Source organism: Ambystoma mexicanum, chromosome 4q (assembly GCF_040938575.1).
Source record: "Ambystoma mexicanum isolate Mex_15411 chromosome 4q, UKY_AmexF1_1, whole genome shotgun sequence".
NCBI lineage: Eukaryota > Metazoa > Chordata > Amphibia > Caudata > Ambystomatidae > Ambystoma > Ambystoma mexicanum.
This window is the reverse complement of record NC_090928.1, coordinates 295,836,625-296,413,340: the sequence shown is the minus strand read 5'-3', so window position 1 is coordinate 296,413,340 and position 576,716 is coordinate 295,836,625. Positions and strand designations below refer to the sequence as shown.

The 576,716-nt window shown below is 45.4% G+C and overlaps 1 protein-coding gene across 1 annotated transcript; it reads left to right on the top strand.

Annotated features, from left to right (window-relative positions):
• Positions 1-231,583: 231,583 nt before the first annotated feature.
• On the top strand, positions 231,584-523,612 carry FRK (fyn related Src family tyrosine kinase). Its single transcript, XM_069607862.1, has 8 exons — positions 231,584-232,640; positions 424,698-424,819; positions 495,062-495,225; positions 504,796-504,964; positions 506,781-506,939; positions 517,016-517,197; positions 519,275-519,440; positions 522,478-523,612. Exons 1-8 carry the CDS (start codon positions 232,204-232,206, stop codon positions 522,690-522,692), a joined length of 1,614 nt encoding a protein of 537 aa, XP_069463963.1. The 5' UTR covers positions 231,584-232,203; the 3' UTR covers positions 522,693-523,612.
• Positions 523,613-576,716: the final 53,104 nt, after the last annotated feature.

Sequence of the window (576,716 nt, the reverse complement as noted above, 5' to 3'; positions counted from 1 at the left end):
TTCTAAATTCAACTTTCACAGTGAGGCTATTGGGCACACTTCTAAATTCAACTTTCACAGCGAAGCTATTGGGCACACTTCTAAATTCAACTTCTAAATTCACTTCTAAATTCAACTTTCACAGCGAGGCTATTGGGCACACTTCTAAATTCAACTTTCACAGCAAGGCTATTGGGTACATTTTCTGACTACAACTTTCACAGAGAGGTTATTGGGCACACTTCTAAATTCAACTTTCACAGTGAGGCTATTGGGGACATTTCTAAATCCAACTTCTAAATGCACTTCTAAATTCAACTTCTGAATGCACTTCTAAATTCAACTTCTAACTTCAGCTTCTAAATGCACTTCTAAATTCAACTTTCACAGAGGGGCTATTGGGGACACTTCTAAATTCAACTTCTAAATGCACTTCTAAATTCAGCAATCACAGCGAGGCTATTGGGTACATTTCTAAATTCAACTTTCACAGAGAGGTTATTGGGCACACTTCTAAATTCAACTTTCACAGTGAGGCTATTGGGCACACTTCTAAATTCAACTTTCACAGCGAAGCTATTGGGCACACTTCTAAATTCAACTTCTAAATGCACTTCTAAATTCAACTTTCACAGCGAGGCTATTGGGCACACTTCTAAATTCAACTTTCCCAGAGGGGCTATTGGGTACATTTTCTGAATACAACTTTCACAGAGAGGTTATTGGGCACACTTCTAAATTCAACTTTCACAGTGAGGCTATTGGGCACACTTCTAAATTCAACTTCTAAATGCACTTCTAAATTCAACTTTCACAGCGAAGCTATTGGGCACACTTCTAAATTCAACTTCTAAATGCACTTCTAAATTCAACTTTCACAGCGAGGCTATTGGGCACACTTCTAAATTCAACTTTCACAGCAAGGCTATTGGGTACATTTTCTGACTACAACTTTCACAGAGAGGTTATTGGGCACACTTCTAAATTCAACTTTCACAGTGAGGCTATTGGGGACATTTCTAAATCCAACTTCTAAATGCACTTCTAAATTCAACTTCTGAATGCACTTCTAAATTCAACTTCTAACTTCAGCTTCTAAATGCACTTCTAAATTCAACTTTCACAGCGGGGCTATTGGGGGCACTTCTAAATTCAACTTCTAAATGCACTTCTAAATTCAGCAATCACAGCGAGGCTATTGGGTACATTTCTAAATTCAACTTTCACAGAGAGGTTATTGGGCACACTTCTAAATTCAACTTTCACAGTGAGGCTATTGGGCACACTTCTAAATTCAACTTCTAAATGCACTTCTAAATTCAACTTTCACAGCGAAGCTATTGGGCACACTTCTAAATTCAACTTCTAAATGCACTTCTAAATTCAACTTTCACAGCGAGGCTATTGGGCACACTTCTAAATTCAACTTCTAAATGCACTTCTAAATTCAGCTTTCCCAGAGGGGCTCTTGGGTACATTTTCTGAATACGACTTTCACAGAGAGGTTATTGGGCACACTTCTAAATTCAACTTTCACAGCGAAGCTATTGGGCACAATTCTAAGTTCAACTTCTAAATGCACTTCTAAATTCAACTTTCACAGCGAGGCTATTGGGCGCACTTCTAAATTCAACTTTCCCAGAGGGGCTATTGGGTACATTTTCTGAATACAACTTTCACAGAGAGGTTATTGGGCACACTTCTAAATTCAACTTTCACAGTGAGGCTATTGGGCACACTTCTAAATTCAACTTCTAAATGCACTTCTAAATTCAACTTTCACAGCAAAGCTATTGGGCACACTTCTAAATTCAACTTCTAAATGCACTTCTAAATTCAACTTTCACAGCGAGGCTATTGGGCACGCTTCTAAATTCAACTTTCACAGCAAGGCTATTGGGTACATTTTCTGAATACAACTTTCACAGAGAGGTTATTGGGCACACTTCTAAATTCAACTTTCACAGTGAGGCTATTGGGGACATTTCTAAATTCAACTTCTAAATGCACTTCTAAATTCAACTTCTGAATGCACTTCTAAATTCAACTTCTGAAAGCACTTCTAAATTCAACTTCTAACTTCAGCTTCTAAATGCACTTCTAAATTCAACCTTCACAGCAGGGCTTTTGGGGGCACTTCTAAATTCAACTTCTGAATGCACTTCTAAATTCAACTTCTAAATTCAGCTTCTAAATGCACTTCTAAATTCAACTTTCACAGAGGGGCTATTGGGGACACTTCTAAATTCAACTTCTAAATGCACTTCTAAATTCAACAATCACAGCAAGGCTATTGGGTACATTTCTGAATACAACTTTCACAGAGAGGCTATTGGGCACACTTCTAAATTCACAAATAGGTTTTTGGGCACACTTCTAAATTGAACTTTCACAGCGAGGCTATTGGGTACATTTTCTGAATACAACTTTCACAGAGAGGTTATTGAGCACACTTCTAAATTCAACTTTCACAGCGAGGCTATTGAGCACATTTTCTGAATACAACTTTCACAGAGAGGTTATTGGGCACACTTCTAAATTCAACTTTCACAGTGAGGCTATTGGGGACATTTCTAAATTCAACTTCTAACTGCACTTCTAAATTCAACTTCTGAATGCACTTCTAAATTCAACTTCTGAATGCACTTCTAAATTCAACTTCTAACTTCAGCTTCTAAATGCACTTCTAAATTCAACTTTCACAGAGGGGCTATTGGGGACACTTCTAAATTCAACTTCTAAATGCACTTCTAAATTCAGCAATCACAGCGAGGCTATTGGGTACATTTCTAAATTCAACTTTCACAGAGAGGTTATTGGGCACACTTCTAAATTCAACTTTCACAGTGAGGCTATTGGGCACACTTCTAAATTCAACTTTCACAGCGAAGCTATTGGGCACACTTCTAAATTCAACTTCTAAATGCACTTCTAAATTCAACTTTCACAGCGAGGCTATTGGGCACACTTCTAAATTCAACTTTCCCAGAGGGGCTATTGGGTACATTTTCTGAATACAACTTTCACAGAGAGGTTATTGGGCACACTTCTAAATTCAACTTTCACAGTGAGACTATTGGGCACACTTCTAAATTCAACTTCTAAATGCACTTCTAAATTCAACTTTCACAGCGAAGCTATTGGGCACACTTCTAAATTCAACTTCTAAATGCACTTCTAAATTCAACTTTCACAGCGAGGCTATTGGGCACACTTCTAAATTCAACTTTCACAGCAAGGCTATTGGGTACATTTTCTGACTCCAACTTTCACAGAGAGGTTATTGGGCACACTTCTAAATTCAACTTTCACAGTGAGGCTATTGGGCACACTTCTAAATTCAACTTCTAAATGCACTTCTAAATTCAACTTTCACAGCGAAGCTATTGGGCACACTTCTAAATTCAACTTCTAAATGCACTTCTAAATTCAACTTTCACAGCGAGGCTATTGGGCACACTTCTAAATTCAACTTTCACAGCAAGGCTATTGGGTAAATTTTCTGACTACAACTTTCACAGAGAGGTTATTGGGCACACTTCTAAATTCAACTTTCACAGTGAGGCTATTGGGGACATTTCTAAATCCAACTTCTAAATGCACTTCTAAATTCAACTTCTGAATGCACTTCTAAATTCAACTTCTAACTTCAGCTTCTAAATGCACTTCTAAATTCAACTTTCACAGCGGGGCTATTGGGGGCACTTCTAAATTCAACTTCTAAATGCACTTCTAAATTCAGCAATCACAGCGAGGCTATTGGGTACATTTCTAAATTCAACTTTCACAGAGAGGTTATTGGGCACACTTCTAAATTCAACTTTCACAGTGAGGCTATTGGGCACACTTCTAAATTCAACTTCTAAATGCACTTCTAAATTCAACTTTCACAGCGAAGCTATTGGGCACACTTCTAAATTCAACTTCTAAATGCACTTCTAAATTCAACTTTCACAGCGAGGCTATTGGGCACACTTCTAAATTCAACTTCTAAATGCACTTCTAAATTCAGCTTTCCCAGAGGGGCTCTTGGGTACATTTTCTGAATACGACTTTCACAGAGAGGTTATTGGGCACACTTCTAAATTCAACTTTCACAGCGAAGCTATTGGGCACAATTCTAAGTTCAACTTCTAAATGCACTTCTAAATTCAACTTTCACAGCGAGGCTATTGGGCGCACTTCTAAATTCAACTTTCCCAGAGGGGCTATTGGGTACATTTTCTGAATACAACTTTCACAGAGAGGTTATTGGGCACACTTCTAAATTCAACTTTCACAGTGAGGCTATTGGGCACACTTCTAAATTCAACTTCTAAATGCACTTCTAAATTCAACTTTCACAGCAAAGCTATTGGGCACACTTCTAAATTCAACTTCTAAATGCACTTCTAAATTCAACTTTCACAGCGAGGCTATTGGGCACGCTTCTAAATTCAACTTTCACAGCAAGGCTATTGGGTACATTTTCTGAATACAACTTTCACAGAGAGGTTATTGGGCACACTTCTAAATTCAACTTTCACAGTGAGGCTATTGGGGACATTTCTAAATTCAACTTCTAAATGCACTTCTAAATTCAACTTCTGAATGCACTTCTAAATTCAACTTCTGAAAGCACTTCTAAATTCAACTTCTAACTTCAGCTTCTAAATGCACTTCTAAATTCAACCTTCACAGCAGGGCTTTTGGGGGCACTTCTAAATTCAACTTCTGAATGCACTTCTAAATTCAACTTCTAAATTCAGCTTCTAAATGCACTTCTAAATTCAACTTTCACAGAGGGGCTATTGGGGACACTTCTAAATTCAACTTCTAAATGCACTTCTAAATTCAACAATCACAGCAAGGCTATTGGGTACATTTCTGAATACAACTTTCACAGAGAGGCTATTGGGCACACTTCTAAATTCACAAATAGGTTTTTGGGCACACTTCTAAATTGAACTTTCACAGCGAGGCTATTGGGTACATTTTCTGAATACAACTTTCACAGAGAGGTTATTGAGCACACTTCTAAATTCAACTTTCACAGCGAGGCTATTGAGCACATTTTCTGAATACAACTTTCACAGAGAGGTTATTGGGCACACTTCTAAATTCAACTTTCACAGTGAGGCTATTGGGGACATTTCTAAATTCAACTTCTAACTGCACTTCTAAATTCAACTTCTGAATGCACTTCTAAATTCAACTTCTGAATGCACTTCTAAATTCAACTTCTAACTTCAGCTTCTAAATGCACTTCTAAATTCAACTTTCACAGAGGGGCTATTGGGGACACTTCTAAATTCAACTTCTAAATGCACTTCTAAATTCAGCAATCACAGCGAGGCTATTGGGTACATTTCTAAATTCAACTTTCACAGAGAGGTTATTGGGCACACTTCTAAATTCAACTTTCACAGTGAGGCTATTGGGCACACTTCTAAATTCAACTTTCACAGCGAAGCTATTGGGCACACTTCTAAATTCAACTTCTAAATGCACTTCTAAATTCAACTTTCACAGCGAGGCTATTGGGCACACTTCTAAATTCAACTTTCCCAGAGGGGCTATTGGGTACATTTTCTGAATACAACTTTCACAGAGAGGTTATTGGGCACACTTCTAAATTCAACTTTCACAGTGAGACTATTGGGCACACTTCTAAATTCAACTTCTAAATGCACTTCTAAATTCAACTTTCACAGCGAAGCTATTGGGCACACTTCTAAATTCAACTTCTAAATGCACTTCTAAATTCAACTTTCACAGCGAGGCTATTGGGCACACTTCTAAATTCAACTTTCACAGCAAGGCTATTGGGTACATTTTCTGACTCCAACTTTCACAGAGAGGTTATTGGGCACACTTCTAAATTCAACTTTCACAGTGAGGCTATTGGGGACATTTCTAAATCCAACTTCTAAATGCACTTCTAAATTCAACTTCTGAATGCACTTCTAAATTCAACTTCTAACTTCAGCTTCTAAATGCACTTCTAAATTCAACTTTCACAGCGGGGCTATTGGGGGCACTTCTAAATTCAACTTCTAAATGCACTTCTAAATTCAGCAATCACAGCGAGGCTATTGGGTACATTTCTAAATTCAACTTTCACAGAGAGGTTATTGGGCACACTTCTAAATTCAACTTTCACAGTGAGGCTATTGGGCACACTTCTAAATTCAACTTCTAAATGCACTTCTAAATTCAACTTTCACAGCGAAGCTATTGGGCACACTTCTAAATTCAACTTCTAAATGCACTTCTAAATTCAACTTTCACAGCGAGGCTATTGGGCACACTTCTAAATTCAACTTCTAAATGCACTTCTAAATTCAGCTTTCCCAGAGGGGCTCTTGGATACATTTTCTGAATACGACTTTCACAGAGAGGTTATTGGGCACACTTCTAAATTCAACTTTCACAGTGAGGCTATTGGGCACACTTCTAAATTCAACTTCTAAATGCACTTCTAAATTCAACTTTCACAGCAAAGCTATTGGGCACACTTCTAAATTCAACTTCTAAATGCACTTCTAAATTCAACTTTCACAACGAGGCTATTGGGCACACTTCTAAATTCAACTTTCACAGCAAGGCTATTGGGTACATTTTCTGAATACAACTTTCACAGAGAGGTTATTGGGCACACTTCTAAATTCAACTTTCACAGAGGGGCTATTGGGGACACTTCTAAATTCAACTTCTAAATGCACTTCTAAATTCAGCAATCACAGCGGGGCTATTGGGTACATTTCTAAATTCAACTTTCCCAGAGAGGTTATTGGGCACACTTCTAAATTCAACTTTCACAGTGAGGCTATTGGGCACACTTCTAAATTCAACTTTCACAGTGAGGCTATTGGGCACACTTCTAAATTCAACTTCTAAATGCACTTCTAAATTCAACTTTCACAGCAAAGCTATTGGGCACACTTCTAAATTCAACTTCTAAATGCACTTCTAAATTCAACTTTCACAGCGAGGCTATTGGGCACACTTCTAAATTCAACTTTCCCAAAGGGGCTAATGGGTACATTTTCTGAATACAACTTTCACAGAGAGGTTATTGGGCACACTTCTAAATTCAACTTTCACAGTGAGGCTATTGGGCACACTTCTAAATTCAACTTCTAAATGCACTTCTAAATTCAACTTTCACAGCGAAGCTATTGGGCACACTTCTAAATTCAACTTCTAAATGCACTTCTAAATTCAACTTTCACAGTGAGGCTATTGGGCACACTTCTAAATTCAACTTTCACAGCAAGGCTATTGGGTACATTTTCTGAATACAACTTTCACAGAGAGGTTATTGGGCACACTGCTAAATTCAACTTTCACAGTGAGGCTATTGGGGACATTTCTAAATTCAACTTCTAAATGCACTTCTAAATTCAACTTCTGAATGCACTTCTAAATTCAACTTCTAACTTCAGCTTCTAAATGCACTTCTAAATTCAACTTTCACAGCGGGGCTATTTGGGGCACTTCTAAATTCAACTTCTAAATGCAGTTCTACATTCAGCAATCACAGCGAGGCTATTGGGTACATTTCTACATTCAACTTTCACAGAGAGGTTATTGGGCACACTTCTAAATTCAACTTTCACAGTGAGGCTATTGGGCACACTTCTAAATTCATCTTTCACAGTGAGGCTATTGGGCACACCTCTAAATTCAACTTCTAAATGCAACTTTCACAGTGAAGCTATTGGGCACACTTCTAAATTCAACTTCTAAATGCACTTCTAAATTCAACTTTCACAGCGAGGCTATTGGGCACACTTCTAAATTCAACTTTCCGAGAGGGGCTATTGGGTACATTTTCTGAATACGACTTTCACAGAGAGGTTATTGGGCACACTTCTAAATTCAACTTTCACAGTGAGGCTATTGGGCACACTTCTAAATTCAACTTCTAAATGCACTTCTACATTCAACTTTCACAGCGAAGCTATTGGGCACACTTCTAAATTCAACTTTCACAGCAAGGGTATTGGGTACATTTTCTGAATACAACTTTCACAGAGAGGTTATTGGGCACACTTCTAAATTCAACTTTCACAGTGAGGCTATTGGGGACATTTCTAAATTCAACTTCTAAATGTACTTCTAAATTCAACTTCTGAATGCACTTCTAAATTCAACTTCTGAATGCACTTCTAAATTCAACTTCTAACTTCAGCTTCTAAATGCACTTCTAAATTCAACTTTCACAGCGGGGCTATTTGGGGCACTTCTAAATTCAACTTCTAAATGCACTTCTAAATTCAGCAATCACAGCGAGGCTATTGGGTACATTTCTACATTCAACTTTCACAGAGAGGTTATTGGGCACACTTCTAAATTCAACTTTCACAGTGAGGCTATTGGGCACACTTCTAAATTCAACTTTCACAGTGAGGCTATTGGGCACTCTTCTAAATTCAACTTCTAAATGCACTTCTAAATTCAACTTTCACAGCGAAGCTATTGGGCACACTTCTAAATTCAACTTCTAAATGCACTTCTAAATTCAACTTTCACGGCGAGGCTATTGGGCACCCTTCTAAATTCAACTTTCCCAGAGAGGCTATTGGGTACATTTTCTGAATACGACTTTCACAGAGAGATTATTGGGCACACTTCTAAATTCAACTTTCACAGTGACGCTATTGGGCACACTTCTAAATTTAACTTCTAAATGCACTTCTAAATTCAACTTTCACAGCGAAGCTATTGGGCACACTTCTAAATTCAACTTCTAAATGCACTTCTAAATTCAACTTTCACAGCGAGGCTATTGGGCACACTTCTAAATTCAACTTTCACAGCAAGGCTATTGGGTACATTTTCTGAATACAACTTTCACAGAGAGGTTATTGGGCACACTTCTAAATTCAACTTTCACAGTGAGGCTATTGGGCACACTTCTAAATTCAACTTCTAAATGCACTTCTAAATTCAACTTTCACAGCGAAGCTATTGGGCACACTTCTAAATTCAACTTCTAAATGCACTTCTAAATTCAACTTTCACAACGAGGCTATTGGGCACACTTCTAAATTCAACTTCTAAATGCACTTCTAAATTCAGCTTTCCCAGAGGGGCTCTTGGGTACATTTTCTGAATACGACTTTCACAGAGAGGTTATTGGGCACACTTCTAAATTCAACTTTCACAGTGAGGCTATTGGGCACACTTCTAAATTCAACTTCTAAATGCACTTCTAAATTCAACTTCTAACTTCAGCTTCTAAATGCACTTCTAAATTCAACTTTCACAGCGGGGCTATTGGGGGCACTTCTAAATTCAACTTCTAAATGCACTTCTAAATTCAGCAATCACAGCGAGGCTATTGGGTACATTTCTAAATTCAACTTTCACAGAGAGGTTATTGGGCACACTTCTAAATTCAACTTTCACAGTGAGGCTATTGGGCACACTTCTAAATTCAACTTCTAAATGCACTTCTAAATTCAACTTTCACAGCGAAGCTATTGGGCACACTTCTAAATTCAACTTCTAAATGCACTTCTAAATTCAACTTTCACAGCAAGGCTATTGGGCACACTTCTAAATTCAACTTCTAAATGCACTTCTAAATTCAGCTTTCCCAGAGGGGCTCTTGGGTACATTTTCTGAATACGACTTTCACAGAGAGGTTATTGGGCACACTTCTAAATTCAACTTTCACAGTGAGGCTATTGGGCACACTTCTAAATTCAACTTCTAAATGCACTTCTAAATTCAACTTTCACAGCGAAGCTATTGGGCACACTTCTAAATTCAACTTCTAAATGCACTTCTAAATTCAACTTTCACAACGAGGCTATTGGGCACACTTCTAAATTCAACTTTCACAGCAAGGCTATTGGGTACATTTTCTGAATACAACTTTCACAGAGAGGTTATTGGGCACACTTCTAAATTCAACTTTCACAGAGGGGCTATTGGGGACACTTCTAAATTCAACTTCTAAATGCACTTCTAAATTCAGCAATCACAGCGGGGCTATTGGGTACATTTCTAAATTCAACTTTCCCAGAGAGGTTATTGGGCACACTTCTAAATTCAACTTTCACAGTGAGGCTATTGGGCACACTTCTAAATTCAACTTTCACAGTGAGGCTATTGGGCACACTTCTAAATTCAACTTCTAAATGCACTTCTAAATTTAACTTTCACAGCGAAGCTATTGGGCACACTTCTAAATTCAACTTCTAAATGCACTTCTAAATTCAACTTTCACAGCGAGGCTATTGGGCACACTTCTAAATTCAACTTTCCCAAAGGGGCTAATGGGTACATTTTCTGAATACAACTTTCACAGAGAGGTTATTGGGCACACTTCTAAATTCAACTTTCACATTGAGGCTATTGGGCACACTTCTAAATTCAACTTCTAAATGCACTTCTAAATTCAACTTTCACAGCGAAGCTATTGGGCACACTTCTAAATTCAACTTCTAAATGCACTTCTAAATTCAACTTTCACAGCGAGGCTATTGGGCACACTTCTAAATTCAACTTTCACAGCAAGGCTATTGGGTACATTTTCTGAATACAACTTTCACAGAGAGGTTATTGGGCACACTTCTAAATTCAACTTTCACAGTGAGGCTATTGGGGACATTTCTAAATTCAACTTCTAAATGCACTTCTAAATTCAACTTCTGAATGCACTTCTAAATTCAACTTCTAACTTCAGCTTCTAAATGCACTTCTAAATTCAACTTTCACAGCGGGGCTATTTGGGGCACTTCTAAATTCAACTTCTAAATGCAGTTCTACATTCAGCAATCACAGCGAGGCTATTGGGTACATTTCTACATTCAACTTTCACAGAGAGGTTATTGGGCACACTTCTAAATTCAACTTTCACAGTGAGGCTATTGGGCACACTTCTAAATTCAACTTTCACAGTGAGGCTATTGGGCACACTTCTAAATTCAACTTCTAAATGCAACTTTCACAGCGAAGCTATTGGGCACACTTCTAAATTCAACTTCTAAATGCACTTCTAAATTCAACTTTCACAGCGAGGCTATTGGGCACACTTCTAAATTCAACTTTCCCAGAGGGGCTATTGGGAACATTTTCTGAATACGACTTTCACAGAGAGGTTATTGGGCACACTTCTAAATTCAACTTTCACAGTGAGGCTATTGGGCACACTTCTAAATTCAACTTCTAAATGCACTTCTAAATTCAACTTTCACAGCGAAGCTATTGGGCACACTTCTAAATTCAACTTTCACAGCAAGGGTATTGGGTACATTTTCTGAATACAACTTTCACAGAGAGGTTATTGGGCACACTTCTAAATTCAACTTTCACAGTGAGGCTATTGGGGACATTTCTAAATTCAACTTCTAAATGTACTTCTAAATTCAACTTCTGAATGCACTTCTAAATTCAACTTCTGAATGCACTTCTAAATTCAACTTCTAACTTCAGCTTCTAAATGCACTTCTAAATTCAACTTTCACAGCGGGGCTATTTGGGGCACTTCTAAATTCAACTTCTAAATGCACTTCTAAATTCAGCAATCACAGCGAGGCTATTGGGTACATTTCTACATTCAACTTTCACAGAGAGGTTATTGGGCACACTTCTAAATTCAACTTTCACAGTGAGGCTATTGGGCACACTTCTAAATTCAACTTTCACAGTGAGGCTATTGGGCACACTTCTAAATTCAACTTCTAAATGCACTTCTAAATTCAACTTTCACAGCGAAGCTATTGGGCACACTTCTAAATTCAACTTCTAAATGCACTTCTAAATTCAACTTTCACGGCGAGGCTATTGGGCACCCTTCTAAATTCAACTTTCCCAGAGAGGCTATTGGGTACATTTTCTGAATACGACTTTCACAGAGAGATTATTGGGCACACTTCTAAATTCAACTTTCACAGTGACGCTATTGGGCACACTTCTAAATTTAACTTCTAAATGCACTTCTAAATTCAACTTTCACAGCGAAGCTATTGGGCACACTTCTAAATTCAACTTCTAAATGCACTTCTAAATTCAACTTTCACAGCGAGGCTATTGGGCACACTTCTAAATTCAACTTTCACAGCAAGGCTATTGGGTACATTTTCTGAATACAACTTTCACAGAGAGGTTATTGGGCACACTTCTAAATTCACTTTTCACAGTGAGGCTATTGGGGACATTTCTAAATTCAACTTCTAAATGCACTTCTAAATTCAACTTCTGAATGCACTTCTAAATTCAACTTCTAACTTCAGCTTCTAAATGCACTTCTAAATTCAACTTTCACAGAGGGGCTATTGGGGGCACTTCTAAATTCAACTTCTAAATGCACTTCTAAATTCAGCAATCACAGCGAGGCTATTGGGTACACTTCTAAATTCAACTTTCACAGTGAGGCTATTGAGCACACTTCTAAATTCAACTTTCACAATGAGGCTATTGGGCACACTTCTAAATTCAACTTCTAAATGCACTTCTAATTTCAACTTTCCCAGCGAAGCTATTGGGCACACTTCTAAATTCAACTTCTAAATGCACTTCTAAATTCAACTTTCACAGCGAGGCTATTGGACACCTTCTAAATTCAACTTTCCCAGAAGGGCTATTGGGGACATTTCTAAATTCAACTTCTAAATGCACTTCTAAATTCAACTTCTGAATGCACTTCTAAATTCAACTTCTGAATGCACTTCTAAATTCAACTTCTAACTTCAGCTTCTAAATGCACTTCTAAATTCAACTTTCACAGTGAGGCTATTGGGCACACTTCTAAATTCAACTTTCACAGTGAGGCTATTGGGCACACTTCTAAATTCAACTTTCACAGCGAAGCTATTGGGCACACTTCTAAATTCAACTTCTAAATGCACTTCTAAATTCAACTTTCACAGCGAGGCTATTGGGCACACTTCTAAATTCAACTTTCCCAGAGGGGCTATTGGGTACATTTTCTGAATACAACTTTCACAGAGATGTTATTGGGCACACTTCTAAATTCAACTTTCACAGTGAGGCTATTGGGCACACTTCTAAATTCAACTTCTAAATGCACTTCTAAATTCAACTTTCACAGCGAAGCTATTGGGCACACTTCTAAATTCAACTTCTAAATGCACTTCTAAATTCAACTTTCACAGCGAGGCTATTGGGCACACTTCTAAATTCAACTTTCACTGCAAGGCTATTGGGTACATTTTCTGAATACAACTTTCACAGAGAGGTTATTGGGCACACTTCTAAATTCAACTTTCACAGTGAGGCTATTGGGGACATTTCTAAATTCAACTTCTAAATGCACTTCTAAATTCAACTTTCACAGCGAGGCTATTGGGCACACTTCTAAATTCAACTTTCCCATAGGGGCTATTGGGTAAATATTCTGAATACAACTTTCACAGAGAGGTTATTGGGCACACTTTTAAATTCAACTTTCACAGTGAGGCTATTGGGCACACTTCTAAATTCAACTTCTAAATGCACTTCTAAATTCAGCTTTCACAGCGAAGCTATTGGGCACACTTCTAAATTCAACTTCTAAATGCACTTCTAAATTCAACTTTCACAGCGAGGCTATTGGGCACACTTCTAAATTCAACTTTCACAGCAAGGCTATTGGGTACATTTTCTGAATACAACTTTCACAGAGAGGTTATTGGGCACACTTCTAAATTCAACTTTCACAGTGAGGCTATTGGGGATATTTCTAAATTCAACTTCTAAATGCACTTCTAAATTCAACTTCTGAATGCACTTCTAAATTCAACTTCTGAATGCACTTCTAAATTCAACTTTCACAGAGGGGCTATTGGGGGCACTTCTAAATTCAACTTCTAAATGCACTTCTAAATTCAGCAATCACAGTGAGGCTATTGGGTACATTTCTAAATTCAGCTTTCACAGAGAGGTTATTGGGCACACTTCTAAATTCAACTTTCACAGTGAGGCTATTGGGGACATTTCTAAATTCAACTTCTAAATGCACTTCTAAATTCAACTTCTGAATGCACTTCTAAATTCAACTTCTAAATGCACTTCTAAATTCAACTTCTAACTTCAGCTTCTAAATGCACTTCTAAATTCAACTTTCACAGAGGGGCTATTGGGGGCACGTCTGAATTCAACTTCTAAATGCACTTCTAAATTCAGCAATCACAGCGAGGCTATTGGGTACATTTCTAAATTCAACTTTCACAGAGAGGTTATTGGGCACACTTCTATATTCAACTTTCACAGTGAGGCTATTGGGCACACTTCTAAATTCAACTTTCACAATGAGGCTGTTGGGCACACTTCTAAATTCAACTTCTAAATGCACTTCTAAATTCAACTTTCCCAGCGGAGCTATTGGGCACACTTCTAAATGCACTTCTAAATTCAACTTTCACAGCGAGGCTAATGGACACACGTCTAAATTCAACTTTCCCAGAGGGGCTATTGGGCGCACTTCTAAATTCAACTTTCACAGTGAGGCTATTGGACACACTTCTAAATTCAATTTTCACAGTGAGGCTATTGGGGTGCACTTCTAAATACAACTTCTAAATGCACTTCTAAATTCAACTTTCACAGTGAGGCTATTCGGCACACTTCTAAATTCAACTTTCCCAGAGGGCTATTGGGCGCACCTCTAGATTCAACTTCTAAATGCACTTCCTAATCCAACTTCTGAATGCACTTCTAAATTCAACTTCTAACTTCAGCTTCTAAATGCACTTTTAAATTCAACTTTCAAAGACGGGCTATTGGGGACACTTCTAAACTCAACTTTCCCATAGGGGCTATAGGGCACACTTCTAAATTCAACTTCTGAATGCACTTCTAAATTCAACTTCTAACTTCAGCTTCTAAATGCACTTCTAAATTCAACTTTCACAGCGAGGCTATTGGACACACTTCTAAATTCAACTTTCCCAGAGGGGCTATTGGGCGCACTTCTAAATTCAACTTCCACAGTGAGGCTATTGGACACACTTCTAAATTCAATTTTCACAGTGAGGCTATTGGGGCGCACTTCTAAATACAACTTCGAAATGCACTTCTAAATTCACCTTTCACAGTGAGGCTATTCGGCACACTTCTAAATTCAACTTTCCCAGAGGGCTATTGGGCGCACTTCTAGATTCAACTTCTAAATGCACTTCTAAATCCAACTTCTGAATGCACTTCTAAATTCAACTTCTAACTTCAGCTTCTAAATGCACTTTTAAATTCAACTTTCAAAGAGGGGCTATTGGGGACACTTCTAAACTCAACTTTCCCAGAGGGGCTATTGGGGACACTTCTAAAATCAACTTCTAAATGCACTTCTAAATTCAACAATCACAGCAAGGCTATTGGGTACCTTTCTAAATTCAACTTTCACAATGAGGCTATTGGGCACACTTCTAAATTCAACTTCTAAATGCGCTTCTAAATTCAACTTTCCCAGCGAAGCTATTGGGCACACTTCTAAATTCAACTTCTAAATGCACTTCTAAATTCAACTTTCACAGCGAGGCTATTGGACACACTTCTAAATTCAACTTTCCCAGAGGGGCTATTGGGCGCACTTCTAAATTCAACTTTCACAGTGAGGCTATTGGACACACTTCTAAATTGAATTTTCACAGTGAGGCTATTGGGGTGCACTTCTAAATTCAACTTCTAAATGCACTTCTAAATTCAACTTTCACAGCGAGGCTATTGGACACACTTCTAAATTCAACTTTCCCCGAGGGGCTTTTGGGCGCACTTCTAGATTCAACTTCTAAATACACTTCTAAATCCAACTTCTGAATGCACTTCTAAATTCAACTTCTAAATGCACTTCTAAATTCAACTTTCACAGCGAGGCTATTGGGTACATTTCTAAACTCAACTTTCCCAGAGGGGCTATTGGGCACACTTCTAAATTCAACTTCTGAATGCACTTCTAAATTCAACTTCTAACTTCAGCTTCTAAATGCACTTCTAAATTAAACTTTCACAGAGGGGCTATTGGGGACACTTCTAAAATCAACTTCTAAATGCACTTCTAAATTCAACTTCTAACTTCAGCTTCTAAATGCACTTCTAAATTCAACTTTCCCAGAGGGGCTATTGGGTACATTTCTAAATTCAACTTCTGAATGCACTTCTAAATTCAACTTCTAACTTCAGCTTCTAAATGCACTTCTAAATTCAACTTTCACAGAGGGGCGATTGGGGAAACTTCTAAATTCAACTTCTAAATGCACTTCTAAATTCAACAATCACAGCGAGGCTATTGGGCACATTTCTAAATTCAACTTTCGCAGAGGGGCTATTAGGCATACTTCTAAATTCAACTTCTGAATGCACTTCTAATTCAACTTCTAAATGCACTTCTAAATTCAACTTCTAAATTCAACATTCACAGCGAGGCTATTGGGCAAACTTCTAAATTCAACTTTCCCAGAGGGGCTATTGGGCGCACTTCTAAATTCAACTTCTAAATGCACTTCTAGATTCAACTTCTAAATGCACTTCAAAAATCAACTTTCACATGTATAGGACAGAGTTTCCAAATGGAAATATACTACAGATATAACAGTTTTACAGTGGTGATGCTTCGTTAGATGAGTAGTAGGAAAGTAAGGCGTGAAGTAATTGCTTCTGGCCCCACCCTTTCCACACTTACTTATTGCTGTCTTCTTTCTTCTCCTGCGGATACCTGCTAATACAACCTGGAGCCGACACTGTCAGAGCTGTCCTTTGCCTTAGGCCCTTAGCCGATGGGCTGCCGGGCAGAGGGCTGCCCTGGGAGTGCTGGTAATGGAGGGGAGTCTTTCGTCTCAGCCAATCAGGTCGTGGGGCGGGCTCAAGGAGGCGGGATTAGTTCGCACCAGGAAGTGGGGAGCGAGAGGGTGCGGGCGGAACAAGGGCTACGGCTAAGGTTGATTTAACTACAATTGCCACGAAATGCAGAAAATAGGGTCGCTGAGCTGGGCACAATTTACCAGGCACGCTGGACACAAAGACGGCTTGGAAAGGGGAAAACGCTGCACTATATTAGAACACAAGGGACAGGGGGCCAATCGGGTCATGGGGCAGGCTCAGGGAGACGGGATTAGTTTGCACCAGGACACGGGGAGCGAGTGGGTACGGGCGGAACAAGGGCTACGGCTAAGGCTGATTTCACTACAATTGCCACGAAATGCAGGAAATAGGGTCGCTGAGCTGGGCACAACTTACCAGGCACGCTGGACACAAAGACTTGTAAAAAAAGTAATGTGTTATTTCAAATCTCCAACGCAAGGGCATAGGGTACGGTAGTAAAGTACAGAGTAGGCTACATTCCTATTTGACATCAAATCATAAATTAATCAAAACTTCAATTAGCAATAGACAAGTACACATTTAAGCTCCTACGGGATTACAATGTACTGTGGGAGCTCACTTTATCGTGTTCAGTCATGCAGAGGATTTCTGGGGATGTGTCCCTGTAGAAATGCAATGTGGGAGTCTAGTAGCATATCAGAAGATCTTTAGTATTCCTAAATTGCTCTAGTGAATTGAGAATTCTGACTTGAACTTGGCAGATATTAATGTTTCTTTAAACAGCTTGTAAATGGATTCAGTATTCAGGACTGTGGGAAGGTTGCTACACATTCTTGGCATCTCTTCCCACATTATTCTGGAAAAGTGTGGAAGGGAAATTAGTGATGTTACCAGATCTCTCCTCAATTCACTTTTAATGGCATGCATCTTCACCATTTCATCATTGGAAGGCAAAATGTATACTCTTGAGAGCAACACTGGAACTCCAGAAGTTCCATTGTCTGGGAGGGAGTGCCATTGGATTTGTTGTGCTAAAGCCCACAGGGCCAAGCAGTGGCAATGGTAAAAGATGTTGGTGGTACTTCAGCTGAATTACCACTGAATTACCACCACATTTGTAATAATGACCTATGTCTTTTTTTTTTTTGCCAAAAGAGGTTGCTCCAATAACTAAAGAAATCAGTAGAAATCTTTGCAACTGCACTTTTTTTCCAATAGTTTTGGACCACCTTAGATAAGGGAGAAATACCCTGCTTGGAGAAATGATATTGTTTCAGGCAAAGCCCCAATTTAGTACAAACTCCAGATGAAAAACCTGCACCATTGGTTGTGTGGGATGAATTCTTAGTTTTTCTGAGAAATACCTTTATTGCCCACCCTAAGTTTTAACTTGGATGATGGTTTTGCACTTATTGTTGAAGCATCCTCCTCTTCTATAACGTACTAATTATTTTCTAAAGAATTGTCCTTTTTGAGTAAAACGTGTAGATTGGGAGTTCTGGATTGCTGGTCCAGCACACCTGGCACCACTGGTTGAAGCACCAGATTGTGTTTGAAGTTGGTCGGTTGAACAGTGCCCCTGATTCGACAACTATATAATAAAAATGCATCTGATTATTCTCGGACTCTGTCCGGTGATAAAAGGTTGACACATAATGACTGAGATCTCTGATACAGATGTTCCCAAAGAGTAACTTCTCTCTTCGATTCCCTGATTTGGGGGTTATTTTGTGGAGGCTCTCTTTTCCCTTTTTCCTGTTTTGTGAAGCACTGACTTTCCCCCAACAATCGCATGGATCTCTGTGCCCAACCACTCAATACTTGAGGGTCAATTGCTATACCTTTCAGTCTTGCAGTTTCTGCCAATTCTGGAATTCTTACTAGGGAACCCTCTATAGGTATCCAAGAGTCTATCTTGACATGCATTCCAAGCGTTATCCAAAAACATCCCAATCTTGGGGTTTACTGTTGAGGTTGCAGTGCAGTCATCAGGGAGACAAGACTGTGTGCATTGTGATCTCATGCAACTTGTTGGATATACTTTCTGGAGGAGTTACACCTAATTCTGTGGTATTTTATTATGGTGGTAAATAGTGGTATTTTACTGTGGTATAGTATCTCTTGGGATAATTTGTTGGTATATTCCCTTTTACAGTGATAAGACTCTCCTCAGAATATAGCCTAACAACAGTTTTTACTACCTGGGTCACTCTCTGCTCATGGTACTGGACTTGGTACACTCAGTAGGTAACAGTATTTCCACCTGCCAGTATTTTATGTACAATGCTTCTGTATGCTCTAATAGCCAAAATGCAATATATATATATATATATATATATATCACATCATAAGCAAATACTTGTACAAAAACAAGTCAGCACTCCTAAGACTCAGTCATTAGAAATTAATCTACTTCAGATTTGACCACATGTGGTAAAATGAATTAGCACCTATTGTAAAATACGCCTATCCCCTGTTGAACCTCAGTCTATGTGCTAATAAAATTGCTGTCACATAAAAAATACACAGCCAGTTTGTTTTCAAACCTCTAGGTTTTTATATAATGTTAAATTTCAAAGCTGTTCAGATAAATATATTATTCAATATAAATCACTTGTACATGAGAATGCAAAATGCTTTTCATTAGAGTGTTCACACACACATTAACAGAACCAGCTGTGCACAATCTTACCATCCGACCTTAGACATGAGGAAATTGTCAAGAAATGCAATTTGAGAGAGAAAAAAGAACAACATTGTGAATAACTTCATGAATATTTGAAAACGCATACGCTTGAAATATTAATAAACATTGCACATGAAACGATCTGCTTCCCTATCTGATTGCTTGCCAGGCACACCACAACCCCATCACTTTTGACCTATATAACATAGAGGCTGCGATTTTCTTTGCTTGACTGGAACTGGAAAAATCCTCTTCAGTCTATCCGCACAAAGATAAGGACTGTCACGACCCCAGGAAGCCTGCCAGCACTGAACTCTGCCTGCCCGTCTCAGCTTAGCATTCAGAAAGATCTCAGAATGTCTCTTCCCGGAGGTTCCTGACTGTCTGCACAGTAACACCCCCTCCAATTCTTTTTATGACCTCTTGCTGCCACTCAAAAAGAGAATACCTCCCATCTAGATCCTACCCACATCACTTGACCTGCTCAGAGTTTTTTCCCATTGAAAATAACTATCCTATTGTACAACAAATGTTACATCTCTTCCTTTCACCTCCACAATGGCCTTTTTGAGCAGAGCGGAATTTCATGTTTTCACCACTCTTTATGAATCTGGCTTGCACATTTATTTTCTATTGAAACAGAGCCTCGTGCATTTTAATTCTGGATTCATGTTATTTGCATACAGACCAATTTGCACTCAATGTTAATGGACATGTGATTCAGTTTGTTTAATTGGGATTGTATTAAGTTAGTATGTCAATATATGTTAGTTATTAAGTTTGGTGCAAATTCAGTCAAATGAAATACCATTCTGAAGTGAAACAATGTTTAAAGCATGCTCTGCCTTTCTGTAAAGAGTGGTATTTCCATTATGTGCGCCAGCTGCATTTGCCACCTATGCCTTGCATATGTTTGTATTTCTGTGTTTCTATATAAAGCCCACACTAACACTACATGTGCATACTAAGCTAATAAACCCCTATAATTCATCCAACGCCCCCTGCTATTCAGAGCCCCCCAGCGACTCCTACAGACTTCTCGCAGTGGAATCCATTTGCATACTGATATTAGACTATAAAATGTGAGCGATATGCAAAAAAGAAAGCAATGGGGAGGAAGGATAGCTCAGGGGTAATGTGTTTGTCTTGGAAGCAAGACAATGGAGATCAACACAGGATTGAATGCTGATCCAGTGCTTGGAAACAACTCATTGGTATTAAAAGAACAATTATAATAACTCTGTAGAGCTATGAATAATGGATTAAGGCTCAAACATGAGAGCTCCCTGGGTGTCTGTAATGCAACTAGCGCCTTGTATTTCAGTACTAAAATGTACCTGGAAACATGGAATCAGGAACACGTATAGTGTCCAATATGTTGTACTATTTAGAAGAACCATCTGCAGGTGGTGTAAACACAACTGGATCAACCCTTGTTCTATTAGCCAACATAGGCCCTTTGCAGTCAGTGGACACAGGAAACTGTCCCCTTTCGATTGAACAACCACTGTCATCCGGATAAGTGGACTTGGAGATAAAGCAGCACACTCAACATCAGTATGAAGGTGTTTTCTCTTTTCCATGTTAGAGGTGGACAAGGAAGAGAATCCCTCATCACCTGCATGTAATGAGAGGCCCAGAGGAGCTTGACTCTGGGAAATAAAGGCTGCTAAGGGTAGCGGATACGGATCATCTGATCTCCTCTGAGAATCCTGGAAGGGATCTATTAAGTGATTGACATAATAGCAAATGTGCTAGAACCTTCCAGGAACGATAATATAACCCCTGTCTACGGAGATTGTGGTATCAGCTCCTCCACCTCTTCATCATATCCATCATGGGCATAACCATGGTCTTCCTCCATTATGAGAGTCTTGATCTGCAGCTAGAAAGTGTTGCGGCTGAAATTTGCTGCTGCCTCTTAGAATGGGAACTACTGATTTCACTTAATTTTGCCATGTTTCCTGGAATGACTTGCTCTGTTGCTTGTACTGAATTGTGGGCCAAGGGGAATCATGGGGACAAGGGTAATCAGCACGTGCAAGAGAAAGGGAAGGTAAACAGGAACCCCAATCCTACCTGATCAGTGTGCTATGGTGAGAATATCCCCTTGGCACAATGCATCAGTGCTCTTCAGCATTGGGGATGTGTGGCCTGGCAGGAAAGAGCGTTTGACAAAGTCACATGAGGCCATGTTCCCTATACATCTATTCTCCTGGTTGACCTGGTGTATTTCCTTTTAGGAGGGAGCCCCGGGATCACTGACAGCATGGCACTGTGGCATATTGGGAGCATGGGTCGGGTCCTCACCCTGCATGTTTACTTTCATAAGCAGTCTCAACCAAAGACCCGGAATTCAGCCAAAGTCTTGAATAGAGCTGTCTGACATCAAAATGGCTGACCCGTGACCTCCTCAACCCAGCGGCCATAACGTTATTTTAAAAAGAAATGCAGTATCAGGGGCTGCCGGTGAAAAGGCCCCACATTATTGAAAATAAATGAAGCATCAGGGGCCACTGGGGGAAAGCCTGACGAACCCTGTTTCACACAGACTATCAATCGGCTCACTTTTCGCAGTGGAATCCATTTGCATACTGATATTAGACTATAAAATGTGAGCGATATGCAAAAAAGAAAGCAATGGGGAGGAAGGATAGCTCAGGGGTAATGTGTTTGTCTTGGAAGGAAGACAATGGAGATCAACACAGGATTGAATGCTGATCCAGTGCTTGGAAACAACTCATTGGTATTAAAAGAACAATTATAATAACTCTGTAGAGCTATGAATAATGGATTAAGGCTCAAACATGAGAGCTCCCTGGGTGTCTGTAATGCAACTAGCGCCTTGTATTTCAGTACTAAAAGGTACCTGGAAACATGGAATCAGGAACACGTATAGTGTCCAATATGTTGTACTATTTAGAAAAACCATCTGCAGGTGGTGTAAACACAACTGGATCAACCCTTGTTCTATTAGCCAACATAGGCCCTTTGCAGTCAGTGGACACAGGAAACTGTCTCCTTTCGATTGAACAACCACTGTCATCCGGATAAGTGGACTTGGAGATAAAGCAGCACACTCAACATCAGTATGAAGGTGTTTTCTCTTTTCCATGTTAGAGGTGGACAAGGAAGAGAATCCCTCATCACCTGCATGTAATGAGAGGCCCAGAGGAGCTTGACTCTGGGAAATAAAGGCTGCTAAGGGTAGCGGATACGGATCATCTGATCTCCTCTGTTTCACACAGACTATCAATCGGCTCACTTTTCAGCTCTGGCCGAATACTTGGACCAAGTATTCGGTATGAGGATGAAAAGTAAATTCCCTATTTCATACACCCCAAGTTGAAGTAGAATAGCAAGGGAGAGAGGCCATTTCAGAGTAGGATGTGACAAGACCAGGAACCTTGTAGAAAATGTAAGAGGCGCCCTTGACAGTGAGAAGCACGGACAAGCAGAGGAATGCGCTAGAAGCGATAAAAGAAAACAAAATTGATAGGTTGGGTTGGAAAGAAAAGGCAGGTGAGACAGTTATAAAGATAAAGAAAAAATGAATGATTGAATACCTACATCATTAAAATAAAAAAACTGCGTTTCTGAGAGACTCATTTTTACAGTCATTGAAATGCTCCAGCAGCCGCGTTACCAGAACATTCCTCCCGCTTTGCACGTAAAGAGCCGTCCTCTGGGCTATGTACCTATTAATATCCACAGCAGCACTCGCGGCCCTTCACAACCTTTAAAACATGACAGGGGTTTCAAAGGCCTCTTTCAAAATGCAGCAATTCAACATTCTGTGAAAGCAACCCAGGCGCCCACACTAAGGACAGGTACAGATGAACGTAACCACTTGTCTGCTCGACAGATTGCTTTATTTTTTACTTCAGTCGTTCATTTTATTTGTAATGCATTTATGTCTTCAATATTTTATTTTATATGTATTCCTTTTAATTCATACTTTTCTTTATGGGCTTTAAGACGTGACTCTGGAACAAGGGTTAAAATGGGGACTTCCCTATTAGGCAATCATTAGAGGCATGTGTAACCACTCTTCCAGTTTAATTTCTTTACAAATTGCAATTCTACATTTTAATGCACCGATTGCATTTAATATGTAAAACCAAGGGCACATTACACGTTCATCACAGAAGTACAAATAATAAAAACAAATTCATATTTGTAAAGCATTATATAGCGCTACGAACCCTCAGGTATCTGAGCGAAAGCATTATATAGCGCTACGAACCCTCAGGTATCTGAGCGCTGCTTATTATTACCCAGGGTGGGTGGTGCTCCGAGCTCGGAAAGATGAAACGCTGAGGCTCTGCACTGGTGTCAAAGCGAGCGCTCTACTCGCTGTGCCACTTGACTTGTCATGTATTGGGAAGGCGTCTCTTGCAAAAATGAGACGGTAACTGCTAGAAGAGGTTCTGGTCATTTGTTTTGGTCAATAATGCTACATCTTCTAGGTGCTAAGGACGAGTATGCTTCCCCCTATTTGCATAGATCTTAGCATTTAAGGGGTTAAGGCTTCCTCTGATCACATGTTTCATAACATTAAAAGGTTGCAAAGGGGAGGGAGGGCTATAAACCATAAAGCAGGATGTAACAACTATTTAAAAACATTGAACAGTCAATTGCTAACGGGAGCAAAGCGAAAACAATAGGAACATTAAAAACGGTAGGGCTCAAAATCCAAATGGTCGCGCCATAAGACTCTGACTTGTAAATGAGCTTCCCATCTTACTCACAGCTACCATCTAATGCCTAGTTTGGTCAGGACAGCGCATGCTGCCATGGTTGGAATAATTAAATAAAGAAATAATGCTGCATTTGGCCAGAGTGCTACATTTTCTTTGGTGTCTCATACTGTGAAGCCATTATGCCCACCTAGCCACCACGTTCAACTGCCCCGGGTGGCCCTCCAGCTCTGGGTTTGCTTGGCAATTCTGGGAGGACCTTTTCCAACTCCGATACCCTAAACAGGGGTGGACTGGGAACTAAAAGAGGCCCTGGAAATAATATTCAAAGTGGCCCCATATGACACATTTTCAGCAAGCCCAATGATTTTCCTATGAGAACATTTGGAAATACCACACAAAAGAGGCCCAGGGTGCAGAGGCCCACCGGGAAATCTCCAGAATTCCCTATGGGCCAGTCCACCCCTGACCCTAAATATAATTCTTGTGCATAAATGAACATCTGCAATTCTTCAGCCGGCGGGGGCCACATGAACTCAGCTCTGCACATGAGTGAACCAATTCACCAAAAGCACTTTGCCCCAGTTTTGCTGCTTGTATAATAGAGGATGGGCAAACAGGTTTAACGCAATCTGTATTACCTAAAAAAGAAATCATAGGGCAAGTGCGAAGGAGACTTGAAGGAGACTGTTTGACATGAAAAGAAATATAACAAACACATTTCTTTTTATATAGCATTGCAAATATAATACAAAACAGTAGGATGCATTTTTGCCCTAGTGATTTTCTTTTGAGATAGTATGGATTATGACAAAATCTGTTTTCCACATTCTGTATTACCCAGCAGCAAAACTGGTTCTAAATGCATTTGCTCAGTTGTAATCAATAGTGAAAACGCTAGATAATCTGTCAATCTTGCTCTTTGGCAAAAAGTGAAGAAATGTCTTACTACTTTACTGAGAAAATGCACCGATCTACCAAGAGCAAACAATCACACAAACCCCTGTTGTAAAGAAGGAAGTAACGCATTTGTGCCCTTTTCTCCCCTCAACAACTTCTGCAGTGCCTTATTTTCAAAGAATGTGCTTCTCAGTGAAATGACACATTCAATTAAATTCTTTCAAATCCACTGGATCACCTATGATCTTCCTTACAGATTTGGATCCTTGATGTATCTACGATGGAATGTGGAAGAAGCCTCTATGAGTGAAGAACTTCCTCAGTGTAGGTGAAGTACCACCAGACTTCATGCCAATGTCTCATCTAGCATACGAGCATTACCGGTCAAGACCAGCCTTTCATGGAATAACATGTGCTAGGACAGTTCTTCTGAAGTCCAACTAAGGGCTTAGTAAAACCATACAACCGCGACAGTACAAAACTCTATCCTTAGTGTCAGGCAGTACCAACTGAGCATTTGGTAGTGTAGTCAGAGCAGCCAGGCTTATCTTAGGAGGGAGAGAGGGCTGTGGCTTGGGACAAAGACATTGTAGCACACATGTGGTCCAAAGAAACACTGAAACACTATGGTGGTCATTACGAGTTAGGAGGAGCCATGCCGCTATTAGCGGTATCGCTATGCCCTTACCGGGTACTGGGTCCGGGTTCCTTAAATGAGGAATTACCGGGCCATTCCAACCTTGGAGGGCCCGGTAATCCCTCATTGAAGGAACCCGGACCCCGTACATCCCCATTCGAGCCCCCATAGGGCTCAATGGGAATGGGGAGCATGCTAACAACGGGCCCGTTAACAACGAGCCCGTTGTTAGCATGCTGGGCTACTTGCGGGACCCGCTAAGGCCGCCTGGTCAAACCAGGCGGCCTTAGCGGGTCCCGCGAGCAGACCTCGCAATAGGGCGGTAAGGGGTTAACGGCTCCAGCACCTTTACCGGTGCCATTAACCCTTTACCGCCCTCCTCGTAATGAGGCCCAATGTATTGTAAAAGTAAATGGTTTATTTACATACAAGTAGGCCAAGACGAATCTTGGGTAAATAAGTACTATCACATTATATATAAACACAATTATCAAAACCAACTCAATACTTAAGGGATACAACCCAAAGTATTACCTTTTTAAGAATAGCAGTCAGCAGTACAAGGTTAGGTTAACCTATAATAATAATAATAATAATAATAATAATAATAATACTAATATTAATAATAATAATAATAACACATTCAGAATGCAATCAGCTATTCTTGGGGATTCAAACCAGGTTACATATATGTTTTGAATACAGTCAGTAATTCAAGGATAGTAGAGCCTATCAGTTATTGTCATGCCTGCGCCATGGGCGCATACATTGGCGATCAATATGGACAAATTGTTATTCATTTATCTACAGAAAACTCTTGGATCAACCGCTATTCACTATTTGGACTTTATTTCCCATTTGCAAGACTTTGGTGCTTTTTTATTTTTCCCAGAAAACTACACTTACCATAATGCACTTGGCTATAACCATCTATTCCTGGCTATTCCTATTTTTCTTCATCAGAACTACAATCCCCAGAAGCCCTAGGGATTTGCTCTGCTTCCACCAGCTCAGGAACAGAGAGGGAGGTGGCCGATTGTCTGCAGGTGTGCTGAGCCAGGTGCAAGCAATTAGCCTGCCTCTGTGCTGGGCTGGGCAGTATAAAGGCTGCTGCCTGCGAGAGCTCACTCTCTTGCATTGAGAGTCCTTCCGGCACCTTTTTGCTACAAACTTTGTATGCGGTTTCCTGCTTTCACCTGCTTTTTGTTCCAGTGCCCTGGCGGTCTCCAGCCTTGCAGCTGATCACGCTCTGCTGCCTTCTACCTTCCGCCCTGGGCCTTTTGGGCTCCCCGCCTCAGCCCTGCTCCTCTGGGCGTCCTGCCTTGCAGCCTGCTACACCCTGCTGCCTACAGCCCTAGCCTTTTGGGCTCCCCGCCTCAGCCCTGCTCCTCTGGGCGTCCTGCCTTGCAGCCTGCTACACCCTGCTGCCTACAGCCCTAGCCTTTTGGGCTCCCCGCCTCAGCCCTGCTCCTCTGGGCGTCCTGCCTTGCAGCCTGCTACACCCTGCTGCCTACAGCCCTAGCCTTTTGGGCTCCCTGCCTCAGCCCTGCTCTTCCAGGCTCCTGCCTTGCAGCTGATCACGCTCTGCTGTCTTCCAGCCTCTGCCCTTGCCCTGCTGGGCTCTTCACATTGCAGCCTTTCACGCTCTGCTGCCTTCCAGCCTCTGCCCTTGCCCTGCCGGGCTCTCTACATTGCACCCGATCACGCTCTGCTGCCTTCCAGCCTCCGCCCTTGCCTTGCCGGGTTCTCTACATTGCAGCTGATCACGCTCTGCTGCTTTCCAGCCTACAGCCCTTGTCCTCTGGGCTCCCTGCTCTGCAGCCTGCCTCACTCCGGCTGCCTACAGCCCTTGTCCTCTAGGCTTCCTACTTTGCAGCTTATCACGCTCCACTGCCTACTACCTACCTTTTTCCGCTGGGTTCTCGGCCTAGCAGCCCTCTACCGTCCTCTGCAACCTTCTACGGTCAGCTGCCCTGCCCCTCAGGGCTCACTCCTTGCTGCCCGGCCCTTCTGGGTTCCTTGCCGTGCAGCTTGCTTTACTCTGCTGCCCTAAGCCCTTTCCCTCTGGGCTCTCTACCTTACAGCCCTGCTCCTGTGGGCTTGCTCATTGCTTTCCTGCTCCTCTGAACTCTCAACCTTGTTCCTTACTGTCCTCTGCTATCCAATCCTGTTACACGACTTTCCCTTCATTTCCTTCTGCTAGTTTGCTATCAACCTCCTTTTCCTGGATTTGTCTGTAAGTATCTTCTCTTGTACTGTGTGTAGACCCTTTTGTACAGAGCTTGTCTGTTGGTTCCCATCAGTCAACCTCTGCCCCTTCCCTTGTCTCGTTTCTACATTACAGACACCCATAGCTGCTGTTCCAAGCCATGAGCAAACAGCGTGGGCCTCTGTTATAGCAAACTGTGCAGAAGGCCAGAGTATTTCCTAAGGTTCGTGGAATACTCTTTTCCTATATCTGCATACACCCCAAGAGGGAATTCATTCTGTACCTTTTTCCTTGCTACTCTTGCCTACTCTTCGTTCTCTTTCCTTTCTGCTGTGTGTGTACTTATCTGTCCACTTTATTTTGGCACAACCACCCAAACCCTTTCTGGGTGTCCTGTGCCACTCTTAATAGAGTGTCATCCCTGACAGAATGCAAGAGCAAAAAATGTCTTGTTCCATAGGCAGGAAAGGCACACACAGACCAAGGATGCTTTCCTTTCGGGTTAAGAAACCTTTGCAAAAATCTATACTTTCCCTAAAGACAGCAAACAAGAACCTTAGTCTAAAGAACAGTCTCGCCTTAGTAAACAAAGATTTACAAGCATGGTACTACACTCACTGGCTTGCAGACCCTTCTTCCATGTATAACTATTATGACATTTGCGACTATGATCCGCAGTCCTTATCGGTTGAAGAGCTACAGCAAGATAATGAATTCTTACAGATCTTGTTAGCCCAAACAGTGAAAGACACTCCTGCGTCTGATAATTTTTCTAACACTGTTACAGCCAAGGATATTGCACTCATTGTGGGGGTCTCTAAACCAGAGTACGCTGTTGCTAGAGTGATATGTTCAAGATCTGCTTGGCAAGCTCCCCAGTCTACTGGAAACCCTCATTTGACAGGACACGGCATTATGTATCCTGAGGTTAGTTCACCTAGTCCTGGGTACAAAAGACCAATACTGACCATCGGTGGTCTTAATACTTCCCCAGTATCTACCACCACAATAACCTTAAGGTCTGTCTTCCCATTGCTACAACCGAATTTTCTGCCACACCAGATTCTGAAGCTTTAGATCAGGCTAATGATACATACCTGCTACAAGAAAAACTCCTACGCCTTAAAAGAAAGACCGAAGATCTCTATGATGACTTTGTTTATTTACATAGTAAAAATTCTATGAAGGGACACAATATTCCAGACCTTTTGACACAATGTCCTACACCTGAAATACTGTCTTTAGAGATCGACATGGTGAGGCCTGGAATTGCCACGCAGAAAAGGACACAGATTTATACCAAGCAGATGGAAGACCTAAATTTAGCATATACATCCCTTCTAAAGTCTGACACAGCTCTTTCACTTTCCAAACACAGTAACTCAGGTTCTGGTACTCTAGACCATGATTCCAATCCAACAATACCCGATACCTGCCTGGAATCCAGCCTTTCCATCAGTCTATACCCCAGACCCACCAAGAAATTTGAGCACACCAGACTTTGAAGATCAGCCTTCAGAACGCCTAACCAATCATGACCCCACATCTGTCTTATTACCTGTTACTGCATCTGCTAGCCCAATCTCTGCTGCTCCTCCTGCTAATACTTCTACATCTGCTACTGTTGCAGCATCTCACATCACTCTTTTCGCAGCAGAAGCACCCCCTTCCTCTCTGCCTGCAAGGACAGAACCTGTTGCTAAGTCAGATAACAACTTTTCTTTTGGGACTACAGCTCCGGTTGTTCTTGCTGGCGCCTCTGCAGCACTAAGACTACCAGACTCTACTGTATCAGTCTCAGGTGCGTCACTGTCCGCTGGTTCTTCTATGGCACCCACTCTCCCAGTTGTTACAGCATCGGAACTATCCACAGCCATTCATGATCTCTCTGCTGCAGTGGCTTCTGAAACTCCTACATATCATGGAGAACCCGCCACTGTGACTCCTGACATTGCTGCGGCTAATCTTGACTCTGCCATTGCTGTGTCTGATGCCTTGGAAAACCTTCCTAAAGCAACCAACTCTGCCGTGCCCCTGGCTCCACCTTTCACCACCTTATTGTCGCCTTTCAAAGCAAGCTTTGCCATGGAACCTGCAACAGACAATCACAGTTCCTCTATTCATGAACACTCTGTTGGGTTTTGTGCTCCAAAGACTTTGTCTTTTCTGATTTCTACCGCAAAGGTTCAGCACATTGATACCGTCTCCACCTTTCAAGACTCCCACCTTACAACCTTAAACAGTTTTTGGTGCTTCATGATGTGCCTTTTCGGAATAAGACTCTTTCACGGTGTGACAGACCTTCTTCCTGTTGGTCCGTCTTCAGGGAGCCTGGAGAGGGGCATACTGTCATGCCTGCGCCATGGGCGCATACATTGGCGATCATATGGACAAATAGTTATTCATTTATCTACAGAAAACTCTTGGATCAACCGCTATTCACTATTTGGACTTTATTTCCCATTTGCAAGACTTTGGTGCTTTTTTATTTTTCCCAGAAAACTACACTTACCATAATGCACTTGGCTATAACCATCTATTCCTGGCTATTCCTATTTTTCTTCATCAGAACTACAATCCCCAGAAGCCCTAGGGATTTGCTCTGCTTCCACCAGCTCAGGAACAGAGAGGGAGGTGGCCGATTGTCTGCAGGTGTGCTGAGCCAGGTGCAAGCAATTAGCCTGCCTCTGTGCTGGGCTGGGCAGTATAAAGGCTGCTGCCTGCGAGAGCTCACTCTCTTGCATTGAGAGTCCTTCCGGCACCTTTTTGTTTTGAGCTACAAACTTTGTATGCGGTTTCCTGCTTTCACCTGCTTTTTGTTCCAGTGCCCTGGCGGTCTCCAGCCTTGCAGCTGATCACGCTCTGCTGCCTTCTACCTTCCGCCCTGGGCCTTTTGGGCTCCCCGCCTCAGCCCTGCTCCTCTGGGCGTCCTGCCTTGCAGCCTGCTACACCCTGCTGCCTACAGCCCTAGCCTTTTGGGCACCCCGCCTCAGCCCTCCTCCTCTGGGCGTCCTGCCTTGCAGCCTGCTACACCCTGCTGCCTACAGCCCTAGCCTTTTGGGCTCCCTGCCTCAGCCCTGCTCTTCCAGGCTCCTGCCTTGCAGCTGATCACGCTCTGCTGTCTTCCAGCCTCCGCCCTTGCCCTGCCGGGCTCTTCACATTGCAGCCTTTCACGCTCTGCTGCCTTCCAGCCTCTGCCCTTGCCCTGCCGGGCTCTCTACATTGCACCCGATCACGCTCTGCTGCCTTCCAGCCTCCGCCCTTGCCTTGCCGGGCTCTCTACATTGCAGCTGATCACGCTCTGCTGCTTTCCAGCCTACAGCCCTTGTCCTCTAGGCTTCCTACTTTGCAGCTTATCACGCTCCGCTGCCTACTACCTACCTTTTTCCGCTGGGTTCTCGGCCTAGCAGCCCTCTAGCGTCTTCTGCAACCTTCTATGGTCAGCTGCCCTGCCCCTCAGGGCTCACTCCTTGCTGCCCGGCCCTTCTGGGTTCCTTGCCGTGCAGCTTGCTTTACTGTGCTGCCCTAAGCCCTTTCCCTCTGGGCTCTCTACCTTACAGCCCTGCTCCTGTGGGCTTGCTCATTGCTTTCCTGCTCCTCTGAGCTCTCAACCTTGTTCCTTACTGTCCTCTGCTATCCAATCCTGTTACACGACTTTCCCTTCATTTCCTTCTGCTAGTTTGCTATCAACCTCCTTTTCCTGGATTTGTCTGTAAGTATCTTCTCTTGTACTGTGTGTAGACCCTTTTGTACAGAGCTTGTCTGTTGGTTCCCATCAGTCAACCTCTGCCCCTTCCCTTGTCTCGTTTCTACATTACAGACACCCATAGCTGCTGTTCCAAGCCATGAGCAAACAGCGTGGGCCTCTGTTATAGCAAACTGTGCAGAAGGCTAGAGTATTTCCTAAGGTTCGTGGAATACTCTTTTCCTATATCTGCATACACCCCAAGAGGGAATTCATTCTGTACCTTTTTCCTTGCTACTCTTGCCTACTCTTCGTTCTCTTTCCTTTCTGCTGTGTGTGTACTTATCTGTCCACTTTATTTTGGCACAACCACCCAAACCCTTTCTGGGTGTCCTGTGCCACTCTTAATAGAGTGTCATCCCTGACAGTTATTCAGTGACACTCAGTTAAGGAATCACTTAGTAAACCAACCCTGTTACCAGGATACTTTTCTGAATAGTTCAACACAAATTCATGGAACAGTATGAACCTATAACCACATTCAGGATAACCCTCAGTTATACTAGGTGTGTAAGACCTAACATAATAAACTATCACAGTTGCTTACAGATTGAGGTAAGAAATGACTCTTTAATTTATTTTAGGATGGAACAAGGCAGACCAAGGTTAGTAAAACCTAAACTACATTCTGATATACCAGGTGAGTAAGACCTAATGGTATAATAAACTATAACTGTTGCTTTTCAGATCAGTGGAACAAAGATAGAGGTAAGCAATAACGCTCTAATTTACTTTAGGATGGCACAAGGCAGGCCAAGGTTAGTAAAACCCTCACTCCATTCAGGATAACATTCAGTTATTCTAGGTGAGCAAAACCTATATACCTTTTAAAGGAGCTACCAGCAACTTAAAGGTATGTATACACCTAAAACTGTTCTAGAATCTGTTTAAGGCAGACCAGGGAAAACACAACTCAATGTTACCCTTTGAGAATTACCCAATGTTATTCAAGGTAGGTAAAACCCAATGCAGACCTATTCTAGACAGACTATACAGCAGGTCTGGGGAAGCATTCCCAGTTGGTAAACGTATACACTTATATTCTGAACTAAATTGGTGAAGCCAACAGCATTACTTTTGGGAAGTGGGGGAACCAATTCACAGGTGAGTAAAATAACCTTATCTATAATTTTAAGAAGGACAAAACACATTCAAAGTGTGTAAGAACGTTTGTAACTGCTCATATGTCAGAGGGGCAGTTACCATACCAACTCTATTGCAAGTAACTTTTAAACACTTGTTATACTTTTCAAGGCAGAATCATTTTCTTATCTAGTCCTTCCCTAGTCTATTGCATGAGTTCTCTCAGAGGAAGTGGAACCCAAGTGGTCTAGGTGCCAGCTGTAGGAAGGGTGAGATAGGTTTCAGTTGCAGAAAAAGTCAGAGTTCCTGTGGAAGTCTCTTCAAAACAAGTAAGTAGTTCACTTTAGAGTTATGGTCCAGGGCCTTCAGGGAAGACACCCTAGAGGGATTCCAGCATTGGGCCTGGGTGCACTGGATGAGAGGACTCCAAGTCCCATGAATCCCCCCAAAGCTACACAGGGATCACAAACGGCTTAAAGTGAGTGATACCTCAGCCAACACAGTACCTCAACATGGAAGAAGAGTTTGCAGCAGGTCGTCTTCAAGATCTGCAGCCAAAAAAACGTTGATGCCTTCCTTGTTGTGAAGACTGAAGACAGGACACTGGAAGAGAATTTGCAGCAGGGATTAATGGGGAAGCCTGCAGGCAAGGGTTTCTTTGTGGCTGAATGCGACCCTGTGGTTTTGGGTGCCCTGTTTAACAGCAAGATGAAAAACAGATTTCGCTGGTCGGACTCTCATCACTTTCTCGGTCCTGCACTCTGGTGAGGGAAATTCAGGGATTCAAATCATGTATTTGGAGAGCCAGGAGTAGGCCACCACAGTTTTGGATGGATTCAGACTTCGGAAGATCATGCACCAAACAATGCCTTGAGTTCCTGGGATATTGCAGGCCTGAAAGATTGCAGCACAACGTGGGATGGCTCCAAATGCAGGGTTTCATGCGTCTCGTGGGTCTCACCAGGCTGTGGATCGGGGTCATCATTTTCGGGACCCACAAGTCAATTGGAAGGAAGGGTTACAGCAGGCTCTGGTTACACAGCAGGCTCTCTGTTTGCCGCAAATAGCTACAGTCATCTTTTCTTTTCATCTCCCTCTTCAGTTTTAGCTCTAGTGGTTGACTTGTCAGCAGCTTCCAGGTTCAGAGTATTTAACAGGAACTACAGGCCGACCTCTGCATTCTGTGCCTGCATTTTACAGCAAGGGGTTGTCTGGCTGTCCAATCAGGACAGCCAGACCCCCACTGGGAGTTGGTTCCTTTGAGGCAAGGTGAAAGACACAGGGCTGCAGAGTTTTGGACTCCCCCTCTCTTCCTGCCTTTCCAGAAACTCTGGAGTCTGGCCAGGAATGCCGAAGACACAACTTCCACTGAGTTTGTTGCCACCTAGAATGGCAGGGGAAGACCTGAGAAACAGCAAGCACATACAAAATGGTGAGAACAGAAGGAGCCTACCATTTTAGAAAAATGGTGGCCCTTCTGTGCATTACCAAGACTGAATTAACAGCCTGCGAGTAATGAAGACTAAAAAGTCATAAAAGTAGTTACACTGCCACTAGCCATTCAAGGAAGGAAACTTACAATTGTAACAACAAGTAAGAAAGGGGGATTCTTTCCACTCCCACAGCACTCCCCATAAGGTGGGGTGTGCTGGTTCACTTATAAAAAATGTATAGGGGATAGAATCCCTCTTTACTACTTGGGAACAGTAGTTCACCAAAGTAAATGAAAGAGAAATTAACAGGGGATCCCAAAGGTGCAACCCAGCCTAAGCCCAAAAGTTAAAGGAAACTATAACTTCAACCATACACAATGGAGAGACATATAAAGGTTCCCCATAAAAAGAGTAAAAGACTAGGTGAGAGGGGAAAATGATTCCCCTTCACCTAGGGACAAGGTGAAATAATTACCAAGTCCAAGCAATCAGTTCTGGGGTTGACACAGGTCAGGAAGATTTATCATGAATATCAAAATCTTACCTAACAACATGACACCCTCGACATAGCATGTGCAGATTCCCGTCCCTGTTTAGATGGAATCAATGGCTGTGTCAAGTCTAGGGAACCTTAGTACTAGGGTGGATGGCAGTAGCATTGGGACAATGGTATTCCTAGATCTAACAGTTGTCACTCCAAACTAAAAAGAAAGTAACTGGTTGCACCGCCTTTTCTGTTCTTGCTGCAATGATCCCAAACTCACTTCCTGTTTGCAGTTAGAGCCACCAATCATCAGTTTCAATTTAAAAACAGATCAAAGCAAGGCCATTGCCCAAAATAGTTTGACCATGTGCTGTAGTGCACAGGGGTGCAACCAGACTAAAATGTAGGGGGAGGCTATCACTTCAAATGTTGGGTGAGGGGGTAACATCAGAGACTCTGGGTGGAGGGGCAAACTTACTTGTGTGGGGGCATCTAACTTTTTTACACATTCTACGCACTCTTCTGGTGAAGCTTCAATGTTACAAGCAGTTAACACTCCATGTCTGAAACAAGACACATTAGGACTGCTGTGAGAATAATGTGTCTTCCGCCCCCCCTAGCCTTTCAATCCCTTCCCTCAAATGCAAGTGCTAACATTCCATCACCATTTAATTGCCTAAAAATGTATGCATACGAAGGCAGTTGCTAACAATGAAATGCTTTACATTAGTAATTGCCAGGTTTTTGTTAACAGTGCAGCCCCAACATCGCTTATCATGTGTGTCCTGTCCTGCCTGCCGACTGCCCTGTTGGTGATCCAGGTCAAGTCAACATAACCCACAATTTTATGGGGGCTGAAGCTCCATTTGTCCAGTGGTCAATTCACAACTGGTTGTGCATGTGTTCTCTAAGATAAAGCGCCAGAGATATTCACATTGGGGATCATTTTCAATGGGGCGTAATGTTAATGGAATGTGTACAAGTCTTGCTTAAGGCTTTTACGCCTTCCATTAACACCACTCACCGTTTCCGCTGCATGGCAAGCAGCGTTTAATTGTAATTGTAAATGCTGCATACCATTTGAGCATGGTAGGCAGCGTTTACTCATTTGCACGGTGGAGTGCAAATGTGCAAGACAAAAATCCCCATACATGCTTGTATGGCTCCTTTTGCTCTGCACCTTCGCATTGTGCTGTGCAAATGAGGAACAATTGGCGGTGGGGACCTGCGCAAGCCAAAGTGCATGCGTACAGGTACCCGCTGTCAAATTACGCGAAGACTCTAAAATGTGCTCCATTGTGCTAATGGGCTATAAAGACAGCAGATGGCATATAGAAAAGAGCATCTGTCTCTCGCATGCCTTTGTGCATTCTGCCGATGCCAGGAGGCATTTATTGGAATACAGAAAGCAGGATAGCCAATTGGGATGCTCGGTTTCCATTCTGGTGCATCCCTGAAGTGGAAGTTCTCTTAAAACAGACACCGGAACAGGAGAGAATGGAACAATATTTCGCTTGTATTATTGTTTTGCAGAACCGGATTTTGTATCTTTCCCCCTTCTTTTGTTTCCTTGCATGACCCTTGGGTTCATCAGTCAGATGATGAACAATAACTAGTGTCATGGACTTGCACCACAGTCCACAATGCCACAGTAAATAATCATTTTTTCGATGAAGAATTTTTTCATGTGTTACCATTATATAACTGCTCTAAAAGCTAATTTCTACTGGAAGAAGGTCACCTTCTCTGTTTTATTATTTTTCAAATATTTAAATTTTATGACCACTCTCCGTTCTCTTTTTCAGTCTATATACATTCAAGTGCTTGAGTTTTTAGCTCAGACAGGATTTCAGACTCATTGGGCCTCATCGGTGAGGTGTCGCTTCGCCATCTAATTACTAATGCAACACGGAGGAGTGACCGCTGGAAGGTAAGTTCAGTTCAGTGTTACTTTAACCCCACGGTTGATGGGTATGCCGAGATGTGAGTCCTGAAGCTGTCGTGCTGAGAGGCCCAAATTCCAACTCACTGGGAACACAGAGTGAGGTCAAAACATGTGTGAGGTTGCTTGTGATCACCTGAAGAAGGGTTGCCAGTTCTGGCTAGGCTGCCAATGTTGGGTTGGAACTAAGCCTGATTTGCATATGGACTTTCCACTTCATATTACTCTCAACTTAAAAAACTAGAGAGTAAAATACTCCCACTTCCAAATCTTATCTGGAGCACCAGTTCTAGTGCTGAAGCCTGACACAGCTGGACACACACATCTCAATTTGGACATTGTGAGTTCTTTGTTGGAGAGGAAGTGGGCGTGGGTAAGGACATCAGGAATTTAGCCTCTTAGCCTGAAAGAATTTGGATAACACACTATGACTTCGAAGCACCACGCAGAATCCTTCCCTAGGATTTCAGTGCCCCTCTGATCCTGATACTGTCGAATCAGGATCTATTTTCCCCATCTTCCAATTTCTTTAGCTGGGGTTCAGACAGTCTCTTGAAGCCAGGGTCGGACTGGGACAAGAACCTCGCCTCAAAAAAGTGGGCCACCCCTCGCCTCATGACCCTTGACCTCTGATGACATCACTGTAAGTGATGTCATTTGACCCCACCCCAAAGTGACATCCCGGGAAGCGATGAAACACAACCTTTCACCCCTTGACAAAACAGGAAGTGGCATCAAATAGCATTGGTCCTAAGTACACTACGAAAAATATGGTTATGATTTCACTAATGTGATATACATTTCATACAAGAATGGTTCACCATATGTATCATTAATATCAGTGTGTATCGATCCATATTGTCAAATTACTGTGAATGCAAGCAGACGTCCAAGGCCAAATGATAATATGTTATTGTATAGCACTTACACTTAAGCTTTTTTTTATAGAACAAATATGCATGCAATATCACCCAACCTGTGTTGGTACTCATTTATCGACCTAAGAAGGATGAAAGGCTGAGATGGCCTTGCTGGGATTTGAACCTGCAGATCACACACACATCGCAGCAGCAAGCGCTTAACCCACTGAGCTATCATATCAGCTATAGTAAAATGAGAAATTATTCTGTAGTCAATAGCATTAAACTGGTAACTGAGATTTAACAGCAGACGAGTTAAGTTAATCTGCAGGGCTGGTGCAAAGTTGGCTGCATGTCAAGCCTGCATGCATCTACTTTCAGGCTTCAGAGGTTGGCAAAATAGGAAAAGCAGCGCACTCACAAGACATCCCATACTCTGAGCACTTGTTACCTCATACATGCAAACAAACATCCTGAACAGCATGCCAGGTAGATGGGAAAGATAGACACATTACAATAGGCACAATGAAGTCAACTGCCACTTGATGTGCTATGGTCAAATCTTTCTATACTGTACAGAAGCTTTTAGGCACAAGGATTATGTCAAGTGACCGAGGACACTGAGATGGAATGTCTTGTGATGATGGTGACAGAGACAACGGCAGAAGAAAAAACATGCTATTACTGCAATTTGCAAAAGGCAAAATACATAGTCCGAAATGGATGCTTATTCTACTCTAAAATTGGTCATCACGGTGACAGCCGCCGGCCCGGCGGCTGCCACGGCCCATCAACTTTGCATGTTGCATCAGCATGTGAATGATGCATGCATCATAATTTTATGATGCACACATCATGCATGCAAATCAATCATCAAAGCAAGGTAACATGTGTTACCTTGCTTTGATGAATTATGCCATTGCAGGAGTTTTTTTGTTTCCCCCCCCAAAAAATGTTCCCCAAACCGGCCCAGGCATGGGCAGAAACCGGTCCCCACTCCCCAGGGACGATTTCGGCCTGGCCACGGGGCCAATCTGACGCTGCTTGAAGCTGCAAAAATCTGTTGGATTGAATCTCTTTTGATGGTGTGAATGAGCAGATGAGGTATTTTCCAACTCTCTGCACGGTGCCCAATTGTTGAAACCCACTTCCCCTGATCATTGATGGCTTTAGAGTGGTTGCCTGGGCTGATTGCAATAAGTTGCTTTATTTCTTTACTTGTAAGGGTTGTGTCACCCTTGGTAGCTGGCGCGGCATACCTCTTATGGGTTCGGGCGCGGCATCCTCTTATGGGTTCGGTGTACTGTGAATTTCTGGTGTCGCTGTAAATTTGGAATGGTTGTGTGTGCGTTCTGCGTGGTGGCGCTCAGGAGCACCAGCATTTCCTTGACAGTATTCGGTTTATGCTGTTAAGACGTATCAACTGGCTGGTCTTTTCGAGGTCAGGCATCCGCAACCTTTGGCTCTCCTGATGTTTTGAATTGCAACTCCCATCATACCTTACCAACATAGTCAATAGCTAGATATCATGGAAATAGTAGTCCGAAACATCTGGAGAGGCAAAAGTTGCATTCCCCTGTTCTAGCTTTTCTGATGTTTTTTTTTTGTGGGGGACTTACAATTGGTCAACGTAGGGTGCATGGAACAACCGTTCTAATGTTGCAAGCCATATCAAACCAGGCTAAGTAAAGAATTGGATCACACCCCCAAGAAAGTGGTGAGGGCAGATGAAAGTTCCAGCTGACAGCATCTGGGCCTTTACATCCAAAACAAATTTCCAAATTTTCAAGATGCTGTCAGCTGGAACTTCAATCTGCTCAAAAGACAAAAAGTAAAATGCATTCTGCAGTAAGGTTACTGCCTACAGTAATTGTTTGGTGCAAACTCACAGCTTGCTATTATGCATAGTTTTAAGAAAATGTGAATATTCACAAAAACAGCTTGTCCTTCATTTTATGTGTCCAAATAACACACATCTTGGGCCCGATTAATGGAATTATTTGCACGGGAAATAGGGAAGTTGTGTGCCAAACTGCATGCAAAATCCTGTTCGTTGATTCATGGAATCGAATGCATGCAACTTTTCCAGGACTTGTGTAGAGTTCATGCAGGCTTGTCACGTCTCTGCGATCCATCGAGCACCTTGTGCGAGACACCATGCAGAGTGTGGGCATAGCTTGCGCAGGGGTTTGGGAGGGGAGCGGAACACAGAAAATGGGGAAGAACATGTGAAAAAAAGTGGGCGTTACGAGGGATGGCCCGCAGGCAGTCGATGGCACTCCCACAATTGCACCAAACGACACGTATTCATGGAACCACCCACGTAACCTCTCGGCATAGAAATGCCAACGCAAACCCCTCAATCTCTACGGGCGTAAAGATACTTGCGCATAGGAATTGCAGTGCAGAGTTGGGTTTGCATGTCGAATTTAGGGGTGCATGTACGCAAACGGGGTTCCGAACTAACTTAGGGGTGTGTGTACACAGTGTAGCGGGGTGCAGGAACGGTTAACAGGGATCCGCATGCAGATTTTCTGAGTTTAATCCGCGTTACGAGGTATCATACGTATGTTGTCGGTGTGCCGGCAACATCTACGAGGGACCCTGCGCAGGGTCCCAAAGATACAGGCCTGCTTGCGGGGTACCCCACGCACTGTTTGAAGTGTGCATGTATTCGCGCCTGAGGTAGTAAGAGTTTTGTTCAGAAGTAAATAGTATCCTGGACACTGGTTAACTTCATTATCCTTTCCACCTGAAAGCTCCACCAAATTGAAATGAACGACTCCTTGTTGCCTCCCCACAATCAAGATGGCACCACCAGGGGGAAGGGCCTCAGATGGCTGGAAAGATCAGGCAGTATACAGTGGGCCTCATTACAAGTTAGGTGGAAATTCTGAGGTAAATCCTTCTAAAATTAGCCCTGATGAATTACCATTACCACCAGTTGGTCAGGTGGAATTTCCGCCTGATTATATGTGGTGGTCGCAGTGTAATTCCCCATTTATTTTGCGTCCATTGGACCCAATGGGACTTTTTTTATGGAATTACTGCTGCAGAATTCCAGCTGCGGGAATTCTGCAAATTCTGATGATTTTCTGGCGTTGAGTGGGAAGATTCACCTCCAGGGTTTTGCTGGAGGTAAATCCTCCACTCAACACCAAAAACTCATAATTTGGCATAGTGGTAAAATTGGCGGTAATTCAGTTACCACCAATTTTACCACTTACCGCCTAACTCGTAATGAGGCCCAGTGTATTCTCGCCTGCTCTTCCAGCCACCTGATTCTCTGAGCGCCCTTCCCCGGGTGCAAATTATAAATACACAGGAAAACATGTTATATATAGCAAGTTAAATGATTGCTTGCTGTCTAATTGTGTTCACTGAAGCCCTCCATGATCATATTTTGTGTCTGTGTCCTGTGCCATGGCACTCTCTTTCCCTCCCTTTGCAATCCCACCCTTGAAAGAACTTGTCTATCTCCTAGTTTCCAACCCAACATGAGGCCCCAAGATAATGTCTGGACCGTATCTCCCCCACATCTTCGCTACCCTTGCATCCCTCATATTAACACACCACCCCACCCCGCCCCCCGAAATGCGTAAATACTGCTAAAAGGATGCTCCATCTTCGGAGGCATGGCATAATAATGATTTTGACCATGAGAGCTGCAGAAAGGCTTTAAAGACGGATGAGAAAATGTAGGCGTTTTTTGCGCTAGCAACGCCCTTTATTTTCTTTCTTTGTTGCATTTCTGTTATACTTCAGTAAGCACACAGTGCACTAAGTACTGTCACGGTGGTGACAGGGATCACAAACCGGACCAACACTTTATGCTGCAGCGTTAAACCTTTATTAAGGGAATCAATTCAGGATGGGCCAAAATAACAAAATGAGGAAGGGGCATAAATTGGCAACTTAAAAACTCCATCTCTTTATCTTTCTATGTATTTATCTATACAGCCGGTCCGATAGCACAGCGAGTAGAGCGCTTGCTTTGACATCTGTGCAGAGCCTACTGACGCAGGTTCGGCAGGGCCAAACTCAGCCTTTCATCCTTCCAAGGTTGATAAATGAGCACCACACACCATGGGTAATAATAAGCAGCACTCAGATACCTGAGGGTTTGTAACCCTATATAAATGCTAAATTATTATTATTATTATTTCTCTCTCCCGGTCTTGCTCTCTCTCTCTCTCGTCTCTTAATCTCGCTGTTCTGGCTTAAGGCTTTCCTGCACCATCCTTCTTTCTTTTATATTAACCTAACGGTTCAAGGTCTCTTGGTCTATCTCGCTCCTTCTCGGTTTAAGGGTTGTCTGCACCCCTTGTCTAACTCTAATCACTCTCCATGTTGGGCTTAAGGTTTTCCTACATCGTTCTTCTCTCTCTCAGCCTCGTGGTTCCACTTCGTGGTTCCACCTTTGCTCTTCAAGTATTCTTGCAGGTGAGTGCCTTGAGGCTCTGTCGCAACTGGAGGAGTTTCCCAAGAAGCGACATGTAGACCGAGGTGCCTGGAAGAGCCCCACATTTCCTCATGATGGATGCATGACTTTTGGATTTTCAAGTGGCTCAATTTCTAGTTGTCTTTCTATCCTAGTGCTGACCCTCCACAGTGCTACATCCTTCTCTCATTCCCCCTCCCTTCATGGCTTACTGCCTCCTTGAACCCACATGTGTTATTTGTCCACCTCTCAAGAGTACTAAAGTGTTTCTTATTTATTTTCACCAGCTCCACCTGCTGTCTACCAACCTCCTTCTTATTTTCCTCTGCCACCTCCTCCTGATGTTCCCCAGCTTCCTCCTTATATTTTTCGGACACTTCCTTTCAATGTTTACCAACCTCCTCCTCATTTCCTTCTTCCACCTCCACCTGATGTATACCAACCACCCCCTTTTTTCCTTTTACGCCCTCCTCCTGATATTCTCCAACCTCCTCCTTATTTCCTTCTTCCACCTCCACCTGATGCATACCAACCACCTCCTTTTTTCCTTTTACGCCCTCCTCCTGATATTTTCCAATCTCCTCCTTATTTCCTTCTACCATCATTGCTTGATCTTTACCAACCTCTGTACCTCCTTCTGCCTTGCGCAGCCCCTTCATACTCCTCCTCAGGCTCCTCATTTATCCATGCTCCTTCCCATTTCCAACCATCTCCAATCTCTCACTGACACCTCCTTCCTCAAGGATCCACAATGCCTGACGGCGAGCCTGAGTTTACGCAGTCCTGTAACACCTCTCCCTTGGGGTCGGTCTCCCTGTGAGGGTCTATGCCTGTGCTGGCAAATTGGTTATGGACTGGAATTGGCTGTGGTCAGTAGGTTCACCTGTACTAGCTAATTGACTAGGAGGGTGGACCAAATCTTTAACTTGCTGGTCCACCATCTTGGATTTCACATATGTCTTTTATGTGGTTTAGAGAGAGAGGGCAGGAACCGTCATGTAATATTTTCCGCAGGCCAGCATAAGTACAGGGTAAATTGTTTAACATCTCCCTCTTCACCTGTGTTCATTCCTCTCACGAAACGAGTGCCAGCATCACTGTCAGAGTGGGTCGCGGTGTTAAGCAAACTCGTTCTGCAAGCTGCAGGGGACATTTCTAAGCACTCCTAATGTTCATGCTGGCCTCCGATCTAGGTCACACAAGAATTCTTAAAGCCCCCCTCCCCCCTGATGTCTGAGCAGGCTCTGATGCAAGACAGTAATGTGTGCTTTGTTTCTGTGACCGCTCTGATCTCTCAAAGAGACAATGTGGCTTGCTTGGTGATTCCTGAAAATAAGGAATTGCTTGGCACTAGGGTCTCGTGGCTGTTGGAAATGGGTTGGTGGCAGACATCTCCTGACCCAGGGTGTCTCTCCAAAGTTTCTTAAAGGGCAAGGGTTCTTGTTCCAGTACCTGTGATAGTCTCTGCCATATGGAGGGGACTAAGTGGGAGGGGCCAAGGAATCTTTACCATGTTAGTCCAGCAACCATCTTCTGCTATCTTGAGGAGGTACCCGCCCCCCTTGGTCAATCTACTAGATGTCCCCATAAACAGGCAGGGGACTTTGTTATAGCATATACGTCTGTTTAAGCAAACCCTTTGTTAAAGGAATGGTTCAGTCAAAACATTGTATTGTCCCTACGGGTCGGCCATGTGTTGTAAGCCTAAATCGCTCAATTTTAGAAAGATTTCCTATGGACCTTACATGGGTTTTCGTCCATTAAACGCACGCAAAAACAGGCACCAGGGCGCTGCCATTTTGTGATAATCCTATCACTTTCCCCATAGCCCTGGCTGACCTGCCTTTGCGGCACTAAATCATATCCCCCGCCCCTGAGCCTGACATTATCAAAACATTCATATTCCCCGCCTCTCTCCGTGACGTTACTGTGCTGCGTAGGCAAACGCGCCCAGTCGTCTTCTACCCGACTTCACACAGAACCCAGAAACCAACACAGATCAACTCACAACACAGCGCGCCACAATTCGGAATATGAAACTGTACTTTAAAATCAAACAGCAATACGGTACATTTGGTAAAGTACATTTATTTGACATTAAATGTTTAGAGAATATTCAGCAATTGGCATATTAAATCGGAATGGAATTTATTTTATTTTCTCTCGATCCGCAAATACGGAAAATTTTATCGTGAGTCACGCACTGTTCCTTTATGGTACACAGGGTGTTGGTTTTCGTTAAAAGAAGCACTTTGGACGCACTGTGAACCACAAGGCTGTTCCATCAACTAGGCACTAGGCCACCGTAAAGGTCGATATGTTGCTTCTAGCCGCAAGTACCGCGTAAGGGCATATGGCTCCTTGGCGATCGTCCCATAAAATGGTCAATGTAGTGCAGTTGTTTACAAGAAGCTGCAGCTGGCGGTTGAAAAATCCGTCTGCCGGGGTCTGGAATAGGAGGCAGTGGCAATACGGTAGGATGTACCTGTTTAGAAAACATAAAAATTGAAATTAGTCTCACCAGCCGATCTTTATTACTCTTATTCATTTTATTTATTACGGGCGAGCTGAAACTATTTGCTTGCGAGGATAGTGCAATGGAGTATGTTCGGCTCTAAAAGCAATGCGAAAACTAACAAAATAAATCGAGGGAAACACACAAACTAATGATTTTTTTTACCGTTGAACCACTGAGAAACGACTGTTTGTCTACATGCGTGTCGAATGGGCACATGCATGCCCATGTGCCCGGTAGAAAGACGACCCCACGAATGTTGTACTTGCTCTTCATTCATTCATTCATTCATTCATTCATTCATTCATTCATTCATTCATTCATTCATTCAATCATTCATTCCGGTATAAAAGCATCTAAAGAGTTACTTACATTATATTTGCCATTTCCATTGTATCTCTGCGTAATGCAGTCCATAAATCCCACTGTGTTCGTGCCAACGATTTTTCATATACTGAACTAACATGAGACTCGGTCTAGTTTCAGAATTTTCAGCCTTATCGTCTCTAACGTTATTGCCCCCCTCCTTCAAATGAAGTCCTTTCGGCATGGTCCCTGTCTCTCAAGGTAAAAAAACAATAGAACCTTATACTGCCAGTGCGATTCGCGGGACTCTTCAGCCCGCGAGCAAAAAATCAAAGCCGCTGACCTTCACTCTACATGAGCGTACATTCTTACTTTGCAACATCCCGTCTAAAGCCATCTGTGAGAACTTGAATTTTCAACTACATGTTTGTACTAGGCCTCAATGTGCAAATGCGAACTGGCTTCTCTCCCATCTGCAATGCCTCGCTTGGTGCGTTCTAAGGCCCCCAATTTTGTCCTCGTTGTCCGCGAGCTTTGCAGCCCTAGAGAACCATAACTATGGAGACATTGACTTTTTGGGGGAAGGTCAGGGAAAGTATAAAGTACCCGAGGAGTCGAGTTGAAAGTGAGATTTATTGTTTATTTGTTTTATTATTTGCAATACGCAAGCCTCCCCTCGGTTAACAGTGCGCAGCATTTACATGAGATTGCGAAACTTAGTTACAGCAACAAAAATATATACATACACATATTCACAAGGTCAGCGATATGAGGTGAATAGAGAGAGAAGTCAAAGATGACACCCATGTTGTTCGCCACCAAGGATGGTGAATGGAGGGTTTAGGGTTAGCATACTTTGTATGCACACTGTACAATAACATTATTTTCAAAAAGACAATCAGATTACAATGATTTATTTAAACCGAGATTTGAACTTCTCAACGAGCTCTGCTTTGGGTGGACATGGCACAGTGGCAATGTTTGGTGGTAATGCATCAGTGCTCTGCACAGAAACGCTCAAATTTCCGTATCTGTGCTTCTCTAGTACACTAACAATAAGGCCTTTAACAAAGTCGAACTCCATTTCCTCATATACTGGTTTTACCCCCCATTTCTTAGTTCTTTTTCCAAAGGTCGTAGTGTAGCGAGGCATCCCTACATTTCCCGTAGTCCTAGACTGTTCACGGCCCACATTCTCGTTATGGGCCAAGACCGCTAGTAGAGTCCTATGTTTCATGCCCTGTAAGCTGAAATGCAATCGCTTTGGCCTGTACTTTAGGCACATATTGTGGAACACCTCCAATTCTCCTGTGTGACAGAATTCTGTCAGTCCCCTCAAATCTCTTGATAGAGTTTTATCGAAAACAATCTTCTCAATGGCTTTGTGTGTCGGTGAAGATGCAATCAACCACTTCTTCTTCCATGCCTCCTCTGTGGACAAAGGGCCATGTTCACATTGGTGGAAACGTTGGTTTTCTGTCCAGCGGTGAACGTTGGTACAGTGGTGCATCAGTGACCGCCATTTTTCAAGTAGGATTTCCACTGACCCTTCACAAGTTTTGGAGCTCCACCAAAGATGGTTGCTGATAGACTGGGACCACTGTGAAATACTTTCAAAACCTTTTTTTTTCCCTGCAGCCGAGATTTTCTTATTGATTGATTTAGCAAGATGCCATACGTCAAATTGATGTTTAATATGTGTGAACTGCTCTCTCATTGTCTTGGCAATTGAAACGTGTTTGTCCGTGGCTATGAGGTCGATGTGCATTCCCCTTGATTGTAGATATTGCAATGATTTTATAAATCCTAGTTTCTCCATGGCCACTGAGGATTTACATTGGGACACCTGCACGACCACCAAACTCACAATGTTCTTACTATCCATGTCCTGAAAGTGGTAGGTGCAGTACTTGGCAGAAAATCCAGGGCTGTCGCACTGTCCATCGCCGGCTAGCCTGAATCGTTTCCCTTCGAATGTACTTGCTAGAGACAATTGTTCAATTTTCCAAGCATCACTAATGGCCGGAAACAGATAATCATGTTGGTATTTGTAGTACTGCATTTTAGAAATGAAATGGAGTCCCACAAACTGAAAGAAAGACTCTAACTTTCTAAAACTAGACCCACTAAAAAGTGAGGCAGCTGCACACAGTAGATTGCCTGCTGGCAGCTTCCCCAGCATCGGTTGTGCAGACCATAAAAATGCATGATTTAATCTACAGGCGCCATGTATTTTGACGTTACTGCCTTGTTTTTGACGAGTCACATGAATCAATGGCTCCCCACATACTTCCCCTCCAACTGAATGCCCACATTTCAGCATACTTATAATATCCATCAAACAACTGTCGAATACTATGTATTTGCCCTTTTTCATTAGACTGTCATCCGGCGTGAAAGTTGTTTCGGACTGTGCCTTTGAGGACATATCAACAAATTCGAAAGAAATATCACTGATATCAAGTTCTGATGCGTCGTTGGGTGCTGCTGCTGGTTCATTCTCTGTCATTTCAACATCTGTTACTTCAGCATTGATGGGAGAACACAACATTGTCGACAGCTTTTTGGGTGGCATTTTTTTGGCGGGTGTAGATTGTGTGAATTGATCTGCGACTACTTCAGCGCTATCTTCAATACATTCAGTATCATCTTCTTTTGGTGGTGCAGTCGAACTGTAGCAATGGTCCAATACAACTTTACTGGATTCTCCGGACACATTCAATTCATGTTCTGGCCATTGGACATGAGCATCCCGAGTCTCAACACGCCGTGTCTGAATTAATAGTTCCTCCATAGTGTAAATGGTCTGGCAAGCAACATCTCTCATTTGCTTCACTGTCTGTGTATGTATAGTTCGTACACCCACGGGTAACTAGAGGACAGATTGGAAAAGGGATGTTTATTTTAAACACAATATAAAGTATAGTACAATTGACAGGAAAAAAACATAATATAGTCCCCAACACAAAACAATTCCTAAAATTATGAACTGATTGTAACTAACCTTATTTTTGTTTATTTTCTTTGCAACTTTCTTGACTCGAACTTCAACATCTGCACGCTGTTGCTCCGATTCGTTTCTGCATGTCTTCCCTTCCTCTTGCACTGCAACGACTCTATTTTCTGGATCTGCATAGACAGTACGGAATGACGCTCCATCGACTCCCTGAAACATAGTACTTTCATTACTATGTATCACAATATTGAAAACATAAAACACACGTGAGGACGAACACACAGGTACATCTCAATAGCTAAACACAAATTAAACATTCTGTAGAACAATCAAACGACAAGTATTCGAGCTCTGATGATCTAGTTCGATGGAACTGTCAGTATCCAAACCTCTGGCTCCGCATGGACTGCCATGAATGGTTGTATTGGAGAGCAGGCATCAGCAACTCCCTGAAACACAGTACTTGCATTAGTATGGTTTTCAATATTGTAAACATAACACCCACTTGGGGTCGACGACACAGGTACATATAAAGAGATAACCACAAATGATGCATTGTCTAAAAGAATCAAGGAATATATAAATATGATGAGATTTCATCGACTTATTTCTCCGATTTCTTTACATCTGCATCACCTACAAGGGATGTTGTAATTGTAGAGGAAGCTCTGTCGTCTCCCTGAAACACAGTACTTGCGTTAATAGTGAATAAAGTATAGCAAATGGAATCACGTTATATGATGACGCTCGATGGAGCTGTCAGTATCCATACCTCGTGCTGCCGAAGAATATGTAGGGATGTTGTAAATGTATTGCGCACTTCCGAAAGCTGTTGCGCCGATTTGTATTCGCAGGGACCCGCTTCCACTTCCCCTGGAATTACTTGAATGTCAGGCTCTGCATCAAGTGCAGGGGTTGACGCTCCATCAACTGCCTGAAAGATAGTACTTGCATTAGTAAGGATTACAATACTGAAAACATAACACACACTTGGGGTCGACCGCACAGGTACATATCAATGGCTAACCACGAATGAAACATTGTGTAGAACAATCAAACGACAAGTATTCCAGCTCTGATGATCTAGTTCGATGGAGCTGTTAGTATCCATACCTCGTGCTGCGGAAGAACATCTAGGGATGTTGTCAATGTTGTGGACGCTTCAGCATCTCCCTGAAAGACAGTACTTGCATTACTATGGATAACACTAATCATAACTGAAAACAAACACCAGTGGACGATAACTAAGGTGTATATCAATTGGAAAGCACTAACCAAACATTCGGTAAAATAATTACACGATACAATAAAAATATTACTTGACATGCATAAAACAAGTCTGTACTGGAATAGCCAAGTAAGATTACCTGATAACTGAAGTGGTTGATAACTGCGAGCACGTCACGGATGTTGAATGTTCTTGCTTCAGATTCAAGGGATAGTCAAGCAGTTGTAAAGGTAAATTATTGATTGATAATGAAATGCCAATATTAAAAATTGCCATGTAAGGAGGCAGAATACTTGAGAGTAATGCTATTGAAAATGCACAATATAACACAGTTCCCTGTGCCCATATATAGATTTCGTTGGTGGGTTATGAAATCGAAAAAGAATATATTGATAAATGTCATTATTCAAAAAGCTATACACTCATTTCAATGTCGAAAGTATTACAAGGGACACAACACCTAAAATATCAATGAATCCATTCGGCTACCTACACACTACCGCAAGGTCTAAAGCTAAATCAGGACACTTGACTCACCAGTGGCGGAATGTGGACGAATAGAGTGGGAATAGCGTTCGCGAGCAATTTTCGTGTCGTTCACCGTTTATTCTTCTTTGTTTCCCAAAATGTTGTGTACATGTTTGAGGAAAAGTGCCGGCTGCAGATGCGGTATCGATCACCCCTCTTGTCCTCTAAGACTTGTTGGACTCTACTTTCCAGCTGATCCAGTGGATATCCGCAATCCTGACCCATTCTCTTATTCGATCAACAGTTTTCGGGAATACATGCATTGTAGTGCCTTCAGATTTAGCATGGGTCTTCGAAGGGCAACCGCTAATCGAACAGGCAGGCATTGTTGAAAATTCTGAAAAGTAAATATCGACATTATTATACAATCTTGATGAATACAAATGTGATACAAAAGTAAATGAACCATACAATGTTCAATGCAAGGTTTGTTTTGGTCGCAGGAACTATACCAGTTCATCATGTGCGGCTTAGTATTTGCATAAATTGCAGAAATTTATAAATGATGTGACTAAACTATGAACATGTGACTCGTCCCTTGGATGTTCTGTCTTGCACGAGAAGGAAACATGCTTACATTATAGACTGGACCCCCGAAGGATGCAATTCGATGACAATCGACACAGATGAAAAAAAATAGATCTATTGATAGCATAACAATGGAAACTCAAGTCAATATCAATGAGACCAATTAACATAGCACTATTGAGTACTCTACTCGCAAATAGATAGAAATTTAAAAATCAGCAAAATATGACAAGGATACATGGCCTTACCTTGACCAACAAACAGTTGGATTCAGCAAGCAGAGCAGTATGTTGCAGGAGAACAGGTAGATGGCCACAGGTAGCACACTGACGAGTTTGCTCTTAGCGGTCACAGAAGTTCACGGATAGCACGATGACGAGCAGATTAGCATAGATCTCAGTGGTTCTCAGGTAGCACGTTAAGGAGTTGACTTGCAAAGCACAAAGATTTTCTCATGAGACATATCAAGTGGTTTATAAAGTATTACAAACAGGGGTTTGTTTGTGAATGAATGATGTGTGTATGTCGTGGTATTATGTGGTTTGCCGGGGGCCGGCCAGCATGAGGGGGGGCCCTGGCCAGACACACTGGGTATGAGGAGGCCATGTGAGTGATGGGCCCTTGGCGTGGGATACCTTTTGAAGTGTACATGCTGTTTGGCACCTTGGCCGTTCTCTCCCCTGACAGCCCCCCATGGCAGCGCGCATCCACTGGCGCGAACCGCCTTTGATAGAGGGGGGTGGGATGGATGGGCCTGGGGCGTGCAGATAAGGCACAGGAAGACTGCTGAATGGAGACACACTTATTTGGATTGCAGGGGGGCGGCCTGCTTCAAGGGGAGCCCTGCCTGGAGACATGGAGTCTGAGGAGGCCATGTGAGTGATGGGCCCTTGGCGTGGCATACCTTTTGAAGTGTAGATGCTGTTTGGCACCTTGGCCATTTGCGCCCCTGACAGCCCCCCATGGCAGCACGCATTCACTGGCGCGAACCGCCTTTGATAGAGGGGGGTGGGATGGATGGGCCTGGGGCGTGCAGATAAGGCACAGGAAGACTGCTGAATGGAGACACACTTATGTGGATTGCAGGGGGGCGGCCTGCTTCAAGGGGGAGCCCTGCCTGGAGACACAGAGTCTGAGAATGCCATGTGAGCGATGGGCCCTTGGCGTGGGATACCTTTTGAAGTGTACATGCTGTTTGGCACCTTGGCCGTTCGCGCCCCTGACAGCCCCCCATGGCAGCACGCATTCACTGGCGCGAACCGCCTTTGATAGAGGGGGGTGGGATGGATGGGCCTGGGGCGTGCAGATAAGGCACAGGAAGACTGCTGAATGGAGACACACTTATTTGGATTGCAGGGGGGCGGCCTGCTTCAAGGGGAGCCCTGCCTGGAGACATGGAGTCTGAGGAGGCCATGTGAGTGATGGGCCCTTGGCGTGGGATACCTTTTGAAGTGTACATGCTGTTTGGCACCTTGGCCGTTCGCTCCCCTGACAGCCCCCCATGGCAGCGTGCATCCACTGGCGCGAACCGCCTTTGATAGAGGGGGGTGGGATGGATGGGCCTGGGGCGTGCAGATAAGGCACAGGAAGACTGCTGAATGGAGACACACTTATTTGGTTTGCAGGGGGGCGGCCTGCTTCAAGGGGAGCCCTGCCTGGAGACATGGAGTCTGAGGAGGCCATGTGAGTGATGGGCCCTTGGCGTGGCATACCTTTTGAAGTGTACATGCTGTTTGGCACCTTGGCCGTTTGTGCCCCTGACAGCCCCCCATGGCAGCACGCATTCACTGGCGCGAACCGCCTTTGATAGAGGGGGGTGGGTTGGATGGGCATGGGGCGTGCAGATAAGGCACAGGAAGACTGCTGAATGGAGACACACTTATGTGGATTGCAGGGGGGTGGCCTGCTTCAAGGGGGAGCCCTGCCTGGAGACACAGAGTCTGAGGATGCCATGTGAGCGATGGGCCCTTGGCGTGGGATACCTTTTGAAGTGTACATGCTGTTTGGCACCTTGGCCGTTCGCGCCTCTGACAGCCCCACATGGCAGCACGCATTCACTGGCGCGAACCGCCTTTGATAGAGGGGGGTGGGATGGATGGGCCTGGGGCGTGCAGATAAGGCACAGGAAGACTGCTGAATGGAGCCACACTTATTTGGATTGCAGGGGGGCGGCCTGCTTCAAGCGGAGCCCTGCCTGGAGACATGGAGTCTGAGGAGGCCATGTGAGTGATGGGCCCTTGGCGTGGGATACCTTTTGAAGTGTACATGCTGTTTGGCACCTTGGCCGTTTGCGCCCCTGACAGCCCCCCATGGCAGCACGCATTCACTGGTGCGAACCGCCTTTGATAGAGGGGGGTGGGATGGATGGGCCTCGGGCGTGCAGATAAGGCACAGGAAGACTGCTGAATGGAGCCACACTTATTTGGATTGCAGGGGGGTGGCCTGCTTCAAGGGGAGCCCTGCCTGGAGACACAGAGTCTGAGGAGGACATGTGAGCGATGGGCCCTTGCCGTTGGATACCTTTTGAAGTGTACATGCTCTTTGGCATCTTGGTCATTCGCGCCCCTGACGGCCCCCCATGGCAGCGCGCATCCACTGGACTTGTTGTTATGGACTTTTGTTTTTGTTAAACTAACCACTTTTTTATACTTTATATAGTTATACTTCGCCTTTGATAGGGGAGGGGGGTCGATGGATGGATGGGCCGGTTGGCGTGCAGACAAGGCACAGGAAGACTGCTGAATGGAGACACACTTGATTCATTAAAAAAATCGAAACAACCGTTGTTAAAATATATGTGGTGTTTTATTTTGTTTCTTTTTTTGATGGCACAAAAATACAAAACTTTACACATTGTACAGGTCAGGTTGCAGCACAGCGAGGGAAAATCCCCTGTACTGACCGCTGTCACTCAGGAAAGTTTCTCTCATGGCACGAACAGCACAGGCGGGTATTACACTTCGAACGCGGTGTCCAAGCCTCCCGTGAAGCCACAATGTAAAAATAATGATACAAACTGTTTTTAAATGACCAAGATAAGTTGATTAAACATTTGTTGTCAATGACAATTCTTGTAACTAATGGCATTCTGCTCGGACAAATGCCATCTAGACACTGCACACTATTGAACGACTTTCATGCGTTACAATGATATGTAGATGTAATTTTGGATATAGGAGACGACCATGAAATAGTAGTGGCATCTCAAGCAGATTATACTTACTCGTTACTCGGATTACGAGGACGAACAGTTGCGCGAAGTTCGTGCATAAGCACCATCATTATCCTCAACACGGACCATGTGAGGCAGGCTGAACTGAAGTCTGGCAGCTCGGTGATGCATTGCGGTCATGGCTCGCCTTCCGAAATGTAGGCCACGCATCCTGAGTTTTCACAGCAGCAGCAGTTCTCCTCCTCGGTTGGCATTATCTCGCACCGATTGCATGTGCACCAGGTGGAAACACCATCCATGCGACTAGGTCCAGTGTCTTCATCCGTTGATTCTTCCTGCCAACTGCCGTCCGAAGCCCCATCGTTTTCGCGTTTTTTCCTTTCCAGTAGTTCCTCCTCGGTATACTTGGGCTCGTACATGTAGGGCATTATTGTAGCCATTGTGTGGTAAACAAACTAAAATAATTTATAGCTATGGTACAGGTGTTCCCACGGGCTACAAGCGGCATAGTTAGCTGACCAAAGCACAGAAACAAGTCACAGAATACTCAAAGTAACACAGAGAGAGGAATGGAATCGAAAATCTGCTCCTGTGTGTTGTGAAACGGTCTGTTTATACTTATTGAGGAAAGAGGCGTCTTGCCATTTCCATGGCGACACGTCATTAGCTGAAGCGCAGCGATTGTTGACACGAGACGTGCTTTGGCGTTGTGAAATGGGCAGTACGCGTCTGCTGATGACAGCCTCAGAGGCAGGGGATCTGATTTAGTGCTGCAAAAGCAGGTCAGCCAGGGCGATGGGGCAAGTGATAGGAGTATCACAAAATGGCAGCGCCCTGGTGCCTGTTTTCGCGTGCGTTTAATGGATGAAAACTCGGGTAAGGTCCATAGGAAATTTTTGGAAAATCGAGCGACTTAGGCTTAAAAACACATGGCCGACCCGTAGGGACAATAACATTTTTTGACCGAACCATTCCTTTAAGTATTGCAAAGTGTTAGGGCAACAGGTACAGTTATTTAGCAACTTCATAATTAATATGTTAGTCATTCATCCAAATAATGGTACCTTGTTAGAGGGAACAAAGTCAATAAAGGAGATGGTTTCTGTGAGTTTCATGAGGAAAATTATCATTAACTGGTGAGAAAGGAGAACATATGTTTTTGATATTCACCTCTTTAGAGATTGTGGAAAATATCCTCACATTAGTGACATATCTTTAATGTCCAATATTTATGTAAATATATATATATATATATATATATATATATATATATATATATATGTGCGAAAGGAACCCCCATGATTGCCAACATTAAAGGGAAAATGTGTACTGGTGGCAAACATATTTAAGTACTAAAATGAAAGAAATTTCCAATCAAGGCTCCATACAAAATAAGACTTTAATGACACTTAAGTACAAGCAAATTGTTAAATAGCCTAACAGCCCACCCCTGTAAGACCCTGCAGCAATTTGAAGTCAAATGCACTCTGGGCAGTGAAGAACAGGGCTCTGAGGATATTATGATTTGTAGCAAGTTCAAGAATATGTCCTTAAGGTACAGAATGGGGTCTTAAAATGTCACGAGGGGGGTTAGAACATGTCATTAGGGCCAGGAGGACAGAAGCACTGTTTTATATTTGTTAATTTGTTATCTTCTTCTGTAGGCTTGACACCATCGGACTGGGAATCTAGGCACTTTCTGATGCATTCAGTCAGTGAGCTAGGTCGACTATGTCCAACAATACGCTGCAGTTCAGGAGCGCCGACGGCTGGAGTTTCAAAAAACCTGGGAAACAGGCAGGCGAAGAAAGCTGAGCTTCCACTCAGGCATCAAACAGGTTTGATTGGATTCAGCACTGTATCATAGGCTAGCAGTGGCAAGGTCTTCAGTCTCAAAAGCTGATGGACAGGTAGGTGATGTTGAATCAGTGGGCTCAAATATGCTACAAGTGGCTCAAAGCATGGAGTGTCAAAAGCAGCTCAGCCAGATCCTTGCAATGGCTCGAATGGATAATAAAACACGTGGACTAGCTCAAAGCAGTTTGAAAGTGCAGGTAGAACCAGAGGCAGCTTATTCTGGTCCTTGGATGCACTGAGAAGCAGAGGCGTATGCAGGGTGGCTGTGTGGGCATTTACAGATGTTAATGTCACTGCATAGGGCCAAACTACATTAGCTTCAGGTCCCAATTGTTAAACAATCGTGGCTTCACCTCTGCTGAGAAGTGTCTGTCTCAGGACAGGGCCTGGGTAGCTGAGGAAATGAAAGTCAACGTTCAGCCCATCCCAGCCAGCAAAGTTGCCTGTTTGCTACCTCAGCAGGCAGTATACTGGGTGCCAGTGTCCAAGGAGCAGACAGGCTTTCCAGCAACATGCGAGTTCAAACCTTCCCTTGAAGTGGGTAGGGAAATGGTCTGCACCCCCCTTGTAAATCCTTACCTTCACCCCAATAGCTGGGAGCAGACTTAACAACAAGATTCCAGCAAAATCCTCTTAAAGATGGTAGATGATTCAATGATGATTCAATTAAGGTTGGGTCCCTGTACATAGTCATTTTGCAACAACAGATTTAAGGGGCCCTTACTTCTGTAAGAAGGGTATTGCCATCTGATGGAAGCTCCCAGAGTGGCATGTATGCAGACAGGGAGGTGTGGCTTAGGCATTTTCCAGGTGGAGGACCCTTCTTTCAGGGTACAGATTACTTCCTCTGCTACCCTATACGTCTCCCTCTCTTGTTTGCCTGTGATCAAAATGACTCCATTAATTATCGCGACAGTGTGATTTTCCCATTGTGGTGCAGAGATCCCTTTGAAGACCCCAGTTCCCACTTTACACCCAGGTAAGTACTTTCCTGGTAAGTCCTGTCCTCCCAGCAGAGAACAAAAGAGCGGGTATAACTCCCAGCCCCAGACCGCAATACACAAAGGGCTCCGACAGATGCCAGAGTCACAGGAAATCAGTTGATTATATAACGTCATCAGATGGACGTTGGCAGTTAAAATTCTATTTCCCCATAGGCCATTATAACAAACTAGAAACAGGTGAGAAGCAATCAAACGCATCAAGCACAGCCCTGAGTGTGATTTATCATTGTAATGTTTGTTTCAAAACAATGAGATGTAATGCGACGCATCGAGCACACCTATGAAATGTGTTTATCATCACAACGTGTGTTCTATAACTGAGAGATATAATGAGGCACATTGAGTACTACCCAGTCGCACCGGGGGCTACACGTGCAGCAGGTTCGTTTTTCTGTGTTTGAGAGGTGTTTGATGTGAAGTTAAAACTTGTAGGGTAAATATAGCATTACCCATGATATTCTGTATATATTAATATTTGAGAGTTTTCATCTCAATACTATTCGAAGATGAATTACAATCAATGCAAGCTCCTGCTCATGTAATTACATGTGTAGCCTACATCACATTACATTGTGCAGGTGTGCAGGGTCGGGCTGGGACAGTATATGAGGCCAGGCAGCAAAAAAGAAAAGTGGCCCACTACCAAAAATAAATGGCCCACTTTTGTAAACTGCACAACTTTTTCACTAGCATACCCTCTAAATGAAATCATCTCTAGGGACTATCAGTTTTGGATTTATTTATTTATTGTTCGCTTGTTATACAGCAATTACGTTCTGTTTCAAAGCGCCCACAGGGCAACAGGGATGGGACATGGGAATGAGACACATTAAAATACATAACATATAAAATACAGTGGAGGGGAAATAAGGACAAACCTACAATGCCTTGTGAGTATTCAGAACGTGCAAGTCCAGAAGGGAGGGGGCAGTGGGGATAGGTGCTGGGGTGCCTGTGCTCGTGGGTAAGCAACAGATGAAGTGCAAGGAAAGGTAAGTGCAGGCATTCAGAGAGGAGGGTGTGCTGAGGCAAGTGCTGAGGATAGACAGAAGCTGGGGGTGATTCATTGTGGGAGGTCAGGGCCCGGAGGATGCATAAGGCACCTGGACACCAATCAAAGCAACTGTGAGATTTGCAGAGGAGAGAAGGGAGGCAGTAGTAGGTAAAGGGGAAAGTCTTGAGGAGCTTCCAGAATTTAAGAAAATGCTGCTGAAGACACAGAGGGAGTGGGAGACTGTTCAATAGAAGGGATCCAGCAGAGGAAAGCGATCAACCTCCTGCCCTCTGTTTAGCTGAACGCTTTACACACAAAGAGTTGGTGCCAGAGGAACACAGAGGTCTAGTGGGAGAATATTTAGTAAGAGAGAGTTGCAAATAGTGTAGCTCCCGGCCCCAGACAGCCTTGCGAATGATACAGAGCGATTTTAATTTATTCAGTGAAGCAACCAAGAGCCAGGGAAGACTTTTTTGGTCAGGAGAGATGCGTTCCCTGGACTTGAGGCCAAGGGTAAGTCTCGCTGCTCTATTCAAGATTAGCTAGAGGGGTTGCAGAGTGAACGAAAGTAGATTCAGGAGGAGGCTATTGCAATAGTCAAGCTGAGAGAGAACCAGGGCTTGGTTAACATTGAGCTTCTGGGGGAAGGCGAGAAAAGTTTGAATTCCTTTGAGAAGGAAGAGCTGAAAGTGGGACATCTTGGCAATGTCCTGAGTATGAGGGAGGAAGGAGATATATGAGTCGAAGATGACTCCAAGGGTTCTGGCTTCAGAAGAAGGAGCAGGGGTAGAACCCATGGAGAAAGGCCAGAGTGAAGGGAAGAAGGCAGGAGCTGGGGTCCCAATGGGAAGGATCTCAGCTTTGCTGGTAAGGCAGACATCATTGGAAGTGCACCAGGCTTGGATGGCAGATACACTGTCAGGGATGTTGGAAGGTACAACAGGGTCGGCAAAATGTTTGAAAAAGTGTTGTGTGTTGCCTGCATAAAACTGGACATTGGGGGAGAAGAAGGAGATGAGGAGTGCCAACTGAATAAGGTAGATGTTAAAGAGCCAGGGGAAGAGGATAGAGCCCTGGGGACACCACAGGTGGAGAAGGAAGTAAGAGAGGAGACGGTGCCCAGGATGACTTGGGAAGAGCGGTCAGTTAGGAAGGAGGTCAGCCAGTCATGTGCCCGTTACGAGATACTAAAGGTGTCTTGGAGCCTTTGTATGAGGATGGAGTGGTTGACTGTGTTGAAGGCAGAGGAGAGATGAAGTAGGATTCGGACAGCTGGGGAGTTGTAATCAAGGGATGCAAGCAGTTCTTCACGGGTGTTCAGAAGACCAGTTTCCGTGCCTCTGGATGCTCAGAATCCAGATTGATGGTCGTGGAGACCACCAACAAGTTCAGTGTGAGAGTTGAGTTGGGGCAAGGCCAACTTCTCCAGCAGTTTCCCCAGGAAGGGGGAGATGGAAATAGGGCGGTAGTTGACTGGACAGGTAGGGTCTGATGATGGTTCTTTAAGGAGGGGGCGCACAAGGGAGTGCTTGAGGGAGGATGGGAATGAACCAGTGGCAAAAGAGTGGTTGCAGATGTCACAAAGTAAAGGGGCAAGGGAGTCAATGTTGTCCTTAATGGTTCTGGATGAGCAAAGGGAGACCTGTTTGGAAGAAACCTTCTTGGAACGGTCAACTCTGGAGACTTCATCAGCTGTGACGGGAGAAGGAGGAAGGAGGATGGTGAGGAGCCAACGGAGGCAAGGGGGTGAGGGATGGGTTGGGGGGGGTGAGTAACAAGGACGTTTAGGATGTGCTGGGTTTTGGTGGCATAGTGAATGGCCAGTGCATTGCAGAGGGCCTGGGAAGGCAGAAGGGAGGAGGAGACTGCGAAGGGTTGGCTAGATCCCTGCAGATTTTTAAAAGTTAATCCGTGTTGTTACATGCCCCAGATACCGGTGCCTGAATGTGGGCCCTTTTCTTGGTGCGGATTGAGTGTCTGTATTTCCTTTGGAGCAGGCGGCAGGCCATTTTGTCAGAGGGCAAGCCTGAAGTTTGCCACTTTTGTTCCACCGCTCTGCACTTTCATTACAGGGCTGCCAGATCGGAGTCGTACCAGGTGTTACGCTTAGAGGCGGGTTCCAGGCGGATCCTCATGACTGGGGCAAGAATGTCAAGAGTGTTAGTGATGGACAGGTGGAAGCTGCAGAGAACAGTGTTAGTGGTAGAGCCTGAGATAGGTGGGCAAAGGGGGATAAAGGTGGAATTGAAGGCAGCTGCTAACACTCTTTTCATCAGGTGGATGTTCGTGAACAAGGTTGGCAGGGCTTTAGAGGGTGAGGTCAGTGGGCCAAAGGGACCCATGTGGGAGGAGAGGAGAAGTAGTCTGACCAATAGAGAGGGGTGACTGGTGGGGATGAGAGAGGGAGGTCAGAGTGGATGAGGGCATCCTGAGTGTGCCCAGCAGAGTGGGTTGGACCACAAGGGAGAATGGAGGGGGATAGAGAGGTGCAGAGGTCAATGAAGGGAGTGAAAGCTTTGCCAGGCAAGTCCAATTGGATGTTGTAGTCACCAAAGAGAAGCAGATTGGAGGAGTTAGAGAGTAAGGAGCAACAGAAATCAGCCCATTCAGAGAGGAACAGGAGGTAGCGATTGGAGGCCGGTAAATCGTAACAATGGTCCGGATGGAGGAAGGAAAGATGACCAACTTTCATACCAGGCTCTCAAAGGTAGAGTAGAGTGGAGTGGGCAAGATGGAAGAAGGAACCCACTCTGAGAAGATGAAGGCAATGCCACCGCCAACACTGTGAGGTAGCGGTATGGAAATGATCTTGAAGTCGTCAAATAGCAGGGAGTCAAAGGCAGTAACTGAGCTGGCACTGAACCATGTCTCTGTGAGAGCCAGAATGTTGAAGACAGAGTGTTTGTTGGCTGAGTTGGCATTAAGAGTCGCCAGGTGGAGACAGTCTCTGCCTTTGAAGGTTTTCTGAGGTGGAATACAGGGGCGCAGGGGCGTGGTACTCCAGTCAGAGTAGGGGACCGATAGAGTGGTAGGGGGAGAGGCAGAAGTTAGAAGAAAGTTAATGAGGGACTGCAATATTGTAATTGGTTATTTATAACGCTCTTAATACTGAGGCTTTTAAGCACGGACCAGGTGATCGAACCTGTGCTTCTCCGTGTCGTTTTGCTTCCAAGGCGAACATGTTGCCCCTGAGCTATCCTCCCGCGTATCTGGTCAAGAGAAGGAGGTTGGCTTGAGGACCCTGAACCAGGATAGTGCCAGTGTGGTAGACATTAAAGATGCAGCGTGATGAGACGAATCCCAACAAGAGGACTTCCCGCTTGGTGCCACCATTAATTGGAGAGGATCTGAAAGGGGAGAGTGTAGAGATGAGATGTGAAGTCCATAGGTCTGGAGAGGGTACAGAGAAAAGGATATCGGTAAAGATCTCTCTGGAAGATGCGCTGATGTAAGTGTCTGCAATGGGAAGCCAGGATTTGCACCCAGAATGTATATTTTGTGCTTTTTTAGACCAGACATCATAAGCGAGGGACATAGGCGTAATGATAGATTTTGGCAGGAGTGCTGGGGGGCTGTATTGTGACCGCCGTGTTTCCCCACTGGTTACGTACCTTCCGCCTTGCCTAAGTTGCAGTGCAGTAGCCCGAAGGAACGAAGATTTGAATTACACAGTCAGCCGCCTGGATTCACTCACACAGCAGGTAAGAGTAATTGTGATGCACCTACGGCTGCGGCCTTCACCAACTAAATTCCTTATACGACCATGGCAGCGAGCAATAATGACACTCCCCTCAGCTCTGAAAGGCAAGCTTACTTTACATCTCAATGAGATGTCTGTTATACGGATATTCCCATTTTCTTGGCCCAGTGCATGTGATGTTAATAAAAAACATCCCAGATAACGAGATGAGTGAAGCGTGTTAACATTAGTGCATCTTTTTACAATGTGACTTGCATTTGAGTTGCTCATAAATCAAGGATTTCTGTCTTTATGATGCTTAGTGCTTTAAGAGTGTTTTTTATGATGGATAAAGCACATTTCACACTTCTGGAAGCCAACAGCACCAGAGAGAGCAATGCATCCTTGCATTCCGGGTCAATTACTTTTACTGTTTCTGACCCTATTTTATTGCAGCCTGTTTTCGACAACTTTGAAACAACATTGTGGCATGGATGGCCTTACATGTTTTTATATTACCATGTTCTCTACTGCCCTTTTCGGTACTCACACACACACGTGCCCGCACTGAGCGCCGCAAGATGTGTGCACACACCACCTTTTCAATCCACAATGTCTTGCTGCAATTCTTTGTCTTGTGGCCCCCGCTGCTGCCCCGGACCTCTCCCCACATGCATCCTGCCTCGCTGCCCTCCCTTGCTGCATTCCCTACAGCCAGCCTTGTTGCCCCCACTACGTCCTCCGCCTTGTTGTCCGCCTCAATGCCCCCCTCCTTGTTGCCCTAGGAGGGGCTGCTCCTTGGGCGGTTTCTGCTAAATTAATATCCTGAACGCTTACACCCTTTTACTGTACTCTACACAAGCCGTTCAGTGCCTCATACTCTCACGGCCACCTGTCCCATGTTTCTTGAGGTTAACTACCCCCAACCCATCAACCCTATAAGACTAGCGTTGTCTTCCTCCTGTAGTTCGCCTGCTGGTGAATCATTGTGCTGCAGAATCTGCATGCCCCAGGTACTTATTGTGTGTCAACTCGACCCAAACACTGAAAGGTGTGATGTACAACTGTAGTTTTACCACATAATAAACCAGGTCTGCCTTCAGCCACTCGATTTATAAGCACTATACATCACCTTCATTGAAGTTAAAGTCTTGTAAAAACATGCATTGGCAAAGCCAACAGATTCAGCTTGTAAATAATCACTATCCATTTGCCAGGGACTGCTATTATATGCCCAGGTGCTCCCACGATTTTGCAGCGGCTACCATTGATGGCCTGTTATTACAATTATGGCAGTGACTGGCAAATGTCTGCCCTTTTCCCATGCCTACAAAAAAGCAAAAACTGTTGCAATTGCCAATGCTTGTTTTTATTTGGGGGTTGTACTTTTGTGTGAGATACAGTACAGCACCGGTGAGATTTGTTTGGCTAAACAGGTGGGATTTCACACTTTCATTAAAAAGTGTCAATTCCATACGTGCAAACTGCTTTTTTTAACGAAATGCTTTACTTACTGCAAACACGCAGTAAAGTGCACAGCTCCAGTCCAAACGAGCATTGCTGCACACGTTATTTAAATTCTTTTCATCCTTCTCTGCATAGAAGAGGTAGCTTGTTCTACTAACTTGGATGGGCACACTTCCCAGGGATCTACTGGATAGGCTTCTTGCAGATGTCTAGGTGTAGGACCATATTGCAGCATACGGACCGGTTGTGTGGCTTATTGATTTGACAAACCTTCTGAGAGGTAGGCATAGGGGACCATCAGCCCTCTGTAGGCATTGGATCCAGGCTTTCAACAAGCCGGAATGGCTTTCTCAGGGATGGCTCTTGTGTGTATCTGTGCAGCATTGTTTCTCCTATCTTCATTGGGTTAGGGAATGGAGCAGTCAGCGGGGGCAGGAGTGGGTAGCCTGCTTCCTCTGTATCCATCCAGTGACCCAAAGGTAGACATTTCAAGTTAGTAGCACACCATTTCTTACTTGCCATTACTCCGATTTCACTTGCCAATAACAACTGGTGAGCCACATTTTGAGGCCAGGGGTGACCTGTCACTTTTAGCATGCTGATAGTTCATGCCATGTTACAATGTACAGTTTGTAATATTTTGATTTGCACCTCTTGTTATTGCAGGGTGCATGATGTAGCAGAGCATTTCCCCATCACCTATAGAACTGCTGGCAATCCCTGTGCTTAATACTACCCAGTGGATCACCACTTTTGTCCCACTAACTACTCCCTGTTTGCTTACTTAGGAGCCAGATCATTTGTCCCCTGTGCGTGGCAATGTAACCTGGTAGGGCACTGTTGCACTGGACTGTAGTCGTGTGTCAATCTTTCGCATTGTGCACAATCATGTGTCATGGTCTTGCTTACCTTGCTGGCTGTTTGCACATTCAGCATGTTCAGCTGTTTCCTTTCATGGTGCAACTGTAATGGGTGGCACCAAAGGCACATGGCTGCTGTTTAATTCCCTTTTAGTTTTCAAAACGAGTTTCTCTATAAATATAGGATTTCAAAAAGACTCCCCTTTTATTTATAAACTTTCCTTTTGCATGAACATGCTGTGGGGGAACTCAAACTCCAAGAGGGCACTGCCGCGATGCTGAGCCCTTGTGAGATGAAGGACTTCCAGAATACTCTGCATCATAACAGCAATTTAATTCAATGTTTGGGCATATGACTTCTCAATGTGAAAATGCTTCTTATTAATGGTGGCAGCCAAAATACGAGCTGCAGGATTCCAATTTTTATTTTTGTGGGGGGGGGTTGTTAAAATAGGATGCAAATTGTGCATTTTAAAGAATATTTATTCAGCAACACTGATCAAAACTATTAAACGCACAGTGAGGTAGCTCATCAAACTGGCCCACTTTGACCAAAGAAACTGGGCCACACCAGCCTTTTGCTTTTATGTTTCAGCCATAGGCCTATTGTCCTATAGGTCAGCCCGAGCCCACTTGATCGCACACAGCCCAGGCCCCTGCAGCATAGTGAGATCAGGGGAGCAACCCCTGGGATCAGCCATCACAGGTAAAACAGTGAATTTAGACGTGTCCTCCTTGCTGCTGGCATGCAAGGCGGTAAAGTTTGTAAATAGCCTGCTGCATCCCATAAAGGCTGTATCAATTGCACTAGGACTGCCTAGAGAAAGGACGTTGGTGCTTAAAGCCAGTAAATTGACTTAGCATATAATAAGGGTATACTCTCCAAGATTGCATGTTGCCTTTCTTTTGCTTTTTTGAACACAAAATGTAACAAAAACAAGGGTGGTGTGAGCTATTAAAGCCTGACACTGACCCCTTTCTTTCACAAAGTACCCCTTTACTCAATTCTCGCCCTACCACTTTCACAGTGTCTACTTTACTCACACAGTACTCCATTCTCTCACAATACTCTCCACCCTGTTGCAGGCCCTCTTTAGGTAGAGGGGGCTCAGGCTTTTTTACTGTTGTCAATGCACCGAACTCTAAAGACCAACTGTTGTTATACGTTTCAGAAGACTGCCTTGTCTTTAGAATTGAATTTTAAAGATACCCACCAGAATTATGAAAGTTATAACAGAGCACGTTGGCAATGGACTCTTGTCGTGTAATAGTTTAGTATTATTCCTCAATGCCAACGTCCGCCCTCTCTACCCTGCCCCTTTCTTTCAGTTATCATGATGTACCCCCCAAAATTTTCAGCAAAGTTACTCCACTGGCGAGGGAGGATAGGTGATAGTGTGGCAGTTAGAGAAGATAGGAGAGATGATGAGTGCCATCTCAGTGGGAGAGAATAGATGAGAGATGGATAGAAGTGGGGGGGGGCTGCACTGCACGGTCCTGACACTTACTCCACGGCAGCCTACTAGTTAGAGAGGGCACAAATACAAATGTCAAGCAATAGATGGGTTCAAGGATTCAGTTTTTTAAGGATCGCAATGCTGCATAGAATGGATGCAGGATGAAAAGCACACCCACATAGACAACATTTTAAAAAAGATCACAATTCAGTGCCCAAAATGGATGCATGCAGGATGAAAAGCACACCCACATAGATATGATTTTAAAAAGGATCATAATGCAGAGCACAAATGGATGCAGGACAAAATATACACCCACCCAGATACGTTTTTAAAAAGGATCACAATGCAGGGCACAAAATGGATGCAGGATGAGAAAGGAAGAAGCACAATTTTAAATAAATGTGCCTTTGAAGTACACAAAGTGAAGTGAAGGAAAAAAGGTGGTCGAGGGTGAATGCAGAATAATATTGGAACAGTTATGGTTCAAGGTCATAGGTGGAGGAGGCAATAGGACAGTTCAGCCATCACTTGTTTGAGCAGAAGAGAGCCTGGAGGTGTTGGGGACCAGGTTCATGCAGAAGCAGGATGTGAACAGGTGGATGCAGCATTGTCTGTAGAGGGGAAAGGAGGTGGGGGCTCTCACAAGTCCTTTCAGGCCCAGACAGGCTCAGACAGGAGCCTAGGGGTGGGGTCTTGGTGAGGAGGGCCGGTCGTTCACCTTCCGGCTTCAAGATTGGCCAATTAGATGGGGTACAAGCCAATCACACAGCAGCATCAGGCTGCTTCAGATAGGGCAGAGGTGCTCAGTCTGATGTGGTCAGTCTTTGGGTGGCCATTTTGGAAAGATGATTTAAACAATGAAAGTATGGCCAATCATGGAAAAAAGAATGCCCCAGAAGCGCATTCACACTGATCACACATTGGGACTAGATCAGTAGAAAATATAACAATGAGCGCTGTTATTTAGTAGTCAAAGCACCCAGCGAACATCGAAGCTCCAGCGAGGCCTACCTGAAGAGATTTCTGCAGTCCCCAATGGTCACCAGAGCCTCATGGTGTTGGGTGAGACTCTGTGAAACCCACAAATTTCCTTCGCCGGGCTACAGTGGAGCGTTGAGAAGGATGCAACTTACAGTGTGGTTAAAGGAGTCACCCACAATCACACACTCTAGTTAAGTATTGAAACCTAAATATGAGCCCAGTCTCCAATTTACACACTTGACCACATTGTTTGCAGCTATATTTGTACAGCAAGATATCATTACTTGTGAATATATGGGTTTCAAGATATTGAATTTACACCACACTTTACGATAAACCATTCTGACAAATATATATTTCTTAAATACTTGTTGAAAAAAGTTACAAAAAATGTGTATGATTTAGCTGAAGATCACTAGTACCGTAATGCTTAGTGATATGAGACTGTGGTCCTCATTACGCCTTTAAAGGTAACTAAAAAGGGGACATTAATATTACCTCCTTTTTTCAGCACACTTCATAACAAGTTTCAAAACCATAAGAAGATAACACCTCTAGCATATGTATAGAGGTATTACCTCCAAATAAATGGTGGAATTACCTCTCATGGTATTCCTTCTGGAGGTAATTCCTCCTTTCTTGGAGAGTGGGGAATAACCAAAACTCGTACTCAGGTGATTCACCAATTGCCACCAGTGGCAACCGTAATTCCAGTTTGGGGGAATTAACACTGCTAACACCTTGACACTCGTAACGAGGTTCTAAATCGGCTCTTATTTTTTATATTGTACATTCAAGAGTTAAAAGACAAAAGAAATTGCAATGTAGTCACTTGCTTATCATCATCATTTGACACAGCAATGTAGCTGTATAAAACGTCAAAAGAGCAGAGGTCACAGGCTGCATATAGGGAGCAATTGGGATTTGTCAATCATACCACAAAATCCTGTGTTCAGCTTTGCGCAAATGATCAATGTTACCCCCTTCATTGGTAACTCAGGTGAGTGAGTCCTCAGAAACAGTGACACAAGCTTCAGGAAAATCTGCCCCTCCAGACCAACATTCACCTTGGCACCTCCGTTAAGCATCCAACCGACAAACAAGATGCCATAAATACCTTGTTAATATTGTGTTGACTGTGCGCTGTAGTAGAAACTTCACTCAAGCTCCGAGAGAGAATTCACTGTAGAGTATTGCTTGTACATAACATCATCTCAAGCATCCAGGAGTGACTCGGTGGGCACTCTACAAGACAACGAATGCACAAGAAGAAAAAGTACTACGCACGGTACGCATGGTACCAGACAAATCAATCAACCTCCTAGAGAGCCCAGTGTGCAACAAGAAAACCCACACCTAGAGACGATTTGTGGGCACTGTAAAAGAAAATATCATCTCGTTAACATGATTTGGTGTGTTTATCATGCAGAAACAATATCTCAACCTCTTACAGGCGATTCGATGTATAGTGCACTGTGCAAGGAAATCCAAACTCACACCTGGAGATGATTCAATGTGTTTACACTAGAAATCTCACAAGATCCCTGAGGAGATCAGTGTGCAGTACCAAGGAAAACATACTAAAACACCTGGATTTAGTGCACACCGGTCATGCTACAAAAGAAACCTCACTTATCCTCCTCAACGTGAGTTGGGGTGGTGCGCAAAACCTCACTCAAGCACCCATAGATTATTGCTGTTCATATACAAGAAGCCTCATCCACGCCTTTGTGATTTGGTGTGGTGCAGAGAAGATGGTTGCAGAGAAAATGTTCCATATAGGACAGTGAGCTTGAGGGCACCTTTGAGACTGTGTACTCTCTTTGTGCAGGTGAGGTCCTCTGAGCGTGCTTAAAGCTATTGTACTGCTTTCACCCAAGTATGCCCTTGAATGTTTACTCTGAGCGCTTCATGAAGGTGCATAGAAGCTAGCATGAGTGCACTATAAAAAAAACAAGAAACTTAAATAAAAAGGACACTTTCCGGAACTAGACCACCAGTCACAGATTAAAAGGTCAGTTTTGAAACCCTAGAACTTTAGCTCCAGGTGGTGCCCTTCTGAAGTGGAAGGCACTATGAACACTTTCCATGCACAATGCAGTGTTACTATTGGGGGGTCCGTTGAACAGAGCTCTGCGTTTGTCTGATCAACTCTTATCCAGCAGTTCTAGCCATGTAATAATTCATATCACAAACCCAGTAAGGCATTTCACGGATGAAGACAATAGGACTCTTGCGCTCTTGGTGCCTGTTTTCAATGTCGCGTACTTTTCTTTTTGAGCAATCATACTTCTTAACACCGGATGAACACGCTGCAAATGCCTTCACAGGCACATGAATAAGCTGAAGGTAGAGGTCCGCTTTCCCCTCCCACACCTGCAAGTGATTTACGGAGGACTGGGACGGACAATCTCCGATAGTAAATGGAATCGCAAAGCTAACTTGGGCTTTGATTTCGGGCCCAGGTCCCAGGGGCGTACGAGACACATAAAATCTGGGGGGGACAGGGGACATCTTGGGGACTTTGCTTTATTTATTTATTTATTTATTCATTTATTTATTGTGTTTTAGTCAAAGAACTCGACTTTTCACAAAATTAGAATTAAAATAGCAGTACGTATTAAATTACAAATATCACTGTTTAAAACAAGAGAAAAGAAGAAAAGAAAACAGAAGAACATTAAAGGATGCAGCAGCAAAGAACATGTCTTTGTATGTTGCATTTCTGGATTTTTCATCTGACTATGAGCTCATGGAAAGAGAGAGGAAATAACAATTACTTCCAGTGGGCCACAGCTAGGACGCGAGCTCGTTAAGAGACCGATCACCTGTAAGTGGATTCCTGCCAAATAAAGGAGTTGAAGCCTTTTCTACCAACTGCAAGTTGCTACTTTTTTGTGTGGGGCAAGGAGACGTGTGTGTCTCTTGGAATGGAAAGATGGGGGTTTCAAAGAAAGAGGAAATCTTGTTTGTACCTCTAAGTAAGCCCTGTTATGGGAGTAGAGGGACCAGGTGTGTGATGTTGCTGCTTTGACTGCCCTCGGGGTGGGGGGGTACAGCAAACAAGGAGGATGAGTGATCGCAAGCCCACCCCCTTATAAGCACTCCCCAGGTCCCCGGCTGGATGTTTCAGACCCGGGGGATGCATAGTAGGTGGGGTGTATGTGGACCCAGGGGGTTGGCCAGAGGGGCAGACAGGTATGTGGGCTGCCCATCTAGCGCCCCTGCAAGGGCCGGGCCAGCCTCTCACGATGAGTCTGGTCCCTCTTATTCCATCTCATGCTGGACTCTGTTCTTTTCTCGTTTAACATTTGCTGCAAAGCCTGATCTATTTGATTCTCTCATACATTGGTCCTCTGCCCTGTTAAATTATTCAAAGAGCCCCTCTGGCCTTTCTTTGCCTCTCCCTTGACTCGCTGCTTGCTTGCTTAATACATACTTCCTTGCTTGAACACTCAACATATTCTCCCTAACACAGCAATGGCAGCTGCTGTCTGTCTTAACTTCTATTTGTTCCGTGTCTTGAATTGGCCTCTTATTTCCTCTTTTCTGTCTGCAGGGGAAAGGCATTTGCCAGTCACTGCCATGATGTTTCTACCTGGCCATAAGAGGGCAACAGCTAGCCAATATTGGAAGAACATGCAATATTATGCCAGAGGCTGGCAACTGCCTTCCTAATGCCTACACAAGAGACACAACTCTTGCCTTTGTTTATAAATGAAGGGGGTGATGTCACACTTGGTTAAGACATTTTGATCACGCAAGGAGCTAATTTCCAGCTGCAATTAAGTGATTACCTTTTAGCAGTGCTTAAAGTGGGCCGGGGCCTGCCGGGGCCGGGCCCCGGCAGTCTCCAAAAAGTGGGGCTGAGCCGGGGCCCTGCCGGGGCCCCGTCCCACCGGCCGCAGCCGCGACGGGAGAGGCGCCTGCCATGAAGTCAGGCGATCTGACAGAAGTGGCAGCCAGCCACAGCGACGCTGTGCCTGGCTGCCACTTCCGTCAGTCATAGTAACTGCATCTGGTGACCCCTCGCGCGAGAGGTCAGCAGAGGCAGTTACTGTCCCTCTGTTTCCCCAGGTCGCCAAGGCGTCTTTAACCCTCGGCGAACCTGGGGATTCCTCGACATATTTCGAGGTTTATAAAAGATGGCTTTGAAAGTACACATTTCAAGTCATCTTTTATAAAGCTTTGCCGACGGACAATTTTGTCCGTAGTCAAAGCTTTAAAAAAGACGGCTTGAATTGTGTACTTTCAAAGCCATCTTTTATAAACCCGAAATGTTTAAAAAAGATGGCCTGAAAACTAGGCAAACCGTAGGGTATGCACATAAATATATATAAATGTTATATATTTGTGTGCGTACCTTACTATGGTGTGTGTACTATGCAAGCCATCTTTTCTAAACGTAGAAATATTTCTATGTTTAGAAAAGATGGCTTGCATAGTACACACACCATAGTAAGGTACGCACACAAATATATAACTTTTATATATATTTGTGTGCATACCCTACGGTTTGCCTAGTTTTCAGGCCACGCCCCTCCCACAAGCCACGCCCCCAAATGAGGGCCCTCCCTCGATTTCTTACCCCACTTAAAGCCCTGCCTTTTAGACTTCTGGCTTTAAATAACGTTAGTATCACCTGGAAAGCACAGAGGTTGCTCAACAGGGTTCCTGGAGCACGAGGGGTACCCTACTCGTGGGCATGGATGATTGGAGGGCATTCTTGCCCTGGTTTGGAGCCTGGCCCCTACAGCCATGATGGGGGGAGGCGCCTATTACTTTTGTTGTACATACCCTTTGAGGGTGGGCAGACATTGGCTCCTGCTTTAGCCCACTAACAGCTCTGATTTGCAACTTTATCACACATACTTGTCAGGTGGCATGTAACTCAATGCTGCTAATGTTATCAGCCTCAGAAGACTGGAATCCTTTGCCACATCAACTAGGGTACAGGCTTGCTACCTGAGACTAACCCATGTCTGAGTCGACATCTGTCGTCCTGTGGGGAAGACACACACAGAAAGAGCAGGGCACAGTGCCCTTGTGGGTTTTTCACACTTCTTCATCAGGGTGGGCCCAATTCACTCCGCAGAGAAAGTGGCACATGCTGGGCAAAATTCTCCCACTTTGACAATGTCACCCAAAGAGCGAAATTGGCCATTTGAAATATCTCTGTCAACTTATTATTGCGCAATCCACACTGATGGGTTTAAGCACCTTCTTAACGCGAGATGGCAATTAAGGGAATTTGCCTACGCACTCAAGAAGCACAGGACACCCTCTTCATGCCATGCTCACTCATTCTGATCACGAATTGGCATTCATCTGGGGTCATGTTAAATGTATTTATTTATTTATTGCATGTGTAGCATCACAGAAAACCCCCAAGCATCAAGGCGCAAAGTAAACTGCATGGAGAGGACCACTTCCATTGGCGCACATTTTTACTTTTCTGCCACAAAATGGAAGATTTTAGCGTAAAAGGCAGGTGAAATCACATTGCTTTTCCACTATGGAAGAGTGTAAATACCTTGCGCAATTAGTAATTGCTGGCAGAATTGACAATGGCTTCCTCTGGACTCCGCCCGCTTTTACCAGGTTTCATTTCCAAGCAGATCCCAGGGGAATCCCTTTCCTTATTTCCAGCGCGAGAATCCATGCTGGCATTAAGGCCGCATTTGTCTGTTGGAGCGGGAAATACAGGGGGTCCTGGTGTGTCCACTCGGCTCCCGAACTCCACCCAGAAAATCTGGCCAGTTAGAAAAAGCGACAGTAATAGTGTTTTCCACCACTTTTTCTGAACCAATTGACCTGGAAAATGCTGTGTTGCATCGGAGGCTGAATGCATTCACTCTGCCTATTATCCCACCGGAAGATTAAGCCAGGTGCTGAACACAGGTGTTATATATTCCTGTGCACAATCTGCATTTGGAGAATTAACTAACTGAGCTACCTTACAAATGATATCTCCTCTGGGGCTTTACCGGCTTAACCCCTTAACTGCCATGGGTATTTCCCCCCCGTGCCAAGGCCTTTTTTGGTGATTTCGGTATGTCGCCATTCAATCCCTTGCAACTTCTTTGTTACATGAGATATCTCGGCCAAAGTTGGCCCCTTTTTCCCCCCATGTAGGCGGTCGTAACGCAACCCAGGAATCCTAGTTTGCTGTAGGTGGGTGAGAGAAAATAATCAAAAAGGAGAACATTTGGGGTTTTGTCAGAAAATGCCAATAAAATGTTGTACAAAGAAGCCTGTGGTGTTTTCCTTGTAAGAGCTAGTAACAAATGCTGTGCTGGATTCGCCATTTTCCAGGCTTTCATGAACAGATTGAGCGGAAACCAAAATAACATATTTTGATATGTTAATCAGCCGTTTTGTGAGAGGTAGGCGATTTTGGCATTTTTTGTCCAATAGGACAAGCGTGGACGGAATGGAAGAAAAGGGTAGGAAAGCTGAATGGGAAGCCAGAAAGGCATACATTTCTGAAAAGTAGACAATATTCCAGGTTTAGGAAGGGGTGATTTATGCAGGTCAGGCAACAACTATGTAGGGAAAGATTCCATAGTTTGGGGGGAAATCAGGAAAATGACAGAAAAAACCCCACAATTTCCGCACACTTGACTCTGTTCACCCACCGAAACATGCAACCAACAACACATGGCCTACCTTCCAGCGTTCCCACAGGTTTCCCGACGGAAACGGTAGCTCACATGTGTGGGTGCACCTACCTGGGTGCAAAGGGAAAAGCCTAGAACACTGATAACCCCAAGTCTTTACGCAAAGCAGATTTTCAGGAATTTTGCTCATGTGAACAACCTACAGATTTGGGCCTAGGGTGTCGAAACCACAAAGGAAAACAGGGAACCCCATGCATTTCCGAAAAGAAGACACCCGTGGGAATCCACAGAGGTCGGACTTGCGCAAATCGGCCCATAATTTATGACCCACAATGCCTGACAAAGTGTGGAATTTAGTGGAAAAAACAGAATTTTCACTTTGTCTGGGATTGTGGGTAATACATTGTGGGGCGATTCGTGCAAGTCAGAACTCTGTGGATTCCCACGGGTGTCTTCTTTTCGGAAATGCATGTGGTACCCTGTTTTCCTTCGTGGCTTCGACACCCTAGGCTCAAAGCTGTAGGTTGTCTCCCAAATGCCCTTTGGGGGTTACCAGTGATTTAGACTTTTCCCTTTGCGCCCGGGTAGGTGCATCCACACATGTGAGGTACCGTTTATGTCGGGACACCTGTGGGAAATATTTGCAGTGGCCTCTCCCCTCACCCCAAATGGATGGGGGCATCTCATGTACCCCTTCCTAGGTCCAGAAATCTGCCGCCAGGGAGGGCTACATAAGGTGCCCCCTCATCCACTTAGGGTGGGGGGAGGGCCAACCCCCTTTCAAACACAAAAAATCCTGGTGGTCTAGTGGGTCAAAAAACAAGTTATAATATATATCTTTTTGTTTTGCCCTTCCCTAGGGGCAGATGGGCACATGTGTGTGGTCATCTGCCCACAGGTGGGGAGGGGGTCAAAATGTACTGCACCAGGCTTGGGAGGGGTGGCTTTGCCAATATTTGCAGTGGCCTCTCCTCCTCACCCCAAATGGATGGAGGGCATCTCATGTACCCCTTCCTAGGGGCAGAAATCTGCCCCAGGGAGAGCTACATAAGGTTCCCCCCATCCAGTTAGGGTGGGGGGGGAGAGGGCCACCCCCTTGAAAAAATCCCTGGTGGCTAGTGGTCCCACCCACACCCACCCCACCCAAAACTATGTTTTAAAATATATATATATATTTTTTGTTTGCCCCCCCCTTCCCTGGGGGCAGATGATCACTCATCTGCCCCCCAGGGTATTGCCCCCATGCTTTGGGGGCCAGGAGGGAGAGGGCAGCTTACACAGTAAGTAGCCCCTCCCCCACTTCAAAAACAGATCCCTGCACAACACACCAAACACATATTCTGGGGGGGATAAATGACATTACATCCCCCCACTTAAAATTGTGGGGGGGATATGTCCTCCCTGTCCACCCCATGTCCTACGCCCATGCCAGGTCCCTAACTGCCCGTTTCACTCCCGCACTGCCTCCTGGCAACCCTTGCACTTGCGTCTGTATCTGTAGCTACAGTCCCCTACCTGCACTTTTGGACACCTGCTGTCTGCACTTTGCCCTTGCATCTGCCACCTGCTGGTCACACTTCTCGTTATTATTTTGATCCCATGCACAGCACTGCCCCTCCCCCCGTTCCCCAGGCATTTTGCCTCTTCCCCCTCCCCTGCACTTGCGCGATCTCAATGTCACTTGGCCTAGTAAGGTCGTTGTCTCTGTCATACCTCTGTTTCCCTCTTCCTTGCCTCGTTGCGCCTTGGAACACTTATATATAGGCGCGTTACAAATGCTGCTCTTCGACAAGTGTTTCCAGGTATGTTAGAAATCTGTAGAATTCCGGGTTTCTACAGATAAGATGCAATGATAAGAACTCACTCTCACCCACCTTCTAGTGCGGGGAAAACCATTGGTACATCAGTGAAGTCATAGGTGAATTCCTTCCACTGTTTGCCGATCGAATTCATCCAAAAGGCATGCTCTCCATAAAGGTTTTCATAGCAGACAACAGCCCAGGGCCGTCAAAGCTAAAGGCACCTCGGTCAGTGCGGGGTGAACAGCGCTTCCAAATGTACATTTTCAGTCAGAAAAGCGACACATTCCCATGTCCCAGCAACGCGCAGCACATCTCTGCAATACGTCCTTTGCTCCATTGACACCAGTCCACCCAAGCGCCTAAAGAAAATATAAGAATGACATCAAAGCATCCTCATGTTGTGTATAACAAGGAGTCGGATACACTTTGATAAAGTGCTTATATGATGTTATATGTGCCCCGGGGCCCCACACACGCAGGCATTCATGCAGGCACACAAGGAGTACGCGGGACGCGATGTTGGTTCGTCCGCGTCCCGGCGGGAACTGCCGCACGGGCGCACTTTATTGCCGCCGCGCATGCGCGGGCCACAACGAGGCTCGCGCATGCGCGCTATCCATAACTCGGGACGTCACATCCCTTTTCAACTTTAACAAAAATAGAACATAAACTTGCGGGGTGCCTGGTCCCCAATGCAATTGGTGGCCTTGAACACAGCCTTTAGCAATTACACTTACGTCCCATCAGGTCTCTTCGGCTTAGTCCCCCGAGTCCAGGACATAGTCCTTGAGATAGCCTGGCAGCCTCCGCTCTCGGCGGACTGGATATCGCGGTGGGGTCTCAGGCCGCGTGAGACAGCCGGGTCCGGCTCCAGCTGGGGCTTGGTGTCCGCTCTCGCCTTGATCGGCGTGTGGTTCCTCCGTGCTTGTGGCTTCCTCCGGTGCTTCATTCTCGACTGGATTTTCAATTCTCTTGAAGAACGACCGGTTGCGTGTAACAGTCCCCCGATCACAGGCCGCCGTTACCATCGTGCCCTTCACGTGTGTTACCTTCCACGGGCGTGGCTCAAATGGGAGGGACAGTTTGCCTTCCGGGTGTCGATTCCTGACCAACACCGTGTCCCCTACCCGCATTTCCTTTTCCTGTAGCCCTCGTCGTTCACTTTCCTTTTCGTTGCGCCTGCAGCCCTGGATAACCTGGTGTCGTATCATCGACTCTTCGTTGTCCCAGCGACATGTGCTAGCCATTAGTGTCAGCCTTGCACAGAATTGGTCAAGGGATTCCTCCTCCCGCTGTTTCTCCTTGGAAAACAGGAATCTTTCATAGTCTACATTTGACTGGGGGATAAAGTGGTTCTCCAATGCAGTCTTTACCGTTGCATATGTGACTATTCGCAGGTTGAGTGATTCATATATGCGCATCACCTCTAGCCCCGCCGAATATAGGGGCGTCGCTCTTTTTGAGTCATCATCGGTGGTCCCTGTGGCTGTAAAATACATTTCTAGTTTCTTCACCCATAGTAGCCACCGGGGGCCTAGCTTGGACGGGGGGCCGGAAGTATCAAATTCCTGCATGGGCAGTAGCGACCCCTGTTGAGTCCTTATCACTCTTGTCACAGTTTCTGTTTCCCCATCACTTTCCGCCATCCTCACAGGTCGCACAGGCACCTCTCAGTAATTTGGAGGCCGCAAACCTGACTGGGGTGGGGTTCCACGTACCTCAGACTGCTGTTTTCCAGGTCCTTGGTCTCTGCCCAACTGTGTTGTGCTGTCTGCGTCGTTGTGATCGTCCCCAGATTGTTGGGGGCGGTCGGGGTTCCAAAAATTTGTCGTGTTTTCTTGAAGTGGCAGCGCACGAGCACCTTCTCAGGCCGCTACTGCCACTCCACGTGGAGTTTTGCCGCTGGGTCCGCTCCGTGTCACTGCGTAGCAACGCGGATTTGTTGTTCCTCTGCACCCACGTGTTGGGCACACGTTGCGGCAGTGATCCCGCCTCGTCGCCAGTTGTTATATGTGCCCCGGGGCCCCACACACGCAGGCATTCATGCAGGCACACAAGGAGTACGCGGGACACGATGTTGGTTCGTCTGCGTCCCGGCGGGAACTGCCGCACGGGCGCACTTTATTGCCGCCGCGCATGCGCGGGCCACAACGAGGCTCGCGCATGCGCGCTATCCATAACTCGGGACGTCACATATGATTCCTTTTTATTCATGAACAGGAGCCGCTCAATGCAAGGTAGCCACATTGCACTTACATTGTTTTAGTGCAATATGGGGCATGCATTCAGCATTACAAAAAACAGCCCACACATTGGACAAGAAACCCGGCCCATAATTTTGCCAACTTTTACCAGGCATTGCCCTATCCCCCGATGGGCCAATCCAAGCGTGCAGGTGTGTTAGCATAGCAACAGGAACCCATCATGTGATACACAAGCGAGCCATGGCCTTAACAGCAGGCACGTGCAACTACACAGCTTACAGACCCTGCGCTCTACCACAAATAAGCAGGATTTCCAACATGGAGGAAATGATTGTCTGCTGCATTCCACTGCAATACTCTATGTCAATTTTTTCACATCACCCATCACAGAGGATAAAAGCAACCACTTCCGGGTTGCTTTCAATGACAGTGGCCCTCATTACGACCCTGGCGGAAATCAACCGACCGGACCGCCATAGCGTAAATAGCGTTTCCGCCATTGCACGACGGAGCAAAGTGCGGCTCATTCCGACCCATCGGGCACGAGCACCACGCCATGGCGGAAGTGCAAAGTCCGCGATGGCGGAAATGACCCCAAAACGGCCCACACCGCCGCCGTACGGCACCCTAGGTGCAATTCCGCCACCCCTCTTTGCGGTCACCGCAATGAGCGGCAATCGCAAAGTACGGTGACCGTAAATATACGGAAACGGAAGTAAAAACATGGTCCCGGAACGGGAAACATCACGCCGTACACCTATAAAAACACTATTTCCACACAACCATTAAAAATACTACCCTGAGACACATCCCAACCCGAAATCCACCCTAGTGAAACCAAGAAAAATGGGGAAAGTAGCGAAGAAAGCGTGCGACCGCAAGCGGCAGGTCCACTTCTCCCGTGAGGAACTCACCGTGCTCACAGAGACCCTCCAGGAGAATGCCGCCGTCGTCTTCTCCACGCAAATGACCAGGACGGCACTTGCGAACAAGAAGGCCATATGGGCCCTGGTGGCACAGCGGGTAAGTGCGGTGGGGACCGCACCCCGCAACCCACAGCAATGCAGAAAGCGATGGGACGACCTGCGGATCCGCGTCCGTAGCATACTTTCTGCCAACCGCAACATTGCCACAGCTACCGGGGGAGGATCGGAATCACCCATCAAGCTGACCCCCTGGGAAGAAATCTGTGCCTCCACCATTGGAATGGAGAGTATCGAGGGAGTCGGAGGGATGGAGAAAGGAGTGCAGACATCCGAAGAATCAGGTAGGTGTCCCAAATAAAACAATGCTAAAACCACAATGTCCAATCATGTGAAGTACCACGTGTCCACATAGTGCAACAGTAACACATGTCCAGGAGAACGTCCACATACATAGGCCTGATAGCACACTTTAAAACTCACATTAAATACATAAATAATTAAAAATCCTAAAAACACCCTCTACACGTGCAGCAGGCACACCCTAACTGCAGGCTGCAAAACAACTGCACCCTCACTCCACACAAAAAAGAAACCACCTCCAAGGCCCCAACCCAAATCACCCTCAGGTACCACCCCAATGCATGTGATACATTGCCATTCCAATTCCCACAGACCCATCAATAACGCTCGCCCTCTTCTACTCCACCACAGGGTCCGATTCAAACGACGAGCTCCAGGACACCCCTACCAGCACACCTGCAAAGAGGGCCAAGACCAACGGCCAAAGACCCTCCACCTCAGCTGCACGCATCAAGACACGGCAGCAGGACAAATCAAGTGGCAGCACACAGGAGGGAACTCCAACAGGCACCCCAGCACCCAGCATGCCCACAACAGCACCACCACAGGTCCCCCCAATGGATGCCACAGAAGGCACTGCTCCTGGTGGCAGCAGCACCATAGGTGACACTGCATTAATGGCAGCATGCTCCGACACAGAAAACGGGGATGTCGAAGTCAGATCCATCCATGACCTGTCTCAATCCCCCTGTCTGTTCCATCCCGTACACCATGAGGATACCACGCAGGGGCACCCACAAGACGACGACTGGCCATCCCCCACAAGCCCTGTGGCAAGCCAACATGAGGTGACCAGCCCCTCTGTGACACCACCGCAAATGGCCATGGCCCAGCAGAGGCAACAGTCCTTCGACCAGGTAATCGTGCAACAGCAGCAACTGGCCACGCTCCTCAAGGACCATGCCGATGAATGTGGGGGCACTAAGGCAGACATAGAAACATCAACTGAGACACTAAGGGCAGAAATGGAGAGAAGTACAGAGACACTAAGGGCACAAATGGAGAGTAGCACCGAGAGCCTGAGAGTAGAAATGGAGAGAAGCACCGAGAACCTGAGGGGGGAACTGCATGCGACGTCCAAAGACGTATGTGCCGAACTTGCCGCTGTGCGCCGTGTGCTCACTGAGCTCTCACAAACCCTTAGGGACATGCATGGACGTGAGCAGGCAGAGACATCATCCGTTGCAAGTTCCGTCCAGGGCAGCCCCCAACGTAGATCAGGGAGGAACCTGCGCTCCACAGCCAGGGGTGCCCCTGATACCCGGAGAGGGGGCTTGCAATAGCGACTGCCCACTGACAATGAGCATCTATGGACACTGGTGTTCGGGGGGGAGGTAGGAGGGTGGAGGGGGTGTGTTGGGCTCACTTGGGTGGCGGGTCGATGGGGTGTGTAACATGATTTCACATATGCCATAAACAATGCACGATTATCCAATGAGATGTGTGGACATTGATCTTTGTGTACGAGGCCATTATAGGCGTACAGTCCCTATTGTGCATGTTCCGGACACACACAGTGCCACAAGTTCCATGTCCATGTATCAGCCACCAGGCGTGAGTGCTAGAAGCATGCATCTATGATATGCTGACGAATGTCACGGCCCTCCTGTGCCTCGGGGACTCCTTGAGGTGCTGCCACATCCCCACCCTCATCATGACCATCTTCAGGTGCTTGCAGTTCTGCGTCAGGGGGCATGGGCACATTTCTACGGACGCACATGTTGTGTAGCATGACACATGCCATGACCATCTTTGCAACCTTCTCATGGCGGTACAGGAGTGCCCCGCCAGACCTGCTGAGGCAGCGGAAACGACCCTTCAGTAGGCCGAATGCCTGTTCTATGACTACACGGGTACGTGAGTGGGCATGGTTGTAGTCCTCCTCATGCTGGTCCCGTGGGTTCCGGAGTGGTGTAAGGAGCCATCTCTTCAGTGGATACCCGGCATCACCTGTATGTGGACAATAAAGGATGTTTGAGGAATGCCATTGCTACGTACGCACCCCCCCTTCCTGCTAGGTCATTGCCGCATCACATACCCCACATTATCATGCTTGAAATGAGACTCACCGAGTAGCCAGGATCTGTTCCCTGCGTGTCGCTCCATGTAGCGTGGTATTGTAGAGTTCCTCAAGACCATAGAATCATGGGTTGATCCTGGGAATCGGGCACAACAATGTGTAATGATCCTGTTGGAGTCACACACCATTTGTACATTCAGAGAATGAAATTGTTTTCGGTTGCGGTACTGGGCCTCCATGGCATGTGGGACGACCAATTCCACATGGGTGCAGTCGATGGCACCAATGCAACCCGGTATGCCGCCAAGTGCATGGAATCCCACTTTTGTGTTGGTAATTTCCTGCTCCGAGCGTGGTAGAGAGATGTAGTCGTCTGCGTGCTGCAGGAGGGCATCGAGCACTTGCAATAGTGTCGGTGAGAACAGTGGCTGTGAAATGCCATGCAACTGTCCGACTGTGTGCTGGTAGGTGCCTGTGGCCAGGAAGTGGAGTACAGACACCACCTTCAGTAGGGGTGGGATGGCGGTTGGGCTGTCTATCATGCTGGCAAGGTCAGCCTGTGTCATGTCCACAATGGCGGTTATGGTGTCCCGGTCCAAACGGTAGAGGGTGTGGATCTGCTCATCAGTGAGGTCGAACGGATGTGCTCGGAGGCGTGGGATTGCGGGCTGCCTGCGTGGTGGTAGTGGCTGTGCTGGCGGCCCTTGCTGGCCCTGCCTTGCCCTCCTCCTCCTCCTCCTCCTGCGTCTCCTCCGTGCGGCCGGTTGTAGTCGGTATTCGTCTTCTTCTTGAAGTTGGAGTACTTGCAGTGCTATCAGGTCCCCCAGGGCCAACATGGCTAGTCCTGCCGGTAGCATTTCGGTGTGGGTGTGGTTGTGGAAGGGGGTTGGGTGGGCAATTTATGTGTTTCCAGGCTGTATAGCCTCCACCTGTGGTGATTCATTCCACCTGTGCAAGCTGCTCTCCCCTTTGGGCGAGCACGTCCCGCACACAACGCTGCAATTCGACGAATGGCATCTTGCCATTGCAATCATGTATTTGTACCCGATGGCAGTGTAACATTGGTTGATATGTTCATTCTGCTTAGGTCCCATTGTTTCACATACTATCTTTGCAGTCGCAAACAGACTTGTGAAGGGTCAGTGGAACGTAGTACTCGAGTAACGGTGGACCCTCATGCAACACTGCACCGAGGTTCACCGACGGGCGGGGCGTCCCATTTGTGAGTGAAGGCAGTTGCCATTTTCACACACAGCCGCACTAGATGGATGAATTTGTGATTTCAAGCGGCCACAGATGCCTTTTTCGACGTGATGTTGCAAATGAGGAATTCGAAGGACGGCGCTTTCGGTTTTCAGCTAGCGGCAAGGAGATGCCCACAGGTCTGACTGCAAATATAACGTTCTATTGTTCAATGTCCTTGGGACAGGGGCCATGGCGAGGATGCAATGATTGATATGAATAGTATGGGATGCGCAATAGCGAAGTGGGCCATAAGGCCGGACGTTCCCAATTACATGTTGCTTCACAACACTGGAATTACGGGCTGGGGCACAGTGGATTTTGCAGGCTGCATTACGCACAGACTCAATGGAAGTTTCACATGTCATGTGAGTATGGAAGCAGGCGTTTGTGATGGTGTTTTCACCTCGATATAGATAGTTATGATTCGCTAGTGGTTTTTGGTTGGTGATGATCCTTTGGAGTGGGCTAGCATGCATATGGCTGTGGATTTGGTGTGATCAGTGAAGTGAGTAATTCAAATGTAGTTCTGATGGCCATACTATTCTTTTTCATTTCGTTTGGGTGACAGGTATCTCCTCCCCTTTTGCCACTGCCATCTGTATGCCACTCCTGCAGATGGATTTTACTCCCGACACCTGCTGCTTCGTGTTAATCAGTGGAGCAGCATTACGATCTTATGGGACGATCGCCAATGGGCCACATGCCCTTACGCAGTACTGGTGGCTAGGAGCAACATTTCGGCCTTTCAGCTGGACTAGTGCCTCCCTATTGGGACGGCCCTGCGGGTCGAGGCGCTTCCATGTTGCCTTTTCGTACGAGAATGTAGCCCCTGTGTGCCATGAGGGTACAGGGCGTCACACGAGAAGTAGCTGGTCATTTCTTGCGGATGCAGCCCACAATGGTGAAATGTATTTTGGAGTTCATGGCCTGATGGCTGTATGGGCTTGGTGAATTTGTTGTGCATTAAATTCCTATTCTGATATGAACCGTGTAGCGTTCTTCTTTGCAGGTGATGTGTCATATTCCTATTTGGGGAGCGATGTATTGTGAGAAGATCTGCATTGGGTTCCAGCTTCGGAGTATAGTTGCGTGGTACTGTGCTGGGCGCGTTTGCCTACGGAGCCCAGTGAGGTCAGGGATGAGGCCTGCCAATGTGACTGTTTTGATGATGTGATGCTCAGGGGCGGGGGAATGGCTTTTGTGTAACAGATGCCGGTCAGCCAGTTGGATTGGTGGAATGATGTGATTATCAGAATATGGCTGGTCACAGGTGCCTGTGTTTGCGTGCGTTTCTTGGAGGGAGACTGAGGTCATGTCCATTTGTGTGGCTTCTGTATTCGTGCCATCTGTGCCCTGCAGCTCCCATTGGCCCCTCTTGAGATTCATTTGTTCGTTGGCAGGCATGGATGACTTGTACATTTCACTGGTTGCATTGTGTGGCTTCATTGCACCTACGGGGAGTTGTGCAATGTGGCCAGGGAGCGGTGTACAGGCACTCAGTAGGGCCGTTTACGGTTGGTTCGCGATGCCGTACTTCTCGCCATGGCGGAATGGTACTTTCCGCCGTGCTTGATGGCGTTAGGTGCATGTCCGCTGGGGTCAGAATCCGCGTACCGTTGCGCCATGGTGGTAATTGCGGTTTGGCATGGCGCGCGTGCGCGTACTTGGTGCAGTTAGCGTTGGCGTTCACTGCGGTGTCGCTAATGGCATCGTACTTTGCGGTGACGGGTCATAGTCGCACCGAGCGCTATTCGATGGCGGTGTTGCATTTCCGCCATCGTTTTTCGATTTCCGCCAGGGTCGTAATGAGGGCCAGTGTATTTGCAGCACGCCGGTAGCTATCGAAAAAAGGCACAAGCCTGATATGGTGATCAGCAATTACCGTTTTTGCAGTTGTGTGCGTATATATCCAGATATAGTTATCCTATGCACATTTAAGATATTGGAGTTTATCCAACAAAGTTTTGCCACAGTCATAGCTCTCAACCATTTCTGTTGCAAAGGCGGGTGAAATCACCCGATTTTGTTTTTGGCGGGTGAGACGCCCATTGAAATGAATGGGCGTGCAGGAGGCTTGGCGGGTGAGTCAGCCCTTTACAAGGCGGGTGACACCCGCCAAAAGCGTGTGAGTTGAGAGCTATGCACAGTTATATCTCTTTGAGCACTGAGCTCTTCCATGGAGGCAGCCATCTTGGATGACTGTCTCTAAGGAAGCTCTCTGGAAACAAGCCAAAACCAGCGGCCATCTTTGAATGGCAAAGATACCATGCGAGTATAATCTTTTTTTTAAATAGCTAAAGTATTTGCATTTTGGGAGTTTGTCATGAAATGAGGGCTACTTATGGTAAACTGTCACAATGATGACTTGACATTTGGGATTTTTCTAATCCTGAAAGGTTTTTCAATGATGTTGATCAATAATTGTGCTTTAGTGGAAAGGTAGCACTGCGCACATTTTACAGGCCGCCTTGAAGGTGCCATTACATCAACTCTAAAATAGCATGAAGGAGACAGGCTGAGTTTGCCTGAGCAGGAATGACAGAGACCCTGTCACAAATACAGGCAGAGCGTGGAAAATTCCAAACTCTCAGGCAGCCCGTCACTAAAATCTAATAGTGCTTTTCCTTGCTTGCCCATTAAACATTAAAGGCAGATCTCCTGTCCAGAGTTGATTTGCGCTCGCTTTCCTTTCACGCTTCCTACTGGCGAAACGCTGTGTCTCTCACAAACAACTTGTAATATCCAGGGACCTGGGACAGCAAGGTGCCCGGTAACAGGTGCGGAAAAGCGTGTCTTTAAATGCCATGTGTCTCACTCACGGGATAACACCCCGGGTTCACATTTCTGGTGAAACAGGGTTAATGGTTCATGTAAACAACACGTTGCACAGCCCAGGAATACCCTGTTGGAATAAACCTGTAACTGTGAAGGCGGCAAGGGCGTTTATATCACCTGTGGGCAGACAGAATCACTTTGCTCAAGTGCACACCTGCATTACATTTATCAAACGGTTGTGGCCGTGAAGATCCCCGCCCTGCCCCGCCCCCTGATGCTGGCAGCTGCACTGGAAGAGCACGGCTCGAGTCACCTGTTCTTTTCACGTGCAGCACAAGGCACTCCTTGCCTTTTCCGTCTCTGAAAGTTTCCACTTACAATACGCAGGCTAATGAAGGACAGCTCTAATTTCTTAGGAACAAGCAGGGAGGTAAAACATGTGCACGCCATCCTTGCCACTAAGAAATGCCCTTCTGCATCCTAGAAATCGCTCTAAGGTGGGACACACTTTTCTCAAAAGTCAAATAAAAAAAATAAAAAAATTCTGTTTTTCAGGGCAAAACCCCTTGGTTGTTTCCGCAATCATCTTTCCTCTCCCATCCACAATTCACAAAGACAAACCTGCGTGTACTCTTTATAAAGCCCCGCTTGTAATTCTATGGAATGACAAGGAGGCGAGTATTATGCCAACAATCTTTACTACTGACATAAAATAGCAGCAAGAAATTTTTTTTTGTTAACATTCACTTTTTTCATTATAACAGTAAAACACAAAGTTCAAAGAACACATTTGAAACTCCCAACCCAAGATGGGGCTAGCCCATAGTCCAACATCCAATCAGGATGAATCCACACCCATAAATGTTCTTTCCTCTAACGGCAACTCCACTTTCTTTGCTGCTGACGCAACAAGATAAGTCCTCGTAACGCTCTCGTCCTTTCTTTAATGAGAGTTTGTGTTAATATGTTACATTGTTATTTGTTCCTAGTGTGCAGTGCTTTGTACTTTTCCCGCTCACTCGTTCGAGCGTTCTTTGTGTTCGGGAGCCGCTCGGCGGGAGGCTTTAGTCCGCCTCTGTCACGCCTTGAGCCGGTCCCTTCGTTCAGCCCGCCCGCCTCCCGCCCCTCCTTCCCCGACATTCCTCTCCGCCTTGCCTGCTCGGCGAGGGGTGTGCCTCCAAGAGTGCTCGCGCCTCCTTTAAGCAGGGCATTGTTCGCGCCTGCTCGGCGCGTGTGCAATTATTTAATCCCGTGCTTCCTCCCCGCTCATTTCCGAGCGTTCTACAACAAGTGGCGTAGTCCTGCTTCTGGTCTCAGAAGCTCTGCTGGAAGCGTTGGTCTGCTCGGCGTTGCTTAGCTTTATTATTGACATTTTGTACTGCGTTGCACACGCGTGTTTGTGTGACTTTGACTCCAGTTTGGAATTGTGCCTGTTTACAAAGGGTTCTCCAGCACCAGTTGGTAGTTGGTATATGTGTGTACACATTACAGAGTTCCACGTTAATTAAGTGGAAGTTTTCTGTCAGACCTGCTAGGTCCTTCTTTTTGTCACAGTGCACTGGGGGTGTGATTGAGTTGGCTTTTTCATATATATATTTTCTTTCATTTTCCCTTTTCAATAATGCAGTCTACAAAGGGATCTGAAGGGATGCCTTATGGGGATGCATGTGCCCAGGTCAGGGTTGCTTCGAAGAAAACAGACAAGCCCAGTGAAGAAGGGGTTATGAGGGGGTTCGGGGACCCTTCAGTAGCTCCTCCTCCTTCGGTCTCTAGAGCAATAAAGGATTCTATGGATTTGGCTCTGGGGAATTTAAATTCTACCCTTGCCTCAGCCTTTGACAGGCTAATAAATAAGATTTCGGATTTCCATCCGGGCCCTGTGCAGGGACCCTCTATAGCCCCCAGGAAGTGCACTTCAAAAACAAAGCATTTGCAAGGGCAATCCAGCCCGGTTTTAAGTTCCTCTTCCCCGGGTTCTCCGGTTAGGACCCTCAAACGTAAGTTTGGTGAGGGGGTGTCCCAGGCGTCTGCCCCTATTAGAGTGGTTTCTTCCCCGTTGTCATCTCCTGAGTCCTCGGAGGATTCTGATTCCCCTCCTAAGAGGAGAAAAAGAAAGGCAGCCGCTCCAGATGTGTCACAAGCTGTTAGGGAACAGTTGTTAGATGGCAGTGGTGTGCTGTTCTTTGACCCCTCTCTAATACAACATCCACGCTCGGCGGAGTGGCATTTGTCAGAGGCTGTATCCTCTTTCCTTCATCATTGGGTTAGGAGGGCTCTCCCCAATGAGGATAGGAGTAAGCTGCGCTCAGAATGTCCCCGTCCCGTCATCCCGGATAAGGTGGCGATAACCCCCAGTATTGATCAGTCCATGTTGGCCTTTCTTTCCCAAAGGGGTAAGGATCCTAAAAAGGGGGTGGATCGGGCTCTTAAGACCTGTCAGGATAAACTTCTGGATGTATTGGGGCCCTTGACCCAAATTTTCAAACTGGCAGAGGAAGCGGCTGTTCATGAGTCACAAATTGACATTGAAGCACTCAGAGGCTGGGTTCAGCGTTCAATTTGCCTGCTCGGCAATGCTAACTCATGTATTTCTAAGGAGAGGCGCAAGGCACTACTAAGGCGCATTGATCCCAAACTTCAGGATATGGCAGAGGGGGAGGCTGGTCCCAAGGCCCAAGGGAACCTCTTTGGAGACAAGTTTATAAAGGACTTGTCAGCTTACGTCCATACTTTTACAGCCTTGGACAAGGCCCAGACGAATATTAGAAAGGTTGTTGCACCTCGAATTTTTGACAGGGCCGGAAGAGGAAGAGCCCGCTCTTCTGGCCATTCCTCCTTCTGGGGCTCTGCCAGACCTCAGCAATACGCCTCCAGAGGGGCCCATCATTCCTCCTCTGCTAGAGGTGCGCAGACCTTCTACCCCCAAAGAGGAAATCAATGGAGAAGTCGGAATGGCAGAGGTTCCGGTAGAGCGAGATCCGCTCCAGGTATGGCATCGTCTCGTAAGAGTTTCTTCCCACAGAGGTTTGGGGGGCAGGTTGGGGCATTTTTTTCAACATTGGAAAAACCTTACAGCAGATCCTTGGGTCTTACAGACAGTGCGGGGGTTTAAGATAGAGTTCTACTCCCCTCCGTGTCAGCTCTTTCCCCCTCCACCTCTCGTGTTCAATCAGGAAAAGCAGAAACTGGTCGATGCAGAGATTCAGGATCTGATTTTCAAGGGTGCGGTGGTCCCGGCCACATTCAGAGCTTCCCAGTTCATCAGTACGATTTTTCTGGTCCCAAAGCCCGACGAGGGTTTTTCGTCCGGTGATAAACCTCAAGGCTCTCAATGCCTTTGTGGTTTACCATCATTTCAAAATGGAGGGTATTCATCTTCTGAGAGATACTCTGCTTCCTGGAGATTGGATGGTAAAACTGGATCTCAAGGACGCATATCTGGTAGTCCCTGTGTTTCCCCCTCATCGGGAGTTCCTTCAGTTTCACTGGGGGGGTCGCCTCTGGCAATTCGCCTCTCTCCTGTTCGGCCTGTCATCAGCCCCGTGGGGTTTCACCAAACTAATGAAGCCGGTGATGGCTTTTCTCAGGTCGAAAGGGGTCAGGAGCATCATTTATCTGGACAATATTCTCCTCTTAGCTCAGGATCTCCAAGCCCTTCAGGACCAGTTAGATCTCACAATTTCCCTGTTGCAAGATCTAGGGTTTGTTCTAAATCCAAAGAAGTCCATTGTTTCTCCTACTCAATGCATCCAATTTCTGGGCTTCGATATCGAATCCAAAGAGTGCATCCTTCTTCTCCCGGACTCCAGTCTTTTGAAGATTCGGAAAGAAATCCACCTCATTCTCAGGCTGGGGGTGGTTTCCCTTCGTCAGTTAGCAAGGGTGGTAGGGATGTTATCAGCATCCATTCAGGTGATTTTCCCAGCCCCTCTGCATTACAGGGCACTTCAGCGCCTCAAGGGAAGACACTTGCGCAAAAGCCTGTCTTATGCTCAGAGGGTAAAACTGGATCCGGAAGCCAGATTGGAACTAATGTGGTGGCTCAATCATATGAACGGCTGGAATGGCAGGGCGATTTTTGGGCCTTCTCCAGATGTGGTTCTTGAGTCAGACGCCAGCAGATCCGGCTGGGGGGCCAGATTAGGTCGTATTTCCACGGGGGGGAAATGGTCCAATCAGGAATATCTACTTCATATAAATTGCCTGGAATTACTGGTGGGTTCCTTTGCAGTCAAGAGCCTTCTAAAGGAACAGGGGAATTGCTGTGTCCTCCTTCGGATGGACAATGTGTCAGCGGTTCGATATATCAACCATCTGGGGGGGACCCGCTCGAAGGCTCTAGCGGATCTTGCAAGGGAGTTCTGGCACTATTGGCTAGACAGAAACATTCTAGTCCAGGCAGAGTACCTTCCGGGGTCGAGCAATGCTGTAGCGGATTGGAATTCCCGTTACCTCCAAGACAGCAGCGACTGGATGCTGGACAGACAGGTGTTTGCATTTATTCAATCTCTTTGGGGCCCCATTCACATGGACCTCTTTGCATCCCGTCTCAACTGTCAGGTTCCTAGTTTTTACAGTTGGAGACCAGACCCTCGGGCCCTGGCCACCGATGCATTTCTTCAAGACTGGTCGGTTCATCTTTCCTATGCCTTCCCTCCTTTCGCCATGATAGCCAGGGCTCTGGTGCAAATACGCAGACAGCGAGCTTCCTTGGTAATGGTGACCCTGTTCTGGCCTTCTCAGGTTTGGTTTCCCACTCTCCTAGAGCTGGCAGTGGACTTCCTTCGCCTCTTGACATCTCATCCCCTCCTCCTGACGGACCCGGTGGGTCTCCCTCACAACCTGGTCCTGCAGGGACATCTTTCCTTTATGGTTTGGAAGATTTCAGCACGTCCTGGTGCTTCAGAGGTCTTTCGCAGGACTCTATTGGGGTCATCAGGGATTCCTGGGCAGCATCCACCAAGGCAGGTTATTCATCAGCATGGGGTCGCTGGGTTAGCTGGTGTTTGGTTAGGCACCTCAATCCCGTTTTTGCTCCTCCAGTAGAAGTAGTAAACTTTCTGGTAGAATTGTTTAAGGAAGGTAAGGCCTATCGGATTATTAATGGGTTTAGGTCTGCGATTTCCGCTGGGCATGTTTTGGTTAAGGGAGAACCAGTGGGTAAACATTTCCTGGTCAAGAAGGCTCTTAAGTCCATTAGGGTTAAGGTTCCCCCTAAACCTAGGTATTCAGTTTTGTGGGATGTTAGTAAGGTCCTGGATTTGTTTATATCATGGCCTCATAATCAAGATTTATCCCTACAACAGCTTTTTTCAAAGTTAACAATGCTCTTATGCCTGGTCTCCATTAAGAGAGTGTCGGATATTAGAGCACTGGATGTGGACAATAAGATTTTCTCGCCACAGGGAGTAACCTTTTTTATTACTAGGAGAACAAAAAATATGATTTCTTCTGTTTCATATCCAGCATTTCCGGAAAATGTTAAATTATGTGTAGTTCATTGTTTAAAATGTTTTGAAGATAAAACTGTGGATTTGCGTTTGCCCTGGTACCTCTCAGCTGCTCATTTCATATCGTAAGCCTTACAAGGCAGTTTCCTCTGCTTCCCTAGCTAGATGGGTTAGGTGGATAATGCAGGAATCTGGTATTGACATTTCCTGTTTTGGGGCTCATTCAGTTAGAGGCGCCATGGCCTCTAAGGCCGCTCTCCTTGGGGGAGGGTTGGAGCAAATTCTCAAAGCGGCTGACTGGTCCAGGGAATCTACTTTTAAAACTTTTTATCATAAACGGATTGATCATGTAGTTTTTAATGTGATGCAAGGGCTTTAAACTTGCATAATATGAGCCTCCTTGTCATGCCATAGAATACCGAATCCCCCGCACTAGCGTGAGTGGGGGTTTAGATTCTATTAAAGACAAGGAGGCGAGTATTATCCCGCCCTCCCACCCAGGTTTTTAACATCTATCTCCTTTTTTCAGCTTCGGGTTGATTACCTTCGGTGCCTTCTTCGGCTACGGTTCTTTGGAGACCACGCCTGGATGTTTACTGGACTGTTTCTTTGGTTCCTGGTGGTGTTATGTTTTGCTGTTCAAGCGTCATTGCAGCTTCAGAAGAGGAGTTGCCGTTAGAGGAAAGGACATTTATGGGTGTGGGTTCATCCTGATTGGATGTTGGACTATGGGCTAGCCCCATCTTGGGTTGGGAGTTTAAAATGTGTTCTTTGAACTTTGTGTTTTATTGTTATAATGAAAAAGGTTAATGTTAACAAAAAAACATTTCTTGCTGCTATTTTATGTCAGTAGTAAAGATTGTTGGCATAATACTCGCCTCCTTGTCTTTAATAGAATCTAAACCCCCACTCACGCTAGTGCGCGGGATTAGGTATTGTTTTTGTTTTTTTAACTACATAGGTAGCACATTGAAAAACAACACGGTTAAGCACATGTATGAATTAAGCACCCATAAGAGGCAATCTGTTCAGTTAAGACCGACCAACGCACCTACCACAGACTACAGCTGGTTGGCTCTTCTAATTCCAGATGCTGTGCTGTGCACCAGCTGGCAAACGAGGGACACACACATGAAAATGAGAAGTGTACCTGCAATGAAACAAACACAAACGCACTGTAGCGTTACATGCTCTTGCTGGTGGACCTATTTTGCATGACGGTTTGGTTCTTTAGAAGTGGTCATGATCAAACACCCTTGTCCACTGTCACCGAGATAATCAGTAGAGTGTATGCCCAAATAAAGAAACAACTACACACAACACCCCCCTCACGTGCAACAAAACAAATAACTACTTCAGAGAACCTTCCTACATTGCACACAACACCTATGGAAACTTGCTAAATGATGTTACATTCCCCAGAACCATGTCCAGCCTCCCCCAAATGCTTGTGTGCCAAATACCATTAATGTCTGTTCTCCCAATGCTAGTGCCAATGTGCCCATGATCTTTCAAGCCTGTGTTCCCAATACTATTGATTCCTGTGCTCCCAATACATGTGCCTGTGCACCCAATACCAGTGATGCCTGTGCTCCTGATGCTAGTGCCTGTGTGCCCAATACCATTGATGCCTGTGCTCCCAATATTAGTGCATGTGTGCCCATTACTGGTGCCTGTGCGCCCGTTATATTTAATGCCCTTGTCCCTAATACTATTGCCTGTGCGCCCAATACCATTGATGCCTGTGCTCCCAATGCCAGTGTCTCTGTGCCGACTACCATTGATGCCTGTGCTCCCAATACTAGGGCCTCTGTGCCCAATACCATTGATGCCTGTGCTCCCAATGCGAGTGCCTGTATGCCCAATACTAGTGACTGTGTGCCCAATACTATTCCCTGTGTGCCCAATACCATTGATGCCTGTGCTTCCAATACTAGGGCCTGTGTGCCCAATACTAGTGCCGGTGTGCCCATGATCATTGATGCTTGGGTGCCCAATTTAAGTGCATGCTCGCCCAACATCGATGTCGCTGATACTCGTGCCTCCAACTCCCATGCCTTATTAACCTCTTTTAGTGAAGAACCAGCTACTCCCTGAAAACCCCCTTGCCCATCCCTCAACCTAGCCTTAATCAATGCTCGATCTCTGCCAGCTCATGCTTTAGACATCCACAACCTCCTAACAACCAACAACCTTGTTGGCATTGCGATCACGGAAACCGGGCTGCATGCTGTCGCAGGGCCAGCTCTCTCCCTTGCCACCCCGCCAGGATACAATATCTTCAGGAATTACACACTGAATACCAGAGGAGGCAGAGTCGCCCTCCTCAGCAAAGATCACCTAAGTATTAGACACCTCAACACCTCACTGAACGATGAATGTGACATCCTGTCACTAAAACTGTCCACATCTCCCACCAAAACGATCACTGCCCACCTGGTTTACCATCCACCCGGACCTATCCTCACATTTGATGAGGACCTTCTTCAGACCTTAGAAGAGAACACTAAACCCTCCTTCCAAGCGCTCCTCATGGTGGATCTGAACTTAGGCCTCAAAGACCATAACAACCTACCCATCCATCTCACTTGCCAACTCTTTGTCCGCCATTGGATTTATTCATCATATCCACAACCTCACGAACGATAAAGGGCGTTCCTTAGATTGGGTAGCCGATTTCAACTGCCACATTTCTATCACATCCAATATGTCTTGCCCGTGGTCAGTCCGCCATGCCCCTCGTCCTACAAGCTAAACCACCCATCAACCTGCTGCCACCTTCCCTAGCCCACAGCTCCCTCAAGCTAACAAAAGAAAATCTCTTGCCGTACCTTGATGCCCTCAATCCAGAGTCCCTGGAGACCTCTGACACAAATATTCTTGTGGATTTCCACACCAAAACCTTGGCCGGTGCAATCTACTCTATTGCCCCGCTAGCACCAAACAAAACAACCCATTAGCTCACATCAACTCCTCATCCTAGGACCTTATAGCAGTCAGAGCTAAAAAAATATAGACTGAAAACTCTTGGAGAAATCATCCGTCCGCCACACTTGAATAAGAGTTTTTAAAGCTCTCTATGCAATATAAAAACGCAATCCTCCAAGCCAAAGCTAACACATTAAATTCCAGAATTGCCAACGCCACCTTTAACATTAGAGAATTATTCTCCATCCTTAGGGAATTGGAAGCCCCAATCTCCCCACCCTCTGCCCTGACCAAAGACTGTGCTTGGCATGACAGCATTCAGAATGCCATATTGCAAAAAATTGGCATGCTCCAAAACAACATTCTCTTCAAACAAGCCACCTTCAATCACACCCATATTGACTCTAAGGCCACCCCCACTCCCACTTTGAACACCCCAATGGCCCCCCTTTTCAGCTTCAATAAAATCTCCACCCAAGAAGCCCCACATATCCCGAAAAGCTTAAAGCCTTCAAAATGCAAAGGAGATGTATGCCCAGAACCCTTGAACAAAGACTGCGGCCTCCAGCCAAAGAAGCTTGGGTCTTACCACTTCTATAAAAGCCTACCCTTGACCCGGCCTCTCCAAACAACTACTGCCCCATTACGACAGTTAGTAAACTGTTTCAACACCACACTGCGCATATGCAGAGTACAATCTCAATTTGTGTATTCCAAATTTTTATGTAAGAGTAGCTGATAGTAGCCAACACGTGTTTCGACCAGACAGTGTTCCTCTGGGCTGGGATGACTTTAATGCGTACCCTGACTCCAAAGGGATTCTTCAAGCCTGGCTGCGCGTAGCTTTGCTACAGGTGCGCAGCTCATGAATAACAAGCATGAGTGAATCTCTCGTTACTAGCTGCATGCCATGTAAACATCATGTGACAGTTCCCTTTCTGTTAAAAATACTCGACAGAGCAGCTTATGTCCAAATTCAGAGTCATCTAGAAGCAAACCATATCCTAGAAGTTCACCAATCTGGCTTCCGCCCAGGGCACAGCACTGAGTCAGCTCTCCTTGACTTAAAAAATCAGATGGATGACATCAGGGATGAAGGTAAACGTGCCCTATTGTTACTATTAGATCTGTCTGCGGCATTCGACTTGGTTGACCATGACATACTTTGCCGTCACCTCACCCACTCAGCCTCCTCCTCACCAGAAGCAGTTCTATGGATTGCCTCCTTCCTATAAGGCAGAATAATGAAAGTTCTTTCAGAGAATGTCAGTGCGCCTCCTTCTCCATGGCAACGGGGCTGCCCCCGAAAGCAAAAATGGTGCCCGGGCCGCAGCAGTGACATTGGGTTAGCTACCCATCCAACGGGGCCCACACATTGAATGAAAACATGCCTGTGCCACAGCTGTGACATTGGGTGGGCCTCCAAGCCGACAGGGCCCACCCATGGAATTGAAACACCACAGGTGTGCAGCAGTGGGTATTGGCGGTCCCCCATGTGCACAGGGGGCCACCCAGAACAGTTTAAAGAGCACAGGCTGCACAGGGTGTGTTTCCCTTTTGTGGTGGCCCCACATGGTGGATGGGACCACCTTGACAGAAGAGAAGGGGACAGGCCCCAGGCATCATCTGTGGGGCCAAGCCCAGTCTACATCATATCTGCAGCACTACCACTCAGGAGCAGCCCTGCATCCACACACTCAGAGCCAGCGCCCCAGGCCATAGCTCAAGGTACTGTGTAAGGGTGACTGGCTGCAGGAGTCACCCCATTGTGACATCGTGTTCTGTGTTGTTACATGTTGTGAGTCTATTTATATTTGTAAGTGCTGTGTATACCTAATGTTATGTAGGTTAAATGTTAAGTATTGGGAGTTAGCAGGTTGGGGAATTAGGGGGTATGTTAAGTAAGGTAATAGTATGTAGGGTAGAATGTTTATATGGTCATTATTCTAAATAGGGGGTAGAGGGGAGGTACCCTGGTGTGAGGTAGTGGGATAGGGTAGCGGCCTGCCTGAGGCCGCCTAGTAATACGGAACCACCCACAGAGGCCATCCTCTGGCATTACTCTCCATGTGGGTGGTACCTGAGTTTAGGAAGGGGATTGGTTGTGGCAAGCTCATCCTTAGGGTCCCTGAGACCCCTCCAAGGAAGGCGAGCTGACATAGCTTCCCCCCCCACTTAGATGGATCTCATGCCAGGGGAATCCTAGAGCCTATGATTTTAAGAATGGGTATGTTTAATAAAAAGGGGTCCTCATTGGGATCCCTATAAATGTTCACTCTGGTGTTTGTATTTGTTAATCACCAAAGAACTAGTGGTGTAGCCCTTTTCCTGTTTACAGCAATTGTATTTGGCAGATGCAGTGCCCCTCCCGACTCAGTGGGCTGGGGGGTGGGATGGTATTCATGGGAACGGTCTCTGCTGCTCCAGGGAAGGGGAGAGCAAACCCTTGCACGGACCAGGGCCGGAAAACCAGAGGCGATATAGTCATATTCAACCCCTCAAAAATATAAAGGCACAGGTGATTATTGAGTTCCTCATGTTACCAAGATGACCACTGGGCAATCTTTTATTTGGGGTGCTCTTACTGTTTGTGTGGGGCCCTTCCTCTCCTGATTTTTTTCAGCTCAGCCAAAGGGTTAATGGTTATTTACCTGACTATTTTCTGTGCTGGTGTTTTGACCTTGCACACGCTTTGCAGGTGGGGGAGGTCTACTCTCAAATCCCTCCTTGGAAGGTTTGCTTCTTGAGTGCATGGAGGTATAAATGACAGGAAGGGACAATACTCAATGGCTTCAAAATGCCTGGAATTACACAGACGGCTATTGGCTCCTCCCTCCAGAGGGTCACATGGTAAACCTGGGCCACGCTTTCAGAAGTAAATCAATAATTACAATCATCCCCACTTATATTAATCCTGTAATTTTCATTGTATTCATTCAGCAAACACCCTCTGCTTCCTAGGAATCCAAATTCACAATTTACGCCAGCGGAAACATTGTGGCTGGGTTTGTGAAATAAAGGACATACCCAGAGTTAGTTACCCCAACCTCTCCAATATCAAGATTATAAAATAATACTGTCACGGTCAGTTTGTAGCATCACTCAATGGGGTTTTGCCCTACGGGGAAGCTATAGCTAGAAATAGCAACACAATAATGTAGGACTGACCTCACCCTTTGTGAATGCATCAGCCAATCAGGTAGCTCTGATAGCTGGGCTGAATCTAATGATGCACCCCTCTCACCCCACGATGCTCTGCTCACCCACACTCCACCTGCCGTTGCCTGTTCCTCCTTCTCCCCTGCCACCCGCCCATACCTCCAGCCCCTCAACACCCACCACCCCTCTACTTACTCTAACATGGCTCTGCCTCCAGGGCCGCACCACGTGGCTTCCTGTATATCCAATGGAAATGAAAGAGGGGCTCCAAGACATTCATTCATCCAAGGTCGATAAATGAGTACCAACTTCGGTTGAGTGATACCTGTATGTAAATAAGTTCTATGTATAGTGCTCTGGCGAAAGGGCTTTATAAATGACAAATCATTACTATTATTCCAACCCCCCACTCTCCCACCACCCAAAATCAGCACAACAGGCACAAACTCAATCACACACACAACCCATTGCTGATTCACGCACACATTCACACAGCAATCACTCGCTCATTCATATGCACACACAGCCATGCATCATACCGTTGCTCATTCACAAATACATACATTACAATATACATTTATACATACAACGTTCTGCTCTTACCTTCAACTCCAGTCTGGATTATGCTCCTTGCTGCCTTCCATGACGAAGGCCCCCTGGCTCCTGCATTCAAAAACAGGAACCAGGAAGCACACAGCACTTCCTGTTTCCATCACATAGGCAGAGGAGCTTGAGCACTCAGCGTGAAATGCCCAGAGCCGTCTGAATATGTGCACAGGGGAGCCCCCTAAATTCATTCAAACATGCAGTTTCCTGGCCTTCATCCCCAATTGGCTATGCAAGGCTGGGGAAGCAAAGCGCTCCCGCTATTGCATGGTCCATTGGACATGTGTGCTGGGGAATAGAAATTGTCAAAGGGAAATTATGTTTCCCTTTGACAGTTGAAGCCAGCCCAGAAGCGCTCCCTCAGAACCACCAAGCGGCTGAGGCAGCACTCAGTGTTTCAATGGGCTGGCTTGGGATGGCTGATCCAGAATGGAGGCCAGCACTGATGGTTTGGGGCCCTGTCACTGATTCTGGATGAGGGGTCCCTGGGTGTTTTGGAGTATGACTCCTATGATCCCTCAACATTGTCTTTTCCTAGCTAAAACAGATGGAAATTCTATGACAAGACAGGAGGCTCATATTATGCATTACAATCTTTACTCTGAGACCACAGCAGCAAAGAAAAAAAAACTTTTACAAACAAAAAAGTTGTAAAGAACAGAACTAAATAGAGTTCAATGTCAATGTAAGGGAACTCCCTAATCCATCATGGAGGACAGGTCATGCCCTGCAGGAGACCAATGAGCAGGGATCCTTCCTTATATAAGTCCATTACTCTAATCCCAATTCCTCTTTCTTTGCTGCTGACACCACAACTAAATTCACGCCTTTCAGTTTGTGTCTTGCATGTTGTCAGTAGAAATAAACCTTAATTGGTTACATTATGGAAGGATAATTGTGTACTTGTAGCATTTCTTGGTGTACATTTAATATATATTGGTCCTTTAGATTATAAAGTACTGTTTATTTGACTTTCCAATGCTCGCGCTGGTTTGCCTCTGGGCGTTTGCTTAAGCGTGTATTGTTTTCTCTTTATATAAAGATTTATGGGCTGTCAGGAGTTGCTAATGCTTCGTGCCAGCGAGCGCAAGCATTCTTCTTTTAATTTCTTCTGTTTATTTTAGCTTTACGGCCGTTGCGCATGTGTGACTGAAGCTGATAAGCTTCAAGGCCAGCGCACGCGAGCCTCTCTTTTCTTTGGTTTAGCCCTCCGTGTGTGTCAAATTAGCTTATTCGGGGCCGGCACTGCTGGCGACCCGAGTACAAAGCCTTGTTGTGGGTTGCAGTGTTCTTTGAGTAGCACGCCCTCCAGTGGTTAAACGGCTAAGTGCTTGGTGTTGGGAGGCTGGGTACCGGAGTTCTAATACAATGTCCAGAACATCATGGATATTTGAAAATGTATATTGGTTAAATTTACGTCTCTTTTTTCCTTTAAATTACACCTGGGACTGCCAGGTGCTGCGGGCGAGCTCGGTCCTCTTTATTTCCTATGTTTCCTTCTTTTCTATGATTTTGAAGCCCGTCTCTGTAACACAGTCAGTAGGGGTTGTCACTGGTACCTGGAAGGTTCGAGGTTCGAACCAATCCTCCAACTTAAAAATTCTGAACGTGTTGGGGAAAATAATTACAATTTTATTTACCATACCGCCCAACCATGCAAATCCCGGAGGGGGTTTCTAAAATGAAATCCGGGTTGCCTGGTCACCCTAGTTGTGCGAGACGATTGCCTGGTCACCCTAGTTGTGCGAGACAACTTGAGACAGCCCAGTCCGCATTTTTTCACTTTAACAAGATTATATATAATTTTAATTACTTTTGAATATGAATGTTTTGTATTTTATATTTTTGAAACCCTCCCTCTCCAGTGCCTATGCGCTACTAGTCTGCATTTTTGTTTAAGCGTTGCATATTGCATAAAGAATTTCCTTCACTGAAGGTGCCATAAACCAGCTCGGTGCAGGCTTTGCCTGTGTTGTTCGGCGAGGTAAACCCCTCGTGTACTGCTGGTTCCACACCCTGCTCGGGCGAGCAGTTTGAGGTGCACTTGCTCAGTGTATTCCTCCCTTAAGGTCGGCAGCTTTGTTTAGGTGCTGCATATGGCATTGGTGATTTCTTTCACTGTATGGGAGCCATAAACCTTCTTGTTGGGAGGCTTGCCTGTGTTCTTCTGTGAGGTAAACCCCTCGTGTACTGCTGGTTCCACACCCTGCTCGGGTGAGTAGTTTGAGGTACACTTGCTCAGTGTATTCCTCGCTTAAGGTCGGCAGCTTTGTTTAGGTGCTGCCTATGGCAGATGTCATTATTATTTTTTTTCTGTAAGCATGCCATAACCTGCTCGGTTTCAGGCTTTGCCTGGATTCTACTGCGAGGTGCTCCCTCGGGTACTGCTGGTTGCCACACCCTGCTAGGGTGAGCAGTTGAGTGTGCACTTGCTCAGTGTACTCTTTTGCTAAACAATATGTTTAAGTGTTGACTGGAACACATTTTGCATTTCTCAGAATTGTCAGTAGCCCGGATAGCTCAGTAGGTATCCGCTTCTATAATATCCACTTCTATAAGACCCCTCTTCCTTGGATATTTTATATACTTTATATATTTCATATCATTTATTTATTAAGTACTTTAAAGAAAAGAGTGTGAGGAGGTAGTTATAAACAGACTCATGTGGGGGTTGTACCTCCCCTCTAGCCATCTCACTGGTGTTAACCTTTGTCTTTTAGTTAAAATTCTAGGCGCCCTTTACCTTAGTTAGTTTTAGGACAACTCAGTCCTTTCCTTAGGTTTTTGCTTTTCCCCAATAACAACTGCTCCACCCAATACCCATGCTGATTAGGCTGCAGAAATGTTCTCTCGTCATGAGGAAGAAAAAATTATACTTTATGCCCCTATTGAGGTCTGCAGGGCTTGAGGCTCTCTTTAGTGGGGAGGTGTTTCCCTTTCTATTTGTTCCATTTTGACATTCGTTTTACTATTGAACTATTGGTGGAGACAAGGTCAGCTCGAGGGTAACTGTTCAGTTTTGTTGCAAGCCAGGTTGGGCATCCATGTTCCGCTTGCATGGAGTGTTTGGAAACACTTGCTGGTATCAGATGGACGAGTTGCCAAATAATAACTTTCTGGCGCCTGCCCCATGGGTTTCCTCCCAAAGCTTTGCCTATTGTTCAGCTAACCGTCTAGCAGCGTGTTACAATTTCTCCTCTGCTCGAGGAGTACAAGCAGGTTTCTGTACCCTCAAGAGAGTTGTTTAGCCTCTTCCGTTATATATGTATATAATTTTTTGTGCAGCGAATAGAGTGCTGGCTTTCACAGCCGTGCTGAGCCTACTGATTTGGAAAGGTTTAAATCAGTCTTTCATCCTGCTGCAATCGATAAGTAAGCACCTCACACCACACACTGTTGGTAGTAGTGATGAGCAACACTAGTATACCTGAGGGTTTGTAGCACTATATAAGTGCTATTTTTGCTATGGGCAATGTGCTTTATATTTTTCTTCCCCTGATTCCCTTAGTGGCCAGTTCAGCCTCACACACATACAGAGACTCAGACCTCAGGGTTTGAGGGGACAGTGGTCCCAGTATTCTTTCACAACCTTTCATTTACGGGACATGATAATTCCCCAGAGTCCTTTCCCCCCTCATTCCCCTTCCCGCCATCCTTGGGGGAGGTTACATCATGATATTACTCCTCTTCGAGTAACACCCGATGGTTTTTGTTTTTCTTTTTACAGGAGTTCTGACTCGTGACCAGTGCAGACTCGCAGTGAGCATTTCCCTCCCGTCAGTTTACTTTCCTTTGTGCTAATTCCTGGTATTTCAATAAGTTAATCGGAGCCCCTTCCACGGTCAAGGGGTTGGTTAGAAGTGCAAGAATGTATTTATTTATTTTAAAGGAGTAAAGCAGGGCTTTAGCGTGGTCCTCAGGGTAGCCTTATTCTGGGTTGCAAGGTTTTCCTTAGATAAGTGGGGGAGGGTTCTCCTCCTCTGGGAAGGCTCAATATCCCTTGGTGGGATGGAGGGGTCTGGGAGCACTACTAATCTCCCATCCAAGTTATAACGACCCTCTTCTCACAATGCGTTCCAGCGTCTCTACATTAACTATCAAAAGGTGTCTGTCAGTGCGTTTCCCAGAGGGCTGGGATATATATATATATTTAGTTAATGACTTGATTCTCCTAGTCACCTGCATGGCAGGTAGACCTTTTGGGTTTTCACAGGAGATTGTTTTTTTTTGCAATAAAGTGCCAGCTCAGGGTGCTGGGAGCTTCAAGGTTCTTCAAATTGCCTAAGATAGAGGCGGGTCCTCTTCTCGTGAGCAACTTCAGTTTAACTGTTTAGTGATCAGTTCTTTGCAGTTTAGCGTTTTTGCTAAGACTTTGGAATTTAAGGGTCCTCCTTTGGTTCGTTTATGATCCTCTAGGGGATTTTTCAACCATGGAGGAGGGAACAAGGTTCAAGCACCAGGCACATCTACAAGAGGGTTCAGATATCACTATAATGGTAGCGATTGGATGTAAGATACATTTTTTCTCCTTGCCAGGTTTGGTCTCTTAAGGGTCAGGTTTTTGTAAATATCTGCCTTTGTCATGGTCGCAGAGTCCTTCTTCAAGAGCTCGGGAGGTCTGAAGGTCTCTGTTTTGGCGGCTTTGGCATGTTTAGCTTTTCAGGCAGGGCCCCTCTCTTCCATTCTGCTTCTGCCTCCAGAAGACATACCTTCTTTAGTATACCCATATGTCTGAAGACAATTGTGTGTTAAGTCTATTGCTTTTCAGCTCCGCTCAGGATAGGTCGTCCTATTACAGATTAATAAAACAACCTTTTTACTCCCGTTTTACCTTTTATGAAGATTTGTCTTTCCCACTTGTTCTCCAGTGTAGTTATGTGACATGCCCTGTTTCTAATGCGATATCTTCCTTTAACACATGGGATGGAACCTAAAATGCTTTCACCCCTTAGGGGTATTTTTCTTTATCCCTAGGAGAGCTAAGTGCTTCTCTTTTTTGGTTTGTTATCTAGGTTCCCAAAGATGGTATGAATTTAAGTGTTTAAATGTTTGATTGGACAACAGAGGAGTTTATTATTCGGTTGGGTTTTTTCATAACCTATTAGTATAGGAAAACTTTGTTCAGTGTTTTCCCCCCTCTTTTTTTAACCAGTTGGTTTTGGTGGCCTGTAAGGAATGCTGGAATTGGCACATCTTCCAGTTGTTTTTTTTTCTTGCAGTGGATTTGGCTATGCCTTATAAGACAGTTATTCGGGCAGCCTAGTCTTGGGCAATTCTCTTGTGGTCAGTTGATTGATTTAATGAAAGCATTTAAAACATTTTCTTTTCCTATTATTTTATTATATTATTTTATTATTGTCTCTATTGTATTGATCATGTTGTACTAATGCGATGCAAGGGCTTCGAACTTGCATAATATGAGCCTCCTGTCTTGTCATAGAATGGCTAATCTGCCACACTAACGTGAGATGGGGGTTTAGATTCTATTAAAGACAAGGAGGCGATTATTATCCCACCCACCCACCCTTGATATGATATGATATCACAGTTATGACACGCATGTACCCAGGTGTTTCAAGAGAATACATTCTTTGGTTTGTTCTTCCCATCCACCACCCTTCTTGCTTGTTGTTCTTACAGCTACAAGTTGAGGTTCTGATCAGGAGTGTGGCTCGCAGTTACATGTTATGGAGTGCGTGGTACGAGAGCTTCGCTGGATTTGCCTTAATCGTTTATCATCTGATCTGTGCAGTGGACGTCTGGTTCAAGACAGCTGCAGAAAGGGGAATTGGGATTAGAGTAATGGATTTATATAAGGAAGGGTCCCTGCTCATTGGTCTCCTGCAGGGCATGACCTGTCCTCCATGATGGATTGGGGAGCTCCCTTACATTGACATTCAACTCTATTTAGTTCTGTTCTTTACAACTTTTTTGTTTGTAAAAGTTTTTTTTTTCTTTGCTGCTGTGGTTTCAGAGTAAAGATTCTAATGCATAATAATCGCCTCCTTGTCTTTAATAGAATCTAAACCCCAATCTCACGTTAGTGTGGGGGATTAGCCATTGCATTTCAAAACATCTTCAGGGCTAACGATTGCAGTCCCTGCCCTAATGTAATGCATTCTGGGATTGTAGTCTTGGTTCACTTCATTCAGGAAATTGGATCGATGCGCCCGATACCAATGTTCGTAAAGGGAAGGACAGGACTTGAAACTAATTGTCCTGTTGACATTTTGTCATTTGGTCACCATATTCTCGCTACTTAATTAAAGTATGAAGTTTGCTTGCACCTTAGAGATAGTAAGCAGGCTATGAAAGGTTATGGCGTGACACATGTTTTGCCATGTTTGATGCATTCCTTTTTGTAGATGCAACTAGAGAGAAGCAACACACGTGAGACTGCAATTACAGATAGGTGTGTGCTCTTTTCATTTTTTTACGCAGGGCAGGCGGGAATTAGTTTCTGTTTACAGCCCTGGAGACAGCATCACTACACTTTCCAGATGTCTTCGGATGGGGGTGAAAGAAAGCAGGAGTGGAGATAAAAGGACGCAAGACATCACTGATTGAGGCAACTCTGTCTTTTCTGATAAGAAACGCACACATCCCGCACGTCGTATATAGGAATATAAACCAGGCATATTAAACCCACTGTATAGAAAGACATTACATGAGTCAAACAGAAGCAACCAAGTTAAACACCCTTTAATAATAACTGATGTAGTAATTAGTTGTGTTTCTATTTTAGTGAGGGAGGGAGGCGGTGTATTTGCTCACACGCCCTAGTTAGCTCAAGCTTTGCAATATGTAGCACAGAGCCGGTGCTCTCTACACCTGATCCCAGGCTCCATCTGTGGATGCTGACAGCCTATAGGTTTCCCGCGTCTCTTTTTAACACATGCACCTGCGTCGGAATGGCATGTACATCAAATAGACCACACTGCATCTGTTCCTATTGTATGTCACGAGCTATGTATTCGTATTTCTCATTAAGACATTAGAAGGCGCAGCCATGGCCCTACAAGAGCGGTGCCCTTAGGGGCTGCCTCGAGTCGCGGGCCATGGCAGGGGCCTTAGTTTCACTGGGGACTTTCAGAGGGGTAAAAGGGAAGGGGCTCAGCGCCGGAACTGCAGGTGAGGGGCTGCCTTACCTGCATCCGGTGGGGTCAGGCTACTTAAGGCAGGGGACCCCAGGCATCTTCCTCTTTCCCATCGCCGTCACGTGCATTCAGGACAAAGTTAGCTTTGAAGAAGATTCCATTCCTCTCAATCCCACATTGTCAGTTTTTGCGTTGTGTCCTCTGTGTCTCGTAGGGTGGCCAACTTTACAGAATGGTTTCGCAGGACACTTTAGGAGTGGTCGCGCATTAGAAGCGGCCTGCAGTGCGCGCGGTTCCATATTGCGTAATTTGTGCCCCCTGCTCCCCATCCACTTTTTTTGGTAACATTAGTGGTAGATGACATTTAAACACACACACAGCACACACAAAAAAAGTAGGACCATTGTACATGCAGGACACTCATCTTTTAGAGCTCTGTCCAGGCCCTGTGGGACAAAATATATGCAAACATCCCCATTTGAATATGCGTTGACAACATACGTGACTTCACAGAAAGACCACTGCAAAAAGCATCACCAGTCTTTGCTACTTTGAGACACCAAGGGAAGTCACAGTACAATCATTTGCCATGAGTTGAGTGTCAAATAACTTTGTGGTGTGAAATGCACGAATGGCACTATTATTATAATATGTGTAGCAGCTCCATAGCTATCAAAACCATGAGTGAGGATTTATTTTTTTATAACAGCTTATAACATAATGGTATAATAACAGAAGCTATGAACTGATCACTTACAGGGACTCCAGATAAGACACTTAAGCAATATGACCCGAGCGACGGGGGCATTACCGACTCAGGTAATGCCCCGGGGCCCATAGTTAATATTTGCGTGACCGGGGTACTAAAAGCAATTTTTTTTCTGTCCCGAAACGCTGTGGCGTTTCGGGACAGAAAAAAAAGAAACGGCCAAGAAAATGGCCGCCGCCATGGAAAGGGAAAACGGAGTCCGTTTTCCTTTTCCATGGCGGTCATCGGGAGCGTTTCCGCTCCCAAAAAAGGATCAAGAAAAAGGTAAGTGGGGTTGGGAGGGGAAAAAAAAAAAAACAAAAAAAAAACGTACCTGCGTCCCCGGCGGGAGACGAGGAAAACCCAAGCCGTGTGGAGGCGCGGAGCGGGGATGGCCCCGCTCCGAGTCTCCACACGGCTGGAGACTTCCCTCGTCCCCCGCCGGGGACACAGAAGCAAGAGGGTAAGTTGGGGGGGGGGTGGTTGGGAGGGAGGAGAGGGAAGGGAGAAAAAAAAATACTTACCCGAGTCCCTGGTGGGGGGCAAAGGCAGCCTCTCAGCCGCGGGGAGGCCCTGCTTCGAGCCTCCCCATAGGCTGAGGGGTTGCCATACCCCTCGCCGGGGAAAAAGGCAGTGGAATCCCGACGGAGGGATTCCCGGCTGGGTATGGAACTGGCGAGAGCCAATCAGAATGCTTGTTTCATTCTGATTGTCTCTCGCCGGGGTACTAATGTGAGATTAATGATTTGCACCAGATCACTCACTTTGGTTAGCGAGTGAAATAAAACGCTGAGATTAAATGATCACACACTTTGGTCAGGGAATGAAATAAAATACTATGAGATTAAATGATTTGCCCAGGAGCACACACTTTGGTTAGGGAGTGAAAATTGGATGTGGCAATTTAAGCAGTTTACCACATATCTTTCAAGGTTTACTTGATACACATATTTATTAAGGCATTGTTTTTAGAAATGCCTTGCAAAAAACACATACAACATAAAAAACGAGTATCTCACAATGAACAAACCTTGCACTATATAACTTGTCATAGAAATATATTGAGTAAAATAAGTATGATGCTAGCTTTATTTCCTCCATCCTGCATGAAAGGTCACAGCCGAACCAGGCAAACTAATGTTAGACAAAACATTCTCACTTGTCTTTCAAAATCATAGTCTTATTTCAAACATAGCATGCTGCATTATGCACGCCCCCCCCCCCACTTCTAATCACTCCCAATTCACATTTCTTAAGGGACAGAAGTCTGTGCTAATAGTCCCCCTGTGTTGTGTGTTGGCAGGGACGTTCCACAAAGCTGATTCGAAGTAAGCAGCCATCACAGTGTGTTTTGTTTAGGGAATTGCGCTTGCTGGGTTTGGTTAATTGTTAGGGGCCATCAATATTTTATTTTATTGCCACAGCTTAGATCCTTGAGTGCAATACGTCCCTGTGGGTGGTGCATGCTAGGAAGAACTTCTATGATGGTCCACGGGTTTGGGACCGTCTGTATGTTTTGAGTTTTTGGGATCATGTTGCATACTGCGGGCGGGGCGCGCTGGGAAAAATTTCTGTGATGGGCTCTGGGTTTGGGACCATCTGTATGTTTTGAATTTGTCAGAGTTTTCATACTTTGGACGTGATGCGTCCGTGCGGGTGGCACTCGCTGGGAAGAAGTGTGAGATGGTCCCCGGGTTTGGGGACTGTCTGTATGTTTGATTTTCTGCGCTGGCACCTACATCAGTATGTTTGACAGCGCCTAAGCAGTGGCCACCGTCAACAGCGCTAGGTGCTAGAATGAGAAAGTGTAGGGTGCCCCAGGAAGTGCCAGGCACAAGTTGGGCCACCAGCAAAGAAAGTGAGAAAGTCTGGGGAAGCAGGGGCCACCCCGAAAGCACAGTTGGCTGGCAAACCTGCCAGTGGAGTGGCGTCTTTGGCAGCTGTCCTAGCACTGATGGCAGTACATCCGGTCGTGTCGCCACTTAATGGGACGGCGCAACCGCTGACTGCACCAGTCGGGGATACGCTAGTCCGTGAGTTGCCTTTGCCCGATGTTGTAAAAAATATGACTCCCAGTTTGCAAAATGAGACCCTTGCCTCAGGGGACGCCATTGTTTCCACTAGGGCCTTTTTGGCCAGGAGTACAATTTCCTCGTGCAATGTTTGGTTGGAATGGTGCAAATTCTTTCACTCCCTGGGCCAAAGTTCAATGTTTTTGCCTACTTTCAATTGGGGCAGTTTGTCTATGTGATTACGGAGGTCCCTGAGCCAGTCACCAGGACAGGCGATGGGAATGGGGGGTGTGCAGCCTGTATCCAGGTCTACTGTTCCTCCGCTAGTGAGGTGTCAGAGGGTAGGGCATCTACAATGGGGGGACTATGTCCCTTCCCCTCTCGCTGCCCCACGGTCACTTCATCGCCGGCAGCGCCTACAGTGAGCGCTGCGGCCTACCCCGTGCAGGTATGGTCTAGGGAAACTGGGGAGAGAGTGGCAACAACGCTGCCCGGAGTTCAGGGGGTTGCATTTTTAACAGCAAGGGCATCTGGTAGTGTTGCCCCCCTGCTATCCCGGTGCATAGCTTATATTGGCATCTGACCAGCGATGTTAAAGAAAACACTTGGAAAGTAGAATTATGAATTTGCTACCCGGGTTGTGGGTTGATGGGTAGTGGTACACTCGCGTCCTGGGCCGAGCAGGCGTGAACGGCAGGGGTGGTCCCTCGGTTTACCCAGTGGGTGCATATTTAGCCCAGGCATGGGCGTTGGACTGTCCTGCTGGACATTGGATTATGCAATTGATCCTACGTCAACATCTTTGTGGATTTTTCTGTAATAAAATGTGGCCTGTTTACCTCCAACATCCATGTAATATCAATGTGTATAATCTTTGTCTCAGCCACTTTGGCCAAGAGAGGGGGGGGATTTGCAATACAGCCCAGTCGTTTGACTGTGTGCAAACATAATTCAGTCAGCGGCAGAAGGCAATGCCTTGGCTGTCTCTGTGCTTTGAAAGAAAGAACACACGTTGAAGTAAATGATCTCCCTGACATGGTAAAGCATCTGAAACAATCCCCTCCCGCTCGCAGATACCGTGACAGCTATCTTGTGAGCACGGCTGTTTACTGTGCACTTACACAGTGCGTGTGTTTGACTGCGTGGTCACCACTGGTTAATGAGCTGCACTCTACAAAGAGCTCCTTTTCATTCTCAGCTTTCCAGACACCCAAAGCAACGCCCCGTGCGTGCGCATGTTAATTCTCAGGGTTTGGACGTGAGTCTATTGGAATCTCAAGGTATCATATACATGCGGGCGATTTACAATAAAAACATATGGCTTCAAATGCCTTGTGCCTCCCAGAAAATCTACAATCAAATTACACAAGAGTATAATGTAAGCGATTCACAGTTACTAAGAAAGTGCAAGGTATACATGCAGCTTGGTCTGTGTGTGCAATCTGGTTATGCATAAATGTGTAAGTGGTTGTAAGCAAGTGGGCTTCGACCAATGAAGAAACCCATAATGTTCATGGACATCCTTCGACCAATGAAGGAACCCATTATGTTCATGGACATCCTTCGACCAATAAAGGAATGCATAATGTTCATGGACAGCGGAGAAAAGAGTTGATTGGTCAGTTGAGAAATATGAAGAATGGTGGCCATTTTTAAATCAGAACCACGTTTGATTGGCAGACAGTGCATGTAGCTCATGGTCAGGGCAGTGAAAATAAATTGCATAAATGTTACCTTCTAGTACTATTTTGCATGTGACAACCTCAAGGAGTGTGAGAGGTGGTCATTATTGAGTGAACTATGTCTGCAAACAAAGCCCAATTAAGACGCATTTTTGTGCGATGTTCACTGACATACCATTAGCTTGCAGACATCACGCTGGTTTTATTAGGGCAAAACGAGCACTATAATAGTTTTACACTTAAAACATTGTGAGGGAGTGTGAGGGGTGGGCATGATGGGTTGGTACATGTGGTCAAAATTGTTTGAAGCAAGAAGACTTTTTGTCTCGCAAATCCACAAACAATATTTCTTCCCTCAAAAATTTTGGGATAAAAAAAGATATTTTTGCCACTTCTACTTCCTCCTCTTGATCTCTACAGCTGGTTGCGGTATCATTTAAGGGCAGTTCCATTGCTGACATGTTGGCAAAATGGTTGGCAAGATTCGTGATTTCAGTTTCAGTGAAAATATGGAAGTCGATCTATCATCGTTATTGCGAAATTTGACCAATGTATTGTAGCTCTATTTGTTTCTTGCATGTACAAGTTGGACAGGTAGCAATGACCTATTACAGATGGTGCAATTTAAGTATATGAGAGGGGTATGTATTGCCTTGTTATCTATTGTGTGTAACTGTTTGCTAGTTCTGAAGAATTTTGTGAACTTCTACCTACTTGTCCATTCCTCACAAACACTCAATGATCCAGCCACTTCTTCACCTCCTGGTCTTCCTCCTCCTGCACATATATACCACTATGAATCGAGAACAGTGGGCCCAAATGGCCTGACTTATCAAGTTTTGAAGAATAATCCAGTTCTTTGGGAAAAAATATTATTCTGGCTTTTTAGGAAGATCCTCGTGAGTCAATGATGTCCACCTATGTGGAGAACTGCGATAATTATCCCACTCTTCAAGGGGGGAGACCGGATGTTACCAGCTAAGTAACATCCGATCGCCCTCCTTGACATCCAAAGTAAGTTGTTCATGAGGATCCTGTTGGGGGAATTGGAGAGGTGGGTGAAGGCTGAGACTATCCTTTCTAAATACCAGACACAGTTTAGAAGAGGTTTATCCAATGGCCTGAATGGACTAGCCCTGAATATCATGAGCGAAAAAACTAGGGGCAAGGGAGGACAACAACTTTATGGGGCTTGGGTGAACTTCTCAAAGGCATTCGATCAGGATCAGGTCAACAGAGACCGGCTTTGGACGAAGTTTACCGGTTGGGGCATCCCTGAAGGCATCTTGTCAATTTTAATTGAGCTCCACAAGGACACTAATATAAGAGTGCGATTGGATGAAGAAGGTCATCTCTCTGAGTCCATTAAGGTAGAAAGGGGAGTTCGCCAGGGTTGTCTGGCTGCCCCGCTCTTTTTCAATCTTTATTTGGCAGACATGGATGCCTTCCTGGGATCATCGGCATTGGCCAGTCAATACTGAGAGAATTACATCATAACAATTCTATGCAGGTGAGGCTTGGTAGATCAGGCCTTTTGACAAATCCGATTGGTGTAAAGAGAGGGATCCGTCAAGGCTGTCTGCTAGCTCCCCTTTTGTTTATCTTGTTTATGGCAGATCTGGCTGAGGCAATGAATGGAATAGGTTTAATATCTCCGCTACTAGGAAAAACAAAAATTAATTGGTTGGCATACGCGGATGATGTCGTAGTTCTTGATCACTCCCAAGTAGGACTCCAGCGTCTCTTGTTTGCTCTAGAAAACTATGCCCGAAATAATAACCTCATTATTAATCCACTTAAATCCAAGATAATTAGATTGTGTTCAATCCGAATGTGTTCTCATGAAAGTGTGCACAATGAATTTCATTGTATGGAAATGCTCAACACAGTGCTGTTGGTATGCGTGGTAGCACATTTCAAACATTCCCCCCTCAATTATATTCGTTTTCACATTTGAAAATCATGTACATTTGTGCATACTTCAAAATACAGCATGCATTCTGAAACACAACACATTTTAGTATTCATGAAAATAACCTGTCATTGTGTTGCACATGCTTGGAAGGGATAAACTGCTGTACCCCAGATATATGATGGTAATTGCTAACACTGTGATTTATTTAAAGTGGGAACTACTAACCTGAATATATGGAAACAATCACAGCACCATAGCTTTTTTGATGGCTTAGCACCTATCACTTGTTTGCAAGTGATTACCAATTTAATTATAAAGTGTCTTGCAAGAAAAATAGTTTGTGTTTTTTATGGGATTTAAGCTGGTTTAAGTAAATATGTACACTGATATTCTAATGGATAATTGTGAATATTAACTGCTGTATTGTGTTAAAAAGTTGAATGACATTTTTAAAATTGATCATAGTTACAAATATCTTGTTGCTGTTGGGACAGTAAAGTTGTAAACATTTTGAGCGATAATGTGTTACAGAGCAGGCTCTGATTCACAACCTAGATGTTCTTCCAGAGGTGAAATATGCACGTGGTGAGGCGGGGGTAACTCAGGGGCAACGCGTTTGTCTTCGAAGCAAGACAACAGAGTGCAACACAGGCTCGAGACCAGATTCTGCGCTTAGAAACCAATCTCTGGTTTTAAGCGCATTATAAAAGGACAATTGTAATTATAATCTGAAGTGTTGAGCTGAGAAGAGGTTCGATCAAGTATTTGTTCTTTTGATTGGTGGATTCTCATGTGTCTGCTGAATTCAGTTAATCGAAGTGATTTGGATATATCTGAATTGGACGAGAAGGCAGAAATCTGTTCTGTCCTTCGTGGGATGTCTGAAAATAACTTTGTATGTGCACGGCCATCTCACCTGCCATCCAGGAATTATGACATGCCCTTTGGACACCCTGCAACGTGAGAGGTCCATTGCAATGTTCCTCAGACATAGTCAACAGATCACAGACAGCTGATGTTTATACAGGGGGAAGAGAGCATTGTTCTTACTCTTAAAATGCTGACAGGGAATGTTATAGGTGGTCATGAGGGGTATGTAGAGGAGGGCAAAACGGTAAAAAGCAATTCTCATTTTTTTTTCCATGTCCTTGAACAATATTGCTCTCTGCAGACATTTTGGTGGGGGAAAATACATTTTTGTACAGTAACCCAGGTTTGTGCCCTCTTTTACCTGTTATTGTTGGGCACTGGTTGCAGTGTTTAAGAATTTTTGTTAACTGTTTGTGGTTGTTGTTGTGGTAAGTTCCATTTTAAAGTGGGGCTATGACTTGCTCGCACAACAAGCCCCATGGCTACTTTTTCCTAGCCATGTTCATATATTGCTTGTGGTGTTCTAAAGAGGTAGTGTTAGGCGAGTATTGAGTCCCATTGTAAAGTTCGTAACGGTCTTCATTGCTGCACATGCCCTCTTGCCACAATTTCCTGGTATTGATGATTTACTGTTTGTATTGTTGTACAAGTGTCATGGGACTGTAGGGTGCCTATTAGGTTGGTTAGTAATTTATTTCAAAAGTTTGCGGGTCTTGTCATCATTAGTGCCAGCTGGCACTGATGATGCACTTATTGTAGTGTTATAAAGAGGTAGTGTTTGCTGAGTTGTCAGTCTCATTGTAAAGTGGTTGATTAAAGGGTACAGGACTAGGATGATATTGGTTGCGCTTAATGCGCTACTTTATAAAAGTGTGCCTTGTTAATTATAATTTCAGATTCTGACACTATCTACTGCATGGGGCAAACATTGGCCCCAAACCTGTATGCAATTTAAATATTATTTCTATAGAATCAATGTACCCCTGTATGCGCTGATATAGTATTTATCTAACTCCATTCATATCACACCATTGCTTCTCTTGTGCTTACTAGTATATAGCTCAGTATATTCCTTGCATTTCTTTGGATTTAATGTAAATTTAAACTACTATGTCTTGTTTGGTAATCTGGAATATATTTTACTACTAAAGAGTTTTCTTAACACAGTACATTTAGTATATCATGTATTGCAATGATTCAACACATTTTCTGTTACTTGTTCTTTATCAACATGTATTCTTTTAATGAACTCTTAGCATCAACGTATCATATCAGGCAACCATTCTTATTCCTTTAATGTGCCTTGAATAAGCTAATTCTGTATCAAACAACATCACATTCAATGTACATAAATGAAACATTTGCTGTGTCATGCATATTAGCCTACAAGTGTTTCATTCCTTAATGACAAATTGCGTGGTTTTATAAGTGAGCTTCTAGAGGGCTTTCAAATTTAAATGACAACCAATCATACACAAAAAATAAAGTCAACACAAGCGAAAGAGAAATAGCAATTAATCTTAGCTGTGTAGCTTATTCAATATTTTCAAATTGAGTGTTGTTTTACAATTGATTGATCAAAGTTAAGAAAACATAAACTTGGAAAGAATGTATCATTGGAAAACATGCACCATTGTGAGGTGATCAATCAGTCTGGTTTATATAAAACCCAGCATTCCCAGGTATATTATACCAAAGTACTGCCATTTTCCTGTTATCCCATTGTGATAGCCCAAAGTGATCTTTTGTGATGTGCCAAATCCATATTCAATGATATGATATATCATATACCAGAGGTTTCTAAGCACGGACCCAGGGATCGAACCAGTGTTTCTCCGTGTCATCTTGCTTCCAAGGCGAGCACGTTGCCGCTAGGCTATCCTCCCGAGACCATAGAAAACCTTGTCTAACAACATACCTTTACAATACAAGCTTCTATACAATTTACTATCAAATAAACTCCAATATAAAGATGCTTGTTTCAATGTGTATTGATAGGTATAGTCATATTCTCTTCATGAACTCATCTGTTAAATATGCACAAGGCAGAAAAACTCAAACTTAAATATGTCATACGATGACATTGCCAGCTTGACAGACAGAAAAGCTGAAACCTTGGGCTCCACAAAGAAGAAGCAGAAGCAATTTTAAACCTGATCAGACACACAGGTTTAACAAACACCACCACAGCTCCTAACACTAAAATTAAGAACTTAGAACGTTTGATACGCAAAGAGATTAATTGAAAACTCCTAGTGATAACCCTTACCAAGTTCTATCGCGCACAATGCATACCGAGAGGACTACGCATCCCTTTATGTCTCACACTCTGTAAAGAAAGTAGGGAATGTGTTCTTAAATTGGAACTAATAGTCAATAAATGTTCCATAGACTTAATATGGTTAACAGTCCAAGAACTGTCAAAAGAGCTACAGTGTCTAACTAAAGAAATCTCTGAAATAATATTAGAATTAACCATCTCCCTATCAGCTAGTGAACTAGAGACCATCCTAGACAACATCAACAAAAACTTGTTAGAGTATCGTACTGAATTAGAGGAGAAAAAATTATGCAAATTCAAAAGAGTTACATATGATTACTTGAACGATGTAGTATACACTTGCATGGAAAGATACAAGCATATTCCACCTAATCGGAATAAGGCAAACACAAACTCCTCTGACCCATGCAGCACAGACTCAGAGTCAACCAGCAACTAACAGAATAGAGCAGGTATAGCTGTAACGAGTAGGGAACATACCAACATGCAGCGAACAAGGAATACTGCAACACTTTTTTCAGGAAGAGCAGGAAGAGGCAAAGTTTCCGGAGGGGACACAGAAATAAACCAATCCCGACCAACAACACGACAATACCTCAAAAAAACCTAGTCATCAACGTATCCAATAGAATGTTAACAGAGATAGAGCTCAATTTATTACAGAAAAGTCTCAATGTTGTACCCACCTATAGCTCCAACCGTTTTGACAGCAAGGTCGATTTATTCAAGGTTACTTGAAAATTAATTTTTAAAGCATTCTTTGCACAAACAAATATGGAAGATTCAAATGAGCTACCAGATGAGGTAGAGTACACAGAGCTCAGACCTCGAAGCACGTTCATACCACTGACACCCTATCCCATTATAGACTTGTTCTACAGAATGCTCAATGAAGATCAAAAGAAACTACCTTATAATTACCCTAAATGCAGAAACTTTAGCTGAAAGGAATCTGAGATTGTTAAATCGCTATTTAGCGATACACCCCTCACTTTCAAACCCGCCAATGAAGGCGGAGAACTAGTAATAATGAACACTGAAGATTATGAAAAAGAATGTATGAACCAACTACAGGACAGAAACATCTATTTTCTGATAGACATGGACTCCACGAATCAGATAAGAGAGAGTCTAGAAAATATACTGAGGCTGGAATCTCTGAAAAAACTAGAAACTACCTCTCATCACCACATCCCAGGACACCAATCTTTTACACAATTCCTAAAATTCACAAAAATAGCACAGAATCACCAGGACTCCCAGTAGTGTCTGCGACCAACAGTATTCTACAACCATTGGGGACATATTTAGACTAATTCTTGCAACCACTAATTAAACAAACATAAATCTATATAAAAGACACAACACATTTCCGCAACATTGTAGGAGCCCTAGACATACAAACCACTGACATACTATTTACAGCTGATGTACGCAGTTTCTATACTTCCATTCTGCATAACCTTGGCCAAGAAGCAGTTGAATGGCTTCTATTGAAAAACGACAATGTGAGTGCCTCCAAAGAATTCCTAATAACATTGTTAGAAGTTATAGCGTAGAATTCATACTTTTGTTTTAAAAAACAACTGTAGTTATAAGTTTCAGGCACATCTGTGCCCCAAGTTACGCAAATTGTTTTGTGTATACATTTGAAATTGATCACATCTTACACCACTAAGTTTGGTATAACTATGTAAAATATTGGGGGTGGTACATAGACAACCTTTTTGGAATTTGGACTGGTACACTAGAAGAGTTCAATCAATGTTTTATCTACATGAACAATGTCGACAACCGCATACACCTTACTAACACTCACAACAACACAAGTGTCAACTTCTTACATGTAACAGTAATGCATAGCGACAACACACTACAAACCACTTTCTATCGCAAACCAACCGATAGAAACAACCTCTTACACAGACTGAGTTTCCACCCTCCCAATGCTATAAGGAACCTACCATATGGCCAATTGTTGAGAATAAAGAAAATTGTCCAAGACGAAACCGACTGTACCACTCTACTAAAACAAATGGCAGATAGGTTCAGAGAAAGAGGGTATCAAAAAACAGAAATCACGTTTTCATTAGATAAAGTAGAGCAGATTCTGAGAGCGACCATCATCAACAAAATATCAAACAAGAAACAACCTCTGCTGATTTATGTATCGAAATACTCAATACAAAGTACCAACATCAAGAAAATAATCCAAAAGGATTGGCACTACCTTGCACGAGACAGGACATTAGCAGAACTATATAAAGACCCTCCTGTATTCACCTACAGCAGAAGCAGAAACCTTAAAGATATGATAGTGAGAAGTGACACCATTAGGCCACCAGAGAAAACAAAATGATGTGGAACCTTCTCATGCTTACAATGCTCTAGCTGCAGCCTTGTACTTAAAGGTAACGTAGTAATTCACCCCAACTCAGGCAGACAAATATACTTGAAATCTTTTGGAACACGCAACAGTAAAAATAGTGTCTACAGTATCAAATGCCCCTGTGGCAAGTACTATGTAGGACAAGCGATACGAAAAGCAAAAATACGTTAGAATGAACATTGCTCCAACATTCGCACAGGCAATATCAAATCACAGGTGACACGCCACTTCCAGGAAGACAAACACCAGATGTCACAGATGAGATTTCAAATCTTCAAAGTAATTGATAGAAAACCTGCAGAATGTAATCTTTTGAAATTGTTATATTAACGGGGTATATACTGGATAGACACATTGAACTCATTAAATCCGAAAGGCATGAACAAGGAATTTCATTTTGCATGCTTTATTTAAACAAGAAATACTCAGTGAAATATGTCATATTATCACCGGGAACACAGTGACCACTGTGATCAAGAAATATCCCACACAAGATTACCAACCCTGAATCTTATTGTGAAAAAGACATAACACTCAATGAACATGAAACTTTGAATCTCACAATACCATGTGTAATTAATGGCTGGATGTAAATAGAACATTGAACTGATTGTAACTTAAAGGTCATGTCCTGCCATACTATTGAAGTAGTAACGTTGCATGTAAATCAATCATGTAGTGTCAGTATTCTGGTCATAAATTAAATACTAGACAAATTACAACATAAAATATATCTTCTCTCACATGATAAGGGAAAAATGTTATGTGCGGATTGTAACTATGACATTAAGAAATATGTTTTAAAATAACAATTGATGAATTTTTACACAGACAATTGCATAGACACTTGCATAGGGATATATGTACACATACCGGTGCAAAGCACTGAGATTCAAATGGATACACAATTTGTGTGAACTGTTCAAACTGTTTGAAGTTTTCAGTCTTTACAACAATCTAAAATGGCAGCCGGCACGCGATGATGGCATCACGCCGATGACGTCATCCCGTTGCCTTAGCGGGTGCCATTTTCAAAAATATAAAGCCATACTGACACAGAGGATCAGCTTGCCCGAGCGATCTCTCCAATGTCAGATGGCTGCACAAAAGAATTATGGTAAGTGAGGAGGAAGCAAATTGCAGGAAATAGTCCATGAGACTTACCAAATGAGCCCTTTTCTTTTATTAACAAAACAACCTTATTACAGGCCAGAACCGCCATATATAGGAGAGAACACTCCATAGATCAAGAAAAGGTAGGGAACGTTCGACAATGATTTTTCTATGTTTTTCTTTGTATAACCACGTTTAGAGAAGGAAAAGTATACTTAGAAAAATACCTTTTCACTATCATTCTAGGATCAAAATGAAGGATCCTCAGAACTGTATGCTTACCAGAACTCCATTTTTACCATGAACAGTTGTCAGGTAAAAAACTTAGAAATTTCAAATAATACAGAAATTAAACTGCAATCTAGATATGATATTATTTTTACATCACAGATGATGGAATGCTTGTATTGTAAAAGTGTCTGCAAAATGTTGAGTGTGTAGTAGGTTGATCAGTAGATTTGAGCCCAGGCGTTGGATTCCTTCTCCTTAGCACTTTTGAGGCACTGGTTGTGTTGCTGTAAAATGTCCGTGGAGCATGGCGGGTGTTATCTCCAGTTCCTTTGTAAAGTAGGCCTGAGGTTTGGTTGCAGGATAGTTCCTGTGCAAACCTTTTCCTGGTACTGGTGAGGACTACTGCGTGTAGTGCTGTAACAATGTCTGTAGAATGTTGCGTATGTGATGGGTTGGTTGAAAGTTTAGTTTTGTAAAGAGGTTGTGGTTCCTGTTATCATCAGTGTTAGGTAAAGGTGGGCATGTGGCCTACTACCACAGGCCCCATGCCCACTTTTTCCCGCCATTGATGAGATAGTGCCTGTGCAATGTTGGGTGCCCAGTAGTTTGGTTGATAGTTTTGCAACAAGATTTTCAGGTCTTATCATTATTAGTGCCAGCTGGCACTGGTGATTTACTTATTGTAGTATTGTAAAGTGGTAAGGTTTGCCAGGTGTTCAGTCTCATTGTAAAGTGGGCCTGGGTATTGTTTGGAGCACAGGCCTCATGCCAGCCTTTTCCTGTCACTGACAATGTACTACTTGTATTGTTTTAAAAGTGTCTGGTGAATGTTGGATTCATAGTAGCTTGGTTGGCAGTTTTATAAAGAGGCTTGTAGGTATTGCCATCATTAGTGCCCACGTTTCCTTGGCATTGATTATGCACTGTTTGTAGTGTTGCAAAAAGGTAGTATTTGCAGAATGTTGGTTGTTTTGTAGGTTGGATGCTAATTTGTGGAATGTTTGGAGTGTTGTGTCTTAGGTGATATAAAAGGAACTATTTTGTAAAGGAACTCAACTTTTATGTCCTCTTTTCATTGGCACTGTTGAGGCACTGGATGTAGTGTGCTAGATATTTGTGGAGTGCGTGGTGGGTTGTTATTTTCATCCCAATTGTAAAGTGGGCACGGGCCTGGTTGCAGGATAAGCACCATGCATAGTTCTTCCTGGCACTGGTGATATACTGCATGTATTGTTATAAAAGTGTTTGTGAAATCGCAGGAGGCAGATGGTAGTTCTGTGAAATGTTAGTGCCACTTTAGGTGTATAGTATGTTTGAAAGTACACCATGGTTAGTTGTAGTCTGGGTTTGAAGCTGTTCCACTGGATTTTGAGTGTTGTGGTACTGTAGCCATTGGTCGTGGGTGTGGTGGTAGTTTTGAGGTTTTGGTTGTGTTTAGAGTGCGACTGGAATGTCTGGAAAGAAAACCCAAATAAAGAAAATCGATTTTGTAGAACATTAGAAAACTTAAATTGTACCTTTATATATTGTAGTGCGTTATATGGATTATGCTTTATACAACAGTTTATGTGTAGAACATTGGTGTTGTCTTCACATATATCTAATAATTTGGTCAAAAACACATTTGTAGCTAATCAGGGAATAGTTACATTTGACGATATATGCAAATTGGTGCATGTTTACAATATTGTTAGATATTAATGTTGTAATGCAGTTAACATTTTAAAGTAGGCACCCAATGGTGTATTCTAACTGCAATGTTAAAAGCAGCCAAGACTGCACATACAAGTTGATTTTGTTAGGTTTAAAGTGAACAATGCATGTAGTCTATTCAATTTAAAGGTTAATTATCACTGCTGTTTTTTTAAGTTAGTTAAAAATATAGCTTATTTCTATTATACTTTTAAGGGCAAAGTATGGAGAGCATTGTGTATCAAAAAAGCTTTCAGTGTTGCTAACATTATAAGATGATAGACACTAGTTGGCTTATTTTAACTGTAAATTAAACACATTGTACAATGCAGGGATAAGTATAGTATGTTCAGTTTAAGTTATCAACAGTGCAGGTACTTTTTTAATAAAATGTAGGCTACGTGAAGTAACGAAGGATCCACAGCGGTCCAGGTAAGTTTGAAGAAGTATTCATTAGTATAAGGAGGCCCTCCTGTTCAGACTGCAACTGCTGGCCTGAACAATCACCAAGCTTTATATACACATTTCCTTGGAATACATGTTTCCCAGGTAACCTCGTGACATGTTTATTCTGTTACTGGTCAAATGTACAGTAACAAGGTAAACAATTACATACTTGAATAGCTTCACCTGCAAAACATGTTTATCCTAACAGTTAACTGCAACTTATTTATAAGAGTACCGGATCACCAATTACATGTATACTGTATTTGATATACTAGTACTTTTAAATTAATATTAACATACATAATACATCTCCATTAATATTTGCACATATGACACTACTGAAAACACAATCCCTTATATGTAATTTCATAGCTTTAAAGATGAAACCATGGGAAGTAATGCCTGTAATACGCGTGTAATGTTGTTAACATAGTAAAGTAGTTAGATACCCACTGGCATATTCTGTTACATAAAAATAATGGACACTGCCAGTATAGATTTAATTGATGAGTTTTGGTTTAAGCGATATTAATCAGGCATTTTTAAAGTTTGCAGGTAATCAATATTTATGAGTAATGTGAGTAATATTACACTCTGACCAACCTCCGGTATGTATTATGTAGTACTAAAACTTGTATTGTATATTATGCTAACTCTGGTGAATGATTTTCCACCAAGAGACACATGTCCATATGTGAAGTTGGTCAGTTTACAGTTCATTTTTATTCCATTTGTTATGTATCATAGAAGATTTAGCATACCAAATTAGCCATTTCGGTCTACTTTCATATTCATAGTGGACAGAATGTCTGACTTGCAAGAAGAGCACAACATCATGCTATGATTTTCTTAATTCAAAAGTTGCTGAAATGGATCAAAATCACCATTTGGTATAGCTATATGCAGACACAAATTGCTTGTCTGGAACATTGCCATGTTATATATGATTGTGCATGCATATTTTCAAGTTTATGCAATATCCAGAATTTCCTTTCCAGGAATGCTTTCTCTCTCCAGAACATCAAGTTATTCGACAATGAATTCTTAGGGATCCTCTTGTGTATTTAGTATGAATTTAAGAATCCCTGCATAGGTTTCCACTAAGTTTCCTGTCCCAGATTTATGGCAGGATTCTTTGTTACACATCTGTGCACTGCAGTTTAGCGATTGCACACATGAGCTGTTATGAGTCCAGAAAGGAAATATTATATACAAGCAGTGACAATTGAAACAGCAGTTTGGTGGCAATATTTGCATACTGTTATGATGTTGATGGTCGTGTAGATGAAGATACCTCCGTCCCCAAGTACCACACTGGTAAGAATAATATCACTACCAATGCAATCCTTGAGGCCACAGGTATGGAGTGCCGTCAAGCTGGAACCAGGGACACCGGAAGGACCCCCTGACCACTGTAAGGCAATGAATGATTAGGGCAGACAGTCACAATGATCGCAATGCAATATGGTGGAAGAAGGTAAAGGGTTTACCCAAATGTGCTGGTCAGGATGCCTCAAAGGGTTAGGGGGAACAGAAGGGTCCTTGGGGGCACTCTTGATGGAGTACACCTGTAGGTCAGGTAGCCAGTGGATGATCCGTAAACAATCCGTTAACCGTCTGGGGTCGAAAGCCAAGAAAACAATAGCCAAGGTCCAATATCCAAAGTTCAAAAGTTTTTGCAGAGCCAAAGGTCGTGAAGCCTGAAGATTAAAGTTCGCCTGAGCCTGGGGAAGAGACCAAAAGCAATCCGTGAAACGTTCCGTGGTCAAAGAAATCCGAATTCAAAGCGAGATCCAAAAAACGCCGTGCAGCACTCCGAAAAGCAGCTGTGAAGCGTTTGTTCCGCGTTTCCCCTGTCCTTTTGACTGTGTTGAATTAATCACGTGATACAGTCACGAGGGAAACGCGGATCCACGTCACGTGACCCTCGACGCTGCACGGGGAGTCTGCCGGCGATTGGCCGCCTGTTGCCGGCGTTTGGTCACCTGATCAGAAGCACTTTGTGCTCTGGATCGTAGTCTCCGGGCGCCCGTGGACGGGTGCCGTCCTGGAGAGAAGCGCCATGGCAGATTCCAATGTAGGAAAGGTCGTAGCCGTCCTTGGTAATTCAGTTGCTGAGTGCGATGAATGTTATGGGGAACACGCCGGATGAAGCGTGCATGGTTAGGGGTGGTGGATGTGAATCTGGAAGGTTGTCTGGCAATGGTGTGGCAGGGAGGAGGCGTGACAGAGTCCCCCCCAACGGCCCACGACCCCGTGGGCTGGAAGGATGGTCCCGATGAAAACAGCAACCAAAAGCGGGGCCTGTACATCCCGAGAGGAAACCCAAGAGCGATCCTCAGGACCATACCCCAGCCAGTCCACCAGGTACTGCAACTGACCCCTACAGAGACGGGAACCCAAGATGTCACTGACCTCAAACACGTCAGGTGATGACACTGAAACAGGAGCAGGCGGTGTAATGATACGGGTAGGAGCAGGGCAGGGCTTGAGCAGGGAAGAGTGAAACACTGGGTGGATCCGCCATGAGGCGGGAACGGAGAGGCGAAAAGCCACTGAGTTAATGACTTTGGAGATCCGGTAAGGACCGACAAAGCGAGGGAGCAGCTTACGGGAACCAGGAATGTGTAAATGCCGGGAAGATAACCACACCCGATCCCCCACCTGATACTCCGGAGCAACCAACCGTTTCTTGTCGGCCGCTATCTTCATGGAGACTTGAGATTCCCGCAAATGGACAAGGGTTTGGGCGCGAACAGTGACTAGATCGCAAGCACAGGCATTGGCAGCAGGGGTGGCCGTAGGCGTGAAATCTGGGAAAGGAAGGGTACGAGGATGTGGCCACAAAGGGAATAAAAAGGGGAGAAGCCTGTTGAAGAGTGCAGAGCATTGTTATAGGCGAATTCTGCCAGGTGCAAGAGATTCAGCCACGTGTCCTGATATTGGAGGGTAAGGCATCGCAAGTACTGTTCTAGGGATTGGTTCACCCTTTCTGTCTGACCATCACTCTCAGGGTGGTAAGCGGAAGAGAAATGTACATCAATGCCCAGTAACTTGGTCAAAGCCCGCCAAAAACGAGAAGTGAACTGGGTACCCCGGTCAGAAACTATAACCTGTGGCAGGCCAAAGAAACAGAAGATGGATTTGAAAAACAATCGGGCCAGTGCTGGTGCCGTGGGAATCCCTGTGCAAGGCAGGAAACGGGTCATCTTGGTATAAGAGTCCACCACCACCCAAATGGTGTCATACACCTGTACGCGGGGTAAGTCCGTAATCAGGTCCATCGAAACCGTGTGCCATGGTTTCGGGGGTATGGGTAGTGGTTGAAGTAGACCTAGAGGGCGACCCCTTCGGGATTTACATTGGGCACATACTGAGCAGGTATTCACGTAACTCTCTAAATCCCGTCTCATCGATGGCCACCAACACCAGCGTTTCAATAAATCCAGAGTACGGCGTTGTCCCGGATGGCCATTGATCGCAGCGTCATGCGACCAGTTCAGAGCCTGGGTTTGCGTGTCACTTGTGGGCAAGAATAGTTTCCCATGTATAAACGGCAAGCCGTCCTGAACTATAAGATCCCATTCACTGACTGCATGACTTTTGTGAACAACCCAGTGGCGTATGGTGGTTAACATGGACGGTGAGGGTGTGCAGGCACAGATAACATGGCCTTCTCCTAGCAAGGTATCTGGGAACAAAGGAAGGGATTCCCCCCTGGGGAGCGGGACAGAGCATCTGCTTTACCATGAACCACCCCGGGTCGGTGCTTTATTACAAAATCGTATGCAGCAAAAAACAGATGCCAGCGTACTTGACGGCTATTCATGCATTTCAGGGAAGCCAGATCCTGTAGATGCTTGTGGTCAGAATAAATGGTGGTTTGGTGCTTAGCCCCTAGAAGATGATGCCGCCATGTCTGCATAGCGTCTTTAATAGCCAATAGTTCCTTCTCCGTCACGGTATAGTGCACTTCGGATGAAGTGAACTTCCGTGAATGGAAAGCCACCGGGTGCAGTCGACCCGTGGTAGGGCAGGTTTGAGAAAGAACTGCACCTAATGCAAACGATGAAGCGTCTGCTTCCAAAACAAAAGGGCATTCAGGATAGGGGTGCTGAAGAACAGGGGCAGTGGTGAACCTCTCCTTCAAGGTATCAAATGCCGTTTGATATTCCGGTGTCCAGTGATAGTGGACCAGAGGGCTGGTCAAAGGCGCAACAATGGAGGAGAAACCAGCGATAAAACGCCGGTAGAAGTTCACGAAACCAAGAAAAGACTGCAGCTGTTTGAGTGTAAGAGGGACGGGCCAGTCCGTGATAGCGCGGACCTTAGATTGGTTCATGGAGAGACCGCCGGGTGTTATATGGAATCCTAAGAACTCAACTTCGGTGGCGTGAAACAGACATTTTTCAGGTTTAGCAAAGAGTGCGTTCTTTTTGAGGCGGGACAGGACTTCTCTGACGTGAATAATATGCTCTTCCAGAGTGGGGGAGAAGATCAGGATATCGTCTAGATAGACCACTACATATACATCTAGAATATCACTGAACAAATCGTTTATGAAATGTTGGAAGGTGGCTGGGGCTTTGCAAAGCCCAAATGGCATCGCCGTATATTCATACAGTCCTTGTCGGGAACAGAACGCCGTCTTCCACTCGTCCCCTTCTTGCATACGGATCAGATTGTAAGCCCCACGTAAGTCTAGTTTTGTGTAGATAGATGTGTGAGACAGTCTGTCCAACAACATGGAAATGAGCGGGATGGGGTATCTGTTCTTAATGGTGATGGAATTTAGCTGTTGATAATCGACGCAAGGGCACAGGTCACCTTCTTTCTTCGGAACGAAGAAAATGGGGCTTGCTGCTGGGGAAGAAGAGGGGCGGATGTGACCTAACCGTAAGGCCTGCTGGATGTAATCCTTCAGGGCCTGTTCTTCTGATTGGGACAGTGAGTATATGCGGCCCCTCGGTACCGGAGCTCCCAGTATTAAGTCGATGCGGCAGTCATATGGCCTGTGAGGCGGTAGGCCCTCTGATGAGGCTTTATCAAACACCATGTGGAAGTCCTGGTATACTGAGGGTATCCCGGCTGTGACAGCCCCAACAGTATGAGATAACGTGGCAGTGGCTGTGGGGGTACCGTCTTCCAAGGTTAGGGAAGCCAAGGCTCCCAGTACTCTTGCGGGGCTGGACAAAGATTCCGACTCTACCAGGCAAAAATGCTGACAAACCTCGGATTGGAAAAACACTTGTCCGGGACTCCAGTTGATCAGAGGGTTGTGTTGTTTCAGCTACGGTATCCCGAGGATAATCCCGAACTGAGGGGTAGTGATCAGATCAAAGGTTAATGTTTCTCTGTGGGTACCTTGGATTACGACTTCCAAAGGAGCAGTCTGTTGCTTGATGGGGCCGGAAGCGAGAGAAGTACCGTCTACGGCCTGTACTGGTTCAGGACGTTCTTTGGTGATCAATGGTAGGTTGAGTTGTTGAGCCAATGTGATGTCAATAAAACAGCCGGTGGCACCTGAATCGATAACAATGTGAACCGAATGCATGCGTTCCCGGGCTGGGATCAGCATAGCCTGGACCACCACTGGTTTAATGGGACCAAAAGCGATATCAGAGGGGGTTAGTGGAATGCTCGCCCGTACCCCCGATCTCAGGGGCGAGCCTTCTGAAAACCCGGATTTTTGTTTTTGGGTCGGCGAGGACATTCTTTTACGTAGTGGCCGCTGATGCCGTAGTAGAAACAAGCATTGTCAGTATGTCTACGTTCCCGTTCAGTATGGGTAATGGGGCTACGGATCCCGCCTACTTGCATGGGTTCTGGGGTTTGATCAGTTGAGGGGGAAGTGTGATGACCGGAAAAACCTGCTTCTGCCCTTCGCTCATTCCTTCGGGCATCCACCTGTAAAGCCAGAGCAACCAGGTCTGAATAGATAGCCGGAAGGGATGGGACAACTGAGAGGGCATCCTTCAAGCCGCTACTCAGACCCCTATAGAATACAACCGCCTTTTTGTTTTCAGGCCAAGACGTCTCCGCAGACAGCTTGTTAAAGCGGGTTATGTACTCTATAAGCGTCTGTCTGCCCTGAGTGAGGTCCAAAAGCTCCAGGTCCTGGGATTGTGCCCTATATCTGGTGTCGAAGACTTTTGCCATTTCATTAACCAAGAGGTCGAAGTTGTATAGGGCAGGATGGTCACTTTCTAAAAAAGGGTTCGCCCAAGTGGCTGCCACTCCTGACAAATGCGAGAGTAGAAAAGCTGCCTTAGTGACGGAATCAGGAAATGCCAAGGGCCGGCACAAGAAATGGAGCTTGCACTGATTTAAGAAAGTGTAATATTTCCTAGGGTCTCCATGAAACCTTTCGGGGGCTGCCAGGGGAATGGGGCTAGGGAGTACTACAGGAGGGGGCAGAGAGGGAGCCGGAGGAGCTGTGGGAGGAACAGGGTTCTGGGGGGCAGCATCCCCAAATTCGGCATCAACGGGCAAAGGATGTTGGACGCTGTTTAAGGCGTCCAATATATGGTGAATAGCAGTGGTAGCTGTGGCCATATCAGTCCTAAAGGCTGTGACTGCTTGCATTAAAGCGGCCACTGGGTCCCCGACGGAAGTATCCATCTGGACGACCAAAAGGCTTCACAGTCTGTTATGATCTTGATGGTCGTGTAGATGAAGATACCTCCGTCCCCAAGTACCACACTGGTAAGAATAATATCACTACCAATGCAATTCTTGAGGCCACAGGTGTGGAGTGCCGTCAAGCTGGAACCAGGAACACCGGAAGGACCCCCTGACCATTGTAAGGCAATGAATGATTAGGGCAGACAGTCACAATGATCGCAATGCAGTATGGTGGAAGAAGGTAAAGGGCTTACCCAAATGTGCTGGTCAGGATTCCTCAAAGGGTTAGGGGGAACAGAAGGGTCCTTGGGGGCACTCTTGATGGAGTACACCTGTAGGTCAGGTAGCCAGTGGATGATCCGTACACAATCCGTTAACAGTCCGGGGTCGAAAGCCAAGAAAACAATAGCCAAGATCCAATATCCAAAGTTCAAAAGTTTGTGCAGAGCCAAAGGTCGTGAAGCCTGAAGATTAAAGTTTGCCTGAGCCTGGGGAAGAGACCAAAAGCAATCCGTGAAACGTTCTGTGGTCAAAGAAATACGATTTCAAAGCGAGATCCATAAAACGCTGTGCAGCACTCCGAAAAGCAGCTGTGAAGCGTTTGTTCCGCGTTTCCCCTGTCCTTTTGACTGTGTTGAATTAATCACGTGATACAGTCACGAGGGAAATGCGGATCCACGTCACGTGACCCTCGACGCTGCACGGGGAGGCTGCCGGCGATTGGCTGCCTATTTCCGGCGTTTGGTCACCTGATCGGAAGCACTTTGTGCGCTGGATCGTAGTCTCCGGGCGCCCGTGGACGGGTGCCATCCCGGAGAGAAGCGCCATGGCAGATTCCAATGTAGGAAAGGTCGTAGCCGTCCTTGGTAATTCAGTTGCTGAGTGCGATGAATGTTATGGGGAACGCCGGATAAAGCGTGCATGGTTAGGGGTGGTGGATGTAAATCTGGAAGTTTGTCTGGCAATGGTGTGGCAGGGAGGAGGCGTGACACATACAAATTGACTCCACTGCTGTTCTCAAATGTAAAGGGACCAGCAAATGTGAGTGGATTAAGGTATGTGCAGTTTTCCTTTTCTAATGGGTACTACAGGTAGTTCTGGTGTAGTTTCATTCACTGCATGTAGTGTTTTGGAAGATTGGGACTTTTCTGGTACTCAGTATATCTCCAAACATGGAGGGTACTAAATACAAAGCCCATTATACTCTAGAATGCAAATTATGTCTGCTTTTACTTTGCTTGCTTTCAAGTTCAGCTTAGATAGACATGTGAGTGTACAAACGTGAGAGTGCCACATAACTCATACCTTCTTTAAAGACTTTAATGCATATTTGTATTTCTTTTTTTTATTAGCCAGTGTTAGACAGCAGCAAAAGACAGCTTTTTAACACAATAAAGCAAACAAGCAGCTTATTAACACAGTCAATAGAATACTGGCCTAAAAAAGACCATGTGAAATCACAGGTGAGCAAGTTAATTGCTGGCTACAGAGAAAGAATTCTCCAACATACGTGCAACCCTTTTCCAGAAAATGGTAAAAAACACAATGCAGGTTTCATGATCCCACCACCCCCACATATGCAACGCCCATATTGCTAGGGGAGAAAGTGATGGCTACAGGCCTGTTGCCGTCTGGGCAAAGAGTCAAAGTGTGTCCAGCGTCGCACAACTGACTAACAGATGTTTAGCAGATTTAAAGGAAGCATTGCCACAGAGTCCACACGTGCGCATATGTCTGGGGATGTTAATCCAGGTGCCTGTCACCTCCAAAGTTTTGTCACAATTAATTTTGACCTTAAGGTAATCCCAAAACAAAGAAAGATGGATTCAACCGGAGAGAGCATGGGTAATTTGATCAACTTCTTTAGAAAGGAGGCCACCCCATTCTCACTGCCGAGGTGACATCCTGTGGCACCATACATGAGATTGGAGCTTACCTTGGCCATGTATAGCTGAGACAAAATACTGCAAGAGTAGCCGCCGCCTGAGCGGGCCATTTTGCCCAGGGTTCTGACCACATGCAGATGACTTGTTCAAGATGAAAGTCGCCATGAAGGCCCTCATCAAAGTGAATTCCAACATTTACCACATCCAATCTAACCCCTTCCCGTTGCCAAGGCACCATGAGCTTGTGGCGACCAGGAGGATGGAATACCATTATCTTGGTCTTTTTGATGTTAACCACAAGATCCAGGAGTCCGAATATCACCTCAAAGCATCAAGGGAAGCTTGAAGACCCGTCGGAGTAAGATCTAAGAGGATGATATCCTGCGCATAGCCCAGCCATTAGAGGGGGAGTTCCCCCTGTTTAGGAGGAATAGAGGTGGAATTAGTCAAGGCTGGGCCCATGTCTGCTAAATATAAAATGAACAGGAGGGTGGCGAGAATTCAGCCCTGCTTCAGATCGGGGACCGCCGGGATCCACGTGGAAGTGGAACCAGACTGGTTCAGCCGGACCTTTACCCTAGTGTCGGTGTGAAGTGAAATAATCATTGATAAGAGGCCAGGTGGAATGTTCCATGATGAAAACTTCAGCCAAAGCTTGTTACTATTAATGGAATCAAAAGCTGCCCTTAAGTCAATGAATGCAGTGCAAACAGAACCCTGCCGGGTATGCCAAACCTGTTGAATAACAGACTGGAGGGCGAAACAGTTGGTGGTCGTGCTCAGGCCCTGTTGGAAACAGGTCTAAATGGAATGAGCTTCTACTCCGAAGCCCAAGTCCAGAGTTCAGAGAGGAGTATGCGAGAGAATATTTTGGAAGAGGCGTCGAGCATCTCGAGAAGGCGGTAGTTTCCTTGCAAAAATTGATCACCTGTTTTCCAAATGGGGAGGATGACGCTGTCGCTCCATGAGGATGGGAGCAGTTGTGACTTTCCAATCCAATGGAAAAGGCAGTTTAACGCAGAGCCCCAGCAGACAGGTTTATTTTTAAGTACATCACTGCAAATACCTTCCGGGCCAGGAGTTTGCGATGACTTACTGCTAACAATGATCCTAGTGATGTCTGCAGAGCAATGGGTTTAAGTCCATCTGCTCCGGGGATGACCACAGTCATTCGCGGTGGAGGTATCTGCCCACAGCATTTCAGTCACATGCTCGACCCATGCTGATTCGGTAGTACCCAACAGGTCGTGCTCCCGGTGGTTGCCTGAGACCAGAATCCAGAATTGGTGCATGTCGTTTACGAGAACAGCATTGACCAATCTGCGCCATTGTGAGCATTCCTGGGTGTACCATTGATTTTTAATCCATTTCCGATGGAAGTGTTTAGCCCTGTTCAAACGGAATGGGTCTGGTTCAGTCCCCGCTATATTGCTAAATTCCCTGAGTAAATCCTTCTTCCTTGATGCAATGATTCCATCATAGGAATGTTGATGGACACGCAGCGCAAGGGTTGGGAGCTGCTGGCTAGAGACTTGTCTTCTGAAGATTGAGGTGAATGGGTCAGCATTACTTCCCCGAAGTCATGAACCCCCTTAAGGGGGCAGACACTGGAGATGCTCAAAACCTCAAAAGTTGAGCGATTGATAAAGGAGACCAAAGCAGCACATAGAAGTGGATAGGCTTCTTCAAATCTTTGTTCACTCCATGAGATGGGCTTTAATGTGGAGTTAACCCTTAATACCCCATTTGGTTCGAGAGCCAAGGGAGTCTCAACCAGATTTAAGGACAACACAAGAGATGAATGGTCACACTCAAGACAAGGAGGGGTCAACCTCCAAGGAGGGGTCATTAGCAACAAAGCCGTAGACCAAGATACTACTGGAATTATTACCAAATTGGGTACAAGGGGTTGTCTGCTGGGGTGGTGCCATTGATCATAGAAAAGCTGGTGTAGTACAATAGTATATCCCATTCCAAGTACCTTTTGTAGGAGCGGGCAAGCGGGCCATCCTCCACTGGACAAGAGGAAGGAGGTCCGAGAGAAGAAGCCAGATTGGGAGGGCCTGGGATCTGAGAATCAAAGTCCCTGGAGATGATTAAGGGGGTGGGGGAAGGTGTTCTGGCCACTATCAGGCTCTCAATTTCAGCCAAAACTTCAGCATGGAGGAGCGTATAAGGAGCATCATACAGGTTAATAATAAAACTTACCTGCAGCCCCGTCGAGAGGCACGTTGATACCAGCCATTAGGATCTTTGGGGAGCTGGCCAGTAATTCCACTATTCTAAGGACGTTCTTGGTGCCCAAAGCAGCCCGTGCTTAGGGCATCCCCTGGGTAGCTAACTTATTAATAAAGTGACACCCTTCCACCACCATCAACTTGGTCAGCCAAGTCTCCTGGAGAGCCACAATAGAGTGCTGGGGCAAGTTGTCAAAGAGGCCACCTGCCTTAAAAAGGTAGCTGGAGCCACAGGTATTCCAGCTGATCAATTGACTAAAGGGATGGGAGGGAACAGCTAAAGGCCCTTGGGCCCCCCTGGGCAGCAAGCCTGGATAACCATGCTCAATGGCATTCCTCCCACGACAGGACCACCACCGTTCCTGTTCCAGAAGGCAAACTAGAGGCTGAGAGCAGAATATGGGAAGGGGCCCATGCGGCCATACAACCCTTAGATGGCTCCACTGGACAATATCTCCTGCCATACAGAGAATCTATCAACATACACTCATAACCCAATCGGTTAAATGAGGCAGAATGCTCCAAGATGTAAGCCATGGTCTCCCCGGAATGGAAGTAGACCACTGAGGTAGCCCGATTAAAGGATTCACAAATGTTGACTGTTTTAATATCGTCACTATGTAAAAAGCACAGAGGTATGATACAGTGGAATAGATCAAGCAGTCAGGTGCGGTCTAAGAACTGCCCCTTAGTTTTGCCAAAGACACATTGTATCAGGAGAGACCTGGTGACAGTTTTAGGAGTTGGCCAAGATCACTTGGGCCCTTGGGTAGGAGTTGCCTGAACCGGTGTGCCCGTAAAAGCAGTAGCCCTGAAACCCAAGGGTAAGCAAGTGGAGCCGTGGGTGCAGGGGATCCCTCAGTCTGTGCAAAGGAGTTTACAGTGGACCTCCCCTCCACATTGATGCTAAGTCTGGGGGAGGAGCAGTAGAAGCTGCCACACCGGCCGAAGAGCTCCCCGGCACAAAGTTAGATAACGATATTGTCATTTGCATCGGCAGGCAATTAGTCACATGCGCCAGGGTGGAGTGCAGGGTTGTCGTATTTAACCGATGACAGAGCCTCATTGTCCTTGGTGGAGGTCACACTATTAGATTGAACACTGGATATATCTGGTCGCGGAGGGGGTTCAAAATAAAGAATGGGAGAGGGTCCTTCCCGGGTCCCTCCCGCAGTACCGCCGCTATGGCAGGGGGTGTAGTGGCAACAATACCCATTCTCTTTTTTTGCCGCTAGAGGTTCGTACATGGATGCTTGGTGGGCAGCCCTGTGGGACCGCTTCACAGGGGGGATTCCCTTAGCCAACTCACAAGGGGGAGTCAATAGGTAAAGTGTCAGTGATGGGGCCCAAAGAGGTAGAAGAAACAGACAATGGCGGACATTTAACACAACATGTGGGGGGCTCAGGGAGAAGAACCAACTGGTTGGTACAAATTGTTGACCAATGTGCCTCATGACGGGCCGATGCCAGCATGAGGAACTCCACAAAGTCTAAGGTTTTTGCAAGCCCGAGATCCTGGGCATCAAGTTTAGCAGTGATCACATTACATTTGGAGGAGAGTTCAGATAACAGCGATTCCAAGACTTTAAACATAACAGCAGAGGAGTTGCTAACATCTGCCAAGTCAAGACAGAAGAGTATACAGAGGCAGGTGGAAAAATGGCATTGGATCTACTAACAGAAACAGGATGATGGGCACCAAAGTGAGGGTCACCAGAGCAATACATTTAGGGAGAAATACAAAATACAGGGGGAATGTCACCAGAGGAGACTGAAATGGAGCAGGATAGCATGGATAAGACCTTAGAGTCGTGTTCACAGCTGGGCAGAGGGGCCAAAAAGGCTGGAAAAGAACCTGTAGAAATCACAGGTGAGCTCTCAGGGGAACAGCAAGAATGAACCAAGCAAGCAGATGTCCCCACTGTTTTGTCAAATGATGTAGTAACATCAGGCAGGGAAAAAGGCCCCCAGCCTGAGGTGAAATTGAGTTACGGTCAATTTTTGTAGAATGTTGATCAATTTGTTTGTTTGTTTGTTTGTTTATTTATATTGCTCACCAGACCCAAGGGTATTCGGGCACGAAGGCAGAAAGATGGTTGTTCAACTTAGGTTACATGTTACAAATAAACAGGGGTACAGCTACGGTTACAATGCTGTAGACATGTAGTGTCAAAAAATCACAGAACTATGTACAGTGAGTTAACAAGAATGCAGATGTGACAGATAAATAGAGCAGAGCAAATATACAAAATATACATGAGATCCCAAATGACAGTAGGGCGAAGTTAGGTATCATGATCTTTTAGCCATTGGATCAGATTGGATCTGAATTGCTGGTATGGTAGATCTTCCCTTAGAGCAGTTGGAAGGGAGTTCCACAGTTGTGCCGCTTTAACAGCAAAGCTACTCCCGCCAGATTTAGTAAGTTTGAATCTGGGTACTAACAAAAGGTTAGAGTTAGCTTTTCGTAAGGGGCGAGAGGCTGTTTGTCTGGTGAATCTGTCTATAAGGTATTGCGGGGCTGCATGGTTGAGGCATTTGTGTGTAAGGGAGACTGTTTTGAGGAAGATTTTGTCTTTAGTGGAAAGCCAGTTGGTAGATCTCCTAAGGTCTGATATGTTGGCATTTTTAGGGAAGTTTAGGGCGGCTCTCAGGGCATTATTTTGAAGTGTCTGAATTTTGGAGGTGATGTATTTGTTACTGCCTATGTAGAGGGCGTTGCAGTAATCTAGTTTCAACAGGATTAATGCCCTTGCTAGAATGACGCAATTATTGTGTGAGAGGAAGGGCTTGGCTGCTCTAATTAGCTTGCAGGTGTAGGAGGTAGCTGAAGCCATGGAATTCACTTGTTTACCAAAGGTAAGCATGGAGTCTATATAAAAACCGAGGGTTTTAACTACTTTGACTACAATAATGATGTTATTGTCAATTATGAAAGAGTCATAGTTGAGGCCCAGTTTTTTGATGTTGGAAGAAGTGCCTAGAATGAGTAGTTCAGTTTTGTCATCATTCAGGCATAGACCGTGGGCGGCCATCCATGCCTGGATGATGAGGTAGACTCTATTCACAAAGGCCAAATCCTTGTCATAATCTCCCGTCAAAGGGATGAGGATCTGTGTATCGTCTGCATAGTTGGTGTAGGTGATACCAAGACCGTCTAGATCATCGAAAAGGGGCTTTGTGAAGATATTATAGAGGGTGGGAGATATGCAGGATCCTTGGGGTACGCCGCAAGTAATGGGTGCGGGGTCAGCAGCTGCTAGAGGAGAGAAGACTCGCATTGTCCTGTTATCTAAGAAAGACTGGATCCATGCGACTGCTTCCTGGGAGAAACAAGCTGCCGTGACCAGATGATTGCATAGTATTGCATGGTCTAGCAGATCGAATGTGGCAGAGAGGTCAAGGAGTAGTAAGAGTGAAGTCGTGCTTTTGTCTCTTAGTGTGTCTATTTGTGCCTTAAGGTCTAGGAGTGCAGTCTCGGTGCCATGCTGTGGCCTGAAGCCGGACTGTCGGACTCCTAGGAGGTGGTTTAGTTCCAGGTGGTGCTGAATTTGTTGGTAAGCTACTTTGTCTAGGATTTTCAGTAGGAACGGCACAGTGGTTATGGGGCGGTAATTGGTTGGGATGGTGGGGTCCAAGGTTTGCTTTTTGAGGAGGGGGAGGACACAGGAATGTTTCAGGTTGCTGGGTATGGTACCTGAAGTGAAAGAGGCATTTATAAGTTTAGTAATGAAGGGTGAAAGTTCACGGGCGGTGTCTTTTATGATTTGGGCTGGACATGGGTCGCCCTGGCAATTAGAGGGTTTGAGGGTGAGTATGACTTTCTCGACTTCTTTGGTGGAGACTTTGAGAAAGTAGAAGGGGGGGCTGTCCAAAGGATTCAGAGTCAGAAATGGGTTATTGGTAGCCTTGGAGGGGGGGGCCTATGTTAACAGTGTTTGGGCAGTTATGGAAGCTTTTTTGTTGTTTATCTTCGCCTGAAGCATTGTTATTTTGTTGGCAAGGGCATTTTGTATGCCTGTGCACCAGTTCTTGTCCTTGAGGCAGGAGTCAGGCGCTTGGGTGGGGGATTCTACTTCCTTCAGGATGGCGAACAATTCTTTTGTGTTGGATTTGGCTTGAGTGATACGGGTGTTGTAGGAGGTTTGTTTCGCTAAAATGATTTCTTTTTTGTAGAGGGTGGCTAATTTCTTCAGGTTGTTTTTATTGGTGTCTGAGGGGTCTGATCTCCAGGTTGTTTCGCTTAGGCGTTTCTTTTGTCTGATGTCTTTCAGTAAGGGTGTGAACCAGGTATTAAGGTGTTGGAGGGGTTTGCTCTTCCTAATTTTCAGTGGTGCGATAGTGTCCAGAGAGGCGAGCATCACTTCATTGTATTTTTCTACCATGGAGGCTGGGTCAGACTGATCTGAAATGGAATTTAAGGTGGGGAGAATGAGGAGGATAAGATTTTCAGGGGTAATATTATTTTTGTTTCTAGTAGGTGCAGTGGGGGCTAGGGTACTGTTGTTCATAGGTGTGGTGGCTCCTAAGGTAAAGGATACCATGTAGTGGTCGGACCATAGATGAGGCATTATAGAGGTGATAGTAGTTGGGCAGTTATGTTCAGCAATCCAGTCGAGGGTCCTTCCTTTGATATGTGTGGGATCTGTGATCTTTTGGGAGAATCCTAGTTCCTCCAGGGTGTTGTTAATTTGTATGGCATTGGGGTCACATGGGTCATTGAATCCAAGGTTGAAGTCGCCTAGGATGAGGCTTTGAGTGGAGTTTTTTAAATTGTCAGATAATAGGTTTGTGAGGTCTTCCTCAAAGGAGCCTATGGGGCCTGGTGGTCGATAAATCAGGTGGATAATGATGGTTTGATTGTTGGCAATGGTGAGTTTAGCTGTGAGGAATTCGCAGGAATTGGTTTTATAGGGTGAGGAGAGTCTTAGGTTGTTTTTGACTATTATAGCCAGGCCGCCACCTCTAGACGTGGTGCGATCCATGCGTATAAGAGTGTAATTGTCTGGGATAGCTAACATAATGGCTGGTCTTGCTGCGGGATGGAGCCAGGATTCTGTGATGGCCAAGAAATCCAAGTTCTCATTTTGGATTGTGTCTGCTATTTCGGTGGCATGGGCTACCATAGAGCGGGCGTTTAATAAGGCGCCTTTTATTCCAGGTACGGCGGGTGGGGCAGAAGGCGGTTGGGCTTTGTGTTGGCATTTAGGGGAGGAGGAATCTCTAAAGATTCAACTGTTGAGTTGTAGTCAGTCTTGGCCGGTGTTGGTTATTAGTAGTGGATTGTTGGTGGTAAGCAGGGTGTGCTTGTTGTGATTAGAGGTGGGTTGGGCATTGGCTAAAGGGTCATAAATTCTTGGGAGTCTGGCGCGGAGTCCAAGGTTACGCTGTTGGAGGCTGCATGGTTTAATGGCCATGTTGGTTTGCTCCGGGGTTACATTACCATGATGTAGCTGATTCTGTGGTTGAACTAGGTTCATGTTTTGAAGGGTGGTCATCCAATTGTGGCCAGTGTTGGTCATGTGGAGGATGGTTCTGAGTGGAACTGTGTAGAGTAGTGGTAGATACATAATAGTGGGCTAGTGTAGGTCAAGGAACCTAAGCGCACATTACTAAAACAGGCATGCTTGATGCACGTTTGCAGGGTGCAGGAAGCAGGCAATCAAAGTATCCACAACAGAAGTAGATGAAAAAACAGTAGAGGTGGCAGTTGAAGACACCTCAGTTGGTAGTGCAGTTTGAGCGCTTTGGCCACTTTTTCGAGGGTGATGGAGCCCAAGTGCCAGAGAGGAGTAGAGACTTCTGAGATGATGTCCTCCGAAAGTGTTTTGCTCGCGGAGATAACATCAGCACGTAGCTTGTTGCAAACCAAGAATTTTAGGATCAGGTCAAGTCGAGTTACATAGTTTCAATGTGCATTGTGGGCAAACACGTTTGATGAGGCGAGTGTTGTTGGCCGGATAGTCATGAGTGCCAAAAAGGGTACAGGTGTGGGTGTCTGCACCAGAAACTTCTGCAGAGCCGATATTTCTAAAAGTGCATGGTCCAGCGTTAGACCTTGAGAATGACCCAAAGCCTGACTGATAAAAACAATCCCAAAGAGGCCAAAGAAGCGATGCGTCGTTTGCAAGGAAAACAAAGTTTTATTACATGCAAAAAGAGTCTGACTGTCCCGTAGAACCAAACTAACACAGAGCTTGCCCCACCCAAAGGAGTTACAACTTTTATAGCATAAAACCGCAAAACAACTAAACTATGCATAATAAAGATTACACGATGATACTCCACTCCCCATTGGCTAACACCCATATACAATTCTAAGGATCCCATATAGTCTATTATCCAATTGGTCATACATTACCTAAAATATATTCCCCTAAACATGTGACCTACTACATAAACACTAGGAGTTGATTAACTAGCAGGTACATTGTTACCAGAATACATTTCTTTAATGAATAAAAATTCCTGAACATCATGTGATGTGCACCCCTCCATCAGAGCCTGCTCAAAGTTTGAAAAGCGAGGTCAACTCTGCTTTGATAATGCAATGGGCATCCTCATTATACCAGACACTGTGGCATGCACAAACAGCTCCCTGCCATTGTAGATACATTTATTAGCATCAGCTCTGCTCCTCCCGTACCAAATCAACATACAGCCCAAGCAAACCCACCTCCCCACGTAACTCTCTTGGAACCCAGGTCCCCATGAATGACGTGATCGGGCCACCACTTTTAGGTGTGAATTTTGCATATTTATTGATCCCTAGAATGCAGCGTCTGTTTTTCAAATAGGATGACCGGTCATCAGGCGATGGCAGTAGTGCTCTAAATCTTTACCAGGCCTCTTGGCATCACAGAACCCCATGTCATGTTCGAATAAATTCAACCTCCAAAGGCGCTTCCCTACCCTTCCTCCATGGAACCATCATTCATTTCCCATCTCCTCCGAGCTCTGCAGCTGGACTCAATTAACTGTTATCAACACAGCACAGCTGCCTGTGGCCTTGGCAGAATAACTTCTCTCTGAGGGGAAGGAAGTGGGCGGTTGTCTCAGGATCAACTGGACAGAACCGCAGCTCCACGTTAGGCCTGTTTCTCATACTTTCTCAAACTACATCCTGTAACCTACCCTAAAATTCAACATGGCGGATCTCCTGCAACCTTAGCCCCAGGACCTTGCATTAACTGCTCCACTTCCCTGACTCCATCTCATACTCCTTCTTATGTCAGCTACCTATTCACACATCGCTTAAAACATAACACTGTACACTACCATTAGATGAAAGATACATCACCCATTCCATAACCTCAGCATTCTCCTACTTTCCTTTGTTCACCCCTGATGACGTTTCTAGACAAGTCTGATCTATGAAAGTCTCATCCAAACAGTTTCTTCCCTGTTCTTCCAAAACCATCAAGGACCACATTGACACCCTGCTCCAGCGTTGGCCAATTTCTGAAATCCCTCTTTAGCCACTGGAACCTTCCCCTCCCCTCTGATGCACTCCCTTATGCACCCCCTTCTTTAGAAACCTTCTGCTGATCCCTCCTGTCTGGCCAACTATCGCCCAATATCCATTACTCCTTTCCTGGCAAACATCTGGAAAAGCTGGCCATCTCACAGCTTAACCTCCACACTGAATCTGTTGGTTGTCTCCATGACCATCAGTCTGGCTTCAGAGCGGCCAGAAGCATGGAAACTGATCTCCTGAACATCCGTTGAGACCTTCTCTCAAACCTTGATTCTAACCTTCTTCTGTCCTCATTCTTCTCAATCTTTCCTCTGATTTCAATATGATTAAACATGCTAACCTGGGTATCACTGCTCTGGCCCTGGCCTGGCTGACCTCCTTTCTCACTGATCAACCCTCCCAGGTCCAACTTGGATCCTTCCTTTATCTCTCTCTACCTGTGGTGTTCCCAGGGGTCTAATCTTTCACCCTGGCTTTTCAACCAATACCTGACACCTCTTGCCCACTGCATAGCCGCCCTGTGTTCCATCTTCTATTGCTATGTGGATGACACTCAGCTCTCCTTCAGGCTCTCCTCAACTGCCTCTACTCCTTCTCTCATTCCTGACTGTCTTTCTGCAATTCAGGAGTGGTGTGCCACCAATGATCTCTGCCTTAATGCCAGTAAGACTGAGATCCTCCTCATCGGAACCCCAGCTCCCTCCTTTCTTCTCACTCTCTGGCTGCCCACCCTGGGCCTTCTTCCTTCTCCTACCTGTGAGGCTAAGAACTTTGGGGTCATCTTCGACTACACACTCTCCTTCTCTCCTCACATCTCCGACATCTCTGAGAAGTAAAACTATCAGCTGCACCTCCTCAGAGGTATTCATCCCTTCCTCACTTTCCCCAGGGAAGCTTGCTGTCTCCAGAGCTCTGGTTCTCTCTAGGCTGGACTACTGCAACAGCCTCTTTCTAAATCTTCCTGCCTCTACTATCTCTCCTTTACAACTCACCTCGAACAGGACTGCAAGTCTTGTCCTTGGCCTCAAGCCCAGGGATCGTATCTCTCCAGCTCTGAAATCCCTTCACTGGCTCCCAGTGGCAGCAAGGATCAAGTTCAAGACCCTTTGCATTGTCCACAAGGCTTTCTGGGGCCTGGGCACACACTACCTCCAACTCTCTCTTCCTAAATATCTGCCTTTTTTGAGCTCTCTGCTCTTCCATCTCCAACTCTCTGAGGGTCAGTTGCTTTTCAAAGCAACAAGTTGCAGGCAGATCTGTTTCTTCGGCTGGGGCCTCCCTTTGGAACAGCCTCCCTGCCACTCTGATACTGGAGAAGAAGCATCTCCAATTCTAGAAGCAACTCAAGATCTTTCTCTTTGCTTCTACCTTCTCTTGCTGATCACCTGCCTGTTCCATGCACTGGTCACCCGGTCATCCTCTGAATTCGGGCCCAGTTCCCTGCCTGTCCAGCATCAATCCTGCACTGCCACTTGGCTCCCCTGCACTTGTGGTCTGTATCTGTAACCCTACAGTCCCCTCTCTTGCACTTTTTGCCACCTATTGGCAGCACTTATGAGTACCCACACTTGCCACCCATAGGCTGCACTATTGTTTGTCTCCATTGTCAAGCACTTCTCCTACCTCCCCCTACCCTCAGCACTTCTCCCCTCCCCCTTCCTTGCGCGATCTGAAGGACACAAGGCCTGGTAAGATTGTTGTTTTGTCCTCCCTATTGTTCCCCCTTCTTGTCTTGTCACGCATAGAAACACTTGCGTACAGGCACGTTATTAATGCCATATCATAGCATATATCATATCATGAAACTGCTACGTAAATACATTGTTGCTCTTTTTGTATGGCTATATGGCGTTTATAATTTGGGTCAAAGCTAACATCATAGAATCAATTGCCAGGAACAGAAAAATGCATGAAAAATACTATGATAGGAAGCAGCACCTTTACGGCTATCCCCAACCAAGACGGGGCCCATTGAAACAATATATCAAACCAATCTTTAGCACTCACTCCAGCTTCCTTTTCCATGGCAATCCGTAAATTGTGGAGGGCCCCTATGGCATTGGTTAGAGATCCACTGTCCACATCATTTGCGGGTATGTTTGTGCAGCATGAAAATACTATATTTTTGCACATGCCCCCTTCTATTGCCGTAAGTAAATCCAGAACATACTGGTTCTGGAGGGTCATGAGACTAATAGCCCGCAATTCTGTATTTATTGAATTGAGATCCTGCCGTGGATGGTTTGCTATCTGGAGCATCTCCCACCTTGTTATCTGCAACCACTTCGAATTCACTGCAGTTTCAATGCCACGCACAAGGAGGAATATAAAAATACTTTGTGAAGAGATGCAATTGTTCTGGGATCGCTTTGTGCTTGAGCTTGTCAGAGTAGTCTTGGGACCAATAATTCAACCTCTTTTGTCGTCAGGCTCTTAATGAGTGGTGAGCACCCTAAGGGGGGGCGTTCAATTGCAACTGAGGGTGGCATATTTATGGCAGTCAAATGAGAGCAGTGAACTATGAGAAGTGGTGAATGAGCAGATGCCTCTCCAGGATGGCGGAAGGTGGAGAGAAGTGTATTGTCTGCACATCCAGTAAAAATCCACCAGGGTGAATGTGCTATTAGTCAGGTTGAGTACAGTGCCATTTTCTCTGGAGCAAAAGGAGAAGTGTGCCAGTGTTTGCACCTTAGCAGGCTATTTGTTCATTTTGTTCCAGTTGTGTTTTGACACATAGGTGCTACACGTTTTAGAACTTTAGAACATTTCTGGTTGACAAATGCCACTATATCCTCCCAGAAACCCAGTAGATCCCCTGCTACACAACTCACAAGTCCTTTCACCCATCTGTCATTGGCGAACAGCGCACCTTCCAATTTCAGTAGTAGTCTTCTTTGACAATGTACTTGCTCTTTGTTTTTGGAAAACTCGCTTTCATCGCTGTCCATTATTACTGCCTGGACTGTGTGTCCTTGAAACAGGCTTCATATTCTGCAGAGGGCCAGGTGCACTAAACTTTGGGCTATAAGAGGTGGCATTTCTTGCGGTATGAATAGTATGGGTGTGCCTGTTGCATGAAGTATAAGGGCGCAAATATAGCAGGTCAAATTTCCACCTCCCTCATGTGGTTGTACCACATATTATCGATTTCATTTTCTGTTTCTCTTTTATTTCTAGCCATCCCTATACTTAATGTTTCTGTGTCATTATAATGCCCCCATTATATGCACAAACCAAATAAATGTACCTACAATAAAGGAAAGATGAAGACAGAAACAGAATCATCCTATATGTAGCACTATTTAGATTGCACTAATTCTTAAACCTGGACACTCTAGGGAAGAAGAAAACCTAGTGTCATGGTGCCAGCGGGTGCGCATCTGCTGCAAGAATGTCACTAAAAGGTAGCTACATTCATTGTTTAATGTCACTGTTCTTGATGGCCTGCAGGAGGTGGTTCTGTGCCAGTTGCTTTCCGAACGTCAGATAAGTGGACCCAGTACCACAATTCTTTCACTCTAACTGCAGATATGGTGGTGTACTCCACCTTGAATGGTCCTTAGTACTGACAGCCATTCCATTTCCTGATGAAGGACCACATGTAGATGAAATCTCTGGGGTAGAGCTGAGGTGCCTGTAGAGACGTTGGTCAACCGTACGCATGGAAGCTGTTTCTTCTTTCCTGGGAGCAAGCTTTAGGAGATTACTTTTATACATTTTGTTAAAGCCCTCAAATACTCCTAAAACTCCTCCCCCAAAATTGCTGCTGCCACGTGGCATCTGATGCAGTGCATGCAGATGAGAGTGGTGTGTGTAACCTTTTCCCATTCACTATCTCACACATGGACAGATGGTGGTACTTAGCTGGCCGGTTCCTAAGGCTAAAAAAAGCCAGAGGAAGACAATGCAGCCAGATCCTCCCTAGTGTTTGACACAATGTTGACAGTTGTGTTTCAATAACCCATTGAGCTGTTCCACAAGTTTGTTTGCTTGAGGGTGGTAAATCGAGCACAATTTATGTTTAATCCCTAGTATGGATGTAATCTCTTTAAATAATTAATTGAAAATGTGAGTCCCAGTGAGTCCCATTATCTGACTTTGAGACATCACATATCCCCCAGCCAGGAAAACCCTTGCATACTAAAAATGTGGCCACTGATTTAGCATCTGGTTGTGTGCAAGGGCCTGCATCAATCAAATGAGAAAATTAACACACAACAACAATAAGATAATGATAGTTACTGCACCTGATTATCATATCCACATACTCTATGTGGTGCTCCCAAAAAGGTCCTGTTGGATGGAGCAATGTGCCATGCAATGGTCTGAGGTTGTGTTCGGTGCTGTAGGTAGAAGGTAGTGCAATTCGCCATGAATTTATCAACGTATTCTTGAAGGTTGTGGACAAACCAGTCCTCCTGGATGTCAGATGCAATATACTGTTTAGATATATGCATTGATAATGCAGTTGCTCAAGAGCAACCATAAGCAATTCCTGCAGCATTACTACTTTACCTGCAATGTTTTTTTCTCCAGATAAGATCCATCAGTGATAGCGAGCACCCATGTTTAATCCACAAAACCTTCTCCTCTTGGGGTGCCTGACCTTGCAATTCAGTTATCTGAGTCAACTGGACTGGTGTGCATAGTACTGCTAGTTGCAATTGTTGTATGGCTACCTCAGGATATGCTTTATTGTACAGGTACAACTGTCTACGGCATCATTACTGAGTGAAACAAAGTCAGTGTCCCAGGTGTGAGCGGTGCATTTCACTACTACTACTGATGGGTGGGATAAGACATAAATTAATCTTTATAGCAATGCTGCATGCTGCACAGCCATCCCATCGGCCCTCTTGAACCCTCTCCTTCCCCATCTGGACAACCCTAAATGTACTGTGGTTGGGACGTACGCCCAATCAGAATATATTTTTACAAGGCACCATTGTGATGCTTCCAGTGCTTCAATCAGTGCAATATGTTCTGCTGCTTGTGCAGAATAATTTGTTCGTAACCTCGTTTTAACTGCTACTTTGTACTTCCCGTCTACGAGGTGCACCACTGTAGCACCTGTATCTTTTTGGCCAGTCTCCTGATCAATCGTTGATGGACCATCACCAAAGAGCACCCCCCCTGTCTTGGAATGCAGCCTGCCTTGCATGAATTAGGTCATCCTCTGAACCTTCATATGTGTCCCAGTAATGCGACTCTTCTCCTGGCTGAACGGGTACCTCAATGAATGTAGCAGGGTTCACTGTGCGATACCTTACAATGTGAATGGAAGTATTAGATAGTACAACCTCATAACCTGATGCTCCTTGGGTAGTGAGGCTTTATTTGGACCTCTCCAGAATAGCAAACAAAAGCCTCATGCTCCACCTATAATGTTACTAATCACCCCATGGTTATTGCAGATGATTTTTCAATCACAAAGGCTGCAGCTGCTAATGGTTGTTCACAAGGAAATGGACCCTGCATTACTGCGTATAAGCTCCTGCTGTGATAGGCCAAGGGATTGTGTCCCATAGATGTTTCCTGGGTCAACACTGCTGTCATTACTTCCCAATTGGAATGTGCAAACAAATAGAATTCCTTTATATAATTGGGAGTTGCTGACACTGGAGCATTACTTATTGCATTCTTAAGTTCTTCAAAACATGTGATCAACTCTCCTGTCCATGTGAGTGACCCTTTAGCTTTCTGTGCTTCTTTAAGTCCTTGCAACAAGGGCTTTTTGTAACTGGAGTAGTCAAAATTCCACGCTCTACAATAATTAATTAATCTTAAAAACTGTTGCATCTCTTTCACGGTGGTAGGCTGTTGAGTGTTTTGTACTGCCGTTGCTCTCTCTGGGGTCATTTTTTTCCTTCTGAGGAAATAATTTGCAATAAATATACCATTTCCTTCTGACGATACTGCATCCTGTTTTGATCCTTTTTGTACCCCTTTTCTGCAGCAATGTCAGTAGTGCCACTGAGTCCTCTCTGCACTGCTCTTCAGTGTTATTGCACACTAGGAGGTAATCTACTAACTGAATGATGAGGTTCTGAATGTGTATGTTACATAAATCCATCTGCAATACAATCTTAAAAATACAAGGGGACTCACAGTAGCCCTGAGCGAGCTTTGTGCGTCGAAATTGCTGCCCACGATACATGAACGTCATGAGATTTTGAGAATCAGGGAACAATAGAAAGGAGAAAGAAATATAATTTTCAAATCAATTACAGTAAAATATGTGGCCCCGTTGTATATGTTACACAGGATTGTGGTGGGATTTGGTACTATCGGGAATTCTTACTCCACAATTTTGTTCACAGATGGAGATTCCGTATCATTCTCCAACTTGAACCTTTTGCTTTCTTGACACGATATATAGCCGTGTGACAGGGGGATTGAGATGTTACTATTATTCACTGCTGCCATAATGCCACAATGGTGTCATAAATCCCTTCATCTGCCCTCTACACAATGGTTATTGTCGACCTCTAGGCAGTACTGCACCCTTCAGCAGCTTTATGTGAACTGCCCGTATGCTCTTCAATAAACGTGCATCGTCAGGGTTACTAGACCACAAGGTGCTGGGTACCTTTGCCATGTTTTCCTATGAGTGAGGGGGTCTTGTCTAAGAATAGGTGTAGTGTACAGTACTTCTCTGTGCTGCACCATGACCTGACAAGGGAAACATATTTCAAAAATAATTTCTCCATCATTGTCAACATTTTAGAACAACTCCTCAGCAGACAACCCCCTTAATGGCTGGATGGGATCGATACAGAAAACCATGCGCCACTCACCTCCTTCCTCATCAGTCCCTAATAGTACCACATTATCCGGTTTTATTATTGCCACCTGTTACGCTCACCTGGACCCCAAAGGGGTGTCGATCGGACCCGGACAGCTGCGGTCTCCTTTATTTATTTATTTTTTTATTTATTTTAGTATTTGTAGTGCGCACTACACCCCAGAGGCAACGAGGCGCTATAAGGAGATTTAAAGAAGGCTTGCTTGAGGGTTACAGTAAGCGGCCCCAGAAGGTATACTTAGGTAGATTCAGTTACAGGGTTACATACGATATACAGTCCAATGACATAGTTACAGCGGGTATACAGTGAAAGTTACAGTTAGTTACTCATATACTTTTCTAGGTAGCACGAGGCATAACAGAGAGTGTGCTAGGTGATATAGTGGAGGTGCAGACCTAGACTGACGGCTCTTTTATACAAAGAGCAGGGTTTTTAGGGCCTTGCGGAAGGCTGTGTGAGAATCAATTGATCTAATCTGAGCTGGGAGGTTGTTCCATAGGGTCGCCGCCATAGAAGGGAAGCTAGTGACTCCTGCCCGCACTCTACGCATGTGTGGGACAGTGATGCGATTAGCATAGGCTACTCTAGACGGTCTGGTTACTGTTTGTCTGGTAATCCTCTGTGTCAGATAAGGGGGGGGCCTGATCGTGCAGACATTTATGTGTAAGGGCCAAAGTTTTGAAGACTACCCTTTCCTTGATGGGGAGCCAGTGCACCTGCCTCCTGATCCCTGAGATGTGTTCCTTGCGTGAGGTGCCCGTAGCAGCTCTTAAGGCATTATTTTGTGCAATCTGGAGTTTGGTGAGGTTTTTTTGGGAGGTTCCAATGAACAACGCATTACAGTAGTCCAGTCTGGAGCCGATAATGGCTCTGGCAATTGAGATGCATTTTTGCTGAGATAGGAAGGGCCTGATGGCATTGATGAGTTTGGAGTGATATGCTGCGGAGGAGGCGACGGCATTGACCTGTCTGTCCATGGTGAGGCTGGGTTCTAGATATACACCCAATGTTTTGATGGTTTGGGAGACTCTGATGGGAATATTATCCACGGTGAAAGATTGATAGTTGGCGTCAAGTTTGCCCAGTGTAGATGGGGAGCCGACAAGCAGTAGTTCGGTCTTATCACTGTTTAGACAGAGCCAGTTCTCAACCATCCACGATTGGATGGTGGCATAGATCCTGTTGAGTGTGTCCAGGTCTGTGGTGTAGTCACCTGACAGGGGGATGAGGACCTGGGTGTCGTCTGCATAGTTTGTATATGAGATGCCCAAGGAGTCCAGAATCCTGAAGAGAGGCCTCGTGAAGAGGTTGTAGAGTGTGGGGACTATGCAGGAGCCCTGTGGGACTCCGCATTTGATGGAGCTGGGCGTAGCGTTAGCGGAGTCAGAGAAGACCTTCATTACCCTCTCTTGAAGGAACGAGGAGATCCAATCGCATGCTTTGGTGGAGAAGTGGGCTGAGTTTGTGAGATGGTGGCATAGCGTTTTGTGTTCGACCAGATCGAAGGCCGCAGAGAGGTCAATGAGCAGGAGGAGAGCTGGTTTGCCCGCATCTCTTAGGTCATCTATTTGATTTTTTAGGTCAAGTAGTGCCGTCTCGGTACCATGTCGAGGGCGGAAGACCGACTGGCGTAGGCCAAGGAGGTGGTTGTCTTCAATAAACTTTTGAACCTGCAGGTAGGCTGCTTTGTCCAAGATCTTTAACAGAAAAGGGACGGTGGTGATGGGACGGTAGTTCCCAGGGATGGAGGGGTCGAGAGAGGTTTTTTTTTAGGAGAGGTTTGACCCAAGCTTCTTTTAGAGAGGTCGGTACATGCGATGATTGGAAAGAGGCGTTGATGAAGGCAGTGATGATAGGAGCCAGGGCTGGAGCGCAATCTTTGATAATGTGGGTGGGGCAGGTATCTCCCTTGCAGTTTGAGGGCTTAATGGATTGTATGAGTGCAATGACCTCAGATTCAGTCATGTTCAAGAATTCAAATTTAGGTACTTGACTTGGAACGTCTGGCGATTGGGCTGAAGGAACTTTAGTGCTGTCAAGTAGAGCGGATAGTGCTTTTTGGTGCGCTAGGATTTTGGAGTGTAGGGTATCTAGCTTGTGTAGCATGGCTGCTTGAATTTGATTGCACCATGTCTCATCTTTGGTGATGGTGGAAGGTGGTATGGATGGAGATTCCAGTTCCCTGAATATAGCGAAGATTTCCTTAGTATCAGAGTTGGCGTTGCTGATCCTAGTGTTATATGAGTCGTGAGTCGGCCTTAGCCTGTGTAGTGGCTATTTTGTAGTCTTTGGAAATAGACAGTTTTGTTTGTCTCGGAGGGGTGCTTTTTCCAAATGGTCAGTAGCGCTCTCTTCTTAGTACGGAGATCCGCGAGTTCTTGTGTGAACCATGCGTTCAAATGTTTGTTTTTTTTAGCTTTTTTTTGCGGTGTGAGATGCGATGGCATCTACCGCTGTGGTTATCGCTTGGCTGAATGTGTTGGCTAGGATGGTGGTATCGTTCGGGAAGGGGGATTGAAGAACTGGTGTGAGCAGATGGGGAAGGAACAAATCCTTAGTTAGTTTTTTAGAGCTCCTTGAAAGCCCTGCCGGCAGAAGGAAGGAGGGCCTTGCCGGTTCTGGTGAGGCGTCGATGTGAAGGTTGATGCAGTGGTGGTCATAATATGGGATGGGATATATGTCGTGGAGGAGGATGGGGCAGTTATGTTGTGTCACCCAATCTAGTGTGCGTCCTTTGATGTGTGTGGGTTTAGTGATAACTTGGAGGAATCCTATCGAAGCAAGCGCCTTTTGTAAGGATTGGGCATTGTGGTCCTTGGTGTCATTGAGCCCTAGGTTCATGTCACCCAGTAGCACGACTTTGGATGTTTTTTTAAGGTTGTCTGAGATTGAGTGGATAAGGGCTTCCTGGAAGTCATTGGCGGGTCCTGGGGGGCGATACACAAGATGGAATGCAATAGTAGTGTTCTGGGAGATTGTGCGTTTGATGGGTAGGTAGTCTGCGTTGAGGCCTATTTCTGCCTGTGTTCTTCTAATGACAAGGGAGTCTTTGGCTATGATGGCCACACCTCCACCCCTCTGTCCGGTCCTATCTTGTCTGTAGATAGTATAACCATCAGGAATGGCCAGTGAGAGAGCAGGTCCGGAGGTGTCCTGTAGCCATGACTCGCAAACAAAGAGCAGGTCAAGCTTGAACCTGGTGATAAGGTCATGCACATCGAGCGTATGTGCAGGGATGGAGCGTGCATTGACTAGGGCACAGTTGAGGCTTGTCAGGGAGGGGCTGGTGGGCTGTGAGTTGGAAGTGGCAGTTGGGTCCGCCCTATTGTTCACAGCATTTGTGGGCATAGCAGTAGTGGTAGCAGGGGGATCAGGGCCAAACAGCATTAGCATCATCAACAGTGCGCATAGCAGTTGTGTCAACAGTAGCATCATCAACAGTGGGCATAGCAGCAATATTAGCCTCATCAACAGTGGGCCTAGCAATTGTATCAACAGTAGCATCATCAACAGTGGGCATAGTAGCAATATTAGCCTCATCAACAGTGGGCATAGCATTTGTATCAACAGTAGCATCATCAACAGTGGGCATAGTAGCAATATTAGCCTCATCAACAGTGGGCATAGCAATTGTATCAACAGTAGCATCATCAATAGTGGGCATAACAGCGATTTTAGCCTCATCCACTGTGGGCATAGCAATTGTGGCAATAGGGGCAGCAGGGCCCAGCCTAATGACTGCAGCCGAGGTGGGTAACAGGTGACTTAGAGTACATTTGTGTGAGAGTGCAGTGATTGACCTAAGGGCCTTTGTCTGTGGAGGCAAGCTGAAGTTCTGAGCAGGCACATGTGAGCGGGAGCGGCGGCCGTGGATGAATCTCATACCAATGCGCGCAGTCCGTGTGGCGAGGCTAGGCGGCTGGCTGTGAGGGGAGGGCATCATATGCAGCATGGTGCGGTAGCATAACAGTGCATTACGGCGGTCAATGCTCTGGGCACACGTTTTTTGAACAAGCCGGCTATGAAAGGCAGAGGCAGCCTTACCTTCAGAATTGGATGATAATCTCCTGGGCGGCAACTCCGAGCAGCGGAGAGCTGCAGAGAGCGAGCTTGGCCTTTTCTCCTGGCCTTCGCTCCTCTGCGGATTTGCCTGGCGGTGAGCCCCCCCTCCATTAAAGGCAGGAGGGGAGGGGCGAGCTGGAGCAGGGGACTAATTGCGGGCCTCGGCAGAGGCATGTTGATTCCTGGTTGCTACGGCAACCACGGTGACAGCCATCTTAGCCTCTCCGTACTTCTCGTGGCCTGTAATGGCCATGTGGGGCATTATCATGCACTCCGGTGCTACGGCGGCATGGAGGACAGCAGATGCTGTTGTAGCACGTTGCTGTGGCCTGGAAAGCATTTCTGAGCACTCTTTTGCTATGATGGTGCTCGGCACGGCATTCCTCTCAGAAGCAGCTGATGGAGGAGGGATCAGCTGGTAGTTCGCTCACAGCGGAGCTGCAGAGAGCGAGCTTGGCCTTTTCTCCTGGCCTTCGCTCCTCTGCGGCTTCGCCTGGCGGTGAGCCCCCCCTCCATTAAAGGCAGGAGGGGAGGGGCGAGCTGGAGCAGGGGACCAATTGCGGGCCTCGGCAGAGGCATGTTGATTCCTGGTTGCTACGGCAACCACGGCGGCGGCCATCTTAGCCTCTCCGTACTTCTCGTGGCCTGTAATGGCCATGTGGGGCATTATCATGCACTCCGGTGCTACGGCGGCATGGAGGACAGCAGATGCTGTTGTAGCACGTTGCTGTGGCCTGGAAAGCATTTCTGAGCACTCCTGTGCTATGATGGTGCTCGGCACGGCATTCCTCTTAGAAACAGCTGATGGAGGAGGGATCAGCTGGTAGTTCGCTCGCAGCGGAGCTCCTTCAATGTGATGCGTAGTGCAGAGATGACTGTCTGGACTGGCCTGCCTAGTCTTGTCTGCAGGACCCGAAGAAGTATTTTCCTGCAAGTGGAGACAGGGATTAATCACCTGTGGGTTTTAGTGAAGGCCTCCCAACTGTTCTCGCTCTCCCCCACTAATCACCTTCGATATCCCCTTAGTAACCTCACCTTATGTTTGTAAAAGATGAGCTCTCCATCCTGCGTGTCTTGCAGGGGCACGTAGATACCAGTTACTTCACTGGTTTGAAGGTGTTGGGAGAGTTCTGGTAAGTATTGACTCTGAAGTCCCTGGCGGGATTGGTAAGTATCAAGTTCAAAGAGTTCAATGTGCCCGATGTTCACTCTTGTCCCCTTCCTTTCTTAAGTTGCAACTGAGTTTGTGAGAAGGAGGTCTCGTAGCTGCTGCTGGCGTTCAGGTAAGAGTCTGTGTTACCCAACGCTGTCCGGTAACTATTGCATGCGTTAACGTGTTGTTTTTCTCCCTCTTTACAGATGCGGCATATGAAAATGTGGAGAGTTATGGAATAATACCGCCGGTGGTAAATCAGATAAGTCTATGGTGGTAAGAGGTTGTATGTGTTGATTCCCTTGGCTCACTTTGTTTTTTCTTATGTCCCCTAGGTGCCAAATTACGGCGAAGAAATGATGGAGACAGTGCGGATCGAAAGATGCTGTGAGAACTGGTGAGTATGGCGCCGTGCTGGAGCTGGCGAAGCAACGTGTGCAGGACTGATGTACTTTCCAGGTCCGGAGATGAAATGGTTCCGGAATTAGGTGACAAATTTGAAATAAGTTTGTTTTCTAACCTTGTCCTTTTCTTCTTCTTTATTCCAGGAGCTCCAATTTGAGGCGGGCGTGGCAGAAGACTGGATGCTGGCTGCAGGCACACGGGCGTGGCAGAAGACTGGATGCTGGCTGCAGGCACGGTGAGCGTCACGCTGCTGGATGCAGAATAACGCGAAGCATGTGCTGCTGTTCGGATGTGGTTTAAATAGCCTCCAAAGTAGTTCCAGGTAAGAAGTTCCCTAGAGCCACGCTCGAGTAAAAAATAGTCCCTGTAACAAAATAGTCCCATCCAGGCCTCATGTAGGCTTGGACTCTTTTGCAGCATGGTCTGCATCAAGTAAGTAAAGTCTATGGCACCAGGACTGATTTCTATAATGAGCCTGTCGCCTAAGGCGCCAGGACTGAACCCAGACAGCCCTTAACCGGGGCTGCTGAGGTTTAAACAAATGTCTGGATGCCTGCTCCCGGAGCTGAGGGCCTTGATCCTGATGCCCGGGTGTAGGCATCATGACAGCACTCCCCCCCAAGGCCCCTCCTAAAGTTGTTCTTCCCCCTAGCCCCGGTTTGTCTGGGAAGTTCCGATGGAATCTTTTCACCAACCGAGGTGCATGAATGTGGTCGCTAGGCTCCCATGATCTTTCTTGTGGTTCGTAGCCCTTCCAATCAATCAAATAAAAAAGTTTTGATTTAATCATCTTGGAGTCCAGGATATTATTTACCTCAAATTCAGGTTCTCCATCTATGAAGATGGGGTCAGGTGGTTTGGTTAATCTTGTCCCTGGTTGAACTGGTTTTAGAAGTGAAACATGAAAGACAGGATGAATTCGCATATTAGAGGGTAATTCCAATTTGACAGCCACCGGGTTGATAATGGCCTTAATGGTGTAAGGTCCCAAATATCTAGGATTAAAAGTCTGAGTTCCCTTCAGAGATATATGTTTTGTAGCCAGCCAAACTTGATCCCCAATCTGGTATTGTAGAGTTTCACTTCTATGTTGATCAGCATTTTTCTTGTATTTCTCTTTTGCTTGTTTCAAATGTTCTGTGGCTTCCTTAAAGGCTTGTGTAATAGTAGAGTGCAAATGACTAACTGCGGGCATTTCTAAGTGCTGAGGCGAATCGAGTTCTGAGGTTCGAGGGTGATGTCCATATATGGTATAAAAAAGGGCTTTGTCCGGTTCCTGAATGTACAGAGTTATTGTATGCGTACTCGGAAATCCATAAAATATCTTTCCAATTGCTTTGGGTCTGGTGTAGCATACAGCGTAGGTACTGTTCAAGGGTCTGGTTGGTCCTTTCTGTCTGACCATCGGTTTGGGGATGGTGACTTGTTGATAGCCTCACGTCGATTTGTGCCAGTTGACAACATTTCTTCCAAAAATGCGAGATAAATTGACTACCTCGGTCAGAAACCAATACGGAAGGGAATCCGTGTAATCAAACAATATTTTCGGGGAACTACTTGGTCAGTATCGAAGCAGAAGGTAACCCCTTTAAAGGAATGAAGTGGGCCATCTTGGAAAAAAGATCCACAATAACTAGGATGGTGTTAAATCCATTACATGGAGGTAGTTCTGTAATAAAGTCTAAAGACAAGGTGTGCCATGGTGTAGGTGGAATATCCAAAGGTTGTAAAAGGCCAGCATGTTTTTTCTTCTGGCTTTTGTTTTGGGTGCAAATGCCACAAGACATCACAAATGACTTTACATCTTTTCGCCAAGTGGGCCACCAGAACTGTCTCTTAATTTTCGCTTCAATTTTTGCGATACCTAGGTGCCCTTCCATCAGGGTGTCATGGTAATTGGAGATGACTAGTTCTTGTATTTCCTTATGTGGTAGAAATAGTCGTCCTTGATAGTAAGGTAGGTCATTGACGACTGAGTAGTCCGGACCTTTCTTTACCCAGTCCTACAGGGTTGCTGGATCGAAGAGTTGTTGGATTTTTGAATGAATATCCTCTAGTGTCTGTAGAGTAGTTATACCAAGAATTCTTTGCTCAGGAATTATTGGCACCGGTTCCGGGTTTGCATATGCTTCTCCCATCCCTATTCAGGATAAGGCATCTGCTTTGCCATTGTTGCAGCCTGGTCGATAAGTGATCACGAAATCGAATTCGGCAAAGAACAATGCCCATCGAAGTTGTCGCGATGATTGGGCTTTGGCTGTTTTTAAATACTGCAGGTTCCGGTGATCTGTGATTACAGTAATAGTATGCCTGGCACCAAGAAGATAGTGCCGCCAAGCCTTAAAGGTGGATTTGATGGCTAATAGCTCTTTATCGGTAACCGCATAGTTTAACTCAGGTGCTGAGAACTTTCGGGACCAAAACGTTACTGGGTGAAGTTGACTGGTTTCAGGATCCTTCTGGGACAGGACAGCTCCCATGGCTAAACTGGATGCATCAGTTTCTACTATGTATGAAAGCTCAGGGCGTGGATGCTTTAAGACAGGTGCTGATGTGAATTTCGCTTTCAGCTCTTGGAAGGCCTTTTGAGCCTCTTCGGTCCACAAGAAGCGTTTGTTTTTTCGCAAAAGTGCTGTGATGGGGTGTACAACATGGGAGAAGTCCGGAATGAATCTGCGGTAGTAATTAGCAAATCCGAGCATGCTTTGTACCCCTTTGACTGAACTGGGTGATGGCCACTTGAGAATTGCGTCCACCTTTCGAGAGTCCATTCGGACTCCTTTTGGAGTGAGGATAAAGCCAAGAAATTCAACTTCCGTGGCATGAAAAACACATTTTTCCAATTTTGCATATAACTTGTGCTGGCGTAGTTTCTCAAGGACTGCACGCACGTGCTTAACATGGTCTGATTCAGAGGAGGAGTCCACTAGAATATCATCTATGTATACGACGACACAGACGTCAATGAGTTCACGAAGGACATTGTTCATAAGATACTGGAAGGCTGCTGGCATTGCACAACCCGAAGGGCATTACCTGATATTCGAATTATCCATACTTGGTGCGAAAGGAAGTCTTCCATTCGTCACCTTTTTTGACACGTACCAGATGATATGCCCCTCGGAGATCTAACTTAGTGTAGATACAAGCATCCTTTACTTGGTCTAGTAATTCGGGGATCAGAGGCAGTGGGTATCGGTTTTTTACCGTAATCTGATTTAATGCATGGTAATCTATGCACGTTCTAAGGTCACCTTCCTTTTTTGGCATGAAGAATAAAGCTGAGGATGCAGGAGACTTGGAAGGACGAATAAAGCCATTAGCAAGGTATTGGTCCAAGTATTGCCGTAGGTGACGATTTTCAGGTTCCGTGAGGGCGTAGATTCTACTGCATGGGGGTTGTGCACCGGGTAGGAGGTCAATTTGACAATCGTATGATCTGTGAGGAGGTAATATATTGGCCTGTTCTTTTTGAAAAACATCCTGAAATTCTTGGTATTCCTGAGGTAACTGCACGATTGGGTTAGCGACTGTAGCCAGGCCTTTGTTCAAAGTTTTCTCTGGGTAACAGGTGTGTGCACAATCCGGGAAGGTTATTCTCTTCTCTCGCCAATCTATACAAGGATTATGTGTTTCCAACCATGGCATCCCCAGTATTATCTGGAACTGTGGGGCTTTGATTAGATCAAACACAATAGTCTCTCGATGCCCATTTTGACTCAAAAGTGTCATCTCTGTAGTGTAATGAGTTACAGGCCCCGAGGCAATCTCAGTTCCATCAACTGTGGTGATGACATCCGAAGTGGTCTTTTTGCAAAGAGGTAGATTCATCCTTGACACCAATTCGTGGTCCATATAGTTTCCTACGGCCCCGCTATCTATGTATGCCCTTATTGTGTGCATACGTGATGGCTGCCTGGGATCAAGTAGGACCATTGGGATGATCAGATGCGATGTCTGAGTGTCCTTCTTTAAGCTCAGCAAGCGGACCTCTACGCTTGTCGGGCATGATCGTTTCCCGAATCAGGCTCTATGCGGCTTTTATCAGCAACTCCTACCACCTTCTTGAGTGGTTTTGTAGGGCAATCCCGTAGAAAATGTCCTGAGGTTCCACAGTACAGACACAACTGCATCTGTCGTCTTCTTTCTCTTTCCTTTTGAGTTAAGGGTCCTTTAACCCCCCCGATCTGCATAGGTTCAGATGCATCTGTTCCTTTGGGGGCAACATTGGGTTCAACAAATACCCGGTTCTCGAACTTAGCTTGATCAGTCTTTCGGTTCTGAAGTCGGTGGTCTAGCTGGACCACTAAGTCTATAAATTCAGTGAATTCCTGAGGTGGGTTCTTAACTTGAGCCAAGACATCTTTGAGTTCTCCCCGAAGGCCACGATGAAACAATGTAATTCGTTTTTCCTCCGGCCACCCGGTTTCCACCACCAACCTATTGAAGATTGCAATATAGGTTAGCAGATCCTGGTTACCTTGTCGTAAGGATAAAAGTTTGTTGTCCAGGGCTTGACCCTGTGAGTGTCTGGCGAATAGTTTTTCCATGCTCCTTTGAAAACCCTGAAAATCCCGGAGAAGAGGATCATCCTGGTTGACTAATGGAATGGACCAATCCGCTGCTCTGCCAATAAGATGTGACAATACAAAGGCTACTTTGCCTTGGTCATTTGGAAAGGCTCCCGGTCTGCATAAAAAGTGCAAGCGGCATTGGTTCATAAACAATGCAAACCTTTTGGGGTCCCCAGCAAAGCGTTCGGGGGGAGCTAACGGAATATTTCCTGGTAAAACCGCTTGCACAGGATTGCTTGATGAAACGGGGGTTGGGTTTCCCCCATATCCAGGTAGGGGCATTTGCCCAGCTTGGTTTTGCAGTAGTTGCCTAGCCAGATCATCAATGCGCTCCTTTGAGACAATCAGTTCTCTCCTGAGGGCATCAGTCTCTTGGCGAGCGGCATGTACTTCTGCCCTAAGTTCCCCCAATAATTGGGCCAGTTGGTCGGTTTCCGAGGTTTCCATAACACCCGGGTGGGTATTTGTAGAGAGGCTTCACGTTCTGTTACGCTCACCTGGACCCCACAGGGGTGTCGATCGGACCCGGACAGCTGCGGTCTACTTCAACGTGATGCGTAGTGCAGAGATGACTATCTGGACTGGCCCGCCTAGTCTTGTCTGCTGGACCCGAAGAAGTATTTTCCTGCCAGTGGAGACAGGGATTAACCACCTGTGGGTTTTAGTGATGGCCTCCCAACTGTTCTCGCTCTCCCCCACTAATCACCTCCGATATCCCCTTAGTAACCTCACCTTATGTTTGTAAAAGATGAGCTCTCCATCCTGCATGTCTTGCAGGGGCCCGTAGGAACCAGTTACTTCACTGCTTTGAAGGCATTGGGAGAGTTCCGGTAAGTATTGACTCTGAAGTCCCTGGCGGGATTGGTATGTATCAAGTTCAAAGAGTTCAATGTGCCCGATGTTCACTCTTGTCCCCTTCCTTCCTTAAGTTGCAACTGAGTTTGTGAGAAGAAGGTCTCGTAGCTGCTGCTGGCGTTCAGGTAAGAGTCTATGTTACCCAACGCTGTCTGGTAACTATTGCATGCGTTACCGTGTTGTTTTTCTCCCTCTTTACAGATGCGGCATATGAAAATGTGGAGAGTTATGGAATAATACCGCCAGTGGTAAATCAGATAAGTCTATGGTGGTAAGAGGTTGTATTTGTTGATTCCCTTGGCTCACCTTGTTTTTTCTTGTGTCCCCTATGTGCCGGATTACGGCGAAGAAATGATGGAGACAGTGCTGGATCGAAAGATGCTGTGAGAACTGGTGAGTATGGCGCCGTGCTGGAGCTGGCAAAGCAACGCGTGCAGGACTGATGTACTTTCCAGGTCCGGAGATGAAATGGTTCCGGAATTAGGTGACGAATTTGAAATAAGTTTGTTTTCTAACCTTGTCCTTTTCTTCTTCTTTATTCTAGGAGCTCCGGTGTCGAGGCGGGCGTGGCAGAAGACTGGATGCTGGCTGCAGGCACGTGGCCGTGGCAGAAGACTGGATGCTGGCTGCAGGCACGGTGAGCATCACGCTGCTGGATGCAGAATAACGCGAAGCATGTGCTGGTGTTCGGGTGTGGTTTAAATAGCCTCCAAAGTAGTTCCAGGTAAGAAGTTCCCTAGAGCCACGCCCGAGTAAAAAATAGTCCCTGTCACAAAATAGTCCCATCCAGGCCTCATGTAGGCTTGGACTCTTTTGCAGCATGGTCTGCATCAAGTAAGTAAAGTCTATGAGCCTGGCGCCTATGGCGCCAGGACTGATTTCTATGATGAGCCTGGTGCCTAAGGTGCCAGGACTGAACCCAGACAGCCCCTAGCCGGGGCTGCTGAGGTTTAAACAAATGTCTGGATGCCTGCTCCCGGAGCTGAGGGCCTTGGTCCTGATACCCGGGGGTAGGCATCATGACACCACCTCTAAATCTAGTGTGAGGATGGTATCTGGGGCATGTTCTTGAGGGACTGCTGGCCTAAACAAAAACTCCACTGGCACGCTCCACGTTTTATCTTTCATTCTTGGGACCCATCCCAACAACACTGTTACTCGATATAGGAACAAATCTGGATGTTTAGGCACCCCTCTGGTAGCAGCATCACTATAAAGTGCTTGTATTATCACAGCGGTCCTAGCATGATATATTGCTGGGGTTGAGCACACTACACCATCCTTAGTAAATGCAATAGTCACGTTTAGCTTTCTCAGGAGGTCCCTACCTAGCAGGTTCACTGGGTAACTTTTGAAAATAATAACAGGACTACCACCTCTTGGGTATCAACCTTGATGGGTACGTCTTCTGTAAACAGAACCAACATTATTGTCCCAGTGTACCCCTGCATGTCCATAACCTTTCCTGATAAAGGCATGCAACCTTCCTTAATACAGGACCTTGTAGCTCCCATTTCTACCATGCAAGGTGAACACTTTACTACTTATACCAACACCTGCCTGGGGTTCCTCTTCCAGTCGGCAGTGACTGACAGGACTGGGCATGTCAAGGCTTTCTGTGGGCTGTGCTATTGGGGATAGGTGTTCGACCCCAGAAGTGGAAAAACACTCCCTCCTAGTACACTCGCTCTGGTGTAATGGGTTACTGTACCCTTTGGCAGGGGGTACTTGTCCCAGGGCTATGTTGGAGGCTGTGGGGCTTGCTGCTATATATGCCAGCATTTGGGCCTGTGTTCTGTATGTTATCACATGTTAGGCACTTGTGGCGAGCCTAGGGCAATTGGGGGCATCATCTTTGATGACGGATGATAAGTAAGCACAACCACAGGTCTACCAGGGTAAGTGCAGGGATCATAACACTATACTGGTCTGCTCCTCCACTCTTGCACAACGTCTCCTACCACAGATCCAACATGGTCCTGGTCCTCTAAACCCAGGCTGCATCCCCCGAATCCACCTCCTCGTCCTCCCTGAAAACCTCCTCTTCCCCTCTGATACCCTCCCATGCCCCTTCTATTGTCTGGGTACCTTTTGCAACCCTCTGTTCATGCTTGCCTTGTATCCTGCTGCCCATCAGCAGAGCTGGTAATTTGCGCTCCTTCTACACTTAACTTCACAAACTTCTTCTGTACTAACTTCTCTTCAACCTTCTGTGCCTGCTCCCTGTTTCCTTTTCCTGCCCCTGCCATCTCTTGCAATGTCTGCACTATGATTGCCTGAATCTCCACCCACCCCTTCACTTATATCCCTACTAATTTATCTAAATCTTTTTGCACATATTTGGGCAGTCCCTTCCGTAAAATATGATACAAAATCGCTATATTCTTGTCCTTGTCTCTGCATATTTCTTGAATCTGTTTATATACAATATGGGGTCTTCATCTAACTTTGCAGTATGGGCCATAAACTAATTGATATCTGGTGTGTCTGGGTATGCTGACCATATCACGGTCCATAGTCTCATTCGACAGTCATTAAACTGTGCTTCATCATGATTGTCATTATTTGTCTGTATCCCTGGGTACCCCGCCTTCCTCCATATGTCATCTGCTTGTTCTCCTAGCAGCACAGCAAATAACCTTTTCATGTGCTTCACTGCCATTTTAATCCCTGCAGTCTGTTTTTCTAATGAATATATCCATTTGCCTGCCCCCGCTGTAAGTGAGGGTAATGCCTTCATTAAATTGCTTCTGTCCATGTGTGGCCAGGGCACATATTGTGCCCTCCCATGTCCCTTGTATAGTAGTGGGAGCTGTGTTCCTGACTGTTTAGCTTGTACGGTTCTCCCCATTCTCTTGCCATTTGCTACAGCCATTCAACATGGATGTGCCCTGAGCCATGGCCCCATAGGCTCTCTACCTCAGTGTTGGTACTGGTAGTATCTTATCTTCCTGATTCTCCCCTGCTCCTCTTTTGACACCCACTCATCTTCCTCCTCTGTGACTTCTCCATCTCTAGTCATTCGAGTCGAGTCATAATCTACGCTGACAGCATGCAATGGACCCTTTGGATACCGCCCAGCATTGGGGTTTTCTTCGCTTGCAGCTACCTGCATATCCCTGATCACGCTACTATCAATTCGAAACAGAATGTCACCTGCTCTTCATTCATATGCGTCTATCGTCACTTTATGTCCCCCCCTGCTCCTGCATGGCTCATGCCAACTCTGCCTCTGTCCTGTGGAGCACTGTTTCTAAATCTCTGTGTCATATTTTCTACTTCCATAACCAATGTTAGCATTAGCCACTGAGCCGCGTGTGGCATTCATACTACCAGTGGGAGCTCCCTGCTTTGGTGCGGGTTGGGGTACATATTGGGCTAGATAGTGGGGGTTGGTCTAACCTGCTGCAGGTTGCAAGGGGAAACACCCATATGGAGGCGGGGGCTGTGGGGACAACACAAGTTGCAGGTATTACCACCTTTTCTTCTTTTTGTTCTTCTTGGGTATCCTCTAAATCTTTGACCATTCTCTAGAGTTTGAGGATAACCTGCCTACTTCTGAAGTTTCTCGCTTTATACTTCGCAGACAGATACGTATACATATGTCTCAATACATCCTTGTTATTTGAGTCCTCATTGGGCCACGTCTTGTACATTCCCCCTTTTGTATCTGCTACCCACTCAAAACAGTATTTGAGAATCTTTTCCTGGTATTGCGGAAGCACAGAACACATATACTCAACTGAGGTACTCCTAACTCTTCTCCTATCTCTCCTATCAAAAATATGTATTTCTGGATTCAGAGTTGCTCAGTGCTGAATAATGAATCTGCAATTACAGAAGGGAGGATTTGTGAGAACTGTCTCTAACGGGTGAATCTCCCACCTCCCTCTGACCGATCCCCTTCCCTCTCAGTCCTTCTCACTTTAATTATTTGGAGGGTGAGCTATCTGTCCTGCGTTTATTGTGCAGGGGCGCTTGACGTTTGGTGGCAGTCTGCCCGAGTTGCTTCACTGGTGCAGTGCGCCTTCTTTGGGTCCAGGCCTGCTGTGACCCCGAATCTTCTGATAGGCAGGTAGGTATGTTTAATGTAAATCTTTGTTCTATTTATGGTTGATTTTTTTAATGTCTTTATCTCATTCTTTTCAGGCTGGAAGATCTTGCTGCCGACTTGCCGGATGGAGAGGCAAGAGTTTGAGGTAAGTGAAAGCATGAAGCACAGCGCCTTTACTGTCTTTTAAAGTTAATCTGCGTTCCCTTCTTCTTTCTCCCCACAGGTCGCTGTGGTGCTGTGAGTGAATGAGAGCACGATGAAAAAAACTGACCCCAGGAATCCGTTAAGGTAAGTTAAGCGTTGTGCGGTTGGTAATATTGAAAGCAAGCCTGAGCCTGTCTCCTTTTCCTTTACAGGAGGTTGCTGTGATGCTCTGGATGGAAGCGCGGCTTGACGCAGTGGAATTCAGGTACGACTGAAGGAATTTGATGTTTCGGAAGCGCGCGCGTTCTAATATTGTTTTTCCGTTTCTCGTTATTGCAGGTCCCGATGTTCAAACAGCAGCTGTGGTAGTGGATCGCCGGAATTCCCCAAGCTAGTACTCACAGGTGCGTGATGTTTCTTCTTCTCTCGGTTTCCACAGATTGCAGCCCGGTGGAGATGCTGAATGCTGGATGGTGCATTCTCAGGTAAAACAGAATAATCTTGTTCTTGCAGGATTACAGGAAGATGCTGAAGAGCAGGAGCTGGACACGGTGAGCGTCACGCTGCTAGTTGCAGAATAACGCGAAGGATGTTCTGCAATCAGGGTGTGGTTTATATAGCCCAGGTAAAGTAGTACCAGGGAAAGTAGTTCCAGGCCTGCCACACCCAAAACACTAGACCGCATGGCTTGGTTCTTAAGAACCAGGCTCTGTGGTCGCTTCCATGTTGGATTTAAAGGCCCATGTACTCAATTGAAAGTAATGGTAAGTATCTCCTTACAGTATATGAGCCTGGTGCCAGGTGCACCAGGTCTGGCTCCAGGAGCCTTTTTGCAGAAGTCTGGAGGCCCTTAGAGTAACTGTGGGAGCTTGCTTGTGGCACAGCTTGTGGCCCCTGACAGTGGTCATGACAGCACTCCCTCCCAAGGCCCCTCTCATGGTATTCTTCCTGTCCGGTCGTGGTTTGGTTGGATTATTCCTGTGAAATCTCTTAATCAGACGTGGTACATGGATATGTTCACTTGCTTCCCATCTTCTGTTGAGGCCCGTACCATTTCCAATCCACTAAATAGTATAGTTTAGATCTGGTACGTTTTGAATCCAGGGTGTTCTTAACTTCGAATTCAGGCTCTCCATCAACTAGCACAGGCTTGGGTGGTATTATGACTCGGGTCCCGGGTTGGTCAGGTTTTATAAGTGATGCATGGAATACTGGATGAATATGCATGCTTGGTGGCAAGGCCAATTTGACGGCTACTGGATTTATCACAGATTTGATGGTATAGTGTCCTAGATATCTTGGACGAAAGGTCTGGGTTCCTTTAATGGGCACATGTTTTGATGCTAGTCAGATTTTGTCCCCAATCTGGTAATCGTGAGCCTTCCTCTGGTGTTGGTCCGAAAAAAAATTCTGTCTGTCTTTGGCTTGCTGTAATTGTTCAGTTGCCTTTTTGAAGGCTTGGGCTATACTAGTGTGTAGCGTCTTTACCGCTGGCATTTCCAAGGTCGTGGGGGCGTCTAGTTCAGGTGTACGTGGATGTCTTCCGTATATTGTGTAGAACGGGCTTTCTCCTGTGCTGGTGTGTATGGATTTGATTTGTTGTACGCGTATTCCGCTATCCATAATAAGTACTTCCAACTCTCTTCCACCTGATGCAGCATGCAATGTAGATATTGTTCTAATGTCTGGTTTGTTCTTTCTGTTTGTCCATCCCTTTGAGGGTGATGGCTAGTGGATAATCGAACATCGATTTGTGCCATTGTACAGCATTTACTCCAGAAATAAGATACAAATTGGCTTCCTCGATCTGAGATTAGGTCTGAGGGGAAACCATGCAGTTTTACGATCTGTTCGAGAAATACCTTTGCCAGAGTAGTAGTGTTAGGAAGTCCTTTGAACGGAATGAAATGTGCCATTTTAGAGAACAGATCTACAACCACCAAGATGGTATTAAATCCTTGACAGGGTGGTAAGTCCGTAATAAAATCAAGAGAAAGAGTATGCCATGGTGCTGGTGGGATATCCAGTGGTTGTAGAAGGCCAGCTGGTTTCTGCTTTGGTGATTTATTCTGTGCACATACCCCACAGGATAGAATGAATTGAGCAATGTCCTTACTCCAGGTTGGCCACCAATAATTCTGCTTAACCTTGGCTTGAGTCTTAGCAATTGCGGAATGGCCTTCGATCAGGGAATCGTGATAACCAGACATGACCAATTCTTGCAGATCTTTTGTTTGGTATATATAGTCGTTCCCTGAAGTAGGGTAATTCGCCCAGAACCGTGTGATGTTCATTTTGGGAATTCCATTTTTGCAAGATCTCAGGGTTCATTAAGGTTCGAATCTTATCTTGAAGTTCACTTAGAGTCAATGTGGTGGTGAGTTCCAGTCATTTATCACTTGGGATGATGGCAACAGCGTCCAGGGTACTGTTCGCTTTTTCTTCAACACCCATACGAGACAAGGCATCAGCCTTCCCATACCGAACTCCCGGTTGGTATGTTATTACGTAATCATATTCTGCTAAGAATAAAGCCCACTGCAATTGTCATGATGATTGAGCTTTTGCTGACTTTAGGTATTGAAGGTTTCGGTGATCTGTGATTACTGTGATGGTATGTCTGGCACCTAATAGTTACTGCCGCCAGGCTTTGAAGGCTGAGTTTACTGCCAACAATTCTTTGTCTGTATTTGCATAGTTAAGTTATGGTGGTGAGAATTTATGTGACCAAAAGGCTACATGGTGTAATTGGCCTGTTTCTGGACCTCTTTGAGAGAGAACTGCTCCAATAGCTACGCTGGAAGCATCAGTTTCCACTACATAGGGGAGGTCTGGGCAGGATGACGTAAAATTGGTGCAGAGGTGAATCTCTTCTTGTGTTCTTTAAAGGCCTGCTCTGCTTCTTCAGTCCACTAGAATGACGGCCAATTAAGGATGGCATCAACTTTGTGTAAATCCATCTTGACTTCCTTTGGTGAGAGAACAAAACTGAGGAACTCAACTTCGGTGACATGGAAGGAGCATTTCTCGAGTTTAGCGTATAGTTTTGCTGGCAAAATTTTGCAAGGACTGAGCGGACATGTTCCACATGATCTCTTTCAGAGGGGGAATACACCAGGATGTTGTCAATATAGACCAGGGAACAGACATCAATTAATTCCCGTAATACAGCATTCATAAATATTGGAATGCTGTGGGAGCGTTGCACAGCCCGAAAGGCATCACCTGATATTCGTACAGGCCATACTTGGTGCAAAATGCGGTTTTCCATTCATCCCCTTTCTTTACACGCACAAGGTGGTATGCTCCTCAGAGGTCTAGTTTGCTGTGGATCCGGGCATCCTTGACTTGGTCCAACAGTTCCGGGATAAGGGGTAAATGGTAGCGTTATTTTACTGTGATTTGATTAAGTGCGCGGTAATCGATGCAAGTCCTCAAATCTCCTTCCTTCTTGGGTACAAAGAATAAGGGGGAGGCTGCCGGTGACTTTGACGGGCAGATAAACCCATTAACCAGGTATTGAACCAGATAGGACTTCAAGTGGAGATTTTAGGTTTCCGTAAGTGCATAAATTCGACCACAAGGAACTTGTGCGCCAGGTATCAGGTCGATCTGACAGTCATAGGGTCTATGTGGTGGTAGTGTGTTAGCCTGTTCATTCTGAAAAACATCTTGATAATCTTGATATTCTCTTGCTAAAGTGTCCATTGGTTCCACGATCGCCAACGCTATTCCTTGAACAGATTTCAGGTGTGGCTGTGGTATAGATTTTGGGTAGAAAGTGTGGGCACATTCGTCAGAAAAGGCCAGTCGCTTTGAACGCCAATTTATGTGGGGATTGTGAGTTACTAACCATGGCATCCCTAAGATCAACCGGAACTGAGGAGCTTTGATGAGGTCAAACGTGATTGCTTCTTGATGTCCATCATGACACAGGATGGTTAATTCTGTTGTGCATTGGGTTACTGGACCCGAAGCAATCTCTGTACCGTCAACAGTAGTTACCTTATCAGACGTTGGTTTTGTGCATAAGGGAAGTCCCATTTCTGCTGCCAGATCTCGATCTATGTAATTTCCAACTGCTGCGCTGTCTATGTACGCCTCTATGGCATGCATCCGCAATGGTTGTTGATGGTTGATCAAGATTACTGGTAGGGCGAAATGTGAGGTCTGTGACTCATCCTTCTCGCTCGACAAGCGGACCTCTATGCTTGCCGGGCCTGGTAGTTTTCCAATTCCTTTCCATCATCTTCTTTCTCTGTAGCGCCTACTACCTTCCATGGAGGTTTCACTGGGCAATCTTTGAGGAAGTGACCTGATTTACCACAATATAGGCATATCTGTAGCTGTCTCCTCTTGTCTCTTTCAATCTTGGTTAATGGGGGTCGTACTCTTCCAATCTGCATGGGTTCTATAGTATTTTCTGATGGACATTGAACATTGTCTTTTGACGTACATGTATGGCGCGTTTTTCAAGTCTACCTCGATCTGTTGTTCGATCCTGTTGTCTGTGGTCCAACTGCACTACAAGATTAATAAACTCTGCACAGTCTTTAGGTGCGTCTATCACTTGAGCAAGAACCTCCTTCAGGTCTCCTCGTAGACCCCGATGAAACAACGTGGTTCATTTATCTTCAGGCCACCCCGCTTCCACAACCAGTCTACTAAAGGCAGCAATATACGTTAACAAATCTTGATTTCCTTGGCGGAGAGACAAGAGTTTGTTATTAAGAGCTTGGCCATGTAAGTGTCGAGTAAATAGCATCTCCTGCTGAAAACCCCTGAAGTTCTGCAGTAACGGGTCATCCCAGCTCACTAAAGGTATCGACCAGTCTGAGGCACTTCCAAGCAAATATGACAAAATGAAGGCCACCCTCGCCTGGTCGTTTGGGAAAGCGCCAGGTCTGCAAAGAAAATGGAGACGGCACTGGTTCATGAATGTTGCATACCTTTTTGGGTCTCCACTAAATCGTTCTGGTGGTGCCAAGAGTACTGCTCCCGGCAACGTTATCTGTACTGGGTTGACTGATGAAGGTGTAGCGACGGATGGGGCAAATCCGGGAAATGGAGCTTGTGTTTGTAGTAGCTGTTTGCTTAGTTCATCAGTACGGTCTTTCGTGACTACTAATTCTCGTTTTAAGGCATTGGTTTCTTACTGGGTTGCGTGTACCTCAGCGCGTAATTGTCCCTAAAGCTGGGCTAACTGGTCAGTTTCAGATGTCTCCATGGTGCCCAGGTGGATAAGGGTTAGGGGCTTTGCGTTCTGTTAAGCTCACCTGATATCCCCGGGGGCGTCTGGAAGGCTCTGAGATCTGGAACCCTGGATTCAGAGTTGCCCAGTGCTGAATAATGAATCTGCAATTACAGAAGGGAGGATTTGTAAGAACTGTCTCTAACGGGTGAATCTCCCACCTCCCTCTGATCGATCCCCTCCCCTCTGAGTCTTTCTCACCTTATTAATTTGTAGGGTGAGCTATCCGTCCTGCGTTTCTTGTGGAGGGGCGCTTGACGTTTGGTGGCGGTCTGCCCGAGTTGCTTCACTGGTGCAGTGTGCCTTCTTTGGGTCCAGGCCTGCTGTGACCCCGAATCTGCTGGTAGGCAGGTAGGTTTGTTTAATGTAAATCTTTGTTCTGTTTATGGTGGATTTCATTAAGGTCTTTATCTCCTTCTTTTCAGGCGTGAAGATCTTGCTGCCGACGTGCCGGATGGAGAGGCACGTGTTTCAGGTAAGTGAAAGTGCGAATTGCAGCGCCTTTACTGTCTTTTAAAGTTTTTTTTTAAAAACTTTATTTTTGAGCTTTTCATACCATCGGTATACATTCGCGCCAACATGGTGCACCCTTCAAATAGCAAAAGAGGGAAAGGAGGGGAAAGAGAAGAGGAAGAAAGGAAAGTGAAGGAAAGAACAAGAGAAAGGAATAACATAACATTACCCACTAACGAGCTCACCCACCAAGGCCGCTCCGCCCCTCCCGCGTCCACAGAACAAATATCAATACATTCTTTGCTTAAAACGGACTTGATTGAGGGCGGGAATATACAGTAGCTCTTCAGTCACAAAGCCCTATTTCAAGCTCAGGCGGTTTCGGAATCAGATTGTTCAGTACTATTTAACAGATATGCAACGTACGGCCCCCAGATTGTCTTTTAAAGTTAACCAGCGTTCCCTTCTTCTTTCCTCCCACAGGCTGATGTGGTGCTGCGAGTGGATGAGAGCGCAATGAAAATAACTGGCCCCAGGAATCCGTTAAGGTAAGTTAAGCGCTGTGCGGTTGGTGTTATTGAAAGTGAGCCTGACCTGTCTCCCTTTTCTTTAAAGGAGGTTGCTGTGATGCTCCGGATGGACGCGTAGCTTGGCGCGGTGGAATTCAGGTAAGACTGAAGGAATTTGATGTTTTGGAAGCACGCGTTCTAATATTGTTTTTCCTTTTCTCGTTATTGCAGGTTGCGATGATCGCCGGAATTCCCCAAGCTAGTACTCACAGGTGCGTGATGTTTCTTCTTCTCCCGGTTTCCACATATTGCAGCCCGGTGGAGATGCTGAATGCTGGATGGTGTATTCTCAGGTAAGACAGAATAGTCTTGTTCTTGTTCTTGCAGGATTACACGAAGATTCTGAAGACCAGGAGCTGGACACGGTGAGCATCACGCTGCTAGTTGCAGAATAACGCGATGCATGTTCTGCAGTCAGGGTGTGGTTGATATAGCCCAGGTAAAGTAGTACCAGGGAAAGTAGTTCCAGGCCTGCCACACCCATAACACTAGACCGCATGGCTTGGTTCTTAAGAACCAAGGTGTTTGCTTGCTTCCATGTTGGATTTAAAGGCCCATGTACTCAATTTAATGTAATTGTAAGTATCTCCTTACAGTATATGAGCCTGGTGCCCCGGCGCCAGGGCTGGCTCCAGGAGCCTTTTTGCAGAAATCTGGAGGCCCTTCGAGTAACTCTGGGAGCTTGTTTGTGGCACAGCTTGTGGCCCCTGACAGTGGTCATGACAGCCTCCTCCCAATATCCCCCCGTCCCAAACCACACCCCACTTTGTCCCTTCCTGCTCACACAAACCTTCTACGACACATCCTTATTCATACAACTGGGCAACCATAGGCCCACACCACAACAATTCTGTATACACATTAAACCACAATGTATACCAAAAACATCATTAAAAAAACACATTTATTTACACAATGGTTTAGACCCTTCCTCTGTCTCCTCGTTTTGAGACGAGGGAATTTCCTCTCCTCACACTCCCTTGTGCCAGGTAGACGGATACCTGGCCCTCTATATAATAGACCACTACACTACTTGCAGTGCTGCCTTCGCTCTTGTATAAGGATATCCCTTTTCCTCTCTTCTCTTTTATCAATGTTATACTACTAGGGACGTCCCCTTTCCTTTCATCAGAAGAGATCTCTCTGGCCACTATTATAAAACGATATATCACCACATGGTCAGCTCTCTCCACACACTCGCAAACACACAACTTCACATTTCTTTTCCCCATTGATTTATCCCGCAAAGGTGCACTTACATCTATGCATTCTCCTGAGCACCTCAGATGCAGGGTCCCCTGCAATGCGCCTGCACAGATGAGTGCAGCACCATACTCCAAAGAACAGGCAGTCTTCTGGCAATACAGTACCTGCAACACTTGTTAATTTGTGCACGTGGGACTGGTCACTGCAGACAGGTTTCATAACCTGGGAGGTGTGGTGGTGGGACCCCCGGCCTCACTGAGAGTCTGGGATCACATCAGGGTCACCAATTTTGTAGGGAGTGTGACCCAAAACCTCAATGATAAAAACAATCCTAAATAGGCCAAAGAAATGATGCACTGTTTTCAGAGAAAACAAAGTTTTATTATATGCAAAATGTATCAGACTGCTCTGTAGAACCAACCTAAATGGAGCTCACCCCACCCAACGGAGTTACATCTTTTATAACGGAAAACCACAAATTAACAAAAATTTGCATAATAAGGATTACAACATGATCCCGCACTCTCCACTGGCTAACACGTATATACAATTCTAATTATCCCACATAGTCCATTATCCTATTGGTCACACATTATCTAAAACACATTCCCCTTAACACGTGACCGACTACATAATCAATAGGAGTTGTTTAACCAACATGTACATTCTTACCATAATACATTTCTTTAACAAGTAAATATTCCTGACCATCACGCGATGTGCACCCCTCCGTCAGAGCCTGATCAAAGTGTATAGCGAGATCAACTCTGCTTTGATAATACAATGGGCCTCCTCATTATACCAGACACTCTGGCACACACAAACAGCTCCCTTCCCATTTAGATAAATGTATTGGCATCACCTCTGCTCCTCCCTTCCCAAATCATGGTACCCCCTAGCACGTCTCCCCCCTTATCTCTCTGGGATCACAGGTGCCCATGAATGACCACTCTTAGGTTTGAATTTCGCTTGTTTATTGATTCCTAGAATGGAGTGCCTGCAGTTCAAAAAGGATGACCGCACTTCAGGTGAAGGCAGTAGTGCTCTAAATTTTCACCAGGCCTCTTGGCATCACAGAAACCCATGCCTTGCTCACATGAATTCAACCTTATTTTTTCCCTTCCTTCCTGGACCCAACATTCCTATCCCAGCTCTGTTGAGCTCTGCAGCTCAATTCAATTAACTGTTATCGACAAAGCACAGCTGTCTGTGTCCTTGGCAGCATAACTTCCCTCTGGGGGAAAGGAAAGAGGATTTGTCTCAGGATCAAATGGACACAGCGGCAGCTCCATGTAAGGCCTGTTTCTCATACTTCCACAAACTACATCCTGTAATGTTCCCTAAAATTCAACATGACCTTTACCGCAACACTTCCCTTATTCCATCTCATACTCCTACCTCTGTCAGCTACCTACTCGCACATCTCTTAAAACATAACACCATACACTACTGTTAAATGCAAGATACATCACGCTATCTTTAACCTCTGCAACCGCAATGTAGATACATTGTTTCTCTACCTGTTTAGCTATATGGTATTTCTAATATGTGTCAAAGGTAACTACAAATGGATACATGCAAATTCTGCTGAACCAAACTAGAACTGCTAACACTAGGACACCTACTAGTATGTTTTTCGCAGTCTAAATCTCTTTGCCTGCTTAGGACATTACATTTTTATTTATTGGATATTTATAAGGCACTTATACAACAAGACAGTGTTTCAAAGTGGCACACGGAACAAAGGAAGGAACAAGGGAGCAAATAAACAATGACATTGACAATGAGTAAATAGAAACAGACAGCAGTCCTTCTGGGCCATGATACATTCAGAGCGTGCTAGTGCAGTGAAAGAAAAAGGTAAACGGTGGGGTGGTGATAAGTGCTATAAGGGTCACCAAGGGCTGGAAGTGCCAGTGGTACCTGTTGGGGAAGCAACAGGTAACTGCATGGCAGAGACATCCCAGGCAAAGAGGAGGTCTACCACGCAAGAGGTAAGTGCAGGACGGAGACAAACCATCCGACAAGCATGTGTGGGCCCAGAGGGCAGTGCAGGGGGTGCTGGGGGCGATTTAGCAGAAGGCCAGGACCCTATTGGATGCTTGAGGGTCCGAAGCCACCAATCTCAGCAACAGAGGGGATGGTTAGCACAGGAGGGGGAGAGGGAAGGAGGAGGAAAAGGGAAAGCTCTTGAGTTGTTTGTGGAACTTGAGGTGGTCCATTTCAAGACAGAGAGAGGGAGACTGTTCCATAGGAGGGAGCCAGCTGAGTAGAAAGATCTGCCCCAGCTCTCTGCTTGGAGAAGCGTTTGAGCAGCAGAGAGTTGGCACCAGAAGATTGAAGGAATCTGGAAGGAGAGTATTTATTGAGAGAGAGTTGCAGGTAGCGTGGTCCCAGGCCCCAGACAGCCTTGTGGATTCTGCAAAGGGTCTTGAATTTAATCCTTGCAGCAACTGGGAGCCAGTGGACAGATTGTAAGGCTGGAGAGATACAGTCCCAGGGCTTGAGGCCAAGGATAGGTCTCGCAGACCTATTCTGGATTAGTTGTAGAGGATGGAGCGAAGAAAGAGGCAGGTTGAGGATTAGGCTGTTACAGTGATCTAGCCTAGAAAGGACCAGAGCTCTAGAGAAATTGAGCTTCTGGGGGAAGGTGAGGAAAGGGAGAATGCCTCTAAGGAGGTGAAGTTGAAAGTGGGCCTTCTTTGTAAGGTCCAAGATATGAGGAGTAAAGGAGAGAGAGGTGTCAAAGATGACCTCAAGGTTTCTGGCCTCAGTGGAAGGAGAGGGATGTGAGCCCTTAGAGGACGGCCATAGTGTAGGAGGGAAACGGGGAGAAGGTGTCCTAATAGGAGGGATCTCAGTCTTACTGGCAATAAGACAGAGATCATTGGAGGTGCACCAAGTCTGAATAGCAGACAAGCAGTCATGGATGATAGAGGAGGAAGAGAAGGAAGAGGGGAGCTTGAAGAAGAGTTGTGTTTCATCTCTGTAACACTGGAAATGAGGAGAGAAGGCAGAGAACAGATGAGCAAGAGGTGCAAGGTAAATCTTGAAAAGCCTTGGGGAACACCACATGTAGAGAGATTGTGGCGGAGGAGGGGATGGAGCTCAGGAGCACCTGGGAAGGGTGGTCATTGAGAAAGGTGGTCAACCAATCCAGTGCCCGGTGGGAGATACTAAGAGTATCTTGGAGCCGCTTTTGAGGATAGAACGGTTGACTGTGTCAAAGGCGGAAAAGAGGGCAAGGATAATGAGATCAGAAGCAGAGTTAGAGTCAAGATTTACAAGCAGTTCTTCACTGTGTTCAGGACAGCAGTTTCCATGCTACTGGATGCTCGGAATCCAGATTAATGGTCATGTAGACAACCAACGAGCTCAGTGGGTTGGGTCAGTTGGGGGGTGACCAACTTCTCCAGGAGTTTCCCAAGGAAGGATGTAGTAGATAGAGGGCAGTAGTTGGCCGGACACGAGGGGTCGGCAGAATGCTTTTTAGGAGGGGGTGCACAATGGAGTGCTTGAGAGAAGAGAGGAAAGAGCCAGATGCTAAGGAGTGGTTGCAGAAGTCAGCAAGAGATGCAGCGAGGGAGGAGATGTTGTCCTTAATGGTTCTGGAAGAACAGGGAGATTGCTCTTTGGATGAGACCTTCATAGAACGGACTACGCTAGCGATCTCATCCGTTGAGATAGGTGAGAAGAAGGAGAGAGTGGGAGGGGTGGATGAGAGGCAGAAGCGTTGCTAGGGGAGTGCTGAGGGGGCTATAGTCCAGGGTCTTTAGGTTGCAGCCCCGGATAGAAGCTCGGGGGTTACAACCAAAAAGGCTAGCAAGCCCCCAGTCCTGACAGTCCCAAAATTAGCATAGTGATCTTTTCCAGAACTAGCAACACCCCTGATGAGAGGCCAAGGGAGGCGGGGGGAATGGATGAGGGGGAGGAAGAGATAGAGGTCAAAATTTCCTGAGCTTTAGCGGTGAAATTGGTGCCCAGTGCAGTACAGAGTGCCTGAGAAGGATGAAGTGAGGTGGAGACTGCAGATGGATTTGCTGGTTCCTTGCAGATTTTGAAGAGTTCAGCCGTGTTGTTAGAGGCTCCAGAGTTACAGGCCTGGATGTGAGCCCTCTTCTTGAATTGGATTGTCATGATGCATACTCCCAGAGAGCCAGTCCAAGACCGGCAGCCCGGGAAGCACACATCAGGTACCCAAGGGAAGGTCCAGCAACCCCAAATAGGGGCCCTTTGGATACAGTCCTGGCGCCTTTAGCGCCAGGCTCATTTTGGACATCACTACGGCGCCAGGCTCATAAAGGGAGTGCTTTTGGTGGACTTACCTGATGCAGACCATGCTGCCAGATCCAGACCTCTTTGAGGCCTGAAAGGAACTACTTTACCTGTGGGACTATTTTGCCACTCGGGCGTGGTCAGGGAAGGATACATACCTGGTTGGGGAAGGATACATACCTGGGACTTCTTTGGAGGCTACTTATGCCACGCCCAGACAGCAGCTCACGCTTCGCGTTGCTCTGCTCCTAGCAGCTGGACACTCACCGTGTCTGCTCCTGCATCCTGACTCCAGCCACGCCCGCTTCAGTTCTGGAACACCTAAAAGGAAGAAGAGAGGAAGAGAAGGTGAATAACGGACATTACCTGATATTGCATGGGATCCGGAGCCAACACGCCGACGATCCTAAAGGTAAAGACATTATTTTAGGATTCCTTGCGTTGCTCGTTGCAGCGCTGCGCTCAACTCACCTGTCCACAAGGAATTCCGTACTCTGCGACCATCCGCACGTTCCGCTGCATTCCAGCACCTAGGAAGGAAAAGAGAAGAACAAAAGGTGAGCCAGAGAAGACATTGGGAAAAGACTGATTGCCCGAAGGCTTACCTGGCGATTGGTGGGGGAGAATCCTTCCTCATCTCGGGTCGGCACGACTTTTGGCAGTACCGCGCCCCGGCCCCTATGGGGAAAAAAGAACACGTGCATTAGTGGGTGAACATGCAGACATTAGAAAAACCACCCCAACATAAGCTCACCTGAATTATCCACAGCGAATTGTCTTCTCTATGTGGAATCTTCGCTCAGCACCTGTGCTAAAAGACTAAAAGCAGTCCATTGAAAATAAAGGCCAAACAGGAAGGGAGAACAACCCTTGGACTTGATAAGTCATATACTTACGAAAGCGCCTTATTCATCCAAAAAAACAGTGAAGCAACTGGACCTGAATGCCCGTCCGATAACCAGTGAAGTAACTGGATTCTACCGCACCCCGGCACCAGAAGCAGGATGGAGAGCTCGTCATTTCAAATCTTAAGAAAGATCTTCCTACGCATCAGACAGGCGAGGTTTGGGGGTCCGGCCCAGTCGGTGTTATGAGTCCTGCGCATCACCTTAAAGAGGCCACAGCAGCCCAGACCTGGTCAGCGTCTCCGTGGGAGTCAGGTGAGCGTTACATGGATAGAGAGACAGTATTGTCTTTGGAGTAGACGGCAGATAAGTTTGTCAGGGGATGAGCCCAAGGTCCGCAAATTCCGTTCAGCAACTCTGCACTTGCGTTCCAGAGCGACTAGAGCAGACTCGTACCAACTGATACACTTGGAGGCAGCTTTCCGGCGGATCCTCATGACAGGGGCAAGAATGTCAAGAGTGATAGCAAGATGAAGGTTGGCAGGGACAGAGTCGGTGGGAGAGTCAAGAGGAGGGGAAGGATGAAGGTGGAGGCAAATGCAGCAGCTGCCACTCATTTCTTCAGTCAGATGACCGCAAAGGGGGCTGTGAGTGCTGCTGGAGGCTCGGTCAGGAGGCCAAGAGGTCTCAGATGAGAAGAGAGGAGAGAGTGATCAGACCAGGAGAGCGGGGTAGTGAGAGGGTTGGGGAGTGGGAGATCAGCAGGGATGAAGGCATCAAGAGCGTGCCTGGCAGAGTGGGTAGGGCTGGGTGGGAAAATAATGACTGAGAGAGAGGTACAGAGATCACAGAAGAGAGAAGAGACAGAAACAGTTGAGTCAAAGTGGATGCTGAAGTCTCCAAGGAGGAGGAGTTTAGGGGTAGAGGTCAGAAGAGAGGAGGTGAAGTCGGCCCATTCCAAAAGGAAGTGAGGGGAAAGCTTGCCTGATGTGTATTTTGGAGCCAAAGTAGTCCATGAGGGAGTTGCATACTACAGTGGATGGGGGTGTGGAAGGTGTGGATGGTGGTTTAGAAAGGGACTTCACACTGTTGAATAGTTTTCAGTGTTTGATTGGTGGTACATTATTATAGTTGTATTGAAAATGCACTTTGAGAATAGGGTTGCATGTTTTATGGTGCAAATTATGAATTATGCATCTCCATCTCCATTATTTGTGCTGTGCCCCGAAATGTTTGGAGAATTTTGCATATAGTATGTATATAACAACATTTCAGGTTTGCTGACTGTGGGAGAGCTTTTATCGATATACTGAAATATTGTCAGGTTATTGCCCAAGTTAACTGTACAAGAGCAATACCAAGAGATAATGATATGTTATAAAGTCTATAAGGCTACTGATAGTATTTGTATTACTATAACTGTAACTTGGACAGCAGATTATAAAGCAATTTATACATAATGTAACGGTGCAGAAGTCAGAGATCAACACAAACGTGGCATGTTGATTGCTAGACACTTTTATTGAAAAATGAAAGAAGGAAATCTAACTATCCCTAACTCTAAGAGGGTTTCCCTGCCTCAACAAAAACTAAGGAGCTGTCAGGATGCCTGTAACTAAAACATCCCCCATCCTGTAGCCAAATCCTACTTCTATCCCTTGCACTTATAAATTAACTAAACTGGATCAGTCTCTTCTGAGTCAAGAAGAATGGCGCCGCTCTTCTGGACGAACACAGTTCACAAGGGCATCACCCCATAATTCTGCAGCCCAAAATACTGAATCTGAAAATGTTGAAATGTTTACTGCTACTGCACTTTTTGGCACAATTATATGTGGTAGGGGGTGGGTAAGAGTCATAAATAAATTGAGGGGACTATGAGGGCTACGAGGGGTCTCCTCCACATATAATTATGTTAAAATGTTTGAAAAGTAAGAAATCTTTTCGTACTGTTTTCGGATTCAAATGTTTTTCTCGCAGTAATCAAATAGATCCGTTCACAAATAGAGGGTATGTCTCTTTTCCCCTGGCCGCGATCCTCTTCCAGGAAAAAGAAACAATGTTCCAACCAAGTTCAAAGTTGTGTAAACCTTGATACTTAGAGAATGTTTCCTTTTTCTTCCTCAGGCTCTTTACAACGTCCACAAATTCCAGAGGGAATTACTCTCTTCCCCTGGTCTTCTTAGGCTTCTCAAAATGCCAAGAGAATGACTCTCATCTCTTGGCTTTTCACAGTGTCCATAAACACACCAGGAGTATGACTCTCTTCCCTGGTTCTCTCTCAGCTTTTTGTACTGCCAAGGGAATGCCTCCCTTCTCGTGGCTTTTCACAATGATCACAGTACCAGGGGGAATGTCTCCCTTCCCCTGGCCTTTCTCACACAGCCGAACTAGTTCACTATCCTGTCAGGTAGTGTGACTATGAAGATCAATGATTATCATTTTCTCTCGTGTGGGTGTGGGTCACAGACTTGCAATTCCTCTTCCCATTTCTGGTTTTCTCTTCCTTCTTGATAGACTTGGTTACTCTCCTGCCAAGTACTGCTCTTTAACAAAACGTATAAGAATGTTTCTTCAGTTTTCAGGGTCCGAGACCCTCTATTGTCAGCTTCTCGAGCCCCTTTTACCTTACCACTGCCCTTTCCAGTCCCCAGCGCCTGTCCAGCAACCTGCATACCTTCTAGCATAGTATGCATAGGCTGCGACTCCTCCTGGGTGCTTGCTGTCAGCTGGGGGACCTCTGCGGCACTCCGCCTCTGGACTGTGGGGGCTCTGCAGCCTCCACTCTCTCCCTGGCAGAACGGTCTCTTCTCCCTGTGCTCCCCAGGGTTCAGGGATGCTTGGAGCTTCTATCCACCAGCTACCCTTCAGGTCCTTCTGCTTTGGACAGGATTCGATCTTTGAGCTCCCTTTGCGGCGTCCCGTTCTCAGTCGTCTTCATTCTATGCGGGTACTTGCTCTCGTGGTTCCCCGTGCCTCTTCTTCATCTCTGTACAATTATGATCAAACTCTACGGGCTTAGAGATGTTCTTCCTCATCCCAGTATTTCAATAGAATTCACATGGTTAGTCCCTACTTTTCCTCGTAACAGTATAAGGTATATGGTAGCGGGATGGATTAGTCTACCTTACATAGATGGCTAGAGGTACGTCAGTGTGTTTTACCCTTCACAGGGTGAGAGGGCGAGGGAGGTGGTAAAGGGGTCGGTTGACACCACGTTCTCCCTAAGATGTTGTCCCCTGTTTCATAAGAGGTTCCCCTTCCCATGTGATCCTTCCACGATGCACCACCCCCATGGGAACGATTGTACTGTGGCCGCACCAACCTGGCCCCATGGGAAGGGTTCTCTCATCTCATGGGAGAAGAGACGACATCTAAGGATTCATCACATATCCTTCCCTTAATGTCACAGGTTCTCCCGTGGGAAAAAGAGACAAACAAATCTATGTTTCCCTGTTCCTTTCCTTTTCTGTGTTTGACAGAGAAACAGAAAGGTTGAAGATTGAGGAACCAGAGCATTATTCAGAGGTTTGTGTCCTCTCGAATTAGTAAGCCGTGAGGGGGGAGTGGTCCATTATAAGCCTAAACTTTCTCCTGGTAAGACAATATTTAAGATTACCTACCTTTCAATTTAGACTCTAGCTCAATTATCGCATAGCTTCTTTCTCAGGGAAAGCTGTTCTGGCTTATATAGAGCACAGGATGTTCGATACCCTCAAACTCCTGGGATAAGACTGCTCCCAATCCTACCTTAGAGGCATCAGTCTGGAGTAAACATTCCTTGTTGAAATTGGGTGCCTTCAGAAGGAGTTCAGGATAGTTTTGAAACAATCAAAGCAGGCTTGATCTTGTGTTTCCCATTGTATTTTCTGGGGGGCGGCATTCTTTATTTGTGGGTCAAGCAGGCCATAATAGTGGAGTAGTAAGAAATAAACCTCTGGTTTATTTCCCCTGGTTTATTTCTGGTTTATTAAACCCCCTAGTCCTGGGAAAGCTCTTAAATCCCTTTTGGTCTTGGGGACTGGGTTCTCTTGGACTGCCTTAACTTTGTCTGACTGGGGTTGAACTTACCTGTTTCAAACAAAGAAGCCCAGGTATTTCATGACGGACTGCACCAGGCAGCATTTCTTGGGATTAGCTGTAAAACCGCTTGCTGTAAGGTTTTTGTGACCTTATATAAATGTGAGGCAAGTTCCTCCCAGGTCTTTATTGTGTTTGATATCATCTAAATCGGCACAGCAAAATCTAGAACAAGGTCTCATATTCTATCGCCATGGAGGCCGAATGGAAGGACTTTGAAATGGAATAGCCCATTCGGGGTTGAAAAAGGCAGTTTTCTCTCAGTCTTCAGGATTTAAAGGAAATGTGATGAATACCGGGGTCTCATCACTGCTTCAGATGGGGGAGCCCATTCCCATGAGGCCAGGGAGGTGAGGCTGTTAACAGAGATTTCCCCGGGGGGTGGTGCTTAGTGGGAGGATCTCATGGGGAGGAGGGACCCTATTGAGAGCAATGGTGAACCTGGGAGACATCAATATCCCTTTAACCCACCCACCTTCCCTCAAAGCCCCTTCCATTCTCCAATACCTAATGTCGGCATGTGCTTTGGCTAGACATCTCAGATAGAAACAACTGGGGTGAGGAATAGGCAACAAATAATGAGGATCACCAACCTGAATGGACTGAAGTGAACCAGAAACAAGAGAACATTGGGAATAACCCAAAGAAAGGAGTCTGGGACCCGCATCAGAACAACATACCCTGACTAACAGTAAGGGGGAACACAAACTTTGGGGAAACACACAACATACACCGACCTTGGCAGGAGAGTAAACCAGAGCTGTGGAAGAGAGAGAATTGAATGATAAAGACATTGTGAGCAGACGAGAGAAGGGAGCCTGGAACCCTTATTGGGGAAGTGCTCCCCATGTGCATTCAAAGGGGAAAACGAAGTTTGCATATGTGACTGACACTCACAGACATTGGCAAGAGAGTGAAAAAAGGCTGTGGGTACAAGTGAAACCAGAGAAACCCAATTGGGAAATCAAGAGCATGATGTACCCCACTTGGCAGAGAAGTGGGCCAAGAGGAGGGGGTACTGAGAACAGGGCCTGAGGCCCGCAGTAACTGAGAAAGAAAAGACACAGCGCAGCTTGGAAGAACATCAGGCGATTTTACATTGTGTACCTATGAGGCTGGGTCTGTCCTAGCAAACAACCTTATAAAATCTTGGAAGGACTCTGGGGAAAGAGAATCAACCCCTTTAGTCCAGTGGATTTAGTATTTACTTGCACCATTTGGAACTTTTGTGTTTTATCTACAAGGTCGGGCTGCATAATTGCAGTCAATAGACATTTTCCCTTTTCACCTTTTCTTAAGTTTAGCTGTGAGTGATATGTTAGGATTTGGACACAGGACAGTGAACTTTCATTTTGGACATTCTGACACCCAACAGTTTAATTGGTTGGTTTTGTTGAGGCAGAGAAACCACTCTTAGAAGTAGGGAAAGTTAGCTTTTCCTCCAACTCCCCCGTCCCTTTTATTTTGAGAATAAAAGTCTTTGATAATCAACATGCCACCTTTGTGTCCATCTCATACTCCTACCACCTCACATACGGTGCCAGAAGTGGGATGTGAACAGCCCGATAAAGAGTTGGCACACAGCAGCATTTCAACCGACCTAACATTTCCTGTTCAGACAAATAGGGACTCTATTCACTTTTCAGCAGAGGCAGGACGTCAACCTGCTGAATGGCATGAGACCTGGCAGCATTTCAACCCTAACAGGGTTAATCTGGGACTCACGTTCTTTCCCTTAACTTCCTAGATGGTCCTCCCTGTTAGGAAGAATAAAGATGAAAATAACTACCAACGTTTTAGTCCTCTTGACTATTGGGTTCCCAGTAGAGATACAATCATAGGGCCTCATTACGAGTTTAGAGGTAGCCAGGTAGCACCATGGCTGCCTCCAAACCGGGTTCCATTACCGGGTTCCTGCAATGGGGACTTACTGGGTCATTCTGACATAGGAGGACCCGGTAAATCCTGCTTGCAGGAACCATTCCCCATTCCCATTTGAGGCCCTATAGGGCTCAATGGTAATGGGGAGGGAGGTAACAACGGGCACATTACAAGTGTTTTACCAGACATCTGATTCGGGTCCTGCAAAAGGAAACGTAATCAGCCCTGACGGAATTAAGGGGGCCGGTTCCGTACCGGCCCCCTTCTTTCCGTCAGCGCCAGGGTCGTAATGAGGCCCATACTCTACTTGGACCTCCAGATAGCTGTTCCTACTAGATCAATCAATTATGTAACTCCCCCTTCTCAATCCCGGCAAAAAAATGGTCTAAGGGTGTTACCCATTATTTCCGGTAGGGGAGGGTTAAAGTTAGTTCTCCTGAACTACTCAACAGATTATATCACATTTATAAGAGGAGACTTGGTGGGCTATCTGATATACGAACTCCTCTGGGAGAATCCATTACACTGGAAGAGAGGGGAGATAGGCAGACAAGACTCAGAGAAACCATCTACGGGAAGTAGGACCCCCGAAAATTGTGTCCATCCCTCAGAAGGGGAAACTGCTAACCCTCATGGGAAAATAACAACCTTACCCATACCCTAAGGTCTTTAGAAATGTTCTTCCCTCTGGACATAGAAAACCTTAAAACTTCGAAGCCTAGGACCTCCATGTCCTCCCAAAAGAGTTGTAATATCATGGGACCCGAAGGGGAGGACAATGCAATTCCATGCCATGAGAAAATTAAAGAGAACACCCGAGCCAATCTCCCGACCAGCGAGGCCCTAGGGAGGACAACTGCCAGTAAAAGCATTGGCCCCCTTATATCCACAATAACACCATTATCTTCAATTGGGAAACTTGTTCATAATAGAGGGGACTCTTACCCTTTGTTCACCCCATCCATACACATACAGTTCCCCACACTGGAGGAAAAAGGCCCAGATATCAATATCTTCGAAGTAGATGGAAAAGAGACACTATCCTCTGGATCTCCATCTCCCACAAGAGACAAACCAGTCCCCTTGTGGGAAGAATATGGATTCTGTCCAGGTTATTTCCCTTTAGAACAGGAGGAGCAAGAACCATCTGCCCTATTAACAACCCCTCATGGTTCGGAGGAATTAGAGACACTTACAAAATCCAGGGATAGTGAACCAAGTATCAGTGCCCTAGAGGCAGATGGAGAAGAAGAAATGTCATCTTCTATGACCCCATATCCCACTCTAGGTAAATGTAAATGTAAATGTAATTGTTTATTTGTAAAGCGCTTATACACAAGTGAAGTGCATCAAAGCACTTCAATGTGGGAAGGGAACAAGGGAATACAGTCGTCATTCTTAGGCCTTGAAGATTTCGAATGTTCTAACAACAATAACTAGCATACTAGGCCAGAGGCATATCTACTAGTGAAGTGTGTGAGAAAGAGTGAGGGAGAAGGTAAGAAATGTTTCTCTTGCGATGAGTTGGGCCACAAGGCAGGGGATGCCCCTTGAATAAAATGAATGCCCCATTATCTCCTCATTTAAAGAACACAGTCAGGATGAGGAAGGTAAGAAGTTAATTACCAAACTACCCTTCGTTAACATCCTCTATGCTCAGTCCCATGAGATAATGACACCCGGGGATGGAAAATCAGAGAACTCTGAATCTTAGAGGAGGAAAAATAAAACTAGGAAAGATCCCAACACCTTTTTGTTTACTGGAAATAAATCTCAGTACAGGGCACCTACCACCCTTCAAGGAAAGAACACCTGGGCCCAGCTAGATAACAGCAGTAGGGGATGTGCAATAAAATCAGAATTTCTTCCCCAAGGGCAGAGACAGATGAGGAAAGAGAGAGTCTGTTTTGTCCACGGTCACATGGTGAGATATCCTCAGAACCGAATCCCCACCAACATCCTTGGAAAAGAAACGTGCTTCACTGTGGCCATAATTCCCAACTTGCCAGCCCAATTAGTCATGGGAAGAGGCCTGCCCAGGTTTGACCAATTGGTCTCTTATGTGTCCCAAATAGAAATAAAACCACCAATGGGTAGTATTACAACCGTAACCCAGTCTTCCTCTTTAGAAGGAAAAAAGATCCTGTTATGCATTTCTAAAGAGGAAGGCAGCACATTAAGGGAAAGGGTATCTTATGTTAGGTTATTGGGCATTTGTATAGCACCATTCACCATTGGTGTGACCTCAATGTGCTGTGGGTTGAACGCCCTCAGGGACTGTAGTCCAGAAAATAGGGTGGTAAGTAGTGTGTGTGTACTCAGTATGTGTGCGACTAGGCTGATATTTTGTGGTGGGTATTTGCATTCTAATGTTAGGAGGGGTGTGGAGGTTGTGTGAGACCAGTAGTATGTGTGCAACCAGGTCAAATTGTCTTGGGTACCTGCATTCTAGAGGAGGTGATGTTTGTATAGGACATTATATGTGCAGCTAGGCTGATTTTTTCGTGGGGTATAATTGCATTAATAAAAAGAATGTTGAGGGGTGCATGGTGGTGTGTGATTGATTATGTGTGCAGCTAGGCCGAAGATAATCATGGGGGTTAGTCGCATTCTGATTGTTTTTTTAGAGGAGAGGAGAGAGTCGGCATATTGGTAGGTATGTGTGAGTATCTGTGCAGTTAGAAGAGGTGCCCTGTTCCTGAATACTTTCCTGTGCCTGCCAAGATAACATGTGCTCCCTATTGGAGTGGTTTGGTGCTTTAGTTCTCCAGGAACTTTCTGGTCCAGTATGGAGTCAATACTGTTTCACCAAGCTGGCCGCATCTCTCCCTGGCGTAACAGTACCATCAATGTTGAGTTTGGCCATTTCCCAAACCTGCTGTACCAGGTTATTAGCTTCCCTATGCTTTGGAGTGTCATCGGGACATCAAAGGATAGTGGCCATTCTAGTGGTAAGAGTCCTGGTGCTTTACTGGGCCAAGCGATTGCAGATCTGCAGTTTGCCATCCCACTATCTACTTGAGCGGGCAGTTGCTTATAGGTTTGAATGAACCTGAAAGGTCCAGCATCAAAAAACAGGCTCTGCTGTTAGTGCTGTGCCTGTCTTCAATTTTTAGGTGTAGTGGATGACTGACTATTCCCGGTGTAGTGTCCGGTTTGAATATTAGGTGACAACTCATTGTTGTCACTTGCAAGAGCCTGCCTCGCTAGATTCCTCACCTGATTTAAGAGCACAGTACATTGTGAGTAAAACAAAGTCAATCTAGTCATGTTAGAACGTAAGTGCTAATAAGGCTCAGGGTTCTGAGTCCCAAGTATTTGTTTACAGCAGATGGTTGAGTATTCCCGTACTAGTTTATGGTTTGAGTTGTGAGTAAAACCGCATCATTTTCTCTTACAAGAACTGAACTTGGCCAGAGACATCACCTGAACTGATAGCATAGTGCACACCGCGGGACTCATCACTGCTTCAGATGGGGGAGCCCCTTCCAATGAGGCCAGAGAGGTGAGGGCGCTACCTGAGATCTCCCCTGAGGGTATTGCTCAGCGGGAGTATCTCATGGGGAGTGTAAAGGCAGACTGGAAGCCCTAGCCTGTGCGGAACAGATAGGCCAGGAAATCCTGCAACCAATGACAGAAATAGTTAAAGTAAATGGCAAAAGCCTGCTTTATTACAATCCACATAAAGCAGGGACAGCATATATGCACACAAGTCTCAAAAGCTCTTGTTCTTCCCAAGCACGACAATGGTGTAAAAACAGAAAATATGTCACCTTTGACGTCTCATTACAATCTTGGTTACAAAAACCTACAGGATATGGAATTGGTTAAGGGATTCGTCTACATAATATATGGGTTAATCCTCCCATTGGCTATATTTTATCTGATAGCCCCACTTGGGGCCACCTCTAACTTGATAGTAGTGCGTAAATATCATCTTTGAAGTTGGCTGTTGGTTAATGCAACATGTACTACGCGGCACAAAATTATGACTTTTCATTGGTCGGAACCTTGCTCACCAACCTTGGTAATGACAGGCCATGAGCACAGGAAATGGGAGAGAGGGGTGAAAAGTCCAAGACCCGCATTCTTCCAATTAATTAAGACACTGTTCGGAAAGATTTCCATTCCCTGTGTAATTTTCCATCCAGTTGTGTACCCCCAACTTTTTGCTTTGTTTAAACACCGTAGTCTGACTTTACCAGAGGAGCACAGCCTTCTGCTGCACTCCTCTGGGCTTTTCGCTCACTTTGTTATGGGGAAACTGACATGCCCTTAAAGACAGTCAGTACGGGGAGACTTTGTATCCCTTAGTCCTTGTCAATGTTGCAACTTTTCTGTAACATGTTGCAAGTGCACAAAGTACCTTACAGTACAGTGCACTTGGGTATTTCTGTCATTTCCAAAAGCCCTAGTTACTCTCGAAGGATTTTTTAGGAGAAGTGCAGATATGCCTTGGACAGGGCTGGTGGTAGCTTATCTTTTCATGTATTTTTAACCCTTTCCTGCCAGGTAAACCATGGTTACCGCGTTTGGCACGGTAAGGTGGTCTGGCTCCAAAATGGCCATGCCACAAGGTTCTTTGTCTTGTCCTTTGGCCATCTTGCCCCTTCAGTCCCCGTCCTCAACTACTTTCTTTGGATACCCACGAGCAGTACATTTTTCAGTCAAAACTTTTTGCATTCACGTATAAATGTACTATTGAGGTCGGTGAGCCTTAGTTACATTTCCTTGATGTGCAGTTGTCAATTGTCAATAATGTCATCAAAACATCCCTGTACCACAAACCCAAACAGATGTTAATAATGTGTTGCACTTTGCAAGTTTTCATCCAAAGGCCATGATGTCAAGTCTTCCATATAGTCAAACCTTACGGTTGAAAAGAATAATTTCAGATACAGACGACTTTGAGACAGAATGTAAAGTTTTGACTGAAAAATGTACCGCTCGTGGGTTTCCAAAGAAAGTAGTTGAGGACGCACATTTGAGATCTACCCACATTACCAAGCAGCAACTCCTTACACCCCACCGAAAGAAGGAAGCTAGCTCGATTTTACACATCCCTAAATTTTCGAGGCAAGCTTTCACATAAAAAAAAAATTCCACAAACACTGGCCAATTCTACACCATGACCCAATACTTTTGAACTTGTTCCGCAACCACCTATGATGGTATACAAAAGGGGAACTAATCTGAGGGATAAATTGGTAAAAGCGGAATGGGGCCAGAGACAAGATCAGAGGGTACTGACATCCAAAAAGAAAGGCAGGTTTCCTTGCCTTGCATACAGTCACTGCAATAACATTATCAAGAGTGACCATATTATGCACCCGCACACTTGGAAAAAGATTGCACTAAAAAAAATGTCTACATGCAGAACAACATGCATTATTTACAGCATCAAATGCCCATGTGGCCTCTTATATATAGGCCAAACATCTCGTTCAGCTCGCGAGAGATGGACAGAGCATACATCTAATGTGCGTTGCAAAAACGAATAATCAGCAGTAAGACACTTTGCATTGCGCAGACATACCCTGGCTCAGATTCAATTCCAAATCCTAGAAGTGGTGAGGAAACCAGCACGTGAAGGGGATTATAAAAAATTACTATCCCAACGAGAGATGTTTTGGATTGGTCTTTTAGACACTGTTGACCCCAAAGGGCTCAACAAAGAATTTTCACTTAATTGCTTCATCTAGACATATTCATTGGTCTGGTTTTGTTTTGTCAAACATGAATGGACTCTGTGACTACTTTATTTTTTGCTGTTCAGACCCTTAAAGGATTGTTTTCGTTGATACTTGATGTTACAAATTGTTCATTACGCATTGGAGAGTATCCCACTAGCATGGGAGCGTGACAGATTCACATACAGTTCTTCTTGGCGACAGGTGGTTAGGAAGGGCGAATAGTAGGTAGTTATTGCCTGTTATGGCATTTACATTAAAAAATGTGGTCTTTACTGACCGTTGACAGAGTTAGATATGGACCACTTTTTTTCAAAACTGGGGGATATAGGAATATTTAATCAGTGCATATGATACATCAGCGCTGGGATAGAGATTTGAACAGTGAGACCATGGGACGGGCGTGAAACGCTGTGTGCGTCATCACGCTTTGTTTGACACGTGATGAGTCACGTGATTGAGAACGTTATGGTACTTACATTGAAAAATTCGGCCTTTATTGACCTTTGACAGGGTAAGATATACACCACTTGTTGTCAATACTTGGGGATATAGGAACATCTAATCAGCGCATATGAGACATCAGCGCTGGGATAGATATTGGACCAGTGAGACCGTGAGGCGGGTGTGAAACGCAGTGTGCGTCATCACGCTTTGGTTGACACGTGATGAGTCAGGTGATCGAGAATGCAGCGTATGACTAGACTGGAAATGTAAGGTCGTTAGCAGGCAGAGAGAACAGGGAAAGCGGTCGAAGTAGCAGCACTGGACAAGACACTTTGCTGTATTTGGGAGACAAGAGCCTCAGGTAAAACATCTATCCTGTTACCCTTCTTAGGGTAAACTGAGATTTTTACTTAGTAAGTCACGTGTCTTTTACTCTAGTTTATCTCCGACTAATCCCTTGGGAGGCGAGATGGACAGCATAGGGATTTAATTTAACTCACTCGGAGAGAAAAAAGAGGGGGGACAGTATACCCAATTAAGATATTATCAACTAGCGATTGCTTAATTTTCACTATTTCTTAACTTTAGGATGAGAGATGTTGGGAACTACTGATCAGCTTGGTTGGCTGATGGTATGGCCATCTTAACTACCTGATGAAGGGAATACTACACAAGTGACCTTAAATACATGATTAATGGTGGGTAAGCATCATGATCCCCATATCTGAGTATTTGAGACTAGATGAGCACTTGTTGTTATCAGTGTTATAATGAGACCTACTCAGTATTTGCCCTTACAGATAACTCAACCCAGTTTTGAAACCACACCTACCTGCCGTTTTGCACCTAGACAACTAATCTGCATTAGATACAGTGGAACCCCAGTATCTATATGATAAAGGTCCAGGTAAATCTGCTTTATAATATTTATGAATAGAGGCGGATGACATGTTGGACAGTGGCCCTCATTACGATACTGGCGCTAAACCATGGCGCTATTAGCACCATGGTTGGTGCCGGTATCGTAACGAGTCCGCCAATGTTCAATGGGGAATTACCACCCCATTCCAAGGTTGGCAGGACGGTAATTCCCCATTGAACATTGGCCCTTCCGCATTCCCATTTTTCCCCCATAGGGCTCAATGGGACTGGAGAAGGCGCTAAGTACGGTACCGCAAATTGCGGTACCGTACTTAGCACCAAGGTCCCTTTGCGGGTCCCTACTTTAACGGCTGGTCTAGACCAGCTGTTCAGGTCGGGTCCCGCAAAGGGACCTCGTAGTAAGGCGCTAAGTGTTTAACGGCGCCGCAGCCTTTTACATTAAAAACTTAGCGCCAGGGTCCTAATGAGGGCCAGTGTCTTCTAATTGTTTAGTCCTTCTTTTTTATTGGACAATAAAGTCATATGGAAATAATATTATGTCTAGACACAGGTACAAATTACAATACGGAGGCACTTTGGCTATATGGAAGGTGGACCTAGGATTGGAGTAATTTAATAAGATATATGCTGCACTAGGGGAACAGTATTGTTGTTCTGGTTCACTGTCCACAAGTTACTGCTAGATATGAACTTCTGTGTTTAGATCTATGTACTTATAGGAATTCTCTGTATTTCAACATATTGTTTTTTTACTCCTGAAGAAGGGGTCATCACCCCAAAACGTGTAGAGCTTACAACATTGAATCTGGAATCCTGTCTTTTGCACTGTATTATCCACAGGAGACAGTTGTCTTAAAAAGTTTTTGTTTGAACTATTGTACATGAGATTATGAGATTGTGTACATTGACAATTGCTTATGTTAAAAAAAAAATCTTTGCCCAATATTTATTGAAGTCAAAAGTACTTTTTGTTTGTATAAGTAAAAATAACCTGTTTTGAAAATCATACTCAACTTTATTTGACTGATTTCTTCAGCTTTGATGGTATGCAGGGGACGGGAGTGTCTCCAGTACAGACACTTTTTCTAGTCCCACAGGACCCCTCTGCCACTGGTCGTCCTAGAAGGTCTGCGAAGAAGCTTCAACCCATTAGAATAGTGGGACCAACTATTCTCGGCACCTTCATCAAAACCTGCAAGTAAGCCTTTTCAGAAGTGTCTCTGGCCCAACCAGTGGGCTGACCAGCTTGCACAGGACCTTTGCGCTGATACCGTCACCGTTTTGAGGAGGCCCTTGAAACTTGGTACATTGCATGCACAGTGTTCACAGCAGACTCACACCAAATTTCATACACTTGGCATTCCCAGGTCTGGAGTAAAGTGAGTGCACCCGAACCGGAGTATACATGGTTACCATGTCACGTTCATTGCAGCTGTGGTTCTCTGTGCCCTGAAGGCTGCTACAGCAGAACTGGCCTGATCCATCTACCAGGAGCAGAGAAATCACCATTATCCTGCTTGGGAATCAACCCAGTAGCTTTGTTGCTGAAAGCCTCAGATTTGCGAGATTGCTGCATTAGAACCGGCAACCAAAGTGGACTCGACTGTCGAAGTTTGGTCCGGAGTGCGCCGGGGGTCGGTGAGTAATTGCAACCCTAACTGGTGGCCCCTAGAGCATCCATCCATTTCTATGAACGAGTGGCCCCTGTGTGCCCCTCTCCTTTCCACTGCTATTCCCAAACTCTGGAACCTGCTCTGTCCTGTTGGGGAGACCTTCCACGAATAGTGGTAACATATTCTGTATCACCTCACCCACCTTCCAGAGCTGCTACAGACCCTTCAAGAGACCCTGTTATGCCCATCTGCAGTACCGCGTGCGCCAGCATTGCAAGTACATTTGTGCAATAGGCTCCACTCTACTTAGGGATTGGACTGCTTTTCAGTTAGGATTGTGTTTGATGCAGAGGGGACTAAAGACTATTTGCACTGCCTGCTTCCTCCCCCTTTTAGGTTGTGGACCCATATTGTGCATTAACCCTTTAGACCTCATTGGTCTTGTATATTTGTATATTGATAGGATTGTGTTGGCTTACAAGTATTACTGTGATTTTATTTGTGTGTTGAAACTCAAAGGCCTTGAAATAAATGTATTTGTATTTTTAATATATCTACACCTGACTGGGAGTGATTTGTAAGTGTCCTTTACTCTGTGTGCTCATTGAGGTCTTTCAGTCACCCTCACCCTTCCTGAGACCTAGGGCCTCATTACACGGTAGGCGGCAAACCATGGTGTTATTAGCACCATGGTTGCCGCCGGTACCATACCGGTACCACCTTGGAGAAAAGGGGAATTACCACCCTATTCCAAGGTTGGTGGGGCGGTAATTCCCCCTTTCTCCATGGCCCTTCCCCATTCCCATTTTTGCCCCATAGGGCTCAATGGGAATGGGAAAGGGGCTAATTACGGTACCGCAAATTGCAGTACCGTAATTAGCACCAAGGTCCCTTTGCAGGTCCCAACTTTAACGGCTGGTCTACACCAGCCGTTAAGGTCGGGTCCTGCAAAGGGACCTCGTAGTAAGGCGGTAAGGGTTTACCGGTACCGGTGCCCTTACTGGTACCGGTAAACCCTTACCGCCTACCGTGTAATGAGGCCCCTAGTCTTGACAGCCGCCAATGCTACCTTGATTGGTCTAGCTTGTCCAGAAGGTTACCCTGTTCCAAGAAACTAGGCTGGCCTTCTGAACATCTGCCCACCAGGTCAGAGTTCAGGAATCCGTTTTAACAGACACTTAATAGACACTATCCCTTATCCCTAGGACATGAGCCAGAATATTCCTTTGTATTTGACTTTGCTTTGGGCCTTGATTCTGAGAACATGTGGGGTGCCAAGGCAGGTGCTGGTCATGCCTGGCCCTAATGAATAGACACTGTTCTTGATTGTGAGGAGTCCGTGTTCTGAATTACTCTGTCATGTATTTATTAAGATTTTACCTAATATGAGTGTGAGTGTTATTACTGAGCATATGGCCCTTAACTCTGGCAGAATAACTCTGACACCAAATAATCAAACCAACTCAGGAAGATGGTGAAGGTGCTGTTTTATTAACAGTTATTTAAAACAGGGAGTTACAATGGACATCAACAGACGTTCGCTCAAGCTCTCAATGCATTTCTCATTAAAACATCCTTATATACAGAAAATACGTCAGACGTGACGTCATACTACGTGGCAAATAAGAAAAACCTATGAGGGATTGTGATAGGTTCAAGGGGAACATCTAAGTATACCTTCTGTAGGCACTGGGATTGGGTTTGAATGTCTACTGTCAGGTGGACAGCTTATGCCTACCTCTAAAACATGTCATTACTAACAATATTAGCTACACAGTATATCATTGGCTCTCAAACTATAAGGCCCTTCATTATACAGCCCTCTATAATTGGTTGACATGCTCGTGCCATGTCTGGCACATTCAGTTCCCTTAGCAGCACGTAAGCTCATATCCAGGGTCCAGGAGGTAGACTTGACTTTACCTCCCCACTCAATTAGCCCATCATCTCTCATCACCCATGCCTTCTACCATGAAGATTGTCTTTGTACTTGGCCTTGCAAAGAATTCTTGTCTCCGGGAATATATGGGAGTGTGAGTACTCACTATCGTTGTCCTAGGACTCAACGCTCAACTCTATTTCCATTGTTCGCTCAAGTGACAGGGGACCACAATTTGGTCCATTTTGCAGCATTTAAATGTCTTAAAGGAATAAAACTTGGCACGCTTGGTGTTCTTTCTTTGCACCTTAACAAGGAATGATTCAGCTTCTCATGGTCACCACCTTCAAGAATAGATAACCGGCCTTGGCTGCTTCAGCTTTGGTACCAGTCCAGACAGCCTCGCCATTCATTTCCACAATCTCAGCTTATTCTTGCTGCAACACAGTTCTTGGCTTTTTCTCTCCATGGGTTTGTGCTTACTAAATTCATAACACTGATGTCCATTTTCTATACAACGATGGCTTTGCCTGTAATCTATTCACTACATATAGCCAGTTTCTATGATCACTTAGTCTACCTGCGTTACAGCATCTGTACAGTTATTGAATGGCTTACATTTTGTGCAGTGCTTTGCACACGTGCAATCTTCTTTTTGCATATAAAAGTTTACTCGATTCTTAACTTCGTCATCAGTTTCTGTAAGATCCATGCATTCTCTTCAGCCAGTATTCTCAGTGCGTCTTGCTCGTCTTTTATGATGTCACCAGCTCCTCTTTTTGCTTTGTATAAGGTATCTTAGGTATCCATATTTTAGTCAGCCCCTCTCAAGTCACCTGCACATCTTATGTGTTCGTCTATACTCCAGATCATTTAGCAGCATTCCCCATCTGGTTTGCAGAATATCCATCATCCAATGTAATTGGGACGGTCTTGTGGATAAGTACATCTCAAACCTTGACGGGACAATACGGGTTTCTCTTACATGGACATGAGGTAGGTTATTGGTTTGTGTATATTTGTATAATTTACTATCCATGTTTACCACTATTTTCATTCCCACCAACATTTGGCAGTCTTCTTACATTGGCTTATGGATATTCCTAGGGTGCAGAATACCCGTAATAATAATACCAGTATGGCTATTGATATTTTGAATGCACTAGCCAATCAGGAGGGGACCCAGGAGAATAGGTAGGAGAGCTAATCATCATCTAGATGTCTTCCACCTCCTCTGTCATTTTTGTGTGCAAATATGTCGGCAGTGTTATGATTTCTGTGAGGGTCCATTTTCCTCATCGTCTGCGGGTATGTACGTGCAGCAAGATGGGACAATTTGTGCACAAATGCCACCCCTCAATGGCCTTTATCAGATCAAGGCTGTACCTGTACTGAAGGGTCATTAGCCTTATGGCCCTTAGCTCTTCCTTTATGGTGTTAAATCCCTTCACTGTTGTATTGATCGTTTGCAACAGCTCCCATCTCGTGATTTGGACCCACTGCGCATTTGCAGTGACCTGCACTCCATGGAGGAAAATGGCAGAGATAATCGCTGCTGTTTTGCTAAACAGTTTGTGCTTGAATGGTATGTCATCAAAGGCATGTTCTGATTTTGCTGAGAAATAGTTTTCTCTTTTCTTACGCAGGAGGGACCTTTTGTGCATCCATTTTAAGGAAATCTGTGATTTGTATCTCACTCTGGGAACTACAAGGGCTGGTGTATTCAATTGTTCTATGTAACATAGACCTCCTCACCCTGGGACTAGCTGCATGCATGCTTTTGCACCACAAGCCCAATAGTGGTCATCAATACTACTGTTCCTATTTTCCTGCCTGGTACATCAAACATATGTTTACACCTGATGGTCCTCCCAATGTTTATTGTACCATTAGTCCAGAAGCATTGGGTGGTGTTTTCCTGGGGGTATTATTTGGACAGCCCCACCACCCCCCATTATGAACCCATGTGAGTAATTCTTTGATTTCGGGCCATAGGCCGACACAGAAAGAGTTTGAGTTCATCCCATGGCCGTAGGACCGCTAGTGCTTTGCATACTACTCGTTCCTAAGGCCACCTCTCAGGTATGAGCACAGTTCCCATTATTTGCAATTGATCTCTTTCCTAACACCCAGGTATTTATTTTCCATTCTTGTTGTTACATTTGAGCATCTTATTTTCTTCTCTTCTAATCCATGCCACATTTGTTTTGGATGGCAATTATCTTAACACTGTGGGCTGTGTTTTAGCTTCAACCATCATTTTCATCTCTTGTATATAGTTTGGATTTGGAATTGCCCGCTGATAATACACAATACAATGTGTGTTAGGCAGTGCACCATGTGTGCGGATACCTCTTTTGCTATAAAAACTTGTGATGCACTCATGGCATAGGGGATAAGGAAGCATACATAGCAGCTCTCATCGGATGTCTCCCTCCTCACTCGTGTCATGTGTTGATAACATAAATTGTTACGGACTTGGGCTGAACTAGCTATATAGGGGCTCATGTCCCCAAAGTCCTTCATCGCATTCCCTTTAAGCCTTTTGATTTGCTTAGTGACCAGAGCAAATCCTTGGGCAGTTCTCTCATTTGTCACAGTTCTAGGGGTCACATTGCTGTAGATGGAGTTGGATACATTATACAGGACTAAATCCTGTAATCCCACATGAATAATAACATACAGACGGCAGAATGTAACAAATTTAGCTATACGCTTTATTGCCACTGTATCTCCCTTGTGTATGTTACCACATGTATTATGTTGTCTGCGAGTTAGAAGCAAATATCTAAAAAAAATGAAAAGGTCCCATTTCCTCCTTTCACAAAGTCTCATTTGGTCCTATGAAATGTGAATATTTACAGGAAATATTGAATCCATACAGCAATAAAAATTAGTTAAAGAAAGAAACGGATTTTAGGATCCCTTAAAAGAGCAGTGAGAGTTGTATTTCTTCATCTTAATGCAGGATATGTATCTACTAGGTAAGTAGAGAGCATAAACAATAGGGTTTGCAGAGATAACATTGAACAGATCTAATTTTCTTCTTCGTAAAAGTGCTATTCTTTATAGTGTGCAGACATGATGTTTTCAAAGAAGATGTCCACTAAAGTCCTGCTGCTAGTATATAAAAGCAAACACAGATTCTTTCTTTTAATCATTTGGCTGTTGGTTGGCTCAGGTGGAAGACCGCGTCTGGACCCGACCCGTCTCTTCTTCATGTTGAGCGGGCAAAGGATGGTGTCTCCTTTGAATAGTTTTATGTCACCAAGGTGCAGCCAGGCCGGCCTTCCCCATATCTTTACCGCTGTGGGTGTCACCTCCTCTACAAGGTGTGAACCTTCAAAACAGGGCTTATGCCAGCAGCGTGTAAAGTTCTTTATAAGTATTTTATCCCCAACATAAAACTGTGGGGATTTTAGTGGAGTTGTAAAATCAATTTCTTTGTTGTATTCATCACTCTTCTTCAACCTCCCCTGCCAGGCACAACGCTTTTGAGACATGAAAGTGACACGCACGATCACAGCAGCCAAATAGTCATGCATTTCACTTTCAAGTACATTCGACATGCTATGGGCATCAGTTTGCACTTGAATGGGAGGAGCAAGAGGTACACGCATACAGCATCCCATCACCAGCTCGTGAAGAGTCAGTGATGGTCTGAGCTGGGCTGTTGCGTAATGCAAATAGAGCTAAGGGTAGGCAATGGAGATAACATTTTTTCAGAGTCACTTTTAGCTTGGCAATGCATTCCTTGAGAAGGCCAATAAGGCGCTCACAGAATATGTTTGCCTGCAGGTGGTAAGCGAAAGAGAATTTGTGTTTATGCTCAAAATCTTAGTTTACAAAATGTGGTCCATTTTTAGACCGGGATACTTCCCACACTTCCCACCTTGGTAAGACCTCACATAGAAGGAACTTCGCAGCACATGCCATCAGAGTGTGTAAATGGTCCGGCCTCCATCCATCAAGAGAAAGGGCACACGACTGCTACCATATAACTGCAGCTATTACAAATTTGAAGCATACCCACACAATTGATATGGAAATGCTGGAAGAGTCCAATAGGACAGGGTATTGCTCCTCTCACTTTTTGTAGCATATGACAACATGCTCTACCAGATTAGGTACAAACCAGTCTTCCGAGATTAGAGCTGCAAGAATCTCTCGTGTTGTATGTGCTGGGTAGTGTAGTCGATCTAATACTATGTTAAGTAATTCCAGTGGCCTAACTGGTTTTCCGGTGCTATTGTGTTTCCACAATGCATCTGTGGAAGACATCATTTTTGCTCTTCTGGTGGGGCTCGTCCCTGTAACTCGATAATTTGGGCTATATGCAATGTATCAAAGCCTCCTTTCATTATCATGTTTCGTGCACGTGTGTATTTATTCAGTGATGTACCAAATTTGGTTATTTCAGGAAAGTCACCTTAAGAATGCGCTGTGCACTTCCCCATGGTGATGGCAGATGGGAGCTGTAGTGCATTTAGGAGCCTGTCCAATAACAGCACATGTTGCACTGGCATGCCGCCTGCGTGTAAAAAGCCCCACTTCTTCCAATGTGACAGTGCTGCATGCACTGTTGATGTCGCGTATATGGAATCAGAATACACTGTTGCTTCCTCATCCTCATGCCTTTCTTTTAAAAAAATGTTATCTTTATTTAAGCAAAATTGTAGGGGGAGTGGAGTCAAAAGCTTCCCAAGCCAAATGCATGATAGGGGGTCAACATGACCTTGCAAAAGAGCAATATAATTAATAGCTCTGAAAAAGGAGATTCACTGTAGGATACGAGGAAAAAGGTAAACATTTATTTTTTTCAACAAGAAGGCACATTTCTAAAAAAATTCCTTTGTGCCGTGGCACATCACAAGTACATATAAAAATGCATTTATAGTCTCCACAGTAGTGGGTACAAGCACAACTTGGCTAGACCATGGGCTAGTAGAGGGATCTATAACCCCAAGATCAAGCATCTTGTTGACCTCATTCGTTATATGGGTTCTTACATTGTCTGACATTCTGTACCCCCTGCTTTTCACAGGCAAACAGTCACCAGTGAGTTTATCATGCTGGCCCCAAGAGGTCAAGCCTGGTGAAAGTGAAAACAGGGATTTAACAGTAATTTGCACTCATCCTGCTGGTCAGATGTTAGACTGGAAGAGAGATTAACTCCTTCCACTTGCTCATCTAAAGGTAAGCCTCTGAGGAGGTCAGGTAGAGGTTCACTCTCCTCCTCCTCCTTAGCTGAAGCTAGGAACAATGCTCCTATGTCAGGTCTAGAGACATAAGCCTTTAAACGGTTGGTGTGAAAGACGCTAGGAGCCTCCTTAGGATTGCCTAAGTCCACCAGATAGTTCACCTATCCAAGTTTACACACAACTTTGAAGGGTCCGATCCATTTGTCCTGTAAGGCCCTCTGCCTTGTATGTACCATAACAAGAACAAGCTGGTCTTGAGAAAACTCAACCATGTTAGCTTTCTGGTCATGCCAATGCTTGACCAGAGCTTGACCAGCTTTAAAGTTATCACTTGCCTCTGCCATCATGTGTGACATTCTCCTCTGGAGACCTGTCACATAGTCAGTCACTCTGACTGGCTTGGGGGAAGGAGCACTCTCCAACCCCTCCTTAATCAGGGCCAAGGGACCTCTGACTGGATGGCCATAGAGACGTTCAAAGGGACTGTAACCTACTCCTTCCTGAGGGACTTCTCTATATGCAAAGAGAAGGCATGGCAGGTCCCACTTTCTTTTAAGAGGTTCTTCTAAAGCACCTATCATGCTCTTCATAGTTCTGTTAAACCTCTTTACCAACCCATTGGTTTGGGGATGGTAGGCAGTAGAAAACTTGTAGGTGACTCCACAGGTTTTCCACATGGCTTGCATGTGGTGGGACATAGAATTGGATCCCCTGTCAGATATCACCTCCTTAGGAAAACCTACTCTGGAAACAATACCAAGTAGGGCCTTAGCCACAGCCGGAGCCGTAACAGTTCTCATAGGTATGGCTTCAGGATACCTAGTAGCATGGTCTACTATTAAGAGGATAAACCTGTTACCTGAAGATGTTGGAGGTTCAAGAGGACCAACAATGTCAATCCCAACCCTCTCAAAAGGAACTCCCACCACTGGGAGAGGCACCAAGGGTGCCACATTCTTGGCTCCACTCTTGCCAGAGGTTTGGCAAGTTTTGCAGCTCCTACAGAATTTGTCTACTTCTGAACCCATTTTAGGCCAGTAGAAGTAGAGAGAGAGCCTTTCCTTGGTCTTCTTATAACTTAAGTGACCAGCCAAAGGTATCTCGTGGGCTAACTGTAGGAACTGGAGTTGGTTTACTAGAGGTACTACAAGTCTTTTGCAGTCTCCAGGGATTGACTCAGTTGGTTCACTGTAGAAGAGCCATCTTCCCAGTGCAACCTATACTTTCCAGGCTCTTTCCCATTGAGCGGAGAAGCTGCCTGTAGGCGAAGACCTTCAAGAGTAGGACACTCCCTTTGTCCTCTGCTGAAGTCTGCCCTGTTGGGCCCACCTTCTGCCACTAACGACTGCAGCTCGGGATGTTCAACAGGGTCAAGATCTCCAACCAGAGTAAGATCTTCTTCTAGATCTGATTCCTCAGTATCTAGCTGAACCATACAGGGTTGAACCTCACACTCACCCTCAGTTGGTGGAGGAGTTACAGGTGTGACTTTGGACAGTCTTGGAGATGTCCTTCTGGGCACAGGGGTGCTTGCTGGTTTCTTGCTGGCAGACTTGGGTTTCCCCTTCTGTCCTGCGATAGCAGTAAGTAAGTCCTGTGGACTTGGGGTGATAGTTTCTTCTATCAAGTCCCCAGGAGTGCCTCTCAAGGTTCTCTCCGTAGCAGACCTTGTGAGCTCCTGCTTCCTTTTGCTAGGAGGGCTGGGGTACTAGACACAACTCCAAGAGTTTTAAGGTCATTACCCAACAGGACTCTCCCAGGCACGTTATTTTGCACACTTACAGGTATTCTGACAGTCATGTCATTGCACTGGATGAGAGCTGTTAACTGGGGAACCATTTGCAAAGGGCCTCCAGCTAACTTGGTTAGGTGTATGCACGCCTTAGCAACATCCTCCACCTTGAAAAAACATTCATCAACCACAGTTATGCTGGCTCCATTGTCTCTGATGGCAGGGGTCTCCTGACCATCCACAAGAACACTATCTTTATAATACTCTTTAGTGTTATTTGGGATTGAGTTATAGACATCTAAGTTCTGTTGTTCCCAAAGACCAAAGAACACTTAAGAAACACTAGCTGAGACTCTCATGGGCTGATCAGCTAGTAACTGGAAGTGTCTACTGGCTATAGGTACTTCATCACCTGGGGGAAGGCTAAGGAGACAGTGTGGACCCCTGAAGGTTTACTCTTACATCTGGGATCCCCTTTCACATGGTCAGTTGACCCACAAGCAAAACATTTTCCAAATGCTTTAATGAATGGGGGTTTGTTCTGACCTCCAGCTGGTTTGGCACCAGATGGTACACTAGCCTGATTCGATTTCCCTTGTGGCTTACCCTGGTTATGTTTGGGGCCCTCTTTTGGATTGGAATTATTGGAATTCTCATTGGTGTCTTTCTTTGACTGCTTTCCCGAATCCTTCTTCTGAGTTGCCCCAGAATCCTTGTGAGTAGCCCTATTGGCAACCCACAAGTCAGCAGCCTTAGCTAATTTCTTAGGATTTATCTCCTTTGAATCAGCCACGTGTTGTCTAAGTTCAGGAGAGCAGGCATCATAGATTGACTCCAACATCACAAGATTCCTCAAACCTTCATAAGTGTTCACTTTGTAACCCTTAACCCAACCATCTAAGTTTTTCAAACATTCACACACCCAGGTAGCCCAACGGGTACCATCATGCTTTTTGAAGGTCCTAAACCTCTTAAGGTACTGGGAAGGGGTCTTCCCAAATCTAGCTATCAAAGCTAGCTTCACACACTCATAATCCTGCTTATCCTCTTCCCCCAATTCCATTACAGCATCACTTGCAACAGGGGGAAGCCCTGAGATACCCTGAATCCCATGATTGTATTCAAACATTGCCAACCAATCCAAAACATCAAGTTTAGTCTCATACATACCAATCATTTCCTTTGGCATACAGGGTCTCTTAGGGCTGGAAGACCTAGATGTCTCTGGGAGAGAAGCATTTTCCAAAGACAATTTCTTCATTTTAGAGCATGAGCCATCTCCATTTCTCTGAGACGTAATTCTTGATGTTTCATGGCAGTTTGTGCATCAATACGTTTCACTTCTAATTCAAGTCTAATTTTTTCTAGTGCAATAAACTCAGGAGTGAGTCTAAGACCTGTGGGGGTCCCTGGGGACAGAGGCTGTGCTTTCTCAGCAGGCAAGGGAGTTGTAGGGTTTCCTAACAAGGACTCATCTACTTCTTCTAGTCCAACACTCTCAGAATCAGAAACATCAGTATCCACATTTGCTCGAGGGGTAGGCCCTTCTGACCCAATCTCCAGACTTTGTTTTCCCATTAACTTAGCAACCAGTTCAGATTTCTTTCTTTTACCAGAGAGGCTCGTCTCTCTACACATGGTTCTCAGAACCTCAGCAGTATAGTTTAAGAGACTCTTTTCACTGTATTTTTCCATATTTGAAATGATTTTTCAGTTAACAGAATTAGTGGTGTTTAGCCTTGTGGTTAGTTGACCCAAGGTGATAGCAGCACTCTAAGTGTAATCACTATACTTAAAAATCCCACCGCTGTACACCACTGTTAGGTAGAATCCTGTGCAGTGCCCTTAGGGACCACTACACACAATTAAGTCTACAAGTGGCAATACAAGTTCACCTTTGGTACATGCCTGTACTACACTGTTAAAGTGGTAGCAGTAGCGGAGCAGCCAGACTTATCTCAAGAGCAAATAAGCAGTAGTAGAGATTACACAAAAGAACTACAATTACTGTGACTCAAGCAAACTCTGACTCAAGGTTTTTGGTTAAAAAGTAAAAGTACATTTATTTTTGACCATCTGTTTGCAAAACACTTCACTTCTATTAAATTAAAATCACACGTAAAATACACTGCACACAACCAGTTCTCCTTGTGCAGAACAACTCAAGGTGAGTACCTTATGATTTGACTGACCGGTGTTATGAAACAAAAGACGTTACCTGGAATACATATGAGATCACTTTTTGACAGTAATGACAGTTCGGTCTTACTAAAGATACGCGTACCCACGGGACGAAATGTTACCGGAGTTAAAACACACTTAGCACCTGAGTTAACACAAGAGAGTTGGGGACAAAAATCATAGGCAATACTTTTGTCAAGGCAGACAGAATCAGAGAACACTTACTGACCAGAAGATAAAAGTCAATAGGCCTCCGCCAGTGTCAAGTGGAACCGGGTTCCTGTTGTTGAGGATCACACAGTCAGATAGTTTATGATTCAAGGTTGCCAGGAGTACTTGGATATTGTCAACAAATTATAAGAGGGAAGGAAGACAAGGGCAAGCCTTGGATGAGGAGAAAAGGGTTCACCATAGTTCCTCGAAGCTGGACACAGTACCTTATTATTTGAAGAAGCTGGTGCCACGGCAGTTGTTCCTGGTAGTTTCCTGCAGACTCACAGTTCCTGGTGCTTCAGTCGTGGGGACAAGAAGGAGGAAGTCTGAAGGGAACTGCACTACCCAGGGATGAGGCCAGCAGCAGCGACAGTGAATAAAAGGTGCGCTCCTTTAAAACAGGAGAGGCTCTACAGATGGCTATCCGGACCACTACAGCAATGTGCAGCGATTTTGACTAAGAAGAGGATCCTCTGCCTGTGGAAGATGAGCTGGTTGATCCCACCAGGCTCAAGGGAAGAAGACTCCGGACTGGATCTTCTCTTGTCGTTGAAGGGTAGAGAGCTCAGGACTGCAGCAGGGCTCCACCGGGACTCGGTAGTTGCAGCAGCCGTCTTCTTCTCCGCTTCTCTTCGGTTCCTTGCAGTTCCAGTGGCGACTCTGACTTCCAGCCCAAGAGTCCTGCCTTTTATCCGAAAATCTCCCATTCACACAGCTTGGCTGTCAATCACACAGCAGGGGGGTTGTCCGGCCCAGACAACCACCTCAGCCAATCATGGCAAAGTGCGACTTGGGTTTCCTAGGATACCCTGTGCAGTGGGTGACTACACCCCTCCCTCACATACAGCCCACCTAGACACCCAGGCGCCAAGACGAGGGCTTCTTGGAAGAAGCCCGCCAAAAGACGTTGAACAAAGAAGGCAAACCTGGTTTGCCGCGCAAAGTAAAACACAAGAAGGACTTTAACAAAAAGAAATGGCGAATAAACCCGACCAGAGCCAGAAGAAAGAGTATTTGGTCAAGCGGGTTTATGTTCGAGGCTAATATGATAGCCTGGAACAATACCACGTTTATATAATTTAATCGCGGTAGGAAAGTTAGGGTAGATACCACTGCCACCAGCCAAGTCTAAATGTTAAAAGAGCAAAACAAAGCTCAGAGAGGCACAGACAAAAAGGGATAGCAATTAACCCTTTCCAGTACTCCGTGTAAGATGGAGTGTACTGGGCCTGTAGTTTTAAATGACTACATAAAGTAAATGGCAACTTTACCTGTTTCTGGGGGACAGTAGTCAGCCCCAGAAAAATGGAGTCAGTGGGAAGTCTAAAAAGACAACCCTGTGTCACTGCACTGAAGGTGCTGTGTAACACACATAAAAAGTGGGTCTCATGGAGTGGTGTGCTCCAGAGCCCAAGATCACACAAACAGTAGAAATACGCATGGCAAAACACATGTAAGAGTGGGAAAAAGGCTCACACTCTTATCAAGTGGAAAAAAAGAATCTCCAGAAATCCAGCAAAGCTGCTGGGGAACTCACTAGGTGAGGGAAATTAGCCATGGAATGAGAATTCTCCTTAACAGTGGCCTCCCCTCCAATTAGTTGGATATACCGGGTGGCATGGTTCCGAACGTCACCATCTCCCATGAAGTTTGAATCACTGGTCGGTGTGCCCCCAAGTCAGGTGCGCACTCTCCGCATGTAGATAATTGGGAGCTTTATTTGGTGCTGCTCGCTGGATCACACCACCTCCCTTCTCCCTCATTTTGCTTTGTCATGTAGGGCACGGGGGAACGGGTCAAAGGATGTATAGTTTATCGGGTTTGCAGGTCCAGACTGTGCATGATCAGGAGTGTCACAGAAACCAATATTCGATTAGGAGCTACACCAGCGATGTTGCTTCTCTCTGCCTACAAAGACCAACACGCCGTTCACGCCCATCACCCTCCAATGATTTCTCCCACCAGCAGTTTTTCACACCGGCGCCATGCTCCTATGCTGTTGTTACACAGCTTCAGGAGGGGGGGGCACTTTGATCCAACTGGAACCGTCAGCTCTGGTGCCCCTGCCCCACAAAGGCCACTGCAATGCCAGGATCCAGTAAGGATTACACCATCTCTCCTGGACGCATCAGCCAGCACCTGCCACAACGCTGTGTTGCCGAGCTCTCCAGTAGACTAGATTTCTTTCCTCAGATTGCCGTAGGTCACCAAACTTGGTCAGCTGCTGCTCCAAGTCAACAGCTATCACTGCATCTGCAGAAAGTTCACTAAGCAGGCACACTCAAAAGCCTGGGGCGATATAACCCACTACCACAAAAAATCTCCCGAAACGCCCGCTTACAGCTCATCCAACTGTATGTTATGAACAGAGCGTACCTCAGTCCGGAAGCTATATCAAGATTTACCGATGCGGGCACCCAATCATGTCCCAAATGCAGTGAGCCCAAGGTTGGTATGACCCACATGTTCTGGGGATGCCCAGTGATCAGAGAATTCTGGACACAAGTGAAGGAAAGAGTGGCTGGTGCAGACATTGACATTGAAGTGGACGAACCCTCGGCATGTATCCTGGGCGGGTATAGGCGCAGCAGGGAGAACAAACCCCTCAATAAGCTCAGAGACCTTATATATATAACGGCCAAAAGGCATATAGCCATGGGGTGGAAAAGCCCCAGAGGCCCGCTTATGCCCCTTTGGTGGGGAGATCTTGCGAAGTGGCTCACAGCCGAAACCGCAGCATGGGAGACGGCGATCCAAGTGCAGAGACTTGATTCTAGCGAGGAGCTACACCGTTGGGTGGCCTTAACAGTACCCCTGCTCCACCCAGAGTCGCAGGAGGGTGAGATAATTGGGGAAGGCGACCCAGGCCCGGGCATGGACTCATGATGAACATAGAACTAACCGTGGTCTTGGAAGGGGAGGGGAGGGATGGGTGGAGGGGAGTTGGGGACTTTACCTTTTAATATGCTTGACCTATTACCACTGATGCCAGTTTTTGTTATCTTTTGTTATGAAACTAATAAAATATATTTAAAAAAAAAAAAGCAGGCACACTCAAGTATATAATATTGTTCAGGATTTTTCCGGGCCGGAGCTCAGTCAAGCCATCATATTACTTGTTGCTCAACAGTGTTCCTATCCTCATGCATTTCAAGTGCAAAGATAAGTGCTACCAAGTCTGTTGCTTGCACTGAAAAATGCAAAGGCAATGTCACACTTGCTACTGTCTCAAAGCTGCCATTCTGTTTTACTTTTATCAGTGGAGTCCTTGTGTGATGACCCATCAATGAAGAGAACGTCCCCCCTGCTAGGGCATTTTTGTTAACGTGTGGTATCTCATGATGGTATTCAGTATACATGGTGCACATAGTTTCCTTCTTCTACTAATGGCTCTGCTATGAATCTTGCTGGGTAAACTAATCTGATTCTGACAGTTTTGATTGCTGGATTTGATATAATCACCTCATATCCCGATGTTCTCTGTATGGTCAATGTCCTTTTAGATTTTTCAAGGATGGCAAACAGGGTATGTTCAACATATGGTGTCATTGTACAGCCTGTAGTAATGCTGGCAGATTTTTCAATGGCTAAGGCTGCTTCCGCCAATGATTGTTCACAGGGGCAATGACCTCTCATAACTGGATCTAAGATCCTGCTGTAAAATGCCAGTGGCTTGTGTCCTAGGGTAGATTTTTGTGTGAGGACTGCTGTGATTACCAATCCATTTGTATTCAAGTACAAAAATAATTATGTACTATAATCAGGGATCCCTGAAACGGGTGCTGTGCATATTGACGTTTTTAACTCATCAAAGGCCTCTATCATCTCACCTGTCCAGGCTATGTCACTGTCACCCTTCTGAGCTTCCTTGAATCATTTAAAGAGGGGTCTGACATATGTACTATAGTTAAAGACCCATTCCCTGTAATATTTGCAAAGGCCCTACAATTGTTGCATCTCCCTCACTGTCTTTGGCCTGGCTGTTTTCATGATTGTGTCTGCTCACTCAATGGTCACATTTCTTCCTTCTTGGGATATTAACTGCCCTATATCGAGAACTTCCTTCTGGTAATATTGCAATTTCCTTTTGTCCACTGTGTACCCCTTCTCTGTCAGAACTGTCATCAGCTGTATTGAGTCTTTTCTGTACTGTTCTTCTGTCTCACTGCACACAAAATGTTATCGACATATTGTTTCACTGCACTGCCAAGGTGTACCTTTTTAAGGTCAATTGGAGCACTCAACTAAATATTGAGGGGGACTCATACTACCCCTGAGGTAACCTTGTATGTTTCCACTTATTTCTTGCGATAGGAAAACAAATTCAAGTCTTGTGACTCCTCGTGAAGGTGGATTGAAAAAAAGGCATTCTTCAAATCAATTACTGTGAAATATCTAGATTTGGAGGGAATATTGCACAATATTGTGGCTGGGTTTAGAAACCAATGGCACTCTGCTTCAAGGAGGTAAAGGTCCTGAATAAATCTCAACAATCCCCCTGTTGCCTTTTTTACTAGGTACACTACCGTATCACACAGGGACTCTGATGGCACTAATCCCTTGCCACACCAAAGCAGAAATAGTATTATAAATGCCTTAATCTGCTTCTCTCAACATGGGATACTGTCTCACCCATGGCAAAATAGCTCCTGGCTTTAGTTTCATTTTGACTGCACCTACTCCTTTTAATAGTACCACGTCATATGGTCCACAATATGCTCAGTACTTGTGCTAAATCTTCCTGGAGGAAAGGCAGTATCTTTTTTACCAATTACATTCTTTGTGGCACTTCACTGTTCTCAATTCTCAGCTGATAAGTGAGGCTTATGTTAAACATTACTTCATCATCTGAGTCATTGTCTGTGAACAACACTTCGTCTGTCAAATTGGTCAGTCTGTGTCCTTCGTCAAGTGCTACAACTGTTCACCAATTTATTCCACCATCATCCACCCCTTGTAGAATGACCCTGTTCTCTCTTACTATCACTGCCTCTGCTTCAATGGTAATCACTTTCCCTTCCTCATCCATGGGTACTTCCGGCCTGAGCAAAAATGTAGTGGGTAATTGCAATAGTGTGCCTCTTGTTCTGGGAAGCCATTCAAACAATATGTATACTCCATAAAGGAATGCTTCTAGGTCAAATGGCCCGCCCGCTATGCTTTCTAGCATTAAAATGCTAATATGCATTCCCCTGCATTTACATAGTGAATACCTGGATTAGAACATATTATGCCCTGGTCACTGAAGGATATTGTCATGTTGAGTTTACTCATTAAATCTCTCCCTAATATGTTAACTAGTGTCTTGCGGGAGTACAATAGGGGCATGGAAAGATCATGTTCTCCTATAGTGATAGGTAAGTCGTCAGTAAAAGGACCCACACTTCTCACCCCAGGAAAACCTTGTGTATTCATGGCAGTGCCTGACAGTGGGTGCTTCCCCGCCCTAACACAGGACCTAGATGCCCCTGTATCAACAAGTAAGGAAAATGCCTTGTCACCTATGGTTACCCTGACCATAAGGTCCTCTTGTGGGTCTGGTGTACCTGATAGGATGGAACACATCAAGTCTCTCTGTGGGTTGCCCTATTGTGGATATTGGTTCAATTCTGTACCAGTGAAAGGATTTCCTCCAACCAGTCACACTCTCTATTCTGGGTGTAGGTGTCTGAGGCCCTGCATTTGCGTTCCATGTTGTCATGGTATTATGTTGTACAGGTGGCTATTGTTGTATATGTATTTTCTGTGTCTGCATGGGGACTTTCTATGTTTGCATCGGGGCATGTTGTTCTTGCTTTGGTGTCTGTTGCATTTGCACTGACATTTCCTGTTGTGCAGGTTGCATTTGTGGCACATGTATCTGATACTGCATGCGATCCTGGGCATAATATTCTAGTGGTTCTACGCTATACGGTAGATGATATACTGCCCCTCCTCTTGGATCTTGCCTTTTTTGCTGCATCCCTCCCCTGCTTCTACATGCTTGGGAAATGTGCCACATTTTTCCACATGTCCAACACTGCTGAGGTTGTCCTCAAAACATAGGTTGTCCCCAATTGAATCGTCCTCCCTGCAGAGCCTGACATCCAAATCCTCTCCCTCGGGTGAACCCCCTCTCCCTCGCAGAAAATAATTATACTCTCGTCTACCCGGAAAAAATGTCCACCAGCCATTGGCTGTACATGCTGTGCCTCCTGTGTAATCACCCCTCCACACTAGTTAACACCACTCCTTGAACCAAAAAACATTGATCATTTTTTCTCAACTAGCTTTGCTTTTTCTAGCTTTCTTCTTTGTGTTTCTTTCTGCCTTTCTCTTGCTTCAACCAGCAATGGTGAACTATGCTTAACTGAATCTCTGGCCAGGGCTTCGCTTCCATTCCCACAATTGTTAAAGGGTGCTCTGTCATGGGTAGTGTTTTGGGTCATTACTTCTGAATACCCCGCTCGTTTTCAAATGCTGTCTGCCCTCTCCCCTATGATGGCAGCGAGCAAGCTCTTTATGTCCCCCACCGCTAACGTAATTCCCACTTAATATATCAATTTTCCGGCTCCCAATGTCAGCATTGGCAGCGTACAAATTACATTATTCTTGTCCATCTGCGGCTAAGGAATATATTGCGGCCGTCCTCCCCCTTTTTCTAACAATGGGAATTGTGTCACTTCTATCTCCTGTTCATTCGTAGTTGGGCCCCAAGTCTTAGCTATCACATCTGTCAAGATACCTTTATCCCGTCCCGGTAAATTTCTCAGCCTATTGTAACGAAGGCATGGTATCTAGCAGTAAACACAGACACAATGGGTTCAAGTTCCGAACACCTTTATTTAATATTTTAGTTGGGTTGGTAGAATTCCCCAGTAGCTCTAACTCTAACATGGGAGTAGTCTCGACCATTAAACAAATAACAAACACATCCAAGTCAGTCTGGTCAAAATAAAAAGGCCTATACTAAAGAAAACGAACCTTGCCCTGCTCAAAATGACAAATGTGTTAAGGGTATACAAAAGGAAAATAGTGTCTCAAAAAAAATGTCAGAATGGCTTCAGTAACAACTCCCTTTCCCAGGTTCAACCCCACAGGTTCTAAAGAGTCTGTTAAAAAAACAAAGGATAGGTGAATGGCACAGTTCTATCAGTATTGCAGACTTTGGCTTACTGGTACAATTCAACAGTTCAGTCTTAGGCTTAAAAGTTCTGGGAGTTCAAGCACTTCCGTAGGCTTCATCCGCCTTGTCATCAATACTCTGGTCACATTCACTTTCTCAATGTCTCATAGTTCTGCGCAGGCTTCCCTCTGCCAGGCACGAGCCTGTCTCTTCATCGTTGGGGTTCCTTTCCCAATGTTTTATCTAAAGTATCTTTTCATTGTCAAAGCCCTTCAAAATTGCAAGGAATTTACATAGACTTCTACATGACCACTACAACCTCTTTCAACAATTCTTCAATTCACAATCTTCCTCATCTTGCAGCACCAATACTTCTTGGTACTTGCAGCTCTCCTCTTTAGCCTGCCCTCTTGGATTTTTCAAAGTTCATATGCAACACTAATACTTCTTGGTATTTCTTTTCCACCAATGCCTCTTGGTACTTGTAGTTCTTATTCTCTTTAGTTTACCCTCTTGGACTTTTTCCAAAGTTCATATACTTTTCCCTCTTAGCATATTCAGATTTCATATCTTTCACGTTCCTCTCCTTCAACTGTTTTTTCTTATCGCGGTTACTTTCTTTCCCTTGGTTCCCACTGTAATATCTTTCAACTCTCATAACATTTCACAGAGACTTTCGAATGTGCGACTTCGCCACGCAGGACCACTCTGTTACTTTGTATCCTTTCCTTTCAACAATTGTCTTTTCCATTCGCGTTTTATCGGCACACACGCAACCTTCAACTTTCAAATTACAGTCACTTGCCTTTTAGCACAAACCAGACTTTTGTTGCCTTCGATACCACATCGGTCATGCTAATTGGATTTCTTCCATCTTATTCATACAGGTCAAGGCCGTTACCAATGCCTCATCTGCTCCTCTCCGGCTCCGCCCTTCACCCGGGAGGGTCGCGGGCTGCTTTCTGGCAACTTGAAAGTTTCTTCCCTTCGCCTACTCGGTTTCGCTCTTCGAATGCTCACGGCTTCCCGAAAGCATGGAATGCTCACCTGGCTTTCTCTTGATCCTTTCAGCCTGTTGACAATCAGCCGGTTGGCCTTCCAACTCCTAAAGCCTGGTTTACATCAGCCCCGAAAGAGCTGTTCCTTCTTGTACCCAGGCTCGCTCAAAGTGTGCCTGTGTGCGCCATCTTTTATCCTCACAGGGAGTGTTAATAAGTGGCAGGGGTACATTATTAGAACTACGGGCCTGACACTGCCTGGCCTCATTACAGCAACAGAACCAATGCAAGTCAGTGGAGGTAATCGTTCATACCTCATTCCTCATCTTCCTCAGTGCAGTACTGTTGTCAAGATAAAGTGGGGAGGAATTATTGTAGTTTCCCATTAAAAAAAGCAGGGATAGGGGTTGGATGGGTGGTGGAAAAATGGGGATACCATGTTGCACCATTGGGGGCTTCTACCCCACTCACCAAGGACCCCTTACACAGGTGATCCTCACTTGCTTGTCCAACCCCAGGGTCGGGATCCAAAAGCGATGGCCTTTCCCTGGCCACCTGAGTACGGGATCCCCGGGAAGTAAGTTGTGAAACGCCCTCTGGTTTTTCACACTATTCACATAAGGGGTGCTATCTTCTAGGCTCCTTGATCATATTTTCAGAAGTCCTGTACTGTTGAGAGGCTCCAGAATTCACTCTGATCCTTCTAATAGTAACCATGCCCCCTCTTCTCCCATCCTGAGGGCTGTAGACCGGGCTTATACAGCTTCTCCCACCTTCTCTCATTCTATTTTGTTTCTTTCCTCATCAAAAAACATTGTACCACCACTTGAGGTACTTCCCTCATATTCTCTGTCCTCAAACCCCCATCTCTTCAGGGGAAACGTCCCGTACAGCCATTCATTACTTCTTCCAACACACCCCTTCCCCTCTGTGTGGCGAGCCCTCTCTATTCTGGTTCACTTTCTGAATGCCACTATCTCTTCTATTCCTGTACAAGTTACCAATCCCCCTTCCCATAACTCCTCCCTCTTCTTCATCTACCTAGGAAGGTCTTTTGGGTATTTTATTCAATTCCTTTCGAAATCTCTCTAAACTTATTTCCCATTCTCTCTGCTCTCACTCCTTGTCTGCCTCTTTCTCTTTGAGTATTTGCCCCCTGACGATCTCCTCGATTTCTTTCTATTTCTTGTTCTATTTCTCGATGTAGTTCCTCATTCCATTCCCTCTCTTTCTCTACATCAAGTTGTCTTTCTTTTTCTTTTTGTTCTTCCCATCACTTTCCCCTTTCCCTTTGTTTTCTCATCCTTTCTTTTCCTTCTTCATTTCTTTTCTCTATTTCTTTTGCTTCATTTCCCCTTCTGTTCTTCCTTTCATTTTCTCTCCTTCTCTCATTCCACCTCCCGTTTCATTTCGGAGCTGAGCATTCTGGCAAGCAGGACTGCAGTGTATCGAGTATTTAGTCTGAGCAGTCTGTCTACAGTTGCACCTATTGGAAGGCAAAGACTTTGCTAAAACCTCAGCCCGCAACGTAGAGCGTTCGCGCAGCTGAGCAGAGGTGAGCAGTCTGGCCAGCAGGACTGCTGTGTATCGAGTATTGAGTCTGAGCAGTCTGTCTACAGTTGTATCTATTGGAAGGCGTAAACTCTGCTAAAACCTCAGCCCGCAATGCGGAGTGTTCACAGAGCTGAGCAGGGGTGAGCAGTCTGGCAGTCAGGCAGCAAGGAGCAGAATGGACCATGAGATTGCCGATAGACACCGGGGATGGCTTGATTGTGTCAGAGGTATGTGAGCATATACTGCAACATGAGAGCAGTGAACATTGTGAAAGAGAGGAGGCTCTGTTCCTCTCGAACACTGTGAGCAATCTGTGTATGTATGCAAGCATGGATGACCTTAAAAATGGCCTGAGATTGAAAACTTTGCCGGGCAAAAAGTCCTCTCCTCAGCGAGATAAGGGTAAGGATGAGGACACGTTATCTGTAGTATCGTGGATTGATCGAATCCCGCAATCACAAATGCAACCATTGACCATGGAGGTGAGTATTGAGGCTAGTACGGTGGGCTACATAGATAGCCTGCAGTCTTTGACTGCACCTCCAGCCCCTAACCACCTTTAAACTCCTAGGAAGGATAATACGGCTACAGGAACTAACGAGAAAGAGGCAGACAACAACTGGAAAGCAACAAATAACTCAAAGAGTAGCCTGTTAGACGACGCCTTGCCACTTGCTGAAACGGCTGTTGCCGTGGGGAATGTCAGAAACAGTATACCGCTCCTGCAACCACTCCCAATGATTATAAATGGGGACCTTCATAACGAGGAAGCGATGACAGACTTGAGTGGCAGGAGCATGGCAACTAACGTCCAACAAACAGACATTAGTAAATCAACATTTGGGGTTGAATCTGAGGCCAGTAGTTTGGAAATTAACCCCATACCGAGGATTGGAGCTACCGCTATTGCAAAATGGAGCACCTCAGCATGGAACACATCAGACACTCATGTCCAAATCATAGCATAAAGGTAAAAGCCAGAAAAAGCTTTTCACTAAAGGCATCTATGACAAAGATGGTGCATTCAAACGTCACTCTTCTAGGTTACAAACCAAATTGAATACTTGGAGACCAAGAGGTCTTAAACCACATGAAGACTTGAATAGCTGATGCTTCTTTTATTGCAATTTCAGACTGGATAAGGGCGTACCTTCGTCCCATGTCGCAATGGCTAAGGATGACGAGGGGCCCTTGGCATCTGAAATGTCAGACCACCTTTTACTGTAAACATCTCTGGAAGTGGAATTAGTGGTTGATTACCCTGGCAGTCGACCAGTGAAGGTACCAGCAAAAGAGTGGAAAACAGGGGGCAGGATCACCATCCAAATGCTAAGGACTAATTTGTTGGCAATGATTGGTTGGAGCCGAACGAAGGGATATGTGGGCAGATTGGAATAACTGAAGTAAATCACCTATCAATGACATTATTCCAGCGGAATGATCAAGAGGGTCGTCAATTGACAAAAGTATGGAGTCCACGGAAGATCTGGAGGTAGCTGATCTGGCTATAATTGAATCTATTACCACAACTACACAGACAGATGAAGTGGAACCTCCAAATGAGAAGACAGGATGTCCCCATGGAACTACGAGAGAACTTTTAGTAATTTCCACTTTAACAGCAATAATGAGCTTGTTCATGAAGTTATACGAGCAAATGGGAGATTGGTTAAAAGATCAAACGGCGGTGCTAGCGATGCTCCATTCTAAGATGGTATAGGTTGAAGGATTCGTCACAGGAATCTAAAGCAACCTGGATAACGGCACAGCGCGAATCTCTAGTCTTCTCCACACCATCCTAGATCCTATCATCAAGGAGAAAGAAGCAAGAACAATGTCAAGAGGCTTTGATTCAACAGAGACGTGAACTCCAGAGAAACAGACCGGCAAACAAACTTCATCAATAGCCACTCAAACAGAGATGGTGAGGCCTGCTGGTCTGGTTTCAGAATATCCAAAGGATGGAGTTTGTTTAGAGCTTATAATACAAAACTTCTTAGAGACAACCAAACAAGCTCCACAGACAATGTTGGGGCTATCCCATATCATCAATCATGATCCAATAGACATAACAACGATCAATGTGGATGAGGATCCAGCTGATTGTCAATGATCAGTTGCAGACGAATTAAATATAGAAGTTCATAGCAATAATAAAACGGGATTAACAGGAAATACTCACCAAAAAATCAGTGAAATATTTGCCAAGTCGAAACAACCACAGAAAGACCTCACTATAAAAGGCCTCTCTGGCGACAGCATCAAACAGGTCAGAAATAAATCCTTTAAAAAAAGGAGTGTTTACCTTAAATGTCAAGAAACTTAAAAATCAAAGTGCTCAACCAAAACGCAGAACCAGTGGAAACAAAGCGTTCATTAGAAACATCACGCTCCCAAAAAGTATGACGTGTATTAACACTATACATACCGTCCACACGGTTTCACCACAAAGTTCTAACTCTCATCATATTGATCACATGGAAAAGGTCCCAATAATATCTCAAGGGGAAGGGTCACCCTCAATCGACTTGATGGATTTATCGACCTATACCATGTCGGAGCACGAACAGGATGTGGACGAAGAATCTGGATCTGAAGAGCCAAAATATGATCCTGCAACCTCAGATACTGACTCTGATCAGTCTCAGGGCCAACAGCCGAGATGGACAAAGAAGCCTAGTGGGTTAGACACTCTAAAGGAATTAGGTTTTAACATATTGGAACTCAAGGGAAAACATTCCAAAAGGCATACAATTCACATGAACTTGCAGGGGACCGGGACAGCGGAGAGAGTTTCCAGTCTCCTATTCAAAAGATCGGCCCCACTAAGCAGTAGGGGTACACAACCCTCCAGGGACCTCGATTATTCGAAGAAGCCTATACATCAGAAGTCGAGCATCCTAAGTCTGACCAGAAGAAGATGTCCCCAAGAACTCCCTGAGGAAATCAACAGATGGAATCTCAGATAAAGGGATGGGAAGAAAAATCACAATGATTCTTCGATCCCGTCAAATGCCCTATACCAATTTGAAGAACCTCATACTACATTTAAGAAGCATGTGTACGTAACCTTGCTGTTAAGAATTGGGAAGCCCAGGATATCATCAAGGGAACAAATAGCACAAGATCCTCTGCTACAAAAATTGGGTGAGTGAAATGCTGCCTCAAAGAACGTATGACAACCTAAGTTTATTACTTGACTGGTACTGGAAAGAATGATTCCTCTGGTTGATGGCCTAAATCTCAATAGAGCAAACGTGATACGCCTTTTCCATCATGTCCTGTGTTTGAAATCTTTAACAACAGACGACTTGATTACAGTCGAATTCCCAGTGTCAGAAACCATCAGCTCTTGGACACCTAGTGTAGCCAAAGAATTCTTCAAGGCAATGGGGGTCATTACGAGCTTCGCAGTAAAAAACAGTGTTTACCGGCATGGAGCAAATACTGTGTCCGTGTAGGAAAGAGGCTGCTAACAGTGACCGATTACGAGTAAGTGTGCATGCGTGTAGCGGCATGCCTGTATCGACAGTACCGGCTTGCCGCTAAAGTCCCAAAAATGCCCCTTAGCGGCATCATGGGAAGCGCAGACAGCACTACCGCCGCCATCCTCTAAATAACGGCCCCGGCATCAATGGATACGGCATTAGCGGGCACCGATATTGGTGGGCACCAGTAATAGCGGCCACCGCTATTAGCGGTCACCGCTAATAGCAGAACCGGAAGTAACGTCATTGCGCCAGAACGGGAAAGGGCACAGTGACCATCTTTAAAAACACAATCCATTGCCATCCTCACTACACAGGACCTAGAGCCTCAATCCGATAGAAGAAAAACATCTACTCCACCAGCATCATGCCACAGGCAGTGAAGAAAGGTGCATCCCGGCAGCGGAAGGAGCGGTTCTCGGAGGACGAACTGACAATGCTAGCAGACACGCTGGCTGAAAATGCTGAGGTGGTCTTTGCAAATGACCTCAAAAGAAAAAAGAGATTTGGGAACTAGTATCCCTTAAAGTGAGTGCAGTTGGGAACAACCCCCGCACAGTGAAGGAAGTGAGTCAACGTTGGGACGACTTGCGCCTCAGAGTGCGGAACATCTTGTCGGCCAACCGGAGCCAGGGCCTGGCTACTGGCGGTGGCCCAAGCTCTCCAATTAAACTCAGCCGCTGGGAGGAAACCTGCGCCAGCACAATCGGCATTGAGTCGATCGACGGTGTGGGCGAGATGGAACATGGCGCCATGTCATCGACAGATGGAGGTGAGTGTCCTAAGAAAACACTATAATGCAACGTATGATGATAGTCCACCAAAGTGACCGTGCCATGAGGCAATACATGGCCCATTACAGACACATGGACACATCCCTGCCTAGATGGCGTCCTCAGCACTGACACATCCACATGCATGCAGCATGCCAATGCCATACCTGAGACACACCCCACAAACATGGAAACGGCATATGTCACACTGCACGCAGTCCACAAAAGAAAGGCATGTCACACAGCATATTCCACCTCAAACATGTATGAAACTGATGTATGCCTGCATGCTCCCCCCATATAGCAAGCAACTTGAATGTCAAAACTCCAATAACTAATCCCCTCTAATGTGTAGAACAGCAACAATACCAATGTATGCATGTAGAACCATTACTGATGCCGTCCCTCTCTCGGTCCCCCACAGGCTCAGATCCTGACAGCGAGGCCCGGGACTCAGCGGCGCAGGCAACGACTCCCAGAAAGAAGGCCAGGGGCAGGGAAGAAGGCAACAGGCCTTCTACATCAAAACGCCCAGGCAAGCCACAACTGCCACAAAAGGCGAAGGCACCACAGGATACTAAATCACTGGGGTGGCTAAGGGCCACTGCCACGGCACCAGTGCCTACAACAGCTGTGTCCACTGCACAGGAGCCAGTAGTAGGAGATGGTGCCCTTTCAGCCACCAACAGCTCTGTCGGGGAGGTGGCATCCACGGCACCCCAGGGTGATGAGGAGGCACAGAGCCAAGGCCAGGTGTGTGTCCCTGTGGAGGATGAGTCATCAGACTTACCTGGCACACCCAGCCCCCCGCCATCACCCCAGATCACCCTATTCAGCACCACCAATGACAGCACACAGGAGCAGTCAGGAGGGGAGCCAGGGCAAGGGAGCTGGAGCCCCACAGAGAACCCACATGATTTGGGAGACTTGCCACATGCAGCATCCACCTCCACTGGTGTCCGGGATGGGGTGCAGCAAATGGCACAGACAGAGCAGCGCCAGGAGGAGCTGACAGGGCTTGTCAGACAGTTTGTATCGGACGGTGCCCAGGCAAGGCAGGAGGGCTGGGACAGCACAGTGTCCTTGAGACAGGCCATTGAGGCAAGCACAACTCGCATCTGCGAGGAGTTGTCTGCAGTAAGGCAGGTCCTTTGCCGAATAGCGGATGCCTTGGAGGCAGAGCATCCTGCCCCGAGACTGGAGCAAGCAGGCACGACCTCCTCTTCGAGCTCCACTCAGACCAGCCCCCTTCGCAGGTCTGCGCGCACCTTGCGGCGCTCAGACATGCCGCCATCAGATGCGGGAAGTGGGCAAAAGTAGCAGGGGCAGCCTGAATATGGCAATTGATGCAGAAACCTGCAGCATTCGATTGAACACCATGTGTGGGGGAGTTGTGGGGGGAAGGAAAGGAGGGAGAGGGAGTGTGGGGGAGTTGTGGGGGGAGGCGGAGTGGGGAGAGGGTGTGTGGGGGAGTTGTGGGGGGAGGGGGAGAGGATATGTGGGAGAATTGTGGGGGAAGGGGGAGAGGGTTTGTGGGGTAGTTGTGGAGGAGGGGGAGGGCAGAGGGTATGAGCACTTTTTACTGTTTAATACACCCGATGTGTACTTGAAAAAATACTTGACTGGACATTCCTTATTGTATGTGTCATTTATTTGTCTACAGTACATAGTGTACATGTACTCCCACACCCAGTGCCCTCAGTCCCACTTTCATGGCACCCTCTGCACCCATGTGTATTAGAAATATTGGCAAATCACAGACTGGCACACAGCACGTCCCTCCTGTGCATCGGCACCGCGATGATGTGCGCTCACATCTTCTTCATCCTCTTCATCATCACCTGGTGGTTGCTGTACAATGGCAGGGGAACGTTCTGTCGGATACACATGTTGTGCAGCATGACACATGCCATGATGATCTTGGCCACCTTCTCATGTCTGTAGAGGCGGGCCCCACCCAACTGACTAAGGCAGCGAAAGCGTGCCTTCAACAGGCCAAAGGTCTGTTCGATGACCACACGGATACACCTATGGGAACGATTGTAGTCCTCTTTGTGCCTGTTCTGCGGGTACCGGGCAGGGGTGAGGAGCCACGTCTTCAAGGGATAGCCACTATTGCCTGCATGGGTGCAAAATAAGGTATGTGTTTGTCAATTCATGATGGACAGCTGTACTTATCACACATGCCTGCAGATATTTGTGGTTCACATGCACATGTCCCTGATTGTATGCACACATTTTACCTTGCCACAATGTGTGCTGATCTATGGTCTTATGGAGTGGATTGCGTCTTCAAGATGATACACAGTGTACACTGCCTTGATGTTGCTCATGCACTGTGGACGCATACCCCTGTGTTTGTGTTATATATGTGATGTGTAGTGTTCAGTATGATTTTCTTACTGGCAGCGTTGGCAGTAGTGTCTGCATTATTTAGCATTCAGCGCTTATTATTCCTAAGGTGACATGCTGCACTACTGTGGTGGTGGCCCTGTGACAAGCAGTGTATTCCCTTGGTGGTTTTGTTTTGTGAACTCTCATGGATGCTTGTCCTGTGTAGGGATTTTCTGCAGACATTTACATTGTGCATACTCAAAGCATGTTGCTAGATTGTGTTGCGGTCTGATGATGGGTGGTGGACGTGTTGTGGGATGTGGGGTGGTTGAAAGTTTGCCATGTTGTGCTTGGTGTGCAGCTTCCTCCATTGCTATGGGGATTGGTTGTCATGTTCACTTTGGGATACTTTGGGGCACAGTGTTTTGGGATGTGGACATTGTGCTGTCACCACAACAATGACACCATGGTGGTGTGTGCATCTCTCCCCCCATTACACTGCCATGTGCCTGTCATGCAACTTACAGGCACGTCGTCCTGCATGTCGCTCCATGTAGCGTGGTAGCGTGGAGTTCCGCAGGATCATTTAGTCATGAGTTGATCCGGGAAATCGGGCACAACAATGTGTGATGATCTTGCTGGAGTCACATAACATCTGTACATTGATGGAGTGATATAGCTTACGATTGCGGTACACCACCTCCGTTGCATGCGCGACCACCAATTCCACATGGGTGCAGTCAAGTACACCAATACAATTTGGCATGCCTGCCAGTGCATGGAAGCCACCTTTCATGTCAAAGATCTCCTGAGCAGTCCGTGGTAGGGATTTGTAGTTCCCTCAGTGCTTCAGGAGGGCATCCAGCACTTGGTTCAGCATGCGAGAAAATAAGGGTTGTGATATGCCATGCATGTGCTCCACTGTGTGCTGGTAGGCGCCTGTGGCCAGGAAGTGGAGCACAGACACTACCTTCAGTAGAGGTGGGATGGCGGTGCGTATTTCAATCAGGCTGACAATGTTGTTGTGTATCATGTCCACAATGGTGGTGATGGTGTCCCGGTCCAGACGGTACAAGGTGTTGATCTGATCAGGGGTTAGGTTGAATGGACTGGCTCTGATGCGAGGGATTGGGGGCTCTCTGCGTGGTACCACTGGATGCACTGGTGGGGCTTGCTGGGCCTGTCTCACCCTCCTTCTCCTCCTACGTCTCCTCTGTGGTGCCTGTTGTTGTTGCTGGTGTAGCAATGCAAGCATGTTCTCCAGCCCCAGTATTGCTACTACAAGTGGAATCATTTTGGTGTGGTAAGGGGTGTGGTGTGTGGGTGTGCTCCTTTTGTGCTGGGCCAGACTCCATTGCCACCACATGTGCTGATTGTGTGCACCTGTGGCAGTTGGGAACACTGCAAATTGCTGTTTGCGGGTGGTTCGCGATGCCAGTATTGCCGGCATCCCCGTATCCCTCATTACCGCCTTCATGATGCCGGTATTTGCATGTCCGCCTGACTGGTGATGTCCTCCTGTTGGTGCCATCCCACTATTGCTGGGCCCAAGGGCCGCGTGCCTGCGCGCATGCCAGTACGGGGGAGCACTGTAACAGAGGTGGTGCTAATACTGGGTTGTTGAGTCGGAATAGCCCGGAGCGGTATGCGGTGCCGGTAATCCCTTACCGGCATCATTTTTCCATTACCTCCAACCTCGTAATGACCCCCAATGTCTCTCTGTGGGTGAACAATAGAATAAGAAAGCAATTAACTAGAAGAGGGACACCAGATGACACCTTCGCGGGACTGCAACTGCATTTGAAGAACTCCAAATGCACAGGTAGTAACAGAGCGTCTTTCCTGTAGGGAACAAACGTATAGCTATCAGAGGCGTTTCTCTCCTAGGCAAAAACACCCCCTAAATGGTCTATTAACTGACATATAGGGGTAGACAGAATGTCTGTTGACCCGTGCGTCAGGGTACACATGTACTGCAACGATGGAGGTGTCCCCTACAAGACAATAGACAAACAGACAAGCAGGTAAGGTAGACCGCGTGATATCAGAGAGAGAGGCAGAGTAAAGACAGAGCAATTGTCTAGGCTTACCGTAGTGAAAACGTGGTTTGTAGAGCAGTGGGAGGATAATCCGGTGTAGGTTCCTGGGTTGTTTTTCGGTGGTACTATCCCGTAGAAACGAGGATGCCTAATACCTGGGGTGGCAAGTCTCAAGTCACAAAACAGCCGCTGGACCCAACGGCACGCGGACGCCTGACACGAGGAAGTACAAAACACACCATGGAACAGTTCATTGGGATTGTGGAACTGATGAGGAGATGGCAACGTATTGGTAGGCAAAAGCAATAGAACACGTGGAACAATCCGGGTTCAATATCCTGGCGGGTGGAGTACAACAAAGGGCGAGGCAAAATGAATCTGTTAAGCATTTTCCGAGTCCAGTATCCTGAGGTACAATGCAGCACAAGGGATGAGGCAAAGGAGTCTGTATGACAGTATCTGAGGTCGGTTAACTTGCCGGCAACGAAGAACAAAAGGGGAGAGGCAGAAGGAGTCCAAGGAATGTAGTATGAAGACAAGGAGCCGAAGAGTAGACAGATCAAAACAAGGGGAAAGACAGGCAATCTAATAACAGGCAAAGGTCAGCAAGTCAGCAAAATGAAAAAAAAGCACAGTTTACATGAAGCTCAATCAGAAGGGCCGTCTGTCTACACTGAACGGCATTTAAACCCTGTGTCACGTGATTCGGAACGACGTGTCACGTGACCAAGAATATGAAAAGGTTGCCATTGTTTCCACAGCCACCGCCACCGTCCCAGTGTTCGGGACCGTGCCGTTCTGTGAAGCCGGGATGAAACGGGCAAAACACGTTGCCGGATGCACTTGGGGAAGGCAAGGCGAGACGGAGAAAGAAAGTATGGTGTTGCCTTAAGACGTAAGTCTCCACTTCCATAATGTTTGACAGAACGGAAACCTTGCTTCCTGACACCCAGAGGAAGAAAGGACGGATCGGGTCATCCTTTATCCTGCATCCCCGCTGATAAGACACTTGCAAATGGAAGAAGTGCATCGATTAAGACCCATGGGTTTCGACCTAATGGAGCACGAAATAATGTATCCAGTGAGCCCCAAAGTAGCAACTAGAAAATCAGCGCTGGTAACTACAGGAGGACCAGAACAGGGAGGACCAGAACAGGACCCCAAGAAACTCCATTACTCAAGCCGGGATAACGATAAAAGACCTAACACGCCTTGGAAGTCGGATAGGCGAGGACGTAAAGACAAGGTGAAATTAACTAACAATGAAAAAGGATTGGAGGAGGGGGGCGTGGCTTGGAGCACCGACGATGCAGCTCCTCCTCTGAGAGCCTCCGTACCAGGCCCACCGAGAATGTAGTTTTAAAGAAACTCGGCATTACCTTTCGAACCCCCCCTTCCATGCAACATGAAAGGAAGGTGTGAGGACCCTGGGGCACGAAGGTGAAGGCTGTTCGAGCCTGGGGGGACCCCGAATCTGCTTCCATGACTTCACCCACTGGGGGCCGGAGGACCCAAGATGGCAGCCATGGGAGCGCACCAACTTAGCCTTCTGACATAGGCAAATCTCGCCGAGGCTGCCCACTGGAGGAGCTCCCCCCTCCCGCTAGCTGTGCTGGACGACGAGTGCCGGCGTTCGCCTGGAGGCCCCCGCAGCCAGTTGCAGAAGGCTCCTCTTCCGCTGTCGCCCACCCACTCCAGGGCTGGTTCCAGGGCTGGCTCTGTGGCTGCAGCGCTCGGTGTCCTGGAGAATCCCACGCCGCCACAGTGAGTGCGTCCCTGGTCCTCTGGGGGCTGCGGGCCGGGTGGCGGACCAAACGTCCTCCCTGTGAGGGAGTGCAGCATGAGGTGACTGATAAGAGGGGCCTGCTCGGAAGCCTCCCCCTCACTCCAGCCACACGTTTGCGGAGGCCTCCAATGCTCCGGGGTCTCTTCCACCAACTCCTGGGGTGCCCCGGCCCAGCAAGCTGCTCCCCCCCAACCAACGGCCTCTGAAGTGGGCAGGAGCCCTAACGGTGGTCTTCGCTTCTGGGAGGATATCATCCCCTCCCCCGCTTGGCTCTTGGAGGCCTACGGGCCATCTTGAGGGACCGCAGCTGAGAGCACTTAAGAGCAACACCCACAGCCTATTCCAGGTGATCCCCACACCCCTGAGGCTGCCCAAAGACCCCTTCTACTCATTCCTGGGGCACCCCGGCCCACTCAGCAAAGCTCTCCTGGCACACCCCCCTCAGGGAAGTCTGCATCCGCAGCCACAACAACCTCCCCTACTGGGCCAACTTCTGTGACTATGTGACTTTGAATCCGGCAGAAAACCGGCATCTCCGGCCCACCACTTCACCTTGAATAAGGATCCCTCATACATGGCTGGCTACTCTACCCCACGAATAAGACTCCTGCCTTCCCACTTCCTCGGGTGCCCTGGCCTACACAACTTCCCTCCCCCTTGCTGCTGCACCTCCCAGGGGGTGCCGGCCGCCTCTGCAGCACCTGGCCGCTGCCGGACCCGTGGTTACTCACCTTGGTACACCCCTCCAAACAGCACCAGACACGTGCACCCTACCTACAATAACCCTAGGAGTTATCGAGTACAAGCCCTGGGTCTCCTATTTAACTGTCACTGCGAACCAGATACTAGCACCTCCACTTCGTCCCCTCCAACTAAGGTCCGCCATGGCTAAACAATCAAAGGCCAATATGAATGCAGACATCTCCACAATGCTACTAGCGGCCGACAGGGCCAAGAAACACGACCCTGCCCTCAAAATGACTCTGCAGAAGGCATCTGACGATAGAGATTTCTTGGCTACTAAAGAGGACATTCAGGCCTCTATGGCGGACATTAAAACTCAGTTCAGATCGTGCATGACCGAACTCACCACAAAAAAGCACTCTAACCCAAGGGTAACAGAGGCGGAACAACGCATAGGCGAAATTGAAGACCGCTCCCAGGACCAGACTGCGGCTATGGGGGAGATCCAACGCTCCATCCAATCCCTACAAGACAATTGTGAGATCCTTGTGTTTAAACAGGAGGACCTGGAAAACGGAGCCCGGTGCAACAACCTCTGAATTCGGGGCATCCCAACCTCTGTCCCTGACAAGGACCTCCCAGAATATGTGGGGAACTTCTTTTAGGTCCTTCTCCCCCACCTAGACAAACCTCTTCTACATCTGGACCGGACCCACAGGCTGCGCCCTCGATGGGGAGTGGAGACAGACTCCCCCCCGATGTCATAACCAGAGTTCACTTTTTCACAACAAAAGAAGCTATCGCGGCTATAAGCCGCACCCGCGATGAACTGTCCTTTCAAGGGGCGCCCCTCCGAATTTACCAGGACCTCTCGCTGCTCACCTTGCAAAAAAGAAAAACCCCCCGCCCCCTCACTCTCTACCTCCAGAACCACCACATTCGCTACAGATGGCTCTTCCCAAAAGTCCTTCAGTTTACCTAAAATGGCTCCATCTGGAGAATTAGCCATCTAGAAGAGGCTGAGAAGATCTTGCACTTGGATTCTCCTAAAGGGACACCAGCCCCATCTGCAACCGACGACGCAAGCAAAGCCCTGGCTTCCCCAAGGAAACCCAAGGAGTCTTCGTGGTCCAGAGTCCCGAGATATGGAAAAAGAAAATGACTGTTCTCACGTTTTCTATGGAACTTTGCCTCCCTGCAATTATGCAGTTCCTCAACCTGACCTCTGAAAAATGCCGACCCTTCAGCCTCTGGAAACAAACCCCTCGGCAGGCCCCCCCATGGCTCGTGCCTGATTCCAAGGTACAGACCACCAATGAGTCCATGGAATGGTGGTGGTGAATCCCCCGGACTCCCGAACTCTCAGATTTATCTCCCTTAATGTCAAGGGCCTGAATTCCCTGGCTAAGTCCAAATCGATTAACCAACGGCTCCTGGATGAAGATGCGGTCGTGGCCCTACTGCAGGAGACCCACCTGCTCGCAGGGGACTTCAGGCGCCTCAGATCTAAAGACTTCCCTCTACAATTTCTGGCTTCGGATGGCAATGAAAAAGGAGGTACGGCGATCCTTTTTAGAAGGGGCCTGAATCTGCAGATTCTAAGCTTCGATCTAGACCCTGAGGGCATGGGTGGACTGGCCTATAGGGAACTTTGGAGATTTCCCGGTAGGCCTCTGCACCCTGGGCCTCTTTTGTGTGGTGTTTTTAAATTTTCTCATAGGAAAAGCATTGGGTTTGCTGAAAATGAGTCATATGGGGCCACTTTGAACATTATTTCCAGGGCCTCTTTTGGTCCCCAGTAATTATTTCCAGGGCCTCTTTTAGTTCCCAGTCCACCCCTGCTTGAGGGCCGCTATGTTGCCATTAAGTACCTTTAACTGGGCCAATTATACACACTGGTGTCTGCATACGCTCCTAACATGGGCCAAACCACCTTCTATGATTCCCTGGGCACGATCATCTCATCCTTCTCTGAAGGCCTAAAAGTGTTTGGAGGTGACTTTGATGGAGTCCCAGACTCCACGAACGACAGATCACATCCCCCCTCGCCCAAAGATCTTAATACAGCAATGGGCATCCTGCGCCTCTTCAGGACCCTGGAGGTGGGGGACTCTTGGAGATTGATTCATCCCACAGAAAGGGACTTCTCTTTCTATTCATATGTCCACAGGACCTTCTCCAGAATCGACCTCCTTCTGACGTCACCACAGATACTGTCCTATGTCAAGGACATCTCGTTTGGGACACGCACCGTGTCGGATCACGCTCCAGTAACGCTAGAACTTCGAGCCCACCAAGGGACCCCACCTCCGCCGCACCGCTGGTCGCTATTCGACTCGATCCTCAACGACATGCCCTTGAGAGATACTATCGCCTCCACAATCCGAAACTTTTTCAACGAAAATCGGAATGACGACACCTCCCCCGCGAACACCTTGGATGGCATGAAAGTGGTGGTCCAGGGGGAACTGATCGCCCAGGGGGTGGCATACCACAGAGCCGGGCATCAAACCCGCTTATCCCTCGAAAAAGAACTCCAAGAAGCTGAGAGAACACATACACTGAAGGGCAGCTCCCTGAAGACGCAACGGGCAATCCGCACCTCTGCAATAAAATTGAGGAGCATTATGCTGAACATACAGCTCATCTCCTGGCCAAAACTAAACAGTTCTACTATGCCAAAAATAACAAGGCAAACAAATTATTAGTGAACAAACTAGCCAAGGCAAGGCGGAACAACACAATCATTGGGCTACGGGATCGCCAGGGCAGGGTCCAATACGCAGAGCGGGAGAAACAACAACTGGTGGCGGACCACCTGATGAGCACACCCCCTGGAGACCTAAGCAAACAAAGGGAATATCTACAGAGGGTTGCACTACCCCTCCTGAAGGACGCAGCCCGAGAAAACCTAGACGCGCCCATCACAGGTGAAGAAGTAGCGGAGGTCACCGAGTCCCTCAAATCACGTGCCCCGGGGCCCGACGGATTCTCAGCAAGATTCTACAAAATTTTCCGGCCACAACTGGTGGCTTCTATGGTAGCCCTCTTCAACTCATTCAGGGACTCAGGCACTATCACTCCCTCCATGGCGGAATCCATCACGATCTTACTACCCAAGCCAGGAAAAGATCCCAAAGGCCCAGCCTCGTACAGACCCATCGCCTTATTGAACATTGATGCTAACATTTACTCGAAAATCCTGGCCAACCGCCTCCCGGCCATTTTACCTGAAATAATACACTGAGACCAATCAGGCTTTATCACCAGTAGATCCACGGGAGACAATGTCCGCAGAGCCCTGGACCTGGTCGAACTCTCGGCCAGGAACTCACAAAAACTAGTACTGGTGGCCCTGGACGCAATTAAAGCGTTCGACAAGGTGGACTGGGCCTTTATGGGTCAAACCCTTGAAGCCTTCCACATCAGGCCTATGTTCCAGAAGATGGTCCTAGCAAACTATCAAGCTCCAAAAACCCTCCTTAGAGTCAATGGCGCACTCTCTTACCCGATCCCACTCACCTGTGGGACTAGGCAGGGATGCCTGCTGTCCCCATTGCTCTTTGCCCTGGTGATGGAGCCGTTTGCCCAGACAATCAGAGCTAAACTTAACATCAAAGGCCCGCAGATCGGCCCTACCCAACACAAAATAGCCCTTCACGCAGACGATGTCTTGCTCACCCTCGCGAACCCCACCTCCTCTGTGCACCACGCCCTGGCAGAAATAGGCAACTATGGGAAAGTCACAGGTTTCTCCATTGACTATAACAAATCAGTGGCTTTGGGGATCGGCCTGGCACCTGGCGACCGAGAGGCCCTCCCCTCATTATGCCCCGTACAATGGGAAAAGAAGTCAATCCCCTACCTAGGAGTCCACATCCCAGCAGACCCAAAATCAGTATATCAAGCAAACTTCTCCCCTCTCTTCCACGAACTAGAAAGAGACTTCAAGAGGTGGGCAAGAAATCTCCCTGATGGGGCGCATCACTGTGAGCAAAATGAATCTCCTCCCCAGATTCCTATATACATGTTCCGCCCTTCCTGTACGATTCCGCCGGCCGCCCTTCAGCTGCTCCAGAGGAAATTGCTTCAATTTATGTGGAAGGGCAAAAAGGTGAGGATCCCCCTGAGAACGATGCTGGGGAACGCACGTCTGGGAGGACTCGGAATCCCCGACCTGCAGAACTACCAAATTGCAGTGCAGTTAGCCCACATCCAAGCCTGGCTAATGACTTCGGGGCACTCCAGATGGGTGGCGATAGAACAATCCCGGCTCCCCCTTCCTCTGCGCTTCCTGCCGCATATCCCACCTCACCTCCGACAGAGCGAGTATGAGCTGCTAACTTCCACAAAACACACCCTGAAGGCATGGGACTGGGCCCGACGTCGCAAAAAGATCCTAAAAGGCATAGGCCCCTTCTCCTCGGTCTTCATGAACCCTTCCTTCACCCCCGGAACCAACCCTCACAACTTCAAGAATTGGATTAGGGGAGGTCTGGAGTAATTGGACCAACTTTTCGTAAAAGATCACCACAAAACTTTTGAACAATGCAAAGAAATTTCCAGCTGACGGAAGCAGACAGATTCACTTATAATCAGGTCCGACATTGTTGCACCCACCCACTGACCCGGCAAGCCGCAACGCGCTCCCCCTCCTCTTACTACGTTGGTACTACCCCCCCTAAGGTTCCACCATATAAACCCGGCCTTGAGCCCCGCCTGTTGGAGACTATCTGGACAACCGTGCTCCTTCTATCAAATGTGGTGGTCGTGCCTGAAGGTTCAACTTTTCTGGTCACAGCGTGTGACCATATTCGCAGACATTACCCAGACGAGGATCCCACTCGAACCTGAGCCTATCCTCCTGGGGGCCCCGCCCCGGTCCCAGGGTGCTACCCCAGATCGGGGTGAAAAGCGAACTTCTAACCCAATGCTTGCTGGCTGCGCGAATTGTGGTGGCTCGCACATGGAAGTCGACCGAAGGTCCGCCAGTGACGCTGTGGTGGGGAAAAATGTGGGACATCCTGATTGCAGAAAAGATAACGGCAGCCAGAACCGGGGTTCTGCATCGCTTCCAGGTCATCTGGGCCCCCTTCCTAGATTACAACAGAAAGTTCCTGGCCCTAACCTACTTACCCGGAATGTCGCAAGAATCCTGGAGAGGACGGAAACTACCTGAGCGGAAGAAGAAACATAGTGAATCCAGAGACCCAAGCTGGGTGGGGGACTTCGGGGGTGGAGGGACGGGGAAAATTGAGAAGCTGATTGCCATGCGATAATGTTACCTGTAATGTGTTCACTTTGCTCTGTTTCAAAAATAAACACAGTTTAAAAAAAAAAGGATTGGAGGAGAATTGGAAGTGGTTGGCTGGGTTACTGGCAGAAAATATAAACAAACCATAAAGCGAAGGATCCCTGGGGTCTAGGCAGTTCAAGCTGGGTAGCTGGAATACGAGGGGATTCTTGCACCTGTTTCAAAATGAAGCCCCCTTTAAAGACATCTACAATGTAATTTATTTACAGGAAACATGGCTCAGAGAACCACCAATTTTAGAAGGCTTTACTCCAGCCATTAAAGGTGCAAAAGGAAGACCCATGTCTGGCTTATTAATAGCTATCAACAACCAGGTACAATTCCAGTTGCTAGAAGAGCTGAACCTGATTCTGTATAGTCAACTTTTAGCAGGCAGAGTACCAGCGGGACCCAAGGTTGCGAAGAAGATTGTATTTTGGATCAACTTATATTGGAATCCAGAAATTCTGGACCAAATCGACTTCCCAGATCATATCATTGACTTGATCGATAAACAGAGAGGGAAATGGGGGGGATGCATAATTCTTTTTGTGCAGAGATGTTGATTCCCAATGCTGTGACAACACTGGGCGAGAAGTTGAAGAGGATCTAGTGACTGCATCAAAATCAAGAAAAAGAGGTCTCTTGTGGAAAAACACCATTAATTCAAGAGAGATTGTGATTCTTAATAGTAACACGCATGGAGACCAGGGAAACAAACGGGGAAAGGAATGGGAAGAGAGCAAATCATTGATTACATTTGTGTCTCCAGAAACATGATAATGGCAGTGCAGTTATTGTGTATTGAAGAGAAATCCTCGAGTGATCAGAACCTTCTAAGCCTAACTTGGATGGCCAATAACATGCACACAGATTTCAAATATACGGCTGATCCAGATGTGATCCCTGGCTGAAAAAGGCTGAGGATTAGAGTCAACAAAATATCAGGACTCACTGAAGAATTAAAACGAGTGATAGACCATCCTAGCTTGCGAGAAGGAACTCAAATGATTAACTATACCCATTTGCTTAAAGCCTTTGAAATAACAAAAGGGCCCAGGAATAAACCAATTTTCAAGCATCGTCATTTTTTTGATCCAGTAGCTTTTGGAAAAAAGAAAATGTTCTATAGACATATGCATATTCTAAACAAGCACACAACATTGCAGACGAAAATGAAAACTAATAAACTAAAGAAGCAATACCGGAATTGGTGCAAATTCCATAAGAAAAGGCTGATAAAACACGACGCCCAAATCATGCTGGCGAACATAAGGTCGAAAAATACATCAGTAATATGGACCTTTATCAATGGGCTGGATGCGCCTTAGGATTCCTTGGTGTCAAACCCTCTTCCGGCAGCATCATGGGTAACCTACCTATCCAGGTTCTTTGACCCGGATCTGAGGGAACCAACAGTCAGATTACAAAATAGCAGTAAGTTGGATCAATTAGACATCAGCTTATCATCTGTCCAGGAAGCAATACGTAATCTAAACAACTCGAGGGCCCCTGGGCCGGATGGGATGACCAATTTCTTGCTGAAACAAGACCCTACCCGATGGTCCTTTTTCCTGATGGCGTTATTTTAATACATTACAAAAACAATTCCAGCCACTTGGATGAAAGCAATAATCATTCCGATTTATAAAAAAGGTTTAAGATCTAACTGAAGTAACTACCGGCCTATCGTGCTGTTGGATGTGGCTGGAAAAGTATTTGCCACCTTAATATTGAAGATGCTGTCTAGATGGAGTATTAACTCAAACCACAGGGACAATTGGCCGGCCGGCTTCGTCAAGGGCATAGGAACATCTTGGAACATTTTTATTATTAACATCTTCAAGGCCCAAGCCCAAAGAAGTAAAGGAACGAAGATCTACCTGGCCTTTATAGACCATACCCAGGCATTTGATACCTACTGCGATCAAAGGCTAAAAACTTGGCAAGTCAAGGAAGGTTTCTAATGAAGAGATTTTGTGGCTTCTCATTGACCCCGTTGATCACATACTATCGGATGAAGGCGTTACCGATTTTGACCTATGGAGCCGAAACTTTGTTTATGTTTCAGGCCACTAATTGGTCCAGGATCAAAGGGATCTTTTGGAAGCAAGTGCTTCACTTACCAAAGAGTACCCCAATCCAAGCTATCCGAATGGAACTGTGTTTGACTGCCATGAAGACGATTGTGACTTGGAAGACACTTTTGTTGTATAGAAAGTGCATCGATGACACCAAGACAGGGGGCTTTGCGGTGTTAAGAGAAGCACTTGGTAATGACGATGAAACAACCCTGTTAAAATGGAAAAGGATTTGTCACGCAATTTTGCTTGGCTTGGGCGAATATGATCTGTCACTGTGTGGAAACCCAGACAAAGTAAAAAAAAACTGTATACTAAATACTGGATAGCAACTCAGGAAGAACGCCAATATCTCAAATTATATGGGAAATCATTCTACGAACCACAGAATCTGAACACTCTGGCTAAATACCTGATCTTATTTCATAACTGGTTTTATAGGGATCAATTTCTCAGGTTCAGACTGAATCTATTTCCAACTAGAGAGATACTGAGTAGAAAAACTAACAGTACATGCGGAGTAGTCTGCAGACTATGCAAGGAAGAAGAATCAGTAGAATCATTAAAGCATTTGGTACTATTCTGCCGCGCCATGAAGGATACAAGAATACATTTGATGACAGAAATCACAAAGAAATATGGTTTCAGATCCATGGATGACTGCTGGCAAGACCTTTTAGGAGGAAATGATATTCCGCTCACTTTGGCACTGGTGACATTAATATGGATATCTTTTGCTAAAATCAGAGAGCAATGTGAAGAAATGAAGTAGAGTTTGTGTGTGTAACAAACAGAGCTACTGGACGGAAATGAAAGGAACTTTGTTTTTATGTAAAAAATGGCAGAAAGGTTTTCGTTACTGTAAAACCAACAAAAGCCAATAAAAAAAGAAAAATGTCTTTTTCCTTCTCTTTCTTGTTTCTCCCGGTTTCTTCTTTCTCATTCCTTTTGTTCTCATTCTCTCTTCTCTTTCTCTTCCTTTAGAGTCATCTATATTCTTTCCATCTATTTTAAAAAATATGTGTCCTCCCAGCAACTCATTCAGCGTAATCGCTGTCTTTTCCCTATAGCCCTGCCTGTCTCCCTGTCTTCAGAACTCCTCCTCGGCCTCTGTCAGTTTCGACGGAAGCTTGCAGCGTTCATTATACCCATTGCGTGTGGAAACTGGATTTTATTTGTTTATATTAGCTCCATTTATAACATCTTCACTACTGAAGGTGGGGGTGCATATGTAGGGTTAGTGTATCCTGCCTCTACCTTTAATTCTTTCAATGGATAAAATCATTGTACTTCGGCAGACGGATTGATGCCCGGAGGAGGAGGAGGAGCCGACGGTGCTGTGCCCACTCTTTCATGCTGATTAAGCATCCACTCTTTCACGGGTGGCTCTTCCATCTCATCCCCATACATCTTTCACAGTTTTAGAATGGCTAATCGCTTCTGCAACTTTTTTCCCTTTGTGCGCAGCATGCAGATATGTTGTCATGTGTTGCAACACTGATCTCCACACGCCCTTACTTTTCACCAACCCAAACCACTTTACACCCTACAGCTGGCGACAGCAATCCCTACAAATATAGGTGTAACCCCAATATACTACAACACAGTTGCCTTCTTCTCACCTGGCAAGGAATTTCTAACTCTTAATCATACCCTGGAAGGGGGTTTGTAACACACTCTTCCTTGACCTTGTCTCAGGAAAAGTCTTTATCATTAATAGCTTATCACAAGGTTTAGTACATCCCCTTCTGTATCCCTTGTTACAAGTATTCTCTCGAAAATCAATCCTTTATCACCTCATAATTCCCCAACAGATAAACAACTTCTCTTTAGTTTTGCCACATCGATACTACATTTGATGATAAGTCAAGGCCTTTGGTTTCGATCTTCGCCCGATTGGCCAGTCACCTTCAGCCCTGTGGCACACTTAGCGGGGGTTGAGCAGGATTTTCTCAGTTCCCGCGTGACTCACCAGCCTCCACAGGCCACCTTGCAGCCCTCAGGCTTATGGCAGGGAATTTTGACAATCCAAGTGTGCTGGCCAACCATCCGAACTGCTACCATATGTAAACGTAGACTGGAAGCCTCAGTCAGTGCGAAACAGATAGGCTAGAAATTCATGCACCCAAAAATGGAAATAGTTAAAATAAATGGCAAAAGCCTGCTTTATCACAATGCATATAAAGCAGGGACAACATATAAGCACACAAGTGTAAAAAGCTTTTTTCGTTCTCAAGCATGACAACGGTTTAAAAACTGAAAATTTGCCATCTTTGACGTCTCATTACAATCTTGGTTATGAAAACCTATGGAGTACAGGGATTGGTTAAGGGAATTATCTACATTTAGAAAATATCTGGGTTAGTCCTTCCTATATTTTATCTGATAGCCCCGCTTGGTGCCACCTCTAACTTGATAGTAGAGAGTATATATCATCTTTGAAGTTGGCTATTGGTTAATGCAACATGTACTGGGTGGCACAAAATTAAGAGTTTTTAATTGGTCGGCACCTTACTCACCAACCTTGGTAATGACAGACCATCAGCACATGAACTAGGAAATGGCAGTGAGGGGTGAGAAGTCCAAGACCTGCGTTCTTCCAATTAAATAAGATGCTATCCTGTATCCCTAGGACATGAGACAAAATATTTCTTTGTATTTAACCTTGCTAGGCACCTCGATTCTGAGAACAAACGGGGAGTCAAAGTAGGCGCTGGTTGTGCCTGGCCCTAATGAATAGACACTGTTCCTGAGATATAGGTCTCGTGTGAGGAGACCATGTTCTCAATTATTCTGTCCTGTATGTATTAAGATTTTAGTTAATATGAGCAAGAGTGTTATTGCCTTTTCAACCACTAAGGACTTGGTTGATCCATTCCTGTTGAGGTTAACTTATAATTACTCTGCACCTGGCATTCAAAGCCTGTTTGTTCTTCAATTTTGTGCCTTTGGAATTCTTATATCATGTTCTCTTCTAGGCCGTTCAGGCCCTCCCTCAATTCTTCCATAACCTTGAAGGGGGCCGCAAAGCCACTGCCTGCGCCCTGCACAAATCTGTACTTCAGTGGATTCAGCAGTTTTGAGTTTTCATAAGGCTCCGAGACCTCTATCCACTTCGATATGTGTTCTGACTTCCATCTTAACAAAGATGGCAGCCTTTTATGTTGAGTTTCTACGCTAGTAAACTATATTGCGTTAGTAAACTATATTGTATATCTATATACGTATAACTATACGTAAACTATATACGAACACCCGCTCCCTCCTTTACTCTCTCTCTCTCTGGTCACCCACTCTGGGCCCTCTTCCTGCTCCTTCCTGTGAGGCTAAGAACCTTGGTGTCATCTTCGACACCAACCTCTCCTTCTCTCCTCACATCTCTGACGTCTCTAAGAAGTCAAACTATCATCTGCACCTCCTCAGAGGTTTTCCTCCTTTTCTCACTTTCCCCCAGAAGTTCACTGTCTCCAGAGCTTTAGTCCTTGCTAGGCTGGACTATTGCAACAGCCTCTTTCTAAATCTTTCTGCCTCTACTCTTCAACCTTAATGACCTTTGCAACGTATCCAGAACAGGACTGTGCGATTTATCCTTGGCCTCAAGCCTGGGGACTGTATCTCTCCAGCTCTGAAATCTCTTCACTGACTCCCAATGGCTGTGAGAATCAAGTTCAAGACCCTCTTCATCGTCCACAAGGCTTTCTGGGGCCTGGGACCGCTCTACCTCCAACTTCCTCTTCCAAAGCTCTCTTCCTCAAGCTCTCTGTTCATCCACCCCCAACTCTCTGAAGGTCAGACATTTCTCCAAGCAGAGAGTTGGGGGCAAATCTATCCCCTCGGCTGGGTCCTCCCTTTAGAACAGCACCGGCAGACTGCAGGGGAAGACTGGGAGTGACAGGGAAGGGTCCAGAGGCTACCGAAAGACCGTCAAAGCCCTTTGCATACCCATGAACTGTTTGAGAGAGACAGCCAAGGCCAAACAGGTATCAGGGTGGCTAGTCTGGCGGTTGGGGAGACCCAGAGAGCATGTGGGGCAGGAATGTAAAGTAAACAGAAATACTCACTGGAAAATGGTGACAAAGAAAATGGGTTCTGGGACCCACATCAGAAGGACCTGTCCACAAAGCACCGGCAGACTGAAGGGGAAGCCAGTGGGCAACCGGGAAAGGTCCTGCTGCTACCAAAAGAACGACAAAGCCCTTGGGAGACCTGCGAAGCATTGGAGAAGGGCAGCCAAGGCCCTACAGGTATCAGGGAAACTAGTTTGGTGGTTGGGGAGACCCAGAGAGCGTGTGGGACAGGAAACCAAGTAAAGGAGAAATACTCACCAGGAAAGGGTGACAAAGAGAAAGGGGCCTGGGACCCACATCCGAAGGACATATCCTGACTGCCAGACAGAAGGGATATACACAGACCTTGGCAGGAGAGTAAACCTGGGCTGTGGGCTGAAGTGAAGCAAAAGCAAGAGAACATTGGGAATAACCTAGAGAAAGGTGTCTGGGGCCCACATCAGAACTACATATCCTGGCTATCAGTAAGGGGGAACACAAACTTTGGGGAAATACACAACGTTTCTCACCTTGGCAGAAGAGTAAACCAGGGCTGTGGAACAGAGAGCGATTGGATGATATAGACATTGTGAGAAAGGAGTCTGAAACCCTTATTGGGGAAGTGCTGCCCAAGTGCTATGTTACGTTACGTTACTTTGCATTTATATAGCGCCTTATGTACCATTGTTATAAACTCAAGGCAATGGTAGGTTGAACGCCCTCAGGAACCGTAGTTCAAGTCAGTAGAGAGAGAGAGAGAGTCATGAGGTGCATGTGAGCACTGGATATGTGTGCAGCAGGTGTGGCATTCATATGATAGCTGCTTCTTAGCGGTAGGTGTGGTGGTTGGGAGATCAGGAGTATGTGTTCATTCTGGCAGGGTGATACCAGATTGATTCTGGATGTGTTAGGCCTGAGGAGAACGCCTATGCTGGCGGGTGTGCAGCCAGCTGTGATTAGTTAGGATGAAGGGGAGTATGAGGCAGGTGTTGGTATGAGAACAGATATACCGAAATGTGTCATAGTATCGCTGTGTTCTAATTGAGTGGTGGTGTATAGAGGAGAAAGCGTGGTGACATGATATGGTGGTTTTCAGTAGGTGCTTGAGGTCGAGCTCATATCTGAACCATTTATTCTATCTTTTTTATTCACTCAGTCTGTTTAGTCTGCTTCGTCTGTTCGACTCCATCCATTGAGTTCACGCTGTCCGTAGTGACTACTCCATCCGTTCCATGCATTCCAACCGTTCCATGCACTCCAACCGTTCAATGTACTCCAACTGTTACACCTACTTCATCTGCTACTCCCGCTTCATCCGTTCCACCCACTTCATCCGTTCCACCCACTTCATTTGTTCCACTCACAGACAGACTGAGTGAATAAAAAAGATAGAATAAATGGTTCAGATATGAGCTCGACCTCAAGCACCTACTGAAAACCACCATATCATGTCACCACGCTTTCTCCTCTATACACCACCACTCAATTAGAACACAGCGATACTATGACACATTTCGGTATATCTGTTCTCATACCAACACCTGCCTCATACTCCCCTTCATCCTAACTAATCACAGCTGGCTGCACACCCGCCAGCATAGGCGTTCTCCTCATCCATTTCACCCATTTCCTCTGTTCCGCCCACTTCATCCGTTCCACCCACTTTTTTTGTTCTACCCACTTCTTCCGTTCCACCCACTTCTTTCTTTCCATCCACTTCACCCGTTCCATCCACTTCATCCATTCCATCCACTTCATCCGTTCCATCCATATCATCTGTTTCATCTGCTTCGTCCGTTCCACTTACTTCATCCGTTCCACCTACTAAAAATGTTCTTACCGGTTTCCCTCGGCATCTTCGGTCCTGTGGACTGAACGCACTGTCTCCAGGCCTACAGCTCCCATGTTTCACGCAGAGACGAACCAGGAAGCAGAGAGAGCTTCCTGGTTCCTGTTGACATGAGCTGGGGAGTCGGAGGCAGGGTGGTCCATTCTTACACCACCCAGTCGGCCCCAGTACAGTTAGTTAGTCAGGGTGGGGGCTGAGGCTATGCCTACCACTGGACATAGGGCAGTAGGGCACTGCCAGGGCGCACAGCTACGTCACTGGAAGGAGATGCTAGGGCACATAATCCTATGAGGGAAAACAGTGGCAGATTAAACCCTGTGGAGGCCCCTAGGCAGTTTATATGTCGCCCCCCCCCACCTCCATAGGCAAATGATCTCCTAATACGTTTTTAATTTTCTGCACTGCTTTATTTTGATACATTGTCGCGGGGGCCCTAAAAGGAGTAGGGCCCATAGGCCGGTGCCTACTTTGCCTAATACGGCACTGTGGGAAAAGGTAAATGAGGATTGTGACAGAAGGAAGACGTTTTATCTCCAGACAGAGAGTTGGAATTCTTTTTATTTGGAAAAATATTCCTGTCAAAGGTTGGCACCTCAAAAGTAAAGTACTGTGACGAGGAAAAGTAGAACTAGGTGTCATGAGCATTGCTGGTAAGTAATTGGATTATTCATTCACCCACAAATCTGTGGGCGAGGCAAATCCTAAAGTTCTCAGGAATGCACCTGCTGCTGCGTCACGCATGAATCTTGAAGCACACGTCCCACAGGGGTAATCATACAAATCAGTCTGGTGGTGGAGTCATGAAGGTGAAAGATTTTATTTTTAAATGTCTTCGCTGCACTGGCTCCCTGCCAACGGTGTCACGGCACTGGGAGGGATGTGTAAACCAGGAAGTGAAAACTAAAAAAATCCCTTCAACCAGAATGTCTCAGGTACTGGAACACGCACGCCGGACGGAGCTCTCAATCATTAACAAAAGGGGCGGAAGGAAAGAAGAACAGACGCAGGTTGTCTCCCTCCGGGCTGAGCGAGGACGGGATTTATTTCAAAGACAAGATCAACTAGTTTCGGGGGGGATTTAAGGAGATGGTCGTCTGAAGGCAGTCTAATCAGCAAAAGACTTGGCTCGCACATTTTTTGTAACCCCCCTTTAAAGCGAAAGAAAGGAAAACCGAAACCGGCGCTTTGTGTGCTTTGTTCGCCAAATAATCGTCTTCTGAAAATGGAAGGAAAAACTGTCGCTGCTTTCCCTGGTATGCCCCCGTGCCTCTGCCCACTCGGACTCGGGAATCTCTGCTGATCCGATATCTCACGATCCCAACTCAGGGCGCGGATATTTTTTTTTAACAAGATTTGGTTAACAGGTGCTCTGTTGTTAATAATTTTGTATTTATTTATTTTTTGACAAACGTGAGGAATGAAGGAAGACAAGACTAGCTGAAGCCAGTTGATGTGGCAATACCTATAAACTCCTTTTTACATTTCAAAATTCAGTATCCTGAAACCTTCATCTTTGCCGAGCTCACAGCCGGCTAGCAGCATGGGGAACTGTTGCCAGAAGTACTGCTGTTGCCCGAAGTGCTGCCAATCCTGCTGCCCTGGAACCTCGGGCAACACTGCGAAAAAATACACGCAGGAGGACATTGTCATACCCAACCCTCACGTGGCAGGATTTGCCACACACAATGTGCAACCCCCCGTTATTCCTCAAGGGAATCCAGTCGCAAAGAAAACTCTATCTGCTGCGTCAAACGGTCGAAGGAGCTCTGTGTCCAGCAGCGTGCATGTAGCCCTCTTTAGCTACCAGGCACGCACGGATGATGACTTGGGCTTCCGCGCCGGGGACAAGTTGCAGATCCTCAGTTGTGAGCAGGCTGGCTGGTGGCGAGCCAGGGCCATCAACCCCCGAGCAAACAAATCCGTGGGCTACATCCCTTCCAACTACGTCGCTCCTTTCGGGAGCATCGAAGCCGAGACGTAAGTACAAACATGCACGCGTCCGTTACATTTCTTGGCATTGCTGGGGAAATACTTTTCAGGAAAATTGAGAATGGTGTGGTCTGGTTGTCACTGAACTGGGCCACATGTGAGGAGTTTGAGATATAAGGCCCTGTAGGTTGCCTATTGTAGATACAATTGTTAAAGAGCACGTTTTCACACTTGCCAACATTCTGTGACCAAAAAGATGTAGGGTTTTTCAAGTTTGAAAAATAATAATTCCCATAACAATGACATCACAGGAAAATACAAAACATACAAGCAGCACAACATGGAAAGATGTTGAAATGTTAAAAATGTATAATTCTGAATGCTAACACCAAATTGTTGGCAGATGCTTTGCCATGGTGTTACACTCTTCCACTTGCTTTCACTGCTGGTTCACCTAAAGGTTGTACCGGCAAGAGTGCAGGACAGAGTCACTTAGCTGTCAGGTCAGCGGATTGGTCTGATGCAATCAAAGTAATCACCTACCAGTCCACTGTACAGACAGACTAATTAATGTGTTGCATGCTCTCTCCTGGAGCCTGCCTTAGAATCACATACATAACTTGCCACTGTAAAAAGCAGTAGGATCTGTCACTGAAATCTGTAGGCGGTAGGCCTGCTTCAAAAGCAGTAGTCTACTGCCTAAATCTGTAGGGTTGGCAAGTATGCATTTTTATGTGATAGGTTTTCAATTGTATTTCATGGTAACAGTTATTACCACTCTGGTGATCCATAGACACTGTTAAAGGCCTTTGACTCCTTATAGCATTGGTTGGTAGGCCTGGAATTACTTCCCTGTTTCCTGGTTGATTGCAGTTTATCAACAACTTTTAGCATCAGCCGTTTGATGGATCAGAAAACATTGTACATGTATTTACATCTTTGCTATATGGATGTTGCAGCCTAGGACAACTCCATACAGATAGTTAAAAAATAAGAAATAGAAGATTAAGTAGTAGGACAAGAAAATATATTTTTTTAATCACAAAAGTTCACTACAAAAGTGTGTAAGTGAATAAAAAATGGTTTTGGTTCAACGTGCTTCTGAGTCGAAGATCCGTTTGATTGCAGGCCAAATATTATTGCATTACTTGACTTGATTTGGCTTTGCGTCCAACAGCACCTCATTTTCGTTGGAGGCTCTGTTGGTAGGATAATACATTCTTAATCTGGGTGGGGGCAAAGACAGGAGTTGAGCTGTTAGACCTGTCCGTTGCTCTGTTTTAAGTTATTTAAACTTCACCTGGTAGACCTGCCTGTTAGCACCTTCAGCAGGTAAGTTTCTCTTCCTCCTTTTTATAATTAAATTAACATAATGTGGGGGGCGGCTTTCCCATTCCACACACCACAGTGTTAGTCTTTATCTGCGACCATTATTTGATTGTGACTTTTTTCACTATTGTCGACTCTTGTCATGAGACTACAAATGGAACCATTTTTCATGCCAGGCTCACACTTCGTTTTAAGGTCAACCCTGGTTTCTCTTAAAGAGGGTTTATTGATTTTGGCAGTCATCAAATTGCACTTTTGCCAGATAACGGAATTTTCCCCTTAATATAGATTTCTCTCATATAACCAGTAGGCATTAGGACCTGACTTTGCTTTCCAATCATAGGTTTTTTATGTTTCTAGCCTGCAATTGTTTATTTTATATTTTTTAGAGGGCCTGTTTTCCTTATCGGCTTCCCAATGGGTTCTCTAAAGACTTGGCTTTTCTCTGAACCAGCTCTTTCCTTCATCTGGGTTTTTGGTGTTCTCAGCCTAGACTTCCTTTTTGCTTCTGGCATTCTGTCCTAAATAATTTCTTAGCCAATCCAAGAAGGCCCCGAAGTGGTGAACTGCTTCAACCTAGCTCTTCTTGGACATGTTGATTTCTTGCCCTTTCCGGGGGTAGATCCTGATTTTCTCTGGGGGAATGTTGGGGTGCACAGCCCCAACCATTAGAAAAGTGAGAGGTAGTGTTGGGGTGCCTTGAGCCCTTCATCCCTATGTCACTTCATCCCAATGGTGGGCTCTGTCATCTTCGGTCTCAGACGGAGAAGGCTGGGTTCTCGGCAGGCCGCGTTGGTGAAATATGCTTGACTGTTTTGTGTATAATTTACGTGTTTTCACCTATCTCTTTAGATTTGTTATTTAGGACCTAATTGCCTCTTTTCTTTCATCTCAGGAAAATGGTCTAGTGATGCCATTGACCTTTTCCAGGAATGGGGATGGGCAGAAGGTGTGCTGTGGTGGCTCAGGCGGAAAGGTCAAGAAGATGACTTAGTTGACTTGAGGCAGGAGTCTCCATCCTTTTTGTTGGGAAGAGCTACTTGCAGTTAATGGCCAATAGGCGGGAGCTACTAGGCTGGTGATATCTATGAGTCTGAGAATTTCAACCAAGATGTTTTTCAGAAGTTTATTTGCTCTTCATATAAAAAAGGAATACTGTATATATTTACTGTGATATTAATATATCAATAACTTCCAAAACATATTTATTTTATTATTTTTTATTAGATGTTGTTTCCTAAAAAATGTAAAGCATATCAGAAGTAGGAAACTAATCGGGACGTTCAATGTGAAGGCTTAACCCGCATGCTATCCACCAGTGCACAGTAATCTGGTGTAAAGCTTGAAGCAGCAACAGCACTCAGATGCTATCAGGCAGGATTAAGGTTTTGATTTCCGGAATTTCGTCTGAAAAAGGCAGATTCACAGAGACAGGCAATCACATTGGTTGATATTGCGGATAACTTTTTAGCCATAGTGATTGCACACCGGACATGGCAGACATAGATTCAGGACAGTTTTTAAACTTGCTTACAACACACTCAGCCATGGGAGTCACTGCGGCCTTCACAACTGCACCATCTGTAAAAGAGCATTTGTTTTTCATCAAATAATTAGCACCTTTTGAATGACGGGTCTGTAACAGCATTTGGATTACAGCATTTAGTTTACCTACTTTTTAGAATCGCAGACAAATTCCTCTTGGAAAATGATTTTCATAACTTGTGTGTAATACTGCAAAATTCCTATCAATGTTACTATTGTATTCCCACTTTAACTTGGAAAGATGCACATTTTCTTTATACACTGGAACAAAACAGTTTTATAGTGGTGACTTGTAGCGTGCACACGAGACAACATACAAGTCTTTAAATTAACATTTAGAGCGAAGAGGAAGTATCAAACTGAACAGCTCACAGGATCGCTGCCTCTCCCTGCAGGAATCATGTTATTCTGGTACATGACCAATGGACCATGATTGGCTTGCACATGCAACTCTCCGACATATTGGAATTGTTCATGTATTAGATAATTACTTGTAAATTATATGTTTTGCTGAATTGTTTTAACAAAAACAGTGCTCATAAAGTGCACCATTTCAGACCAGTATTGAAAGGCTGGACATCCCTTGCCAGAATTTGAACATGTGTAGAGGTTCCCCACAGATATCTATAGATCTCCCAATCTGTGCACATAGCCAAAGGGGATCAGCCCTGTTAATTGTTCTCCCATCCCATGTCTCCCTCTATGATCTCACCCAGTATACACCACCCTATTTTGCACAGTGCTCTGTTACTTAGTAACTAGGTTTAAGCTATATTAATACTGTGCATATCAAAATATATATATGCAAACCACTGCTCACATTTCCCACTTAATTCCAACTATCGTTTCGTAAAACATCTCACATTACGGTTTCTTAAGTGCTGGTATTGATAGGCATGTCACTTTACAAACCTGTTTAGTTTTATAAATGTAAGTGGACAAGCACCAGTATGCAGTGCAGCTAGTAGTTTTCCATGTTTACTCAAATGTAAAATTGCAGTTATCGCTTGAATTCCTGTTTTGGGACATCCATAGAGGTGGGCGCCTCCATATCACGCTATATTCCATCCTAAGCTTTAATACAGTTTGGGTACTAGAGCTTTAAAAGAGGGAACTCAATATATGAAAATATAAAAAATAATTCACAGTTTTACCATAAACACACACAGCGAGATGTACCGTTTTTCTTGCAAGCTGGGACTCACACGGATTGTTATTTTTCTACACACACCCACGTGCGCTGAGAAAACGATTACAGCTGTATCTTTATTCCCCCCATTCTTATTGAAAGTCTACAATTACCAGCATGCAAAGTAATGCTGGTTGAAATAAATCTAAAGAAACATAATGAGATTGAAACGGTCACAGCCCCAGCTTTGTTTTACACAGCATGCAGATTTATGCACCCAGACCCTTTCTAATCCGCCATCATTTGCACCTCTTGGTGACAATGGCCACAGCACACATTTGCCATTTACTTTTGTTATTGATAGTTAACACCATGTTGGGACGCTGCCCAAGCCCTTCAAGCCCAGATGAAGCCCATCCTCTCACTGTGCACACAGCTTTTGACTGTTTACTTTATAGGAAGAGGAGTGGGAGGGGGTGGGGGAAAAGTCCCAGGGACTTCAGACACCAAATTAAACACACAGTGCTCATTTTGGGGTCTGATCAAAGAGCTACTAGGAAGCCTCAGGCGAGCTACCAGTAGCTCACGGTCTACTGGTTGGAGACCACTGATTTAAGGGTTGTGTCTGTTTTCACTTGTGGGCTTATGCATGCACAGCTGAAACAAGGGTGCAAGGGGGTTTCGGTGCTTTGAAACGCAATTGCACATTTTCCCTTTCCTACTCCATTGTATGCAAGCTGCACGGGCCCACACATGTGTCTTTGTATGCACGCATACGAGCCGCTTCCACACGAGGATATCTGATACCATGTCATTATTTTGAATATGTACTGTTCTAGACCCAGTTCTATGGCTAGCGCTGCATGCAGTCAGTGTCAGCCAACTTTCTGTTCCTTGGCAGAAGCGTCATTCCTTCCTGTCCTTGGAATGTTCTGTAACTTGTCCTGTGGTGCAGGGTAGGACGGGGGGACAGAATAAGATGGTGAAGTGCTCTGTCAAAGTTTGTCTTGCCGGGGTGCTGCCGTTCGAGGTCTACGGCTAGTCGAGGAAACTCCAGATCTTTTTTAAAGCTGAGTTCTCACCCTCTAGAAGTCAGCGCTTTGGAAGACTCGGCATGCAAGAAGGAATGCAGAAAAAGCCCAAACCTCCCCTACTCTGCAGAATGTGACCGAATTGCTGTATATGCCTTGCAATTTACAGAATTATTTTAGTTAGAGTGAGTATTTTGACCAATGAAAAGAGAGCAGAATCCAACTTTCATTACTCTCAGTAAGGTTTTCCTGCTGAATCACTAAAACAAACATGTTTCAAATTGTATTTATATTTTCCCAAAATACTCTTTGCTTTTATGCAAATCAGCAGGCTTGGGTTCTTTGAAGAGATACTGTGTTGCGCAAACTGTCGTGGGGCAACGCCCGAGAACGTTTTTTTCATTTGAAGCACTGTGATGGTGAACACAATTTTTTTAATCAATGAGAGAGAATTGGAAACTGCTTCATAACATTTTTATAGAACCTCTGAGGGTGGGCTTCTGTTGATGTGAAAGCTTAGACCATCATGCCCCTTTAGCTGTTCGAGGTGATGGGGTAACTAAGCATGTGGCCCCCAGGGAACAGTCGATGGTTGTCCCTTTGGAAAGAAGGGCTCTCTGCCTGGGCACGTCCTCCTCCCTCAAGGCCACAGTAAAGGGCCTTGGCTTCTGCTAAGTTTTCCTTCAGGCGACCCATGTCAATGGCTCTCTGATTGGCAGGTGCCTCCATGTGCCAATGAGGATTTCCGGCTCTCGTACACATACATTGACCTTCCTTTCTGTCACAGTCTACTAAGTGGGGAGCTCAAGGGGTATGCAAATGAAATACATCACGGTGTAGTATAGTCAGATAATACGTGGCCCATGTCACCTGGGCCCCACATTAACAACCTCAAGGATTGTGGGAGTTTCAGGCTTGCCTCATCGCAATTGAATCGATTGAAGAAAGCATAAGAATGTACTGATTTCTGAAATGGAAGCCCAGGGCTGTAGACTTGGAGCTGCCACTGGCATTGGGTCATCGGATCAATGTAGGGCACCCGCAGGCCCCTGCAGGAGTGTTGCCAATCAGGCTTGCACGTTAAGATAGCTTAAGGTGAGTGTGGTTGATTAGTGTGTCTTCTGACCAGTATGGTGTTGTACTTTGTATTCATTAGTGACTATAACACATCGCAAGCGGGAGAATGCACAAAAAGGAAGGAAAGAGCAACGCCTGGCCTCACTAAAACACCTCTGATGGCCTTTTTTCCCTTTCACTATATGCATGCTGCAATGTGTGCTGCTGTCTCTTTTTGTGCAAAGGAGAAGATGCCATATTTAGGGGAAAGCAAAATGTAATATAGGTATTTTTGCATTCTCATGACTCTATAGTAGCAGCTGAAGCTATTACCCGGGTTTGACATGTGTAAAAGCAATGCAAAACACCCCTTTAATGTGTAAATTCCAAGTGATTGCGATTATTCAGGTGTTTGCAGATTGCAGCCATTGCGAGTCTGAAATCCTCTATATTGCAAATGACTTCTCTGTTAGACCTACTTGGAAAATCAGAAATTGATGGCTGGAAATGCTGCGAGGCAATGCTTCATGATCACAGAGAATTTGTTTGTGAATTCAGTTCCTTCATTTTTAGTCTGGGCTAGTAGCTAGTGGTTGCGCCACCTATAAGTAAAATCTATTTAATTAGAGTACAGATGGGGAGAAATGGCATCTGAGGAGGGAGACAAGGCTGGTAGGTGCTGTTTGCTTATTTACCCACTATCGAGGATCAGAAGGAGGACACGGACGCGGTAAAGGCATGTTCTCACTGTGAAGTTTATTTAAAGTAAAATAAGGCATCTGTATAACTATGGGGTGTTTCCTGGCTATCTTTCAAAAGAAGGTGCTTATTAGTCTGGATGAATGTCCAGAAATAAATACGTCCTCTGTCCTATTCTAAGCTATCTGACCTTCAGACTATTATAACTAAGGTCAGGAGAATAACTCCCTTCTCCTGGTGCTTATGTTTTGTCACAAGTTTCTTCTCACTTCTCTTACCCCTTTCAGTAGAGCACCTGAACACAGTCCCTTGTCCTCCACTCTATCAAGTTCTGCAGTTCTTAGAGGGGACTGGTATTTCTATTGTCCATATTCTTCCCGGTCAGCTTTACTATATTTAGGTTTCTTTTCCCCCATTGCAGGGTTCTTGAATCTCTGTTACATTCTTCTTCTCTCATTTATAGTAGCTCAAGTTCCAATGACCATTTCCCCATTCCCTGGGTGCAGTTTCATGTATGAGTCTGGATGTCCTGGCTTCACAGGTTTGTTCTCCCCAAGTGTCTTTCTTTCTTGTGCTCTCTTTCTTATCTTGGAGACATGGGTGGGCCTTGCCTTTTCCCCAAAGTGCTGAGCCTCCACTGTTGTTTCTTTACCACTCCATGGTTTTGGTATTTCTTCTTATGATGTAATATGATAAGCCATTTATAACGCGCCTGTAAACAAGTGTTTCTAGTCTCACTCAAACAGTTCTGTTTCGCTGTATATTTTCCAGTAGTTTTCCCGTTGGTACTGGAATGTTTTTTGCTTGACTTATGAGTCCCACTTGGCTTTCCGTATTCCCATTCTCCTTTTTACCTTCTGAGCACCTGGGCAACATCAGAGGTACCTTCAGGCCCTTGGATTCTCTTTCCTTCTCGTTGCCACTCCGCTACTTGCTCTCCACAAAGTCTCCTTCCTGGATGTGCTGTTCTCGTCTTTGGGACGTCGTGGGGACCGTGACTCAGACTGGGAGCTGCTTACGTCTAGATGGTCTCGGCACTGTTGTATGGGCAGACTGCCCACCACTCTTGATTCCTTGGTCCTGCCAACACTGTTCTTTCTCCTCCACCTTGCTTGGATTTCTTCCGCTGTCGCAAACCGGTTGCTCAGCGTTTCTGATTCCACACTTGAGCAGCTCTGCTGCAGGTCGGCTCAGTGTTCTCCCAGAGCCCAACCTACTTCCACTCCTTTACGCACAGAGAGGTTTCCCTGCGTCTCTCTGGTCTTCGTTCTCTCTCTGCTCTTGGCCTTCTCTCTGCTCACGGCCTTCTGTTTGCTCATGGACTTCTGTCCGTCAGAGATCTCTGTCTTCTCACGGCATTCTGTCTGCTCACGGCTTTCGCTGTGCTCTTGACCTCTCTCGCACTTGTTGGTCTGGCATCCTTTTTCAGCCTCTTCCTTGAAATCTACTGGAGACTTCACGTTATCTTCATTAGTTTGATAACAGTTTGGTATATTGCATATGTCCATATAAGCCATCAATTGGAGGCCATCCGGGAGTTCCACATTGGAACGGGAGTCCTTGTCCCCAAAGAGGAAGTCTCTCCCAGTGAGGTCCCACTTGCTCAACTCCTAGAAAGGGTGTTGTGAAGTGGACTCACCTCCCTAGCCTCACAGGGGGCGGGAAGCTCTCTTTTGGGGAGAATGGATGAATTCCCTCAATTCTTGACACCACTCATTCACTGCCCAAGGGCAGGCTAATGCGTATTGCCATTCCCACCAAGTTCCTGCCCCTGCCCACCCAAAACACCTCCTCGTGGGAGCTCTTTGAGCTCTCGTTAATCAACCCTTACCATCAAACTTTGCACTTGAAGGGCCTGCCAGTGTTTTTTTCAAAGCAGCCTTATGAAAGTTAATGACCTAATTGGAGCTGCAACCCTGCTGCTGGTGTAATAATACTGTCTTAACCAGGTCTGCCTCCAGTCACTCGATTTATAAGCCCTATGCATGTCCTTCACTGAAGCCCTGTTAAAAACAAGTATAGGCAAAGCCAACCGTTTTTGCTTACATATAAGTATTAGGCATTTGCCTGCCACTGCTATCAGATGCCCTGCTACTTGCACCATTTTGCTGCTACCATTAATGGCCACTTAATACCACTGCAGCTGTGCCTAGTAAGTGCCTTTCCCATGCCTACACAAAAGCTCAAACTGTTGTCATTGCCAATGCTTGTTTTGTTTGTTTCTGCCGCCATGAAAGAGCCCCAAAATGCACATCCTTAACCCCCAGCACCTACAACAAATGAGCAGTCTAGAGCAGGGGGCTGCAACCTTTGGCTCTCCAGATATTTTAGTAGACAACTCCCATCAGCCCCAGCCAGCATAGTGAATGGCGAGGGCTCATGGGAGTCACAGTCCACAACATTTGGAGAAGCACGGGCTGTCAATGCCAGCCCTAGATTAAACTACTAAACCACACTGCCTTTGCTAATATGTGCTTTTGTGCCGGTGCCGACGAGACGTAGCCCAGCCTAGCACAATCACCATTCATTTTATCCTTCACTTTTCAGCTTTTCTCTGGGTGAGTTGCTAAACATACAAATACATCCTGTTGGCTACCCTTGCACCGTCTCCATTAAAATACTTGTGTTCAGCATGTCCCGGGTGGACTGCACACCAGCGATGACTGTGCAAATAACTTGTAACATTTGGTAATAACATTTGGCCTTCTGAAGACCAAATGTTATTCTGTAAAATGCTTTGCAAAACACATTCATGCTGGCAGAGCAGCCCTTTTCTGACCATCAACTCACTCTCACACACACTCTCGCTCACTCTAAACCACTACTTTACCCTTTGCCCAGATTTGAGTGTGCTTCTCTGCAGAGGGGACATAGCCCAGTCTCCCCTAAATCCAAGTGTTTCCATCCTTTGCTTTCAGCTTTTCTCTAGTTGCCTTGTGATTCGCACAGATGCAGCTCATTACCAAGGCACAGGCTGTCCCCAATACAATGCCAGCTACTACTTTGGGCCTCAAAATGGACGCTTGCCACTGGCTAGTGATAATTGGCTCTTGGTGAGTTAGAAATGTTGTGCCGTGTGTATTTGGAGAATTGAGGTGGGAAGTGACATTTTATGCCTGTTGTACACAACTTGTTGGCGGGGCCTACACCTCAGGGATGGCTGTGCAAAAACTTAGCTTACTTTGCCCTCTGTTTTACTCATGAGCAACAACCATTGGAGTTCTGAGAGTACCAGATTCGAACTGTCCTGTAATACGGCCGATCTCTTGAAAAAAGAAAAGTCCCTCAAAAAAAGGCTGTTGCAAAGCCCTAGGCCAGTGTATCTGCATGTTCCCATTGGAACATGTCCCTGGGTTACTGTGATTCTAGCAATGAGGTTTCACATCTAGCACATACAGGGCCTCATTACGAGTTTGAAGGCAGCCATGCCCTTAATAAGGGAGAGTCCCTCCTTCTTTTGAGGAATATGTCCAGGAGATGCATGTCCAGAACGGAAAAATTGATTTATAAATTGAAATGTAAGCTTTCTTTGTATGAGAAGATCTGGAATGTATATAATGATTTCTTTTAGGTTTTTTTTGTTTTATATATGTTTTCCTTCTGTAATTTCTGAATTTGGTCCTGATATTATTTCTGTATATACTTGTAAATATATGAATAAAAAAAAAAATAAGGGCATGGCTGCCTCCAAACTCGGGTCCGGGTCTGTGGTCCCTGAATGGGGGAAATACCGGGCCATTCCAACCTTGGAGGACCCGGTATTTCCCCTTTCAGAGAACACATCCCCATTCCCATTTGAGCCCCCATAGGGATCAGATGTCCATAGCGGGTCCTGCAAGGGAACCTCGTAATAGGGCGGAATGGGTTTAACTTTACCGGCGCCGTTAAACCCATTCCGCCTGGGTCGTAATGAGGCCCACAGTCTGCAGAGTGCATATAATCTTGAGGTGATATGCCCCAAGGCAGCCGGCCGACCCTGTAGGTAATGGGCCACTGCCCAAGTTAAGTGCCCGAGCGCAGCGAGGGTCCCTTAACAAGGTTGGCAGTGCCGTTACCTACAGGGTCGGCCTGCCACCGAGGGGCATATCGCCATAGACAGCCGTGCGCGATGGCAGGCTGCTCCACAAAGGTAATTGTATTTATTTTTTGGGAGGGGAAACCTCTTAGCACCCATAGAGAGAACTTCGCGAAAAGTTGAGGGGGTTGGGGAGCGGGGAGGAAGAGAAGGGACGCCAGCTGCCCAGGAGGCTCGGAATGCGGGCTTGTACCATACAGTACAGCCCACGTTCCGGGCTGCCTGATTGGCCAGCGCCCACATGCAGGTTGCTAATGTGGCCCATATCTCTAAAACATTGCTGTCTTGTGCTTGTGCTCTGAGAGATGACTTAACTCTTTCACTGCCGCTATGTGTACTATTTTCTATACGAATTCATTATCGAAGTCCTGTTAATGGCAAGGCTGTAGCACCAGTGACGTTCCACGCTATGCACTTTTTCATCAATACAATACACTATTCTTTTCCAAATGCCCGATGATGGATTCTTATTAATTTGAATGCACATTCATTTGTTGGTCTCGTGCATTCATTTTGATCACATTTAAATATGAGCTGCTTTTGATTTGTTTATGAATAAAAGACACTTTTATTTATTTATTTTGCATTTTTAAAGCGCTCACACAGCCCACGGGCCATCGAGGCGCTGTTACAGGAATTGTTTGTTTTTTAGTTGGTTAATTGTTTTTTTTGTCTTAGTTGCGTATTTATAACGCGCTTAAATATCCAGAGGTTTTCTCAACTTAGTTGAGTTTAATGAATTGAGTGGAGTGGAGTATTACCTAGTTTGGATAGCCAGGGTTGCATGTGTGTTTGAAAGCCTAACAGGACAGAAGCCTTGAAGTCTGACATCTAATACCTTCAAGTGATAGGGTGAGGGGTCCAGTGAAGAATGGTACAAGGGAAACAGGGATGAAGGTTCTGTGTGCACTCGCTGCTAGCCATTGGCGATTGATATCTGACTTTTGTCGAGTAAGAAATGGTGTGCTGTGGATATGTAGAGAAGTGAGGTGGCAAGTCACTTTTTTTATATTGATGGCTAGTAGCTTCCAACTTGAACATTTCACCCCTGTAGCAATAATATCGGGTTTGGTTATAGCACATTATGCCAGACCCTCCTGCTTGTAAGCGCTGACATAATAGCGGTTACTATTGTCCAATTTGAAGGTTAAAAACCTGCAGGGTGTAGACTGCCAGGTACCAGAGGCTATCCTCCCAGGACCTTAGCGGGTTCCTAGCCGCTTTCCGATCTATATATAGGTTTCTGCAGAACCCAAGACGGCGCCCCGCCTGTGCCCCAGAGACCATGGACCGGTTCTTTCTCCTCTTCCTGCGTGCTGCTTCTCAAGCAGTGATTCACCTCACCTGTCTGGAAGGGAAAGGAGCTTATCTGAGACATTAGCATGTCCCTGATCCATGCAGAGTGTTGCTAGAAGGAAAATAACTTTGAATTGTTATAACCTGCACCAAATGGAGGGCACATTTTCCATGTATATTTTTTTGGGGCAGGGTGGGGGGGATAAACTGGGATAGTGAGCACTGGACATCCGTCCGTCTTCTGTTGTTTTGATGGAGTGAGATGTGCCCTCTCCTACATGTTACTACCAGATTGATTTAGCAGGAACATTAACTATGTGAGCTATCTAGCTGGTTTATCATTTTCTGAGCACCGGAATAGCTCTGCAGTAAGCAAGAGGTATGGAACTTACCTTTTAGTTATTTTGATTTGATTGTTTGAATACAAATATTGTATATTGAGATTTTACTGCTAAATAATATTTCTGTGGTATATCTTGAAGTAGAGAACTCAGCTGAGTATGTTAGGCCACTCCTGTAGTTACAAAGGACACTCCTCTCATAAAATATACCTTCTTTACTTGTGCTTCTTGCCCCCCCCCCGCACATCCCAAATATTGTTTTCAGACCACCTTAAATGAAGGCACGATTTTAAGGACAGAATGAAGGACTCGACACAGGGTGAGGGAGGAAGAGGAGGGACTAGAAGAGCCAGGGAAGAAAAGAAGATTGTAGAGGGACAACAAAGACGGTTGCATTTGTAACCATGCTGCGCTCCTATTATTTACTACTGTCAGTTCTGATCCTGGGGCCTTCCCCGGGCCACATGGCCACCTCGTGACCCTGGAGAAAGGGTCACAACATGGCACTCACCTCAACTTTTTATTCCGATTAAAGCACGGGCTGCTGTTTACCAACTTCAGTAACTGTCCTGCGTTTTGCTCTTTCTGGCATTAACCTTTAACGTTTACTGTGGTGATTGCTGTCACTCTTTTGAAAGCCTGGATTATAGGAGAATTAAAACATGGATCCCGGAAATGTCTTCTGCGTGTGCCTGCCATTGTGTCAGCGCAAACGCATCATGCGGATTCGGAATCTGTACAGTGTCTGAGGGAGAGGAGTACCTCACTCCAGCTCCCTTCACCCTGGTGACGACATGACTACTGGGATGAGTAGTGGCTACATCTCCTACACCGTGCTATGCTACTAGTAAACCAGCAAAGAGGCGGATCGGTCCCCGCAGGGGATGCTAGAGGGACAGCCTACATAGCGGACTGTCCCCTCTGGCCACCACCTTCCAGGGGGGTGGCCAGCCTCTACTCTTCCTCCCCAGTGGAGGCGGAAGAGGCGTCCCCCAGGGCCTGACTTCCAGGCAGGTTCCCGGGGGACGCATGTAAGGCGGGAGTCTCTTTTTCCAGCAGCTCCCTGCTTCCGGACCCTGTGTTCCTGATCATCTACACATTGGCGCCCATTTCGAACGGTAAGTATGGGAAAGAGGCGGGTGTGCAGTCGCTGGTCGCCCCATCGGCTGCGCCATGATACGTATTTATGTGTGTTGTTTGCTAACCGCCTCTGCTCAAGGCTTTTACCACTTACAGGGATGCCGCGCCACATGGTAGTATATATACTTATGCCATGGCAGTGTCTGCGTTTGTGATTGTGTGCAAATGTTTTCAGGGACGCCGTGCCACGGTACGGGAATGATGCACATTTTTTGTTGCAAAAGTGAGGTTTTTGTTGGACATTCACTGGCTGCCACGTCAGTCGAGGAATATTATGGTTTAAAATTGCAACTGGTTTGTTCATTTTTTCACTGGCCGCAGCGGTAGGCAGATTGGGCTCCGTTCCCTGGCGATTGCTTGGTTGGCTGGCCGCATTTTAGCCGTTGTCCTCGTTGCTTGACCAAGTCGCCGGCTGTGACTGCTGGACGCAATTTTGCCTTTGTCTTCATCGCTTGTACAAGCCGCAGCCTTGGCGGGAGGGGGGGGGGGTTTATCCATTTTGTAATGCATGGTGCTATGCTTTTGTTGTTTGCTGACCGTCGTGCGGGCAAACAAATGCCCATACGGAATGGGAAAGGCTTCAATTGTGCAGTGGGTGTCCTGGGAGGATAGCTCAGCGGCAACGTGCGCGCCTTGGAAGTAGGACGACACGAAGCAACACAGGTTCGATCCCCGGATCCGCGCTTAGAAACCCTGGGAGTTTAAGCGCGTTATAAATACGCAATTAAAAAGAAATATAAAACAATTCCTGTAACATTCTAAAATGCAAAAAATAAATAAATGTAACGGCACAGCAGGAATAGTGTACTTCTTCTGCTTGTTTGGGTGGCAATGGCTGAGTGCAGGCTATACGCTTCAAAACGCCAATAGGACTGGGGTACCAAAACAAAAAGAATGTCTAAAATAAGAGACAAACTGAAAATACACACAACTTATAAAAACGCTCCCACCCAACTACTGTAAAAAGAAGACACAGATAATGAAGACTTTGACATCAAAATGAGCACTCTGGGTCTGAAGAAAGCAGTAAACGGGCAATATTTTCAGCAAAAATATTTTCAGCCTTAAAGTCAAGTTCATTGACAATTCTTTACAAAGTTAAGGAGTGGTGTCTTAATTGTCACTTGGGCCAGCTAAAGCAGGCCAGAGGGTCACAACCACTTCAAATACCTTTTAGACTTGCAACATTGAGACGGCAACATTGAGACAGGCTTTTAGGCACTTTTCAATGTGTCAGCCCGCTATCGAGACTGTTGAGTCTATTGTTCTCAACAGATCGTGTGCATCACGACGGTCGAATCGGCTCAATGCAGTCCAGCGTTGAGAAGCTGTTCTGTTGAAGTGATTGCCTCAAATTGGGTGAAGAAGAGGCAGGTGATGGTCGAGTCGGCGCCTCAACAGCTCGAAAGTGGATAAAAAATGGTTAGTGTCAAAGACCGCTCTGAGGTGCCTACAGCAGCTTAAAAATGACTTGTAAGTGATAGTCGACTCAAAAGTGGTTTGGTGTGTGAAAAAGAGCCTAGAGCTGTTGATTGGCCTCTTGGTTGGTGTTGGAAGGACCCAGAGTCTCCAGGCATGAAGCGAGTCCTTGTTCTGCACTTCCCGGCCAGGATGTTTGCCAGAGAGAACACACAGGGGCTGCCACATCCAGTGGGCAGAGTTCTGGGTGCCAGTGTACTCTGATACATGCAGGCCTGGTCCAGGCAGCATGTCACCCTAAATGGTCATCTGGAATGGTTGAGTGAAAGAAATGTTTCCTTCCTTGGAAGTCTTTTTTTTCACCCTTATTAAAGAGGACTTTGGGGAAGACTTTACACCCAATACAGTTCTAGATGAAAACTCCTTCACATAATGTCCACAGATGATTCAATTACAAAGGGGGAGTCTACCCACCTAAAAGACCTTTTTGCCATAGGCGATTGGAACATTCCAAGCCTTTTGTAAGGTTGCAATACTGCCAGCTGTGAAGTTAGTCTTTACCTAGTGATGTCAGTCCCAGAATGCTTTGTCTGCAGGAAATTGGCAGGGGGCAAAGGGAGTTTGGGAGACCAAGGAAATCCCAAGATGGCAGAACCCCTCTCTTGCTGTTAAGTCCTCTCCTTAGCTACCTTACTCCTCCCTCCACACCTGTCTGCCTGCATGAAAATGCTTCATTACGTTCAACCCTGGTGTGATTCCCTTTTGTCCTGGCCAGGCTTTTTATTGAAGCACTATTCCCTTCCCTACCCACTACGGTATATCCTGTCCTTTGAAGAAGGTGGCAAGACTTTCTCAGAGATTACAGAACAGACTTGTAGGGCTTCACCCAAATGGTCTGTTTATGGTGAAACTCAGCCACGGACAGTTTACACAAACTGGTCTGTCAGTGTAATGAGTCATCGGACTGGCAAAAAAATAACATCACATTTTTTGTCCAGTTGCAGTTGTATATTCACATACGTCACCATTTCAACCAGATATGACAAATGTTTATATATTAATAAATCTACCATCAAGCCCTGAAAGAACACAACTCTATATAATGTGGATCATGTTGCATATGGTTAAAGGCAGTTCCTCTCTGTTGGAACTTTGGGTTCCATGAGGTGTTTTGCAGGAATTCACATGTTAATCTTTTTACTGCAATATTGCCACACTACAGCACATCTGCTTTGGGTTTTAAGGAACAGTCTCAGTAGTGTTACATGTTTGGACTATACATTTCATCATGGAGCATTTAAGAAAGGGACCTTGATCAGCAGATCTCACTGTTCTAGACAGACTTGCCATTATCGTATTGGGTTACAAAAGTTTTAAAAAAGCAAGGCCCCTGGACCTCAATAAAGGGAGCGACAGGATTGACCTTTGGAACAATATCTATATCAAAGACATTAGAGTTTAAGCACATATGACCAACTGATCCATTTAGCCTTGAGAAAGACCACTCAGGTCGAAACGCGTGTCTGCTCAGACTAAACTATGGTGGTTGATATAAAGGAATAAAGATGCTGATATACTAAGAATACACAAACATTGTCAACAATCGGATTCAACACAAGAACGCTTAGCAAGATAATTAGAAGGGAATTGGAGCATATGTAATCAACCAATGCCCAGAATAACTGCAGATTAGAGTTGGAATTAAGGGGTCGCGAAAGGTAAAATATAGGGTAAAAAAAGAAGGGGTTACAGAGGGTCTCCCCTGTAATGGAGAAGTGCTAGGGGAAGTGAAGGACAGTAGAAGTTAAGGTATGGAGAAGTCAATGTGGCTCAGTGAATGCAGCGGACGTAGAGACATACATCCGTGCATAGATGTTGGCCACAAACGCTTCACTCTCTGCTATTTTACCAACGTATAAGAGTCTTTCCTCTAATTATTCTGCGCCCTGGGGTCGTTCTGCGTGGCATGGCGGTAAAGAACAAAACAAAATCAAGACTTTTGCTCCGCCAATACCTTTTCCCAGGAGAATCGGGTCTCATGTATATCTAACCGGACCAGAGCGCAAACTGCATATTGTTGGAAACAAAAAAAGTGACCCAAGTTTATCTGAGGGTCCAAGGTAGGTGTGGCCTTGAAGTGTGGCTTTCTGATTCATATCTGCTGTCTGTAAACATACAGGGCGTAATTCACAGAAGTGTTTTATAATGGCAAACCCCCACTGGAAAACGTTCTGTGAATCATGGCCACAGGGTTTACCTCGGGCTGCTTGGCCTCATGATTCCACTTTCTTTATTTGGGACGACTTAAAAATGTTGTTGCCAAGCCTTTTTTCGCTGCATTTGAGAACAAAAAGCTGTTTGCATAAGGACATTGCGTGTCAATAACTGAGCATTCCGGATGAGCGTTACAATCATGCCAGCTAATCCCACTGCTATTGATGTGGACTTAGCCTCTTGTTCACATTTTCCTTTAAGAGGGAGTTGGCCAACGTGACGCAAGGTGAACAGTTCAAAAGTTCATGTGCCGCTTGACTCTGCGTATGGCAAATAGACAAAGGAAGTAAGATTCGACGTCTGGGACCAGCCTTAAACAGTTGTCTTGCCAAAACCACACACGGACTGTAGTCTACAGGTGGCAAATCGTGTTCACCAGTCACCTGTGGTTTCTACTGGATCCTGCTCCTAGGTGTTTGGTCTTCTGTGGAACGTGGAGGTAATGCCAATTGATCACAGTTGCATCTTGGAGCTGGTTATTGGTGTGCAGTGATGGCTTTTATTCTAGATCATCAGCAAAAAAAAAATTAAAAGAACTATGGCTGTATTCCTTGGCTGCATCCAGTGGAATCCATTTTTAAATGGACAGCCATTTTTTTTGTCAGGGGACAATCATTGGACAACTCTTTATTGAGTAGAAATCCTGGGGTTTGTGTTTTTGTGTTGATCAATATTTATTTTTGTAAAAATAAAAATATGTGCTGACAAATACATTGTTAAGAACTTGTGTAATAAAAACTTTAGAAATTCACTGAAAAACATGACTTGAAGGGAGGCCATGGTTTCAGCTCAAAACACAAGAGAACAGGAATGTTCCAATTTGGGCTGCTATAGACACCCATAACTTGGCCACCACCATGCACTCTGTGAGACATCACTGAGTTATTTGATAGGACAAATAGCCTTTTGAAAATCATCTTTGGGAACCATCTTATTTTCTGTTGGCCCTCAAAACCAAGTCAAATTCCTCATAAGCATTCTGGGGTACCGTGGTAAGGTGGGTTAGACCAGTAGCCTTTTTCTATAAAAAGGAATCTTCTTTACTTGGTTACAGTATAGATAAATATCTCCTATCTGGAAAAAAATAATCTTTACACCCAGTGGTTGTGGGCAATTACTGCCCCATCACTAAAGTCTCCTTTCTATAAATAAAATCTTGACAGAGTGGTCTATCAACAGTTCCAAGAACACACAGACATGAGTTATTGAGTGCTCGTCAGTCAGGATTTTGGACTCGCCATGGCACATAGACTGCCATGTTGGATTTGCGAGCCAGTCTAGTTGATAATGTTCAGGTCGCTTTACTTATGTTGCCGGACCTTTTGGCGGATTTTGACCTGGTGGATCATGGCCTTTTGCTAGAGAGACTGAGAACACTTGTAAATTGTTCTGAACTGGCAATTTCATGGCTGGCCTCCTTTTTGGGCCCACGACAAGCCTGAGTTGCTGTTGATGAGTTTCAATCACCTCCCAAATTGTTGACTTGTGGCATGCCCCACGGAGCTTGTCTCTCCCCCATCTTGTTTAACATTTATATGCACCCAGTTTTTGATCTTCTAGAAGTCGTTGGCGTTGGTTATACCAAATATGCCAACGACACCCAGATATTCCTAGCGCTTACAGGGGAATATGAGGCAGATGTGGTTAGGATAAATCATATATATTCATTGATTGAAACTTAATGGTGGTAAAACAGAGCTTATGTTGGTGGTCTTCAGTCAACATATAAAGAAACCCGATCCTGAGTAGACACAGTACAAGATTGATGATTGTAACATCCAGGTCAGTCCTTGTGTAAAAAAGTATAGGAGTATACTTGGATTCAGGTCTTTCTATGAAGCAACACGCTTTTCATGTCAAGTCCTCATGTGCATATACGGTCAAATTGATCGGGCAGATTAAGCCCTACCTCTCCAAGGCCAATATATCTATGTTGGCTACGGCTCTGGTAAACTCCAGAATTGATTACTGTAATAGCCTCCTGGTGGGTACAGCTAAATGCAATATTAAAATCTTACAACTGGCCCAAAACGCAGCTATCAGAGCTCTGTGTGGGTTGGCAAGAACAGAGCATGTTACGCAGGCTAGAAGGTCTTTGCATTGGTTAGCGTTTTGCCATCGGATATCTCATAAGATCTTGTCTCTCACATATAAAATCCTGAAGGATCACGCACCTGCCTATCTGGCACAGCGTCTTCCGAAGGCACCTGTTTTGCATTCCTTTCGTTCTAATGGTAACTTACTGTGCCGTGCTTTAAGTTGACTACGTTTGGTGGTACTTGCTTTGACGTCTGTGCACCAACCTTTTGGAGTTCTCTTCCAGGTGAAATTAAAGAGATCACAGACTTGCCAGGCTTCAAGGAAGCTATACAAACCTTGCTATTCAACACTAAGGATTAGTGTGTCAGCGTCTGGCTTCTGTTCCTGGCTCCTTGACTTTTCTGCTGACTTGATACCTTTTGGTGTTACTTATACCGTTTGTCTGTGAGCTCACTGCGGCCCATGGGCGTGTTGTGCTGTATACAAATGCAATAATAATAATAATAACAATAGGTCACGTTACAGGTTACGGGGCTCGGGTACATAAGGCATACATCAACATGATGGCGATGAACCTAGGGCTCAACGACACCAAGGACCACAACGCCCAATCCTTACAAAAGGCGCTCGCCTTGCTAGGATTCATCCAAGCCCTCACTAAACCCACACACATCAAAGGACGCACACTAGATTGGGTGACACAACATAACTGCCCCATCCTCCTCAAAGACATATCCCCCATCCCATGGTCTGACCACCACTGCATCAACTTTCACGTCGACACCTCACCTGAACCTGCAAGGCCCTCCATCCTTCTGCCGGCAGGGCTCTCAAGGAGCTCTAAAAAACTAACAAAGGATTCGCTCCTTCCACATCTGCTCACATCAGCTCTTCAATCCCCCTTCCCAAACGATCCCACCATCCTAGCCAGCACATTCAGCCAAGCGATAACCACAGCGGTAGATGCCATTGCACCTCTCATCGCTAAAAAAGCTAAAAAAAACTAAACATTCCAACGTTTGGTTCACACAAGAACTTGCGGATCTCCGTACAAAGAAGAGAGCGTTACTGACCACCTGGAAAAAGCACCCCTCTGAGACAAACAAAACTGCCTTCAAGTCTACTTCCAGAGACTACAAAATAGCCACTACAAGGGCTAAGGCAGACTCCTATAACACCAGGATTAGCAACGCCATTTCTGATACTAAGGAAATCTTCGCTATATTCAGGGAATTGGAATCCCCATCCGTACCACCCTCTACTATCACTAAAGATGAAACCTGGTGCAACCAAATTCAAGCAGCCATGCTACACAAGCTAGACACCCTACACTTCAAAATCCTAGCGCACCAAAAAGCACTATCAGCGCTACTTGATCGCACTAAAGCTCCTCCAGCCCAATCGCCAGACGTTCCCAGTCAAATACCTAAATTTGAATTCTCGAACATGACTGAACCTGAGGTCATTGCACTCATTAAATCTATTAAGCCCTCTAACTGCAAGGGAGATACCTGCCCCTACCACATTATCAAAGACTGCGCTCCAGCCCTGGCTCCTATCATCACTGCTTTCATCAACGCCTCTTTCCAATCATCCCATGTACCGACTTCTCTAAAAGAAGCTTGGGTCAAACCTCTCCTAAAAAAACCCTCTATCGACCCCTCCATCCCAGGGAACTACCGTCCCATCACAACCGTCCCTTTTCTGTTAAAGATCTTGGACAAAGCAGCCTACATGCAGGTTCAAAAGTTTATTGAAGACAACCACCTCCTCGGCCTACGCCAGTCGGGCTTCCGCCCTCGACATGGTACCGAGACGGCACTACTTGACCTAATAAATCAAATAGACGGCCTAAGAGATGCGGGCAAACCAGCTCTCCTCCTGCTCCTTGACCTCTCTGCGGCCTTCGATCTGGTCGAACACAAAACGCTATGCCACCATCTCACAAACTCAGCCCACTTCTCGGCCAAAGCATGCAACAGGATCTCCTCGTTCCGTCAAGAGAGGGTAATGAAGGTCTTCTCTGACTCCGCCAATGCTACGCCCAGCTCCATCAAATGCGGAGTCCCACAGGGCTCCTGCATAGCCCCCACACTCTACAATCTCTTCACAAGGCCTCTCTTTCTGGACTCCTTGGGCATCTCATATACAAACTATGCAGATGACACACAGGTCCTCATCCCTCTGTCAGGTGACTACACCTCAGACCTGGACACACTCAATAGGATCTATGCCACCATCCAATCATGGATGGCGGAGAACTGGCTCTGTCTAAACAGTGATAAGACCAAACTACTGCTTGTTGGCTCCCCATCTACACTGGGCAAACTTGACGCCAAATATCAATCCTTCACCGTAGATAATATTCCCATCAGAATCTCCCAAACCATCAAAACACTGGGTGTATATCTAGAACCCAGCCTCACCATGGACAGACAGGTCAATGCCATCGCCTCTTCTGCAGCATATCACTCCAAACTCATCAATGCCATCAGGCCCTTCCTATCTCAGCAAAACTGCATCTCAATTGCCAGAGCCATCATCGGCTCCAGACTTGACTACTGCAATGCGCTGTTCATTGGAACTTCCCAAAAAAACCTCACCAAACTCCAGATTGCACAAAATAATGCCTTAAGAGCTGCTACTGGCACCTCTCGCAAGGAACACATCTCAGGGATCAGGAGGCAGGTACATTGGCTCCCCATCAAGGAAAGGGTAGTCTTCAAAACCTTGGCCCTTACACATAAATGTCTGCACGATCAGGCCCCCCCTTATCTGACACAGAGGATTACCAGACAAACAATCAACAGACCGTCTAGAGTAGCCTATGCTAATCGCATCACTGTCCCGCACACGCGCAGAGTGCGGGCAGGAGGCACTAGCTTCCCCTCTATGGCGGCGACCCTATGGAACAGCCTCCCAGCTCAGATTAGATCAATTGAGTCTCACACAGCCTTCCGCAAGGCCTTAAAAACCCAGCTCTTTGTATAAAAGGGCCCCTCAGTCTAGGTCTACACCTCCACTATATCACCTAGCACACGCTCTGTTATGCCTCGTGCTACCTAGGAAAGTATATGAGTAACCAACTGTAACCTTCACTGTATACCCGCTGCAACTATGTAATAGGACTGTATATCGTCTGTAACCCTGTAACTGAATCTACCTAAGTATACCATATGGGGCCGCTTATTGTAACCCTCAAGCAAGCCTTCTTTAAATCTCCTTATAGCGCCTTGTTGCCTCCAGGCTGTAGTGCGCTCTACAAATACTAAAATAAATAAATAAATCGACCGGCCAACCTCTCTCTAGCCAGCTTCTCTACAACTGTCAGTCCAGGAACACACAGCAGAAAACGATCACACACCATTCTACCCTAGGAACACTCAGGCCATCACATCCATATATAGCAGAACAGATAGGTAAAGATACAATAACACCCCCCACCCCCCCCTTCAGTGAAACAGGAAAATGAGCACATTAAAAGAGGCGTACATAAAGCCCTAAGTACTACAGTAACCACACAGCTCTCCAAGCTAACTTTCCCATTCCATCATTGCAGACCTTGAGTACCAAACAACACTCTGCACCCAAAATCCACCATCCTTCCTTGCCTGCCAATGAAGCACACGCCCACCTGGCCACGGGACAACACCACTCAAACCCTGTCACCTCTCAAAATACACGGAATATAGTGAGAGGCGACCACATCAACTAAGCAAAAGGATACCTCAACTGACCCCTTAAACCAAAATGACACTGTCCACCACTTTAAGACAGTAAAACAAAACACATGCAGGAGAACAAAGCATGAATTACCCCACACAAAATCACACATTTTCCAAGAGCACCAGCAGTGGGGACGCCAACCCTACCTCCAAGGCATTTAACCATGCACATATCCACTGTGTGGACACCAAACCCCGCATGTGAGCAAGTCACTGGTGCATTCCTTCACTGAGGTACTACTCCAAAAGCAGTGGCATCCCTACTCCTCAGCCACCATGGTGTGTTGCACCACAATAGGCATGTAATCATGGGTGTCCAACACCTCTTGACAAACATGGTTGCTAAGACCACAATAAGTAAAAACCTTAGGGGTCCAATGGCTGGGTGTCTAACGCCACTCAAAAACTTTGGGTATCCAATAACACACACAGAATAGATACCCTGGGTGTCCTCCACTCCTATAAACATCTCGGGAGTCCAACACCTCCAGTGCCCAACGCCACTTTAACTGCTCATGGGTGTCCCATAGCCCAACTCCAATATGAGTGTCCAACACTCCGAAGGCGGCATGAAGGTGGCACATAGCCCAACTTAACACTAACAACCAATTGCCATAATATCTGCAAGCGCTCATTAACAGTACACGAGACACATCTGCTCCAACTGGAACCGTGATTTGCTAGGCCACAACCCCAGTGACATACACATACATGCCACATACATATAAAACCGCCAATTCAACTCGCAGTAAGTAGTCAGCAAGAGAACACAGCATATGAAGACATTTATTTCTAGCCTTAACAAGTCCGTGCTCTGAGCCTTACATCTGCAGAAGATGATTGTCCCTGTGGAGGTAAAACGTTACAAAAAAATACACAGATCACCAATGTTGCTTTGAATCTATACCACAGAGGCCATGACGAACATCCAATGTTTGCACCACCTCACCCAAACAGAAGTCTCACATCACAACCCTGGTTCAATAATACATTTAACTTCTCGGGGTTGAACTCAGGGACGTCATTTCACCAAAATGCCAGGGGAAGCGGAAGTGACATCACACGACCCTTGACCTCTGATGACATCACAGGAAGTGATGTCATTTGACCACACCCTGAAGTGACATCACAGGAAGTGATGGCACACGACCTTTCATCCCTTGAACAAAAAGTGGCATCACATAGCCTTGTTCCCAAGAACACTACGAACAATATAGTTACAATATCACTGTAATATACATTGCATACACAAATGGATCACCATATGTATCATTAATATCAGTGTGTATAGGTCCATATTATCAAACTACTGGGAATGCAAGCAGATGTCCAAAGTCAAATGATAACGATGTGTTATTATATAGCACTTACGCTTAAGCGCTTCATGTAGAATAAATAAACATACAATATCACCCAACCTGTGTTGGTACTCATTTATCAACCTCCGAAGAATGAAAGGCTGAGCTGGTCTTGCCAGGATTTGAACCTGCAGATCACACACACATCACAGCAGCAAGCACTCAACTCACTGAGCTATCTCACCACCTGTAGCTATCTTAACACCTATAGTAAAATGAGCAATTACATGTCTGAATGTTCTCAAAGTCAGAAAACAAATTACACTCAGTGGATATCAATAAACTGGTAACTGAGATTTAACAGAAGGCCAGTTCATCTGCAGGTCTGGTACAAAGTTGGCCACATGTCAGGCCTGCGTGGATCTACTTTTCAGGCTTCAGAGGTTGGCAAAATACATAAGATTGGAAGGGTTCATAACTGTGTATTAAAGAATTTAGAGTAGCGCAGGGAAAGCAGCACACTCAAACGGCATCCCGTACACTGGGCACTTGTTACCTCACTCATGCAAAAAAACATCCTGAACTGCATGTTATGGAAAGAGGATACACATTACAACAAAGCATTAATTGTGGCACAATGAAATCAAGAGCCATTTTAGGTGCGATGGTCAAACATTTCTACACTGTACAGAAGCTAGTAGGCACAAGGATTTTGTCAACTGACCAAGGACACTGAGATGGAATATCTTGTGATGGTCGCAACAGAGATAATGTCAGAAAGAAAAACATGCTATAACTGGAACTTGCGAAAAGCAAAATACATAGTCTGAAATGGATGCTTATTCTATTGTAAATGCTTTTTGGAAGTTTTTGCCTGAATTGTGAATTTGAGGTGTTTACGAACAGACTAAATCAGTGACTCACCTCCTGAAGTGTGCCTGAAATATACCTTTGAGTCTAGCAATTATTATATAGAATTCCAGAAGGTCAAATTATTTGTTATTCTTATTCTTTCTTATTTAGGGTCAATGTTCAAAGTGTTACACTTGTAGAACCCCCTGTTATTTTGTAAGAGGCCTGAACAAGAAAGCCAGCCACTCCAGAAACAAAAAGCCACATGGCGTTGGCTACAGCCGGAGCTTCCATTAAAAAAAATAAAATAAAACCCAAATGTCCGCGCTTAGAAACCTGTGGGTATTAAGCGCGTTATAAATAACCTATCATATCATATCATACTAACTAACCAATAAGAAGAAAAAAAAAATTAAAAGATTTCTGAGTAGGTGAAATTGGATTTGGTGAAATCTACGGTATCAGTGTTTGGAGGAACCGTTAGTCACAGCTACAGATGCTATTGGCTGTAAGCCTCTCAGCCCAGCGATTGGCCACTCCAATTCCGATGTCATAATTTGCCCAGGAAGCACTGAACAGTACGTGCATTGGCCAACGCTCCTTTGTCGTGAGAGGGTGTCCTCGGTTCCTCTTCTGCTATGCCTGCTGCGTACTTACTGCAACTGGCTACAATGACCACAGAGCTCTCCATGATTGTGCCGCCAGCTACGCTCCTAAACGGGTGCTGTCCTCGTTCAATCCCCGAGGTGCAACGGCGACAAGCAAGTGGTGCACTCTCGCACAAGAAAAACATGTGCATACTCCCATGGCTAGGCATGGACACACAGGGCCACCTCCATGTCGGTAAACAGGCTCTGCTCAGCACCAGTGGAATCTAACGCCTTGATTCTCATTGAGTAACACATGTAGAGATACTTGCTACTTAGCGAGTCCCTTGTACCATTTACGACCAGGCACTCAACCAAAGATCTTCCTCCGATCTTCCGTGGGAGGCTTGCTACCTTACTGAGAGAGAGTACTTCTCTTCCAGGTTTTGGGGGGCGGCGGATGCTGGTGTCCTTTCCTTCAGGCTGTCCCCCCAATACAGCTCAGGCCCTTCCAAGCACAGCACAGGTCAAACGTGTCTCCATTGTGCTAAGGTAGGTTGATCCACAGATACACCAGGAGCCTTCTTCTATAAAAGGAGTCTTCTTTATTAGTTACAGGTTAGTTACAGGTAAGCAGGTTCAAGCAGTAGGAACAGGACACATGTACATAAGAGACACATGCACTGGCACCCACTCTCTAGCCAGCCAGTCTCCAATTGTCACTCCAGGAACACACAGCAGAGAACTCTCACACAACATTCTACCCGAGAAACACTCATACCATCACATACATAGATAGCAGAGCAGATAGGTAACGGTAAAATACCACAGGTACTTCTGTTTTTCCTATGCAGTGTTTGATCATTGTGCCCTTTGGAAACAGTCAGTGCAGTAATGTCATGTGATGTCATGGTTGGCATCATGAGCAGTGAATGTTGCCATACATAACCATTACAAAAGAGTGATGAATCAAAGATTTTTAATGAATAGTAACCACTGGCATGTCTCTGGGAAACCAGCAAAGCCATATTTCTTTAGCCTGCCATGCCATTACTGAATGAGAAGTACAATACACAAATCAATTTGGTCCCACCACAAAAGGAGCAGTACATCCAGAGCAACATGTGCCCACAAGCAACGTAGACCTGTTTCAAAGTCATTGAATGTCATTGGCGAGGTGCAACTCGTGCCTCTAGGCAGAGCAAACTTGGGGTACCAGTCTGGGCAAACACTTAGGGTGACTTATGCAGAACCGAAGACGGGGGAATGATTTGAAGGTTTTGAATGGATCATGACCATTGCCATTCTTCTAGGTAGCCCCCCATCTTTTTTCAACTTGCCATGCCAATACAGAAGAAGAAATGGTTTATTGAAAGGAGGCCTGGTCCCAACGGACCTGGCAAGTGTCTGTGCTTTTTATGCTTAGCCCTGCAACTGTAGCGTTCCTTCAAGTAAAGTGTTTACAATGTAATTACACAAGGTTACCCATAACTGTCCTTAGCATTTTTCCCGTTAATACTTTGTGGGATTTAATGATTTACACTGACATGTGCAGGGTTTGAATTTAAGATTCGATAAGCAGGAGCTAAAATCAGCTCTTGGGTGCCAGGCTGGTGTCAAGTAGGCAGGAACTATCACTGGGGAGCCAGGAGCGAGTACACAGCGCCCTGAAAATCTAGCTTTCACACGAGATGCAAACTTTAACTTTGTACCTATTATGTAGGATCCATTTTGTTTATATGTGTACTAGATGCATCATAATTCTTCTTTATTAGCATTCTTTGGTGGGTAATAATTAGGAGACAGAGAAGGAGGCATTGTGAGCGACTTCTTTTTATTTCTCACTAAATGAACCTGAACTATCCCTACGTTTTAGATTCTATCCTAAAGAAAAGAAGTCCAAAAAGGTGCTTGTCAGGATGTCAACATAAAGCTAAGAAAGTCCTCTGTCTAATGCTATCTTAAGCTACCCTATGTCCTAACACTATTACATAGAAACAAAAGAACTCAATATAAGATACACGTAGGTCCTTAGCCCTTGCCCTGGAATGGTGGTTGGTTTATGACGCCACCCATGCGTGTTTCTCTCAACATGGCTGCTTGTCCTTGCCCCTGAGTCTGAGCTGGAATGTCTGTTGGAGCCAGTCTTTCTTTTTACATGGTTCCAACCAGTATGTGCAAGTGCCTCTCTTTCTGTTTCATCCCGTCTGCGGACCATTGTAACCTTTCTCTCGCCCTTCTGCCAGGAGGTTGTCCCTGGTATCCTTTACCAGGCGAGCCCCGGGCATTCCGCCCCGGCAGGAGGCCCTTCGGAATTCAGGTGGCCTCTGGTTCTTCTCACCCCATCTTGGAGTATATGTTCTGGCACACCATCTTGTGGTATTGTGCTCTTCACCCCACAAAGGGGTCTGTGTTGGATCAACCTGCTTAGGGATTTGTTTTCTCATACTCCGTCTTGGGGTCTGCTCCTCTTGTCCTGCTTTGGGATACCGTGATGCCCACCCCGCCATGTGTATGGCTCCATGTACCCAGTCTTGGGTATGGTTTCTTGCATCCCGCGTTGGGCTTTGGCTTCTCTCGCCTCCTCTGGGGCTATGTTTTCTCTATCCCCGCCCTTGGGAATTGTTTAGGACACGCCGCCTTGGGGTATAGTTTCTTGTGACCAGCGTTGGGCTCAGGTTTCTCTCTTCGCCTCTAGGGCAATGGCTGTTCTCATCTCACCCTGGGTTATGTTTCCATGCATCCCACCTGTGGCAGGATTTTGTGTGGCCCGTGTTGGGCTCTGGCTTTTCTCACCCCACCCTCGGGTTGGCTTGGTTGTAGCCTGCCCTGGGGTACAGTTGGTCTTTGCCTCCCTTATCCCCAAAGCCATTATGCACCTTTAACTTCCTTGGTGTCCTCCTCGTGTAGATGGGAAACATTAGTGTAGGCGTTGCTGGCTCCTCAGTGTCTTGTGTGTGTTCTGCTGTCGGTAGAGCTTGCGCCTCTCTCTCTTGTTTATTGGGACTCAGCAATCCCTGTTTTGCGGTTCGCCTGGGGTCGCTCGGCTCCAGCCCGGGCGTTCCCGGCTACTTGCATTGTAGGCTTGTCGGCGTTCCTTGGGCCTGGCCTTGCTCTGTGTGAGCTCTCTTCCTCCTGCCTTTCCTCCAAGGAGGAGGATCTCACGTCTGTAATGTGGATATCTCTCTCTCTGACTTTCCCTTTTTTTCTCTTCCCCTCGCACCTTCTTTCTCTTCCTCTCTCTTTCTTCATCTCAGAAACCACATCAACACCCCTTAAAGGTATTTTTCCAGTTATTACCTACTTTAACTCCCATGAAGCCAAGCAGCGCAGTATTGTAATCTTGGGGATAGGTGGGAGATAACGGAGAAGTGCTGTTCCGGCACTTGCTCTTTGCAACAGGAGGCTATAAGCCAGCAAAATGTTCTGTTGTTGAATGTGCCTGTTGTGGAGTGGAGAAGAATGGTAAACTCCACTGCATACTGTCCCATGGCCATGTCCTAGGCACCTAAAAGGGACACAAAGTGCCTTTTTGTCCAGGTAAAACACCCAAAGTGCTGACTGGTCATGGCCTGAAACTGTGCACCTTTGGAACCTGTGACAGTGGCCTTTCACCATGATCCAGTAACCAGAAAGGGGGTCACGTGCCTAGTGGACAAAGTGCCCGGGGAACGGGTTTCAGTCAGACCCCATGCACCTCAGAGACCCTGCCCTCCCGATGGCAAGACCTTTGGCTGTTCCCAGTGGTCACTGGGCCTGGGGAATGGCTAATATCCACGCTGCAGGCACCTCAAAGCGACCCAATGTACGGTAGACCTCTACTACAAAATACCATTTCTGATTTTGGCCTTCATTGGCCAGGTTTTCTTTGTTCATTAGAATTCTGTGAAGCAGCAGAAAGGCAGCATGTTGGTGGTGGCACTAAAAATCAGAATGAGGTCATAATCAGATATTTCACATTTCTCGTCTTTTGATTAGCAGACCGAAGTTCCAAACCCAGTATTATCATGTGACGTAATCAAACCGCACTCCCACCCCGCCAAGTCTGCCCAGGTAAACGGTGTGGAGATGATCACTGATGCTGAATGGTCTCAGACAAGGCAGGTCTAGTATGTAGTTGAGTAAAGGCTGGGCTTGTGATCGAACACACATAAGGTTGTACCTCCATGAAAAACACGCAGCCCCACTGTTGCATTTAAATTTTAATGCGATTCGTAAACTACATTTCGACTAAAACCATGTGCCCCACACATAATGAAAGTGTTGATTTAAATTCTCCTGAGGGCTATGTGATATTTCAACTCCGTCCCCACTTAACCCTATCAACTGACATCAGCAAACAGGCAACACGCCCTGACTGCACACTTGGGGAAGGCCGCAGAGATAATGTTAATCGTCACTGCCGATGCCAGGATAGGTAATTTTATGGTCCGCTGCTGTTTGCTGTGCAGTGTCAGCCTGCAGTCTGCTGGTTACCCAGAGCAGTCTAGCACTGAACCTCTGGGCAGCCCACGCCACACACTAGTGGCAGTTCAGGACATGGTAAATGTCCAGTCACATCACCCAGCATAAAAAGAGTTGCTCGTGGAGAGACATCAGCCCAAGTTGTGTGGATCAGAGCCAGGGGCGTTGCTAGGGGGGGGCTAAGGGGGCTATAGCCCCTGATCTTTTGGTTGTAGCCCCGGATAGAATCTCAGGAGCTACAGCCAAAAGGCTAGCTAGCCCCCAGTCCCAACAGTTCTGACATCAGCTTAGCCCCAGGTCTTTTCCAGACCTAGCAACTCCCCTGATCAGAGCCCTTGGGTAGATGCAGTGGGCATTAGAGAAAAGGCATCAATAGATTCTCCTCTAAACATCTTTTGAAGAACAAATGGACTACACATGAAAAACCTAAATCAGCCGTCCCCGCTGACTCCCTTCCCGATTAGAGCAAAGGAAGCATTATTGTTGTCCTGCTGGTGCCATTGCTTGTGTAAAGATGGTCTTCACACGTTGAAGCATTGTCTTACATATATTTATTATAAGTTACATGAACAATAAAGACCCCCAACCTGTATCCAGCAAGTCCTTCAGCCAACTGACCTCAGACAAAGTATAACATTCTACTGAGGTGATGGACACTCCACATTCCACCCCCATATTCTATCCCTTCTCCTAAGCACATAAATCGCAACAGCTTGCCAACTGCTAGACCTATTTTAATCTCCTTCTGCCAAAACTAAAAATAGAAATTCCTCTTTTCATGAATTGCTATCTGGCAAGGGTGTAAAAGCACTGGCTGTTTTAAAAAACAAAAAACAAATAATGAATATTACCACTGCATCCTGCACAGGGGTCCTGAATCTATTAAAGACATGGAGGCAAGCATTATGCTTCAACTTCTTTAATTACTACTCTTCAGCAGTTTCAACAAAATAACAGAAATAACAAAGGTTTGGCTTCAGCCACTTCGTTTTCTCTTCCTAGTCTGTTTACTGAACTCGAACTACATTTCCCTCTGCTCTCACTGCTTTTGTAGTTCTTGGCAGTCCCAGCCCTGTTTCCATGTGACTTCCTGTCCTTCACACCTCCTCTTCTTTGGATGCTCTGAACAGAACCATAGTGACACCTTCCAACCAAACGAAACAAGTTCCAACACAATTCCAACTTTTCAACTGTTCTGGGTTTGCTGTTCGCACAACGTATCACTTCTCGTCTGCTAAGCTGTGCAGTAGCCTACTCTCCTCTCATGCTCAGTTATTCTTATGGTCATCTCCTGTGGAGCAGACAAGGGAACTGACATTACGGTGGAGAAATGCACTGTCCATCATCTCATACTCAAACATTCTTATTGTCTATTACATTGCATGCCCTGGGTGGGAAAGTAATGCTCGCCTCTGTGTCTTTAATAGAATCAAGACTCCCTGTGCAGTATGCAGGGGTAATCTTCATTCTATGTCAAGACCGAAGGCCAGCATTATGCTTGTTCAAAGCTTCCCATTACTGTTGTTGCCACTGATTCAATCGGCTTAAAGTAAAAGGTCTTCAACACACTACAGCTAGCCCAGTCTGTTGCTTGTAAAATATCCTGCTGCAAAAGCTTTAGAAGCCATTGCGTCTTTTACTGAATGCGCCTCACATTTCCCTAGGTCAATTCCCGCTAACTGCATTATTTCGTGCACCCATCTGGCAATGGTGCCTGTCACTACTGCTTTGTAATGTTTCCTATGGACTATTAAGAGCAGTGTCGTTCCTGCTGACTGCGACTCCGCTGGTCCGCTTTCATATTCTCTAATACATGCTGCTACGCACCATTTTGCTCTGGCAAATATGGATAGGACATAGACGGAGTGTTAGTCTTTGTTCTCCTGGCTAGAGTAAAGGTAACTTTGGCCCAAATCTTTTCCTATTCACCTCTGGGGCTTTGATGTCCGCTACTCGCCTGCATGACACTCGACATAATAGCATCGCTAATTTCCCTGACAATTGGTTCAGAGAAAAGTATCTGTTCGCTGGCCAGCTTGCTAGGAAGCGTAACAGTATAGTCACATCCCATAACTGTACATAATTCAGCTCTGGTGGTGCTCTGAATATACGGGCCAGTGCCCTGCTGACCTATACACTGTGATGGTCCTGAAAGCTTTTCCGTCTTGTAATAGTTCGGCTAGAAAAGTGAGGATCGCTACTTTTAGGCAGAAACGGGATGAAAATGTCTCCTTCTGTACCAACGCGACCATTTATTTCAAGCCACGTTGTAGCTCCTTCATGTCGAAGGTGGCCAGGATTCTGCGATGAGCTTTTCAGCCAGTTTTGAAATGCCTGGCAGTGCCCAGCATTTCCTGATATCTTGCATGCCATCAACGGGAGAGTCCCTTTCGATCTCAGAGGATGAAACAACCCAGCTGGGTCCGTGAGCAGGTGTTCTACTGACAGGAGGATCCACAGGAAATCCGTGGAAAGCTCCATCAGCGTCGGGAACCACACTTGGGACTGCCACACCGGGGCCATTATAATCAGGGTCGCTTCTTCCCAGCGCATCTTCGCTAGCACTCTGCTCAGCATCATGAATGTGGGAAATGCATAGTGCATTTCTCTGCCCCAGTCTTGCAGGAATGCATCTGCTCCTTGAGCTGACAGGTCTAGTCTCCAGCAGAAGTAGCTGCTCTTCCGCGCGTTAGTCTGGATGCAAACAAATCCGTTGACTAACTTGAAGTGGATGAATATCTTCTCAGTTGATATTAGGCCCGGCTGGTGGAAGGCAAACCAGGTGATACAGAGGCTTTGCAATGTTATCCTCCATTAAGCATGGAGCCAATGTAGTGTACGGAGGGATGGAGTGTTATGTGCACATCTTTGGAAACTGATAATCTGGAATCTGAGAAGGAATTTCGGTGCTTTAGTAAGTATTCCAGGAGCTGCTCGTAGAGGCTGTTTGCACAGTAAAGCCTGGAAATAAGTATTGCGATGATAGCCACGGTTCGCTGTGGGGAAAGTAAGGTATGGCATGAAACGCAGGATAGTTGGGAGGAGTGCTCCAGATACCATTTTGAAGTGGGAGTATTTTACTGCCTATTTTTTAAAGATGGGAGTAAAATGATTTTTAGGGAAGTCCAATTCCCAATGGGAGTATTGTATAAGCGAGTCAAATCATAGTTTCATTGAAAAATTGAAATCTTTTCACAATAATAGTTACTTTGCACCTCACTATTCATGCACATTAAAAGATACGTTTACTTCTTCCAATCAGGCAGTTATGATAGTAGTTTCTTCCTGTGGCACTTTGTGCACTACTGGTCCAAACATATCCATGTAGCTGCGCGGGTGAAAGCAGGGGCACAAGGTCCTATATTTCGGTTTCCTATTATTTGATGGGAGGGTTTGCCTATTTATTGTCAGTAAAAGTGGCTGAGACACCCCTTATCGACACCCCTTATCTGTAGGACTGGTTGGGAGTTGAAATAAATAACCTCTTATGATCAATTTAACCTGACGTTCGTTTTCATGGAACCATGCTTGAAGGGTTCCATGTAATAATGTCGCCGAAAAAATCTCGCTATGCAAAAATATCGCCGAAAAATAGCCGTTTTTTGTGGCGACATTATTGCATGGAACATGCGGGGGACACCCCCGCAAACCCCAAACTTTTTTTTTAATTTATTTTTTTGGGCCCCTGTCCCCATATATATGGCCACCCATAAAATATCGCTGCGACCTTTTCCCGGCGATATTATTTAGGGCGACCATATATACGGGGATAATATTACCTGATACTGCTTGAAGAGTCTGAGGTTTTTGATTGTTTCTGTCAGTTGCAGGCAGGTTCGTATTTCTTTGGACCATGGAAGAATTTTGGGTTGGTTGTTGTGGTGCTGCAAAACATCATTTTGGTTGCGTTAAGTTTTCATCAATTTTTTATCATCTTTGAGTCAACCTGTGAGAGGTAGGCACCAAGATCCAGTAGATTTGTGATTGAAATATTGGTGAGTTAGTAGTGTAGATAATTTAAAGATCCATTGCATAGTTGAAACCTGTCATGACTGAGTTGATGCGTTCCAAGCGGCGGAGGAGAAGTCGGGGGCGCGGGGTAAAATAGATGCTGAAGGAAAGTGATCATGGACTGGTTCCTTGTGGTACTTTAATGGGTTTGTTGTAAGGGTGTGACCTAAAGCAGCCATGAATGGAGTCTTTATCCTGTCGATGAAGAATGATGTGACCCAGCATATCGTGGTTCCCTCTAATCTGATGTAAACAAGGGTTTCCACCAAGATTGTGTTGAATGGCACAGATGTGTCCAGGAGCGTAAGTGCCCATGTCGTATTTGCATAGGCCTTTTTAGTGTGTCTCATAAGGGAGAGGGCAGATTCTGTTCCACTCGTTGGTCGGAACCTGTTTTGCGATTTGTGCAAGTGGTTGTTTCCACAATGTCCTGGAGTTGTTGACAGATTAATTTTCCAAGTATTTTCGTAGTGAATGGTGTGTTGGATATAGGTTGCTGGGTCGTCTGGGTTTGCTGTGGCTTTCTTGAGTAGATGATTCATGAAAAGGTTTTTAATGGCTTGTATGGTATGCCTTGTTTTACGGATGAACCGCCTGCAGGCCGTTCCTCTCTCCTGACAGTTGCATTACCTTGGCCAGAGTCCTCATATTATTGAGATTGGACTATTGTAATGCCCTATATATTGGGACAAATAGCCACAATCTAAGTAAACTACCAGTGCTACAGAAAAACGTCCTAAGAGCGGCACGTTACATCCCTAGAGCCAACCACATCACCTCTGCCAAACAAAAGGCCACTGGCTACCAGTGAAGGATAGAATCGCCTTTAAAACGCTATCACAAACCCACAAGTGCCCCTCGAATAAAGCTCCCAAATTCCTAAATAGTAAGTTTACAAAGAATCAATCTAACAGATCTACCAGAGCCTCTCAGGTCAACCTACTAACGATAATCAGATACAAAGTAGAAAAAGCAGGGGGTAAGATTTTCCCAGTCCTAGCCGCTAAACTCTGGAATGCCGTGCCTTCAGACCAAAGAGTTGAGCCAGCCTTCTGGGCCTTCCGCAAAAAACAGAAAACATGGCTGTTTGCACAGGAACGGTAATGAATCTGCTTCTCCTCCAGATCACAAGTAAACCTGCTAACTGTTAATCTTGCTACATTTGCTTATTGAGTACAGTTTGCTGATGCCTCATACTATTTGTACAATTTCATATGTAGGGAACCTATTGTTTCTCCTTTGCTGTAACTGTGTTATGCTGATGTATCATAATTTGCTTGCCATATAAAAATATGTTTTTTGCTACCTGTAAAAACGTCTTGTACCATAATTGTAACCTGCAAACTTGCGCCCAGATACCTCCGGGTTTGGTGCGCTATAAAAATAAACAAATAAATAAATAAACCGAGCAGCGAACAGTGGGGCATGTTCCGGGTGTTGTGTAATTGGCTTGTAGATTTGGGGTTGTGGGAGGTCTTCACGTAATCCTGCTGGGTTACTGACATTGACTGTGCTGATGAATGATCAATAAGTGGCAGAAAGCTCCCAGTGCCTGTATTTTGCTCAGTGCGATTTCCACCCCTGGGTTGTGTGTTGTGGTTGGATCTCTCTTGCCCAGGTAGTTTTGGCTCTGTTGGATTTTGCTGAAATGGAGTCGCTGAGTAGCTGTGAGTGGGTTTTTGCAAGATGAAAGATTTGTGTACCCTTTGAGATCATTTTGAACATTTCCTTCTGGCTGTGTTGTGTGTACCCCGTGAAGTGTGCATAATGAGCCTGTTGTGCTTTTTATCAGTTCTGCTCTGTACATCCGGAGTTGTTGATAGTATGCCATTTTGTCTGCTAGCAAGAAGAGTTCATCCAAGATCGCTCCGGCCTCCTGCCCCTATTCCTTTCATAGCAGTTACTATAAAAAAACAATCTTTTTTCGAACGAAATGATGGTAAGCGGCAATTAGTTGCGCTTGCATTGTTACAGCTTTCAAATGAAGCAAGTGCAGCGTGAATTATTATGGGAAAAAAGCTTTCGTGTTCTTGGCACACCAGCATGGGTGCATTCCTGTGCTATGCTTTCCGGAATAATGACAGCTTTTTACAGTAATTCTTAAAATATGTACTGAACAGGTTTCCTTGTTCCTCATTCCAAGGCAGCCGTTTGACCGTTACTTTAGATGTTCAGAAACATAGGTCGCCCCAGTTCTGGACTGACCTCAACCAACTCTGCTTTATTGTTCAGTCCAGGCTTAGGGGTGCGCAGCTCTCAACCTGCCAAAGCAAGGCTTTTCTGGCATGGAACGCTTGCTCCCACTTGAATTTTGCAGTATTGGACAGAATGGCTTTTTCTGAGGTTCATGACTTGACGCTGGTCATTTTCCTTCTAAAAAGTGGGTTGTTTGAGAGTTTGGCCCCTGAAATGAGAGATGGGTGAGAACTATGGGGCAGGGAGGTTACACAGTGATTCTTTCGTCCCCTCTCGGTCCTTTTTTACTTACGTTCCACCAGGCCCCTCTCCATTCACACAAGCAGGCAGTTGCAGCTGGTGATTTTTAGTTTGGGTTATAAGGTGGCGCTGAAAGCACTTCCTTAAAAGCCAAAATGATTGTCATTAACATAAGAGCTTCAAATATGGGCTTTGGAAGTGGGTCTGTGCTGCTTTTCTAATGGGGATGGCATTTGAGGAGGGATGCACAGTTGTAATCCATTATTGAAAAAGATTTCCTTGGATCCTGTTAATGATAAAAATTATCGGGTTTACTAATGTACCCTTTCTGACCAAATTTCTTGATAGAGCCGCACACTTACAATTGCAAAAAATGAGTAGAGGCTAATAAACTCGTGGACATTCACCAGTATGGCTTTAGGGCTCAACAGAGGACTGAGACTGCCCTACTGAACCTCAAGTCTAACATTTCTGTGATCATTGAAGGAGGTCACCCTGCATTACTTATGTTGCTGGACCTCTCTTCAGCTTTTGACTTGATCGATCACAATCTGTTACGTGAAAGACTACTTAACAACGTCAACTGCTCAGATAGGGCAGCTCTCTGGATCACATCCTTCCTAGGTCCGAGAACATCCACGGTGACAGCTACAAAGTTTGAAGGCCCTCCATTTCCTTCCTCCTGCGGTGTGCTGTAGAGGTCATGCCTGTCTCCCATTCTATTCAACAGTTATATTAGACCACTTCTGGATCTTCTAGATGGCCTGGGTGTCCAGTATGGTAATTATGCTGACACTCAGATCGTTTCGAATTGACTGATATCTATGACACATACTAAAACTGTGAACAATCTTTACCAAGTGATCCAGAACTGGATGGCCTACAATTCCTTGGCCCTGAATAACAGTAAAACTGAGCTCATCATATTTGTCTCATATTTGACTCAGGGCCACGTCTTAAGAACATTGATGCTACATTTTCTCAGTTTATCATCATGGCAATATAATTCCTGCATCCAAAACCGTAAAAACCTTGGGTGTCACTCTTGACTCTGAGTTATCTATGAAAAAGCATGTCTCCAACGTTTGTTCCTCTTGTTGACTTGTTATCAAACTCCTCCATCAGATGAGTCCTTATCTTAACATTAAAAATCGCTCCCTTCTTGCCACAACTCTAATCAATTCCCCCCTGGATTATTGCAACAGTCTACTTATTGGCACCTCTAGAGCTAATTTTAAGCATTTACAGACTACACAGAACGGCGCAGTCGGGGCGGTCTTTGGTCTCGCTAAGGGTGTCCATGTTTCCGATCTTAGGAGCGAACTTCATTGGTTGATGGGCAAGGAGAGAGTGAGACATAAGACTCTGTCTCTTGCTTTTACAGGTCTACACTCGGTCACAGCTTTCTACCTGGAAAAACGAATCTCTCGTGTAAAGCCCTTGAGAATACTGTGCTCCAGCAACTCCTATCTCCTAACCCAACCTTGTTACCCTCTGGATAAGTTTGGAGGTACTTGCTTCGAAGTCAGGGCTCTGCTAGAATGGAATTTTTTACCCCTCCTTATTAAATCATCTCCTTCACTGACTGTTTTCAAGAAAACAATGAAGACTTTTCTCTTTAATTCTCTGGATTAGATCTCTCCTGCTATGTACAATTCTTCCTTCCTGACCCCATTTGTTTGTCCATTTGTGTGCGCTCTGAGCCCTACGGGCTTGTAGCACACTATAAGAACTAAAAATAAATAAATCCCACCCATTCCCCGCCCCTAGCCAATGTAATCCCTATGGCTAATCCCACCCATTTCTGCCCATCTCAGAACTCTTTGAATTTTGAGTGAGTTCTACCATGGAGGCAGCCGTCTTGGATGACTGTCTCTAAGGAAGCTCTCTGCAAGCAAGCCAGCCATCTTTGAATGGGGTATATACCATGAATCGTCCAAATAGAATGATACATTGAAGCATGTGAGTGTAATATTTTTTTAATAGCTAATGCACTTTTTTTGTTTTTCATGTTTTGTTTGAATAGCTAATGTACATTTATGTTGAACTCTGGGCAAGAGTGTGTTCTTTCTGTTTTGCATTCTTTCCTTTTCCTCTATTGGTTCTAGTAAAACTGTCAGTGCTGTATTGTATAGTCCATGGTGCCAGTGTTTCCTGGATGTTGTTTAACACTCAGATCTCTATTACGCGACCAATATTTTGGCGGGGAGGCCAGCCATTTGCTGCAGTAATCACGTAGCCACGCAGATGCGAGAACATCACGTGCCACACATTGAATGTATGGGCTTTCCTTAATATGGAAGCCCATTAAATTAGTGCGTTCTGAAGACAGAGTTGCAGCAAATGTTGTGCACTAGTAAAACAGAGAGTGAGGATGTCATGCTACAACTAACGGGGTAAGTTATTACCCCTTCAGGTCTTCCTTTCTTTTTAGTGCCAAGGTTGTAACTGCTTTTGTTCGGAGTGGCTCATACATTTTCTGTGCTAATCGGACTTGCAGATGCCCAATTTCTCCTGTATTTCCTCAGGGGTGATGGGCTCTGCATGGTGGCAGAAGCCCATAGCAGTTGCCTTCAGATCAGATAATACCACAGTAGAGCTCCTATGTGGCATACGCTGCTGAGCTGAACATATGACCACAGCAGAGCAGGAGGTAACCAAGAGGCAGACTGTTTATGTTGGGGGTACTTTCCTTATTTATGGGTGCACAACGGACCAGTTAACTGCTTATGTGGACGGCTGTAGTGATCTTCTCAGCTTCCCCTCCAGCTTTCTTCATGTAATTTAAACATTCTACTGTTCAGGCTGGTGCAAGCACGTATCTGTGGCACGGGACGTTGACTAACACATCCTCACAGGACACACTATAACTGGGTGCAGAATTTTAGTCTCGAGAAACATCTGCTTTCAACAGGTTAAAATGATAGAACCCTACAAGCATACACTTCATTCGTGCATACTACTTTTCCTCTATAGATACCGTGATCCCATCAAGCACTTATTTGACTTGGTGATTAATATACTTGCATATGATGTAACCGTCCTATATATTTAGCATCTAGGCATGTTATTTTATGTAATTTGTATCTTTACGGCGTAGACCCCATTCTACCAGAAACTTCAGTTGACATAGAAAGATGACCTGCTTACTGCCAACTGTGTGTAATGTGGACTTTGAGATGTAACCTGAAGCATGTGCAGGATGTTAAGACAGGAAATGTGGATAGCGTCTGTGTAGGTTTATGCTGCTAAAGTGTTGTTAGTTGTGTGATTATCACTGCATGGAAGCACACAGTGGAAGCCAATATAATGGGAACTTTGGGGCTGTGAAATAGGCTAAACAGTGTTGTGTCCATGGAGTGGTCTGGGATGGCACGTGCTACCCCTGGAATGTGATGTGCCACACCATTATCCTAAACTATTATCATTATGGATGCACGTGCATTTCATACCACCCCTGCATACCTCAGCGTCAGTGCCCCACTTGGGCCACCCCAGTCAAGTGTCTGGGCACGCCACTGGTAGACTTGCACCATGCGTCCATCTTCCCCCAAGCCAGGCGTGGAGGCGAATTGTGAGCTCTATACTACAATGTCACTGGATCTTAAAAACTACTTTATATCCTGTATAATCGAGCACTCTTAGGCCCTTATTCATGGAATTATTTGCGTGTAAAACAGGGATTTGCCCGCCATTCTGCCCGCAAATCCCTGTTTGATGAATTAGGATTTGCGGGCATAATGCCACACAAATCCACCCCAGTATCCTAAACTATGATCATTATGTATGCGTGCGCATGCGTGCGCATTTCATGCCACCCCTGCATAAGTCAGCGCCCCAGTTGGGCCACGCCAATCAAGAGTCTGGCACGCCACTGGTTGACTTGCACCATGCAGCCATCTTCCCCCAAGCAGGGCGTGGAGGTCGAATTGTGAGCTCTACACCACAATCTCGCGGGATCTTAAAAAGTACTTTATCTCCTGTATGATGGAGCACTCTTAGGCCCTGATTCATGGAATTATTCTCGTGCAAAACAGGGATGTGCGTGCCATTCTGCCCACAAATAGCTGTTTGACGAATGGGTATTTACGGGCAGAATGGCATGCAAATCCTCGTTTTACACGTAAATAATTCCATGAATCGGGTAATGTTCTCTCTCAAGTCTTAAATTTTGCTCATCACAATTGAACTAAGTTGCTGATTTAGAATTGCTAACAAGCACATGCGCCTAAACCCTGCCATTTCTCAGCTGAGATTGTACCAAACCAGGTTTCATATTCTCACTGGTAGTACGTACCAAAGTTATTCCTTCATTCATGAGCACTTTGGGATTTGGGTGACTTGGTTTCAGTCTTTTGTGTTGCAACACTGTATTCATGTTCTTGATAATGCAATGCAGCCGGTGTCTGGCCATGCTTATCCAAACCATTCCATGCCAGAGCCACCATTGCACTGGCACTCACGCTTGCATTTCCATGCCCGTGTGTTCGACATTTGAAGTGAGGAATTAAAGTGCAAAGTGAGCGTTTGATTGCTACTTCACTATACTTGTGAGCATCTAGGTAACCCATGATCTACAAGTGAGGACAAAAGTAGGTCTTCACTTAAACTGGAAAAAAAACAGCACACAAGTTTGACTGTGTTGGGGTCTAATTTACTATGTTGCTACTTCAGTTCCGGGGAGGTGTACGTTAGCTTGAATCTCACTTAAAGACATACACCCAAGACATAGAGGCAGAAGCTCAGCATTCATGTTCAAGAATTAATGACAAGCAAGGTCCAAGTGCCAGTACTAACACTTGCTCCCTCTCTTGCTTCCTCGCACACATGCACAAGCATGCATGCACACTCACATACAATCCGTCTCACACCCACAGTCGCACCAACTCGCGCACATCATACTCACAATTCAACTATTTGTGCATATCACTGTCGGGCAGCTCGTTTCTCTAATCTGAGTAGGTGAACATTATTAAGCATAGACCTAGTGGGATAGCACATTATGCAGAATCGTTCATGCTTATTCACTCGGTAATAATAACCGTTTTGAGGTTTTAATTCAAGAGTCTGTCGATATCCTTAAAACAGACATTGCATCAAAATACGATTCCGTTATTTATCTTGTAAAGGTTTTATTCTGAGAAGATTCCATGTTTGGGGTTCTCGAGGAGGGGACTTGGAGGCCATACCAGGATTCGAACCTGGAATCTGCAAGTTGTGCGCAAACCTATGCATCAGGCATTCAACTAGCTGAGCAGATATTTTGGTTTCGTGTGCAGTATGAAATGGTAGGGATTATCAAATCACCATAGGGAGGTTTAAGTGTTGCTCATTCTTTGGATGTTCTAGGTTGCAAATAGCACAGCCGAGCAAGAAACACAGCAGCTCCGCCGGCTACATCTGGGAGTTATTATTGTGGAAGAGGTTCCATTATATTAAATGGCCCTCATGTCAAATTGTTTCTAGACATTAATTGAGTATTAATCTTCTGACCGTGTAATTGTTTGTCATGGATACATGTTTTCGGTAACGCCAACCTAAAGATCACACTCCAGTGCATCCACATAGCAGCGCTTTTATTAGCAGAATATCTTTACACCGGGAATAGTTCTCTCAGGAAGTGACACCTGGAACAGATGTGCATTCAACAAGAATTGTTCTTCAAACTGTTGCCGTTTCCTGCGCCCCGTATGAGTTTCATGATCTTTTAACCTCTCTAAATGTGAAGGGCACAGCTGTTCTCCTTCGGCAGTAGGGACCCTTACATTTGGCAGCGTTGTGATCGTTCTAGAAGGATTTTGTTGAGTCTGGTAGTGGTGCTTTGGCATTTATTGGTTGGCATCTAAAGGGTAGGGGTTGCCTATGACCCAGGGTGCAAGTCCTGATAAAATAAGTGTGTGAATTCATTGGCATATGGAATGCACACAACTGCAGGAAGTGACGTCAGAGGACGTGATGTGACAGCAAGGCAACCCAGCCCGTGTTCCGTTAGCAGATGAGGTTGTACATAGACCCTTTGAATTCATTTCGGTGACATGCAAACATATTTGCTCTTCTGCACAGTAGTTATCTTTGCGGAAAGTTACTGTCCAGAAGAAATGCTGAATTCCAATACATCTAGTAATGTTGACAAACTACTGCCCTTTTTCTCAACTTCCTTGTGAGTTCCTTGGTCACGCTTACATTTTAAGAAAATTAAAAAGTGATAACAAATGACACCACAAGGATATTAAAATGTATGTTTCTATTTAAGTTGTCAGGATTTGTTTGCTCTGTCTCCTAAGGCTTGGTTTCTACCCTCTAGTTCTCTTCCATCTTTAGGAAACCTCCTACTGCTCTCTGTTCAGGGTCTCTGACATTTTTAGTTTTGGCTGTTAGGTGGTGCTGAAAGCACTACCTTTATGCCGCAACTATTGCCATTAACATAAGAGCTTCAAATAGGGGCTTTGAATGAGGGTCTGTAATGCTTTTCCAATGGAGATGACATTTGAGGAGGGAAACCGCGTTGTTGTGGTATTGTATGTCTCCCATTCCCCACCCCCAGCCATGCTAATCCCTATGGCTAATCCTGCCAATTGCTGCCCATCTCAGAACTCTTTGAGTTTCTGCGCTGACATATTTACACACCAATAAAAGGGTACTTGTTCATCGACATCGGAAGGATGAAAGGCTGAGTTGGCTTAGCCGGGTTTTGAACATGCAACGAGCAATGAGCATTTAACCTGCTGAGCCATCTTACCAGCTTTATAAGTGCTATGTGTGTCCTTCCCGGATGTCCTGTTCAAACAAGCTTTGGCAAAGCAACCATTTTAGCTTGTGCATAAGTATTAGGCATTTGCCAGGTATTGCTATTAGATGCCCAGGTACTTGCCCCATTTTGCACCTGCTACCATCAATGGGCATTTAATACCACTAAGGGTGTGCCTAGCAGGCACCATTACCAAACCTAAAGAAAAGCCCAAACTGTTGGCATTGCCAATGCTTGTTTATAATTAGAGCAGTGTAAATGTTTCCCACTTGTATACAGGAGCAACAGAGCATAGAGAGGGAGCACAAACTAGCCATGTGAGGATCTGGGGAATTTCTCCTCCTGAGAACATTTAAAACACATACTTTGTGCAAAAAATGTGCGTAAAAAACGACACAGTTTGTAATCGATTTTTGTATGGTAACAGATAAAAATCCAATAGATGCAAGTCACCAATCGTGCGCAGGAGCATTTTCCAACTAACTTTCTTTACTTTGCCCACAATTTATGCCAGTATAAAGAACAATTTCATGTTGGCTGTGCACATACATGTCCATGCAGGCTGCACCAATAAATGACAGTGTTAACGGGTAAACTGTTGTTGGCTCTGCCTGAAAAAATACCATTCCATAGTAAGAAAACAGGTTTTGCTAATGTAGGCTAGTATGGCCATGTAAGAACACTTGCGTTGGCTTTACTCTTGATGCCCAGTGAAACATGCCATGCCACAGTAACAATTATATCCGGACTATTTGCTTCAATGTAGGCCAGTCTAGACACATTATAACACCCATCATTCTGGCTTTACCCTTGATACCAGTAAATAATGACATGCCAAGGAAAGAAAATGGAACTAGACTGGCTGCACAGATGTATTGCAGACTACCCAAGTAATAACCCATAGTATGTTTGCTTTATCCTTGATGCACAGTTTAAAATGCCATTCTGCTGCTGCTGCCCATCCCCCCAAATCCATAGCCTACTCCGTGGCACATACTCAGGAACATATGCATTCACACACCATTCATACACATTCATCCGTACACCTACACAGCATTCATACATTCTTTCACCCACATACACTCTTCAATTCACTTGCACGCCCAGACAATATACTTGCTCATTCGTACGCAGCCATGCAGGCATACATCATTTTTTTCAAATTATCTGCAGCCCAGTCCAGAATCTGCTCCACCTTAAGCTCCCATGATGGCTTTCAGCTACTGCACAGCATGAACAAAGAAGCAGAGAGAGCTTCTTGGTTCCTGCACATGCATGGAGGAGCAGGAGCGTCTCTGGCTCTACACCCCATGGCCACTGAATGTGCGGGGAGGTACGGGAGCGCCGCCCATTAATATTCACCACTGCAGTATCACCAGTCTGCATCCCCAAAGTGCCATGAAAGGCTTTGGAAGCAAAACTCCCCCAGCCTTTCACGGCCAGTTAGATGCTGGGATACTGAAAACTGTCAAAAAGAAATCACAGGAGTACTCAAGGAAGCACCCAGTGTTTTCACTGGGCTATATTGGCTCCTCCATAACGGATGGTGGTTCGACACCCTGTTGCCCAATATGGATGAGCCACCTCTGCACTCAGGCAGTTGTCAAGGAAAAGGTGAGCGTCGAGCCACTGTGCTTCTGATTCAAAATTGCTCCTTTTCCCACTTCCTTATGTCACTATAGTGAGCACAATACAGAACTGCAACACTGTTTGAAGTGAACACCATGAAAAAAGAACCTGTAAAATCAACCAAGTCTTTCAACAAAGATCATTCCCTCTGAAATGGACGGTTGACATGCCAGAGAACAGACAAATCACTCATCAAGGGGATGTAAACTGTAAAGATAGCTCAGCAGGTTAAGTTGTCTTCCTAGACCTCCGTGATTAGCATGCAGTGCAACGGTTTAAATGCTGGCAGAGCAGGCAAAGCTCTTCATCATTCTGAGATCATTCAACTGCATACAATTACATTGGGTAATAATACCCTCAATTATTATAGTGCTTAGAAGCAGGCAGAATCTGGTGCTATGTAAATATGTGATATTAATATTGTTTGCAGGCTGGATTACTGCCATTCTGTATACACAGGTGCACCACTAAGGTTGGTGAACAAAGTGCAAATAGTACACAAGTGCTTAGGCTTCCAATTTGAAGCCAGAGACTCAGAATGCATGCATTTCGCCTGTACAGATGGCTTCTATTGTGGGTTCCATCCCATTTGCCAAAAACACATAAACGGACTACTGCTGAAGGCGTGGTCCAAACGGTCCACTATGTTACACGCATGCAGGCCATGAGGGCATCTATCAGAAGTACCGAAATCTCCTGCAACATTCTTATATTAATATTGGGCTCTGCAGACCGGCACTTCTTTTGCGTTTCAATTGAAAATCATTGTACTTTTCAAATGAAGTGTGCACTCGTCGGAGTTTCAGCCTTGTGCCCTACGCAGCAATTGTTTTACTTTGTAAAATGCTGAAAATAGCCAAAAACTGCTCCTGCTGAGCCCGTACCTTAAGATCGGCGGATCTATATAGGATGTAAGTTCCATGATTGTGTCACGTCAAAAGTGCTAATCTGAACGGGCCCGCTATATGCCCCAATGCTGTCATTTGTAAAGATTGACATGGTCTCTTATCCACCAAAAACTGTTGCGCTATATTGAGACCACCCTTAACATTGGGAGTTCCTTCCCACCCCAATCAAGGAGCCCCGCAATACTCGCTTACGTTATTTAGCGCTGGTCTTACTGAAGACTCATATAGAGTCACACAAATCTCTTCCCCTTGGGCCCACAGCCAGCCAAGAATCAGGCCGGGGTATAGAAAGTATATTTATATTTATTTGAATTATAGGTAATGAAGAACACAGTAAAATTCCACACACCACCTTCTTTGTGGCTCACAATTAAACTTCTTTTTACATAAATAAATCACACAAGTTGGTTGGGAAAAACACAAATCAGAATACTTTACTTTATATAGATTTCAATTCAAGAAATAAACACGGTCAATGAAAAAAATCAATTTAAATATGCATTGCTGTGCAATTTCGATTTTCCTGCACACTTAAAAGGCTAGCAGTTTGGTTTACAAGGTTGGATACATGAGGTCTCACTTTTGCAAGTACGTCTCCCCCCAGCACCAAAACCCCAGCATCAATTACATGCAGCAACCTTCTATTCAAAGGCCAGGTCTATAGAGTGGAGACAGTTTCAGATGTTTTCAGAAACCCTCCCACTTAAAAGCCTGTGTTGGGGAAGCTGGAGAGTTTATGAATTTTTCTAGTTTAGGGACAAAGACATTGCTTTTCCTAAAAGAAGTCGGGGTTAACAGGAAAATTGGATTATTCAATTACATTAGAGGCTATAGTTTTCAGCGTACACTGGGAATGAGCTTTGTTAATTTCAAATGTTAACAAAACCCCTTTTTTTGTTGTTAAAGTGGAATTCATAAAATTAGCATACAGTCAAATAGGCTAACGTTCTACTCAGTCCCCCACCTTTTGGTTTCAAATGGCTCAATTCTACTTACATTGAAAACCTCTGTTTAAAGTTCAGGAAAGCCAGCTGTATTTCAGGACCCTCTTTGAGGACAGGGCAGGGGTCTGGTCCCACCACTCTCAAGATTCGTCACCAGCTCTTCACCATAGGACCCAGTCAGCTTTTAGGCCTCCAGAGCAATAGACAGCTGTAGTATTCGAAGCTCCACCCAGATGCAATTTCAGAAAATCTCCTATGGTGTTTCCTTGCTGCTACCAGTTGGTCATTTTTAGCAGCTCCACCTTCTCTCATAGTGCGTAGACTTCTATACCAGTGATGAGACCATCATGATTTCAATATTGGGCAGTGGCCTGCAAGAATTCTAGGAACCAGGATTGGACAGTTAGCCCCCCCCCCCCCCCCCCAAGTCTATCCTCTCTCTAAGGATTGGTTTAGGAGTCTAGAACAGAAATATTGCAACTCCCATTTTAAATCCCTTTTTCATATGTCAACTTTTTGGCAAAAAGTACCTTCATGGCAAATCTTTCTAATTTACTAATAAATGTCATATATATACCGTTTCATGACCATTACCCATGACCCTCACTGGCAAGTCAGCCTTCCAGTTAGGACCAGGTCAAAGGCCTTAAAACCTCACCCAAGACTCTCTTGGAGTCAGTCCTGGCGCCTTTGGCGCCAGGCTCATAACCATCATGAAGACCAACATTAGAATGGGACTATTTACTTGGGACTATTTAACTTGGGAGGGGTTCAGCCAACATGGAGGCACACACATAGCTCAGTTACAAGGAACTGAGCTATGCGGTCTAGTCTTTTGGGTGTGGCAGGCCTGGGACTACTTTACCTGGACTACTTTGGGTGTGGCAGGCCTGGGACTATTTTATCTGGACTACTTTACCTGAGACTATTTAAACCGCACCCAAATAGCAGAACACGCTTCGCGTTATTCTGCTGTGTGCAGCGTAACGCTCACTGTGTCCAGTTCTTTGATGCCAGCTTACCTGAAACCAAGGACCTGCAGATAGAGAAAGAACACTATGAAACTTACCTGGAACAGTATCCTGTCTTCAATCCATCGCCGACTTCAGTTCCACTCACCTGAAGGTACAAACTCCATCATCCACCAACGTATGCATCCTGGAATACCATAAACTGGAAAGAGGAGAAAGAAAGACAGCATTAGTAAGCGTTTACTCACGTTTCCCCCCGAACGAAGAAAGCCACACAATTTTTACCTGGGTAGTCATCTCCTGGTCAGTATCATCGCTGGAACATTACGGCGCTCGGCGAGGAACATCGCAACCTGCAAGGAGAGAAAAAACACAGGTTAGCAACATAAAAGGCGAAACAGCGCCGCGCATCGCGCATTACTCACTGGACAGCATTGCGCACACCGCGCTTTCGCCTACTGGCCCATGCTCATCTTCAAACTGCATGACAACACCTAAATACCTTTCCATACCTAAAAAGAAAGGAGCAAGACATTATTATTCGAACTAAGAGAAACATAAGATCTGCATATAAAGACTGTAAAGCAGCAAACCTACAGAGGCGCCGCAGGCCTGGATTCCCACAGGGGGGCTTGCACCAGTGAAGTAACTTGGTCGCTGCTCGCACCCCACATCTACGCACCCCTGCCACGAGGAGCAGGACAGAGAATCCACCTTTTACAATATTAAGACCCATCTTTAATCAGAGGCCTTACCAAGGGACCGGGAGAGGGTTCGAGAGTGCAAATCATCCAACCAGGGCTGGGTGGCGTCTCCGTGGATACCAGGTGACTGTAACAAATGCTTCAGCTAATCATGGGGGATTTAAAACAGTTACTGCCATTATCCCACCATGGTCCACAGGCGCATGGCACGTTTTTGCTGTTTATACAAAAAGTATAATAATTGTTATAAACATGCAATTTACTCTCCAGGTACCTAATTTTACCCTCCACCAGTTTAAGTCTTAAATTCAGGACATGTTCAGAGCAGCCAGGAACACATTTTAGCTTGCCATTACAATTCCCTAAGTCGCAGATGGATGAATTTTATTTCAACAAAATTGCTTGGAAATTACACATAAATTAATGCAGTACGACTTGTGGTTGCTGAGAAAAATGCATCAGTTATGATAGTCCTTTTAAACTAAATTGAAATCTTGATATTTATGCAAATCTGGGCTCTCCTGTCTCCAGGCCATTTGCCATTCCTGGCCAGCATGTGGCTTGTTCTCTGAAGTTGACCACCATTTCGATGTGAAAACCTTCTATTTTCTTGTATTTCTTTAGAGTTCAGCTTCCTCTAATTACACAGCTCCTCCGCACATTCCAGTCATGCACAAGTCTGGCCACAGGAGAAGTTTGCTTTGAACACCATTAAGAGGAGGGTACACTTTAGTGCAGTTGTAAATAGCTGGGATGCAATAGCCAGTCTTGCCGTGGGGCAATCCATTTGCAAATTCTACCCAGAGACCCACTGATTGTTCTTGGCTGAAATGAACCCACATATTGCGTTTTCTAACATCAGCCTTCATTCTTTGACATACTGTGTGATGCATTGTTCAGGGATTATCTTGCTTTTGCCTTGGTGGATTTCTTCTTTCTTTTCACACAGCATTCGTTTTTAAATAGGAAAGTACATGGGGGTTTATTTCAGTCATTAATAAAATATATTTTTAATTATCTGCTGTTTATTTTTATGCTGAAAAGAGGGCCTGAGAAGTCATGGTGCACCACCTTTCGATGGGTGTCAGTTTCAGTGAAAACGCTGCTTGTATCGCTCAACCAGCAATGTGATGTGCTTTTCCAATCTGCACTCTGATTACAATTTTTTCTTCAGCTTTCTCTGGATTTCAACTGCAGAAAGACACATACGTAGCCTGCATAAACACCCCCCCCCCCCTGATAAAATGAAATCCTGAAATGCTGTATATGCTCCTCCCAACCTGACTTGAAATGTGTTAATAGGTTTGTCCATGTGGCAGGGTGCTGTGCATGACAAGGATGACAGCTGTCGGCGAGTAAAGGAATGTTGCAGTTTTGAAAACTAGTCCCGCAGAGATCAACTGAAGACAGCCCCCCTATACACACTAATCTGGGGCGCTCATTATTGTTGAACACAGGGACGCCTTGTTTACCCTTCTCTCTGATATTTGAAGAAGGTCTTTTACTACCTCCGGCCGATAGCGGTGACCCGGCAGTAGTAGGTAGAGACACACCACTGGTTGGTGCAGCTGAAGGGAATTGTATAGCAAACTTACTTGAATGGATTATAACGTTGAATCAGTGGTGTACCATCATTAACTATATACCAACAAGGACAGCATATTTGAACTTTAAGTAGATATAATATGCCATGAGGTACTTGAAGATACTTTGAGCGCTGCTACTATACTGTATTTGCTGACCCCCATCTCCCGATTGTGTGGTAGTTACTTTGGTGCAGTGCTTTATTTTGTTGAATGCAGCATAATTCCTCACTATGTCATACAGTGATACTGCTTTTCCCACATCTTATTGGGGCCAACAGATGCTTTAGGTCTTTAGATGTTCGCCTGGCCCAGTAAACGCCATCAGATGGACAAGGAGTAAAGATGATGTAAATATTTTGCAAAGGCACGATGAGGCCGCGTATCACGTGCAGCTCCCTTCCACACACCCCTGCACACATGGACACCAAAGGCCAGGTTTCCTAACAATTTAGAATGGTTTAAACAGCAGAACAAATACATTTTGCTTCGCCTCACCTGTTAGGAAATTGAGATGTTTGTTTCAAACTGAGCCTGCATTACACTACTATTGCCCATTGTGTGCCCAGGCCTAGTACAATGTGCTATACCATACTATGTGCTAGGCCTGGGCATAAAATGGGGCACATTGATTGTGCATCAAATATATGTGTAATAAGGATGAGGGAAAATAGAATATACTCAACTTTACGAATTCGAGAAGGGGTTATTTCTTATGCTATAAGAAGGAAACCGCTTAGCAATTACTGGACCGTGTTTTCTTAATTAAAATCTGAATAAAACACAAGTACAATGATTTATAAATTATAGATGCTTCATGCATTTTTGCAACAATTTCCCAGCCCCATTTTGCCCTGTTACAAAAATATTTCCCCCAGCATGGACACATGCTAGATCCAACTGTTTGTTCCATTCCTTATTTCAGACACAAGAACGTGTTTGCTGCAGTGAAAACTTAATGTAATAGGCTCATCAATGTTTCCATGTACCAAGATTTACAGTCCTAGAAGAAAACATGTTCCTAATGTTGGACCTTCTTTTCTGTTAATACATCATTCCATGAGGTTTTTTAAAACAAAATAATTATTTATTATTTAAAAATATTTAAAATATATATATTGTTTAAAGGTCAGCACTCAGAAAAATACTTGCACATGGGTACCCACATGACTCAACCTGCTGACTCATCAAGGAGAGTGAAATTAGATATTTTTGCTTTTGGTGGGCGAGAACCCATTGAAATCTATGGAAGGGTACAGGGCTTGCAAGAGGGCTGAATGAGTACACGCAGGTGGCTTGTAAAGCCTGCATTTTTTAAGTGTTTTTGGAGGAAGACCTCTCTAAATGCTGTCACACAAGCGTATGAAAACCAAGTGCATGAACAGTAATTACGTCACCCCAGCTTCCTACTTTTCCATCATCAAAGTCATCCCTTTGAGCCATTTTGCCATTTGAAGGGCAGTTGCTTAAAAAGGGCATTTACTTCCTTTGACCATTCTTTATTGTTTTGAGGTCCATGCCCCGTCGCTTTCCGGCAAGACCTCCTATGATCTGAGTGATACTGAGTACCTGTATACAATCATTTCTATTCCAAGGTTGGGGGAGGTGTCATATAAAAGTACTGTAGTTTGTTGTCTATGCCACAAACTCACGCTTCTTGGTTAAATTGACGTCTTAATCACATACCACACAGGTGCTGCTGTCTCCATTTTGTTTATTTCCAAGCAGCAATAGAATGCAGTGATACCTGAGGAATGTATGAGCATATTAATTTGTTTATGCACGCCTTATTGTATAGTGCTGTAGTAAACAGTAAATGTGACCTCTATATTGTAGGTGCTTTCATAGAATGTTACGTGCATAGTTGCCAACCTGATCCATTCCATTCTGTAGGTGTTTACCAGTCCTGGATTTTTTATTTGCATTCTGCTACTTGTAGCTCCACTTTCCCCATTATAAAACACGAACTACAAGTCCCAGAATGCAAAGAAAAAACTGGGCCTGGATAAGCACTTACAGAATGGAATGGGTCATGTTGGCAACTATGCATGTGGGTGTCATTCCAATACTTGTAGTGACAAAGACAGATTGGCCATTAGAGAACGGAGTCTTCTACAAAAACTAAAAGCCAGTGGGACCAAAGAGTGGAAGGGTAACAGGTGCACATAGTTTGAAAGTCAAAGACCTGAAAAAAGTGAGACAGACAGATTTTAAAAGCGGTTTATGTGTCAGCATGACGTGACTCGGAAAGACAACAAACTATTAGCAGAAACATGAGAAAAGTATTAAAGGGAAAACAGAAACTTGGAAATTAGTGAGAAAGTGAGTGAGATCATGAGGGCTAAATATCGCCGCAAGACTGATGAACTGCCCTGGTCACGTTTGGCCTAAAAGTACAGAAATACTTTTTTGCAATTGGTAAGCACGCTTTGGACTGACAGAGAAAAGGCCAACAGTTTATTTCAACTGCAAAATCATGAAAACTCTGGTTAATTTGCTAAAATAGAGAGACCATGGACATATGTGCATTCTGAAGCCTGGAACATGAACATTTTAAATATAAAACTACAGTGTAGAAGGGAATTCAAAGACACCATATTGGCTGACAGAAAAAAGGGCAGCATTTTACTTGCAACTGCCAAACATCAAAATGCTGTTTTCAGAGAAAGAGAAATGGAAACACTAATGGGCCTTGTTCGAGTGACTAGGCCAAAGGCCTGAAACTACTTTCCATTATATATGACTGATGTCTAAAGTGCAGCTTTGCTAACACAGAGGGCTGCCATAGAATTTAATACATTTTGCAGTTTGGGTTGAAAGGAACTGTTTACAGATGAAAATCCTTGGCTTGAATCATGCAAAGGTATATTATAATGTGAAGTTGGACATTGATGCCTGATGCAATTACATGAAAAAAGGCCTCATGTTCAAAGAAATTGTAACATTTAAAAGTATGAGTTTTCTGTGCATGAAGAAAAGTTGTGTTCAGCCCAAAAAGACATTTTTTATGATATTCAAAGCCAAGAACTTCTCACATCCCCCCAATCTTATTGTTCTCTGGGAATGTCTTTGAAGCTGTGGGAGAGGCAGGAAGAGGGGTTTTATGGGGGCAGGGAGTGGGGAGCGTGGTGGGATTGGTGATTTAACGCACACTGTGAAAAGAATGACCCAGCTAATAAGTGTGAACTGTGAATAATTCCCCAAAATTCAAGTACATTATTTGTCCCTCTCCCCAAGCTGATGATATTTGACAGACAACAGTAGAGTCACATGTGTCAGGGGGTGGGGTTGTATTTCTCTGCAAACAAAGATAAGAAAGATGTGTGTATTAGCCCTGGAAGTAAGAAATGTTATGGCAGGCTTGGGTCAACAAAGGCCAGAGGCCAGGCACACACAGATCTTGGGAACAAAAATATGCCAGTTAATTGAAGGGAAAATATGCATGTCAATAATATTTACATAGGAGTGTATGGAGGATCATACTTTGGTAATTATATCGGGAACCATACTCATTCAAATAGTTTTGAAAAGATTATTGAACTCTCCATCCAATGATTCAACTCTCATACAAATTTGGCCTAGAACTAAAGTTATAACTGTGAAATGTGATGATAGCTTACCGGAAAATGTCACAAAGCAGAGATTCAGGAAGAAAGCTTATTAAATTAGATATCTGTATAGATAATGTTGTGTTTATAACTGTAATAATTTTTTCATAAATCATGAAAATCTGTCATTCCAACCTGCAACCTTGTGCAGAAATGAGACACATTTCATGAAGTGGTCAAAAACTGTAATTTCAAAAGGGTGAGTTATAATTTACTGGGATGATGCCTAGTAACTAAAGGAACCAATGATTGAAATGGGGATGAATAATAGATGTCCAACCATAATAGTCAGCGAATCAACTGGGACATGCGAATTTAGTTGATTTAGGGAGTGGTTAAAGATTTATAAGGAGACTCACAATGGGAATGGTGAAGAGCTGTCTGATATGGTCTGAGTTGGACTACTGAAAAATTGCTGGAGAACAAAGATTGCATGGGAGGTCGAGGAAACCCAGAAAAGCCAGAAGCTGGGGCCCATGCAAGGAGAGGCAAATAAAGGGATGGATTCTAGAGGTATGCATGACTGAACTTGAAGAGGCCATCTAACCAGATCCATGTCCTTTCCCCATGAGATGATCTAGGAGGGGGTGTCTTTTTCCTGAGCACAAAACCCATAGATATTCTATGTAAGTAACATGTCCAACCAAACCAGGTTTTGTGGGGGTCTGTTTGATTTAATATCTTCCCTGATTGATTGGTTGTGCACACCAAGGAGATTCACAATATGTTTACTAAATAATAATGTAATACATTCCCCTATAGCCAGCTAACACTGGGTGATTTTTTTTAAATTGGACATCAATAACGTTGCTTCTGGTGTGGATAGAAATATTATCTGTTAAAGTAATTGGGTACTCCTATTTATCATTGCCAACCCCAAAGTTCCAGAAAGGGCAGGGGTGTACTTGTCAAAACGAAATTCCTGACTGTTCGCCATTCCTGAGACCCTGCCTTAAAGCAGAGGGGTGCTGAATGTAAACTGAATATCCGGGTTTGTGTGCTGTGGCAGAAAAGTGTCTTGCCAAATTAAATGAAGTGAAGTCCCTGATTGAAAAGCATACCCTCTACTGAGAAAGTGAGTCTTGATAGAAGATAGTTTTTTCATTGCATACGAGTGAATTAAATAGGGTTTCAGATATATATAAAAAAAAGTGTTGTTCTTAAATGTTTGTTGTGCTTACAACACTGCTAAGTGTGCAGGGAGATTCAAATAAAGAGCACTGCGTATTTCAAATGTCTTGTACCAACAGAAAACTGTTGCATGTTATTTAAAGTAAGCCCCATGCAAAGTATACTGTGAAGTTAAATTGTTCCCTTATGTCAAGGGTACTGCACAATTTGGTACTTTAAGAGTATTGTGAGTGGCTCCCATTATTTGAAGTGCATATTCGACCTGTGTGTTTTTTTTAACATGAGAGCAGGATTGAAAATACACATGTGGAATTTGGATATTTGTAGATTTTATTATCAAAAAGTGAATGGTGTTCAACTGCTCAGTATTGAAGTTTGTGCCACGGAGAAGGTGGCGCATCTTGTGATTTTGTGCAAATATTAATTTTCTTAAACATTAATAAAAATATATTCTTTCTACACACAGGCCTGATTCCTGGCTTATCTATTGCACAGGTGTGAGGGCTGATTGTGGTTTAATATGGTTCATAGACAGGGTTACAGTGAATTCTATTACAGGTATATTGGTGTGGCGCTCTTGATTGGGGAGGGAAAGAATTCCCTGCATTGATTGATACCACATAGATATCTCCTACAATATTTGGCACCAGCATGCAACAAATGAAATACAGCATTGACAAAGATAGCAGCTTTGGCTCTTGCACTGGATGCAGAGTTATGTGTTGCCACATATGTAACATCTTCATATGTGCAGGTGCTGACATCATATGCCAGGCAGAGCCTCAAATACCTCCGTAGTGCCAGCAAATGATGGCTAATTTTTCATATGCATGCTGTATTCACCAGATGTAAAGTGCAGCCTCACATGCCCACTTGCTACCCTTGTATATCAAGCACTTGCCCAAATGCCAGTTGCTGCTTCACATTCATGTTATAGACATCACATACAAGAAACATCCTCGCTTGCCAAGTTGCCACCGTGATATGCCAAGCACAGACTTTAATTCCTCAGAGGTATCATCCAATAGCAGTTCCAGCCTCTGATAGCTGGTAGAGTCTCCATATATACGCTATGCTACCACCCCGCCTCAACCCATGTTTCTGGTCCACAACCCATGTAAAGTATAGCCTCACATGGGCTGGTGCTGTCCCTCGACCATGCCCCTTTTCCCATATGTACATCTGAACCTACCTAAAGAGGTTCCCTGCTCCATTGACTCCCAGTTCTCTGGCTGCTGGCTCTGATCACCAGTTCTGTTTCTTCCAGTTTCTCTGCTTCCCATGCGCTATGTCAGCGACGTGGTACATGTGTACGGGAGGGACGAGGAGTTCCCACCCCATATCCCTCGTGCTTATACCCCCTTCTACCATCATGAACCAGGTTAGGGCATTGGGGAAGGCAAGGGACGGGCAGTGTACATGAATCACTATGCCTGCCGCCTGCATAAGGAGAAAGCCAACAGTATGCTTAGTGACACATTGCCACCAATGAATGCAAATTCATGCAATGGCCAGTGTGCCTTCATTTAAATGCACTCTGCTGCTGTGGTAGACCTGCCTACATTTGAAAATCAGAAACCCTGAGACTTCGGCGGTTTGCAGTGTGCGGTGCACACCTAACACTGCCCTTTGTTATTCACCTGTTATATAGTTTAGATTACAATAGCCTGTGAATAAGTTATGTTATGTTATGTTATTTGGTATTTATATAGCGCTCTATCATTGGTATGACCTCAAAGCGCTGGTAGGTTGAACACCCTCAGGGACTGCAGTCCAGGTCAGTTGAGAGAGTAGGGTGTTGTAGGGTGCTTGGGTTCACCAGTTAAGTGTGCAGCTGGTTTAATTGGACAGAAGGATTAATTAATTTGCCCACGGCCACACACTTGAGACCAGTTTGCAGCTCAATGGCTTGATACCCTGGTTTCTCAGCTCTAATTGGTAATTATGATTATAATTCATTTTTTATAATGTGCTTAATACCGAAGAGGTTTCTAAGCACGGACCTGGGATTTGAACCTGTGTTGCACGCGTTGCCACTGAGCTATACTACTGTGTCAAACTTTACACATGATTTTAATGAGTGAATTTCATGAATACTCTGTTTTAATGAGCTTATTTCTAAATAACACAAATCATAATATACCAATTTGAAAAAAGCATAAATCCTCGTATACGTATATTAAGGCAAATAACGTGTAATGTTATATCAGTGAAGGGCAGATTGGCCAGGTCACACAAAACAAACTTCAGAAACACTATACTTGCAGGATAGAGCACAGAGCTGTGTGCGCTTGAGTGCTCTTCAACGCTGCCGTGTCCCAGAGGACCCAGGTTTGAAATCATTCAAAGGAATCGAAAGCCATTGTTTCTAGTCACAGGCAAAACATGTCTCTGCAGCTCAGAAATCCCATAGATATCCCCTGTCTCCAGAGAACTGAAAACTGTCTGGAAAACCCGGAGTCTCCGGGCCAAACCCAGAGATTAGGCAGCTCTGTGCCAAGGCCAGGCATTATTATCCCATGCCGCTCTGTCTTCTAGGCCGGCGAAGCTGACACTGAATCAAAGGCTATATCATCCATGCAAGTGTAGTATGAAGAATAATAAATGAGTGCAATGTTAAGGTCTGCAAAGACTCGATCAGTTCCTCATGACCGTAAACCTGCGTCTGAAAACTAGTGCACTCATTTCAATCACTCATAGGGCCGGACTTTCTCCAATCTGGCAAAAAATGTCGAGCGCTCTTTCACGAAACAGATTCGGTTATGTTCCCACATTTAGCCACTAGACCACAGGAGATCTGACTTGTGCTCTTCTGAATCTGCCAGTTCAGATTGCTCCCTGCTGAATATGTTGAAGTACAGCTTTGTACGTTTAAAAGATGTGCACCTTTTATAATTTGCTTGCAACCTTAAAGGAAACGCTCCTCATTTCTTGGGTTAGTTTCCAGTTGTTAATAGTGTATTAATTAATGCCCTGAAATGGAAATGCTTATTTAAAAGTGGGTTGGGAGGGGGCTGATAAAAATCTCCCAAGTCACCCTTTGCCCGCACTCCCTCTGAATGTTGCTGGTGGGATCCCACAGTTAATAACCTTTCTAGCACTCACTTTAGTACCCATCAGTGTTTTGCCTATTTGTTTGAGTTCGTTGTTTTTTTACATCAACCGCCACATTTGAAACATTTCTATTGCCATTTCTTTAAAAAAAATGAATTATTCAAACCGCACTCAGCAGCACGTGAATCCGGCTGCGTGTTGCCTCTTCGTCAGGCCGATCATTAGGTCCCTGCCAAAGTGCTCATTATTCTTCTGGCAGGATCGTCTAAATGTTGGAACCATGCCCTGAATGTCTTCGGAAGGCCAGAAGGGGAGGGCAGCAGCATAAACACTGCATGGGAAGCAAGGGTGCAAGAGGCAACCCCAAGGGCACACTGCACACCACAGTTACATTGGCAGAGAACTAGGGCAGTGTTCCTCCTGTGTTTCTTCACCAGCACCCTCTGGACTGCCTCTTATGGGAAAGGAAGTGCAATGTGAAGCAGGGACATGAACAAATGGGATCGAAACTAAACCCGAAGCATATCTCTGTACTCCAGCTTAAAATATATGCAAGAAGATATGATTTTACTTTGTAACTACTGCACAGGTATGACACGCATGAAAGATGAGGAAGCCCAGGGACACGCTTATGCGATCTACATTTGCAGTTGAAAGGTTTCTGGAAACATGCTTTGCGTGATGTCACAGTGCTCTTAAAACGTGCATTCATTTAAACAGCACACCTCCTCAGCTCCAGGGAAACCGTGGGGCCACGTGGTGTGAATGTTTCTCTTCAAAAGCGGAGCTGCTCTTGATCGCAGGCCGTTCGGGAAATCTGTGTTGTGCCTTGAACTCTTGGCCACGAGGTGAGCCAGGTGTGTATTGTTAATGGGAACAATGCATTGCTGGCCTTTCCAATCAAAACAAGTAAGTCAACATATTTTTGAATTCATCCCATTTTCGTTAGCTATTACTAAATACACCTGTGATGTGGCACTTGAAGTATACATACACTGAATGGATGCATGTGTGTACTTGTGTAGGGCGATGCGTCATGAGATTTAGCTGCTTGGTGGACGACACTGAGAGAATAAACCCGAACGTCTGCGCTACACTGTGATAGTTCGCTTTTTAATTAATACATAATTATTGATTTGGCTTGGCAGCTGGTTAGACCCAAGAACGGAGCCCTTACCTTCCCCAAATATGCTGGATTGCTAGAAATGCATTTTTACCTAATAAGCGAGCATAACTTTTAATGCACATCAATGATTTAATGTACGCAATGCTAGTGTTGTGCTTCTGTACTCAAGTGCAATTTATGCGTGTGTCTTATTTTCATTTTGAATTTGTTGTGCACCACATACATTCCATAAAACCAGCAGCCATGTGTTTTACACACCAGTGCTTTTTCAAGGAAGGTCTACACATTGTTTAGTCCTCTTTGTTTACCAGGCGTATCAAAGTATTTGTCCTCAAATACATGAGGCCCGAAGGTTTTTAGCAGCTCATAACATCATAGTGGAGGTCCTCCTGGGGATTGTCAACGCACGTTCCACTCATGGATTCAATTCCATTGTTTCCCATTTAGTGTTTTGGCATTATCATGAAATAATGGACTGCCATTAAAAGTTTGGCTTGAATACTAGGCCGAAATCGACTTTCATGGGGCCACACCATTCCGGCTAAACTGTCACTAGGCAGGGCTAATCGGCAAAGCAATGAGAGCCTTGGTGAACATAAGACACTGTTTCCAAGAGATGTTTTAATAAGGAATGTTCAAATCACTGACCATGCATTCAGCTGCTCATTGAAACTGGGAGCTTGCTACACGTCTTAGACCCGAATTCCAAAAGCGGGCTGCTGAGCCGAAACCTAGGAATATCTACAAGGTAAAAGCACTTTGATCTTGTGCTTTCTCTGGCGGAATACAACGAGGTATTGGTGGCAGGAGGACTGGGAGGGCAGCGAAAGGCACAATTCTGAATCAAACCCAATATTTCAAACAAGACTCTTCTCTCCATTGTGAACCACTGTATTAGATGGCGGGGCTATATGATATGGTCTCGGCTTGGGACCAAGCCAAATGTGGTATAGTCCCGTCAGAGGACTTGGGACCAAAGTTAGCATTCTAGGTTATTTTGAAGTTTGTTAATGGATTTCCTAGTGAGCCCTGATAAATGCAAGTATCTATGATCTATGTGCGAATTGATGGCTGGCTGAGACCATCGCCAGTTTCTTCAGGTGTTTTGGGGTCTTGTTCATTTTCTAATCTGTTGTGCGATCAACAGCGGTAGGAGAGTTTGTTGGGTTGATTCTGCAATAGAATATATGCGAACCTCATCCGGAAGGGATTTCTCCATATTTCTATGCAATGGACCAGATAATGAAAGAGCCTGTAGCTCCTACCAGAATACACTGTATATTAATGAAGGCCATATACATTTTGTGAAAAGATGTCAGTCGAGTTCATACTATCAACAAAAACAGAACACTGATGTAACACATTTCGTTGTTATATATATATACACACACAACCACACACGCCTTTTTTGTTTCCATTATTCATACAATACACATTACTTTGCTTTAGCTATACACAGCTGTGTATAATAGTCTTGCAACATATCGACGAGTGTAGTTACCTGATACAACTTTAGAGTTCATTTTCTCATTACACATTACCTGTGGCATCACATCTCTTTCTTGTAACAGGAAAAACCATTGCGTAGCTGCCTGTAATGCAACAAAACAACCAATTAAAGAAGTCACAACGTCAACTGCACTCTCCAAAAACAAAGATATAAAGAGGGACAGAAAGTGGAAGAAAATTAAAGGAATAAAAAAGAAAAATACATCTAGGGAAAAGAGATGAATAATGACACTAACAGAACAAAAAACAAATAGTGGCTCTTCACTTCTGGGCCCATGCATCCAAATGATCACACTTTAGGAATTTTTCTTTAGCAAACACATATTGCTTGTCTTACCCTTACCCTTTCTTAATCGCTATATGCAGGTTGACCCCAGTATGGTGGCGTATTAAAGTGAACGTTGTCTGGACCTAATGTGTATTTTGTCTGGCATAATGGTTCTATTAGCCCCTTGTATAGCACCCAATTAATTAATAATGGGTGTTATTTTCACCAAAGTCAATGTACAATTCATCTATCTTAAAAATGGAAAGGGCCGAGTGGGTCCTGGCATGATTGAAACCTGTGACTGCAATTTGTACACAGATGTGGGGGACACGCAATTGGCATTCTCGGATATCTCACTTCCTGGAGCACGTGGGGCAACATGGAAGTAAATGTACATTTCTTGGACTTGCTTGATGTTGTTTCAATTATGTGTCCGAAATCTATTTCCTGCATGTTTTATCTTGTCCGTCAGGGCCCGGATTGAGTTTCATTCACTGTAGTTTGCTTTTTCTGTATTGAATACTTTCGTCAGTGTGACGCTAAGGTCTTGGGGCGGCTTAGCCAATTTTGGATTTGCGGGGGTCGCATCCACACATTCTTTGTCCTTCTAAAAATTGACATCTTTTTAGGATATTGCTTCTGCCTGACCACTCCTATTTCCATTGGCCAGCACTTGAAATGCGTTGGGCTTCCAAGCGTTCTTGGGTGGATCCATGTTGGAGCATCAGATAACTGTCTTCTCTCAGGGAGATTCGAAAGGGTTGTTTTTTTCCTTCAAATACAATATCCTCCCCCAATGTCTACGGTGAATTGAAGACCTTGAGATTCACTGTAATGACAGTATGAACGCCCAGCTACACAAAAGTCCAATTTCTTTAAGTAGCTCAAGTGCACTCTTTTCTGTGGATGCTCAAATGGGCTAGTCATCTAGCAATGAGCACATACCTGCCCGGCAATATTAGCGGCTACATACATCTTAACTAGAACAGTTCAATGTTTGATTTTGAAGACCTACCATTTTAGCCTCTGGCCAAATCCGACATAATATTTTATATTGACGCACCTTTCATAATACGTCATAGTAAACAACGCAAAATTCATGCTCTGTCTTTCGGAGTGTCATTCACTGATTTTAATAGGAATGTGGACCACATTAGGGTTTCTTCCTAAAGTGACTTTGGTCTTTCATGTACATCTGTTGAGTAATTTCTTAACCAGAGTTGTATAGTCCTGCGCAGATTTGGGGGGAAAGCAGGTGAAAAAAAACTTCCATCCTACTAGACTTCTTTTCAATTGAATCCGCCATATTAGAGCATATTCTGCATACCTTCAATGCTAAGAACATTATTAAACACTGTCTATAAAATGGACAGAAAACAGCCGGAAGGGAGTGCTGCTAACGTGAAGGCCTTCCCTAAGAAAGGTACCACCCGGTGGATATTGACGTAATATATTGACTCATGCTCATTTCTGGGCCCAGGAGACCAAATGATCACTCTGCATCAATTTACCTTTAGCAAGCATATGTACAGCATCCATGTGCTAATAGGTCCAGACTGTCAGAGTAAACACGTCTTGATTCTGGTGCAAGGTTTGACTCTATTAATGTGTAGAATCGCATATGTCACAAGGATGCCCTATTTTAGGAACTATTGGGCTATAATAATCAGTGAAAGAAAGACAATTGTAATAATGTAAATCACTTGAGCAGCACATTCTGCACAGCACTCATTTCTCATTAGTGTTGCTACACAACATACGAATACGTGTTTAATTACTTTACAACTGTACATGGATACAAAGAGACACTACTTAGTATAGAAATAGTGAAAGTATAACTAACAAGTGTTTCTAAATACATAAGAAATTGTTAAAGTATAACGAGCAACACCTGCTTCTAAATACATAACATGTATTTTGCTTTTAGCTGCCACGAGTGACAAACAATAATAAACGCAAGTCTGTTATCTTTGTGAGTCCGCACAACACTAAACATAAATTAATAACACTTTAAACTTAAAAAAACACACACACGACAAAGATATGTTAGGATTATACATGACAATACATTTTAATAAGTTTGGGGCGCATCCTCCAAATGGTTTTAGAGAATTTAAAGTTCAATACTGATTTTAGAAGATATGAATAATGTCTGACATGTTTCGACCACTTTAGAGTGGCAAGTGCAGAATTGTCGCACGTGGTCTTCCTCAAGAACGTGCTTATTGTGCGGACAGCTGCATATCTGAACAATAAATACATGTCATTGTTTCATTTATGTACACACATGTACAATTTGGGAAATGTTGCTAAATTAGGGGAGGGAGGCATTTTTTAGAACCAAGGCAAAAATGACAAACCTGTGCAATGGTGCCAATCTTGTTGAGTAGTATCACACTCATTTGCGTATGTCCTAGATAAAATAAATACAATTTAAATAATTGGCTTATTCAAAAAGGATCTTTATGAATACTGTGAAAAAATTCTTTTGAATCCCAAAATACTGATTCATTCTTTTTTCCCGCTTTTTCCCGCTTATATGTGCTTATACCCCCACAGCCCCCCATAACCCTCAACCTGTTCTGTTTACCTATCCAACCCCCACACATATATATTTATGTGGTAAAAAGGTGGTCTTGAATTTCGGTATTTTGTGATTTAAAATGTTGGCATTCTCTAATTTGGTATGATTCCCTTAAAAAATGGTAGGAACACAAGGTAAGAACTCAAAGTCATACCTCCGTCTGTGTAATCTGGTAGGATTATTCAATGCCTGGATATAACTTGATCAGAATTACCTGCTCTGAGTGGTTCTCTATAAGGTTTCTTAACAATATTGGTATTATGTTGTTTGTCCTGTATTTTAAGTAGAACTAGCTTAATGAAGATCGGGCGATTCGTCAATTCTTGAGATACTTATAGTTAGGTGAACGGCACCATTGAGAACTTGTCATGGTTAGGGATTTACAAAGTGGCGTCCGCGTGGTTTAATGAGCGCAGTCATATTGGATAGTGTTTTAAAAGGGGGTGAACTATGAGTCATCTGACTTATGTTACTGGTGAAACATCCTCTTAGTCATGTGAAGCAACATCATTTTAACAGAAACGTCCACGTTGTAACATGAAACAATGCCATTTTTCATGAACATTTGGATACAATCTTACCGAGATTGAGAAAATCGCTTAGGACAACATCAGAAGCAACACAGAAATTATAATTAAACCAGCTGAAAAAGGAGGAGGAATGAGTAGCAATCCTTCCAAAAGAATGATACAATAGTATTGTCATGAAACTATTGGATAGGGAACTCCATTATCATAAACTGAACCATGATCCTTCTGAAGACCTTAAGAGATGGATTACTACCATCACGGAAGAAGCAAAAGAAGGTAGTGATTAGCTATGAGGAGTGGGATGTTCTCAACACCATTAATTTGTGTAGTCCTGTGCTTTATATCCTAACTATCTTGGAGAAATATTCAGAGCAGGGAACTCTGCTCAAACTATATACAGCCAATGAATAATCCTACTGGATTACACAAAAATAGGTAGGACTTGGACTGTTTACGTTCCTTTACTACACTTTTTGAATAAGCCTATTATTGAAATAGTATTTATTTTATCTAGGGCATATGCAAATTAGTGTGATACTAATCTTGACAAGAGATTTATCTCAGGATTGGAACCATTAGGTAGGTTTCTTTTGTTCTCCTTTATTCTAACACTGGCCCCTCTAACTTAATTTAGCAAAACTTAAACCAATATTGAACTTTGAATTCTCTAAAACTATTTTTTTGGAGGATGTGCCTGACACTTTTTTGCATTTATTTTCACGCATAAATGTAACATATCTTTTCCATTTGTATGATTATTTAAGTGTTATTAATTTGTGTAGCTTTGTAAGCATTCACAAAGATAACAGATTTGTGTTTATTGTTGTGGCTCTCTGACAGGCGGCTCCTGGTGGTGTCTGCAGGTGTCCGCAGGGGATGCCTGTTGCCAGTTGCCACCCTGCTCAATGGTCTGGGCCCCCTGTCCACTGTGACCACTTGGTTTGACCCACTTACTCAGCTGTGGTCTCACTTGTTTCACCCATGCACTGTCACCGTATTTAAAGTTGCTCTGTGAAACCTAGGCCTTTTTCTCCCTCTTTAGGATTCTCAAATTTAGGTTTGTCTTCTTTCCTGTTTTAGAATGTCCTGTGCCTTTCTTGCGTTTGCCTCCTAAGTGCCCTCGTCCTCTGCCACTCTCCTGCGTACTTGCCTCTCGCTGTCTTGTCTGTCTTCCCCTTGAACCCCCTCCTCTCCCATCTTCTCTATGGTGTTCTCTGTCTCCCCTATCTTTTCAAACTGTTTCACTATTGACTATCCTGCCCTCCTCACTAAGTCTGGTAGGAAAAAGTTTAAAAAGGACATCCTGGTCTCCAACCCAGGCCTCCCTATCGCTGACACCTACATCAGTGCCTCCTCCAAGGAAACTCTCACCGACATCCTCTTTGTCGTTCCTTCTCCTGATCTATGGACCCCGCATATGGTCTCTGTTCTCTCTCCTTTCTCCTCTTCTCCCATTAATGGTGGTACCCGTTGGGACGCCCTCCTGGCCTCTTTCTTTTCCTCTAAGGCAGGGGTGCACAACTGATTTTGACAGAGGGCCGAAAGTACCCTACATGGTGGCTATAGTGGGCCGAAACGTAAATGTGTGTGGGGCGGTAGGCGTGGCGTGGCGTGGCGTGGCAGGAGGCTTTTTCAACCCCTAATTTTTATTAAACACTATGCCCCATGGCCCCCTCCCCTCAAGCAAACACTATGCCCCATGGCTCCCACCCCTTATGCAAACACTATGCCCCAAGGCCCCCACCCCTCAAGCAAACACTTTGCCCCATGGCCCCCACTCCCCAACCAAACACTATGCCCCATGACACCCCCCTCAAGCAAACACTATGCCCCATGACACCCCCCCTCAAGCAAACACTATGCCCAATGACACCCACCCCTTATGTAAACACTATGCCCCATGGCCCCCACTCCCCAACCAAACACTATGCCCCATGGCCCCCACCCCTCATGCAAACACTAGGCCCCAAGACACCCACCCCTCATGCAAACACTATGTCCCATGGCCCCCACTCCCCAACCAAACACTATGCCCCATGGCCCCCACCCCTCATGCAAACACTAGGCCCCAAGACACCCACCCCTCATGCAAACACTATGTCCCATGGCCCCCACTCTCCAACCAAACACTATGCCCCATGACACCCACCCCTCAAGCAAACACTATGCCCCATAGCCCCCACTCCCCGACCAAACACTATGCCCCATGACACCCACCCCTCATGCAAACACTATGCCCCATGACACCCACCCCTCATGCAAACACTATGCCCCAAGACACCCACCCCTGATGCAAACACTATGCCCCATGACACCCACCCCTCATGCAAACACTATGCCCCAAGACACCCACCCCTCATGCAAACACTATGCCCCAAGACACCCACCCCTCAAGCAAACACTATGCCCCATGCCACCAAGCATGCACCATGCACCCATACAGACCCGAACCCCCCTACCCTCAACTCACCATACAAACTCACAAGTATACACCATGCACCCATAAAGACCCGAACCCCCCACCCCCAACTCACCACACAAACTCACAAGTATACACCATGCACCCATAAAGACCCGAACCCCCCACCCCCAACTCACCACACAAACCCACAAGCACACACCATGCACACATACAGACCCCACCCCCAACTCACCATACAAACTCACAAGTATACACCATGCACCCATACAGACCCAAACCCCCCACCCCCAACTCAGCACACAAACCCACAAGCTTACACCAAGCACCTATACAGACCCAAATCCACCCCACCCCCAACTCAGCACACAAACTCACAAGCATGCACCATGCACCCATACAGACCCGAACCCCCCTACCCTCAACTCACCATACAAACTCACAAGTATACACCATGCACCCATAAAGACCCGAACCCCCCACCCCCAACTCACCACACAAACCCACAAGCACACACTATGCACCCATACAGACCCAAACCCCCCACCCCAACTCAGCACACAAACCCACAAGCATACACCATGCACCCATACAGACCTGAACCCCCCCACCCCCAACTCAGCACACAAACTCACAAGCATACACCATGCACACATACAGACCCCACCCCCAACTCACCATACAAACTCACAAGTATACACCATGCACCCATACAGACCCAAACCCCCCACCCCCAACTCAGCACACAAACCCACAAGCTTACACCAAGCACCTATACAGACCCAAATCCACCCCACCCCCAACTCAGCACACAAACTCACAAGCATACACCATGCACCCATACAGACCCCACCCCCAACTCACCATAGAAACTCACAAGTATATACCATGCACCCATACAGACCCAAACCCCCCCACCCCCAACTCAGCACACAAACTCACAAGCCTACACCATGCACCCATACAGACCCAAACCCCCCACCCCCAACTCAGCACACAAACCCACAAGCATACACCATGCACCCATACAGACCCGAACCCTCCACCCCTAACTCAGCACACAAACCCACAAGCATACACCATGCACCCATACAGACCTGAACCCCCCACCCCCAACTCAGCACACAAACTCACAAGCATACACCATGCACACATACAGACCCCACCCCCAACTCACCATACAAACTCACAAGTATACACCATGCACCCATACAGACCCAAACCCCCCACCCCCAACTCAGCACACAAACCCACAAGCTTACACCAAGCACCTATACAGACCCAAATCCACCCCACCCCCAACTCAGCACACAAACTCACAAGCATACACCATGCACCCATACAGACCCCACCCCCAACTCACCATACAAACTCACAAGTATATACCATGCACCCATACAGACCCAAACCCCCCCACCCCAACTCAGCACACAAACTCACAAGCCTACACCATGCACCCATACAGACCCAAACCCCCCACCCCCAACTCAGCACACAAACCCACAAGCATACACCATGCACCCATACAGACCCGAACCCTCCACCCCTAACTCAGCACACAAACCCACAAGCATACACCATGCACCCATACAGACCTGAACCCCCCACCCCCAACTCAGCACACAAACTCACAAGCATACACCATGCACCCATACAGACCCCACCCCCAACTCACCATACAAACTCACATGCATACACCATGCATCCATACAGACCTGAACCCCCCACCTCCCAACTCACCAAACAAACTCACAATCATGCACGCATACAGATCCGGACCACCCCACCCCCACATCTCAACATACACTGAACGTGCACACAACAACAACAAACATTCAGGCAGACCCGACCCCCACACCCCTCCGCATCTCAACACACAATCCACTTGCACACAAACACATTCAGGCAGACCCGACACACACCCCACCCCCGCATCTCAACATACACTGAACTTGCAAACAAACACATTCAGGCAGACCCGACCCCCACACCCACTCCGCATCTCAACACACACTACACTTGCACACAAACACATTCAAGCAGACCCGACACACACCCCACCCCCGCATCTCAACATACACTGCAGACATACAAATACAAACACACCCATACACACCCGACACCCCCCCCACCTCCGCATCTCAACATACATACAAAAACAAAAAACACAGTCAGGACGGACCAGAGACAGACACACACACACACACACAAACATACAGCCCCCCCCCACCATGTACTTACCCAGACGTGCTGGAACGCTGGCGAGGCTTCTGGCACTACGGCCTTACTGGCCACGCCAGCCGTAGTGCTGGCACTCCATTGGTGCAGCACACACGCAGCACACTACGTGGCTCGTAGGAGCTGCATGGTTCGTGCGCACTGAACCAATGAGGGCCAGTGTTTTGTCTGGCCCGAAAGACAACAAAGACTTTCCTAATGGAGGGCGGTCGATGCTGCTTGCGGGCCGCCCTCCATTAGGAAAGTCTTTGTGCCTCGCGGGCCGGACAAAACGGCATGGCGGGCCACAACTGGCCCGCGGGCCGTATGTTGTGCACCCATGCTCTAAGGTCATCATTAATGTCTACTCTAATGGGACCATGTTGGTCCAAGGCCCTCAGGCCAACCTTCATCTCTTTGATAGATGCTTTCCGCGCCTCATCAACTTCCTTTCTTCTCCTGCTGTCCCCTCCCCCCTTTCCTTGGCTACCTTGCCTTCCCCCTCCCTCTCCGCCCCCTCTCGGGTGATTTCTACACTTCCTCAGGGCGTACCTCTGATCTGTACCCCTCCCCGGAAGTCCTTCAAGGAGGGCAACCTTCTCCACATTGCCACTCTTAACTCCCACTCCGCTGTCAAACCCTCCTCTGATATCTGCCGCCTTTTGAAGAACTTGACCTCAATGTCCTCGGTCTCACTGAGACATGGTTTGCGGCCAGCTCTGTCACCAGCTTTGACACGCTCCTACCTGCTGGCTACAAGATCCTCTCCGTGCCCAGGCCCAACCGATCTGGTGGGGGCGTCGCCCTTATCTTCCATGAGCGGATTCCTGCCTCTGTCATTCCTATGCAGGCCTACTCCTCTTTTGAATGCCTCGTCTGCAGGCTCTCTCTCTCGCCTAGCCATTCCCTTACTGTGGCTACTATCTATCGGCCACCTGACATGAAGCGCGTGTCAGTTGAGGCTTTCGCCGCCACCTTCTCACCCCCTCCTCCTCCCCTGGCTGGCTCTCACCCTGACACAGCCCTCTCCACTCTTCACTCTGCTATATCTGATACTCTTGATATCCTTGCCCCTGTCATGAGAATCCGCCTGAAGCCCAAAGTCAAGTGCAACTCATGGTATGACTCAGACCTCGTCACCCTAAAACGCAAGTGTAGGGTTGCCGAGAAGAAATGGTGTGCTTCAAGTTCATCCTCTGACAAACTGGTCTGCCGTCTGCCGCAAAGGCAATACCGGCTCTCCGTCCTCACCAACAAGTGAGCTCATATCCAAGCCCGCATCTCTGCGGCATCTAACAACTCAGCTGAACACTTTAAAATCTGCAAGGAACTGGCCAATCCTGCCGCAGTCTCTACCTCTCCTGTCCCTTCCCAGGCCCTCTGCACGGCACTGGCTTCTCACTTCATTTCTAAAACTCAGGACATCCTGTCCTCACTCTCCTCCTCTCATCCCTCTTCCGCTATTCCCTGCTCTTCCTCTGGCCCTTCTGCAGCCACCCCTCCTCCCTCCTTCTCTACCTTTCCCCTTTTCTCTCCAGACGAGGTTTCTAGACAAGTCCGATCTATGAAAGTCTCGTCGCAACAGGTTCAACCCTGTTCCTCCAAAACTATCAAGGATCACATCGACTCCTGGCTCCTGCCCTGGCGGATTTCTGCAATCACTCCTTCGCCACTGGAGTCTTCCCTTCCCCCCTGAAGCACTCCCTTGTGCACCCTCTTCTTAAGAAACCCTCTGCCGACCCCTCCTGCCCGGCTAACTATCACCCAATCTCCATAACTCTCTTCCTGGGCAAGCTCCTGGAGAAACTGGCCATCTCCCAGCTCAATATCCACACTGAATCTGTTGGTTGTCTTCATGACCATCAGTCTGGCTTCAGAGCTGCCAGAAGCACGGAAACTGCTCTCCTGAACATCCGTGAAGACCTGCTCTCCAACCTCGACTCTAACACCCCTTGCGTTCTTATCCTGCTTGATCTCTCTTCTGCCTTTGATACTATCAACCATGCCATCCTGCTCAACCGTCTCCGTGATAACCGGGTATCACTGGTCAGGCTCTGGTGTGGCTGACTTCTTTCCTCTCCGACCGACCCTCCTAGGTCCAACTTGGGTCCTTCCTCTCCGACATCTTTTTCTCTATCTCTATTCTCTATTTGTGGTGTCCCCCAGGGATCTAACCTCTCTCCCTTGGTGTTCAACCAATACCTGGCACTCTTTGCCCACTGCATCGCCGCTCTCTGTCCCAACTTTCAGTGCTATGCGGATGATGTCCAGCTCATTTTCAGGCTACCCTCGGCCTCCTCCTCCTCTCCTTCCCTCATCTCTGACTGTCTGTCTGCCATCCAGGAATGGTGTGCCGCCAACTACCTCTGCCTTAATGCCAGTAAGACTGAGATTCTACTCATCGGCACACCCACTCCCTCCTTCCCTGCAGCTCTCTGGCTGGCTTCTCTTAGCCCTCCTCCCACTCCCAACTGCAAGGCTAAAAACCTCGGGGTCATCTTCGACTCTGCACTCTCCTTCTCCCCTCACATCTCTGACGTCTCTAAGAAGTGCCACTACCAGCTGCACCTCCTTAGAGGTAATCTTCCTTTCCTCTCCTTCCCCCAGAAGCTCACTGTCTCCAGATCCCTGGTCCTCTCCAAGCTGGACTACTGTAACAGCCTCTATCTAAATCTCCCTGCCTCCACTCTTCGCCCTCTGCAACTTATCTAGAACAGGACTGCGAGACTTGTCCATGGCCTCAAGCCCAGGGATCGTATCTCTCCAGGACTGAAATCTCTGCACTGGCTCCCAGTGGCTGCGAGGATTAAATTCAAAACCCTCTGCTTTGTACACAAGGCCTTCTGGGGTCTGGGGCCGCAATACCTTCAACTCTCTCTTCCTAAATATCGTCCTTCTCGAGCTCTTCGCTCATCTGCCTCCAACTCCCTCAAAGTCAGTCGCTTCTCCAAGCAACAAGTTGGTGGCAGATCACTCTCTTCGGCAGGGGCCTCTCTCTGGAACAGCCTTCCTGCCTCCCTGAAACTCAAGGAGAACCATCTCCAGTTCTGGAAACACCTCAAAACCTTCCTCTTTGCTTCTGCTTTCTCTCCTCCCCTCCCTTGCTGAATTCCTGACTGAAATTGCACTGGTTACCTGGCCACCCTTTTCTGATCTCTGGCCCAGGCGCCGTCAACTGCCCACCTGCACTGCCTCCCTGGCAACCTCTGCACTTGGGGACTGTTTTTTCTGTATCCCTTCAGTCCCCCTTCCAGCACTTATGTCTGCACTTCCTTGCACTTGCCACCAGCTGGCTGATTTATGTGTTTTATTTATCTTATTTATTCCACTTTCCCATGTACTGCACTTTCCCCTCTCCCTTCCCCCAGTGCACTTTTCCTTTCCCCCTTCCCATGCACTTGCGCAATCTGAATGACACCTGGCCTAGTAGGATCGTTGTCTGTCCTCCCTTTGTCCCCCGCCCCTTGCCTCGTGGCGCCTTGAAACACTTGTGTATAGGCGCGTTATAAATGCCATATCATATCATATCATACTCATGGCAGCTAAAAGCAATGTTATGTATTCAGAAGCAGGTGTTGTTAATTATACTTTCCCTATTTCTACACTAAGTAGTGATTCTTTGTATCTATTAACAGTTGTAAAGTAATTATACACATATACATATGCTTTGTTGCAACACTACATAGAAATGAGGGACGTGTAGCATTTACTGCAAAACACTCATGTGATTTGCATATACAGAATCGCTCCTCAATCTCACTGCTTGTCACTATTTCCTGGCTAATTGAACAGAACAGATGTTTTGTAGATTAGTTTGTATGTAAAGGGAGAGGGTAGGTTGCTCCAGGTAGTGACATTGGAATCAGAAAAGTAGCAACCATCCATTTGTGACTGTGAACTATGTGATTCTTGGAATCAAGATTTTGAACGTCGGAAGTAAACAGAAGCCCATTCTTTAGATCACCCCACCCCTTTTGCACACCTTCAGTGGCCTCCTTTTGCCTGTGTTACGTCCTCCCATGGAGCCATGTTAGGCTGCTATTAACCATTTTTGCATAACATCTGGGCACCTATTTATTTCTGCAGTGGACTGCCGCTGGCTTCCAAGCACAATCAGCGTTTCCTTGTTTGGTAAATACATTCTCCGGATTATAGCCAAATAAAATGTGTTAAAGATCAAAGTAAATTACTATAATTAGAAGTGCAGAACCCTGGAGAGAATACAATGAAAAATGTAATTCAGAGCTGCTTCTTTAAAACTAGTAAACAGTGGGATAGAAAAAGGTGGGGGAAGAGGGAAGGAGGTGATTAATGATTTGATGCCCTTTGGGCTTTTGAGGAGGATTTAAAGAGAAGAGCTTGCCTTTCTGTAACAAAGGATAAGGTGGTAAGGAAGGGCCTCATTGATGCAAGCCCGGGGACTTAGTGCAGTTAAGATCAGATTGTTGGAAACTCACAGAAATATACAATTAGCGGGCACAGAGGCGCAGAACTTCCCCTAGGCCTGCCTTTGCCTCCATTGCTGATATCTCCTGCTGTAACCCTCTGTATACACCTCTCCGTATCCTTCCAACTGTATCCAACATAGTGTATCCCACTAATTGCATTCCTATTATTGTATCTTAGTACTGTATCCACTTGTTTCACAGCACTGCATTCCTTCACAACTATGATTTTACTTTATAACACCGAAGACCTCACGCATCTAATACATATATCCATCCCTACTTATTCGTTTCACTTGCCTGTACAGTGATTTTTGGGTAGTTACATTTCGAAGGCTAAGCATAGAATACATTTTGAAGTCATATCATAATTAATGTATGGAGTAAGAATAAACCATAACAGGCATTTAAGAAAGACCTGTCAGTAGCAGGCTGTAAACCTAGTCTTCTCATTTGGAAGGATTTTGGAGTCATTTCACGTCTTTGTAAATAAGAACATTTTAGGCCAATGCTTAGATGAGTTTTACATCTGCAGTGGCTGATCCCGCCGTTTGGACTTCGTGCCAACTAAAGTTTAGGAGAATCCTATAGCGTCATCTGCCTGCTGAAGCCAGCAAGGATTGGGGGCTGGGCCCTCCAGCATCCACATCTAGTGGAAAGCCACCCATTGGAATATGGTAATGACTGGACTACTGCATAGCGATGGCAGTGTCTATGGTGCCTGGTCACTGCAACCACCATGAATGCTTTGTAGAGCATAACAACCTTTCAAACTTGAGTCAATTCATTTTATTAGTGGTTGGTTCATTAAGGTCAAATCACCATCGTGCACTTTGAAACTAGCCTTGCATAGTTGGTTGATAGTGGCCCATCGTCAGGCACACCCACCCACATTGTCAACTTTCTTAAGACCGTGCTGTCATAGCTATTTTATTCCAGACCAACAAAAGCATCTGTCCTGTGGTAGGAGACAGGATGGATCAGTCAATCATGTCCAGTCATCAGCCTACTTCTAACTGGTTGTTCATTTTAGAAATAAGAGGGATTTGGATGCCTGCCAGTTTCTACTTTACCTTCTGTGATGAGAGTCCAGTCTGATTATGTTTCAGCTACGTGACAGAGTACGCTCATGGCTGGCCGAGGAAACCTGTTCCACGCAGCACATTGAGCTTTCCTGTATTACCTGCTCTTCACGCTCTGCGTACAATGTCTGCTCATGCCCTGCCTAACAAATTAAGATGTAGATTGTCTTAGGCCTAGCTTCTAATACTTCACAAAAGTCTTCTCCGAACCACCAGAAAACACCACTTCAGCTTTAGCCATCACCGAACACCCGCCTGTTTGCTTGACTCCGGCAAAACTTCTTTTGATGAGGGGCCTGAGTTTAGGAAAAAGCCAAAGAGCTTGGGGGCCCTAGGGGCAGAAATGGGAGGCATCTATGTTTTGTGAGTTACACACCAGGCAGAATCTGTATAGTTTTCTGGTCCTTCAAAAGAACAATTGATGCAATTACATGTTTTCCCTCTTCTTGCGATTGCTAATTTAATCCAGAACCAATCACACTTGAAAATGGACAGTGACACAGAATGTGTTACATGGTGGGGCCTGGTGGTCTGTCCTACTCCAGTCTTTAGTTTACACTGTAACAGGCTTGGTCGACATCCCTGCCGGTAAGTGGTTTTGTCTAGCACAGTGTGGCTGAACTGCAGGCCACCAACATGTTCCTTGATTGGATTGGCCCAGTCACTATCATTGTTATAGTAAATCCACGCGTTCTTGACACTTGCGTGATTTTCGTAACTATGCTTAGTTGTTTAGTATAACTGTTAGTATAACTGAAAAACTCTTCGTTTTCAATTCAACACCAATAATGTGTTTAGGGTGCATCCCGTTCCCTTCAGAAGCAGCCTAGTTTTCCTATGAAAACTCTGCTAGACATCGAAAGGTCCCCCGACAATAGACGGTGAGCTCACTGGACATAACCTTCATGCCGCCCTCTGAAATATCACAGAGATATCCTTAGTTAATAAGGATATTCATGGAGTTGCCAAATTAGGTGGGGAAGGTCTTCGTCCATTCTCATAGGGCATACAACATTCTCATCAATCTCATCGGTGTCCTATGCAGTTAGTATGTCGGGATTGGTGGCGAGCTGCTTTGGGACCGAGCCGTTCAGAACAATGTGCTGGCCCTCAGAAGCTCCATCACCTCCAGGATCATCATAAGCTAATGAGTCCTATAGATTTTTATTTCTTCCTGCTATGGCATAAGCTCTGCCACTTTAGCCACAGTATCCTTTGCATCTGAATTTTGTACTTGGTTTGGGTCCTTTGCAGATTTCTGCTGTTCTCATTGGTTTCACTTTGGAAACACTTTTGTCAAAACTCTGACCAGCATTTATAAGCAGTCCCAATACCAAGTGAATGAATGAATGAATAAATCTCAGGCAGGGGCCATTTGACAGATAAAGCAATATATAGTAGGGTGCGCTGAAATTACAGGGGTGAAATGACAAAACAGGCTGTGACAGGCAGAGCATTTAAAGGTTTGAAAGCATTTACGGTAGCTCCAAAAGGAAATATGTTGGCATGGTAATCAGGGTGTACAATGGACATGTAAGCATTGGCCCAATTAGGGCCCGGCTAGGTGGGCATTACATTGCTCTTCACCTGTAGAGAAAAATGAAATAAAGACACATTGACACCTATTTAATGCCTTTATGTGTAGGTGTTTCACTGTACTTACCTTGCTTACCAGAATGTTGGGCCAGGAACAATGGACAGGTCTCCCCTGTCCAGGATTGGTGGACTGGCCCGTAGATGGGAGAGCCACGCAGGGGTCGAACATAAGATTAGATGAGTAGGAGCTAAAAGCAGCTCCTGGGTATCTGACATTAACCAGTGAGCAGGAGCTAAGGGGAACCAGGAGCTAGTATATAGCGTTCAGCAAATCTAACTTTAACATAAGATGCATACTTAATATTTTTCTTATTTTTTATGAACCCTTATGCTTTAAATGTCATATAGATGTGTACTAATGCTTATTTATAGATTGGCCCAAATGCACAGAGTTAAATTCACATGGGTGTGTTTGTTTGGCATAAATTGGCCTGGTAGCCAAGAGTAGCTCCTGGTAGCTGTTGGTGCCAAGCTAACCCGGCTCTTCTAGGCTACAAGCAGGAGCCAAATGTGCTGGAGAAGCAGGAGCGTGGGAGAGGAAGTGGCCACACCTTAAACGTGGCTCCATGGGGAGGCAGTGGCCTCGAACTGCCCCCCATGCCCCTGGAATGTGGAGCTATTCAATTGTCAGGCCAAGTAAATCAGTAGTGGCCTGGCTGAAGCTGAAGCCAGACTGCATGCCAAAGCACCCTGTGACGACCTGGGAGCCAGTTGGGCGGGCCAAGAAGATTCCCAAGCCCGGTGCCATTTCAACTGTGCAGCGAGTGTTACGATCTCCCCAGCATGCCCTAGGCTGGTTAGGTATCCGTAGACATTTTTGAATTTAAAAAACCAAATGGGAGATTTGTTCGAATTTCAGCTGAACGAAAATTTTGAACATCTGAAATTTTTGAACAAATATTCCATTCGGTGCCATTTCAGTGAACAAGGGGAGCTAGGTTACAGGGGTTACACCCGCACCTGTTACAGTGGAATCAGGGGTTGCGGGGTGTCCACTGCTCCCGAGAAAAACAAGTCCGGAAAAGAAAGGACCTTGTGATGGCCGTTCCCATCCACGTAAGTGCCACCAACAGGTAAGTAGGGAGCGGTGGGGCATCATTATTTGACCAAGTCTCACATTTCGAATTCAGCATTGCTGCATTTGGGCAATTTCGAATTCAAAATCGCGGGACTCGGTCAAAATCACGGATATCCGGCTGGGTAGACAGTGATAACTTGGTGGGGTGGCGGCCGAAGGCAGCAGAAGTTCAGGCAGCCCAGGTGAAGGAGCCTGGGGCGCAACAGGTTACGTCACCCTGATGCACAGGAATGCAGTGGCCCATCATTAGCGCTGCACAGGCACAGCATGAAAAGTGGATAGGGCCTGGCCCTTTACTTGTAGGAATGTGGAATTGTTGTGCCGTGGGGCACATTGGTGGAGGCTGCAGCAGTGACAGTTTGCACAGTGCACCCCCAGGCAACACAGAGCCGTACTCAATAACATAACAGGACAGCAGTGGTGATTGTGGCGCCCTCTCCTGGAGGAATGGGGCAGCGCAGTGAAAACAAAAGCCAAGCCTGCAGCAGTGATGGCAATGCCATTGCCCCCACTGGTATAGGGTGCCCCATATACAGCTCCATACCACAGTCAATGGCAGTGTGTGATATCTGCAAGGAGCACAGAAAAGCGTATGTGGACTGGCCTCTGAGAACCCTACAGAATTTAGGAGGATAACTACTGGAAGGTACTGTGTTATGGGCAGTTACAACACTTATACAAGGCCATTGGCCCTGCTTAGAGGATTGACATTGTGTGTACAGCAGCCATGTTCCTAGGATTTCACACATGCATTTTATGTATGAATGCGTACATGTCTATTTGTATGTATTAATTGAGCTTCAGGCTGAGGTAGAGATGTAAGAAGTCTCAAAGGTGTGGGGTACTTTATAGGGTAGCAAAGGTGTTGGAGCCCCTCTACTGAGAAGTAATGGAGTCAAATAACCTTTCCTGTGGGTAGGTTCCCACTCTCGGGGGTCTACTACCACTTATAGATCACTGTACCTTTCACAGAGGGTAAATATCCATTTGCATGTCGGTCTGGTCCCACCCACTTGGGTAGTATAGCAGTTATCTTCTGAACAAGAGTAGCAACAGCAACCTGAGACACATGTTTCGGCCCTGTTGGACTTCTTCAATAAGGTGAAGCTGTGCCTCTTTAAGCACAGCGAGCAAGGGGTCCATGTCTTTATTACCGTGGGTAACATAGGGTAAAACCCCAAGTTTTACAAAATGAGCAAATGTGTGGGTGCCCCTGACCCTTATTGGGAAGACAGGTAATAGGGGTAAGAGACTGGAGATGTGGCCCGCTAAAGGTCACCTAGATGGAGGGGTGAATCAAGGGGGTGCCATTCTTTCCCCACATGTATACGGGTGGCATAGGAGTGCGAGAAAAAAGGGACTGTTCTGAGCGTCCATCGCTCATGACCCACTTGACACCAGGGTGGCTAGGGGGAGCAGGATCCTGAGTAAGATATATGCTAATGTTACGGAAGTATATAATTTGGGCAAAAAGTTAGGTTTATTTATGTTATGTTTAAAAGAAAAAATAGCGGTCTGAATTGAGTCTTTAAAATCAATCAGGTGCCAAGTGTTTGTTAAGAAGAGAGTGAGAAAACATTAAAGAACTCCGGACTGCAGACCATCTCCTGCTTAATTGCAGTATATCACATATGGGAATTTCCCTGGTTAACCTTCTTCTTGCAGTCCGACTGGCGGAGGAGGGTTGGCATTAAATAGTCCCACCCTGGCCTTGTTGCGAGGGTCAAGCCAGAGGGGTCAGTGCTCCAATAACACCATGGTTACAGACAACCAATGAAAAGGATGGGTCGGGGAATTAAAAGAGATCTGGAAAGAAAGTTGGGGGGAATGGGACATTGCTGACTTCGGTTAGTTAGGACTTATAGAGCCACAGACTCACATGACTCGCTGTTGGTTGATGCCATTCCCACCTCAGAGCTCTGTTAGAATGCGGGAATCAGGCCCTTTCTTATTGAGGCATAATGTCATGCACCACGGCCCATGATGCGTCTGCGAGTGTGGCCATGACAGGAGCAGAGGAGTGTGAGAGCATATGTTAGGGCAGGTGTCTGCACCCTGCAGCTCTCCAGATATTTTGCACTATGACTCCTGAAGAGAGGGTCTCAGGAATGGCCCTTATTCCCCCCTTGTGACTGTGATGCCTCAGAATGAAGAATGAAAGGTGGAACTTGCTCTTTGGACAGTCACTAACTGTATCAGTGTATCACAGATATGACAAGAGATATTCTCTCAGACAGCCATTCAAATTGTATCCAGTGGGTGTTTTCAAGGAGACAGACCAGATCGACTGACAATAAAGCAAGGTATTGATGATGTCATTAGAGACAACACAACATAGCCACATTAGCCATGAAGCAAATATGCATCCATTCATGAAACTACACAACATGCACTAGTTTATTGCTTGTAGACATGAAAAACATGCTTATAACTCCTGTAGGTAAAGGACAAATACATTTACAAATTGCTAAGAACCTTTCCTTTCTGTCTCCAAAGCAAAACCGCAAGATGCAGAATATACGTGGCTCAAGTGTGCATATGCTTTATTGCAACTAACCATAAGAAACCATGAAGACACATAGGGCCTCATTAGGACCCTAGCAGGTGAATTTTTACCGGGTCCATGGAATGGGCAATTACCGGGTCATGCCGACCTTGGCGGACCCAGTAATTGCCCATTCCATGGCCCCGGTAAAAACTAATCCCCATTCCCATTTTGGGGCTCAATGGGAATGGGGATGATGCTAACAACAGGCCCGTTAATAACGGGCCCGCTGTTAGAATGCTTGTCCCCTCGTGGGACCTGCAAAGGACGTCTGGTAATACCAGACGTCCAGAGCGGGTCCCGCTAGGGGACCTCATAATAGGCCAGTACGGGGTTAACGGCACTGGCACCTTTACCGGCCTCCTCGTAATGAGGCCCATAGGGTAAGTATAGGGGGACTGAAGTGAATCAGGTTGGAAAGATAGGCCTCAGATACATGGAAGGGGAGACACGATTCCTGCAGCACGAGGCGCACAGCTGGTGTTCGCACAGCTGTTGTTCCCAGCCAAGGACAAGGGCGGGTGAAAAATTCCTGGTTCTCGAGGCAGCAAGCCACCTGCAAGAATTCAGAATAAAAACCTTATAATTGAAGACAGAAAGGCTTCACTTTGCGGTTCCCTCACACGTGACCCAGCAGAACAGGCCAATGCGCATTTACTCGTGGTGGGAAGAGAAGCTGTTCCCAGAGAAACAGAGTGGAATTATGCAAATGTTGCCCACCAAAACTGCAACCTGAAGGCACTCTCTCAGGCTTAGGTGATCAGACAATGGTAACAATATGGAACACAAAGCCCTCCATGTTCCTTCCCATCACCGTGAAAAGTTAAAAGGTACACTGAGCTCTGTGACCAGACAGGGCCACAGGCCTGGGAGAACCTGCTCTAGCCAACCCAGAAGCTCCATTTGTGAGGTGGTATAAAATGTTGCACAGGCCAATGGTCTTCCTGCAACCCTGCAACAGTTTAGTTTGTAACTTTTAGGGGTAGTCTCACGCAGAGCCACCTGATATGGGGGACCAATAAACAGACAAATGTATAGTTTGTGTATACATAGTTATCCTAAACTGACCTTTGAGGACACCCCATAGGTTTCTGTGGTGGACACAATTTTTGTGAAGTCACACGTGCACAAAACCGTGTGACACAGACTCAGAAGCTGAGAATGCTGGAGAATTATTTGTCCTGTATGATACCTGTCTGTGTTGGGTAATAAAGACAGTGGCCCTCATTACAAGGTGGGCGCAAAGGAATACCGGGCACCGCTAATGACACCAGTGCCGGTAATCCCTTTGCACCCTACTCCGATGTCCCTTTGCAGGTCCTTCACTTAATGCCTGGTTTTAGCAGGCGTTAAGGACGGGACAAGCAAAGGGATACCGGGGTCAATATCGGTACTGCAATTTGCGGTACCATTATTGCCGCCTTCTCCCTTCCCATTGAGCCCTATGGGGGCTCAAATGGGAATGGGGAATGGCTCTGGTGAATGGGGAATTACCGGTCCCGCCGACCTCGGACTGGACCGGTAATTACTCCCTTCACCAGACCGGAGTCGGACCGATTTTAATTTAATAGCGCCATGGCTACCTCTAAACTCGGAATGAGGGCGAGTATATTTGCTCCATGTCTGAGTCTTCTCTTCTTGTGGTGGGGAGTCTTTGATGGGTCCATGTTTCTCTGCTAGGTATCTGGACAAATGCTGTGAGGTCCCATCCGCAAGCCCTTAACGCTCCCCTCATCCTTCACCATGGACTTTGCTGTCTATGGCTGATGGGAATTGTGGTAAAAAATAACAAAAGATAGAAACCCAAATTAAGATGCAAGGGATGAGGGAACAACACAAAGATACTTACAAGTAGCGTAACATGAGCTGAAGAGGGAATCTTAACATTTATACAAACAACAGAAGTGAAAATAAGTTGGAGAGGGAGGAGAGCAAACAATCGAGAAGAGCGATAAACCGAGTCAAGAACATGTGGTGAGCCACACGCAGTCAACCCACTCTCACAGGCATCTCATCGATTTCACTTTGGGACCGTGGCCAAAGCTTGTGGCTGGTCCGTTACCACAAGGCCCAGAGTTGGCTAATAACAGAAAGCCATTCTTTGGAGAGTGACCAAAGAAAGAGAAACCGCCCACATAAGGAGCCCGCTGTTGCGTTATTGGCTTTATTTAGACAACTGACTTCAATGGATGCGTTCCATTGTGTTGTTCCAGTTCAACCTGTTTTGGGCTGCGTGGTAATGTTCCACTGTCGCCCTTCTTCTCAAACGTCTCTTAAAAGCCAAAGGGGCTGTTGAAAGCCGAAAGGAAAACAGCGGCGAAAGTGTTGCACCCGTTTGGCCGGTGCTTGTCGACCAGTGCCATAGACTTTGACCTGCAACACCTACTTTTTCAGAATGAAGACTGGGATGGGCAAAGCTTTAATATGATCTAACTGCAGAGGGCAGTCATCCAGTCTGAACCTTGAGTTTGCTTACCATTCAGGTCCTGTAATGATCCTTCCTACACAACTTCCCAGATTGCTGAAATAATTTAGAAACCTGGGTCCTAGCGGAGGGGGTGAAATGGAGGCGCTGCCTCCACCACGGAGGACCCCATCCCATCCATGAAAATCTCTGGGTTTCACTGGTGCATGACCGCAGCCGTATTTGATGTCACTGCTGGATGGTACTTCAAACATGAACCAAACCACAGCGATTGGGTTGGAGGAGACATAGCTCACTGCAGCTACCATTGTAAAGGGAGGTCTGCACCATTTGCTTATGGGCTCTACCTTTGCGCAACATAAAGCGGCCATAACTGCATGAAAAAAATCACTTAATCGTTTTTGCTTTGGTAGCATCCAGGAGATGTGGGGGCAGCGGGAGACTGCACGTCAGTGGGCGTAAGGGCCGCAGACAATGGTGGGGTCGCAGGTGTACACCACATTCTGGGCCAATGAGGCAGAAGGCAAATGGGCTTTGGCAGGCAGTCTTATGCTGTAGAGCATGCAAACCTATTCTATTCACTAGACATATGATATTTGTTAATTCCCCTGGCAGGGTTTGAAATTGAGATACAATGCTGCAGTGGAACAAGGAGCAACCAGAGACGCTCCTTTAACTTTTTGTCCATTTTGTATGAGCCATACCATTGTGTTTAAATGTGTATTAGATGTGTTCTCATTCTCTTTATTAACATTACCAAATACTCAAAGGTAATGTCACATTTACATGTTTGGAAGGCACCAGGCGCCAATAGTAGCTCCTGGTGGCTGTTATTTTCAAGCTAATCATGCTCTACTACGCTAGAAGCAGGTGCTAAATAGCTCCCAGCTCCCCTCAATTTCCAACTCTGCCTGACTAAATTACATCAGAGGCACAGTGACATAGGGTTCTTGATGAAAGAATTCACCTTATGGGGCGGATCGAGTTATTGCTTTCTACGGTTACCACCTATCCAGATATTAGGCTGAACCGTACGTTTTTCTAATGTCATTTCCAGAGCACTCAAGTTTCCCCTTTCCATGCACAAAAAGGACATCCAGTCCTGTTTTTAACTTTGAATTCTGGGACATGTAGTTTTCTTTCTTTACCTTTTTTTTTCAAATTCATTAAACAAGTGCCGGAATTCCAATAGAAACAGGACTGCATGTTATTTTATTTGATATTTGTATATCGCCTACAGCCATCATTATAGCTTCAGAGTGATGTGGAGTGAAAGGCCATTATGAACACCCTAGTGTGCAAATATGACAATAAAGAGCATTACATTGCATGTGAACAGTAATTAGATTTTAGCCTGGTGACCTTCTCGTGCATGGCTAGGTCAAACTTGAGAGCCTTTTGCCTGATTTCTCCTCTCTGGTGTGTTTTTTTTCTATCTGCTCCTGCAGAGCGTAGGCAGAGATTTTTGATCTCTGAGCTAATCATGTTTGGTTCTACTGCCAATCCCTCCCACTTCCCGTAGACGCCTCCCTTGCGCCCCAGCTAAGTGAGACTATTTTTTGTCTGTTGTTTGTGGCCCAGTCACTGGTTTCATCCCCGGCTGTGAGGATCTTGAACAATCTGCATAGAGGGAAGGGCAAATATGAGATCCTGCCAAAAATAGAATTATTTAAGCAATATGACATGAGCGGCGGGGGCATTACCAACTCAGGTAATGTCCCGGGGCATTACCTGAGTTGGTAATGTCCCCGCCGCGAGGATCATATTGCTTTTAGTACCCCGGCCCGCAAGATCTGCGTGACCGGGGCACTAAAAGCATGTTTTTCTGTCCCGAAACAAACAAAAAGAAAAACACCAAGAAAATGGCCACCGGGAAAGGAAAACAGAGTCTGTTTTCCCTTTCCATGGCGGTCATCAGGAGCGGACGCACTGGGAACACATCTGATCCCATCGCGTCCGCTCCCCAAAAAAAAAAAAAGACAAGGAGGAAAGTGGGGTGAGAGGGAGGAAGGGAGAAGAAAAAAAAACGTACCCGAGTCCCCGGCGTGGGACGATGGAAGCCTCCAGTGGATGCTCGGAGCGGGATGGCCCCGCTTCGAGTCTCCACATGGTTGGAGTCTGCCATCGTCCCATGCCGGTAACAAAGCAGGCTGAAGGTAAGTGGGGTAGGGAGGGGGGAGGTGGGAAACAAACAAAAAAAAATACTTACCCGAGTCCCCGGCAGTGAGAGAAAGCAGCTTCTCAGCCGTGGAGGCTCGGAGCGGGGATGGCCCGCTTCGAGGCTGAGGGGCTGCCCCGCCCCCCGCCGGAAACAATGGCCATGGAATCCTGGCCGGGGGATTCCCGGCCGGGTAATGCCTCGGCGAGGGCCAATCAGAATGGTTCTCTCATTCTGATTGCGCCCTCGCCGGGTACTAATATTGAATAGGGAGTCTTGTCAGTTTCATAGGAAAAGGGATATATGTTTTGTAAAGTAAAGTTGTCTTCTTTGGTGTTTAGCCTAAGGACACTTTCATTACATAATGCCATCCAAAGAACTTTTTTAAAGAGCACTTACTGTAACTGATAGCGCCTATTACTGTTAAGGAGCAATTATTTTGGATGCACTTGTGTATGCCTCTGTTGCTTCCTGGAGCTACATTAGCGCTTAATACTTACCCTAATAATATAAATGCATAGATGGCAATTCTTTTGTTATTGATCATTTTCCAAATCAGTTTTGTCTGGCATGTTCCCAGCCAGTTTATTCTGTGATGCTGTCAATCTTGATGAATACATTCGCACTCTTAAGATGTGTTTTGTTTAGGCTCTCCTGAGTGTGTCCTGGCAGTGCCTGTGTGCCAGGCTCCTTCCTGTCAGGGATCTGAGGGTGAACCCCTGACCGAGCTAGACTTAGCTCAGAGCAGTGTGTGCTTGCTAGCAGGGCTCCCCCTAGTTTGCTTTTCCTGTGCCTCTCGAGAAGGATTCCCCCACCCGCAGCCTCCAGACCCTGCTCTGCACTCTCCGCACATCCGGACCCTGCCAGGGTGCTGCACTCTCAGGAAGTCCTCGGAAAGGTAGGTGGACCCTGCCATCCTAGGGCTGCAGTGCCCAGGCCACAGGGCTCGCGGCGGGCTTTGCTCGCTTCCTCATCCAGGGAAGCCCATCTGAGGTATCGGTTCCCAGTGACACTGGCTTCCAGTTTGTAGTTCTTCAATAGAAAAATAGAGCGAGCCTTAGCTCAGAGCAGTGGGTGCTTGCTAGCAGGGTTCCCCCTAGTTTGCGTCTCCTGTGCCTCTCCAGTAGGACTCCCCTGCCAAGCAGTCTCCAGCCCCTGCTGTGCACTCTCTGCACCTCCTCATCCTGCCAGGGCGCTGCACTCTATGGAAGTCCTCAGAAGGGTACGGTGGACCCTGCCATCCTAGCGCCACACGGCCCACAGTGGGCTTGGCTCGGGTCTTCATCCAGGGAATCCCATTTGAGGCACTTTACTGTGCATCAAGGATAAAGTTATTATGTGGCTAGACTGGTCTACATCACTAATGTAGGCCAGTCTAGTCGCATAATAACACTTCTCAAGTGTGCTTTACCCTTGATGCCCTGTACAGTAAAAATTCAATCCATGTCATTTAAAAAAAATAAATGCAGACAGCCATCACCAATGTAGGCCAATGCAGCCATGCAATAACATGTCTCATATGTGCTCTACCCTTGATGCAAAGTAAAAAATGCCATGCTCATTAAAATGGCGTGGCATTTTTTGCTTGTAATTTAAGGCAAAGCAAACTTAAGTATTATGTGGCTAGCCTGGCCTACATCAGTAGTGCGTGTCCACATTTACTTTTGTACTGGGTGTGGGATTTGTTATTTGACATCAAGGGTGGAGCACATTTGAGAAGTGCTTTTACATGGCTAGATTGGTCTACATTGGCGATGCCAGTCTGCATTTGCTTTTTTTTCTTTGGCGTTGCATTTCTTCTTTTAGTGGGTATCAAGAGTAAAGCAAACAAGATGACTGTTATTATGAGGCTACACTGGCCTACATTGCTGGCTCCAGTTTGGCTTAATATTCTTAGTGTGGCATGACTTTTTTGTACTGTTCATCGAGGGTAAAAGCAAACATAAGCTTGATTATGTGCTACACTGGCCAATGTTGGTTTAGCCAGTCTGGATATACTGACTTTCTGTGGCATGGCATTTCTTATTGGCTGCGAGTTTTTATAGGGTAATACTGGTATAGATCAGTGCAGCCTGCATGGACATGTATGGGCACAGCCTGCATAAAATGCTTTTTTATACTGGCATACGTTGTGGGCATGAAAATGTTTTGGAAAATACTCCTGTGCACTGTTGGTGACTTTAATCTATTGAGTTTTGTATATGCTACCATACAAAACCGGTTGCAAACTGTGTGACTTTGTACCCAATTATTTACAGAAAGAACTGTAAAATGCACCTTTCTAATTTAGTTTTTTAAAATAAATTATCTTGGGGGAAAGGGTGGGAGAACTCCCTGAACCCTGCTTGGTTGGTCTGTGCTTTCTCTCTGCACTCAGCCCCTCTTGTATATTCAGTGCAAACATTTACTCCCCTCCAGTTCAGAAATTCACTGGTAGCCACTGCCCAGCACCCCAACCTACGAGGAGCAAGCCCAGACTCCTGGAAGCAGCCAAGAGGCTCAAGACCCTCCTCTTCCAGAAACTGCACCTCCCTAGCACCCAGCTACATAGACCTTCCACTCACCACCCTACCTGAGACTGGGCAATCTGAACCCCACTGTTTCCTACCCTGGTTGCTTTTCGATCCATTGCTGACAAATTGCCCAAACTTCCCTGTTGTTAGATCCCCACCCCCTTGTTCGACTGCTTCCCTCACCATTTTCTTCCCCCTATGATTGTAAAGCGCTCTGTTGCTTCCGGAAACTAGGTCCACGCTCAGTAAATACCATAATGATAATAATAAAAGGCAGCAGCGCAGACAGTGGCAGGCCTGTCACCAGTCACAGAAGAGCGCCGAGGATTCATATCACAGTGGGCCTGTGAAATTAACCTTTTCATTTTGAACATTATTCATTTATTTTCGGCGCTTCCGGCTCTTTCCTCCCTCACCTCCCTGCAGCAATAGAGCAGAATAAAATGGCGATTGTGTTTTGCTAACTGTTTTTTCCCCACCCTGTCCCCCAAAGCAGGTGACTGAGTGAAAATGTAATGTTACATCCTACAATCGGGGCACCCCCAGCTAATTCATAAGTTGCCCCCCCCTGTTATGACATCAAAGTAAAATGATTCAAACTTCAACATTTACAATCAAACACACATCACATCGTTTTTACATGTTAATAATTGCATTGTTATTTCACAGTCCTTAAATTCGTGCTTGGGGTTTACACCTGCTCCCAATATATCTGCTGTGGAATCTGGAAAGAAACAATATAATTCACTCTTCGTGTGGGGGTGGCGTTTTCCCTTGGTGCCTATCCTGGACACCCCTCACTATTGGGGAATATTCCTTGCTCCCATTCCTTGATCCCTTACAACTTGGGTCCACCCCATGCTGGAATGCAATTGGTGAGTAAGTGGTGGCAGTAGCCACCAGGGACATCATTTGGGGTCGCTAGGGGTCGCAGCTGTGACCCCTGCTGACTCCCTTGCAACCCCTGGCCCAAAAAAAATAATGTTTTCTTTTTTTGTAAAGTGCCAGCCGGTGGCCCTCGGGCCCTTCGGACACATGATTACATGTTCATGTGCTTCAAAAAGGGAGGCGTGAAGGAGAAGACAGATTTCCGGCACAATGAGGAGCAGCTCACCCCTCGTTTTCTGGTGCACAGTGACCCAGTATGACTCATGAACTTGGCTGTTCAGTTGTGTGTGCCCAAACTCTCAGGAGGCAGGCTCTTGTATAATAGAGCAGGATTCATCAAAGGGTAGCGTCACCATGCCAGGCCCCTTAATGCATTGCACACAGTATAATATAGCAGAGAGGAGGTCATTCTACGCCCTGTAAACAGCCCTATTCAGCTGTTGCCACACACATTTCCTGAAGATTTAACAACACTACAAAAACATGCAAGTGAAAGTTCAGTCACTTAACGAGGATTGAAGAGCAAGAATGCACCCGCGAAAATGGCCCTTTAAATTAAGGGTGGTGTCAAGGTTTGGATGGGCACGGGTGGAGGCTGAGCTCCTTGCTCCTTCAAGAGGGGATCCAATGAAATGAAAAACTAAAGGGGGAGGTTCCTGGGGAGATGGGGTGTCTTGAAAGAGTGGCGCCTGGGATAGGCTGGTTGGGCTGGGATGCATCAGTTTTCTTAAACTTTCATTAAACTAGAAAAGTGGTGCTGCAGTCTAAGAAATGCATTGTTTATAAAGGGAAAAAGGTGTTGAGTGGAGTTAAAAGGCACCTGAAAGGTACCATATTTTTACACCTTTCGTGACGTGCTAAACCAGTGCAGCTGGGAGGAGAAACCCATTCCATGTGGCTGCCCTGCATTCCTGAGGGTGTCTAGGGCTGTTGTCAAGCCATAAATCAGGCTCATACAGAAGCTTTCATGTCCCTGCTGCACATTCTTTCTTCATCAGAATATGGTGTTTGTAAGTAAAGTGTTCCTCCTTCATGCAGGAACACTTTCTTACATTTGCACACACCTCAGAATCGGCCCCTCAAAGTCCCTGTTTTTTCACTGTTTGATAAACTACCACAGAATCTCGCGGCCATGACTCAGCTCTATTTATACACATTGTGAAAAGCCACATGATGTGTGACCCCTCGATTCTCTGAACTTGGCAACCTTCTGTAAAATGTGGCCGCGGCTGGGTGCCTTCCGTGTACCTGATTTATTAAACTATGGGCCTCATTAGGACCCAGGCGGTAAGGGGTTTACGGCGGCGTAAACAGCGCCGACCCTTACCGCCTGATTCCGAGGTCCCTTAGCACCATGGAGGTTTTAACACCTGCTTTTAGCAGGTGTTAAAATCCATGGCGCTAAGGGACCTTGTAGTTAATTACGCCACCGTAATTTACGGTGGCGTAATTAACGCCTTCCCCACTCCCATTATGCCCTATCGGGCAAAAATGGGAATGGGGAAGGGTAAATGGGTTAATGGGGACTTACCGCCCCACTCACCTCGGAATGGGGCGGTAAATCCGCCAACCACCATGGCGTAAACGTAGTTTACGCCATGGTGGTAAAGGTACGACCCAGGCGGTAACTTACCGCCTGGGTCGTGATGAGGCCCTATGTGACAATGGAAACTCCATAGCATTGCAACACCTCCACCTCCCTATGCTGTTTACCGAATGCTTCGTTCCTACCAAAGCGCTTTTTTCCCTGTCCTTAACTTGCTGCGAGAGAGAAGGTTTAAAGTCTGACGTTCCAGGTTTGTGCAGTTGTTCATGTAACCAAAGACCTGCTACATGGCACTGTCAGCAGAAGGGCAAACTGACAACTCTCACCTCAAAGGAGGTCAGAAAATTCGCCTCCAGGCCCATTTAATAATGGCCTCTCTAGTGAAATTCGAAACGGAGATGTCAGGCTCTCCCTGGGTCATGGTTACGCAGGCAGGCTGGTACCCAATCAATCATAGTCCTAAATCAATGGTCTGCAAACTGTGGCTCGCCACTTGTGTTGGTCTATACCTCCCATGAGCCCTTGACATTGAATGTGCTGATAGAGCTGATGGGAGTTGTAGTCCAAAACATCTAGAGAGCCAAAGCTTGCAAACCCCCTGCCCTAAGTGTTTCTGGGACGCAGGGGGAAGGGGAGGCAGAACTAGACTACTTCTCCTTATGGGATCACACCCTTTTCCTGAGTTCCAGTCACATAAACATGGCGGCAGCCAATTCGCCTTGGACAGTCGCAGTCCCGCGTTTTTCTAGGGCAGAGCAGGGAAGGGAGGCACGTGGCCGATTGGGAATAGTACAGATGGCTACTGTTCCTGATGGAACCCCGCCCCTTCCTGGCTCGTAGCTATTTGGCCAGGGCAGGTCGGGACACAATCTGCAATGTACAATCACCGGCCTGATGTTCTAGCTGCACTTTGTCAAATGCCCTCTAAAATTTCAACATCACTTCTTTCGCCTAGGTCCTTTTCCTAAGGTACACTGAGGCTCATTACGAGTATGGCACTGCGGGAAATAGGTGGCGGTAACAGAATTACCACCACTTTCCCCACACCGCCATAGTACTAGTTTGGCCTTGGAATGGGTGATTTACCTTCAGCATCTTGCTGGATTTAAATCTTGACACTTTCCACCCAAAAATAGGTGGAATTACCACAGCGGTAATTTCACTGGTGGTAATTCTGCCAAAATACCCAATGGAGTCCTATGGAATCCAAATTAATGTGAACTAACACCGCCACCACCACTTGTAATCCGTCGATAAATCTGCCGGACCAAGTGGCGATAACATTAACTCTGTTGGCCGGTATTCCATAGGATATACCACCCAACTCATAATGAGGCCCACTGTATCTTTCTTTTGGACCGAGGGAAATTCTACTTGGTGTACTGAAAATATGCCCCACTGCTGTGCGCGGGGTTGACCACGCCTCTGCACAGCAGTGGGCATGTGAGGCCTTGCAAAGGGTGGCCATCTAACCCTCCCACACAAGGCCCTTCTGGTCAAACGGAATGGCCTGAATCACCACAAAAGTTTAGTGATTCAGTGAACTCAGAATCACCCTAAAATTCGGGTGAGTCAGACTTGATACAGAAAAGCTTGCCCAGGGCTAAGGGCATGGCATTACGTTTTTGTACTTTATTCAAAGCCTCAAGTACATGCGTTAGGCCCTGTTAGGTTGCCTAGTGTTGAGCAACACTCAAAACTGAGATGCAGGTCATGTGGTTGGGATGTTGCTTTGCCCTGTGTGCACAACCCAGTTTAAATGTGGAAAAATTGGCCAATGATATTTACAAAGTGCATGGTCTGCTCCCGGTTCAAGAAATTGCACAATGACCGACCTCTCGGAGCCCGTAGTTCTGCATGTTATTGCCGTGTGGCATTGCATTGTGCCTTTTGTAAACTGCCCCTATGGAGATCTCTGAACTTATCTGAACTGCTCTGATATTGCAGTACCAGTCCAATTGAAGTTACCTTTACAATGTGTTAGTTGCAAATGCGGGACACGTGAACATCATGGGTGTGGTATGCCATTGGTGCATGCTGCAATTTTACCAGAAGGACACAATGGAATGTCCCAGGCGCAGAATGCACCTTTGCAAACGAGGCAAGAGGCTGTGCCTGGGGTGCTATGCAATGTGATTTAATGGTACAACGTTCGTTTATCGCCAGGGTTTTTTCACTGAGTTTTTTGCTGTTGATTTTTGGCTGGAAAAACGAATCGAAATATATGGGCAGGGGGTAAAGAGGAGTAAAGGGATATAAGGAGTAGAGAGGTGTGGGGAATGGGTACCAGACAACTGTGAAGGGTGGATTGGGGGGAACCCCCAAAATAAAGAAATTAAACATTCTGTGATTTTGTTCAGCCAAAAATCAGTGGCAAAAAAAACCCTACCGATGGAATGACATAGAACCGATTTAATACTTTTTGGGGCTTTAAATGTAATCTTCCATGGGGCAGAACAGCTAACGCTCCTGTAAAGTGGTCTTTGCAGCCTGCCCAGTTTTGACCATTGTTAGCGGCCTAACTTGTGTTAGCATGTAATATTTTTCAGATGCTTTCATAAGAGTTCCCTGGGCGAAGCAAGCTAAGGGGGCTCAGTACCATCGCTGCGTCCCTCTTGTGCCCATGGTTGGGACGCACCCCTAATGAGGGGTTATATTTATGGAGATCAATCAGATAGTGCCTTTCTACAGTCACAGGTGTTTTAAGAGCACGACTGTAGGAGCACTAGCCATGGCCACTACATGTTCTACCGATAGGTTTCCTTGGGGCCCACTAGCCATGGCCTTCGGCCCTGGCCAGTGAGCGTAGCCTTTGGCCGTGCCGCGCTGGATATTTTAATGCACTCGGTTTCTTTCAAGCCCTGTCATGTCCTTCGGCCAGGGGCCACTGCCTTCAGCCGTGGCTGCACATGTTGCACCAATAGGTTTCTTTGGGGTCCATTGACCAGGGACACTGGCACAAAGGCCCCTTTACCCCAGGCTGGTAAATGTGAACACAACAGATGTCCCACCCATTTTTGTTTTCCCTGAGTTTCCATTCCCCCGATAATTACAGCAGAAATCTTGTGAAATCTCGCACAAATTACTGCAATAACGCTAGAAAATGTAAAAAGTCCTGACAGTCGCTCCCCTTTTGCCTTCTTCCTTTTCTCTAGGTTCCACCACAGTTGATTTTTACCTCCCTAGCCCCCTCCCATTACCCCCTTCTTCTCTTTTCTTAGTGTTACACATTTTTTCATTTCCAAGCTCGTCTCCCTTGCGTTATTACCACGGTAATCTCGTGACTTTCCCCCAATAAAATGTACATCTTTTTTCTCTAATTTTGCCCTCTGACCGCCCCCAACTCCCCAACTCTCCCTCCTCAACTGCAGCCTAATGCCTTTGTAATCTTTTGCACCTCTAAACAGCTTTTTCAGAATGTTTAATGTTTGGCTTCCCCCGGGATTACCATGGTAATCTCTTGCATCAAGCAAAAAAAGAAATGTCAGATTTTTCATTTTTGACAAGTCTCTCTGCAGCAAAGCACCATGGGAGATATAGCCATAGTTTTGGGAGAAGAGGGCACCACGGTCCCCATCAGATATTTTTAAACCTATTGGACGGAATAACCCTGAACCTGTTGTTTCTTATTTGGTCCAATTCCATCCAGCAGTTATTGTGCTTCGGCTTGATAAAATGTGGACTTTTTCTCTATGGCAAAATCATTAGGAGTAGGGTGAAAACATCATTTTTTGGCTTTCTTAATAATTTTGTTATTTTTTACTGACTTTTTCCCATAATGTCCTGTCTGGGGGGGTCCGTGACAAACTTTATGTTTGGAAAATATTAACCAAATCCATCATGCAAGACAAAAGTTACTAGCAATAGAATTTTTGCATTTCCTATGGCTCATTACATTCACCTGAACTACAGTGCGTTGCCCGCCACAGTATAATATATATACATATACGCTCATTTTGACGTTGGTTGTCTATCGATGTGAGTCTTGTGCGCTTCAGTTTGAGACGTGAGCTTGTAATTGAGTCACTAACTCCCCCTTGATTACTGTGTGTCCCGTCAAGCGCGCACAGGAGAAATCAATTGGGCTCCATCTTCTTCTGGCTCCATTCCTCCTCTGGAAATAGGGGATCATGCTGGGAAAACCCAGATCTTACACCTGTGATCAAACTGTTCAGGAATGTCACTTAATGTGCGCTTTGAGAATGACTCGGAGCTTTGTGTGGAATGCATAGAAAGGGTAATTGTGTTTGGGAACGCTTTGGCAAACACTGATGTACGCAATAGTTTCCAAAAACCTGTCCTTCCAGTTCCAGAATATAAATGCTTCCTGGTTATGCACATGAAGTGGACACAACAAAGGTGTGTCTTTCTACATATACAGTTCAGCTTACGAACGGCCGTTCATGGGCACACTCAGGGTTTTCAGTCTCTGGGTGTTGGGTCCAGTCTCATGGTTCCAGAAGCAGAGGTGATGGAGCCAGAACTACCCACATTATTAATTATGCCAATAGGTTGCCCTAAAGCACCACCTATAAGCCAAAACAATTGCATTGGAGTTTAGCTTGGAAGGAAATTTGATGTCAGAAAGGACAGATAGCTTGTGGGCATGGCTTGGTTATTTACCCACACATTGACTGCCCATGGGCATGCTAATCCCTATGGCGATTCCCACCGTCTATCTGCTCCTTCAGGCTCAGAATACATCCTTCTGAGATCTCTTTGAGCTAGCTGTATCATGTAGTTACTTTGTTCTGTTTCTCCCGCTTTCTGAGACCTAATATCCCTGCGAGGTGCTGCTGAATGTTGGCATGTGTGGGAGTTGTGGGAACCAGAAGACGGATGTGGACACATGGTAGACATAGAGGAAGGTTTTATTTAAATAATAAGAGAACTAATAGAACATGCCTATCTTGTCCTACTGCTATCAGGAATAATTCCTGCCTAACAGAACTAAATAAGGGTGCTCCTTAGAGTCCAAAATGAAAAGTCTAGAGTCCAAAAATCATACTTCTAAAGTAATAACTAAAGATTGTCAGTCAATCTGGCACGTTCCCTTTTGGCCTGCTGGGTGCAAGGCCTTTCCTCCCGGGTTTTCTCCACAAGAAAAGTTTCTTTTATCATTGTTTTTTCAAAATCAATCAATAATTAATATTAGTCCAAACTCTCACAAGGTTTCTCATGAGCTCCTGTAGCTCGTAGTACACATCTCAGTACACATTTCCTGTTAATATTTCCTGGTATTTGCCAGGCATCATGAGGACCTTACTGTCTGTCTTATTTTCCTTCCGAATATAGTTTTATTTATGATTCTTCCTCTTGTTTTCAGTTCTAAACTGTCCTTGTACTGTTGCCTACCCCTCCCTCACTCTACCCTGGTACCTTCATTCCAGGGGTTTAAATTCCTGGGAGTCTGACGTCGAGACTGAGCGGCTTCGTTCTGCCTCTGCTGCCGCCTTCCTAACTCTTCGGAGTTGCTACGCACATCTGGCCAACTCAGGTTTTTCAGCTTCGCTCGTACAGCAGTAGATTTCACTTCTATCGCTCCTGCTGGTTTTCGGCATCATTCGTCTGGCCTCAGTTACACCACAGATCTCCTGTGGTCACGTAACCATGATGTACGGTGCCCTGAACTCCATCCTGCCAGCGGATTCACCCCTGATTGCAAAACCATTCCTCCTGTGTTCTCGGATGGCGTTCTCTCCTTCGCAGGCTCTGCAGTTCCTCCTTGGTTCGCCCCTCCAAGGCGTAGCAACATCAGAGGGCTTCCTGTGTGTATGGCTCTCTTCTCTCTCAATCGATTAGTCTTGGTTACATATACTTCAAAATGCAAATGGGCGTTCCATCTGGCTGTAGATGTCATAGTTGATCCAGCATTAATGGAAGTTAATAGGAAAGAAGATGTTTGACTTGGTATAAAAGAGAATCCCTTATAAGCAGATACTGTTGCTGGTATAAGTAGTTCTTCATGGGAATGAGAGTCCTTGTCCCCTAGAGGGTAGCCACCTCCAGCGAGATCCCATTTGCCCAGACCCCTGGGGGTGTCTTGCAGAGCAGGCTCACCTCTCTAACCTCACAGGGGGTGGCTCCCCCGTGGGGAGAACGGGCACATGCTCTCGATTCAACACAGAGTTTACATTTGTATTACAGAAGTATTGTATTAAGTATTGTCTACCCCTGACGTTTGCGTGGTACATTCTGAATGGGGCTTTTCCACATTTGCATGGGGTGTCCTGCAAATGAGGGTTCCCCATTGCCTGTGTGCTTGCTGTGTATTAGCAAAGCAAATCATGGGCATTTATGTCCTGAGGTGTGATCTACATGTGCGCCACAAGCAGGGAACACAAACAATATGCAGTTGTAAGGGTGGTAGAGGGTCACATGGACCCAGCAGGGGTGAAGTGTCATAGAACAACATTATGTAGGGGCCATGACCCCCTTCTGAAGAAGTAGCAATGCAACCAGGCTATTACGTAAAGTGCGGCAGGAGATTCCCTTTCAGTATTAGTGGTGGCGCATATTTGCAGCACATTTGTCAGAGAAGCATGCGCCTATGAGAAATGTGCTGCTGTGGCTATGTTTAAATGGGGCTCTTGGCTCCAAACACTGACCATGACAGCTTGTGTGACCTGCACCAAATTCATTCTAGATATTGATAAACACATTGATAATCGGCCCTGGGTTGCCGGATTGTAGCTAGCAATGATAGACACAGGGTTGTTTCTTCGCAATATGCTGCTCATGGGCTAAGAAATGAAATACACCAACACCCACATGCAACGCTCACTTAAAGTACACACACTCGGCCTCTGGCACACAGCCATATCCCAACGCCATACCCAAGACAAGAGTTCCCTTGTTGCCTCAGGCACAAACATGGCAGCAGATGGAGCCACCACAGCCACAGGCCCAATGATCTGAGGGCCAGGAAGTGGCAAAATCAATTGTGCAGGCAACCTGCCACTAAGTCAAGAGCCATGCCCCAGGCAGATCCCCCCTAAACCACCAAACACTGCAGCATATCATTCAATTTGGATGGCCCACAAGTGATGGTGCATGAGTGAGCCAATGGGCCTCTCAGCCTGTGGTGTTCCACGTTCAAATAGTATGTTATTAGTATTTTATACTGCACACTTCCCCACCACTGTGGTTTTAAAGTGGTGAGCCAGTCTGTGTAGATTCGAATTGTGACCGTGCATAGGATGGCAACCAGACTGTGACCTGTGGGATGAAAGGAAACTGGGCCAAGTAGAGCGGGAAAGGGGAAGAGTGGGAAAAGTCCGGGAGACAAACAAAATTAGAGGCTTACCTCACAATGGGAAACAAGGGAAATGAAGACATAGGGGAGAGTGATATTGATCTTTGAGATGAATGTAAAGGTTTTAGTGTTTTGACCCAGATAAAATGTAATGAGAGCTTACATTATTGGCCAGCAGATCTCTCATGGAGGCAACTACTAGCTGGGTGGTGATGTTACCTTAAGTCATGTTGTGGATAGATGATGGTGTTGAGATGTGCTCAAGAGTTCCAGGGAGTTATGGAAGCAAGCAACCAAATAGATAATCATATTGGATTCCCTCCTGTTGATACCCAGAGGGAGTTTTGGTAAAGCCAAGCAGGCCGACACTGCCAAGAATTGGCTGTGCGCAAATTGAGTGCTTTGTGTTCAAAATGGCTGTCGGATAGAGGTTCTCTAGCGACTTAAGCCATACATCACTGATCTTGGTTGGAGACAAGGGAACAAGTGTAGCCTTTTGCCTAAAAATGTAGCATGAGAAAATTAAGAGGTAAGATTATAAAGTAACACATAAAAGGCTCACAAGGACAAAGGATATATTCATATGAAGGCCAACACTCTAGGTGGGCAACTGTTCAACATAAGGCCTGTGTGCAGAGTCTGAGTGGCACTTTAGGCACAAGCTTCCAGACCTTCGCGCACTGCCTCATTGTGTTCAAGCAATGCCCAAGGGAGCAGGAGAGCACACACTCTTCTACTTATTACCTAGGTCCAAAAACTAGGGGGAACTACGGGCATTCGTGAATGAGGGTTGATTTTGGTCTGTGGCTCCTGTGAAAGCTGGGCCGTGGACCGGCCTTTCTGGATGTCTTTGCAGCCTGGTGGGAGCGTTATGAGAATGGTAATGGTGATATGGGAGGTGGGATTGATTAACAGTATCCATGAAAAACACTGCAGGGCATTAAAGGACGCATACCTCCTAACTCACCCGCGTTTGAAGATTTGTCACTTGCCCAGGAAAACGTTTCTTCCCATTTACGTGAATGGGCTCACCCACAAAACACACCTGAGTTCACCCACATCGGAGATCAATAGGTTGGAAGGTTTGAGCATAGACGAAAATGGCTTTTTATGTGGTGCAAAATAATGTGGTGCAGTGGGAAATTACCTGACGTACTCCCTTCCCAGATCTGTCACTCAGCTGGACCTCAGTCTAGGCTATCATCACATTCCGCTGTCCCAGTTTCTCGCTTACTCCATCCTACTAACTTTCAGGACTCACACCTACCTGCCAACGGTTTCACCGTCACACCTTCAGCTCTCCCGTTTCTCAATCTTTATTCATTTTTGTATTCCACTCTGCCTTCCTTTCTGTTCTTTGCTTTATCCCCATCTTTTCTTTCCTCTTGTACCTCTCCCTTTGTGTTTTATAATTTACACTTGCTTTGCTTCCTTTTACTTGTTGTTTTATTGTTCTACCCTTTACCATTTCTTTTCTTTCTCTCTTTCCATTTCACGTTGTCTCTCCTTTTACTCCTTTGTTTACTGGTTTCGGGGTCTTTGCCTTTCCATTCTGTCTTCCCCCGTCTAACACCCCACTGCCCTTGAACCCCTTTACTGCACGCCCACTAATCTTCTCACAATGGATTTCTCTTTGTTTTTATTTGTTGCCATTGTCTGCTCTTTTTAGCTCCCTGGAAAGTGCCTCCCCCTTGAGGTGCTAGTTGTTACATCTTGCACAAGGTCTGCAGGGCTCCATCAAAGTTAAGCTTGCTTAGGCCTAGAAAGAGGTGCTAATGTAGAGGGATGATTCTATATCAAGACGGGAGGTTTCTTATTATGCAATCATTCTTCGTTACTTCAACCAGCAGTAAATAAATTAAATGTTTACAACTTTGTGATCAAGAAAAAACATTCTAAAAGCCACAGACAATTTTTAGTAACCCAATCCAAGATGAAAGCTATGGATATACTCCTTCCATAGTCAAATCAGCAACAGTCCAAGGGTAGAAAGTGCCCCGGAGTTCGTCCTTCACCCTCTTCTTAGATGCTCGATCAGCCTAGAATGTTCGAGTGTTAGCTTTGTTTTAATTGTTAAAGTGAGCATAAATAATATGTAGCTTTTAAATTGGTGCATTAGTTTATTGATTCAACGCAGTGTTTGCAGTGTCAATTAATATCACATTATATCCCTTGCAACTTGCACCGGGATAGAACGGTGCACTGGGTCTGCAGCGCGCTACTGACCTTGGCATGAACCCTCACTGGAACGTTTGGGTTCCGCTGACCTTGTCTCGGCCTCATTTATGGGCTGGCTTGGCTCCGGTGCCTGTAGGTACCTTGTTCACCTTTCAGGCCTGCTTGGCCTATAACTTTCAGCTAATCAACGGGTGCACTGTGAGCTACAGTCTCGGGGAAGGCCTCTGTTCAAGGCGCGGTGTTTCCCTTAAAAGAGTAGTTTACAATAATTACAGGTGCAATACCTTTAAAAATAATAGGGAGTCCTTGGTGTAATGCCAACCACTTAGAGTGGTGATAGGATCCAGCAGAGTACAGCGGGTCCCAAGGAGAATGGGATTCGGGAGGCACATCAGTCTAGTTTCTCTGAGAGCTATGGGGTCCCATTAAATCAGCTGGATTCAGCTAATAGGGAGGCTTTCATTCTATCCTGAATCAGCAAGGTGGTCCAGGAGTCAATGGTTAACCCCCCTTGGGACATCAATAAAACCTTGGTTTTTGAGAGATTTATAAAATAAAAATTCTGTGTTCCATTCTGATAATACACCAGATACTTTGGGACATTATGAGTCCACAAGACACCATTGTCGTAAACATTAAGGTAAGACAATACATCTGGAAAGATTGGAGAGGAATGAGACTTCTTCTCAAAGGCTCCACATCTCTGTCTCATTTCTGCAAAAGGTGTAAAGGGAGGTCCTTTGCTCTTGAAGAGCAGATTATGTCTCTCTCAATTTCTAATCCCTCTTCTTTGGGGGAGGAGGACTCAGATTCTCCTCCTAAGTGGACGTAAAAGAAGGAAGGACATAGGATCTGCTAGGGAGCTTGCGGTCAGAGATTTGCTAGGGGAACCTTACTTTGATCCTACACAAATGTAGCATCCACTCTCAGCAGAGTGGTGCCCATCAGAAAGGGCGGGGTCCCTTCATGAGACATTGGATTCGGAAACCCATGGAAATAGAGGAGTGTACAAAATTATGCTTTGACTGCCCTAGATTTAGTCTACCAAACATAGTAACCCAAGCCCAAGAGATGGATCAGCCAATGATAGCCTTTCTGTTTAAAAAGGGGAAAGATCTGAAGAAGGGTATAGACAAGTCCTGAGATCTTGCCAGGATAGGTTGTTGGACATTCCATGGCCACTAGTTTTAGAAGACAGTGCAACCAATGGTTTGGCACCAATTGTAACCGTTTTTTTACGAGGGTGGGCCCAGAGATGGTTATGCCGGCTAGACAATGATAATACAGTGTTATCTATGGAATGGAGGAAACCGCTTCTAATCTGATTTGGGTCGAAAGGCACACAGGGTCTTGTTTGGGGAGAGATATGGGAAGGATCTGTCAACCATAGTCCATTGGAAGAGGCAGGGCCTGCTCCCCTGGCTGTCCCTTCCAGGGCCCTTCTCACCCCTCCCAGTGTGCGCTGAGGGGAGCTCATTCAGGATAATTTTTAACAAGAGGAGGGCAGCCCTTTTTTTCCCCCCACAGAGAGCCAAGAGGGGGATGACACATCAATGGTTCAGGACATTTTTTACCCTCATCAGGTACACATTGGTCATTTAAGTATTGTTCCCCAAGGAAATGTGGGAGGGGGATCTAACCTTATTCTTTCGAAATTGGTCCATTCTTGTAGCAGATCCATGGATGTTCAATTCAAGGAAGAAAGAGCTGGTGGACCGTGTGGTTCAGGATGTCATTCAGAAAGGGACGTCCGTCCCAGACACTTACCTGCCACCATCTTTCTCCGCTCAATTTTTCGGTTCCAACCTGAAAGCCGTAAATGTTTTTGTGTTGTATCACAAATTTATGATGAAAGGTATCTACTTTTTCAGGGATTCCACTTTTCACTGGAGTTTTATGGTCAAGATAGTCTTGTGGAAGCTTATCTGGTGTTTTCCGATTCATCCTCCGCAGCTCCCTGTTCCTTCACAAAGCCGTTACACCTCATGATGGCTTTGCTCAGGATGAGGGGAGTTTGAATAATATTCTATTTAGATGACAAGACAGAGGTTTTGGTAGTTGGCTATCCCCCCGATCCTTCACTCTGGGTGTCCCCCTTGTGCTGCTTCTATTGGTCCTCTTCCGACTCCGGCGGAGAAGGTGAATAACCTGGGTGTAGTTTTATCCGCATCTCTATCGATGGACAATCAAGTAACTGCTGTTTGTTAATCTGTTCATTTTCAGCTGAAAGTCCTAAAGAAGGTACTTCCCATGATACCTGCCTCTCTTTGTCCACCAGTGGTAGCATCCATGCTGCTATCCCGGCTGGATTATTGTAATTCTCTATACCTGGTGCAGCCGAACAAGTTGATCCAGCGGTTACAGCGAAAAAACAAATCTTGCAGCCCGGGTGGCAATGGGCATGCCTTATGGGTCCCACATTTCCCCAGTGCTCCGTTCCCTTCATTGGCTCCCAGTGGCACAACACATCGGATTCAAAGCGCTATGTATTGTTCATCGGGCGCTGCATGATCAGGGGGCAGAATTTCTTAGTCACTGTCCTGCGCACTGTCTGCGCTCCTCTTTGGCTTTCAGGCTCTGTGTGCCCTACTACTGATGGGTGTGGATTGGAGGCTGTGCTTTTTCTATAGCAGCAGCTATGCTTTGGAATGAGCTCCCGCGTGCTATAAAAAAGTGACCTAACCATCTGTTCTTTAGGAAGACCTACTTGTTTTAAACTGAGAATTCTTTGTTATCGCTTGCCTTCTATCTAGCGCCAAGATACCTTAGAGTGACTGTGCGCTCTAGAAATGTCTTTAACATAACATAACATAACATGCTCCTGATGGCATAAGAGGTGTAGTTACACTTGTCTCACCTTAGGATGACAGGATCCCTCCTTCAGCATCCGGGTTTGTGAAACAATCTGAGAAGGCTATACTCTAACCTACTCAATGCATCCAGTTTCTGGGATTTGATATAGATTCACTGCAATGTCTTTTCCTCCTTTCAAAGAGAAAGATGGAGGGGATTTGAAATAAGGTCAGTCCCATTTCAGAGAGAGGCCATCTATCTCTGACTTATCGCTTGAATTATAGGGATGTTCCCATTTTTTATTCAAGCGATCAACCCTGGCCTCTCTGCATTACAGAGCTCGGCATAGACTGAAGGGGAGACCTCTCTGCCATGGGATGTCTTATAGGACAATTTGTGCAACTATCCACAGATGCTAAGGGAAGAACTGGAGTGGTGGCTAAAGTACATTGGGTCTTGGAACGGGAGAGCTACCTACGGGCCATCTCCTGACATTGTGTTAGAATCTGCTGCAAGTATGGTAAGATTTGGTGCAATAATAGAGGACCTCTCTACAGGCAGGTGGTCCTTAGAAGAGAGATCTCTGCATATAGATTGTCTGGAGCTTTTGACTGGTTCTTTTGCTGTAAAGTCTGGCAAAAGACAAAATGAAGTGCTGTCTGCTTCTGTGGATGGACAATAACCCTATGGGACAATACATCAATTGCTTTGGGGGGAACGAGATCCAAAGGCTTAGGGGACTTGTCTAGAGATTTTGGGAATTTTTCCCTGGATGGGGGAATAAACGGTGCAAGCAGAATACCTTCCAGGGTTGGTGAATACAGTTGCGGACTGGAATTCTGAGTACCTTTAAGATAGAAGGGACTGGAAACTGGACGATAATGTATTCTCCCTCCTAATATACCTCCTACATTCCCTTTGGGCTCCGATGACATTTTCTTGCCTCAATTGTTGGGTGCATATGTCCTTCAGCTGGCGACCAGGCACGGAGGCTCTAGTGGTGGATGTGCTTCTCCAGGATTATAATTATAATTATAAATGTAAAGCCAGGAGAAAACTAGATGTACCATTTACTCAATCAGCCTGGCCAATCCCAACGTCAACTATACAATTCTAGTGACGTGTTGGTCCTGCCACATGTAGATCTCTTTTGATGAGTCTTTGTGGACATAGAAGAAAAAGAGAAGGAGGCAAAACAAGAATTAGGCTCATCTGCAGGTTTTATGCCTTTCCTCCTTTCTCAATGGTAGTGAGAGTTCTATTTCATGTGCGCTGGCGGCATATGACCCTTCTCATCCCATTTTGACCATCTCAGGTGTGGTTCTCAGCCCTTCTAGAACCAGCAATAGGTGTTCCCTGTATTCTTCTATTGCTTCCTCATTGGTTATCAGATCCGGGGGCGGGGGGTTCATGTCTTGGTTCTGGGAAAACAGCTTCTCCTCATGGCATAGAGGATTTCAGTGAGTTCTAGTTTTTTCCAGACATTTCAACTTTCCAGGTCATGGGGGATTTCTGGTAAACATCCAACCAATCGTCACACTTGGCAGCATTGTCACAGTGGATGGACAATTGTATGGATTGATTGTATAAATCACATGTCTGCCCTTCTGTTGGATATAGTGAATTTCCTTGTCTCTTTGTTTAGGGAATGGTAAGCTTAAAGGACCATTAATAATTTTAGGTCTGCAATATCAGCTGGGCACTGATTAAATGTGAACTGGTAGGGAGACAGTTTTAGTAAAGAAGACTTTGCGGTCTATTCGTATTACGATTCCGCCATAAGCAAATGTTATGAACCCATTTCCTGCACAACGCGAGAGCTATGGGTCTCCTACTTAGGGAGACTTTCCTCCTGAAAGCGCAGCCTGTGGCTAATGAGCAAAACCGCTAGGCTAGGGGCTCAGGTGAAAAGGCAGGAGAAAGCACGAGCAAGCCGAAAAAGAACAAAACAACAATGACTATACATGCTTCCAGGATAAGCAGCAGGTTCAACCCCCACACATCTCCCCCCAACCCCAATAGCCATGTCCTCCCTGGATAGTGTGCGTGAAGGACAGTGTACCTAAACCTATATACTTCTGCCAGTATCTGAAAGTCCATACACCAGACAACCGCCTGACGCTAAGCGACTATGGACGAAATGTTCAGCAATTCCAGAAGCGAACCCGAACGGCATGAGGACGCAATCCCTACTGCAAAGTCCAGGAAACTCTGGGTACCTATTCCCGAACACCACCAGGGAGCAACTAAAGATTGGGAATTCAGATGGTGCTTCAATCTTATTCTTCCTTCATAGAATTAATCCAAACTCTTCCAAGACAAAGAGTAATCCAGAGGGAATCCAATAAGCAGGCAGAAATCCGAAATCCAGGAAGACAGTTCAAATGAAGTGGAAATGCAAGCAAAGCCATAGATAGCACCAAGAGCCAAAAGGGGTAATCCAATGGAGAATGCAATAGACAGGCAGCGATCTAGTAAAGAGGCAGACAATCGAAGAACAGGCAACAAAAGCAAAAAATGCACAGTTCCAGAGAATAAAGAGATGGCAACAGGAAGTCACAAAAAAAAAAACAGGAAGTGAAAACAATCAATAGGCAACTCACCGCAGAGCTGGTTAGGAGCGCTGCAGAGTTTTTCTGTTTCTGAATTAAGCGCAAGATGCGGCATTCCCCGCTCGTGGTGACATGACGGAACGTACCGATGTCAAATGCTGCAGTCCACCGTGATATCAATTCATGGGACTTGTAGTCCTTAGTCTTCTCGGACGGGTACTTCGCTGCCCAAGTCTCCACGGAAGGCGTCACCCCTGCCGGATAAGTATTCAGCTTTCTAGAATGTTAATCTGGCTTTTCATTGCTTTCAAGCCCGTAGTCATTACATTTGTCTGCACTGCAAGGTTAACAAAGCAATTGTGTCTTATTTCCATCAAGAGAGTTTCTGACATAAGATCGTTAGATGTGAACAATAAAGTGTACTCCCCTGAAGGAGTAACATTTTTCACCACATGCAGAAATAAGTGTATGACTATCTCAGTTTCTTATACCTCTTTTCAGGAGGATCAGAAGTTGTGTGTGGTCCATTGCTTATAATGTTATTTTAATAAAACTAACAATTGCCCCACTCCCATCACCTCTCAGATGCTTAGTGCTACCTTTAAGCCTTTTTGGACTGTATGTTCAGTCACTTTGGTTTGCTGTGTTCGATTGGTAATGAAGGCGGTGGGGGTGGATGCCTGCGTTTTCAGGGCTTGTTTAACACGAGCGGCAATGCCTTCTAAATCAGTTAATTTGGGAGTAAGATTGGAAGAGATCCTCTGTGCAGCGGTCAGGTCAATTGAGTCTACTTTTAAAACGTTCTGTCATCAGCATGTTCAGCATATAGCTAACGTTGTTTTGCAAGGGCTTTAAACTTGTATAATAAGAAAGCTCCAGTCTTGGCATAGAATGTATATACCCCCCTGTTAACGTGAGTGGGGGTTTAGATTTTATTAAGAGACAGGGAGGTGAGTATTATCCCTCCCAACGGCCCTGATTCATTATCTCTCCGTTTGTCTGTAGTTTTTCACATAAGGAAGAGGAGTTGGCATCAGTTGCAGGTGTAATGGAGGAGAACGTCCAGAAGTTTGCATTGTCTTCCTTGATGGGATGGATTATTTTCTTGATCTGGTGGCTGTTTTGGTTGTCCGGATGTTTCTCGCAGCTACAGAAAAGCCTGAAGTACTAACTCAGGAGGACTTTATATCCTTGGACTGTAGCTGTTATGGAAAGAGTACATCCATAGGTTCAATCATGGAATGGGTTACTTAACTACATGTTTGGTGTGTTTTCAAATGTTTTTTCTTCATCTGATCCCTAAGTTGTTGTAAAACATGTAATGTATTTGCTGATTGTTGAAGTAAAGGACAATGATTGCATAATACCCGCCTAAGTGTCTCTTAATAGAATCTAAACCCCCACTCATGTTAAAGAGGGGGTTACCCATTAGCAAAGGGAATGCTGCCTCCATTATGCCCTGATGAACTTGTTAATTTAGACCTGCCTTGCTGTGCTGCCAAAGCTCCTGCACCGTAGAGCAGCGTCATGGATTTGGTAGATCAAGTTAAGGAAAGCGCATGGCTGTGCCCCTTCTGTTTTAAAAGGGCAGTCATTTCCATGTTAGTTTTGTGTTTTTATATACATTTTTTGATGTTGTGCAATGCACTCTGCAAAGCTCTTGATTGGTTTGAGTTGTGTACCCGTAGATCTCTCAAACTTTTAGGGCCCGAGGGCGGGTGAAAGCAGACGATTTTGTTTTGGATGGGTGAGAGCACATTGAATTATTTGGTGATTTAACTATTTCCATGGCAGGTGACACCAGTCCAAAGCATGTGAGTTGAGTGCAATGTGTAACTATCGTTTTTTTCTTTCTTTACTTCATTAACAAAGTAAAAGATCTAGGGGTTCATTAGGACTCTGCCGGTCTGTAAATAATGTGCCAGTAATTCCGTTTACCAGCACGTTTCTGCACAGGCAGAGTGCAAGTTTGCCGGTGCAGTGCCTGAATTTCCTCCAACAAAAAGCTGGTGGTAAATCAGACACCACACGGCAAACAACCGGTTTTACTGGCACAACTATTACTGTGTCAGTAATACCAGAAATCGCCCCTTGGAGTCCCATGGAATGGGGATTTATCTACCGTGGCTGGCACGGTAGGTAAATTCCAGCATATCAGGCGCTGGTAACGGTTGATCCGTTTACCGGTATCTGGACGGAATTACTGGCGAAATACTGGAAAACATTTAATGAGGGCCACAATCTTACATTTTGCTCTGTTGGAGCGATGTTATCTCTAACACCTGGCAGGTGTAATCCCAACACTTGAGAGTGCTGTGGAAAGTTTCTCACATGCATCAGATCTTGCCTTCAGGCCACAGATTTAGTTACATGATCCAAAATGGTGGTCCTGTCGCTCTCTGTGCAGAACATGTCCAACTCAGAGACAGCTATTGCTAGTAACACTGGGTTGATATTCGATCAGCCATCAGAAGTCAGAGGGTTTTTTGTGTGCAAGCAGAGACTTTTCTAACAATTGAACTTGGAGACATTTCACTGTGTGAAGCAGCTCCCTTAGAGCACACAGAACAACCCAAGGGTAAAAACGTGTCAATCCTGTTTTGTTTTTGTGTATATTTAGTAGCTTAGTAACAACTGCCGAATCCTTGGAGGGCCTAATAAATCTATGTTTTTGTTGTTCTACCATGGCCCCTTTGTTTATGCAATAACACCTTGTGGCATCTATAGGGCTTAATAGGGAATCTAAACACATTAGGGGGCTCATGTTCAATAGGGGTATAACGTTAATAAAGCGTAAAAGCCTTGCATAAGGCGTTTACACCTTCCATTAATGTAACCTTCCATTAATGTTAGCCCGTTTGCAAACATTCCTATGGCGGAGCGGAGGGCGGAACGCAAATTTGCTTTCCGCTTTTTTCTTCCTGTCCACCATACAAATGCTTCAGCATTTGCGCCGGCATGGATTGTCATGCTGGCGCAAATGCTGGAGACCCTTATGGGGTCCGCCAGGTTTAGGCACCAGCATAAAGCAAGCCAACCTCATAGGGATCCATTGTAAACGAGCATGGCAGCCGACGTTTACTATTAAAATTGCAAATAAACCCTGTCCAACAAGTTTGCATGTCGGACAACGTCTATATTTCAATGTGAACACTGCTTGCCATGCGCACATGGTAAGCAGTTTTCACAAATGGAAATGAAGCGCTCTCCGACATGCTTGGTTTAAGTGTAATTGTGAGTCCGCTTGACAAGCGGGCTTGCCAAGAGGCGCTCATAATCAAAAGCAAATGCCTGGCATGTCAGGCAGCGTTTACGCTTTCGGTATTGCGGAGTGCAAATGTGAAAGGCAAAAGGCAGCGAACATGCTTATAGGCACCTTTTGCCCTTTACATTTGCACCCATCAGTGCAAATGACCAAAATTTGGTGGCGAGAACCCGCTTATGTTAAAGTGTTAAAGTGTAAATGTATCGCGTCCCCGCTTGCCAAATTACTTATTTTTTCAAATTGCCCGAAGAGCAGTCAACACGGAGGCAAGCGATCTGCCAGCTTTTCTTAATGATACATAACATTTTACTGAGATTGTGTGCACGAATCTGGGGACGGGACTGTAAAGTCTGCTCTGCCTTCTACCCCAGCGCTGTGCGTGAAATTGATCAGCACTTCCACCCACGCCCAATTTTGATATGGGCGTGAATACATGAATGGCTATGGAGTGCACCTGCATTGTACACCTGTACAGAGCAGGCAGAATCCATAGGGATTCATTCTAATGCCAAACGCCATGCATGTGCGTGGCCCCGGCTTTGCTGCTTGGTTTGTGGTAGCGGTATACAAAAGGCAAAAGAGCCTCACTGTAAAACCACTTTGATTCTAGTACCTAATTTACACCATCAAAACCACACTTTAAAGGGCTGTGGATATGTAAGTGTTAGCAGGCAGTGTCCCAGCCCTTTCCAGGTAATTAGCATCTCATTTAAAATGAGGCTGTTTAATGCTAATGCAAAACCAAGAAACATAATTGCAGAGTAACTACGGATAACTGAAAACAAATGGAGCATAACATTCACCCAGAAACGCCAAACAGAGAAACCTTTTACTTTGGAAAATTACTCTCTGTTTTTTGCCCCTTCCTGTCCCTCTTATTAGTTTTTGTTTCATTTATATTTTTCTTTACCCTTGCTCTACTTTCTAAACATGCACATTTAAATGGTGGCCGTGTTAGTCAGTGCGCACATTTCTCAGAGTAGAAAATGGTGGCCGTGTTAGCCAGTGCACCACACTGGGGGTCTTGAAATGGTTCTATATGAAAATGTCCCCTGGAAAATGTAGTCACGTGAAAATGTAGTCAGGGAAAAGTATTTTTTTAATAAATTATAGCCAAGCAACACAAGCAATCCAAAGTGTGAAAATGTTGACAGTAATAAGGTTGAAAAAAGAAGTTATTTTTAAATACAGAAAAGTAAAAGACTGTTACCCTAAATATGACCTAAACCTCTAACAAAACCTCCACAATCATCCTAAATCCATTCTTAAACCTTCAACTAATCCTAATTACAACCCTTATTCCACCCTGAACTCTTACAGAACAATAACCCTTCAGTGTGATAAAGCATTTTATTTGCATGCTTTTCAATACTAAATAGAAAATGAACAGTGAACCTATGTTGAACCCCATGACCAGCCCCCAACAAAGTACCTAGGACCTGATCACGAGTTGGGCGGTAGCCCTTAAATGCGGCGGTAACACTGTAACACTGTTACCGCCGCATTTAAGGGTCGGCCCATTCTTGATTCTGGTATGTTTAACCACCGCTCAGAACTGGGGGTAAACACGCGGGAAAAATGCCACTTTTTCTGCGCAATTACCGGCGGCGGTATTACTGTGTGTTAACTGGTTCGAAAGTTTCCCACCAGGTCTAATGCACCCAATGGGGAATGGGAACTAACAGTTAGCTCCCAACCCGTGATCAGGCACATAGCCTTTGCCTTAATTCAAATCCTTGCTCTAATACCAGCCTTACCCTAACTGTAATTCTACCACTTACCTTAAGGTTTATCCTAAAAGTTACCTACACCAAAATCACCAGCCATCTCCAATCTCCCTATCCCTTTCTTTAAAACATACACAAGCAATTACTCTATTAGACCTAGCCTTAAAATAACCCCTACCCTAATACTAAGCCTGACACTTAATCTACCCTAATGACTAACTGAACCTTAACTTCTTTAATCTAACCCCTATCTTTACCCCAACCCCTTCCTGAACCCTAATCCAGGCAATCACAAACCCACTAAACCCTTCTTAACCCTAATATTACCCTGGTAGCACTATGTTTTTGGCTACTTTTCAGCTGCATTTTTTGACTACCTTTTGCTTGGCAACTTTTTCACTGCAGAGTTATTTTTACCACGACTTTTTCATGGAGCAGGAGCTAAAAGCAGCTCCTAGGTATTGTGATGAATCCTATGGAGTCCTCACAGAATCCCTGCCTAAAGTCTCCTCGCAGGTGGCCAGGGAGAAGGCATCCGCCACCTGTTCCTAACCCTGGGGGTGGTATTAGCCCGGTGGATCACCTGGGAGGAGAAGGCCACCAAGGGAATAGCGTGACTCCGTTAGGGGAGACGCGGTACTCCTCTTCTTCGCAGGGTGAGCCTTCCATAATGCCAGAATTTCTAATGGCGTGCTGTCGGAGTATGGCTTCCCTTTCCAAAAGCACCCAAAGTGTAACTAGTAAAAGCCCTTATGGTCAAAATGGGAATAGAACACATAAGGATCGGAACATCAATATAATTACTTCTTAAACATGTGATTCCCCCTTTTATTAATAATTGTTCTTTAAAAAAAAAAAATTGTTCTTTTATAACCTGCCAAATACCGGGGATCAGTTTCCAAGCGTGAGCTCGGCATTCAAACCTGTGTTGCTATGCGTTGTTTTGCTTCCAAGACAAACGTGCTGCCTTTGAGCTATCCTCCTGGCCTTTCAGCTATGAAGCCAAGAGCCATCCATTGATTACTCTAAAGCCGTTCCTAAAAGTAAATTCTATAAACAGAGTGAGTTGGATGAGGTAAAAATCAAAACCTTTGATAAAAAGGGGAATAAGAACATTAGGCACTTAAAGTCCCATTATACCCTAGGTTCTGAGACGAGGAAGAGGGGGTCAGAGACACAGAACTGCTGTATGCATTCTAGTGTTTCTAATGGCCTACACCTGAGCGGGACATTTAATTATTGAAAGCCGTTTCAGGTGCTGGCCATCATGAGAAGAAGGAGAAGAAGCATTAGGAGAAGTAATCAGCAGCCTTGTATGCAGCCTGTGCAGAGAAGTGAAGACGCCAGGACCGCCACTGTGTTCGTAGCAGATTATGGTGCAGAGGGAGTCACAGGTGAAGCTTGAACTGTAGATGTGACACAGCGGGAAGCGTTGTTGTGGTAGGCTTGCCCGTGGGAGATCGAATCTCTCCATATCCCCTACCTAACTCCGGTGGCTGGTGAGCATCAGAGAACCCAAGGAGCAAAGCAGGCTGCTGTGGTGAAAGGCTCAGGACACAGGAATACGAGAAGATCCGAACACGAAGACCAAAGAAGTCACAGCAGGAGCGGGTTAAGCAGACGCACAAGTAAAGACTGGTCAGTTGGCCTTTGATAGATGACCACGGGGCGATCTGCGATCGACCGCTGGCTGCTTAGAACTGTTTTGAATGCCGAAACAATGAAAGTATTTGTGGGATATTGTCATATTGAGAGGAATCACGAGGATGAGGTTTGCAACTATCAGTGCCCAAATAAAGAGGGGGAAGTATTTAAGCCAAGCTATAACCAACATTGCCAAAGTATAGAGTAGGCAATATTTAAGCCAAATAACAACAAGCATTGTCAAAGCCAAAGAAAGGCCATTACAGAAAAAAGGGGGAGACTGCTTTCTTTTAAGAGAGAATCCTGAATAAGAGACCTTATCAGCAGTTACCTGGTGTGATAGTAGAAACCCAAAGGTAGCAGGAGAGAAGCCATCCTTGTAGAAACTATCAAGGGGTAGAGGAACATAACTTGCATTGCATGTAGCATACAAATCAGTGGAACAAACAGCATCATTGGGTGTTGTATCCTTATGGCAGAAGTTGCGAATCGTAATATTGTTGAAAGTCAAAGACTGTTCTAATGTTTGAAGTAAACCTCACCACAGAGTAATTATAGTCCCGGGAGGATAGCTCAGCGGCAGCGTGCGCGTCTTGGAAGCAAGACGACACGAAGCAACAACAGGTTCGATCCCTGGGTCCGCGCTTAGAAATCTCTGGGTGTTTAAGCGCGTTATAAATACGTACCTAAGACAAAAAAAAAAAATTACGCAACTAAGAAAAACAAACAATTCCTGTAACAGCGCCTCGATGCCTGCGGGCTGTGTGAGCGCTTTATAAATGTAAAAATAAATAAAAAATAAATAGTAGTGGTAGGAGTTTTATCCTGGCAGGTGAGTACACCAGAAAAGGCATTTTTAGTGGTAGCCCTGACTGTTAGTGGGCCAGCAAGAAGATATTGAAGTACTGCATTGTGGTGAAAGGTTGTGGTGGAAAGAAAGTGGCACGGTCACTAATGTGTTTGATGAACTGTGATAAAGCCATCCTGACAAAATGTTGTGTATAAGGAAGAAATGAAGTAGTTGTCTTTTCCAAAGAGGAGACGTTATATTGAAATACTAGAAGTGTGAAGACAATTGGCATCATCACAAACTTGCAGTATCCTGGCGGTACACCTGCTGGGATACCGCCAATGCAAATAGCATTACTGCAACTTGCCGAATCTTGATTTGCGGTAAGGCTGTTACTCCCCATTTGTTTATAACGTTCATATGACTCTAGGGGGGCAGTAGCAGCGAATGCCGCCGGCGGTAATAGCGCCGCAAATGGGTGGAAAGTGGAGAGTTTTACCTACAGCAAAAAGCTGGAGGCAGACCTCTGACTTTCCGCCCAAATTTAAGATTGGGCGGAGCAGTAATGTGGCGGTAATGGCGTTACCACCACATTTTTGTGACTCCACCCAACACCTGATGATTCCCAAAGACTTTTGGTTTGATAAACAAGAGGTTGTGGAAAACTTATTTTGCAGAGTGATAAAGTTTGTTTAATCATAAAATAATGCACATGCCAAGTAAAATCCTAAAGGAGGAAAGGAAGTTTGTGTTGCCCTTGAAGTAGAACTTGACTATTATAAAGAACTTTGTTAATTGGAACTTTTATTTGGAAAAGCCTGCTTTAATCCTTGGGAAGGGTATTCAACCCTGGTTACAAGTATATTTGGTTATAAAGTTTGTGTTTGAGTATAACTGTTATTCTGTTGAGTTTGAACAGCCATACAAATACCTATATGCTTTTATTGTATGTATAAGTGTGAGGGACAGATATCTATTGATGTTAGAGTGTTTTCCTTTAGTCTTAGTTTTATAGGCAGGAAACTCCTCCTTAGGTTAGGGAAGGCGAGGTGTTTGTTACACCTTTATAATTTAATCAAATGGCTAGTTATGAAAAATCTTTATCAAGTCGTCCGCCTTGCATTTCTGACCCCTCACAGTACCCAGCATTAACTAGTGACCAGGAGCTAGCGATGTGGAACGAGGAGCTATCACATAGCATTGCGCAAATATAACTGGCAATTGTCATTTTGTCTATTATGTATGCTCCCTTATACCTTATAGATGTGTCCTAATGCATGTTTATAGATTGTCCCAAGCACACAAAGTTAAATTCACATAGTTGTGTGTTTTAGGCATTAGTTGGCCTCGGGAGTCCAATGGAGCTCCTGTTAGCTGTTGGTGTCAAGCTAACCAGGCTCCTCTAGGGTACAAGCAAGAGCTAAATAGCTCCCAGCTCCCCTCAATTTTGAATCCTATATCTGGGACCCCCGAACAATAGGAAGGCATATCTTTTTTCATCAAACTGTTGTATAGTCAAAGGTCAGGAGATGCAGTAGATCACACTAACTATATGACCTGTTTGTTGCACAGTCAATAGTACTTAAAAAATGCTTAGAGGGAGTTTGACTGATTTGGGCTAAAGATGGGATTTGGATGGTTGCCTTGTGAAGTAACGACAGCTAAGTTAAGCATTAGAACTGTAAGTGTGACCTTGGAGCCAATCAAACATGCTATATTAGGCATTGTTCCTTAGTGTTGAAACGAAGAGATTGCAATCAAATTCTCTCCTATAAGCTGGTACACGTGCAATGGGGCATGCTAAATGTGATGTTCAACAGATGGTCAGACAGCGTTTTTGCTTTCTAAAAGCTGTCTGGTATAGAATACCATAGAAAATAGATCAATGAGATGCCACACAAACCAGCCCAGTGCACGTTATTTTTCCTTATAGGTCTCTTCTTTTTACATTTCTCAATTTTTCAGGTTGCGGTGTGTACTAGTTTCCAAAGTAGAACTGAAGTAGACGATTCCCATTGTATCTGCTGTTGGTGTGGGCACTGTGTAGGAGTTGGGTCTGATTTTCTGGAGCGGGAACTGGCTCAAGTACTGAAAAACACATAACATAGAGACAGCTGTACCACTCGTCAACTGCCATTTCCATAACTCAAATTCCTTGTTCGGTGTAGACTCAATTCTCTATTATGATGTTGGATCACGCTACTTCCTTTTTTAAGGTTTTATGTGCTGCTGGTGCGTGCGCTATCATATTGTATAACATTCAAGAAATCTGCACAGCTGTAACGGTACACAACAGTAATGAACGTCATTAGGACAGACTCTGCACAAAGCATCTTTGTTTGTAAGAGCAGCCAAGTGCACCAGGCTTGTAGACAAAACATTGCGATGTTGAGAGTCTGAAGGAACACAATGCTCGAATGTTCCGTAACCTTGGGCTTGGATGTAATCCTCTATACCCGGTCGCGCCCACCTTATGGTGCTGCGTGAGCCGCTGTTACAGATCTGTCAGATCATCAATAGAGGCAATATCTTCCGCAGTGCACTGCTAACAAATAAGCCAGACAACCATTGCACTAGTGTACCAAGCACCAATCCACTAAGCATGTATGTGCCCCTTGGCCTGTCTTGTAGGGAACATATCACACTCTGCTAGATATTCGTGGTAGGCTCCAAATCCACCAGCCTTATTTCTGTTTTTAATTTTAATTTTTTATTTATTTTGGTGCTTATGGCAAATTACATGGCTTTTGCACCATTAAAATATAGAAAAAGATTACATCAATATACAATACATACAGTATTAAATACGTTAAAAAGTCTCATAATAGGAATAGATGCATGCGCAAAACCAGGAAATTCATTTAAAAGCTCCCACCTAAGTTAAAATTGTTACTGCCAATTTGATGTATCTACTCTAAACTTACTCTCTCTAAAAGATATTTCTAAATGTGGTATGCTGCAGCAGACATAACCAATGAATTTTCTGACTAAATTGTGGACCAGAATTGGTCAGCGTGGTAACCACAATACACACTGTTTCATACTGAGTCTTCAATTCATAACAGCTGGTAAAGATCTGCCTTGTGGTTACAACTTGCATATTGCGGTATTCCATTCCACGCTCAGGGGTACTCTAAAACTGGTAAGATGTTTAATCGGAAGTATAACATAAAGCGGCGGAGCTTTAAGCTGCACCACTTCACCAGATAACAACACAGGGAATTCAGTGCAAATCCCTGCCTTGCATATTCCACATACCGTCCCCCCCCAGCCAATGCATCAGCACTACATACTGTATCCCAATAAGCTGATTTTATTTCAAGCTTATTTTTAAACTGCACAGTATCTTCAGCCTACAGAAGTGGGATACATAAGGCTTTAAAGTGCTGATGTGCAGTATGCGCCATTTCTCTGTAAACCTGAGTGGTACCAATGCCATTTGTCCCGGACAAAATCTTTGTTACATGATCAGCGATGATGTTCCTAAGTACATTAAAACCTTCATCTTTATATTTCAATTTAATATGAAGTAGGCACCTCACAATCTTCCAACAAGTATTCAAAGAAGTCAAGGCCAGTTGAAGGCGCAACGCCTCTACTGGAGTGGACTGTGGAACTCCCAATAAGGACCGAATCAACCTCCCTTCTAACAAACTCAACCTTAAAATGTGTTTCTCGGGGAGGGTTTCTAATGCATATAATATGCACGGCACAATTCTCTTCAGATTGGCTTCCCGCAGAGCCTCTATGGAGCCGCCACATCTGCGATTAACAAACTCTTTGATCACTTGCCATTTGCCCAGAATCTTGGTGTTTGCCAACTCCTTAAATAGGTTACTTTTAGGTTCGGAATAAATCGCACAACCCAGATATAAATAGAAATGGACTACTTCAATCTCTTCCCCACCAAGAATCCAGTTAAATATGAGATTGCGACGTTGTCTTCCACCCAGGATCATGACGTTATTGTGATTTATTTTCAGAGCATTTTCTTTTGCATATCTATCCAGGCAGGCTAATGATCTCTGTAGACCTATTGGAGTTTGGTTCATAAGAAAGGTATCATCTGCATAACAGAAGCAACTTCCCGGAAGTCCGTCCAATTTAGGGGGGAATTCACCACACTTCTCAAGAGCCTTATACAAATCAGACACATACAGATTATATAGGTAGGGCGCAAGTACGCATCCCTGTTTCAGTCCCACATTTGTATCAACTGTTTGAGTCTGAACACCTGCCTGAGACATTCTAACTGTGCCTCTAGTGCCAGTGTATAGTTCATGCACACGATATAACAGTGCTGAATCAATACCCAAGGAACTTAAATTCCCCCACAAGCAAGTTTGATTAACACTATCGAAGGCAAAGGAATAGTCTACAAAACAGACATACAATCGGCTGTTAGTTACGTTCTTATTCTCTGCTAAAAGCCGTTGTAGTGCACAAATACAATGCGTGGTATAACAACCACTGCAAAAACCAATCTGGTTTGTGTCCAACAATTTCTTGCCCTTTGACCATCTATTAAGTTGTTTCAGGAGAATCGTAGCAAAGATTTTACTGTCGAAATCCAGCATAGCGAGTAATCTTTTTTTGTGTACTGTTATAAGAATCGAGGACCACCAACTCTCTGGGATGTTTTCACTTTCTATGATGGCCTTGAAGCTGTGCCCGAGAATGTTTGCCCATAAAACAGAGTTCTTTTTAATAACAATATTAGGGAGATTGTTGGGGCCTGGCGCCCTAGATGCTTTAAGCTTCATAATAAATCACCTTCATCAAACTTTATGTCAAATACTCTATTTTCCCCCTCACCGGTTGGGTCTATGCCTGTTATTCCAATTTCAGACCAGAACATGTTTTTAATATACTCGCACCAAGTGACCTTGGATATACTATTTATTTCCTTGGGCACTCATTGAGCAATATATATCTGATATAAGTGCCAGAGGTTCTTGGCATCATGTGCCCTAATTAATCTATAGACCAGTTGGGAGAATTGTTTGACTTGTGTGTTCTTAGCCATGTTTTATATTTGACTACCAGCTTGTTTATGGCAATTTATTTCCCCTCATAGTTTAGTTGTTTTGAATTCTTATTTACAAGGAAAGATTTGCGATGTTGCTTCTTGACCTTTTGTGTTACGGCGTTGTGCAAGAGATCATTTTGGTTTGAAATTTGTGGTCATCTATCCAATTCAAAACCGTGATGATGTTTTGCACGGCTTCAGTCATGTAATACTCATGTAATACTCATGTAATACTCATGCTGAGACCAATAGATGCCACCCTGATTATCCAGCCGGGTCAGGAAAGTGTTGGCGTGGTGGATGTTCATCACTCTCCATCGAATACGATTACCCTGTGTGTATGAAGTAGCCATTGAGTTAAGGTCACGTTGAAACTACCCACTCGAAAATCAAATGTGGCCACCAACGGAGCATGATCCCTTAGGTCATTAAACGTTGCCTCGTACATAACCATTCTAGTGCCAAAGCATTCTGTTACACAAATAGCATCTAGCTAGGGCGTCCTCTGTCAACCTTGCCAAGTCTTAAAATGTAACAATGTGGAACCATTTAAGGTGTTAATGGGTGCATATTAAAATCGTTCCTTACTTCAGTGAATTTTTTCCCTTTTGCTCAGAGGAGTCTTTGATATTTGTTTAATTGCAACTCACTGTCATACGTGCTACCACCACCAAATACATTACCATCCATCTCTTCAAACGTTAGACATTGAGCATTGAAATCTCTGGAAACAATGGTAGTGCTCACACCCACATCCTCTTCCGCAAACCAGTGTGTCAATATCTTAACTAGGCTATCAGATAAAACTGCGGTGGATAAGCTGTCTGAAGGATCATATAAGGTTCCAACCAGAGTCGTAGGGTTTAGGATCGGAAACAAATTATTAATAACAGCACTGAGTTTATTGTTCAAATTAGTATCTTGCATATAAGTGACAATGTCTAATTGAGATCTCACACCAATACAAAGTCTGCGACCCTCTTTCCTCTTCTGGCTGGGCAAGTTACTATACTGGTGTGAACTGGTCAATATTTTACACTCTTCATATTGTTCACTGGCCTTTCAATACCAGATTCTATATTCATATCACAGACACCATTGAATATGTGTGTTGGTTGCAGACAATTTCAAACCAGCATGAAAGATTGGTTGTAACTATTGGTTACGCACACAGTTTGTTCCTAATTCAGTTCCTCCGCAGATTTGGGCTAGTAAATATGTGGATTGGCTTGCAAGTCAAAGCCAAGGTAATTAAACTGGTCAATATCGGTGCATATGTGTTGGACTATCACAGGAGATACAAATGTGGCAGTACCCCAATTTCAGCTATTGTTCAGGTTGGGCAGTTCCACCTTAATGTCACAAGATGTTATAATTTGTAATTCAGGTATTAAGTGTAGGAGCTGCAAAAGGTGTGAACGATTTCTAAAAGGGCTGCTCCAAGTAGTATTATTTAATTTAAAATTGATAGAATTTGATGGTAACCTGTTAATTAGCTGTTGGTACACTGCAGCCTTCTGCGGTCTTTGCCCAAGCTTTGTGTACCAGCTGTCAGAGCTGGAATTATACCATTGAGACTCAGCCCTAAACAGATTGTCTCTAAATTGAATTTCTTATATTCTGGCTTTTTCCAATATTAACAACTCCGAAATGGCCTCCTTTAAAGTAACTGGTACACTCGACTGGGCCGCATTTACAAGTGTCTGGTTCGGGATATTGGGCAAAGATGTGGCTTCTGCTGGCTGAAATGACTTGACCTCCTGCAGACGCAGACGCAGACGCTTGTCAAAAGTCTGCGTCTGCTGGACCAGTTTCAATGACGTCTTGTGCCCATTGTATTTGAATTTGTATTTATGGATTTATAACGCACCTTACGCCAAAGCGCTGTACATGGAACAACATGATACATAGAATATAAACGATATAACAGATGAAGCAATTACAATATGAATCAATCAAACAGCAAAACAATGAGAAGAGCAATTAACTGAAGGGGATAGGGAGGGAAAGGGTGATGGGACAGGATAAGGGGAGTGGAGGAGAAGAGTTGGAGGAGGGAAGGGGAGGGTGGAGGAGGGAAGGTAGGAGAGGGGAGAGGAGAAAGTCGGGGGGAAAGAGTGAGGGGGAAGCAGAAGGGGGGAAGGGGTTTCAAGGAGGAGAATGGAGAAGGAGAGATTTAAGGGAATTGCGGAATGAAGTGAAGGTGAGGGAAGAACGGATAGCAAGAGGAAGGGAGTTCCAATGTAGAGGTGCTAGGAGTTGGAAGGAGCGAAAACGGGAGGAGGCACAGGGGGGTGAGGGTGCAGTGAGAAGGAAATGGTCAGTGGACCGAAGGGAACGGGAGGGGGAGTAGAAGGAGAGAAGGGAGGAGAGATAAGGGGGGGCAAGACCATGGAGAGATTTGAAGACAAGGCAGAGACATTTTAATTTAAGTTGGGAGTGAAAAGGAAGCCAGCCAAGGTGGGAGAGAGAGGTAGAGAAGGAGTCACAGGAGGTGAGGAGACAGAGGGTGCGAACAGCAGAGTGTTAGATGGATTTAAGAGGGGCAAGGTGAGAAGTAGGAAGTCCAAAGAGTAAGGAAGAGCAGTAGAAGAGGCGGGAGAAGATGAGGGAGACAAGTATGGTATTAAGAGAGAGACAAACTCAAGTGTTATAGTTTCAGAACCTTTATTTACTACAATGCTGGGGTTGGTGTAATACCTAACTGGCCCTAACTCTATTGGGACGGTTCCCTCAACTGATGTTTCTAAGGGCCATCGATGCCTGAAAGTCCAAAGCCAAAATCTGTCTATGTCTAAACCTATGCTTGCCCTCACTCTCTGATAAAATGTGGTGGGAAGTCTCTTTAAAGGTAAAATAGTGATTCAAAAAGAAATATATTATCAAGAATGGTTTCAGTTGGTCTTCTCACCAGGTTTAGCTTGGTTAGTATCATCAAAGGTCAGCACAATCAAAAAGAAGTTTTTCATCAGCTCTTCTCCACAAAGTTCTTATATTCTGTTCAACAAGTCCCAATGTCTTTAGTTCCTGGGGATTCCCTTCCCCAAGCTTCAATCCTTCTGAGTTTCAAATTAAACAAAAATATAACATAGTTTCTTCCAGGCATCTCAGGGTTGACTTCCCCAAGCTTATGCCTCCTTGTTTCACCAAATAAAAGTTCACTTCTGTTAGGCCTCTTAGCATTCCCTTCCCCAAGCTCAGGCCCATTCAGTTTCAAACACAAGTTCAGTTTAACAACACTGTTTATCTTAGGCCTCTCAGGGTTCCCTTCCCCAAGTTTAGGCCTCTTCAGTTTAAACAAAATGTTCACCTTGTCAAATAAGTATTCACCTTGGTTAGGCCTCTTGGGGTTCCCTTCCCCTCTTAATTCAAAACACGAGTCCATTTTCAAACACAAAATTCAACTTGTCAAGATGTGCCTTTCTCTTATTTACAGTTCCTTTCACACACAATCTTCTCATGGGGTAATATCAGAGACTTTCGAAAACGCTGTGGGGTTGGCTGTTCCTAAGCACGACCACTCTGATCTTTGGCTTCTCTCTGTATTTCCTGCACTTGCTTTTCTTCTATCCTTTACTCTTCCAGGTGCTTCCTACAGCCCTTGGTTGTGTTCCACTTTGTTGTGCACACTTGCACCTTCTTTGTCTTGCTTTTTCTCTTGACTTGCCATGCCCCCAGCACCTTCCCTTTGGGTTCAATCACTAGGCCTCTTGCACATTAATTTCTTTGCTTTCGTGCACCCTTGCACCTGTCTTTTTGCTTTTCGTGCCTCTTGCACACTTGTTTCGCTCACTGGTGCTCACTTGCACCTATCCTTCACTTTCAGGTCACTTGCGCACTTCTTGTTTACTTCATTTTGCTTTCTGGTGCTCACTTGCACCTTTCCTTCACTTTCGGGTCACTCGCGCACTTCTTGTTTACTTCATTTTGCTTTCTGGTGCACACTTGCACTTTTCCTTCATTTCCGGGTCACTCGCACCTTTCTCATTTATGTTCAAGCCTTTTGCTTAATTTCCGCTGTCTCAGCGCCTCTCTCTTGTTTTTCTTGCAAATTCTGTCTTTTCTCCCTTCCCGCTCCAGCTAGCAGCACGCTAGCAGCATGCTCCCAAGTTTCTCTAATTGTTCCTTTGAAACTCACTGGGTAGCATTTTGCTGGTGAGCCGTGCTCTCAGGGCATATGTGATCGAGGTCAGGGTCTCACCACCTGCCCCTCAGACTCTCTTGGGATCGCACACGTGCCAAGGGAACAAGCACTCCTTCACACGCCTCCAGCAGGACACAGGCTGCCTCAATCCGGCTCCCTGGTGACACGGCTCCCTAGCCATGCTGCAGCTCCTCACAAGTACTGGGCCAGCGTCTCAGCACGCTGCTCTCCTCTGGATCCTCCGGGCTCCTCTCCCTTCAGTTCCCTGCTCCTTGGCTTCTCGGCTTCCTTCAGGATTCACAGCTCGCTCCCTTTATTGTGCAAACCCACACCTTTTATACTTCAGATAAAAGTCAAGTGGAGTCAGGTGTGAGTAGTCAGCGTGAAATGCCTGACCCTTCCTGACTCTATTAATCGGACAACCTAATGGTATCAGGTGTCAGTCTTCCTTTTTTTCTCAAGGTATTTCATGCAGGTAATCCTCACTACTCTCGGTTACCTCTTCTTCTTCCCAGTGTTTGTCAGAAGTGGGGAGGGGGACATGGAATGGGATTGCAAATATCCCCTGGAAGCTGAGGAAGGGGTTTCAAATGGGAAATTGGGAGAGGGGGGATTGAATTGGGATTGAGGGTTACTCCTATTTAATACTGTTAGGATATTGATAGCGGGGATAGGAACATTCTCTAGCCTTGGTGTACTTAACGCTTTCCCTCCTCTTACTTGTATCATGAATAATGGGCTTTGAATTTGAAGTAATAAGACGTGGATCAGAGCTAAGAGAGTCAGAATACCTCATGAAGGCTTCTGGGACTTCCTCCTCCTCTCTTATGGTTCTGTGGGTATACTGTGTCTCATCCGGGACACTCCCATGAATATAACCCTGGATTCACCTACCCAGGTGATCCTCTCTCGCTTGTCTACCACCAGGGTTGGGATCCAAGAGCAATGGCCCTCCCGTGGCAACCTGAATAGAGGTTTCTAGGGGTTTACATGGGAGAATACCCCTAGGTTTCTCACATATCCTTGCCCAAGAACACCAGCTACCTGCTGTAGGGCTGGAAGGTGGGAAAGATGGAGTCGGAATGCTATAAGAAGTTTTATCCCTTGTATCTGGAGCAAAATTGGCTTTTTCCATGTTCTTAATTTTCTTTCCTTTTTGGTTAGATGTCTGTGGGTTTCCCTCTCTGTTCAACCTATCCCAACTGGGTTTTTCTTCGAACGGGCAGGTGGTAAGACCAATTCGATTTAATGGACAATTTTGGGTCCTTTAGCCAACCTCTCTACCAGAGTAACATGGTGGGTTCGAAGCAACAGGTATCTGTTCCCTCCTGGTTTCTTGTGGAGGTACTATCTTCTTGACATGTGTAAACAAAATATTTGCACACCAAATCTCCTGTTTTGGTTGGCCTTCCTGCTCCAACAATGGCTCAAATATTAGAGCAGGGCTTTCCCAATCATTGGCTGGATAGCTCCCTGAGGTGGGTCCAGGCTTTTCATAGAAAAAGTCCTCCCGTTCTGCATCTAGACATCCTGTAGGAGGCCCATACTCTTCCTCAAAGGAGTTGGGGTTATTTTCACCCTCTTGTTCCACTATGGAGGCCTCTGTTTCCCCGCCCTCATCAACTGGTTCTTTTGGGCTATCCCAGGATCTTGGATTCCCAAAGAGATTCTAATAGGGCTTATATGTTTGCCCCTCTCCTGTCCATCTAATTCAAGTTCCCAGTCACACATAGATTCTTCGCTAGATGAGGGGATTGGCGGTATGGTAGACTCCCCGACTTGGTTAATGGTGTCATATTCCTGGGTTGGCGTAGAGGTTTCACTGCACCTTTGATCGTGACAAAAGGTTGGGGTTATACTAGGAGGATGATCCTTTTTTCCTCTCTTTTGGGCCTCCATCAACTCCTCTTTTAAACTTTCGGGGCAGAATCCCATACCATGTCCTCGATTCCCACAGAATGAACATTGTAAGAAACAGAAAGAATCTAGCTCTTTTAAGGGGGCGTTAGGAAACTCATGGAGTACTTCCCTTATTGTCTGCTTTCAATGTGAGTAAAATTGAGCCAATTGAAATCAAAAGTGGGGGGATCTGCTTGCCTTAAATCCTTTTCCTTTATAGTGGGTGGCGTGGGGGGACTGTGTAGATATTTAGCCCATTTAACAAAAAATATTAATTTAATGAATTCCCTTTGGCAGAACAACATAGGGTGATTTTTGTTAAAATTCTAAATTAACAAAGCTCATTTCTAGTGTGCGCTGAAAACTATAGACTATAATGTAATTGGGTAATCCTATTTTGCCTTGTTAACCCTGACTTATTTTAGGAAGACAGGTATCTTTGACCCTAAACTAAAAAAAATTCCTAAACTGCCAGCTTCCCCAACACAGGCCTTCAAGTGGAGGAGGGTCTGAAATCCCAAATTCTTCAATCATCCCAAGTTTCCTGTCCAAACTCCCCAACACAGACCAAAGTAGGGGGGGTGAAAAACACAGTGCCTAATCACCCTGTGTTTATTTACTGCTAGCCTTTTAAGCATGCAGGAAACCAAAATTGAACAGCATTGCACATCTAAAATGATGTTATTCAGGGACCGGTGTTGATGATCATTTATTTTGAAATTTGTATAAAGTAAAATATTGTGATTAAAGTTTTCCCAACACAAAAGTTATTTATGTAGTGAGAAGTGTATTGTGTTGTGCTACAGAGAAAGTGGTTTGTGACATTTTAGTGCAATTTTCCATTAAGTATCATCCAAATAAAAAATATATATATTTACTGTACGCTGGCCTGGTTCTTGGCTCATTGGTAGATCAGGGGGAGGGTCCAAGGGGTATGATATGCATCAGAAATAGGACTGAATAAAGGCTTGACATTAAACCGTTTATTGTGTGACACCTAGATTGGGGAGGATAGGAAAGCCCTGTGTTGATGGTGGCCTCACAATAAACTGTCACAATACAATGAGGGAAGCAGAGACGCAAAATATCAGAGAGATAGCAACGGAGGAGAGGATGGCAGGCAGTATGGCAGCAAGAGATGTACAAGCAACCGGGGGAGCAGATTACCGAGTCTCAGGTTAGGTGGGGAGCGTGGATCTAGGTGTTGGGGAGGAGCCGTTTCTTGAAGAAGAGAGTCTTGAGCTCCTTGAGCGTGTTGCTGTCGGGAACGCTTAGCTGGTTCCCGGGTGACTCTGCAACACTGGTCTTGCTTAGCTGAGGAATATGTTTCAACACTATGTACCAGTCAGAGGATTTCGGTGTTAGTCTGGCTACCTTTCCCCTCCTAAGAACTACCGTATTTACGTGGAGGGAAGTGCTTTTTGCGGTCATGTGGACATCAGGAATTCTAGTCTTGTGAACCTTCAAGCATCAAGTAGTTCTGCATCAATCACAAAGTAACTTTAGACATATATTTGTCCACTGTCCTAGTTAGGTAGGAAACATGTCTGATGGTTCACTGTCCATGTTAAGTGGGATGGTTAGGTTGCCTTGGTATTCTCCCTACCATAAATATATTTGTTCTATTTGCGTTGAATATCCTCAAACCCTTTTCTAAAAATGCGGAATATACATGTGCATACAAAAAATGATTTCATTTTTCGATTTCGTTAAAACTCTCAAGACCAGTTTAATAATAAGGCACCTGGAGGTGCGGCCTCTTGTGCCAGCAGCGGAGCAGGACCTTTTGCACGGACTTGACTTATATCTTTGAAGGATGACTTAGACCACTATGGGGTGTTTTGTTCTTTAATGGACTACAGACTCCATAATGGCCCTTAACACATAAAATCTGTTTCCATTGCAAAGGAGGTTTGGGCACCAAAATGGCACTTTTGCTGAGTTGGCATGACTCTGTGCACCACCAAACGGCCACGCACCTGATATTTAATGCTCATCATGATATTCCAGTGTGAAAATTCAAACCGATCTAGAACAAAACAAGATGGTCCTTGCCCACCGAGCAAATTACCTGCGACGATTCAAAGTTGGATAAATGAAGGAAGGTTTTTCCACATTTTTGTCGGTGCACCCGGGCACTGTCTGCACCATCTGAGTGCACTGCGGGTTTTGTGTTGCTCCATGGGTTATTTTGAGGCCTGTCACCATTAGAAGGCTGCCAGCAGGCAGAACCGTGCTTTATCGCCTTGTTCTGCTCTGTAACTTTAGCACTGGTGCCACAGTGAGATGGAAACATTTATTTGACCGTTTCTGTCAAAAGAATGGTGCTGATTGTCCGAGGTTGGCGAATCACATTCCCTCTGTGTGACTCACGCGTCACGTGACCTGTCGCAAACAGCAACCCAGTAACGGACTTCATCGCTCACATGATTCTTGGTGGTATTTGAATTGCACGCTGTGCGCCGCCTCATTTTGTTTGGGAACATTTAGAAATTAGTTTGTCAATCTCTTTCCCTATGGCTTGCCTGGCTTTTGCACGGACTTGACTTATATCTTTGAAGGATGACTTAGACCGCTATGGGGTGTTTTGTTCTTTAATGGACTACAGAGCATGGGGACATGTAGTGTACCACACCGGGAGCCACGTGGGAGGAATTCACAACAAAGGAGACAGAGCCACGTGAAGGTAGAACCTCCTTTATTATCCCTCTACAAGCTTCTGTCTCGAGCTCTGAAAGCCCCTCCTCTTCCTCCTTCATCCCCGTGACCAGTCCTTCCTCCTTCTCCTTTAAGGTCGTCCTCAGTTTAAGGACGTCTGACTGTAATCACTAAACAACATGGGGTGATCGTGCAGTATAAAAAAAGTAGCACCATAACATAACCTAACACGCTCCCCCACCTGCACTAGAAGATTGTTGTTTGGATGGAAATTGACACTTCTTATTGACTGAGCCATTGCAGTTTTGGGTATCTTTGGGAAAATGGGCATCTCCAGCCAGTTTAAAGGTGTAGTTTGATGGGGAGGACGGGAGAGGTGGTCTAGTAACCAGAACAGCCCCTGCTGCCCATGGACCGTTCTACCAGCGGCTGAGGAACCACCTTTCCCTACCCTAAGTAGAGGAACTTTACTTGCTTGGGTCTCTTTTGCCCCATCACCAATCTTATCTACTGGAAGGCCTCCACATTTTAGGCTCCAATGGTCATGCTCCTTTCACTTACACAGGATATCACTCCTCTGCCTAGAACGGACACGGCCTTGCTACTTTTCCTCAATTTCACGTTATTTTGTGATATTCCCCTTTGTAACACCTTCAATCCTCCCTTTCTCCCCCCTCTCGGGTCTCCTCAGCAAGAACACATTTTCGTGACTACACCATAACACTGCCCCATCATTGTGTCTGTGATTGTAATTGCTTCCTTCGGATGGTAAGTCTAAAAGGGCTCAGTTGAGGGAGGTCCTACCTACCTTACACCTACCTTTCACAGAAGTCGTACTGATGGAAATACATTTTGAATTGAGAACATTTAATTGAATCGATTTTTGAAATCACACACTGATTTCGAGCATTAGACCATAGGGAAATATTTTAAGAATTTGAATAATATGTGAAAATGATCTTTTTTGATGATCTTGAGAGATGTTTGCTCATCACACTTAGTGCTCATCTATGACCTCTGTGTTCAGGCTACAAGGCACAGGATTGAATCCAAGCAGGCCAACTCTGCTTTCATTCTTACAGGGCTGAAAACTTTATTAGCACACTTTGGGGGTGCGCCAGCCAATCAGGTTGCTCCGAGCCTGGGCTGAATATACGCATAACCGAGAAGTGGTAAGAATGTAGCATGAAGTGATGAATATAAATGAACCTTGGCAAAGCCAATAGTTTGGGCTTTTGTATGGGCATGGGGGAATGCATTTGCCAGGCAGTGCTAGAATGGTACAACCTTCCTGTAGGATGGCAACAACTGCATAATGGTGCGAGTACCAGGGCATATGATAGCTGTGCCTTGAAAATGCCTAACCTTTGGATTTGCCATTGCTTGATTTAACATGACTTCAGTAAAATGACACACCTACTGCTTATTAAATCACCTGGCTGAATGCACACTTGGTTAAGACAATTGTATTAGGCCAGTAGCACATTTCTAGCGGAAATTGGGCCATTAACTCTCTGTAGACTGATTTGAATTAAAACTGGCAGCCACTTATAGCAATTACAGAAATACATTGGATGTAACTGCTTGATAAATCGAGCTCAAAGAGATCCCGGGAGAATGTGTTTTGGGTGGGGACGCTCTGGTAATAGCAGAGAACGGCCACAGGGATAGGCCTTAACTCTCTGTAGACTGATTTGAATTAAAACTGGCAGCCACTTATAGCAATTACAGAAATACATTGGATGTAACTGCTTGATAAATCGAGCTCAAAGAGATCCCGGGAGGATGTGTTTTGGGTGGGGACGCTCTGGTAATAGCGGAGAACGGCCACAGGGATAGGCCATGGGCAGTCAGTGGGTGGGCAAAACACCAAACAACACTCCTAGCTGTGTGTCCCCCCTCACTTTCCATATGTCTATTATCTGTACTCCAATGCAATTGTTTTGACTTATAGGTGGTGTTTTTGTCACCTATACGCCAAAGGCAGTCTTATGCAGCGCCTTTCTGCCTATAGTGTTGCCCTTGCCGCATGTGGCTATGTCATGAAAAGAGGGTGGGGTTGATGGTGGTGGGATAGCGAGGAAGGCCGGGGCGGAAAACACTGTGGTGTTGATTACAAGTTGGAAGCACGTATTACCTGCGTGTTTAAATGGGTTCTAGTCTGTGCGGGTGGGCAAGGTACCCTGAGCTGTGTTAGCTGTAAGGGCAGTCCCAGGGTTAGGAGGGTAGGCATGGATGAATTGGAGTGGCATGGAGGGGAGTGCGATCGTGAATTCTGTAGGGAATGACCAGATTCATAGTGTATTAACCCTTGTCTTGTCACTTGTTGAGCCTTTCTTAGTTTTACAGGCAAGTGTGCAAAGCATCCCAGGTGGCGAGCTTTGCGTTGTACGCAAACTGTATGCAGGTGAAAACTATCGCAGTCTCTAGTGAATGCCGTTGCAGTTTTCAGGCGATTTGTCTGATATAGGAAGAGTTTTTTGCTCAGGACTCCAGTCTATAGCTTTATTGCAGCCTCAACGCCACCAGCGCCCGGGCTGCCATGGGAATCCTGGAAACCCTCAGGAGTTGACGATCACCTGACATAGAAAGGGTGTGGCTGCTACCTTTCTGTGTCTGACACATGGCTGTCCATTGTGTTTGGGCCTTAGGCAGCCTTAAGCTAAGGCACCAGCGATTGCATACACTAACAGACAGACTGTTGGGCTCCATGTTTCTCTCATGTTGTATAGTTTTGAATTATTTTAATGGCGGACAAGGATACCAGCCACGAGGGGGCACCACAAAGCAAGTTTTCCCTCGGTCTGAAATATAAAAATGTTTGAATGTTATCAGAACTAAAGTGGCACCAGGAGGCCCTCCCTCAAATATGGGGAGCCCTCCTACAAAGCACAGTGCTCAGAGGTACACTACTTTCTTCCATTATGCGCTGCAGTAGGATTGCTACTTCCTGTTGACGCCAGGGTTTAGGCTGCAGTGCCACAGGGCCTGGATGTTTGTTTGTTTTAGTTGCTTATGGCTGCAAAGGAAAAACACTCAGCCAAAGCAGGATGGTATCTTGATTAAACAACAAGCTCAGCAGCAGGTCACTCACCTCAAGCAGGTGAGAGTCCCAGTAGCTTAGCATCCTGGACATGGTACTTCCGGAGACAGAGCATGGGCCAGCAAAGCAGACACCTCGCAGGTAGGATCAGGGGCGTACGGAGGAGGGCCAAAGGAGGGAGTGGGTCTCATGCAGATATAGCAATAGGGATCCAAATGCCTTTGGCCATACACTCTTAGAATAGGATGAAGAGAGCTGTGATTGCAGCATCATTTTATTTATTTATTTTATTAGAATGAAAAAGCTGAGTGATAGTCAGCAAAAATTGGCAAGCAATGCTGGACAGCACTGCCTCTGAAGTAAGGACGCCACAATTAATTTGCTGTCGCATTTGCTCTAAAACTAAATTATAATTATTCATGCAATTTGTGCATGATTGGACATGTTTGGGGCGCACATGACCCTTTCATGCTACAATACTTTAAAAATAAATATTTGGTGAATTCACGTGTAAGTGTTCTCTAGCGTTTCTTGCAAAGTTAGCAATGAAATGCCACCGAGTTAATTTAAAAACGATTTAAAATTTTAAAATTTTTTTCTCTGAGAACTGGCCAAGCAATAGAGGACCATACTGCTCACAGGTTGCCCTGGTACATTTTTACATTGTAGGTTACATAGCCAAGATAAGTATTATAGGTGACAATATGTGCATGTTTAGGGTTTGTGCACAACACTCAACCTGAGCTTCGCTCGGGCCGATAACTTGGGCTGCTGGGCCGTTATTCCCTCGTTCCAGCCCTGGAACGGGGGATGAATTCCGCAATAGGCCATTGAGTTGATGTTGATTAATGGCAACAATGGTAATACTTTACCTCCAGTGCTCTCATTGTCCAAAGGACTACTAGCTGAGATGCTCTTCCCTGCAGTCTGTGGATCTGTTCACTACTCTGTGGCCTACCCCCTTACTTTGGACAGCCTGCAATTGGATAGCCAGAAGATAAAGCAGACTTTAGTGTAGGGCTGTATGCCCTTTTAAATGACTACCACCTCAAGGTTCATTTAAGCCACTAAGCAATTTTGTATGTGCATATGTACAGATGAGTTAATCACTCACACCTGCACCTATGTCACCGCCCCCTACTACCTCTACTTAAGAAGGAAGCCCGACTGGGAGGGATTACTGAGAGCTAGCGCATGAACTCTTTTTGGTGCAGTAAAACCCCTGTACACACCCCTCCGCCCAGAAGATGCATGGGCATACATAAGAGCTCCTAGAGGGAGTGGGCCATGTGAAAGCAGGGTGCTTGGTATGTGTGGAAACTTGTAGGCTGCATCTGAGCCAGAGTCCATCCTCTACCTGCTCTTTGTAAAGGAAACCTACACTGGCCCTGTCCTTGTTATGTCCATTGTGTCTGTCAGAGGGAGTCATGCTTGGTCCTTATGCAGGATGCACATATACTCACTTGTATACTCACTTGTGTGTGGGAAGCTTGCAACATTCAGAGCAGTTGTGACTGTTTGAGAAGCTTGTTTATGAAAGTCGCGGTCACACAACCTTTTCTTCGCGGATGATACACAGATAATCTACACATTTGTGAACCCCCCATCATCAAACGCCCCAGGCCTTAAAAACTGCCTTGCACAGGTGGACGCATGGATGACATTAGACTAAAACTCAACTCTAGCAAAACAGAGCTGATGCTTTGTAATCAGGGGTGGACTGGGAACCAAATGAGGCCCTGGAAATAATGTTCAAGGTGGCCCCATATTACACATTTTCAGCAGTCCCAACCCTTTTCCTATGAGAACATTTGGAAATAAAATAGGTTGCCACACAAAAGAGGCTCAGGGTGCAGAGGTCTACCAGGGAATCTCCAGATCTCCCTATAGGCCAGACCAGCCCTGTCCGCAATCCTACAGGTTCTAATTCCACCACAATCCCGTGGCCAGACGAGTTAGGACCCTGCCCAAAACACTTAACCATAGTAAGAAATCTTGGAACGAAAATGGACAACACCCTCACCCTTGATCCACAGGTCAAAGCCATTGTCAGAAGCTGTTTCTTTCAAATGTTTATGGAACAGCACATCTTACCTTACTTAACATTCACCCACAGGGCCATGGCCATAACTTCAATTTCTCTAATACTATCCAAACTGATTACCTAAGTTGAAACTCCAAAGAGTCCAAATACAGCGGCAAGAATACATCTCAGAATGAAGCGATTTGAACATATCACGCCAGCATTACATTCTCCACTGGCTATCCATCAAAAAAAGGGTTCATTTCAAAACCTTGCGCATCGACCATAATTCATACTACTGAGGGGGCCCTTCCTCCTTCAGAAGTAAGTTTCAACACTACACTCCTTCTAGAAAACTTAAGTCCAGCTATGCTGCACTAGTACTGGTGTCCAACTTCAACAAGAAACAGCAACGAGGATCCTCTTTTTCAGTTCTGACCACACAGCTGTGGCACACCTTACCAAAACTCCGTGCCTGGAGGAGAACCACCTGACTTCCAGGAAGCAGCTCAAGACTTGACTTTTCAACCAACTATTGAAAGAAAAGAAAAATAATAGCAGCAGACTAAAAACTGTGGGCTGAAGCACAACAAGCATTTTTCAAAACTCTTGGCACTACCATCTTTGGGAAACCAAGCTGACTTAAGGAACCTCTCCTGTCGAGTACTTATCCACATCTTTTAATCTCAGTGACATCTACCACCAAGAGCCAGGAAGTGAAAACACGCTCACCCCCACTCTCCACCCCCTTTATCCCACAACTAACTCCTCACTAATACAATATTGCACCCTTACACATCCCACACTCCTACAGATTACCTCCTAGGTCTAGTGTACTTAATAGATTCAGACCCTATCCATCTTCTATCAACAACCAAGTTGTAAATGCTTGCACTCCACAATCCGGGGGCTGCCCATATGGCTAACCTGCCTGGGCGGTACCAACCACAAGCAAGATAGAGATTTTTAAATCGGTACACAGGTAACGAGTACTTCCGATCTACATCCATCGACAGCAAAGGATTCTGAATCTGCATTCCGACTATCCGACTAACACACTACCCTCCTTTGTTACATAGCAATGCGCAGTGAGGCCACCATAATTTGCAGAACAGCGCTATATAAGACAACTTTACCCTAACTTAACACTCATATATCTGTATGCCTAATGAAGCCCCTGTAACGAGGCGTAGCTTTGTTAGACCATGCATTTACCCTAATTTGACACTCTTGTATCTGTATGCCTAATGTAGCCCCCTGTTCCATCAGGCATGGCTTTGCTAGACTATGCATTTACCCTGAATTAAAACTCATATATCTGTATGCCTAATGTAGCCTCCCGTACCATGAGGCGTGGCTTCACCAGACTACTCCTAAGAACCACCAGTACGTTGTAATGTATGTGTGGGCCTGTACTTTGAAGATTGTACCTTCACAATTACTGTAACTAGCGCTCTGATGTCTGAGGGTTTTGGTGCGCTGCTATAAATGCAAAAATAAATAAATAAATTACAATTATTTGCCAACAGAAGCTTGCACTGACCCTGCTGATACTGTACCAGTACCTGATGTATTTTCCTGCACAGGAAGCAGTATGTGTACTAACCATGCTGTACTTTTGGTGAGGAAACTTCCACTTGCCTTGCCCATTCTGTACAGCGTGTAGTGGATGCCTACTATCAGCCTCCTGTACACGTTTGTGATGCAAGCTTTCATTAGCCCTCTAAATGCTACATGCATCTTTGTTTGGTACTATGTTTACGGTTTTACTGTTTGTGTGTGTTTTATTTTGACAATGTTATTCGAAAACATTTTGAAGTATGAAGGGAAAGGGGAGCTTGTGAATGTGATTGATATTTGAAGATGCCATGACATATTTAGGGTAAGGTATATGGTTAGAGTATGTGGGGTGGAGATGGGTTTGGGCGGCAAAATTACCTTTCACCCAGGTCAGCAAAAATCCTTCCACGGCCCTGTGTTCAGCATACATATTCATCAGCATTTCAGACAGTGCTGTTTCTCAAAATATAACTGATTATACATCATTTCAAATTCATTTGAACAGATTCATATATTCACTCACATTGGGTCTCATTACGGGGTTGGAGGTAGGCTTGCCGCTAAGAGCAGCAAGGCTACCTCCATACCGGCATGAAAGTCCAGCACCCGCGAACAGGCAATTACCGGGGTATTCTGACCCCGCCGGACGCGGTAATAGCCCTTTCGCAGGTGCCGGTGCCTGTAGATCCCCATTCCCATTTCAGCCCCATAGGGCTCTATGGGAATGGGATGCCTGTAGCACCGGCACTGTTCATAACGGTGCCTGTGCTGCAGGTATGCTGTGCTCGCGGGTGCCTTTCATTCCGCCAGGGCAGACCTGGCGGAATGAAAGGCACCCGCGACACAACTTGGAGTTTGCCGGTCCGGTAACAACGGTACCGGCAAGCATACCGGTACTGTTGTTACCGGACCGGCAACCTCATAATGAGGACACTGTCTCTTACAGGTACTCTCTACTATAAAGAGGATTCATTTCACCACTTGTTACAACTTTCAGAAAATGATTTCAGTGAAGCCTTGAGAACAGGGGGCAAAATAACCACAACAAAAAATTTGATGTAGCATAGACACCAAAAAATCCTCAGGTCTCAACACGGCATTCGGTGCCCCTAAATTCGGGATGAAGCGGATTGTCTTGTCTTCTCTTAAGAGTCTCTGTAAGCTTAAGTTGGGCTTCAATGTCCCCTCACCCTTCTTTTCTCCAGTTCCGTGGGCCTTAGGGTTTCCTGCGCCCTCTATTATCTCCAAATGTCTCTCGGGCTTAAGCGGTCCATGCATCCTCTCTTCTCTCAGGAGTAAGCTTCTAATTTAAGGAATAACAGATGACCTCTGAGGCTGTGGGTCTTGTCTGCAAACTTTAGGAAGAGCTACAATATCTTCCCCAGACGCATTAGGTGGAGATGAGCATCCTGGGTTAACTGTTGCTGTCCCAGAGATGTTAGGAAGGCTCCCTTATACATTCTATCCAGAGAGTCAGGCCTGCCAGTAGTTCACGGCCCTACCAGCAAACTCAGAGTGTTTGGTAACAATGCCAGAGTCGGTATTGCCAACATTTTTCTGGCATTTTTACCTGGCAGCACATCCGTAATGACACCCATAGAGCCATCCTACACTGCACAGTCGGAACTGAAATCTATCATGTACATTATTCTGAGAAAGTGCAGACCTCCTTGACTCCTGTGGCGCTCTTTGCCTCATAAGCATGTGTTCTTGTTGCTCTGCACAAAGATCCTTTAAATTAACAGGAGAGAAGGTTGACATTCTTGGATTGAACTGATCCCCTGACCTGGCACTAAACTGTGGCTAAAAAAGCTAGTAGATGCAACTGATATGTAAGCAGTGTGTTCTATTGCCATGCAATTCCCAGGTACAGAAACCATTGCCAACGATGTATGTAGTTGGCAGGGCAGTGCCAGGTACAACCATGCCCATTTTAGCAAAGCCGTGCCAGAGTCCTTCATGTCCAGTTGGCTTGTACCACGATCAGCTATGCCCAGTTAGCCTAGCACAGCCAGCCTAGCCTATCAGAGCCAAATTGAAAATTTACATCAGCAGTCCCAGATTTAATTATGCCCAGTTAGCACAGAAAGGCCACATCGAATATTCAGTTATCACATTAATGACAGTAATTGTTAAATGCAGAAACTACAGTAACCCCAGAATCCACTATCCCTAGTTACAATTTCAAGCCCAGATTTCATTGTTGCTGTTTGTGCGGAGCTGGGGCCAGTAGTGCGCAATGCTGGGGGCAGTGTGTGCAGAGTGTGTATGAGACAAAATGACTTCTGCCCCACTGGAGTACAAACCCCCTACTCACCCATCACACTTCTACAAAACAAGAGTGATCCCAATCATAAAGGTAAAACAGGCACAGTTAAGAGATGTACCTCCTTCACCTTTTTTGGTAATGTGAGCTGAGAGCAAGCTGCAATTGTGAAACAGTAGCAACTCAAACAACAAGTAGAACAGTCCAAAATAAAGGAATGCCCAAAATCAAGGTTCTGTAAAATATATATACTTTAGTAAAACACTCCATATGCAGAAATAACTGAATACACCGAACTACATAAGAGATAGAAAGAGGCAGCACTCTGGGTATTGAAATGGATGAAAGGCAATCAATAGCCACAACGTTCATAAAAGGATATGTCCTTGTGGGAAAAAGTGCTTAAAAGTGACCTAACCAGTCTAGGGCCCAAACACAGACCAGGGTGGCAGCTAAGTGTCAAACATAACTTTTCACAGTTCCTGGTGATTCAACAATGTTGAAACAGGCTTCTTAGCACTGAGCGAGCTGTTCAAAGATCGAGAGAGCTAAAAGCGGCACCAGTGGGTCCTGGTGGTCTGAACGTTTGGAACAGATCTAAATCTCAGTTCGATGGCGAAATAAAACACAAGAATGCTGTCTGTTTGCTGTAAGGCACAATCCAAGGGCTCAGGGACAAGATAGGCCCTTGTTTCCCAAACACGGGGTAGGCTGGCAAACACCTGCTGGGGTCCTTCACCTCCGGTGAGGTCCTGGGTAGCGCTGCAGCTGGCAGAGAGGCAGGTTTTGCTCAAGCATCAGGTCATCCCCAGTGTGCCCTAGAGATGGTTAGAGAGAATAGCATGCCTCTGCCTTTTTTCACCTGCCTTCACCTTACAGCTGGAGGACTTTGGAAAGGAGTGCTCTCTCAGCAGGGTCCAATGAATTCTTCTTGAAGGGCTGAATTCCAGATGTGGGAGACCCCCCTCTTTTATAGGCAAAAGTCTACAGGTGTTTGGGCAAAAGCAAACCTGCTTTAAGGAGCCCAGTTCCTGTCCTTGTGAAAAGTGTTCTTTGTCCTCTGACATCATACACAACGTGCTTTGTGGTAAAGGATGTGGAGGAGACAGGAAAGAAAGAGAGGTACAAAGAGAAACAAGATGGCAGGACCCTTCCACGCCTAGGCTGAGCTCCCTCTGTCTACACTAACTGTGCCCCTTCCCAGATCCATATCATCAAAGCCCATTTGAGAAGCAGCACCCTGGTATGAGGCTAGTCCCTTTGTTTTGGGCATGGCCTGTGATTCCTGTTTCTCTCCTGAGGTCTTCCTGGGCTGGACGGAGGTGTCACCGGACCTCACAAAGGATCTAAGGAGAGCAATAGCCATTCAGTCTATGGTCCTGCTGGGCTGACAGGGACAGGCTGTCTGGCTAGAGTACACATAACCCTTCCACTGCTGAGCTGGCCTCACAATGCTGCCACATGTATGATATAAAACAGATGCATCTCTTTAGACCCTTCACTAACATACCACATGGGGTATGGCTTATATTTTCAGATTACCCTGCCAGCAAGTGTGGGGTTTATCATAAGTATATGGAATTTCAGAACATATGTGTAAACATAAAATCAACCTCTGTGTTGCAGTGACATGGCTGTCACAGCTGCTGTCAAGCAGGGCATTTGTGACCTCTGAACCTCCTCTGTGCCACTGGAGAGCAGGAGCTGCAGATCAGGAGACCGATGCAGCAAGGCTTAGGTGTAAATTATGCTTTTGGCACAGAGCTTATGAAAGGGGGTTTTGATTAGCAGGTCACCCTTTCTGAGATGAAATTATCCACATCATTTTATTAATTAATATAATGAAATAGCCAGAGGTTCTACACCCTTGCCTGATGGCAATTACTCACAGTTCATTACTAAGAATGGCATACACATGTGCAGAACTGTGGATGTCATGTATGCAGTACTCGGGTGGTGTGTGTTTTGGGTATTACTGTGGCAGTATGTGGGTGCAGAGCTGAGCTCACGGCAGTGTGTATGTGTCTGCTGTGCTGGGTTGGTGTGTATTTAAAGTGGGATGCCAGGGTCAGTGTTTGTGTGTGTGCATCTTTATGTGTGCACATTTTAGAGGGCTGCAGCGGGGTGCATGAGCACTGTAGTGGTGAGTCAGTGTGTTTGTGCACTGCTAAGTGCCTTCTGTGTGTGTAGTGGTATAGTTGGTGTGCGTGTAGTACTTTTGGTGTTTGCATGGCTAGATGCTGTCTTTGTGTGCTTGTGTGACCAATGCAATGTCGGGGCAAGGCGTGTATGTGTTTGTGTGTGTTTGTGTAAAGATTGCAGAAGTACTTTATCCAGTGATGTGGTGGTACATTCATGTGTAGTGCTGAATCTGTGTTTTGTGTTTGTGACTGTGTGAGAATGTCTGTCCAGAGCTTAGGGCAGTGTATTTGTGTGCTGACAGTGCTGGTGTGTTGTTTATGTACATCCGAGATCGATGTGTGTGTGTGCGTGTACATGCAGTGCTAGTATGATGTGCATAAGCAGTCTAGTCTTGGACTAGTGTGTTTGTCCAGTGATAGAAATAGTGTGTGTGTGTGTCTATAGTGATAAAGGTGGTGTGTGAGTGCACTTTATGCTAGGGTAGATAGCTTTAATGATGAATACCATTTTGCGCTCAACCTTTTATGCCATGGAAAGTCTCCATTCCAAGATGGCTGTTCTATTTGCTGTAACCAAACAATACCCACATGCTATGTAAACACCCTCAAAGCCATCTCCCCGCTTTCTACTCTCATACCAATAGTGTTGCCTCATGAGTGCACACGCTGCGGCATTTATAGGCCGAAACTTGAAAAAAAAAAATTGCTGAAGGCAAGCGGGCCAGGGCATCAAGAATCACAATGTTGTACGGTCCTCATCTACTCTGGCACGAGGAACCAACATCTTTGGACAAATATTAAGACGTTCCAGAATTGTCCCACAAGAAAAACACTTTTTAGGAAGAAGCCATGTAGCCATCATGGTTTCTCTGCTTCTGTCATGCCCGCGCCGCTGGCGCATGCATTGGCAACCATCATGGACTACTTGGTACTCATTTATCCTCCTAATACACTTTGAACAACTCCTATTCACGCCTTGGTCTTTTATTTCCATTTGCTCAACTTTGGTTCTTTCTTATTTTATTCAATGAACTACATTTACCATAATGCACCTGGCTACAGTCCTCAATTCCTGGCTTTTTTCATTCATTGTTATTGGGACCACAATCCCCAGAAGCCCTAGCGGGCAGTGCTACTTCCACCTGCTCAGGACCAGAGAGGGAGGAGGCAAATTGTCTTCAGGTGTGCTGCTCCAGGTGCTGTTAATTAGCCTGCCTCAGAACAGGGCAGGGCTGTATATAAGCAGCTGCCTGCAGGAGCATAGTGTCTTGCATCTTGAGATCTCCCCGCTCCTGTTTGCCTTGACCCTCTACCTTGTATGCTGTTCCTGTTGCTGCATTATCTTGTTTTGATCCAGTGCCCTTTCCGGGCTCCCTGCCTTGCAGCCGATCACGCTCCGCTGCCTTCTACCTACAGCCCTTGTCCTCTGGGCTTCCTGCCTTGCAGCCTACTACTGTCCTCTACAGCCCTCTACAGTCAGCGGCCCTGCTCCTCTGGGCTCACTTCTTGCTGCCCTGCTCTTCTGGGCTCCTTGCCTTGCAGCCTGCCTCACTCTGACTGCCTACAGTCCTTGTCCTCTGGGCTCCCTGCCCTGTAGGCTGCCTCACTCCGGCTGCCTACAGTCTTTGTCATCTGGGCTCCCTGCCCTGCAGCCTGCCTCACTCTGGCTGCCTACAGTCCTTGTCCTCTGGGCTCCCTGCCCTGCAGCCTGCCTCACTCTGGCTGCCTACAGTCCTTGTCTTCTGGGCTCCCTGCCCTGCAGCCTGCCTCACTCCGACTGCCTACAGTCCTTGTCCTCTGGGCTGCCTTGCAGCCTGCCTCACTCCGGCTGCCTACAGCCCTTGTCCTCTGGGCTCCCTACCTTGCAGCTTGCAACCCTCTGCTGTCTCCAAGCCCTTGTCCCCTGGGCTCCCTACTTTGCAGCCTGCACCTCTTCGCTGCCTACAGCCCTTGTCCTCTGGGCTCCTTCCTTGCAGCCTGCTCCCTCCGCTGCCTTCAGCCCGTGTCCTCTGGGCTCCTTCCTTGCAGCCTGTCTCACTCTGCTGCCTACAACCCTTGTCCTCTGGGCTCCCTGCCTTGCGGCTTGCTACACTCCTCTGCCTTACAGCCTGTTTTACACTTAGCTGCCTACAGCCCTGCTCCTCTGGGCTCCCTACCTCACGGCCCTATTCTTTTGGGCTCTCTGTCTGTCGCCTACTACTAATCTCTCTCTGTCCTGTTCTTCTGGACTCCCTGCCTTGCAGCCTACTACAGTCCTCCACAGTCCACTGCAGTTTGCCTGCACCTAGTGCCACTCTTGACTGCAGACCTGCTTCCTACTTTGCAGCCCTTCTGTTTTCCTGACTGCTGCTCCCTTGTTCTCTTCCTTGAGTCCTCTGTACTCCACCTTAGGTTATCTATTTCAGTCTAACTGCCTTTCCTTCATTTCCTTCTGCTAGATTGCTCATTGACTTCCTTTTCGCTGGATATTTCTGTTCTTGTCTTCTCATGTGTCTTATGTAATCCCTTTGTACAGAGCTTTCCTGTTGGTTTCCGGCAGGCAACCTCTGCCCCTTCCCTTGTCGCGTTTTCAGTGTTACAGGCACCCACTGCTGTTGTTCCCAGCCATGAGCATACAGCGTGGGCCTCTGTTATAGCAATCTGTGCAGAAGGCTGGAGTTTCCTAAGGTTTGTGGAACACTCTTTGCCATTTCAGCATACACCCCAAGAGGGAATCCAGTTTGTTTGTACTTCGGTATCTTTTGCCCCTTTTGGCTCACTGCTACAGTTTCCTACTCTTCTTTCTTGTTGAACTTCCTGCTGTGTGTCCTTATCTGCTACCTTACTTCAGCACAGCCACCCAAACCCTACCTGGGTACCCTGTGCCACTCTTGACAGAGTGCCATTCCTGACAGCTTCCTATAACCAATTTGCTTTGATGCTAGTCTTGCCGAACTACATCTTGCGGGAAACCTTTGGTGGGAGAATTTGATTACACTGGTTCTTTTCACATAATTCTGCATAGACAATGTAAACTGTGTACTGATGATGTCCGCCGCCTGTGTTACGGTTTTGTCCTACGTAAAGAAAGAGCCGGACACAGTACGTCTACGCACTCTCCTTTATTCAGATCAACTGTCCCTTTCGATGCCGTCATTTCCCTTTCCCTGCCCCAACATGCCCCTCCCACATAATGAGGCTAGCGGGCCTGCAAATACCAACATGACATCTTCCCCCCTCCTTGAACACAAAGGGGTGTCACTCCGTTTCCTCTATTAGTCTTTATGGTTTCATCTTGACCCGCACAGGACACCCTGCCTTCAGGCCCTCTGGGCTTGTCCTCTGTGGGGATACCATGAGTCCTCCCTTGTGTCCCATTCTTTTTCTGACGCCTCACTGTCTCCCAGATAGGATTCGTCTGATTCTCCTTGTGTGTCCTTGTCCATGTCACTGCCACTGAGATGCTTCTTCCTCGCATTCTTGAAGTGGGACACGTTTCTTGTGATGGTCCATCCGTCACCATCTCTCGCCGTTATCATGGTGCCATTCCGGTGTGACACAGTGATGGTCTTGGGTGCAAATGTGGAGTCCTCCTTTCTTTGTTTTGCTTTCTTCACCAGGACCTGATCTCCAATGTCCAAATTGGACTCTCTGGCCCCTCTCCTGGTATCTGCTGCTTCCTTCATGGTCTGTTTGGCAGCAGCATCACACATCCTTATGTCGTGGTCCTTTTGAAGGTCTCCTCTCTCTTCGGGATTATGGGGGAGCCGTGGCCTGACTTGTTGCCCGAACATGAGATCTGCCGGGAATTTTCCTGTAGAGCAATGCAGGGTATGTCTGTATTCCCTCAAGAACTGGTATAGAACTTTTCAAAAAGTTTTCTTGTGACTTGCACAATTTGCAGAGTTCTCTTCATGCTAGACATGAACCGCACGTCCATGCTATTAGCTTGAGGCCACAGTGGCGTTATTTTGCGATATTTGAAACCCATGTAGTCCACGAAGTGGGCAAAGTCATGGCCTGTGAAAGGTGGACCATTTTCTGACTTGAAAACTTTGGGATGTCATAAGCTGTTAGAATCCGGTCTAGGGCAGGGATGACAATGTTGGCAGCTGGGGATGGTAGGATTTGGACCTCGGGGAATCTCGAGTATTCATCGATCAGTACAAGTATGCATGAGCCATCTCGCATTGGTCCGAAAAAATCAATTGCCACTTCCTCCAACACCCCTTCTGGTAGGCCTGACATCTGCAATGGGTGAGGTTTTGGGTGAGGAGCAACCCTACCCTACATAAGGTACAATTCTGCAGCGTGCTCTCCACTCTGCTGTCAAGTTGGGGGAACCAGACTTTCTGGCGAACCAGCTTCTTTGTGAATGCGGTTCCCCGATGGCCCTCGTGGGTGAGGTCAATGATCCTCTAGCACAAGCATCTCGGCATTACGATTTTGCATCCCTTGAGAAGAAGGTTGTCGTCTGTGACAGTAAGTTCTTCCTGGACCAAGCACAAACTCTGTACGTCATCCTGGATAGGTTGTCCCAGATGCTGGACCATGTCCTTCGCATGTCTCATTCTCCCTGCGTGAAGGCACTGAGCTATGGTGTTGATCGCAATGTCGGCTTTCGATTCCTGTTGGAGCGTTGTCCAGGCGATTGGGAATGGTTTCATCTGGTGAATGACGTAATTCAGGTATTCTTCTGCGATTGATTGGTCCTGTGGCGCGGTTCTCCTCGGATGGCGTGACAGATAGTCTGCCAGATTTTTGTCCTTCCCTGGCCTGTGTTGGATCGTAAATTTATAGTCTTTTAGTCAGAGTCCCCACTGGGCGATGCGCAGTGGCATCCGTGCCTTCGGGCTGCCATAAATCGTGAGTAAGGCCTGGTGGTCTGTGATAATGGTAAAAGCCTAGCCGTATAAAAAGAAGTGGAAGTACTCACATGCCAAGACCACTGCCAGGCTCTCCTTCTCGGCATGGGAGTATCTTTGTTCCGTCTCTGCGAGGCTGTGTCTAGCATATGCGACCACGTGATTGACATGTGGTTTTCTGGGGTCAAACTCTGACAGGATGGCTCCCAGGGCGACCGGGCTGGCATTAACTGTAACAAAGCTGAAATAGGCCATGTCGGATGCCGAAGCAAATTTCGAGCAAATGTTCTCGAAGCTGGCCTGACACTCTGACGAACAAGCAAATAATTGACCTTCCCTGGTGAGCTCCCGTAGGGGCGCAATGATGGTTGCATAATTTTCAAAATATCTTGAACAGTCACTGGCTAAACCCAGGAAAGACCTAAGATCGGAGATGGTGGTTGGCCTGGGAGTCTCAGTTAGGGATGCCTCTTTTTCTGGTTCCGGGCGCTTCTCCTTGTCAGAAAAGATGTGTCCAAAAAACGTCAATGTGTGTTTTTGGAATTTGCACTTGTCTTTGTTTAGGGCTACTCTTGCTGCTTCCAGCACCATGTAAACTCGGCATAGGGTGTCATCATGTTCACTCAGTGACCTCCCAAAGACGAGGATGTCGTTGCTGTATTTCGAGCAATTTGGTATATGTTTTATGACCTGTTGTATCTCTTCTTGGAAAATATCTGCTGCCAAGGATATATTAAAAGTGAGTCTCTTATAGTGGAATAGTCCCATGTAGGTGACGAAGGTTGTGATCTAGCGGGATTCGGGTGCCAGCTCCAGCTGGTGGTAGCCCTTGTTTAAAAGGTGGATCATGTTGGTGATCCTCTGTGCCTGGTGTCTTTCTCTTTGGATGGGTTTGTGCGGCCTGTGTATGTCCACGCATAGCCAAATGGATCCCTCCGTGGATTTCTGTGGCACATGGACTATTGATGAAACCCACGGGATCGGGCCATGTGCTCTCGTGATAATGTTGTGGTCCAGTAGACAGCATAGTTCTTCAACCTGTTTCTGGATGTTGGTAGGGATTCCCCTTCAATGAGGTGCAACTCCTTTGACGGTGTGGTCGATGTGCAGCTTGACCTTACAGTTCCTCAGCTTTCCCAGTTTTTGAAAATGTTGGGGAACAATTTGATCACATCTCCATTCGGGCCCTTATGCTTATGCACCATGAGCTGGTATAGGATGTGGACTAGTCCCATGTACATTGCTGTTTTAAAACTGAGAATGCACCCACTATTCTCTGCTGTGGACAGTACGTGCAGTTGAATTAGCGCCGTGTCCGACTTGTGGGAGCACATGTTGGTGAAAACACTGTTGCAGGGGAGAAGAGTGTCCGATCCTTATGGGTAGATGTCCACCTGTGATGGCTTTATTGTGGGTGGTCGAGGGAGTTTTTTGTATGTCTCTTCACTCATGACGTTTGTGATTGCCCCCGTGTCAATGAGGAATTCTGTGGGTGTATTGAGGACTTGCATTGTGAGTATGGGGCTGTGTTCTTTGGCCGTGGTGTTATGCAGGGACCACACATAGACATTCTTATGCTGATCTGTAGATGGGCCCAACGAGTTGCTCTCAGACTGGGAGCCTGTGGCCATGTACCTGAGGTTCCGTCTCTGTCGACGTGACGTCTTTCTCTCTGGAGACCGGTGTAATCTCATTTCATAGTATTTGTTCTGGGCGCCCTCTGCTGGCTTCTGTCTTCTGGGGTCGCGTGTGCTCCTGCGTTCCTCCCTGTGGTATCTCGTGTGTTGCCTGCTGCTCACTGGTTAGGAGTTGTGAGGAATGGGTGGTGGTGCTTTCTTACACACTGCACGAAAATGGTCCTCACCTCCACACACTGCATTTCTGGCACGTGCCCTTGTGGGGGTATTTGTAGCCATATTTAAAGCACGGCATGCCGGATTTTACAGCACCTTTCCTTCGGATGCTGGACATTTCCTGGACCGACTTCCGGTCTTTGGTCGAGGGGACAATCTTTAATGTTCCCATGTTTTGGACTTGTAGGGAGATGTCGGAGTCTTCCCTAGCCACAGCTAGTATTTCGTTTAGCGATCTCTGTTTCTGTAGAGTTTTTTTTGCAAAAATCTGATGATTCACATCTCGATATCACCTGGTACCTGAGTGCCTCGTTGTTGGAGTAGTGGTGAAACGCACAATGCTTCATGCGGATGCGTATACTCATGACAAAGTTATCTAAGGTCTCACCTGGCTCTTGCTTAGTTGTATGGAAGATGTGCCACTCATATTCAACGTCTGTGTGTCGTGCAAAGTATTTGGTCAAAAACTCTTGAATTTCTTCAAATGTTGCCTTTTATTCATCCACCAGTTAGTATCCAATGTCCCGCACTGTTGCGTCTATGGCTAACGTGAGTAGATACTTCTTCCTGTTGTCATCTACGTATCCCATGGCCCTTTTGTAGACCTTGAAATCTTTTAACCACCGGACACACCTCGAGCCTAGATTGCTTGTGTCTGTGAAGTCAAATGCTGCTGGTACTTGCCACAGGATGGTCTCGCTCTGCGCCATGTGAAAAGAGTCAGAGGGTGTTGCTGCTACAGTGGCTGGGATGTCTTCTGAAGACATGGCTGTGCAGCCCTGCCGTTAGATGCTTGGATGGCGCTCTTGCGTGCAGGTAATGTCCCTCTGCGTTGCTCAAAGGGCTCCTGTGGTGGCAACCCCGTGTCCCCACCACTGCTCCTTGGGGTTGTCAGGCTGGCTGTTCCTGTGAGCTTGTCCACTATGCCCTTATGTCGTGGGCAACTTAATTGGGGCTTGCACACACCCGTGCTGACATGGCCTGCGGGCCCCTGCTCAATTTGTGCCCCACCGCAGCAGTTTTCTGGCACGGGCGGGGGCAGCTTCTTCGCCTTGCTTGATGGCTCCGGGCCGGAGTCTCTTGTCGGCCCCGTTGGGCCTGCTGACATCAAAGACACAACACTGCCATCTCTCGAGCGAGCGTCTTGCAGGCGGGGTGCAGCACGGTGCTCGCCGGTGCACTGCAACTGGAAGAGCGCAGGAGTTCTTGCCCGCCTCGTCGCCAGTGTAAGCTGCAGACTGATGAGGCCCGCTGCCCGTGTTACCGGTCGGGCCTATGTAAAGAAAGAGCTGAACACAGTACGTCTACGCAGTCTCCTTTATTCATATCAACTACCTCAACATCCCTTTTGATGCTGTCACTGCCCTTTTCCCACCCCGATTCCCCAACTGACCCCTCCCACATAATGAGGCAAACGGGCCTCGACATACCAACGTGACAGACAAGCTTTGCAGCATTCTTACATAGCATCTTCAGTCACTTCAACTATTTCGGTGCTTTTTGTTGCTTGTTTTCCTTCGATCTGTTGTTTCCAACAAAATGGGTGATGGCTCAGCTGTTGCCGCAAAATTACGCTTATCATTCAACAAAATGTTTTATTGCCAAATACGCAGAGCATGAACACCTTCTTGTCAATAGGGCTACACGCCCGGTGTGCATTTGTTAATTACTCAGGCTGTCATTTTCTTCTTTGTGCTAATTACATGTAGAGGACAGTTTACGCTAACACTTGCGTGTGAGCATTCCCCTATACCAGTTTGATTGTTTACACTACGAAGTGCAAACAATGCACAGAAACCGGTTTTCCCCAGATTTCAGTGCATTGTTTGCTCTTTGTGGTAAAAACAATCATAAATGTGTCCTACCATGCACGGGCATGCACGGGCATGCACGGGCATGGCAGAAGGCATGTACATGGATTCTATAAGAATCCAATCCATTTCCACCAGCATCAAAATCCGATCTGCCGTTAATAGGCTTGTGTTTTACCGGTTAGGAACGGCGAGACCTCGCATTTTGTTCCATGCTTCCTCACGAACCCTTAAATACTTGATAATCCAGTTGAGTGTTAAATGGGATGTAAACCAATGAGTACATTTTCTACGCATTGGTTTTCACACCTGCTTTAACCAGTAGTCGAAGTGGGCAGGAGTGGTTGGGAGCAGTGCTCCTCTACATTTTTCTATTACATTTTGCCATTCCTATACATTCCAGAATGGTTTCTTTTTAAAATAAAAGTGTAGGAAGAAGTTGAAATTTGCACTTTAGTTCACTGCACTGAACATTCCCTTGAGCAGCGGGAGCATTAGTTTGGGTGTTTGTATTGCGTGTGGTAGGGGGCTTGGTGGTGGGGTTTGTGGGAAGCGGGGACAGGCCTGCAGGGAACATAGTTCCAACAGGCCTGCAGGGAACATAGTTCCAATACTTCTTTTCGTACGCTTTGCCCAATGCCTTTAACACTTTGGAGGACTGTAACATTAGTAACTTTCTGTATTTATTCTTAGGGCTTGAACCATGATTATAAATAACAGCCTTCTAGTGAGGCTAACTCCCACAGTCTGAGCAGCTTCAATGCCACAGCTCTATGTCAACACTCCCTGAAGGAGATTTCAAAAGACCCTCTAGTAGGGTCGTCCAACTTCAGGACTTGATGGCCGGAATCCTGACTGGTTTTCAGGATATCCCTTATTAATATTCATGAGGACATATTTGCACACATTTAGCATCATTGTATGCAAATTGATCTAATGAATATTAATGAAGTTTATCCTGAAATCCCAGCATGGATCTGGCACTCGAGGCCTGTAGTTGGACAACCAAAGCCTCATGTCCTTCAAGGGTAAGTACAACCATCATGCACATCAACGGGTAGGAATTCCTGCCTGGTATCCCTAGATGTGCTGGCAGATATTAAAGTAACGGATACATGCAGACCAAATACACATTTCACACCCAGTTGACTTGCTCTGATAGCCACTTTCCCTCACGCTGTTGCGTAAGGTGTTGCACAGTGGGTGGAGTGGAACTATTTAGGAATGTGAATTCCTTGGGAGGGAGTTCTCCCTCTAGGCACTGCTCCTGCAATCCATTCCTGCTCCACCGTGAACTTGCTCTTCAAAAGAAGCATAATATTGACCTTTTCTTAACTGTCTGTAGAGCAACACTAATGCTGCCTCATGCACAATACTGCTTCTCTGCATCTGGTGCCCCAGTTCCCCCACCGCACATGTCCCATGGACGGGTCTTCCTCTCCTTTGTTCATTAGGAAATATTTCGTTCTGATTCATATAGTGGCCTTCGGTTAACGAGTATGGTTGTTGTACGAACCTTCGGTAATAGCATGATGTAGCATAGGAGATCCATGCCACTCTGAGACTCCAGACACTTTGCGTTACAAGTTTCTACTCTATGCGTTTCCCTAAATCCGGCACAGTCCTCTATGGATTTGCACGTTCCCTTCCTGACTGCGACTATTCTTTCTCTTGGTTTGATCTATTCCCTTTCGGTATCAAATTCTTTGATATGGGGTTCCTCTGGGCTCTGACTGCAGCCACCTTCAACACCACCATTCTAGTGAGCATCACCCATTCAGCAGCACCTCTTCAGCATCTCCTAGCAATCACGAGGCCATCTTTGACCCCTTTCTTTAATTTCAACTGTTTCCTGCACCAGTGGCTGAGCTATCAGATGCCACCACGTGCGGCTGATGCAGTGCACACTCGCTGTGGCATGCGCACGCTGGGTCATATGCCAAGGTGACTGCTGCTCAGGGTCTGCAGGCGGGGCATCTAATGCTGGCTTCTGCAGCGCCATTGTTTTTTGTGGTGGAGGTATGCGGACTGCATTTGGCAGTGGGCGTTACCACTGTGATGGAATCAAAAGGAAAAGAATCACTCAGAAAGGTAATCTTAATGGGATGTATTTGGTAATGTATGCAGTGAGTGGGCAAAATAATAATAAACAGGGCAGGCACAAGGCGCAACGGAAACGGCCGGATTACTTTGGTGGCTGTAACTGATGGAAAGCTCAGAGGAAACTAACGTTCAAAGAGTTTGGGGCTCCATTCCCACCTTGCCTTAGAAGCAATCGCGTTATAAATATGAATCGCGTTATAAATAACCAATTATTATTATTATAATGAGTGACACTGTTAAAATGTGTGTTTGTTAAAGGTGGACCATTTAGGTGACTTTTCGCTTTACAGACACATGGCACTGGGAGGACACTATACAGTTGTCACAGATGGTGGTGGGTTCAGGGTGCCGGTTGTTGAGGGCTGCTCCAGGGATGGATGAATCTTCTGGGGGGCCCTGTGAGATTGATTCGGTAAGGCCCAGGTGATTAAGAGCATCTCTCCAGCAAAAACAAGAGCCATCTGAGCTACCTTGCTAGGAGTGGATCCTGTAACCAGCAGGCTGCACACAGATTTCTGCAGCAGGCACATTAACTTGCAAAGCTATCTTACTGGCTTGGATTCTTTAACTGCTGAGCTATCTCATCAGCTTACCTTAGGCAGGTTCCTCCATGTTTTTCTAGGGCTGGAAGCCCTCACTCTAGCAGCTTTCTATGCAGCACTTTTATAGAAGCACTAGAGTTGTCGGATGAAATATGTGTCCAGTACATTTGCAGACTCCCTCGGGGTCTTCATGACGGGTCCTAATACCATCCGAAATTGCACACATTTCACCACCATGTACAGGACACAAGGCTGACATGCGAAGCTTAGGGAATGGGATTTTTGATAAGTTTGCAAAATTCACAGATATCAGAATAGTGGTGCCAGTTATAAAAAACAAAACAAAGCTGGAGACTAGTAGTGGATATGGTGGCGCATCTAATAGAATAAAGTCACAGTTGAGGGTCGAGTCTGCCTCGAAAGATCTCTTGTGTTTATAATGAATGGCTCTCACTCCCATTCCCGGGCAGAGCAACTCTTTATATTTAGCACGGTTAGCCATGGTGCACTTCAGCTCGAAGGGAGTTAGTGCTGCTAACAAACCAGAAAGTAGTCTCACAGCAGAGACATCCCACAAGACTGCGTTGCTGCTTAAATCGGACATTAACTCGGAGCTTACATGCAGAAAGACACAAGTGATTATACAGTAGGCTAATGAGTGTTTGCAGTAGTCTTGTTGCCATGCATGGATGTCATCAAATCAGGGATTACAAACTTTACTAATCCACTAGCATTGGCAAGTCGTTTTTATGAAGGGCGAGTACTATTTGCATGATACTCGACCTTGCTGGCGAGTAGACAATAATTTATCAATTACTGCAAAAACACTTTCTGTGCAGTAAATGGCAGATACAAGTTTCCCTGTGCATGCAGTGTGCTTATGGCGACATGCACCTTTTTATAAAAAGCACTGGTAAATATTTTGTCACCAGTCACCTTGGGGCAAGTGCATTTCTCTTAGGTCAAGTATGTAAACTAAGTAACTCGCCCTGCAGCTAGACTGGGATTTTTAAGAATATGCAAGGCCTGCAAATAGACATGCAGGTCTATTTCTTTTGGATGGTTGACTTGGGCAGATGTCCGTGGTGCAGGTACTTTGAAGGGGCAGGGGCAGTTGTTTCCAGCCAGCGCTCAGAGATTAATTTATGAGCTACGTTCTACTTTGATTTTTTTTTTTTGGCTTTGTATTTGTCCAAAAAAAAGAAAAGAATGACAGAATATGCTAAACATGTTTAAAGCTATCATTCATGTGAGCAGAGCTTTTTGAACAACAAGAGATTAGTGTCCGATGATTGCAGACACAGCTGTGAGTGGTGAATTGGCAGTTCAAATATTGTGCAATTAGAAAAGGGAGGGGTGAATAACAAGCTTCACACTGTCTAAAACAATGACTACAAGAAGGTGACCTTATGCCCTTTCCTTCACTTGAATTGTATCCCCATCGTTCGGCTATAAAACCCAGAGAAGATTTGTTGTGCCTTCCATTAACACATATCTATACAAAGTAGAGCTCGGAAGACATAAATTGCACATTGGGGCTCAAATCCCAGCGTCACCTCTTAACTTAAGTGTGTGATACCAGGTAAATCAATTCATTTCACTGTGCTTGCGCTATGAAAATTGGGAGTACCTAGAAATGATCTAGTTTTCAATATGCGCTTTTCATACAAAGCCTCACTCATGGTTTGCTAGGCTCTATTGACCTAAACCAATTATGAGATGTTGATAGTGAAAATCCTTCAGTTGTTTCAATGTTTTAACCATACAAATAAGCATTTGTTGTTTCAAAATGCGTGGTTCGCACTAAGGACCTTGGTTACAGATGCTGCTGCTGATTTTTTTGGCGGTATTTTAGTATATTAAATCTGATTAAAACATATCAATGGTCTTTACTGGCTGAAGAGAGACCGCTATCCACTCCATTTATACATTCAATTGAGAGCAAAATGATTGCAAAAATATATTGCGCAACAGCAATGAACCCTTTGCATCAGCAGAATGTGTACAATGAATGGGTTGAGGAAATAACAAAGGGGAACTATTGTCTGTAATATCTACTGTGCTGAGTCTACTTATTACGATTAACTCCTTTAATCACAAGTTAAGCATAATAATAGAATTTGCTGTGGTATATAGCGCAGCAAACCGGAGATTCCAGTGTCTGAGACGCACACGCCACGTGTAGAGCTATCCGCTCCTCCTTTAATAAAACTAGCTTTTGTTTCTATTGCAATGATTTTATAATGTTGGGGAAGGCTTGTGGGGTTTGGTTCCCAGTACAGGGGTGCATTTTAGTGATTACCTCTGGGTGCGTTGTGGTCTAGAAACTGTCCTGAGGCTTTTCCTCCCAGATGCCTGCTCCTCTTTTACTGTGTTTGGGCAGCATTGGCAACCACAGCGAAATATATAGCAGGCTACAGATGCATTACTGAAACATATTCAGGCAGCTCTTGAATTAAAGGTGACCCATTTCTCATCGGTGAAATAGAGGTATTAAATGACTGTCCTTTTTCGAGAGCAAATATTCACGGCAGAGACAGTGGGAATGTGACCACACAGGTTGGACTGGCAGCTCAGCTACCCTGCATGAACACAGGCTATGGTGCATTCATCTAGGAAGGAGACCTTCAAGTTTGCGGTGTACCTTTGTTACAATCCTAGTTCACATGCAAAGTGCAAATAATTCTATTTCCGCTTCCGGATTTGGGATCTATATCCAAGTGGTCTTGTGTAGCCCAATTTTTGTTATATTTGTTTCAGCCCCTTTTCTCTTGCCCTTGCAGACATCTCATCTCTGAAAACAGGACCCAGGCCGGATTCTCACAAACAGACACAAGTGCATCTGCAAGTAAGAAATAAAAGGCAAAGATGTGAAATTCGGATTGAGGTTGAAAGACCGAGCTAGAAATGTTCGAGGGAGAAAAGACCAAAGATTATTTTTTCGAAATAATCTTTGGTCTTTTCTCCCCTGAACATTACTGACTTGGCCCACACCCCTACCCACACCCACACCCCTACCCACACCCTCAACACACCACACCCTGGCCCCCATCCCCCTACTTACCTTGCTTCTGACTCGCTGTGTCCCTGCGACACCTGTTCCCTTTCATTTCCGTGATCGGGAACCGGCACCAAAGGGGGTCCTTCCTTTTTTTTTTTCGGGACAGCTGCAGGGGTGTCCCCCGCAAACCCCGCTCAGAATATAGTGAGCAACGGTGTGGGAGATAACCCTGCAGCCCTTTTTTTGGGGGGGATGGCTGTGGGGGACAACCCCACAACCCCCACTCACACTATAGTGAGCAAGGGTGCCCCCAGCACCGAATGCGTGATCTAGTCGAACTTTTCATACGTTCGAATTTTTCAAACGGCCGAAATTCGGCAACATCACACATTCAACATTCAATGTTTTTATTTTGAATATTTTGGGTAAACCTGTGAAATTCAGCTGGATTGGGGGGCTGTTTATGGTTAAGGGGGTGCCTGGTGCAGATGAACCTTTAGCTCCATGGATAATCCGCCCCTGGCTACAAAGCCAGACACATTATTGGGTGAAGTTGTGCCAATATTCTATTACAAATTTTAATTAATTTCACAAGCCATCAAATGGAAAGCACAGAGATGGCGTAAACGTGTAATGTAATGGAAGTGGTCTTCTATACCGCATTTCTGCCACTGTTGCTGCAGAAGGCTCTGTAAGAAAAATGGGTGGTGGGGTTCTTTAGTGGGACAGTGGAAGAGGCAGGTGAGAAACACCTGTAGTGTAGGTGGGTGCAGGTCAGAGGTACCCGGCTCCTGATTGCCAATTTGCTTCTTATGGGCCTGCTGCAGAATCCTGGAAATATGTTATCGATAGGGAAGACTCCAAGAGCTGATAGACTACAGTGCTTTCTGTCGGCTTAGCAGCTGATGTAGGAGAAGGTGATAAGGCGAAATAGGAGAGCTTAGTCGTGGCTCGGTTAGTGTTGATGTACTAATGGCTCGGCCTGTAGTGGCCATCTGTTGGTGGTGTGTAGTGTGAAGTGGTGAAGATCTTAGAGGAGAAATGGTTAGTCGGGGAAGGGGAGGAGCAGGCCTTACAACGCAAATTAACCTGCACTCCTATCCCTAGGCATTTGCAGATAGATGCCATTGCTCTAGCTCACAATGCCCCCTGTCAATCCCCTCTTTTGTTCCCACTCTGTGTCTCGTCTCTGTCTCAATGGATAGGGGATGACACATCATATGCATTTATCTTTTTATAAATACCAATAAATGCCACAGTCTAAATTCAATTTGATTTTTTTTTATTATCATAAACAATTTAATTTCATAAAAATAATTTTTCAAAACCAATTTACAAATTTCAACTCACACACGCATTCCTACCATTCATTCAATCTCACTTTCTCTTAAAAATGATGCATTTCACATCTATATCCATGACCTACAATCTGTAATTTTCACACTGTGAATTTCCCGCTGCCTGTTGCCAGATGGTTTTATAATTAATTTCACAGAAGTAGTCGTCGACACATGTTTCAGTTGTCTGTTAGGACTTCAGAAATCATGTCCACTAGTAAGGCAACCTTCATCAGGACCAAAACAGGAGGTTTTATAATTCCCATATAACAAAGTAGGGTGAGTCAGACCACTCGCATAGTGTCCTGGCATCTTTAAAATCGCCCTTTGATGATCAAAAGTATCCTTAGATGATTGTAAAGGAAATACTCAATGCCCCAAATAATTAATCTGTATTGTCTCAGTAAATCGTATATTGTTTTGTGTGGGTACACCATATAATCATTTTCTAGTGTACAACATTGGTTTCACTCCTTCTAAATAAAGCTTTGTAATAGCCCGTAATAGGCTTCACATAGTTTCAAATCCGTTTCTTCAAATCGGCTGTGTTGCCCCGGTGTCTCTTTATCTAAGGATTCTACCGCATCGAATTCCTAATCTCTCTCTTCGGTCAACCACGGTCTTCGGTGGTTACCAGTTAGCAACCTGTTAAGTGTTAGTTATGGGAGGCAGGGACATTTGGTTCAGAGGAAGGGCTGCTTGAAATATGAGGACTTCAGTTACCCATTTCATGTTAGCTGCCAGGGTGGTTGAAACCTCAACCCTCACTCTCACAGGCTCATATGCTGTGATCTGTGTCTTGCTGGGACCTTTGCCCTCTGAGGTAGAGCAAGGACTTGTACCTGAAATGAAGTTCAGGTAGTTAATACTAGTAGATCCTAAAGAGCAGCCCTTGCGTTCCACTACATGGTTTCTTAGTCGTTTGAGGGCACTTCATAATCTCTCCTCCCTTGCTACGCACTTTAAATTATAATCTACAGCTGAGCAGATAGGTTGTCTGCGCTATCTCCCGCAGTACCTTCAGTGTATGTGCCCTTTGTTGCTATTCCTTCAGAATGGGTGGGATGTTTGGATCTGACAGGATGAGGACCAGAGCATGCTTCTGTCCAGTCTAAAAAAAGGACAATTTAAACCTGACACACATCCTCTCCCGGCACACAAGCCTACTTTTACTTAAATGGGTCAGATTGCCCTTTTCTGTGATGTAATGTACTGTTCAGTCCAAGGTTGTGCTTTTAGATTAAGCCACAAACATGGGAATTCTAGAAGTTGGCACCTATCATTTGACTTCATTTGCTAGGCAAGGTGGCTTGCCTGGAGCATGGACCTTGTTTGTGTAAGGAGTCTGGCAATTTTGTTTTACTATAGATTCCCAATCAAGGGGCTGGGTTCTTAGAGTTTCCACATTAGTTTGTGAGTGACTGGTGGGGAGGGCATACAGATCTTGGGAAGAGCAAGTCTTGCACAAATCTGAGGTTGCCACCTGCCATGCGTTGCTTTCGTTTTTCTCACCTCTCTTCCACCATCCAGGAAATGGGGGGTTTGGCGAAAGCTTCTTCGCACTAGTAGCTCTGTTTGCACCTCTCCAACCCCCCAACCCTCACGAGACATGATGGCATGCTCCAACGCAATGCTCTTATTCGGAAAGATCAAGTGCTCTTTGCTCGTTCAACAGGATACACATTTGTGACCTTCAGCTTGCGCACAGATGTCTGCAGCAGGCGGGTTACCTAAGGATAAGTGAAAAAATAAGGGTTGGTGCATGAAGAAAGTAGACTGAAAAGGAAAAGTGGAATCAAATCAAAAAGTAATGAAGGCAAGGCCTTGAAGGAATCCTGTCTGGCTATTATTGCTCTGGGCAGCCTCCCATGCCATTATTCTGTAGCTTATCGGCAGTGGCAGTCATGCGGAAGTCGGTCTTTGCCAGTCCAGCTGCCGGGCCCCCTCTGCACAGGAGCACAGGAAGCACCGGAGATGTATCAAACTTGGTGTATAACCATTCGGAAAAAGACAACTCTCACTGGTGGCAGGACCAAGACTGATTTCTCATGATGCTTTAGAAGGTTGCCCAAAGCAACAGCAGTGGTTAGGAATTTGTTGAAAGCCTTCCATCCATCACAGCTTGGTTTTAGATGGTCTCTAAGCAAGAGAGTGTATGCTCACATGTGTCTCTCTTGCTTGATGCGCCTAGGGAATGAAGGTGCACCTCACTAATTAGGTCCAACAACGCCAGAACATGGCTGGGGTTGTTTCTGCTGCAGTAGAGAGAGGACATGTCCAAGTGGTTCAGACTAGGCTGCTACAAGTCCAAGAGCATTTGGCATGAGGGTGTGAGGATAGCTGGGGAGTGAGATACTCGCCTTGGGACCAAGACAGTGCTGTGCAATGTGGTTTTGATTCTGGGTCTAGCAGTTAGAAGCTGGAGGAGTCTGGCATTAAGTGTGATATAAATCAAACTTAAAATTAAAACAAATGCAAAATAATGGCTGGCCCACTTCTCCTGTGTTTTTTTTATTTTGCATTTTTAAAGCGCTCACACAGCCTGCGGGCACCGAGGTGCTGTTACAGGAATATTCTTTTTTTGTTGTTGCGTAATTGTTTTTTATTTTTGGCTTAGTTGCGTATTTATAAAGCGCTCAAATATCAAGAGGTTTCTAAGCGCAGACCTGGTGATCGAACCTATGTTGCTTCATGTTGTCTTGCTTTGAGGCGAGCACGTTGACACTGAGCTATCCTCCCGGGACAGTGTTGCATCCGGGTTAAAAATACCAATAATAATATGGAAGCTGTCAAGACCAATTACATTGGTTAACATTACAATACTTCCTTTTGATGCCTACCAAAACAGGGCGCATGCAAAGATTTCATTTTCGTCTCCAGATGGGAGGATAGCTCAGCAGCAATGTGCTCGCCTTGGAAGCAAGACGATACGATGAAACACAGGTTCGATCCCCGGGTCCGCGCTTATGAAACCTCTGGGTATTAAGCACGTTATAAATAACCTATCATATCATATCATCACATGGGGCAGACACTCACAGGAAGACTTCCCCCTTCTCTCATCCACATGCAGGCAGATTCCCCCTCCTCTACCGAGAGCCGCAGCAGAGAGGTTCCTGGCACTGGAACCCAACAAGGAGCGGATGGACCATGAGCGGCTCCAGGCATGGGCTTCGGAGGGCTGAAGCTCTCCCACTTTGATGCAGCAGTCATCAATATGCTCTGAGGCCCAGCCCGGCTCAGACAGCAAAACGCTGTCACATTGTATCTACTTGAATACACCTCACTCCAAGGTGAGAAAATAGTCTTTTACTGTGTCTGCTGCCTCAGCAAACGTTCTGAGGACAAAAGCCACAAAGTAAGTAATAGGGGATGCTGGGTTGCTATTGTTAAATACATCTCAGGCAAACGCCACCTCTTCCCGGATAAGAAACCATAAATAGAACATATAGAGGTAGAGAATATGCAACCTGTAAAGTGGACCAGGTAATGTCAAACAGCCAGTAATTAATCAAAATATGAACTTTATTAAATATAAAATATCAATAAACTAAAGAGACAGTTCATAGATAAAGGTAATGATAATTCAAAACACACATTTTGCAATTGGTCAAATAGTTTCTCTAGATATAGCGAGTATCTGTCACTCTTATGAATAGTGAAGGTGGTTTTATAGACATATCTAGTTCATGGGGCCTCATTTGGACCCTTGCGGTGGTGGGTTAACGGCGCCGGTGGAGCTCCCGGCGCCGTTAACCCCCTACTGCATCATTACGAGGTCTGCTCGTGGGACCCGCTCAGGACGTCTAGTTTTACCAGACGTCCTTAGCGGGTCTCGCGAGCGGCCCAGCATGCTAACAACGGGCCCGTCATTAATGGGCCTGTTGTTAGCATGCTCCCCATTGAGCCCTATGGGGGCTCAAATGGGAATGGGGAAGTACCAGGTCTGGGTCCCTTGAATGGGGAAATACCGGCCCTCCTAGGTCAGAATGGACTGGTATTTCCCCATTCAGGGAACCCGGACCCTGACCCGAGTTTGGGGGTAGCCATGCTCTTAGTAAGGGCATGGTTACCTCCAAACTCGTAATGAGGCCCATGGTCTTTCATGGAGTACTGTACACTCTATGTGACTGGTTGTTGAGCACGCATATACATAGCTTAAGCTATTAGGTTTAAGCACTTTCTCAACATGTTTTAGTTCTTATCTTCTAAAGGGTGAACATTCGTCAGGAGACATAGAATTTAGTGGTCACTAGTAAAAAACACACGACTCTGTAGTTCAGTGTCAAATAGATTCTTAATCGCGCATAGACACTGCTATCACATTACATGCTTAACTGGTGTGTGGGGGTAGGTGTATAGCCGTATACAGTCTTGCAAATAGACCATGTTCAGGATAGACTCTTGTTTAGGTAGAGAAGCATCTGGTAGTAGTTAGCCGGTAGGGTCATTCAACACGATCACCCAACCAAAGTTGGTACTAATTTATTGACCTCAGAAGGTGGAACGGCTGAGTGGGCCTTGCTGGGATTTGAACCTGTGATCTGCAGATCACACACAGATTGCAGCAGCAAAGGCTCAATTCGTTGAGCTATTGTACCGCTAACTCACAAAGGAATGTTGTCTTACTGTGGCATGGCCTTTTTTTTAACTGCCATTAATGCAACAAGAGCATGTTAATGTGTGGGGATACGGCATATGTTGGCAGAGCCAGCATGAACATGCTTTGTTATAGTATCATTAGTGGCATCATGGGCAAAACAAACACCAGTATTTTCTGATGTGGGAATACTGACATATATAGGAGCACCAGAATTGCTGTTTTTGGGCACAATCAGTGTGAAAATGTTGTTTACACTTGCGGGGTACTGGCATACAGTGGGCAAAGGCCTTATGAAAATGTGTTTGAAAATGCTGCTGTGCATTGTTGGTGGCTTGGCATCTAATGGACTTTTTCATGTCTTACCCTACAAAACCGATTGTAAACTGTGTGACTTTTTACCTAATCTATCATAGAAAGTGTACTGTAAAATTCAGCATTTCAACCCCTTATTTAAACATTTTTCTCTGGGAGAGAACCCCTCTGAAGCCACCTGGGTTGGTTTGCGCTCCCTCGCTACGCTTGGTAGCTCCTACAGATTCGGCCGGGGTAGAGGAAGCCCAGTTCCCTCTTTATTCGTTAGTTCAAGGACTCACTTGTTACACAATCCTGGCTATGCCCTTGGTGAGTTGGGGATGAAAGATGCATTTAATGGGCCAAAGGAAGACGCAATATCTAACCAGCCTAGTGGACTCCATGTGGGGATCAACAGCTGAATAGGTTAAATGACCCGCATTCACTACCATCTTTCTAAACCGCCATTCAGCCCCCCTCATAATGTTGTGGCTGGGTCCGCTCCTGAATGGAACATACAATTCAGTGCAGAGACCTGCCAGAAGGAATCCTTTTCTGTCGCGGTGAGGACTGGAAGAGGGAGGGTGGGCCTGCAGTTCTTCTGTTTTGATGGAAGGTCCGAGCATGCAACTGTGCCCACAGAATAGCAGCCGGCACGATTGCACCTGGAGATTTCTTACCGGGATGGGAAATTATGACCAGCCTGCAGCAGCATAGGTTTTCAGCAGGCACCGTAACACCCTGAGCTATCCTACAGTTATTGGAACCTCTGCCGACTTACTTTGATTTGATATTGTTTGATATTTGATTTCTCTCCTGATTAATATGATGTTAAGCACACCTTTTTAAATCACTTTCATTCCAAGTACGAAAACACAACTGTGTCTGTCTTGACACCGTTTTATAGGTTTGTTTGCTAATTGCATGCTTAAGTCGTGCCAGATATTTCTTAGGTCCGGCTCCAAACATTATTTCGTGACTCATTAGGGTCCCCATGATTTGTTGTCCCACTTAAAGTACTTCTTCCACCCATCACTTTTTAGTTTTGGTGGCAAGCAGTCTGGTTAGAAAACCAGGTCTCTTCACTGCTGTGCTCAGGGCACGTGCCTGGGTTGTCACTTTATGTGACACCACCCCCGATGTTGTCACTCCCAATTACTTTACCCGGGTTAGCGTTTAGTCCCATAAGGCTCCCCTGCTTCTTGGTAAATGCCATAGTTGCCATCCCTGACCCCTCTGGTCTCCAGATACAAGCTTTGTGGATGGCAAAAAAGTTAATGCGATTGCTAGTGAAATTGACTGAACAGACTGATCTAGAACATTCCTGCAAACTGCATCCTTGGATTGATTCTGTGTACAACCGCAATCATCCATCCACAATGGGGTCACTCACATTCCCTGGGGAAGCATTGCCCGGGCCTTCCGCTCGGGCAGTCTCAGTGGCAGGCAGGGCAGTTAAACTGTACACATATCCGTTCATTAGACAGGATTCAATAAAATGCAATGTGGGTGCATTAAAGGAGCCCTTCCTTTTATTCCACTGACAAACCCCAGAAAAATGATTTAAATCTTACTGAATTGAAGAACTGATTTGCCAAACTTAGTAACCCATCAAGGTAAGTGTCGCTTGCAGGTAGACAAACTGAGCAGGGTGGTCTCCATCCCCTGAACTACTATCGGTGGAGCATATCCCACCAAAGCGTATCTCTACCAGGGCACACCTTGCACCAAATGGATTTTAAAGTAAGGCATGGAATTTTCGTCAACAAAAAGTGAAGTGAAGCTACCGATTGCAGCAGTGTGGGGCCATGCTAGACGTGGGCAGGCCAGCCTTGCTGTTTCTAGCCTCCGAAGAACAGGTCTGGCAAGAGCTAAAAATAAGAAGGAGAATTTGCGGGAAACTGCGGGGCGGGCTCTACCTGGGGTGACGCGATAGGAAACTTCGTGTATTCATCTGCATAGCTCCCAGGAGAGACGCGTACTCTAGCCAATCATCGCGGCTCCAGTGTTCTGCTTCCGGGGTTCACTCCAGCAGGGCACAACCACCAGAGACCATCGCGGTTCTGGTGGCACTTCATGTTTACCAATGTTTCCTGTATCGGTGAGGGATTGGGAAGATTCATGTGTGGGGCCGAGCTAGAGCCAGCCTGGGGTAAGGACTTGGCTCCAAGAGACAAGCATGAGCCAAGCCGCCCAATCAAATCCATAGGTTGGGTTTTGCCTTACAAAGTTCATACAATGCTAGATGGCCAGGAATGTAGATCCTTCGTGAGCTGCTAGTCCAGTCCTGTTTTTTTCTATGTGTTCCGTGACTTGCGTGGTCCTGCATTTGTAATGGGGAAGTCCAGGACTGCAAGCGTCAGAAATCACAGAAAAGCAAAATCCCGACAAGCATCTCCCGATTGAAATGGGGCATATTGACATTTACGCAGGAGCCATACCAGCACTCCTGCCTCCCCACACCCGAAAGGCAAGACACATACCTGGCATCCTGCTTCTTCATCCCACACAACACAGAATCCATACATAGTGCCCAGGTTTTCTGCTCTTGATGACGCGTAACCCATACAGATTTTGCTACACCCACCCTTCTCACCCCCAGCAAAACAAAACTCATACCTGATGACAAGTATCCCTGCCCACCTTACCACAAAACTTTGGAAGATACAGCACATTGAGATTAAATGATTTTCCAAGGATCACACACTTTAGTTATAAGTATGCCGAGATTTCAGCTCCATTTGCACCATTGACCCCATACCGTCTCAGCAGTAGCTGATACAAATATGAGTTAACGTATGTCCTTAAAGGGAAAAACAATATTATGCTTCATGAAGATTACTTGAAAAGGCCACCAATCACATTATAAACCAACCAGCTAAATCTATAAATCTATAAGTTAACATAAAAGAGTATGATTCAAGCTTTGCTGTCCCTATCCTGAATGAAAGTCTACAATTACCAAAATGTATGTAATGCCAACCTAAAAAAATCTCTTATATTTTGCAACTGTGCTTTACAAAAAAATGTAGTGCCTCATTATGAGATTGGCAGTATTTTGGTAGTAAATCTGCAGAAATACCGCCAAACATAAATACTGTTACTGCCACTTGGTCTCGTGAGTTTACCATGGGATAATAATTTGTGGTAGGCGTTGAAAGTCCCCATTTTCTGGAGTTTTTAGGACTCCACTGAGGGTTTTTGCAGAATTATCACCGTCCGAATTACTGAGTGTTTATTGTAATTGTAATTGTTTATTTATATAGCATCTATACACCTGAAAGTGTTTCAAAGCGCTCAAGGAGGGTGGGAACAAGGGGAAAAACAACAGTCCCTCAGAGCCCTTGAAATTCTGAGACGATCATTCCACCAAGTTTTTTAAGGAATCGTCCACTTTTCCTTGAAAAATCAGCGGAATTACCACTTGGTAATTCCGCCAGTGGTAATTCTACCAAAATTGTAATTTTGCAGTGCAGGAAAAGTGGCGGTAACGGAATTACCACACTTTTTTCCTGAACCACCAACCTCGTAATGAGGCAAAACAGGAACATTGTGTGACAAGGCCACCTGTTTGCAGTCATTGTTTGAGACAAGCCTGCAGCCTATTATTCATGCTGTCAAGAAAAGGTGAAGTCCCACAAAAATGAGATTTGTTTGTACATGCAAAACTAGCGGACATTATTTAAGGGGAGGAGTGTAAAAGGCACTTCCTTACCTGTGGTGATCTTGCAGAAACAAGGCAAAGCATGGGTAGATAATTGAAGGTGCGTGTGTTGGAGAGAACGGTTTATCCTAATAGGACTTTTTGCTATGGGTCATGGCTGCCATCTCACCACTGTGTCCGCTAAAGAGCTTCCAATTAAGATGTGCCTCTGGTAAGAAAGAGGCAGATGCTTGAAAAGGGATTTGGGAGGAGCCAACCGAAGCCCCTCGGAGTAAGGCTCCCTGCTGTCTGACGCATCAGGAGGTCAGGCAGCTGTCAGCCACCCCTAGTCAGGCAAGTTAATGTATTTATTATTACATTTCAGGGGCAAAGAGAGGCTGCCTGCTCTGGTTTTCACCCAGTTGCTTAAAACTGAAGTTGTGCCAGAGCAGGAAAAGGATGCTCCTTATGACACGGGGCTATTTGGCAACTCTACAGATCTGTGATTTAATTCCTACTGATAAAATTCTACTACTGGTACACCTTTCAACTGGACCACCAATACAAATCAACTTTCAAGCACAAGCAGCTAATTGACCATTTATTGTGTCACCACAATGTCACCTGAAATCATTTTTGTAGTCGCTCTTGATCATGACATACTTATTTTGTTACTGCCAGATCATTCTGATTGACTAAACCCCAGTACAGGGGTAGCAAGCCTGTCACACTCCAGATGTTTTGGCCTATAACTTCCATCAGCCTTTGTCAACACAGTCGGGATGGGGGATCATGGGAGTAGTAGGTTTACATATGAGGAAGGCGTAGTGGATGTTGCCAGTTTGCGTGTGTGGTAAGTCAGAATCAGGAGCCGGACAGGGTGTCATTTTGGGTAACTTTTTCCTTTATTCAAATTGGTTCGTGGCTCTATGCTAGAGAAACAAATAAGTCTAATGGGTGCTCATCAGGAGGTCCCACAACATAATCTCCGTCCGCCGTCCGGAAAACCTAGTCTACCTTGATCTCTTTCCCGACCGCTACAGCAAACGGAAGCTAACATCAAGAAAGTGGTGGTTGGTTTCTGACCCAGTGATATGTCCCCGTTTCTCAAGTGGGAGTCCCTGACCTTGTTGCTTAGTTCAAACAACCAGGTACCAGAAGGCCTTTCACCTTCTTCCTCCGCAGACTGTGAGCTTGCAGTCTTTTCTTCCCTCGTGGAATTCTGTCAGACACTTTGGACCAGTCCCGGGAGTCTGATACTTGTGGGATTTCTAGGGCTTGGAAGTCCTGGCCAAGCTACTCCATTGGATTTACTTCCCGGTGATGACAATGATCTGCTCTCTACACCTGTTGTCGATTACCCCTTCCTAGGGCCTCTGGTTGTACACCCTAAACTGGGTGTTCTTTCTCTTTGACCCAACTTGAGTTGCAATTATTGTTACCCTGACTTGGTGTAGTGCGGATCGTACCTCACACAGGGCTTGTTTGGTTCGCACCCTGCCTTGGGGTTATGTCCTCGCCCCGCCATTGGGTCATTCGATTCTCACCCCACTCTGGGGTCACTTTGTTCCCAAACCAGTCTGGGGTTGTCTGGTTCTCGCGCCTCTCAGGGGTGGTTTTGTTCTCATGTCATTCTAGGGTCGTCTGGTTCTCACCACACTCTATGGTCTTCTTTAACCTTGCCGCCTAGCTCCCGATTTCCCTGAGTGTCCGGGTACTTCTTTCTTTCAGGCGGCACTCCTCCGGCTGGGCGGGTCGGGAAGCTGGTCCATTCTCATTCGGTTTAGCTTCCTTTGCCTCTGCTGGAGCGGACGATCTCTTCCCGCCGGCTCCTGGTGGGCTCTTGACGATGGCTCTTTGTCTTGTCACCATTCGGTGGCACCAGCTCCCTCCACTAGACCACTTTTCTCAGATCTTCTGGCTCGGTGCTCCAGCAGCTTTGCCGAGCATTCAGCAACCTCCACAGCAGTTCAAAGCACCACACCGGTGCGCATTCATCTCCCAGAGCCACACTTCCCAGGAGGCAGGCTTTGGTTCCTTCTGCCAATGCAGGTGGGCTCTCCCTGACCCTCATTCGGCAGTGAGGGTGTGTATCTTGTTCTCTGGGCCGGATTAAGGACGCTGCGCACGAGGCGTTGCTAGAGGGTTTCTGAGGGGGCTAAAGCCCCAGGTCTTTTTGTTGTAGCCCTGGATTGAAGCTCAGGAGCTACAAGCAAAAGGCAAGCTAGCCCAGAGTCCTGACAGTCCTGACATTACCATAGCCCCTGATATTTTCCAGACCTAGCAACAACCCTGCGTGAATGTTATATTACATGTCCATAAAACAAGTGTGGCAGATTAAAAAAACCTAACCGTTATTTTCGTGTGTCTTGGGGCTACAGGCGTTCTTTGTAAATGCGGAGGGACGCCATCTTGTGCAGTGCCATATCACAAGGCTGCAGCGTTCGTATAAACCGACTGTTTACAGTAAATACATCTTAAATAAAGTGAATCCGGTAACTGCAATCCTGCCCTCTGTGTTATGACTTTTTTCTGTCGTTTCCACTCCACACACGCATGGCTCTCAACTTGACCTGTGTAAAGTGGGTGCAGCCCAACCAGTTCTGTTTTCTTTGCATTCTGGGACTGGGAGTCCTGCATTTATAAATAGTAGTAGCAAAACTACCAGTTACGGAATGTTGTGAATAAAAAGAGGAGCACTGCTGCAAATCCAGGGTCCAAGGTGTTTGGAGCCACAGGCGAGCACGTTTTGAGTAATCAGAAATGGCTGTCGGGCGTGCATGCAGTTAGGTAGATATTTAAGATTAAAATGCTTTTTTGTGATTTCCCCATCACACAAAATCATTAGAAACATTTCCAAAATATTGGTAAGTGTGTTTAATAAGACAGTGTCTTCTGAGGGTTGGGGCTTAGTGCTGATTTGTGTTTGTGTATTCGTGCTATTCCAACCCTGAACTTGGTAGGCTGGTCCATGTGTTGCCTCCAACCCGTGGAATAACTTCTCCTTTTGCTCGGGGCATAGGTAGTGTAGCTCAGTGACAGCGCGCTTGTCTTGGAAGCAAAAGGACAGAGCACACAGGTTCGAATCCGGGCGCCGCGCTTAGAAACCTCTTCTGTATTAAGCGTGTTATAAAAAAAAATATACCAAAACAATTACTATAATTATGCTACACGTGCGGTGTGGCCTACACATGGTGGTGTGAGTATTGTGGCCTTTTAGGACCAGTGGTCAGGTAGGCCGAGAGTGTGGCTAAATTAATTCCTGGTTGTCTTCTGTCTGCATAGTCCTGTGGGAATAGGACCACCAATGACGAGCCTTTCTGTCCTTTCTACTCTGTTATGCCAGCTACAATATGAAACAATGGAGGTCACAAGCGTGTTCCCATTCTAGTTTCCCCAGCAGGGGGGCCTGTTCGTTTTGGCTATTAGGTGGCGAACCTATTTCATGGCAGTATAGCTAGGAGGGAGATGGCACGTGAAGAGGAACACATAGTTTGTGTTGTTGTTTGGTTATTTAACCTCTCATTGACTGCCTATGGCCATACTGATTCCCATGGTCATTTCCTTCAGTACCTGCCCCTCCACACCCCGACCACATCCTCCTGGGAACTCTTAGAGTTATCTTTATCAAGCAGTAACATCAAACGTCAGACTGCCAATTTTATTTGTAATCTGTCTGCTCAAAGGTAATGGATTAACTGTAGCATTAAAATGTGCTACTGGTGTAATAAAAATGTCTTCACCAAGTATGTCTTCAGCGGCCCTGTGATTGATATGCGTTCCTTGTACTGAAATCCTGTTCAAAACAAGCATTGATAAAGCCAACAGTTTTACCTGGATTTCTCAGACTACACACCTCTGACATGGGGCAGTATGAGAATAAGAGCTGTAAAGTAATGTGATTTTATTTGCCTATTATATAAAGCAGATTCCCTGCCTTAAAATGTGTTGTTCCAGAAAATTGTTTTCTGGGCACAAGAACATGTTCTGATTTGTTATTGCCTATGAGCAGCTTTAAACCAGTGGTGTCCATTGCGCACCATTACATTTTATTGAGTGAATGTATTCTTTACATCTTAAAATGTATTAAGTGCCATCACTTCATTGCTCAATAAATAAACTGTATCCAAAGAAACATCAAAATGTTTTATTCACACATGACCATCGTTTATTGAAAATCTTAGGTAAGTATTGGTACAAACGTTTTGTGGATGATGTGTAAGAAAAGGGGATTATTCATTTTTAAGCAGGATTTGTTACCGTGCTAACTGGGACATTTGCACAGTAGCAACTTTCAAAAGGTAAATACCTGGTCAGGGAATGTGTACGTCCTTGATTATTTCATAGGTTAATGCAAATGTGTTTTCAGTGTGTTGTGCACTCCATTCCTACTTTGTCTAAGCTTACGTGCACCTTTCTCTGTGACTGCTCGCCACATCCTTGCATTTCCCATAACCTTTCCTGAAATACAGCGTTTCCTTTTATTTTCAATTGGCTGTTGATATAGAGACTGGAGTGAGGGGCTGGAGAGGAAAAGTGACTGGTTTGTGACAGAGGCAAATCAAAAGGCTTTCTTAAAGTATGTTTATGCTCTCTCATAACTTAGCAGTCCGAGCTCAAATGTGTAACTCTCCTGACATGGCAGGGAGGCAAGAATCACAGAGCTCTTGCCCAAGGCCATGCGATAGGCAGTTCTATTTTTGTTTGGAACTCTGAGGCTTGAAGTTTTCCTGAAATTCAAAAAGGAACGAAAAACTACAAGTCCCAGGATCCAAAGGGAGAAAACAGGACTGAATGGCCTTCTCACACATGGCCACTTGAAACTTGAGAGCTCTGGAATCACAAGTGAGAAAAAAAGACTTAGGGTATGATTCTCCAAAATGTTCAAGTTGCGGCACTTTCAGCGTTGCCTAGAAGCTGAAACTATTGGTTTGGGAAGTAATGCTAGGAGAGAGATACGATCTTAGGGGGGACACACACGCTGTGGGTATTGTTTGAATTTGTATCCACAGTGGCGTACTCGAAGAAAGACTCGGCCCAGAAGACATACTTTTACTACAGCGGTATTATTTAAATTAAAGAAACGCCTTACTGACCCTATTGCTAATAGGGAACACCCTACATGACAAACTAAACTAAGGGTGCTCATCAAAATTAGTCAAAATAATAAAGCGTGTCCTCTGTCCAAATCCTAACTTCTAAACTGGCCCTACCTCTTAGAAAAATAACTTAAAAGGGGAAGTGGGCAATATAGGCTGCCCTCAGTCTTCTTGACTCTGTCGTCTCCCGTGTTTTCCAGGAATCTCTCCTAGTTTCAGTTTGCACAATTATTTAATAGGAGACGGGTCGCCTGACTCTATCAGTTTGTCAGAGTTCGAAATAAAGAAAAGGTTTCCCTCGGGTATATTAGCATACACTCTCAAATTTCCAGAATATTCTCTCAAGGGTGGTAGATGAAGGGATATTTCTTTTATCCTCCTCCAGCTAGTACGTGGGTCTCTCCCGGCGAGATCCCAGTCTTGCTTGATTCTGGTTTCCCCTTTGGATGGTTCCTTACTTGCTTTATAGGGCCCTCCTAGCTCCCTGGATTCTCTTGTTCCCAGTTTCTCGCTCGGTTCGTACGTGTATGCATATCCCCTCCTAGTATATCTTTCACTTGGTTTTTTTGTGTGCCATCGATCCGTTTGGCTGATTCCAAGGTTCAGGTTTTAGAGCTCCCATAACCACTCTTATTATGTATGTCCATCTCGCTCTCTGGACCTGGTTGCCCCACGTAGAGATCAAGACTCTTTGTTCCTTCCCCCGTCCTCATGGTCTGGTCTCTATACCTCCCTCTACTGTGAGCAACCCGCCTACCTTTTCCTTAGCAGGTTCTGCTCCAGCGAGGTGGCCATTTGCTAGCTGTTGCCATTTTATGGCAAGATATGATAGAGGTAAAATAGGTTATTTATAACGCGCTTAATACCCAGAGGTTTGTAAGTGCAGACCCGCGGACCGAACCTGTGGTGCTCTGTGTCGTCTTGCTTCCAAGGCGAGCACCTTGCCCCTGAGCTATCCTCCCGAGACCATGGTAACATTATGGCAACATACTTGTCAACTTTAGGTGGTAAAGCAGCCCTACCACCTACAGATTTTAGTGACGGATCGTACCATAATAGTAACCCTGTTGGGAATGTTTTCAGAGTGGCTGAAGCGATTTGCTACTCTGCGGTACTGCGCAGCACCGCCTCGTGACTAAAAGTCACACTGTTTATGGAGTATGGTGAAAGGGTCACATTAACGGATTGCCACAACAGTATGATTCATGAAGCTCTCTAGCCCTAGCAGCCCCTCACCCGCTGTGACTAGTAGATGCCACCTTTCACCCCTTTGGCAGTGTCAGTGTGAGAAATTGCAGAGGTGCCTGGAAGTGACATGGGCGAGTGGCACACCACGAGCTCGCCTCAGCTGTGAACCCAGCACAAGTTAACAAGTTGTGTCTGGTGAATCAGAAATGTGTTTCGGCACAAGGACTCACCGAGCAGCGCTTGCTTCCTTGCACACCAGTGCAGTGCAATCTTTCTGCCACAGCGTAGCATGCTGAACTAAACCTCATCTTAAAGGCTAGATGGTTCCACGCGATAATGTCCCCGCAAAAATGTTGCCACGCAAGAATGGTGCCTTTTTTAGCGTCAAAATGATCATATGGAACCTGCGGGGGACACCCCCTGCAAGGCTGCCATTTTTTTTAATGTAGCGGGGGCATCCCTGCAACCCCCGCTCCCATTTACCCCATATATTGTCCCCATCAATAATGTCACCTATCCCGTGTCCCGGCGGCTATATGTATGGCAACATTATTTATGGGGACAATATTACCTGATACCAGCTAGAGGGGTAGTTTGTGCCACATGCCCATTCATTCTGAGACGCCTCGGTACAGATTTCCAGCACAAGTTCCCGCATACACAGGTGCTTACTTTGCAAAAGATGTAGACACAAATTAATTGCAAATTAGACTCCAAATAGGCCATAATGAATACAAGTCGCCAGATTGGGCTATAGAATGAATCCAAGATCTGGCGATGAAATCGTGTCTAGACTGCGCATGTGTCGGCACTGAGCCACTCAGCTTTGGTTCCCTCGCCCCTTCACGCACAATCAGAGCTTTAAACCTCTCACACATGAATGCGCCAATATCATCCAGTCATTTTTTAAAGGCAAATCCCAAAAATAAAAGTTGCAGATTTCAGGAGGGTGGGAAAAAGCAACGGTGTAAATGTAGGCGTATTGTGGGACAACTTGAATGCTCTTAATGCTTGTTGTGCACAGACATGACCTGAAAGTGCACACAAATAGCAGGAGTTACCTTGAGATGGCCAACGGTGTTGATGAGAAAGTGGAAAAGGTTCCTCCTTGGATAACCAGGAGACCTGCACTCTCAAAATGTCTTCCCACTGCATCACATTGTGTGATCCTGGGCATCTTCCTTAATATCCCTCTATGATCGTCCAACATTTGCAGCAATTAGCTACATGCAGTCTGGAAATGATGTATAAATAATTGGCTCTTCAAATGTACACAAAATTCACTGCCTGAAACGGTGAATTGAGAGTGAGTAAACTGGCAGACAGAACGAAGCACTCACAAACCAGTGTATCAGTTAGGCCAATTGTGTCTGCTGCCACTTTCTATTCATCTAAATAGTTTAAATTCTTCACAGGGGGTAACATGCTAAATAGACTTGTATCGATGACCCCACAGGTTGCTGTGCTGTTCTGGGTATGTCGGACCTCCAATCTTTGCTCAAGGGAATGCAAACCCCATTATTTATTTATTTGTGAATTTGTTTCCATTTTAAACCTTACATGGGCATGTCGGACCTCCAATCTTTGTCAAGGGAATGCAAACCCCATTATTTATTTATTTGTGAATTAGTTTCCATTTTAAACCTTACATGGGCATGTCGGACCTCCAATCTTTGCTCAAGGGAATGCAAACCCCTTTATTTATTTATTTGTGAATTCGTTTCCATTTTAAACCTTACACAGTTAAACATCATTTCAAAATCCAACATTACTCAAAGCCTCATTATAGGATACTTTTCGGAGAATCTAGATACGGATTCCAATCTTCGTTATGTGGCGCAGGCTCTGAAATCAACTTTCACCCTACCAATAAAGATGTAGCCCTTGGCGTAGTCTCCAACCCTCCACCCTGGTATGTTGCACCCTCGGCCTTCCAAGGATGTTCTTCTGGGGCCTGGTGGCCGCCTTGCGTGTCAAGCATCCCTCCTGAAGATACCCCCGTTCCCTCTGTGTGTGGCAGTGGTGGGGTGCGGGGTCCCACAATCTCTTCAATGCACAGCGAAGTTTAACGCAACAGTGACCATCATTCATATCACTTTGGACTGATAACGCATCTAAGTCTCAAGCCAGAGATTGCTCAGAGAGAACCGGCTTCTGACCGATTTCCACACATGCCACTGAAGGGTGTGGCAGTGACCAGACGGGGATAATGACACATGCTAAAACATGGACTGTTGATTGGGTACTGCAGACTTTCAGACCATGATCAAGATGTTGTTTCTGGTGTGGTTGGAGGGGCACATGTGTTGGAGGGACTACGGCAGCCCATCGTGTTTACACGTCAGCCATTGGTTTGTGTCAATTCTCCTTTTGCGATCATTTCAGCGGTTTGCAACCAGCATTTCTAAAGACTCGCGGTCCCCTTTGAGACTCTGTATAATACGGTCACTGAAAGATTCAGCCGCCATCTTTCTAAGTGTTTTCCCACTGCCACCTGCTCAGAACGCGACTTCTCTGTCTCTCGATCGAACGTTGCCTGCCTTCAAACCCGCACCTACTCAGCCCAGGCTCCAGCCCCAGTGCCACCCAGAGCTCCCTGACGCTTCAGGCGTCTCACACAGCTCATGGCTGCAGGGTATTCAACGTTTCATAGTGTTGGGTAGATTTTTCATGGAGCACCATGGATTTGCAAACTTTGGCAAAACCATGAACCTACATGATGTAGGTGTGTCTTCAGCTCAAATGAACGGGCCAACCTCTGATCCTTTGGTACATTCCTGATGCCTGTCTGCATTCATTTACAGTAGATCAGGAGGAGCCGGATTACTGACAGAGTACTATTTCTGGCCTTTTCGGAGTAAAGCACCTCAGTGGAAAAATACTAAGAGTCCGCACTTACGCTAACATGCCCGTGACTGACAATGCAAACACCCTTCCCTGGCCAAGAAATGCAAAGAATCGACTGAATAGCCTGCAGCAGTCACGTACCGCCACCGCTCAGCAACATGTAGGAATACCAGAAAAGAAACCATATTATGCATGAAACCTAACCAGATTACGATTTTTGGAGCTGTCAGCTGGTTGGAGATTTCCAGGGAACTCTGAGATCAATGTAAAAAAAAAAACGGGCGCGTCAAAGAAAAAACAGGAACCCCTTGCTATGCCCCTGCCTATTGGAATACCGTCTCAGCGGCCGTCTGGACCACACCAGCGCTCTTGCAGTCCAAGAAAGAACTCTTCAGTCAATATTTATTTGACACCTAGGCTCATTAACTTTCTGAATCACAACCCACCATCATAGCCAGACCATAATATGCCACGTATTGTTAACCTCCTTTACTGCATACAGCACCCTTAATAGCATTGATAGTTTTGTGCTACATAAAACCTCAAATACATTGATATGATATTATATGATATGGCATTTATAACACGACTATACGCAAGTTTTTCAAGGCGCGACGAGGCAAGGGAGGGGGAACAGAGGGAAGACGGAGATAGCGATCTTACTAGGCCGTGTGACATTGAGATCGCGCAAGTGCAGGGGACGGGGAGGGAGTAAAGTGCGGGGGGGAAAAGGGGAGGGGGCAGTCCTGTACATAGGATAACAGTAAAAGTAAATATATAGATAAATAAATAAAAAGTACGGCCAGCTGGTGGCAATGGTAAGTGCAGACATCAGGTGTCAAGGGGCTGTAGGGATTCAGAATCAGCCACCGAGTGCAAGGGTTGCCAGGGGGCCAGTGCAGGTGTGCAGCTGGCGGGGAGGGGACCTGGGCCCCGGATCAGAGGGTAGCCAGGTAACCAGGGCATAGACTATACAATGTAATATAAAATATGAGGATGATGGCAGTTTTCTTGATGAGTGGATGGTGCAAATGAGAATTAATGGCACTAATTCTGTAGCAATAACTAGTATATAGTGTTGGGGAAAAAACGATGGTTAGACATAAAGAATAAGATATATGTAACGTATTTATGCATTTTATACTTTAGCATAATCTTTTCATGATGCATACAGTTTCATGGCTAGCATAGTATTTATTTCTTTCTTTCTTGCTTTTAGACACTTATACAGCAAATACATTCTGTTTCATAGTGCCCACAGGGCAACAGGGAAGGAACATTGGATTGAAGTACATAAAAATACACAATTATAAATACAGTGGGGGAAAGAACAGACACATTTACTATGCCTTTTGAGTATTCAGAACTTGCAAGTGCAGCAAGAAAGAGGGCAGTCGGGTAGGTGCTGGGGTGTCCGTGCTCGTGCGTGCGGCACAGATGAAGTGCAAGTTAAGGTAAGTGCTTTACGGCCTGGAGTCACATTGAGAGGCAAGTGCTGAAGGTAGACAGAAGCTGGGGAGATTGGGTGTGAGTGGTCAAGGGCTCAGAGGATGCATAAGGGTCCAAGATACCAATCACAACAACTGTGAGATTAGCAGAGGAGGGAAGAAGGGAAGGATGAGGAACAGAGGAGAGTCTTAAGGTGCTTTTGGAATTTAAGAAGGTCCTGCTCAAGATGCAGAGGGAGGGGGGGGATTTCATAGGAGGGATCAAGCTGAGGAAAGCGAACAATCTCCTGCTATATGTTTAGGAAAACGCTTTACACCCAAGGAGTTGGTGCCAGAGGAACATAGGTCTAGGAGAGTATTTTGTAAGAAAGAGTTGCAAATAGGGTAGTCCCCGGCCACAGACATCTTTGTGGATGATGCATATGGATTTAAATTTGATCCGTGCAGTAACCGGGAGCCAGTGAAGACTTTTTAGGGCAGGAGAGATGTGGTTGATGGGCTTGAGGCCAAGGATACGTCTTGCTGCTCTATTCTGGATTAGCTTGAGGGGTTGTGAAGTGGAAGAAGGTATTGCAGTCGTCAAGCCTAGAGAGAACCAGGGCTCGGGAAACACTGAGCTTCTGGGGGAAAGTGAGAAAAGTGAGAATTCCTTTGAGAAGGAAGAGTTGAGAGTGGGACTTTTTAGCATTGTCCTGAGTGTGAGGAAGGAAGCAGAGTGGGGAGTCAAAGATGACTCCAACGTTTCTGGCTTCAGAAGAAGGAGCTGGGGAGAGCCCATGGAGCGAGGCCAGAGAGAAGGGAAGAAGGAGTGAGCAGGGTCCCAATCGGAAGGATCTTAGTTTTGCTGGCATTGAGGCAGAGATTGTTGGAAGTGTACCAGGCCTTTATGGCAGATAGGCAGTCATGGATGAAGGAAGGTGCATGTGAGTCAGCAGGAATCCTGAAAAAGAGTTGAGTATCATCTGCATAACACTGGAAGTTGGGGGAGAAAGAGGAGATGAGGAGTGCCAGCTAAGCAAGGTAGATGGGTGTCCTTGGCAAGGCTATGCACAAAAGCTGTACTGACAGCCTGGTCTGCACGTCTCAGCAAAGTCAGCATGTCAGGTCTCTCTCTGTGTTCTCGATCCCTTCTAACATCATTCATTTCAATGTGGGTGTGGCTTCTATCTTTGTTTTCATGGCTGTTCATGCTAATTGCGTTTCGGCATCAGCAAGCAGTTCATTGCATAGCAAAGAGTTGTCTGTCCTCTAGCTAAGTAAGTCATAAGCATGCTCTTAGTGGCTAAGAGTAATGTGGCTGTATTGTCTGCATAGCTTTGTGCAAGAATGCATGTGTGCTTCATTTCTAATGCATCTACATCGTGGTGTTAGTCGTGACGTCATCAGCTCTCTTCGTGGTTACAGTCAGTCGATTTGCTCCATCGATTGCAGCTGTATCACTTCAACAACATCATAAGGACAAGCTCTAAATAGCTGTCTGAGTGAATAACGTTTCTCACATCTGTGATAAATTGATAATGGGGACGAGGGCAGGGTCAATGTGCACCTCTCATTTCTGTGACATTGAGCTGAGGTTGGGACTGGTGCAATGAAGGCCACATTTAGGTCTCCCTCTTCAATCCCCCATCTGGTCGAGCAATAAACCACACTTCCTTGGATGTTTTCCCTGCTAGGAACAGTTTTGGAATCCATACTTTCACCACTCCTCCCAGGTGACCTTCATACTTCACTTGTTCATTGAAACCTCAAGTCATATAGCAGCAGTCTCCATCGGGTTTGTGCCATACCCAACTCCCCATGTAGTTATGTGGATCTGGGGAATGTGAGAGTCTTGTGCCTGGAGGGGACAGAGGACATTGTTACAAATGAGACTGTAGTACTTCGAAAGTCTGTGTCTCTCTGTCTGCCTTTGTCTCTATGTCGAGTAAAATTTTCATCCCTATTGTTTTCTTTGTAGTCTTCTTGCACTGAGTTATTTTGACACTGATGACACAGAAGGCCAGTAGTACTAGCACTAAGGCAGCTACCAGTGCTTGTAACCCATTGGCCGTCCATGATGGTATCCAGGAACCTATTTACGCAAGCCAATCTTCATCTTCTGGGCTTGGGCTTGTGATTTCTTCCATCTTGGCATTTAACTCTGATAACTGCTTGATAGCTTCTGTGAGGGTTCAATTCATCGTGGGAGGGTATGTATGTGCAGCAAGACGGGCCGATCTTGGTGCACATGCCTCTTCCCATAGCTGTGAGGAGATCTAAAATGTATCTATTCTGGAGAGTCATGAGTCTGACAGCTCTCAATTCCTCCTTGATGGCGTTGAACCCCTTAACCACTGAATTGATTGTCTGCGACAGTTCCCATTGCATTATTTGGATACATTTGGCGTTTTTGTTGGCCTGGACCCCTGGAACAACTGATGTGAAAAACATTCCCATTATGCTGAACGGTCTGTGCTCTGGTGGTATCACATTAAGTGCTTCTTCCATTTTGGATGAGATGTAGTTTCCTTGTTTCACACTTGTCAGCTCCTTTAGTGTGCATCCATTTTGGGGAACCCATCCATTTGTATGTCTTTCTGAGGTACTACTAAAGCTGGTGTATTTAGCACATCCCTCCCCAGTTTGGTAGCAATTGTATGTAACCTTTCGACCCACAGGCCCAGTAGTGGTCCATTATTACTGCAGTGCTGACCTTCATACCCAGTACCTTTGATATTCCTTTGCATCCTTTATTCGCCCCAACCTTCACTGGACCATCATTCTGTATCACAGAGAAGCATTCGCAAGTGGTATGATTGACGTGGGGCCTGCTTCATTCTCAGACGACGTGCGCAACTTGGCACTCACCGCCCATTCCTTGAGGCAGTCATCGTTTTCCTTCTGGACCACTTCTAATTGAACCGTTAGGAGTGCCTGTGCTTTGCACTTCATCATCCCTTCCATCCATCCATCCATCCATCCATCCATCCTTCTCCAGTGAATGCTTGTCCATACACCAACAGTAGAGGTCTCTCCCAGCAACCTGGCAGTCCTCCTGTTTCCCTTTTCCCTGTTTTTAGGCACTCCAATTCCTTTTGATTTACTACTCTTGCTTCCCCTTTATTTGGGCCGTCCAGTACATACAGTTTCATTTTGTCCGAACTTCAGTAAACATCTATCATTGCTGGAGTCTTGATGTAGCTATCTTCATATGGGAACATTTACCCTGACATCATCACAGTGTGGCCCATCTTCCTTGAAATTCACCTCTTGTGGTGCAGTGTGCTAAGGGCATAAGGCATTGGGCTCTGACTGCTGGAATTTCTGTTGCTATGAATGTTCTGGAGGTACTCATGACACAGGGGAAGAGATAACACACATAGCAGCTTTCTTTCGTGGTTTCTCACCCCACCTTTGTCATGTGCTGGTACCACGTGTTATTGGTGACATGGGTCGAATCAGCTAAATAGGGATGTACATGTTCAACATCAGTATTCAAGCTTCTCTTGACTCTTTTTTACTTCGCGGTCATTGCTGGTAACTAACTTGGGGATAGCTGTGGTGACAATGAGAATAGGGGTTGTGTTAGCATGCTCTTCCAAGTGTGAGTAATATAGTGCAGCCTTTTGTAGAGCGAGGAGGTTAAAGAGGTAGAGACAGCATAATGCAAAAATTGTCAGTAAAATAACTCTGGCTGCCTTGTCCATTATTTGCCTTTACCAAAACCTATGACTCGAGAGGACATCATTGTGAAAACAGTCAGGCTCGTCTGCGATAGTACTGTGCTAATGCAGCAATAAGAAGGTGTTCGAATATAAACCGTACTTTCTAATTACCAAGCAATTTAACAATAGGCACGTTACTTCTTGTCAGAATTGGGTCAGTGTGTGCAACATACAGGAGGAAAGCATAATAAAAAATGTGGTCTTGTATCATTGGCTCTGAGTTAATATTGAGTTCATAAAAGTAGTTTTCTTCAATAGTGCTGGTGTAAGATTACTTGTTGAACTCAGTTCACAGGCTGGCAGGGAGTACCTAGTGTAAGAAAAGGCAATGTGCCTACTGTAGCTCTTTGCGTGCGCTTGTCTAGCTGTGGTCGTTGAACGTTTTTGAATCGGTCGCTGTTCCTCTTCTTCTTCTTCCCTTGGATCGTCTATGTGTTGGTCCAAGGAGGGGGCTCTCACCTTGGCAGCGCTTGATGTCTCCCAAGTAATTTTATGCCTTTTTCCCTACTAATTTGATGGCCCTATCTGTTGGTTGTGATAAATGGGCCATCAAAGCACCGCTTGTGCCACGCTCTAACAAAGTTTCTCAGAAGGACTCTGTCCCCTAGATAAAGAGGTGGTTGCTTAAGCAGTCCAGATTGTTCTACTTGTGTGTTGTTTTTATCATTCCTCTTCGACCTTCCTACCCAGGATTTTAGCTGTTGAGATTTTTAAAAGAGGCACTAGCCATCATCGAAGCAAGATATTCATTCATTTCATCACCAAGAACAGTGGAAAAAGTTTGGGCATCCGTCAGCACTCTAGTGGGAGCAGCAAGGGTGAGGTGCATGCGTCGTCCTGTCACCACCTCATGAGGGGTTAAATGGTGGTCAGATGATGGTTGATTGCGCAATGCAAATAGTGCTAACGGCAGGCAATGGAGATATTCCTTTTTCAGTGTCATTTTTATCTTTGCTATTTTTTCTTTATGCAGACCATTGAGGTGTTCACAAATCCATTCGCTTGCGGGTGATAAGGGCAGAAAAACATATGCTTAATCCCCAGCATGGCTGTGATGTGCTCAAATACTTCATTTACAAAGTGCAGTCCATTATCTGAACGCAGGACCTCACACCCCCTCACCATGGGAACACCTCTCTTATGAGGACTTTCACTGTACTGAGGGCATCAGGGTGTGAGCATGGACCAACTTTGATCCAGTGAGAAAATGGGCGCACTACCACAATCATATACCTGTAGACCTTACAATTTTGAATCATAGCCACGTAAACTATTTGGAGATGTTGAAAGTGGCTATTAGGGCATGGTATTGCACCTCGTACTACCTGCAACGTGTGACCCGCATTGAACTTCTGGCAGACAATACAGTTGTGTATAAAGTTGGCCATATATTCTGCCCAGTTGGGACAGAACTAGTATTCTCCTATATGTGTTGCAAGAACATCTTTGCTAAAGTGGGTCGGGTAGCGCAGCTGTATAAGCGCAATCAGCAATAATGCAAAGGGAATAAATGGCTTTCCAGTGCTTTCCTATTGCCACAGTGCATCTTTGAGGGATATCAAACACCCTCTCTTTATCCACAACTCTTTGTCCTCTGCTGGTACTCATTCCAGGAAATCTATGATTAGGGTAACAGGCAATGAACTATATCCCTCCACAATAGCATGCTATGCGCATATGCATTTATTAGGTGGGGTATCAAACTTGTTTATTTCGGTGAAATATGCTACTCGCTTTGCTTTTGCCTGTGCAGCTTCGTTGCCATGGGAAATCGCATCCTCCCTCCTTGTGTGAGCTTGGCATTTCACTACAGCTATGGCTGATGGGAGCTGCAGCGCATCTACGAGTCTAGCCAATAGGGGCGCGTGCTGTATCGATGTGCTGTCAGCATGTCAATAGCCCCTCTTTTCCGATGTGACAGTCCTGCGTGTACTGTTGACGTCACATAGGCAAAGTTGGATTATACTGTGATCTCCTTATCCTCATGTACTTCTAATGCCATTATAAGAGCTACCAATCCTGCCACTTGCGCTGAGCAATGCAGGGGTAATCACGCACTTGCCACTACTTCAACTGTCCAGCTCAGCTTTAGCTTTACAACTTCCTTCCCAGTATGTCTCTATCGTGCCATCTGGTCAGTAGTTGAGGACCCATCAATAAAAAGTACCTCGCCTCACCCGAGGGCATTCTCCCTTGCCCTAGGGATGTTGCCCTAATATTCGGTGTACATGGTACAGTCGTGTACGTAATCTCCTTCTTCTGCTGGTTCTGCTGTGAGTGTTGCTGGGTTCACAATTCTGCATCTCACTACTTTTATTGCTGGATTCGAGATAATCACCTCATATCCAGATGCTCTCTGCGTGGTCAGTGTGCTCTTAGGCTTTTCAAGAATGTCAAAAAGGGCATGCTATACATACAATGTGGTACTATAGCCTATCGTGATATTTGCTGATTTCTCTACTGCAAATGCAGCAGTAGCCAATGCTTTTTTGCAAGGATAATGACTTCTCATTACTGGGTCTAAATGCCCGCTATAGTATGCTATTGGTTTGTGCCGTAGGGTTGTTTTATTTGTGAGCACTGCTGTCATTACTACTGTGCTGGCGTGTGAAAACAGATACAATTCTGCATTGCAGTCTGGAATCCCCAACAATGAGGCTGTGCATATGTCCCCTTTCAGCTCTTCGAATGCTTATGTCATTTCCCTCTCCCATGTCAGTTTACCGTCCCCACTCTGGGCCTCCCTGAGCCTGCTTAGAAGATGTCTAGTTTATGTGCTGTAGTCTAACACCCAGGCCGTGCAATAATTACAGATACCTAAGAATTGCTGCATTTCCTTCACAGTCTTTGTTGGCGGCGTTCTGAAAATTGCTTCTGCTCTTTTAGGGATTACCTTCCTGCCTTCCTGCGATATCAACTGTCCAATATATAAAACCTCGTTCTGGCAATATTATAGCTTCACCTGTCCACCATGTAAACCTTCTCTGTTAGTACTGCTAGCAACTGTACTGAGTCTTTCAGACACTGCTCTTCTGACCTGCTACATATCAAAATGTCATCTACGTACTGAATGACCATGCTGTCCAAATGTATGTTCCCTATGTCTATTTGGAGGACCCTATTGAATATAGAAGGAGACTCGCAGTACCATTGAGGAAGTCTTGTATGTTTTGTGAGGAATCTTAGGGCGTCCTCACTTCTTTACTCAAAATGTCCCTCCCCTCCCCCCAGGTGGCCAGTGAAAGGATGTTGCTTTCGGATTCTGACCCTGGGGGTGGATATGCATTGAAGGATCACCTTGGAGGAGGAGAATTGGGGAGTGGGGATGAGGCACCCTTGGGTGGGACACAGTATCCCCCATTTCCCTTTCATCAGGAGTCAAATGTCCCCTAGTCTTTTATGGGATATTTCTGACACTTCCCTATTGTGTTAGAAAACCATGTCCCAATGTATACCATTATGGTACTGAGACGAGGAAGAGGCCACATAGGAAATCCCTAATACTTCTACTCTAGCCAACACTATGGGTGTTTGGCAATGTTTGTAGCAAGACTCCAGAGAAGGACATGACCTGGTTTTATTACACCAATAGTGGGTTTACAACTCCAAATTAAGCCATCAACTCTCACATGGCCCCTTTGAAAATACACTGACAGGCACTTTTGAGCACAATGTGTGATGGTAAGGCTGGATTAAAGCGAGCTCAAAGACTTCAAGCGAGGTGGTGTTTTGGGCAGGGAAAGGTAGGTAGGAACTGGGTGGGAATGGCCATAGGGATTAGCATGCCCAGTCAATGGGTGAGCAAATAAACAAATAACTAAAACCTTTGTGTCCCTCCTCATGTGGCATGTTTCACTATCTGTACTCTAAACAACACTGCAGACTATTTGTCCCTCCTCATATGTCATTCCTACCTATCTGTACTCTAATGCAATAGTTTCGGCTTAAAGGTAGCGCTTTCAGCACCACCCTATCGCCCAAACTAAAGAAGGATTTTAACACTATCTAGACACCTCTGCGCGTCCATGCCTGCAACGCGCTAACCAAGTCCACGTTTTTCCTGTTCGCGCACACGGAGGCCACAATTTATTGAAGGAAAAACAAAACTACAATTAATAAAAAGCAAAAGAGAAAATAAAGTACTGGATAGGTGGCCGCTTGAGAGAATGGCCCTGTCTTAGGTGAGAGACCAACAGTAAACATTTATTTGAAATTACTGTCACTAAATGAACGGTGTGTGTGTTTAATGCAAAACGTGTGTTTATTTGGGACAGGGGGTGTGCACACCAAGGTAGAGCGCTAGCCAGCGAAGAGAGGCAATAGTCACTCAACACTTCAATCACAGGTAAAAAATAACACAAAAAAACTCTTTCACGCAACCGGTTATCGTGGCCACCACCTTTCTTCTCCTCATGATGTCTACAATATCACTATTATCCCCTCTCTGAGATACAGCATGTTGGCCCTGCCCGATCTCTTTATCCCGCTTGCACATTTTGCATAATGCAATAATTGGATGTATATTATTGTATGATCATCTGTGTATACTATCAGCATCTGGCCATGTGTATGTGGCCGCACAGGTCATGAGATGGCAGTGCCACATCACTTGAAACCATTCTGTGGAAAATGATGGATGCATTTTGGCAGATGACGCTGTCAGCGGCATTACAAAAAGCCAGACTTATTTGCTTTGTCAATGCCCATTTTAAAGTGTGTGGGCAGAGCGAGAGCAGCAGGGAGTGTAGGAGAGTCCTCGATGCTGGCTACCAAGGAACCCTGTGTTGTTTTGGTGATTTCACCACTGCTTCCTACTGGCCCTCTGGGAGAGGCTTCTGCAGTGAACAACAACAGCAGCAGCAGCGCTGTGGCGTGCCCTGGCTGGCTGCCTTGCCGTGTGAACACTGTGCGTGTGCCATGGGGCAGGAGACCCGACAGGGGGTGACCTCATAGGCTGAGTAGTGTGGGCTCCCTTTGCTCCTCTTACCAGATCCCTACCTAAATAATAAATCACAGACCAATTATGTTTATGGAAAAGTTGTAGGCCGTAGGCATTTTATTTTCTTACAGAAAATACAAAACAACAAAAATCAATATACTTCCTTATGCTTTTGGGCACCTTGTGTTCAGTCCCGAAGTTGCCCAAGGCTCCTTTTGAGTCCTTGTTATCCCTGGGCCTTCGTTCCTGGGCACATGCCGCCACACCTGAGCGGGTGTTATTCGTGCCCGCTCAGGTCCCCCCCAAAAGCCCCCTACCTACAACCCCGTTCCTGGAGTGCCCTAAAAATGTTGTCGGAAAAAAACCCCATCCCCTTCCTTGATGGGTGTACCCCATCCTGGTGAAACATGTCCGGATTGTTCCGGTGTAGTCCATGTTTTATGAAGTGTAACCCCGCGCTCTTGCAGTACATTTCTACTGATTTATTTAGTTTCTTTCTGGCCATTTCGATTGAGTGCCTCCTCTGTGCCCCATACCAGACCCTTCTTGCTATTATTTCTGACAGGAAAATCTCGGTTTTCCACCATCTGTGGGCTATGCTATGCAGCGACTTGCAAATGTTCCTCTGTAATTTAACCCTATTTGTGCTCACCAGGTCGTTCCCTCCGAGGTGTATAACCAGGTACTCGGGGGGGGGGGGGGTCCCTGAAACCTATCAGGTCCGACAGCCTGTCGTGAATGTCCTCCCAGTACATTCCCGGGAGGCCCCACTAGGATGTAATTGTGTTTTTGAAATGTAGTCCTTGCTTCACTACTTCCAGCCATCTGCCTGCCCGGGTCACGAAAGAGTGCCCCACTATCCACGCCGATTTGTAGGGTCCAGCCTCTATGGAAACGGGGGAGATAAGTGTTTATATTAGTTCCTACATTATGCATTTTTTAAAACATTGCAACTTCCATCCCTCAATTCTTTTCACTCCCTTTGCTCCCAGGCCCCCCACCCATGCAGTGGTTGCCGCCCCTATTCTGAATGAGTGTGTTCCAAACTCGGCTGGATCCCATCCTGCTTTGCCACCGCCTGTTTTAATACAGCCTGAAACTGGTACCTGCTGAGTGCGCTGCCATCCCTATGTATTAATAGCTGCCCGTCGACCTCTGGTCGGAGATCTAGGAATTCGTGAGTGATGCATCTGGGACAGTGGTCCTTCTCTCTGATACAGTTGAGGTCTATTGCTCTCCCCTTTCCCCGTTTGGTCTGTTTTAGATTTCTTTAGCATTATAGACATCCCCTTGTTTCCCATACTGATATCCCTCCTTGCCAGGCCGTCTCCTGCCACCGTATTACTGGCCACCAGTTCCCCTACCCTGAAAGCCCCGTAATATGCCAGCGCAAATGCTGCCCTGAACAGCGCGGTTTCGTACGTGCTGCTGCATGTATCTCGTAACACTTTTAACAGAATTATCAACTTCCCAAAGTTCACCGGCCTTCTGCTATCTGGTTTCTTCCTCTCTAATTTAGCCCATGCTCTCATAGCATATTTTATTCTAGCGCTGTTGGTTGGGTCCGGTATGCCCGCCACTTTTGTGGTATATGCCACCGCCGCTAGGTGCGCTGCCGCCCAGCTTTTCTTTTTCCCTTTGGCAAATGCCCCTTCGAGAAATTCATACATTTTTTCGGTTGAAATTTTTTCCACCTCTTGCACACCTGTTTCCACCAACACATCTTTTACATGCTTTTCGTACTGCTTACCTGTTGTGTACGTTAGGGCGTTCCTGGTCAGTTTGTCAATGACCCGTTCCGTTCTCTGTGCTTCTCCCACTTCTTTAGAGTCGACCTTGTAGCCAACCGTGCTTTCCTTTCCAGTGCCTCCAACGGGACTCATGCCTTCCGCGGCGTGGGCGTTCTTTCCTTGTCGGCGTCCGGTCTCAGCTCCCTGAATCTCTCCCACTGAAAGCAAGAGATTGCATCAGCCACCACGTTTGCTTCCCCAGCGATGTGCCTCGCCCTTATGCATGTATTCATTTTTAGGCTTTCCAGACTGATTGCCCGCATTAATTCCAACACTATTATGCATGACGCACTTCCTTTATTTAACACGTGCACCACCGCCATGTTATCCGACCATACTGCCAACTCCTTGTTTCCTAGCTCTCCCCCCAATGCGCATAACGCGACCCATATTGGGAAGAGCTCCAGCTTTATGTTTTTTGTCCATTCCGCCACCTGACATGTTTTTGGCCACTTGCCTGCACACCACTGTCTCCCCAGTATTGTGCAAAACCCAAGGCCACCTGCTGCATCAGTGAACAACACCCTTTTCCCTTCCTCATTTACGTGTAAGCGCCATATCACCGACCCATTGAAGTACTTCAGAAATTCTGCCCACACTTCCAGATCTCTCTTGATTCCTCCCCCTAGCCTGACTCTGTGGTGCCCCATTGTAGCCCCTCTTGTTTTTAGCTCAATGCTTCTCTGGAACACCCTCCCCTGCGGTATGACTCTTCCTGCGAAGTTCAGCTTTCCTGCCAGCGCTTGCAATTCTCTCACTTTCACTTTGTTTCTTCCTTGTAGTTCCTTTATTGTCTTCAGCAGATCCGTCCCCTTGTCATCCGGGATCCGGCACACTCCCATGCTTGAGTCAATTTCTATTCCCAGGAATTGGATAGTCTGCGTTGGGCCCATCGTTTTCTCCCCCGCCAGTGGAAAACCCCACTCGCTCGTTATCTCCACAAATTTATCCAAGGTTGCCTTGCATAGCTTTGAACCTTTGGGCCCTACAAATAAAAAGTCGTCCAGGTAATGTACCATCATGGCCTCCCTCATCTCTTCTGTGACTGCCCACTGCAAAAATGAACTTACCCTCTCAAAATATGCACATAAGATGGCGCACCCCATAGGGAGACATTTGTCGATTAAGTATTCCCCCTCCCAATGCATACACAACCATCTTTGAGATCTGCTGTTGACTGGTAACAGCCGGAATGCAGATTTAATGTCTGCTTTCGCCATCCATGCCCCTTTGCCTGCTTTCCTGACCAGTTCTACTGCCTCCTCGAAGTCTGAACATGATACTGTTGCATCGCTCTGGGCAATGCCGTCATTCACCGAGGCCCCCGGGGGGTAGGATAGGTGGTGTATCAGCCTGTATTCCCCTTCATCCTTTTTCGGCACCAGCCCCAGTGGAGAGCATATAAATTCTTCAAATGGTAAGGCTGTAAAGGGGCCCTCCACCCTACCCAGTTCTACCTCTTTTCGGATTTTACTAATCACTATATCTCTGTTCTCGGTTGCAGACTTCAGGTTTCTAGGAATGTCCTGCGCTCCCTGCCCTGTAAACAGGATGTTAAAACCGTCTCTAAAGCCTTGCCTGATCTCATTTGCTGTTTTTTGGTCTGGGTATTTCTGGAGCCACACTTCCATCCTCTCAATTTTTACTGGTGCGGCCCCCTTCCCGCCCCAGTTCTTATTTCCGCATCTCATCACTTCTGCCGCTTGGAGCTGCGGCCCTTGTGCACTTGGAGCTGCTGTGGTCACCCTTACATCTCTCGCACTTGTGGCTGAACTTGCACTTCCATCTCCAGCTACAGGGTACTCCCTTCTCAGAACTCCGACATTGTCCTGGTTCTGCCCGTGTTGTCCCCGTGCTCCCACTGCGCCCCCTCTGCGTTGTTGGGGGCAGGCTGCTCTGCCACCCTCTCTGTGACCCATAGTTCCTGCTCCGAAAATGTTGGTCTCTATTTCTGTCATAGCTGTATTCATATCTTCTGTTATTGTAGCTATAATCAGCTTTGTAATCATTCTGCCAATGCTGCCTTCTCTGCTGCCCTCCTGCGCTTCGCTCCTTGGAATCCCATTTTTCCTTCAGCACATTAAATATGTAGAGATTAAAATTCTCCTCATCCCATCCCATATCCGGAAAGCAGTCCATCTCCTTTCTGAACTCGTGATCGTACGCCAGCCATGCGTCTCCCCCAAATGCCGCGTGTACCTTCAGCACCCTCTGCTGATACGCAACTAATGCTACCCCGTCTTCTGGGAATTTCTGTAATATAATTGTAGACATTATGGTGAAGGCCGCCATACAGTTGTCAAAGTTCCTTACTACTGGCCCCTTTTTCAGTAAGCTTTTCTCGTCCTCCTTAATGTCATCTAGTCCCACATTCATCCCCCTCTTTTGACAATCTAACAATGTGAAAATATCAATCAATTCCTTCCTCCATATTTTCTCCTTTGCTTTGTCATTTATATACCAAGCCATTACCTTCATTGACCTGCCCTGTGCATCTTTACCCATGGTTGGTCTGCCATATTTCGTCATGAGTGGTTCCCCAACTTCCGCCGCTGCCACTGGTGGTACTGCCCCCGGCGGTGGGCACCCTGCCACTGGTGCCGCTGGTGTCCCTGTTGGCACCACCGGTTGTGGGTTGGGTCCTTGCGGTGCCCCCCCTGTGTTTGGCCCTACTGGTGCACCTTGTGGCGCCTGGACTATTGGTGCCCCTTGTGGCGCTGGGACTATTGATGTCCTTTGTGGCGCAGGGACCAGGGTTTCCCAGGGTTCTGCCCCTGCCCCCCCACCCCTCTCTGTTTCTCCCTGCTCACCACTCCTCTCCATTTTACCCAAGCCCTTAAATGATCCCTTTCTTCGTCATCACTGCTTTCTTCAGTTGAAGAATTCCCCTGCTGCTCCTCCCTGGATCCCTTATCACGTCTGCTCTTCTTGCCATTGGTTCTGGGTGACTTACCCGAAACCGTGATGCAATTTTTTAACATTTTTACGATTTTATTCCCAACATCATTATTCACAGTACCTTTTGTTTTTATCTTTTTTTTTCTTCCTCTTGGTAGGTGCCTCTGTTTGTTCCTCCGATCTCTTCGACTCCTCTCTCCCCCTCTTCTGTCCTTGCGGTACCTCGTCTTCTCCTTCGCTGCTGCTGGGCTCTATGAACAGCAAGGGTGACATTGCCTTCGCCCTTTCTTCCTTCTGCATTATCTCCAGCACCCATTGTGCCCCATATACTTTCTCTGCCTTCCTTGCCCATTCTGAGAATTCTTGAGTCCTTTTTGCTCTTCCTTCCGCCATCCTTCTCGTCTGAATTCTGTCAGCCACGCCTTCCTGCTCCTGCACACCGTGCGTCCTCTGCTTCTCCTGGTCTCCTACCACCGATTTTTCTCGCCTGTCTCGCCTGTCCTCGGCGAAAGTGCTCTGTTCACTTGTGTCCTCGTGTTCCGGCACACTGCCCCATCTCCTTAACTGTCCTCTGCTGCTACTTCTGCGTCGCTCCTGTTCCGGCACGGCTGGGCGACTTGTAGCCACTGCGCTTAGACCGAATTAAGAGGATGTGGGAAATGAGTGAGCCCCCAAGAGCAAACGTTTTTCCTTTCCCTTATCCCGGCACTAAGAGCCTACCCGAGAGAGGTGAGCTCTTTACCTGGTTTGTGCCGCCTCTCCTTTTCCTGGCTTACTTATACACCCCAGGCCTTTGTTCCTTCTTGGGGGCCGGGTTTCCCCCCTGGCCCCTTGCTGTTATATTTCGCACCTTCCCCAGGTGCTGTTTCCTGCCCTTTCCTGGGCTTTTGTTTCTTGTGGCGCCATTCGGACGCCCCTCCCCACTGCTTTCGCGCCATTTCCCCCCAACCCGCACCTAAACTCCCAGGCCCTCCATCGTCCCGCATTTCATGCGGCCCGCGGCCTGGGGCATTCTGAGACCGGCTCCAGGAAAAGAACGCTCAAAGCCACCCAAAATACTCATGATACCAAAGTGTTTTCCTTAGTCGTCAATCTAGATTTACATGCGCACTAGTGAGTTAAGCATTCTCTTAAATCTATACTATACTATACTATACTAGTATTTTTTGGCTATATCATCATTGACTTGTATGCATTGGATGTACACATAAGCATGCATTCAAGTGTTTGTTTTGTATAGCGCTCCCTCTGCTTTTTCATTAAAAGATATATATATATATATATATATATATATATATATATATATATATATATATATATATATTTTAACAACAGTGCAAACACGGGTATAGCGCACCGCAGAAACATGCATTCCTCTCCAGAGCTGGTTTCGAGAAAAGGGAAGCATAGAATTCAGTACCCACCAGGGAGAGCAGAAAAACAGTTCCCGAAGGTAAAAAACGCAGCAACATGTCGGGCAACAGAAATGCACAGCTGTGGTCATCCGCACACCACTCCAGGCTTCCCTACCGTCCCAGAGGCACTCGCGTGCAGAAACTTCAGAAGGGCCGCAAACATTCACAGGTCAACGGTTTTATTGCAATATTGAAGGGGTATAATGTTTCGTCTTACTAACATGCACACAAATACAAGCATTTACCCAGAGTGCAGCCAGAGCAGCGGGGCACCATACCGCTTCACATCTGCACTGCACCATGCAGGGGAGGAAGGATAGCTCGGGGGCAACGCATTTGTCTTGGAAGCTGGACAATGCAGCGCAATACAGGTTTGAATGCTGATCCCACGCTTCAAAACCAATCGTTGGTATTAAGCGCATTATGAAAGAACAATTATAATTATAATAATCACTACTTTCCAAAACAGCCTCAAAATATACCTTTCTTCACACACGCAATACAGCCCCTCCACCTCTCCTGCTATCACATGGCTATCCTAATCTTGAATTCTGTCCTGTCAGCATTTTGTAACTCTGTTTCACCTCCCACCTTTTGAACTTTTCAACCTGGTATGTGCGCTGGGACCCTTTGGGTAGGGCCAGCGCAGAACAAACATTCAAATTAAATAATAATATAAAAAGACAGATATGTGGGATTCTTGGCTGTGAGGCTGGAGTGGTGTTGAATTAGTGGTCAGCTTCTGCCGCATTTCACACAATGAAACAGACAACGTTCAAGTGTTGTAACAAAGGTTTGGGAACACAACAACGTGTCCATGTCTGCTAGAACAGTGGGCACGTCACTAAGGGGAGTTGGGAATGTAGCATTTGTAGGTGATTAGCGCCTCCATTCCAAGTTTGCTGATAGGCTGGCGAATCGGATGCTCTCAGAAGCACAAAGGAGAAGCCTAGAAAGCAGGAGTCTACTGTGGTTAGAGCCTGGATTCAATACACTTTCTAGTTTCCCAAGAGAAGAAAACAATGCTCTAATGATGAAGACGATGAAGAAAATGTACATAGTTCACAGTTACAAAGGAATTCACCTCAGGGAACGGAATGTGGACGAGGTCACCGATGGTTGACGACGACCATCGATGGTCAATGGAAGGGGCAATGGACAATAGGATATAGAAAGTGTTCAATTTTGTTGGGAAAAAATGGGTTTTCAGACATTGTTAGAATTTCAGGTGGTGCCGCTCCTTTTTATTGGGCAGTATGGAACACCCTGTACTCTGAACAGCCATTTTGCAATCCTGATTTTAGAGAACAGAGCAACTAACAAGCAAATGTAGAGCAAATGTAGCACAGGAGACCCAAGTCTGCTATTTTGGAAATATCTTACAATTTTGTTTATTTGATAGATGGTGTTTTGTGTTTTGTACATAAAATCCTAACGGTTATCTGATGTATTTCTGTTGATCAGTAAAATGATGAGCAGTATTTGAAAGATTGTTCAATTTCCTCAGAGTCCCTACCAGTCTGACAGCAGCATTTTGGGCCAGTTATAGTTGTTAAATTTGGGAATTTGAGATCCCAGTACATGGCACATTGCAGTAGTCTAAGCTAGCACTGATAAGGGCACCCACTACTTTTCCCCTATCAGTTTTGTGGATGAAGAGTATTATGGGGTTAAGGGCAATGATGTTGGGGAAAATACTTTTAGCTGTAATTCCTAGCTGGGGACTGATGGGGAATACTTATCCCAAATCACCTCGAGATATTCATAGCAGCATTATTGGAAAGGGAGGCACCTAAGACTTGATCTTGTTTTTTCCACTGACTCCAACGTTCGGATTCACGCCATCAGCCCAGTTATCTGGACTCTGAGTCTCGCGCTCGGTTTGGCAGTCCTATTTTCATTTCTCACCCCCACTCGCTGCTGATAGGAAGTCCTTCTTCTTTATCGAGGGCCAGCACAAAGGGGTTGGCCTAGCTATACGATGTGTGTTTTTAGAAGACACCTGGTTTGACAGCGCAGCCCTCGAGTGCAGTGGGGGAGATTCCACTGTGCCGAATTTGCACCTAAGTCTAGCCTTTTGTGCCCATCCGGGCCAAGGATTTGCCAGATGGGCTAACTAGTGACATTATTTTACAGCTGGCACCTCCTGGAACCAGGTTTTCAAACAACTTTGCCACCGTCGATCACGCAGCAGACACCGTTAACATATTGGACAGTGCAGTGCTGCATCTTTTGCTGTTGAACACCCATTCTCTCACAGCGCACTGTGCACCAATCTATGATTTGCTTGAAGACCATTCTCCTGATCTCCTCTGTTTTACAGAGACTTGGCTATCGGAAGCCTCTCCCTCGACTCTGATTGCCGCTCTCCCCATGGGGTATACTGTCATCCACTTAGATAGGGAGGCTTCTCAACCTGGGGGAGGGGCTGCAATTATTTTCAAATCTTCACGAGTGCTTGGACATATCCCTCTCTCACACTTTAAAAATTGAGGCTCTTCTTGTGCGTTTTAAAGTTTCGCCTCCTTTCACTTAGCATTATTTGAATATTTACCGCCCCCATGGCCCATTTTATGGGTTCATGGATCCTTTTGTTGACCTGATTGCAGGCTTTCAAACAGAATTTTCTAATCTATTAGTTTTAGGGGATCTCAATATTAGATACAACCTCCCTCAGGCCCCAGGCCACGCTCAGTTTCTGGAGTCCCTGGCTGACTTAGTGCTGGCTCAGTTGGTAACCGAGTCTACTTATCAACATGCAGGCATTCTTCATCTTGTTTTGTCCACTGACTCCAACGTTCGGATTCACGCCATCCGCCCAGTTATCTGGTCAGATCACCATCTCGTCTGGTTTACGATGATGGTTAATACATCTCCCCAACCCCCGCACCCCAAGTCTTGTCCTGCCGCCACCTTTCGGTGGAATTGGCGGACCGCTGATCTTAATATGCCGATTTCCAGCATCACTAATAACTGTGTGTCAGCATCTTATCTTAATCTTTTGACTCTAACTCGGTTTTTAAAGCAGGCTGCTGCCTCAGTTGCTCGGCTCAAGCTCCTTCGGTCCCCCAAGCGCCCGTCAGTGCTGTGGTTCTCAGCAGAATTGATAGCTTCTAGCTGAGGTTAGGCAAGCTGAGCTTATTGGCACCACCCATATGGCCTGTCTGAAAAATGCATTTTTCAGAAACTTACCAACACTTACCATACCTTAATTAAATTCGAAAAGCAGACTTTTTTACAGGCAGGGTTCTGTTAGTGCTTAATGAGTCCAAAGAGCTGTTTGCCGTGGTCAAATCATTTTCATCCACAGCTCGAATAGTACCCAGGGTGACAGCTTCTCAAACCCTGTGTGACTCGTTGGCTAATTCTTTTTGTTTCCAAAGTCACAGGCATTCGGGATTATATACAAATGCCCTGACTGGCAGCACCATTGATTGTGACAAAGCCAGCAAACAAGCTCAGCTTTCCTGGTCATGTTTCCTGGAATTCTCCACTGTGGAGGTGGCTAGGGTGATTGGCCGGCTGAAATCTGCTAGCCCGTCAGACCCGATTCCAGTAGTAGTGCTTCAAGAGATTCTTCCGGCAGTGTTCACCTGCGTTACAAACGCAGTGAATACCTTGTGTATACAAGGCAGTATTCCGCCAGAGCTCAAGCAGGCTATTCTTCCTCTTTTGAAAAAACGCTCACTGGACCCTCTTGTTATTGCTAATTACCAGCCTATCTCTCTGTTCCCTTTGTTCATGAAATTATTGGAATCTTTGGTGGCACCCCTCCTTTCATCATTCCTGGCACAATCTTCTGGTCTTGATCCCTTTCAGTCAGGCTTCCGTCCAGGGCGAGGTACCGAGAGTGTCCTGGTGTCGGTACTAGATGATCCTACCTCGCTGGCCGATCAAGTTGGTGTGGTAGCCCTGATATTGCTTGATCTATCTGCGGCTCAAGACTCGGTCGACCATGGCATTCTCCTTGTCTGGCTAACCGCTGAAGGCCTCTCAGGAACCACCCTGGACTGGTTTTCCTCTTTTCTATCTTAAAGGGGCACCAGACACTCTCTACCACTTTTCTCTCTAACTCGCACTCTCAATCCTGTGGTGTTCCCCAAGACTCAGCCCTGTCCCCTATGTTGTTTAACATCTATGTTCAGCCGCTGGTTGCTCTCATCCGCTCTCGCGGCGTCCGCTGCTACACCTATGGCGACGACACCCATATCCTGCTCAAGTTGGACCAGGATAAGACTGAGGTGTCTGCATGGCTGGATGAGTGTCTGGTGGCTGTGGAGAGCTGGATGGGTAGCAACTGGCTAAAGCGGAATGGGAACAAGACAGAGCTACTGGTGATGGGTTCTTCCTCTAAGACCGCTTCCTGGGATTCTTCCTGTTGGTCGGCTGTTCTTGGGACTCTCCTACTCCGGTGTCCATGGTGAAGAACTTGGGAGTTTATCTGTCCACTCCCTTTCAATGGCAACTCAGGTGAGTGCTGTTTGTAAGATGTGTTTCTACTCCCAGAGGGTACTCGGGAGGATACACCTTTTTCTACCTGCTGCCCTTCGCTCTCAGGAAGTGGCGTCCCTGATTACTAGCCGCATTGACTATTGCAATGCTCTCTATCTGGTCCAGACAAAAGGTCTGGTCCAGAGGCTGCAGCGTCTGCAAAACATGGCAGCTAGAGTTGCCAAGGGTTCTACGTATGGAGCTCATATGAGCCCGGTTCTCCACTCCGTTCTCCACTCCCTTCACTGACTGCCAGCGGCCAATAGGATCAAGTTCAAAGCCCTCTGCCTGGTACATTGGCCTTCTATCTCCAAGGGGCAGAATACTTGCAGAATAGGTTCCAACCATACATTCCAGGCCATCTGTTGCGATCTAGAACAGCCAACTTTGTAATCATACTCACATTCTGGCGATTTCGGGTTTGGTGCCGGGCCTTATCCTTGGTGGCAGGAACTCTCTGGAACGACCTCCGAACAGCTCTTCAGAGCACAGAGAACCACCTTCAATTTTGTCAGCTCCTAAAAATGCTTCTCTTCTAAACTGGTTTAGTGGTCATTCCCGAGCATCCTAGTGCCAAGATACCTTCGGATGAACGTGCGCTCTACAAGAATTGCTAATAATAATAATAATAATAATAATAATATGGGAAGGTCAGGGATCAGATATTTCTTTTTTGGGGAGATTGGAAAATAATCTCTTTTAGCTGTTTTCCATCACAGCCGATTCTTTCTCATCCAAACCGCTACCTAATCCAAGCACTCAAAAATGATTGGATTTGTCCATGACTGCCATCCAATGAAACATAAAGTTGAGTGCCGTCTGTGCATGGATGGCAGCCCAGATCTAAAGAGGAGACCAAGCGAATAAGGGGTCCCAAACAGACATTAAAACATATGGGTGAGTATGGGGAGCCCTGCAGAACTCCACACTTGATGTCTACTTGAGAATGTCTAAACTCACTTAAGATCAATGTCTCTTTTCTTACAAAACCACCTCAAGGCTGTATCTTAGAATCCAACAATATCTGACAATCTGGTGTGGCATATCAAGTGATCAGTATTAATGAATGCTGCTGAGAGGTCAAGTTGGAAAAGCAGATACAAACTTCCTACATGCACCCCGTGAAGAATATTTCACCAGACTTCAATTAGGGTGCTCTTAATCCCATAGTGGAGGGTCGGATGAAAAAACCTAATTGAACCGGGTCCAACAGCGTGTACTGGGGCAGATGCTATTGATGTTTGCTTATTAAAGTCATATCGCCAGCAAAGTTATGGTGGGCTTAAAAGGCTTGAATATCTTACCCTAAATTGTGAAAGCAGAATTAGCCATGTCAGCAAAGTTGTGCCCACACAACCCAGTAGCCATTGCTGGAAGTTCCGTTCCAGTTAAGAGCCAAAAGGGCAACTCATTCTGGGTATGCAAATGAGCTCAATTTTCAATACTTTGCTCCAGGAACATTTATTTTCCAGTGCTATTTTATGCATCACATTTCTTCAACCCAAGACAGACATCTTTCAAGTATTCAGACAACTGCATACATGTTTCACCCTTATTAGGGACCAGCAGTACAGTCTGAATCCTTGTTGTCAGAGTATTGGGTCATGGGGTGCAATCCTGTCTAGTTGCCCCAGTCCTATACAGTATTTTGTAGAGGACTGTGAGGTTTGTAATGGGGTGAACATTCGGTAAAATATATGGATCCAATGATGTTTTTGAGGAGCAGTTTTTGAAGCTTTCTGAAAACAACCACCTACTGCGAGAGAGCGAAAATATCTTTTATCAAAGGCCGAGCTGTCTGCTCCAAGACGGGATCACTTTCAGCCTATGGGAGTTTAATGTTTTTTCAGAAAAGAGAAAAGAGTGTGTCACTTGACACAGGTGAGAAATAATGTTATGGGTGAGGTTGACATTCTCTGGAGGATGACATTGTGTCCACGGGATTGTCTGGATAGGACTAGAGTGCGAGAACATTTTGCGCGCCCAGGAATTGGAGTGCACATCTCTCAGTCAAATAAGCCATTTTGTAGATTGAGGTTGCATTGCCCTTTTCCAACACTGGTGGTTCACCAACATTTCATTACTGGGGTCTGGATGTGGATCAGCATGACTATGAGGGGGTTGTGGAATTGACAACGATGCTGTAGAGTCCATGATGCTAGGCTGATAACATGATAAATTTGCCGTAAATATATTCGAAAAACCATTGGAGCATTTCACGCAGTGCATAGCATGATGATTATAGAGAGCCATGCATACAGTTGTATGATTTAGGTTATAAGTATGCAGTTCTGTTTTTAATGAAGTCGTAATAACCCTTTTTTTTGCTATTTAGGTGGTATTTTGGTGCAATCAAGCGAACAGATGCAGAGAAACAGTTAACATTTCGTGGAAATAAGACTGGAACGTTCTTAGTCCGCGAAAGCGAAAGCCAGAAAGGAGACTTTTCACTTTCAGGTATGTCCTGTACCCGTGTCTCAAGGGATAGGCACACTGAATACATTCAGAGTTATAAAGCATGATATCATTTAGAAGCTCTGATTCTTTCCTTGGCTGAGTAGCCATGTTTCGGTACACATGGTCTGCTGCAGGGTTTATTTGGAGAGTATACATTTACTAACCACGGGCCTTCTGCTCCCTGCATTAAATGAACACTTCTCAGATGTAAGTCCCCAAGCAGTGTTCAAAGAAAACATGGCAAAGAGGAAGTGCTTTTTTTGGTAGTCTAAACATTAGTATGTGTGAACATTTGAGAGTGCTTGCCACACAATTAGGAAGTGAAGGATGTCCCTTTGATTTGGGTGTTGTGGGTTAACTTCTGGGACATGGCTGTAATTGAGAAAGACTGATTCAAGGAATAATCAAATCAGAATATTGCGGAATATCTGGGGTGTATTTGTAGATTATACCCGAAATAGTGGCTCAGAGGTGATCAAACAACAATTGTCTTTTTGCAGTGAGCTGAGCAATGGCGCTTTCCCCTGATCTTTAGAGATATTAAACCCTTTGGGTCTCATCAGGGCCCTGGCGATATCCATCGCAAATGGCGGTTAAGCCCTATTCTCCATTGGGCCCAATGGACTCAATGGGGTTTTTCGCTGCTATTAGCGCTGACGCAATTGACCAGTTTTTGAGAATCTAGGGTGTATCCTGGATTGGTTTTGCTGTACATTTCGGGTGATAATGATCAGAGATTTATACGTGAATGACCCTTTTTTGTTTTGAAAACAATTTCTCCCGGAAATGTGAAATCAATTATAGGTGCACTTCATTAGAATGGCAGCACTTTCACAATAAATCAAGGTGCAGCATAACGATGGAGGAAGCACACTTTAAAGAGATTATTACACAATTTGCAATGATGACATATAGACTGAAATCTCTATATAGTTATCAGCTGGTCCAAGTCCAGTTAGCAACGTGAACTATTAATTATCAGCAAGCCGTGTTTAAAACTGGGTGAATTACCTTTGCCAATTGTGTGTCGTGCTATGGAAACTGCAGCCAGAGAATGCGCGTGCGTGTCTTCGTGGTCTCCTCACTGCACGTTTCGACCAGTTCTAGATAAACCACAAGGGACAGGAAAATACACATAGCGATAAAATAATTCTGTAAGGACCAAATTATGAGTGGCCAACCCTAAGGAGAAACAAAGCCAAGAACCATATTACAAAACGTTGTGTAGCCAATATTGTTCCATAAATGTACATTTAGCTTTGATCTTAAAATAAATAAAACTTTGTGTTGCTGGGGCAAAGCACCAGACGGCTTACAAAAATACCTGTGCTTTCTCTCTAGTTGTCGTAAGCTTCAATGTGTTTGTCTTGTAATGTAACCAGAACATTTTCACGAACACATCCCCTTATGCCCTACCGCAGGCGTGCATGTGGTAGTCATGCGTTGAAGGGTTTATCATGTTACTGTAAGAAGAGTCTTCCAATTGAGTTGTTGGATTTTGATCTGTGCGGGTGTCTAGGTTTCTTCCCTATATTGGTGTAAGGAGGAGGCGCTCTGTTCTCTTTCTTCTACCATGACTTTTCCTGGTCCCCGATGTCAGCCCCTGCAATGCAAATGTATAGCCAGCAAAGCAGTGTCTCCACCCTGTGATTTTGCTGATGGGAAAATGAAGAGACGTTAAAATCAGAATTGTAATCCACAGTGATGTACACTGGGCTCAGCTAGGTTGGCAAATTCGTTTTTTAGATGGTCTTCTATCGAGACATATGTGTTATTTTTCAGTTCCATGTTTGCCAAAATTGTGAGAGCTTAGATATGGGCTAAACAATAATAGTTAGCTCTGCATACAAAAAAAGACCAATATAAGTTCACTTCTGAAAGAAAACCAGTAACGCCACAAGCAGCGATTTTTCTTGCTGTCCTGATTCGGACTAGCATTTAAGTTTTAAGTGCTTCGGCAAAACCTCAGCAACATGGGGCCCAAATGGGGCTGACCCACTTCCAGGGAGATAGGTATTGTGCTATTTTCCCGGACGTCAGAATTCTTAAAAAATAGTACCAGATAATATCACACTTCTTCTCTCATTAAGGTATTATGTTACTGTCAAGGACCATTACCTCAGATCCCTTTACCGTAGTCAGCAATTTGCATACTTCCCATTTCACTCACCCGGGTTCAGGCTCTTTGTGCCTGGTTTAGGCCGGTCATGCATGATAGCAGAACCTTTGAGAGGTTGGCTTACATACAACAAATTTGGCAAGGAATCCTATCAAAACGCAACTCGAAGCAGCTTATATTTTCATCTCCTGTGATCACCTAAAGATACCAAGCCACACCAGTCCACCTTTTTATTGCGTTTTGCCAAAAGCTCATGGTTTGTTCCCTCCAACGGCATAACCTGCGAGATCCTCCCGTTCCCTGGTATCAAGGAGTTTAAAAATTGGGAAAGGTCTCACCTGGGGTGTTCCAGACACCAACATCCTTCATCGTTGAATCTCATATCAAAGCCTAATACTGTGTGGGTGACAAAGCACTGAATTAGGAGGAGACAACTCACACGCAGCAGGATTAAAAACCGTTGACCTTCAATGACTGTGAACGAAATTATCCAAAGAGTTCAGTCACTGGTGCTGTCAAAGGTGGACTGCTGTATTATCCTGCTAATAGGGCTTTTCCAGAAAAGAGACAGCCCACATGCAGAACAAGCAAAACACAGCAGCATGACAATGTTTTGGCTTGAGAAATCACGACCATATTTAGGGTGCCCTAAAACGTCTGCCGTGGTTCCCTATGCAACATCGACTCGATATTAAGACTGTGTATACAGCCAGGAGTGCAGTGATGAACTGTGGACCAAAATAAACTGGGGAGCGGCTAATCAATTACAGACCCCAGTGAAATATGGGATCCAGAACATCAAACAGCCCCACACTGCAGCCTACAAACTAAAAAGATTCGGGAAAAGGAACCTGGATGGCTGGCCCAGACCTGTGGAATGCCTTACCCTAGACACCTAGGAAGGCATTACTTTTAAAAGGGGCCTTCCTCAATAGCAGCTAGCCAGGCTTATGCTCTGGCTCATACATTTGCAGTTATATTTGCCGGAAAGATGTTTTAAGCTAGGAAGATATGGGGCCTCATTTCGAGATTGGTGGTAGTCATGGCGCTATTGACGCCATTACTGCCACCAATAACGGGTCCGGCACCGGTGTTGTGCAATGGGAAGTTACCGGTGTAGTCCGACCCTGGCGGGACCGGTAAATCCCCATTGCACAAACCCTTCCCCATTCCCATTTGAGCCCCCATAGGGCTCAATGGGAATGAGCCCCGATAGGGCTCAATGGGAATGGGGAGGGCGCTAATAACGGGCTTGCGACTTGCAAGCCCATTATTAGCGCCCTGGTCCCTGCCAAGGGACCTTGGAATAGGGCGGTAAGGGATTACCGGCACTGGTCTCCTTACAGGTGCCCGGTATCCCTTACCGCCCACCTTGTAATGACCCCCACTGTCTTGTTTAATATTTCAAATGCCTTGCATTGTCCCTGCCAAGTAATTACACCCACCCTTAGGCGACTGCTCCCTTCCCTCTCTCCACCCCATCCCCCTTTTTCCTTGATGCACTCTGAAGTATCCTCTATAAGTGTGGCGCACTACAAAACGCGCAATAAATAAATATATTTCTGATGTTTGTTAATCTGCTTAGAATCACATGCTGTGCATAGGTCCGACATGCAGTGGTCACTGCGGAGTATTGCATTTTGTTTTTCGTAGTCGAAAAGGGGACGTCGACAAGGCGTGTCTCTAACACTATCCCTATAGTCACGTGCGTTGCACCCACAATCCCTCACGCATCGAGGTCCCTCAGATTGTTTTTTTCCGCCCAGCTTCTGGTCGCCTTACGCGGAGGTCCTAGAGAGACATTGCAAATACTTACTACGGACCTCGGTCCTTAATTATACATATTATATTGTTAAAGATCCCTCCACTCGACGTTAGCTGTGAAGCTGTTTCTCCGCCGAGCAAGTTTTCGACGGAGGGGAAGAGACGGAGGGGATCCTTCGGCGCTGCCGAACACGTGGCCTGGCCTCGCCGGCCAACATACAGTAGGGAGAGTAGGGGTTCGAACTTTTATCTTCTCTTTGAGAATGTCTTTCTTTCTCCCCTATCTTTCCTTTGGGGTTGTTATCACCAGTTATTATTGCCTCAGCTATGGAGAGGACACCTTTTAAGTTTTGCCCACGCTGTAGGGGCAAATACACTTGGAAGGATAAACACAAGCTCTGTAATCGTTGCTTGCCCCTCGATCATAAGGAGGACAGCTGCGCGGCCTGTAAGCTCTTGAAACCAAGAACTCTTAAAGAACGTAAAGTTACGAGGTGGGCGGACTACGCTATGTCGAAGTCAGTTTCCTGACCCGCCGCCGCTGTTACAGAAAGTGACGAGGAGGGTGATAACTCGACGTCTGTTACGGAAGTCATTAACCCCCAGAAGGAGCGCTCCTCGACGTCCGTCCCCGGCCCCGACGGGCTCGGCTCACGCCCTGCTTATGGGGATGAACACCCCGGCGACAAGGAGGCACATAGACCCCATAGGCCTAAGCACACAACCCACGGCTCTTCTTCATCGAAGACGAAGGATCCATCAGCGCCGAAGGGGACGCAGGGCACTCTGGCGTCTACCTCAGACTGTAAGGGTCTCAAGCCCCACCCCGCAAACGCAGCCGCGACCAGCGATTGGGCTTTCATCAAACACGGGCGCTACCTCAAAATCATCCGACGTAACGCTCCATAGAGCGGCCGTCGAGAAACAACGCGTAACGCAGGCAACGTCGACACCAGAGCCCTCTACTGACGAACTCGTTGTCGAGAGCCTGGCGAGAATTGTTTCCGAAGACAAACGTAAGCGGACGACTAAACAGACGTTGAATACCACACAAAAAGCTATAGAAACGCCGAAAAAGCACAAAAGTAGCCAGGAACTGCCCCCTTCATCTAAGGGCACTTCTGAACTACCGGAGGGCTTTTCTGAGGGCGACAGAAACCTTTCTTCGACGTTGTGGGAGCGTTCTAAGCGTTTGGAAGGTGAAAACTCTGATTTCCCCCCTCTAGACTATTCAGGGGTCCCCCATGAGACCCTTGAAAGACTCCATTCTTTTTTTTTTTTTTTTTTTTTTTATTGAAATATAGCTGAATTTAATCAACTTTTTTCAAAAAGAGTTTACATATTTATAGTAAAAGATGCAACATGAACATTAACCTGATTAATAAAATTACATCATTGTGTAACCCATCTAATCTGTGACATAGGAAAAATATGAGCCACATTTTTTTTTTTGTATGGAGAAAATGGAAAGGTTTTTGGGAAGCCAAAACCCACCCACACACAAAAGACCAAGAGAATGGCCCCAGGATGACCCTAGGGTCAAAATCCCTAGGCTGTTTCCCCTTTCCACAGACGTATATGAACTCACTGAAGAGGAGCAATACCTCCAGGAAGATGAGGAGGATTTGGGTGGAGAGGAAGAACATGAGGAAGAGGGGTTTGAAGAAGATCCTTACACTAGTGCAGGAGTTTTTGAAGAAGATACAGCTACCTCGCAGCCCTGGCAATCCCCATCAGTGCAGCCTTGGCAATCCCCATCAGTGCACTCAGACCCTGATGCCTTTCACCCTTCTCCTCCCAAGGATTCACCTATTGGAAACACCTCTCCCATAGATGACCAACCTTCACTTAATGCACTATTGCGCAAGGCAGCAGCGCATTTTGAAATAGACACAGGGGAAACTCTTCCTGACATAGACTTTGTAGAAAAAGTTATTAAAGAAAAAGCCCCTGTTAGTCAGTCTATTCCGCTCCTGGCTTCTATAAAGAGAAGAATAACTCCTTCCCTTTCCAATCCTGCATTAGTCAGAGGGGTCAACCCTCGGATAGAAAAGCTCTTCAGCCCTTCGTCCTCTGACCCCTTGTACATCAGAGGACATTCTATTCCGGACTCCCTTGTAGTTACTAATACAAGGAAAAGAGCGGGGGTACCACTATCCACTAGTGAGGCACCACCTGACAAAGAGGGCAAGAAGCTCTATGCACTTGGGAAGAGAATCACGACCTCCGCAGCCTTCTCAACTAGGATTGCAAATAACAATTCCCTACTAGCTAGCTACGCAGATGCACAGTGGAGCAAGCTGCGCAGCGAAGCAGAGGACGCACCAGAACCCCTGCGTTCACGCCTGTTAGCTATCATCTCAGAGGGAACTCTTGTAAACCAGGGCATCGTAAAGAACTCCTTAGATGCCGCAGAGACGGCTGGCCGTTCCCTGGTTCAGGGAATACTTCTCAAACGCCATGTCTGGCTGCGCAATTCGGGATTTAAGCCGGAAACCCAGGCTTCCCTGATAAATAAGCCCATAGAACAAACACATCTGTTTGGGAAAGCAGTTGATGAGGCCCTAGAACATGCGAAGAAGGAGTTTTATACCATCAAGACTCTTGACCAAATTTCTAGGCCCCCTAACAGACGCGGCTATGGCAATAGACGCTCCTTTCGTGGACAATGCCAGCAAAACCAACAGCAATTTTACTCTGCTACCAACTGGCCCTCTAACCAGGGTAACAACCAGTTCAGTCAAAGAGGCCAACGCCGTGGCAAAGGAAGAGGTCGCGGCTCCAGCCCCAAAGGTTCCATGCCCAATATCAACAAATGACCCGATGATTCGGGTCCCCTCCCATGCATCACCGGTCGGGGGCCGGCTAACATCGTTCCTATCAGCATGGGAGGGAATATCGTCAGACCGCTGGGTTTTATCCACCATAGCCCACGGATACTGCATTGAATTCAACGGTTCCCCGAAGTACAGACCCCCACGGAACCGACGCATGACACCGGAACACCTCACCATTCTTCTTCAAGAAGTAGAAGAACTACTGAAAAAAGAAGCTATAGAGGCTGTACCCCTATCTCAGGTACATGAAAGATGCATACTTTCATATTTTAATGTTGCCAGCGCACAGGAAATACCTCAGGTTCAAGATAGAGAACAAGCACTACCAGTTCAGAGTACTACCCTTCGGGATAGCATCTGCACCAAGGGTATTCACGAAAGTACTGGCAGTGGCAGCGGCCCACCTACGCAGGTTATCCATCCCGGTATACCCTTACCTCGACGACTGGCTCATAACAGGGGATTCTTACGAAACATGCTTCTCCAATACCCAAAAGACCGTAGACCTTTTGTCCCAACTGGGCTTCTCCATCAACGAAAAGAAGTCCAGCTTAGACCCCAGCCAAATCAAACAATTCCTAGGGGCTCTAATTCGAACAAAGGACGGCCTTGTCTTCCCCTCCAACGAGAGGGTCCAAAACATGCTGTTTCAGATCCCCCATTATGTGGCAGGTCGAGAGGTGACGGTACGCAAAGCAATGCGCTTGCTAGGGATGATGGCGTCATGTATTTATTTGGTACCTCACGCGCGCCTGCGCATGCGCCCAATGCAAGAGTGGCTCTACAGCCAGTGGTGTCAGGCCAGCGGACAATGGGACGATCTAGTGGTGGTCTTGCAGGCCTTGGTTCTCTCGCTACGGTGGTGGACAAAAGAAAACCTGTTATTAGGGAAAACCTTTGCCACACCCGCAGTGGAAGCCACTCTAACCACAGACGCATCCCTTACAGGATGGGGGGCTCACCTATCCCATCAGACTGCTCACGGAGCGTGGACTCCGAGCCTAGCATCCAAGCATATAAACCTGCTGGAACTACTAGCGGTGTTCAAAGCACTGAAAGCCTTTCAGGAACACCTACAAGGAAAGACAGTGATGGTCCTCACAGACAGCACCACAGCCAAGTACTACCTCAACAAGCAAGGGGGCACTCACTCTCCAGGACTGTCCAAGCTGTCCCAGAATATATGGAAGAGGGCTCTCAAACACAACATGTTTCTACTATCACAACATGTACCAGGGGAACTCAATCTGCTAGCAGACAAACTCAGCAGAGACTTCCCCCTACCCGAAGAGTACGAATGGCAATTGCACGAAGACATCGTCTTAGACGTCTTCACGCAATGGGGGTTCCCGAAAATAGACCTGTTCGCAACTCTGGAGAACTCACAATGCCAAAGTTACGCCTCCAGGTACCCCCAGAACCAGTCCAAGGGGAACGGTCTGTCGATTCAATGGTCAGGGAAATTTGTTTACGCCTTTCCCCCGACTCCCCTTCTCAACAAAGTGGTACACAAGATGCACCAGGAGCAGGTTACCATGATACTAGTGGCACCAATGTGGGCCCGGCAGCCATGGTTCGCTCACTTGATGGAGATGTCCCTATCTCCCCCAGTGAAACTTCCGTGCCCGTACAACATGCTGTCACAGGACAAGGGCAGGACACTGCATCCATGCCCTCAGACCATGAACTTAGCAGCCTGGCTCCTGAGATCATATAATTTGGACATTTACAACTCCTGCAGAGATGTATGGACATCCTCAGGGAAGCCAGAAAACCTAATACTCGCCACTGCTATTCTAGCAAGTGGAAAAGATTTGTCATCTGGTGTAGAGGTAAGAGCATCAACCCGGTTGACTGCTCTCCCACTAACATTGTTCTGTACTTGACCCATTTACTGGATTCAGGTCTAGTCTTCAATTCCATTAAAGTCCACCTAGCGGCACTTTCTGCATACACCACTTCCCAACTTAAAGTGTCGTGGTGGAAGATACCAGTTATCAAGGCCTTCATGGAGGGGGTAAAGAGAATACACCCTCCGATAGCTAACCCAGCTCCCGGATGGGACTTAAATGTGGTACTTTCTAGACTCATGGACCCTCCTTTCGAACCCATGCACAAGGCAACTCTTAAAGACCTCACTCTTAAGACTGCTTTCCTAATAGCTATCACCTCCATTAGGAGAGTAAGTGAACTACAGGCTCTTTCTGTACTAGACCCCTTCGTAACAGTTCACAAGGATAAGGTGGTTCTACGCACACACCCAAGGTTTGCACCAAGATTCATCTCGAAATTTCATGTAAACCAGTCAATAGAACTACCAACGTTCTTTCAAAACCCTTCCAGCTTGGGAGAAAAAAGTCTGCATACACTAGATGTACGCAGAGCTGTCATGTTCTACATGGAAAGAACCAGACCACTGAGAAAGACTAATCAGTTCTTTGTCTCTGTGGCAGCAGGAAGAGAAGGAGATGCAGTTTCAAAGTCCACTATATCTAGATGGATTGTTCAATGCATCACTCTCTGTTACACTCTTGCTAAGAGAGAACTACCCTTCAAGCCAAGAGCACATTCCACTCGAGGCACTGGGGCTTCCATAGCGTTCATTGCAAATGTTCCCCTTGAGTCCATCTGCAAAGCGGCTACCTGGAGTTCTGTGCACACCTTTACAAAACACTACTGTTTAGATGCACACTCTAGATCTGACTCCCAGGTGGGACAGGCAGTATTAAGACATCTTTTCTCTACTGTTCCTTCTCATAACCCACCGCCAACTCCGGGTACTGCTCGCTAGTCTATGCACAGCATGTGATTCTAAGCAGATTAACAAACATCAGAAGACAATGCATTACTTAAAAGCATTTCTGATGGTTGTATCTACTTAGATTCACATGCGCCCACCCTTCCTCCCCGCTCGGATGGAAGGAACATAGACATCCTTTTCTATATTTCTCTCTTTTCTGTACTCACTCACGTCTAGAAGGCTCCCTCAGGGCAGAAAAATACAAACAGAGGGACCTCGACGCGTGAGGGATTGTGGGTACAGCGCACGTCACTATAGGGATAGTGTTACAGACACGCCTTGTCGACGTGCCCTTTTCGACTACGAAAAACAAAATGCAATACTCCGCAGTGACCACTGCATGTCGGACCTATGCACAGCATGTGAATCTAAGCAGATACAATCATCAGAAATGCTTTTACGGTAAGTAATGCATTGTCATTTGGCCTGCCCTGGATCAACACCTTGTGGATCTGAATTCTCAGTTCTCTTTATGTGCAACTGCTTGAGCAAAATCTAGAGCAAAAAGCTCCTTCCAGAACGCATTTGCATGCTAGGAACTGTACAGGCGGAAAAAGTGGACCCACATGTCCACGAGCATGCTAAGTGATGTTGGCTAGCAAGACAAGATTGAGAGACCCATGCGTCGGCCTTAGTCATGGTTCTTCTAATACATTTCATTCATTTTTCAAATTGTGATTGGGCAGCAATCTTTCTTTTTCAGAAAAAAAATAGCATACACGTTGATGCTTGTATTTTCTCTTAGACAGCACCCCATGTGTAAAACGAATTAGTGGTACTCTGGGCTTGTCTGGTCAGGAGAAGTTGGGAGAAAAGGCTTGGCCTACAACGTGGCGAATTAAGGGTTTGTTGAAAATCTCTGTTGGTTACATTTAGTTTCGTTTCACAAGCTGCTCCTATAGTTCAAAGACATCTTTCAAATTTGTTCCACAATCACAGACGTGTGTCCCTTTTATTTGGGATTGTCAAATGTAATTTCTTTTCTCTGAATTCTTAATACAGTCCACCTTACCACACCCTTTATCTAATTCAATGTTATTCCTTCGAACAGTGGCATCTCTGTACTATGACAAAAATATTTCCCCCTGTAAACAGGCTTACTCATTTTATATATCCAGTAGGGGTGTACAGAAATGCGGCTTCGAGTAAGTATTTGGATGAATTCTGCCTGGAAATTAGATATTCGGCGTTCGGCTGAATTCTTTTTTTTAAAATAATCTTTATTTTGTTAAGTGAACAACAGTAGCCATCATAGAAAATCAACATTTCCATATAGGAAATATTACAGCTTTAACGTTCACCGTATTTTAACTCCCCTCCACCCCCCACCCCCAGCATCCCACAACCATTTTTGGTGGTGGTTCTGAACATATATGTTGCACTCAGGGTCCAGGTTCCATCCGTCAGATGTACATGTGGGGTTTTCTCGACTCACGTTCATGTCCATCATTTTATTTACAGTACAGAGAAGTTACGGAGCAGGGCAGGTTTATGGTAGTAATGATCTCTCTCCGTAACAAATACGTGAAACGGGAGCCATGTGTTTGCATATTTCTGATATGTGCCAGTTGCCAATGCGAACACTTTTTCCAAGGACTTAATTCCCCACATCTCAACCCACCACATTGCTAGTATAGGGCTAGTATAGGGCCTTGTTCTGACTTCCAGTTATGTGCCAAAGTGATTCTTGCTGCAGTAAGCATGTGAGTGATCAGAGTGGCTCTCTCGCGTCATACACTCCCTCTGCCACCACTCCCAGTAATATCACCTTTGGGCATAGGGGTAGCTGCATTCCCAAAATCTCTTGTATGTGACTCAGGATTTCTTTCCAGTATATCTTTGCCTTTGGGCACGTCCACCACATTGGCCCCATGTCTCCCACTTGACCACACCCCCTCTAGCACTCCACTGGGATCTCTGGGTTCATCGCATGTAGTCTATGGGCCTCATTACGACCCAGGCGGTAAGTTACCGCCTGGGCCGTGACTTTACCACCATGGCGTAAACTACGTTTACGCCATGGTGGTAGGCGGACTTACCGCCCCATTCCAACCTTGGCGGGGCGGTAAATCCCCATTTTCCCATTTTCCCTTCCCCATTCCCATTTTGCCCCATAGGGCATAATGGGAGTGGGGAAGGCGTTAATTACGGTGGCGTAATTAACTCCATGGTCCCTTAGCGCCATGGATTTTAACACCTGCTAAAAGCAGGTGTTAAAACCTCCATGGCGCTAAGGGACCTCGTACTCAGGCGGTAAGGGTCGGCGCTGTTTACGCCGCCGTAAAACCCTTACCGCCTGAGTCGTAATGAGGCCCTATGTGGCTTCATATACCACTGCATATAAATCTGCATATACCACTGCATAAGTCCCATCCAATACGTGGTAGAGTCTCAAAATGGCTTTCCCGGGGGATCCTTCCTTCATGGTAAGTGCTAGCCCCACAGGGTCTCTCCTGGCAGCTGCATTGCACTCTCTGTTCATAACCCAGTGCCTAACCTGTGCATAGGCACCTGTACCTTTCTTGTTCGGGTAGTGAGAATTTCGTTCTGCATTCTTCAAACTTCAGACCTTTTGGAAAAGGTTGCTCAGTGTTAGTGTAACTTGTCCCAGCCAGTTTGCCCAGAAGCCCGGAACCTTCCCCGGCGAGAAGACCAGGTTGTAGCCCATCAGGGTCAGGGGGCCCATCTCCAGCTTTATTTTCTTTGCCCGTAATGCCTTAGCCGAGTAGCGGAGTCTATTCGTTGTTGACTCTTATAGGGGTCCTCTCACGCCCTTGATTTCAGAAACCCCAGGCTCCCCAGCAAAATATCATTGAGCCAGTTGCGCTGCCATAAGGTACTGGGACATCTCTGGGACCCCCAGACCACCCATACCTGGGCCCCGAAACAATACCTTCTTAGACACATGTAGTTTCCTACCGCCCCAGATGAAACAGGTTATTCCTTTCTGTAGTTGGAGGATCATTTGGGTTGGGTTGGAATCTATATTGGTAGGAAACTCGAAACATATAGGAATCTGGATAGGCACGTCATTTTTATAGCTGTAATCCAGGCGAACCATGAGAATTCCTGCAACTCCCATCTCTTGAGATCCCCATGCAAATTCCCCAGGAGATCCGGGATGTTGCCCGCAAAGAGCCCCTCATATGTGGGGGCAGTTTCACCGCTAGGTACGGCAGGGAGCTCGGGTCCCAAAGTAGAGGGTAGATCTTGCGCCAATGCACTACCATTCCCAGATCCTGCGTGATATTGAGCGCCTTGCATTTCACATAGTTAATGCGGAAGCCAGAAGCCCCTTTGAAATCGTCCAACAGGTCCATCACCCTCGGGAGGGAACGCCCCGTATCTCACAGGCACAACAATGAGTCATCTGCATATAGTGCTATTTTATGTTTGGTCCCCTTGACAAATATTCCCTTTATCTATGGGTCTGCATTGATTGACTGTGCCAGGGGTTCCATCGCCATGGCGAAGATCAGGGGCGAACATGTACACCTCTGCCTCGTGCCCCTCGGTATAGGGATCAATTCAGAGAGATATCCATTATCATGTAGTTTTATAGTCGAGATTCTGTAGTTGGCCAGAATTATCCATGTGAAGGTTTCCCCGCAACCAAACCCCTCCAGCGTAAGCCTGAGATAGTCGCAGTCCATACTGTCGAAGGCCCATGTGGCATCCAGCGCTAGCATAGAGAACTTCTGGTCCGTTCTCCTGCCCCATATTATCAGATTTACTGCTCTCTGCACATTATGTGTTTTGCTAGCTTGTGCCACGCTGGAATAGCGCTGTGACATTTGTGAAAATATTTAAATTGCATTGTGAAACCTAGGCATTTCTCCCTCTTTACAGGACTCTCAGACCTAGGTGTGTTATTATTTAATTGCATTGTGAAAGTATTTAAATTACATTGTGAAACCTAGGCCTTTCTCCCACTTCACAGGACTCTCAGACCTAGTTGTGTTATTATTTAATTGCATTGATCAAGTATTTAAATACATTGTGAAACCTAGGCCTATCTCCCACTTTACTTTCACCTAGCAAACTGTTCTACTACTGTCTGAGCCCTTGTCGTTTTCTTCAATTGTCTACTATTGTCTGATTGCACCCCTCGCTGCGTACTTCCCTAGAGTTCTCCTCGTCCCAACCCCACCTTCTTCTTCTCTCCTCTCTCTGCCTACTCTGTGATGCTCTCTGTCTCTCCTATCTTTTCTAACTGCTTCTGTATCGATTATCTTGCTCTCCTCACTAAATCTGGAAGGAAGAAGTTTAAAAAGGACATCCTGGTCTTCAACCCCGGCCTCCCTATCGCTGACACCTATACCAGTGCCTCCTCCAGGCAAACCCTCACGGTCATCTTCTTTGTCATTCCCTCACCAGACTTATGGACTCTTCTTATGGTCTCTGTGCTTTCTCCTTTCTCTTCTTCTCCCATTAATTGTGGTGCCCGGTGGGAGGCCCTCCTGGTGTTCTTCGACTCCTCTAAGGTCATTATTATGTTTACCTGAATGGTACCGTCCTGGTCCAAGGCCCTCAGGCCAATCTTCTCCTCTTTGATAGACGCATCCCGTGCCTCATCGATTTCCTTCCTTCTCCTGCTGTCCCTTCTCTTCCCTCCATGGCTTCCTTGCCTCCCCCTGCTGTCTCCTCCTTGGCTACCTTGCTTCCTCTTCTGCCCTCCCCTCAGGCTTCTTCTACACCTCTGCAGGGCATATCACTGATTTGTACCCCTCCCTGGAAGTCTTTCAATGTTGGTAACCTTCTCCATATTGCAAATCTAAATTCTCGCTCAGCTGTCACCTTCCGCCTCCTTGTAGAACTTGACCTCGATGTCCTTGGTCTCATTGGGACATGGTTCATGGCCAGCTCTGTCACGAGCTTTGACACTCTCCTCCCTGATGGCTACAAGATCCTCTCTGCGCCCAGGTCCAACCATTCTGGAGGGGGTGTAGCCCTGACCTTCCCCGAGTGGACTCCTGCCTCTGTCATTCCTACACAGGCCTACTCTTCTTTCGAATGCCTCGTCTACAGACTCTCTCTCTCTCTCTCTCTCTCTCTCTCTCTCTCTCTCTCTCCTAGCCATTCCCTTACTGTGGCTACCATCTATCAGCCACATGGTCAGATCTCCTCCTTTCACTCTGAGTGGGCGGACCTCTCCTCGTCCCTCTTGGTCTGGACCACTCAACTCCTCCTTCTATGAGACTTTAACATCCACCTGGATTCTTCCCGTCCTTCTTTCACGACCTCTGCGACTCCCTCTCACTCTCTATCCTCTCCTCTGGCCGACACACATGTTCTGATCTCTACAGACCTTCCCCTTTCTATCCCTCTCACCACTCCTCTCTCCTGAAGTGATCACTTTCTCCTTTCCTCCCAAATCACTCTCTCCACCCCTCAGGCCAAGCCAACCCCAGCACTGCCACCTAATTTCTTGGTTATCTGACCCATGAAGCGTGTGTCAGTTGAGGCTTACGCCACCACTTTCTCACCCCCACCCCCCCTTTGGCTGACTCACACCCTGACACAGCCATCTCCATGCTCCTCTCTGCTATCTCTGATACTCTTGATGTTCTTGCCCCTGTCATGAGGATACGCTTGAAGCCCAAAGCCAAGTGCAACTCCCGGTACGACTCAGACCACACCACCCTTAAACACATGTGCAGGGTGGCTGAGAAGAAATTGTGTGCTACTGACAAACTGGCCTGCCGCCTGCTCCAAAGGCAATACCGGCTCTCTGTCCACACCAAGAAGAGAGCCCGCATCCAAGTCCACCTCTGTGGCATCTAACAACTCAGCCGAACTCTTTCAAATCTGCAAGGAGCTGGCCATTCATGCTGCAGTCTCTACCTCTCCTGTCCCCTCCCAGGCCCTCTGCACTGCCCTGGCTTCTCATTTCATGTCTAAAACGCAGGTAATCCTGTCCTCTCTCTCTTCCTGTCCCCCTGCCCCCTCTACTCCCTGCTCTTCCTCTGGCCCTTCTTCAGCCACCCCTCCTCCCTCCTCCTCTGCCTTTCCCCTGTCCTCCCCAGACAAGGTTTCTAGACAAGTCCGATCTATGAAAGTCTCATCAAAACAGGTTCACCCCTGTTCCTCCAAAACCATCAAGGACCACATTGACACCTTGGCCCCTGCTCTGGTTTACCTCTGCAACCACTTCTTCGCCACTGCGGTCTTCCCTTCCCCCGTGAAGAACTCCAATGTGCACCCTCTTTTTAAGAAACCCTCTGCCGACACGTCCTGCCCGGCTAACTATCGCCCAATCTCCATCACTCCTTTCCTGGGCAAACTCCTGGAAAAGCTGGCCATCTTCCAGCTTAATCTCCACACTGAATCTGTTGGTTGTTTCCATGACCATCAGTCTGGCTTCAGAGCTGCCAGAAGCACAGAAACTGCTCTCCTGAACATCCGTAAAGACCTGCTCTCCAACCTCGATTCCAACACCCCCTGTATCCTCATCTTACTTGATCTCTCTTCTGCCTTTGACAGGGTCAACCATGCCATCCTGCTCAACCGTCTCTGTGATAACCTGGGTACCACCGATCAGTCCCTGACTTGGCTGACCTCTTTCCTCTCTGATCGACCCTCCCAGGTCCAACTTGGGTCCTTCCTCTCCTCTATCTCTATCTCTACCTGTGGTGCTCCCCAGAGTTCTAACCTCTCTCCCTGGCTGTTTAACCAATACCTGGCACTTATTGCCCACCACTTTGCCGCTCTCTGCCCCAACTTTCAGTGCTATGCGGATGACACTCAGCTCATTTTCAGGCTCCCTTCAGCCACCTCTTCTCCTTCTCTCATCTCTGTCTGTCTGCTATACAGGAGTTGTGTGCAGCCAATGATCTCTGCCTTAATGCCAGTAAGACTGAGATTCTCCTCATCGGCACACCTGCTCCATCCTTTCCTGCCACTCTCTGGCCGGCGTCTCTTGGCCCTGTTCCTGCTCCCACCTGTGAGGCTAAATACCTCGGGGTCATCTTCGACGCCTCACTCTCCTTCTCTCCTCACATCTCTGACGTCTCTAAGAAGTCACACTACCATCTGCACCTCCTCAGAGGTATTCTTCCTTTCCTCTCCTTCCCCAGAACCTCACTGTCTCCAGAGCTCTGGTTCTCTCTAGGCTGGACGACTGCAACAGCCTCTTTCTAAATCTGGCTGCTTCTACTTTCCACCCTCTGCAACTCATCCAGAACAGGACTGCAAGACTTGTCCTTGACCTCAATCCCTCCAGGACTTAAATCTTTGCACTGGCTCCCAGTGGCTGCAGGGATTAAGTTCAAAACCCTCTGCATTGTCCATAAGGCCTTCTGGGGCCTGGGGCCTCAATACCTTCAACTCTCTCTTCCTAAATATCTTCCTTCTCAAGCTCTTCACTCATCTGCCTCCAACTCCCTCAGGGTCAGTCGCTTCTCCAAGCAACAAGTTGCTGGTAGATCTCTTTCTTTGGCTGGGGGCCCCCCTCTAGAACAGCCTCCCTGAAACTTGAGGAGAACCCTATCCGGTTCCGGAAGCACCTCAAAATCTTCCTCTTTGCTTCTGCTTTCTCTCCTCCTCTCCCCTGCTGAAAACCTGGCTGAAACTGCACTGGTCACCTGGCCACCCTCTGATCTCGGGCCCAGGTCCCCTTCCCTGCCAGTTGCACACCTGCACTGCCTCCCTGGCAACCCCACACTTGGGGACTGTTTTTCAGTATCCCTACAGTCTCCTTCTAGCACTTGAGATCTGATGTCTACACTTACTCTTGCACTTGCCACCAGCTGGCTGCACTTTTTACTTATTGCTTTTTATTTGTTCTTTTATTTTTTTACTGTCGATCCAATGTACTGCACTGCCACCTCCCTCTTCCCCTCTGTACTTTTCCCCTTCCCCTGCTCTTGCATGATCTCAATGTCACCGGGCTTGGTAAGATCGTTGTCTGTCCTCTCTCTACTCCCCCTCCCTTGCCTCGTCGCGCCTTGAAACACTTGTGTATAGGCGCGTTATAAATGCCATATCAAATCATATCACATCTTGCATGTGCCTTCCCATAGTAAACCCAGCCTGGTCCGGGTGTATGATTTTTGGTAGAACTGTCATTAGGCGGAGGGATAGAACCTTTGCGTACAGTTTGGCATCCCCATTAAGTAGTAAAATGGGTCGATAACTGGGGCAGAGCGTGGGATCCTTCCCTGGTTTTAGTAATAATGTGGTTGTCAATGGGCCCTTATCACCGGAGACTATCCCTGTATACCGTATGTGATTAAAAAGTCTAGTTAGGGGTCCTGTTAGGTTAGTTTGAAACACTTTATAATATTCATTCCTGAACCCATCTGGCCAAGGAGCCTTATTCCCTGCTAATGAGCTTATTGCCTGGCTGATCTCCATCTCGGTAAAGGGGGCTTTCAACGCACTGTATCCATTTCCGTGATACCTGCAGCTCAGGCCTCCTCAGGATCTCCTGTTGGGCCCTTTCAGATAATCCCTCCCCAGCTAGTGCCCTAGAATAAAAGTCAAGCATGATTCCTATCTTTTCGGCCTCCCCTCTCTCGAGATTCCAATTCCCATTCTTCAGTTGTGTAATGTAATTCTTTGCCAGCTGTTTCCTAAGTTTCGCTGCCAAAAATATATTTGCTGTGTCCCCTTTTACATAGTATGTTTTTTTTTTGTTTGGATAATTAGTTGTGCATATCTATATGCTAGGTGTGTTTCTAATTTTGATCTGGCTTTCATCAAGGTCCGACATGCTTTCTTGGACCCAATGGCCCTCATTACGACCCTGGCGGAGATCCATGGTGCAATTTGCACCATGGACCATGGCGCAGAGCTGCCAACTCCGCCATGGGGGTTGGCGGACTTACCGCCCCATTCCGACCTTGGCGGGCGGTAAGTCCCCAATCCCCATTTACCCTTCCCCATTTTTGCCCCATAGGGTATAATGGGAGTGGGGAAGGCGTTAAATACGCCACCGTAGAATACGGTGGCGTAATTAACGAGGGGTCCCGTAGCGCCATGGATTTTTCCGCCCGGAAAATCCGGGCGTAAAAATCACCATGGCGCTACGGAAAGTCCTAATCTGGCGGAGAGGTACGCCATGCATTACGCTGGCGTAAACCCCTCTCCGCCAGGGTCGTAATGAGGGCCAATGTCTTTGTGCAAAACCTCAGCCTTAGCCAGCTCCTTTTCCAGTGCCACCCTGGCCATTTCCTTTTCTCTCATGAAGGCTGTTTTAGCTATAAATACCCCCTCATGACCGCTTTGCTCGCATCCCACACTATGCCCCAGTCCACTCCCTCTGTGTAATTTCCCCGAAAGTCGTTTCTCCGGGTATCCTCCATATGTGTCCGCAATGGCAAATCGCCTTGGGGCCGCCATCAGAGTCTCCAAATGGAGGATCACTGGGGCATGGTCCGATAAATACCTGGTCCCGATTTCCAGGTCTGTCACTTGGGGGATGAGAGTATCCGAGATTAGCACTATGTCTATGCGGGAGAATCCCATGTGTTCCTGCTGAATAGTGAGTGTATACCCTAGACTGGGGGTGGAAAAACCACCAAACCTCTATGAGATGTAGTTCCCTGAAGAATTGCGCGAGTGCCATTCTATGCCTACCATCCACCTGGGTGGGAGGGAGAGTCTTATCCATAAGGGGTCCATTACGCAATAAACCCCCCCACCATCACCTTCCCCACACACCACCCCAACAGTTTCCCTCACAGATTTGCAATTAAATGTTCCTGAATCTCATTGGGACCATAGACAGCTACCAGCATCACCAGTTGGCCTTGTAGTAGCCCCCGACCACAAGATATCTACCCTCTCGGTCTTTGTTGAAGAATTGTTTAGTGATTTGTACCTCCTTAGCGATCAAGATTGCCACTCCCCTCTTTTTTGTGCCACTGGAGGTGAAATATTGTTTTGGGAATGCTTTATGTCTGAGACGCACCTCATCTTTAGGGAGCAAGTGTGTTTCCTGCAACCAGGCGACCATGGTGTGCAACTCGGTCAGATGACTCATTACAGTGCGCCTCTTGACCGGTGAGTTTAAGCCCTGAACATTTAGAGAAACCATATGTAGGTAACCCCTTCAATGAATCCCTTCAATGGCTCTGTTCCCTGAGTATCAAACTAAGCCTTGCGTTGCACCTCCCAGACCACCTTTTTAACACCAACAACAACGCGCACTTCCAGCCCCCATCCCCAACTTCCTCATAGGTTCTTAGAGCTCCAAAACTGGGTATCCATACCACCCAGGATTTTACAGGATATTCCAGTCTATCTCTCCTGTCCCCACTTCCCTCCTCCCCAATTTGTTTCCGGGATTTCTCCCAATGCATGATCAAGTGTCAAAAAGGCAAGGTCCAAATACTCTATGCTAATTGTTCCATGGTAAGTTCCTTTCAGTAAAGTACCTGACACCCATCTGTCCATTTCAGTCAGGTTGAAGCCGCTTCTTTTGCTCCCTTGTTCCGCCCCTTGGGCTGCAGGCTTGCTGATTTCCGTTGCTCTTTCTTCCCGGATGGTAGCGCTTCCTCCTTATCCACTTGTCCCTCTTTTGCTCTTGAAGGTCTCCTCTCTTCTTCGCCCCCTTCCATTATGTCTGCCATCTACTCTTCTTTGGAGATTGAGTATTGTTGCCCCTGCCATTCAAATCGCAGGGCGCATGGGAACAGCCATCGATACCAGATCTTATTCGAGAGAAGCCAACTAGTGACCACACGTAGGCATTTCCGTGTTGCCTTTGCCAGATCTTGGTATCTCACTCTTTCCTGTTTGCTGGCTTCTTTCATCATGTATTCCTTCACCTGAAATTGATGAACTCTGGTCAGGACATCCTGGGGCAGATTTGTACTCATTTGGAAAGAGGAGTTCACTGGTTGGCTGCGATCAAGCACTATCTCTCGCTCCTCCTCCGTCCCCAAGAGGGAATGGAACAGCCCTTCACATAGTACTGCAGATCCGTGTCTGCCACTGTCTTCGGTACCCCCGGATCTGTCAGTTTTTCCGTTGTGATCTGTTCCTGGTCTCCTCCTGTTTATCCAGGATCAATTGCATTCATTGTTGTATGGTGCCCACTCTCTGCGCCAGCTCATCGTGGGCATGCCCCTGGTCACACATCTCTGTTCTAAATCATCCACTCAGCTCTCCACTGCCACTACATTTTTGTTGAGATCAGAGATGGCCCCCGTTAGAGCCGCAGCATTCTCTTTAATGTCTGTCTTCAGTTGCATTAATATGGCCATCAGATCTGACCTTCTTATTGGCGGGTCATCCCCCACCAGCTGTGCTGGGGGGGCAAGTGTATTTGGGCACTTCCTTGCAGATGTGCACGCTTTTGTGAGTCTGCGCCCTGCATGAGCATTTTCATGCCTCCCGATTGTGGCCCCTTCTGTTTTGCCGGCTTTTTGGCCATATTGGCGTGAGGGAAAAGGCGGTCAGAGAAATGTTCTGTCAGGCCTGGGGGTACACTCCACCCCACTAGCGTAGTTCCTTGTTCTCACAACTTACGTGGCCTGCTCTCTCTCAGTGTGTCCCTCTCGCCGTTCTCACCTCGCAGTCGGCAGCGCTTGTCTGGTGTTGTTAGCCCCTTTGCTTACAGCCCTCTCTGTGAGCTTGAGGGTGTCCCCGCCAAGTTCATATGCTATGCCCAGCGCTTTCTCTTGTCAGTTCCAGGGTTTTGCTCAGTGGGTGGTCTGCCCATCACCACAATGCAGCACCAAGAATAAAGTTCCTTTCTTTACTCACCCGAGGCTAGTGGCTGTGCAAGATGTATTTCCTCCTCCGGGCCGCTCATTTCACTGCCGCCAGCTCCAGGTTCCAACTCCCTGTTGCGCTGAGATCATTGCAGGACCATTGCAAGCTCCCTTCCAGGCACTGCTCCGGCCCTGGGCCAGTGTTGTCTCTTGCCGCACTGCTCGGCCTCTTACACGGGGGAGGAGGGCACAGCTTTGAGTCCTGACAATTAGCCGCTTCCTCACCGCTGCTACTGAACTCCCCAAGGGGCTCCAGCTCCTTTCTCCGGGTCCTCATTCAGCCACCACGGGACGCTCCACCACTCATAGTACGATATTGCTGCTCCTCTGGATTTGGTCTGCCCCCCATTTTGGAGGCTTGCCGTGGCTGCATTCAGTGGGTCTGCGCTCACTGTTCCGGTGCTTGGATCCCCTTCATTTTCGCTCCAGGGTGTCCCCAAGTCGTGGGAGCACCCTCCCTTTATTTAAGGGCCTCGACCTGCTCCGTGAAGGGGGAAATTCAGGGATTAGGGCAGGATCAGGAGCAGCAGCTCAGGGGAGAGGCAAATGCTTGTGTCTTCGGCTAGCAACGCACCCGTTCTGCCAAATTCTTAATTAATTATCCCTCGATGCCGAATAGTTTTCCCTTTAAAATACATTAAGAATTGCTTTGGCTGTGGGCCTGGAAACAATTAGGCATGTCATGTTTATCCTTTAAACAAATGCGGCTGTCACTTTTTGACAGTATAGACAGAGCAGAGGTGTGAAAATGCAAACAAAGTGTCTGCCCTTCATGTGCTGGACAGACAGCCTTTATTCTGGTGGTTTTCTGGAAGGGATGATCTGAAGCAAAACTCTTAATGTTATTAATGCACAATGATATGTCTCTGGTCTCCCTTGTTTTTTGCAATTGAAAACCGTTCAGCTTGATCAATATTTTGATGTTGCTATTGAACAAAGGGTATTATTGATTTTCTGATGACCTGTGTGAGTATAGCAAAAACAAAAGAGGTAATGGCTGGAAGGTTTAGAATTAATCCTAACCTCTGGCATTGCTCTAAGCAACCCTTCAGACCACCCTTTTTCGCTTGCCAAGCCATTACAAAAGGAGAGAGACCATATACAAATCAGGTTTAGTCCCACCGCAAAAGGAGCAGCCCAGCCCGAATGGCCAGGCCACATCCCTTCTGCACAAGACCCCAAGCTTCCTCAGACATGTTTGAAACATGTGTTGCACCGAAAGACTTCCTCAATGATAAATATATTTAGAAAGAATACTCCTAACTCTACATTCTAGGGATATTAGATGTCACAGAGCTTCTGTGTCATATAAACCAATAGGCCACAGGCATAGCTCTTTATAAAGGCACACTACTGAGGACTGATTTTTCGTATACTGATGTGCATTTTGGGGGTGTTTTTATTCTTTATAATACTACTTCTAAGAAAGTTAAACAATTAATCAGTTTCTTTTGTGATTATCCAAAATAGCAATGCTGTGGGAATAAAGATCATTGGATGGTTTTTGATAAACAAGCATTTTACAAAAGGTCTTGGGACGGGATACACCTTTAGGTGACAGGTTTATAAAATGTAGATCGGATAAGCAGGAGCTAAAATAAGCTAAGAGGGATGCTGCATTAACCAGTGACAAGGAGCTTCCACTGGGGAACGAGGAGTTAGTTCCTTGCGTTCTTCAAATCTAATTTGCACACAAGATGCAGATGTGTCATTCTATCCATTATGTATTACCCTTTAAATGTTGTATAGCTGGGTCCTAATGTTTATTGATTGATTGTCCCAAATGCACAGAGTTAAATTCACGTAGGTGTGTTTGTTCGGCATAAATTGGCATAGGAGGTCAAAAGTAGCTCCTGGTAGCTGTTGGTATTAAGCTAACAAAGCACTTCTATGATACAAGCCGGAGCTTAATAACTCCCAGCTCCCCTCAATCTCGAACCCTGAATGGGCATGTTAGCAGGATGAGCCTTCTGGGAAGTATGGGTTTAGGCATAGAGATGGACCTTGAAGGAGGTTGTGATTTTTGGTATGGATGGACCTTCAAGTAGATATCAGCCTTGGGGTAGGGATGCGCCTCAAGCCATTGGGTTGGGGCCAGGCATTTGGATGTAGGTCTTGATGGGGACAGGCCTTGGAGGAGGGATAAGCCTAGGCAAGGGATGGTTCACAAGCAAGGTGCTGGGATAGTCCTTGGTGAGGGAGCTGGTGCAGGCCTAGGATGATTGTTTGGTAAGGTTGACTTTGGTTGTGGAGAACACTGAAACAGTGATTATCATGCATAGTGTAATGATACCATAACCAGCCAATCATAATATAGTTAGATAGTTGTGATGTCATATCCAGCTGCATCCAAAATCCTGCTTCTAGGCGACCTCAACCTCGGCCTGAATGACCCAAGTGACTCATACGCAAAGGCCCTCCGCAAAGCCCTCTCCACTCTGGGCTTCTCCCAAACCGTCTCCAGCCCTACCCACTCTAAAGGTCGCACGTTGGACTGGTTATCTCACCATAACTGCTCCATCAGCCAACCTGTGATCTATCCAGTTCCATGGTCCGACCACCATTGCATCCAATTTGACATCATCACTACCAAAGGGCCTACCTCACCCACCACTCCCCTACCGGCCACACTCGCACGAAGCTCCAAGCAGCTCACTCATGACAACCTAGCTCAACACCTTTCGGTGCCCGCCTTACTGCCCCCATTCTCCAATGACCCAGAAACACTGGCCAATGACTTCAAAAGGGCCATCACCCAAGCCATTGACACTGTGGCCCCACTCACCCTCAAAAAAGCCAAAACAGTGAAGCATACTAATGCATGGTTTTCCCAAGAACTCCTGCAGTTGCGCGCAAAAAAGAGAGCTGCCCTCAAGTCATGGAGCAAATCCCCCTCAGAAAACACCAAGGCTGCCTTTAAAGCACTGTCCAAACAATACAAAACTGCCATCACCACTGCTAAAGCCTCCTCCTTTAACACGAGGATAGCCAACGCTAAATCAGGGACAAGAGAAATATTCTCTATTTTCAGAGAGCTGGAGACTCCTTCCACACCCCCTTCTTCTCTCCTCATGGATAAAGCCTGGTGTAACACAATCCAGTCAGCCATGCTGAACAAGCTTGAAACTTTGCAGGCAAAGATCATCGCTCATCAAAAAGCTCTGGCCATACTCATAGCCAAGAATCACAATAACCCACTTCCACCTAAGACCATCCCCAGTTGCTCCCCGGTGTTTGACTTTAAAGACATGAGCGAAACAGAAGTCATCACACTTCTCCAGTCTATCAAACCATCAAATTGTAAAGGAGATGCCTGCCCAGCACAGGTCATCAAGGACTGTGCACCCTCCCTAGCCCCATTCATCACAGCATTCATCAATGCCTCCTTCCGGTCCGGCCATGTCCCCCTTGGTCTCAAAGAAGCGTGGGTTCGTCCGCTGCTTAAAAAACCCTCCCTGGACCCTACCGTCCCGGGAAATTACCGGCCCATAACCACTGTCCCCTTCCTCCTAAAAATCCTGGACAAAGCAGCCTACCTGCAAGTTCAGAAATTCCTTGAAGAGAACCATCTCCTTGGCCTACGGCAATCAGGGTTCAGACCTCGGCACGGCACAGAAACTGCCCTCCTTGACCTGAAAAACCAGATCGATGACCTCAGAGACGCAGACAAACCTGCACTCCTACTGCTCCTAGACCTCTCTGCTGCGTTTGATCTAGTTGATCACAAGACCCTGTGCCACCACCTTTCCACAGCAGCAAACTTTTCGACCAAGGCCTGCAAATGGATTACTTCATTTCTGCAAGACAGAGCAATGAGGGTTTTCTCTGACTCCTCCTGTGCAACTCCCAGCACCATCAAATGCGGGGTTCCACAAGGCTCCTGTATTGCCCCCACTCTATACAACCTCTTCACCAGGCCACTATTCAAAATCCTGGATGCCCTGGGAATCTCATATACAAACTATGCAGATGACACCCAGGTGCTCATCCCCCTCACGGGTGATTACCAATCTGACACTAACACCCTCAACTCCATCTATGCGACTATCCAATCCTGGATGGCAGAAAACTGGCTCTGTCTCAACAGTGAGAAGACCGAGCTTCTACTGGTAGGCTCCCCCTCCACCCTGAACAAACTTGACCAACTATACTCCTCCTTCACCATTGATGACATCCCTATCACTGTCTCACAATCAATTAAAACACTGGGTGTATACCTGGAACCTAACCTATCTATGGACAGACAGGTCAACGCCATTGCATCCACCTCTGCCTACCACTCCAAACTCATCAACACAATAAGACCCTTCCTGTCACAACAAAATTGCCTTACCATTGCCAGGGCCATAATCGGATCCAGATTGGACTACTGTAATGCCCTCCTGGTAGGCACCTCAGCCAAGAATCTTGCTAAACTACAAATTGTTCAGAACAATGCTCTCAGGGCCGCTACTGGACTCTCGCGTAGGTATCATATTTCTGCACTCAGAAGGCAGGTCCACTGGCTACCAGTCAAAGAAAGGATCATATTCAAAACCCTTGCCCTGACACACAAGTGCCTTCATGAACAGGCACCCCCCTACCTGGCACAGAGAATCTCTAAACCCCCTTCCTCCAGGCCCACCAGAACCCCCTACTCCAACTTGATTGCTATTCCTAGAACACGCAAAGTCCGGGCTGGCGGCACCAGTTTCCCAACTATGGCAGCCACCCACTGGAACTCACTCCCCCCTCACATTAGGACTATTGACTCCCATGCAGCCTTCCGCAAGGCCATCAAAACCAGTCTCTTTGTATGACTTGTACCATGATCTAAATATGTATGTAACCCTATATCATGCATTGTATCGTCACTAAGTCTATCTACCTGGGCGGCTTCACTGTAACCCTTAAGCGAGCCTTCTTTGAGTACTGCTATAGCGCCGCGATGCCTGTGGGCTGTTGTGCGCTCTACAAATATAAATAAATAAAATAAATAAATAAGATTATTCCGAACTGAAAACGAAATGTATGATTAACCCCGTTATTGCAAAAGGTTATTAGTTCCTTGAGGGGTGACAGCTCTGTTTGCGGGAGGGTTTGAATTTTTTGGAGAATGGACCGCCAGCTGGTTTCCCTATTATTTTTTTTATGAATGGCACTTGGCCGATCAGTTGCAAAAATAACATTCCCCATGCATACGTTCAACTTCCCGTGAACCACCTCACCCCCTGTGCACGCACACACACATACACACATGTCATTGAGTGGGCGTGTGCCCCCGCACTGACACACACACGTCACAATTAAACTATCAGGTACCTTCCTTGCCTTGCCCTATATACAAATGAACACGTGAAAAATTACAAATTACGATTTAGAATGTTCAGATTCAAGCTCATCTTAAATTATTTTACATTTTTAAACAACAAATTCCACATGTCAAACTACACGTATTAGACTTTAAAAAAAACTTTATTTGTATTGCAGACAAATGCATACATTTAGTCATCAGCAATTTTGAGTCACAAAGGAGTACACTTTCAATATCGGCCCATGCGGGGCTGGGGTTACACACACATACAACAGTAATAACAGAGGGTGGAAACATGCCCCCCGCTGGCCTATTGGCCTAGGAGCATGTCCACACCATTAGGCGAACATACATGTTTAAGTGGGCTGTGTTCGGGATAGACATGTCCGGTATTCACACCAAATGTCTTTGGGTTTGGAAGTAACAGGCATTGTATTTATAAACTGTTCTTCGTGTTCCTCTACCCATGTCAGATCGGACAGTCAGTCTCTGTACACCGGCGGTCCGTCTCCTTAATATCCAGCGTTTGGCAACTCAGCATCCCGTATTCAGGAAAGATGTAATTTTCTGCTCTGCAACCCCATTCCATAACCCGAAAAGTGCCCCCATGGGGAGTATGCTTATGTGTGGGCCACTACTTCAGATAGGGTGTCCAATACATGTTTCCAGAACCCATGTAATCTATCACAGTGCCATTAGCATATGCAGGTGGCATGCATTTTCCCTGTTACAGCAAGGACATCTTCCATCTGTGCCAGGATAAAGCTTTTTAAGTTTGTTTGGGCTATAATACAATCTACATAAAACCCTACATTGGATTAGTGCAAATGTAGGATTCAACGATACAGCTTTAGTAAGGGAACACATCCTACTCCACTGCTCATCAGTAATGTTGACTTCCAGTTCACTAGCCCACTGCTGCCTGGCATGAGACTCTGGTGTCCCTTTTTATCTGTAATCATCATGTCCAGTGTAGCAGCCATTCTACGGCAACCATATGAGTTGGAAATATACACCAGAAATGTATTATCCGGGGGCTCTTTTGGGTAACACTCCCACCATTTGGACACAGCAGATTGCGTTCTATAAAACTGCAGAATTTCTGTTGCCGAGCCCTCATGCCTCTGTTTCCACATCTGCATTGTGAGAAATCTCCCCCACCACCCCCCGGGAACATATCCCCCAAAGCCTGGTACACTAGTTTCTCCCAATGAGTTTGGAAGGAACCATCCCATGCCGGGTCTAGCCCCAGGAACTGCCACAGAGGTAGCCACTTATAATAAGGGGCACTTCCCCAGTTTTGCATAGTATGACCCGGCATGAGGATAAGGTGGCCTGTCCTGGGTCGTACAGGCAGTCATCTTTGTACGCTGCATTGAGTAAAAGTGTTCTAGTATCAGTTTTGCCAGCTGGAAACCCCCCTCTATTATAGGGTAATATGAATTCCACCCATTTTTTCCGCAGTGCACCTGCATGCCACAAGAATTGTGCGAGAACCCCATGAAGTCTGGCAAAATGTTCCCTGTCCGGTCACAGTGGTACATTAGTGAACAAGTATAACAGCTTAGGCAAAAGGATAACTTTGACTAAGGCAAGCCTTCCAACCATAGAGAGAGGGAGGCTCTTCCATCTAGTTAACCTGTCAGTCACGTATGTTTCATGGGCTGTATAATTATGAGAAAGGAGGGAGTTTTTATCCCAAGACACCAAAATTCCCAAATACTTAATGTTCCCAGGTGTCCATTTTAATGGGTATGTTCCCTGTGGTTCGGGTGAATTGTCGGTATTGTCGGTTAGTGGGAATACCTCAGATTTAGTGTAGTTGTTTGTGAAACCTGAGTATTCGCCAAATTCTGTAATATCCTGCATCACCGGGTCGAGATTTGTGTTTGGGTCCCTAATGTAAAGAAGCACATCATCCGTATACAGGGAGATAATTTCCGCAGGTCCAGCTAGGCGGATCCTCTTTCCTCTATATCTCTCGCTGACCATATCCGCCATGGGCTCGATGACTAGTGCGATCACAACGGATAGCCTTGATGCGTCCCTCTTTCCAAGAGTAGGGCTCTGACAGGTGTGAATTGATCCGGACTCTGGCCATTGGGCATGAGTATAGGAGTTTAATTAAGCTAATCATACGCTCTTGGAGTCCACACTTGTTCAGTATCACAAACAAGTATTCCCATGACAAGATGTCAATGGCCTTTTGTGCATTGAGCGTAAAAGCCACGGGCGAGGTATTGGGGGAAAGACGAGACATGATGTTAAATAAACGGCTGCAAACTCTTAAAGTGGTTACAAACCACTGAACGGGTTATCATGCCGTGTTCTTTTGAGGGAGGGGCTTGCTACCTTTTTTGTAAATAAACGCCATATGTTTAACCCGGCGGAGCGCCCGGGTATGAATCCCGCCTGATCATAATGGACCAGGTGGGGCATTAGGTGAAGCAGCCTATTCGCTAAGATCTTAGTGAATATTTTTTTGTCAACATTAATTAACAACAGGGGTCTATAAGATTCACTCTCATTTGCTGGCTTACACCGCTTGAGCAATACCATTAGGGTGGCTTCACAGAGTGTTTCAGAGAGGCAACAGTTTGCAAGGGACTCCTCCCATACATGCATTAAATGGGGGGCTAAAATTGCACCGTAGGTTATATAAAACCTGGCCGTCAACCCATCTGGGCCCGGCGCTTTGCTTCTGGGAAGGTCTTTAATTACTCCCATCATTTCTTACACTGTAAAAAGTGTATTCAGTTGCTCCCTTGCTTCCACGACATTCTAGATAGTGGGATACCCTCCAATAGTGTGTGCAAGGCCTGTTCACCCTCAGGCGTTATTGCGTGGTACAGCGACCCATAGAATCACTGAAACACCCCCAGGATTTCATGATCAGTGTACTTACTGTCCCTGTGCTCATCTAAAATACTCTCTATTTGCACTTGGCCTTACTCCACTCGTATCAGCCTGGCTAGCATTCTTCCCAGACAGTCAGCCTCCCCGTAATCCTAGCAGTCACACGGTGTGCAAAATATTTGACTTCCCTCTGCACAAGTGTTTGAAACAGCTCAAGCATGGAGCAGATATCCGCAAGAAGGGGACTGTCTGACGTGGCTGCATAGGCATTTTCCAATTCCTTGAGCCTAAGTTCACATTGCTCGATGTCGCTTCTAATGGTTTTAAGAACCCCAAATTCCTTCGACATTGCCATCCCTGTAATATAGGCCTGGAATGCCTGCCATACTGTGCCGTACAAGGTGGTGTTGGGTGTTTTGTGGGTAAAGTAAGTGCGGATATCTTCCTCAATACCAGTTTAAAACGCCATATCCTGTAGCGTCTCAGACTTAAACCTCCACAGAGCTCGAGACAGAGCCGCTCCACCTATTTGTATCTGTATAGTTATGGGGGAGTGGTCTGACAGTGTGCGCGGAAGGATGTCCACCAAGATTACACGCCCTCGCAGCTGGCGTGAGATAAGCCACAGATCTATCTGAGATGACATGTCATGCACTGCAGAATAAAATGAGAACTGCCGCCCGTGTTGGTGCTGTGCCCTCCATATATCACAGAGGTTGAGCTCTTCAAGCTGGCACCATAGAACACGGGAGGCGTTGGATAGAGGTTTAGGAGCTGTCCCAGTGCGATCTACCGTCTGATCAAGGATAGTGTTCATGTCACTCCCCCAGATGACTGGTATCGCCGGGTAGGCCGCTACGGTGGTTGTGATCGTCTCACAGAATTCACGGGAATCAACATTCGGCCCATAAGTATTAACTAGGAGCAGTTCTACTCTTTCCAGTACACAGTGTACCACCATATATCTACCGTCTATATCAATGTGGGGGCCTTTATGGACAGATTTGAGAGATTTATGAATCAGGGTCAGTATACCTCTACATTGGGACAAGAAAGAAGAGAAAAAACTGTTGCTACCCCAAGAAGAGTCAGCATTCTTGTTGGCCACTGATATGTAATGTGGCTCCTGCAGGAAGAGTACATTAGCTCTACAACTGTTAACATGGCCAATGACCTTTCTAGCTTTCGTGTAATTGCCTAGCCCATGAACGTTCCAGCTCAAAAAATTAAATAACACCATTCCCCGCCTGTATGACATATTGTGTGCAAGCCCCCCAACCCCCGGCATGATTCCCAAACCCTTTGCGGCTGAAGTTGCAGCAATCTACAGCTGCCGCCCCTGTCTGCCAAGAGAACTTTTCCAAACTTATCCCCCCCATAGAACCACCCATCCTTCCCACCCTTATCTCCCCCTCAAGCAGGGTGATGTCTACCCTCCCGCAACAAATCCCACAACTGAATTAGCAACTTTGCATGGGGGGCACTACTTTTAATCGCTGCGAGCCCCCTTTCCCAGCTCGAACCCCTGCCATTAAGGATACATGATCTAAGATGCACATTGTATGCCACAAAGATTAACTTTCCTAACAAAAACACACCACAGCCCCAACATCTTCATACACCAGGGGGCCATGTGGCCTCTCAAAGGCCACAGCGTATGCCCAGTGCCTTGCTATCAGTTAGCAACCAGCATGTGAATTTCAAGGATGTGTCGTGTTCTAGTCTGCCTCTCCGACAGCCTCTCTGGTGAGGGGAATGTTCGCTTCAATGTATGCCGCTGCCTAGTGAAAAAGTGCGACTTCCCGTCAAGTTGGAATCTGAGGCGTGCTGGAAAAAGCATAGCATACTGAATTTCCCTGTCACGTGGAAACTTTTTCATTACCAGGAAAGGCCTGTGCTCCATCTGGTCGGCTGTAGAAAAGTCTGGGTAGATGTGCATATTTGCGGCATCGTATCAGAGTGTCCCCTTTTCCCTGGCTTTGCCGAGTATGAGATCACGGTCCCGATAGTTTAAAAGGTGCACAATCACCAGCCGGGGAGGGGCCCCGGGTTTAGGTTTCTTCGTTGGTGATCTGTAAACTCTCTCCACCACGAATGCAGATGAGAAGATCGTGTTGTCCAGGAGCTGCCTGAGAAGCCTTTGACAGCCACCTCCATAGGTCCAGTGCCAAAGCTCTCTGGCAGCCCAATAATGTGAATGTTATTGCGCCTCGATCGGGATTCCAGATCATCACACCGTTGTAGTGCTCAAGAAAGATCCCTGGACATAGCAGCTACCTGGGTTTTCAGGCCAGATATGTCATCTTCCGGTAAGCCAGTACGATTTTCTGCCTCTGTCATTCTGGCACTTTCACGCTCCATTTTAGCATTCAGTGCGATGATGTTCATCGTTTGTCATCTAGTTTCCACTGTAGTGAACCCAGACTGCATACTGTTCTTGATCTGTTGCAAATCTGGCATTTCCGTGGTGGATGCTGCAGCAGTATTCGCAGGATCGGCCTCCGCTTCATCTCTGGGCTTGGTTTCCTGCTTATTGAACACCTCCATATTGCTTTGCTTCTTGTGAGAGCCGCTTCATTTCGTCATGGCCGAAGCCCAACTAAGGGGGCACAGGGACCAAGTGTATCGTGGACCCACGAGGGCAGCAGGGGCCCCGACAAGGCCCTCCCAGGCACACAATCAGGAGCTGGGTGGGGTGCGGAGAGCTCCCAGTGGGGACAACCCCCTCTCCCTCCGTAGAAGAGGGGCATCTGGGGTCTGTTGTGGCACAGCACCACGGCACAGCAGTTGTTTTTGGTTTAGGCTTCCACACACAGCGACCTCCATTGCAGCAAGTTAACTGCTGAGTAAATATATTCTGAATGCTATTATACATGGGAACATTTTAAAACTGCTGCACACTTTTTTCACTTACTACCACTTTCTAATTAATATTCGTGACACAAAAAAATGCAAGAATAGATTTCTCAAGGGGTGCCCTGAAAACCCAGTCGTTTTAGCTTCTGGTATTTTGCATTCATGTACATTGTTAATTTTGGAGGCTGTGCTCTTTTCTCATCAATGCTGTCTCTGTTTGTGTTTTTCTTTTAATACCAAATAACTGTTATCTTGGTGTTGCTGCAAACAAAGAAGTGTGATATACTAATCAAATGTCTGGCTTCCTCGGCAGGACACTGAGCAGGGACCTTGCAAATAATGCACCAATTTCCCACCCCTTAGGGCAGCAGCAATGTGAAACATATCTGTGCTTTTCAGCTAACATTGAAAAATCATTTGTAGCAGTGCTGTTTTGTCATGTGTTTACAGTTGAACCCAGATCATGGAATGCATAGGTCTGCAGTATAGTCCGCCATACAATGAAAGAATCACATGCCCACTATAGCAGCTACGATACTTGCATTCTACTGAACCTTTGTTCCATATAGAGTAGGGGTCTGCAACCTGCGGGTCTCCAAATGTTTTGGACTACGATTTCAATGATCCCTCTTCATTGACTATCTGTGTTTTGGCTGATGGGAGTTGTAGTCCAGAAGATCTGGTGAGCTAAAGGCTGCAGACCCCGGATAGAGCTTTCTCACTGTCTTTAGGCTTCACTGCCACTACAAAAGCACTGCTCCAAGCATGGTCAGGTTACGCCAAGGGCTATTTTCCTCAACCACCATCATTGCGCGCGTCATTTCTCAACTCTTGATTCCTGGACACAGTATAACCCTTTAACTGCCACTTGTGCGTGGATCTTGCAACACAGGCACTATGGTGCTGATAGGCGTGGTGAAACAGAACTGGGTGTAGAAACAGACCATTGCCCGTGTTCTTGTCCACGTGTTCTTGGGCAGAACATGTAACAGTGACAGGTATGTGCACTCTAATCTTCACGTATTGGTGAGGTCACTCATCTGATATGCATTTATTCACCCATTTGGTACACAGAGACTTTGGCATTCTGCAGTTGTTCTCAGATAGCCATCATTGCGTCGTTTGTAATGCGCCATCGCTCCTAGTTTTTATAGGCTCTCCTTTATGTCTAGCCAGGGGCGAATGTGGCTCTCGAACTGCAGTTTCAGTAAATTACAGCGCGATATCCCTTGAGTCTGTATTTGCTGCCACAGAAGGGTCAAGGGAAGGTCAGGACCTCCTCAGTGAGCATCTCATAATAAAAACACCAACCTGTTTTGGCTTCTGAACACAATGTGCTAACACGGCCAGGATATAATTAGCTGTTGGCTGCTATCCAGGGCGTTAGGCGAACTTTTGGCCTAGGAATGTATCCATGGCATTCTGCAAACGCTTTCTGGAGTTAGATGCATTGCACATTTGTAAAATGGCTTGTAAGTGGAATGAGTCATTGGTCTCACTTCGTTTGCCAGTAGGTAAACATCCATATCTCTAAACCACTATCAACAAAACGGATTGTACCTTTGTTTGCACTCATTCTCTGCTGAAGGCGGCAATGCCCTGTGGAACATGCTGGAGGCCATCCCCCCTATTCTTCGCCCATCTGTCTCCCAGCTGAAGAACCATGCCATCAAGTCCCATTCCTAAGCAAATGCCTCAGGATGCAGGGCCATTGAGTTCCACATTTTGCAGCAAGAAAACTGAAATGTTACAGCACAAAGATGTACATTTTTCTTCATTTGTGCTTTCATTAAAATAATTATAACTAGGTACTCATTTTACAGAATTCAACGTCTAATGTCTTTTATTCTGTATCTGGATTAAAAACAATCTGTCAGAAATGTGAGTTCTCTCCTTTAAATGATGTTTGGGCATTGCAGCTGCCTGTGCTGTGGCCACTGGATATCAGAAATTGACATGGATTTGTCAATACTTAGCAGATGATATTAATATTATATTTGGCTTATTTTTACCTGCAATGCGATTATTTGCGTGCAAGCACACAATTGGTTTAAACTGGATGATCTGCTTTAACCCCTCAACTGCTGAGATTTAATCAAGTCTATGCAAAAAGGACAAGCATACTCTTAAGGAAGAACTCTTCAAAATGGGTTCCATGATTGCTAAAGAGCTTGTCCTAAAAGAATGAGTAGCGTAGCTTGCATCAATATATCTTCAGAGTATGCTTAAAAACCATGGGTTCCCAGAACTGTGCCCTTAAGCTGAAAGCTGACCAGAAGTGCAGTCCAGTCTTAGAGGAGGGGCAATCCGAACAATTAAGGAAAAAAGGTCCCAGATGCAACCACATATTGCATCGGGTCTGCTAAGATCATTTAAACATAAACATTAACAAGACACATACAGGTCCAGCCAGCCTCCCTACTTACAGTCACATCCACTGTGTGTCACTGCAAAGCTGAGATCACTGACTGCATGGATCCTTCACATTCACAATCCAGTGCTCCACTGATCAGGAGTGAACAGGAGTCAATGTAGCTAAATGTTTCTCAGTAGCAAGCAAAGGAATCCCTCTTTTTGAACCCTTTAATGCCCGATTTATCTATACAGGTCAACGTGTATTATTATTATGGTATTTATAGAGCGCAGACCTAGCTTCGTGAAACAAAGGAGCGCTTTACAGAGGTATACACCAATACAGATACATAACAGATCGCTTTACAGAGGTGTACAATATGACAGATGCATAACAGAGTGCTTTTCACTGGTAATAACAGAGCAGATATACAGCAGGGGTAGGATACAGAAGGGTACAGAGGAGGGGCACAACTGTACCAGGTGGCGAGGAGGAGACAGGCCAGCGGTATCTATCGAGTCAGGTAACGCAAGGGGTGACGTAATGGCCTAGGTGTTGTGAAGGAGACTTCTTGAAGAGGTGGGTCTTTGAGTTCTTTTTCTGAATTGTAGGAAGGTGGGTGCAAGTCTAATGTCGATGGCGAGGAGGTTCTATAGTCTTGGGGCATGGGGAGAGAAGGCTTGTTTTCTGGTCCTTCACTTTTTGCAGCAGCAGATTCCAAGTCTGCATATGTCCTGGCTTCTGGTGGTGCTCTCTTCGCAGGAGATGCAGAGTTTCTCAGTGAGGTATCTGGGTGACTTGAGGGTGACTGCCATGTAGATGATGCAGCAAGACTTCAAGGTGGTACATGCATGCACTGGGAGCCAGTGAAGGTCGATGAAGGCCGGGCTGATGTGGTTGTATCTGCGGAGACCCTTGATGAATCATGCGGCCACGTATAGGACACTTCTCAGGGGCACAAGGGAGGATGATGGCTGGCTTTCGAGGAGTGCATTGCCACCATCCAGTGCTTGAACAGTGGAGCTAAAGCTGGCCGGAGTGAGGAAGGGCCTGATATTTCTCAGGAGGGAGAGCTGATACCAAGCTGTCTGAGTTTTCTTAGCTATGTGTGTCTTGAGGAGGAGAGGTGTTTGTCGATGTGGAACCCAAGTGACTTGGCGCAGGAGGTTAGCTCGGGTTTGAAGCCCTCAGAGTTCATGGTTGATAGCCAGGTCTGTTTGTCTGGGTGTTCAGCATTGTTGGTGAGGAGTAGGAATTCGGTCTTGGATGGGTTGAGCTTCAAGTATGCACCAGATATCCAAGACTGGATAAGTGTGGGGCAGGTCTTGAGCCTATAGATGTCCTCGATGGAGTCGATCATGAGGTATAGTTTTGTGTCATCAGTATATTGGTGGATGTGGATGTTGTGTGTGGCTAGGAGGGCTCCCAGCAGCTCCATGTATAGATTGAAGATCACTGGGGAGAGGATGGAACCCTGCTGTACTTCACAAGTGATGGGTAGCATTGGCGATCTAGTGAAGTTCATCTGAGCAAACTGCTTGCAGTTGGCGAGGTAGGACTTGAACCAGCATAGGACAAGCTTGCTAATTCCCAAGCGCCAATGTAGGGTGTCCGAAGGCGCCTGGTGGCCTACTGTGTGAAAAGAGTCCGAGTAGAACCAGGAGGCAGGGGTGGCCATCATCAAGGATGTTGAGGGTGCCGTCGACCAACTGTATGGTTGTGGTCTCCGTGCGACATCTGGGTCTGAATCCCGATTGGTAAGTTTGGAGGAGATTGTTGGTGTTGATATGCTACTGCTTTCTCGATGATATTACCTAGGAGGGTCTTGAGGATAGATGCTGGAAGGATGTCATCTATATACAATGTGGCTTTGAGGGCGGCCATTGTTTCTACCAGGTCCTCTGTGGAGAGTGTCTTGAATGTTGTCCAGGTGTGCAGATATTGCTAGGAAGGACGTGAGTTGGGTCTGTGGATACAGATCTGCCAACCATCTGCTGGCGAATCTTGCTGATTCTGTCAAGGAAGAATGTGTTGATGGCAGTAGATGTTTCGATGGAGTGTGGTACGGGAGGGTTGGGTAGCAGCTTGATGCACTGCTTGACCGCTTTGAAGAGGGCGCTGTTTTTGTTGTTGGCTTCTGCTATGGTATTCTGATATTAGGAAGGCTTGGCGGTGCTGATTAGTTGTCAGTGAATTGTTCTGAGTTCCTGGAGGTATGCCAGGTTGGATGCAGTCCTGGAGCAGCACCAGGGTTTCTCTTGTTTCCTGATCACTCTTCTGCTGAGGTTGAGTTCAGGGTGCTGACAGTTTCGGTTTGCAGGTGCATTGCTCGATGGAGGCTCAGAGGGTGGCATTGAGTGCTTCCAGTACAGAGTGGCAGTTCTGTGGGGGTGTTAGGTCCATGTAAGGTGTTCTGTGAGGGCTTCCACTGGGAAGTTCTTGAAGGACCTGAAGGTTTGTCTGCTGGGTTTCCACTGAGATTGCTTGACTGGCGTGGTGTGCAGACCAATCTAGGCACGTAAAAACACCGACACATGTTTTAACGTGGCTGGAATGGCCATAATGAATGTAGGCTGGTCTAGCCACATAATAAAACTTGCCTTTGCTTAACCCATTACTGTGCATCAAGGATAAAGCAAAGATAAGTGATATTATGTGGTTAGACTGGCCTACATTCAAAGTAGGCCTGCCTACCTATGTAATAACAGTATTGACTTCACTTACCATTTGTTCTTTATCCTTGATGCATAGAACTGTGTGTATCAAGGGAAATCAAAAAATAATTCCATGCCCAAAGCCGCCCCCCCACCCTTGCGGGGCCCCTACGTTTAGGTGTGGGAGCTGACACACAGACACACACACACACACGCACGCACACGCACGCGCACACGCACACACAGTGCACACACACACTTTACCTGCACATTCCCGCACAACAAACACAAACCTACATACCTACATTCATACAATCTAGGCTTCGAAATTGATTGAGGGGAGCTGGGAGCTATTTATCCCCTGCGTTTAGCCTAGAAGAGCCTGGTTAGCTTGACTCCAACATCTGCCAGCAGCTACCTTTGCCTCCCCAGGTCAAATGATGCCAAACAAATACACCTATGTACATTTAACTCTGTGCATTTGGGACAATCTATAATGAAACGTTAGGACAGATCTATAGAATATTTAAAGCAAATTGGGTTGTAAATGGATAAAATAATATGTGTGCATCTTATGTGGAAGTTAGGTGTATGGAACTCTTTCTACTAGAGCCTCATTCCCAAGTGGTAACTCCTGATCACTGGTTAATGCAGGATACCCAAGAGCCGCTTTTAGCTCCTTCTTATCCAAACATAATGTTGTTCTTTCTCTTTATTCGCCCCTTCTGTGTACAGCACTCGGCTGCTTGGTAGCCAGGTTCATGTGGCATAAATCCCCTACATACCCAAGTATGTATTGTTTGTCCCTTATTGAACAGCAGCATTCTTCATACACACTAACATCTGTGTCTGAAAATGCCAAACAGCAATGCAGCCAAAACACTACCCACTTTTCTCATCCATCCCCTTCTTTTGCACTCTTGTTCTATGAAAATATGACGCAACAGATCTCTCAAACCATGTTCTGTCAATCCTGGTATTGTTAGCAAATTATTGTTTTATTTAATGTATTTATTTAATTTAATGTGTTTAGCTCATAAGAACTTTTCACATCAAAATAAAATCCTAATTACAACTCACAAACCACTCATACATTCTATTATACCATTTAAAAATTCCATCAAAATTTACAAGAAAACTCATACAACCTAATAAATATATTTTCTATATCCTTAAGATGTTTTAAATTCATATTTCTCACTTAATGCATTCTATATAGAGCAGCAATCAAGGTTTCAACTTGCACCGTATATGATATAATGCAATATGGACAGATTTATTATCAGTCTTCAGGCAATAGCACCAACACGCTTCATTCTGAATGCTTTCGTAATTAGCGACAAAGGTACCTAGCATGGTCATGTACAGTGATCCCTTCTCCCATCATAGTTTTAGTATGTGTCTAGCTGTTTCCTTTCTCCCTTTAACTTGACACATACGGCAGATCCTGTCCTCTTGGATTTCTAATTCCGACCCAATATTTGAGAGCACCAGCAGTTTATTGATTCTCAGAAGCAGCATAAATCTTCTTAAAGCAGATGAAGGACAAATCTTCAAGTAACTCTGGGGGACTTTAGACATATGTGTAAGCTTAGATGTTTCTTTGTAATCTTTTCAGCTTACTTAAGTGCTAATAGTTTAAAGCCCAGTCCCATCTTTCTAATTTCGTAACTAGCCTTTTATTGTAGGGACTAATATTCCTCTTTCCAATCAGGGAACCACTCCTAGGTCTGACTTAAAGCTATAATTCACCAACGTTTCGAAAAAATGTCTAGCTTACTAGAAATCCCTCGTCACCCAACAATTTTAAAAGCGGGCATATAGGGTTAGACTTAGCTTTCATATACAATAGACACCTTCTTTAAGCGCTAGCGTAGGTAGCAATATTAAACCTAGCTCTAATCTTAGATGTAAATGGATACACTCGGCCCAGTCCCAGTATCTTTCTCCAGAGCTACCCTCTATAGTTTTTAGCCATGTGAAGTCACACATGCCTAAGGCATCTAGGCCGAATAACATGGTTATACAGAAGCATTGCTTATACCAAAGAATTATTCCATACAAACTGTATCCTGCACACTCCTTCACAAATCTAGCTATTAGAGTTACCACAATCATGGCCTTCCCCTTCTTATCTGCAATAACCTCGGAGTAATCCCTGCCACTAGTTAACTTCACTCCCAAGTATTTACAGCTGTTTTCAATATCAATACTATTGCCTGCAATAATAACTCATGCTATATTCGCTTCCTTAAATGCAAAATGCATCAGTTTGGTTTTCTCATAATTGATTATTAATCCATTCTGGTTCGCATATTTGTGGAGTTCCAATAGTGTTTGTTTAATACCAGAGTAAGTACGATCGCATATCACCAGATCATCAGCGTAAGATATGCAGACGACTTTTTCACCTTTCAACTTGGGGGGACAGTTGTTTACTCTGACCAGTAAACCTGGCAGGTGTGAGAGGTAAATGTTGAACAGCAGGGGCACCAACACGCATCCCTGTTTAACACCCCTACTCATGGGGATAGGTGCAGTATAGGAGCCCTGCTGTCCAGTCGCACCTGGACCCTGGTGTTCTCATGAAATCCTTGTAAAGCCCGTAAAATGCTATTTGGGCATCCATAGGCCATTAGCTTATCCCATAGCTTATTTCGCTCAACTGTATCAAATAGAGTTTATTATCCATCACCCACTTATACAATTCTTTGAATATTAATGAGGCAAATAACTTTCCGGATACGTCGAGCATGGCTCACAACCTAAAATTGGCCAGATCATCGCGTTTTCCCTTCTTATAGACCGGGACCAATAATGATCTTTTCCATGCCCTCGGGATAATACAGTTGGCACAGACCTTAGAGAACAAGATATATAATAAGTCTGCCCAGTGCAATGGGTCTCTTTTCAGAAGGACGTTTGCCATACCGTTAAGGCCAGGTGTCCTAGAAACAATAAGAATAAGTTTGACAATTCGACTGGATGGCATCTATCAAAATTAATGTCAAAGCTCCTATTCTCTGTATCAGGTTTATCCAATGTGCGGTTGTTAGGGGAATTCAAAGTTTTGGTAACATACTGCACCCAGCTGTGCGCACTGACAGTGTTAGTAACTTATATTGGTTTTTCGGGTTTGCCTCGTCCCCGGAGTTGCCACATCTTCCTGGTATCTTTGGGGGAGGCAATAACGAGAAAATGCTGCCACTGGGCGTTTCCATGTGAGACCTTACACCATTTAACCAATCTCTGATATTTATTTCTTATAGCCCGTATATTACTGAGGGACAGTTGGAAGGGCAGATTTCTTTGCTTAACAGCTCGAATTGCCCTGCGCATTGCACATTTTGCAGCTCTAACCACCTTATCATAGACATGTCTGTGTGTTTTGTTCGCATAGTATGCAAGAAAGTATTTTATAGCAGAACATCCAATCCTAGTCGCCTCTATCTAGAGTTCAATCTCCTCTACAGTTAACAACTGCCCTTCTGCATTTGTGCACAGTTCATAAATATAGAACTACAAGTACTAGACTGCATTATGATGGGTCTCCAAAAGGCAAGATTGGTTTATCATTTCACATATGGCGGGGGACAATCTCAAATCCTGCCAAATGAGTTGTAGAACACCACAGAAGAGAGAGTGTGACAATATCACATGCTTGCGATCATTTCTTGAATCAGGCATGCAGCTAGTTATGTATAGCATGCATAATATGTTCAGTTTCCCAAAGACGTTTAACATCTGTTTTGTGAATACCCGCCACGGGGGAAGGGTCAGTATGCTTGGCTATTTGGTGGATGGTGGAGGTGGCAGACAGGAGGCCCAGCCACAGGTTGAGCAGCCAATCCAGAAGCCAAAACTGATCTAAGCCCTAGGAGTTTTTGGGCATGTTTACATGGGCACCTATCAGCAAGGTGTTTATCAAAAATGAGCCTGATGGAGAATGGCACTGGTGTCTGGTGAGGAAAGGAACACAAACACCAGATGTGAATGAAGCCACTCCACGAGGGATCAAGAGAACAAGGAGTGCAAAGAAAAAGAGAGGAACAGAAGGTCAGATGAGAGTAAAGTGGGAGACGGTGAGAGAAAAGAAAGCAGTGGATGGGTTAGTAAAGAAAAAGAGGGGAGTGAAGGAATTGAGGAAACATTAGATGAGACCTAGCATGAATGGAGCGAGGGAGTGAGGAGGGTGGTGAGAGAGAGGGAGAGAGGGAGAGAGAGGGGTGTAGCGGGAGAGAAAGGGGTGGCGAGGCAGGGCGAGCCAAGGAGAGGTGAGGGAAGGCAGGAGAGCTAAGGAAGATAGGAGAGGGATGGAGAGGGAAGGAGGGGGAGATGGATGGGAAGGTTAGGGGAAGGAGGGGCTGAGAGAGAGAGAGAGGGAGTGAGGGGCTGAGAGGGAGAGACTGCCCAGAGTGGTGGGAAAGATAAGAGAAAAGAACAAGGAGAAGAATAGGAGGAGGGAGGCAGAGCAGGTAAAATGGGGACAGGAAAGAAAGCAAGGTATGCTTGAAAAAGTAAAGGGATAACAAGTAAGGGAAGAAAGAAAATGTAGAGGTCAAAGTGGAGGAAATTGTAGAGAAAGATGGAGAGACAGAGGGAGAGAATGTTAAGGGACTGCTTTGAGGGATATACTAATACCTGAAATAGGAAGAGAAGAGAAAGATGAACAGGAGACAATTAAAGTGTCTGGCTGATGAAGAGGTACTAAGAAATGGCCAAGGAAATGTAGGTTCGAAGGCAAAGTATGATAATAGAGCAATTCAAGAATAAGGCACACCGCAGAGAAATGGAGGGAGGGGAGATAAAGAGGCACAATTATTAGAGGGCAGAGGCGATGCAACGGAACACCTGAGGAGAGAACTGGACATAAATGAAAAGAAAGATGGAATGGGCGGTCCAAAGAGAAGTATGGGAATAGAAGAAAAGACTAGAAAAGTACCTCTAGAGAAAAAAGGGGTTACTGACCGAAGTGGAAATAGAGGTACAGTAAAAGAAGAGCCCCTGGACAGAGGGGAAGATGCAAATGATGGCCCGAACTCCCAGAAGACTTATTAACTATACAAACTCTCTACATGGCCACAACACAAGAAAGAGCCAAAGCACATCACCAAAGGGACCTGGAGTTTTCCTGCAGGACAGTAAGACAGGTGTGGGCCAAGGGTAATTATGAACAAGACTCTACAAGAAGACGATCTGACACTAGGCTTTTGCCTCACCTGCTTGGCCCAACGAATACCTCAGGTTCTAACGTTGTGAGCGTTAAATAACCCAAAAGAATGCCACCAATTTGCTTCTGTACTTCTGTTGATAACCAGATGACACTTCACATCTCATAACCTGCTGCCAACGCATTGGGGTTTTCTCAAGCATTTGAGTAATGAGCGGGCTATGCACTTGCTCAGTGATCTGCAGGTCACACATTTGCAAAGCCGATTCTTTTGAGAACCTCCATTCGGTAGGGTGACAATGTCTATCATTCAAGTATATTAAAGGAATCCAGCGTAGGGTCTGCGGTATGGAAATAGTCCTTATTAGAACCCAAAGTGCATGCCGTGACCAATCCAGTCCCTTGGACCATTGGCTATATCTGATGGGACAGGTTTGTATCTGAGCAAGCTATTTGCTGCTCCTTAGGTCTCCCCTCTTGTTCTTCACTTGCTTTGTCCTTTTTTATTCAGTAAAAACACAGCAGGACCACATGAAAGAGTGCACTGGGCATCAATCTTACAGTTATAACTACCTAACCTTACACAGCTGTCCCACAACCCCCCTTCAACTCCCCAAGAGTCCCGAAATCCAATTGCAGTTTTCCCAACCCACGTGTCCCATTTCCGCCACATCCTTCAGAATTTCCCAGGATTGCCTCTCCTCCAGGGATCTGTAGCAGTTCATACCCACCTTTCACTGAGCCACCGTCAGCATTTCATCCGACCCCCACTTTGTAGCCAAATCCCTCCTTGCCACGACCAGAATGCTTTGTCCATTTAAGAAATAAATAGGAAATAGTCCTGGCTTCATTCATGAGCTGTGGTCTTGTGCCATGCTGCCATGAACATTGAAAAGGGACTCTTTGCAGAGCTCTCGCTACAGAATGCTGTCCCTTCTCCTCTAGGCAGGGGCCATTCCCGGGGGACCAGGGTGGTGCATCCAGAGTACAATAATTCCCCTGGAGGTGGTGCACAGCGGGAGGATCACCTGGGAAGGGAAGCCCCTTAGGGGACTAGGGACAATCATCTTCAGGAGATGCAGTATAACTCAGCTGAATGTCCTTTAAGCCCTTTTCAGGAAGTAAATTCCCCTCCCATCTGTCCAGATAAGGCTAACATTTTTTATTGTGAAACCAATCCAACTAGTTCATTCATGCAAAGTAAAGAGTTAACCAATACTGATATTGACTTGTTACATCAGAAACCATGTTCTGAAATGAGGAAGAGGACTGCAAGGATGAAGATCACTCAGGTAAACCGAAATGAGATGCCTGGTTCTTTAACAAATCTGTTTGGTTCAGAACAACTTCCCTTCTCAACATGGGAGTTTAAATTTGGCACAGCTAAGAGCCAGCGAGCGATCCCTCCAGCTCGCGGTGACCGGGGAAGCAACGCTGTCATCTGGAAGGCAGTGTACACAGACACGAGACCGACACAGAGACAAGATGCTGTTTACCGGGGCAGGAGAGAGAACAAATGTAGCCAAAGAGACGGCTAATCTGAAGCTCACTTACTGGATAGACATGGGAGTGTCTTACTGTGTCCACAGCAATGCCGAGATGAGGGTGGACCGCGAGAAGGACACGGGAAGCCACAGATGAACAACCCAACCGAGAGCAAGGCAAAGGGCTACCGGAGCTTCAACACGGAATCTCACTGCCCAGAAGATGCGAATAGAAAATGGAGACACGCGGGCTGGTGGGGATTAACAGGCGGTCAGGGGAAACCAGGTGAATAACAAAAAGGACAGAACAAGGGTCATAAAGTATTATGGACTAAAACACTGAGAGGATTACAGAGAAACAGTTGGGCAGATACCAGAGTCATGAATAAGTGCATTACAAGTGAAAACATAGCTTGGCAGGAGAGTGAACCAGGCTACTAGAAACAACGCTTGCGAGTCAGGTAACCGCACCCATATAAAGTAGAAAGTATAAGGGAGTCAGAGACTCCACATGGAAGCAAGATAGAAGACATGGAACACTACGTTTGGCAGGAGAGTAAACCAAAGGAATCAAAGGTTCCATTGCAAGTCTGGGACCCACACCCATATAAAGCAGAAAGTATAAGGGAGTCAAAGACTCTGTGTGGAAGCAAATTGGAAACAAGGAACACTATGTTTGGCAGGAGAGTAAACCAAACAAACCAAAGGCTCCTTTGCAAGTCTGGGACCCACACCCAAAGGAGAGCAAGGATAAAAGGGTATGGGACCCTAGTCAGAAACAACTGGTGCTGTAGCCCTATTCATGAAACAAAGACAATATACGAGATAGCTGGGTCATGGGAGGGGAGTATACCTTGACCCCTCAAGCACTTCAAGTCTGGGATTCACAGACAAATAAAATCTTGGAGCCAAAGGGCTTTAGAACCCTGGAAATAAGGAACATGTCGTACTTTAGGAGAATCCTTTTTTTTTGTATAAGAAGAAACTGGAAAGACACTTGTCATTTTGAAGTCTCGGGGAAAGGAGCAACACCCTAGTGTTGGAACATTATATTTCTTGAATCCTTTTGAAAACCTAATTGAATGAGAACATTTTTGTTGCTTTGGTGAACAATATTTTCTTTAGGGAACAATCACCCTTTGCACCGTTTGTTAGTTTATAAGGTGAGGGCCAGAGGTTTTGGGAATGTGACTTGGGCAGACTTTATCATTTTGGACATCCTTACTGTTTTCATTAGTTTCTCGTGTGGCAGGGAAATCCCTCTTAGCTGCAGGGAGAGGTAGGAGTTTCCCAAATCCCCACCCCTTTACTTTCAATAAAAGTCTATACTGCAGAAAAGATGCCATTGTGTCTGAGCCTGACTACTGGTACGTTACACCATGATTCTATGTTTCTTTTTCTCTGCAAACTGGTTTTTGTTTTGGTTTGCACACCCGAGCAAACGATTATGTCAGGATAAAAACAACTAGCACCTTGGACGTAGGCTTGGGTGCTAATGGCGATAAAGACGCGGGAAGCACTATTGGGTAACTGATGGCCGACGACCCAGTGTTTATCAGCAAATAATTACTATTTCTTTTCCCTCTACTAATCGGTGATTGCAACTGCAATGAGCAGGAGGATGCTTCACCAGGGCCATAATTACATAATGAAAGCCATGACGTGTAAAAACCTGCAATGGTTTTGTGTTCCAAAATATATCATAACAATCCTGAAATGGTTGGGAATAGCTTAACCATGGGACAAATTAAAAGTAAAATGTAGGCAAAATTGCAGCACTACATTGTTTTCTGTGACTAGCTACAAAATGCACCCACATAAAGCAAGTCACAAAATCTACCCTGCACGGTATTTGCTGTGTAAGATAAAAGTGCTTATTGAATTTCTTTTTCATGCTACTCAGCAAACACAATGCAAGTCACAAAATCTACCCTGTACTGTATTTGCTGTGTAAGATAAATGTGCTTATTGAATTTCTTTTTCATGCTACTCAGCAAACACAGTACAAAAAACAGTAGGCATTGTGGCAAAACCAGGGAGCTCCATTCCATAGTATCTAAGCACCAAAGTTGATGCTAAATGCATTTGCTGCATTTCATTGGACAAGAGCATTCTTTAGATAATCTGGTCCCTTGTTGCAAATGTGATTACTATGGTAACGCTGTGTGCCTAGTCGCATGCTTTCACATGCACGTAGTGTGCATACGTGGAGCAATTTTCTTAATTACAAAACAGTGTATTGCTTGCACGCCACCCCCTCAGCCTCTTATTGTATTAGGCACATTTTTTACTCGCAAAAGCTGTGTGCAAGAGGTGCGAGTTACTTTGCGCGCAGACTGAACTTTGCAAATTGGTCCTACAGTGTGCACGTTTGTTTCCTAGCCCCAACGTCATCAGTAATGCCTGAAATCCCTTCACCATTCATGATGTATAAACAGTGACGGGGGAGAACTGGCAATGTTTGGCCTGGGCTGGGTGCAAGTAAACCTTTCTGTGCCATGGTGCTGGGGTCCAAGCCCACAATGAATTGTCCCCGACTTTCAGAACAACTAAACTCAATACCAACCCATCCCAAGTAGTCATTGACATTACTTTCCTTTTATGATATATATGTTTCAGTTATGTTTGTGTATTCTTAGAGACCCAGGCCCTAGGGAACCTCCCCCACATACCAAATCCAGTAAAATGATTTCGCCAGGATAATATAACTTGGTGAAATGGGAAATCTGGGATTCTCAGTCCTTGTTTGTAACTGGACAGCAAGCTACATCTCCATTGGTAGAGCCAGGTCAGGGAGTCTGCCTTCAGTCTAAGAGCCACACATGGGCTGGCATGGCAACAGATCCATACATGACTTTCTGCCGCCCCACCGCACAATACACCCTGTTACTGTCTCCCCCACAACACAAGAACCTCAGTTGGCATACTGCCTCCCAGCAGTATGCATTATATAAATGGTTAATATGTATGGAGTAACACTACATTATAAACCCATACGAGTGAGAATTTCCCAACAAACAGGTAAGGGAAACAAGGCACAGTGATGAGAAGTGATTTTCTCACGGTAACATAATGTGTCAATTGTGGTAGGTGGGGATTTAAGCCCTAGCCACCTGGTTTCACAGTTTTAAACTGAGACAAGAGCGGGGATGTAATCATCTCTGGTTCCATCTTCAACACTAGAACCACATAACACTTACTGCAAAGTTGTTATTCAAGGGCTAAACTAGAACACTATTTAATACTGATTGTCAAAACACCAAGTTACATGACTGGGCACCGTGACAACATACATATAAGAGAGGTCTTCATTGAAACATATGCTCATGAAGCCAAGTATGCATCATTTAGAAAAAGGAAAGGGGTTGAGCCTGCCCCACAATCAGGTACAGTGGCTTGCATGTTAGGCACAGATCTCATGAACAGTCATTCAATGTGCTGACCTGCCTTTTTCATATTTGTACCTCAGTCTCTACCCTATTTTCCTTGACTATCACCCTCTGGTGTCCTTCCTTTGCACCATATCCTTGATGCCCCTTCACCCTATTCCAAACAAATAATGTTCAGACTTCCTTTCCCCTTTGCACCATCCATTAATCCTTAACTCAATCTCCTGCCTTCACACCACCTTTACTTGCCGACATTGCTCAGCCACCAATTACTTGTCACACCCTCCCTTCCATTGCCCTGGCCCACATGCAGACAACCTTGATTTGGCCTCTACCAGGGATGACAAGAAATTGGGGTCCGGGTCTTGCTGTGGTTCTATGTCATTTCATCGACACCTGTTTTTACAATGGGTGTTTTTCCGCAGACCTTTTGCTGAAATTTTTTTTTAAAATGTTTTACATTATTTTGGGGGTTGGGGGTGGGGGTTTACCCCAAACCCCCTGTCATCTACCTATTTATTTTATTCCCGACCCCCCAACCCTTTATATGCCCTTTCCCACCCCCAAAAACAATGTTCTTTTCAACATAAAGTCCACAGAAAAACACCTGAAGTAAAAACGGGTGTTGATGAAAGGCCGTCGTACCCTTGCAGTGTGGTCTGTGGCTATGGGGTGTGCCCTTGGACAATGCAGAGCAAAAGACGCAGAGGGAACTTGGCTTGTATTGTGCTCCCAAAATGCACGTTCTTTAAAATCGGCTGTATGTTTCAGTTCATGTAACCAGAGGGACCTGCGAGAAGTGTCCACCTAGGATCGTGTGATGGAGAAGGAGTAAGATCCACCTTTCATATTCATTTCTGTTTTCAGGGAAGGTGGAGGGTGTTTGTGTTGACGTGTGTGTTTATGCTTGGTTTGTGTAACTGTGGTGATGTGGTTGAGTGTTTTGGGTAATGTATAGGTGGAAGAATGCATCTGTGTTCATGTGACGGTATATGCATGAAAATGTTGTTGATTTGTCTGTGTCTTGTTGGTGAGATAAGAATGTTCTATACAAGACCAAAAATGAAAAACTTGGGGTGCGGATTCATTCAGAGTTGGGTGGCAATGGTAAAATAAGCAGTATTTGGCAAATATTGCTGATTTTACTGTTTGTCCAATTCAGGGTTTGGTGAAATACCACCATTGGGAATACCAACAGTAGTATTTTAAGCACACAAATCAGCCCATTTTTACCTCCACCTAAGAGGTGGAATGGAAAAAAGCAAAACTGGATCCACATTTTTTAACTGCCATGGGTCCCCCCCCCAAGTGCCAAGGCCTTTTTTGGTGATTTCAGTATTTCACCATCCAAAGCCTTCTAACATTTTCTCCTTCATTAACCCCTTAAGTGCCAAGGACAAGCTATCTCGTCCTTGGCACTGAGGAGGTAATCCCAAGGACGAGATACCTCGTCCTTGGCACTTAAAAGAGTTAAACATGTTTTCCCTGCACATATGGGAAGTGCAGGCCCTTTCTTCTTTCTTTCAATATATTGAAAAGCTTTTTTACAAAAGGCCATGGTAACGGGGTGAAACGGTGGGCATCTCTGATGCTCTCCCTCACCACATTACCCATGTTTTGATTAAAAGCATCAGAGTGGGCCCTTGTGTACATGCAAAATGTGCAATAGTGGTATAAACCACTAATGTACATAATGCATTTGCAATTTCACTTTGAAGGTGGAAATGGCTGACATCTTTTTTTTTAATCACCGTTTTATGTTACCATCTGCAGAGGTGGGATTTCTAAAAATACCTCGGGAGGTATTCCAAAAATACCATCTCTGCTGGTGGTAAACTCTGAATTTGATACATTTTTATAAATACCACTGTTGGAGGTGGTAACTCTCTCCAGTGATATTTCATGAAGAAAATCCACCCAACTCTGACGACCCCCTCAGTTTGTAGTCCAATAAGAAATTCATGCTTGAGTGTTAAATCTTTCTGAATATGTTTTTCAACTTTGCCCAATAGTGAGTGCCACAAACAATCCAACAGTTAATTCTATAGGCCCCATATAGTAATATCCATCAGTGCTATTCAGAGTGCTATTAAAATCTTTTGTAATGAGCTCACCAGGGATTAGGAAATACACCAGAGGAAAGGGAAGCATTCTTACGGAATAAAACTGGGGGCAAACTCTGAGATATAGACCCTTACTTGCCAAGAAGGGGTTGTGATAAGCTGATGAGTGTAACAGAACAGTGGTGTATAGCCCGCAATGGTGGCAACATTACTATACAGGGTCATAAAATCTTGTCATTTAAATGCGTACATTGCAGCTGAATGGTATGAAGATGCCCCGTGCCTAGGCACTTCTCGCTCTCGCCCACTGTGGGGGACAATGTGTGGGGAGAACCAGGCACATCTGCAACACTGCTGAAATCAAGACAAGTGTTTCACACTGTGTAAAAACTAGCTAAGCAGGCATTGAGTTCCTTCAAGGCAGGCTAGATTCTGAAGGACTTCACCTTTTCAACGTTATTTTTATATTTAGAAGCTCTGGCCCTGGGAGCAACAGCCCAGCCAGCCTGGGGACAATTGCCACCTTGCACCTCTTTCCAGTCCTCCCTTGAATAGTGATTAGGGGGCAACTATATGCTTTGCTGAGACAAATACCTATGAGCAACAGACTTTGCTAATACCCAGGACACGAAAGAAAGGGAATGCTGATGTTAGCCTAGGCATGTCTGCCATCTAGTGTCCGTGCTCTGCATGGAATCAAATCTCTGTAACTGACTTTCAGCCTCTGCAAGCTGGTTATTTATTTATTTTAAGTATATGTTCGGTGATTGTAATAGAGAATATAGCGTTTTTTCATTTTTCCTGCTTGCTCTCAGTAGAGGATTTCTCACATTGTTGGCTTATTTTGAATCATGCCAGGTTTCCCCCTAAGAGTGTAGAGTACTCCAGCCATTGACCTCTTGTTCTCTGTGCTTGGAGACGCAGCTCTACCTCAGCCGCTCCTCTGCTACTTTCTATTGAAACATGTGTCCAGGGTTGCTGTTGGGAGCTGTGCCTTGAAGAGGTTTGACTGGCTTTTCAAGCTGACTTGGATGAGATGAGGCTGATACGTGAATCAGTCTTTCGCTCCGTTGTCCAACTCCAGACGTCGAGGGCCGGATCCATGTTGAACTTTCATGATACGCCTCATTAATATTCATGAGATAAATGTACATACAATGAAGCACATAACAAACATCTAAAAGAAATGTGAGTGGTTTCCATTCCATAAAATAAGCTACTTTTGTTTTGTTATATCTCAGTAGAGGATTTCTCACATTCTTACCTCATTTCGATTTGTTTTGTACTTTGGGGCACCATTTGCAGCTGAGATTTGCTTTTTGTGTTATGCACCATATGTTTCTAATGGTTGGGTAGAATATGCGAAACAAACAATGTTGTGGGTAAAATGAGCCTCTAGTGTTTTTTTTATGTGGGGGACGTATGTGGTAATGTTCCTTTCATCTACTAATCAGTGTGGATTCTACATGAGGCACTGATTTAAGAGGGGGGAAGTGGTCATTTAGATTGGCCTTCTAGAATGGCACTGACTTCATCTAAGTGGGATGTGACTAGGGCCTATGCAACTGGTCAGCTGTCTTCCAATGGAATCAATGGCCTTCTTACATAGAACAGGGCCAGCACAAGGCATGGGCAACCTGTTCTATGCCAAAGGGCCTTACGCTCTTGGGGGCCTTGCAGCTTTCACTCACTGCAAGAGCTCTGATGAAAGGATGCCTGAGATGGGCAGGTTACCAGACACTCCTTTTCCAGCTGGTTCAGTAGCTCCTCTAACTGGGAATTCGCCAATAGTCTCAGGAGGATACCTTAGTGGCAATGTGCTCACCTTGGAAGCAAGACAACACGGAACAACACAGGTTCGATCCCCGTGTTGGTGCTTAAAAACCTCTGGGTAGTAAGCACGTTAGAAATAACATATCATATCAAATACTTACTTTTTTAACACCTCTATAAGCAGGATATTTAAATGGGAATCTCTTTAGAAGTGCTGGAGCACTTGAGTGACCATTGTTTGTGGCAGGTTCATGAATAAGTGTGAATCTATTATTTATATATGCTCTTTTGATTACAAAACTATGTACAATTGGTAAAAAAAAATCAGATGTTATGGGAAGCAGTGAGCTTCTTACAATGGGGTGAGTTTGGATGACATACTGACCAGGTTGTGGAGGGGAGTAAATGAATGTTGGGTGACTGTGATAAGCCCAGTAACCAAAAACGTGTAAACTGACTCATTTTAAATAAAATATAGTTTTATTATGTTTTGACATGTAAACAATAACGAGAGCAAACCGCACAGCATGAGAAGCCCAGTATAGTGTGACCCGCCCATTATACAATAATATCTCGGTGAACTTCTGGGTATCCTCTGGTAGTCTGCTTCATTCTAGGGGGTCGTCGGACTGCTTTGGGTGCCAATGACTTAAACTAACTGGGAGGTATACAGTGACGCTAAATGTGTGGTCTCTGCCTAATCTGGATAATATACTAGCGATCCACAAGCCCTCGTGCTCCCGGGTGCCTCCTGTTCCTATTGTTTCAATTAATTCTATTTTATTTGCATTTTTAAAGTGCTCACACAGCCTGGAGGCAATCAAGGCGCTGTTACAGAATGTATTTGTTTTGTTGTTGTCTTAGTTGCATATTTATAATGCGCTTAAATACCCAGAGGTTTCTAAGCACGGACCCGGGGATCGAACCTGTGTTGCTTCGTGTCGTCTTGCCTCCAAGGCGAGCAGCCATTGAGCTATCCTCCCGGGACAATTCTTATATCTATAAAAGCATACCTTATCGAAGCAAATTGCAATTCGCTTATTCAACTCTCCACAGCGTCCCCATCCACTGTCCGCAAAATACCATTCCATGCTTCCTCATGGGTTATATGTACTGTAGACCACCCACCAGGCTAAAGGAATATCACACCATCCCGTTCCAAGGACCCAAACCCACAAAAAATGTAATTGACATACAAGCCCCATAACTTCCTTCCATAAAGCGTATCTCTACAGGTACCTTTCTTTAATATGTCCCCTTTGAACTGGAGTAACCCCCATGCACTCAACACTTGTCCGTATCCGCCTCTACGCACTGCAGGGATCGATTTCAATAATTCCTCCGCTCGTTCCACATCCCAAAAAATATATTCCTTCCCCTTCCTAGTAACTCGAAGCTTAGCACGCCACAATAACCCTGCCTTCAGCACACATGCAATTAAGTATTTCTTAAGTGAGTTCAGTCCCCTCCTTTTTTCAGTGGCCGGTGCCAGGTCAGGGAAGATCAGGATCTTATGATGTGGGTATTGGAGGGTTCCCTTCACATTTGCAGCCCTCAGGATACTTTCTTTATCCCAGGCATCAGAAACTTGATTATAAGTGTCTGTCCCACCTGAGAGTCATGTAGTTTATCGTCGGTAGGACTCTTGATCCTGTAGCACTTTCTATATATATTGGGCCGTCCTCGATCTCCTCTCTGTGATATGTCATTTATAATGCACCTATACACAAGTGTTTCTAGGCGCGACAAGACAAGGGAAGGAAGGCAGAGGGAGGACAAGACAAGCGATCTTACTAGGCCTTGTGACATTCAGATCGTACAAGTGCGACAACGCAAAGTAAGGGAGAAGTGCCGCGGAGAGGGAGGGAGTTCAGTCAGGGCAGCAATGCTCTGAGAAAGTGCAGCCATGGCAGCACAGCTTTGGTTAAGTGCAAAGGAGGGAGGGGACTGTAGTGGTTACTGTTTGAGCTCCTAAGTGCGCCAAAGGCTAGGAGGCAGTGCAGGTTAGACTGATCAAGGGGAGGCTGGTATCCAGTGAGACTCTGAAGATAGCAAGCAACCAGTCCTCGCAGCAAGCAGGTAGGTCAGCAGGGGAGGAAGTGAGAAAGCAGAGGAGAAAAGGAACGTTTTTAGCTGCTTCTGGAACATCAGGTGGCCCGGCTCAAGTGGGATAGGGGCAGGGAGGCCATTCCAGAGGGAGGCACCTGCAGAGCCACTTTCTTGTTCAACATGCGAGACATTGTTTTTTCGATATGTCCCAGAGCCACCAACACAAGATCCCTCGAAGCTGAGGGGGGCCTTAAAATGTTCCTGAGTGGATGAATCTTGTTTACCTGGCACCACACAAGGTGCAAATAAGTGACACAACTTTATCTTTCTTCTTTGTTTTTTCAGGCAACTATGATTTGGGTGGCTGAAACACAGCACCGTAAAGGACATTAATCATGTTGGGCTTGGCCCATGATGCCAGTAAAACATGCTATGCCACTGTAAAAGACCGTCCATGCTGGCTGCCCTAATCTTGTCTCCACATAACCCCTACATAAGGACACTGATCAAGTTGGCTTTGCCCATATAATGCCAGTACAACATGTCAAGGTCACATTCATGCTGTCTGCTCCAATGCCCCCCAAGCCTTGCTCCTGGGGCCTTCAGGTGCAGGCACACACGTACATACACACACACACACACACACACACATTAACACCCATTCACACACATTCATGCACACATTCAACTTCTCTCTCATTCACATGTAGCTCCATACAGAATATTCACACTGCATTCTCACTCACACATGCACTCATTCATACCCACACACAACATTCACACTCTTTCACATGTGCACTTATGCAGATACACACAACCCCTTGCATGCACGCATACATATACACTCTTGCATACATGCATACACAAATAGTTTTGTCTGACCTGACTCACTCCAGCTCCAGTCTCGACAGCTGCTCCAGGCCCTCTCCACCATGTAAACGGGAACCAGGAAGCAGGGCAAACTTCTGGTACGTGCGCGGTGGAGGCAGAGGGCCAGAAACGGACTCCCCGGGGCCAGGAAATGTGTGGAGAGGTGCAGGAGAGCCCCTTACTCACATTTCCCTAATGAGCCATGCTATGTTGAGGAAGAAAACACCCCGGCCATACATTGCCCACTGTGCATGCGCACTGAGGAACTGCACATTGAAAAGGGAATCACGCTTCCCTGGTTTTTCTATCTCTTTGGTGGTTTCTCTATAACGTGTGGTGGGTCTGCACCCTATTGGCTACTATGGACGAACTCCCACTGCAAATAAGGCACATTTGGGTGAAAGTATTTGCCCAGGAGCACACCCTTTGGTTAAGTGGCAAAGCCGGGATTTGAGACCACTGCAACCCAGGCACTTGAGCACATATCTTCCAAGCTGTAGTTAGTAGAAATGTTGTTTGCAATGTTAATTTTGGAACTTTAGTTTGAAAGCCCCTTCTGTCTGTATAATGTAGGACTGTGCTTAACTGAAATGAAGTGTTGTTTCTGCAGCAGTTTCATTATTGATTTGTTTGTGTGTGTTTTAATGGTGTCGTGCAATCAATTACTTGTGCTCTCGACCTTTTCCCCCGCCCAGGCCCATGTTTGGCTTTCATTTTACTCTGTTTTATAAATACTCTGTTTTATAAAGAAGACCTGAAAAGTACTCAAATCATAATGAAGTACTCAGACAAACATGTAAATCCTTATAGAAATATGTTCAGCAAAAAGAGTACTATTTTAGCCATATTTCTCTGCTCCTACATGGAAGACTACAAATACCAGAATGCAGTTCAGCGAAATTCTGACAAGTATGGTCTGTGTATTTTGTAAATTAAAACATAATTTGTGAAAAGGTAACTTTCTGGTTTTTGATTGTTCGACAAAAGGCATGCTTGATAAGTGTTGTGAGGAAAAAATGGCGTTCTACAAACAGAATCGCTTTTCTGTATCAAATAAGAATTCACGAAAATAAAGGAGCTAGTTTAACACTTCTTTTGTCTGCCATATCTCATTATCTTGAAAGAAGACATAATTTGGGCAGTTAGTTGGGTCTTTGTGTTTTAAAAGAAAAATGACCCTTTTGTTGTCCCTCACGGAAACGGTAAGAATGTGTGGAAGAAAACAATGTTGAAACGAACCATCGCGCCGAAATGGTCTCTAATTTAAAAGCTCTGACGATACAAAGACGTTGATAATTATTTGAGGCCACAGTGGTGGGTCCTGCAGGAAGAAAAAACAACCTTTTTACTTGTTATATTTGTGGCAGCTGGTGTTTGTGGGCACCCTCGGAGTGTGGGGCTCTCGGCGTCAGACTGCCCACCGCCTGGCCTTGAGGAAATCCCCAATGCCTCCACCCCGCACGCCAAAGCAACTCCTTACACCACATGCTTTGAGCAAGATAGTTCCTTTGTCGTCATACTGCAAGCCACCATCCTTGTAAATAAAGTCTTTCCCAGGACTGCCCTCTTGTGGCCGAACAGATTATTTTTTCGATTGCTAACGATGAATGGTATGTAAAAAATAGTTACTTTTATGTTGTACATTTTGATTCCTGTAATCGTGTGGTCAACATTGGGTACTGATCATTCATCCTGGAGACTGGAGACTTGGCAGAACATTCTTCTGATGTTGCACCGAGGGGACTGGATGGCATCGCGGCAGGCATCCCTGGATCTCCAGGATGCCGATTACCACATATCTCTCCTGCCTTGCCACATGAAGTTCTTCCGGTTTGCTGTGGGGACACAGAATTTTCAGTTCAGAGTGTTCCCACTTGGCTTGCACTCTGCCCCCAGGGTATTCACAAAACTGGGGTCCCGCCTGGTGGCGCACCTCCACATGAAGGGCATTTAGATTTTCCCTACCTATACGATTGGTTAATCAAGGCAGACCTCGGCGGACGGTCCTGGCGCATCTCCGGTTGGTTTGCCAGGCCTTGGGAGACTGGGGCTTTCTGATAAACTGACAGAAGTCCCACCTGGAGTCCTCCCAGGATCTGGTGTTCATCAGAGCTCAGATCTGTACCAGGATTGGGAGGGTGTTCCTGTCGCCAGAAAGGCTCCTGCTGTCAGTCCTGGGCAGGGTTCTCCAGTGGCAGAGGGTTTCAGCTCGCCTGTTGCTCATGCTGCAAGGGCACATGGCCTCTTAGGTGTTTCTAGTCCCTTTTGCGCTACCTGGTATCTTACCTACTGGCCCACTAGCTCACAGCGTCTCAGGCTTACGAGACCTTGATTCCGGTGTCACAAGATCTGAAGGCCAGCTTACAGTGGTGGGTACAAGTTCTGAATCTTTGGGCGGGGGTGGTCCTGGTCCAGCCCATAAAGACGATACTTATTACAAATGTCAGCGGGCGGACTTGGGGAGCCACGATGGGTGTCCTCTCGGCTCAGGGTTTGTGAGCTCCAGAGGAAATTCATCAGTCCTCCAACTGGAAGGAGTTGTGTGCCATTCTCCGGGCCCTGTTGTTTTTCGAGACGATCCTAAGGGTTGTGCTGTGCTTGTCTGGATGGACAATACCACAGCCTTGGTCTATGTCACTGCCAGGGTGGGTCTGGCCACTCCTTGAATGCTCTGGCTGCTCAGATTGGAGCTTGGGGGGAGAAACAGCTGCTATCCCCGAGGGCCACTCATGTCAGAGGCGTGGAAATCTCCGGGCAGACCTGTTCAGCTGTCATTTTTCCTCTTCAGTGGAATTGGTTCTGTCAGACATGCTGTTTGCTGAGATCTGCTACAGGTTTGGTCGACCAGTGCTGGACCTCTTTGCTTCTCAGGTCTCAGCGAAAGTTCCTCTCTTCTGCTCCCAGTTCACGACCAGGGGGCATGGGGAGAGGATGCCATTAATATAGCATGGCCTTGGGCTTTCCCTTATGCCTTTCCTCCTCTTCCTCTTCTTTTCCGGGTGGTTCAGCACCTCAAGGAAAGCAGACTGACGGTGCTGTTGGTGGTTCCATATTGGCCTTCGTGCAGCTGGTTTCCTTCCCTGCTGGGCCTTGGGCCCCAGGCTCCTTTGTTGATTTCGAGGTGGCCTTCTCCCCTGCAGGCGGGGCTGGGGTTCAAGGTCTGGCAGATTCAATGGGCACTTTGGCGATTGCACGGTCCCAGTTAGTTTCCCAAAGTTTCTCGGGTCCTGTGGTGAACTCGATCCTAGAGGCTCGGAGGCCTTTGACTCTGAAGGCCTATGAGAGACATTGGGATAACTTTTGGTTGGTGCAGAGGGTCTGGGACCGCCCCACCTCCCGCCAGTGTGGATTGCCGGCAGTTCTCCAGTTTCTTCTGGAGGGTTATGACAAGGGCCTGGCAGTCTCCACTCTTCGCTCCCAATGGGCCTCCATCAAAGTCCTCTTGGGGGGCTCTGATAGCCATCTGGAAGGGGAGGTCTTGGTGGGAAAGTTTCTATGGGGTCTCTCTATATCCGGTCCATGTGCCTATAAGGCCGTTCCCCCCTGGGATCTTCTTCTTGTCTTAACGGGTCCTTCAAGGGCCTCCTTTTGAGCCCCTGTCTGAAATTGTTATCAAGCACCTCCTTTTGAAGACTGCTTTCCTGATTGCGATAATATATGCCCGTAGGTTGGTGAAATCGGAGCTTTGTTGTGTCGGGTCCCCTTTTTGTGGGTTATTCCTGACTCTGTTGTCTTGAGATATGGTCCTACATTTTTGCCCAAGGTCATGTCTAGTTTTCACACATCGCATGATCTAGTTCTCCAGGCGTTTTTCCAGATTCCACAGATGCCGGAAGAGGTAGCATGGCATTCCATTGAAGGGGAAGTTCTGGAGTACTTGGCTCGGACTGCCCCATGTCGGCAGTCTGATAGCCTCTTGGTTACCTTTGGTGCTGCAGGTGCAGGGGCAGGGGCAGAAGACCTCTGTGGTTTCCATTAGGCAGTGGATCCGTACGTCATTTTCATGCCATATGTGGCTTCTGGTTTGCCTGTGCCCAACCATGTTCAGGGTCATTCTACCAGGGTTATGACTTCTTCCTGGGTGGATGCGCAAGGGGTTTCCCTGCAGGAAATGTGTAGGGCTGCCACCTGGGCGGATCACCATACCTTTATCAACCACTATCGGTTGAAGGACTCCCACTCCAGTGATGGTGCTTTTGGGGTTGCAGTTTTGTCTGTTGGAATGTAAATTCAGGGTCGTTGTGCTTTGTTTTACTGCACTTCTGTCTCTGTGTCTCATTGGGACCTCTCCCTGATGCAGCTTTGGTATACCACATGAGGTATGTACTGGGACAAGTAAGAGTGGACGTGGAGGTAATGCTCTGATTTCGTAATGGTAATCTTTATTACTTCTAGTTCTACTCTTCCTTGTCACAGCACTGGACGACCCTCCCCCCCTGCAGAGATAGTCCCATACTCCGGCTTAGTTATAATGAACTGGAGTACTGGGTGTGGGAGGAGTTATATGAAGACAAGAAGAAATGAAAGAAGGTCCTGTATCGGAGGCGGGGACTCATGAGGTAAGTACTGTGAAGAGGAAGTGTAGGACTGCGAGTAATGAAGATTACCAGTAAGTAATCAGAGCATTAATAATCGATTTATCAAGAAGTAACCAATCAGAGCTGCAAACACGTGCCTGCATCCAGCCTCAAATGTGGGGTGCAAATCTCAGTAAATAGTTTATTCGGTGAATAGTGAGGTGTTTCATACTCACCGCACGTGAAGGGGGGTATTTGAATTTCAATTTAAAGGGCTGATATGTTTCCCAGACATCTCCCAATCTCATAGAATGAGATCTGTGATTAGGAAGAGGGGAAAAGTAGTCCTGCCGAGTTCACAAAGATGATACCTGTGCCACACTGGGTTGTATTTATTTTTAAAGAAACAGCTTTTTTTTGGATTAACACATATGCCAACCAGGGGTGGACTGGGAACCAAAAGAGGCCCTGGAAACCTTTTTCAAAGAGGCCCCATATTGCACATTTTGGACAAGCCCAAGCCTTTTCCTATGAGAAAATTTGAAAATAAAATACAAAAGAGGCTCAGGGTGCAAAGGCCCACTGGGTAATCTCCAGAGTACCCTGTAGGCCAGTCCAGCCCTGATGCCAACCCTTTGAAATCATGTGAACTGCTTCTGCTGCCTTTCTTTATAATAATGCATTAATAACAGAAGGTAGGGCTGACAGACACTTTTACCAGTGTGATATTGTAGTGGCTGTTTGTGAACGGCCAAGCTGCGCAATGCTGCTCAGTTCAGAAAAGGAAAACAAAAAAACCTTTTGGACGAGAATATTTCGGTCACGTGCAAGAGACACTTTCTTTTCATCCATCCCGCATAGAAATGAAATAAGTTACAAAGCCACATGTTATGAAGTCACGCTGCCCCACATGCCGCTTGTCCGCCATTGCCACCTACACTAAAAATGTTGCATAGAGTGTAGTTTCATGCGGGAAGGCTCAAATGGAGGAAAAGAGAGAAGGAATGATTCAAACTAAAATAATTATCCAAAACTTTGGGCAACTGCGCATTTTAAAATTGGTGGCTATCTGCAAATATATTCCTGGCCCTCAAGTAAATAATTCAGTGCGTTACAATGGAAGACTGAACATGTCCTTTTTTTCTCCTAAAATGTTTCTATCTTTAAATTTACAAATCTATAAGGCATGAAGCAAATGGGAAGAAACAAGAGTGCTACCGCACCCATTCCTTATTTAATTTGTTTTGCTTTTTCCTGTATAAATGCAGGACTTCAAGTCCCAGAAAGCAAAGAAAAGAACAGCAGTGGACAGGGTACTTATTGTTCACATGGGAGACCGCAGCTGAAAGAATAACCCTAATGGAGAGTCTACGGCAAGGGTCTGCAACCTTTGGCTCCCCTGATGTTTTGGACTATAACTCCCATCAGCCACTGACAGAATAGTCCATGGTGAGGGATTCTGAAAAGTCATAGACCAAAACATCTGAAGAGCCGTAGGTGGCAGAACCAGGCTGAGGGAACAACATTGGAAAAGGGATGGTGGATTAAGTGAGGAATTGTCTCCTACGCAAACACACACACTGCATATTTCCTGCAGGCCCACGGGGGAATGCCAGAGATTACATAGTTCCTGTTCCTCTAGGAAGGTGTAAATTGCTGCCTTACTATTGCTCGCACATTTAGACATTCAGGGCCTGATTCACAGAAGAGTTTTATAATGGAGCGATCACATAGGAACACGCTCTGGGAATCAGGCCCTTAATGTGGAAAGTTAAACCTCTAGTGTCTAATCATAGATATCCTGGCATGAGTCCAAAGCTGTAGACACACTTTGCTTATCTAATCAATCTAAGAATACAATGGGCTGGCAGCCAACAGCAGTTGTACCCCTCCTCTGTGCCCCTCTGTGTCCTAGCCCCCGCTCTATATCTGTTCTGTTGTTATCTCTAAAACGCACTCTGTTGTACACCTTTGTAAAGTGCTCCGCCATGTATCTGTATTGTTGTATACCTCTGTAAAGGGCTCGGTTGCTTCTCGTTGCTAGGTCCCCTGTGTACTTCAGCTCGCTCGGTCCACCAGTAGTTCCACAGAAATGGCAGGCTCTGATACAGCAGACCTATACAACAGACCCAAAAAGCTCAGGCAACAGGACTAGCCACCAAACCATGCAAATCTCAACGGCTTAGAGAACAGAGCTATCCATCAGGTGACACAGATCCAACATGCTCAGAAATCATGGGTATGCATTTGGTGATACATATCAATAGACCCCCTATGATGGAGCCAAATGCTTAACTTTCTGGGGTCAGCTTTTAGAAGACCTATGCTTCCAATAATTAGCCTTGCTTTATTTAACTAAATAGCCAGTGAGTTGGGGTGAAAGATGAATCTAATGAGTCAAATGAACTAATTCTATTTATTCAGCCTCCTGGGTTCATAGGAAGAGGAGTTGGGGAAATCAACAGTGCAATGGGTTTAATGGCTCAACTCACTAGCAGCTTTTGAAAATGTCAGTCGCCCCCACCCCAGCCCCCACCCCCCATACATTTGAGGCTGGCTCCATCCCTGCTCTGAAGCCATTTATCTAGGAGGATTTACTCCTGAATCAAGGAAGACTTTGAAGATTTGGGCTTTAAAGAGTTCCTGAGAAACATTCACCTTTTGGTATTAATGATTCTAAACAAAATATTAAGCTATTACCGCTGTGATCTGAAAACAAATAATTTTGTAAGTTGACCATCAACCACATATGTACAGATTTCTAAGATCCATCAGTGTCTTGACGTGCATTGACAGGACCGTAGCACAAGCAAATGTCATTGGTGAACATCTGTGAAAGAAGCCTGTCTTTGGGTGCTGCGTATGCCTATCGACCCTCTGAAGGTCCAGAATGGGGGCCGGCCATACAATCCGCTGCCCCACCACCAGCATATGGAGCCCCTTATGTCTCGCCGGCCCTACAATGACCACCAGCTCAGCTGAAAGAAACTAAGAGCCTGGATTGGGCTAAAGATGGGCTTGTGAATGGTTAGAGATGGACCCGGTCCATTCAGTACACAGTCCTCTGCACGCTTTCCCATTGAGCCTGTGGAAGCACAGAATGAGGGCCTGCCATACCATTGGCCAGCCCCTAACACCAGCACCAGGAGATGCTGATGCTTCCCCATCACTGGATTCCACAACCAAACATCCATTGGGTTTCAGAGGAGCTAATGAATGGGACACACCCTGCCTGCTCCATCCACCAAATGCCACTTTGCCTACTTGCCCAGAAACTTTCAGGTGGCTCAGAAAGGTGGTCGGGGGGGGTGTCCAGAGCATCTGCCACCCCCTCTCCACAAATATTACGACCTGTAAGAACACAAGGGCCCAGATTTGACTATGAAGGGTACGTGAATGGGCTGCAAAATGATTGGGTGCGGGTATTCAATGCCCATGCAGCCAGGTGAAGGAAAGGTTGGCCCTGGGTGAAACCAATTTGCCTGTTCGCTTTACTTGTCCCCCTCACTGTTTTCCCAGATCCTTATTTTCCAAGATACTGGGCATCCCAACAGGCTGGTGGGACGTATTTTAAACTGCCCTTTGTCCACAATGACGCTGTTCCCAGCCTTCCTGGCAGCTCCCTGCTCCCTGAACCTCTCCCTCACTGGCTCTAGTTATGCGTTGCCCTTTCTCTACTTCCCTCCATCTGGTTCTGGGTGCCTCCTCACCCCCGCTGCATCCTCCTCCTTCCTCCCTGGATGGTTCTGGGTGCCTACTCAAGTCCTGCCAATCACCCTGACTCGGGTTTGGTACACCACTCTGTAACTGTTTTTTGAGAGGCCATCCTCAACACAGGGTGTTCCTTCCCACCCCAAGGTAAGTGTCACACAATAAACAGTTAATGTTGTTTAGTTCATCACTATTTCAGCCTGATGTCATGCCACCTGAATCCCTCCCCCGAGCTACCAATGAGCCAAGAATCGGACCGGTCTACACGAAATATATTTGTATTTACGAATTAGAAGTAATAGAAATCACACTAAACTACACACGCCACCTTCTTTATGGCTCACAATTAACTTTTTGTTATACAAATGAATCACCCCAATGGGTTGGGAAAAACACAATGCTTTTCTTTCTATAGAGTTCACTTCAAGAAATAATTAGCACTGGTCAATGACCAAATTCATTTACATATACAGTGCTGTGCAATTTCGATCTTCCTGCACGCTTAAAAGGCTCGCAGTTTAATTTTACGAATTTGTGCAAATGCATATGGCAATGATTATTTCATAAAATAAACATATGGTGATTTAGCAGTTTGTTTTTCATTTTGTAATGAAAAAATGACTATGCAGTGTCTTTGTACTGATATTGCACTGCAAAAATACACTTTGCACAGTTCCATGAATCAGGGTTTGTGTCAGCAGTGCAAAGTCACTTTGAACCATGCAAAAAATGACATGAATCGGGCCCCCCAGCTTTTTCCTGACATATTTATGTTGGCAGGGGAACATCTTTCTCTTGTCTTACTTTAAACTGCAAACGCCGATGCAAAGTTATTTTGGTGTCAGTGTTTGAAAATCCTGCTTTTCGTGTGAAAGGGACTTTTGGATTTCTTCTGCCACTGTGAATTAAAAAGGCTGATTTTAATTTTGTAGTGACAGGTACGCCTTTTCACATAGCGCGTTCCTGTGTTACATGCAGAACCCCCACAGTCTGCCCTAATAGGCCCATTTTCTGTGTGAAGATTTTTCTTATTTTCTTTGATGAAAGCTGGCAGGCCATGCTTCCCGTGGGCATTCAGTTTATTTTATTTGGGGGCATAGATTGATCCCCACAACTCTCTAACCCTCCCATGCTAGGTATGTGGTGATATAACCTGTTGAGGACAACACCGCTCCCCACCCCATCCCCTAGATTTCTGTTCCCTTATAACTCCATCACTACTTCTGTAAAGCACCCAGTAATGGGGCTGATAGCACGTTTTGTTTTTTTCGCTGCCGGGTTTCTTGCAGGAAGAATATGCTACAGCACAGATGCCAGTAGCTCTCGTTTTCTTTTGTTCTTTGTCGTATGCAAATGGTTTTTGTTTTAATGCATGTATTTACACTATCCTCAAATAAATGCAAAAACAAAGACACATTTGAAATCACATGACATTATTCTCTGCATCATGTGTGACAATATTCTCCCCTCCCTGTCTGTGCAAAACGTAGGTCATGCTGTATTATTATCCACATAGTAAATACAATTCTCGTTGCCCAGTATATGGAGTTATTCTCATGGTATATGGCAGTATTTTCAGCACCATAAATTCATGTTTTTCTAAACCCAACATAGGGCACTATTTGTTATGGTAAATATATTTGCACATTTTCTGCACAGTTAATATAATTACTTTCATGGACTTGTATAGAGCCTTATTTTCTTTGTAGTAATGTGACATTATGTTCTGCTAAGTAAATCCAATTTAATTTCAGGAGACTGTAGAGTATTATTTTATTAATGTATGCAGCATTATTTTCAGCACAGGAAGTATAAATATCCGGTCATGTTTTCCTGTCTGTATATGGCATTATTTTCTCCACAGCATAAGGCATTGCATCCCGCACAGTCCATGCAATGGTCACCATGATCCTCTAGGTGGCCCCATTTTCTGCACAGGCTGACACTATTCTTTTCCACATATTCTGCTGGCTCACTGTAGTATTAGATCCGGAATGAAACGCCTTCTTAACTATGCCATGTATTTTCTCCACATACACCTTTTACATAGTAAGGGCGGGAGGAGAACAGGCGACAAGCAACACAGACCCGTTATTTCACGCTCATAGTCAATGGTCTCAGAGCAGTGGCATGACACAAAATGTTGGGGCCCCTATGAGCCATGCTGATGCCCCCCCACCTCGGCAACAAATGACAGGTCGAGCCACACTCTGGGTCGGCCTAGATTATCACGGTTGCACAATACGCACAAACGTGCTGCTGAAGGGGTATGCCACACACTGTACTAGGAGAAAGATATAAATATGTGTTTTAATGCAATATACCGCACACTTTCTGTGAGAAATTGGCTAAAAAGCCAGAGTGTTTGCAATTGTTTTGTAGGGTAACACCAATCTAATACATGCACGTCACCAACAGTGCACAGGAACATTAATGCTTTACTATTAAAAATGCCTTGCCACATTGAAAACATGTCCCACGGCTGTACAATGTAGACTAGTGTAGACGCGTACTAATATTACAGTAGAGCATGCCAGGCCTCATTTAGACATACATAGACTGGTTGTACCAAAATGCCAGTCAGAGCAATAACACTCATCAATAAGAGAGCACATATTCAAGCCCGGGTCTCTGCGGTCTCTGACAACACTGCCAAACTCTTTCAAATCTGCAAGGAACTGGTCAATCCTGTTGCGGTCTCTACCTCTCCTGTTCCTTCCCAGGCCCTCTGTATGGCTCTGGTCTCTCACTTCTCCGCTAAAACTCAGGACATCCTGTCCTCTATCTCCTCTCCCTCTTCCGCTCTTGGCCCGCCTTTGGCCAACTCTTCCGCTCCTCCTTTCTCCTCTTTCTCTCTGACAACACCTGACAAGGTTTCAAGGCAAGTCCGATTTATGAAAGTGTCATCCAAACAGGTGCTCCCCTGCTCCTCCAGAAACATCAAGGACCATATTGACACCCTTCCTCCAGACTTGGCCGGTTTCTGTAATCACTCTTTTGCCACTGGAACGTTCTCCTCTCCTGTTAAGCACTCCCTTGTGCACCCACTCCTCAAAGCCATCTGCCGATCCTACCTGCCCGGAAAACTATCACCCAATCTCCATTACCCCTTTCTGGGCAAACTCTTGGAAAAGCTGGCCATCTCCCAGCTTACTCTCCACACTGATTCTGTTGTCTCCATGACCATCAGTCTGGCTTCAGAGCTGCCAGAGGCACAGAAACCGCTCTTCTGATTACCCATGAAGATTTGGTCCCTAACCTTGATTCCAGCATTCCTTCTGCCCTAATCCTCCTTGATCTTTTCTCTTCTTTCGACACAGCCAACCACACCATCCTGATCAATCGACTATGTGAGAACCTGGGCATCACGGATCAGGCCCTGGAGTGGCTGACCTCCTTCCTCTTGGACTGCCCCTCCCAGGTCCAACCTGGCCCCTTTCTCTCTGCCACCTCTCTCTCTACCTGTGGTGTTCCATAGGGCTCTATCCTCTCACCCGGGTTTTTCAACTTCTACTTGGCCCCTTTGGCCCACCTGATCTCTACCATCTCGAGCCCTTTCCTCAGCTACCTCCTACTCTCTAAGGCTTAGACGCTTCTCCAGGCAGAGAGTGGGGGGTAGATCTCTCTCCTCTGCAGGTGCCTCCATCTGGAATGGCCTCCAAGCCCCTCTCAAACTTGAGCACACCACCTGAAGTTCCAGAAGCAGCTCAAAACTTTCCTCACTCACTGAGTCCAGGCTCTTTTTTGATCAGTCACCCTTGCACTGCCTCCGGGCCTACCACGCAATTAGGGGCTGTAACTGTAACCCTAAAGTCCCTTTTTCTCCTTGCACTACCCACAGCCGCGCTGCCCTGGCTGCACTTACTCAGAGCATTACTGCCCTGTTTTCCCCTCCCCTCTTCCTTGCAATTCCCTCCTACGTTTTCTCTTGTATTTCTCATTATAACACTTGCACAATCTGAATGACAGAAGGTCTTTTAAGATTGTTTGTCTTGTCCTCCCTCTATCTTCTCTCCCTTGTCTTGTCACGCCTAGAAACACTTGTGTACAGGTGTGTTATAACTCACTTATATAATATCATATCATTTTATCACAGATGCCCAGAAAAATATACAACGCCGCAGTAAGAAACAGCTAGACTGGCAGCATGCCAGTCTAGCCAGGTAATTACACTTAGCAGGACTGCTTTATCAGAAATGCGCAGTTAAAAAAGTCATACCAAACTGAGGAATGACTAGCCTTGCTGCACCAAAATGCCTCTCTAGCCACTAATACCACATATCCATGCCCGCTTAGCCTGGACATGGACAACCATTATGATGTATTGCACAATCCCACCCCCACATGTCCCCTCTCCCTCCCACCCCTACCCCAAACTCCAAAATCAGCTCCTTTGCCCAGAATTACCTTCACGTCCCTCTTCCTTGTCCTAGAGCTTACGTATGAGGCTCCTTGCCTCATAGGTAAGTACTGGAATGAGGAAGAGTGGGACTATGAGTAATGAAGATTACAGGTAGCTAAATCAGGCATTACTTCCATGTACCTCTACCTCATTCCAGCACTTGTGTATGAGGCATATTGCCTCATACACAAGTACAGGGACAAGGAAGAAGAGGGGTAGGTGTTAGGTGTAATGACGATTACCAATAAGAAATCAAGGCATTAAACACAAGTAGTGGCGTAACACCATTGAGTTGACTGGGCTTCATCACTCTCCCCCCTGACATTTCGGGCTATGTTGACTCAACCTGGCTGACCTGCAGAGCAGTTGCCGGATAGAACAGGACACAGATGTTAAACGGCACCTGGGTTTCAGTGTTAACAAGGGCCCAGCAATTACTAACGTGAAGCATTTCACTGTTTGTACCTGCTTTCAAATGCCAAATGTTTTATGCAATTGAAATCGTGATGTGGGTTTAATACTTGCATGCCAGGGGAGTGATTGGAAGGGTAGAGGGGTAACAGGAGACCACTCATTCTGACAGCAGTCCATAAGTGGGTGCTTTCAACCTTAAAGGAGCGAGTTAACTGCTTGTAACATTGGGGCTGCACTAGACTAGTCTCATTAAAATGCGTAAAAAAGTTATATGCCCCCACTCAAATAGGTTTGCCCCTCCCCAACCACCCGTGAAGTTAGCACCTCTCCCAACATTTGAAGGATTAGCCCCCCGAAATGTAGGTTTTCTTGCGCCCCTGAACACAAGCACACACACCATTCACCATATACACACACGCACACCCAGCCATCCATACATTTCATTGTGCAATCTTTCAGCATACAGGCACACGCATGCATCCATTCATACATTTAAGTGTGCACTCTTTCACCATACAGGCACACCAAAGCCGCCCTGTACATTTAAGTGTGCACCCTTTCACCATAGAGGCACACACACCCAGGCACCCACCCATACATTTAAGTGTACACCCTTTCACCATATACTCACACAGGCAGCCACCTATACATTTAAGTGCGTACACTTTCACTGTACACGCACACACACACACCCAGCCACCCATACATTTGTGGGCACCCTTTCACCATACACTCACACAGGCAGCCGCCTACACATTTAAAGGGATGGTCTAGTAAAACATTTTATTTCAAAAATAGATAGGCCACATTAAAAAAAAATACTAGCATCCTCCGTTTTAAAACTTCCTATGTAAAATTTTGAGCTATTCAAGCTCAAAATTCGAAAAAGCAAGCACAGGGGGGCCGCCATTTTGTGAAATGGAGGCCCTCCTCTGCTGGCTTTTGCTTTTGCAGCACTAATGAAGGAAAAGCCAGCCAGCTGTAGTAAACAAATTCCTTCATGAGCCTTCATTAGTGCCGCAAAAGCAATGTAGTAAACAAAGTCTACCGCTGGGTGGCTTTCCCTTCATTAGTGCCGGGACTCGGAGGACGCGGACCGGAGACCAGAGCAGGAAAGCTGCAGCTGAATCTCGGTAAGTGCTATTTATTTTTTTTACAAAAAATAAGCACTAGCTGTGGTTTTTTTTCTAAGTTTTCCGGGCTGGAGGAGCCCGGAAAACTTAGAAATAAAACTGCAGCTTTAAAAACGTTGTATTTATGTTTGCGGTCGCTTTTGAAGCGACCGCAAACATAAATACAACGTTATTGTGTTGGAAAACGCTGCGGTTTTTCGTTCCAAGTTTCTCAGGCTCCTCCGGCTCGGAGCACCGGAGACCCAAAGTGAAAGCCACAGCAGGCAGAAACACACGCGGTTATGTTTACATGCCGCGTAGTGTTTCTACCTGCAGCTGATTTCCCATTTGGGGCTCTCGGGCTCCCCGTGGGGAGCCCGAGAGCCCCAAATGGGAAATGCTATGTTGTCTGCCTGAATCTGCTTTTCCATTTGGGGCTCTCGGGGAGCCCGAGAGCCCCAAATGGAAAAGCAGATTCAGGCAGACACAACACGGTTGTGTTGGAAAACGCTGCGGTTTTAAAACCGCAGCGTTTTCCAACACAATAACGTTGTATTTATGTTTGCGGTCGCTTCAAAAGGGACCGCAAACATAAATACAACGTTTTTAAAGCTGCGGTTTTATTTCTAAGTTTTCCGGGCTCCTCCAGCCCGGAAAACTTAGAAAAAAAACCGCAGCTAGTGCTTATTTTTTGTAAAAAAAATAAATAGCACCTACCGAGATTCAGCTGCAGCTTTCCTGCTCTGGTCTCCGGTCCGCGTCCTCCGAGTCCCGGCACTAATGAAGGGAAAGCCACCCAGCGGTAGACTTTGTTTACTACAGCTGGCTGGCTTTTCCTTCATTAGTGCCGCAAAAGCCAGCACAGGAGGGCCTCCATTTCACAAAATGGCGGCGCCCATGTGCTTGCTTTTGAGCTTAAATATCTCAAAATTTTACATAGGAAGTTTTAAAACGGAGGATGCTAGTATTTTTTTTTTAATGTGGCCTATCTATTTTAGAAATAAATTTTTTTACTAGACCATCCCTTTAAGTGTACATCTTTTCAAAATACACTCACATACGCACATGTCCGGGGGTTGAGAGGGCCCTATTACTTCGAAAAGAAATGGTTTCTATTTGAAGTCACTCTGACTGCATAAGAAAATATTTCTGTTACGGACCGAACCATAACGGAACTAATTTATTTATGAAGGCAGAGCGATCTCAACAATAAACTATTTCTTTTTGAAGTCATAGGGCTCCCTCCACCCCATGACATAGAGGCCTCCAACCTGGGGTCTTCCTTGTTATGGGATGGAGGGAGCCCTCGGACTTCATGAAGAAAAGCTTCTTTTTGTAGTCACTCTGCCTTCATAAAGAAATTATTTCTGTTAAAGAAATAATTTCTTTATGAATGCAGAGTGAATTCAAAATGAAACCTTTATAAAAAATATTCAAAAAATATATTTTTTCATTTTTTTTCTCCAAGTGGGGCCTCCTCCCAGTACATGTGCTAGCGGGGACCCCTGTTACGCCAGTGTCTCAGAGTTCAAATGTATTCATGTAGTCCTATCCCGACATCAACGCATACACATGCAAAGCATGAGGCTGAGGCGATACTGTACTCCGCCACTGACTTTAATTGTGCGCGTCCACTCCTCATTGCAGTAACCACACGTTGTTTGTGTGTAACACATCTTTGTTTACCATGCTGGAGTGGTGGAGAACTTGGGCCATTGTTTATTGCTTTGACACATTATTCTGATTTGCATAAGGTATTTTTAAATCAGTATTTTACGGATTATAATATTAGGTTTCAATTGACATGCACTTTTTTAAACAATGAACTGCAATAGCACCACGTTCCTGTTTAGTTTATGCAAATTTACTTCAAGAGCTCTTTTAAGGCGGGCTACAACCCTGTACAGTGCGCAACCTTAATTTTACACTTTGGGCTTTCATGTGTGAGATGGTTGTTATTATGATTTATTTGTTAATGGAGCAATCCCAAATGAATAGAGAACTTGTCTTGAACACCTCTTTGTCAACTCTTCCAGTGTTTGATGGAACTTTGGTGAAGCACTACAGGCTGAGGCAGACGGACGACGGACAGTTTTTCATAACCCGGAAAAAGGTGTTTGCGGACCTGCGGCTCCTTGTTCAACATTACTGCAAGGACGGTGATGGTCTTTGTGTGAAGCTGGGGAAACCATGTGCCAAGGTGAGTGCACTCCTGTGGAGAGAAGAGGGTGGGCACCACTTACTTAGTTCAATTCGACAGTATTCCAGTAAGAGTTCACTAGATATCGTATCATAGCGTACAGGGTCGGACTGGGAAAAGAAATAGGCCCGGTCACCCCAAAAAAAGGTGGCCACCCCTGGCCTCAAAAAAGTGGCCCACCCCTCGCCTCACGACCCTTGACCTCTGATGACATCACCGGAAGTGATGTCATTTGACCACCACCCCAAAATGACATCCCGAAAGCGATGAAACACGACCCTTCACCCCTTGACAAAACAGGAAGTGGCATCAAATAGCATTGTTCCTAAGTACACTAAATTACTGTGAATCCAAGCAGACGTCCAAGGCCAAATGATATGTTATTGTAAAGCACTTACGCTTAAGCTCTTTTTTATAGAACAAATATGCATACAATATCACCCAACCTGTGTTGGTACTCATTTATCACCCTAAGCAGGATGAAAGGCTTTTTGAAAAAAATAAATAATAATTGGAAAAAATTTAAAACATTATTTTTCACATTTCTTTTTTCCAAACCGGCCCAGGCATGGCCAGAAACCGGCCCCACCCCCCAGGGATGATTTCGGCCGGCCACGAGCCGAAAGGCCGAGGGGCCAATCCGACCCTGATAGCGTACCATTAATGCCTAGGCACCTAGGTATACGAAATTGCAAACATTTGTCTTCCTAATTCATGGTGCACTCACGGTGTGCTCTTGCAAGAGAGCTATATCAGTTTTCAGTAATCGTTTTTTCTTATTCTTCACTTTATCACAGAACCATAGTAGAATTCAACTTGTAAATGTTTTGAGTAAAACAGTTTCAAATTTTAATCAGAAAGCAGTGTCCATTACAAGATCAATGGCGTGCCACAGTGATCCAATGCATTTCGGATTCATTTCCATCATCAGGGCTATGCGCCACATTTCTGGTATTTAGAAACTGCGATCTAGAGTTTCATGCCATTATTACCGACATTCTTGAAGGGTCCCGTACCTGCTGCCAACGCGCGTGGATCGTGGTGGCGAGAACCGGTGGAGGCAGAGGCCGGCTAAAGAAGCCCAGAGACCGGCCAAGTGATAAAATGAGTTATGGCGTAATAACAATAGCAAGGATGCCAAAAGATGCCACTCATCGGGATGTGATATGCAAGTAACACTCGCACGTTCTCACGGGGAGCATACGAGTCCTGGGATGATAGGCCTCTATTGGGGTGTGGGTCCAGCGTGCCTGTTGATTTCTGGACTTCACTGCTCATGTGTATAGCGAGGACACCTCTGTGTGAAACATGAATTCCCTCAAAAGCCTCCCAAGGACAACTCTTTCCAATTATAAAGACCTAATTTTAACGATCAAGGACTTTTGACATTTTCTTGAGGGGCATCTTCACTGCCTTTTTCAGTCCAGTTTCGTATTAAATATGTTGGGTTCTAACTGCTCAATTCGATGCCAACCCAAATGCTGTCTGCCCACACCCTGTAGAGTGCTCTGCTGCTCTCAAGCTAAGTCCACGCTTTGAACAATAACATAAAAATAAATAATAAGGCTGGACACCTCAAACAACAAAACGGTTGTATCTTGAATGGCTTAACAAATATGCAAATAATCCACACTAAAATGTATGTCAGTTGTTCTCTCTCTCTCTCTCTCTCTCTCTCTCTCTCTCTCTCTCTCTCTCTCTCTCTCTCTTCATTTTAATATCCATGGGAACACCCTGTGCACTTGTAACCGTAAACATTTTGGTGGCTCCTGTCTGATCCGACATTTTTCTGTAATAAGTTTCCTGAATTATCTATATTTGATAGGTGGAAGCTGATATTCATCCTTTAAATCACTAAACATCTTCAAAGAATTGCCTTGGACCACAGGAGAAATCTTATAGATGCCATAAGAGCACCATATTTCCCCTATCATCTTACAGTTACTGGCTGTTACATGCTTATTTAGTGCTTTGATAACAGCTGATATTAGGATCCAATTTAATGGTACTCATTTTATTGACGTACGAAGGATGAAGGGGTATGTCGGCCCTCTGGGATTCATACTTGTGACGGACACGCTGGTTCCATGACAAAGTAGGGCGCTTAATGAGTAAGCTATCCATCTGCACTATAACGAGGCGATATGCCCTGAGGTGGCGGGCCGACCCTGTCGGTAATGGCCCGCCACCCAAGTTAAGAGGCCGATCGAAGCAAGGGTCCCTTCACGAGTGTGGCAGTGTCGTTATCGGGAGAGTCTGCCCACCACCGAGAGGCATTTCGCCATTAGCACCAGTGTAGTTTCCCTACTCGCTTGATAACGGTGCCTTTAAAAAAAAGTAACCTTTAGCCCGTGGCTCGGCTCTGCGTAGTGCTGGTTGTTAGATAAGCCTGTTTTCGGTTGTTGATGACTCTGATGTCATCAACATGAAAAGGGACTTCACTGACAAGCAGGGCTGCGTGGCACCAGGCCACAGGGTAATGATAGGTTTCTGGGAGCCTCCTGGGTGGCCAACGCCCCCACCAAGGGTGCTAATGAACAGTCCTCGATTATTTTGGTTCTGGTGTGTTTAACTGAAAGTATGTTGACTGGCCGATTTCTAAAATGCTGCATGTTAAGTGGCAGCGTTTGAGTACCCTTGTTCAAATATTAGCAGCTTTTGTGAAATTTGAGTCGAAGGGTCTGCCACCAGCGTATTTATGATTAATGGAAACAGATGGTGGTTTCTAAAGAGCACATTTGACCAATTTGGTGCATAGTTCAAGTTGAAGATCCTTCTCTTTAAAGACAGCATCTTCAGAAGTCTGCCTCCTAAGCTAAGAGGAGGCATCGGTTTGCAACTTTTTTGGGAGAATTTTGGACAAAAAAGAGATGTTTTAAATATTAGAAAATCTGGGGGTGACGCGTTTGGCTTGGTTAATTTTTTGAGAGTCTTTTAATGGATTTTTAGGGGAAATGCAGTCCAACATGGAAATAATCCAGTTGTGAGTATGGTGGAGTTTTTCATGTAATGTGGTTGTTCATCCATCTCCGGGTACAGGGGATTTGATTGCTTCTAGTCTTTCCAGTAGGGAGTTGATGTGTATTTCTTTCCACGGCCTGGTCATGGTTCTTTTGAAGGTCCTGCGAGGTGCGGTGTCTCTGTGAATATTGTGAACATTGTTAAGTGATCCTCCCAGGCGACATGCACCGGGGATCAGAAAGTGATTATGTTTTCATTACAGAAAATGCCATCCAGAGTGTGTCCAGCTATGTGGATGGGACCCTTGACTTTGGCAACTAAACACTAATGCAGGACCGCAGAAATGTCAAAGAGAGCAAATGACCTGGATTATACATCTATGCCTCTTCTTACACCTCTGCACAGTGTCCGTACCATTGCGGTGGAAGGAAAGTGTATCTTGAAGTAGTACCAGAGGAATAGGCAGCCATGTCTGCCCACTGTTACTGTGCAGTGCTGCTGCTGGCTCCAAGTCTGCAGTACATGTTAGGGGTGTGGCGATGTACCATTTGGAGAAACCACAACCTCCATCTACCTGAGTATATCACCCAATTGAACAGTAGATCTCCCTGCTAAACATATGGTAATGATTGCAAATATACCGTGACACAGAAAACGAGTGGATGAACTCTTAACATCTTGTTGGGGACCTTTATTCAGGGAACATTTCAGATAAGATGTATTCAAATAAAATGTGGAGTGAGTTATTCTTCTACCTTCAGCATTGTGAGTTAGCACTGGTTTTCTTCACTGCCGCTTTTCCTCTGAGGCGTCTGCTGTCTTAATAGTATTCCTCAGGTGGAGGTTCTTTCTTTTCTCAACACAGTCTGGGGATCAATGTATCTTGCCCAACTTCTCTTGTCTCTCTCTCTCTCTCGCCCAAACCCACCTATTTTAATTGTCCTGTTATAGGGCCAGTGCGTAGCCTGCCATGACATTATCCGCCCTGGTTCCACTCAGTCATATCCTTTCCCTTGCATAGGACAACACCCTAAGAGGTGCCATGCACTTAAGTGTAAAAAAGGTTTAGGCGCAACCCCGGGGAATGCCCATCATCTATCTACTTTACATTTCCAGCAATTTATCATTAATATATTTTTAAAAAATCGATTTTTTTTTAGTTCATGTTTTCACCAGGTTTGAAAAAGTATCATCACTGCCACCATGCCATACATAAAAACATGTTGCGAGTCATGAGCCTTTCGTCAGGTGTTACCTTCAATAGAACATAATGTAACGATAAGTTCCACCTTGTATAATGTCTATCTTTAATATAGAAAAGTATCCACTTTAATTGATCAGCCACATCATTACCCCTCCCACAATAGATATTACAGTGCTTGTATCAGTCAGCGTTGCGTCAAGCATGGTGGGTTCTACCGTGATCTCTTCAAAACTGGAAGTATTTGTTCATAAACATCTGACCCCCCACAAGCACTTCCTGTTAAACCACAGAAGTTAAAGAGGAAAACAGAAATTAATGAAATCCTAATCAACTCAAAACGGATACCAAAAGGGATCTGGGTACATTGAGCCTAAAATGCTTCTTTGTGTTTTAAAAACGGTTGATGTTTATATTGATTGCGCAATCACAATACTGTTTTGAAAGGTGCAAGTTGAGTCACACTTTTTCTTTGCGTTCCACAGATGATTTCACGCTCCTGTTTCTGACCCATAGTAATATTCAGTGATCTAATCCTTTAATAATCAAGTTGTCCTTCCTGTATAAAGCTTATTAAATGGGAACTTCAATATCGACACCCCGTGAGTTGTCATTCATATCGCATAATATTTTAATGCAATCTTCCTCTCAGTTTCCGGACTACTCACAACATCGTATTTGATAATTGTGCTGCAATTGACACAATTTAAACAGGGGTATGTCCCCACACATTGTGATAAGACGTTACTTGGATCACGCATGCCCCCAAAAAGAAGAGCCCACACCAGAGTATCACATGTCTTTTGTGCGCTGTATTTAGTATCTCAGAAAAAAGCCTATTCAAATCTAATCAGAGTGTAATATAGGCTGGTAATTTGGGATGATCTATTCATCTTGCTTGACTATTTCATTTTATTTTTTATTTTTCTGGACATTTGTATGGCGCATATAAACATGTGTTTCTAGGAGCCACAAGACAACAATGGGGGTCAGGGTGTATGGGATATCATAAGGAAAACAACAAGAAGAACAAAGGAATGGTTATATTGGCCTTTTGACAATCTTACTGTGCAAGTGCATGACAAGGTGATAAGTGCGAGGGGGCAGGAGGGTACAGGGAGAAGTGCAAGAGTGGGGGAACCCCATGGGTAGGGGTGGTCAAGTGCTATTGAGGACAAGGTGGCTAGTGCCAGGGGAAAGAGGCGGGGGCAGTGCAGCGGACAGGAGGACTGGGATGGGATAGTCCGGGAAAGGGAGCCGAATGTGAAAGTGCTGGCATGGGATGTTGGGACGGATTGGTAGGGGGTGGTCTGGTCCCTGTATGACTCTGAAGGGACCAGGCCACCGTCACAGCGGCTGGTGGAGAGAGAAAGGGAAGGAAGTGGTGGAAAGGAAGGTGTTGAGAAGTTTCCAGAACTTAAGAAGATCCGGCTCAAGTCTGAGGGGAGGAGGGGAGGCTGTTCCAGAGCTGGCGCCAGCCGAGGAGAGAGATCAACCTCCCACTCTCTGCTTGGAGAAATGTTTGACCTGCAGAGAGTTGGAGCCAGAAAATGGAAGGATTCTGTCTGGGTGGTATTTCGGGAAGGAAAGCTGGATGTAGAGAGGCCCAAGGCCCCAGACAGCCTTGTGGATGATGCAAAGGGTTTTAAATTTGATCTTGCAGTCAGCGGCAGCCAGTGGAGAGAATATACAGCCTAAGAGATGCAGTCCCTGGGCTTAAGGCCAAGGAGAAGTCTCACAGTCATATCCTGGATGAGTTTGAGGGGGCAAAGGGAGGAAAGAGGAAGGTTGAAAAAGAGGCTGTTGCAGTAGTCAAGCCTAGAGAGAACCGGGGCTCTGGAGACATTGAGCTTCTGGGGGAAGGTGAGGAAATGAAGAATGCCCCTGAGGAGGTGAAGCTGAAAATGTGACTTCTTGGCAAGGTCTGTGATAGGTGGTGAGAAGGATAGAGAGGAGTAAAAGATGGTCCCAAGGTTTCTTGTCTCACAGGTGGGTGAGGGAAGGGGACCCAAGGAATCTGGCCAGAGAGTGAGGGGGAAACTAGGAGCAGATATCCCAATGAGAAGGATCTCTGTCTTGCTGACATTGAGGCACAGAACCATGCCTGAATAGAAGTCAGGCAGTCAGGTATAAGGCAGGAAGAGGAGGAGGAGGAGGTAGGGGAAGGCAGCTGGAAAGAGAGCTGTGTGTTGTCTGCGTAACACTGGAAGTGAGGAGAGTAGGTGGAGATCAGGTCGGCCTGAGGGGCCAGGTAGATGTTGAAGAGCTATGACTATAGGATAAAACCCTGAACAACGCCAACGGTGGAGAGTGAGGTGGAGGAGAGAAAAGGACCCATTTGAATTTGGAAGGGTCTCTTAGAGAGGAAAAGGGTAAGCCACGCCAGTGCCTTGTCCCTGATGCTTAGGGTATCTTAGAGACTTTAATGAGGATGGAGTGGTTGACAGTGTCAAAAGCAGAGGAGAGATCGTGGAGGATCAGAAAAGAAAGTGTGTTAGAGTCCAGATTAGAGGGTAGGTCTTCTCGGGTATTCAGGAGAGCAGTTTCGGTACTCTGGCTTCAGTGTGGATGGTCAATTGGGGGATGACCAACTTCTCAATGAGTTTGCCCAAGAAAGGTTGATAGTTAGCCGGGCTACAGGGGTCAGCAGATGGCTTTTTTAGGAGAGGGTGCACAAGGGAGTGCTCGAGGGGTTGAGGGAACGAGCCTGTGGCAAGAGTGGTTGCAGAGGTCCGCCAATGCAGGGGAGACAGTGTTGATGCTGTCCTTGATGGTTCTGGAGGAGTAGGGTAGCACCTATTTAGAGGAGACTTTCATAGAGCGGGCAACTCTAGAGATCTCATCTGGTGCAATGGGAGAGATAGAGAAAAGTATGGGGGGAATAGGTGGGTCCGAGAAGGTGAAAGAAGGAGGGAGATGGGGGAGGGAGCAGATGACAGAGAGGACAGAATGTCAAGAGTTTTGGAGGAAAAGTGGAAGGTCAGTGTGGAGCATAAGGCCTGAGAGGGGGGAGAAGAAGAGGAGACTGCGGTGTAATTGGTGAGTTCCTTGCAGATTTCAAAGAGTTCAGTCATGTTGTTTGTGGCTCCAGAGATGCAAGCTTGGACATGAGCTCTTTTCTTGAGCAGATGGGAAGATGGTGTTGCCTTTGGAGTAGGCGGCAGGGCAGTTTGTCGGGGGATGAGCTAGATGTCTGCCACTTCTGCTCTGTCGCTTTGCACTTTCGTTTCAAAGTGGCTAAGTCACAGTCATACCATGAGTTGCATTTGAATGCAGGCTTCAATCGGATCCTCATGACAGGGGCAAGGATGTCCAGGGTGTTCGTGATAGAGAGATGGTTAGTTAGAACAGAGTCAGGGGGAAGAGTCCAAAACAGGTGATGGGGAGGGATGAAGGAGGAAGCAAAGACTGCGACTGACACATACTTCATCGGTCGAATGACAGAAAAGGAGGTTGGCAGTGTGGGGAGAGGAGACTGGGGACAGGGGAGGTCAAGGAAGGAAGACAGGAGGGAGTGGTCAATCCAGAAGAGAGGGGTAGTGAGGGGGTTGGAAAGAGGGATGTCTGTCGATCTGAGGACACATTTTGTACCAACATCTTATTAGTTTGTTTTAGTCACATGTTTTTTTAAAATCAATGACATGTTGTTCTGACTCTTTCTCAAAAGCACTGTTGGTACCCATCTTTCAATAACCTAGCTTCATCCCTTTCTAAGTCATCAATGTTTTTTCTTCAAAAGTGTTGTAACTGATTCAAATACTTAAAAAGTATGATTAACATAATCTTCAAATTAATAAAATTGCCCTTCAACAATGTATCGGCATAGACCAAAACAAGACGTTACGGGAGGCACTCCAGAAATCTTCATTTAAAAAAACAATTTTCAATGAAATACAAAGTTAAAAAGTAACATAAATAATATACATACACGGCCTATGGGTGTAGGCCAACATACCCAATGCACATGACCTGGAAAGGGCTTTGTCAAGTGTTGCTATATTGTAGCTCATGCAATTTATCCATCTTAACATTACATTTGGTAACACAATGTATAGTTTAACAGTTATGTGTCACTACATTTAGCACCTCTTTCTGATCATAGTCTCAGGCAGATTTTAAAATCTCTGTCTTAAATGCTATCAAAAAGCATCGCCCCTATGGACACACCCTATATCCTTTATAATGGGATACATCTTTACAACCACGAGTTAAAATTCCACCATCATGGTATTAGTTTCAACATTTCCTCAACAACCGGCCTATCCATACATTTGAATCCAGCACCGTCTTCATATTCCTCCATCATAAAGCCTTCAATGTGTCTACACTAAATTAGTACTTTGTAATTAACAGGAATGCAAAATTCCATCAATTCAGTCACTTTTTACAAAAAAATTAAAAACTTTGCAAGGTAATCATATGTATTTTACAAACTTAAATCAATATTTTCATATGTAGGTTCTCACCGCTGTTACGTTAACTAGGATATAAGGTCCTGAAACAAATTATAATTCTTGCCTTTCATTTGTGTTTATATTTGTTCCCTTTTTGACCTCTTTTCTTCACTTATTATTCTTTTGAGCTCCAAAAAATGTTAAAGAACTGGATTCACTGTGATGTTGTTCCATATACTGCCTAACCAAATGGCACTATTGCCTTTTCCAGTGGCACATACAGTTTTCAACAAAGATACAGGTGTGAACACACATAAAAAATGGGGTATTGGAATTGTGAGTGTTGTATATTCCACAACAGGCCCGTGCTTTCAGCTTCATATACATTAGTCATGTGCATACCCTATTTAGAAGACACACTTGGTACTCAGTTAGAACTTGTCTGTAAAGCAACTTTGTAACAATGAAGAAACTCATTGTCATAAAGTCACATTGTTTTATTTTTCTGTCAGTTACTTATGTGCTGGGTCAATGTGACTTTATGTCAATGAAGAAACGCATTGTCATAAAGCCACATTGTTTCATTTTTCTGTCAGTTACTTATGTGCTGGGTCAATGTGACTTTATGTCAATGAAGAAACGCATTGTCATAAAGCCACATTGTTTCATTTTTCTGTCAGTTACTTGTGTGCTGGGTCAATGTGACTTTATGTCAATGAAGAAACACATTGTCATAAAGCCACATTGTTTTCTTTTTCTGTCAGATACTTATGTGCTGAGTCAATTTACCCTTATACCAATGAAGAAACTCATTGCCATAAAGTCACATTGTTTTATTTTTCTGTCAGTTACTTATGTGCTGGGTCAATGTGACTTTATGTCAATGAAGAAACGCATTGTCATAAAACCACATTGTTTCATTTTTTTGTCGGCTACTTTTGTGCAGGAGCTTTTGCTGTCAGGTGATGGCCAGGAGCGGCCGTTTTAAAGTCTGTTCTTTCTTATTTATAAAAGACAGAGGTCCCGGTCCCGTTGGACTTATCGTACAAGCACGTGGATCAGTGGGAGATCGAACGCGACTCGTTAAAACTGCTGAAGAAGCTGGGGTCCGGCCAGTTTGGAGAGGTCTGGGAAGGTCTGTGGAACAACACAACTTCAGTGGCGATTAAAACCCTAAAACCAGGTACTGAAAAATGTATATTTTAATGTATTTCTTTGATATATATAAACCTATTGTGTCGCTCTGGTCCTAAAGTCAAGGTGATCAGTTCCTGGATCTAGTGAGCTTTGCTGCTACGTCAGGACCGTAACACAGATGGCAGCTGTCTACCTGCTGGCGCCATGCGCCACCTATGCCCCATGATGTTCTCTCTTCAGCACTTCTTACAAAGTGTTGACACATAGTTTACAGCTTGTAGGGAATTAGGAGGGAATTGTGGGTAATAAGGACCAGTTTCTCCCCCAACTCCAATCAGCGCTTTTTACACTCTGTCATAAAGTTGCCTACCTTTTATATAATTATTTTTAAAATTTCACAACCATGCATTTTTAGACATTGTATTTATGTAATGGTTCAAACTGACCAAAAAGCTTTAACAAGAAATTGAAATACAACACCCTTATACTGTCAGAGAGATATTGTTCTGATTTTGGAATTACTGCATCATCGCTCCACTTCTAAATTTGCTTTTAGGCTTCGGAAGGCCATGTTGCGCTCTTGCACCAATGTGGTCTTTGTTTTATTTTACTCTTTCTTGTATTTTATTTACTGAACCTTGTTTTATTGCTCTTTGTGCACCTATGAATCCACGGGTGGGATTTAGTTAGTCTCTCTATTATGGCTATGTTCATTGGTTCACTCTAGCAAGCCTGCCTTTGTGATGCCGCTCTATCATGTTCAGTTCAGAACGTGGCAAACTAGTTCAAGTTCCTCTCTGAACTCTGCTATAGAAGGTATCAAGTGATGAACATTTAACCTGAGATAAAGACCAACCCCTCATAAAATGAAAATCAGCTTTACATGTGTTGGTGGCGCCTTTATACTCATAGGTGGAAGCCTTCTGCCCTTTTCTGTGGTAACTAGTCTGTGGAATATTATGGATCTAAACCGTACCTAAGGTCTATCTTTTTTTGTATGTTAAGAATGACATGTTCACCCGTAAGGTCTGAGAAACAGACTGTGCTGTAGGGCGATAACTTGCTCTTCGGTAAGCAAAGTTGCACAAGCAACAATGCTCTACGTAAGTGAGAACCTTTGGGGGCAGTTCACAAAGAGGTTACGATGAGTTTGTCTGACTTACTCCACACTTAACAACAGTAATTTAGAATCACTCATAGTAACATTTTGGTGAATTGAATAGCCCTCAAATTTAAGTCAAATGTAAGTCAGAGTAACTTCTTTGTAAATTGGCCCCTGTGTCCTTGAAGAGAAATATTCATCACTGCTATGCAAGTGGCCCTGATTGTAATTATTCAGAGCCTGCAATGTTTTCTTTTTCTTTTTTCGATAAAACGAATTGTTACGGCTCCAGATCGGATTTCCTGTCCTTCCTCAGGATCCCTATTATGAAATCATCCAGATCCCGAAAGTTAAAAATAACATGAAACCAAAAGAAGCCTGCCTTTCTACTCAGCTCTTTTTGATTGTGCACTGTGGCCTCTCAGGAGTTCCAAGAGGTGACCACCCTGAACTTGGGGCGCCCAAACACCATTTATTACTTACCTGTGGCACAGATTTCCTTCCAGGAGTTCAAGGGCACCGATTACCCGGGTGCTACAGGGGCCGGGCTCCCCCCATGAATTTCAATATTCTTTCAATGGCACTTCACTCAAATCTAGCCATGCGCACCCCCTGGGAAATCCATAAATTGACTGCCGTAAAGAGGGGCACTATTTATGAGCATGCAAGAGGGAACAGAAAGCCACCTTGGTGCTTTGTGTATGCCACCTCTCAGATCCAAATGCTCATTTTGACAACAATTGTGTTATTTTTGTTGCAGGTTCCATGAATCGTGAAGACTTCCTGAGGGAGGCACAAATAATGAAAAACCTGAGGCATCCCAAACTTATCCAGCTCTACGCCGTGTGCAGTTTGGAAGACCCAGTCTATATAATTACAGAGCTGATGAGACATGGCAGTCTGCTCGAATACCTGCAAAGTAAGAACCTACACTAAGACACCATATTTAGGCGCAGAGGGGAATTATGCTGACTTTGCTGTCAGCATTGATAGGACATATCATATATGTACATTCCAAATTCCATAGCACAGCATTGAAGTCCTGACAGTGAATGTGTTATCAATGAGAATGCACGCTGTTTATGTGTGCAGGGTTCATACTGTTTGTAATTCTGGTGAGGAAGTGGTTCACTGCTCTTTAGAGTGATCAGGTATGTAAAACCTTCCACTAGTTGCAAAGTTATTGGCTATGGTGTAGACAATGAAATGGAAGGAAGAGATTATCTTGCATGTATATAAGAAAAGACATACTCCTTGTTGGGGTTCAGTCTGATGCAGGCCCCCAGAGTTGAATATGCTTCCAGCCAACTACTTTCCACTCAGGCCTTGAAAAGACCATCCCTGCATGGAGTACCTTAACAACAAGACACACATGTGGAGGCAGAGATTCTCGAAGAAAATCTGCATACATGCGTGCATGCATACAGACTTACACTGTGCATTTAAAATCCACCATAACTAAGCAAAACGTTTGAAGCAGCAGGTACTACCACTGGACATGTAAACAGAATGAGATCATCAGGCTACTGGTGGCACATCACATAAATCACAGAGAATCCACAGGCCCTGATGGTGAGCTTATCCCCTCCAGCCATTCACCATGAGTTCTCAATTCACATTGCGGGGCTGTGGAAGAGCAGTATAGCAGGGGCATATTCTTGCATTTCAGGAAACAAAGCATGGGAGAGGATTGTATCTGTACCTGGGCAAATTACCCCCAAAACAGCCCAACTTCATGGTACTTCCCCCAAGGGAGTGCATAGCACACTTAGCGATTGTATTCCAGTGGGCTATGAATTTAGCAACAGGACAAGGCTGAAGGCAGCCCTGTCCCCTCTGTTAGTATTGGTGGGGTAAGCCCGCCTGTTACAGAGTAAAGAATGAGGTGTGGGACCTTTAAGATGGAGTGAGCCATGGGAGGGAGGGCACATGGGAGCAGTGAGGAAGGGGTCGGGAGTGGGACCGGAAGTCAGATAGAAGGAAGGCGAAAGATATGGGCTGACCAATGGAGAGGAGTGAGAGTGCTACAGCTGCCCGTCGGAGAAGAGGTTCTGGTCCACCAGAGACAGCTGAGGAAAACTGACACTCGGTATGACCCAGGCCTCTTTCAAGTAACCAAGGTCAAAGGATACATGGTCACAGCAAGACGGGATGGAAGCAACATAAGCCGCAACGCCTCCTTCATCTGCAAACTACACACTCTAGGCACAGAAACCGTGGAGCTACCAAGAGGAGATGAAGACCAAACAAAGGGAAGGGCGACAGCACAGAAGGATGGCTCTACAGAACCACAGGTGGAGGACCAGATGGAAGCAGCTGAGGCTTGAGTAGGAGAATCACGAGACCCTCCAGTTTGACCCAGACGGACCATACTGAAACCCCAACAGCTTTTCGGACAGATGTGAGATGTTCCATGATAAGTAGTGGTGAGATGTTACAGACTAAAGAATGAGTTGCAGGACCTTTAAGAGGGAGTGAGCCGAGGGAGGGAGGGTATGTGGGAGGGGGGAGGAAGGGGTGGGGAGCGGGATGGGAAGTCAGATTGGGAATGAGAAAATAAAGAGAGGTAGATGAATACTATGGTTCCAGGTCCTTATTGACTCGAGAAGTGCCCAGCCACCCATAAACCGTCCTCCTGGTTTAGTGAGTCTTAGGTTTAGAGGTCGAGCGGGCAGCACATTCTCAGCTTATCCTCTTCTGGCATGGCTGCCTTTTGGGCAAGTTACCCTTGTAGTTTCCACGCTCAGCGCAGCTACGAGAGTGCCTGACATCTAGTAAGTTGACGCTCGGGTGTAACGTAACCCATTCTGAGTCCATGAGTATTGATTTTTATTTAGACAGCCACTCACTGTCAAGAACAACAGTCTGTCTTCCATTTCCATCCCATAGCCAACCAGAGATTGGACTAGTACGATACGGGATGCCATATGATGGATAGATCCTGTTGCACATACAGCGGACAAGCACAGCGGGCATGCTCCAAAGTCATGTCAAAGTTAAGCCTGTCAGGTCCCGGCTGGGCTTTGGGCTTCAGATGTATGTGATCAGTCTAATGTAATGCTTAAACAAACGGGTAAGTTAAATATTGGTTACTACACTCGGGTCGTGCTTTGTGCGTTAGTGCCTTGTGAAACCATCTGTCCCAAGTTCTGGACTCAAGGTCCCCCTGCTCATACTCTCTCACCCCCACCTCCTGCCTTGTTTGGCCTGCCGTTAAATGCCTGTCACCAGTCAACCATCTGCTTGACGTTTTTAATCTGCTTTCATCACATGAACCAGATTTCCTCAGTGTCATGGAAACCTGGATTTTCCGACACATCAGCACCCGATCTTATTGAAGCTTTGCCATCTTCTTACACAATTATTCATGCTGATCGAGTTGCTACCCACCCAGGTGGAGGAGTAGCCAATTTATTTAAACGGCAGCTACAGTGCACCAGTGTCCGACTTTCTTCCAACATTAAGATGGAACATTTGTTAGTTCATTCTCGTTCTCGCCCACACAGACATTATACTTTTCAATTGTTTACTGTCCCCTCTGGTCAGATCCACTATTTGCGAAAGCCTTTGCTGACCTGGTCGAGGATTTTCAATTGAAATATGCTTCCTTTGGGTGATTTTAATCTATGGTCTGATGACCTTTCTTATCTCCATGCTTCTAAATTAATTAACTAACTTGCAGATGTTCAGCTGTTGCAACTGGTGAAGGGTCCCACTTACACTAAGGGCCATACTCTGGATTTAATTTTTACTTCAGAAAGTACAGCAAGAGCCATCAGACAATTATTTAGTGCCCTTTACAGTAATTCTCTCTTCACTCTCTTTGATGGTCAGGCCACCAGCCGCACTATGACACTGATGGAGACAAGTGGATCTCTCTGTCAACTCAGATTCGAGTACAGTATGAGCAGTTTTCTTCGATCTCCGGTTCGACCCGCTAGCTGTTCTCCAGGATGCTTTAATACTTGCTGCGGATGATCTATCTCCTCTTAAAACTGGTAACATTAAACAGAGAAAAACTGTGCCATGGTTTTGCGGACTCATTAGGCTCCACTAAACATTCATACAGGCAAGCAGAAAGAGTTTGGCGTTCTGGACATTGAAGTGAGGATAGAACCTTATTGAAGAATTTCTGCTTGAAGTAGCACCAAGCCATCTAAGCAGCTAAAACTGGATATTTTACTCTCCGAAGCTGTATATCAACCCAAAGAACTGTTTTCAGTGGTCAGGGAACTCTCATCCCCATGCCGCCCCCCTCTCAGGCTCTCTGTGATTCTCTCTCTCATTTCTTTACTGAGAAGATTATTAATTTTAGGATGAAAATATCAGCCCCTGTTGAGACCCCTGTATTTTCTGCCCTTTCCTCGTTGCCATCAAAGCCTCAGACCAATGGCGCAGCTTTTTCATCTTTCGCCCCAATTTCTGAGGAGCAGATTTGCAAAATCATTCTGCAGTTGAAATCCTGTTCTCCACTCTATCCCATCCCTCTTGAAATATTAAAAAACATCCGCTCTGAGATATCCCCTCTAGTTACTATAAGTGTACATTCGTCATTATAACAGGGCTTTATTTCATCCAGACTTAAACATGCCCTGGTGACTCCAATGTTAAAAACATCTACTTTGGACCCTACCTCCCCAGACAATTTTCAGACTACCTCACTCCTCAGATTTCTTATGAAGGTGCTTGAGGCTCTAGTCACACCTCAACTGAAAACTTTATTAGAGGAGGCCTCTATTCTAAATGCTTACCAATCAGGCTTTCATCCCTGGTGCAGTGCGGGTGTCAGTCGTTGGTGACTTAGTTAGAATATGGCACCAGGACAGGGTGGGCTTTCTGATATTCCTGGACATGTCTGCAGCCTTTGACACCATTGATCATGCCATGTTGGGTCATCGCCTTGAGGAGGTGGGGGTCACGGACACATGTCCTTGAGTGGTGTAGGCCCTTTTTCTATGACCGAACCCAGACTCTGTCACTTCCATTGTTTAGATCCACCCCTTCTGCTGTAGCCTGTGGGGTTCCTCAAGGGACTGATATCTCCCCTTTACTTTTTAACATTTATGTTCATCCCTTTGCCAACCTGATACAGGATCATGGTTGTCCATTCTATGCCAATGCAGACAACACCCAGCTTATTTTAAGAGTGGATCTGAATCTGAAAGACTCTGTGTCACGTTTGCAGGGTTGTTTAGCAGCCATTGGCACTTGGATGAATAACAATTGGTTAAAACGTAATGGAGACAAAACAGAGGTCCTCATAGCTGCCTCTCATGCATCTCTGTCTCATTGGACCACAGACTTCTGGTCCCCTTCTCTGGGCGCACTATCCTCTCTGGTCGACTCTTTCAAGAATCTTGGGATAACCTGTTTAGCCCCCCTTTCTCCCGACCTGCAGGTTACCGCCAGATGCAGCCTGGGCTATTTTAAGCTAAGAACTCTAAAATCGGACCTGTGGTTTTGTCTGCTGTCGTGGGAATCCTGGATTATTGCAATGCTACCCTGTTGGCCCAGCCTAAATATCACCGGAAAAGACTGCATAATTGACCAAATTCAGTAGCCTGGTTGGTGGCTGGTCTACCGAGGTATGACTATGTTTCCCCAGTCTTGAGCAGACTCCACTGGCTCCTTGTTGAGGCAGGGTGAAGTTAAGGCCCTCTCTTTGGTTCACTGTGCGCTACATGGTCAATGTGCTCTTTATCTCCTTGAGAAGATTGCCCCATATGTACCGAATAGAGATCTTCGTACAGCTAATCGCCATCTTCTTCTCATCCCACGAGTCAAGAAGTCAACTATCGGGGGAAAGGCTTTTTCTGTCGCAGACCCCTCACTTGGGAATTCCCTTCCATTGGCTTTTTGCGGCTCATAAATGATTATTTTAGTTTCAAAAAGCTTTGAAGACATTTCTATATGCCCAATAACTGAGCTGCTTTCTGTTCAGTTTTGTAGATTTCCTCTTCCTTCCCTGATGACTGTGTTGGACCATCCCGCTTATCACACCAAGATACCTTCGGGTGATAGCTGCACTATACTAAGTGTCAGTAACATAACAAACATTACATAACAAAGGAGAGGACACAGGGATGGACAACAGGTCTTCTGCAAGTTCCATAATAACAATACAATACAAACCCTCCATTGTGTCATACAAGCAATAATGCAGCACTCACAAATGCCATTTTTGAATAGATTTTCTTTTGACTGAGTTTGCACCATTTTCAGTTTTTATTAATTGCCCTGTTTGTTACTTACAACTATTTTGTAGCAATTTAAAAACATTTTTGAGGAATGAATGCTATCAACACCATCTGCCAAAAGCTCTTTTAACTTAGCATCACATACACAAACATTTTTGTGGAGCTTAAACTGGACAAGTTGGTTATGTTACTGGTGTTTAATCATTAAACATTCACCTGTACACTGAGAACTCCCCTGTACATGTATTTCTCCTTCACCTCTAAAAGTCCTATTTATTTATTATTAGTGTGATACAGTTTAAATACAACTTTCCAAAAAATACATTTAATACAATATCATTAAGAACAATATACGGTTCCATGTAATAATGTTGCCACAAAAATCTCGCCATGCAAAAATATCGCCGAAAAACGGGCGTTTATTTTGTAAATTTTTTTTTGCCCCTGTCCCCATATATATGGTCACCACGACATTTTCCCGGCGATATTTTTACGGCGACCATAAATATATATATATATATATATATATATATATATATATATATATATATATATATATATATATATATATGGGGATATTATTACCTGATACCCAATATACCAGTGCATCAGTCAGTCAATCACGCTCTTATCATTATTCCATAATTTCTTTGCTATTGTGGGAAACCAGAAGGTGTCTCTACCGCTAGTCCCAGCAGATTTCTCTCTCAGGTGGCCAGGGCATGACCATCGCCTTTGGATCCAGACCCTTGGGGTGGACCAGTGAATTCCCCACATGTATAAAGGGGGAGAACGAGAGCACACTCTGAGCGAGGCAAAACAAACGAAAGTACAGCAGTTTCGAATTGGCAGCTGAACGAGGGGAGAAAGACGGCAAGGCACGAGAGGTTTGTGAGAAGGGCTACACCCTTGAGCTTTTCGGCAGGAAACCGTTACTTTCAAGAAACCTTCATGGCAGAAAGTGTAAGACCAGGAAACCAGGCTGAAGAATCCTGCATTGTGTGTCACAGATACTGAGGGCCCTCTCAGTTAACTGACAAAGGTGGGGAGGAGCAGCAGATGCTGTGGTATTGTCCTTGGCTCCAAGAACAAAGAAGCGACAAAGAACAGCACAGCCGGTGAGTTGGGGAGACCGATGCCAGACCGGTCTGTGTTGAAGTCAAGGTTGCAAGCGGCAACATTGTATAACGAGCGCTGGAATGAACATTGTTAAACGGGTGTGATGAAAGACGCGAATAAAGCTAAATTGCTGGTGAATGTTTGAACTTAAGAAGGAAAGATACGATACCGTTGACAGAGTGGTTCGGCACTGTGAATGTTCTCAATTGAAGGTCTCTGTATGGTATCCAAACAAGAGAAACAAAAGTAGAAGATTGATGTGAAATATAATTGAATCAAAGTGGTCCTGAGACGGTTTAAGCATAACCCATCGCACTTTTAAAAGTCTTCGATTCTGGTATCAAGAGGTTCTAAGCCCGGATGAGGGGGATCCGTGGTCCGAGCCCGACCGAGGGAGACCACGTTGTGAACATTGTGGAAAAGGGATCTGGGCCTGTAGGGGGTGATCCGTGGTCCGAGCCCGAAGGAGGGAGACCAAATTGTGAACATTGTAGAAAAGGGTCTGAGCCCGAAAAAGGGGGACCTGTGGTCCAAGCCCAAAGGACGGAGGCTAGTCTTGAACTTGTGAATGTCAAAACCCTGACAAAGGAAAGTAACTTTTGTGTGTTGTTCGTTACATCAGTCCCTCTGCAATAAGAGACTATCATTGCAAGAAAGACTTTGGCGGAAGGCCTGATGCCTATGTGTTGAACTGTTTCCTCATGGTCAAGAAGCCAGAGTGTGTGTGCGAAGCCTGCACATGCCGCCTTGACTCGTGCTGAAAACGTGGGGAAGGGTAGTGAACTGCTCAACTATCCTGACATATCATTTCTTGGACACTTCTCTTGTGCATACATTGTTATGCCACACCATTTTGTAGTTAGAAGTAAGGATAGTCAATAAGTGTATTAGAATGGGCCCTTTCATTTTGACAGACTCCACTAGGCCTGCGTTATTATTATTTGATGGTCGCTGCTTGCTCCCATCTTTAGATTTAGGTTTAGATAGGCGTTCTACCAACCCAAAGAAGTTTAATAAACACATTTGAACTGTGATCACTTGTGTCTGTTTTCACTGTTTGATACCATGCCTTCCTTACAGTACTCAGTGTTGTCTTAACCATATGATTTCTACAGTGTATCTGTCAAGAAATCCCTTTGCACTATTTCCATAACAATAAGATATTTACAAATATGTTTCCATTAAAACTATCCACACTAACATCATCCATGTAATTTTAACTAAAAACACAATATACCAATATAAAATAGAATAATAAAATACAGCTTAACTTACAACATTGTGCAAAATGTAAAGGTAATGTGCAGTTATCACATACAAATTGTCAAGGACAACAAAGTGTAAAGTATGAATGGTGCAATTCAGTGCAATGGGCACTAATAAGGTGCAACGTGTTCTGTACAAATATGCAGGATAGCCAATAATCAGGTTCACATTGTATCTAGGTCATGCTTGATCTTGTGAAGCATCTTCAATTACACAGGCATTGCATTACAGCCCCAAGAGAACACCCCCTGTGCTTAGCGAGGTTCCCTAATGTCACTAATAGCATTACCTCTGACCAAAGCCCACCCAACTTTCCCCTGAGGCAAGCATAGTCTGTACAGCTACACCCATGTTATCTCCTAATCAGTGCCATAAGTGCTAGGAATACCAAGACTGCGTCATTTATGTTTGACTCTGACTCGGGAGGATAGCTCAGGGGCAACACGCTTGCCTTGGAAGCAAGACGACACAGTGCAACACAGGTTCGATCCCCTGGTTCGCGCTTGGAACCCTCTGGGGTTTAAGTGTGTTATAAATAAACAATTACAATTACAACCAAAGGTTCATAATAGCCAATCTTAATGATGTACTGGTGTTCCCCAAACATCAAAACCAGAATGCCACCGATCGTATGAATTCAACGTTATGCACATATTTCCGCACTGGTACCTCATACCACTCCCCAAGGACACCACAGGAAGTTAATACATGTTGATTACTCTCTATCTCCTCTCTTATTTTGCTCATTCTACAATATCTTGTGTCTGCAGGCAAACCATACCATGCCCCACAGATTGCAAAGGTAGGGAGCTTATTCAGTGTTTGTAGGAGGAAGCTTCTACGTATTTGTGGTCATGGGAACTGTATTGGGTAATTCTGATACCCATGTTCCAGGCTAGAGAACATTGTGTACCTATCTAATTTTGCTTCATATAGATGGGAATCAACCCAGTCATGAACTTTGGCTTTCATCACAAATTCTATTTCCAATAAGAAATAGCCTCTGTCCCATTTAGGGTCCCATCCTATTTTGTTAATTTTCTGGAATATTGCACCTCATCTGCTGTCTTCAGAATGAAATACTTTCCCCAGTAATGTTGATAAAGGGCAAGCAGGCCCTATCATGGCTTTGATGTATAAGAGCCCTCTTTTTATAAGCACATTTTTGTATAGTGATGTCAAAACTAATTCAAGACTTTAGGCTTCAATCAGAATACCCAGAGAAACCTTTCCTCTAAAGTGTACCCTCGAGTCTCTGCAACCAAGTGTTGCAGTTCCCCAGGCTGGTTTCCATGCCATACATTTCCGACATAAAACTCTGCATGTACACCAGTATATTCCCTTTAAGAATGAAGCCAGCTGTTTTACTAGCAAACCTCTTTAGTACTAGCATTAGAAAACAAGCTTTCCTTACTTTGGAGTTTATCAAGTCCTCATCATCTTTACTGTCTAAGAATTCCTGACCTCGGTAGGTATAGCAACTCACTCTATTTATGGCTCCCAGCGGGGTACAAACTGGAGTCGGGGGTGGAGGGAGTCTTACTAGCACCAACACACATATACTGAGCTTTTCTAAAACTTATGAGCAGATCATTAGTTTTTGAATTATCCCAAAGCCACGGGGCACTCTGCTTGATTTCAACGTAAGTTCGATCAAATATAATAACATTGGGCCTCATTACACGGTAGGCGGTAGGGGATTAGCGGCACCGGTAAGGGCACCGGTGCCGGTAATCCCCTACCGCCTACTACGAGGTCCCTTAGCGGGTCCCTTCCCTAACGCCTGGTTTTACCAGGCGTTAAGGACGGGACCCACTAAGGGATCCCAGAGCTAATAACGGTACCGCAATTTCACGAGAATTCCACGTACAGTATGTAAAGTGGGGAATTCGTCTTTATTCTGGCCTCATTGATCAGCAAATTGAGAGTCAACATGTTGTGAGCAGTACCCAAACCTGCTCTATATCTTTTGATCTTAAGGGACATAGATCACACAAAACTCTCTGTCCTCTCACACACACCCTCCTGCTTTGCTCCTGGTATACCGCCTTCCACCCATCCACATGTCATTAAGACATGGGTGACTAGCAGGGTATTGGCCACCCTCTCATAACTTTAATGGCTGAAATGCACACACCCATAATAGCACCTCCCAATTTATATGTTTGGACTTTGGTCCCTCCAAGGGCGTTCAACCACCAGCATGTTGGGACCATAATTATGGTGAAAGGTGCTATATAAATGACAATCATTTATGAATGATTGAATTCTGGATGCTTGTGATCACAACTGGGGTGCTTGTTATTTCTGACATATACATTTTGTAGAAATGCAAATTTGAAGTAGTATCTTTCATTTCCTGCAATCCTGACTGCCATCTGTATCAATTTTCTTTTTCCATTCTCTGGAACAGCTGATAATGGGGACAAACTCACGATGGTCAACCAAGTTGACATTGCTGCCCAAGTTGCTGCTGGCATGGCATATCTGGAATCCCAAAACTATATTCATCGAGATTTGGCTGCAAGGAATGTTCTTGTCGCTGAGCACCATATTTACAAAGTTGCAGACTTTGGCCTTGCCCGAGTTTTTCAGGTATGTTTATAATAACAGTGTGTTTGTGTACAGTTAGTATTCTTGGCTTGCGGAGGCTGTGCGAATCTAGAAAAGAATTCACACTAGAGATATTAACATGGCATGCATAATTGTACACCCATGCAGTGTACAATTATGCATAGCATGTTAATATCTATAGTGTAACTTAGAAACTTCAAGCTCTGCACTTTGCATTAATGAGACCTACTTCATTAAGTGTTGCTGAACATTTCATTTTGACATTGAAGAGTTAACGATCCCTTGTTGCAAATGTGCTTGATGGGGGCCACTGGTACATGGTCTGCATCGCCAGTGCTCCATTGTGCGGGCTGACTGGTGCCTTCTGGTCTGGTGGGCTTGGATCACCATAATCAGACTGCGCTCCTGCACTTGACTGTTGCTCTCTGTTGTCACTGGTCACTGGGATGTTGGGGGGAACCCTTGTTTTTTCATTTCTGGCTTGAATGGCACATCATCTCATCTGGGAGTCTCCCATGGTAGGGAGTGATTCTCTCATGTTGTGGGTGCTTTGTTTGTCACCTACCTGACCTCAACACCCCTGCCACTAGCATACAGCGACTACCATCTGAAAGGAACTCGGTATAGCTGGCCACAAATCGACTCTCTATACAATAGCAATCTATCGCAATTCCACCAACAGCGCCCACCCACATGCCTGGCCGCTCTATGGGCTGCTTAGTCGAGCCTAGCCAGCCACCTAATTCCTAGACCGGCAAAATGCACACACGCATCTCCTAAACTTAACCTCTTAGAATTTTTCACCACATTGACTACGGTCACCGGGGGCGTTCCTACCAGAAAAGCGCATTGAGTCCACACATGTGGGGAAAGAGTGCTATATAAATAACCAAATACAATACAATACAATGTGTGGGTCCAACGTGATAACAGCATTATGGCCTGAGAGATTTTGTGTGATCATGGCTGTAACAGGTTTGACAACTTCTCGCTGGGCCCATTACTCTGGTGTGGGTCCGATAATAACTGTCGAAGGCCCATGGCGACTCTTTAGTGTGCAGGCTTTACGGTATTCTTTTTAGTATTCTATTACTGTAAGGCTCCCCAACGTACCTGGTACTATCCAGAGAAAATTGCCTAGGAAACAAAAGTAGTCTTTCCACCCATGTACGTTAGTTCAACCCTGTTCTCTGTGCCATCTGTTCACAGCCCCACCACCCGTGTTGGCCTGGGGGCTCATCCTCCTGAATAACCAGTGTTTCCACTGCATCATTCTCAAAGTAAACATATGCCACCAAAAAATGGGGGACAGCACCGAAGCTAGAAATGGGACTGCATGCTATAGTATGCAGAAATGTACAAAAAGAATCCTATTGTGTTAAGGGACATTTTACACGAAAAGAATTGGAAGACAGTATTAAATTAAGTTTAAAATGCTTGAAGAAATCACTTTTGATATTTCCATTGCTGAACCCGGTATATTATTTGAGTCAGAAAGAGGGGAAGAGTGTAGACCAAAGAGGGCGGTGAAAGGGATTTTCAAACAATGATGCCCAGAGTTGATGGAGCTGTAGAGCAGCATTTGGTAGGCATTTCTTTAAGTTAAAGGTTTGGGTATTGGAGCATTTTGACAGATTAAGCCAACATGGGCCTTGATAGATACACATTGAGAAAAATAAAATCTGTACAATTCAGGAACGCGAACATGTGCAGTTAAAGAGAAGATCTTCTCTTGAACAGCGTTGCAATTTCATCGGATATGTTTGGCACACAGTTTTTTTGTAATATGAGAACACTCTTTCTTGCTTGAAGCTAGATTTTCAAGGAATTTACACTACACTTTGTAGATCACTCACTTCGGTGAACTTTAATTTCTGGCAAGAATTAAGCACATTCTCTTTCTACTGGATTTTCTGGATATTGCCTGTTAGAGGAAGAGGGTGCGTCTAGCCTCACCTTCCAACAGCATTGGAGGAACTATGCAACAAATTCTCTATGTTTTTACACTGTTGTTGTACTCAGTTCATCTGGTCAAGGAAGCTCATTCAGAAATATTGCTTATGATGTATAATTCTTTCCCCCACCCTTTGCTTGGCAGAAAGACGAAGATCGGATATATGAACCTAGGCAGGAGACGAAGCTCCCCATCAAATGGACTGCACCCGAAGCCGTGCGCCACAATAAATTCTCAATAAAGTCTGATGTGTGGTCATTCGGTATTCTCCTATCGGAGATAGTCACCTTCGGAAAGATGCCTTATCCTGGTAAGCATCCGTCCTAGGTTGAAAATCATCTTTTCTGGTCACATGCACTAAATGTTGTACCCAATTAAAAGAAAACCATGATCGTTCTGCAATGATTCCAGTTTACTGATATCAAATAGTGTTATTGATTAGATGCAGGGTATGCTATTAACTTTAGATGAGTGCCAGAATAGACCCCCTTCCTACCACTCTAATAGCTGAACAAAGGCCATGATCATATAAGTGGATAGATCCGGGGGGATCAGTGGCTTCCATAGTTCCCAAGTGGGTTCCCCATTGTCTGAAGCACATGTTTGAATTATTGAAACACAAGTGCCTAGATTTAAAATGTTTAAAGTGCTATCATGGGTAATATATTTGATGCAGCAAATATATTTCTAGGATGCATGACAGATGACCTACAATGCAAAATATTGTCAAATATATGATCTGAAAAGTGATACTGATCATTTATGTAGCACAGATTGGAAACCGAAGTGTTTCTTGATGTTAAATATGTGTGCCTCTTTTAATCAGCCAGTCAAGGGTACGAATTTCCCCAATCTGGAAAGGATAAAATAATGTATAAACCTGCTAGAAGTTGAAAGTCTGGTTATAAGTGGCCATATGTAATCCGAGCATGAAGCCATTGAGCTCACTTAGCAATACTGTGTAGGTTAAACGACAAGCAAACAAATGAATTTCAAATTTTCATTCTTCATACTTGCAAATTCAAAAGGTGAATGTCCTGAAAAAATGTATTTCTAAGTGGAAAACCCCTAGAATGCAGTGGCAGTTCTGCTGTAGTGCCATAGAAGCTCACATTCCCTTAATGCTAGGCGATCTCCAACGATGATCACACTCATTTCTAGGAGGGTTTTTCACTCCTGTTCCTTAGCATCAAATCAATATTGTTGAGACTATTAGAATAAAAGATGTGTCTAGAAGATATAGTTCTCTGTTGGTGAAGAGCTTGACTCTATGGTTTTACAGATCCAGCAATACTTAGGTGAGTTTATATCACAACCCTCATGCAGGTGCCAGTAGTATGTGGTGATCCTGGTTCAATACACAGGACAATGTATGCTTTGGTCCAGATTTTCACTTAAAGTGCAGTCTGTCAATGTGCCCAATCATCTCATTTCCATTAGGTGTCCACACTCACTCTTTGGCTTTCCTCTGTCCCTCTTGATTCTTCTCCCTCTCTCTCTTTCTTTATCCCCCCACTCTCTCTTTCTCTCTGTCCTTTTACTCTCTCCTCTTTCCCTCATTGCCGTTTTCTTCATGTTAGTCCATTACACTCTTCCTTCCTCTTTTAAACATCTTACCAGTGGTAACATGTGTAAAGCTGACATTGATCTGTCTAGCATTGAATCTCCATTTGCATGATTATTACACAACGGGGTCGTGGGAATGTGGCAGCCTCTCGGCCAATGAGAAGGCTCGGAATTGGGGCATTAGCACATGGTAATCCTGCAGTTCTGAGCCACCTCAGGGCTGTAGGCCGTCATCTTCCCCCGCTGTGCAATGAGCTAAGTGCGCTCCTTCCCCTCCACAGATTTAGTTTCTCTCCCCCCTCCACTTAACTGTTTTTTGGCTCCTTTTCGGGGGCAGACGTGTTGGGAGGACTTCTGTCCCCAGCACATCCGCCCCCGATGTGCGACATGCCGCCATGGAAAGGGTGAAGGGACTACTTGTTACCTCATTACCTCACTCAGTAATGCTTAAATATTTAATTCAATAGCCATTTATAGGGCCTTTCGGCAGATTGCATGCTCTCCTCAGAAGCAAATCTAATAGGAATGGCGAAAGTGACATATGATGCATGTTCAATTTCTTAAATTCTTGATACTAATTGCATTGCTACTCTTATGTGTTCATGCATGTGCCCTGCAACGTAGTTAAAACATTTCTCTAATACATTTTAATTGCATAGAACCATACTCACGTCCAAAAGGCCACACTTCATCTTCAGAGAAGCTGCATCTGACCCAATAGCTGAAACAATCAGATCAGCAACCACAGCATCATAGATGCATGTCATGTCTTATTCTGTGTGCTGTGATCAAAACCCTCAAATCCAACCCTCAGACTGAAACATAGCAAGAAATACCCAATTCTCTGGAAGAATATTTGCGTGTTTTGCAATTGAATAATGCAAAAGCCTTACAAAAATGACCATGCATTTACATTGGACAGTTAGACTGATGTATTTGGGTTTTCAACTCTAGTTTTGTAAAAATGATATCTTGCTTCTGAGAATGTTGGCTGAAGGTTAATGGAAATATGCATCTGATGTAGAATAACATGCTTTTTATTCAGTTCATGCCTTTCACAATCCTGCTGGCATTCAAAGTGAAAGGCCTGAATTGATGAAGAATAAATACAAATGTAACTTTATATTGGAATTCAGAGTTAGGTTTATAGATAGTCGAATTCATTACTGAAAAATAATTCTCAAAGTGTAATATCAACAAGCAGTCATGTGGAGCTTCACAAACTGTTTACAACTCAAAAAACTGAACAAAATAGGTAATGAAAACACCCACTCGATTATACGACCCACTGTTAGAGGCAGGCACTTATCAGGCCATCACCGAACCAAAATGCAGATTCGGCTATGGTGCTCATATCACAGATGCACTAATATGTGAACCTTTTTTGTAGTTGAATAATGAATCTGGGAGGAAATCACGTACAAAATGCATATCTTAATAGTAAGATAAATTATCCAAGATCTGAAGACCTTGGAACTGCCCTACCACATGGTCATAACTACACCAGCAGTGGGTAACCTGTGGCCCACCAGATGTTTTGGCCTACAGCTGCCAGCAGCCCTAGACCAAATCGTCTATGGCGCGGGATCGTGGGGGGCCAAGGCCAACATATCTGCAGGGCTGTAGGTTGCCCACCAATGATCTTTTTGGTTTGGGTGTGTAAATTAACAAAACGGCACACATCTTTTGAGGAACCAGATGCAAGCATGCAAACATTTCTATTAATCTACCGGTTGTTGGCGATGGCATGAAATCAGGATTTGTTTTTTGCTCTCCTACAGGTATGACTGGCATGCAAGTGATCCAACAGCTGGAGAAAGGATACAGAATACCTCATCCAGCCAATTGCCCTCAGGAATTGTACGAGATCATGCTTCAGTGCTGGCACAAAGTCCCAGATGAGAGGCCAACCTTTGAGACGCTGCAGTGGCGACTGGAAGACTTCTTTGACTCAGATCCTACCTCCTATGCAGACGCAAACGCATTTCTGAGTTGAGCACTGACAGCCGTTGTCCATTTTGTAACAAAAACTGAAACTGTGAAATGGGCCTGAGCCCTGAAATCTAAGAGGAAGGAGATATTTGATGGCAACAAGGAAAATTGAGGGCCGTTAGATTAGGCCGATGCCTCCCACTTACGATCAATTCCCACCAAGCCACGTGTTGGGGTGCTCAGAACATTGCACCATTTGGGACCGCTCAGATTTTGCTAGTATTTGTAATCTTTTTTAGCGATCATGTTCAAGATCAGATCAAGAAACCTAGTCAGATAGTTGGATTTTGTAACGTTGCTCCTCTTTCATCACTCCTTGTTGTTTACAGTTTTCAAGTGGCTATGATCACGTTGCATCATCTTTTTCATATGAAGGAATCACGTTTTGATTGTGGGGTTGCACAGTGGGGGCTGTGCTTTTAAATTGAAAACATGCATAGCTTTCCAGTGATGGTAAGCATGTACTATATGATATGAAGTCTGCGTGTAAAAGGGACATTGCACCTAAGTGTGCAGTTGTAAATTTCATATGTACTGTCCTTGCACTTTTGCCTGTGATGAAGAGCCATTAACATGGTGTAATGTAACTTTTAAAGGTATGGTAAATTGAAGTGTGAGATCTGTCTTCTGTAACCCTCTTTTTTCAGCCTCTATACAAGCCCTCTATATGCCCCGGTTGAGCTAGACAATTGGTTGTCCATCTGTACTTCTATTGTTTAACTCCCGCCATGAGTATTATGCAGTTCTATGTGAACGATTTAAACACAATACATAATAGGGGTTATATTTATTTATTGTTACTTCCTGTCATGTTATTTTATGTGATACTTTGTTCTCACCTCAATCTCCATCAAACTTAGAAATGGCTTTATAAATTCACCCAATAAAATGTTATAATGTAAATATTGATTTCTTAATATCAAACATGTTTCTATCATGATTTTGTCTTTTTGTTTTATTTTGATGGCTAAAAAACACTATGGGGTGCCTCTCAATTGAATTTCTCGTGAGGTATGTCCCAGCAAAAATATTAACACACAATCAGGCGACAATGCCCTAAATCTTTGATAAAAAATGGAACAGAAATCACGTTTTTCAAATGGAATCCTGAAGGGACAGACAATGTGGAATACAGCAGGGTGAGCCCCAACTAACAGCTTGCATCAAAAACCAGACAAAGGGGACAGAAGGATAGATGGAATTTCTAACTATCCCTACCTAGTGCCCCTCTCGTACTAGGTTGCGCTGGTGTGCCGCTTATCTAAAAGCAGACAGAAAATGGAAAAGGAATTGAATACAATTCTAAAATGCAGCTGATGATAGAATGTTGGAGCTGGGGCTAACCTCTGCTGAAACAAGACGTCAAAGACACTGCTTATAAAATGCTGTGTGTGGCGTCATTGACAGTGTAAAAACACACAGAGTGGAATGTTCTACTTCTGGCAACGAATTCCTTTTTATTGGCCTGTAGACCCAAACTAATGTGTGCTGATGTGTATAAAAAGATAATCCAATTTATCTAGTTCCTTTTATAATAAAGGGCTTTGATTAACCCAATGAGTTTATTGAACATGCAACTTGTTCATGCTGTCATGTAGGTGATACAGTCGATAAAGAAGACATAGGGATAATGTCACACACTGAAGGGAACCTAAAAAATGTGGTACTCAAGAGGTGTGGCAAAACAAGAACCTGTGATTTCTGTTGGTTCTCAGTCAAAACAAGAACTTATGATTTCTGTTGGTTCTCAGTCTTCTCTATCGACTGTATCACCTACATGACAGCATGAACAAGTTGCATGTTCAATAAACTCCTCTGGTTAATATAAACCCTTTATTATAAAAGGAACTAGATACATTGGATTATCTTTTTATACACATCAGCACACATTAGTTTAGGTCGACAAGTTAATAAAAAAGGAATCAGTTGCCAGAAGTAGAACATTCCACTGTGTGTGTTTTTACATTGCCGATGACGCCACACACAGCATTTTCTAAGCAGTGTGTTTGACGTCTTATTTTGAAGCCTACCTGCTCATCTAGAAATATGTTTCCCCTAACTTTGTGTTACATTCATAACTTAAATAACCGGGAAAAGAAAGCATACAGTGAATGTGAGAAGGAAGTGTTTTCGTTAGTGAACAATAAAAGGACACATACTTTTGTCAAGACACGCGGCCACATAGATAAGAGCCACTAGACGAAGAACGTGCCATGGCCGCAGAAATATGTACCATTTTAATGATGCCATCAGTCACTGATACTAAGACAGGAGCCTTTTTATTATGTATATTTATTATATATATGGAATAGAGTACCCCCACCATACGTAATAAGGATATTGCAAGTCACTGAGGAGTTATGTGTCCAAATAGAGGTATTTGGCACATTGCTTAGTATAATTTAAGAGGTCTCCCTTTTGCAGAACAATATAATCAATGTAGATTTGTGGGGGATTTAAAAATGCTAATGTTATGTAGCTCCTAATGTGCTGCAGAAAAATAGTTTGAGCAGTTTAATAAAATGCATTGGAAACACGTTTCTTTTTGAGATTTAAAATATGTAATAACATGTAGATTCTGGCTCACATGTGTTAAACTCCAGCAGTCCACACATTAAACATACCACCATAAACACTTCCTTCTCAACTGATGGCTGTAATGTGTAAAAAACTATTTTACAAGCAAGAAATGTGAAAAGATTGTCACGCCTTTAATTAAGTGCTGCAGCATCAACTGGAATTCTGCTCTTTGAAGCAGGGGGCTTTGTGACATAACTGGAAGCATACTAACTGATTACACAGCAGGTGTGAAGCCATTTGCTTATTACAGATCAGTTGGATGTCACAGTGATATAAACTAAGCCTCCTTCACCAATCAGGAACACCAGAAGGTAAGTAGTTTACATGTAGGTTTATTTCTCTTAGTTCTTAAGTAGAGAAAGCACTGGGACATCCATCCAGCCCAGCACATTAGGTCCAACTGCCACCAGTAGAACCCTGCACTCCAAACATCCATCAACACTCCACCTAGAGTCCCAGTGACATCACCACACCAACAATCCACCTAGAATGTCAGTGACATCACCACCATCACAACACTCATAGCCATAATCAAGCCCAGCACAGATTATGACATATGTCACTCTCTTGAACCAACACAACACTCATAGCCATAATCAGGCACAGCACAGATTATGACATATCTCCCTCTCTTCAACAACACAACACTAGACCCATGGTAGAGACCCATCACAAGTGCAATATTACCAGAAAGGTTACAGCTCAAAAAACATTTTATATATCCCCTGAGCCAAACCGCTACACCCCAACATCTAACCAAGATCTTAAATGGAAAACACAAAAACTAACTCAAACCAGAGGCTCTGCCCAGAACCTGAACCCACTCAGCTACAAACCCGCGGAATGAACCACAACAATGGAAGAACCAACAATCATTCCTTCACCATGGAGACCCCTTGCATCGCAACTAAAACTAACCCACTCACCATCTAATCCCCACACAGACATGTGGCCACCATGTCTATGTCCAACACCACAAACTCCAACCAAATTTGATCCTACCACTAAACTCACAACACACACTGTCCCCATGACTTACTCAAACAGCACCTCACTACCCTTAAAACCCAGACAACACCTCACTGCCCACTAGACAGCACCCCACTGCCCCCCTAAAACGACCCAGACAGCACCTCACTGCCCCTAGACAGCACCTCACTGCCCCCTAAAATGACCCAGACAGCACCTCACTGCCCGCTAGACAGCACCTCACTGCCCCCCTAAAATGACCCAGACAGCACCTCACTGTCCGCTTGGCAGCACCTCACTGCCCCCTAATATGACCCAGACAGCACCTCACTGCCCGCTAGACAGCACCTCACTGCCTCCAAAAATGACCCAGACAGCACCTCACTGCCCGCTAGACAGCACCTCACTGCCCCCTAAAATACTGGAATCATCCACACATAACCAGGGGACATTCCCCTACGAACATGACAAACAAAACACTGCACGACAACATGTAAAACCCCACAGTAAGCGATAACCAGATCAAGACCATGGCGCTAAAGTCCCTGCGCCAACCCCCAACATGTCCCTGAAATGCAAAACAACAAAATGCACGGCAAGCAATTGTAAATGCAAAAATGGATGCAAGTGACATGGCGCTAAAGTCCCTGCGCCATACCCCCTCCCACATGTCCACTCCAACCAACCTGCAAAGAAAACATTGTGTTAAAACAAACATTACAATTTATTTTTCTCCCACAAGTCCATACTTTGAACCCAGGGAAAGTCCTAAACATTAGGCCACCACATAAACACAACAGCATAACATCAAATTTACAGGCCTTAAACTGCTAACATTAACCCTAAACCCAGACCCATATACTTACTAACCCCGGAGGCCACAACATAAATACAACAGCATAAATAGTGACACAGGCCTCCCCCAACACCTACCTTATATCAATCCTCAGGGCCAGCAAACTCCACTGTCCTGACGTACAAACCCCATAAATCAGGGTCCAACTCTCTCCAACCATCTGACATATCAAGACGACCCCAGTTATAGAAGACCTGTTGTTGCTGTAAACTCTTGACACACGAGAAGCATGACACCTCCCTGAAAGATTCTGAAGTGCAAAAACATTCCCCTGAAATGCACGAACAGACTTTTAAATTTTCTACATGCCGGACCTCGACACATAGCCCAAATTCCTGTGGAACAGGGCACCGTCTCACAGTCTCCATTAATGCTCCTCCCACGAGCAGGGGCAACCCCAAGTCCTTTGTAACACAGTCACTCCAATTTGCTGCAGCAACCGGCATAGCCATACCTTCAACGCTGACGGATGGCCCCAACTCCTCTAATAACACACTGGACCTCATTACATGTACGGCGGTAACCATGGCGCTATTAGCGCCATGGTTGCCGCCGGTATTTTACAGATTCCGCCTTGGTGAAAGGCCCTTCCCCCCATAGGGCTCAATGGGAATGGGGAAGGAGCAAATAACGGTACCGCTATTAGCGGTACCGTTATTTGCCCTGAAGTCCCTCAGCTGGTCCCTTCCTTAACGTGTGGTCTGGCCACACGTTAAGGACAGGACCCGCTCAGGGATTACCGGCACCGGTGGCCTTATTGGTGCCGGTAATCCCTTAGCGCCATCTGTGTAATGAGGCCCACTGCCTCCTTGCGGGCCCGCATCTACTGTATCCACGCCGTGCACCAGCTGGACGCCTCCCTCCAACATAACGTGGTGTTCCAGCTTTCCACACAGGACCGCGCACATGCAGTGACAGCGGAGGATGTCATCAGCCCCTCCATTGGCTCTGCAGTGAAAATACAGCCCACCGCTCGTGGCCCGACAGTAATAAATGTGCGCCAGGCAGCCTGGCTAAGCAATGCATGTCCTGCAATGGCCATCCAGGCTTTCACAAGTGTCTCCCGCCAAACGCTGCAGCTCCGAATGCAAGAAGAGCGCTATTAATGTTGTGCCGACCCGCTCCAAATTATGCAGCACTTGCAGCACCCACTCCTACTTCACAGGAGGAACCTCAGAGGACACTTAGGGCCCCCTCAGCCCCTGGCAAACCTCACGCAAGCCTGTCAAGACCACCTTGCTGAGCCTCAAATGGACCCTTAGAGTCCTGCACTGCCCGGCCTGCAAGCAGTCCCAACGGCACCACCTGGCCGTTCCAGCCCTCAGCTGATACAGGAGACACCACAGCTCCTGCCCACACCACAGCTGGACAGCTCCCCAGGGGTCCGTGCACCGACCATCGCTACAGCCAGCAGGCCCTCTCATCTCAGCGCTGCCTGGGAGTCTCACCTTATGGACCAACAACTGTGCGCTCCAGCAAAAACAGGTCCCCAGACTTGGACCTTCACTGCACCGCCCGGCCTGCAGCTCCTTGTTGCTGGATGGATGTCTAAACTGGAAGGCAGTACTTCTCACCCACTGCCCCTTCCCAGCAGGACCATCAGGCACAGCACAGATTATGACACACAGCTGTATAGATTTTGAAGGCTGCCATGTATTACATGTATCTGGTCTCATCCCTTCACCACACTTACTACCGCCGGCATCTCTGTGCCTTTGACAGTTCTTTATTTCTTCTTGTATGTTTTGTCTTCCTTCTCACCCTACTTTCACATCTCTCTCTGTTGATGACGCGGCCTCTTCCCTCTCTTCTTTTTTTTCTCTTGACACTCTTTATCCGTTATAATTTTTGTTTGACCTAGAAAACCTGACCTACTGCCCATTTGACCTAATATTGTTTTACCTAATTATTTTTTGCCTACTGCAGAGGGAAACCGCCACAACCTCCCCTAATATGGGGGAGACCCCCCCACGCACCTCCCAACTTCCTCCACCTTAACCTATTCCCTTAACCCACCCCACGGCTATTTCTTTTATTAAAGTGTACTATTTGACCTTCCGAATTAGGTCAAAAAGATGCAGTGAAATGGGAGTAGGTCAAGTTGGCATTAGGTCAACTATGCCAATACCTCTTTTTCCGGCCTGTTCCTTCTCACCTACTCGTGAACCTTCACACCCCTGGCTTACGCAGCAACTTCTCTTGATGCGACAAACTTTTTGCCGCCTTGAACATTAATGGCTTAAGTCACGCATAAATTCCGACTTTTCTTTAGCGTCTTCCTTTCATTTATCATATGATGATACCCTTCTCACTGCTAAGCATTTTTTCCATTCTGACCTTCTTAACTCTTATCTCATACTCGTCGTCTCTTCCAAACTTTGTCTCGTATACTTTCCTCTTCTCCTCTTGATCTTACTCCTATCTCTTCTCTATCCGCTACCGATCTTGCTTCCAAGTGTACCTCTTTACTGCTTTTCTTTCCAGCCTCCTCTATTGCCCTCCCCTACTTCCTACATCCATTTCCTTCCTCCATCACTTACACTCCTCACTTTCCTTTTCTCGCCACATCTCCTTAGTCTCTCGTTCCTGCCGGGCCTTCCTATATAACATCCCAACAGAAGGCTCTCTTTTACTTTCCAGACTTTTAAGTTAGTCATGTCCTCTTTTATCTTTTCCCGCCTTTTTCACTGGTCCTGCCTTATCCTTGACCTCCCTGCTTCTTGTCTTAGTCCTCCGAAGTCTATTTTCAATTTTTCTATTCGTCGACTTTGTTCTCTTTCACCTCACGATTCCATTGCCCCTGCTCTGTCCTCTCTTCGCTGGTCACCCTTTGACTCTCATCTTAAGTTGAACTATCTTTGCAGGGTCTTTAAATCCTTTATAATTTCGTTCCCTCCTATGTTTCTTCCTTGGTGTCCTTATACTCTCCCCCCATACTCTCACGTCTCAGTCTCTCTTCCTCCTAACTGTTCCTCATTTACCCTGTGCCGAGTTTCATTTTTGCTCATTTTCATTACCAGCTCTTTCACTGGAACGCGCTCTCACTCACTATTTGTTCTATTTTTTGTACCCTCTTTTTCGCTCTACCCTCAAAGCTCACTTGATCTAGTTTTATTTTGGTTATTTTTTCACTTTCCCATTAATTGACCGTGATGTGACTGTATATACAGCACCTTGGCATAAAGCTCCTAATAAATACAAATGAAATGCAAAAAAATACAAAATACAAGTATGATATATTCTTATAGGGGATACCTACCTCAGGAGCAATGGAGCACTGTTCAGATTGTAGGGCAAAACATTGGTAGCAAGAATTTAACAAGTCGTGAAGTAAACATTAGTAATAATGTTCAAAGTACAATATAAGGATGTGTGAGTGCAAATAATAGGTGCAATCTAGATTGCACCAAGGTGTTGTTGGAAGAGGCGGGTCTTCAGTTCTTTCTTAAAGTGAAGAAGACTTAGAGCAGTCCAGATTGCCACTGGGATGAAGTGCCAGTGGAACGGAGCATAGCATGAGAAGGACTGATTCCCATTTTTCAAACTTGTCTAATTTCCAGTCTGGAAATGGTCTAACTGCGAGATGACTGTGTGCCACCCGAAGTTTTTCGTTCGGTCATCAGGGAAGCTGGTGCCCCGGCAGTAGTTGCCTATCAGGTGAAGCCCACAGTTTGTAACCAGATAGTTTCCAGGATGGGGTGCCAATGTAATTCACACATGTTGGAGGGTAATGTAGTTACATTTCCTAGAGCTAGTGATGAGGCGAGTCATTGCGTGGTGGTCCACTTTGAGGTGAGCAGGTTAAAAGCCTGGAGCACTGTGAGGAGGGAGTTACCTCCATCGATATGCAAGATTACTAAGGCCTGTATAACATTAAAAAAGTCCTGGGGCGGGAGGAATGGCTTGATTTTATGGAGTAGGGAGATTTGCTACCAAGCCACTTGAAGCTTTTCACAAAGTGTCGTTGGGAGGATAGACTGCTGTCCACAATGAAGCATCGGGATTTGGCTGAATTGGTGAGTTGAGAGTTGAGCTCTTTCAAATGCATTTCATCCAGACACGTTTTCTTACACGGGTGACCCAGAATGTGGCCTTGGAGGTTTTAAACTTTAAGTAGGCACCTGTATCCACATTAGGAGGATTTCAAGGCATGAGCAAAGCGAGCACTATCTTGGTGACTCTTGACCTTTAGGTACATCTGTACATCATCTATGTACTGGTGGATTGTGATGTTGGGGTAATCTAGGAGTGAGCCGAGTGGTTCCATATAGAGGTTAATAATTTTTTCATTTTTTTTCTTTATTGTTAGGGCTGAAACAACAGTTCAACCTTTCAATACTTAAATTGATTAAAACATTATTCAAATATAAAATTAATTGTATACATTTGATAAAAGACCAGCTTCGAAGAGATGTTAAAATCAATTTCCTAAATAGTTCTGACGTTTCATTGTAGTGAAATAAAAATGACCCTTATTCTGTTTTTCCAGCAATAAAATTTGCAATGATAATAAAACATGTCTCACAGCTTAAATCACAGAAATATGACGCCCTTTAAAAATCATCTCCCATAAGGTATCAGCAGACAAACTTATATAATCCTTGAAATGATGTTGTAGAACCAGTTTTCTCTGTGCTATCAAGTCAGGACACAGAACAAGAATATGTTTCAAGGTTTCCAACTCATATTAATTATTGCAAAACAGCCGACACCCTCGCTGGTCCATGGACCACTTTAACCTTGACCCTAGTAGTTTTCTTGTCGGCCATATGTTAAAACAAAGTATTAAAAAAAAATGTATATCCAATGCATTGGTCACAAGTTACTCTCCAATCATAATTTACATTTAGCTTGGTCTGAATTCATTAAAAGCAAATCTACAGTGAAATCAGCTTCAAGCATAGTGTCTAAACAAGCTTTCTTCCCTGACTGTAAATAACAATCTTAGTGGGCTTCCTATAACTTAAATATTGACAGGATTATTTATTAATTTATCTTGATTTAAAATGCATTTTCTAAGCATAGCTAGTCTGCCATGTATGCATAATATTTAATGATAGTAGCCCTAACTCATGTCTTATTAGCTGAATAGGCAAACTTAAAGGAAGAGACAGCACCTTTTTCCAATATAGACCCTCAATGATGTTCCAGTCCGGCATACACTGAACCATTTTTGTCTCTGCACCATACATTAAAACCGGCACTACCTTTTGCTTGTAAAAGGTAATAAGCGGACAGCAAGAGAACTTCCCATATTTCCTGTGGATAATACTCCCCCGAATTACAGCTGTTTGCATCTTTTGCCTAATTTCTGCTCTATATGGGGCCTCTGTTGTTGTTAGTATTCATGCCCAGATAGTGGTGTTCATCCAGTAAAACGACAGGCTTTTTGTAAAGCATCCATTTAAATGCAGCTTCTTTGTAAGCATAATGATACTGTATTTATCAACATTAATAGTTCAATTATTTATATTTGCATAATGGTCTAGGGCCATAAGGTTCTTTTGAGGCTCATTAGTGTCTTATCTTAAAGCACAAGGCCATGTGCATACAGCAGGTAAGGTAAAGCTATATTTCCTAATTTCGGTGGATAAGACACTACTGTTTCCAAATGTTGTCCAATATCTGCTCTAAATAAATTAAAAAAGGCAGGGGATAAAATGCACCCCTGCTTTAACGTTCTTTGGATTGGTATTGGTTGCAATAAAAGTCTTTGCTGGTTTAGGCTGATCTTAATTAACGTATCCGAGTATAACTGGGAGACAAATTATTGAATGCCGGGCAATCTGCTCGTTTTATTTTCAGGCTTAACACATCTCTGGGAACTGAGTCAAAAGCCATTTTAAAATCATTAAAAGCAATATAAACTGGTTGTCCTTACTAAATTACTCTTTTCTTTTACCAGTGTTAGAGTCAATAGATTTATTGAAGTACCAAGCCCTGAGACAAAACCTGATTGCCCCCCTATCACTCAGAGATGCACAATCCATCCATTGCGTCAAGTCTCTGAGTAATAGGCAAGCAGAAATGTTGCCCGAGGCCTCCAAAAGGGCTATAGGCCTATAGTTCTGTGGCAGTTCTCAATCTCCCTTTTTAAATGTAGGAATGATGACAGATTTTTCCATGATCGAGGGATTCTTTTTGATTCCAATGCTTTGGTGAAGATAGTTCAAAGCACCCTAGCCCAAGCTTCGGGATGTGCTTTAAGCATAAACTTTGTGAGCCCGTCTGGACCTGGAACTCTGGATAGGCTAAGCTTTTCTATTAGACATATGATATCATCAAAATCAAATTCAAGAGTATCCTCAAAATTCCAATCATGATTCCTCTTACACCCCCATGTGATCAGGGAGGCATATAGATTTAGGAAATATTGAATCCATACTTGCTCGTGAATTGGATTTGTCTGCGGAGCTGAGACTCACCATTCCCCATAAAGGCCACATTTGTGCTTTTTTTTTAATGCTAAATCCCTAAGCATATTTTCGCCATCTTTTTGATACATTGATGCTTGACGATATTCAAGTCAGTTTTTATACATCAGCTTAAGGTTTCATGTCTTTTCAAGTCTAGAGACTAAACCCAGTTGACCCACAGCTCTTAGGTTATTCTTAACTCTGTTTTCTTATTTCTGATGTCAATATGAAAAATATGTTTATGCTTAAGTGTCAGCCTAAAGCCAATCACATTTCTTTCAATAAATAGAGTAAGAGCTGCTACAAAGTGTCCCTCTGGATTTGATATGCCTGAGTTTAAAGTTAGACTGTCATTCAATATGCAGGCATTCAATTTACATAGTGCTTCATTTGACCACCTAAATCTATGTGTCCCTCCCAGGACGTCCAAATTAGGGTGTTAATAAGACGCTTGGGGATACAAGGGGAAATTGCCAGGCAACTAGTAATAACCCGTGGTCACTATTCTCCTGAGGTATGACCTGAAAGTCTTCAATATTCATAAAGGCTCTCTTCTCCATGTCAACATAGTCAATAATGCAGTTGGATCAGCGCATCTCCAAGTAGGATTGGGGGAACCATCTCCCTTTAGAGCCCCATTCAGCATAGTAAAACCCCTCGTATACGTCATAGCTAGCCCTTTCTATGCTCGAATGCTAGTTGGAGAAAGCCCTGTATGAAAATATTGTGGGGCTGATTCATGGGATTATTTGCGCCGAAAAACGTGGATTTGTGCACCTTTCTGCCCGCAAATCCCCATTTGTTAAACAGGGATTTGTGTGCAGAATGGCGCACAAATCCCTGTTTTTCGGCGCAAATAATTCCATGAATCAGCCCATGTATGTTTAGATCCCTCGCTATTATTATTGAAGTTATATTTGACTCTGAAAGCGCTAAATCCAACATATTTGCTACATCATCAAGAAACAAATTATCTGCGATTGCAGCAGGATTCCAATCTAAGTTCAGAAGGCCAAACTGTCCCCTAGAGCATACAAATTTTGTTAGCTGTGTAAAAGAGTTTGGAGACGCCCACCACTCCAGGGATAGCCCGGGACTCATTTTACAAGCTTTTAGTAATCCTAATTATGGACGTTCCTTAGAAGCCTTAACCGCATGCACCAAGGAAATAGCATAGCTCGTCCCAAACAATGACGACTAAGAGCCATGTCTCTTGGAGAATGACAATGTCGAGGCCCCCCAATCGGTTATCTTTTTTTAAAGGTAGGTGTTTAAACCCTCTAGTATTCCACACTGCTATTTTCCAGATCTCTGCTTCTTTTTTGCTTGACAGTTCAATTGAATTGTTTTGCTTATTGCCTGCTAGGACACCCGAGAATCAAATTCCCTTTTATTATAGGACAGTTCCCCAAATTCTCTCTAAAGAGGACTCTTATGTAAAGGGAGTGTAGCAAGGACCGCCAGCGAAGGAGAATTAAGCCTCGTCCACCGATGCGGTCAAAGGGAATGATCATTTGTCCTCTGGGTATACCATGGTGAACTATCCGCCTCCCTTAATATAAAACCCTGGTGGGAAAAGTGTGTTCTAGCCCCTATTAGTACATTTCTGACTAATTCTGAGGGGATCAGCAGTCTCACCTTGTCCAAATCGAAATCACTCAAGAATTCGACCAGGCAAATACAGATTTTTGTTTTTTAATTGTGGGGGTCCCATCCCCAAAACCCCCATTTACCCAAGATTCTAACCCCACCCTGAACCACCCCCACACCTTTTAACCCCTTACCCAGACCCCCTATATATTTAGCATTCAGTATTTTTTTCTGTAAAATTGCATTTATTTCCTATTCGATATAGCCACTTTGCCATCAAATGTTTCAAATAGTTTGGCTAATGCCATCGAGCTGTGTTCATGGCAGAGCGGGTAGCCTCAATCATGGGAGTCGGCAATGATTTTATTCCAAATGACCTTCTTGGAGTAGGGTTAGCAAATAACAGTGACGACCTTGAGGACGACTTTAAAGAATCTGGATAAAGTATCCGGGAGGCAGATACATTTAATGGATCTGGAGGGAGTAATGATAGTGTTTGAGTTTCTTGGACCAAGACCTAGTCAGATAGCGATGATACAATTAACGCAAGAGGCTGATAAGTAGGCAGTGCAATCGATTGATTAAGCTTAGATGAGCAATCAATAAATGGAGAGGGCAACATAGTAATTTCCACAAGGCAAATATGAGGTGTGGGGTAATTCTGCGCCCCTCTGCTCCCACTATACCAGTATGAGATTGTTTTTTATCCATTTATGTTGACTGTCGCTCATCCAGGTAGATTAATGGTTCCCCTACTATTAGTGATTCAAAAGTGGATAATTTGGCCTGAATATAGCACCATGTCGAAACATTATTGAAGCTTGTAGTATCTCAAAACGGTGCTTAATAAAAGCACCGTTTTGAGATACCACAAGCTTCAATCATTTTTCCACAAGGCGCTATATTCAGGTCAAATTATCCACTAATTTCCAGAAGGGTGTTTCCCTCATTTTGAAATGCACATTCTGCCTACTTAAGGGAGGGAGAGTACTCGACCAGTTCTCCCCTTCATCAGCCTGGGCTACTGTCGCCTGCGGGAGAACAGGAGCAAGGAGTTCCCCTACTACAGGATCAGATGCGGCGCTCTGTCGCAAAACATTATGATTACATTCTGTAGTTAAGTGAAAATCCTCCTTTCCTACCCGTTGCCCGACCCCTTGCGCAATATGCGGGATTTCCACCATGATGGCGGCATCTGGAATGTCATCAAAATATAGAAGTAGATTTTGCGAGGGGTGTCTTTATAAGGAGCTTGGTCCTCGGACAATTTCAGTGTATCAAGTGTCCAGGGTGCAATAGTTTTCTCTTTTAACCGTTGATTCGTTTTATTCAAATAACCTATAATATCCGAAGTTATCGGTTTAAAACGTTGACGTGTGGCAGCCAGCCTCAAGCAAGAGGGGAGTTGCTTGTCCGGCATTTTCCTCGTTATAGGATGGGGTTTAGTTGAAACTGTTACCCCTTGTTGCAAGCGAGATTTTTTAGGCATGGCAGATGTTAAAGTTTAGGCATGTGACATTATAAACCTTCAATACTTGGTATTCAAAGTAAAGTAAAGTAAATCATATTTCCAAACTTTAAAAAAACCTCTTGCACAATAATGTATAAAGTCAAATAAATTATTATAAAGTCCGTAAAGTAAAACAAAAATATGTCTGACAACACAATTACAAAACACAATCACATATGAAACGTTAAGTTATGTACATGAAAAATGAACATAAAACTGACTTCTGGCCTGAACCAACCCCCTAAGCGTAACGGCATTCAAGGAGCACTCCAGGGTTCACGCGCGTTTGTGCGCACGGGAGGCTGTTTTTAGGGATTTTTTGGCAGGAATGGGCGTGGCCAGTGAGCCCTTAGTAATGCATTGAAATAAATAAATCCAAATAAGTACAAACAAGGTATCGAATTCTGCAAATAATATAGAGAATAAGTAAGTTGGAGTCTCCGACAGTTCAAATGTATGAAGATTGTCGATGGTGAAGCCCATCCATTGAAAGTCAGGCAAAAATAGTATGTAGCTTCGGCCAGCTTCCACAAGCATAACAGCACTCAAGGAGCACTCTGGTCAATAATAGAGGTGCAGAGGATCCGGCCCTTGGCCCCGCCAGACCCATACAGGCATATAAGGTTGGCATCCTGGTCTTTGTACTTTGTTTGCTGATGATGCCCATTGATGAGGATACCTAAGGGTGTCTGCTTAAATGAAGTCTGAGGCGGGCAGGGTGAGCAGTGGAAGATGAGCAGAAGGCAGGGAAGAGCAAGGTCATGCCAACTGCTGTTGCCATGGTTCCATGTAATTGGTACGCATTTTGAAGGCTGCACACAAAAAAGACCAACTTTTTTTCAGCCGCTTTTGTGCGGCCTTTAAAACACAGAATTGACACTAATTTGGGGGTTTCACCCCCGCACTCCCCTCAAAATCACCATTCCTCCAGCAAAGTCACAGACAGTCACACATGGCCACAAACAAACACACGCATGGACTTGCTCACCCTCCCCCTCGCTTTCACCCAAGAAATACACTTCCCCGATCCCCCAGCAAACACATTTACATTTTACCCCTTCCCATCCATGCTACACAGATGCCCTCAATATTCACACAGATACACATACACACACACACCCATACACACATACACTTAACTTCAGTGCCCACAATTTCTGTCTTCCCGTCAGGTCTGGCTGCTCGTGTCAGCCTCTGCGCTCACTCGTGTGTGGCAGGGGCGTGCCAGTTCAATTTAGAAAGACCGATCAGAGCTGTCTCTGAGCTGTCCTTTATTAACCGATTTATTTCTATTTTCGCCTTTTAAAAAAAGTGTATTTCTCTCCTTACCCTTGCCACATGTGCTGCTGGAGGCTGCATTGGCTTATGCCACTGGTGCCACTTAATGGAAGACCAACGTGCGCATGGCCAGCAGTGGATGGCAGGCAAAATGTGTTAAGAGCAAGATTACGAGACCTGCCCTCGCTAAGTCTGCTGCTGGAGGTTGATCAGCTTATGTAGCTGGTGTCTTTTAATGGCAGCCGGAGGTAGGAGGGGTCAGCAGTGGAAGGGAGCTAGAAGGAGGTAACAGCGTGGTCACGTGATGTGCTTTGACAGAGTCTGCTGGTAGAGGCTGGATGTCCCTTAATGGAAGCCAAGGTGGGTCTGTTCAGTAGTTGATGGCAGGCAAGAGGTAGGAAGAGCAAGGTAACATGCTGCTTGCTGGGTTACGTAGGATGCAGGGAACATGTTCCTGGCCTAACAGCACCAAACATGGATTCCCCTTTTCTACATCTGTCTGTCGCTTGACTCTTCCTCTGATCTAGGAGGTAAGAAAGTGAGCAGGGTTAAGGGGATGGTGGGGGCAAGAGGTCACGGGACCTAGATCCAGCTGAACAACTGCAAAAGAAAATAGGCTGGAAGGCAGCTTAAGTAAGGAAAGAAAGGGATGGTGGTAAGAAAAAGAGTGCCAAAGAGAGGCATCAAAAGAACAGCAGTGATTAGCAGGTGGGTGGGGCAGAGCTTTCTGTTGCTATCCTCTGCTTTTCTATCGCACTTGCACGATCCAAATGCGCCCTCCCTCGAAGATCATCTATGTCTTTCCCTTGTCTCCCCTCCTGTGCATGGTGGTGCCTCAATGCACTTGGGAAAACTGCAGAATCGTCATCAGACCTATTTGCTGATATCTACACTGTCAACTGTATTATATGTACTTATTCCTTGCACTTACTCTGCCTAGTGCAGACATGTATCATTAAAAATGTCAAGGAGTCTGAATAACAGTTGTTCTTTTCTCCTTGTTCCCTCCCACCTTGAGCGCTTTGAAACACTTCATTTGTGTATAGGCGCTTTACAAATAAACAATACCATCCCATTCCCACCTGAATATTATGCCATTTCTCTATTCTTATATAATGGTCTTATGGCTTCGTGCAGAGAGGGGAACTTAATGGGGTTGGGTGGTAATTTCCATTACGCTCCCTGTCAGTCTTCAGGAAGGCATACTTCAGGTGGAGAATTTAGATGGATGATGTCGGAGTCACCAGGCGACTAGCTCAAAGATCAACACTTGTGTTCTTATCTCTGTTTCACTAGCAGTCTTTGGCAGTTTCCTTTCTTATCAATAATAATTTATTTAATGTGATACAGTTTACATTAATAAACTTTACACATAATCTAAAATGTAAACATGTACATATGATAGTACAAAAATACCTAAATGACAAATAACTTAAAACAACATACACACAACATACAAAAGTAAATCCTAATGAAGATCCTAAGAGAAATTAATCAGCAGACCAAAAGGTTGGCCAACCTAAGAAATACATGTCTCACTACAATATAACAATATAACATTAATAGTAATGTAAGAATCGGATACCGAGTAAAAAGTAGAGTAAAAATGTGGGCATATAAATGAGGACTAGTGGTCATAAAAATGAATAATCAACAAACACACCCGAATTATTCTTCCATCTTGTTTGTATAACTGGGCGTACAAATAGATGAGCACAAAGAATGAAAATAAAAAGCGATAATCAACAATGCAGATCAACAGCATATCTGGACACCAAGCATCACCAATTAATGTGCTGAAGATAAATCCATGTGAGTACGGGCAGAAATATATTCAACCGCATAGCAATTGGCAGATTAAGACCATAATTTATCCCTGCATATGGCATAAGCATGAGGCTAGAGAATGCTACGTCACACATTGTTTTCCGGATACTATTCAAATCTTGATACCCAATGTCTCTTTAATCCTTAGCCAGATGTTTTAAAAGGCCGTTAGCGTCCGCAAGCTCTCGGAATTGATGCATTGGTGCCAAAAAATGAAATCACTAATTGTTTACAAATCATGGGTAAACAACCCAATATGCCGGTGGATTACATCTATCAAGCCACCGCATTGGCTTAGTAAGTGTCTGGCCGTTTCTAGTTCGTTATCGGCTTTACATACCCTACAAATCCGTTGGTCCCTTGGAATATGTTCTCTTCTGCCCGTGACCATCAGAGATGGGAGCTGGTCCATCTTAAGTAGCAGTATAAAACGTTGCAACCTTTTAGAGGAGCAAAGATTAAGATAAGCCTGTGGTTTCATGAAGGAATAAAGCCTATGCTGTACAAACTGATAACTTTTCAATGAGTTGAGGTGGGCAAAGTTCTCTAACCAGTCCCACATATCAACATGCTTATTCAGTGCCTTCTGAACCAGAATTGAGTACACCCCTCCACGCCAAGCCCAACCATTATCAGCTAGATGTTTTGACATTTTGGCAAAGGGAGAACTAGAGTTCTGATTCTTGCATAGTTCCTGGTACACTGTTGTTAGCAGAGGATTGTCTGTTCCACTACACATCTTCAGAAAAAAACCCTAGTCTCTTTTTCATGATAGTGGCATAGAGCGAGGGCATTCCCAATTCCAGGCGTATAATGGCCATAGGGACTCCCGGTGCTAGACCGAGGACACGTCGCCAAAATTTCCCCTCGATGACCTGAAGCCATCCAAGATCTATGTCAAAGAGTGCATCTAGGCCATAGGTCATCATAGGGGTGAATACTTGCATATACAGTTGGCACGTGCCCCATAACGTGAAGCCCCCCTGCTTGCTAGTAAAACTGACCATTAAAGCTGTTACTTGCGCTGCACGCGTAGTACGGGATTGCTTACACGCCGCATATTCACCACTGGGCTCAAAATCTATTCCCAAATAGCGATATAGTTGCGCGTTGACATTGCCCACCATGAGATTTACCCGAGAAACCCTTTTATTGGTAAATCTCAGCACCTTGGTTTTATCCAAATTAATGGTAAGATCATTGCAGGAGGCATATTCCCAGAGAGCCATGGCAGATCTACGCAGTCCGCTGATGGTATGGTCAAAATGACCAAATCATCTGCATATGCCAAAACAGAACAGGCCGCCTCCCCAATTTTTGGAGGACAATTGTTAGTGCCATCTATAGCCACCGGAATGCCGTGTACATATAGATTGTATACCAGAGGGGCAGTTACGCAACCTTGTTTAACCCCCCTATTCTGCTGCACCTTTCTAGTCAGGTGCCCCTCTTGATCTAATTTTAACCTAACTGAGGTGATAAAGTGGAGCAGTCTAAGGTAGTACAAAAGGCCCACAGGACAGCCCAAGGTGTCTAATTTAGACCATAATCTTTCTCTAGGAACAGAGTCAAAGGCCGGTTTAAAATCAATGTAAAGAGCATACAGCAGCGGTTCCTCCCTTCTACGGGCCCTAGATCTCAATAAGTTCATGATCATAAGGCTATGGGAAGTTGAATAGCCTCTTCTGAAGCCGCATTGGAATTTAGGCAAAATGTTAGATTTGTCTACCCATATCTGCAGCTCATTGAGTAACAGGGATGCAAATAATTTGCCTGTCCTGTCTAACATAGACAGTAGTCTATAATTATTCGGGTCGAGACGATTTCCTTTTTTAAAGACAGGGATCAATACTGCAGTCTGCCAAGAACTAGGGATCTTCCCCTGGGCCATAATTTTTCCAAACAGTATGGTCAGTAGACTGGCCCAGAACTCGGGCTGACTTTTGATTACTATGTTGGCCAGTCCGTTGGGTCCCGGAGCCTTAGAAGAGTTTAGAGTTTTTATTTGACCAATTATGGCCGTATAAGAGATATCAAAAGGGATGGTTGGTGTTATAGCAGTTGGAAGATACCTCTCCTCAATCAATGTACAGACATTTCGATTCCCCAAGAAAATTTCCCATTCTACTGCATTTATAGGATTATCCAGCTGACCCTTAACAGTCGCTCTAGCTTCACCTAGTAGAGAACAAATGCTACAAGTATTTTTAGTGCAGATGGTTTGTACTAATTTCTGATGGGCTTGTATTCTTTCCATAGATCGAATGTTCGTAATATACGCTCTGTATTTATTTTTGATTTTCCCAACGGCTGCCCCTAATTCCTCTACGGGGCCCAACTTCTTCATACAGACTCACAGGTCCCTTCTACGATCTCTCTTAGCGTCTCTGATTTTTTTTATTGAAAGGGAGTATCTCGCCTTCAGGTCTAATCATCTGCCGTGTAGGGGCAGTTGCATGCCTACTAAAGAACACAGTGATCCAATTTTCTATACGATTAATAGACATGTTTTTAAAATCTGGTAGATACGGCCATTTCTCAATCGCCAGTGCGTCAGCCGCTTGGTTTATATTCTTGGCGGACCACCTTATACTTGTTCCTGCTTTGTCAACACAAACTGTGCCCAGGTTACTTTTCTCAGGGACTCCCTGTGGGACTCTAAACACACACTGGAGTGCTGAATGGTCACTCCAATTGTTTGAGTGACTATCCTGTCCTCCACCCCCAGTAGCATTTCTGGACACATGAATATGTAATCTAATGTACTAAAACAAGAACCATTGGACCACGTGTGCCTACCAGGATGATCACTCAAAGTGTAGCCGTTCAACATTTCTAAATCCCATTCTTCAAACAAGTGGAGCCATCCCGGCCCCTCCTTGTCAATTTTGGAATGAGTCAGTAAGCGTTTCTCTCTTAACTTTGGATTCTGTGGGTGACTCCCTCCCTCACCAGCCATGTGGCAATTAAAATCACCCACAACAACTACAGAGGTGTTTCAAGAACTAATTGACCAAGAGGCTAATACCTCATGAAGAGCTTCTTGCAGCGTCTCACATAGCAACGTTTGGGGAGGATTGTATAGATTCACCAACAATAATTTTTCCCCTTTCCCCTTAGGACCATATATGACCTCTACTGCCATCAGATTACTCTCTGAATTGCACAAAATTCGTCTTGAAGACAAAAAGCTAGCCACCCCTATCAACAGCCCTCCAAAAGGTCTCCCTTTATCACCCCTTTTAGCAAGTGATTGATAGTTCACATAGCCATCAAGTAAAAGAGTGTCCATTGCCCAAGTCTCTTGCAGGCAAATCAGGCTGTGTTTTATAACAAAATCTACCGAGCCCTCCGAGGACAAAAGGTGTGCAAACACTCTACAGTTCCAGGATAGTAATGATAAATTTCAATGCTTAGTTAGCACCTCCGGTAAGGATTCCGCCAGCCATTTTAACACTAATTGAACATCTGTCACTTCAACCTTCTTTCCCTTAGGAACAATGGGGCAATCTGCCACATTTGTCGGACCGTTTGCATCCTCATATTCAAAACTGAGATCAATTTCCTCCAAATCTGCGTCGATTTCCACATCCACTACCTATAGTTCATCCCGGAATGTCCTTATCATCTGGGCAGTCGATATAAATTTACAATGGAGAGCGGAGACACAGAGATTATGGCCTTTCAATGGCTCCACAAACTGGAAGTCATCAGACTTCAGCACACGTAATTCAGGTACAGAGTGCAATCTGATCAAGAACTCAGAGCGGGACAGCCATCTACATTTGCCGTCTTTTATAAAGGTTCTTAATCCTACAAATCCTAGAGTCTAAGGGAACAGGCCCAACCTTTCCCGATTTCATTGGTGGATTACTGACACCGTTGGCGGTAATCAGTGGTGTGGAGGATTCCTCCAGGCTCACGGCTTGTCTTTCTTCTTCAATATGGACTTCCCTCTCAAATTGCTCCCACTCTGCTACCTGTTCTTCCATTTCTTCTGTGGTGGGTATCTGTCCTTCCTCAGCCCTCTGTTCATTCCTCCCTGATTGAACCACCTCTTCAAACCACTCTTTCTTCTTATCTTGATCAGTGATCAGCCAGCTGGTCAAACAACCCTCTCCAGAGCTATTCTTTTTCTTAGCTCTGGCCGCCCTTTTTATAGCTTTCTTGGAGCGATTGCCAACTAACGCTGGTTCTCCATCTTCCCCGACCAGCGTGATCGTATTCATGGTCTTATGGGCCTTCCTAGCCATTTTACGCTGCTTGCGGGAGTAAATAACCACCTTACTCTGGTCCATGCTTGCAGCGGCTTCATTGTCTTGCATGTTATTGGCCTCCTCTGCTATATCTTGAGTATTATTAATCCCCTCTGCTATGACAATGGCTTCAGAGAGATCGACTTCTGCTTGAACTTCCTCCGCATTTGCAACCACCCGGACTGTGGTCAGTGAATTAGTGTTTGCTAAGATTCGCCCTGTCATTTGGAGCAATATCTTTAGGGCAAATTGTAGCGAAGCCACTGAAGAATGCATCTCTGCTATTTCATTTGCCCCCGGGAACGGGGAGGTGAAATCTTCTTCCTCAATGTCCGGTGCATCTTTCATAGAGACCATTACCATGTTAGGGGAAGCAGACAATCTGCTTGTGGGAACTGAAAAAACCTGGTCACAAACAGGAGAGGCCAATGGATTATTTCCCTGTGTCAAGCCGATGTCTCCAGGCGGCCTGGGGATCTGTGGGTTCATCCCTCTCTGGATGCTCAGGCATAGTTCTAGCAACGAATTGTTGTTGATATCGTCATAGTTTGAAGAACTCGTAGGGTCTCCTACACCGGCATCCGGCAGTACCGATTCCTCGATAATCGTGGAATTAATTTCCGGTAAGGGATCGGGGGGGGGGGGAAAGCCAGTAATTGCTCCTTGTCCTGGGGGTGCCGTATTCTTAACATTCTTCCTCTTTTTATCCTTAAGGATGCCTGTCTCCTTATTCTGCAGGCCATCTGCTTCTAGTTGCTTCCTTGTCTTGCACAGATTATAATTGCTTTGTGCGGGTTTTTTTCCCGACTGCATTCTGAATCAGTTTATTGTGTTGGAGTGTGCTCACAGCCACACCCCAGTGCGCTCGCAAATATAAGGGTAGTGGCACACCCCCAACTGGGCCTTGCCTTCTCCTTTTCAAACAGTGTTATCAGCAAAACACCCAATGCTGTCCAGATATGGGACACCTATTGAGGCTAGTGGCCCCACTTGTTACAGGTAATGCGCTTCCACACACTTAAGTGAGGCGCCTAGTGGTGGAATGACTACACTCACCGACCTTTACCACTGAGTTCCCAAGAGTCAAAGGAACGACACCATTAACCAAGTGCAAAACCTGATTGCTCCCAGGTTAATAATCCCACAATTACCACCAGGTGTTCAGCAAGTAGAAGACCAGTAAGCCTGTAGGAATAACTACAAATGCAGGAGTATGCCACACCCTGGTTGCTCAAAGGCAGATATGCCCACAGTCACAGCCAGTAGTTGTAGCAGCTAGGTGTCTAGCAGGTCTAAAAGGGGAAATAAGGAAATGAGGCACGTAGTCTAATTCTCACTGCCCATGCACCAGAACGCCAGTAATTATATTAGGCAAAAAAAATAGGTAGTGCATGTAGTAAAAGGAAGGGAAGGAGCACCAAAGTAGAAGTGGAAGAGAACACTAAAACCGTAGCCCCACTCCACTCCACTGTGCCTCCAATCCTGAGTGCCAGCCCTAAAGGCCCTCGTACACTAGTGAGCCAGCCGTCAATCCCTTCTTCAGCTGGCCAATCTCCCACGTTATCCCCGTTATCCGCCTATGTGGATATTAGGGGAGGTTAGGGGAGCTCAGAGAGCCATACACTGCCTTACCCCTTTGCTGTCTCTCCAGGCCAGGAACAACGCTTGGCTCCGCACCTGGTGCCCCCACTGGTACCCCCACTGCCCCGCACGCGCTGCTAGAGTGCTGGCAAGGGGTAGGGGGTAGGGTAGGATAAGGTTGGCCGTGTCAGTTTTAGGCTGGCTATGGGCTGGCTGGCTGCGTCAGGCTTCCCACTGGCTTCCAGAGCTTCGGCACCGGCAACCACTCGCGCTTTCGCGTAGAGGAGACTTTTTAAAAAAACAATTTCAGAGGAAAGAACCTCCAAATGTGCTGAATGTAGAATACGGTGAATCAAGCAGCACCTCAAGCGTCAGCACGTAGCATGGAGGCTGCTTCCGATTCGCTTCTCAACGTTACTGCTGGTCAGGTCACTCCTAGGACCCTTTCCTATCTGTTCCTATCTCTTTCAGCCACTCTTCCCTTCTATGCTAAGAAGGAATCGTATTTTTGCACTCGAGAAAGAGCGCTCTGCCAATCAGGTGGCTGGAAGAGTGGGCGAGAATACATTGAATACCGCCCGCTCTTTCCAGCCACCGAGGCACTTCCACGGTGGCGACATCTTGATTGTGGGGAGGCAACAGGGAGTGCCTCCCTGTTGCCTCTCCACCAACCCCTGAAACCCCCAAAATGAGGCTTGGGCCAGCGGGCCTTTACTGGCCATGTCCACCGAGCGACTCCCAGCCTTTTGCATCATCAAGGCGGGTGAAAACAGCCAGTTTTGTTTGCGGTGGGTGAGAGCCCATTTAAGTGAGTGGGCATGCATGAGGCTTTGTGGGTGAGTCAGCTGCTAACAAGGTGAGTGACACGCATGAAAAGCATGTGAGTTGAGAGCTATGCATAGTCTTTGTTGTTGATATATGAATAATTTCAAGGAGGAATATGTTTGCCATCTTCATATCATCAATGGCATGTTTCTTAAACACTGCTTGAACAGTCTTTCCCCCAATTGGTTAACTATTGCTGGCACAGGAAGATGCAGTGTTGTGGATTTCTGACCCAACTAGTTCCATAATCCTGATTTTGCCTCTTTACTGTGGTTTTGTAAGCACTGACAGATATGGTTGTCAACTGAAGAAGATAGTTCATATATTTTTCTAGTTTTGGTTGAGCTCAGTTCTCCATTGTTTCTTCCTTTCAGTATTTAGTGTTTGGCCTAGGTGTTGCTTCAGTGCTTGAAGTCTAAAATCTTTGGAAAGGAACGTTCTTAAGTCAGCCTGAGTTTCGTCAAGCATTTAGACTTTGTTCTTCACTAGTTATACTCTCTCGCTCTCCATATCAATGGGGGTCATTACGACCCTGGCGTTAAGGGTTTAACGGCGCCGTAAAAGGTGTTGGCGCCGTTAAACCCTTAACACCTGATTACGAGGTCCCTTTGCGGGACCCGACCTTAATGGCTGGTTTTACCAGCCGTTAAAGTAGGGACCCGCAAAGGGACCTTGGTGCTAAGTACGGTACCGCAATTTGCGGTACTGTACTTAGCGCCTTCCCCATTCCCATTGAGCCCTATGGGGCAGAAATGGGAATGGGGAAGGGCCATGGAGGAAGGGGGAATTACCGCCCACCAACCTTGTAATGGGGTGGTAATTCCCCCTTTCTCCATGGCGGAGTCGGTAAGTTACCGGCATGGACCATGGTGCTTATCTCTGTTCATGTCTTACAGCCCTTCAAACATACAAGACAAGTGCCTACTTAACGCTTACGCCACCAAGATTGAATTTGTCCTCCTGTGCCACCTTTCTAAGAAGGAACCCATTCAAAGGTGGCTGGATAAAATGTGCTTGGATGGGTCCAACCTTCGGTCTAACCCTCATATCACCCATTTAGAAAAATCCCCAGGCTTCTATCTATTCTTCCCACACTACATTGCTCATACGGCATGATATCAAGTCATTCCTTCTGCCTGTGGACTTCTGAACAGTGGTGCAGGCCCTAGCAATCTTGCATATTTAGGCGGGTAGCACCCACCTCACAGGTTTTCCATCTGCTTACCTGACCTTCTACCAAGTGGTCCAACACATCACGGCTCATTTCATCACCAGCTCTAGGAAATGTGATCATATCACCTCCACCTTGCATAAATTGCACTGGGTCCACATCCGTTCTAGGATCTGGCTAAAAATCCGTACCTCACCCACAATGCAAAAAACCCTGGCAAGCCAACCTACCTGGTGGCCATGCTAAAAACATTGGGCACATGGTCATCTCGCAGTACGACCATCACCAGACTGGAAAGTAGACTGGCTTTTGAGGCGAAAACTAGGAAACAGTCCTTGTCAAGTTAAGCTATGTCCTCTGGGGCTTCATCTCAGTGACAATCTGGACTGCTCCAAGTCTCCTTTATTTTTAGAAAAAGCGAAAATCTTGGCTATTCCAATAACACCTTGCTGTAACATAGATTGTACTGTGATACTGTGAGGAATGTGCATACTGTTCCTTTCCCCAATGCTGATGTTACTACTAGGTTGTTGTTGGTTACCAATGCTCAGGTTACCCTACGGATCCCTTGGTTGCATGCATCATAGCATGGAACCTGGAATCTGGAACCAGCCTGCTCACAGCTCAGGTGTGTTCCAGGTTCCATGGTGTGGGTATGAGCTGGGGGTCACTGCTTGGCAAGTCTTATCTCACCTTGTACTCAATTAAGACTTTACTTAGAAGTCAAGCGGTGTGCAATGCGTCTTTCTCCCAGTAACCGATCGTACCAGATACATACTTACTACTGATGTTTTCTTGATGACTTGTTAAATTCTCGCTACCAATGTTTTGTTCTATGACCTGTACAGTGCTCCGTTGCTCCTATGCTAGGTTGGCGCTATTAAAACATATAATAGTAATCACTGTTTGCTGTTGTAAGTGGTGTTGTAAGTGGTGACCTCTAAGTATGCTAATTCAAAGAGGTGTCACTATACATGGCCTTTTGACCTGTGGTGGGCATTTCACACAGAGGACATAGCATGGTGGAGGAAGCTCCTAGGTGGCTGTGGGTTGGAATCTACTGAGCCATCAGCAACATGTGCACTGAGAAACATGCAGTGAAAAGTTAAGGCTCCAAGGGAGAAATTATATACCAGTCCATAGTAGACAATGGTTAAGGAAGGTCTGCGTCTTGGCCGCCTAACTCTTTAACTTTTTATGCAAACAAAAAGGATCAAAAACTGACAGACTTAGGGACAAATGTCCTGAAGATGGGATGCAGGTTTATCACAGCCCTTTATTTTGTGGCTGTTGAAGCTGCGTTAGAAAGGAAAGGCTTCACTCTACTGAAACTGGCTGGAGGCAGGGCATGGGGAGTTCTTCAAGGAGTGGAAATTGTTAATATGTGGGAATAAAATGAGGATCATTACAGAGGACCCTGTGTTAAAGAAAGCCTCTTTTTTCTGCATTGCGGTCAGCTACAGAATGTCCAGTTGTAGGTTTAACTAGGACTGTGCTTTGATGCATCAGGGTCCTTCAGAGAGCAGGGCCCCCGCATACTATCATGGTCCTATCATTCGTACGGGAAGTGTGGGGACCCATAGCTTATGAAGGTCTTGAAATAGTTTGGGTCAAAGCAGTTTTAATTGCTGTTCATGGGTCATTCATGGATCACAAGTTTGGAAGAGCCAGGATGTGACAGTCATGACCAGGAAAGAGAAAGCATTGCCCTGAGACATCCTCAGAGTCCCACAACAGACCCACCCGCTCGTTGGGAGACTTGGCATGGCTAAAACCACTCTGTGTGTGGATTTAAACTGTTCCAATGAGAATGTGGACTTTTTTCTTAATGCAATCGATGACATGAGGCATCTGGATAGAGCGAACACAGTGCGGCTCAATTATGTAAATAAGTCCTTAAAGATGCAAAAACAAACTTAAATAAACAATCCTGACTACAGAAGAAACAGATGTGTCATGTAAGGGCGGCGGGATGCCGGATGCTCCAGGTAAGCATTAGGGATCTATGTCGTTTTACTGACAACAGTTTTTTCCAAGTAAATTATTTTGAAGAAATTACTTTGAAAAAACTCATCGAAAATCTTTTTCTTTCTATTTAAGGAGTCTACCCCCAAGACCACCTTCCCTATAGTATTACCCCTACCCCAACCCCCTACCCAACACTTTTAACCCCTTAACCCCCTATATATTTCAATTCGTTTTTTCAAAGTCATTTTTTCATAAAAAATTCGAAAAAAACATATGTCGATGAAAGGATGCAATACCATGCATTAGACAAGTATAGAATCTAGCTCTTCTGGTAAAGGCTAGGTATAATGCTCGTAACCAGCCCCCCCCCCGTCCCCTTAGCTTCATGCTGAGATGATCAAGAAAGAGTAAAGCTCTTGTAATCACTACCGATGTAACATTCCAATTAACTGCGAAGAGAAGACTGTGTGCACCCGCAGGAATAACAAGGGATGTTCTCCCAAGATCGTGTTGGCTTTCAGGGCTCTTAAATTCACTGTAACTATTTAATTGGGGCAGGGAGTCACCTACCAGAAGACCAGTCCAAGCACGGCCATTTACAATCTGAACTTGGAAATATAATGGTTAAAAATGAAACAAATGGCCACCCCGCAGAAATGATCACTTGGAATGTTAATGGTCTTAATTACTCAATCAAAAGCTCTAATGTTCTCTCGTATCTAAAGAAATCCAAAGTACACATTGCTGTACTCCAGGAATCTAATCTTTCAGATGCTGAGCTTTTGAACATTGAAAGGATGGTTGTTTCACAGCTCCACCTCGCTTTAGAAAAGTCGAGTAACTATCCTGATACACCAACCTTCATTCTTACACACTCCATGAATGACATTGAGTCTAGACAGGTGAAGGTCTTAGGTCCAATTGCCTCAAATCACTCTACTCTCATTTCAGGTTCTGACCCAAACCACTGCAATGTTTTTTTTTTGCAGAGATTGAGGGATATGCAAGATGTGTTAAGGGATACTTTGTGATACCTGCTCAATCGCCTCCATGACAACCTGGGTATCACTGGCCAGGCTCTGGCCTGGTTGCCCTCTTTTCGCACAGACTGACCGCCCCAGGTTCAACTGGGGTCTTTCCTCTCGTCTATCTCTCTCTCTCTGCTTGTGGTGTTCCCCAGAGGTCTAACCTTTCTCCCTGGCTCTTCAACCACTTCCTGGCACCTCTTGCCCACCGCATCGCTACATTCTGCTCTAACTTTCAGTGTTATGCGGATGATGCCCAGCTGTCATTTAGGCTCCCCTCAGCCACCTCTGCTGCTTCTCTCATACCAGACTGTCTGTCCGCAATTCAGGAATGGTGTGCCACCAACGATCTCAGCCTTAATGCCAGTAAGACTGAAATCCTCCTCATCGAGACACCTTCTCTCTCCTTTCCCCTCTTTCTCTCTCTCTCACTCTGGCGACCCACCTTGCATCCTCTTCATGCACCTTCCTTTGAGGTGAAGAAACTTGGTGTCATCTTTGACTTCACCCTCTCATTCTCTCCTCACACGTCTGATGTCTCTAAAAAGTCACACTTTCAGCTGCACCTACTCAGAGGAGTTTTGCCTTTTCTCACTTTCCCCAAGAAGCTCAATGTCTCCAGAGCCCTGATCCTCTCTAGGCTGGACTATTGTAAGATCCTCTTTCTAGATCTGCCTGCCTCTACTCTTCAACCTTTACAACTTATCCAGAACAGGACTGCAAAACTTGTCCTTGGCCTCAAGCCCAGGGATTGTATCTCTTCAGCTCCTAAATCTTTTCACTGGCTCCCTGTGGCTGCAATGATCAAGTTCACGACCCGTTGCATTGTCCACAAGGTTTTCTGGGTCCTGGGACAACACTATCTCCAAATTGCTCTTCCTAAACATCTTCCTTCTCAAGCTCTCCGCTCATCTACCTCCAACTCTCCGAGGGTCAGACGTTTTTCCCAGCAGAGAGTGGGGACAGATCTCTTTCCTCTGCTGGGGCCTCCCTCTGGAACAGCCTCCCTGCCTCTCAAACTTGAGCAGAACCACCTCCGGTTCTAGAAGCAACTCAAGACCTTCCTTTTTCACTTCCACTTTCTCTCTTCCTCTCCCCTGCTGATGTCCCTGACTGCTCCACTCACTGGTCACCTGGCCACCCACTGAACTCGGACCCAGGCTTCTGCATGTCCAGTTGCCCTCACACTGCCTCCAGGCCCCACTAGCTCTTAGGGTCTGTATCTGCAACCCTACAGTCCCTTCTCACTGCACTTATAAGCCACCCTCTGGCAGCACTTATTGAGTTACCTGCACTCCCCCCTTAGCACTTCTCCCCTACCTCCTCCCCGCACTTGCAGTATCTGTATGACACAAGGACTAGTAAGATCGCTGTTTGTCCTCCTTCTGTTTCCCCCTCCTTGTCTTGTTGCACCTAGAAACACTTGTGTACAAGCATTCAATCCCACATTGGACAAATCAAACCCTGGTATGGTTCCAAAACTCCAGGAGGTTTAGCATTAGATACCTTTATTACTAGTCACTTTGTAGTAGACACGTGAAGGTCCTACAACCACATGGGAAGAAATTCTCTGCTATGCACAAATCATTCCCTAGAATTGATTTTATTGTAGGAAATGTGCTCTTCTCACAGAAAACATTGGACGCACATATTTTGGCAAGTGGCATTTCCCCAGTTACAGTCTGTTACAATGTTTAACTTCCCCCTAAGAAAGAAAGAATATGTGGATGCACTCCAATTATTTATTTTTTTACAGTGAGAGGTCAAAAATTAAATATTTACATTTTACAATTATTCAAGGTGCGGGGAGGAAAAGTGGATCTGGCACAGGTCCACTACTATAAATTTGTAAAGAGAGAAAAGAAGGTAAAAAATTCTGGAGCCCTCCCGTCCCCTGCACACTATTGCTAGTCCATAAATGAAACGGTTCAATAATTATTCATATCAAAGTGTTTGTTAATCGATAAATAAGCGTATTTTGAACATATGACCTTCAAAACATTATCTTCATAAACCAAAGCAATTATTTATTTGATTTCTATCACATTAGTTTCATGGATGCAGAAGATCAACACAAAGGAACAAAGGATTTTCCCCCTACGGTCACTAGTAGCTGGAAATGTAACACCTTCCCATTTAGAGAGCCACAGGAGCATACCTGTTTACAGGTGGAACTCTTGGATATCTTTAATTAAGGACAGTGGTGAGGTCCTGTTAGCCGTGGAAAGCAGTGCTGCAGTGCACAGGCATGAAGAAAGTCTTGTTCTTTAAGAAAATAGATGGAGACCCACAGATGCGACTGCAGCAGAGTATTCAGGTCAAACAACAGTGCATAGCAAATCACCCAAGGCCAGTAACCTGATGGCTCTGAATAATGGCAAGTAGGATTTAAAAAAAATGTATACAGACACGTCTATTTTTACACCACAAAAAAAACAGGATGCACATTTTTTAAGTAGGGTGACAAAGCAGGCAAGCTGCACGCCCACCTGATTAAGGAGAAGCAATGAGCCAAAGATATATTCGCTACTCACACAGGGTCATGCAACTATCCAAACACTGATTAACGATACATGCATGCACTTCTATTCAACCCTGCTTACAGTTGAAGGTAGACGGGATGAGTATAGGCACATTTTTTTTTATATTTCTTCTCCTCCAACTATCAAATGAAGGCTTATTGCATGGTCTCCCCGATCTCTGTGAATGAGGTGACACATGCAATGAATAACCCGAAGAACAATGAAGCCCAGGGGTTGATGGGTTTCCACTGGAATACTATAATCAGAACATAGAAAACCTCTCTTCATACTTGACCAGGCTATTGAACCGTATCCTGACTCCCGGCCAACTTCTGCAAAACATGCAACCGGCTAACATTGGTTTAATACCCAAACAGGGAAAGGATCACACACACTATGAGAATTATCCCTCTACCTCACTTTTAAATGAAGATTTGCAAACTCATCAAAATAAATGCTTTCGGATAGAGGCCAAGAACATATTATGGGCATTATTTATTCTGACTAAGTGGGCTTCATCACTGGGAGGTGCTCCGCCGACGCCACGAGGAGAGGTATGCATATTGCACATGAACCTGACTCTTTTCTCCATTGATCCCGAAAAGACTTTTGACGGGGTTGAATTGCCTTTCTTGTTTTATACCCTGGAGATATTAGTCTTTCACAAAGGATTCAAAATACTCCTCAGTACCAGTAGTTATCATGCCCACCAGTCAAATTATATCACTGACCCTTCAGTTCAGAAGCACCAGACACTGTCCCCTTTTCTTTTTGCACTGGTATTGGAAGGTTTTGTTTGATGGATACACTCTGACCAGGACATCTGGGGAATACGACTGGCACCGGAGAGAAGTACACTAATGCTCTATGTGGATTATGATATTGTTTCATTGCAGCACCTCATTCTACACCTACCAAAGGTTTTAACCCTGGTGAAGAACATGGAACCGTCTAGGGGTACAAAATAAATTGGAACAAAACAGAATTATTAGACGTCTTTGGCTCCTCTTTGGATTATGAAATAGTATGAGGATTAGGCATTTGTAGCAACACATCCCTGAGATATTTAGGGGTTGATCTATTTAAGACTCTCAGACGTATGTCATCTCAACATTTCAAAAGAGTTGGGTATCAAACACGCAAGAATTTGGTCAATTGGAGAACATTTCCATTATCCTTTCTTGGCAGGATTAAATCCGAGAGAAATGGTGTCTGGTCTGCAAATAAACTAGTTGTTTACCTGTAGCCCTATGCCATACATCAAATATATTTGAATCACAAACAAGACTGGTTATTACAAGTTATATGGGTGGAAGTTAACCCAAAATAAACAAATCGACTCTGTTTGGGGGACAAGAAAAATGGAGGAGTTAGACTAAACCATACGATTCAATGTATGCAAGCAACACATTTGGTGCAACTAACCAGGGTGGGGATTGACGGACTGGAGACCTTGTATGTGTGTGAGGTACAAGGGAAATATTCTGTACCTTTCGACACCGTACAATGGATTAGTCAAACCATCCAACCTCTCGGGAATCATCATATCTTGATTAATATGAAAGATATCTGGAGACAGATTCACAGGTAGTCCAAGTTACATTCAACCCTTACATACTCGGCACATATATGGTACAGTAATAATTTTCAGCCTTTTGTTCAATCACATGTTGTGTTTATGAATGTCACTTGCCTCATTTACAGATATGAAGCAGCAATTTCATCTAGAGAATAGACGTTTTGGAGTTATTTACAAATTAGGTGTAATGTGGCAAAGATAACCACAATGAGACCTCCACAATTGAGGGAGTACAGATGCAGCAATACTTCAGATCTTTGGCGCTCGTGAAGCCCAACATTTCCTGTGCGTATGTGTTTATTCAGTCCATGGAAGCCACCCTATTGGAAGATTGAGGTTGAAATGGTCAAGAAACATGTCACAGATATATCCTGTTCAGACTGGCGATACTGCTTGGCGGGGTAACATAGATGCTCTCTGGCAGGAGTCTGCAACCTGCGGCTCCCCAGATGTTTTGGACTTCAACTCCTATGATCCCTCAGCATTGACTGCTTTGGCTAGGGTTAATGGAAGCTGTACTGCAAAACATTTTGCAAGCCAAAGGTTGCAGACCACTGCTCTAGAGACTGAAACATGAAATTAGCATTACTAACATCCTACAGAGGGAATACTGGTGTCCTGTGAAGCTGGCACATTTTCAGGCAAGGAGAAGGGTCTTTGTTGGAGGCAGTGTGTGAAATCGGCTCAGTCATACATATGTTTAGGGATCACTGCAAACTATTCCCGTTCCTGGTCAAGGTCTAGGCTTTGATATGAAAGCTGACCGGTTCCCGATACCCGCCGGCTCGTGACTGGACGTTATTAGGCATAGATTGAATAGGAACTATTTAGACCAGGTAGCATTTAGGCCTTTTGCATTGGCATTTTCAATTTAGGCCAAGTTATTGTGGTGGCCCGTCCTGCTAACTTAACCCACAGACCACGCCTTGCACATGATCACAGATCAGCCCCGAGGGTGTCCTTTGCTCTGACTGGGGTGCTCATGCTACCTATATACAACACGTGACAGTCTGATGGTAGTTTGTACATTAACAATGTAAAGTTTCTGGATAGCCAATCAGGACATGAAATATGCACTGTGGTCTCATCCTTACACCACCTCGGTTTCAAAACTAAAGGACCTATATGGCAGCCCTTCTCATGTCAAATATCTAAGGGGATTGCCAGAATGTTTGATTAGATGGATTGTTGGGGGCAGGAAATGTGATGCACCTAGATGGATTTATGAGGGTAGGAAACGTGAAGCACTTAGAGGGATTGTTGGGGGTTGGAAATGTGTCTTACCTAAGCGTAATTTCAGGGCTAGGAAATGTGATGCACTCAGATGGATTTTGAGGGTCAGAAATGTGATGCACTTAGTTGGATTTTTGGTGGTAGGAATTGCGACGCACTTAGATGGTTTGTTGGGGGTACGAAATGTGGTGCACTTAGGTGGACTTTGGGGTAGGAAATGTGACTTGCTTGATGGTTTCTGGGGGCAGGAATGGTCTAGCACTCTCTCGTAAGCCTGTCCATTAACACCAATGTTTTATAATGATATCCCCAGCACTCTGAAGATCACTGGGAGAAACGTCCCAATGTGCCTGAAGTCCTGTGAGAATAGAAGGTTAATTGCTCCAAGAAGATGTATTAGGATTTCCCATTTAGTGCTTAAAGGTCTGTCAGGATAGCTTGCCACTGCACCGGGGCCTTGGTGCTGGACCTGTCAGTTTCTTGATATTAGCTTGCATATACGCTTACAATATCTGTAAGGACAGCCATAGGCTTTTTCCTAGATATGCAGGCAGCCTGGCATTGCAACTACAAGAAAGCACATGCAGGTTAACACAGGTGTAACACTTAGAACATTTACACCTTATAATGTTTTCCCCGCCCATGACTTTCGATGATATATGTTGGTAACCCTCCATTGCACTCATAACTCCTAGGTTAGCCATTGTAACGCAATAGGTTATATCCAGTTATCCTTGATATTGTATTTAGTACAAGCCTTTGGTTAGCGTTTATAGAACCTGGAAGATAGGCACTGAGACTACAGCGGTAATCTGTCTATTGCCCTTAGAGAATCCCATTATCCTGGTTTCTATGGTCTGTCAGTCCCACCTAGAAGATGTTCTAGGATAACCTGAGGGTAGCCTGTTCATAGTGCCTAGAAAAGACTATCAGGGTTGCTTGTTTTTACTTCCCCACAGACGATTAGATGACACATCGACATCAAAGATAAGCTCCATCTGAGCTTAAGGTATGTATAAACGCACCACTGGACACCTGCCGCAAGCACTGCTATCCTTCCTCGCACTATAGAATGCAGCTACGACTACCACAAATTCAGTCTAGCTAGTCACATAACCACTTTGTACTGAAACACCATACTTGCCTCGACACCTTTACCATTAGAATACAGCACAACATATGACAAATTTCGGTTTAGCTGGGTACACATCGAGTCTCCTGCACTGGAGCTCTGTCGTGACCTCCCTTCGCACCCGCCCACATGCCTAACCCGTTGGGTTGCTAACCAGAGCCTATCCATCCCCCCTAATCTTGGCCAAATGCACACATGCATCTTAAGTCTCCTCTGAGAACTTTCCATACCTGGACTTCAGTCCCTGAGGGCGTTCCTACCACAAAGTGCTTTGAGGTCATACAAATGGGAAAAGACGTGATATAAATGACTACTTCAATGCAATACAATTTAAATGAAGAGCCACAACTCCAGCACTGGCAGGGAGAAAAGTGGTATGCAATTGGAAACAAATAATCAGAGGAATGTATAAGGAATTGAATTACTTGATGTCCAAAACAGTGGGATATGAAGAGAAAGGTAATGTCAGTGCAGACATTTGCCACGCTATGTTTTTATGCTTGAAGTATTGGCTTGTTTGGATTTTACTTACTTTTACTCCTAGCAGTACCACCAGGTGCTGCTCGGTCTGATGCTGACGTGCACGTAGGGGTCTGCTACAGCTTTAGGTATGTTTTATTGTGTCATAATTTCCTATTATTGAAAAATCGCCAAATCGTCAATCTCCTGAAATCGCCTATACTGATAGCACAGGGTCGGACACCGCTCCACCCCTGTGCAGGGCAAATGGGTGGGGTTGGTCAAATTACACCATCAGCAGTACACCCCAGACTGGTATGCTGACCTCTGCCCAAAATTTCAGCTCACCAACTCTTGTGGGGCTGGAGACAACAATCTTAAAATCTACAATCTCCAGAAATCACCTACACTGATAGCACAGGGGCAGACCCCGCCTTCTGCAGGGCACCTGGGCATAGTTGATAAAATTGCACTATTGCCAGTGCACCCTAGACTAGTATGTTGACCTTAGACCAAAATTTCAGCCCACCAAATTATGTGATGCTGGAGCCAACAATCGCTAAATCGGCAATCTCCTGAAATCGCATATACTGATAGCACAGGGCAGGACCCTGCTCCACCGCCGTGCAGGGCAAATGAGTGGGGTTGGTCAAATTTCACCATTGCCACTACACCCCAGACTGGTATGTCAACCTCCGGCCAAAATCTCAGCCCACCATCTGTTCTGGGGCGGCAGCCAACAATTGCAAAATCTGCAATCTCCCGAAATCGCCTACTCTGATCGCACAGGGCTAGACCCCACCTAGTGAAGGGCGAATGGGTGGAGTTGGTGAGATTTCACCATCACCAGTACACCCCAGACTGGTTGGCTGACATACTCCAGTAGGTTACAATAGCAACAGTGTGTCTTTGGATTCGACATTAAGCCTTTGTACATATTCTATACAATATATATATATATATATATATATATATATATATATATATATATATACAAAAGTCAAACATTATTTGCGGGTTTGTGGCTTGGCGAAGCGCTGGATTATAGGAGGCGAAGGTGTATGGGAGGCGAAGGTGAGGCATATGGGAGGGAACGGACCTGAGAGTCGAAGCTGAAGGCAGGTAGCATTCCAGAAGTTTGCAAATTGTTGCTCCGTATAGTGGTGTGACAGGCCTTTCTGGTAGTCTCTTACGAAAAGTGCTGAAGTGTTATTTCACAAGTGGCTGTGTGAACGAGCCATCCTTGCTGCTAAACATTATTTTGTCAACTAAATTAATAATCAGATTCAGGATATGCTTCCGGGCAGTTACTGAGTACAACTCAATCGATACAGTGGTGGATGCCGACGAAGCTGTATACTATACAACAGAATTCCTCAACTTACTCAACCCCCCGGGAATGCCACCACATCACCTTTGACTGAAAGTTGGGTCACCCATCATGCTGCTTCGCAATCCCGACCCACCTACGCTGTGTAAAGGCAAAAGACTGTGCGTAAAAAAAAATGCTGCCCAATGCAATTGAAGTACATCAATACAACAAGAAAGAGAATATGAGGGTAGGTTTCCTACAGGTAAATGTTCAAAATGTCTCATTTAATGATTATATATTGCCGAAGATTGCTGGCTTCAACACATACATGTTAAAAAACAAATGGGCAATACATATTGAATAAAACACATAAGGCACAGGGAAAGAAAGAAAAAGAATAGTACAAATTGTGTTCGAAGTTGATACCAATACATATGATAGTACTGGATATTGCACATGATAGTATTCACTACATATGACTGCACTTTTTGTTTATTTCCTTCCCTCTTGAACACAAGGAGGTTGTACCAATTGGAATTCATTGTTGGTAACAATATGAGATTGGACCTTTGTGGTTGACAATATTTTTGTAACCATAGCTCAGATTGGGATTCAAGAGCAGTATCTTTTCAACAACCCAATTGAACAGTTTAGGACATTAATGTTATCAACTCTCTGTGTACTTTTGTGTATTGTCCTTAAACCTTTTCACATTCCGTTGCACTATTCTTTTTCCTACTTTCCCTGTTCCTTATAATATGTATTCACCATTTGTCTTTCAACATGTATGTGTTGAAGCCAGCAATCTGTGCCGATATGGAATCATTAAATGAGACTTTTGATCATTTACTTGTATGAAACCTACCCCCATTATCTCTTTCTTGTTGCATTGCTATGCATTTGTCTCAGGATATCAGGGTTTAATGGCCTGCCTTGTTCCTCAATGTAATTGAAGGGCCAGGGTTGATCAGGAAGGGAAAAGGAGAAGATGTATTCATTTCCCGCACTCCACTCATTCCGACAGACATACCGTTCAGTATCAAGTGCCTTCAGTTCCCGGTCAGTCTGGCTGGAATGCGGTATCACAACCAACAAGGCAGAGGGCCAGTCAATCCAGTGCACGGGTATCACCTTGTCATCTCTATGCTTCTCCCACAGGCAGTTAAATGTCAGTGGTTCTACAGTGGGTTCCCCAAAATCAGCTGTATATCTCTGCTCCACTGTTAATAAACAATTGACAAAAAACAGAAGAGACCCCCACTTTATTGGTTTTGATGTCAATAAACAAGCCTTACAATGGACATGTACTTTGGTAATATTACACTTTAGGTCCATCGTTGTTGGCCCCGTCGGCATCATGTCACCCATCATGCTGCTCAGGAATCTCCATGTTGTTCTCACGTACAGTTCTACGTTTCAGAATGAGTTTTTAAGAACAAAAAATTGTGTTGAGCAGTCCTTACAAGGAAACATTTTTAAAACATGAATTAATCAAAAAATATAGTGGATATTTTTTTCACCTTTTTTATGGGACCTTTCCGAAAAGCGTAAAGCTATCTTAAGGTATTTCTAATAAATAGTACCTATGAGGAAATGAAATCCTGGGCAACACCGGGTATGTAAGCTAGTTATTAGTAAATGGGACTGGTGCCTGCTAGCTGACCTGGACTTTTCTTCTGCATTCAACGTGATCAACCATCTCACACTACTCACCCTCCTTGCACACAGGATGGCCTCTTTGGCGCCATCCTGTAATCGTTCACATGCAAACTTATCTGGCCGGCACCAGGCTGTCCAGATGGGCTCTATGAGGTCTGAATGCTGCCCTGTCACCTGTGGAGTCTCTCAGGGTTCTGATCCCTCCCCAGTCATATTTATTCTCTGTGGAACTGCTGGGCTCACTCCTAGATGAGTCCAACAATGCGATACACCAATACGTAGATGATAAGACAGTTGTTCCTAATGGTCAAGGCCCCATAAGATATTGCTTATCTCTGTTCATGTCTTACAGCCATTCAAACATACAAGACAAGTGCCTACTTAACGCTTACCCCACCAAGATTGAATTTGTACTCCTGTGCCACCTTTCTAAGAAGGAACCCATTCAAAGGTGGCTGGATAAAATGTTCTTGGATGGGTCCAACCCTCGGTCTAACCCTCATTTCACCCATTTAGAAAATTCCCCAGGCTTCCATCTATTCTTCCCACACTACATTGCTCATACGGCATGATATCAAGTCATTCCTTCTGCCTGTGGACTTCTGAACAGTGGTGCAGGCCCTAGCAATCTTGCATATTTAGGCGGGTAGCACCCACCTCACAGGTTTTCCATCTGCTTACCTGACCTTCTATGGAGTGGTCCACCACATCACGGCTCATTTCATCACCAGCTCTAGGAAATGTGATCATATCACCTCCACCTTGCATAAATTGCACTGGCTCCACATCCGTTCTAGGATCTGGCTAAAAATCCGTACCTCACCCACAATGCAAAAAACCCTGGCAAGCCAACCTACCTGGTGGCCAAGCTAAAAAAAATGGGCACATGGTCATTTCGCAGTACGATCATCACCAGACTGGAAAGTAGACTGGCTTGTGAGGAGAAAACTAGGAAACAGTCCTTGTCAAGTTAAGCTATGTCCTCTGGGGCTTCATCTCGGTGACAATATGGACTGCTCTAAGTCTCCTTTAGTTTAAGAAAAAGCGAAAATCTTGGCTATTCCAATAACACCTTGCTGTAACATAGATTGGTCTGTGATACTGTCAGGAATGTGCATACTATTCCTTTCCCCCAATGCTGATGTTACTACTAGGTTTTTGTTGGTTACCAATGCTCAGGTTACACTATGGATCCCTTGGTTGCATGCATCATAGCATGGAACCTGGAACCAGCCTGCTCACAGCTCAGGTGGGTTCCAGGTTCCATGCAGTGTCAGTTGGTGTGGGTATGAGCTGGGGGTCACTGCTTGGCAAGTCTTATCCCACCTTGTACTCAATTAAGACTTTACGAAGAAGCCAAGAGGTGTGCAATGCGTCTTTCTCCCAGTAACCGATCGTACCAGATACATACTTACTACTGCTTTTTCTTGATGACTTGTTACATTCTCGCTACCAATGTTTTGTTCTATGACCTGTACAGTGCTACGTTGCTCCTATGCTAGGTTGGCGCTATTAAAACATATAATAGTAATCACTGTTTGCTGTTGTAAGTGGTGTTGTAAGTGGTGACCTCTAAGTATGCTAATTCAAAGAGGTATCACTATACATGACCTTTTGACCTGTGGTGGGCATTTCACACAGAGGACATAGCATGGTGGAGGAAGCTCCTAGGTGGCTGTGGGTTGGAATCTACTGAGCCATCAGCAACATGTGCACTGAGAAACATGCAGTGAAAAGTGAAGGCTCCAAGGGAGAAATTATATACCAGTCCATAGTAGACAATGGTTAAGGAAGGTCTGCGTCTTGGCCGCCTAACTCTTTAACTTTTTATGCAAACAAAAAGGATCAAAAACTGACAGACTTAGGGACAAATGTCCTGAAGATGGGATGCAGGTTTATCACAGCCCTTTATTTTGTGGCTGTTGAAGCTGCGTTAGAAAGGAAAGGCTCCACTCTACTGAAACTAGCTGGAGGCAGGGCATGGGGAGTTCTTCAAGGAGTGGAAATTGTTAATATGTGGGAATAAAATGAGGATCATTACAGGGGACCCTGTGTTAAAGAAAGCCTCTTTTTTCTGCATTGCGGTCAGCTACAGAATGTCCAGTTGTAGGTTTAACTAGGACTGTGCTTTGATGCATCAGGGTCCTTCAGAGAGCAGGGCCCCCGCATACTATCACGGTCCTATCATTCGTACGGGAAGTGTGGGGACCCATAGCTTATGAAGGTCTTGAAATAGTTTGGGTCAAAGCAGTTTTAATTTCTGTTCATGGGTCATTCATGGATCACAAGTTTGGAAGAGCCAGGATGTGACAGCCATGACCAGGAAAGAGAAAGCATTGCCCTGAGACATCCTCAGAGTCCCACAACAGACCCACCCGCTCGTTGGGAGACTTGGCATGGCTAAAACCACTCTGTGTGTGGATTTAAACTGTTCCAATGAGAATGTGGCCTTTTTTCTTAATGCAATCGATGACATGAGGCATCTGGATAGAGCGAACACAGTGCGGCTCAATTATGTAAATAAGTCCTTAAAGATGCAAAAACAAACTTAAATAAACAATCCTGACTACAGAAGAAACAGATGTGTCATGTAAGGGCGGCGGGATGCCGGATGCTCCAGGTAAGCATTAGGGATCTATGTCGTTTTACTGACAACTGTTTTTTCCAAGTAAATTATTTTGAAGAAATTACTTTGAAAAAACTCATCGAAAATCTTTTTCTTTCTATTTGAGGAGTCTACCCCCAAGACCACCTTCCGTATAGTATTACCCCTACCCCAACCCCCTACCCAACACTTTTAACCCCTTAACCCCCTATATATTTCAATTAGATTTTTCAAAGTCATTTTTTCATAAAAAATTCGAAAAAAACATCTGTCGATGAAAGGATGCAATACCATGCATTAGAGTAGTAGAGAATCTAGCTCTTCTGGTAAAGGCAAGGTATAAGGCTCGTAACCACCCCTCCCCCCCGTCCCCTTAGCTTCATGCTGAGATGATCAAGAAAGAGTAAAGCTCTTGTAATCACTACCGATGTAACATTCCAATTAACTGCGAAGAGAAGACTGTGTGCACCCGCAGGAATAACAAGGGAGGTTCTCCCAAGATCGTGTTGGCTTTCAGGGCTCTTAAATTCACTGTAACTATTTAATTGGGGCATGGAGTCACCTACCAGAAGACCAGTCCAAGCACGGCCATTTACAATCTGAACTTGGAAATATAATGGTTAAAAATGAAACAAATGGCCACCCCGCAGAAATGATCACTTGGAATGTTAATGGTCTTAATTACTCAATCAAAAGCTCTAATGTTCTCTCGTATCTAAAGAAATCCAAAGTACACATTGCTGTACTCCAGGAATCTAATCTTTCAGATGCTGAGCTTTTGAACATTGAAAGGATGGTTGTTTCACAGCTCCACCTCGCTTTAGAAAAGTCGAGTAACTATCCTGATACACCAACCTTCATTCTTACACACTCCATGAATGACATTGAGTCTAGACAGGTGAAGGTCTTAGGTCCAATTGCCTCAAATCACTCTACTCTCATTTCAGGTTCTGACCCAAACCACTGCAATGCTTTTTTTGCAGAGATTGAGGGATATGTAAGATGTGTTAAGGGATACTTTGTGATACCTGCTCAATCGCCTCCATGACAACCTGGGTATCACTGGCCAGGCTCTGGCCTGGTTGCCCTCTTTTCGCACAGACTGACCGCCCCAGGTCCAACTGGGGTCTTTCCTCTCGTCTATCTCTCTCTCTCTGCTTGTGGTGTTCCCCAGAGGTCTAACCTTTCTCCCTGGCTCTTCAACCACTTCCTGGCACCTCTTGCCCACCGCATCGCTACATTCTGCTCTAACTTTCAGTGTTATGCGGATGATGCCCAGCTGTCATTTAGGCTCCCCTCAGCCACCTCTGCTGCTTCTCTCATACCAGACTGTCTGTCCGCAATTCAGGAATGGTGTGCCACCAACGATCTCAGCCTTAATGCCAGTAAGACTGAAATCCTCCTCATCGAGACACCTGCTCTCTCCTTTCCCCTCTTTCTCTCTCTCTCTCTCTGGCGACCCACCTTGCATCCTCTTCATGCACCTTCCTTTGAGGCGAAGAAACTTGGTGTCATCTTTGACTCCACCCTCTCATTCTCTCCTCACACGTCTGATGTCTCTAAAAAGTCACACTTTCAGCTGCACCTACTCAGAGGAATTTTGCCTTTTCTCACTTTCCCCAAGAAGCTCAATGTCTCCAAAGCCCTGGTGCTCTCTAGGCTGGACTATTGTAAGATCCTCTTTCTAGATCTGCCTGCCTCTACTCTTCGACCTTTACAACTTATCCAGAACAGGACTGCAAAACTTGTCCTTGGCCTCAAGCCCAGGGATTGTATCTCTTCAGCTCCTAAATCTTTTCACTGGCTCCCTGTGGCTGCAATGATCAAGTTCACGACCCGTTGCATTGTCCACAAGGTTTTCTGGGTCCTGGGACAACACTATCTCCAAATTGCTCTTTCTAAACATCTTCCTTCTCAAGCTCTCCGCTCATCTACCTCCAACTCTCCGAGGGTCAGACGTTTTTCCCAGCAGAGAGTGGGGACAGATCTCTTTCCTCTGCTGGGGCCTCCCTCTGGAACAGCCTCCCTGCCTCTCTCAAACTTGAGCAGAACCACCTCCGGTTCTAGAAGCAACTCAAGACCTTCCTTTTTCACTTCCACTTTCTCTCTTCCTCTCCCCTGCTGATGTCCCTGACTGCTCCACTCACTGGTCACCTGGCCACCCACTGAACTCGGACCCAGGCTTCTGCATGTCCAGTTGCCCTCACACTGCCTCCAGGCCCCACTAGCTCTTAGGGTCTGTATCTGCAACCCTACAGTCCCTTCTCACTGCACTTATAAGCCACCCTCTGGCAGCACTTATTGAGTTACCTGCACTCCCCCCTTAGCACTTCTCCCCTACCTCCTCCCCGCACTTGCAGTATCTGTATGACACAAGGACTAGTAAGATCGCTGTTTGTCCTCCTTCTGTTTCCCCCTCCTTGTCTTGTTGCACCTAGAAACACTTGTGTACAAGCATTCAATCCCACATTGGACAAATCAAACCCTGGTATGGTTCCAAAACTCCAGGAGGTTTAGCATTAGATACCTTTATTACTAGTCACTTTGTAGTAGACACGTGAAGGTCCTACAACCACATGGGAAGAAATTCTCTGCTATGCACAAATCATTCCCTAGAATTGATTTTATTGTAGGAAATGTGCTCTTCTCACAGAAAACATTGGATGCACATATTTTGGCATGTGGCATTTCCCCAGTTACAGTCTGTTACAATGTTTAACTTCCCCCTAAGAAAGAAAGAATATGTGGATGCACTCCAATTATTTATTTTTTTACAGTGAGAGGTCAAAAATTAAATATTTAAATTTTACAATTATTCAAGGTGCGGGGAGGAAAAGTGGATCTGGCACAGGTCCACTACTATAAATTTGTAAAGAGAGAAAAGAAGGTAAAAAATTCTGGAGCCCTCCCGTCCCCTGCACACTATTGCTAGTCCGTAAATGAAACGGTTCAATAATTATTCATATCAAAGTGTTTGTTAATCAATAAATAAGCGTATTTTGAACATATGACCTTCAAAACATTATCTTCATAAACCAAAGCAATTATTTATTTGATTTCTATCACATTAGTTTCATGGATGCAGAAGATCAACACAAAGGAACAAAGGATTTTCCCCCTAAGGTCACTAGTAGCTGGAAATGTAACACCTTCCCATTTAGAGAGCCACAGGAGCATACCTGTTTACAGGCGGAACTCTTGGATATCTTTAATTAAGGACAGTGGTGAGGTCCTGTTAGCCGTGGAAAGCAGTGCTGCAGTGCACAGACATGAAGAAAGTCTTGTTCTTTAAGAAAATAGATGGAGACCCACAGATGCGACTGCATCAGAGTATTCAGGTCAAACAACAGTACATAGCAAATCACCCAAGGCCAGTAACCTGATGGCTCTGAATAATGGCAAGTAGGATTTAAAAAAAATGTATACAGACACGTCTATTTTTACACCACAAAAAAAACAGGATGCACATTTTTTAAGTAGGGTGACAAAGCAGGCAAGCTGCACGCCCACCTGATTAAGGAGAAGCAATGAGCCAAAGATATATTCGCTACTCACACAGGGTCATGCAACTATCCAAACACTGATTAACGATACATGCATGCACTTCTATTCAACCCTGCTTACAGTTGAAGGTAGACGGGATGAGTATAGGCACATTTTTTTATATTTCTTCTCCTCCAACTATCAAATGAAGGCTTATTGCATGGTCTCCCCGATCTCTGTGAATGAGGTGACACATGCAATGAATAACCCGAAGAACAATGAAGCCCAGGGGTGGATGGGTTTCCACTGGAATACTATAATCAGAACATAGAAAACCTCTCTTCATACTTGACCAGGCTATTGAACCGTATCCTGACTCCCGGCCAACTTCTGCAAACCATGCAACCGGCTAACATTGGTTTAATACCCAAACAGGGAAAGGATCACACACACTATGAGAATTATCCCTCTACCTCACTTTTAAATGAAGATTTGCAAACTCATCAAAATAAATGCTTTCGGATAGAGGCCAAGAACATATTATGGGCATTATTTATTCTGACTAAGTGGGCTTCATCACTGGGAGGTGCTCCGCCGACGCCACGAGGAGAGGTATGCATATTGCACATGAACCTGACTCTTTTCTCCATTGATCCCGAAAAGACTTTTGACGGGGTTGAATTGCCTTTCTTGTTTTATACCCTGGAGATATTAGTCTTTCACAAAGGATTCAAAATACTCCTCAGTACCAGTATTTATCATGCCCACCAGTCAAATTATATCACTGACCCTTCAGTTCAGAAGCACCAGACACTGTCCCCTTTTCTTTTTGCACTGGTATTGGAAGGTTTTGTTTGATGGATACACTCTGACCAGGACATCTGGGGAATACGACTGGCACCGGAGAGAAGTACACTAATGCTCTATGTGGATTATGATATTGTTTCATTGCAGCACCTCATTCTACACCTACCAAAGGTTTTAACCCTGGTGAAGAACATGGAACCGTCTAGGGGTACAAAATAAATTGGAACAAAACAGAATTATTAGACGTCTTTGGCTCCTCTTTGGATTATGAAATAGTATGAGGATTAGGCATTTGTAGCAACACATCCCTGAGATATTTAGGGGTTGATCTATTTAAGACTCTCAGACGTATGTCATCTCAACATTTCAAAAGAGTTGGGTATCAAACACGCAAGAATTTGGTCAATTGGAGAACATTTCCATTATCCTTTCTTGGCAGGATTAAATCCCAGAGAAATGGTGTCTGGTCTGCAAATAAACTAGTTGTTTACCTGTAGCCCTATGCCATACATCAAATATATTTGAATCACAAGCAAGACTGGTTATTACAAGTTATATGGGTGGAAGTTAACCCAGAATAAACATATCGACTCTGTTTGGGGGACAAGAAAAATGGAGGAGTTAGACTAAACCATACGATTCAATGTATGCAAGCAACACATTTGGTGCAACTAACCAGGGTGGGGATTGACGGACTGGAGACCTCGTATGTGTGTGAGGTACAAGGGAAATATTCTGTACCTTTCGACACCTTACAATGGATTAGTCAAACCATCCAACCTCTCGGGAATCATCATATCTTGATTAATATGAAAGATATCTGGAGACAGATTCACAGGTAGTCCAAGTTACATTCAACCCTTACATACTCGGCACATATATGGTGCAGTAATAAATTTCAGCCTTTTGTTCAATCACATGTTGTGTTTATGAATGTCACTTGCCTCATTTACAGATATGAAGCAGCAATTTCATCTAGAGAATAGACGTTTTGGAGTTATTTACAAATTAGGTGTAATGTGGCAAAGATAACCACAATGAGACCTCCACAATTGAGGGAGTACAGATGTAGCAATACTTCAGATCTTTGGCGCTCGTGAAGCCCAACATTTCCCGTGCGTATGTGTTTATTCAGTCCATGGAAGCCACCCTATTGGAAGATTGAGGTTGAAATGGTCAAGAAACATGTCACAGATATATCCTGTTCAGACTGGCGATACTGCTTGGCGGGGTAGCATAGATGCTCTCTGGCAGGAGTCTGCAACCTGCGGCTCCCCAGATGTTTTGGACTTCAACTCCTATGATCCCTCACCATTGACTGCTTTGGCTAGGGTTAATGGAAGCTGTACTGCAAAACATTTTGCAAGCCAAAGGTTGCAGACCACTGCTCTAGAGACTGAAACATGAAATTAGCATTACTAACATCCTACAGAGGGAATACTGGTGTCCTGTGAAGCAGGCACATTTTCAGGCAAGGAGAAGGGTCTTTGTTGGAGGCAGTGTGTGAAATCGGCTCAGTCATACATATGTTTAGGGATCACTGCAAACTATTCCCTTTCCTGGTCAAGGTCTAGGCTTTGATAGGAAAGGTGACCGGTTCCCGATACCCGCCGGCTCTTGACTTGACGTTATTAGACATAGATTGAATAGGAACTATTTAGACCAGGTAGCATTTAGGCCTTTTGCATTGGCATTTTCAATTTAGGCCAAGTTATTGTGGTGGCCCGTCCTGCTAACTTAACCCACAGACCACGCCTTGCACATGATCACAGATCAGCCCCGAGGGTGTCCTTTGCTCTGACTGGGGTGCTCATGCTACCTATATACAACACATGACAGTCTGATGGTAGTTTGTACATTAACAATGTAAAGTTTCTGGATAGCCAATCAGGACATGAAATATGCACTGTGGTCTCATCCTTACACCGCCTCGGTTTCAAAACTAAAGGACCTATATGGCAGCCCTTCCCATGTCAAATATCTAAGGGGATTGCCAGAATGTTTGATTAGATGGATTGTTGGGGGCAGGAAATGTGATGCACCTAGAGGGATTGTTGGGGGTTGAAAATGTGTCTTACCTAAGTGTAATTTCAGGGCTAGGAAATGTGATGCACTCAGATGGATTTTGAGGGTCGGAAATGTGATGCACTTAGTTGGATTTTTGGTGGTAGGAATTGCGACGCACTTAGATGGTTTGTTGGGGGCACGAAATGTGGTGCACTTAGGTGGACTTTGGGGGTAGAAAATGTGACTTGCTTGATGGTTTCTGGGGGCAGGAATGGTCTAGCACTCTCTCGTAAGCCTGTCCATTAACACCAATGTTTTATAATGATATCCCCAGCACTCTGAAGATCATTGGGAGAAACGTCCCAATGTGCCTGAAGTCCTGTGAGAATAGAAGGTTAATTGCTCCAAGAAGATGTATTAGGATTTCCCATTTAGTGCTTAAAGGTCTGTCAGGATAGCTTGCCACTGCACCGGGGCCTTGGTGCTGGACCTTTCAGTTTCTTGATATTAGCTTGCATATACGCTTACAATATCTGTAAGGACAGCCGTAGGCTTTTTCCTAGATATGCAGGCAGCCTGGCATTGCAACTACAAGAAAGCACATGCAGGTTAACACAGGTGTAACACTTAGAACATTTACACCTTATAATGTTTTCCCCGCCCATGACTTTCGATGATATATGTTGGTAACCATCCATTGCACTCATAACTCCTAGGTTAGCCATTGTAACGCAATAGGTTATATCCAGTTATCCTTGATATTGTATTTAGTACAAGCCTTTGGTTAGCGTTTATAGAACTTGGAAGATAGGCACTGAGTCTACAGCGGTAATCTGTCTATTGCCCTTAGAGAATCCCATTATCCTAGTTTCTATGGTCTGTCAGTCCCACCTAGAAGATGTTCTAGGATAGCCAGTCTATTGGTAGACCTGAGGGTAGCCTGTTCATAGTGCCTAGAAAAGACTATCAGGGAAGCTTGTTTTTACTTCCCCACAGACGATTAGATGACACATCGACATCAAAGATAAGCTCCATCTGAGCTTAAGGTATGTATAAACGCACCACTGGACACCTGCCGCAAGCACTGCTATCCTTCCTCGCACTATAGAATGCAGCTACGACTACCACAAATTCAGTCTAGCTAGTCACATAACCACTTTGTACTGAAACACCATACTTGCCTCGACACCTTTACCATTAGAATACAGCACAACATATGACAAATTTCGGTTTAGCTGGGTACACATCGAGTCTCCTGCACTGGAGCTCTGTCGTGACCTCCCTTCGCACCCGCCCACATGCCTAACCCGTTGGGTTGCTAACCAGAGCCTATCCATCCCCCCTAATCTTGGCCAAATGCACACATGCATCTTAAGTCTCCTCTGAGAACTTTCCATACCTGGACTTCAGTCCCTGAGGGCGTTCCTACCACAAAGTGCTTTGAGGTCATACAAATGGGAAAAGACGTGATATAAATGACTACTTCAATGCAATACAATTTAAATGGAGAGCCACAACTCCAGCACTGGCAGGGAGAAAAGTGGTATGCAATTTGAAACAAATAATCAGAGGAATGTATAAGGAATTGAATTACTTGATGTCCAAAACAGTGGGATATGAAGAGAAAGGTAATGTCAGTGCAGACATTTGCCACGCTATGTTTTTATGCTTGAAGTATTGGCTTGTTTGGATTTTACTTACTTTTACTCCTAGCAGTACCACCAGGTGCTGCTCGGTCTGATGCTGACATGCACGTAGGGGTCTGCTACAGCTTTCGGTATGTTTTATTGTGTCATCATTTCCTATTATTGAAAAATCGCCAAATCGTCAATCTCCTGAAATCGCCTATACTGATAGCACAGGGTCGGACACCGCTCCACCCCTGTGCAGGGCAAATGGGTGGGGTTGGTCAAATTTTACCATCAGCAGTACTCCCCAGACTGGTATGCTGACCTCTGCCCAAAATTTCAGCCCACCAACTGTTGTGGGGCTGGAGACAACAATCTTAAAATCTGCAATCTCCCGAAATCACCTACACTGATAGCACAGGGGCAGACCCCGCCTTCTGCAGGGCACCTGGGCATAGTTGATAAAATTGCACTATTGCCAGTGCACCCTAGACTAGTATGTTGACCTTAGACCAAAATTTCAGCCCACCAAATTATGTGATGCTGGAGCAAACAATCGCTAAATCGGCAATCTCCTGAAATCGCATATACTGATAGCACAGGGCAGGACCCTGCTCCACCGCCGTGCAGGGCAAATGAGTGGGGTTGGTCAAATTTCACCATTGCCACTACACCCCAGACTGGTATGTCAACCTCCGGCCAAAATCTCAGCCCACCATCTGTTCTGGGGCTGCAGCCAACAATTGCAAAATCTGCAATCTCCCGAAATCGCCTACACTGATCACACAGGGCTAGACCCCACCTAGTGAAGGGCGAATGGGTGGGGTTGGTGAGATTTCACCATCACCAGTACACCCCAGACTGGTTGGCTGACCTCGGGTCAACATTTCAGCCCACCAACTTGTGGGGCTGGATCCAACAATCGTAAAATCGTCATTCTCCCGAAATCACCTACACTGATAGCACAGGGGTGAACCCCGCCCTCTGCAGGGCACATGGGCAGCATTGATGAAATTTCACCATCACCAGTACACCCTATACTGGTATGCCCAACTCAGGCCAAAATTTCGGACCACCAACTGTTGTGGGGCTTAAGCCAACAATCGCAAAATCAGCAATCTCCCGAAATCGTCTGTACTGATAGCACAGGGCCGAACCCGGCTCCATCCCTGTGCAGGGCAAATGGGGGGGAGGGGTGGTCAAATTTCACCATCACCAGTCCACCCCAGACTGGTATGTCGACCGTGGGCCGAAATTTCAACCCACCAACTGTTGGGGGCTGGAGACAACAATCTTAAAATCTGCAATCTCCAGAAATCGCCTACACTGATAGCACAGGGGTGGACCCCGCCTTCTGCAGGACACATGGGCAGGGTTGGTAAAATGTCACCATCACCAGTACACCCCAGACTGGTATGTTGACCGTGGGCTAACATTTCAGCCAACCAACTGTTGTGGGGCTGGAGCCAACAATCACAAAATCTGCAATCTCCCGAAATCACCTACACTGATAGCACAGGGGAGGACCCCGCCCTCTGCAGGGTGCATGGGCAGGGTTGGTGAAATTTCACTATCCCCAGTACACCCCAGACTGATATTCCATCCTCAGAACTAAATTTCATCCCACCAACTGTTGTGGGGCTGGAGCCAACAATTGCAAAAAAGGTAATCTCCCAAAATCGCCTATACTTATAGCACCGGGCCGAACCCCTCGCCACCCCAGTGCAGGGAAATGGGTGGGATGGTCAAGTTTCACCATCAACAGTGCACCCTAGACTGGTAAGTCGACCTCGGGCCAAACTTTCAGCCCACCAACTGTTGTGGTCCTGGAGCCAATAATTGCAAAATCATCAATCTCCCGAAATTGCCTACACTGATAGCTCAGTGCTAGACCCTACCCTGTGCAGGGCGCATGGGTGGGTTTGGGGAAATGTCACTATTGACAGTACACCCCAGACTGGTATGCTGACCTTTTGCCAAGATTTCAGCCCACCAACAGTTATGGAGCTGGTGCCAACTGTAAATGCAAAAAGAGAATATCGAGGCTGAGTACCCCAAAAGGAAATACACCAAACGCGGGTTCAAAAAGATATACAGATCTTTATTCTATAACTGAACAGTTTTCAAAGGACAAAGTATCAGATAGCTATAAGGCCTTCAGTACATCACAGCGAATACCAGCCCGTTCGGTGTGAGTAGTGAGTGGGACTGTACATCAGAATGTTCGCGCTTTTATACAATTCTTAACATGATGTCCATCCCATTTGCAGGTTAACCATTTCTCGAACTAGGCGTTCATGCTGAGTTTGTTTCTAATTTATTCATCTATATGTATATGGATTATTCTTAATACATACTCCAGTAGGTTACAATAGCAACAGTGTGTCTTTGGATTCGACATTAAGCCTTCGTACATATTCTATACAATATAGTTAAACAAGTGTGCACATTCTGTATTTGAACAGTATTGTGCTTAATATATGTTCGCGGATTACTATCGTTGGCACAGGTAATCCTTGATCTACAGGTCACCGAAGGACAAGGTCCCATTACATGACCCTAACATTTGGCCTACGGGCAGTTTAGGCATTAACTTGTATGCAGAGGTCAAGACGGCCAGGTTACAAACAGAAGAACACTGTCCACCATTTTAGAACACAGGGTGACTTTGGATAGAGAATCAAAATGGCAGATGAACCCAAAATGGTGGCTAAATCAATCTAAGATCAGAACCTTGCAACGTGGATTTCTTTGCAGAGCGACTGGGCCTAGGCCGATGTATACAATAAAAGGGGGCACGATATGATTTCCCGTCTAACAAACCCTCCTTTTGGCCTAAGCCAAGCGCTATACTACTTCTAGTCACTTTATGAGTAACTCCACGTCTAAATCTCCATACATCCTGAATCACTATCGGAGATATCAATTGCCATAAGATCAGTTACTAAGATTTCTTTCAGCACATATTCATTGGAGTTCTTCTTTGGGGCGTATACCTTGTGTCCTAATGTACCCATCGCCTGTGCGCAACATCCTCCTAGCAATTGAACACATACTAGGAAGACATTGTATACAACAACAAAGAAACAACAGAATACCTAAAATAATCAGCAAGACCGAAAGTAGTTTCCATCCCCAAGATCGCAAGAAGTCCCAGAACCAAGCGCTAAGATCCCAGTTTCCCTCAGGAACATGCACTTCTGAACTAAGGACGTGCAGATTCTGTATTGCCTTGAAGATACTTTGGGGAGGAATCTGGCACGAAAACACAGCAAGCGTACCCCACTAATTTACATATCCCACCACGTTCAGCCAGGATGACATCTAATGCCATCCGGTTCTGAAGTGCTACTAACCTTATTGCTTTCTGTTCTAGGGTCATATTATAGAGTATGTCAGTGGTCCGGTTGAGGTCGTCTCCAGTACTCTCGCTAGTCTTCTGATATCTTCAGAGTTCATTATTTGTCCCCTAAATGGCACAAAGGATTTCGCTACATCACCCACAACTTGTGCTGAAGTGTCACCATTCTCGTCTCGCCATGGACGAGCCTTTGAGATTTCTACAGTACTGGCTATGAATACCCCGGGTAACAGAATTCCTAAATAACAAGTTCCCTGCCAATCCCTGGGTAACCATGGAAATGCTACATTACCGCAAACAAAGTAGGCAGGTTCGTCTACATACAAAGGTCTGTCCTCATTAGTCAAATTTGCAACATTGGTGCAACCTTTAAAATCACACACTGACTGAGTACCATTCCTTTATATGCAGAAAGAAACTGAATCGGGGCTATGATTAACAGTGTAGGAAGGAGGCGTGGCATCCTTATTGCCTATAGGAGCCATCTTGAAAGAGATCAAAGATTGAAAAGGATGAGACAGTCTATCAGAAGGCCTAATAGAAGCAACATTAAGCTTACTCCTATTTGCAAAGAGCGAGCATCCCAGGGGCGTCAGAACACGTTTCTCAAACTTATTCAAATTAGTCCCATCGAAGTTCCGCGAGATGCTATCGTTCCATCGGCCAAAGAATAGTGCTCTAAGAGAAGCATAGCATGCAGTTGTCAAAGGTAAAGGATCGATATACCAACCTAGCCCCTTATCCCCGTGTTGCGGTAAATGTGAACAGGTCCAACAATTACATTTGTTAAAAACGGCTTATGTAGCATTCATGATGAGTAATAGGGTATTGTTGTGATAACTCTGTCTCTGCTGAGAGTCTCTAGGAGATAGAGTGTGCAGATGCACGAAAGGAGTAGAAACAGTAGGTACATGTTCAGTAGGCAACAAATTCTCAAACGGATGTACTTCTTCTAGATACCAAAAACCTAAGACAATGGCTATTGTGAAACCAATTAACATTAACACAAGACAGCAATACGTTTTCGGGGCCCAAATACTAGATTGTCCATTTTCGCAGCTAGTCACAGGTTTTCTTATCAGTCCTGTACGAGCGGAAGCGGTTGCAGGCATTGTAGTCTTCAAACGAGTGCTCCAATGTTGCTGGCGACCTCCTGGCCGAGCGTCTTTTTAGTCCTTCCACAAACCATAGCCAACAGAATCCCCTTATGTACAAATGATCGGGCCAAAAAGACAAGCCCTTTGATGATTCTTCCTCAATGGCACAGCCAAACCGTGCAGTATGTCTATTTTCTCGGACGCAGATCGTACCTTGTGATCCCTAGTACTGAGTGATCCATGAACAACGTGTCGTCACTTACTTCCCATTGGAAGTGGCGAATGATCGGAAGCAAGGTTAGGGACACAATTAGGGACAACTTCCGGAAACAAAATGGTTGGAGAATGTGGAGACGAAATGGCTGTTTCCCCAAACCTCAGGGGCTCGGGGAGAGTCTCTGATGCACTCTTGATGCTGGTTGCTGCTTCGGGATCGTTGGTTACAGCATTGGTGAGGGGTTCTGCTTCTTCTGTATCGTGTGGCACTGGGTGTGGAATCCTCTTGGTATGCAACGCATGAATCCAATTCTTTCGGCCTGCTACCCGCACCGTAGTCTGTGTGACCAGCAAAACTTGGAAGGGGCCCCGCTAACATGGTGCGAGGCAGGAAGATCGCTCAAACGATTTGGTGAGGATCCATTCCCCAGGTCGTATGCTGTGACCGGGACCCTCGTACCGTACAGGTAAAGCCTCTCGTAGAGAATAGCATGGCTAGGGTGCACGCGCCGTCACGCGAATCTATGTCTTATTGTTATTGTTCAGGGCAGAGGGGCTCGCGTGACAGCAGCGACGTGAGTGACGGTTGGAAAAGGAGAGCAGAGAGAGTGGTTGTTGCGGCGGGCTCGCTTCAATAAACCAGACGAAGTTACACAAACTTACCGCCTCCGTCCCTTCTTACAATTGGCGATGTGGATTCTGGCGAGCCCGCGGTGGAGGGCAACCCGCAGCAGCGCACACGCGTGCCTACTCAGGCCACAAGGGTCACCGCTGTGCTCTGTCACTTCCTGCCCCTCTCAGACCCGGGGAGAGAGCGCAGTGTGAGGCACTGCCAGAGCCTGCGACCGTTTCCCTTTCCAGCGAAAGTCCATTGTGCCACAGAGGAGTAGCCGAGAGCTCCGTCCCCGCTTCCCGTCCTTCAATTTCACAGGTGAGTAGGGGCTCTGGGTGAGCGGGGAGGAGTTCGGGCCGGACAGGAAGGTGACAGTTTTCCCGATTTAAAAGCAGCGTTGTCTATATTGGAGCATCAACGCTAGCCACGCCCTCCTTGGCATGCCCATTATATTGGAGAGAGC

What these genes read in the sequence shown, in the direction of transcription:
- FRK (XM_069607862.1), top strand. Translation starts at nt 232,204, where the DNA reads ATGGGGAACTGTTGCCAGAAGTACTGCTGTTGCCCGAAGTGCTGCCAA. An exon ending in TCTGCTCGAATACCTGCAAA is followed by an intron (nt 506,940 to 517,015) that starts GTAAGAACCTAC and finishes TCTCTGGAACAG; the next exon opens with CTGATAATGGGGACAAACTC. An exon ending in GCCTTGCCCGAGTTTTTCAG is followed by an intron (nt 517,198 to 519,274) that starts GTATGTTTATAA and finishes TTTGCTTGGCAG; the next exon opens with AAAGACGAAGATCGGATATA.